This window comes from Lycorma delicatula, chromosome 1 (assembly GCF_047948215.1).
Source record: "Lycorma delicatula isolate Av1 chromosome 1, ASM4794821v1, whole genome shotgun sequence".
Taxonomy (NCBI): Eukaryota; Metazoa; Arthropoda; class Insecta; order Hemiptera; family Fulgoridae; genus Lycorma; species Lycorma delicatula.
In genome coordinates, this window is record NC_134455.1 from 331,820,390 (window position 1) to 332,322,995 (window position 502,606).

At 31.0% G+C, this 502,606-nt stretch overlaps 5 protein-coding genes across 15 annotated transcripts; 4 read left to right on the forward strand and 1 right to left on the reverse strand.

Moving 5' to 3' along the window:
* The first annotated feature begins 619 nt into the window (after positions 1-619).
* On the forward strand, positions 620-47,207 carry Arp5 (Actin-related protein 5). Of its 8 annotated transcripts, none has more exons than XM_075382151.1 (12): positions 620-783; positions 9,656-9,763; positions 10,332-10,429; positions 14,157-14,373; positions 21,895-22,178; positions 23,051-23,266; positions 23,474-23,554; positions 25,056-25,184; positions 32,158-32,246; positions 38,728-38,908; positions 45,053-45,323; positions 46,765-47,207. In XM_075382151.1, the coding sequence occupies exons 2-12, from the start codon at positions 9,661-9,663 to the stop codon at positions 47,106-47,108; spliced, it is 2,013 nt and encodes a 670-aa protein (XP_075238266.1). In that variant the 5' UTR covers positions 620-783; positions 9,656-9,660; the 3' UTR covers positions 47,109-47,207. The 8 variants fall into 8 exon arrangements, with proteins under 8 accessions (XP_075238266.1, XP_075238262.1, XP_075238260.1 ...); XM_075382147.1 differs by having other exon boundaries at positions 9,659-9,763; XM_075382145.1 differs by having other exon boundaries at positions 766-808; positions 9,659-9,763.
* Positions 47,208-111,722: 64,515 nt separating this feature from the next.
* Positions 111,723-311,983, forward strand: f (espin protein forked). The gene is made up of 13 exons (XM_075382154.1): positions 111,723-111,760; positions 183,811-183,966; positions 232,916-233,099; positions 246,845-247,027; positions 254,199-254,303; positions 262,012-262,375; positions 278,550-278,918; positions 280,978-281,095; positions 282,302-282,522; positions 295,413-295,919; positions 304,955-305,136; positions 307,378-307,559; positions 310,966-311,983. The coding sequence occupies exons 2-13, from the start codon at positions 183,857-183,859 to the stop codon at positions 311,243-311,245; spliced, it is 2,805 nt and encodes a 934-aa protein (XP_075238269.1). The 5' UTR covers positions 111,723-111,760; positions 183,811-183,856; the 3' UTR covers positions 311,246-311,983.
* Positions 311,984-312,099: 116 nt separating this feature from the next.
* Positions 312,100-374,139, reverse strand: LOC142334262 (uncharacterized). Its single transcript, XM_075382155.1, has 8 exons — positions 374,048-374,139; positions 367,835-368,016; positions 354,507-354,558; positions 353,505-353,638; positions 349,212-349,379; positions 336,730-336,865; positions 333,089-333,204; positions 312,100-312,409 (listed from the first exon to the last, which is right to left on the reverse strand). Exons 1-8 carry the CDS (start codon positions 374,058-374,060, stop codon positions 312,209-312,211), a joined length of 1,002 nt encoding a protein of 333 aa, XP_075238270.1. The 5' UTR covers positions 374,061-374,139; the 3' UTR covers positions 312,100-312,208.
* A 14,759-nt stretch (positions 374,140-388,898) lies between these two features.
* Positions 388,899-438,712, forward strand: LOC142334263 (aladin-like). Of its 2 annotated transcripts, XM_075382156.1 has the most exons (11): positions 388,899-389,181; positions 400,391-400,548; positions 403,569-403,693; positions 406,358-406,514; positions 411,460-411,647; positions 417,062-417,221; positions 425,910-426,079; positions 429,798-430,028; positions 433,430-433,561; positions 435,494-435,578; positions 438,360-438,712. In XM_075382156.1, exons 2-11 carry the CDS (start codon positions 400,423-400,425, stop codon positions 438,519-438,521), a joined length of 1,536 nt encoding a protein of 511 aa, XP_075238271.1. In that variant the 5' UTR covers positions 388,899-389,181; positions 400,391-400,422; the 3' UTR covers positions 438,522-438,712. The 2 variants fall into 2 exon arrangements, with proteins under 2 accessions (XP_075238271.1, XP_075238272.1); XM_075382157.1 differs by lacking the exons at positions 388,899-389,181; positions 400,391-400,548 and adding an exon at positions 402,403-402,507.
* Positions 438,713-452,080: 13,368 nt separating this feature from the next.
* On the forward strand, positions 452,081-491,893 carry abo (de-etiolated protein 1 abo). Of its 3 annotated transcripts, none has more exons than XM_075382158.1 (6): positions 452,081-453,611; positions 462,951-463,100; positions 469,884-470,017; positions 471,913-471,990; positions 487,230-487,436; positions 491,640-491,893. In XM_075382158.1, the coding sequence occupies exons 1-6, from the start codon at positions 452,640-452,642 to the stop codon at positions 491,827-491,829; spliced, it is 1,731 nt and encodes a 576-aa protein (XP_075238273.1). In that variant the 5' UTR covers positions 452,081-452,639; the 3' UTR covers positions 491,830-491,893. The 3 variants fall into 3 exon arrangements, with proteins under 3 accessions (XP_075238273.1, XP_075238276.1, XP_075238275.1); XM_075382161.1 differs by having other exon boundaries at positions 487,230-487,448; positions 491,640-491,774; XM_075382160.1 differs by lacking the exon at positions 471,913-471,990.
* Positions 491,894-502,606: the final 10,713 nt, after the last annotated feature.

Consider the following 502,606-nt stretch of genomic DNA (forward strand, 5'->3'; position numbering starts at 1 on the left):
TATGTTATGTAACGTCTTACCTGTCGTTTACAAATAACCATTGCCTAAAATATATTATTATTGTGTAGCCTAAGTGTAATAATGGCATGTGGCACTATTATACAAAATGAGACAGATGTTAAAACAGATTCTAGAATAAAGTTGTGAAAAAAATATGTTATAGAAGATTTTATTAGGGTATTTTGATACCTTCATCTGCTTTAGTATTACCTGAACTGTAATTACCGGAGGCTAAACAGGAAAAAGAAAGAAGGGTATTTTGATAGTGTTATATTCGAACATTGTAAAATAAATATATTGTAACATGATATAATAATAATAAAATAACACACAACATTTAAAATATCTATGTCAATTGTAAACAATTTTAATAATGACTCCCCCTTAATAAAATTCTGTGTAGGCCACTGCTCTGAACCAATACCTAACGGTGGTCCCAGCGGTAAAAAAAAATTACTTAGTTAGAGCTGATCAGTAGAATTAACTCATTTCATAAAAACCATAACTACGATTGTACGAATAATATATAGAATTACTAATTTGTCAACTATTTTTAGATCAGATACGAGAATGAACATTTCTTAAGTTACTTTAAAAGGCTGTCGGTCCACTTGTGAAATTTATGATACCATCGACTTTTCATACTAAATGGATTTATTATTTTATTTAATACTGCAGCAAACAATCATGGAATTCGAGTCAGTTTCGAACCGACTAATTAAGTCATTTTAGAAAGAACTCTTCCATCTTCAACACTAACCTTACATTTTAAAGAATTTCATGGTAAAATGGGTAAAATTTATATTACGTAATTAATAAATCTTTATTATCGATAGAATCTTTGTTTATATCGATAGTACGGTAGTATTGGTCGTGAAGTGTAAGAGATGTATGAAGTGTGTGCTGTGAGTTGTAATGAAATGGAAAGTGAGGTTACCGTTTTTCGCGTTTGTAATTTATAATATTGAAGCCTCATGGTTTTAGTAGTTATAACTTACTTATTACCTGTTACGTATGATTCACTATTTTTTTGATGATCGGTAATTAAAACGGATTTAAACGGTTGTGTATAATTTGAAATTTTGTTTTTATTAGAATAAATATTATTATTCTCATTTACTTAACCGGAATCAATATATTTCTTTTGGTTTTATTTATTTATGAATTTAATTTCGTTTATGTTACTTAATTCCAGGTAAATTTCTTGTGGTTTTATTTATTTATGAATTTAATTTCGTTTATGTTACTTAATTCCAGGTAAAATTTTCAGTAATCAGTCACCTTATTTCAATAATATAATCTTAACCTGTAGTTACAGCAGGTTTATTATAATAGCACATATTTTTAAGATTATGGGACAGTTTGAATATGTAAATATGTTTTCATTGTGTAAGATGTACTGTATGATTAAATATAGTGTAGTGTATAGTGTAGTATAATATAGTGTATAGTGCAGTTTATTTTTTTGGTTTATTGTTAATAAAAGTGTACAAAAACGTTTGTGAGTAAAAAAAAATAATGTGTAATATGTAAAAAATCCAAACCATGTTAAATGATTATATACCTATAAACGTAGATTAACATACATTCATCAATTAATATGAATGAATATTAATATTTAACTATGATGTATTTAGTACAACAGTTAAGAAATTATGGAGCAATCTTAGATCAGTAGAACTGGATGAAATTCCACCCTTGAATCAAACAGGTTTTTCCAAGTCACTGATTTATCCATAATTTAAAGTTATTTGAAGGATTACTTTTTTATTTTATAATGGTTTGCCGTTTATGAAATATCTGAAGGGGTGAAAAGATCAATCAAGATAGTCCACATACTTTGTGCTTAGATTATGTAAAGATTTTATATTTAGATAATGCCCAAAAATTATGTAGTTCAGTTTGATGTATACACAAGATTTGAATATACAGGAGAATCATAATTTCCAGTTCAGCAAATACTTGGCATTGTCACCCTTGAATTACCCCTATTTCCAAATAGTTTGCTTTCAAGAGAAATAATTTTTTTAGTCTTGTTATCACACTGCCACTTTTTCACTTTTTTTGATGCAAGTTGTTTTTCAAAATACAATGTATTAAACATATTATTACAATGTATTAAACAAAAAATGTGTTTGTTAGCAAGCAAAGTGAGTGTAGGTTGTTTGTTTAGATTGTGTGTGTGTGTGTGTACTGACGAATTGTTTGTATATCAACATAACCTCCTCTTTTCCTGTTTAGCCACTGGGAGTTACCGTCAGGTATTACTACAGGATGAATGAGGATGATATGTATGAGTTTAAGTGAAGTATTATACAGCCTCAGGTTGACCATTCCTGAGATGTGTGGTTAATTGAATGAAACCAACCACCAAAGAACACCAGTATCCACGATCTAGCATTTAATCAAATCCATATAAAATTAACTGTCTTTACTAGGACTTCAATGCTAGAACTCTCAACTTCAAAATCAGCTGATTTGCAAAGATGCATTCACCACTAGACCAACCCGGTGAGTTATATCAACATAACCTACGCTTGCTAACCACATCTAATTAACGTTAAATATGCGTGCATTATATGCTACTTAATGTTAATTAGACGAGGTTAGTGAGTATAGGTTATGTTGATATATATACAGTTTGTTAGTACCTGGAGTCAACATACAAAATTGTTTTGTAATTTCTATTTTTCATTAAAAAATTTACTTTTTCCACCCTAAATAAACATTATTATTCATTTACTCATGAAAGTTGAATAAAAAAAAAGTAGAAAAATGTCATGGTGATATAACAAACAAGTACCTCTTTTTTTTAATGTCAATATTTGCTCTATGTAAAGCAAATGATTGTGAAATAATAAGTAGTGACCGCATGTTATTTAATATTTAAAAAAAAATATAATGGAGGTATTTCCTGTTAGCATATTTAAGTTTATGACTTCTTTTTATGCAGTTTCTGTATATGAACTACTCATGGTAATTTTATATCTGCCAGTCTGCGTCTGGCTGCTGTACTGAAAGGACGTGTGTCGCTCTATTCGCATTCCTGTTCAGAGTGTAGTAGATAAGCAGTTCTTATCTTAAATACACAACTATATATTTTCTAGAACAATTATGTTGTATTTTATATGCCAGTGTTAAATATTTTATTATATTGTAATCCTGTTTGATAAAAAATATTTGAAAATGAAGAAGTGCAATATCTGTGAGGGAGAATTACCGATTGATGGAACACATTATTTGTCGTTTTTGTTTATATGGTTACCACCATAAATGCGTTGGAATTATGGAGAATACATATCAGCGATTGTCTGCGACATTCGAACAAAGAAAAAAGAGTGGATGTGTTGTGAGTGTCGCAAATCAGTCAAATCTACTGACAACAAATCAGTGTATTCGACTAAAGAAATATTCGATTTCACCAGTATTAATGAATTAAAAGTTATCATTTTAGAACTCAAAGCTGAAGTCAGAACTTCTTCCAGTAGGAACGAAAATGAACTTGGTAGGCTATCCCTGTTCTATGATGATATTAAAAACTAAATTAGTGAATTACAGAAATCTAACAAGGATCTTCTCCAAGAAGTGAAACAACTCCGAGAAAGATAAGTAAATCGCTTCGCTAGAAGAAAAAATCATACAGCTCGAACAATATGGAAGAAACAAAAATATTGAAATTCACGGGCTAAAATTACACCCGATGGAAACCGTAAGGAAAATTTACATGACTCTCTTCAGAAAATCGCTGATAAACTAGATATTCCTTTCAGCTTGGACGGTGTGGAAGTGGTTCATAGACTACCTACTAGGAGGAAGACTGATTTACCCCCGATCATAGTGCAATTTAGCAGCAGAAAAACGCAAGATTTTTGGATCAGCAAAAAGCGCGAGAAGCTAACAAATGATATGGTTCTTGCAGATGGAAGTGACAAAAAAGTGTATATTAATGAAAATCTAGTAAAATCAATAAAAGACTTACTTTATAAAACGAAACAAAAAGCGGGTGAACTTCAGTACCAATTTGTTTGGGTACGTAATGGTAAAATATTTATTAAGAAAAGTGAAGATGTGTTTGCTATTAAAATTAATACTGAGGCGGATCTGAAAAAAATCAAGTGAGTTATATAAATTTGTAACTATGATAGTGTTATCTAAGAGTATAATAAAATTGTTTCGTAATAATATTATTATGTACATTACATTCAGTTCTGTAAATGTAAGTTCACGTGCTAGTTATTTCTATCTTTTTATTGTATTTTATATTTATCATATTCTGTTATTGATGACTCAAGATTCGTTTTGTTATTACTGTTCCAATAGTATAAAAAAAGGAAGACTTTCACTTAATTTAATTTTATGTCAATTCGGAAATAAACATTACGGATAATGAAATAAGTTTAATTGATTTTTATCAGATTAATGTGTATGACTCCTATCACTGTGTCCGGAATATTAGGTCTGATGGTGGTATTTTAATTCTTTGTCGTAGCACACTCAGTGCTGAAAGAATAATGTTGGATTTGACTGTCTCAAGTTGTGAACTATTATGCATTCAGGTTTCAGTGAAATTGGGCGTTAAGACCGATGATTTTACAATAATATGCTTTTACAGACCGCCAGATTTAAATGTTCATGAATTTTTACATGATCTTGAAAATATTCTACATAATTGTAATAATAAAAATCCGGTCTTAATTAGAGATATGAACATTGATCTTACTAAGGAAAATACTGTAGTTAGTTACTATCAAACCTTATTACATACAATGGTATTCATATGTTGCATATCTGATATAACGAGGGAGGAAATAAGAGATGGGATAATTGTTAGATCTTGTATAGATCACATTTTTATTAGAGGCTTTCCTGATTACGTTTTTTCTGGAGTAATTGAAACTAAAATTTCTGATCCCTATGTGGTAATAGCAGATCTGTTGTACAAGAATTCATCCCAATGACCGATGGATGACAGTCTTGGTTCATTTTACTTAGATAATGCCTTAATTAGATATAAGTTAGATAGCATAAATTATGACACCTTAGGTAATAAGATGGATAATAATCCATCTGCATATGAGAAATTTGTTGATATAATTAATTCTTGTATAACAGTTCTTTAGTTCGCAGAAATACTGATAGCATTAAAATTCAAAATAGAAAAAAGCCATGGATGACGGATGACATTCTAAATAAAATAAAGTATAGAGACAGACTGTTCAAAAAATGGAAAAAGCACCAGCTAACCTGGAAAATCGAAAAGATTACATATTATATAGAAATAAAATTAATATTGAAATACGAAAAGCGAAGAAGTATTTTAATGATAAATTTCAAAATTTTCAAAAGAATGATATTAAGGGTAACTGAAAACCACTTAACTCTTTGATGGGGCTACCGTCTAAGTGTAACTTAGACGATACTATAATTAAACATGTAAGCGGTATATCTAATGACGTGGGTAAGGTCGCTGCAGACATTATCGGTAAACACTTTGTAACTTCAGTAGATGATATTAAACATAATTGTATACATAAGTTCTTGAAATTCACGGGTGGCAATTGCATGCAGCCTGTGTCTTTTCATTTACCTTTAAGTTCTCCTAAACAAATAGAAAACATAATTTCATCTATGAATGATAAAAAATCGCCAGGTGTAGATGGCATACGGATCAAAGATTTGAAATATGTTGTTAATAAAGTCAGCCCTTTAATTTCAATTATAGTAAACAATATAATTAAATCAAGGAGGGTTCCTGATCTACTGAAGATGTCTATTGTTAGACCTATCTATAAAGCTGGTTCTTTTAAAGATTTAAATAATTATCGTCCAATTTCTATACTGTCATGTATCGAAAAACTTTTTGAATGGTATGTCTCTATGCATGTTACTAAGTACCTTGATGATAACAAATTAATCAGTGAAACTCAATATGGTTTCAGAAAGGGGATTGGGACTAATGATGTTATAAATGATTTATCTGATTTTGTCAATATTAACTTAAATAAATGTAAACATGTAATCTTACTTTTTTTAGATTTTCGTAAAGCCTTTGATACATTAGACCATCATAAAATTCTAGATGCCCTAAATAAGCTAGGGTTTAATGGCCCTTTTAGCAATATGCTACAAAACGATTTAAGTAACAGAAAACTTATTGTTAAAATTAAAGATAAATGTAGTGATAGGTATGAAACGGATAGTGGCGTGCCTCAAGGGTCTATCTTGGGCCCAACACTTTTTAATCTGTACGTTAATGATATGTCTAGCACGATCTCTAATTCACGTCTTTTGCAATATGCTGATGATAGTGTTTTAGCACTTGGACATAAGCAATTGGAAGAAGCAGAGTTTTTAATGCAAGAAGATTTTTAGTAATCTATTAAAGTGGCTTCATGACAAAGGCCTAATTATTAACATTAAAAAAACTGTTGTTTTATATGTAAGATCTCCTTATCTTTGATCCCAAAGACCAATAAAAATTATTTGTCATTCATGTGACTGTACAAAAAATTACCACATAAACTGTAATTGTGAACATCTCCATAATGTTGACAAATACAAATATTTGGGTTTACATTTTGACTCTTTTTATAAGATGGGATAACCATATAAAACATATATGTAAAAATTTAAGAGTGGTTGCTATGAAATTCCACCACATCTCACCCCTATTACCAATTCACTGTAAACGCTATTGAATCTGTTATTCAATACGGCTTGACAGCATGGGGATCAGCCGCAGATTATCTCATAAATAAAATAAATTTAATACAAAATAGGGTCCTCAAAGATATTGCTCGTTATGATTCTGATAACAATTATGACACCAATTTAAATAATCTTACAAGGTTTCTGTCAGCTAGAGGTCTATTTAAATTCTTAATTATTTTTAAGAACTTTTACAACAGTGAATACAGGGTAAATGTAGAAAGTGGATACAATTTGAGAGCAATTAGCTTTATTAAAGATAGATATCATAATATTTATGGTAAATGATTAAAGAAGTATGTTGTTCCTGCATTACTTAATTCTTTACCGAATCATATCAATAATGTAAAAATGAAAAAAATGATTTAAAAAACTTCTCATTGAGTGAGCATTAACTATAATGTAATAGGTACTAACAGGATTCGTTTTGGATTTATACTGGCAGTCCAGACAATTATAACATGATTATAATTATTATTTTAATGTTAATAATTATTATAAATCAATAAATAATGTATTGTTGAATGGTTAAAGCTTAGTTATTTATTTTCCTTATGTAATTGTTGTAACAAGATATTAATTGTGTAATTAGTTGTTGTAATTAAGTATAGTTCTGTTTCTTGAATATATTTTTAGTTACTAAATCTAATACATAACAAATATTAAAGAAATAATTTGTTCATTAGTTTTTAAATATATAGTTTAATTAATTTTTATAATTGTACTACTATTATAACTATTGTAACTATTAGAATAACTAATAATATCTTCAGTTGTTACATAAAATTGGTTATTCCATTAACCACTTAATAATGTAATATATCTGTCGACAGACTTAGGTCTGACGGATGATTATGTAAGTTTTAAATTGTAAATAAATAAAATAAATATCTAAAATAAGTTCAGAGGTGAGGTGAAGGTGGTTGACTCATTGATTAGGATAATGGAAAACTTGTATTTGTGTATTTAAAAAAAAATTCCAAACAGAATGACTCATTCTAATCCCCAAAACATTTACTATCATATTTCCATGTTTTGTATAGTTAGATAATTTCTTTTGTATTCTGCTGAATGGCAACAAAGTCATATACTGAAGATGAAATCATTATGCTGGATGAATACTTGCCTGAAGAAAACCTTTATCCTTTCCACTTGCAGAAGGTTTAAAATTCACTACTGGAAGACTTTGCATTGCAGTTAAATTTCTTGTAGTTTAAGTATTGGCACCTCTAGGCTTAATCTTTTCTTTCTAAAAATGCTCTCTCTATTACTTTCCTGGCATCATAGCTCTAGAGCTGTACTGTGAGAAGGAAATTATAGTAATCAGGCAAAAATGGGGTATGGGTTTTTTACATTTTTTGATATTTCCTGACCCAGGAACCCTGAGAAAACAATAATAAAGTGGGGGTAATGTTCTTATGTACTTGTGTTAGCATGTTTTAGGTTTAATAATGTTTTACTGGATAAATTGATTTTGATGAAATTTTGTATAGAAATCATGTGTATGAGGCAGTGTGTTGGTAAAATTTTAGGAACAATAGTCAATACCTCCAGGGGTGAGGTAGATAGTTTTATGGGGTCAATATCTCCAGTGATAGGGTAGATAGTTTTTTTGGGGTCAGTTTTCTCAAATGTTTGCAAGCAACCATACTTTATATTAAGCTTAGTACATGCATACATGCCTAACTTACTATTTTAAAAAAATTTTTCACAGAATTCCTCCTTCCCCAAAATAAAAAAAAAACTTTTTATTTATTGCTTATTTTTTAACAAATTTTTTTGTCTCCTTGGCATAGTAGAAGTGCAAGTGACAAAAAAAATACTTAGGGAGTAATATTGGAGTGGGGGAGCCTGCACAGGACAGGTAAAAGCAAGTAGGAGCAATCTTGACATTTCTCCATTCATATAAGTAAGAGGCCAATGAGATTTTTAATAATATTCTTACTGGTGGTGAAGCATGGATCTGTCATACACATACTGAAAATAAACATCCAGAATGAAGTGATATCGTTTAGAAACTCGTTTGAAACAAAAGGAAATCATGCAAACTGTGAGAAAGTGGTGAGTGTTTCTTGGACTACAAAGGTCCCATATTTGTTGATTTTATGCCAGCTGTAATAACAATAAATTCACTGGCTTGCTGTTAATACTCAACCAATTCTATTTTTCAATATAAAACAAATTATGTAGTTTACTATTCAAGGAGCATTGTTTTGTTTCTTGTTAACGCTTGATCAGTACTTGCTGTCTAATTCATAGGGTACTTAAAAAAATTTGGCTGGGAAAAATTTTTGGACTCGTCAAACACTCCTTACTTGACCCCCATTAATTTTTGTTTATTTGCTGAAGTAAATATCTTTTAGGTAGCAGTTATTTTGTAAGTGACAATAAAGTAAGTTCACCAAGCACTTGAGTAACTGGCACCAGATTTGTGTAATAATTCATTAAAAAAAACCTACAGAATGTCACAGATATTTAAATGCTGAGTGTGTATCTAAAAATAATGAAAGTATTGTTGTAAGTTCCAATTAAATATTTCTTACTTATCGCTTGTTTAAAATTTTTATAACCATACATTCTTCACTTTCTGGATCTTATATTTTCTGTAAAATTGACTTGTAGCATTTGTAGCTTTGCCTGTATGAGTTATTTATTCATGATTAACCATGGTCCTTTTACTGCTACCAATTTTTTAGTTTACTGTTAACCATCAATGTTTTAATGATAGATTATATTTAAATTGTGCTCACTTTCTGTTTTCACTGTGAACTGGGTAAAATCTGCTTATTAATTTTTATGATCCTAGAATTAGAAATTAGTTGCGTATTCATATTTTATAAAACTTCTATTGAATTATTCAATTTGTTAAAATCACATAATTTAATAAAATAATGTTATACTATTATATGTAATATCCATCAGTGATAACATTTTTATTATCTGTTAGCAGTAATGGAAATTCTTGAGTTGAAAGATGCAAAGACTGTGCCTGACCTAGTACATTTTTATTCTGCAGTGTTACATGATAATGCAACTCCTCTGGTAATAGACAATGGTTAGTTTTATGTTATTTACTTTGTAATTGAGTACTTGAATGTATGCATATATATATATATATGTGTGTGTGTGTGTGTGTGTGTGTGTGTGTGTGTATGCATGTATATACATGCACTCTTTCTCATATGTGTGCATATGTGCGCACGTGCATGCATGCATATACATGCTTATATGTTAATTTGCATGCTTTTATGGTTTTGTTGTAATGAAATGCGAATCGTTACAAGCTTTCGTTCCTTTAAAGTGAGTCAGAGACTAGAAGTAAAATTAGATCAAGAATGAATGCCAGTAAGGAAAAAATGACACAGGAAAGGCTAGTCAGTCTGAGTAGTGATTCTCCAGAATGGGTTCTCATAAATTGACTTTACATTATTTTGATCATTAAAAGAAAAAAAAAGTTGTACTTTGTACAACTTAATTACAACAGTGTTGTAATTAAACAAATAAATAGAAATTAAATTTATTATTTCACTGATTTTGAAAAATATAATTTACAATTTTCTTCTTAATTATATAGTTTACTTTTTTATAAATGAAATAATTGCAAAAATTTTATTTTATTTTAGGTTCTTATAACTGTAGAGTTGGCTGGGCTACACTACGGAAGCCTTTAATGATTTTCAAGAATCTCATTGCTAAACCTAGAAAAGAGAGAGGAAAGAAGGTAATTGAAAAGTTTATAAAAAAAAAGTTCTGGTGCTTTTTACTTTGTTTTTTAAACTTAATTTTTTTTAATCCATAAAAAGTTTACATTTTGTAAATGTTATATGTTAACTTTGTCGGTGGCATAAAGAAAGTATACGTATATGTTGAATCTCAGGTTAAAATTGGTTTATTTGTCTTTTTTACTACTGCCTGTCAAAAATTATGGTATTATGAGTATTTGATACTTGAGTTATGATCTTAATATAAATATATATTTTTTTAATGGTTATTCATCACTGGAAGTTTGAAGGCTTCTGAAAGGAAGTGTGATCTATGAAATTTATTATGTGAGAAAAATGCAAATCCTGATTAAAATTTTCAACCATTGAGCTATGGTAAATTTCATCTTTATGTTTCATCTATGTTTGTGCAGGTAATCCTAAACTTTCAAATACAAGTTTGGAGTTGGACTGTACCAAGTGAGGTTGTGTTTTACTGCGCACTGCATTTTTCCATTCTTTGATTGGTTTATTGGCTTTTTCATACTGGACTGTATGACAGATAATGTGATTGGTTTATCAGAAGTGTTTTTTATAACCTATGAGTTTTTTGGTTAATAGACTGATTTTTTACATCAATTTTTATTAATATTACTTTTGGTAACAAGGACTATAGTCACCTGTTACTAGCCTTGCGTGCTTGTGTGGGTGGATAAGTTGTATACGAGTTTGGAGGACAACGGTGGTTGTTATCTGTTGATAACATTTTTTATGTTTGAAAATTATAAATTTAAATTTATCTGGTGAGCAAATAAAATAAATTATTAATTTTATTTTCCATGTTTTGATAACGTTACGTGAATGATAGCTTTGGTTAGTAGCTTGGTTAAATAAGCTCCATTTCCTGACGCCATAATGGAATTTAATTTCTATTATCATTCTTCTTTTTTTCTCACTTATAAAAGTAAAATCTGGTCTGAGTGGATTTTTTTTCTTTTTCAACGTATAAAAGTACAATCTGATCTGAGTGGAATTTTCATGGACCGATCTACCAGTATGGAGGAATTTCCAGAAAAGGTGATTGAGACCACAATAGAGCTTGAGTCAGGTAAGGCCTCTATTAGTGCATCGTTAGCTGTTGAGCAGAGGGCCTTCCTCCTCAGCCTGTGATTGGTGGAAGGAAGGGGACAAAAAGGATGAAAGCAAAGCAAGGTAATCCTCAACAGAGGAGGAAAAGGAGGAGGAGGTGCTTCTTGAACTGAAGACTTTGGTCAGCAGATTTGAATGGCTGGTGAAAGACTTGAACATTGACAAAAATGTGAAGTGAAGTATTAAAGACCTAGAATTGAATTTCAGTATAGCAGTGAAAGATTTGAGAAGGGTGGTTATTGGTACATCTTTCACTTTTGGAAGGAGACAGACCGTGGAGGTTGCAACCCAGACACAGGTCCCAATGAGATGCCCTATCATCCATGCACTGGATGGTGGCGTGATGGTGTTCCAGATGGCAGACCTTATCAAGAAAGCTTGGCTAGAAAAAGGCTTTTTGTAGCACTCATTTTGGGATCCCTGCAAAGATTGAGGGAACACTCGACACAGTTGCGGTTGTCGATGTGCATGTGTTAACACAACCTAGGTCTATGGATACACTGATTGCCAGACACCCACAGGTGGCATGGCTCCTGAGAAAAATGAATATTAAGGCTAGGAATGTACTGTCAGTTGCCCTGGAGACACAACTGTTAGGAGAGGTAGCAGGAGAGGAGGCATTGATCTCCAGCAAGTTCCATATGGATTCGGACGACGGAGTAGATCTGGTGCAGGAATTAGTTGAGGTCTTCACAAAGATCAGGGAGAACAGTGGAAGCCATCTGGGTCTGCTGCATGCAGAGACTTACGGCCAGGATACTGCTGTGTTGGTACAGAGATACTCAAATGTGAAGGGAGTGTTACTGGCTGACATTACATTACAGCTGGTTGGTAAGCTTTCGGCAGCATGGAGCGATGAATCCCCTCCTGAGCACAAGCATAGGATGGAGACCATTGTGGTTAAATCATTGGCGTCCTCTGCAGATATTCTTAAGTCCTTTAAGTTGGAGGTAATGGTCTCGGCTGATTCAGAGATCTTTTCCATAAGGAAGGCCAGCAGTAACATGGAGATTAAAGTTAAAGAGACAAGGGAAAACACTGGCGTCCTTAAGCAGATTATAACATCAGCTGTAAAAAAAGGTAGTGTTCAAACCAAGACCAAGATGGCCGTTCTCCGGGTGCAGGACTTGAGAATGGCATACAGCCGAGTGATATCCTACAGGGCTGTCAGCTGTTGCCAGACAAGAATTGCCTAATGACATGAAAATAGTACAGATTAACATGAATCATGCGGCTTTGGCATATGATTTGCTGTCACAGTACATCTCGAGGATGGATACTGATATTACGCTCGTTTCCAAGTCTTACGGATCCCACAGCAGATCGTGGTGGATTGTCTCTGAGGATGGGGGTGCGTGTCCATTTGGCTGAGTATGCACCTTCCGATGAGGAACATTCTGCAGGAGGGTACGTCAGGTTCTTTTGTTATAGTTGTTACCTGTTGCCCAACATGGCTATTGAAAGTTACAGGCAAGTTTTGGACTCGGCTAGTAGGGATATCGAAGCCCACCAGTCGACTTTAATGTTTGGTTGGTTACCTGGGGGTCGCTCAGGACCGATGAATGAAGTAGACTGCTGATAGAAGCCGCAGCACTTTCAGAGTTAGAGTGTATCAATATTGGTGATACATTGACGTTCAGGAGGGGGAAAACCACCAGTTTCATTATCGATGTGACTTTCGCTACGCCGGCCCTAGCAGCACAGATAAGGGAGACTGGTGCATGAGTGAGAGTATATGGCGAGTGACCATCAAGCCATTTTAATGAGTATAGCAGATGAAAGCCTTCATGGAGCTGGGAGGCTGGTCACTCGCGTGGTCCACCAATGGTTTTGATTTGTAGAGACTCTTGACTTTAGCGGGGTGTGTGAGACTACTGTTGTAGTACTGTCATGTATATATATATATATATATATATATATGTATATATACCCTGATATATTTACATATATATATATATAGAGAGAGAGAGAGAGAGAGAGATTAAATGAAAAAAATGAAAGTTTGATAAAACATTAAAAAAATAACATTAGGGAACTTCACAAAATATAACCTTCCCTTTTCCCTTTTTGACTTTCCCTCCTTTTCACTTTTCCTTTTTTCCCTTCTTCACTTTCTCTCACCTTCTCTTTTTCTCTATTTCTTTTTTTATAAATCAATCCAGTAGTTTTTTAATTTATAGCAGACATACATATGAAAATTGCCTTTTATATATACATTGAAGAAGAAAATCTGTGTTTGTTTGTTCGTAAATATATCGATACTGGTACCACCTAGCGAGTATAGTTTTTGCAAAAACTTTTCTTTTCACATAACTATAGATATTATGAATATGAGCCAAATCAGACCATAAATACAATTTTTCAAAATATCTCGACCCTCAGCGCCACCTAGTGGGTCGAAACTAATTCAGAAACTTTCATGGGCGTGCACACTACTCAACAAAGTTTCATTGCAATCGGATAAATGGCATAGGAACGCATAAGGGACAAATAAACAAACAAACAAACATTTATTTTCATATATTTATATATATAATTATTTATTTATGAGTATATCATACATAATTGTATACATTTTGCATTTCTAATTAATTTTAGGATGGAGAAGCTCAAGTGGGTAATGATATTCTGAATATTGAAGCTGTTAGATTCCAGTTGAAGACTCAATTTGATAGAAATGTTGTTACACATTATGAAGCTCAAGAACAAATTCTTGATTATATATTTTCACATCTTGGAATTGATACTGAAGGAAGTGTTGATCATCCCATAGTTCTTACAGAACCATTTCTCAATCCTAATTACTCTCGAACATGTATGTATTTGTGTTAAAAGATCCTTTCTTTTTGTCATAGATTATTTTTAGTTTTAACTGTTGATAGCTATTTTTATGAAGAGACTTTGATAAAAATATTGATGCAAGGCGTTGCTATGTGAGATAGTGGAAGTTTGTTTTGTATCAATGAGTTTTATCAGATTTATATTATATCACATTTTCCTGGAACCTATCATTTAGCCAGATCATTTATTTCTTAGGTTATCAACTATAATTTCAATGCTAGGGCTTGTGACATCAATCATATGTTACTCTGCTTGCTCTTCTTCTTGATTAATAGTTTTAAATTATAACAACTCATCAATGTGCATTACTTAAGCATAAAAGAGGTTGTCAGCATCAAAAACATGATGTGGATGCCCTAGTTAATTAGTCATATAATTTTAAAAACATTTTTTATAAGATCTTTGAATTTTTATACTTAAAAACTTGTATGACCAACCTTTTTCAAAATTATAAAAAAATCATTAGCATTAAAAGTCTCAGTGGGGAAGTAGTGATCAGTATGTGTGAAATAGACCAGTGTTACAGTCTGAGGAAGTATTTTTTCTCAGATCATCTATTAGCTCTGTTTTGGTAGCAATATTACTGTTATGGTAAAGTTCTTATTTCAAAAGATTGTAAGTGATTATATCTTAATTAATATTAGTATACTATTAGTGTTTACCATCAACTCTGAAATTGTAAAATTTAAAAAGATTAACTTGCACGATCAGGTTAATTGCTCTGTATATATAGTTACCTCTTTCTGTTACAGAGCTCTTATTAATGAAGACTTTTCTGAAACACAAGTCCCTTCAAAATTCCTATACATCAATTAGCCTATTCTAGGCAATATTACTTGAAAGAAAAGCCAGAATTTCCCTATAATGGTTGAAAAAATATCCATCCACAACTACTTTTAAATCAAAGTGCACAGTGTTTTTTTGAGGGTTAATGACCAAGTATTTAAACTGAATAGAAACGAGTTACAGTAGATTGCAGCTCTTTGTTTACTCCTTGAGTAAACCAACTCTATAAGTATTGTATATAACTCTATTTATGTGCTACGTAACAAGGATAGACCAACAACTCAATAGCACAGTTGTGGATAGTTTGTCCCTTTGTTGTGGATAGTTTCGTTAATACTTTGGCCATAAATTAGGTAGTGGGATAAGATTTGAGGTGATGTACATTACCCGATACTGCAGTTTCATTAAAGGATTCTTGGAATTTTGTAACTTAACTAACAACTTCATAGGTAGTTGTTAGTAACTTCACTGATAGTTAATGTAAATAAAATACTCTATCAATGAATTTATTTTTTATTATTGACTTGTGAGTAACAAATTATGATTCTCCCTTTAATGAAATTTTTCCAAAATGAAGAAATTATGTAGCTCAATCAAATTTTTGGAGAGAGTTTACTGTATGTAATGTATGTAAGTGCCATAATTATAATGGTTGTAGGTAACCTGACATGAGTCAGGTCAGTTCCAAGAAGTAACGTAATCATCCTTCAAGTACAACACTTATCACATGTCAGGCTTACTAGGGAAAGTGAGAAGTAATATGGTTTCCCATTACCTTTTTCAAAGGAAAAAAATATATTGTCACACATCAGCATGTCACGCTTATCAAAACACAAGTAATACTGAAAATTGACAACTTCACACATTTGATCAAGAGACTGATTATGTAGAGTCTTTTGTACCTTATGTACTCCAAACATATAATTGCACTCCAAAGCCATTCAAATGCAGGTGATATTCAGCTCTACAAGTGACATTTTCACTCGGTTCTGCTCAAGCACAAAATTCTGTTCATTTTGTGTACATCAGTACACATCTGGCTGTATAGTGAACATAATTACTCTCAGAGCAAGTTACTTTGACTGGTGTTTCATCTCAGATGCTTTACATGTGTCACAGCCATAAGAAAGCTAGCCAGTCATCTGGAATTTTTTCTTCTGTATAAATTTTTTGGAAGTGTTTCATTATGTCTGTTATGAATGTTTCATCTGCAATCTTCCATAATTCTGCAGTTATACCATCCTCACCTGATTCTTTCTTGTTTTTGAGCAAGCTGATGACATTTTTTATTTCTCCCTTGTCTGGTGGATTAGAGCCAGGATTCTGTGTTGTGAGGCTTTCAGTTTTTCTTTGGGTTTTTCACAGTTTAATTTGTTAAAATATTCAGCCAGGAGCTCACAATTTTCCATGTTCAAGAGTCTAGTACACCATTTCTTCTTTTAAAGTTAAAACTGCTGTGTAAAATAGTCTTGTATCATGTTTTTCTTGAAGTTTTCTTCCATTTCCATTATTTGATCTTTCATGTGTTTTCTTCTGAATTTCCTTAGTGTTTGGTGGGCTATTTTTCTTAATTTTTGGAATTCTTCTACATTTTCTGGAGTTTTGTTTGCATTCAATTTTTTTCTAGGTAGAAGTCCTTTTTAATTAATTTTTCACATTCTTCATTCCACCAGGCATGTTTTTTGTGAAAGTTTAGTGGTTAAATTTTTTTTGGGCAGAGTAAATTAAATTTTAAGTGACATTGTTCCTATTTTTAGGTATGTTTATTTTTGAATTCATCTTCTTTTCATTTAAAAGTGCATCTCTATTAATAATTATGGGGATTTTGACATTAGTGTTATTTTTCTTTTTATAAGGGATAAAATTAATTTTAATATGGGGGGGATAGTAATCTGAGGTTACATTTATCACTTTTCTAACCTTGACATTTTGAATCTCTTTGTGGTAATTTTGAGAGATGATTACATGAGCAAGTTGAAATTCACCTAGCACTGGATTTGGGGAAACCCAAGTTTTCTTTTTGCTTGGCTTGGCTTTAATATATGTTGATATGATTTTTAAGTTTAGGTGTTCACAGGGTTTGACCAGTCTTTCACCATTCTTGTTTATTCTCTTGTGAGCTGGATATTTACCGATTATGTTAGAAAATTTTCTTTCAGAATCAAGTTGAGTGTAAAAATATCCTAGCAAAATTTTCACTTGGGGTACTGAGATTTTGAGGATTCCTTCTTCCAATACATCCCAGAATTCTTCAACTTTTTCTGGATCAGAGGTGATAATATTGCATTTACACCTTTGAAGTCAATGACTGAGTCTAAAAAGTTTTTTCTGACAATAAAAGTTGTTCCAAGGTATAGAATGTTTTTCGTTGCTGTTTTGCTGACTTAAAAGTTGTAAAGTTGTAAGATTCATTAGTGTCTTCATCTAAGAGTCTAGTTTTTGAAATGCAAGTAACAAGAAATTTAGTCTGTTTAGTTCTGTGGTTAATTGTTTAAGTTTTCGAACTTTAATTAAAGAGTTAATATTATATGTCCTAAAAAAATACTTTCTTTTATTTTTATATTAGGTTCCTATGGAGGTCTGATTCACCTTTTAGTTTCATACTGTGTGGCACCCTGGAATCTGGTTGTCCGACTTTGTTTTCAGGGTAATTAATTTCATAAGAAGCCATAATCCATGATAATGTTTTTGATGGTTGGATAAGAGATCAACGTAGTATAGCTAAGGTTGTTAGCCCTTGAGGGTTTTGATTTAGTTCACTTAATCCTACCCTTCATCAGCTTAAGCTATCCAGCTGCACCATCATGAAGGTGCTCACTTTTAAGATTTTTTTATTAGACTAAAATAAGACTGAAAAGAAAGAGTGATCTTAAAGATGTCGAAACAGAAGCAGCGTGTTTTTCTTTTATTACTTTTATCATATAAATTTTAAACATAAAATGCATTTAATTACTTACACTAATATATTCAGTTAACTATTTGCAAATAATCCAGAAGAAATGTTCTTCATAAAATTTTAAGAATTAAAATACAGCCCCAACATCAGTGATCAGTGACAGTGGTTGGGGTCAAAGTTCACTGATGAAGGAATTCTATCGAACCCTAAAAGGACTGAAGAATATTTTTTCTTAGTTGTTTGCAAGTGCCATACATTTATGATTTTTAATTTATTTGTATCTAAGTGTCTAATTAAATCATAAAACTTACCAAAAGGAAGTAAGTTATAATATAAATTTCATTTGTATTACTATGATTACCTTAAAAAATGATACATTTTATTATTTTGTAAATGTGTATGTTTTGTAAATTATAAATTTATATACTTGTAAAATAGTGTAGCGTTTTTTTTCTTTTAATTCTAAAAAGTAAAAATAATAATTATATAATTGAGCTGTTTTTTCTGCTTTGTAATTTTATAAGTTTGTCTATTATACAATGAATGAAAAAATTCAGTGATTTAAATATTTTTCCTTTTTCTAAAATACAGTATCTCTATGTGATACACACAGTTTGTATTTTCTACTCAGGTCTGAAATTCAGTTTATGATTGGAATGTATCAGTAGTTATTTTTATTAAGTTTTTTTTTCTATATATAACACGTAGCTTGGAGCTTATGAGTGATTATTTGAGATAATACTCTCATAATCTTGAAGTTTATGTGTGGAATATGGAGATGAAATTTTGTAGCATATGAAAAATGCCATGCCTGAACCCCAGGACCTCCTGATGAAAGTCTGAGACGATACTATATCTGATCATAAAGTTTTGTTCTTCACATTTCCTTTTTTTAAGATTTCCAAATTTTGTTGAATGTAAACTGGAAATATTGAAACAGCTTATTGCACTTTCATTCTCTTAATGATAGGTAATCTCATAATAAATTTTTGTAAAATTTGTAGTTTTCATATATGCTGTAATTTTATTTTCTCCTTGATGTATTAAAATACTAGTAGGAATTATGCTATCCTTTTTCACTGTTGTTTAGATAAGTTTTACACGTGCATAATTTTTGCTTTATTTGGTCAATTCCTAACCTTCCTCTAGTTTCCCTTTGATGCTTCTTTCTATCTCGGCTCTGTTCTTGGGTTTCTTGAGTGCAAGACATTTCAAAGCTAATTTCATGCACAAGGGTGAAAAAATTTAAATGGTAATTTTATTATTCTATGCAACAAGCAGTTCTGAGCTGGATGGCAGAGTGGGGAGTTAATGTTCGGTTAGAGAGGGGAAACCAGCTTGGTTAGCTCCTCCATTTTGTTCTGTCATCAGTACGGCTATGAGTGAGCAGGAGGTTGTGTCATCTGTTGCACATCATATAAGTTTTTAAGTTGGTAGCCCCAGTCAAAGACCAATAAAAATACCGGAATCAATCTACATTAAAAAAAATAAAAAAAATAAAAAAATTGATAACAGTAAAATCTAAAATCAAAAAAATAATAGAAAATGAAAACAGAAAACATAAAACCTAGGTAAACATTCAGAATAATAATAAAAATAAGCAGAAATTAAAACAACAATACAAATTCATGTTCTTAAGCAACAAAATAATGAAGGTGTTAAGCCCATGCAAATTTTAACTCGTTTACAGTTTGCAGACACTATACTGTTCCAGAACTGAGTGTATACGTGGGCCAGACAATTTAAGGGCGGGTTAGAAAGTGTAGAAAACAAAAGTCATCCCAGGTCAAGTCTCACAAACCCACCGGGTTGGTCTAGTGGTTAACGCGTCTTCCCAAATCAGCTGATTTGGAAGTCGAGAGTTACAGCGTTCAAGTCCTAGTAAAGCCAGATATTTTTACATGGATTTGAATACTAGATCGTGGATACCGGTGTTCTTTGGTGGTTGGGTTTCAATTAACCACACATCTCAGGTATGGTCGAACTGAGAATGTACAAGACTACACTTCATTTACACTCATACATATCATCCTCATTCATCCTCTGAAGAATTATCTAAACGGTATAGTTACCGGAGGCTAAACAGGAAAAAGAAAAGAGGTCAAGTCTCACAGCTGACATCTGTGCTGTTCGAGAGCTTATTGAAAGATCGCCAGTTCACTGGTTGAAGAAATCATGTCAGAAGTGGGTATTAGCTATGGGAGTGCTCAATCCATAATCACAGATCATCTTGGCTTTAGAAAAATTAGTGCTTGATGGGTTGTGAGGTTGTTGGATGAAAATCAGAAAAGGTCAGGTTGGAGGTCTGTGAGAGATTTCTGAATCGATTTTGGCAAGAAGGGGGACAATTTTTTGAGGTGCATTGTCACATGTGATGAGACATGGGTCCATAATTACACTTCAGAGTCAAAACTGGTGAGCAAAGGAAGGATGAGGATTGCCCAGTAAAGGCCAAAACCTGTCTTGTCAGTAGAAAAGTTCTTGTAACAATTTTTTTTGACTCAAGGGGAGTTTTACTCATTGATTTTCTCCACAATCAACAAATGGTTAATGTGACTTACCATTGTCAGCTGCTGCTATCAACAAAAGCCTGAAACAAAAAAACAGTATGCTGGTATACCCATTAGAGATGTTATCCTTCTCCATGACAATGCCAGGCTGCACACCGCAATTTTGACAAGGTATAAATTGGAAAAAATGTACTGGGAAACTCTCAACCACCTAACCTATAGTCCAGATTTGTTCCCCTGCGACTATTTTTTGTTTGCGCCCATGAAAGAATGTCTTGGAGGGGAATGATTCGAAAACAATGAAGATGTTGAGGAGTGTGTGTGCAATTGGTTGATGACTCATTCTCAAACTTTTTATGAACAAGGAATGTTCAAGCTTCCAAATTGTTGGTAAAAGTGTGTAGATCGTGAAGGAGACAATAGAAAAATAATGAAGCTATGAATTGTGTATATTATTAATCAATAAATTTATAAAAAAAAATTCTGTTTATATTTGATTCACCCTTGTAATTACCCATTGTTAAATGGTTATAAGTTTATAGCAATAATTCTATAATGTGCACCTTTTGCAAATTCTTTGTTGTTACATAAGATAATACATATTTGTCAGGTTTCAAGTTTTTTCTTTTTCAGTCTACCCAATTTTAAATCATTTATTTTAACTTAAAATTTTAGCTTTTTACTTATCTGGAAAGTGGGAGAATTAGTGATAGTTTTGTATATATATATATTTTTATTTAAAAACATTGACTACATTCAGAATAACACTAGGTATCAGAATAACCCTTTTCACATTATTAAAATGTTGACTTCCCCAACTTTTTTAATATTTCAAAACTTAAGCCAACAGTGTATAAACTTGTAATTTAACATATTAGTTTTTATAAAATGGAAGTAATTTTTTGGATAAAATACAGGTGGAATGACTTATGAGTTAACTGTGTCACTGTATCATACAAATTATAGTTTTAATGTAAAAGAAAATTGGGAATAACATAGCCATATAGCTAGTCCTAAATGGTTTAAATTGATTATTTGATTAAGTTGTATAATACTTTAAGATTATACATAAAATGCAGAAAAGTTCATTTACTTCATTTATCATCAATAAACTTAAGCAGACAATTGTTAGAAATTATTGTTTATAGGAAAGTAAGTTACTATGCTACTGACTTGACTAATTGTTCCTGTTAAATCAGAGTATTTTTATTTCGACTAAAAAGGCTGATTAAGAAGAAAATGTGTTGATTTGTTCTGAATTTATTGTTTTATAATGCGTAAATTTATATGTACATTTTTTCAGTAATGTCTGAGCTGCTGTTTGAGTGTTATCGAGTGCCTGGTGTTTGTTTTGGTGTTGACTCGCTGTTTAGCTTCTGGCGGCATCATAAAACTCGTACTTCAGGACTTATAATCAGTTGTAGTTATCATTGTACTCATGTACTACCAGTTATAGATGGGGTGGTTGATTCAGCTCATTCACGTCGTATTAATATTGGTGGTTATCATATGATAAGTTACTTACATCGCTTACTTCAGTTAAAGTATCCATCTCATTTTGCAGCAATCACTCCAAGCAGAGCCGAAGTTAGTAACATTCTTTAGATTTCTTATCCCTTTTATACTGTAACGATTCATAGTATTTTAGAATTATTTTATTTTAATTTTAATATACAGACATGGTATTAGTTTTATTTATTTATTTTCTAAGAACAGTATATAAACATATGCTTCTAACTTAACTTCTTTGCTCTTAAGATTCCTGTAACCAATCAGTATTATTTTTTCCAATTGTTGAATTGTTTGCTTATATTTTGTATTAATGTTATCTTTATTTTGTGCTATTCATTTTAGTCATGACTTAACTCTCATTCAATGTGTTTCAAAATTTAAGTGTTATAATTCTATTAATGTTATAAATGTGATTATGTGAAAGTAAAAAGGGGACAAGATCTCTCATAATATATTAAATATATCTTCATAATATTAAAATGATCATTAACCTGTAAAATGGGTATATTGATTATGGAAGAGGCATCTGTGTGATGATTAGCTCACCCAATCTAATGTTATAGCAAGATTTGCATGCTTAATGTAGTTCATTTATTGGTCAGTCTCAATTTTAAGTAGTCACTCTGAGCTTTTTTTTATTTTAGAGCATATTTTCATTTTAATAGTATTAGTAAAAAGAATTAGAAAAAAGTGACTGCACCTTTTAAATAATACCACAATGGTGATTATAAAAATTAATTAAAATTTGTTTATCTAGACTGACAGTTTATATATGTGTCTCTTGATGTGAGAAAAATTAAATATTGGATTTGGTTTCTGCAGACGCATGTGCACACATCCATGCATGTGCACATTTCTGTCACCGCAAGAAGAAATTTTATGTATGTGCATGTGGACACACAGAGCTTTTATTTTATAATTTCTTTATGTTTAATTTTTGTCTGTAGGAACTTCTTCATGATCATTGTTCGTTGGCTAGAGATTACCAAGAAGAACTCAAAAATTGGTCTGATTGTGATTATTATGAGAGGCATGTTCGCCGGATACAGCTTCCATATTCTGCCCCAGCAGCTACTAGTTTAACAGCTGATCAACAACGTGAAAGAAGGAAAGAACTTGCTAGAAGACTAATAGAGATTAATGCTCGTAAAAGAGAAGAAAAGGTATTATATTTTATCAGTATACTTCTTTTTAGTGCTGTATTTTGTTTTAAAAATTATAAATTATTGGTGTAAAGATTGTTTTAGTTTGATTACTGTATTTTATCTGTTATACTTAAATTACTTAACTTTATTTTATCTGTGTTTTAAAATTATATATTATTTTGCTCCATTATAATGTATTTCTTTTGTTTCTGGCTTTTTGTTTAGCTTGCAGAAGATGAAGAACAATTGAATCAACTTTTAGCTGTACAAGATTTAGAAGATGAAGGAGATGAAGAAGAGTTGCAGGTATATTTTTTATTCTAAATTTGTGTTTGATGAGTAATGAAATACTAGCATCTTATATTATACAAAAAAAAAAATTTATAATTGTTGGCAATTCACGTATAATTATTTTTAATCGATTTATTGTAACATTAAATTGAAGAATTGAAACTCATTTGTGTGTGCTAGTATTTCTGCTAGTATTTGTACCAAAATATCTTTAAGTCAGCTCATAAGTTTGTGCGTGCGTGCACAAACTCATTTGTCCAATTACTTATCAACTTAAGTTATTGATGATTATGTGCATTCTACCATGGGTGTGGTCGCTGCACATTGCCAGCATCCAAGCCAATTGATCTTTCTCCATCCTTTTTGTCTGTCTGTACTTCTCTTCCTCCTTGATATCTTTAATTGAAAACTTCTCATTCCTCATACTCTCCTTCCTTTCGCCAGAACCTTCTAGAGCCTCCAGTAATATACATTATTTTTCTTAGCTATGCAGTTTCGATTTTTGTTCTCTGTTCCATTCAAAACTTCTTCACTTGTTACTATTTATTACCTCACTTGTTTGTGTATTCATGTTTCTTAAGATCATTCTCTAACTGTTTTTATTTTTACGTTTATTCAGTTTTATTCTTGTACAAGCACTCAGGTGTTTTTATTTATTTTCTGTTTACTTTTTGTTAGTAACACACTGTTGGTGAAAAGGATGTTTGATTTTCTTTATCTTTTATACAGCCTTTCCACATTTAATCATTGTATAGTATAACTTAATTAAGTTTAATGTAGATTTCTGATTCTATTTTCAATTTTTAATATTTACTTTGGTATGTCTGGCCCTCTTTTTGTGCCAGATAAGTAAAACATTTTCATTTATCTACATATATATGTTTAAATGTGTTAGTGTATTTAAGTTTTACAACGTTTGTGTGTACCCATCCCTTTTCCTATGAAAATGTATATTGCTAAAGAGAAAAATGTTGTGTGCTTGTTAATAACAAGTGTATGTTGATTAAGTATGTTGACAAAATTACTTAAAAAATGTTATAGGCTGACATTTAAGTTTACTGTTTTGCCTAGACATTTTTTAAAAATATAAAATTGCTATTTTTACAACTATTCAGAATATTGGAGTAACATATAGCAATACTTGAAGCCAGCTGCAGGTACAAATTGGTTGTGCAAAAGATAATCTTGATTTAAAACTTATACAGAATTCAAAGAAAGCTACTCAAAGGAGTATTGAAGAAAATTATAATTTTTTGTTTCTATTTATTCTAACATAGAAAATGTCAAAAGTAAATATTGAAATGTTTAATGTTCTGTTTACTATTGACAAATTCATAGAGTGCATTGAATTTTAATTCTGCTAGTATTTTTACCTAAATATCTTTAAGTCAGCTCATAAACTGCATTGTTTGATTTAATTTCTTTTGCATACTTTATTTTATGAAATTTAAAAGATTTATTTATTAGTTTTCTCCTTTCATTTTGATTTATCTTTTTGTTATTTATTTTATCTTAGGAATCGCTCAAATGCTTTGAACTGCAGAACACTGATGAATTGAGGAGATTAATAGGACAGATTCAACTGAGAATTGAACGAACTCGGCAAAAAATAGTAGCAGCTAATGCAGGAGAAGATTCGATTGAGGTATAATTGAATTGTATTTGTTTTTTCACATATTAATATTTATAATTATATTTATTAGTTATATGTTTAGTTGTTATGAATCAGTCTATCAGAATTAAAATTTTATGGGAATCATGAAAGAAAAAAGGTTTACAAAATTTTCCTTTATTTGAGTAGTTGGTTGTACATAGATTTGTTTTCACAAAGTTAGTGTCATCAAAGTGTTTTAAATGAAAAATCTTACAAATGTGTACATTAAGATGTATGGTACAGTTTTTGGTTGTTTTGAAAAATGCCAGAAGCAGATAGTGAAACTACAGTCCTAATTTTGGTGATGCATTGGAATCTAGCAAATGTTCTTGAGGAGCAGCATACTTAAATTTATTCTTATCTTTTTTATCTTTTCTACAAAATTTTCCAAGTGTTTTCCAGTGTTCCATATAGTAAAGATTTTGAGTCTTTTTTTTTTTGCAGTAATATATATTGTTTTTTCTATTAAAAAGATTGTTTAGTAGCTGTAGATTTTTTAACCAATCCATTATTATTATTGACAGTCATTAAAAAATTGTAAAATAATGTCACATCTCTACATCCTTTTAAAACATGGATTATAAAAAGGGATTTTTAAGTATACATACTTTTATTCTAATATTTGTAATTTGCAGGTACTTAATATTTCATTACATATATGTTTCTTTTTTACTAATGTAGTTTGTAATCACTGACATATCATTGTATAAAGTATTTCATTATACTGTGGAAAACAGCAGGACCAACATATCAATCCAATTTTTTTTAAAATTTAAATTCAACTGAGTTATTTTACAGATAAATGTGCAGCTCAAATTTTAAAGAGATAACAATAAAGATTGACCAAAAAACAAACTACTCTATTAATTAATGCAAGCTGAATTATGGAAACAAGATTTTGAGTGCTAACAGTATGTCATTCTGTAACAAGTAGAATGTCTCAGGAGTAACATTCTGAAAATTCCAGTCAGGTTATAATGCCAATGTAAAAGTTACACTTATTAAGTTGGTCCCTGCATATCAACAAAGTTAATGCTGGATGCAGGCTTCCTGCATGTTGTTTCCATTTACAGTGGCACTAAATTTTTTGTTTGTTTTTTTTTGTAGCAACCATGTCATCAACTCACTGTTACAAATTTAATTCTATAAATTTGTTTATTTACGTACTGTTCCATAGTTTTAAATTCTAGTTATACCATATATATTACAATTCACTGAATTTATTATAATTTGTCACCGGTACTGTCAAAACTTATAATTAATAAATCTTTATTTTGGTCAATATATAAAAATACATTGTAAAATTACATCAGTATAAGATAAATTATAAATATAAAAACAAATAAAAAAATAAAAATATTTTTATGTGTTTTAAAGTCCATTGATCATTTAATTAAATACAAACACATAAAACAATGTAAAGGTAAATACATTAAATAAAAAAAAAAACTAATACCAAATAATTCACAATTCAGAAACCACTAAACTGTCTTAAATTCAATGAACAGGGTGCAGATAAAGCAGGTTTTTGTTTTACTTTTAATTAGTATTATTTAAAAAATTGGTAACAGAATAATATTGGCCTTCATCCAAATTAATAAAAATCATTGAACTAACTTTAACCAACACTAATTCCAATGCTAAATTCGAGGGGAAATTTCAAAAGCATTCACAATTAAAACTGGCCTCAGGCAGGGGAGAGGGTTATCCCCACTTTTTCAACTTGGCCCTTGATTACATCATGAAGATTTGGCAAAAAGTAAACCCTTCTAAAATCAAACTGCAAGCAAAATCCCCAATAAGAACAAACTACCTGGGGTTTGCGTATGATTTAACTCACTTAGCCATGGGTGTGAAAGTGTCCAGATCACCAGCCTCCAAAAAATCACACTAAAAATAGGATTACAAGTATCCTTCAAGAAAACTGAAATTATGCTCATGAAACCCCTATGTGTCTCAATAAATGTATGTAATTCCTTAATTTAAATATCTTGGAGAAATCATGACTCACAACATATGCGATAAAGCAACATGGATAAACAGAACCTACAAAATGAAAAGGAGCCAATTTCTAATGTGGTCAACCTATAATAAGAAATGCTTATCAATATTCACCAATATTCAACACTATAAACTCTCCCAGAAGCCACCTACATGAAACCTTGTTAAAAATTAAAAATGAAGGAAGAACTGTGACCAGCTCCTCAAAATGAAAAGAAGAATCATCAGGACTTAATATAAAAAAAAATACTAGTTTAAAGGTGTTTGACAAATTCTCCTCGATAAAACCGTCGCCCCAGTTACCAGCACAATGAAGAAGAAAAGAATTTCATACCTTTTTCACATCCTGTGACTACCAGAAAACAGGATTTTAAAACTAGTCCTGATAAATCTTGAAAAAAATAGGAAAATGGATCCAAGAAATTCAGCAAGATCTCAAAAAAATTGGACTTGAAATTATAGATGCAGAGAACAAAAATAAAATTACCCGCCTTAAAACTCAAAAATTTACAGCGGAAATCACACATAGAAAGGCTGCAGGGATTTCAGATGGATTGAGAAAATTTCAATCAGAACAGATGAAAAAGTACTGGGTGGAGCGCAAGAACCAGACTTTATAACCTTCAAAGAAAACGTAAACATGGAATGACTCAAGTGGTCCAATGTGACCAATAAAGGTAGATTGTGGGAAGATTATTTAGATGGTTCAGCATTTATTAAAAAGGCAGTGGAAGTATAATAAGGTCCTTTCTCATAGGCTGAAATATTATGTTATGTGAAAAGAGTTCCATTGTCTGGTTTGGTAAAGGTAATTATATTTTAGAATAAGTTACCATTCCTTTTAGCAAAGGTTGAACAATCGTAAATATAAACTCAAGTATAAGTTAACATAATTAATATTCTAAATGTAGGTCCTCACAATTCATACTTATGAGCAATAGATAATGATCTGATTGCCCATTTTTCTATCTTAAAAACTCATTCTGATTTTTTGAGTGCTCCAAGAGATGACGTTATACTTTACACAAGAATATATGTAGGCATAATAAATATTTAATAATGATGACAATTAATGTTTTATTAAGCTTTTGAGGAAAAAAGTATAGCTTGATTTTGTTACAAACAAAATTAATTTGATCATTCCACAAGACCTTGTCATCTAATAAAACACCCAGAAATTTCACTTTTTGAGCAATGAAAATACTAGCATTATCATTAATAGGAATTATATTCACACATTCATCAGTGTTATGTCTACCTGAGAAGCATAATGTGATAATAGTGCTAGAATTCTAGAGCCTGATTTTATGTCTATTTTCAAGTAGAACTTATTGAGTTTATAAAAAACACTATGTTGTTTAATGTGTAGTAAATTTCATGGTTATGGGTGACCAGACTTGAATCATAAGTCAACTGTAAAAATGGCATAAACTTCTCAATAGTATTCTCGAGAAACAAAAATCCTGTGCAGAACCATGCTAGGTAAAGTAAGGAGTGAAGCATTTTCCCATTACCTTCTCACTGAGCTGAATATATTATTAGATTATATTAGTAAGTCAAGAAATGCAGTTGATATTCAGCCCTATAAATGATACTTTCTCCACTCCAGGGATTGACTGTGTTTTGGATATCATTCTTAAAAAAATCAACTGATAATTGGTATCTCATATACCCCAAATGTTTTACATGGACTGCAATTATATGAAAGATGGACAGATATTGTAAAACATCTTATTAATTTACAATTGGTGTTAAATATGCATTGCACTGTACAAATTTGCTTAAATTTTTTTTGTATAGTATATATTTAAATATTACTTGCTTCCCTATAATTTGAATTTTTTTTTTGTTTATATCCTTGAAGTTTTTCCAAAAATTCAGTTATAGTTTTCATAGCTTGAAACAGTGTGATATTTTATTGCTTGTGTTTCTAAGTTAATTCTAAGGTGAAAAATCTATCTGATTTTCACCTTCAAAAAATATTCCATTTTGGTTTTTTAGAGATCTGATTTACACTGTTAGATAAAATCTTTTTCTATTTTTCATTATCATGTTATAAAGGTTCCTGTCTTATGAAGATTTTTTTTTGGGAATTGTAATTAAATAATCTGGACTTCATAAATCCTCTTTTTAGAGGGGGAGATTAGTTGCTTATGTTAAGGATTTTTAATATGTATTTTTTGTGGCTTTCGTTTTTCTGTGGTTAAATCTTCATTTTTAGGCAAATGTTAATGTAAGGAAAATGAAAGACTGAAGTTTTCTGAAATTTCTGTGTCTGAAGTAGAAACTAATAAAGCTAATATTAATGACAACTGTTCATTTTTTTTTATAGAAAACATCTCTAACAGTATAATTAAATTTTTTCTGTATTTCTGTTATTAATTAATCTAGGAATTTTATCTAAAATGTTCTAAGAATATCTTATTAGTAGTGTGACATTAATTGCATTGCTTCTAATTGCTAACAATTACACTTGCATATTCCTTTGCAAGAATTTATGAAAAATTTGATCAGGGGATTATACATTAATTGGGCCATTCTATGATATCAGAAAAGCATTTGATTATGTTGATATTTCTCTTTTACCAAAAACACTTGAGCTATATGTTATTAGAAATTGTGCTCTGAAATTCATCGGCTACAGAATGCAAGTTGTGAGAGTTAATGGAGTGAGATGGTCTTTAATGACTGTTTAATGTTGAGTTCCACAAGGAACATTGCTAGGACCAATAGTATTTTAATATATTTAAAAGGTTGCTGTAAAGTTAATGATCATAAGGAGTCAGGGGATTTTATTTGTTGATTGCTGATTGTACTGAAATGTCAGTACTAGAGGAATTTATCATTTCAAACTGTAATGGTAATGAATTTATTAAAATTTTAACAAAATTGTTGAAACAGCTAGAAAATTTAACCTGGAGATTCATTATCTTAAGAAATTAATTTTTATAGTGAAAATTTTGTAGCCCTTATATTAAATTGCTAAATTTTAGAAAGCTGATTCATCAATCTTGAATTTATTAATAAATTGAATTTTAGTTATAAAAGTCTACAGATATGAAAGTAACCTTCATGTCTCATTAAAATGAGTAGCTATTCAATTTGCTCTAAGTTAGGTTTTTGAAATTTTTGACAGACTTTGTAAGAGGATGTTCGCAGTTCAAATTCTCATTTTTTTATTAAAACACTTTTTTTGTGCTTGAAATTCTTTTTAATATAGGGAGTGCTTTTTATAAGCTTGTCCATATTTTAAATAAACTAAAAAATGTTAAATGCAAATAATGTCCATGAAACAATTCATTAGATCCACGAAGATGCTGAGTCTTGTAGTTCTGAAATATTTTATTTGATTTTTTTAGTGAATTGTTTCATTTTAGAGGATAGTGCTTCATTTTTAGGTAGATTTCATAAGAAAGCTACCTATTGTAATGGGTACCATGATTCGACTTCCAGAAAATTTTGACATATTTTGCGTTTCACATTCCCTAGACCCGAAAACCACCATCAGTTCTAAAGTTTATATATACATTTATATTTATATATATATTTACTTTCTTGTGGACATAGTAACTGCCATAATTTTGTGCCAATCACTTTCAAATTGGTACATAAAATATAACGACCCAAAATCTCGGTCAAATTTGTTATTGGGCAAAATCAAACTATGGGGATGAAAGTGGGGGGAGGCTTTTTTGAAAAAACAAAATATCGCTATAACTTTCTTATTAAGTAAAATATCAAATTCATTTAAAGTTTCTACTATTTGTTGAATAAGGGCCTAAAACTTAGCTAAGTAAAGTTTTTTGATATCACCAATCATTGGCCCAGGGGGTGGAAAAAATGGGGTTTTGAAGACAAAAAATCATACCTCCCTTAATAGGCACAGTATTGAATCTGTTTGAAGTGATTGTTAGTCCTCTAAAACTTTTGTCTGAAACAATTTTTGATATGACCAACCCTTACAGCAAGGGATGACCAAAATGTTGCTTGAACTGTAAGAAGATGGCGCTTGTTGTGTAAAACTTTTTTCACATGCAATCATTGTCGTATTGAGTAAATTTGAAGTTTTTCTTAACTTTAAGAAGGAAATCTTTTTTATCCCCTACTTAGCATTGGTGAAATCTACCTTCACCTTCTGGCATGCCGAAAGGGATTTTTTAGTGGTCTGTTGGAAAAAATGATCTTACAAAAAATTGAGTAAATTCAAATTCGGATAATTTAGTAATCCAAGTGTAAAAAAGTGATGAAAATGTGAAGTGATGCAGGCAACAGAAACTTCATCAAAATTTTCATTTTTTTTTTTTTTTTTTTTTTTGGAAATGTGCTTCTCTTGAAACCAACTTGAAGTCTATGAACTTCTGGAACAAAGAAACTTTTCCTAATTTTAGATTATAAATTCCAATTACTTCAATTTGAATGGTTTGTCACTATTTTATTCATGTACACACTTGTCTTCTGATTAGATTCTTCTAGTTCATTACCTTATTTGTGATGTGATTAATCCTGAATGACAGTCAGCAACTTACATCACAGTTACTTCCCTCAAAATTAAGCCGGCAGTTTTGAAAAATAAAAATTGCTTACTTAATTTTTTGTATCTGATAAATTTTTTTATAGCTACCTCACAATTATTAATATAGAATTTTTTATCAGTTTTTTCAATCACAGTTTACTGTAATCCAAATTTTAGAACTTCTAAGCATGTTTACTGTGCTATTCTGGACAATTAGTGAATTATCTTTCCTCAAATAGCTCTATTTATCTTAACCTTTAATCAGGTATGCAGCCTGTTTTAAAGTAATTTGTCAAATTCAAAAACATTTACCATTTAAGACATTTAACACCAAACTCAACTCTATTGATGATCTAATTTTTTTCTTAGTTTTACAGTTTTGTAGTATGTAAAATGCAAGAAGTGATTGAAAAACTAACCGCCTAGGTTTATATATTTTTATTTTTTAAGGAACCAAAACCAAAAGTTATGAAACAGATTCCCACTCCAAGAGATGATGAAGATTTTAAACAATGGGTTGATGGTGTACGTAAAAAGAGGTATGTTTTTCTTGTACATAGAATTGTAAGTTTTGGATTTTATTATAACTAACATGCATATAATGAAAGATGAATCTTGTTTTTAAAATTATAAATTATTCTGGCTTATAAATCTAAAATCATTCTTATAAAACTTTAATCCTGGCTTAAATTTATACTATGTTTTACCAAAAAAAATTCATTGTATTCATTTTTTTATAAAGTTCTTTTTTCTGGAACTTGATTTAGTAGAAAATCTATTATAAAAATAATTTGGCTACTGTTCAGAGAAAAATTCCTTTTTTATTTTAACAGTCATGTAAGTTACCTTTAGCTAGTTGAATGAATGCCCATCTAGTGCATTCATTTTGTAACATTAAAAACATTGTTCTTTCGGGGAAATATTCTTGCTTTAATCCTTCTGAAATAAACTAGTATTTCTGAATAGGTGTACGAACCTCCAATTATGGGGGTTGTTCAATTTAAAATATGCAGTCTATTTTTTATATATTTTCAGCTATTCTAAACAGTGACTCAACAGCATTTTTTTCTTTTAGAAATATCTGTTTATGATCTGATTGATTATCCATTCCACTTGTAAAATTCAGTATGCAGCTTATAAAGCATATGCACCACTTGTTAAAGTATGTATTTATCTCATTATAGTTATTAACAGAAATCATTTACTACTTGAACACTAGTGAAATGAAACCCTACCTAAGTACTTGTGAATGTATTTCACACTATACATAAATCTCTGCATTTGTATAAGTGTAAAAATGGATGTTTAGGAAAAAAAGATCTTTACTGTTTCAGGTAAAAATTTTGGTTATTGTATTACCTAACTAAACTGATATATAACGTTATATAATAACTAACTAAACTAGACTGAAGTATAAAGTTATTCAGTTTTTCAAAAGTTTATTATTGTTCTCGCCCTATATTGTCATTCTTAAAAAAATTATTGCTTGTTTATTTTCATAAAAATATGTTATAATACTTAAACATTTTCAAAAGAATTACTTATTTTTAGAGAAAATATTAATTTTTTGAAAAAGTATAGTGAAGAAATTTTATATTTTGTTTGTATTTTCATGAATATAATTTGTTACTAATTATTATACCATTATCAACATAGAAAATTGTTATACAAAATTGTTCTTAATAATTTTGATTTTTCCTTTGTTAAAATTTTATGAAAAATTCAATTTTTGTTATTTATTATTACTGTTTTTGGTAATATTTAATCATATTTTATTGGCAAGAGTAATTATTTAACAAAATACTTTCAAAAAATATCCATCATCCCTCTGATAACCTCTTCGGTTGTTTGCCAATATACCCTGAACAAAAATAAATAAATATATACAATAAATAGATTATGCTACCAAACATACCAGTATCCCCGATTAATGAAACTTAAATTAAAAAAAAAGCTTTTTAAAAAGAAAAGGTTTACATTTTTATTTTATTTATTTATTTTTTGAATGGTTTTTGAGTGTTTTTTATTTACAGATTTATTTTTAATTTAATTTTAAAGCATCAGCATAAAATTTCACCGCCTACAACTTGTCGTATGCTGCGCAACCTGCGAAAGATGAAATTTTTTATGAAGATCTGGTGCATGATCTGATCAAAAAAGAGCATTGCACCACTGCCAGAAAGAGGTTATATTCTTATGCCTTTGAATATATTCTTACTTAATTGCATTCATCCTAATTTGTTAGCGAGGTTAAGTCAGTACGTACTTATAAATATACAAAATCAAACTGGTTTGTAAAAATATGCCTCTGATGGAATTAAAATATTTATAAACCGCATTGTATTGAAAAAAGCAAGTTAATAAAACTGCTGAAGAGCTTTTTGAAAGCTGATGAAAAATAAGTGAAGGCAAAAAGAAACAGCTCTTTTCTTGAAGAATAAAATATATTCAGGTGGTAGTCTTTAGACAGGGCTTGGAATGGAGGGGGTGGTGTGGCGGCCGGTAACATCGCAAGGTGTGTGTCTTCGCCTTATGGGGATGGGATGGTAGTCTTCAGACAAGATGGATAAAAAAATAATAAAAAAGTGGTGATACTTATACATAAGCTTTATTAAATATTAATTTAAAAAGTTAAATATGGTCGGCTGATTGCAATTATAATATAGAACCTTTTATAATATAAAACTCTTTTAAAGTAAGTATAATATTTGAATATTGTGATACAAAGAAATTTACTTGCAGTTAAATATGTGATCTGTTCAAAAGGTGTCTAACTATAAAGTATGATAAAGAAGCTTACTTAGTGGCTTCTAATCTTGTTTCCTCTGAAATTGCATACTTTACATAATTGTCTCTCATCTATTAGAAATATTTTTTATAGACCTCTTTTAGAATTGTCTATTGGTTGTGCTATCATGTTTGTCATTATGGCCTCCCGGAATTTAAATTGGTACCTTCTCAGTAGTATCTTCAAACTAGAGGAGCCATGATAAGTAAATAGTCTGGCAAAGTTCCACAGGAAAATTTGCCTAGAGGAAGTGGTCCTCTGCCGATTGAGGGTAGGAAATATGAGAGCTACTCACAGGTACCTGATGTCAGCAGAAAATGCACTGGTATGTGTATGATGCAAGTGCCACTTGACTGTGTGTCACATCCTTGTGGATTGCATGCGTTATCTGGCTTTGCGTTGTAAATTTAAATTGCCTAGGAATTTTCTTCAAATCCTGGGCAATAATAAATAAATTTTAATTTAATTTTGAACCAGGAATTTTTATTTCTCTAAAGTATTAATGTTTTACATACTTTTAATAGTGTTCTTAAAATTTTCTTTTTTGTATGGTAGTTGTTTATTTTTGTATTTAACATTTTAGTTTAAGTTTTTTATTTTGACTTTGTTTTTAGTATTTTAGTTTGAGTATTAATTTTTTTTTAATTTCTTCTTCAAGTTTCTATTTTGTTTTAAATTTGTTGTTTTATTAGATTTTATATTTTATTTTTATATTTCATATTTTTGTTTTCCGGCTGATGTTAACATAAAAATGTTTTTCACCCAGAAAAATAAGATTGAGATTTGATTTCTGGGTTGTACCTGTACCCCTAAGATTTATTCCCAGTTATCATGGTCTTAAGGAAGTTATTTTTAATATATCAGTTATTTTATTTATCAATTATATATTTTAGAAAGTAAAATTATACTTTTGTGTAAGTTTAATTACTGTATTCATAAAATTTAATAAATTGTGTAACCTATCTGTGATATAGTTGTTTTCTGTCTAGAATAAAATATTAATATTTTTTTTTATTAAATCGCTTAAATAACAACACCTTCATTAATTAATAATAATAATCTTGAGTAGTTCATTGAATTGTAGACCAACTTTCAATTGTATAGTTTATGCAGTTCAAACTGGACAAACTATATTGCAATTCAAACTGGACAAACTACATTGCAGTTCACACTAGACAAACTGGCTGTCCAGTTTGTCAAACTGGACATGTAGATAGTTGTGTTTGTACATGTCACACTGCTGCTGTCATCTGTTTACAGCAGTACAACACAGTCAAAACAGTACTGTACTGTATTAGTAATAACAAGTCTGTCATATGATTGATTGTTTCTCTGCATTAAGTTTTATTAGCTCAGTATTGCAAATTTCCTGTTTTATTACTGTAAAAAAAATTTATTCTGCCTTATTTTTTTATTTATATATAAAAATAATATTCACTGTTTTCATTGCAAGTGTGAAATATGATATACACACTAAGTATTTGTTTTGTTGCTTCAATGATGCTTCTAATAGTGTTTGTTAATTTAGTATTTATGTTTTTATTATTTTCTGTTTCACAATAGGCCTATTTTATTTATGTTTTGTCACCTTTTAATGTTTCTTTAACAAATCTACTTAGTGACTGGTTTTGGCAGTTCAGTCATCTATCTGCAGACAAAAAAAATTGTAAATATTTGAAATTTAGGATGCATGCATGAAAAAAACTAGATGTATCGCAAGTGCTGTTGAAGTACTTAAAAGAAGTGTAGAGAGAATTCATAGAAATTTAACTTTGAAATAGCTAGTATCACTTCTGAAATAGAATAAACTCTGCAAGGAAAGTGACTGACGTAGGTGATTTTGATAATGTTCATTTGCTGTATAATAATTAATTTCATTAATTAATTAATTTTCATCTGAAGGTTGCTTACCTACTCTAAAACAACTTGCTATCATATTAAAAACTGATAATAGCTTTGTTACTCTGTTGGCATGGATTGGTTTTAGATGGGAAAGAGTTCAAAGTAGTAGATCAATTCTTATTGAAAAATTTGAATTTCAGTATAAAAGATTTGTTTATTTAAAAGAAATTTCTTGATATTATGCTGCAGGAAGAGCCCTGTATTAACAATTAATTGGCGAAACCTATGCTTTGAGTTGATACTGGCAACAAAAAAGCATGGCAACATTGTGAACAAAAAGGTATCAATCCCAATTTTGAAAGATGACAGAATTATAATTATGCGTCCTGGAGATGAATACTGGCTTCATTTCTGTCTTGCTCAGTGGAAATCGTTTACATCTTAAAGCAATTATATCACTTGCAGATGAATCACACTTTGTTTTCTAAGCAGGTACAAAAAACCTATCCCTAATTTCTGCAAAGATAGTATAATAATAGTAATAGATAATGCACTATACCATAACATCAAAGGAGATCAAAATCAGATTTCTTATCAAACAAAAATTCTGTGAATGACAAAAGAAAAATGAAATCTGTTTCAGAGAAGAACTGTTAAAAGTGGAAATTTACAATTTAATACAAGTTTTGTGGAAAATACGAATAAAACTTAAATTTTATGAACATCTGTGGAAATAAGGATATGCTGTGTTAAGTTTACCCTCCTTAAAATCTGGATTTGAAATCTATAGAACTATGGGCTCAACTCAAAAACTGGGGTTTATGTTATAAAATTATGTTTTAGACAGTTAATATTATGGAACCCTGCAAATTAAAATTTGAAAGCATTTCTGTTGATGACTAGAGAAGTTGTTGTCAGCATATCCAGTACTGCCAAATGCAAGGACCTGTTGAAGCTCAAAACAAAAAGTAATAACAGTCATAGAGATTTTAATAACAATACTAATAAGACAAAAATAATGATTAAAACACTGTGTAGTATGTGTATATTTAATTGCACTTTATTTTAATTGATGACTAATTTTTATAAACTATTTATATAAGTAAGTGTTCAGTGGGAGGATCTATGTGAACTTCTGCAAAAATAACAGGTATACTGTTGTTTTTTATTGTTCTAGAACTAAAGATTTTTATTTTAGTATTTTTAAGAAAAGTTATTTTTTCTGATTCTATGAAACATTATTTTAAAATTATTGTGGTTTTTTAAGCAGGAGCACATATTATTTGTAGGCACAGCATTAAATGATAATGAAGTATTTTGAATGCTTTTGTGTAGGTTGCATATTTTATTCTGAATGTGAGTGTACAATTACTGCATGCTATCCTCATGCTAGAATCAGACAAACTTGCAATTTCTGTAGGGGTATTCTGTGAGGGTTTTTGTTTTTAACAGCAGCCTGCCTTAGAAAACTACTTTTCTGTTTTTAAAAAAAATAAAAAAGAATTTACACTGATAAATATTTCCCATAAAGGTTTTAACTTGTATTATAACTTAAAGATTGAAAGAGTTTTCTGTTCTTACAAAAGCATTCTCCTTAATATTTAATAACCTTATATCTTTGAAGGTTTTTTAAGCTGGTGATTTGTTATTTTTATTTCTAAGGTATTATTTATAATGATATTGTCTTGAATTGTCATCTTTCACCATTCTCACTTTATTGAATGATTTTTTCCCTTATTTTACTGTTTTTATAATCACTAATTTTTAACTTGCTTGTAAAATAATCAATTTTAAAGCTGTATAAAAAGTAATAAAATATCATAATTTTGTATTTACTATAATATAATTGAATACAAAAACAAAACAAATTAAGAAATTGTACGATACAATTTCTTAATTGTATCGTATTGTATCGTATGTAATTTAATTGTATTGTATCGTACTGTGTATAACTGTTATACACAGTATAACATATGGATATGTTATTCTGTGTAGAACATATCCATATACACAGTAATATGGATATGTTATCCACAGTAATATGGTGGAATGTATTTCAAGAGAAGTAAACAGAAATATAGGAAAGAAATTTCAGTAGTACATTTAAGTTAAGTAAAATATGACTATTATTACTTGTTGACTCACAGATGTGACTAGCTTAATCACATCGCAACATAAACTCAGCAGAAGTTACTTTAACAATAGTTTAAAACAACTTACAAATCATAAGAATACTTTCTTAAGTACAGTAAAGCGTCTATACAGATTTAGTCCAACAAATAGGAGACATCAAAAATTGTAAAATAAAGTAAATGACAGTCTTAATAAAGATCTAGTGTGAAGAGTCAAACATCTGTTGTAATATTAATTTTTTTTTCTTATATTTTAAGACAAGAAATTTTGGATAAAAGAACTGCAAGACGTCAACGTAGAGCTGATATGGCAAAAAGACGTACAGCAGCAGCTCAGGAAAGAATGCGACTTATAAGCCAGCTGGCCCGTAAAGAAAAAAGAGATGATGATTTTGGCATGAGAGATGAAGACTGGGATGTTTATAAAGCCATAAATAAGGTAATAGGTTAAGAGTTAAGATTACACCATTGTTTCATTGCTCAAAGCCTTGACATTAGTAAACACTTCGTAAAAACTTGCTACACATAAAAATTCTAAGATTCTGCATTATTTACTGTTTTATTATAAGCTTATTAACATTATGTTATTGTTTAAAGTTGATGCATTCTTTCTTAGAATATGCATCTAAAGCTAGGGACAGATATTCTATTTTAATTATGGATAATATGTATTTTGTTACTACTTTTCTTTCTAATTTAGAGGCAAAATTAATTTTTCTTACATATTAGTATTATTATCTTTATTATGACGCAATACAGATGCAGAATACATTTTGAGTTTTTGCACTGTACTATCCAGTAGTATTATATTGACAGGATATCCAAAAATAATCTAAATCTGTTCCAGTTATGTAATCTAGATACATATTATACCTTTAGGTGTATGCAGCAAGCTTAGATTATCTGAGGATGTGGGTTTTCCATTGCTTTGTATAGCTCATAAGGCATGGATTTTTCTGTAGTTTAAGCATCCCTACCATTTCAGCAGCTCTAAGAAGAAACAACATTTTTTGCAGATTCTCTTCTCTACCCACCAAAAATAAACTCAGAACATGCTTCATAAGTAACAAGAAAAATCGATGGAATGCCTTATGAACTATACAGAGCAATGGAAATCCCACCTTACAGACTGCCATAGAAAATCTAAGCTTGCTACGTACAATTGCTTTTAAAGCGAAAGTCTTTAGGTAAATCATGCTATGAGTATTTCCGTGTTTCAAATGAGGTAAATGTTACTTGAAGACTAAGATCTGGGTGACTTTCCATAATTAGAATAATTTAAAAAAAAAGTAGTTGTGCAATTTACAAAGATCCGTGGTCTACTATTGGAGAAATTTTTGAATTGACTTTGAATTGATTCTGAATTGACTTTGGAGTTCTTGCCTGTGAATTTGAACTTAATTTAAATATGAATGTTTTTTTGCAAAATTTGTGCCTTGCTTGCTCACAGAAAAGCAACTCCTACACTCTACACTCTACTCTCTACTCTCTACTTTCTACTTTGACACCAACACTCCAATAACAGCACCACCAGAAAACATCAGATCTCCTGCAATAAAAGAAGTCTACCTAGTGCTGGGTGAGTTGAAGAATTACAAAGCAGCAGAAGAAGATCAGACCTTTGTAGAGAACTGGAAATATGGAGGAAGACCAGCAAAAATCACCCTTCATCAACAGTTTGTCAACATCTGATCAAAGAACTATCAGAACACTGGATGATAGCCCTCAACCATCTGCTACACAAGAATGTGGACAAAACAGACCCTAACAACTACATAGTAATCTCACTCCTAAGCACAGTATACAAAATTCTTTTAAGAATTATTCTCAACAGGATCTGTTTACAACTCGAGAAAGAACTAGGAGAATACCATGGAGGTTTCAGACCCTGGAGGAACTGTCCAAACCAGGTCATGAGTTTCAAGCTAATAATAATGGATTTCAACAAAAAATGAGCAGAGAGATGGTGATAACATTTGTAGACTTCAAGAAAGCATGTGATTGCATCCACAGAAAATCCTACTAAAAATTCTAAGACACATTGGACTATATCCCAAATTAATAAACTTGATAAAACTGACCCTCACAAACACAGTCAAAAGTGAAATTCAGAGGTGAACTCTCAGAACCATTTGTGTTCAAAACAGGACTGTGCCAAGGTGATGGACTCTCACTGCTACTATTCAACTCTACTCTGAAACTGAGAGAATGGCTCAAAAAATGTTCCCAAAAATAAAAATAGGTAAAAAAATTAAAACAAACTACCTTGGTTTTGCCGATGACTTGGTACTGTAAGCAAACAACATCAATAAAGCTAAAATACAGATATTAGAACTTCAAAACATTCCAAATAAAGTGGGTCTCAGAATATCATTTGAAAAGACAAATTTTACCCTAAAAACCAACAAAATTAAAAGAAGTAAACATAAATGGTAATAAAAGTTAAAATAGTAACACAATTTAAATATTTTTGAGAAATAATAACAGACAATCCAAATGAAAAAACCTCAGTCTAAACAGGAACAAACAAACTAGCTAAGTACAAAAATTAACCTGGTACACCTACAGTAAAAAAAATGACTATCATAAAGATAAATATAAGATACTACCACAACATAGGTTTAAAACAGGAAGCCACATATGCAGCAGAAACACTCTTCCACCTGAACAAGCAATCAAAGACTAATGAACTCCAGAAAGTTAAAAGCAGAATTTGAAGAACCTCCATCAACAAAAAGTACTGATACTTTTTGTTGATGGACCACTGCTTGTCTTTTTGAAAAGACAGGAAGTGGTGGATCGTGCCCATTAAAGTTGTGTGCAAAGAGTTAGAACCCACCACTGAAACCATGCATAAGAGGAGACTGGTCACATCATGAGGATTCTTTGAACACGTCATGAGGATGCAAGATTTGGACTTTGATACAGCTGGTATAGTACAAGCTTGATTTGAGAAATACTAAAATAGGATGCAGATAGATCAGAGAAATAAGAGAGGATCTGAAGGAAATTGGCCTTACACCAGAAGACACCACAGACAAGATAAAATAAAACAAAAAAATTGAGGAAAAAACATTCGCTTCACATTCACAAGATAGAAATTCACAACACGAATCATTTTCAGCATCAGAAAGGGCATGGAGATTGGAACATATGAAAAAGTACTGGGAGGAGCAAGGCTTGAACAGTCCTTTCAAAGAGACTTGGATAATGGACTGACTAAATTCCATTGAAAAGACTAAAGTCTATGCGATTATAAAAGATGAAATAAAATAAATAAATTGATGGATAGGTAAAAAATAGGTAAATCAATCTAAATTTATATTTTTCAAGCATATAAACAGTCTACAAATAGAAACTGTAGAAAATGAAGAATGTTTAATGTTTTATTTTTACTATACAGTAATTTGAAAAACTATAAGAAATGAATGAAATATGTTAAGACTAGACACAACTATGTTTAGACAGAAATTATATGATGACTTATAGTATTTAAATGTTTTTTAAATTAATAGTACAGGATGTCATATATAAAACATAACCCATCTATGTCAGTAGGTATATTTAAATAAAAAAGGCATTTGTAAGTTATTAAGTTAAATATTTTATTTCCAATACCTTAAATTCTAGAGTAAATGCCAGAAGTGGTTGCCACCTTCATAAATATGTGTTTCCATTCTTTTCACTATGTTTCTTGCAACTTTTTTCAGAGTTTGTGGGTTGATATTTAAAACAGCTTGATTGATATTGACCTACAGTTGTTCAAGTGTTCGTGGTTTGTTGCTGTTAGCAATGTGGCATAGTCAAATCTGGAGATATTGGTGGCCATAAGCCACAACCAATAATGCCATCACCAAAGAATTCGTTAATTAAATCAGAAGTTTAATGTGTTAGTGTGATTTGCATTATCATGTTGGATCCAGCAGTAACAATCTTCCTCTTCCAAGAATACAATGAATTGCAATAAAATATTCTGATATCATTCTGCAGTAATGGTGTACTTAAGAAAAAGAAAAGAGGACCAATAATTTTTTTTGTGATATTGCGTACTATACGCCCATCTTCTGTGGGTGCAATTGTTTTTCATGATATGTGTGGGGATTTTCATCACTCCAAGTCGTACTGTTTTGGCTGCTTACGTGGCTGTCCAGATGAAACCGCACCTTGTCTGTGAAAAAAAATTGAGTCCATGACATGAATGAATTGATGAAACCAATGACAATATTTTAGTAATTTTTCATTGTTTAGATCAAGAATAAACTGTTTGAATTCAATATGTTTGTAAGTTTATTTTTTTTGTCGCCCAATGAACAGTTGATTTTGGTGATTAATTTCAGCTGACCGCATCTAATTGATATTTTTGGCAAGGCATTTAATTGGTCTTTTGATTTGAGAACACTTATCCATATTTTTTGTGTTCCTTGTTATTAATAGAACCTGTCTCTGTAAATTTAGCCACTAAACTCAAACTGATGTCTTGTTAGGTGCTGGTTTCCATAATAAACCACTTACTTATGGTAAAAAGATTCATGCACTGCTACCACTGATCGCATGGTAAAATACCGCTCAAGAATAAAAACATGTTCATCTTGTGAAAACACCATCCTCTCTCTTACAGTGCACTGAACCTTATGATCACTTTGTTATGGCCATCAGTAACAGTCTACTGCATCGGCACAATGTTCACTTATCGGATGAATCCATTCCAGTTAAATGTAGGGGAATTAGGCAGTCAATTCAAATATTATAGAAGGCTAATTGGTGGGTTGCGTTCTAAATATAAAGTCAGAGTATTTTGATCACTTGTAGAGTGTAATGCATTCCATCATTTATTCTTCACTGGGTTGAAGGACTGATGTGGATGTAGTAAACCAGTTTTGCATTTGCAGCACCTAGTGGATAATATTATGTTCATTTTTTAAACATTATAATTTCCCTTGCGTTTTTATTTTTGATACTGTCTGTATCACCTTCTTAAATCTTTATTTTAATTTGAATGTCAGCCATCATGGATGTCTTGCAGAAAGTAGTGTGCATATTTTGGATTTAGCTAAGATGACGCATAATCAGAAATGCAGTCAAAATTATGAATTTAATGTTTGCTAAAATAACATTGTACATTTCTTCGTATTTGGTATATTTCATCTGGAGGTCCTGGGTTCAAATCCTGGTCAGGCATGGCATTTTTCATGTGCTATAAAATTTCCATTTCAGTTTTGATCTTCTGGTAAATTAATTCATCAAAGAAAAACCCTTTTGATTGCATTTGTTTAAGGCAAGATAAAATATAACCATTTTAACAATTTATTACTGCTCTATTAAATTTATTTGTTTCTTTGTTTAATTTTATTTGAAAACAGTTAAGAACTAATTTTCTAGTGAGATTGCATTATCTGGGCAATCTTCAATATTCAAAGTTCTGATACTACTCTTTAATCATCATCCATTATAGCCTTTATAACATTTTGGTGTCAAGAAAAGTAATAGTCTGTACTTGTTTATCTCTGATAGATCTCTGTTACTGCCCTAATTTTTTTTTTCTATTTATTGAAGTTTGGAGCCTGTGAGTTAATCTACTAATGCAAAGCTTACTTCAAACATTGATCAGTAATTGTTTTAATGAATTACTTCTTCTAATTGCTTATGTCAAATAATTTTAAAAATAATGTAGTATGATATGCCCTTAATTTTTGACATAATTCATGCCGAAGTTCGTCAAATGATATGAATTTTTAATTCCCAAATCATTGTGTTGACACATCTCTAATACAGTGACTATAACAATCAATATATCATGTATTCTTCATACGTATCATTCATTCTTTATACATATTATTTAATATTAGTATTTTTTCAAATCTAATATAAAGTTTTTGTCAGTTTGAAAAATTAAAGATAAAAATATCCTCATAAGAAATTACTTTCTAATGCAGATGATACAAGTGATAGTCAGGCAGTGTCTCTACATGCTTTTATACCTGTATCCAACTTGCTATTATTACAATCGTACAAATAAGTATTCATATACGCATATTCTCTGTTAAGTATTTGGCTAACTATTGCTTTATCCTTTTGTCTTTTTTACTTTTATTGTTTGTCATTTTTTTGTACACAACTGCCCAAAAAGGAGTGTGATGTATCTAGGATGTATGTATGTTTGTTCCACTGTAGCAACTCAGAGACAACTGATTTAGATGTATGACTCTGCGTTGGAATCCTTTTGTTACCGGGACTGTCACAGGCTATATAAGTATGTATATAAATTTAAAAAATTATACTATATATAAAATTGTCACCCACACGCTCTTTAATTATGATGTATTAGCAATTTTCCTATATTAAAGAGCATTGTTTATCACCAATTTTTTTTTGGCAGTTGTGTATTTTAATTTTTAATATTTAATTCTTGTTTATGTGCAGTTTCCTATCCATTTCATTTTTGCATGAGTGAAAATTATTTATAATCTTTATAAGAAAATTAAAGGTATAAACTTTTAAAATAGCGGACATTTTTTAATGAAAAGATGAATTCTTAAATATGTATATTAATAAATAAGTTGTACATTAGTATTTTGTGTCATAGGAAGGAGGAGATAGTGATAGTGATGAGGAGGCAGAAAAGCTATTAGAACTTGAAGAAGTTTTGAGGCAGCATGACCCTGCTTGGGTATCAGGAGGTGAAGTTGCTTCTACTCCACGAGAAGCTCATCAATTACATGTTGGTGTAGAGCTTATAAGAGCTCCAGAACTTCTGTTTCAGCCTTCAATGATCGGTTCACCTCAGGCTGGGCTTGCTGAAACTATAGAGTATGTCCTACATGGTTATGATGAATCAACTGCAGCTGCCATAACAGGTACATTTTCATGTTACGTTTAAATATACCGAATAGATTGTGCCATATGTTACAGTTTTGAAATAAGTATGAAATAATTAATAATGAACCAAGGTGTTGTAAAACTCAGGACTTTTGCTAAAACAGGTCGACATATATACACACATGGATAATGGAATAAATTGTTCTTCATGGTTATGGTTGTATTCAAAAATTGATTTGACTAGAATTAAATTTATGAAATTTTCCTCTTATTGGTTGCAGAAGCCTGGGTAGAATAAGCTCATTTCAAATATGAAATACTCAGAATATCATATAGGCAATGTACTACTTTCATCATATGTTTAGAGGATTAAAATATACTTGTTAAACAGTGGAAGATTGTACTTATAAACTATATCAACATTTTATCAAGATAGTTAAGAGGAAGTTTGTAGGATTTAGATAAAAATTCAAGGTAGCTAACTCATTGAAAATTAGAGGTGTATGACCCCTTTATTTTGGACAATGGAATTATCTGTTAAAAAACAACTGATTTCAAGGTATTATTTTTACTCTGAAATAAAAAAATTACACACACACACACACACACACACACACACACACACACACAGAGAGAGAGAGAGAGAGAGAGAGAGAGAGAGAGAGAGAGAGAGAGAGAGGTGTGTGTGTGTGTGTGAATTCAGTTTATTCTGTTTTCCCATAAAATAAAAATTTCAATTTGTCTGTTTTATCTTCTAATTTACAAATTAATAGTTTTAATTGAACGCTTAGTACCAAAACTTGCTTTCTGTAACCATAATGACTTGTAATTCTCAAAATTTACAAATAATGATTTAAATAAATTACAAACTAAAAAATAATTTATTTAATTTTTCATATTTTATTGACTGCCAAATGATATTCAGGCTGATATGATTTAATTGTTATTATGAATGTATTATTTCCAGATTGGATTGGAAGTTTGTTCTGGTTCCAAACATTAATTAATTTACATTATATTAATTAATTTATAATTTTATAAATAATAATAAATATAAATAAATATTAATTAATATATAGTTTTTAATTAATATTAATTAATAAAATTAATAATTAATAAATAATATTATTATAGTTTTTAATTAATATTAATTAATTTATAGTTTTAGAGCAGAATTTCTTATAAATCTTTAGACGATTGATGGTAAAGTGCATAATATATTTTAAAAACTTCTGTTTTAATTTATAAAGAGGAAAAGTATTGTTTAAAAGCTGTAGTGATCAACTTATAGAAGTTCTGATATTTATTTTTTCAGTTTCTTATTTTGTTTATTGGACTATAATTATATTATATAATAAATTAATTAAATAAATTTCCAAGAATAAAAGTTCATTTCAAATTAATTAATATTCCAGTATTAAATCTGATTAATACGGTTCTATAAGTTACTAATTATTATATTGTTTTCTTGCCCAACAGGAAATGTATTTGTTACTGGTGGATGTGCATTAATTCCAGGTTTGTATGATCGACTAAATAAAGAACTGATGGAAATGAGACCATTTAAATCTGAGTTTAATGTCAGAATAATATCAGAAGCAGCACTGGATGCATGGCTAGGTGCTAGAGAATTTGCTGAATGTGATGAATTTTCTAAAGGTCTCATTACTCGACAAGATTACCTTGATAAAGGAGGAGAGTATTTGAAGGAACATTGTTGTTCTAACATCTACACACCTTCACCAGTACCACTGGTCTCTGCTGACAATGTAATAATTCAGAACACATCAGTAAATGAAGAAATAGAAGCAGAAGCCATTTAGATTTATTTATTTTTTTAATATAATTTTTGTACTTGTTTTTCCATTTAAACAATTTTATTTATGAAAAGAGTTTAATAAAAGTATTTAATAAAAGAGTTGTTTTCATTTATTACTTTATTTGTATAAAAGAATATTTTTAATTGAAATAAAAAATAAAAAATGAGTGGAACAGCAGAATCTGCCTTTGTTAAGGTAGCCTTTATCAAGAAGTTATCGGAATTTAAAGACTAAGCTTTGGCTTGTGAGATGCTATGTCTATGGATTTGCTTTATGTATGGAGACATGAATATTTACTGAGACCGCTACAAAAAATTAGTGGCCTTTGAGATGTGGACTGCAGATTAATAATAAACTCTCTTAAAATTTGGTAATTTTTATTTATAGTATACCTGTTTTGACTAGATTCCAACAGCTTTTTTCTTTAAGTTATTGTTATGCTAATTTATTTTATAATTAAAAGCCATTAAATAGATTTTCTTTTTCTTTTTATCAGTCTGGAAACTGCATCACTGATCAGACTGTATACTAATTTTCTACTATACATTGTAAAATTGGATAAAATTTTTTTTTTCAATATCATTAAACTGAACAGATGATTTTGACAAGATTCTTCAATCTGTTAATACGATCACTGCATTGGATTCTCTTTTACAACCTTTTTTTCTAAATTAGTACTTAATTTTTACCTAGTACCATATATTCTGATACAAAATTTTTTTTTAAAAGAAATTATATTAGCTTTTTTTTTAGTTCAACCCATAGGTTTTTTATTTACAGCTTTTGGTGGTTATTTTTCATTACTTTGTTACCTTTTTTATATTTATGCTCAGTTAAGATAAATTAAAGAAATGCTAAAATTTTCTCAATGACTTGAGAGTCCGTTTGGTTACAGTTGAATAATTTCAACATCATCTGTGGCTTTCTTCTGAATTTTTTAATTTGGTTTTGATTAAAAAAGTAAAAATTAAAAATTGCATTTTCATCTTATTATTATTATGTATTTATAGATTTTATTATATGTTTTTTACAGAGGATAAAAAAAGTTTGTGTTAATGTGCATAGTTGAAATTTGTAAATTGTAATGTAGAATTTTATTATTTGGGGTGCCACATGCTAAGTTATATTTTTTAGTTTTATTATTCAGCTTCTATTATATTATTTTATAAAAAGAATTGTTGATTTTAATTATCAATATCATTTCACTTTTTTACAGTATTTTCATTCCAGTAAATTTTATATTAAACAAAAGTTGAAATTCCTTTATCTATTGTGTATAATATTATATGAACAGTATGTGTAAATCAAGAAGGAAAAATAAATATAATCTAGTCTTTAAACTTTTTATAAATTACTTTTTCATTTTGTGTGCACGTGCATGCATGCACGCACGCGTGTGTATATATTTAAAAGATATTTACCACTGCATCAAATAAAATAATTTAAAACAACTATATATTATAACCAGCAGTCAAATATACATATTACACGTAATTAAAAATAAAACTAAAAATAACATTTGATATATGAGGTGCTATCCAAAAGTTCGGGGAATTTTACCATAAAACTAAAATAGCTTACCATAACTTATAATTTCCACTGTCTCCTTCAAAGTAATCCCCTTGGGCAATGATACAGTGATCCCAGCGTTTTTCCCATGATTCCATGCATCCCTGGAAGTCTGCAGATGTAAGTGTTTAAAGCACGTTCTGCGTTTCTTCCTGAATCTCCTCAATTGTGTTAAAACGACAGCCTTTCAATTGAAATTTTATTTTCGGAAAGAGAAAAGAGTCGCACGGGGCAAGTAGGCAAATAGGGTGAAAAGGAATCACTACCATTTATTGGAAGCCAAGAAATTCCGAATGGTTAGCGATGTGTGCACGGGTGCATTGTTATGGTACAGAACCCAGCTGTTGTTACCCCACAGATCTGAACGTTTGCGCCTAATGCTTTCATGTAACCGCTTCAAAACTTCACAATAGAACATCCCATTGACAGTTTGACCAAGAGGAACAAATTCCTTATGGTTATTGCCTTTGATGTCGAAAAAACAATCATAATGGACTTAACATTGCTGCGAACTTAGCGTGCTTTTTTGGCTGCAGTGAACTTGGCAACTTCCACTGCGACGACTGCTGCTTAGTTTCAGGGTCATCTCTTGCTGAATTTTTCAATTCACTACAGACAGCTACGTGATGTTGTTTTTGGTCGCTGTTCAACAGTCTCGGTAAGAATTTTGCAGCAATGCGTCTCATGTTTAAATTGTCCGACAAGATCTGTTGCACAGACCCATATGACATTTGTACGATTGCACAAACATCATGGATTGTTTGTCTATGATCTGCAACAATAGCCTCTCGCACTTTCATGATGTTTTCCAGTGTTGTACTTGTTGATGGTCTTCCTGAACGCTCATCGTCATTGACTGTCGTTTGTCCATCTTTGAATCGTTTGTACCACAAAAAAGTTTTACTTTTACTCATAGCATTGTTACCAAATGCTTCCACAAGCATGCGATGGGTTTCTACACCAGTTTTTTTGAGCATGTGAAGCAAAATTTGATGCAGGTTCTTTGCTCCTTAAAATCTGCCATTTAGAACTTCACCGAAGCAGTAAAACACAACGTTACACAACCGCACGAAAGTCAACAATGCAGCCTTTCACCGTCACAGCTGTTGGAACACTGATTCACAAAGAGTACTGTTAGCCACATCTAGCGGCAGCAGGTCGTACCAGCAATGGTTCGCGCGCGAAATTCAAATTCCCCAAACTTTTGGGTAGCACCTCTGATATTGTTTTATTGACTAAAAAGCAATATTTGTATACTTGATATAAAACTAAATGATTTAATATAAAAAATCTGATATAGGCACTTCATGACTTCTTTGTACGCCTATTAAACATATACACATTTTCTTAAAATGAAAAGTACAATTTTATTTCATTAATAACTATTGGATTATTATTTATCGTAATTTTTTTTTACAATAAGAGTTTAATAATTATTAATAAATCATTTTATTTAAATTAAAAAAAAAGTTAAAAAGAAAAAAGTTGAGGAGAAAAAAGTCTGATTCGAACCAGCCTTCCCCTGAGATTCAAATATTTCATTAATTAAAATTTCATTTGGCTATAACCCTGGAACCAATGAAAATAAGTACTACTTATGGTACATCGTTAAAAAGCTCTCAATGAGGGCTTATTATTGCCATTAAAAAAAAAGTTCAGAATCCAAATATTTTTGGATTTTGGGCTTTTATGCACATTTTTGGTTGTCAATTGCAATCAAAAGGGCAGGTGCACAACTAGATGTTACAACAGTCCTAAATTTAAAATTTCAACATCCTACAGCTAATCATTTTTTAGTTATGCGAGATACATACATTTGTACATAAAGAAGTCACACCAAAAATAGTCAAGATGGATTCAGAGATTGTAAAAAAGGATATTTCTGTTGAAATCTGAAAATCAAAATTTTTCACGATCACAATACTGCCTTTATTTCATACAAGGAAGTAAAAAGCGTTCATTATCTTACCATGGTAGATATAAAGGTTTAATTTATTGACGCAAGTATATACATAATTATGAAATTATTTAAAATTTTACTTTTAATCTTATATGGTGTGGTCCAAAAGTAAGAGCCAAATGATAACAAAATGAGAACAAAAAATGAAAAATTTATTTATAGTTTTACAAACTTATTTTTACTTTTTTTTCTACTTATAATCACCATTTTGTTCCAAACATTTTTGATATCTTGAAACAAGCTTCTTCAAACTCGCTGCATAAAATTCCACCGCCTGTGATTGTAGCCTCTTTTGCACTTGAGATTTTCAACTCTTCATTTTCCACAAATCACTGAGATGCAAGCCAGTTTTTGAAATGTAGAAAAAGATGGTAGTCACTGGCCTTGAGGTCTAGACTGTAAGGAGATGATAAAAAATCTCCCACCCAAATCTTTGAATTGTTTCTGTTGTGCAAGCAGCCTTGTGTAGATGTGCATTATTGTGAAGAACAATTCCTGATTTTAGCAACCCTGTTGTTGGTTTTGAATGGCACAGTGCAGTTCAGAAAATATTTTACAGTAGACTTGTGATATGATGGATGTTCCAGGTTCATGAAATCAACCAGAAGCATATCCTTTTGGTCCTAGAATACAGTTGCCATGATTTTCCTTCAAGGATGGCCTTGTTTGATTTTTTCATTTTGGGTAAACCAGAATGATGACAACGCATGGAATGTTTTGTCTCAGTACTGATGTACAAAATCCAACTTTCATCATCAGTGATGATATGGGGAAAAGATATGTCTTCCTCGTGGTTAAAGCAGTCGAGAAAAGCACGTGCAGAGGTCTTTCTGTGATCTTTGTCAGCATTTTCAACATATTCAGCACCCTTGTGCACAGAGTTTATGATAGCCTAGAGTGTTAGTCACGATTCTCAACACTATTGTCTTTAAAACTTCTGGAAATTCTAGAGAAAGAATGCAAATCGCAATGACAAGTTTCTCTTGCTTTTGCATTCACACGTTCAGCAAGATCATTAGCCTGGGCACTAGGCCTGCCACTTCTCTGTTCTTCAGGAACATTTGACTGGCCTTCCTTAAACTCACATGACACTAATCTCATTTTTCCTTCTAAGTCTCATGTTTATTCACTTTTATTCTAGTCTTATTTTTCCTTCACTTATTGCGGTAGGTCCACCTTTATATTACAATTGGTGGTGAATTTCAGCAGTACTGTGACCTCTTGTATTTAGAAATTTAATCGCCGATCAAACTTACAACTGGCAGGATTTATTATTATTGCAGTCATTTTAACACAGTCTTGTAAAGCCAAACAACAATGAACTGAGGGCAGTGTGGCAGTTCAGGCCCAACATACCACTTAAAGCTACTGTCCACGTGTAAACCAATCGTTATTTATAACACATCAACCCTTACTTTTGAGCCTTTTCTTGTATTTTAATTATGTGTAATTTATATATATGACTGCTGAGGATGGAGATATTGTGAAAGTGTTACAGTTAGTTACAGTTACAGTTAGAAAGTGTTCTTACCTTTTTATTCCGATTGTATCTGGTAGTTCACATCATGCTTTTTTCAGTTAGTTGTAATCTAGATACTGGAAAAGATTTTTTGTTTTTTGTATTATTTTATGATATTTTAATCAATTGGAGTGATGTTAATAAAAAATATTTGTCATTTTTTATAGCATCAAATTTTTTATTAACATCAAACGGACTTTTTATTTGCTATTATTTATTTACTATTTAAAAAAGGTCATTTTCAATGGAGTAGAAACCTTTTTTCAGCTTATAACAAATTAGATCAATTTCTAAAATATTTTCACTGTTACTGTTGTGTGGTAATTTCTCCATGAAATATGAGTATATATGTGAATAAGATTATATATAATCAAGGACATCGAGAAACTTAACCTGTTTTATTTCTTGTAATCTTTCAATTTTGAATATCTAAATCTGTTTAATACCTATTTTACTACAATTAATTATTGCTTTTATACAGGTGTTTGTAAAAACTGTTTAAAAAATTTAGGGATAATCCTCCACATCAGAATAAAGAAAATACTTTGTATCGAGATATGTCAGGAAACGCTTAATTTACCTACCTTGGTAAATTGGCAACAAAATGGCAGAAGCCATTTTGTTAATACAAAAATTTATTTCTCAGAAATGGTTACCATATCAAGCTGAAATTTTGTATACATTATAGTACCTAGAGGTTTACTTGTAAAAACGTAATGAATCTGATATTTCAATCCATTTCAAAATGGTGGCCATGTAAACGTTTTTATTGTTAATACCTTTGCAACTGCGGGTTTATTTAAATGTTATATTATTACAAAAAATGTTAAGCGTTTTATGGCAAAGAAAATGAACCTTATTTATTCAAATCCATTCATAACTAATAGATTTATAGCAAAGATTCTTGAAGTGACTCTAAATTAAATAACCAGCTTTCATTTCCTCCTGAATAAATTTAAATAACTCAACACAATCTCAACCGGAATAAGTAATTTTCATGCACAATTTTTCTATGGTATCCATGGGGGTGTTGTATACAAGTGTCTTTAAATGGTCATAAGAAAAAGTCAAGAGGATTGAGGTCACCCACCGGCTTTGTTTACTGGTGAACGTGTCTAACTAAATCAGCTGATTTGGATGTCAAGAGTTCCAGCGTTCAAGTCCTAGTAAAGTCAGTTATTTTTACACGGATTTGAATACTAGATCATGAATACCGGTGTTCTTTGGTGGTTGGGTTTCAATTAACCACACATCTCAGGAATGGTCAAACTGATATACACTTCATTTACACTCATACATATCAGACTCATTCATGCTCTGAATGGTAATTGCCGGAGGTGAAAAGAAAAAGAAGACGATTGAAGTCGGGATACCTTACAGTCCATGCTACTGGGTCTCCTCAATATATCGATCTGTTTGGATGTGCTTCATTTAGGTGATCTTGAACTTATAATCTGTAGTGAGCCACTAGAGCTATATCCAGCAAGAATTACATTTTGTTGCATGTGTTTAGTGGCAAAACTTAGAGTAAAAGTGGCCTCAAGTAATGTAAATGTCGTTCACCATTGAGTATTTGAGGTAAAAACAGACAAATAAGTGGTCACCCAGAATACTAGCTTATATGTTTACAGAAAACTGATACTGGAGACAGTTCCCTGAAATGGCTTGAGGGTTTTCAGTTGACCATGTGCATGTTGTGGGTCTTAAAATGGTTGATCTTGTAAATTTCACTTCATCTGTAAAGAAACAATTCAAAAAAATTTGGATTAATACAGTTTAAGATAAGCCATTGGCATACCTGAATGTAGTGAGTATAATCTTGAGGTAAAATAGCTTGTACTCACTGATAGTGATAGACATGGAGTTACAAACAGGCTGCTCATGCAAAATCTTCCAAACTGTTGTATTACTAACATTCAAAGGCCAGCTCTCTACACTTTTGTTAGGATGGTTAGATATTTCATAAACACACCCTCCTAGAATTTGGGTGTACATATTTAATGGTGGTTGTCCTGATTTGACATTTTTCAGGTTTTAAGCTTCTTGTGTCTCTGAGCCATCTATGAATGGATGAAAACATTCATCCATTCCAGAGTGTTATGTTCTCACACATAACACTCGAGAACATAACACTCGATTTGGAAAGTGTTCCTAATACACCTCAAGGGTGTTGCAATGTGCGAGACCATACATTAAATTCTTCATATCAGCCATTTCTAAGTTAGTATAAATATGATTAACTTTACTTGCCTTGGAGAATAAGATAATGATAAAAAAAACAATTAACTCATACAACACAAATTAATGTATTCACTTGACATATAGCCAATTACAAACTGGGTATTAATTTTTTATTTACATTTGCAACAATGACTTGTTAATTACAATAACCATTTTAATGGAAATTATTTTTCAATTTTAATATTTTAACTTTTCTCCTGCAAAGTAATGTGTGTTCAAGAACTGAAACCAGCACAGATCATGGCAAAAGAATAATTTATTACCAAAGGATTAAACGTTTTATTGACTAAAATTCTGTATGTATCCTCGACATTATAGTTTTTACAGGCGAAGCATGGTTTCATCTGGGAGGGTATATTAATTCACAAATTGTATGACTGTGGTCGACAACTAACTCCCATGACCTATACAATCTTTACACGAAGCGAAAATTGGAGTCTGGGTCAGTGTGAATAGAATGCGCATTGTGGATCCAATATTTTTTGAAAATACTGTTAATAGTGATCATTATTGTGCTGTTTTAACAAACTTCAATAGTCAGTTAGAAGTGGAAATCGATGGTTGGTTCCAACAAGATGGCACCACAGCACGCAGCTAACAGGTCAATAATGTTTTACAAAATGTCTTTGGTGAACGAATCTTTTCGAGGGGTTTGTGGCCTGCACAATCACCCAATCTGACTCCCCCAGATTACTTTCTATAGAGGGCAGCAAAAAAAGAAATGTAACAGACTAAGCATGATTGAAAACAAATTTAAAGCTTTAGTCTACTAAAACAAATTGAAACGTGTATATTGATGTTGGAGAGGTCCTTTTTAATACCTTTTACAAACTATTTCAGTTATTATAATATCCATTTGTATAAAATAATGAAATTAAGACAAAAAATAATAATTAGGAGAAAGTTTTGTTATTACCCTTCCATAATTCCAGTGCCCAGCAACTTCCCGTACATGCTGTACATGAACTGTTTATAGATATTTCTTTATCCCTTCCATATATCTGATGGCTAGCTTTCTTTCTTATACATTTTTTTTCTAAATCTTGTATAATTGATGGTACTCCCAATACATTATTGAATATTACACATGGAAGTTATCAATCCATTTTATCTTGCCCTCATTAATTAATCATCACCAAGTTAGATATTTCTCCCATGTTTTCTTTCAGTATTGGTTCATTTCAATGCTGTATCATCTGCACAGATTTACTAAAAGTTTTTTGTAATCATTATTGGTAGCAGGTTGACATTTAATTATACAGCCCTGTATTAAATTATTAAAAACAGATAATTTTTTATTAAAAGAAGAGTCCTTTTTTAATAAATATATTTAGTATTGAGCCTAGGGAGTGTGAGTAAAGTAATGGTATCTTGCTGCCTTTTTGTTGTCACTAATGCACAAATATATTTTTACACATCAGTATGCTAAGTGCACTGAAATGCAGATGATTTCAGGTTACCTTCATTCTGTTCACTTCATGGAGATTGTATAGTGAACATATTATTCTCAGAGAAAGGAAAGAGTAGGTGAATCTTGTATCTCATGTGGTTTATGAGCATTACAGCCATAAGAAAGATTGGGACAAATTTTGTATAAGGCAAAAAGTGAATATAACTTCTTTCTGCGTGCCACAGTTTATTTTACATATTCAACTAATTATGGAAATTTATTTATTACATTATCACAGTATTTTCTATGTATCTACGTTTTTATTGGTATAATCATCTAAGCAAAAGCAGATTTCTGAATTTCCACAGAATTTGTATTTATGAAATGGTGTAGTTTGTAGTGTAGCAATGTACAAATTCATATTATGCATTAGTAGCAAATTATGTATCACAATGTGGAAAGTTTCTGTGGCAATCTGTCAACTGTCATTATGCTCTATGTTGTTCTTAGGCACTCCATACCAGTTTTTCTTGGTGTTGTTAATCATTTCAGTGATTTTTATGATGGTTGATCATAAACAGAGAGTCTACTCTCAATTTTGTTTTCTCTTAGATGAAATGGCTGCTGAAATAATAATGATACTTCAAAATGATTTTAAAATAAAAAACAGGTCTGTAAGTGGTTTTCCCATTTCAAATGAGAGAAACTGTCACTTGAAAACCAACCAAGGTTTGGCTAACCTTCCACAATTGGTAATCACAAAAATCTTGAAAACTGCAACACAATTCATGAAAATCAGTCATCACTCTTGGCTATTGGAGAAATTTCTGAATTGCTTTGTGACATTCATGACAATGAATTTTGACATATGGTGGCAATGGTTTGAATATAAAATGTGGAAATGATCCACACTTTGAAATGATCTACACTTTCTCTTTAAAGTTGTTACAGGTGAAGAGAATTGGTGCTGTGTTAATTTTCTAAATTAATTCAGGTGAAAACTAAGTATTCTATTTGTTTACTGTAATATTATGTCAGCTCAACAGCAGATTATAAATATGCTAATTCACTCAGTCAATTTCTTAATTATAAATAATAATTATCTCTCCTAGAGTAGAGTCATTGTATACTATATAATGCATTGTTTTTCATTAGAAAGGGATGCATTCATTTGATGATTTTTAATTATTGTCCCTGTTATGACTGACACTTGTGAAGTATCTGAGGTGCAAGTGAAACTATACTGATTTAGTTTCTCTAAAAATTATAATGCTCACTTTACCAGTCATTAAAGGGGATCAGAGGGAGATCTTGCATATAGGTTGAATATCACCTACATTTTGGTGAGATTAACATGCTAATGCTCAATAATATATTTATCTCTGTGAAAAGGGCAACAGAAAATCACTTCAGCAGTCACTTGTAAAATATTTCGGATGAGAGGCTTGTTATTTTTGAGAACACCTATCATTTTTGTAAGTAGCTTATGTCTCATATTGGGCTGCCTATAACATTAATATTACCAATATTAATAACACATACAAGACTAAATTTTTATTTTTGATACTAAATATATTTGAAGTTAAAATTAGTTATCTGTAAGCAATGTGTTTAACTATGTACATCACTGTATAAAATAATCATAAAAAATAAATAAAAGCTTAAAAAAATACATTTAAAAAAATGTTTGCTATTTATTAATGACAGTTCAATTCTTTGTTATTCATTACCATTTCAAATTTTACTTCAACAATTGTTCTTAAATGCTCTGGGCCTTTATGAAAAAGTCTGTTACATATTTCGCCATTTTATTTTATATGAAAAATCACATATTATTCCTTGTGACCAATATGTTGTACACTACTGTGCTTACTCACCAATGAATATTTAAACAGGTAACATTGAATCCCTATTTTAGTATTCTTGTTATATTATTTTCATAATATTTTGATTTTAGCCACCTTACTGAATTCTGTTACGATTAAAATAATAATTCAGTTTGAAACTTGCATTTGTCAACAATATGTTTTGAAAAATTTGGTTCCACCACAGACAGTACAGATTTTGTTCTAAAAATTCTGAAAATTTATCAGAATAATCTTTATAAGATTATGCAATGTACGCATTATGTATTATGTTATGTTATGGTGGTAAGCTTTCAAAAATTCAATTTCATTGATTGCAGAATGTGATTTATACTACTACAGAACAAAAAAAACTTAATAAATGTCTTTTGTAATTTAGATTTTGTTATTTAGTTTGAGCATCAGTTACATTTTTCATCAGTTAAGACTGTTTGAAGAATTCCTCTTCTTGATGAATCATGCATGTTTCTGCTAACATTAAATCTTTTATACATTTTAAAATGAAGAAATGAAATGAATGATTTTTTCAGGAATATATTATTAATAAATCAGACAATTTTTTTCACTTCTTTTATTTGTTTTTTTATCTAGTCCTAGGATGGCCTACATTCTGTTCTACTGGCAGTTTACAATTTACGTTTCTCTCATAAATTGCAACAAGGCCACCTTTTATACAAATTTATTGTCCAACATTAACATTAATATTTAACACAGTAAATATGTTATTCATGTAAAATTTAATTCATATTATAATATTGTTTTTATGCTTTGCAATAAAAATGCATTCAACATAAATAGAAACTTATATTTGGTTACATTTTATAACCAAAGATTTGAAAGAGTAAGATATAAAAGGCCGAATGAGGAGTGTTAACAAAAATTATGAAAATATGTAAAGGTGATATATCACAGAAGGAAGTAGTTTGTGTCCCATTAACCGACTTACAGGGGGAAAAACAGTGAGATATATGTTCAACATTCAGCACAGAAACCTCTGGTGGTTTAGAAAATAATGTTATGATTTTTAAGATCATTTCAGGACAAATACTAAACGATACAGTATAGAATGTGGTACATAACATCTTAATATGGCTTCAGGTGGCTACGTAAAAAACTTAATTGATAAAACTATAAACTTATAAAAACTTAATTGATTCTGTTTATTATTTTCTGTCATTCAAATAAAGCAGTGTTATCTTTCAAGTTTTTGATGTGCTTAGATGATAACACAGTATTTTAATTTCTGTGAAAAAATTGGAGTTACGGTTGCTGTTTGCATTTGTTTGCTTACTATGTGACTGTGACTAATCTATAATCCAAAACATTTCTTATCTGTTGCTGTTGATGCTACTGATATGAATATAGACTTTTGAGATTAAATTATCTAATTAGAACGGTATGAATAATCCGGTTAAAATTTAGTTTAACTCAAAGGTCTTCTACTGAATTTTAAAGGGAAGAACAAAGGAATGTTTCACAAGTATGGTTACAGGCACTCTTTCTTAATAAATATTTTACATGCTGTTTAGACTGTGCCGGTTTCATTTACTGTTTAGGTAGAGTACCATAATAGATAATAAAGGAATGGTGAAAATAAAGTTGAATAATCACTCTTTATTTGTTGTGAAATTTGAGTAAAAATTATTGTTTGCATTCTTCTCAATTGTTTTATTGACAGTTTTTTTTAAAAATTATTAAATCACAAAAAATGATGATGTTTTTGCAAACTAAATCAGCATTTTTAAATTAATCAATTAATTTTTTTATGACCAATTTTAATGATTTAAGTGCTACTTTTAAAAGAGAATGTTATAATTTTCAGAACGTTCAAAGCGATTTTAAAGGTGCCTTACCTCGTTCTTTAAATCTAAATTATAGTTGACATTGAAGCCGTCAGATATCCAGTTGTTTTGTTTTTCCCAAGCGGGCGTGTGTATTTGACTGCTTTATACTTTTCCGTAATGTGTGGCCTATATTTGTAATTTTTTAAAAACATTTGTTATATATATATTTTTTTCCATCTATGGTCTTATACTCCGCTGCTTATCTGAATTGGCTGTAGAGTTGCGTTTTTACGTTAACCCCTCGGTTTACATTGTTAATTATACCTTACTGTTATTTTAAAATTACATAAATTTATCATAAAAATAAATTCTTTTTTTACACAATCACAAACCTAGTTTAGAAAATCATACTTCGTTTTGTAGGGGCTTTTACTCCTTACTTCTAGTTAGATTCTTGATTATAAACAAACATGAGGGTGTCAGTATATTTCTTGCACATCAGATTTGGAATTTATTGTACGCCACAAATATTGCTTACCATATTTCCATGGGCTGACTTCGTGTTTGTGCTATGAATATAAATATCTGAAAAAAATTGCTCTTTAAGTGACTTATTTTACGATTATAAAAAAGACGATGAGAAGATAAAGACGGAAAAAATTATTGAGTTCATTAATAGCGACATTGTAAGTTATGATATGATGAGAACGTTATTAAGAAAAATTGGATCGGAAGAGGATAAAAAAATCTACGAAAAAAAAGCTGAAAGTGGGAAAAGCCATAGAAACATCCTTGACGTAAGAAATTGGTGCTGAAGCAAAAAGTCTAAGAATTAAAAGATTTCAGTTTTCAACAGAAATGCAGTACTAAATTATTTAGAGGTTTTCGTAATCTTCAATGCGTATTTTAAAATATGCTCTCGGTGAAATTTAAGAGTATCCGTAGCTCAGTTAGGACAGTATTATTGTTAAGAGTTAAATAAATATCCATTCATTACAGGTAAGAAAAATTCTTAAAATGAATTTATCCTGAGGAGATAAACTATTTTTTCTTTAAAGAAAAAAATACAAACGATGGCAATTATGCTAATTAATTAAAAGGTGTAGTTTGTGATAATTACTTAATTTTGAATTTTCATTGGGAAAAATTATCTGCCGATGAATTAATACTCTTCGTTAGTTTAAAAACTTACTCCTTTTTTACTTTTTAAAAATTAATGGCCAACGCAATTAATGGAGGATAAGATAATACATTTCTACATCGTGGAAATCTTCCTGTATTATAAAATAAAATCAACAAATCATAATTATACCTATCAGTATTAAATTTATAAGAAAAAAATTATAGTATAAACTATAAGAATTATTATGTAAACAGATTCATTAAAATTAGTGTGTAATGTAGTATAATATGACAGAATAGTGAACGGTAGGATATCGTAAATGCTCAGCGTACCGTGAAAGTAAAAACGATGACCGACTGTAACAAATAACTGATCGTTTTCTCCCACCAAACCGTTTCGCGTTACCCAAATTGGAGCGTGGTGCACCCGCACAAATCTATTACAGTTCACATGTACGATCAGTAGTTTTATTTCTAATTTATTACAGGCTGTTATTTTTGCTATAGTTTGTGATTCATCAATTGTTACTTTATTATTCTGGGGAACATCTCTGCTTTAGATTAGACGAGGTAAATAAGATACATTTTTGAATTACTACGTTACAATTTAATTTAAGTTGCTTTGAACTAACTACTTTTTCTCGTTATAAATCTATAACGAGAAAAAGTTAAGTTACATTATAATCATAATGTAATTTCAAATGTTCAAACAATTATTCTCTTACTTATTCAGTGGTATCGCCATAAGAAAACTATTAATATGAATAGTTAGGAAAACCATAATCAGCCTCTACATGTAAACAGCTTCTATGATCGTGAAATAATGTAATCAACTTCTAATAAATATACTTCAGATTAGCGTTACCAAGACAACGGGTGAAAATTGTATCAGTTATGAAGTTTTCATATCGGTAACAGAAATAACGCTTTTAGGAGTTAATTTATGGATTTTGTTATTAAAGAAAAATACTCTCTAAATTCTTATAATTTTTATTAAAATAGCAAAGATTATTTATTACAAAGTTTCGTTGGAGATAGAAATGCTGTAGAACATATTGCCGGAAATACCGATAATTTTTCTTTTACTGAATATATAATGTGTACGTTCTAAAATATAATTTTAAAAATAAATTAATTATTAAATTTAAATTAGATTATGTCGTTTTATTATTAAAAGAGAGTTAAAAAGTTGTCTACCTCGGATTTAAGATTACGGAATTAAATTTTTTTTTGCAATTTAAGTTTAAATTTAAATTAATGAATAAATAATAAATGAAAAATAAATAACTTGAGTTATAGAGTGTGTGTAGAGAGAGAGAGAGGTCTCTAAAATGCCACTTTATTTATTAAATAGAGAAAAATAACAATTCCATTGTTGCTACATTATTTCCTTTTTGGTGCTATTTTTTCCTGTTAATTCCTTTCTATTATTTTAAAGCAATTTTCTTTAGTGTTTATAGAAAAATAAAGCGCTAATTTTAGATAATCTTCATTTCAGAATTCTTTTGATTTTGTTGTGTGGGTTGGTCACGAAATAAAATTTGTTTTAAAACACTATTGTACTAAAAATATTCAGTTTAAGCAACGCTAGCTGTAATTGGTCCATCCTTTATTAAAAAACCATAAATAAAAAATAATGTTCAAAAAATTACTTTAGAGTAAATTATATGTTTTTCTTTAGTTCGATATTTAATATAATTTGATGGTTTTCTTAAGGGAACATAATATCAATTGGTATACTATCACCACTATTATCTCTAACAGGAAAACCAAATGCAAATACAGACGTAATAAAATTTTTGTTTAGGATTGGAATGTCCATTTTCAGGATATGTAAAGTCAGTTATAAATAAAATATGTGCTATAATAATTATGATTATTCTAAGTGAAAAGTAGACTTTCTCTCTTATTCTTACGGTAAAAAATAACAAATTATTGACTTTAATTGCCAAATGAATAACAGCAATTCATTATTTAATATGAAGAAAATACAAAGTACTTAATAATTAATTTCATTGTACTATAAAGCTAATTTATTAATGTTTTGAAAATGACATTTTAAGTAATTAATTAAGAGGTAATGTTACTTTTGTTGAGGAGCTCGAGACGTCACCAGTGATTTTGTTCGTCCTATTCATAAAGCAATTCTTTCTACACACTAATTTATTAAATATCCAATAAACACCTCTGGAGATTGTGTTTATGTGCGAGCAATCGCGTGTGTGCGTGCCTGTATACGCGCGCTAACTTTTTTAACTCTATTGAATTATTTGAATGTTTTTTTTTTTAGAGAACCCTCCCATTCTGTCCACGCTATACATCAAATTACACAATTTCTCACATATTTTATCTATTAAGAAAACGAAACTTACTCTTGGATAATACTAACCTACTTTTATAAATACATTTTTTTAATTAGACCTAATTTTTACTTATTAATTTCACCTTCTTCCTAGTCACTTTTTATCATCTTATTACGTTCCACGTAATTTAGACTCAATCAGGGACGTAGCTAGAATTTTCTGCAGTAAGGGAATCTAGTCTTCGTTTTTACTAGAACTCCTTGATTACAATTGCTGATTCAACACCCGAGCCGTAGATTGTCCTTCAAATTTAGGGGGTTGTTTCCTGGTACATAGTGCATTAATTTTTTTAATAAAAATAAAGCTCGTCCGAAGAGTGTACAATAGGCAAATATGAAAAATCGTCTGATAAACATGTAAAGTACTATAAAATTTATTGGGATTTTTCGATAACATCCAACATTCCGAAAACTGTAATGAAATTTAGTAATACACGTCATAATTAAGTGATCAAATAATATAAATAGATACGTGGAAATGCACATGAATTATTGAGTGTTGTAATTAATAGATATCTCTTCTAAAACGTTTATAAATCTCAAAGATAGAAGAAAATAATTAAACTAGTTGATTAATAAATTTAGATTTCCATTTTTCACCTACTTTGCCTAAATAAAATATAAACTCTAAAGAGGCTGGTAGGATTTTAATTTTGTTTCGCGTTAACCAAAACTGATTCCGATTCCATTAGAATTCCGATTATATCTAAAACCGTATGAACCGACCTCGGACCTACCTTAATTATTCCTGAAACCAAAAAGAAAAAAAACAGATAAATTCTGAGACATAATCAGATATTTTTTTTATTATTCTATTAGTATATATAAATATATAGATTTTTTTTTTGTTTAACCTCCGGATCCATCGTTAGGTATTGCTTCAGAGGATGAGATGAATGATTCGTAGGGTGTGTGAAAATGCTATGCCTGACCGGGATACGAACCCGGGACCCGGGATTATATCAATATATTAAGTATCAGTATATTTACGCAATAATTTTTTTCATTATATATTTACTAACTTTCACTAATTTAAGATTTTATGTCATCGATCTTTATTGGACGTGGGTGAATGGTCTCAAATAAAAATAAATAAATAATCTCAAAAAAAAAAAGCTAGTCCGATCTATCAGGCAACTACTTCTCCTTTTTATCAGTAAGTGTATGTTTTTGTTAATATAAAAAAAAATATATTAAAAATTAGTTTTTGCAGTTTTATTTTCTAATTATTAATATACAAATCAATTAATAAGATTATTGTTTGGATTCATCTGAATAAATCCACAAAGTAGATTTCCAAACATCAACAAAAACTTTTTTAATTACAAACTCTTTTATTTTAAACTGTCTTTAAAAAAAATATTTTTGTTAAATAACTAATTTTTTTTTAAATTCGATTGTTTCTGGGTTTAATTTCCACAAAGGGTTATTTTCCACCATTAAAAAGGTGGCTGATTTGGGAATTTGCACATATATTTTTAATTAATAAATTTTATCATTGGACTGAGTATAACTCCGAACGTCTGTAGAATCATATAACTGATTGCAATTTATTAAAGCAAAAAATGAATCTCCAACGATAACGGGTGATATAGCAGTCAGCTCTGCTAATATGTATTTCGAAATTTCTCGCTGTATTTGTGATCAAAAAAAATATTTTTTAATACAATTACTAGAATGCTTAAAATGTCAATGAAAGTTTAGCAACTGGTTCAAAAAATTTCATTTTCTAAAGTTTCAGGTAACAAGATATTTAAAAAAAAATCTTTTCTTTGAAGTTTAAAATAGGATAAAATAAATTCGATCGAGAAGTAAATTTAATCTACAGCAGTGGTTCCCAAACTTTTCCGAGTCGCGTCGCCCTTTTTCAGTTAAAATATTTCCACGGCGCCCTAAGTGAAAGTACTCGTAAGTAAGAGATAAAAATAAATAAAACTCTTGTATCTCCTTTTTTACTTTATTAACATTAAATTAATAATTGTAAATGTCTTGGTTCAATTAATTATGAAGCTTTTACAATATTTCGCGGCGCCCCTATGAAAAGGCTGTGGCACTCCGGGGCGCCGCGGCGCACAGTTTGGGAATCACCGTTCTGCAGAATAATAATATTCAGAATATCATTTTAAAGAATTATTTGTTAAAGTTAATTTAACAGTTTATACAATTTTTCTGGTACTAAATGCATTGACATCGGAGAGTCGTGACGTTAATTATTCTAACTTCTTTCTATGTATTATAAATAAAATATATTAGCGGTCATTTTACCGTTTTATTTTAATCTTTTAGATTTAAAGAAACAATTCTATTTTGCTACTAACATCTATTGCTTAAATAATTACCGAAAAAGAACGATGATTTCGTAAGTGATCACAAATTTTATACCTTTTTTTTAAAATTTTAATTAATTTTTGAGCCGTTCAAAAATATATTATATTTTCTTTTAACATTTCTTCACTCAAAAGTTGATATATCCTTTAAATAATATATATATTTTTTAATTTAGAATATAATAAATTAAGTATAACTTTTGTAAATGCACTGACTGACCTTGTAAGTATAAAAAATAATTGTTAATTCTTATATCGACTTAATCCTTGTTTCTAGTAGATGACAGTTTACAACTTGTAATGTGAAATAAATAATTTTTTTTTTACAGTAGCTGAGACATCGGATGTGATATTTCATGAAACGAATGAGTGAGCGAGTTATAAAATCAACTTTGCGCATAAATCTCACGTAAAAGAATATTAAGTTTTTCATTTACTATTCGTTTAAGAAGCGGGATGATTTTGTGAAATGTGCTTTCTAGAGTTATTAAGGTTGAGATATCATAATGAGCTTCGGTTACAAAGTGATACATCCAAGAGAAGGATTCTCAACAGTTGGGGTTTTCCAAGACGTCCTGGAATCGGTGGATTAGTTACTTTGCAAGTACCTTACACGTTGGCTTCTTTAATGTCACTAAAACCACCGGATCCGTCTACCATCGAAGATAGGTATTGTGCATGTACGCAGTGCTTCATTTTATCTTCAAAGTATGTAGTTATTTATTATATTTTTCTCATTACTATTGAAAGTGTATTATATTAAAATTCAAACGAGTTTTATTGAATTTTAAATCAAATTAACTTGAAATAGATGAAATCTCCGATAGATACTGCCTTCAAGTAAGACAGTATTGGTATCGGTTGAATACCAATCGCTCTGTATTTCTTGACGATTTTTGTATTAAAAAACACAAAAAAGTTTGGTTACAAAATTCTGTAAGAATGGTTGTGTGTGTGTTTGTATATAAATCGGCGTCAATTTTGTTTTATAATGTTAAAACGATTTGACTTATATAATATTATGGCGTTTAATACAACAGCATGTTTATTAAGAAGTCTGGCTATATTAATTAATTCTATCTTTTAATTCGTAGTCTGAGAAATTCAGGAGGGAAACATACTTTTTCGGATTCTACTTGTAAAACTAAACAAAAAATTCTGTTAGGAAAAATGACAATCTCTCCTTCGTTCCCCCACTGTCCGCCATTTTGTTGTTTTTATATAAAACTTTATATCTCAAGTGTGGATAGACGAATCACATTAATATTTGGTAAGCGTCTATGTAATAAAGTTTTAAAATTAGCAAAAAATCAGGACCTAAATACTTTCGCAAATTACAAAATGGCGGCCATGTTTATTTTTCAATCCGTTTTATCTCCATAAATATTAGTTTTATCAAAATTTATGTTATTTTGATAAAAAATATTAGGTCTTTTATTTTGAACAAAATGACATTTTATTTTTTTAAATCGATTAACAAATAGTCTAGTTATGGGAGAAAATTGATGTAATTTTGTATCATGATTATTAAGTCTATTATTGTGAGAAAATTATCACGTAATTTGATACTAATTTACAATACTGGAATTAACAATAAATAAAAACAATTAATTTTTAATCGAATTGAACACAATGTGAGGACATGAAAACAGACACAAAATTACCACATTAATTTTCTTCCGTATTTGTTAACAATTTAAAAAAAAAATAATAAAACGTCACTTGTTCAAAATACTTGTTTTTTCACTTGTTTTGTTCAAAATAAAAAACTTAATATTTTATCAAATAACATAAAGTTTGATAAAACTAATATTTATGGAGATATAACGAATTGAAAAATAAACATGGCCGCCATTTTGTAATTTGCGAAGGCATTTAAAGTCCTGATTTTTTGGTAATTTTAAAACTTTATTACCAAGACGCTTACCAAATATTAATGTGATTCGTCTATCCGAACTTGAGATATAAAGTTTTATATAAAAACAATAAAATGGCGGATTGGGAGAGAACGAAGGAGAGATTGTCATTTATCCTAAGAGAAGTTTTTGTTTAGTTTTACAAGTAGAATCCGAAAAAGTATAGCCAGCCCACCATTTTAGAAAAATTCTGTATATCTCGAAGGCAGTCGGACATGTAAAAATCTTTCTCGTTTGTATTTCATGGTTTAACAAAATTCAATATAAATGCAAATGGGGTTAATAATAATAGCATCACTCAAAAGTTCTTGAAAAAAATTCTCAAAAATTATCTGAACAAAAATAAAAAAAATTGTTTTTTTATCGATAGATTAAACTGTCAATTTAAAGAATTTATTATTTTAGTTATAAGTGAGGTATATCAGACCGGAAACAAATTTCAAACTGTATCGCAGGTAAGTTTTCAAATAAAAAAAATAAATGTAGTTTATAAAAAAATATACATGTTTTAGATGTTTATATTGAATTTTATGAAAATGAATTGAAATATATGAATCTTTATAAAATTTTACTGTAACAAACTTATGGAAATTATTATCTGTCTATAGACAAAAAAATAAGTAAACAAGTAAGAAGGGAATCCACAGGTATAATAACTATATAAAAAGCTACCTCCATGACATTACTACAATAAGGATGTCAGGGTTAAAATAATTTTGAAATTTAATTAAGCCGTAATCTGTTTAAAATTCTAATATCGCTACATATTTTTTCCATATTTAATATTCACGTGTTGTTATATTACAATAATATTGTTGTATACTGTTATCTATTCCCAGTAAAGAAATATCGTCTTTCGGAAAGAAAGTTATTGTATACTTGTAGGAAGCAGGCGTACCGACAACTCGTTTTTAATACCAAGCGATTAAGAGTTAGATTAAAACAATGAGAAGAATACAAAGAAGATAAAGATGTAGGAAAGGTTTATAGCGAATGTAGGTTATAAGACAGGGGTATGTGCACACGGATAGAAATTATTTTACCGATAAGAAACGAAAATATATTAATTAAGTAGGTATCAACACGATATGAGTATTATTTAAATTTATTATCTGGAAATGTAGGCATACCTAACTTGTCGTTTACATGTCTGTGATGTTGAAGTTATCATCGATAACCGTTGTCAAAAGGAGCTGTTTGATAGATCCAAAGGACATAAATAAATATTTTAGTTTGATCGAAGAATAATTATGTAACGTGTATGTGAGTAGATCAGGAATAAGTAAATACACTACTCCACTGACAAAAATGGAATTGGCCCAGGAATCGCCTGGTTCAAGAAAAACCGTGGTAAAACCTCGATCATAGCACCGACAGAAATACAAAATTAATTACTATATACTAAAAATAGAACCGGTTAAATTTCATATAAGTAATTTAAAATATAAATATGCGAAATAGAGTAGACTAAATAAATAAAATAACTACTAAATAAATTATGACTTAGAATGGATAAATAAAAATATTTTACCACATATATTTACATACACGTAAAGGAAGTTGCCAGTAATGAGGCCTTTTATCGTAAAAATTGTGTCGAGTTATAAAAAAACAATTCTGTTGTTTAATTCGATAATTTTTTTTTTTTAAATGACTTGCTTTTAGCAAAGATTGCAAATTCAAAAATATAAACACATCACGAGCAAGTTAAACTTTATTTTTCTTTCCTCTGTCCTCATGTAAAAGTTTAATAAGTAAACGTAATGAAAGGTTAATTCTAAATTTACCACCGGACAATTAGAAATGAAAAATAACATGCGCAATGCGTGCAGCGGACTCATGTTTCGATTCCGCTTCTATTCACTGAACAAACGACAAGCATAAAAATGTTTGCCCAGAAGTCCCGTACCCTTAGTTAATTGTATTCTGGGATGTAGAACATATTTTGAAAATTTATATTATACTCTTGAACTTACAAATAATTTATCCAGTGTAGTTGTGGATGCGCTATCGTGCTGAACGGGTAGAACTCTATCTACCCGTGGAGACGCAATACGTCTTCACGTTCTCCTTGACATGTTGCGAAGCGTGTCCGAAATTATGATTTGAAAGGCTCCTCCACACTATTACGTTATTCTTTATTTGTTGCTTTAATAGGATTTGATTACATTCCATAATGAATTGTCCGGTGCGGTAAGGTCGAGGCTTCGTGGTGGCCATTCTCCCGTTGGGGCAGGTGATGCTTGTGAACCGCGGTCGAATCAGCGGCCTGGAACTTATTCATTTAGGAAATCACATACTCGAAAAGCAGAACGAGTTGTATTCAGACAAATTCCGTGATATCCTTCTCTAGAAGTCGAGGAATTAAATATCTTTCCGAAGTCTGCAAATAAGAATCACCGCTCACGTTATCTTAAAAAAATGTGGAACGAACAAGTACAGCGATTTAGCGATTCATACCCATCCATACCATGATATGAGGAGCATGTGTATTCATTTTCATTTGAAACATGAAATAAGAATTCTTCTAAACCAGCAAACCATATTCTTGATCACGAACAGGCCGTGCAGCAGCCTATCCGTAATGGAGATTTACAGGCTGTTCCATGTATCCATTCGATAATTCATTCAAAAAGTTGGACGAAATGATTTTATATTCAAATCATTTTTAATATGATGTTATAAGAACTAAAATTTCCAATTTCTGTGCATTTCACGCACAGTGTGAAGTGTGTGTGTGTGCGCGCGCACACACACACACACATACACACACACACACATATATATATATATATATATATATATACACACACACATTTTCCACAAATGGTGGGGACTTTCAACACTTATTACACAAATTTGATTTCAATATTGTGTTGCACAAATAATTGTAATATATATAACTAATCGCGTTAAATATATCACTTTTTTTTTAATTGGGTTGCGTTTTAAAACATCACTCGGTATATATATATATATATATATATATATATATATATATCTTAACATAGTACTTTTTCATGAGTAAGTTACATAAAGATGCCGTATCATACCCCACATACGAACATCGCTAAATAAATCAAAATATTAATTTTCATTAATGAATATTATTCCAAAACATGTAACATTTGTTACGTTGTATTGTTGTTTAATATTGGCTTAAGAGCGTTGGTCTGTTATTGGACAAGACCAATCGTTAACTGTAATCGGGCTTGTAAGCTGTTACAAGGCAAATTTTCATCAATCTGGAAATAAAATAATCGTTTAAAAATACTATATTACAATGTTAAATATTTTAATATGTGTTCTGTAAAATGAGTTATGCAGCACTGCATCGTTTAAAATATAGAACAGTATAAACCAATAATAAAATGTGTAACTAATTATAAGGCTACCTTTCCGAATTATCATGATTATTTATGTTCTTTTTTTGAAAGACTGAATTACATAAAATTACATTAAGGTAAATAAATCCTACTACAGTTTGACTGTTATTAAGAGGAAATATTATATAACTTATTATTATTGCGAACAGTTACTTAATTTTTTTATTTACTATAAGAAACGTTATTATTTATTAAATTTATTAGAGAGTTTAATGTACCATAGAACAATTTTATTCTAGGATACTTGTTTACCTTCCTTCTATTTTCTGTTGAATTCAAGAAAAAGTTATTTAAATCATGTCAATCATTTAAAAAGAGCGGCTTTTATAAATCTTATTAATGCCGTTTCGATACATAAATAACTCGAACGTGATTTCTTATCTTCGTCGTAGATCGAAGTGTCGTGATTCATCGGTAGCAAACCGGGACAAGAAGTGAGAGGAATTAGAATAGAAAAAGTGACGTGACGCGGGTGATTTGGAAAAAACGCTGTTTATTTCCATAATTTATGTTCTGTTTACTCCCTATCTTGAATCGAGTAATTTTCCATACTTGTCTTTCCAAATTTAATATTGGGGTGTACGGTTTGCTCTAAAACCGCATACATTGAATCAATGCAGAATTAAATCATTATTATGTAATTTAATTTTGGAAGAAGATAACTTAATACGCGATATTTTGGTGTTCTTATTACAGTAACGTTCATCGATATTTTCAAACAATGTAACTTATCCTTTAACGATTTTTTCGTAACGTTTCAATGCTTGAATTTAATGAATTTTCGCATTATTTTTAGTTTCAAATTACATTTTTACATTAACATATTTTATCCTTCGCCTTGTTAGTTACAGAATAATTTTATTTGAAACAATATATTATAAATAGATAAAGTAATTACCGAAATGAAGGAATTAACTGTTGAATTAGAATAATTGATTTAAAATCAAAAAGTAAAATTACACAAAAATTGATTATTTTCTTCTTAGATCAAGGTTTTCCCCATGAGTGTAGTTTTTTAGATTACTTTTCATTTATATGCGTGTTTAAATACATAACCGGATCAGAATTCTGTAAAAATCTATCGTCGTTTAAGTGCCAATCGCTTTTTAAATAAATTATATTTTATTAAATAAGATATACTGTTAATTAATTGATACCGTAATAAAAAGCATCAGAAATTTTTGTGTTTAATAATTTCCTTGTTTTATTTAATTAGTAGAAAATGAAAAGTATTTATGTTACGTAATATTTTTAGCGTGACTTCAACTTATGAATATTTAACATCGATGATTCTTTATATAATAATGTAACGGAATAAAACATTAACAACAGTATATCTCATTGTTACATCAATTTTTGTGTACATCAGTATTTCCGTAAAACTTTATGTTCTTTACAGTCCGATTTTCTTGTCTTTTTAATAATTTACTCAAGTTTTAATATAAAAAAGGAAACTGTGGGTAAGGAGCCATCAATGTGATTCTTTTTACATACTATGTGTATTGAGGATGACTCTTTTAACAGTACAATAAAATGAACGAAATTATGAAATGTAATCGATCTTTTTCCGAATAAATTTATTAAACGGACCGCTTTGAAATCTATCCGGTATAAAATTGAATTTCTACCTGCACATTATTCAGGATTTATAACACATTATTCAATTTATAACTTCGCGTTTTGTACGAATTAATAAACTCGATTCGAATTACATTTGTCCCTTCATTTATAGGTATATTTTTGTTGAAGAACTTCATCAGCAAAAAAATATTTATCTTAAAAATAAGTTTTAAGTTATTTTTACGATATATTTTCAAAAAAATGAACAGGGTATTTTCAAATTTCTCTGCGGGTAGTAGAAGAAAACCCTAATTAGAGGAATTTTGAGTAAAATTTCCATTAAAATATAAATAAAATAAAAGATTTATGTAATTTGGAAATAATTTATAGAATAACGATGTTTACCACAATTGTTCACGATTTGAAAATATTCATATTATATTTATAGGCCAATCGTGGAATAAGTAGGAAATCGGTAGGATTCATAAATATGTCATAGGAATCGTAAAAACGATTAGACACTGAATAATAAATTGTTACAGGATGTTGGGTGTTTGATCGAACTAAAATCGGAAAATCCGCTAAACTGCGTTCAGGTTTACACCTGAAAGACGATTAATTTTGTTCTTTTGGTCGCTTAACCATCGCGTACACGAACGTAAATAAATATACTAAACTATCGTATTTTTCGAGCACTACATTCCATCAAGTTTTGAGAAAATCCAGTTTTAAGTTTCTAAATCAAGTGTATTTAATAAAAACAGCTTAAAGAATTAATAACTATTTAAATAAAAACAGAAATATTTTTTTGATAAGATCTGAAGATTTTTTACATCTATGAAACTGGGTTATTAACCCAGTTAAGTAGATTTTTGAGTAAGTATATTTTTTTAAAATTACTTTGTATAACTTGTTCAGGGAATAATTTCATACGGTATAACTAAATAGCCCGGTTTAGTTATTCATTCTTTAAGTTAAAATTAATAAAGAATAGCTGAAAATTGAAGTAACTAAGCAAATTCACTTATTTAATTGTCATAATTAGTTTACAAACACTATTATTCGTATCGAAGTACGAAAATGGGCTATGCGTATTCGCAATGTGGATAATCTTAATCATGTGTGTGTGTGACGGGCTGTAAGCGTTATGACCGCTTACAACCTGCATTCATGTAGCTCGTATCTTTGCGAGTTACATGAAAATCGCAATCTAGGATCAAAGATAAGTTCTAAAGAAAGTTCTACAGGCAAATGATAAAATTAATGTTACAGTTACCGTTATTATATCACACATAAGGTGACATTTTTTTGTGGATATATCTTGCAACAATTTAAGATTCTTTTTATGTACCATTATCATGTAAATTAAACTAGTTTTTAATTTTGAAAATTGTAAAATAATCTTGGACTTTTACACGTAAATTGAAGAGCACAATGGATTTTATAAAAAAAAGAAAAAAACGCAAAAAATTTCGTTTTATGCATTATAAAAGGTTCCTTTGTACTCTTCTTCAAGCAATGATAAACCTATCAGTTTTATTTAGAGTTAAATATTTTTGACAATAAAAAAAGCTTTTGAAAAAATAGTACGTAAAAAAAAATCTTTTTAAAAATCTTAGTACGTAAAGAACTGATGCACATTTCTAAAAGAAAAAAATTACAAAGAGATCTTGTTTTTGATATACAGTTTAAAAAATTACAGTATTTCTTTTTAATCGATATTTAATTTTTTAGTAATTTATTGGAAATATTCTTTAGTTTAAAGAGCAGTTGACCTACATCTTACTGACCGGATGGCTGTGCAGATCAGTTTATAAATGCTGTCACCGTTCTAGTGCTGCACATCAGTAGATCAAAGGGTATTTATTCATCTAGGCCAACTGTAATTATTGCCATCGTTAATCTAATCAGATCATTAAACTGTACTCCTTATCCTTCATCTCAAATTACACGCTACTTCTGCGCGTCTTTTGCTTTATCGAATCTCAGAATATCGTATAAAGAATACCATCAATTTTTTAAATATCAGTATTAAATAAACACAATACTGTTTAAGCTTTTATTAATAAATACTATTTTTTCAAGTATATACGTAGATGAAACGATCTGAAAAAATCTGATGTGTACATTACATGACTTCCTTGTACGCCTATTAAATACATATACATATTTTTAAAAGCACATAAAATTTTATTTTACTAATAACTTCTGATTTTTTCATATTTTTTTATTGTTATTATTTTATTATTTATTGTAAAACATTTTATACAATCAAAAGTTAATGATTATTAATAAATCGATATATTTAAAAAAAAAAAAAAAAGTTAAAAAAAGGAATGAAGTCTGATTCGAACCGATGTGCCTTCCCCTAGTAAGATCCAAATATTTCATTAAAATTTTATTTGGCCGTAACTCTGGAACCGATGAAAATAAGTGCCACTTATGCATATCGTTGAAAAGTCCTCAATGAGGGCTTATTACTACAGTTAAGAAAGAGTCCAAAATCCAATTTTTTTTAATTTTGGGCTTTTTTGGACACCTTTGGTCTAGTCGATTGCAATCAAAAGGTGAAGTCCACAACTAGATTTTACAAAAGTTCAAAATCCAAAATGTTAATGTTCTTCGGCTAATCGTTTTTGAGTTATACGAGATGCATGCGTACGTACCTCCCAACCTCCGTAGGGGAAGACACCCGCCTTGTGACGATTCTAGTCGTCATACCCCCCCTCCGTTTTTAGACCTGATGGGCTTTAACGGAGGTCGTCTTTTGACTCTCTAACTGATTACATCTTACAGTAATAAGCCAGGCTTGTTGGGATGTCACCGATGTAAATGACTCAGTAGACATTTACATAAGTGAATTATGACTCAGCCTTCGCCTTCGCTGTAGGCTTCTTTCGGACATCTTGACTCTCCTACTTCGTTGTCTTATAACTAGCTAACCGGGTTTGCGGAAGCACGAACCCCACGCCTAATTCTACTTTTAAATTAAGCTATTAGTGAGCAAATGTCTCATAAATATCGAGACAAATTCAGTAAATAAACTACCTCAAGAAATGTTGTTCGCAAACATACTTACGTACAGACGTCATGCCGAAACTAGTCAAAATGGATTTAGGGATGGTCAAAATGGGTATTTCTGTTGAAATCTGAAAACCGAAATTTTTCGCGATTACAATACTTCCTTGTACGGAGCTGCAATTAGACTAAAGATGTGGAAAGTCGTATTGAAGAATAAACAGAATAATTAGTAACCAAAATTTTGTAACATTTTAATAATAAGAGAAAAATTTTAATTCATCTTTTGCTAATAATCGTGCTGAATGTAGGAATCACTTTCCTTCGAAAGGAAAATGGAAGAAATATATTTGTAATTACACGCTAGGACTTTCATTAAACTTCTTAAAAATAAATAAAGAAGATATCTAACAGATCAGTTATAAAAAATAAGTCTGGGAACAAATGGAGATTTTTTATTTTCCTCGGATTTTTCCATTAAATTTTTTTGTTACCGATGGAATCTTGTTAAGATGTGTAGATTTATTGAGTAGCGGGTATCGCTGGAATATCTTTGGTCAACTCTCACAATTCAAGATGATGCCCAACAACTTCTCCTTAGTTACAAGTATCGTAACTGACAGTAGTTATTTTTTAGTACTTTATATTTAGTGTTAATATCAATAAATTCCAATTATTTTGCGTTGCCGGCCAGCTGTGGATCACCAAACGGTAACTATTTCTTCTTGTTTTCTTTCGTTCTTTCCATTTTACTCTCATACGTTCGGAGAAGATCTTTTTCCTTTCTTCTGACCATTTATTACCTTTAGATTTTTTTAGGGTTTTTATTCCTGAAACAGGTCAATACTTAATTTCCTTCGTAAGTTGCTTTTGTCAATTATTATCTCTTGTATAACTCCCATTTCTTCTACATACTTTCTAGTTTGTCCTTCCCGACCTTTATTTCGGTCAATTCTCCTATTTTCAAAAACTATATGTATCGTTTTAGGAATCTATCTTCACCCGTTCTCTGAAGGTAGCTTTAAAAAATAACTCTTCTTTTCCTAATCTCATCTGTTATTTTTTGACAAAAGTTGTACAGTTTAGAGTTTGATCTTATCCCATAATTCCCAACTTCTTTAATGACTGGACCCGATATTTTTCTTAGAATTCTTCTTTTTTCTTTTCCAAATCTACTATCTTACTTTTAAATCCCATTAAAAGTTATGTTTCTGAGCCATAAAGAACTTCTGTTTTACTGCGTTATTCTTTTATTCTAAGTCTATTTAAATTTATTTATACATGTTAGCGACCTAACGTTTTGCAAAATTTAAAAAAAAAGTATTTTTATTAGGTCTTTTTGTGTAAAGAAGAAACTATCTTTAAGAGCATAAATAAAATTTTATTAACTTTATTCTTCTGTAGTAGTCAGAGCGACTATTGAGGGAAACATATTACTTAAAGAAAAACACTTACTTTTTTAGAGTAGCCTAGTTATTCTGGATTAAGGGTAGGTGGGCTACATTACGTAGGTTTGAAATGTGTTTGTTTTTCATTCTGCAAAAACCCTTAGTTGATTAACACTGGCGGCTATGAAAAGAATTACCTTCTCTCGTACAGGGTCTAATACTCGATTCTGATTTAGTAAATTTTGGTAATCCGTAATAGTTTTTAGTAAATTACCCTTTTGAGATATCTTAACCTCTTTTGCTTTTTCAATGCTATATAGACAAGCAGTAGTATTATATTCACTCAGAACATATCCAAACGAGAGGTCTGAAATAAAACATTTAACAGTTTAACATTTTTAAATGTTGATATCATATTTTTTATGAGAATAATTACAGCGTACTGAAGTTACAGAGGAAAAAAGAAAAAAAAAAAGAAACGAACCTACGAACAAAGAAACATTGTTTGAATATACAAAAATCTATTTATAAAAAATACTTTGATATTACGTTCCCTGCGACCTACTCGGATGAAATGGAATATCCTCTTTCTATTAAGACTGTGATAATTTTCGTTATTTCTTCTGTACCAGCTGCACCACTAATACTGATTTATCCTTTAACCACCTCTGTCTGGTATTTTTTTAAATGTGTCGTGTACTTAACGTTCCTCTTCGGTATGATCTTTTTTCTTTCTGACCAGAAAAATAGTGATTTATGTATTACTACAAAACTATTTCTCATGTAACTGGCTACTTCACGAATGTCAGGTACTTCCTTTACCGTTTGACGGGTTTGATAGATTCCTCAAAACGTACAGTTTTTTTGGGGGGTTTGATAATTTATACGCGTAAAAATGATCTAATTTTATTTAGATAAAATACATTTTAATAAATTAGCTATGAAATGATTATAAGCGAGCTAAAAAATTATTGATACATTCATTCACAACCAGAATTATCTGAATTTATTTAGTGCAGTAAATTTAACTTAGCGAGTATAAATTACAAAGTAATAAGTCGGTCTTTATTTTTAAAATATTCCAGTAAAGAATAATTATTTGTGTGTTCCAAGGGACGAAATCAAGATCAGGTAATATATATAAAATTGACTCGTAGATCGGTTAACTGAGAGTTTGTTACTTTTCCCCCTGCCTCTCGGAACTAGACCCCCAATTAAGCATAAACACGGTTCCGGGAGGTGCCTTCGCCTTTAGTCGCCAAACGAGAAAAACGCCAGGCCCGGGGCCTCCATAACCCAGCAACCGCGACTCGGTCCTTTGTGCTTCGCCTCTAACCGGGGACATCCCCAGAGGGACGGCCCCGCCAGGACTCAGTCTTTTTGCTTAGGGGCTCGAGAGTCCCCGCACTTCATTACCTCCGCCCACCTGTGCAAGCACGGGCGAACGACAGCTCCGTACGGAGCTGTCCCTCACCCCCTCGCTTCCCGATATTTCATTTGTAGTATCCCCGACACAAACCCCGTCACAATGTCGAAGTCCACCGAACTGCGTAACATCGTACCATCGATGGTCCCTATCTCGAGATGCCCAGTTACGGCAGTACAGTCGCGGCGTTCCTCGTCCCACCGCGGGCACTAGAATATCACGTGTTCCGGCGTGTCTAACTCCCGTCAGTAGGAGCAGAAGGGGTGAGTTTGTTACTTAGTTTCCGTGTACATAACTCTGAGTGCCTGAGAATACATAACCAGAAGAGGTGAGTTTGTTACTTAGTCTCTGTGTACATAACGCGAGTCCCTGAGAATATATAATTAGCTCGTGGTTCACTCTTTACCCACACATTTTGAAATTAGCCGTGAAATGCTGAACTTAAATAACAAAATACAAGTCGCTATTTTTAAGAAGTTCTATTTCGACCGACTTATTTGAGATATTTAACGTGGCATCTGACATTTGTTACATAAAGGATAACTGTCCATTCTACCTTGCAGCAACGAGTTTTAGATCGTCGACGGGAGAACTTACAAGCTGACGGACGGCGTATATCATGTTTGCCACACAGTTGGCGAAGTAGCATCAAAAATAATAAACAATAGCCCTGTTTCTCTTTGTAGCCGGAAACTTTTACTGAAGTGATAATCGTAACGTTAGCCATATTAATTAAGCGACTGTTTGTCTCGAAGACTTTGATTAATTACTTTTTCCGTAAAAGATATGGTGCAATAGATAGACGGGTAACGTATCGTAGAGAAGTGGAAACGCACACGTTATATTTTTATTAAAGAGAATATAGTATAAATCTATATGAACTGATTATTGTTATGCTAAAATAACCACACACAAACGTACGCGTGCGCGCAAATCAACTCGTGTATAAGTTTTATTCCGGTCGTTAGGTGTTGAAATACAGTATCTTGTCAGGAGCGACCGTCTTCCGGGCTCTAGGCATTATCAGCAGCTAACGCGCTTTGCCTGGGTGCTTTTCGCCTGTTTCTAAATTCCTCCGGTTTACATCAACATAAGCCTCACTTTCACTCCCATCCTTCCTGTTAATTATTGATTATTATCGTTAACATTGAGTAAGCACAACTGTGTCTACAAGTGTTAGTTCGACAGTTCAACAAAGAGCTTCGCCGTGTTTATAGTAGTGTATTTTACTTAAACGTTCGTTCAGTGCGGTAAATCTATAACGGGAAGTGATTAAGTGCGCTCAATTAAATATACGAAAGAGTAATTACGATCAATTTTCTTATCTATTGTTTTAGAAGTGATTTCGACGTTCGTTATAATAAAAAATGGATGTATTGCTACACATTTTTTTTTTTAGTAAATTAAATTTTGTTATTTAGTTTGAAAATTAAAAATTATTATTTCCATTGTATTACGTAATTTGATGTTAGTATATTTTTATTGTCACCAAACTGGGATTTTTTAATTTTTATTTATTTTTTCTTTTTGGGAGGGGGCAAACGTTCAAGGTTAATATAACTTAATTTTTAAATATATTTGAGTAATTAAATAAAATCTTAAATAATAATTATTTCCGTCATAATTTCATCTCGGTCATAAATTTTTGGTTGGCAATTAAACTTCTTAAAAATCTTTACATTTCCGAGATTTTACATCTCAAAACAAAAATATTTATTTTATTGCATTTTAAAAGTTTTTGTGCTAAGGGCAAATGTTTTGTGCACCGAAATCATTATTCTATTTACATGTTGAGTTTTTATTTCTCATATAATTTAATAATTAATGCTTGTTCTCCATAACATTCCATCCAGTAAATATAAGAAAATGTTGAATACAAATGCTCCAGTTAATTTAAAATTTCGTGAATAAGAATATTTAATCGTGCGATAGAAAAATGTTGAAGATTATCTTAGTTCTTCTAAAATTAAAGTAATATTGTAGCTAAATTTATTTTACAGAAAATCTTTCTTTTTCTTCTTTTAAATAATAATTGAGTAATATAATAAAAGGAGTAGTGAAAGGATTTAAAGTAAAGATTACTTAACATTTAATTGGAAGTATAATTCTTCTTTGTTGATCTTTAGGCGTACGATTACGCCAAGATATTTCAGACAACCTTTTTTATAAAGGTTTAAAGTTAAGTGCATATACGTTAAAAAAATTAAAGTATTACGGTTTTTATGATATTTTTATATAATTCTATTTTGGTTCATTTCATCGATATAATAATACAAAAAAATAGGTTCTATTTACTTTATTGTACATCTTATGATACATCAAGTGAAAAAATTACATTAGTATTAGTGTCATTGGCTACACATTATATTGAAATTTTTTTCTTCTTAATTAACAACTTTTTACAATAAAAGGACTCAGATGTTCATCACATTTTTGTCGCTTCGGGAAAAATCTGGAGCTATATCCTTTAATAATATTTTAACTGTTTTTGACATAGTATTATTTCTCCGATATCATGATTAAGTTTTTAAAAATCTTTATTTATTTTTTAAATGAAAGAACAAATATTAATTATAACCCCGAACATGCTTATAGTTTACAACATATTAAAATTATACTCTATTAATAATATTATAAATTTTATAATTCAGTAAACATTTAAATTATTACCTTATATCGACGCATATAATAAATAATACAACAAAATAATATAACTCTGACGTAATGTTTCATTAGTTATTAATTAGGGTTAAGATATATTTTTGTGTATGGGAAAAAGAAGAAGCAGAAACCGTTATGATTTCTGAAGGGGGAATTGTCTTCACCAGAAATTGTTTTATAAGCTCCAAAAATAACTTCAATTTTGTGAAAATTTTATGTTGATTTTATCTGATCACAGAAAGTTTTGTGTCTCTTTCCGGACTGTGACGAGTTTGATACCACATTAACGAAAATTACGTAAATCAACTCTTCCTTTCTGATCATATTTAATATATTCACTTTACTAACAAAAACCTTTTCAACGGTAACTTTTGAAACGTTTTTTTTAACAGATAAAGTCCGGTGATTAAATTAATTTTAACTATCTAAATGTTAAATAATTTATGAAATTATTCTTATATTAATTATTTTTAATATTTTTAAATATTATTATTTCTAGTAAATTAGGTCTTTTACAATTTTTGTAACTATTCTACCGAAACCATGCAATATAAATATTTTTCTGATGTTCTTTTTTCACAAATTTTCATTCGATACTCATCTTGCTAAATTTCAAACGATTTTTTGTTTTGCCAACTGAAAAAATTTGCCGTTTGGAATTTTGATTTTTGCCGTTTTTTACTCAGCATATCGTTAAATTGTTTTGTAAATAGGTGATGCCGTTTAGAAGTTAGTATCATAAACATGAGTTTGTGAAACCGATCTACCTTCCTTCTACATTGATTATTGATTAGAGTACGGAAAAGGATCAATTTTTGTTCAGGTCCGCAGACGCTTCTCACTAAATCTCATCCGACTTACTCCGGCGCTACAGATCCTCATAACCACAGAACGGGGATCTGATCCGGATTTACAGAATCCGAATCGAGATAAAGAAAATCAAGTATAAGAAAAGGGTTTGATGTCGGAATTAAACATTTCCTCTTGGATTAGCTTCAAAATTATTTCTACTAGCGGATGCCCACCTTGTCTTCAAGTTTTCGGGAGAACGTGACATTTTTATTTAATATGGATAAAACATATTGTTGAGCAACAATTTTGCACAGATCAGCTTAAATATATAATGCAACAATTATATACACACATGTATGTATGCCCAAAAATATCTTAGCCCAAAAATATATTAATAAGTGTCCCATGCGAGGCTTACTAGGAAAGTAAGAAGTGAAATGATCTCCCATTTCCTTGTTCGCTGAGTCAAATATACGGTTGCATATCAACACGGAAAGCAATAGCATCGCAGACAGCAGGTCTGACTTATAGCTCTAGAACCTTCAAATCCTAGGACAGACTCTTTTCTGTTGTGACACAATATTTTATGTTTATTGTTTCAATTAAGCAGGGAAATCTATAACATAATATTTGACAAAGTAGATAAAATAGTTGTGATTTCAAAAAAAAAAATTTCAATATGTTCCAGTAACGACAATCGATCAAAGGCGACAACAGCGTATTATTCGCGTAAATCCATTATACAGTATATTTATTCAAAAACATTTCTTATTTTAATCGATTAATAAATAAATTATTTCTCGATCTATATTAGTCGATCGCCTAAACTTAGCCTTAACCGGCTAATTTATTATCTAGATCTAATTCAACCGGTAGATGAACTTCAGGGGTTATTTTCTTCTGATTTTGTCAGTCATACTCATTTTAATTGGGAATAGTACTAAAATTCTTTTTATTTTCCAGCGTTACTCCACCCTCGTCTTACCGTATATTGATTACTTTTAGTATTACTGTAATACTTTCGTTTTCAAACCCGAATTAGTCTGACTTTAAACTTATTTCACGTTAATCATGATTCTCTTTGGAAAAAGTTATAATAAAATAACATATTTGAAAGTGAATTGACATCCATGATCTTTTTTGCCCTTGTTGTAAATAATTCTTTAAAATCTATCCTTATCTTTTTCTGTGAATTGCATTCTTGAATATCGAAATAAAATTGCGTGTACTGAAGATGTAATCATAGAGAACTATTAATACTTCGTATTCGTAAAACTTACTATTTTTTGTTAGTTTAAAAATAGGTTTCTTAAATTTTTATCAATGTAAATCTAGATAAACCAAAATTCATAAATTCGGAAATGTTTACTAGATTTCTACTTATGACTACATATTTTAATATTATAGTCTATTTATATTTATCTATAACTAATGCAGTGTATATCGAGTGAATGTAAATGTCGAAAGTGAATAAATGAGAAAATGTAAAAAGGAAAAGTAGGAAAGCTTTGAGAAGTTTGAATAGTTTTATGAGCTACATGCTTATGTTGTTTTTATTCGGTTTACTGCGTTACATTTGTATTTGTTATATTTATTTTCAATCATATTTCTTTACCATTGCCGGTACCGATTTACAATTTAAGATTTGTGTAAATAAATAAAGATTGTGTAGCATAAAATAAATACACCTTCACATTACATAAACTAGGTTTTTGACATTTTTACAAAAATCATTTGAGAATGAAAATGATATAGTCTACAATAAATTAGATCAACTTATCTTAATGGTTTTAAACAATTTTAAATTTTTGTCTAACTGTAATTCATTTTTATGGAATTGTAAATGTACTCGTGTATCTGAATACTGACCTTACAACAAACATGAAATGAATGTATACAGTCCAACATACTAGCCCCTGTAAAACAAACAAACAAACAAACAAACAAACAAACAAACAAACAAACAAACAAACAAACAAACAAACAAACAAACAAACAAACAAACAAACAAACAAACAAACAAACAAACAAACAAACAAACAAACAAACAAACAAACAAACAAACAAACAAACAAACAAACAAACAAACAAACAAACAAACAAACAAACAAACAAACAAACAAACAAACAAACAAACAAACAAACAAACAAACAAACAAACAAACAAACAAACAAACAAACAAACAAACAAACAAACAAACAAACAAACAAACAAACAAACAAACAAACAAACAAACAAACAAACAAACAAACAAACAAACAAACAAACAAACAAACAAACAAACAAACAAACAAACAAACAAACAAATAAATAAATAAATAAATAAATAAATAAATAAATAAATAAACAAACAAACAAACAAACAAACAAATAAATAAATAAATAAATAAATAAATAAATAAATAAATAAATAAATAAACAAACAAACAAACAAACACACACACGCGTGCGCAAATATATATATTTTTTTCTATACTTTTCCATTATGAATTTAATAACATAAATAAAGATAATAAATTACTAATATTTTAATTTAGTGACATAAATCCTATTATTTGTAAAAAAATTATATTTATTGTAAATATTTTAACTATAATTCCTTTGGGCTTTTAAAATTTTAGTGTTCTGAATTTGAATCTGTGTTATTAGTAACTTTAAAGGATAAAATTTGTGTCAAGACGGCTTTAACAAATCTAAACGATTAGCGATTATTAGAACTGAACTTTTTTAAAAATTTTAATGACAAATTAAAAGCTGCAGGTAGAATGAATCGAACAAAATCAAAGTAGGAATGAAACGGAGTCCGGCGCAACTGGAAGTCGCAGTGCTTCGTGCTTGTCGCACCGGCGACATGCACGTATTGAAAAGAATACCTCCGAGACGATTATTAGAAGTACGCGATGCAAGAGGTGCATCAGGGCTGCATTATGCGGCTCGTGGCGGTCAGTTACATGCTATGGCTCTTTTGGTAGCCGCGGGAGCGGTTGCGACGCGTACTTGTGTCGGTGCTACTCCTTTACACGATGCCGCTGTTCTTGGACAATTATCCGCCATACGATGGCTTCTGGCTCATACCCGATGTTCTCTGGCTGACAGGGATATGGAAGGATGTAATGCTCTACATCTTGCATCAAGGTGAGTTTTTTGTTTTGCGATACAGTATTTTTATAACGATTAAGAAACTCTTATAGAATTTTGAATCTTACCGGCGGTCACGCCGTTATTTCAGATGAAAACCGTATTCTCCAAGTTATAAATATTTTCGCTTCATTCGGTAATGTTTATGAGATCTCTTTATTTAAATTTAAAATTCAAAGGTAAAGCAACTACTTTGTAATACGTTATTAAACGTATTACAACGGAATGCATTTATTACATTTAGTTCGATTAATTTATAAAATACGGTAATTAATTATGATAATGGTCAAATAGTGAATGCTATCAGAGCAATACTTACTTTGTATACTTATACTTTTTGAATTAAAAATAGTTTATAAAAATTTAAAAATGGAGATACGCGAATTTCAGAACCCAAATACGCAGTGTTCTTATTTCATGATATTGCTAAAATGATATTGCTTTATAATAACAAAAAAAAAAAGTTGCCAGAAGGGGGTTACGTTAGAAATTTGAAAAAAATTTAGAACAAAGTTGTTTAAAATTTGTTATTTTATTTTCGTCCCAGAAAACTTTCAGCTACTGAATCCCCAATTAGTAAATAAAATATTTCGGCAAAGGACAGGCTACTACACTCGATAAAAATTTGTAAAATAGGTTCTCAAGCAAGGTAATATCAAATTTTGTTCTTAAAATTTTTCCTGAAATTCATTCTCAGCGATGGAATATAAAAAAATTAATGATTTATAAATCCCTTTTGAAAATTTAAAAGGAATGTCGATTAAAAAAAGTTTTAACATTTTATTGGAGTTATTTCTTGACTCATTTATATTTTTGGTAAAGTTATTTAATTAAAAATAAATACCAGCCAATTAGAAAATGGATAAATACTTCTTCAAGGTAGGTAGGGACTTTAGCAAATATTTTTAGTTAAGATAAAAAGTACACCAATACATCAAAATGAGGATGTTACAAGAAAATAATTCGGCCTATCGACTTCATCGTTTGAAATGTGTATCTTAATTTACCAAGAATTTGGAGAGCTAGCAAATAGGTGGTCTATATAAAGTTTTGCAAATATTAACAAATTATCCACTTTGCAAAAAAAAAATTATGCCTTTTTTAAAGCTTGTACAATTTCCTGCAGTTTTTTGGTTTTATTATTTAGGATAAAAAATAATTTTTATAAAATTTCTAAGGTTTTACATTTTTTGACTGTGAAAGAGTTTTATTATACTGATCTTTCAAGATTATTTTTACACCAAAATCTATAAACAAAGATACTTCAAACTGTAGCTTTTAAATATGTAATTTTTTATTCCTCTAAAATATTTTTTTGGGATATTCGGGCAAGTTTTTTTATTTTTTATTATAACCTCCGGTACCACCGTTAGGTATTGCTTCAGAGGATGGCCTCCAGATGAAAGGCCGCGAGATACTACCACTCGCGCCACGCCACCGAGGCCGGCAGTAAAAAAACATCAACTACATAATATATCTTTTAGTTTTTAAGCCACTAATAAGGTAGTGTATTTGTTTTTTTTTTAATTTTTATTTTCGTAAGGCAGAAAAAGTAATTTTTATTGAAAAAAATCAGTTTTAAAAGTATTTTAATATTTCTAAAAGTGTATAAATAAAAATTAAATAAATAAAAATAAATAAAAAGTAATATGTGATAATTTCTTTAAAAAACGTAAACAAATAGTGAATCGCACAAAATTTTAGTCATTTTAGTCAAATTTGTATCAGATTAAAACAACTTAGTAGAATTTTATTTTTTTAACTTACTGGTATTTATTTTTAGAGAACTTTAGCAAAAACATAAATGGGCTAAGAAATAGGTCTAATAAAATTTTAAAACTTTTTTTTTAATTGACATTCCTTTTAAATTTTGAAAAGGGATTCAGAAATCGTTAATTTTTTTATTTATTTATTCACTGAGGATGAATTTCAAGAATTTAAAATTATAAAGTACAAGGTTTGAAATAAACTATAATTTAGATAATTAAAACATTACAGTGTTAATAAAAATAAAAATAGAAACCTATCGTTCTACATATTCATCCAAAATTAAATCGTAATTCTGTGTCTAAATATTATGTAATCTGTAAAAGATTAATGAAATGTTAATTTATAATCTGAAAAAAATTCATTTCTTTTTTCTTAAGTTTAAGAAAATTACAGATTAAGATATTTTTTCAGTAGAATAGTTAATATAAAGTGCCTCTTATAGCAAGTCCATATAAATTACTGATTTCACATAAATTATACTGAATGTGTTTCGGCTTAATATACTCTAGTGAAACGTAGTTTTGTAAAATCACATTTTGATTTTAGAAATTTTTAATTTATAAATATGAAAAATTTTAACAAATCTGTAAAACTTATGATTTTTTGTCACTAAAAAAGTAATTTTTAATTTTATTATGCAATATAAAATGAAAAAAAAAACAACAAATGCTTATTTCATACTTGAAAACTAAAAACTAATGTTAAGTAGTCGGTTACTTTCACTAACCTTACAATAATTGAATTTATAACCAGAAAAATCATTTAAAAACCGATTTATTTCTTGCCGATTTATTTACTTCTCTAAATTATAGCCATCATTCTATTTTGAAGGTAAAGTAAAAAAAGAAAATTAAAGTGTAGGAGTATAATTTCGCTAAAACTTCTGTTTCAAGTGGCTATTCTTCTTATCAGTGTTTAAAAAAATGTAATACTTTATAAATGTTATTACTTAGTTAATTAGTTATTTTTGTTATTACTTAGTTATGCTTAAATGTTATTTACTTAGTTATTTTTAATCGTAAATTGTAAAACAATAAAACTAAATGATAGTGATTTTTATAAGATTTTAAGTCTGATAATATATTTTTTTAACATAATTTTTTAAAATAATAGAACAGGAAAAAAGTGAATAGCTGGAATCAATAATATAATTCTACACTTTATCACACACGGAAAGAATATGGTACACGGTTTTTAAACACATTTTGCTTAACGACCGTTTATGCTTTAACCGAATAAATAATAAAATGACAATACAGGTAATATTTTTTAGTATTATTAGATAATAACTTAATAAAAATGTCCGCTTAAAAACACTATGGTTCAATGGTGCTTAATTCAAATTTCTCTGTACACAGAAACAAATACATAATTAGTTTTTACTAATTATTAGTTTTTACCTTTTCTTTGCCCTTTCAGCGTGTTTTTGGATAGATTTGACAATCAAAGAGCCCTTGCTTTCCGCCATCTACTGATGACCACTGAAAAAACAACTTTCATATCCCTTCCTTTGATTAAACTAGAAAAGGGAACGAACAAAGTACGTTCCGTACACACATGAAGTAAAAAAAACCTACCTTCCACCAACACGCCAGGGTTCGGCACTGCGGGAGTGTCAGTGCTCTCTCCCTCGCAGCCTCGTATGCAGCTTCCTATGTGTGCATGTGCACAACAGCCAAAAACCACGCCTCTGGAACTGTTAAGCGCACAGTTCCGTAAAAAGATTTTTCCATCTTTTTCATAAACTGGGGGATAGATACTGACATTAAGTTTAAGGATTATACATTGTACAAGTATAAAGAAAGGATTAAATAAAAAAGGACTCATTATATTAAATTTAATCGATAATATAAAGTAGAAATAGGGGATGCTGCAGTCCCACAATGCCTATACGCAAACCGCCGCTGCCAAGAAGAGAAAAACGGTATTATGAATCGTTTTCAGGAAAAAAACTGCAATCTATATGATTAAAGGTTTTCTATTTATCTGGGTAATATTTTTTGAAAAAATAAGTACGAAACATCATTACTATAACATCATGAATTAAAATAAGCAGATTATAATAATAAACACGTAAGCCAGAAAAGTACAAGCCTTTATAACATCCGTACATATTTGTACCATTTATATGCATGATGCAGCTACACTTGCTAATAGCGATGCTACTTTACTACTGCTTGCACGTCGACGGATCGGTTACATTATTTGAAGTGAAATCATCTCCGGAGAGATTGTCGGGCAATTTGGAATCATTCTGTATATGTATATGAATAAATATACAAAATGTCCCACGAAGAAACGGAGAAATTTTAAGGATATGTTCTACTAGTGAAATTAATGAAAAGATTCATATAAACAGAGGTCTGGAAACGCTTTGTTTTCGAGTTACGGCTAGCGAAAGATTTAGCTCGGATTTCAGCTCTTCTAATAAAAAGAAGCCCTACTGTAATTTTTGGGACCCAAATTAAAGAGTAAAGTTGATGGTTTCTTATGTAACTTATGTAACGAATATGAAAAAAAATTGTTTTTTGACGCCGAATTTTTTGTTTTACATCGGGATACCTTGAAAAATGAAACAGACTTTGTCATTAAAAACAGTTCCTTTCTATTAAATTACTTTTTAAAAAATCTGTTTACATCCTTTTTACCTAAGATTAATTTTAAATTGAAGTTCCATAAATTAACAATTCAATAGTATGAATAGTACGGTTAATAAACCCGCGTCTAAAAAATTCCACATTTAACTAATAATTTATTTGTACAGGATTACTAGACCGTAAGATTAAATATAATAGAAAGTAATTTTAATATTAATTAACATTAAATGCACACATTCACCTTATTATTCGTACTAATGAATAAAAGTAAAATTTATTGTAATAGCTTCGCGTATTAATACGAAGATAAAAGTTATTATTTGAAGAATATAATTTAAAAAAATAATTCTATTAGTTTGCGAACTAAAGTTTTTGTGTGACCGTCTGCAGGCTAAATAATTTAAGGAAATAGGAAGAGATGTGAACATTTGGAAACCGATTTTAGGAATATAGTACCAGTAATGCGTACAGTTTAATGTTAGGTTTACGAAGAAAAATTATTGTTTTTTTCGTTGTGAAGTTGTTTCTGTTGATTCATTGTAATGTCTAATGATAAAATTTAATTTTTTAATAACGATTAATTTATTAGTAATTTACTACTTACACTATCTACTGACGGACTTCTTCTGACATTAGGTATTCGTGTGTGATTCTCGTATGTCCTATCCTTAACCGGCAGAGGACCACTTCCTCACAACGAGATTTTCTGCAAGAGGAGCCCCATGGCAACACTGAATCTTTAATCCGTAGGAGTTTATTATCGACGGTAATCGCCCAGTCACTTTGCCACTTTACTCTCAGTGATTGCTTTACACGATTGATAAAATCAAAGGTAGTAACTCGGGTGGTGAAAGGAGTTAATCATAAAGTTGCATAGTTTTTAAACATTAATTTCTTTGCTTAAACTCTGCGTCTTGAAAATCAGAACGTCTGTTTTATTTTGAAATTTTTGTTAATTTTAATACCTCATTTCTTCGTTTTGTCGTTAATGCACCGACAGAAACCACCCAGAGTTTTGGAAAAATGTAAAAGTAGATACTGGTACATAAGTCCGCTATGTTGTCTTGTTTATGTAGATAATACTTAATGAGAATATAATCTGTTTCTCGACAAAGTTAGAGGGAGTGCCTAAGATGGGCGATTTCTTTCCCCATCTTTTTGAATTTTTATTGTTTCCTCTCTTCACCGAAGTTCCTTTCTCCTTCACACTTTTCATTCTCAATACAGTACTAAGATTAAAAAAAAAAATACTTGGATTTAAAAAAATCTTCAGTACATATTCTGCATCACTTATTCCGTTTTTATTACGGTTTGCTCATCCCCTAATACTTTTCAAGAGAAACTGTAGCTCGATACAAGTAGAAAGTATAGAAAATTCCATCGCAAATGTTACAAAAACTTATTTGTTCTTAATAATTATGAATAATTAATCTTTTTAAAGAAATAATTTCATTCCTTACAATATAGAAACGATTCCGAATAGCAACAATACTCAGATTTTAAATATGATTTAAATATCCGACTTTTTTCCCCTTTAACCTTAAAATTTTTACATTTGTTAATAATAGTTTTAATATTGCTTATTTTAATCCGTTTAACATTTTGTATAAAATATATTTTTTTTTATTATAGAATATAATAACGTTTTAAATTTTACATAAAAATATTTTGTGAACCGTTCACTAGTACAATTATGTTGATTTCAACAAAATTTGGCAATTTAAGAATTTCTATTAAATTAAAAAAAACTACGTTTACAGGTGTATACATCAATTCTTTGTGTGGATATTTTATTCTAACGAGATGAATTAAGGCGATTATTATTTTTTGTGTTTAGAAGATCGAATTTTACTAGAAGATTTTCAAAATGTGCATGATACATACTCTTTTCTACTTCCGGAGTGTTAATTCATAAAATAGAAATGAAGGCACTACATCTTTTTTTAGTTCACGGTCATCCGATCGTATCAGTAACATTTATTTTTATTGACTGGAGAGCGTGTAATTAACATTGCCTGATTACCCAGTTATAGATTTTAACTAGTAAACATTAGAATAATCAGAATATAACAACAAAATATACGTAATCCCGTTAGAGAACCTGTATTCGATTTATCGGGAAGAAGACTCAGCAACACTTAAAGTTCTGTTTTCAATTGATATGTTAAGTAATAAAAAGTAATCATTTAAACTATACATCACAGTTTCAAAACGAGATCGTAATGGTAACGTATAATTTATAGCTGTTGGTAGTATGTAGAAATGTAAATATGTATCTAGGTATCAACAACTTTTTATGTTTATAACAACTTAATAATATAACTGTGCCAAATATGTACGTTTACTTATTCGATTTAAATAAACGAATTTACAGTTTACTTCTTTGTACGAAGTAAAGGAAGCATTGTGATCGCGAAAAATGTCGGTTTTCAGATTTCAACGGAAATATCCATTTTAACCAAACCTGGAATCCACTACGACTAGTTTCGGCGTGATGTCTGTACGTACGTACGTATTTATCTCGCATAACTAAAAAACGATTAGCCGTGGGATGTTGAAATTTTGGATTTAGGACTTTTTCTTAGCTGCAATAATAAGCCCTCATTGAGAACTTTTCAGCGATATATCATAAGTGGTACTTATTTTCATTGGTTCCAGAGTTATAGTCAAATGAAATTTTAATTAATGAAATGTTTGGATCTTAGAAGAAGGAAGGCTTTTTTTTTAATTTAAATATATTGATTTATTAATAATTATTAATCTCTGTCTGTAAAAAGTTTGACGATAAATAATAACAAAAAAATAAAAAAAATATCAGAAGTTATTAATGAAATAAAGTTTTATGTACTTTTCATTAAAAAAAAAAAAAAAAAAAAAAAATGTGTATGTAATTTAATAGGGGTACAATGAAATCATGTCGTGCTCACATCAAATTTTTTTCTTTCCAGAAGTAACCACTCATGACAAAATATCTGTTATTTTTAAAAATGAAACGACCAATTACCAGTCAACTATTGTCTATTTAATCCAAATTGAGGGAATATAATTAAAAACTATTTATTAGGCAGTTAATAGAGAAAAGTTTTATCAATTTTTTGTCCGTTTTACGCAGGCGTTCAGTTGATTTAAAAAAACAGACACATGATTTTTCTCTGAAATTCCTTAAGAATTTTTTTGAGAAAAGTTTGACTAATAAAATGAAATTTCACTAAATCAGCGTAAAAGTGATCGGGGAATAAAATATGATTTTGCTCCATTTTTACTGTAATAATGAACAAGCTTAGTTATTATGTTTAACATTCATCTCGGTAGCAATAAAATGCGACTGGTATATTATTGGCAATAAAGATGATGTTATTCATATAATTTATACAATTTTTGTCAATCAACCGTTTTACAGTAAAGAGCAGTTCTCTGTATTATTGAAGTGATGTAATTATAATTTAAACCAGCATGTACAGATTACACCATACAGTTTCTGTTTGAAACCTAGAGTATTAGGTGACATTAATGTAGATTGTGGACGATAGCATCAAGAATAAACACAGTTCTTGTCATATGAAAGCATATTTTTATGCTTAATTCAAAAACTGAATCAGAATTCTTCCATCACCTGTAGTTTTTGTGTAATAATATTTTTTAAATATGGCTTTTTCGGAAATGTACGTACTTTTTTAGCATAACTTATGTACATAGAAGAATATTTTAAATGATTTCTAACAGAGGATGAAATACAAATATAACATTAAGAAGGCGATATCTGTATATGCATGATGTTTCATTTACATACATAGGTTCTGACATGTCGGTACAGAACAGTTATCTGAGTGATCAAATTAACACACCAGTATTGTTTAAACTTCGTTTTGTATGAACGAACAGTGTTTTCATTCTGTTTTGTGATTTATAAATCTCAGTCACGGAAAATAGGTACTAGCGACAGTGGAGTGCAAGAATGGTCGCAGATTCAGTTGGACGCTGAATAGGGATGTTCTAAATGCGACATACAAAAGGAAAGCAATCCCTACATATTACCACATTTCAGTACTACATTTTAGGTAAGTTGAGTAGTGCCCTGCTAAACTCCTACATTTCTTTCAACATTTATCTACATACCACAAAAAACGGTGGGTGATGGAGAAAATAATTTACATATTTGAATTCTGCGTGAAAAGTTCTATTAGGATCACCTTCTTTCTTGTGCCAAAAAAAAAAAACGTTTAATTTTTATCCTCCGTGCATTTATTGCAAATCTTGCTTTTCTGCGTTTTCATATGCGTGTAAGTCAGGTCAGGTTATAAAGTATTCAGAAAGAATGTTTTTTTTTTTTTTTTTTAATTTTTCTTCATTTCTTTAAAGAGGAATTTAATTAATGGATTAAAATAGCACCGTCTGATAGAAAAGTAAGCGGGAGTGCAATAAGACCTTCCTCGATTATATTTATCATCCTTTAAGACGAGTTGTTGAGACTAAAATTTATCGGCAAGAATATAATGCAACTATAATGTACAATGTACGTGTATGCGTTAGGTACATGATCTGAAAAATATCTAGTTTCTCTTAATCTTGTAAAATTCAAAAAAAGATATTCACTTTTTTGGACTAATAATTGTATTCTACCAAGACATAAGTCGTTAATGATAATTATTTTTCTATTAAAAATTGTTTGTAAAAGGCAGGTTTACCTATTCGGGAAATTGAAATCCAATTTATGTTTCCTATCCGTTATATTATACAGCTTTCAAAGGTTGCAAAATGTTAATTTTTGTCTTTTTCTACAAAATTATGTTAGCATTATTCATTAACAAACAAATAAACTCACACACGCGCGCCCATATGTATATTTATACAGATACATAGACACATTCAAAATAAATACTTAAACGCTGTTACCAAAATTGCTGTTATCAAGAGCAGTTTGAACTGAAGTTAAAATTACCGGTATTGGTATAATGACAGATGAACAACATTTTTGTAATTCAGGACTGTTTATATTTTTTATTGCTGTTCATTTAGTTTATATTTTTTGTACACAATTTTGAAAAGAATTTTCAGAAGTTTCGTTTAGATATAGTATTTGTATATTCCCGTTGGATAAGTCTGATAACATTTTTCGTCTACCAATGATCCAGAGGTAAATATTAAAATAAAAAATAAAAAATGCAGGGACAAAAAAACTATTAAAATAAAATTTACCGAAAAAGAAGCAATGCTCAACAGAATCAAGAAATCAAACCAAAATTTCTTTGTTCTTTCACAGCAAATTCAGGTTCGTTGCAGTAAAGCTCCCGGTGCATCTGTCAATGCATTACAAGCGTAAAGAAGGAAGCTGAAACCGTGTTTTCAGATAAAGAGGAGCAGTCAAGTTTTAATTCTCTGGATAAAAGTCGCAAGATAACGAAATTTGTAACAACGCTGATAGTTTTAATTTATCAGCCGTTTGGAAAATTTTACACAATTTTTACTTATCTAAGAAAATAGTACCGACTTTAAAAAAAATTTGAAATGTACTTAAACATGATCTAGGGTGGCAAAGGAGAGATTCAAATTTAAAAACAATAATAAATTATTTAAGATGTAAGTGGGTGACGACAGTTAATAATAGAAAACATTTTCTTGAGAGAGAAGACAATTAATTACTTACTGAAGAAAATTTCTTACTTTAAAAATTCCAAGGAGAGAGAAACTTATAATTTGGACGGATGAAAGTTACATTTTAACTTCACATTCTACCAAAAAATTGTGGGAGGTTGAAAGTATTGAGGCAGTCCATCCAATAATTTGTAAACGTGAAAAAGTTATTATTCATGCAGTTGGAAAAAGGTTTTGTTTCTAATGCCTTAGTAATACTAACTGCTAACTCAAAACAGATGCCACCGTGAAAATATGAATCTACCGAACTTCGAAAAATTGGTTATAGGAAAAAATGAATAAAAACTTCCTTCACCTAAAATTGTTGTTAATGCTTGACAACGAACCATACCATCGAATCAGGATTGAAAACATTCCAACTCTGGCAAGACAAAAGTAGAAATTCAGCTGGCTAAAAAAATAGGAATCCTTCTTTCAAAAATCGATGTTACATAACAGGTTCTTATAAGAACATTATCATTCTGTTTTTAGACTGTCTTCTTATCACCCAGACTTGAACCCGATTGAAATCATTTGGGGTATATTAAAAGGATGGGTGACCGATCGAAATGAAACTTATAAGACAGAAGTTATAATTAGTCTCATTGAGGAAAGATTACTTGTTAGACGTTGATATGTGGACAGCATGTTACTGAAATTGAAAATATCTGAAGTAAAGAATCTGCCGCGGAAATTTTGAAGCTGAACGAAGGATTATCCTTTCAGACTGAATGCTTAAAGGAATAATGAGACAATGTTTGATACTGAGGATGAGGTTTCGTCAACCATCTGGAGTTGAGGAAATAAACTAACAACGTCAGATAGAATACATAAAAATCTTTTGTAATACGTAATTTCATCTATAATGAGTGTCTATCGGTCGGTTTGATTTAAATTTTAATAAAATATTTAACTAAATGAATTTTATTTAAATAATTCATTAAATTTTTAATTTAAATTAACTACTGAAAAAATTCAGTTCTTTCATTCGTTAAATTAGCCATTTTTTCATTAATTAAGTAAGTAACTCGTAACATCATGAACACTAACTGAATATCATAATGCAAACAATATTAATAAATAATCTCGTTGGAGTTTTATTTTAAGTTATAAAACTCTGCATTTTTTACGGGATATTCGCTGATGTAAATGGAATAATTGTGAGAAGGATGGGTAAATCTATAAATGTAAAATGTATATTATACGTAATTAATTTTATTATAAAAACAATAATAACTGTTGGTAATTAAAATAACAGATCCCACAAAAACTTCCCATAATCCATCCTAATGGCTAGTGAGAAATAATCAGTAAAGTATTTTAATAACAAATAATTTAAAACTGAATTATATTTAAGTGGAACTATCATCTTGCTTTTTCTTAGATTTAAATACAATAAAATGAAATAACAATTTTTAATTCAATAATTTAAAAATTATTTTACTATAACTGCAAGAATTACTCAATCCCAACTTGAGTGATGTTAAGACAATAGTCTGACATGAAATGACTGACTGAAGGCTTACAATCTGCACAATGTGATGGAAGAAGTAGGGATGTCATGCAGTAGCAAGTAACGCGTGCGTAAACTTTTTTTAATAAGCATTCCACTCATCAAAATTAAGTTACTATGATTCAACCCCTTTTTGGTAACGTAAATTATAAACAGACCTACGCCCTACAGGTTGATGCTGCAATTCGTTAGATTAGTACAGAAATGGAAATAATAAAATAGTTAATGAGACAATTTTATTACTGATTGGAAGGATTCAGTTATTCAGAATGTCGAAATATTGATATGCAATAATATTTTATCGTTAAAGTTGAAGAGTGAAATTAAAGTTGGTTTTAGTTTAAAAGTTTTAAAAGAGGTTTGAAACCATATTTTTGAATAATTTTATCCATACTGGAATTTTAACTTAAAACGTTACACAAAAAACACTGATAAAATACATAACGATTATCAATCAGAATATTGCAGTCACCCGTCGACGCATAGACTTTAGTTTTGCAAATTTAAGATACCTTTTATGATTTTAATTTTTAAGAAACTATGACACGTGCAGTTGATCAAATGAAATCTGATCTGTTTTAATGGTAATTTAAGGTTGATGGATGTGTGGAAGAAATCGTTTTAAAAATGCTAATACAAAATACAGGTATAGATTATGGGTTATTAGTTGAATTCTGCTTAAAGGAAAGAAACAACTTTTGTTTTCAATCTATTAGTGAAAAGTCCTGAGAAAATCTTCACTTACGGGATTTGAAAAAACCCTAAGGGAGGGTAAATGTCATTTGCAAATCGTATAAGGGATTTATTATCCGTAATGTTTACGAGTAATTTATTTAAATCTTAATTACTTACTCTGATTATATAAATGATCCGTTTTGAACTTTTTGTCCATTTCAAATCAATTACGAACTTATAAATCACACTAAAACAAATTTTTACTCATTTAACTGATTTTATCTGATAGTTACATACGATGTTGATACCTTGCCTAATGAAAAACATTATTCTGTAATTAACTTAATATTTTTTTTTTTACTTTACAATGTTCTTATTACTTGCTGTTATTTTAAATAGGAAATTTTTTGATCCAAGAACAGAATAGAATATTACAGGCGGGAATTAGTCGATGTAAGTCAAATGTTATACCGTGAAGTCAGCGGTCATTCACTGGTATTATTCTCAGTTTACTCTCACAACTACCGGTGGCCATAGCAACGGTCCATCAGCAATCCACGTCGGCTTACTCGTTGGGGTTCTGTTACAATACAATCTAATATCTCATTATTAGGTTCACTGTATCGCCTCGTTCTACGTTATTTATGTCTAGAGAATTTAATACTATGTTGTAAGGATACATTCATTTTTACGTAAGTATTTTAATTATTTAAACAACGAAAAATTAGCACAAATAAGAAAGATTATGAAAATGAGTTTGTGTGTGTGTGTGTGTGTGTGTGTGTGTGTGTGTGTGTGTGTGTATGGGTGATTTATACTTTTCATACAATTTCGTTTAATTATTATACTTGTACTTATTCTATTTGCTAAAGTTGAAGTAGCGACAAAAAATTATTTTATTCCAATAAAATCAGTGAAGAATTTGGTTTTAGAGGAAATGTGATTGTATTTAGCTAAAGAAAAGTAACAAATATGCGTGAACTGTTATAATTTTATTAAAAACCATCTAAAACTATTATATTATGCACAGAGGTGTAACGGAAGTTGGAGGTATAACGAAATTAACTTATAAATTATAACTTCTCACTGTCTACCACAGGAACGGTAAGAATATTGAAGGTTATTACTATCAGAGAAAACAACTCTAACTTGCGCCTTTGAATATCAGAGCTTTACTTGCGTTACAACTGTGAGAAAGACTAGGGCAGATAACGTAAAATGACAAAATATTCCTCTCTGTTGTGAAGCACAATACAATGTGTTACAATCCCTATTCACTAAAGAAAAATTATTTATAAAAAAACAGTTAAATAACAAGAAACGTTTTGTATTTATTCTTTAAAAGGTAGAGAAATACTATTTTTACGTAATTTTAAATCTTTTATTTTTGTTTAACCTCCGGTTCCACCGTTACGTATTGCTTCAGAGGATGAGATGAATGAATTGTAGCGTGTGTGAAAATTCAATATCTGACAGGGATTCGAACCCGGGACCTTCCGATGAAAGGCCGAGACACTACTACTCGCGCCACGAAGGACGGCGTCATTTTTAATCTGCATAGTTATAAAATTCCATAACCTAAATAAGATAATTTGAAAACTTATTTAATTAACATATACTAAAATATGAAACAAATTATCTTTAACTTATTAAAATTTAATTTCTTTAATTTACTCTTATTATTATTCACTGCAGTCACCGAAGTTAAACTTTTATAACATTTTTACTTCCTTGTAAGAAGTAAAGGAAGTATTGTGATCGCGAAATATTTCGGTTTCTAGATTTCAACGGAAATATCAATTTTTACAATCCCTGAATCCATCTTGACTATTTTTGGTGTGACTTCTTTATGTACAAATGTATGTATCTCGCATAACTAAAAAATGATTAGCTGTAGGATGTTGACATTTTGAATTTAGGACTGTTGTAACATCTAGTTGTGCACCTGCCCTTTTGATTGCAATTGACAACTAAAAATGTCCATAAAACCCATAAAATGTTTTTGGATTTTGGACTTTTTTTTAACGGCAGTAATAAGCCCTCATTAAGAGCTTTTCAACGATGTATCATAAGTAGTACTTATTTTCATTGCTTCCAGAGTTATAGCCAAATAAAATTTTAATTAATGAAATATTTGGATGTTAGGGGAAGGCACACCGGTTCGAATCAGACTTCATCTCCTTTTTTCTTTTTAATCTTTTTTTTTTAATTTAAATATATTGATTTATTAATGATTATTAACCTCTTAACCTCTCTGTTTACATAAAAAATTAATTAAATTTTTAATATACCGAAACGAAACGACTAGCACTAGATAGGGAATCTTGGAGAGCTGCATCAAACCAGTCAAATGACTGAAGATAAAAAAAAACCTCTTATGTAAAAAAAAGTGATGATGAATAATAATTCAATAACAAAAAACAAAAAAAAATATCAGAAGTTTTTAATGAAATAAAATTTTACGTACTTTTCATTCTAAAAAAAATGTGTAAATGTAATTTAATAGGTGCACAAGGAAGTCATGTGTTGTACACATCAGCTTTTTAAAATTATCCCCATCCCTAGGTTCATATAGTTTGATCTTTTTTTCATTACAATAAACAGTTAACAACAGAAATTCCAAAAAGTAGTAACGTGTAAAAAATTAGAATCACTTATATCATGAAATTAGGAAATATAATTTAAAATATTTGCTTGGATTATGAAGTTTCTTTATGTGCGGGAGAAAATCAATTATAGATCTTGGTAGTCTAATGTTGGCGATAAAAACCTGCTAAATGGATTTATTTTGCTTTAAAATTTTTGCTATTAGATAATGAATAGTGAATAGTACGGCTAAGTTGTTACGGCCCAGTTGATTGAATTTTTTTAATAAATTACTTTTTTCATCATGTCATTTTTTGCAACAAAATTTTTTTTCTACTAATAAAAAACTTATAAATTATTAGCTTCGAAGTTAAAAAAATAATCATTGCAGTAAGACTGGGAAAAAAAGTTCCGATAATATATGGGGATAGAAATGCTAATGTTTTTCTTTTCACTTCGATATGATGCGCGAGTATCATTCTCTTAACGGCTTATTGCCACTATAATTATCGACTTAACAACTTTAAATTTGATGAGTAAAGCAAACATGCACATTCTAACTATGTTTTATTAAAGCTACGGTGCTTAGAAAAAAAACTTTACACTAAAAACACAAAAAAAAAAAAAAAAAATCGTATGTTACTGCGTATTTATAAGAGCACAAAATGCACAATTTCATAATAAAATAACGTAACAAATAAGACGTAACAACTAATTTATTACAACTTAATTACAGGCGTAGTAACGTAATAAATTTAGTATATACGAAAAATATAGTTTATTTTAACGCTCTTTACAAAATTATAATTGCTCTAACATGTGCTATTTTACGTTACGCAAAGTGTTATAAACAAAAATTACACACATGTCTCATACTCTTTGCAGATCCGTAAGTCTACATTTTTTTCACCTAACCTTTTATTCATTTCATCTTCCTAGTATACAAGCAAGCCGAGGTCGTAATAAAATAAACACGAATCAAAATTTCACCTGATTGCAGTAGTCCAAATTGTGACTGAAGCTCAATTTTTCTAAATGCCGCTATTTTCAAGAAAAAAATAATGCATAATGCTGGCTAACAGGGCTCCGAGTGTTTTCTTCGGAGGTGAAGAAATTTTCTTCGGCCTGATTTCCACCTACAGACGTTTTACAAGGACTGGATTTTTCAGCCAGCTGCAGATTTGAAAATTTAAACGAATAAGAAAACGGAATCACACCATCTTTAGAGCTGACGATATGGTGGCCAGGGTCGAAGTGATTGCAGGAGTAACGGAGGCCCTTCCACTATTCACAAGCCCCCTGCTATGGCAAGCATTTAGCTAAAGTGTCCATGTATGTTGGTACATGGGAGCCCTGAAAACTTCGGTGTTTAGGGGCTTGGAGTCATGGAGTCAGTGCAAAATATTGCGCATCCGCTCTCTGCCAGGACATATGCCGGTTCTACCGGAGTACCGGACCGTACCTCCAGGGTTGGTAGCCCTAGAGAGCTACCAACTCGTACCCCTGCCAACTTGCACTGCTGACTGCACCATCGAAGCCGGTATCAGATACCGGCAGCAAGACATCCTCCGTAATTTACTGCGGAGGGTGGAAGATTCCATCTCAGAGACCTCAGATACCAAGGAATTCGACATTGAGGCCTTCGGAAAGATGAAAAAAAGAAAGAAAGAATGGCATAAGGGCAAATTGGGATAATAACTCAGTTTGGGCAGAGAAGAGATATCGGTTCTTCTTTTTAAAAATTATTATCACTAATCTTTAATTAGTGAAAAGTATTAATTCGTATAAATAATACAAAAAAAAAAGAGTCTTCGGCAGTACAAAAATCTTTATAACATTATAAAATCAATATCATTATTATATACAACAGTAAAATTATTAAGTATAATAATCTACAGTTATAATAAAAAAAAATAATAAAAAAAATCGCTTTCGACATGTCGGAAGGCGGAGATAGATTTCACCGGTGCTAAGTAGGGGATAAAAGAGATTTCCATTTTAAAGTTAAGAAAACTACAAATTTACTCAATACGATAATGTTTGCACGTGGAAAAAAATTTCACATGTTTAGCATACGACAAGCCCCATCTTCTTACAATTCCAGCAATATTTTGGTCATCCGTTGCCGTAAGGGCTGGTCATATCAAAAATTGTATCAGACAAAAGTTCTAGGTAATGTTTAGAGGACTAACGAGCACTTTAAACCGATTCGATACTGTGCCTATTAAGGGAGGTATGATTTTTTTTGTCTTTGAAACCCAATTTTTTCAACCCCCTGAGGCAATGGTTGGTGATATAAAAAAAATTTACTTAGACAAGTTTTAGGCCCTTATCCAAAGAATAGTAGTAATTTTAAACGAATTCCATATTTTCTTAATAAGAAAGTTATAGCGATATTTTGTTTTTTTGAAAAAGCCCCCCCCCCATTTCCAGCCCCATGATCTGATTTTGGCCGTTAACTAAGTCAACCGAGACTTTGGGACGAGTTATTTTTAAGGAACTATTTGAAAGTGACTGACGCAAAATTACGGCAGTTATCGTGTCCACAAGAAAGTGAAATATATATATATATATGTATAAACTTTTGTGCTGACGGTGATTTTGGGGTCTGGGGGTTGTGAAATGCGAAGATATGTCGAAATTTTCCGGAAGTCGAATCATGGTACCCATTACAATAGGTAGCTTTCTTATGAAATCTACCTAATTAATTTATATATATATATTCAGAACTTCGGGTCTTTTTTATATTTCTCCCACAATGGTTTTTGTTTTACGTTACCTACTACGTATTAGTAGCTGCTCATGTTATAATTATAAATATAATCTAACCAAACTTAACCTTTTCTTTCTTTTTCCTGTTTAGCCTCCGGTAACTACCGTTTAGATAATACTTCAGAGGATGAATGAGGATGATATGTAATGAGTGTGAATGAAGTGTAGAGTCTTGTACATTCTCAGTTCGACCACACCTGAGATGTGTGGTTAATTGAAACCCAACCACCAAAGAATACCGGTATCCACGATCTAGTATTCAAATCCGTGTAAAAACAGCTGGTTTTACTAGGAGTTGAACGCTGGAACTCTCGACTTCCAAATCAGCTGATTTGGGAAGACGCGTTCACCACTAGACCAACCAGGTGGGTTAACCAAACTTAACCTGCGCTCGCTAACCTTCACTAGCAAGAGAGGCGAACGAAGCTTAAGTTTGGTTAGATTATATTTATAATTTCTCTGCAAATACCTCCAAATACCATATAATTAAAATATGAACAATTAGTACGAATAGTATGAGCAATACGTAACGTAAAAAAAAAAAAATAAATAAATAAACATTGTGAGGAAAACCAAAATTTCCTCTGTTACTATAAGAAAAAATTGAACAAAATCGAACGTAAAGCTGGAAAATCTAGTTTCTTGAATTACTTAATTAAATTTTTCAATTGAAGCCTAAAATTCGTAATATGCACGGTAACTAACAATACTATTTTATATATATATATATATACGATATTCATACGGGTTTTAAAATTTTTTTTTAAATGATTAATTCGCCACATTAACTTGAAACTCGAATAGAAAACAATAATAAATTGCTGGTATTTTGTACTTTACATTAACTAATTATTCAAATTTTTACAAATATCATCTTCACTGTTAATACATTAAAACTTATCGGAGAGAAAACCAAACCGATGTAAATATATGTAAGTTATTAAACATTTGATATGACATCAGAAGTTGATTGTTCAGCTTAAAATGTGAAAGTGATAATAAAATCATCGGTGATAGTGAAAACAGATTTTTATATATGTTCAGAAAGCTTCATTTATATAGATGTCCACATATAGTAAATTTAAAATTTAACCGGTTTATATTTTCTATAAATTAAGAATTCTTGCCAAAGATTTCGAAGCTAAAAATAAACCGAGGCGACTTGTGCGAATAAAAAATGAGAAATTACTCAATTCAGAATAATACCTTCTTACGGGTCTACGACTAAAGCGTTTCGAAATGTTTTTATAATTTTTTAAAAATATTAGTAATCTTTTACTTTTATAAGAATCATTGTGGTCTGCGAAATAACTAGAAAGATTAAAGATACCAGCAAAAGAATGAGATCAGTAAAGAAGTCGAGCCGCTGTATTCCGTTGTTAAAGAAACTTCAGCCAAGTTATTACCCGGTGAACTTATTCCATTTCAGAATTCAAGAAAAAATCAATGAAAATTATCCGTTAAAACTGTTTTTCAATTTCAAATTTTCACCAGAAAAATTTATATACACGATATGAAATGCTTATTTATTTATTCACTTTGCAACAGGGGTATACCCCCGGTTACAGAGGTCGTATTTTTAAGATAAGGATAAAATTACCAAAAAATACTAGGCATTGGCTAGGAATCAATCTATAACCGGTTAAATGAGACGTTAGTATGCTGATCAGTATACCAACACTACCAACGTGTTGGTGAAGACGATAAGTACAAAGTGACCTTGTTTGCTTAAATGAAGGAGTATCCAATTTAAACATATTATCAATATTTTTCAAATAGTTAATTGTAGTGAAATTAAATTATTAATCGATCTCGATCTAAATGAGTTAATATGAAACTCTGCCAAAACGTCTTTCGATTATTATTATTGCTTTTTTTTACCTACAACTGAATTTAGGGTAATGAGGAGTAGAGTAGAATAATTTCATAAATCGGCCTCTTGAAAATACAGACAAAATATCTTAATGAATTCCTCTTTTTATAAAAAAAAATAAAAAAATAAATTTCTTATTCTAATCAAAGTAAATTTATTTGTTTAAAATTTCGTGTATGAGAGCAACATTACAATTATTAAAATGGTACACTCCAACTTTATGTCAGCACTTTGGAACACACTTTATGAATTTATTTGATAGAGAATTGTCTGTGAATTTATTTGATAGAGATATAGATACTCCTACATTTTTAAATGAATATGGCTAAAAACCAATTTTTAGGTAGATTTCATAAGAACGCTACCTATTGTAATGGATACCGCGATTCGACTTCCGGAAAATTTCGACATATCTTCGCGTTTCACATCCTCCAGACCCCAAAACCACCGTCAGTTCAATAGCTTATATATATATTTCACTTTCTTGTGGAAACGATAACTGCCGTAATTTGCGCCAAACAGTTTCAAATTGATACATAAAATATAACGATCCAAAATCTCGGTCGAGTTCATTAATGGGCAAAATCGGATCATGCAGGTGGAAATGGGAGAGGCGCTTTATCGAAAAAAAATCGCTATAACGTTCTTATTAAGTAAAATACCGAACTAGTTTAAAGTACCTACTATTCTTTGGGTAAGGATTTAAAACTTATGTAAGTAAAGTCTTTTGATATCACCAACCATTGGCCCAGGGCGTGGAAAAATGGGGTTATGAAGACAAAAAATATCATACCTCCCTTAATAGGAACATCATCGAATCGGTTTAAAGTGGTCATTAGTCCTCTAAATATTACCTAAAACTTTTGTGTGAAACAATTTTTGATATGAGCAACCATTACGGCAAGGGATGACCAAAATGGTGGAATTATAAGAAGATAGCGCTTGTCGTATGTTAAACATGTAAAATTTTTTTCACATGCAACCATTGTCGTATTGAGTAAATTTGAATTTTTTCTTAGCTTTAAGGTGGAAATTTTTTTATCCCCTACTTACCACCAGTGAAATCTACCTCCGCCTTCCGGCGTGCCGAAAGGGATTTTTTTAAGTAAATAGTGGGGCAGTCAAGGGTAAGTAAGGAAAATATCATTATTGTTATAAAATTATTATCATTATTAAATTTTATCACCTATTACGTACTAAACTTTTTACTTATAATTATGTCCCAAGTCCAGGCTTATCTGGAACAGTATAGCTTTTTGTAAGATTTTTTTTTAGCTTAAATTCATTATTAAAAAAGATTAAAGGTTTTTTGACTAAATATTACGTTATTAAAATTAAAATAAATTTAAGAAATGTCTGGGAAATAAAACTAAAGAGAAAAAAGTAAAATGGGTAAGATATACATTACTGTGTATATAAGAAGGTTAGCTAAACTTATGTAATAATTGATAAAATAACAAAAATTGTGATCTAATAAAAAACTTTAATAAATAAATGAATGGATCGGCATTTATGATTAATGCGCCACTCATACAGAAAGTTGTATTAATAATATATATATTTATACTTATTTTGAAGTAAGTATTCATTGAAGAACGACTTTAAGTTCCATACTTCTATTAGAAAGATAATCAACATAACTTTTACATTTAAATAAGAAAATATGAAATACGGACACATATTATAACATTTAATCTATGAACCAGCAACATTCTCCAACGTCCAGAAATCTACAACCTTCTATAACAACCAGTTACGCAGTCTATAATCTTCTGCAGGAAGTCCTGCCAGACACTTGATATAAAGTCCCGAAACTATGCTTCTAATTGTTCCAGACTTCCTTAACTGAAGTTCTTAGAGAATATTTGTAAGTTTCTCACCGTCCCGCCCAACATTACAAACTTCTTATTCATTACAGTTCTATATATAAATATACAGAGTGATTCAGGAGAAAAGGGATTTAATTTGGGAATGATTCTAAAGCATGAAAAAGAAAAAAGGTTTACACAAAAATACGACCGAAAACAATTTGTTATCGAGTAAAGGCTAGCGAAAAATTTCGTCCGGATTTCAGTTCCCCTCGTGAAATGACATCATACTGAAAATTTTAAGGCGTTATATAAGGGGTAAACTTATGGTTTCTTATGTTTTTGACCTGCAAAGTCGAATAAAGCAGGTTCCAGAACCGCATCTCCCGCAGTTTTCATGACGTCCAACATAAAACAGAAAACTTCGGAGACGAAAAAGTGGCTTTTAATCACTTTTAATTTTGTTAAATTCAATAACTTTGTTAAATGACTAATAAATGCGTAAGCTTTTTATCAAAACTTTTAGGGAATTTAATTTTAAGAAAATCGATATAATATAATCTATAAAAAACAAAAAAAAAAACTTTTATTGTTAAAAACTAAACTTAGAAACATATTCTGAATTTGTTAAAATTAACAACAGCTGTTTTTAATAAAATAAATTTAGACCTTTGAAATATTAAAATACTATTAACTTTCATTAAAAAAAATACTCCACTATGGTTTATACTTTAATTAATTAACGATACTAAATATATACTTTAATAAATTAAATATGAACTATAAATGTATACTTTAATTAATTTACGATAAATGTTCGAAAATATCACCATTGACTTTGATATACTTTTCAACTAGTTTCCATACATTCACTGTCTTTAATGATAATGATATCTTCGCGTTCCCTCATGAGGCCAGCAGTATTGAAAATACGAGCGATCAGTTCATTACTTGCGCCTATCTTTTGGTTGAATACTTTGCAGTTTATCCACCCCAATAAACACTAATCTAAGTGAGTAAGACCCTGTAAACTAGGTGGCTAATTTGTCAGCTCTCTACGTCCAATCCATTTACCAGTAAATTTTTCATCTAAGAATTGTTTTATTTCATTCGTGAAATGGGATAGTGCTCAATCAAATTTATAGTACATTTCAATTTGTTTCGCCAATGAGAAATTTTCAAGAACTGTAAAAAATTTAATGTTTAAAAATCTCAGATAATCTCCTCCCCGTCACACGTTGTTTTAGTATGAAAGGGCCTGTTCATTGGTTGTCGATCATGCCACACTAAACGTTCACCGAAGATCGTTGTTGGAGTTTTGACGAACTACAGCATGTGAATTTTTCAGACCACCGATGTGAATTTCGTATGTTGTTTATGTCATTATGGGTAAAATTCGCTTAGTCCGAAAAAAGTACGAGCAATATAACGTGGTAATTATCGTTAACCCATTGACAAAACTGCAGTCGTCTGGCATGATTAGCCAGCTGGGGGTGTTAAACTTTCTGAAAATGATAAGGACGCAGTCCGTGAGTATGTAATGTTCTCCACTCTGTACTTTGTGGATTGCTGTGTCGTGTAGAAATTCTTCGCGTGCTCGTTGTAAGACTAAACTGTACCACCTGAAAAATGTTTCTTTTTAATTACCATGTACCGTTTGACGTTCAGACGAAACATGAGTGCTGGGAAGTTATACCGGTTGTTTAGTGGGATTTGGGCAAAATAATCTTTGTAGTAAAAATAATAATCATAGTTTAAATTCACTTATATTAAATAAGAACAATTTATCATAAAATTTAATCAGAAAAAATTGATTCCAATGTAAATATAAACTTGTGCAAAGTTATTAAGATGAAGTTATCACTAATGTAAAAATATTATGCCTATGACGCAAGTCAAACGTGAAACTTCTAGTGTAACAACTGTTGGAATAAATAAGCTATTGAAGTACATTTTCAATGTTTTCTACAAATATATATTTATTTATCTTTTAATTTGATTTAAGAATTAAAACGGTTTTAATGCAAATAAAGAATTAGGTATCTGAACTAACTATTGGCCGTAGAAAAAAGTACTTAATACAACTATTTATTTTGAACAAAATACTTATTACCTTAATTAAAGGAAAAAGTACTTGGATGTTTTGAAGTTTTGAATGTAGTGTTGAGAAGAAATAGACAAAATTATAAATAAAAAATGAGAAATAATAAAGTTCTAAGAAGAATAGACATTTGAGAACGATGATAGGACGAGGAAACTAATTCAGAAACTAAGTAGAGATTGCCCTTAACAAGTGGATCACAGAGGGGAAAGTTGAAAGAAGAAGAACTGCAATGCGCAAATGAAGGAAAGGTGCTATAACGAAGTGAAGGTAGGGGTACTGAAAACCGAGGAAGTGGAGAGTATTCTGTTGAAAACTGTCAAGACAGGAGTGTTTTTTCTCTTGAGTTCACCGAAAGAGAAAAAATTCTAACACGCCTTTTTCCGGTAAAATACAGTTTTTTACCTTACATATTCAATGATATTTATACAATTATTATTATTATTTTTTTTGATGTTGCGGAGAAATACCATTTACGTACCCCCCACAAGGTGGGGGAGTGTCGGACTCGCACGGGTTTGGCTAGATGTTGTTATAGAGTCTATGTGTGCCCGCACCCTACCGAACTAAAACTCCGGTTTCACCTTTGCTCTCCACCCGGGCCGGTTTTGCAATTAAGTATGTCACAATCCGGGGGGTGACAAGACATGGGGGCTTAGGAGTCCCACAGCTTCATCGTCGCCGCCCACCCGCGCAAGCACGGACAGACGGCGACTCCACTGAAGGCTGTCCCTCACCTCCTCAACTTTCGACTCTTGACGCTACCTCTGACAGCTACATTATTCTGCCTGTTTCTTCTCGGACTGCTTTAGTTCACTGCTTCTACTAATTAACTATAGTTTAATCGATAATCTAGATAACATAATGACTTACCGACTGTACTCACTTTGGCTAGTATTCACACACACTATGTCGCTGTCTACCTTCCTTTTGGACATTGGTATCACTCGCTACTTGCTCAGAGGCTACCGGAGTCCCCCTGCTTCATTAATACCGCCCATCCATGTAAACACAGACGAGCGGCAACTCCACAAGGGGCTGTCTTTCACCCCTTTGCAACACCCGACCCCGCTTCCGGGGTTCCGTTGTGTATTCAACTCACTTGTCGTCTAACTCTCCTGTCTTATCATTTTCTTTCTGTTGAAACACCCTGCAGACAAAATTAGCCACGGCCGCAAATCGATCACTTCCCATTAGCGTTATATTAACCACATTATCAGGATTAATCTTTCCTGTTACTGCTGTGAACTCTCGTCGGTTTCCTTTTCCCCATCTACTACAGGAAAAGATGACATGTTCTGCTGTTTCTGTCTCATCGCAGTACCGACACTCCGGACTATCTGCTCTTTTAATTATATATTGGTTGTACGAAAGTTATTAAACGGTACAATGGACATTAGAAAGTAATTAGACAAAAACATTTTGCTCTCAGCTTACTGCAGATATCGTCTGACTTTTTATTTTTACTTTACTTAGAAAGAATTAGTAGTCTGGCTTTGCTCGACAGGCATTTAATACGTTTTCTTATTTAACCATCGAATAGAAAACAAGTTAGATGGATCACTCTACTGATTCCGGCATCCTCATCATGCTTCTGGTAAAGTTCCATCTACAACCACGGAATGCTAAATAAAGAACGGATAAATAGTACCGATGGACGCATAGAAAGGATAAACAGAGGAATTACAGTCTAGACTAGACACTACAGCGAGGAGTAAATCTCCTACAAGCTGTATATCCATCTATAATCCCTCAAGAAATCCAGATTTCTATCCAAATGGTCGCGGCACGTAACTCGCAACGGTTTTGTAGATCGGCTTAATTACATTCTGAAAAAAATTGCTTTCCCTCCAGAAATCAAAAAACCATCGACATCACTTAAAGAGTAATCAAACTGAAGAAAAACTAATGTAAAACTACAATAATATTCTATATAAATAGAATATTATAAATAACGTATAACTAATCTAAACTGGTCGTCTTTGGTTGGTAGGTTCAATAAATTTGCCGGATGTATTTTTGTTGAAGCTTATATTTGAACCGATCGACGTAAATGGTTGATCAGTAATGCCGTCCCATGTAGGTAAAAGATTCTTGATTTTCTGAGCTGTTGTGGGCGGGGAAGATACGTACGCCCGTAGACAGCCCTGTATATTTCTTTTGCTGGGTTTGTTTGTGTCTTGTACTAAGATTTATCAGCAGCTACTAGCTCCTTTCTTCTTAGCTAGGTCATCCTTTCTTGCCATTCATAAAAAAGGAATGCCGAAATTTTGGGTCTACAGAATTTGGGCCTGTAGATGCAGGTCCAAATTTGCAACAGCATGGGCCGCTGTTCGACCCGTGCTGAGGATGACGGAATCTGTAGTCACTGACTAATCCCTTCCTATAGGAAGGGATTAGGTAATGGTTTACCATTGCCTAATATCCATCGTACAATCCTATCAGTTTCTATCAGGTTTATGCCTCCTAAAGTACAATGAAAATATATCGGACAATAAAAAAAAAAGAAAATAAATTAAATCATGTTTGAAGTAAATTAATCCAAAATATAAACAGTCAGCTACAACAGTAAATATCAACATAATTATATGAAAAAGTTACTTTGCAACCATTGAAGCTACTTTTTTTAGATTTTCTTTGGGTAAAAAGACACTTTTTCAAGTAGAATAAAATTATTGTTTTTATTTATTGTAATATAATTTTGATACTGCATATTCTTTTTTATAAAATCTACAGAAATAGGTACGCAAAATGAAAGCAAAAACATAATTGTAATATTATGTTTCCTATGTATATAAATCAGAAACAAAACATCTACTCTTTCGTAACTTCGTGTAATTTTCCCAATTTCCGATAAACCAAGAAAGCCTAAATTTAGCATAGTTCTATAGAATGGGAATTTTATAATAAAATAAAAATTATTTAGTTTAATAATTTTTGCGTGATTAAAGTACCGAAGATTACATTTCTATATTGCTCGAACGTCGTAAAAGTTCTATATTGTTCGACGAATTAATATACAATATTTCGTATACATGTGTAAAACCAAGAGTCTAACGATGTTGAATAATACTAAATTTAATTAAAGGAAATTGCTATAGAATTACTACAGTATTTTGCAAAGCAGAAAATTAAATTTTTTTAGTCACCGGAGAGTGTATTATTGAGCGCAGAACTATGCGATTACATTCTATTAGCGACAAAAAGTGTAACCGTTATTTGTCACTCGGCACGAAAAAACTGGACTAAAACTTTTTCGAGACAAGTAGGTATTGTACCTACTTAAAAATGAACCTGATTGCCCTGTACCTGATTGTACTGTAATTGGTGAAAAATATTACATCTAAATAGGTAGTTCATAACATTAAAAATATATCCGATCAGAAAACATTAGAGCTAGGTAAAACTAATTTCCGTAAGAAAATTCAGTGAATTTCGTTCCAGAAATTTCAGATTATTGTTACTCTTTTTATAACACGAGACAACACGTGTTATATATTATTTTAATCTCATACAAATCATAAAATTTTATATCGGTTGAAATTACTAGTTCTGGGTGGTCTGGGTTGTTTTAGTTTCTAATGAAAATTTTTACTATTATTTATAATGAAAGTAAAGTACATCGATGGCCGATGTAAGTCATTATCAGATAAAATATTTCCACAAGAAAATAGGTAGTGCGATCTGCCTATCCGATAGCTGCTCCGCGACGTTGTGCCTCAGGCCAAGAAAGTAAAAATGTGAGTGCGAGCGAACGAGCCGGCTGGTAGGAGAAAGGGGGACACCGACTGGAGAGGGAGCAGGGGCGGCCTACATTCAAAGTCAATGCCAAGTTGTTGCGGCAGTATCTGTGCACATGTCTCACGGTTGTCTTCTTCCCGGCTCTTGGATTATCTGCTTTCAGGTAAATAATAAAACTTCTGTTTAGTTTTCTATTGATATGCTATCGAAAATTCTGAAATAAGAAATTATTGCAGGTACACGTTTAAGTAAAAATGTTCTGATTTATTATTGACTAAATCATAATTAATGAAGCTGTAACAGAAAGTCGGCGTTGGCATTCTATGTAATATTTTTATTTTCTCTCGTTTCCGGTATTTAGCCTAACGGATTAAAACTATAAAAACAAACGGAAATATTTTAAAGTATTTTATTTTTTAGAAAACAAAGATATTTGGATAGATGATGAACAAACACAACAAAATGTCGTAGTAGAATTACTATATTTTATGTATAATTTAATAATAGATAATCTTATTTGACTTTCTTTTTTTAACTCCGGGACTACCGCTAGGTATAACTTCAGAGGATAAGATGAATGACAATTTTTGTAACGTGTGAAAATGACATGCCTGACCGGAATTCGAACCCGGGACCCCCGGATGAAAGTCCGAGATACTACCGCTCGCGCCGCAGAAGCCGGCAGTCTCAGTTGATTTAGCATAAGTTTTTGTTACATTTGGGTCTAAAGAAATTGGACCTCAATTCTTACTATGATAATAGTTTATTTCTTAATTTTGCTCCTTTTAAAATTTAATCTACATTCCAGAACTTTTACAATAAAAGGAAGGGTATCTCTTTAATATTGTTTGTTTTTGGCTTTTATTTACGTAAAAATTACAAATAACTATTGATGAATGTTTAGAAATAATCTATTGACATTTCAATCAATAATTCAATAGTTAAAACAATATAATTTAGTGGGTCTCACAGTAATTAAGCTGTTTGTAGGACAGTTATTTTTTTCTTAATAAGAAGATTAGGAATGGTCGATACATTTATTCTTAGAATAAAAGTTTTCAGATAATTAAATTTACTTTTTATGGAAATAACTATTTAAAAAAAAAATTTTTTTTCAGTCTATAAAACGCGAGAAAGAAACCCGTTAGTGTATTTGATGTTTTAATCCTTCCTCATTATTTTGAGAGCTGTGATTATGTTTAGCCTTCAATCGCATTTCATAACTTTGAGCTTCGTGTATAATCTACATCTAGTGATCGGTTTGTGGCGTCATAACTTTACAGAAAAATCAAAACAGCTTCGGGGTCTTTTAAACGGAATTTGTATATGTTATGATGTAACACCTTTAACTTACACTCGACTGACACGGTGAAGAGATTACGAATAAATCGAAATTGGTTTTCTTAATTTCGAGTTTTATTCCGGGACTTTCGGTATACATTTATAATAGAAAAATTAGAAATTATGGTTACTGTTCTCTCACAATAACCAGAAATCTTTTGTTCATAGTGTCAACATCAATAAGTTCTAAAAAGGAAATATGTAATTTGTGAATGTGCAACATTTATTTACGTATGACTATTAACGAGCCACTATTAACGATATATATATACAAATTTATTTTCACATCTTAGGAAATATTTTAAATTTTTTTTAGGAAGGAAAATAATTATTATATTTTTCATTTTTAGCCTCTAAATATTTGTTCGGTGCTATTCCAGATTATTAATTAACAGAGCTCGTGCACAGTTTAGTACCAGGTACAGTTTACTATTAGGTAAAGAAACAGAATTACACAGAATGTGAATATTTAAACTCGTTAAAAATAAAAAGATGTAAAATACACTGATATATCTTCGCTCAATTAAAAATGTCTGTTTAAGCACATAATTAAAATTATGCGAAAACTAAGGAAAGGAGAGGCTAAATCGACAGATCGGTGGGAAAGTATTATATCGTGATCTTCATTCGCTTAAAGGCTACTAGTTATTAGAGAGCTGAAATTAGAACTGTACAATCGACATGCCTAATCTGTATTTTTGATACTAGTGGTTCGGTTTCTTGCTAATATTTTTAATTATTATATAGTAAAAATAAAATTAATTTGAATTGAATCGTTACGTTTGAAAAATCTATACTTTTAAAAATTTACATCTCCTAAAAAGTAAGGAAACTAGTGTGTTAGTTTTAAAAATGGAGATAGGGTATTTTGGACAGCTTAAGAGATGAGTAATTAGATCATAACGTAATAAATAACATCGGTGCACAAAATTTATGGGTGTTTTGAATTCGTACGGTGAGTTAAGATTGGTTTCTATATTGATTATATAAAAACGTTTCGGGTATATAGTGATATGTTAGAGGCCATGTTCCCTACCCCTTTTAAAACAAAAATAATCTCTTTTTCTCAAAATTACCACATCTTATATTAGGTATTTCTAAAATAAATCATTAGAAGTATTTACTATCTTAAATAGTTTATCTTTTTTTGTCAATTTTCGTTTGATTTATAGCAGATAAGTACAAAATTTTCCCTAAAATGTTATTGTTGAGAATTTATAAAATCTCTTTTCTTCTTCATTTTTTTTTTTGTTTTACTGTATAAAATATTGTTTTTGAGTCTAATGAGTTTTTCTTTTTAACTATTATGATTCCACGTTTAATAGAGATAGATTTAATTTATTGCTAGGGTTACCCATTTATATCTTTTTATTACTGCTAATAACTTAAACAGTATTTTCACAAAATAATTACTAAAAAAGATTGGTAAATATAATACTGTAATCTTCATTTACAATACTGTAATATACATTTTAACCAAATTGAAAAAAAGAGAAGTTCTCACCGGTATGCATACTTTTATATATTTAGTTGCGTACTCGTAATTGAATCCCCCTATTTTGTTGGTACTTTTCTGTTTTGTAGAAGAAGTTAGTTTCGAGTTACCGCTTAAATTTCTTCTACATAACATCAGCAACAGATTTTTAAACGAATAATCCATAGCCAGCTAAATAAGAGGTTCTGATATCTTTCGTTTGTTTGTCATTTTTATTGCTTGCCATCGGATTGTTGTAGCATAATGATATTTAGTCTGAATTATAGAATGACTGATCTACTATTCTATTCTTTACATTAGAATATACTCAAGAGTATTTCTTAGGTGAAACTTCATAAAAATATTAGTAGAAAAACTAGATGAAAAATACACGTATTCCCCAATTCCATGTCATTACGTCACCTTCAGTGGTAGTTATGCAATGCCATTTCTTTTTTGTATTTTTATCAACTGTAAAGTTGTTGTCTTACAATTGTGTGTGTGTGTGTGTGTGTGTACACACACACACACACACACACACACTTCTTAGCAAGTGAATGTAGGCTAATTTATGTCTATGATTATACATTCATCATTCTGTCAGTATACGTACTATTTAACATAATTAAGAATTTATTGTTCTTACTTTTACTATTTATTGAAATATTTGAAATGTTGGAGTACTATTTATCTATTCTATTATCTATTTTTAATAAATTTCAAACGATTAGAATTATCATAACACTGGAAGTAACTTACGATTATATATCTACGGAAAAATAAGAAATGTTTGTCTGCGCGCGCACGAGAGTGTGCGTGTTTTCATTGCTTATATGATTTATTTATCTTTGTTAACTATCTGAAAAATTTCATTAAAATTTTTCTATGCAGAAGTATTAACGTACAGACAGGACGTGCACCGATTCTTTGTTATTTCCACGCATTAATTAAATAGTATTAGAATTGGTTTGCGTCTTAAATATGAAACGTAACTAAAGTAGGCTACGTGGTCTAAATTTTCAATAAAAGGAAGTTGCTATGATATATTTGTAGCAAATGTAATATCCGATTAGGTAATACTGTATGCGTTGTTATTTGTTTGTTACTACACAATCTACGTTTAAAATTGTTAATCAAATAGATAAATAGTCTGTTAGGGACATTTTACAAATGAGACAAAACAGTCATTTCTTTTTTTTACTTTATTATCATTTTATTATGTTTTGATTTAACAGAAGAATATTGTTCGGTGAAATGGAAGTGTTAAATAAAGTAAAATGAAGATTCAAGAGAAATCAGGAACGGCGTCTGTATTTAGTTTTAAATCGTCTGTTTTACGTGCAGTGAACTAGGTAGAAATTATTTAATAAAATTATAAAAAATTCTATAAAAATAATTGTATCTTTTACATTCTTCCGCATTTTGTAATTCTAAGAAGTTTATTATAAAAATATTTACCGATCTGTTATCTGTATCGGTCATATGTTTTGGCACAACAATAGGAGTAATGCGAACAATAGATTCCGTTAAGTAACAATAACACAAACGATAGAAAAGAGTCGGATTGGCAATCTTTTTAAATTTAACACGCCTCAAATTATAAAAATAATTAACCTGTTAAAATTGTTCGATCTTATTTAATTAAAATTAAGATATTATCAAAGAATAAAATTGAAGCGAATAATTTATTTTCAGTTAATTTGAATTCGACGTAATTTGGTACATTACAATAGAAAGCAAATAGTTTTTCAGTCCAGGCTGTTACGTGACGCGAACAGACAGAAAGTCATCATTTTCTAGAATGAGGTCGGTACGAGAACCGTTTGATGAATTCGTTAATAATTCTTCCGCAAAATGTCGGTTTATACAAATTTCATAAAACTATTTGAAATTTATCAAAATCTAAACACGAATAAATTTAAATAAATTTATTTATTTAAACGTTCTTGTAACGTGTTTGCTAAGTAATTTTCATTCTGAAGCTTGTACATTAGCTATGATGACGTTGTTGTTACAAATACAATTTTATGCCGTGGTATTATGTAATGTAAGTATTGCAAATTTAAATATAAGCTAGTCGATATAATTAAATCGAGTAGGATACCACTGCACCATTATTTTATTCCGCGTCATGTTTTATTATACTGATACAGCAGGAAGAAGTGTTGCCTGTTGCTGCTGAGAATGATAGCCGTGTTAGGTAGATTGTTACTGAACGGTCTTCCAACAGCGTGAAAGATTCGATTTTCATGATGCACTTCAAAAAAACTCTGACACGTTGACCGTACGTGGTTTAATTTTGTAGCCTCTCGTCTTTATTTAGGCTATAGTATTTTTTTCAAAGTTAAATAAAAGGAACATAGAAAAAGTTGAGGAAACATTAAAAAAAAAACTTAAATCATAGACAGCAAGCATCTTTAAAATTTTACAGATATTATTTCAATTTTTTTTTTTTACGTTTATCATCGTACGTTTTTTTATAATGACAGGTTAATAATTATTAATAAATCAATATATTTAAATTAAAAAAGAAAAAAAAAAAGGAGATGAAGTCTGATTTGAACCGATGTGTCTTTCCCTAAGATCCAAATATTTCATTAATTAAAATTTCATTTGGCTATAACTCTGGAACCATTGAAAATAAGTACCACTTATAATGTATCGTTGAAACGCTCTGAGCGAGGACTTTTACTGCAGTTAAGACAAAGTCCAGAAACCAAATTGTTTTGGATTTTGTGCTTTTTCGGACACTTTTGGTTCAGTCGCTTGCAATAAAAAGGAGAGATGTACAATTAGATGTTACAACAGTCCTAAATCCAAAATTTCACATCCTACGGCTAATCGTTTTTGAGTTATGCGAGCCCCGTAAGTACGTACAGACGTCACGACGAAGCTAGTCAAAATGGATTCCGGGATTGTCAAAATGTTTCCGTTGAAATCTGGAAACCGAAATTTTTCACTACACCTTTTTTTTCTCACCTTTACTTCGTACGAGGAAGTAAAACGTACAGAGGCTAATTTTCTTTTTGGTTTTAGGCTTTTCTCTTTTCATTCCAGAAATAATTTAATGAAAGGAAGAAGGTTTTCTAGCAGAACTAGTGGATTTTTTTTAATGATTGCCTTTAGCGTAAAGTCTCTTTTATACGTGTTAAGTAGATTGAACATGAGCTGAGATAATTAACAAGTAATTTTAAAAAAATAATTTATTTTGTGATAATTATTTTTTTTCAATAAAGTAAAACCAGTTGCTAATTTGTCAGACGTTTTCAATCGAAGTAAAAAAAAATAAAATAAAATTAAAGCTTTATCAACATTTAATATTTTCTATTTTTAAAACGGTGGTATTTAGAATGATAAAATAAAATTATACTAGAAGTTACGAATAAAAGTTTATCTTCAGAATAATAGCCTACCGTTAAGAGGATAGAAATCTTTCATTATTAAAGTAATTTAATCTATGATCTACTGTATAAAAATCGATTTTATTAGAATTGAAAAAATACCTCCTAATTTAAAATTTTTTAAAATGTCAGTATTTTTTCTTTTTTTTGCGCAGAGCTATTTTTATCTACGACGGAACTAAGACGGTATATGCGTTTGGGATTAAGAGGTTGTGTGTGTGCTTGTGTGTATGTCTGTTATTATTTTCCTCAAAAACCACTGGACCGATTTCAATTTCGTTTGTTGCATTCCATAGATATCACTTCAGAGCAGGTTTTTAGATTTGCTTTACGATTATAGGCTAACAGGGGGCGCTGCTGTAGATGTGTTTCTCTAAAACGGGTGGGCCGAATTTGATGCGGTTTTTTTCATTACGTAGGTTTCACATCAGAGCAGGTTCTTAGCTTAGTTATAAGCGGTCAGGAGCGCTGCAGTAGGTATGTTTCTTCAAAACGGCTTCGTAGGTTTTTTAACATTTTTAATTTTTTCTGCTGAGTATGTTTGACAAGACGCATTATTTTAATCGCTATCAATTTTTGAATATTTCGCCAAATAGTTTAATCATATAAGTTTATACAAGTGAAATATATTTATTTATGTACTAGAATGAGTTTAAAGAGTAAATGAAGGAATAACAAATTCATAATTCAACTGATTGTTCGTAATTAAGATTTTTTTTTTAAATCTAGATTCAGAATTAACGGCATTTTCATTTTCTAAATTGACAGTTGAGTGGGTAGTTTAAATTATAATTAAAAAATTATGACCTTTGTATAAAAATTTTCAGTTTATGGCTGCTTATAGCAAACGAAATTTTTGGATAGATTTATTTCAGTTGATACGGCTGGTTCTTCCCGAGTTTTTATTAGAATTATTCAATCGGCCAGCTTCTAGCTCACCTGGTAGCTAACTTCTATCGTAATTTAACGATGTTTGCAGGTATGCACGTATACACATACACGCGCTACCCACATTCAGTGTTCTGACAAACTTAGTTGATTCTATCTGTACTTTGCTCGAGCCTTAATTACCTTTAACTTAGAAAGTGTCATAAAGCGTTTTACGTATTTTTTCTGTATTGTATTATTAAGAGTAACAAAATGATCTTATCTTTGTCGGAATTATTATTTTTCTTAACAAATTTTTAAACGGTTGATCTATTGCGATAAAATGCAATTACAGATAATGAAATTTATTATCATTATCTTGATGGGTCTTTCGAAATGCCCTACATTTGATCGCTTAAAAAAGTGTGCTGAAATAATAATATCTAATATCTGAGCGTTTTACTCTAACGAGCATTGACATTTAATTAATGTTACGGCTGTGCAATAAACCTGCATCTGATTCTAGATTTATTTGAATTTTTTTATAACAATCTACCGTTTTTGAAACTTGTCTATTTCCCTTGAAACGAACTGACATTATCATGAGTACAGAGCCACGTAGAGAGAACAATAAATATCAGGGTTCTTTTTGTGTAACAATTTATTTTGTAACGGTTCTCTTTTAGCTTTGTGTTATTAGTATTTATCTTTATTATTTATTTAATATGTACTCATTACAATATATTTTACTGGCCTTTCAATATTTCTTAATTTTTAAAAAGCACAATTTTGAGAAGCAATTTTTTTATTGAAAATAGTTTCTTTAATAAATTATTTAATAGTTCAGAAAATCTTCATTTTCAGAAGCGACATTAGTTTATAGCGATATTAGTTGATCGTGTTGTATTAATAAGAAAAAATACCTGCTGTTACATGTCTAACAGTTCAGCAGAAAAAAAATATAAGGAGACGACATTCAATGAAAGTATAAATTAAAACTTATTTTGGTGTATAGTTCGCTAAAACGTACAGACCGATCAAGATGTGATTCTAAGTAGGAATCTCACTGACTCTTCAATTATAGTGATGGAGAAACAGAGAAACAATTATTAATTTTAATATTTTATGTATAATTGTACGTGTATTGAATTAAATATGTATCTGGATATTTAAATGAAGAGCGTTACATAACAAATAATTACTCGATTTACCTAAGTTGTCAGGTAAGTCTTACGAGCTAGAACAATTATGCTATTTTTACTCCGGCGCACTAAGAACTTATCATTGTACTTTATCACCCTGTTATGAGCTCTTTGTGAAAGAGGGATGAGAATACATAATTGTACAGCATAAAAAAATGCAACTGAAAAATTGATGGTTTTCGAGGAAAGATGCCTTTAAATTCTAAAACAGTGATTAATAGTTGAGCCTTGGGAAAAATAAAGTTTCAAAAATCAAGCTTATCATATTTCATATGACTAAAGAAAGAAAATGAGTAAATCCAGAACGGTCTGTGTACTGTCGTCGTCAGGAACGGTTTAAGGAGGCTAGTATAAAGTTTAAATATTCAGATAAAACAATGATTGTATGTACACCTCTGTTGGACAACGAAACATAGATTCTGAACAGTAAAGATCTAACAGCTATTGAAATAGAGAGTTTATTTTTTTTTTAATATCAGTTGTGTAATAGTATGAGCAGACTGCAGGGATTGAGACCATAACTTACAAATATTCAATTTACAGGACATATAGAATTTGGGAAAACTACTCACAACGATAAATCAGAACAAGTCAGTGACCTAAGGTGTAAAAATGAAAAGACGAGTTTATTTTAGTTTTTAAAATTTGCCTTATAAAAAATGGACGGTTGAAGGTTAAAATCCTTTTGTATTATTTTTTTTGAACAGTTTATTTGTACTATCAGATACACATTACAAACGAAGATAAATAAATAAAAATATGGCTTATATTTGCGAAAAACAGAAAATAGATCAGATTATAAAGTGGCATATGACATACCCGATTAATAATGTCGTGGTTATTATTAATTGTTATTGTTATAAGTATTTATTGTATAATTGAAACAATAGATATTTGATCGTTAGAATTGTTAAATACCGTAAGTAATTGTTAATATAGGAACCTAATAAGTTGGTGGTTTGATGGTTGATAAAGTAAATAAATAGAAAATCAATAAAAATGTAGAAAGACCCACAACTGGCCGGAATGTTAAGAGAACGATTAAGTGTGAAAGGTGTTTTGACGTCTGACAATGATTTGGCTGGAAGCAATGGAAAGTTGGTCGAACAGGTTTATATAAATATCTTCTATTTTTTATGACTACAATGCTTTTTAATTATTTAAGTAGGTTTCAAATCATTAAAACTGTTGTATAGGTCAAATACTTCCAGACTAATTATCTTGAAAAATATAAGAAATATAATTTTAAAATTATTCAGGCCACATAGAGTTCTTTTTCAGTTAAATGTCATTTAGGTTCTAATACACGGACAGATAATACACGGCAAAACATTCTACGGGAATAGTTTGATATTTCAATTTTCAATTTAAAAAATGTCTGAGTTATTTAATCTGTGAACCATTTTATTAGGTTTTATTTTCGGATAAAAATGGTTTTCTTTCAATAAAGAGTAAAATATTGTACATTTGTTAGATTTTGCTGTGTAACAATAGGTATTATCTAACTGGCTGAAGTTTAATACTATTTTCTAGACCTATTTAAACGTATAATTTTAGTGGATAAGATTAATCCTTGTAATTTATTGCGTTTACTGTAAGCGCAATTTTTTGAAATTTTTTGGAGTTTGTATTTAGCTGTAGGTTTTAACAAAATATTATAATTAAATTTAACTTTAAGATTAGATATGAGAACATAATTTATTCGTTTGAAAAAAATAATTTTTTTTTAAAGAGTTAACTGGAAAGCAAAGCCGCTTGCTCAAGAAATTGTTTTGTCACGTATTATTTTCGTAACAATATTCAGCTGATTCATAAAACGATTAATAAATTTCATAATCCTTAATGAAATTTAATATCAAAAAATTATGAGTCAGAAAAGAGCAAACAGAAATAGTCGGGAGACTGATTAAAGACATTTTATTCATTAAAGTAGACGAATACAAAATATAATATTCAATTTGATGATAAATGATACTATGTACAAATTTTTAATTTTACTTCTTTTATTAGTCGACTGCTTTCGTGGTATTCTTTAGACTACCTCTGCACTGAGCTTTAGTCTCAAAATATTTATTACAACCAACATTCTCAATTATCTGATTAATGTTATAATTTTTTCTCCCCTTATTATTTTCACCTTCTACGCAAACCTCCATTAGTAAATTAATCTCTGAAAAAAATTACAAAATTTTGCTTCTGTAAACTTCCCTCCTTTCCGATTCGTCTTAAGATCTCTTTCTTGATTTCGTATTTTATGAATCACCTGATTTTCAACTTTCTTCTCAAACAATGCATCTGAAAAGCTTCTTGCTTTTGAAAAAAACAGTCGATTTACATCAGAATTCATCCATTTATTTACAGAGCATCAGACCTAAATTTTCTACATCCTTATTTAAATTGCATGCCGTGGAAATTTAAGGATTAAAATAAGATTTACAAACGATTGATCACAAAAAAGTGGTAACTTAAGGCGGATAAGATTTACTAACCATATGTTGTTTTAATTAATAGAAAGTTGTGAATTTGAGAAAATAATCGGTATAAAATATAGGTAATATATTGCCTACATGTTGGTTTAGACAGTAATGAATTGGAATTATAGGATAGAAATGAGGATCAGTGAAAAGAAGTCACGTGATGATATGAAATCATCATCATTGAAATGTTTAGGTAAGTGATGTTTAAAAACAATGATATTATTTATCAGCCCGTAAAGTTTAAAAAGAGTTGTAAAGAGAAGTAAGTTATGATAAAAAAAAAATCTTCGTAAAGTTAAAGAAAACTGAATAAAGTTCAAATGATTACTAAAATTTATGAAAAATAACCATGGAGAGAAAAAAACAGTTATTTGAAGATTTAATGGCCAGCGAATAATTAAAATTACGAGAGAGAATTACGAACTAACAAAGCAACAGATACGCATTTACTCATTCTTTTTGGTTTGCTTGAAAGAAATTTACTAACACATGAAGATAATAAACAATTTGAAAAGTAAAGAATTCGGGCACCTAAAAGTACCGGTTACGGATTAGAAAAACATAAAAAAATAAAATTTTGTCAAGTATCCGGTTTTTGTATTTGAAAATTTGAAAAAAATCAAATACGAAAATTTAATACCGTTCGCATTGATTTGGTTCAAGTCGCTATGTTTTTTTCCTGTGATTTAACGAACATCAAAGTGTTTATTTTACAGTAAAGTAATAATACAAATAACATATCCACAATCTTTAATGTTTAGTTGTGTATTATTTTATTCACTTGTTATTACGGAAATACTTTTGCAGTATAAAAATGAAATAGAATTAGTGATTTATTAGTTTAGATGATAACTAAACATACTTTAAGAACATGCAGGTGTGGAGGTAGCAAAAGGAAATGGCCGGGGATTTACCTGGAAATACCAACGAAAATCGTGGAAAAGTTTTATCAGATTAGCATTAGAAATAAAAAATATATTAAGAAATGGCCGGGGATTTACCTGGAAATACCAACGAAAATCGTGGAAAAGTTTTATCAGATTAGCATTAGAAATAAAAAATATATTAAGAAATGGTGTTGAACTCCCTGGCGGAGCAGTAGCGCCTCTGGATTTCATCCGTAAGTTCTGGGTTAAGTCCCCCAAAGAGGAAAATTGATTATCATCCATCAGTAACTGTTATCGGGCGTCAGCCTGTTGTAGTAAAACACATTAATGATTTGTACCTATTAAATGAGGATACACGTAATTAATTAATTTATTTTAGTATTGCTAAAAATTCATAAAGAAGAAAATTATTTTTACTTAAAAACGTCTTATAATTTAATTTCAGTCAATAATTAAGAGAAAACACACACCGGCATCTGTCCCCAAGTATGATAATTCTTTATTGGACAGACGACCACATTAGAAATAATAATAATAATAATTCATCGAAGACAATCTTAATATTATCTTTTATATTTGCTTCATATATGTTTTATTGAAGTCCATTAGCGACGTTACTTTCACGGATGCACTTGGGTTTAACGACTTAATAATTCCTCTTTCTTATGAGTTTTCTCGCTAGTCTAAAAGTCTAGGAGAAAAGGAATCAAATAAATGTACTCTTAGCTGTTAATAAAATTTATGTTTTTCTGGAAAGGGTTTTTCCAGAGTAAGTTACATGTACACTGAATCTAAAATATGATGTTTTATTGGATTATCCGGCAGTTTTTTTTTTTAAATGTTAATATAAAAATTATTTTCTGTAAAAATACCATAAAGCTATTGTACGAATCAGAAAAATTAGTAAACAATGAAATTATGAACATGTAAAAAGCAGTCATTAAGTTAAAAGAAAAAAATATTTTAATTTTTAGAACAAAGTGTTTTCTCTCCCAATAAATTCCTTATTGGAATATTTAAAACACGCAGTCTCATAAAAACTACTTTGAGAAAACGCGAATATTTTTAACAGATTTTGAAGAGTTCATTTATATATTAAGCAAATTAAGCTTCATACACGATTTAAAATTGGGGAAAGTTTCGGATATATTTTAGAATATCGTTTTAAATGTTAAAATTTTTCAACTCTGAAGGGTCTGAGTTAATTTCCCAAAAACCTGTCATTGTAATGTCTACTTATTCTTTTTACATTTATAGTAAATGTTTTAAGGTGTTGATGACAGATGAAAGGTGAAAACAAATGTCCGTCTAAGGTGAAAACAAATTCGAACCGAAAACCAAATAGTGTAATTTATCCTGTTGTCAATTAATTCGGGATCAATTAAATGCAACAATTAATTTGGTGTTTTACCGACTTTTAAATTAATATAATGTTCACCATTTATCAAGTCGTTTGGTAGAATGACGCAGGCGACAGTTTGTCCGACGGCGGAAACACCGAAGACTTTATTTACTCTGACCAACTCGCAAATCGACATTTCGAAATTTTTAAAACTGTTTAAAATATTTAAAAAAAAAAAAATAATTTTTATACATCTCGCCTTTTATACATATCTAGACTTTTTTATGTGGGACAATATGTTTTTGAAGAACTATAAATAAATAAATTGTTGAATTTTGATTTTCGATTTTTGATGTTTTCAATTGACGGCAAACTTTCGCCGAAACCTTAACAATTTTATTGTTTTTGAAGTTTGGATTTTTTACGGTGCACTATTACCCTTACATAATCCTTATTTAACGCATTAATCTTAAGTACGACATTAAAACTTTTCTTCGATTACGGCTCCTGACGATGGATGTCGTCGATACATGATGGAATTACTGTCTGTACGGCAGAAAACTTATTTTTACCTGTTACTTCAATCGTTAGCGAAATACTTCTGAAGAAGAAAGGAACCGGCTAATATCTCATACTGTAGCTCTAGTACGACCTGCCAGATTTGACTAGGCTTTTTACAATTGACCTATGGTTATAACAAGATCAGAATCAATCCTTGCTTCAGGTTATAACAGTCTTTTTAATAGTTTTTATTAAAATTTGTTGATATTTTACGGTCGGCGTAACATGCAGAAACTCGGCAATTTATTAAAAATGAATAAATTCGAGTATAACAAGCTGTATACTGCTATATAAAGATTAAGGTGATATTGTTAGTTTAAAGATATTGTGTAACATAAAATATTTTCACTGTATTTGCGTCAATCAAAAACTAGTTTTTTTTTTATATCCAGGAGACAGTTGTTTTTATTCCGTTACTATAATAGTATTCGTTATTCTATAATAAGAGCAAATCTTTTCTTTCTCAGAAGAAATCATGGTTGCGTGTATGAAACTATATATATATATATATATATATATATTAAATACAAACTTATAATTAAACATGCTTTTAAATATTAATTTAAAAATACAGAACATTTATCTACCTAGATGTTTTTGGAAATTACTAGTTTTGTTATAGCTTATGTTTTTACCCCTCCCTCGAACCGGATTCCACAACACAACGAAGCGCGAACAGTCCGGGGTTATCCATTTACTCTAACGAGCCTCCCCATCTACCGGTAGTACGTCCGGCAGGATAGGTCGGCTCGCCGGTCGGATCTTATGTTATTGCCTGCCTCTAACCCCAGGGGTAGGGTTACCAGGCCCAACTATGCCGTTCCTGTTCCCAATTCCAGGAGCGGGACTCGGTCTTGATGCTTTCTTGCCTCTAATAGAAACACCCACAAGGGCATTCCAGCCGGGACTACGGTCTTTTCCATTCCCCCCACAAAGGAACAAGAGAGTCTCCGTGCCTCATCACTGCCATCAATCTGTGCAAGCACAAACAAATTATATTTAAATTTAAAAAAAAGTTAAAGGAAAAAAAACAGGAGATGAAATCTGATTTGAACCCCTGAGATCCAAATATTTCATTAATTAAAATTAATCAATGAAATCAATGAAAATAAGTACCACTTATGATTATTGTTGAAAAGCTCTCAATGAAGGCTTATTAGTGTAGTTAAGAAAAAGTACAAAACCAACTTTTTTTTTATTTTGGGCTTTTTCTGACACTTTTGGTTCAGTCGATTGCAAAGAAAAAGGGAGGTTCACAACTAGATGTTACAACAGTCCTAAATTCAAAATTTCCACACCCTACGGCTAATCATTTTTGAGTTAAGCGAGATACATACGTTCATATATTTGTCACACCGAAACTAGTCAAAATGAATTCATGTATAGTGATAATGGATATTTCCGTTGTAATCTGGAAACCAAAATTCTTCGCGATCACAATACTTCCTTTACTTCGTACAAGGAAGTAAAAATTTATTCTCTATGCAAAGTGAATAAAATCGACATTTATTTTTTCAAAACATTTAATCCAGTCCTGTAATTTTACAATATTCATAGATTCTCCTTTTTTTAAAGTTTAAATATTCTTTGTTTAAAGTACTTTCGGCAAAACCTTTTCACCATTCCTAATGTCAGTCGGTAAATTTCTTATCTCATGAAAGAAAATTACAATTTTAAGCAGGATATGCGTTGAAACCTTTTTTCCATAAAATATTGATTACTCAATGGTGAAATCAAAACGGAATCAAGTAAATTAACAATTAAGTAACATCGCGTACGTGGATTGCACGCCCCGTTATCATTGTTTATTTGTTTTGTTGTGTGTATGTATGCGCCGATTAGAGTGAGGTATAATCTGATTATATCGTTTTAACTGATGATTTCCATTTAGACTAATAATATTTAAGTTGATTTTAAAATAGTATGTTTAATTTTGAAATTATGGGCCTAACTTTTATATTAAGATTTGTCTATTTTAAATCGCAGAGTTAAACAGTAGCTTATCTACGACAATCAATAGTAGTTTCAGTTATAAATCCCTTTTGGTTCGGTGTAACTTTTGAGTTTTTATCTGCAGTTGAAAACTAAACTAACTCAACGTAGACTTTGGAACCTACGTAAACAATCTATTTTTTACAAGCAATCTTCAGCCTTAATTTTAATTTTAAATGTATACAATCATAATGATATGATCATGTTATTTTTTGTAAATTCTACACAAACAGTATCAAGTATAATATTGCGTTTGTAAATTAATAAGTTATTTTTGTATTAATTACTTGGTGGATAATTAAACACTTTTTCCCTTATTCTTATAATTATATTTATTGATATTAATGTTCGTAACGATTTTATTGTTACTTTTACGACTTTATTACTCAGTAATTATACAATAAAAATAATAATAATTATTCTTTCTGTATGTTGCCTAGTAAGCAGATCTATTTATATACAGAAAAACTCGATTACAAATTACTGCAAATAAAAAACATAATATTAATACATAATTCAGTTTGCATTATTTCGGTAGGGTTCGGTAGGGTTTAGTATCAAAGTAATGTAAGCAAATAGTTTTACTATTTTTGTAATTTTTTCACAAAACTGTAAAAAAAAGATATAAGCACGAGTAAGTTCAAAGGGAAGAACAGTAGAGAATGACATTTCTTAAAAACATTTATAAAGCTTTCCCCTCTTCAGTTACGCGTTTTTTGAATGGTTTAGATAGATAGACGTTTACAAAAGACATAAAAACACGATTGTAATATGCAGATTTAAAAGGTATCCTTAATGTCTAACTGAAGATAAACAGTTTGAACTTTATAGAAGGAAATTTAATTTTTGGTAACCTCTTCTTAAGAACTTTTTGAAAACGTTCTAGCAACACCTACGAAACAGTGATTCTCACTACACTCCCTTGATTATTTCGATAACATCTCAGTCGTCTTTGGAAGTAGATTGATGGTAAACTAAAAATTAACTGATGGTGTAACATAAAATTTTCTGATGTAAATTTTCTATTTTTTTATACCGTTTCTGATAAACGTAAATTGCATTTATTATTTAAAAAAAGAGAAGCAAGATAATCATCTATTCTTTGTGAAATGACTCATTCTTACCATTTACAATATTAAATTTTACTGATTTTTTTAAAAGTATTTGAATATTAAATACATACCGCTACTTTTTTTGTCGTTTTAGTAAATTTCATAGAAATTGCCAAAATAAGTACGTCAAAATTCATTGAAATCACTTTTCTATCGACTTTTACCTTGTTTGATTAAAATAAAAATGCGAGTCAGCCGAGTACTCATTGTGATTAATTTAAAATTACAATGTAAATTAATGAATGCTTGTTTTAAACGATAAAGATAATTAAATACTTTTAAACAGTACATGGTTGAATTCTCGTAAAAGAACTCAAATTTTAAGTTCGTAAATTTTGGGCCATTCCTGTACTCTGTAATGAACTTAATATTCGTGAAATACGTATTAAATAATCTTAAAATAACTGCCGACATGTAAATACGAAATAATGTATCTAAATTATGTTATACTTATTCAGAACAATAAAAATATTATTAAATACTCTTCAAGTCTTTATCCCAAATTATTTGTAGGTAATTTGTAAAAAGTTTAGCAATAGTTTCACTGCACATGATTATCATTGACTTAAAATGAAATCAAATGATGTATCCCTCCTTAGAATTTGTGAACTACTTAAATATTGATTCTTTTTTTTATAAATACGAGTATAATATTATGTACTTTAGATAATGCTGTTTAAATATAATTATACAAATTATGTTTCTTGTGAATATTAATTAAAGTGTTAATACAAAACAACTTTTTAATTACAATTACTATTTTTTTAGCAATTATTTTATTTAGTATTTAGTTAACTTTAGATTACCTAGCGGAGGACCATAACTGCAGCAGCTAAATACATCTGTTTTAGTTTAATTGTAGTTAGTACATACATACAGTAAAGTGATAAATTAACATTAACTCTGATTTTTTAGTACAATATATATTTTAGCCTGTGCCAAAAGAAAGGTGATATTCAATTTTTACGAGTAAAGTCATTAAAAAATAATTACGTCGAAATCGTACTTAACAAAAGCTCTCACCGATTAAAAATCAGTTCTATTAAACGAAACCGATTATTTTCTCCTGAAATATAAAAATACAAAATACTGATGAAATTTAAAATTCGTATGTTTCTTAATCATAATAAATAATACCAAAATTGCAATCTGTTCTTAATATAAATGTGTAGAACTATAAGTAACTGGTTTAACAAAGGGGTTACAAAATGAAATGATCCATTAAGTTTAAATACAATGAATTTTAAATTTAGGAACCTAAAAGATAATTTGTTAAAATTTGTTATATAAGTTCAAATTGTATCTTTTCAGTCTTGTAAATACGTAGTCACTATTATCTAAAAGGTTTAGTACCGAATGATTCGAATGACCGTTCAATATTGACAAAAATAAATTAAAAATTTATTATTACTAGGTGCATAATATTATCTATAAGTATGATGTAAATATATATATCTATCTGAATATAAATAATATATGATTTGGTTAATACGAGACATACACGCATATCGAAATCGAAATATACACCAATATAACGCGTTTATCTTAACCTCGTTACAAAATAAGTAATTTTATATTGTATATGATTCATAAACAGTTTTTATAAAGTTTTGTATAAAATTTACAATTTTGTTGATTAAAATTTAAAAGTTCAGAATAGAATTTAATTTTTATTTAAAATGTTGAAGAATTTTATTCATTTGAAAACGTTTGTTGTGTTAAGGTAAAATTATACTAGTAGTTGTGGATGTTGTAGTATTATTTCATCAGATCAACATCAATACTCCTAGAAAAAATGAAAAAAATATATATATTTAAAATTTGTTCTATCGATTGATTTCTGATACACTTCTTTTAATTTGACTTAAAATAAACTAACTTCTTTTAAAATAAACAATTTTTTTTTCTTCGAAATAAAATTTAAAAGCGGTTGCAATGTTAAAGAAACCGGGAATAAATATAATCACATGCAATCACATGCAGAGAGGCTTCCATCGAAGCTCTTCAAAAATGACATGCTAATATTCCTAAGTTAAGTCACAGAACAGTATCACTGGTAGCTCAACACAAAACAAAATAGAGGTTAATGAACAAGAGAGATGATGACACATTGAGAGAAGAAAAGATTAAATAATGGTACAGGAAATTTGTCATCAAAATAGGCTGTATTTGAATATCCTTACCTACCGATTGATCTTTTGTCCATGCATTGGACAATGCATGGACAAAATTCCCCTCCCATAGATTTTTGAAAAACTCGAAATACTCAAAAGGTTTTTGAAATGCGTTTTTCTCTGAATCTATGCATTTTAGAGAAAAGTCTTACAAACGAAAAATGTAGAGGACATTCTCCTCTACAATTAATGTGTTTGAATTTATGCCGTATAATTTGAAATTGAAATACTAGGTGGCGCTGAAGTTGTAAAAAACGTGTTTTTTCGGTTTTTCACAGGAAAAAATTGTTTTTCGTCTGTATTGCATTTGGAAAAGTTGTTAATCTCAAAAAACAGACAACTTTTATTCCAAAAATTTTCTTGTACGACTTAGCATTCCAGAGTTATAGCGGTACAATGGCAACGCAGCGGTCCTATTGTTACCATAGCCGGGGAGATCGGCATTGTTCAGCGACTAGACCGGTTTCGAACACGTGCCCAATTCACAAAATTTTCACACTTTCATAAGATACAGCTCCAAAACGGTATTGCATACCGTTTCAATACAGACGAAAAACAATTTTTTTCCTGTGAAAAACCGAAAAACACGTTTTTTACAACTTCAGCGCCACCTAGTATTTCAATTTCAAATTATACGGCATAACTTCAAAAACAATAATTGTAGAGGAGAATGTCCTCTACATTTTTTGTTTGAAAAACCTTTCTCTAAAATGAATAGATTCAGAGAAAAACGCATTTCAAAAATCTATGGGAAGGTGGATGTTAAAAATCTGAAGTTAAACTTCCCTCATCACCCCTAACAAATGGAAAAAACATCAATCGGTAGGTAAGGATTTTCAAATAAAAATACAAATTGACTGTACTATAAAACTAAAATTGAACGAAGTGATTTAATGAATTGATTGATAACATTTAGTCGATACAGTTCCAACTCAAATCACATAAAACCACCAATACGTAGAGTCGTTTTATCCTTCTAACGTCTTCCCTATTGTCTAGAAGATTAATAGGTAAATAATTTACGTGGTTATTTAGCTGCAGATTAAACATTGTATCGAACCCCAGATATTCGTGGACATCACTATTTCTAACAACTAAGGCGCCTTTCTTACGTTCCTCAGTAATTTGTTTTGAATTCGCTGTGTTATTTCGACGTTTCTGCTGCTTGTATTATCCCAAAGCTGGATTCCATAGGTCTAAATCGGTTTCAGAATAGTAGCGACCAACAACTGCTTGTTATATAGTGATTTATATTTCTTTAAATTTAATATTCAGTTGTTTTCGTTTTTCCCTCACATGGATTTTTTGTTTGTTTAACCTCCGGGACCACCGCTAGGTATTGCTTAAGGGGATGAGATGAATAATTTGTAGCGTGTGTGAAAATGCCATCCCTGACCGGGATTCAAACCTGGGACCTCCGGATGAAAGGCCGAGACGCTACCACTTACATGGACCTACCACGTCAAACGACGATCAAGATGAAGACCAAGGTACCATACACTTTGAGCTTGTGGTATGAAAACCACAAAATAGCTGCAATCGGTCTTGTTGTTATGGAGGACAGGGGTTTTCCTTTTCCTTTTCAACATCGTACTAATGGTAAGCAGGAAAGGGGGAATGGTCAGACGTCGAATTGTGGCTGTTTCTAACCTCAGTGTACAGCGATGATATTTAATCCCACAGTTTGCGATGTGTTAAACATCCCTTTGTTATCTGTGGGCTCCAGGTTGATGAAAAACGTCGACAACGGTTCCTTTGTGACCCATTGACGGGGATTGATTATGATTCGGATTACGTGTCCGTGTTCCTCAATTTCTTCCTTGATGATATCTATTGGAACCGAGAAGTGTATGTTCCTCAGAACAACGCAAAAAGCCCTTTCCTCGTAAACGTATGACCAATCAAATTGTGTTCACAGATCATATCAATTACCTTCTTGTACACGTTAACATTCTTCGAGATCACATGCAATAGTTTAGGGCTAATTACATTTATACCGTAGTCACATTTACTAACCACCGTTTTTAATAATTAATACAGCCGTGTAAAATCGGCAATGCCATGCAGAACTATCGGCGGGGGGCCTAATGACTTTCGTTTGAGAAGCCTCAATGTTATCATCGTTCATCTGGAGGTTCTGGTAACGATTCGATAGAGGTAATTTAGTAGTGATATCAACGGGGATGGCGACTCTTTAGGCCTTCGCAAGACTGACACAGTCTGCCACGGTATAGGAACTGTCTGTGAGTCTGCGAGGTCAATGTCTGTTTCGCTTCCAGAGGCGAATACAATGTTATCGCTAATTAGTTTACGAAATTATTTCCAGGAATCCCTGTTTGATGACGCCAAAGATCCACGTTTTCTGGAAGACAGCAAAAAAGAACTATTTATTTTATTCTTCGTTCCCATTATTTGGAATAGCCGGAAGCTGATTCATATTAACCACTTCACTACAGGCTGTATGTTAACCCGAAAATTCGATTTAAAATCTGACAGAAATAAAGAGTAAATAAATATACAAAAAGCAGTTCTGAAATAAAATATACTTCTGAATAGTCACATAATAATCTACAACGTCGATATAATATTTAGATAACATAAAAAAGAAAAAATCAAGAGCAACTGTGGCACGAGTGGTAGAGTGGTAGGTAGCGTCTTGGCCTTTCATCCGGGAGGTCCCGAGTTTGAATTCTAGTCAAAAAGATCTACATACATATATGTATATAATTTATATATACCATGTGTCGCACGAAGAGGTATACGCTTTTGATTTAGTATCACTCGCTCATTTTGTGGGAATGAGCGAGTGATACTTTTAACGAAGGTTCTAAAAATGTTCTGTGAAAATCTGGATTTATATAAACAAAATGGAGGCTTTCAAATTAAGCTCTGAAATATTGTATGGACTCTGATAGATTGTCAAATGCAACGGCCCATGCATACTATTTAACTTTTTGTTCAGTTGTAAATCCCATTTTAACAAATAAATGTTTAGACAGGAAAGTGAAGCAAGGTTATGACTAATTAGTAAATTGTTTTATTCAATTTGAAGAGCTATTTAACAGTACATAATCTTGTTTCAATGCTTTTTACCAGCTATTTTGTCACGAATAAAAAATGTGGTTTATCAGAAATTGATGTTTTTATTTGAAAGGCGCCGTTTTCTAGAATTTATAGAAGCCGTTTTGCTTCTATAAATTCTATAAGGTTGAAATTTTCACAGAATATTTTTAGAACCTCTTTAAAAGGTCTAAAGTTTCAATAGAATCTGTGGCGGAACGGGCGAGGGATATTAAATCAAAAGCGTTTACCTCATCGTAGGACACGCTATATGTGAACACAACCTCTCTCTACTAGAAACAGCTGTTTCTAAATAAATAAATTAAATGTTAATTTGTTTACTACCAGGGTAAAAGGAGAGCATCGGTTAAAAAATAAAAATAATTAATTGCTGATATATGAACATTTAATTAATGGTTGTTTAAAGGCTAAATATAATAATTAAATTAATTTTAAATGAAATTACAAGAAGAGAATGAATAATAACTAAACTTTAAAAAACTTAAAATACGTATGTTTTTATACGTTTTTAATATATATATAAAACTAAAACAGTAAGTTTTTATTTCTTCTCTAAATTTCTGTTTTTTGTAGGTCGCACCGAATTAAAAAATACAAATAACTTACTATCAATTAATGTGATATCAACTTCAAGAAATCAAAGTTTAAAGAAGAATTGCAAAATATATTTTGTTTTTTAGTTCATTTTGAAGTCGGTTTTATTTTTATTCTTTAAAGATCCATTTTATTTAAATTCTTTTAATCATTACAAAAAAGCTTTGTCCGTGGGGTGTAGCAGTTTGCAAAACAGGACTCTTCATACTATATAAAATTCGTTTATCAATTTGGAATTATACTTTAAAAGAGCATGAGCTAAGGTTCTCCGGAATGTGGGCAATTCTTTTTTATTTTAATCTCCCTGTAAATATTTTTAATAAATATTGTGTATATCAGAATGATTTTAGTCTGTACATTATAATCCTATCTAAGCTATAATAACAAAAAAACAAATGAAAAATATCTCCAGATTTTTATGTCCAAATATAATTTTTCTATGAATCATGAGACCTTGCCGTTGGTGAGGGGGCTTGAGTGCTCAGGGATACAGAGTAGCTGGACCGAAGGTGCAACCATATCGGAGAGGTATCTGTTGAGAGCCAGACTAAGAAATGATTCCTGAAAGAGGGCAGCAGCTCTTTCACTAGTTGTTAGGGTCGTGAGTCACAATGACTTAAACGGCCATATCAACATCACTCAGTCCTCTTGAGTACTGCGCAGTTGAAAGCAATGGAAAACTACAGCTGTTTTTTTTTTCCAAGAAAATGTGGCCCTCTGCATTTTCAAAAGCAATAATGGAGGCGCCTTCCTTGGTAAAATATTCCGGAGGTAAAATAGTCCCCCGTTCGGATCTCCGGGTGGGGACTACTAAGGAAGGGGTCACCAGAAAATTAAAAACATTCTACGAGTCGGAGCGTGGAATGTTAGAAGCTTAAAAAAGGTTGGTAGGCTAGAGAATTTAAAAAAGGAAATGGATAGGGTAAACGTGGATATAGTAGGAATTAGTGAGGTTCGGTGGGAAGAGGAAGGCGACTTTTGGTCGGGTGACTTTAGAGTAATTAACTTAGCGTCAAATAATGGGCAGGCAGGAGTAGGTTTCGTGATGAACAAGAAGATAGGGAGGAGAGTGGAGTATTTCAAGACGCATAGCGATAGAGTCATTGTAATAAGGATCAAATCAAAACCTAAACCGACAACGATTGTTAAAGTCTATATGCCTACAGGCGCCCATGATGATGATGAGGTAGAATGTGTATACGAAGAGATTGATGAAGCAATTAAACACGTAAAAGGAGATGAAAATTTAATAATAGTTGGAGATTGGAATGCAAGCATTGGAAAAGGCAAGGAAGGAAATATAGTGGGTGAATACGGGCTGGGCAAAAGGAATGAAAGAGGGGACCGACTTATAGAGTTTTGCACGAAGTATAATTTAGTAATTGCCAACACCCAATTTAAAAATCATAATAGAAGAATATACACTTGGAAAAAGCCAGGCGATACTGCAAGGTATCAGATAGATTATATCATGGTTAAGCAAAGATTTAGAAATCAACTCGTGGACTGCAAAACTTACCCTGGAGCAGACATTGATAGCGACCATAATTTGGTGATAATGAAATGTAGATTGGGATTTAAAAACCTGAAGAAAAGGTGTCAGATGAATCGGTGGAATTTAGAGAAGCTTGAGGAAGAGGAGGTAAAGAAGATTTTTGAGGAGGACATCGCAAGAGGTCTGAGTAAAAAAGATAAGGTAGAAAATCTAGAAGAAGAATGGGAGAATGTTAAAAAGGAAATTCTTAAATCAGCAGAAGCAAACTTAGGCGGAATAAAGAGAACTGGTAGAAAACCTTGGGTTTCAGACGATATATTGCAGCTGATGGATGAACGTAGAAAATATAAGCATGCTAGTGATGAAGAAAGTAAAAGGAACTATCGGCAATTAAGAAATGCTATAAACAGGAAGTGCAAACTGGCGAAAGAAGAGTGGATTAAAGAAAAGTGTTCAGAATTGGAAAGAGAAATGAACATTGGTAAAATAGACGGAGCATACAGGAAAGTTAAGGAAAATTTTGGGGTACATAAATTAAAATCTAATAATGTGTTAAACAAAGATGGTACACCTATATATAATACGAAAGGTAAAGTCGATAGATGGGTGGAATATATTGAAGAGTTATACGGAGGAAATGAATTAGAAAATGGTTTTATAGAGGAAGAAGAGGAAGTTGAGGAGGATGAAATGGGAGAAACAATACTGAGATCTGAATTTAAGAGAGCATTAAAAGATTTAAATGGCAGAAAGGCTCCTGGAATAGACGGAATACCTGTAGAATTACTGCGCAGTGCAGGTGAGGAAGCGATTGATAGATTATACAAACTGGTGTGTAATATTTATGAAAAAGGGGAATTTCCGTCAGACTTCCAAAAAAGTGTTATAGTAATGATACCAAAGAAAGCAGAGGCAGATAAATGTGAAGAATACAGAACAATTAGTTTAACTAGTCATGCATCAAAAATCTTAACTAGAATTCTATACAGAAGAATTGAGAGGAAAGTGGAGGAAGTGTTAGGAGAAGACGAATTTGGTTTCAGGAATAGTATAGGGACAAGGGAAACAATTTTAGGCCTCAGATTAATAGTAGAAGGAAGATTAAAGAAAAACAAACCAACATACTTGGCGTTTATAGACCTAGAAAAGGCATTCGATAACGTAGACTGGAATAAAATGTTCAGCATTTTAAAAAATATAGGGTCAAATACAGAGATAGAAGAACAATTGCTAACATGTACAGGAACCAAACAGCAACAGTAGCAATTGAAGAACATAAGAAAGAAGCCGTAATAAGAAAGGAAGTCCGACACGGGTGTTCCCTGTCTCCGTTACTTTTTAATCTTTACATGGAACTAGCAGTTAATGATGTTAAAGAACAATTTAGATTCGGAGTAACAGTACAAGGTGAAAAGATAAAGATGCTACGATTTGCTGATGATATAGTAATTCTAGCCTAGAATAAAAAGGATTTAGAAGAAACAATGAACGGTATAGATGAAGTCCTACGCAAGAACTATCGCATGAAAATAAACAAGAACAAAACAAAAGTAATGAAATGTAGTAGAAATAACAAAGATGGACCACTGAATGTGAAAATAGGAGGAGAAAAGATTACGGAGGTAGAAGAATTCTGTTATTTGGGAAGTAGAATTACTAAAGATGGACGAAGCAGGAGCGATATAAAATGCCGAATAGCACAAGCTAAACGAGCCTTCAGTAAGAAATATAAGTTGTTTACATCAAAAATTAATTTAAATGTCAGGAAAAGATTTTTGAAAGTGTATGTTTGGAGTGACGCTTTATATGGAAGTGAAACTTGGACAATCGGAGTATCTGAGAAGAATAGGTTAGAACCTTTTGAAATGTGGTGCTATAGGAGAATGTTAAAAATCAGATGGGTGGATAAAGTGACAAATGAGGAGGTATTGCGGCAAATAGATGAAGAAAGAAGCATTTGGAAAAATATAGTTAAAAGAAGAGACAGACTTATAGGCCACATAATAAGGCATACTGGAATAGTCGCTTTAATTTTGGAAGGACAGGTAGAAGGGAAAATTGTGTAGGCAGGCCACGTTTGGAATATGTAAAACAAATTGATAGGGATGTAGGATGTAGAGGGTATACTGAAATGAAACGACTAGCACTAGATAGGGAATCTTGGAGAGCTGCATCAAACCAGTCAAATGACTGAAGACAAAAAAAAAAAAAAAAATTTTTTGTATAACATATTATATATTTGTGTTACACGGAAGATCATTCAACAGAACAACCAGGGAAAATACTTCTACAAAATAAATTGTTGATGTAGACTCATTTGGTAAAGAGTACCGAAGGCGTGAACGTGCGCAAGAAAAAAATTCATAATTGTGAAACGGGAAACTCGAAATTTTTTTGAAATCTGCAAAATTTCTCGAGCTATTATTACAAATATACCAATACCGTCAAAATACCAGTGCTTCTTAATAACGTGCTATTAATTTAAAATTGCTTTCGACTCTTAATTATTTCCTTAGTCATACCGAAAACGAAGCATCGTTTTGTAAAAAATATTAGATAATTTTTTTTAATGAATTTTATGAAAATCTCTTTCTAGGCCGAAATAGGTAAGAAGAGTCATTCAGTTCGTCTACAAAGTCTTACGTTTGTGATCGCTTTATTTAAAACATACCTTAGTAGTTTTACCGAAGTTAGTATGCACATCAAAGCTATGATCCCAAGAACTAAAATTAACTTTCATTCTAATCTCCTGTTGGAGGGAGTTTAAAATACCTCCAACAGAAGAAAAAATTCTACCGGTTTGAAGACGAAGAAGTTTTAGAGTTTGGAGAAGTTCAGATCCTAAGCCGAAAATCCCATTTGAACTTTGGAATAAATCACGTTTTTTTACCTAGAAACGAAGAAGTATTAAAAAATTTCAACCTTAATAGAGATTGTTTTAAAGATATAAAGAATGAGTGAATGGTATTAAGGATTTGTATGTATATATTTATTAATTTAAGACGATGCTGTTGCACGAATACAATTAACAGCTAATTATAATGTACTACTGTTTATTAAAAAAAAAAGAAAAAGAAAATTAATAATAATGTACATGTGAATATACTAATTGAAAGATTAATAATAAAAATAATAAATAGGTTTCACTACAGTGAAATTATAAAGAAAAATCTAAATCAAATTACTATCGTTCCATACCTGAAACAGTAACGAAGACAAATAATTTACAGTAACGTAGACAGATCATTTATTGAAACCTAAAAGTCTAATCTTCATTGAATGTAGTAGTAATTCGATTAATGAATTACAGTGCTTCAATAAAATATAATGCGGTTTAAAAAATATTGGTAGATTGTTCTCAAATGTGCCTTTTTATGTTATTTGACTAAAGTAGACGACGAAATATTTTTAAAAAATTACGGGATAGAAAGCAAAATCAAAATACAAAAATGAAATGTACGTCCATTTAGCGACAACAACGTCCTTTGGTCTTCTTTTTCTTTTACGAAAATTTTGACCTCTTGATACCCTTTAAAATCTTCTGACATCATGCCATAAAAATATCAGAAATTAAAGGCAAGAAGAGCGAGGTAAGCTTTAATCCTTACCTCGACCTGTTTGAATTTTTATTCACCGTTCGTATCCATTACGCTGGAAGTTCTTTTTAAAATCTTTATTTTCATCGATACAAACGGCTATCCTTCCGGCGGTCGATTACTTGACGAAGATACTCTGGACTGATCGACGGGTAACCGCTGTTCTCTACCGACCCGTGGTCTCTAATATTTTGGATATGCTTAGAATTTGAGAATATCCAGAAAATCGTAAAAACTCATATTTTCTGCCGTTTTTGAAGTTTTTGTCACTTTGACGACACTATTACGGTTCGTAATCGGGGTTTTTAAATAAATCTCTTGGATTCATTGATTCTTTAAAATTTCTTTTTATCCGAAACGAAAATCTGCTATTCTTCTGCCTTCTTGACAAAATCATTCCCATTGCCTTTTCTTTTAATTTTTACTTCCTTGTATGAAGTAAAGTAAGTATTGTGATCGCGGAAAATTTCGGTTTTCAGATTTCAACGGAAATAGCCATTTTGACCATCCCTGAATACACTTTGATTAGTTCGACGTGACGTTTGGACGTACGTACGTATATATCTTTGAACCTGAAAAACGATTAGCTGTAGAGTGTTGAAACTTTTTATTTAAGACTGTTGTAATATCTAGTGCACCTCCCCTTTTGATTGCAGTCGTCTACACCAAAATTGTTTAAAAAAGCTCAAAGTACAAAAAATTTGGATTTTGGAGTTTTTCTTAAGAAAGCTTTTCAACGATGTGTCATAAGTAGTACTTATTTTCATTAGTCTCAGAGTTATAGCCCAATAAAATTTTAATTAATGAATTATTTGGATCTTACAAGAGGAAGGCAGATCGGTTCGAATCCGACTACATTTCCTTTCTTTTTTTAATTTAAATAAATTGATTTATTAATAATTATTAACTTTCGATTGTAAAAAAAATATTACAATAAATAATAATTCAATGATCAATAAATATATATACTCGTATATAAATATATATATGAAAAAAATCAGAAGTTATTACTGAAATAAAATTTTATTTACTTTTCATTTTAATACAAATTTTAGAGGTCAGTAATTATTAATAAATCAATATATTTAAATAAATAAAAAATAAAAAGTAAAAAAAATGTATATGAAGTCGGATACTAACCGCTGTGTTCATGGTTACGGATCCGACGCGTTCACTTACACCACATAACTACTTCAGCGACGTGAAACAAAGTGAATATATAAACTAATTTAAAATGCTGATACGGAGACCACGAAAAAATGTGATGCAATGTGTTGTCCACCACAGTGCAATTGTGTCCACTTTATTAAATAATTGGAGGATCGTATCTCACTTTCAAATGAAATAAGTTTAAATGAAGTGCACCAAAAAATGTGTACATGTAATTTAATAGGCGTACAAGGAAGTCGTGTAGTGTCCACATCAGATTTTTTATTTCCATACTTACAATCCAAACTTTTCTTCTTGCCTTAATAATGTCTATTCACAATATTTTCTATTCTAGTCACAATTTCAATAACCTGCGTGTAAACTTCAAATACTTGTATATTCTGTTTTAAAGAATATACAAGTATATCGATTGTTATCTCACTCTTCTATAAAAATCTTTTGGGAAAACTATAAATCTCTGGATAATAATCTAGGATTTATATAATTTAATTAGTAATTATTCGTGAACCAGGAGTTTCTAGCTCGTAATTATTCGTATTATATTCCTTAGCTCTATTGATATTTCTGCGAGTTAAGATTTGATTTTAGTTAAGGGTAATAATAATATTAGAACTGACTTTTCATGCGAGTTAGTGATCTTTTAAATCACTTATAATATCGAATTCAGCATATTTAATTTGATATGAGTTTAAAAAACTCATATTTATAAGTTAGTTTAAAAAACTAAGAAAGTTTAAGAAACTTTATGTAGAATACTATTTCTATTGTTTTTATAAAGATAGTTCTAAAACGACGATAACGGAATATTTTTATAATTTGAAAAGTACCGATAGTGATGTAAGAATGTTATCGACGAATAATCGTAATTTACTGTTAAGACGGTTAAACTGTAAAGAAGAATGAAGTTTACTGTGACAAATTACTCCATGAATCTGGTAATGGCCATTTTACAGGTCTTTAAACCTATTAAAAAACATAAAATAATTCTTTACATTGCGGAGAAAATTATTTTCTTTACAAAGAAACGTTGCGTCACTGTTCCATCGGCAATTAAGTGCGTAGTTTACTCTATTCAAATGCTAACATCTAATTTATCGACACGATTATTTTTTTATTTATACATAATAAGAAATGGTAGAGCGAACGTTTCATTAAAATACCAAGACATAGGAGAACAATTTTTAAATAATAATGGCATTTTGCAACAAGTACTATTTTGAAGTAGTTTAATGGGTGGATTTAAATAATTAACTGGTATTTATTAATAAACTATAGATTTGTAACTATTTTATTTTTGTAATTTGCACCTGGGAATATTTATCATAATTTTACAGCGTGTGAAAAAAACCTGACCGGGATTCGAACCCGAAACCGTGTACACGAAGGAAGGAATATTCTCACCTCACCACTGATATCAGTGATAGCGAAGCGGTAATTTAATTCTGATTCCTTGAGTTAAATTTTACAATTGTTATTTCTGAATTTAGATAACATTCTTATATATGCTTGGCAGGCCAAATAATTGAGTAACATATTCCGTATTAGCATAATAAATTATGAACTTTCGATTTCAACTTGTCAGAATAATTAATTTGTTTTTTTTTAAATTTTTTTTACTATAATAAGCCCTGAAACATTATTTGATATACGATTATATTTGAAACGATTTAACATGTTAAAAATGTAAATTTTGATTTAATTGTAATATATTATCGATTTCTAAAATAGGTACCTGATTTACATTAATTAACTAACTGAAAGTTTTTGAGTAAAAAAAAAAAAAAAAAAAAAAAAAAAACGGTAAAAGACCGCCGTGTAAGACATTAATGAAATTTTAAAAGTAAAACTGAGTCGGCGAAGTGAAAATCGTTCCATTAAGGCGTGACTTTTACTTTTGATTGCTGTTGTTCGTAATGTTCTTAATTCTGTCTAATACTGTGGCAGCCGATGGTCTACTCTAATGAGTAGAAATCGATTTTCCTTCTGTTTTTTTATTAAACAAAGACAAAACAAATCAGTTAAGCCGATTTGAACGGTTACTCTTCTCAACAATGAGTTAATTTTGTATCTATGTTCGATGTTGCGTTCTTTCAACTCTCCGCTAGAAAGATTTCTTGAAATAAAACTAAGCGTTTGTTGTCCTTCATTACGTACCGGGATATCGCGCCATATTATCTCTCGGTCTTCTTTTTAATTGTTAGTTTCATGTTTAATATTTTCAATTAAACCAATTATTTGATCGGTTTTGTTTATAAAAATTTTAAAACATATTTTAGCGAGTATCTTTATAAAATATTTATACATATTTCAAAACGTCAATTGAAGATAATTATGGATATAAGCAGCGGTAGCTGATTGAATAAAAATGTATTTGAACTATTACATTTATATTGCCGTATTTTAACGCTTTCTTGTAACATCTAGTTGTGCACCTCCCCTTTTGATTGCAATCAAACTGGACCAAAAGAGTCCAAAAAAAATCAAAATCAAATGTACATTTATGAAAAAAAAATCAGAAGTTATTAGTGAAATAAAATTTTATTTACTAATCATTTTAATTCAAAAATTTTTACAGAGTTTAATAATTATTAAAAATCAATATATTTAAATTTAAAAAAAAATGTTAAAAAATATATACGCATATGAAGTCGGATACGAACTGCTGTGTTAACGGTTACGAATCCGACACGATCTCACTTACACCAGAAAACTACCTGAGCGACGTGAAACAAAATTAATATATAAGCTAATATAAAATGCTGATACGGACATCACAAAAAAATGTGACCCAATACGGTGTCCACCACAATGCAATTGTGTAACTGTCTACTTTATTAAAGAGAACTGGAAGATCGTATCTCACTTTCAAATGAAATAAGTTTAAATGAAGTGCAGCAAGAAAGTTTATGTATAATTTAACAGGGTACAAGGAAGTCATGTGATGTCCACATCAGATTTTTAATAATGCAAAAGAAAATTATACTACAACTTATCTTTCCTTTTTTTTATTCTTTTTTAATCACACCAGGGCAACCGGTAACCGCCTAGAAGACGTTGCTTCGGTTGGCCTGATGTGACGCGGCGATGACTAACCCCATCCTACAGCATCGTCCACCCATTGGACCGTCCCGCCGGGGTCCCGACTGGTTCATTGAAGCCACACGACCTCTGTGTAGCCCCTCCCCAAAAGGGCTACTTATTTTAACTTAGTAACTTTGCGTGTAAATTTAGTCGTTAAATTATGGACGTGCGCTGTTAAAACAATGAAAAGGGATTCATGAACTCGCTAGTTCAATACCCGAACCAGGTAATTTAAAATATACTTCTTGCGAGTTCCATATTTCATTAAATCAAATGCTGAAATCACGCTCCATAACCATTTTCCAATATTCATTATTAATCATAATTATTCGTATTCCTTATTTTATAATTTACCGTATCTTAAAAAACCGACAATTCCGTTAATGTTGCTGTTAGATCTAATAAATGATTGGAAAATTATCATGTAGTCTTCCGTAAACATTTGTTAAAAACTGTCCTACTCATATAAAAAGATAAAGTAATGTAAATTTTGAGAAATACGTGGAAAACTCAACAAAATCGCATAATTATTATTTAGTGCTTACGTATACAGAAAATAATCTAAAAAAAAAATTAACTGGTTTTGAACATAATTCTAAGATAATTTGAATTTTTCAGTAGTGTAGGCAACAAATGATTCCCTTATTACGTCGTACAGTGTAGCTAATAGTAAGCTTCAGTCGATGTAAAAACTTACTTTACAATGGATTTAATTTATTCATGTTCATAAATTTTATTTCTATAATTTATTGTTCATGATTCTGGCAAGGATAGCAATACATAAATATACATATCATAATAGTATTCCATACTGAATAACCTACATATAAACACATAATTTAACAATTTCAATGAGGAAAATGATTAAACCTGTTAAGGGTTAAATTATTATCATATATAACGGAATTAGGTTTTGATATCCGAGACCACTGTTTTCAATACAATTATTTTTAAAATCACCACGATTGTGTGGATCACATTATTTTCACGTAAATTTTAGCGAGAAAAATCTATACCGTTTGACGATGATTAATAAATGTACATGTTTACAAGTTATTAGTGGCTCAAGGTGATCCTATACAAATTTAGTAATTTAAGCATTTAATATGCAGTAAAGGAAATAAAAGCAGAGAAAGTATACTGCAGTAAATTTTTAATTAATCTAATCCCATTTATTAAAGCATATTTAATAATTATTTTTATTATTGAAGAACACGAAACTTACAAAACTATTAATAATCTTTAAAAAATTACAGCGTATAAAAAAATGCAAAATATTTTGTAATAGTAGTTTAAAATTCAATAATTTAATAGTAAATTACATGATAATATTTTAAACGGAATTGCTAACTAGTTGATTCAAGATTTAAGAAAATTATTTAAATATTTATATCTGTTATTTAATACGTAAATTAAATTTAGCTGGCTCACTAACCAGTTTATAATAAACATTCAGTGCTTCCCTTTGCAATCTATAAGTGAACTGATCTAATGCAATATCCGTAATTGATTTATCATGGTAGGCGGTTTAAGTACAGCTTCTACTATTCCTCATAATTTCATTAATAGTTTCTGATTTAATTTAAATACAAATACCGTCTTCAAAGTAGGTTTATAAGTTAAAAAAGTAATCCGCTGGTGGTAGATATAGCTTCGTACCGTCTATAAAAATAATAATTCATAATAGAAATTGTAGGTTTTCTTTTTTTATCAGCAAATTTTCTGTTAACGGAATTTACTTAACCGCTGAAATTTTTCTTCGTAAAAACAAAACTGATGAAAAACTCATTAAAGATCCTTTTTTGGATCGCTTTTTAACGTGAATCCATTTACGCTCACGTAAAATAAGTTCTAAAAATATGTTCTTTCAGGTGTCTAATAATTAATCTTTTTTTTTTCGGAGAGATTTTGAACCAAAGATTTTCGTAATTCATTTAAGAATAGTTAAAAGTAAAATGATATAACTGGGGTTTGTTGGTATCGATTTTTTGGCTCATTCTTATCATTTCTATTGCTCACGTTGGGGTAATTTTTTTTTAGTACTTTAATTTTTTAAATAAAAAGGATCCGATTACTGTTTAAAGTTTAAAATTTCCATTAGCGTTAACCTAAGCCGATGCCAAATTCAGTAAGTATATGTTTAAACTTTATTTAGCGAGTAATACGACAAGCGAAACAAATAGAATAAAACGTATAAATTCATTCATACGTAGTTCCACTGACAGAATGGTGAATGCTGAATACGGTAGTTATATTTATAGCGATAACAGCAGCAGTATTTTTCTTGTTTGGTTCTTATTTCTAAGAGTCGAGTCGAGTGAAATTGTGTCAGGTAGAAAGAAGAAAGCGACCGCAGCAGACACCTGCTACCGAGTTCGAGCTTGTATCCTCTCATTAATGAAAGAATAAATAACATATCAATTATAAACTACTTTTTACACGGCAGTAATTGATGTATTTATTCATAATTTACTCCTTGAAAATACATTGGAAAACGGATGCATAGAAGCAGAACTATATACTATCTCTAAAACGTAAGCGCAGATATGATTGGTTAGATATTTTGTTTAAACCTTTCAAAGTATTTTGAGTGCGTCTTTCTCTCTGTCCTTACTATATTAAAGTTATGATTTTCAACATTTACAGAATAAATAAGTAAATTTAAACCAATAAAAATATTACCTTCAGTTAATTTATTTTCGTTTCTTATTAACATACGCATTTGAAAAATAAAATTATTCCAAATTTGTTATATACGCTTTAGGAGCTCCAGACTTGGCCCCAAAACATATTATCCGTTGCAAAACATGTTTTTTGCAGTATATTAAACTATTCAAAAAATTAATTAAAACTAATAAATAATAATAATAAGAATAGAGTAATTTAGAATTATAATAAGGGGTACTTTCTTTATTATTAAAGTAAAATTTTTCTTCAAGACGAACAATCTATTAAATTATCTTCATGCAATTAAAAAAAAGAACTTAAATATTCGATATAGATTGTTAAATAATTCTCTTTTATGTATTCTTTATTTAAATTATAATATACATTAAATATGAATGGATATTATCGTTATCATTATTTGCATTTACTTATTCATTTCCATGATTTCGTACGTTTATCATGATGTATTATATTTCTTCAATCAGTAACTGAAAAGTAATTGTGGAAAAAATTATAATAAATAACCAGCAAACTGTTTATATTCATAGGAAAAGAAAGTCTGATTACGGTTTGTAAATCATTACTTTGTATTACAATTAAAAATTTCTTATTTTTTATTGTAAATGTGAAAAATAGCAAAGAAAATAAAACCAATAAAAAGCTAGGCCTGTTCTGTGTGAGATTATGTTATTTCGGCAGACAGTGATGTTTTCATACTAAGTGTTAATTATTTTAGCTTCCGAAATTGTACAGGTCTATATATTTATTAATACACGCCTACCTTTTATGTAGAGTTAAATTTTTATTTAATTTTGTTTTTCTGCTATTTGTTTGCCTTATAGTCTTATGAAAACATCGTACTATTTGTAAGAGAAATTTTGCTGTTTCATATTCAAACATAACTTTTCCAATTTTGCAATTAAATTTTTAACATTAATTATATAAAATGAGTATATGAATAATTGTACATGTAGTCTCCGCGTGCACGCGTGCTTCTGTAGTAATGAAAGGAAAGTAATAATATCCAAATTACAACAAACGCGTGTAGCGCATATGATTTGAGAGCAATCTCCACTAATTGTTTTGTGTATGTAAAAATAATGAATATTCATTTCGTTTGGATAAACAAAATATGTTTAATATTTTTGCTCTCACTCTTGTGAAAGCAAAAAGTGCCTTACACTCGCTACTAAATTGGCCTTCATTTCTTTTACTTTACAACACGAAGAAATAATTTCATTATGTCCTTTATGAAATAGTTTCTCAACTGATGTAAACCTATCTAGGATTGATTACCTGTAGACTATATTAATACAATCTATATAGGTTTTATGGATAACCTTGTCATAAAAAAGTTTTTTTTTTTCAAAATTTGATAACAAAATGAATACTTTTTATTAATTGTATTAGGTAATTGTACTTAGTAATTGGACTACAATTAACCATTTTATGAAATTTAAGAAATATTTAAAATTTTTGTGCAGAATACAATAGTCTTAACTGTAAAAATTATTATTTTTAACTGAATATTTCATATACACATTAAAACGGAATAAAAAATTATTAAAGAAAAAAATTCATTCAAATTTTTAAATCTTAAACATGGATTTTATTACACTTATGATAGATTATACAAGGTGTAAATATTCTCGGTTACGATGATGATAGCGTACTCTCTATGACGTACTCGTATAATAACTATTGAAGTAGCAACTGCTTACCGTACGTGCATTGCTAGTATAACGTAACTCCAAATATACATAAATTGCATAATTTCTCCGGTTTTAGTAAATTAATAATTAATTTATTCAACACTAAAATATATTTTAAAAAAATTAATAATTCTCTTCACATTTTTCACCAAACTATACTTTTGTCAATCTGACTACCATATTATAAATTTCGGGAAATTAAGGTATACAATAGGTTAATATTCATTTAACTCTGTTCTAGAAATGTGAAAATAAAACACGAGGTTGCAGATATTCTGACATGAATCGCAACTAGAGTCGAAAATGGTCTTTCTAAAGAAAAACAAGCATGCAATCGCACCCTCACCGTGGAAGAAAATAACACAGTATTTTTTATTTGATTCTTTACAGAGCCGAATATACTTGTCTGTCAACATACAAAGATCACTTAAATACAGGTTATATTCTGCCTTACAAGCAACGCCGTATTCTATTTACCGCAGGGATTGGCTGTATAAGAAAGATAATTACTTCGGAAGCAACTGAGATTAGATTCTGTAGTACCTCAGGCACTTTATACGGGTTAAAATTATAAGAAAGACTAAGAAAAATAGAGGAAAATAACATTAATTTATCTCTTTAGTTAAAAAACACGTTATTACATACATTGCACCTGTTCATCGAGAGAAATATTTATATATATAAAAATGAAAATACTATAAAATGTATTATGAAGTCGGTGAGAAAAGCGTATTTTATTGTTGAGGTATGTTTTTTTTTTTTTGATGGAATTAAAATATAACTTACGTACTTGAAGTTTCATATTTCTGAAGTTTTATAAAGCCATTATCATCGTACTTGATCTCAATAATAGGAAATATAATATTTATTAAAATTATCTCTGTTGCTGATATTACTCTTTATTCTGTTTGTTTCTGAATAATTGAATTATAAACGAGTACACAATTTTATTACTTTTACTTGATAAAAAGTCAATGAATTATTGTTTTGCAATAATTAACCTTTTCTAATTTTGACAATCAATAAACGGTAATTTTAACTTAATATGTGTATCTACAAAAATAAATCTCATCGCCGTTTAAAATAGTATCTAATCATAATAGAACTTGCATTGGACCGCAAAATGTTAACAATCTTTAAGGCAAAATGTTAATGTTCGAATATTTCTCTCTTCAATTACTTGTTTGTCGTGAAATTTGTAAGCAAGATTGTAAATGTAAACTTTCTGTTTCTTTAGGAACTTTCTTATATCATATTATTAAATATATTACCCTTTTTCATTACTTAACCTCTACGACAAACAAACACTTTCTCTTATGCATACGACGCACAAGAAACTCGGTCCACTAAACGACGTTGCTGTTGTAGAGGACCTTGATTACCGCTTATAATGTAGTAGTATCTTCTGACCACTTTCTAACAATAAGGCCATTTTTCTCTAACTTTTTCATTAATTTTAATTCAAACTATTTATGTTTATACAGAACGTTACTAAAATAATATAATATTACCCAATAATACTGGAACGCTCTCTAATCAAAATACTTTAAATTTATTCTTAAATAACAGTCAACTTAAATTTGGTTATCAGTCGTTTGGATTTATCTTTTCTAAAAGAATTTATTTTTAATGTTTGTTTTTTAACAAACACTAATTAACGTTGATTTTATTTTTTTAATTGAACCTTTTGATTCTTCACAAAAAAATTTTTACTTTCTTTTATTTTACTTTCTTTCATTTCTTTAATTTCAAAATATTTCTATGATAATAGAAGACTGGAATGTGAAATAGTAAACTGTAGTGTAGAAAAAATTTAATTTAACAACCAAAATGATTACTTTAATAGATTCGAGTACCTTCAATTATCAAAAATTAAATTTATATTTATCATAAATTACAAATAAAAATTAAAGAATGAGGCATCTCTACATCGTTAATTAATAATAATTAATATTATTATTGTTGGTTTTCATAGTCACTGATTCGAATTGATGACTGAGATTACTCACATTGGCAGTCGTCCTGTAAGAAATTATGACGGTAACTTTTCTAGTATACAGTTGTGTTGACCACTAATTACACGCTTCATAATACTTGTTGTTTCTAAATTCACTATCTTCTGGAGGAGAGTTATCATATTATGACTGATATCCAGTTTCGTAAGGCAGTTCTTGACATTTACAAGAATTTCCCGCACAGCACCGATCAATACTGGTACTGTCTTAACTTCCTTCTGATTCCACATATCTTTTATCTCGTCTGCGAGTTAGCGGAAAATATCTCTCTTTTTTCTCGTTTTCTCGTTTCGTGAGATTGTTACCAGTGGCACAAGTACATTCACAAGGAGCGTGATTTTTCTCTTCTTATCCGTAAATACAATATCTGGCATATTATGACTTATGGTTCTATCCGTTCTTAGCATTCTATTCCGGTATGGTTTGATATTTTCGATTTCAATTATCGGTTCCGCCTTATACACATAGCATGGCTTCAATACATTTATTATTCCGTTATTGTACAAACGTTGTTGATGAATCACTCCTGCGATATAGTCGTGCCTCCTTGTATATTCCCTTCGGGCTTGTACGGGACATACACTTACTATGTGGTCTACACACAAACCTCCTGTACATCCGTCATTTTTCTGTAGCCAGTTCAGCTTCTTTCAAGATGTGTGTTTCCTGTAGCTCCTTGTGGGAACTATCTGTTCTTGAATCGCCAGCATGAATCCCTCCGTCTCCGAAAAAATACCGTCTCTATTCAGCCATATATAACTTGCCCGTTGGTCCATGTCTCCGTGCTTCAAGTTAGCTGGGAACCGTCTATTGAGCTCTTTACTTTCCCAGGTTTCGATTCTGGTATTCTCGGGATTATTTTTATACATAGGTTGTATTACATATTTTTCAGGGTTAGGGGTGTCAAAGCTTCATCTGTTCTCACAATAGCTTGACGTAGAAGACTCTGTATGAAGCTATTATGTTCCTCTGTACCTCTGTATCCTCTGTTTTTTGTAGAAGATATTCCTCAACTTACCACTCTGACTGTAGCACGTTTTTAAGATTCAAGTTCCCACGGCCTCCAGTTTTCCGCGATAGGTAGAAGCTATCAACTGAGCTTCTAGGATGCTGTATCCTGAATTGTGTGCAAGTGGTCCTAACCATTCGATTTAACTCATCCAGTTCAGACTCAGTCCAGGCTAAAATTCCCAGACGGCACAGCGTAAGTATTCGGCGTTTTGATCTTATTGCGGGCATGGAGCTGAATGTTCAGGACTTTCTTACTCTGGTCTACAACTTATTTGTAATTTCTTCCTTCATCTTGGATCGCTGAATTCCAGCAGCCTGTTGGTAACCCAGATATTTATAAAATTCGCCTTGTTCCATTCCCTGTGTGCGGTAGCCTCCTTCTGCTGCAATCTCAAACCCTTCATGGTACTTCTACTTCCCTCTAACCATTCCACTTGTCCTGCATTTGTCAAATCCGAATGACATTTTAACATCACGGCTGAATTCTGTGACTGTTTTCATTAAGGTATCCAATCTTTTCTTCGTTTGTGCATATATTTTTACGTCGTTCATATACATCAGGTGCGAAACGAACATTGTTCTGCGGATCGAGTGTAAAACCTTCATTCTTGGTGTTTAGCAGACAAGGGATTCATCGCGAAGTAGAACTATTTGGGGCTTATGGCGTCTCCCTGGAATATCCTTCTTCTTATATTAATCTTTTGTTTCATTTCTGGCCTTTGTCTTGGTTTATGATTTCGTCCACATTTCTATTAGATACTCTAAGCATTCTAATATTTGATTGTCAATCATAAGGTTGACAATCAAATAAATTCAGTACTTCCAGAAGCCAAGAATAAAGTACACTATCAAAGGCCTTCTAATAGTCTATATATGGCATGTACAGTTTCTTAGCAACATATTATTTCTTAGCAACTTCAGTTTTGGTTGGATAACTAGTTATTAGCTACTCTTTACACCTACAACTTCCCCGCTTGCAGCCTTTCTGTTCTTTGGCAATTGCCAAGACTGCTGTAAAAAAATTATAGATTGTGGGGAGGCATGTTATTGACCTATATTCTCCTGGATGCGGTGAAGGGGTGGTTTTCTTATGTAGAAGGTGTGTTATTCCAACGGTTAGAAATTCAGGGGCTGAGGCTAGGCTATGGAGCAGCTTATTGAAGACCTTGGTTAATTGCGGGCGGGCCGCTGTAAATTTTTTGAACCAGAAGTTCTGGATCTTGTCCACGCCAGGCACTTTCCAATTCTGCATCTTTCTCAGTTCAGCCTGGACTTCTTTTTCGCTAACGGTGGAGTCATACATATGGCGCACATTCTTCCACTTTTCTTTTCTCCTTTAATCCACCTTGCTTCCGTTTATGTTCACCGCCGGTGAACCAGATAATTCCCCAGAACTCTTCCGCTACAGATTGGCTTGGGTACCCTGATGCCTGGTACCATACTTTAGTCACTTTTTCTTTTTCTATGTGCGATTGGATCTGACAGTAAAATTGCTTTTCGTTCCCTTCAAACATTCTGTTTTAGGTCCTTCTCTGTTGGCTTTCCTCGTACCGTCTCAACCGTTTTGATAGAACTACAAGAGTCTGTTTCAAGCTATCCATTATACGACAAGGAGTTTGATCTTCAGAATTAATCGAGACATTTATGATCCTTTTGGCATTCTCACCACTCTGCGCGACACATTACCATTTAAATATTGGGTCAATGTACCTATTTTATTCACTTCAGCTACTTTGTTTTCTATTCTCCTTTACCACGGCGGGTGTTTTCTTTTTATTACTGTTTATTTTATTCGTTGGTTATTATTATTATTATTATTATTATTACTAAGTAATCGAACGAATGAATGTTTTTATTAAGCATAAGATTCGTCGCTATTAATTGCCATTGTTAATAGTTTAACTCGTACCTAGGAAAAGATCTGTACATTGTCAGTTTTAAACAGGAATTATTTTAAGATCAGTTAAGGAAAAAACTCTCACCATTTTGTCGTTGTCTCTGTAAACTAAAAAAAGGCGGATTCAAAGGCTACTAGTGACATGAAGTTGTGTAATTTGTGGCGTAAGTAATTAGTTTGCGATTTGCGGTCTCAAGAAAGTTTCCCCGCAATTAGCGGTTGACATTCACTTAAAGAGAATACATAAAGTGACGTTCTAATTCTTTTAGGGAATAGCTCATCTATTAACATCTATTCAGAGTTAAGATAAAAGATCTCTTTCCTGTAATGTAACTTAAAATTGTATCAGTCTCTAACAAGATAAAAAATTAAAATGGAGGATGTACTACTACATTATCCTTCTAACTCTTTTTGTTTTAAACTTGTTCATCCTAGAACATGACTTGTAAAAATAGAAAATAAAAATTAAGCTGGATGTAGTTAATAATATAGGTAGTACGTAGATGTAACAACATCAAGCATTTAAGCATTTAATAAAATTGTAGCTTTTCCATTTTATTAAAATATTTTTGTTATTATAAAGCTAATGATATATCTTTTTCTTTGCCAAATTAATGCTCTTACTAAATTAGTGTCTTTAGGTAATAGGGATCATCACAAACCCCGTTTTGATTCTAGTTATCAGATATTTATATTACCCCCAAATTATATTTATATAAACAAATTTCGAATGCTAAAAATTTTTTATAAAAACTTTTAAAATCGTAAAATCTACAACTAGTTGGTCGTTTAGATTACTAAACAATTATTATCACCAGGTACTGAAATATTAGTAGGTATATGATAAATAATAAACTAAATAATTTAAAAAGCTATGAAGAATAACATTAACTAGTTAAACAATGTTTAGATATTGTTTATATATTAGTGTACATAAAATGAGTATATTTAATAAGCATTTTTATGATCGTCGTTATTACTAATTTTTTTTTTTTAATATTTTGTTTCTTTTTTGTTTACCGATTGCTCATTATTTAACGAATGATGATGGTTGTCTCATCAATATTATTTAAATATAATAGCCGTCTAGATTTAGACTTTAAATCATTTTCTTTTTTGTAAACGATTTATTTGATTTTTTTTCAAATTTATGCTAATAACCGTCTACCATAGCTCTTTCTTTCTATACGTATTACGCTCGAAAAATTAAAACAGAAGAATAATTTAGAACTTACATTTTTTTCAACGAATATGTAAGTTTTCGTATATAACAGGTTTCTCTATCATCAATGTGTTCCAAATTGCAATTAGTACTACGAACTGAATACAACATTAACATCAACGTAAAAAATAAGATTTAATATTCCCTATTTAGAATAAAATGAATATACTTGAACTTACTTTTTATGAAATATTTACTTGACTCAGATTTTGAGCTGTTTCTCAAAATTCCTGTCTCTGAACGTGGAGTTTAAAGGTCGGTTTGTAACATTTTATAAGCTATATTTTAATTTTTCATTGCACCTAAAACGAGCTTCATCTCAAAAAATAATGATTTTTAAAAATGTATTTATTATGAGTAGACTATATGAATGTAAATTTTGAATTCATATGTTCACTCCTACATTTAAAAGATTGGCAGTTTCATAGTTTAGCGGTTGGAACAAAGTACTAAAAATTGGACTGCTATAAATACTTAAAATTCGTACTAAAAACTAAAAGAAAAAATTAATTATTTGTGACTGCTTGGTGGTACATAATGAATACGCTAAACATTTAAGGGGAAAAAATTGAAAATTTTAGTGAAACACTTTTCATTCCAAACTTTCCTTCTTAAAGGAAGAATATACTTTACAACAAATGAGTAAAGCTATTGAAGACATGATTTATTTTTTAACAACTGTAAATGCATTTCCAGTAAATTAAATTGAAAGAAAGGTTCAAGAACCAAACCAGGTTCAAATAAGAACCAAAAGAGATGTTTATTTGTTTATTAATATAATTTTTCTGCCTTTCTTTATTCATTCCAAACAAATTATTATGGAATATTTATACGCTATAATATTTTACGACTTGAGTACAATATGGTATTTGGCTTATACGTGCGCCGAAGAAAGAATTTAACATCGGGAATCCTACAAATATATCTCATACAATAAAAACTGATGGATATTTTCTAGTATAGTCTAATTAACGAGAACTTTATAATAAAATATAATCTTTTTCGAGCTATCATCGTAAGAGTACTTGCACTAAAAGTATAAAGTTTAATCATTTATCCAAGCAACCTCGACGAAATTTATTTCCGATTTTGATATAAAGATCAAAGGATCACCAGTAGTTGTACAAAAATTCATCCGAAACACCGTAGCAAATGTGAAAAAAGAAAACGAATTAAAATTTTAACGCAAAATTTAGTACACTCCATAAAATTCAAGGACCACCGGATGAATGTAGATTCTATAACAGATATTTTTTAAGACTTCCATTTTCAGCGAAAATAATAAAAATGAACGTGTAAACTTGCGCTTGCATATATGAATCTGTGCATGATGTGAGTGGACACATTAGTATAAGCGACTTTAATTGTTCAATTAAAGTGTGTATAGAACTGATATCTGAAGTAGATCTGATATTCTGAGGGTGATATAGATCTGATATTATCTTTGAAATAAGTTTTAAAACAGCTTATTTGTTAGTGAAAGCAACAAATACGTCATGATTTTTAATAGTTGTCTGTATGATGAGTATTGGCATTAATCGGTTTTTATAGATTTTAACATTCATATCAAACCTTCCAGGAGTTTTCAATCCGCAACTAAAGAATATGAGTGTTTAAAATTTACGTACTTTCCCTACTGATGAAAGTAATTCTGGTTAATAAACAAGAATAAAGAACTTAAAAAAAATAAGGTTTTAGGTAAAATAACGCTGGACTGAAATTCCCCATTTACACTTCATGTTGTTTCTTTTAGCTTCATCGCATTAATAGGCACGACTTAACTCACCGGGTTGGTCTAGTGGTGAACGCGTCTTCGCAAATCAGCTGATTTGAAGTCGGGAGACTTTTATACGGATTTGAATACTAGATCGCGGATACCGGTGTTCTTTGGTGGTTGGGTTTCAATTAACCATACATCTCAGAAATGGTCGACCTGAGACTGTAAAAGACTACACTTCACTTACACTCATACATATCATCCTCATTCATTCTCTGAAGTAATACCTGACGGTGATTCCCGAAGGGTAAACAGGGAAAAAAATAAGCAAGACCTAAAATCTTTTTATTATTATTGGATGGATGAAGCAAACCAGTTTGCAGAATACGCTTCTAATAATTTATATATATATATATATATATATATATATATATATATATATATATATATATATGAAATAGTATATAAATAATGGTTATCGGACAATTTAGGTCCAGTTTAACTGTGTTTACAACTTAAATGTTATTAACTGCTGCAGAAAGGGATTTTCATTCTGAATGATTCTTAAAGCCGTGGCGAGTGCGTTATTGTTTTAACCTTCGAAAAAATGAACATCATAAAATATCGTCATGCATTTCGACCACTGTCAATTCCATTTATTATTAGATGATCATATAGCATACGGGATGATGATGACTTTGGAAAGATATAATATGGACCCTAGGAAAAACGAAACAATTTAAGGAAATTATATTTATCTTTACGTTACTTAGGCGGAATCTAACTACCTAGCAGCCGCATCGTTATTGGTTTTTAACAATAATATCATAATGATGGCTATATTATGTTTAATGATCTCCTAACCCCTTACAAAAGAATTTGTTTAAAATTAGTAAATAATAATAGTAATAAATAATTTTTATTATTATTACTAAAAGAATACTTATTAATATATACAATGTTAACGAAGAATATGTGTAATACATAGCATAGATCAGGTTTTTTTACTACAGAAACAATTATAGAAATATGACGACTTAATAAAAAAATTCTCAGAAGTGTTTGCCGAATCAAAAGTAACGTTACATAATGTATTTTTTATTTACACCCGACTTATCATTTCATATACACATATATGAATAGAGGGGTGACGTAAATAAAACAACAGTTAAAATGATTCCAAGCAGATGACAGGATCGAATTCGAAATCTAACTCGGGCGTAGCTCAGATATTAATGTAAATAAGACGGTGCTTTATCAATTAAACTATCAAGATGTGTTTTATTCGATCATTTTATTTCTATTTTAACGAATATCATTATGATTTTGGAAGAAAATAATAATAATAAAGGTTTTTAAAATTACAGTAACTAATGTTAAGATTAATAAATTAAATTTTGTTATGAATTACAATCAGTCGATATGAAATATATGAGAGTAGGTTGTGCCATTTACATTTCTATTGTAATTATAAATAAATAATGTATTTTATTCTATTATATTTACACTAGCTCACAAGAAGTTGTAAGACTAATAATTATAGTACTAAAGGAGTTGGTTCTACCCTGTTTCAATATCTTGAGACAGGATGACTTCAGTCATAATGTATAATTCATTGATACCTGACCTACGCACAGTTACTCGAGAAATGAAGTCGAGAAATATTACGTTAAAACTAAAAAAAGTTAAATTCAAAATTTTTTTCGAATCCTTTTGTTATTTCTCCACCTATCGTTCACACAAATACAAATAATTTGCAACGATAACGATAATTATTCTGCCTGAGGACCGTAGGTGTCAATGATGCAAATTTCAGTAATATCATTTTGTAGGTAAAATTGTTTATGCACTATTAATAAACATTCAGCTTACATATTCAGTTATAATATTTATATCTACTATATTATCCTACCTGATGAATTTATCATTTGGTACGTCTCTCAGTCGAATTGAAAAATGTAGATAAAATATTTTTAAACGTTAAGCGAAAGGAAAGAATTTTTATAGTTTAATTAATTTTTTTAAAGGATACTTTTCCCACCTTTATTTCTAGAAATTTAAAGTATATATTTTTAAAACACAAAAGAGCAGTAATTTGTTCGTATTCGACGGATGATTTTAGCTTTATTTATTATTACATATAACTCCTACATGATTATAACTCTTCTAGGGTGACAATCAATAGGGGTTTAATTATGTGTTGACAGTAGAAAAAGGGTTGTTGTTGATGCACACAAAGCCATTTTACGTTCTGTCTACTGATTTATGTTGTACCGTGTCCTAATGTATAACAATACGCTAGATAATTGTCTAGGTGAGCGTTGGTGGGACAGGGGGCGCCAACCGCTACGTTTCCTGCCTCTGTCAGTGCTGCGGTGACAGCGGCACGGTTCGTCCCTGTCCGCTTACCGTCGCGTGTAGACTATGTCGAACGATGCTCGCAAAGTTTATGCGAGGATTTATTCGCGGTGTTTTCCGAGATCGGCCTCGAGGATTCAAACTTAGCTACCGCTACCGTAAAAAAAGAACGCGACCGTTACACAAAAAACGACACCAAGATTTCATCATCGAATCGAACCCGAATTCTTCCCGACGTATGGATTCGTATTATCTTGATACTTCGTATTACGTAAAAAATAATAAAGCGTGTTCTGAAAAGCTAACGATCACAAAAACCGACGACAAGACGGCTTCTACATCTTTGAATAGATGGAGGCTTACTTACTGCAGTCAATCTACGGAAAAATACGTCTGTTTTCAAAATACCTGTGTTTCGAGTTCCTTTATTAAAAAAACCGGTGAAAAATATAAAATTGAACAAGAAATAATCGAAACAGGGGACGATACAAGTGTTACCGATATGGATAAATCTGATAGTTTATCCGAATGCGGTTGTGCTTATCAGCCGGATAATAATTCCAGTGACGGTATAATGAAATATTGTGATAATGAAATCGTAAAAGCAATAAAAACCTTTAACGACGGTAAAACCTCTTTAGAAGTATACGGACCGAAAGGTGATGATAATAATTTTAAAAACGATGTAGTCACGGATATGAAAATCGACACCGTGCGTTTGAAATTTCTGGGTGCAATGTTGAACGAAAACGATTTGACCGAAAACACGTCTGATAAGATTATAAGCGAGAACCGTGTTTCTTCAGAAATAAAAGTTAATAATACACACACTAACGACATTATAGAAAAAATGGCTAATACCGTATTTTACGAAATACAACTACCACATTTTCACATTCTGGATAATTCAGGAAGACAAGAATTAAAAGTCAATAATTTAAGGTAATTGTATATTTTATCTTTAATAAATTACTTTCATAAAACTTTTCAAAATGAAATGTAATTAACAATTATTCTATTTTTATTTTCTGATGTTTAAGGACAATAATTATTAAGTTGAGAGTAAAAATTGTTTTACAGGTGTTTTATCTGTCACCCGGTTATTATAAAAGTAATTGTACTCGTATTTCAAAAATGGGATCGAAAAACCCAACAGAAAATTTACCAATAAACTATTTATTTACAAATTTATATTTTTAAAAATCTACTTATTTATGAATAATATTTTAAATGTCAAGCATCATAAATATACAGATATGCTGTAATGACAGCAACCATAAACCAATCCTCGGTTATATTTTACAAATAATGTTAATCGCACCAGTAATATATTTATTAAATACTGAAGATGTGCGGATACCACAAGGTGTATGACGGTACGAAAAGGACATCACCGTGATATTTTGTATTTTAATAGTAATGAATAAAAGTATACGCGTACATAACTTTCAGCTAAACTTTGTTGATAATATAATTAATTAAAGAAGTTAAAGGTTAAAAATAATCCTATAAACATCAATCGTCTACGCTATAAAAAGATTACTTAATCATTGATGTGGTTTTTTTGCGATTTCAGTAATTTTTTTTAATGATATTGTTAATCGATTGGAAGTAGATTTTTAGTAACTTATAGTTTCCAACTTAGTAAAAGCAGTATATATTATACGCTACTTCTTGGTTTAAATTTTTTGCCTAACAACATCTATCCCATATTATTTTTATAGATGTAATTCACGGAAGTACATGAGGCACTTACAAGAGTCGTTTTCTTTAAGAGAACGGTGTTCATTATACGACCAGTCCTTGTGATGAAAACGTTAAAGGCGCTTCTTCTAGAGCCCAGTATTTCCTATACATCCATTTGTTACGGCTCTTTTTGTAGAAAATAATCTTTTCTTATTCTATCTTCTTATTGTATATGTTGCAATCTGTTTGAACAAATAAGCAACCCTCCAATGGCCCGCTGAGATGAGGATATGTATGACATGTAAATGAGTTGTTGTCTTGTACAGACTCAGGCCAACCATTCCTAAGACGGGTGGTTAATTGAATCCCAAACACAGAAGTATACCGGTATGCACTGTCTAGTATTCAAATTCGTATAAGGTTGTTACTCCTTTACTAGAATTTGAACCTCACAATTTTCGACTTCGAAAATCAGATGTTAAATAACTGATTTGCGACGACGAGTTAACCACTGGTTCAGCCCGATGGGTGTAGATAATCTGTACTACAATTTTTTGTTTACAGTAGAGTTATGTAAGATGAATGGAAAATTTTCCACCTTTAAAGGTACGATTTAAATTACGTTCCTCTTTTTTTTAATAAAGATATATCTTTTTTTAAACTAGTAGGACACGTTAATTTACACAAGTGACAATTTTAAAATAGTTACCCTTATTAGTAATTAAAAAAACCTGATGTAAACAACACATGACTTCCTTGTACGCCTATTAAGTTACATATATACATTTTTTTTTAAATGAAAGGTACATAAATTTTTTTTTCATTAATAACTATTGATATTTTTTCATATAATTTTTTTTATTGTTATTACTGAATTATTATTTATTGTAAAACTTTTTTTACAATCAGAGATTAATAATTATTAATAAATCAATATAATTAAATTTAAAAAAAGGTAAAAGAAAAAGTGAAAAAAAATGACATGAAGTCGGATTCGAACCGATGTGCCTTCCCCTTCTAAGATCCGAATATTTCATTAATTAGAATTTTACTTGGCTATAACCCAGGAACCAATGAAAATAAGTACCACTAATGATATATCGTTAAAATGTTCTCAAAGAGGGCTTATTACTGCAGTTAAGAAAAAGTCCAGAATCTAAATTTTTTGGATTTTGGGCTTTTTTTGATACTTTTGATCGAGTCGATTGCAATCAAAGGGGAAGTGCAGAACTAGATATTACAACAGTCCTAAATTCAAAATTTCAAAATCCTACAGCTAATCGTTTTTGAGTTATGCGAGATACATACGTACGTACAGACATCACGCTGAAACTAGTCAAAATGGATTCAGAGATAGTCAAAATGGATATTTCCTTTGAAATCTGAAAACCGAATTTTTTGCGTCACAATACTTCCTTTACTTCGTACACGGAAGTAAAAAACATAAATTTAATATGAAGGAAAATATAAATCGATAATACACCAATCAGTAATATAAAGGTGAATATATAAAATGGAAATTTCTGTTAAGATAAATTTCAAGATATACAGAATTCAGCCAAAAGTTATCTGACACATTATAGATACGAACATTCCACTGTTAGGGTTATTATTAAGAATATGTGAGATTTAAACAAATTATTCAGATTTTATCCAGTTTTATTTTCATTTAGTGTAACATATTTTTCCAAAATAAATTTCCATAGAAAAGAAAGCGGTGACTGAAAGCGATTAGCCAATTATTTTTAAATAGAATTGAATATTGTCAAGCAGAATGTTACAGAGAATTCGAAAAATGATCATTACAAAATGTGGAAAACATTAGTGTTTTTCAGAAAGTAAAGAAATCAGTTCTAGAACATTGTTGCGAAAAACTGAACAATCTTATTTCAAACCGAATAGTTATGGTAAATAACAAAAAACCATGGTCATGACAATGATATATATATTTTCTAAAAGATTTGATTATCCATACTCTCCTTTTGTGTGAATAAATCGGTTACTAAAAATATTTAAACTATTCATATAACTAACAAGAAAGAGTAAAATCTTAAATATAAAATAAAAATTAACTGTTAGCCCTGTTAAATTATGAATAAACAAATCAATTATCTTTTTGTAACATTTTTAGGTAATTCTTTACAATATCAATGATATTCTACAGTCCTATTTACTATTTTAATAGAGAATTAGTGGATTTTGATTGGTACACACACTATAAAAATAAATTTTATTGATAAAAAAAATGTTTAAGTTGAAAATTATTAAATTATTTCTCAATTGAAATGTAAATATTTCTGTCGAGAATCTTTAATAATTTTTTTTTTTTTGTAGAAGAAGAGTACATTTCTTATAAACATAAAAAAAATTAAAAGAAAACAATTCGTATAGCATAATACATTTTCCATCCTTTATTACACCTGAGCTATTTCAAAATCACAAAGTACAAAGCACAAAGTATTTGCCAAGATAATCACTAAAAACTTTTTGTGAGCAATAAATTTTTTAATCATTCTAAATCATTGATATCATTTAATCAGATATTTTAAACGAGTTCGGCCCAGAAAAATTAATAGATAAAGGGATATTAAAACCATGAAATCATAGAGTTAATTGTAACTTTGATGACATTTTCATATAAAATGTGATGATATCTATGTAAATTTGTTTATTAATTTGAAAGTATAAAATTGACCTTTTAGTAAATTACCTAAATACTTGAAAAAAAAAGACTTGAATCTAATTTTGGCGAGCTAATTAATTTATGGGTTAATTTTAACTTATTTCCTCAAAGACTATTTCTTGAAACAGTTCCGAGACAAAAATTGATAAGTTACTTTTGTGTACATTATTATAATCTTGTTATTTAAAAACATACACTTTTGAAACGAAAAACCGAATCAGGTTTAACTAATTCAATCATTTTAATGATTTACCTCAAGGTGTCTTCTACCGCTCTTTTTGAAATCGTCAATGATTCGGAAGTTAAGCGACTTTAATTGTTGCTAAAGCGTTAGTAAGTTATTAAAATTCTTGTATTTATTAAATTTGGTTCGTTTTGTGTTTTAAAATTTTAACTTTAAATTAAAAAATTGTTAGCAAATATTCTTTACATTCGACCAGCATGAATAAAAACATAAAAAGTTACAATATTAATTAGTAATGAACAAAAATTCCTAGTATTTAACAAAGAAAAACACTTAGTAAATTTACAAATGAGATAAAATTCTAGGATTTAGAAATTCAGTAAATACAGTTAAATCTTTACTTTTTTGATTTTCTAATAGATATTTACTTTTAATACGTGTTATTCTAAAAAATAATATCCATTGGAGAATGTAGAATGCAGTACTAATCGTTGTGAAATGGATTTTATGTTTATTTTATTGTTAAATATAAACGACAATTCTCTGTATGCAATAGCAAAATAGGCGCTCTCCCTAATTAAAAAATCTGATGTGCACACAACATGACTTCCTTGTACGCCTATTAAATTACATATACACATTTGTTTTACCATCAGAGGTTAATAATAATTAATAAATCAATATATTTAAATTTAAAAAAATAATTAAAAAAGTTAAAAAAAAAATTGTTTACAATCAGAGGTAAATAATTATTAATAAATCAATATATTTAAATTAAAGAAAAGTTAAAAACAAAATGTAGAAATGAAGTCGGTTTCGAACCGATGTGCCTTCCCCTTGTAAGGTCTAAATATTCCATTAATTAAAATTTTATTTGAATATAACTCTGGAATGAAAGAAAATAAGTACCACTTATGAAATATCATTGAAAAGTTCTCAATGAGGGCTGGTTACTGCAGTTAAGAAAGAGTAAAAAAATCCAATTTTTTTTGGTTTTGGGCTTTTTTGGATACTCGATTGCAATCGTCCAGTCGATTGCAATGAAAAGGGGAGGTGTGCAACTAGATATTACAACAGTCCTAAATACAAAATTTCAACATCACACGGCTAATCGTTTTTTACTTATACGAGATACATACGTACGTACGTACAGACGTCACGCCGAAACTAATCAAAATGGATTCAGGGATGGTCAAAATGGATATTTCCGTTGACATTTAAAAACCGAGATTTTTCGCGACCACAATACTTTCTTTACTTTGTACAAAGAAGTAAAAAGGAAAAGATTCTTACTCTGAATTCAGGAAAAGGAGCTAAAAAGAAGTTCACGAAGATTTGTTAAGGTTGTGGCTCCAGTACGTGGTTCGCACTTAAAATTGTAGCATCATAATGTAATGTAAGAGTTTCATTAATTAATAAATACAAATGTAAAAGGTTAAATAGAAATGGACCGAATGCGTGAACCTTCACGAAAGAAAATTAGATTTTTAAAATATGAATATGAATAACAAAAGGCTGAATGAAATGGATAGACAGGAAAACAGTGTGAAAAAGAGTGAAGCAGGGCAACTTTAGAAGGAAGGCGAACAAAAAGACGAAGATCAATTAATAGGTGTTGTTGCTTTAAAGTTGGTTATATAATGAGACGTATAATAAGAAAACATTAACGATGATGACAACCTTTTTCAATTTCAATTACCCACATATCTCAGGAATGATTGACCTGACACTGTACAACACTACACTTCATTTACACCTTACCACCTTACGGTGGTTCCGGAGGCTAAACAGCAAAAGAAAGAAAGATGCATTTAGACCAACGACTTTCCAACTTTTTTAATATTCTCAGTATAATGCGATTTGTCTAACCCTACGAAATAAAAATTTCTCTCGGCTTTGACCTAATCATTTGAAGTGAGGTTTTGTCTAGCGAGCCATTTTTTCAGGTTTGGGAAAGAACGTAGAAGACAAATCCAGTATGGTACATATAGTACCATTTTGAAGCCTACGGTTTTAGAGCTTTGCAGCAACAACCTGACAGGTGTATACAGCTTCATTATCATGGTGAAAGAGGACTTTCTTTTTGCCCAGATGTAGATGTTTATCCAGAATAACATCCTTCTATTGGTCCAGAAGTGAAGCGTAATATCCCTGGTGATGGTGCTACCTTTTTCCAGGTAGTAAATAAACCCTACATCACGAGAATTTCAAAAAACCGTAGCTATAAATTTTCCTACAGAAGGAACCGTTTTTGCTTTCCTTGATCCATTTTCACTTCCTCCTACCCACTGCTTGGTCTCTGGTGTTAAAGGTGAATCCATGTTTCATACATTTCTATGAAAGCTCAAAGAAACTCAGCGGAAGGATATTTAAATAAACACCCTTCAGAGTGTTCAGTCGAAGTGTTGATGGTCTACTATTACCAAATGCCACACCCATTGAGAGGAAAGCTATTTCATACTCAAAACATCGTATAAAATGTCAGTGTTCCGTTCCACATCGATCTGTCCGGTGCTGCGATCTAGTAGGTGCTAGCGCTAACCGTAAGGTGAGGCCGTACTAGAATTCTACGTTAGAATCCCGCCCAGTGCGGTCGCATATTCATTTCGTTCGGATGGACAATTAGTGTTAGTTATATTCTACTTCAGGATCCCGCACAGTGCGGTCGTGTTTTCTTTTCAATCCAAGGGGACTCATAATTTCTTGATAATGTTCAAGTACAATTATGACTAAAGTGTCATACATTCTTAAGTTTAATGTAACTATTGTAATTTAATTAAAATGTCAAGGGTGACAACAAATTAAATATAACGATTTAAGAAGAACATAGCGTTGCTTCTTTCATCATCTACCATCTCATCAACAAAAATACAGTCCACACTAGCTATAAATTCTACCATATCTTTTTAAGGTGGGGGCCTGTCAATTCGGGGACCATTCAATAAAGCACCGTGGATATTTGTGACAATTTCCGACGGTCTAGAGGTTTTTAAGATCCTGAGCGAAAATCATCGTGAATGTGCATACTACCACGTTTAAATTGAGCAGCTCACTTTTTCACCGTTGAAAACAATCAGGAAGATTCTTTGAAATGGATTCTAACTATTTTTGGATATCAGTCGGAGTTAACCATTTAAAAAAAAAAGTGTTTTATAACAGCTCGAACTTCAAAATGATTTATTTTTCAGAAAACTTCAAAACTTGTTATCTTTATTCGAGCGCCACAAACAAGCAACTAAACTCACGCGTCTCAAACTTCGCAGCACGCAATTTAAAGAATCACATTTGATAAATATCATAGTCTTTGGTCATAATTGCCCAATCTCTGTCTCTGAATGAGAACATTCTGAACGACCTTGGCAAATGCAAATATTTATTTGTTCGTAAGGTTTTAAAAAATATATTTTAATTTTGGTTGACTTATCGTTTCCTGTTTCAATCAGACAAAATTGTAAAATCAAAAATTTTAGTCCTATTTTTTCAAGTGTAATGCTTGTAAAAGAAATTTAATATTTGAAACTAGGGAATACATTTTTTTAAAAAGGGAGTAGTGTATTAAATTAATCTCGTTATACGTTATTTTTAATTACATTCTTTCTTAAAAATTCAAACTAGTAATTACTTAAATTTAAATGGGTAGTAAGAACTTGATGGATCGGGTAGTAGTAGACCATTATCAAATTACGCCGTTTAAATATTATCGTTTGTGGTTTTAATGGAAAGAAACCACACTTTAGCTAAAAGGGGATAAAAAAAAGTGTAATATGACAATTATTTTATTTTCTAAACTATAGAATACATGTCTCCATTTTGTTTACAGAGTTGTGTTACAACAAAAAAAGTGAACATTTCCAGTTATTTGTTCAGAAAGTCATTATTTATCTTCAGTACCCAACAACAGAATGTGATTTTTTTCTTATACGATTCAAAGGACATTCTTTTTTTATTAATAGATTAAATAATAACCTGAATTAAATTATAACCTTCATGCGATCAATTTTTTACTGAAGCAACCTTAAACTTTCTGCTTTTACTTCTTATTTCTTTCGTTCGACACTCGCTGTATTACACCGTATTTTGATTACTAACGAGCATTTACATCGTTCTGTTTACACGCTCTTAATTCCTTTCTTTCTGCATTATGTTCTTTTTTCCTTCGTACTCTATGACCGAGCCGTCCACGGTTGATTGATTTCTTTTATTTGACCCGATTACAAATGGCCGATTCATTACTTTTTACAATTTAATGCTCATTTGTTTCTTTTATTTTCAAAGGGTAAAATATTTTGAGGTCTTCTCGTAATTTTGCATTCACCAGATGTCGCAAGAAATCATTAAATGAGATCTAGAATTAATAATTTCAATAAATTTTATAAATAGAAAAGACAATTCACAAATTTTCAACATATTCATAGGTCTTATTAATTAATTAGGTTTTTAACTAAAAACTTTGGAATTAGACTATAATTAAATTCTAAAATTTAAAATCGCTTAGCATGTTTATAACAATCATAATTTAAAATTAATCATAAATGATCTTTTTAGTTGCTAACTCTCTTTTCATATATTGACATTTTTATGATTATTCAAAAAACACACACTGAGCAATTTTATCGATCTGCATAAAAGATTTTTGTGTAAGTCTTGATCCGGTTAAAAAAACAAATATGATTCAGTATATAAGAGAAGAAGAATCCGTGTTCGCATAAATTTTTATCTAAATCATTACTTAGGCTCTTTAATAATTATAAACCCAAAAATGCAACTATCTAAATCAAGATTTAAAAAAAGATTGGGGCATTTAATAATTTATCCAGGAAAAGCACAGAAAATGAAAAATAATTCTGAAAATAGCTTTTTTTATAATTTTATTATAATTTTACTGAAAACGTTACATACGTGCGTATATATCTGAATCTGTAAAGCAACTTGTTCTGATTGACTGACTGATTCATTTACGCCCAGCAAAACTCGTTGAAGATAACTTGATGAAAATGTATGTATGTTTTTATTACGGTATAACTGCACACTAAAAAAGGATTTTTTGAAATTCCGAGTTTAAAGTATTAAAATAGATTTTGAATTTTTTTTTGAAACCTGGCTATTATTTTTTTAATTTCTTGGTAAAAAATGAAGAAAAACTTTTATCAACTTGATTTTTCATGTAAATATCTAAAATCAAATTTTTTAAATGTTTTAAAATTCGACCTTGAAGGAAAGGTAAAAATAATTTGAACAATTATTGCAAATTTTCCACGTTTCCGACTGTACTGAACGAGATATTCACTAAAATGGGGCTTGCAAGTACTCTTTAGATAGATATCTAAAAAATATTTTCGCGCTTTTTTTTTTAATTTCGGTAGCAGCTAAACCAATACAACCACTGTTACTGTATGTGCGACTAACTGGCTGCACCTTCTTTTTTTCTTTTTTTTCTGTTTAGCTTCTGGAACCACCGTAAGGTATTAGTTCAGAGGATAAATGAGGTTGATATGTATGAATATGAATGAAGTGTAGTTTTGTACAATCTCAGGTCGTCCTGAGATGTGTGGTTAATTGAAACCCAACCACCAAAGAACACCGGTATCCGCGATATATTATTCAAATACGTATAAAAGTAACTGTCTTTACTAGGATTTAAACCTGAGAACTCTAGACTTTGAAGTCAGCTGATTTGCGATGACGAGTTCACCAGTAGACCAACTCGGTGCGTTGACTGACTGCACCTGCCTCCGGTTACTTACCTAAAAACATAAAATAAAAGTAATTAAAAAATTTAAAAAAAGAATCAGAAAGAAGTACGGTCACTTCTTAGTGGTGTTTGGTAATGTTAAAACCGGGTAAAAATATTTTTACTCGCACGAAGTACGGGTAACCAGTTTATAACTAATAATTTTAAGATGGGGCTGACTATTTTGAAATCCACATTCTTAGATCACTCGATGTTTTGGGTCTTATATTGATCAAAATGTTGCTCTGAAGAACACAGTGGGGTTTAAGGGACAGAGTCCTCCGGCTAGACGGAAGGGCGAGCGAAGCGAGCCATCGGCGGCTAAATATCCCTGATCGCGACGGGGATGATCTATTTTTTTGGGCTTGCTTGATCTAAATTTCAGATATAAATTTAAAAACCATTTTCGAGGATTTTTGAATTTCGTTTTTTTAAGAGGTGCAACGGTGTACGGTGCGGCGGCTCTACCAATACAGCCACTACCACTGTTACTGTCTGTGTGACACGAGTTGCTGCACTTGCCTCCGGTTACTTGATTAAAAAACATAGAATTAAAAAAAATTGACCGCGACGGAAAACGGAAGTAACCATATAAAACAGGCGAAGCCACGACGTGGGGATACTAGTATGTATATATATATATATATATATATATATATATATATATATATATATGACGGCAGTTGAATGTTGTTATTCAACATGTCATTACTCGCACAATGACAACTTTATTTAGTATTGTTCTTTATGCGATTTACACTTCTATTTGTTCACATTGACGTTAATAGGATAAACTACATACGAATTAATATAACAATTATTTTCTTCAAACTACATTTTTAATGAAATATTTTAAACTAATTTTGTTTGTACTCATAGTAAAACTATACAGCATAATCACGTTGAACGACTAAACATTCTTTACATTAACTCTAGATACGGTGCTGTTTATTTACGAGATGAAAGTCTGCAGGTGCTGTTATTTGTAAACATATGAAATTATAAGCATATATGTTAACGAATAGGTATTTTTTTTAATAATTGCAGGATGTAATAAAAATACTGTACATGCAGGCAAGCATGACATAAAACTTCTATTGAATGAAATTCTTCCATGCAAATTCGTTAACTATGTAGTAGCAGCAGTTTGGCACAGGAAAGCCTTTACCGTAAATTTTGTCACAGTTGTTCCACAAAAAGTGTTTTTTGTTTTGAAGGACGAAACAGGATTTTCGGAATGTTATTAAATTTGTTACACCGATCTGGCGTTTCCTGGGTCGTACATGTGTTTGGATATACTATGTTTTGTACTTTCAATGTAGTGTTTCACGGATCATTTTTACTACTCACACGCGCACTTGCGTCAAACTTTAAAAAAAATTAACATACAACTACGATTTAAAACCTTCAACTTTAACCAAAAAAATTATATATTCTGTTATTCGGTTTATATGTATTCCAGCTTATGTATACTGATTTAAATCGACCTTAATCAGATTATTACTCAATTGTGAAAATAAGTCACGCCTACTAATAATAACTGAGATGCACCATTATGAAAATGTCACTGTGTAGAGATCATTAACGATTTAGTATTTTAGAATGTCAGAAGAAAGCCTGTGACAAAAATGCATAGTCAAAATTAATACTGAGTGTAGGATTTTCAGAAAATATCTTTACAACTACCAAATTAGTAAAAACATCTTATTTCGAAAAAATAACAAGTATTTAAAACATTTAGAATTAGAGAGTACATATTGAAAGATGAAATGTATTTATATTTGATACTAGTTTTTTAAAAAGGTTTATTTCTACCTTTTTATTTCTTATTTATTTTTAAAACTCTTTCACTAATCGTTCATCTGTTAAGAGAAATGAATTTACTGTTATCCTTCTCAAAAAATGTTCATTTATAATAATAAATTTGGTTTTTATTAAACAGAATACCTCTATAAAGAATTACTTTAGCGATAAATGTTTTTAAGAAATAACAGTGATTTCACACAATCCTGTCGTAACTGTTATATCGGATTCGATTTAGTGATATTTTTGATAAGGAAAAAAGGTTGGTTATTGGACGCTCTAAAATCATTGAATATTTGTATATTTTTATTTTATTGTTCGTTAACCGCAAGGAAACACATCTGAAAATGTTTGCGAAAGCTTGAAAGTGGAATATCCTTGAGATCTTTAAACGGTTTATACCTTATTCAAAGTAATATATTAGATTACCGTTAATTTTAAAGTTAAAAACTTAAAATTTAACTATTTTTTAGAGATCTTTTCAAATTATATTTATTTGAAAAAATTGAAATGAAATTTATTTTAAAAATAAATATAAATTTAAAAAAATTAATATTTTATAAATTATTAAAAAAATCCTAAAGTAATAGGTTGATTTAAAATCATAATAGTTATATGATTTTTTATATTAATTAGCTACCCGTTAGTTTGGATCGTCAGCTTTGTTGGGATATTGGTTTATTCCCTCTAAAACCCTAAAAGTGCATGAGTCTCATCAAATTTCTCTAATTGCATTAGCTGAAAATTAGATCAATTTGACCTTCGTTTAAGATTTAAAGATAAACACTATTTTAATAAATTTATCTTAAAAACCCATTAAAATTAGTTATAAGGATATAAACTGTTTATAAAGATGGAAAGTTACTTGAATAACCTAATATTTATGAAACATATTTTTGAGATGATTTATATGTTCTGTTGTCTAACTTGAATTAGAAAAAAGATTAAAAAAACCCGGGTAATGTTTTTAAAATGGTTTCAGCTCTATTCTTTAAAACGAAAAATTCACTATAAGCCCGCTAAGAAACAGACAGTTTAAATTAGGACCATCAATCTCACCCAACGAAAATTAGATCTTAAACGTAAGTTTTAATCCATTAAAAGAGAAAAAAGTAAAGTTGGCAGCATTATTCGTTATTTCTGTAAATTATTAATACACTTACGATATTAAGTTCTGACGATCTTATTATTTCTTTCCAAGTGCTGATTATCAGATTGCCTAAAATTTGTAAAAGTAGGTTAAACATTTAGTCGAGTGTAACTATGACTGCCTATTTATTATTTTAATGTATGAATTTTTTTAATGATATTTTATTAGATATTTGTATAAGAAGTAATTGATTTATTACGCTGCAGCATATACATTCCTCTTTGTGAAACACAAACCTACAAGATTTCCCACTGCTTTCTTTTCTGCGTCATTCTTGTTAAAGAAGCTTGACTTCATTCCGAAAACGCTCTTCAAATAAAATCTAACTTTCGCGTATTAATAATTATAACTGCGCGGTGGAAGAGCAAGAGATTGTTCGTTCCGTGCAACCTAATTTGAGGTGTAAGAGATAATTGTCCGAGCAACTAATTAGTGCAGCACTGTGTAGCTTTGATGTTGCTCTAATTGTTTCTTCCGTCCAACGCATTAATGAAGAGGATTACATACCATTACTAATTTAATATTATTCTTCATTTTCGTTGACACTTACCCGGCAAATTAAATTTATTTTATTTATGATTCATCCTTTTCAAGTTCCACTGAAATTTATTAAGCATATCTTGCCGGTATGCCAGAATTAAAAGAAAATAATTTGAAATCAAAAGCGAATACAGTTAATGGCTGTACTGATCTTATTGATTATTCAAAGCTTGTGGTAATGTGTGCATGGATGTGACTGTTTTAGAGTACTCTTGTTAAACGAATTTGATTGTTCAAATACTCATTTTAACGAAGAAAAACCCGAACACACACACCAAGGTTATATAAATATAACAATGTGCAAAGTCAGATTTCTTCAATATATTTTCAAAAACGCTTATCTTAAATAAATCATATCAGTAAAAATTTGGAGTAACAAATTGTAAGGTAATCTAATGGTGACACCTTACAATAATCAATACTTTTAAGACAAATTAAGACAATTACTAAAATATCAGTTGCTAGGTGTGGATGAACCGGTTAGAAAAATATCTAATATATAATATACAAATAAATAGGTTGTCATAAAAGTAAAAATTGTGTAGGATATACAACTTTTTTTTTTGGTGACAGCTTGTTTCTTTCCAATAAAAAATAATGATGCGTGGGTTTGTTTGTTGTGCGGGCTCACATTTTTATTTTAGCTGCTATTGGCGCAGAGCGGACCAATGGTTCGTGCACTGAGCAGTTGCGCGCAGAGCACGAACGACTTATACTTGATACGAACGATTTATATAAAATTAAATTTGTGTTTTGGGAATAAAAAAAGGAAAACATTTGGGTTAGAGCTGTGTTAAAAATCACAACTCAAGAAACAGCTAAAAGTGTTCAGGATTTTGAAGGTTTTCGTTGTAAAAGTTATATGCTAAATTCATGAACGTCATTTAGTTTCGATTGGGAAAAACATAAAAATAAACATCAAAATCATGTGTAATGAAACATAAACCGTGTAACATAATCGCGGCGGGCCGTAGGCCCGTTTTCCCCCTAGTATCATCTAAGTGATGTCTTCTGTTACAGTTAAAAAACAAAGTAACAGTGGTGGAAAACTAATTTATAAATAGTATGTATGTAATAATGTATTTTTGACTATCCAGTACATGACATTTTACCGGTTTACAAATGAAAATGACTAAATTTCTTTCTTTCACCGTTACTGTATTTATAATAACTTTAGTTTATGTGAGTGACATAAAAGATTTAAGGTGGGAAAAAGTTGGTGCAAAATTACACTCGCGTGTAATTTCACGGGTAAGAAAAGTTGGTGCAAATATAAACTACTCACTCGCCGCGATTAGCCTGGATAGATAATTCGAGAGAAAGTACATTTAAAATCTTTTCTTTTACAATGTCACCAACATTATTTCAAAATAACATCTGTTAAGTTTCAAACAACTTGTAATGTTTGTTAAGAGATCAACTACAAGATTTTCTCGTAATTTTCTGGTAATACTGGAATTATATTGTCATACTCCAGCAAAAATGTAACTCAATTTTCAAAAAGTGACCAAAAATTCTTTTTTTGGGAACGATTAAGTTTTATTATAAATCATTTTCCGTTACAGGACAATATATCATTTCTTTAATAAACATTTCATTCTAAAGCTCAGCGAAAAAATTCAGATTAACCATGTAAATGAATTAAAGTTTTATTACGTAAATTGTAGAATACTAATGAGGAATACTAATTGTAGAATAATTTTAACAAATGAGGTCTTCGATAACTAGTCTAACACAAAATTTTTAATTTATTAATAATAACGTTATATGACATTAACGGCCGATTGAATCAAAACCTCCTAGAATTTTAAGAAGCTTGTCGGAAACGAAATTTGGTGAGGAAATGGTCAATCATTTATGAGAATGGTCGTCGAAATAGAACTTTCAATTGTTTAGTAATAAAAATAGTTGATATAAATAAGAATAAAATAAGTTTATTCATTTTTTTATCGCGAACTAACGCTAGATATTAACTATCGACGTAAATTTAATAGATACGCCTCCTTGAAAATATCATCTCAGACCTCCATTCAAGTTTGTGTCTCAGACCTTTCCTCAACCTAATGTAGATTTAAACTTCAGTAAATGTAGACTTAATGTATTTTTCAAAAATCTCATTTCAGTGTCACAGTGAAAAGTGTAAAAAAAAGTAATCTAATTAAATATGACGTTATTTTCAATTCAAAACAAAAACTTGTAATTATGTGAAATAACCGGATTGATATACGATGAAACTGCCGTATCCAGCAAAAAAGCAAAACAATATTAAAGCCAAATTTGAATAAGAATTATTAAAGTAAATCGGTGTATAAAATAGAACCTGATGAAAAAAATTGATTACAGCACTTCTCTTATAACTTTTTCATATAGTATAACTTTGATTCCTATTATTATTCATTCCAATAAGGAAACGTAATTACTCACATCAAGTGCAATTTTCAGAATCATACTTCAAAAATAATCTTGCTCCATAATCGACGCATTTCGATTCATTGCAGATTATTAATTTGTAGCTATACATAATACAATTTACATTGTACTATTTACATAGTTCATTATATTACGATCGTCTCACTTCTATATTGTAGAACTTACTTCAACCGAAAGGGAACTGCCGTATCACCTAACTCATTACCGGCTATCGCTTGCCAAATTCCCTCAGAAAAGCAATTCCAAAGGAGGATACCTCCCCAGGATGATCGCCTCTGCTTTCGAGGTGAAGTTAATCAGTACTGTTCTCAGTCAAAAATGTTTGGAACGCAAGTTGAACTTGTGCATTTCGCCGTTACACCTGTTATAAAATGACGGTTATTAGGTTATATGCAGATTTACAAATAAAATTATGACAATATTTTTAAAAGTTTATTGTCGTATTTCATTTAGCCTTGTATTTTAGTTGTGTATTTAATATAACAAGAAATAGTAGCAAAATATCATATACTACAACGGCTAATTAACAATTACTGACAAAGCAGGAGAAATGAGATTAAATGAAATCGTTAGTGCATATATAAAGTGCGCGCGTTAGGTCAGCAGGATCTACGGAGCGGGACGGACTTCTACAACAGGAGTGAGTAAACGTAGTAGAACGACAAGAACGTTACTGAAGTTTCATTAACTGTAGGAACGGCTTCGTCTTAAGAAGAGGTGCTTTATGATCAAAACTTCACATGTGTTTATCTTTATTTAGCTTGCTGAGTGATATAGTGCAGTGAGTATCATGATATGTGAAAGTAATATTGTGATTTAATTGTGACACAAATCTGTTTTTTTTGTTTGTTTATGTGTGAATCTGCTTGCAATCAGTAATAGTGACCGACTAGTTTTAATTGCTTTGTTCAACAGGATATTCTTTCGCAAAAGCAGTAGCGTTATAATAAGGTTATTTTGGATGTGTTCAGGACAACAGGTTTATTTTTCGATTGTATGTATTCAAGAGTAAGGTAGGGCTGTTCTATATTATGCCGGTAGATAGTGCCAGTGTTGGATTGCAACTACTGATTTACTATAAACGTAGTATGGTTTAAAATTAACTCCCGGTTTTTTGAAATCTAATACAGTAAATATGATAATGGTAGTTATTAAATTCATCACATTTAATGTGCTCAAGAAATAAAAAAATAGTTTTTATTTATTTTTTAATAAAATTCTTTAAAAATTAGATTTCAGGGTTTTGTTTAGATATTTTTAGCACAACTTTTTTTTTGAAACCTCAAGCCGTTTCTTTAGCTACATTATCGTATTTTTAGCACGGCAACATAATGCTTTATCTGAAACAAATATTTGTACCATTCAGGTTTTTGTGGCCTACGATCAGCTGTTACCAAGCCTAGGTTGCAAAAGAAGGAATTTTAGGTTAAAAATGACAGATTGCTCCCTTCCCGCTAATAACTCATGATTTGTTACATTTTGCAAACTACACACATCATTCTCAAACCATCATACACCAAATTCTATGATAAAAAATGTTTTGTTAGAAAACACACACGCGAGCGCGTGTATTACGCGCATGTATTTAAATATATATATGTATACATATATATGTATATATAAAATACAGATTTTGCATCTAGTGAAAATGACTTCAGATTAAAAAGAAGAGTTGCATTTTAGGTTTAATTTTCATAATTAAGATGATTCAGCTACTGTTTTCTAATTTTTGTAAATAAAATAATTAATATCATGGATTAATATTAAAGATTTTTATTTTAAATCCACATATTGGTGAACCTAACATTTCTTTCATTTGATTTCATCTGAATGTTTTCATCAAACGAAAGTGATTTTCAAGAAACATGACTGACTTCTAACTTCTAGGAATTTTTAATTAACCTGATATTGGTGTACGAATGGGCTTTAAGAATAATAATATTTTATTATGATTTCATTGATTAATTATATGAGCAGTAGTTAGTAACACTCACGGGATAAAACAAAAATCTGATAAGTTTGAAAAAATTCAACTTTCTTCATTTTGACAACTGTTTTTTTGAAACCTTGTATAACGTATTATTTTATAACCTTGTTGCAGAAATTTGTATAATATTGTATATAATCTATTTTTAACTTCTACAAACTATAGGACGTATTGTGATCGCGAAAAATTTAGGTTTTCAAATTTCAACGGACATATCCATTTTGACTATCCCTGAATCCATCTTGACTAGTTTCGGTGTGAAGTATGTACGTACGTACGTATGTATCTCGCATAACTCAAAAACGATTAGCAATAGGATTTTGAAATGTTGGATTTAGGGCTGTTGTAACATCTAGTTGTGCATTTTCCCTTAGATTGCAATCGACTAGATCAAAAGTATCAAAAAAAGCCCAAAATCCAAAAAATTAGATTCTGGACTTTTTCTTAACTGCAGTAATAAGCCCTCATTGGGAGCATTTTAACGATATATCAAAAGTGGTACTTAATTTCACTGGTTCCAGAGTTAGCCAAATAAAATTCTAATTAATGAAATATTCGGATCTTCGAAGGGGAAGGCACATCGGTTCGAATCCGACTTCATCTAATTTTTTTAACTTTTTTCTTTTAACTTTATATATATGTATATTGATTTATTAATAATTATTAATCTCTGATAGTAAAAAAAAAGTTTTACAATCAATAACAGTTAAATAATAAATTCAATAAACAAAGAAAAATATGAAAAAATATCAAAAGTTATTAATGAAATAAAATTTCATGTACTTTTCAATTTAAAAACATGTATATATGTAATTTAATAGGCGTACAAGGAAGTCATGTGGTGTCCACATGAAATTATTTACTTTTATTTTATTTTTTCAAAAATACATTTTTATATGAAGCTTATTAATGAGTTCCAAAAATAATTTAACTGTTCGATTAAAAACAGTGTACACAACTTTAGTTTTCTTTTCAATTAGGCATATACCGAGCTAGTATTACTCTCTCTCGGTTATTTATACAACCGAGACGAGTAGTTAGGTGGTTATTTCATGAAATTCGGTACAGTGTTTCCGATTAAAACGGCATAAATAAACTCGGATATCTCTAGCCAGTCATATCACCAAAAGACGTAACCCTCCAATTGTCATCTTATATATTCCTACAGATCGAAAATAATCATTTAAACGGAGCGTTCAGAATAATTTAGTACGTTAAAAACTACACAATTTCATTTAAAATATGCTCTCATATCATTTATGCTTATTATATTTACATATTAATAACACATGTTTTTTTTTACAAAAAAAAATATTTTAATGTTTCTTCTAAGTGTGATACCATTTCTTGAATTGCTTTTCAGCGTACATTACAGATCTGTAAGTACAATTTTTCTGTCACCCTTGGTTTTAAATAAATTACACTTCAACAAAAATTAAGGGAAAATATAGATAAAATCTGTAAAATTTATAATTTTGCACGGCCGTACATGTATGTGTTAGAATGATTTCGCTGATGCTTTTCTTTTATAAATAGCCTCAGGCACATCCCGAATTAATGTCCAACAGTAATAGGCTAACATTTTAATATTCCATTTCCCTTAATAGCGGCTTTTCATCACCGAACGGTCTTGGTGGAAACGTTCACCGTGCTCGTCACTTACGTCTCTGAGGTTGTCCGGGAAAAAATCCAGATGTGAGTGAAAGAGATGTATTTTCAAAGTCATATTACATCCCATATCTCTGTATGAAGTAAGAAGTTGATTAACAATATCGTGGTAATTGTCAGATTTTTGTTTGCCGTGAAAACGTTTGCAAAATTCTTTAAATGAAGCCCAAGTTGCACTTCCTACATTATTTAGCATCGAGTTAAATACATCATCTTTGACCAGCTCTATTATTTGAGGATCAAAAAATATTCCTTCTTTAATTTTTCCTTCACTTACATTCGGAAATTTCTGCCTGATGTACAAAAATCTGGGACTATCCTTCTTCATTGTTTTTACAACATTTTTCATTAGTCCTAGCTTGATGTGAAAAGGGGATAAAAATATCTTTTGGGTTCAACTAATGGCTCATTAATAATGTTTTTCCCATTTGAAGTTAAGATTTCTCGTTTCTTCCAGTCTTTGGTAACATAATGTTTATGCCTGCCTAGCTTGGCTGTCCCATTCGCAAAGAAAACACACGTACTTAGTATAGTCTAACAAAATAGCTATAACTTTCAAATCGCCACATATGTTCCAGCTATGTTTTTATAATTTATTTTTCAAGAACGTCTTTCATGACATCGTATGTCTCTTTCAAATTAATACCATAAGAGATTGGTATCGAAGGAGATTTGTTACCGCTGTGTAGTGGAACCACTTTTAAACTATACTTGGACGAATCTATGAAAGGCGCCAGTCCTCAGGTTTATGAACTTGTCCTAAGTGCAACATAAGCTCATCAATATTTGTGCAATAAACCAATTTTTTTTAATTAATAAAGTATTGAGAAAGTCCTTTTTGTCAACTTCGAAAGCCCGAAATTTTTGCATTTTTTAAAAGTAAATTCCAATCTTGCAGTCTTGATCCTAACAGTTCAACTTGATTTTTTTGATAAATTTAAATCCCTAAACAAGTCATTTAATTCACCTTGTGATATAAGATGTGGCTTATTGGAAGATAATTCAAAATCAAAATCATGGGTGTCTCCTTCATTACTGCCTAATTCTTCATCACTGCTTTTGAAACATACATTCAGAGGTGGCTTAAGAACTGGAATAATTTCACTGTGACGTACAGGCCTGATTGCAGATTGCAATGAAGGATATTTACAGAAAGTTTAGATTTTTTAGAAATTCCAGACACACTTGTTAAACAAAAGTAACAATCGGTGACATGATCCTTTGGTTCACGCCAAACCATAAGTACACCAAATGGCAAAGCCTTCAGTGTACCTTTCAGCCATCCTCTTACATATACACAACAATTAGTGCATACTATATGAGGAGCCCATGTCTTATCCTGATCAGCAATTTTACACTGAAAGAACAAATGATATGCTTTTTTAATTAAAGATGTAAAGTATTTTCTATTTGATTTTACGGTAAACTAAGCATATACATAACAAAGGACATCCACATCATTTACACAATTTCGAGGCATTATGACACTGCACTGCTAACAAACTTAAGACAGCAATAAGACTGAACAAAATTAATTCATTCCTAAATCCAGTGCTTAATACAAACAACACAGCTGTTTTTTCAGCTACATGTTTTGACCTGCACAGACATGATTAATTTTGTCCATGAAGGCTCACTCTTCAGTATTAGATATGATGTCATAATATATTACTATGATATGATTTAATCCTTTATCTAGTATTGTTTATTTAGCTTACAAATTATGTTAACAAAGTTAAACAATAAAAAATGAGCTAACAAAATACAATATAGGAGCTTAAAATGCTAACTATATATTAAAAAATTTAAATATTTTTCAAAAATGGTTTCAAAAATTAAAAGCATTTTCTAAATGAGTAAGAAAAATTGCTCGGGAATATTTTATTCCTATCTCATTCATAGATCCCATGAGTCAATTAAATTCAAAATTCAATTAAATTGTTTCAGAAAAAATTCAATAGAATTAGTCCCCCAAAATAGAAGCTATTTCATCAGATTGATTATAATTAAACATATATATATATGTATATATATATATATATATATATATATATATATATATATTGCAGTACACTTAGAAATACATCCATACAACAGTATTTTGTAACCAAAATCTTCTTTATTCTTTTTGACTTAAAGGACTTTAAAATTTGGAGAAATTGAAAAATTCGAGAACGGTTTATTTTTTATCGGTAGCATACGGATACGCTAAAATTTTTAAAGTAATTTTATGTAAGGTTTAATTTTTAGTTATTACATTACTATTTTATGAAAGTTATTTTAAGTTTTGTAATCTGTAATCAACAACAGAAAAATAGAACTGGTTAAAATCCATTTTTAATCGATTTCACCATATTATACAAGCAGGATCTGTACAGTACCCCTATCTTAATTATTTTTGTTTATTAATATTCTCAAAAATCATTCTAGATCAATATGTTTGACTTCGTATACAATTTAAAAGTTCAGCTTACTTTTTTCTGACTTAAATTACATTAACAAATGATACGTAATAAATATTATTGCTGATGATATTTCTCAATGACCATTCATAGTAGTAACTGTTATATTATTTTTAGTGTCAGGTATACTGTTGGAATCATTCATACTCATTTCAGTTTAGCCTTTTTTTTAATTTATTTATGCCAACCTAATTATTACAAGTGATTTAACAAACAAAGATCATTCCGGAAGTTCAGTTCGTAGAGCATACATTGGTAATACCAAAGGTCATCTATTCAATTTTCGACGTAAATTTGATATTTTTCACTACACAAAACATTCTAACCAATGACATGTTCAAAGCGCGTAATAAAATCTTTCATTACTCGTGCACAAGAATATTAAATAAAAACTATCCGAATAAAGAATATTGCTTGTAATATGTTCCACATTATACGGCGATGCTCCCGCTTCGGTTGGGTTTTTCAATCTGATAAAGTCTACTTACAGGTGTAGGTAATGGCATCCTCTACTATTGCATTCTATTCTATTTTAATCAAAGATAAAAGCTTAGAAATTATTTAATTAGTAAACGACATCATTATATTCGTTTTAATTTTTATATTTTAATCATCATCAGGTAAAATCTACCGTATTACCGTTTACGTTTTAAAAGAAAGTATTTAATTTTTAATATAAATTATTCATAAACGATGAGATTAAAAAAAAATGTTCTCATATTAATGAATTCTATCTAATACACTTCGTTAATTATAGTAAGTGTGTTAAATCTATTGTGCTCCGATTTCATTAAATATAAGCGAGCTTTCGGTTTCAATTCGGCTAAAAAAATTAATAGAGCGGTGTAAGTAAACAAGTGAGAAGAAATGTAATTGCGACTGTGACGCGCTGAAGGTCAGTACATCTCTTGTCTGTCCGGTTTGCGATCAGCAATAGTAAGTTTACCACACGAGCGAGATAATTTGTGCTCTATTAAACAAAGATACGATGCCGGACTATTTGGCCGGTTAATTTCAGGAGAGGCGACTTTCGCTGTTCTATTAAAAGAAGAAAAAAAAATCCTACGAGAAAACACATTCGTAGACGCTCTCTTACATGTACGAACATACATATGCGCACAAGCATCTCAACTCACCACGTTAACACGCACCCATTGTTTATTTAATGAAACAAATACTGCCTTCCTTCGAATTTCTCTCTTTTTTTGTTGAAATAACTTTTGTGTAATTTTTATAACAATTATAGTAAGACTGTTTATTTCCGCACAAAACGCAAACAATAAATAAACATACATTCTTAAAATAACAATAAGAAGTTGCTGTATTCGTTAATTAAAACTTCAAATAAACAATTCGATTATATCTTACTCAGTCTATTATATTTATTTTAGAACATGTCCACAGTATTAAATTCACTTAGAACCATATTTTAATTCGACACAGTCGTTTTCATTTATCTTTGTGTGATAAGTTACATCAAACGAGTAATTGCTTTTTGTCCAAACGTCAAAATTTTTCAATAATTAATAAGTCGTTGTTAGGTCCTAAAATCTAGTTGCTGTATCAGAATATTATATATTCCCGAAAATAACTAAATTCTCATTTTATTCTTCGAATTCCAATTCCTACTAAAGTTTTTATCCTCTTTACAATACATCTAAATTTTATTTTTAAACTGATTTATTTAATTTTTTTATCCAAGGATTTCTCAGTTTTGGTTTTCCCATTTGACTTCATAATGGAAGGAGTTTGGAAAACTTTTACTGTCGAATGCCGTTTTTATTACCGATCAACTAGAATATATCAGCAGCGGATTATGCAAACAAGAGGCCCTATTCATTTACTTATCGCGTACAATGCTACTTATATTCTGTATTCTATATTAACCTTATGGAAACGTGACTAAGATTACTGATATTTTATTTTTTAAACTAATTTACAACTGAAATATTTATAAATATACATGAATTAAGCTACTCACACTTACTAGAACTACATGTGTTTTTGTACTTAATACTCGTCTAATTTTATCTTAGGTAACATCTACCGGTTAGACGGATCAACTTGGTTCATTAGCAATCCTTCTAGTAGAGTGATTCAGAACTTGTTCAACTTTAACGAAGATTATCAAATTAAATTTAAAAAAAAATCAATCTACACAATATGTAATAATAAATATTACGCTTTGTTATTCTATAAAATTGTTACCTAGAAGGAACTAGTATCCGGGACGTTGAAATGAACATGCTATTTACACTGTACTAAAATAATGTAACGAAATCTCAAGTTTTCTCAAATTTGAAAGTAAATCCAAGCTATGGCTTTAATCCTCTCATTTCGCTCATAAATTAAGGAACTTAAGCACCTAGATGTAACAATTATTAATAAATACTAATCGTTACAACAAAAAAAAACTGTTCGATATTTACTTAATAACTTAATTTGAACTCGCCCGATAGACTAGTAAATTACAAATACATATCTAATTTGACTTCATTTAATTCAATGAAGAAATTAAACTACGCTATGTTCAAATGGAAGAGAAAGAGTTAGCTCATCGTCATGATTGCCTGAGTTCACTTCGTTAATTTAAGTCTAGATGGTGGCTGAGAGATGATCGTTTTTAAAAACAACTCGTAACATTTGTAATACGTACTGAAAAAAGACACTCAAAAACATGCAAAACCTAAACCTACGTATCTTTATAAGTTGAAAAAAACTCTTTACAAAAAAATTTGTTTAAAATTTAAAACTAGACCTCTGTAAGAAAATAAATAAGTAAAGTAAATTGTAATAAAAATATAAGAATTGATAATAATATGTTAATTATTAAATAAACAGTATTTACTAAACAAATGAGTGGCTTGTATTAAGTGGTGGTAAACGATCTGAGTTGGAGATTTCACCGGTTTCGATGTTTTCAGGCTGAATTTACGCGTTCTATTGGATTCCCTCAAACGAAAACAGTTCTATTTTTTGTTGTTATTCTAAAAGAAATATTAAAAATTATCTTTTAATAGTGTTTCTTAAGTACTGTTTATTTGAAAATTAATTTGTTTATTATTTATTTTAGATGTTAAATAAGTAGTTCAGATTTTAAATGTTGAATATTTATTTTTCCGATTTATTTCAATATCCGTTTAGTGTTACGCTTTATTACTTTTACATCTATCTATAAACAAGTATTGCTATTTTTTTCTATCTTTGTGAATACTTAATGAACGATCTTTATGCAAGGGGATTAAGGTAACGGTGTAAGTGAGATAACTGATAAAAAATCTCATCCCCAAGCCGTAAATATAATCCAGGACCTTCTGTATATTGTTCAGTCGTTCAGTAGGCAGAGCCGTAAAAGGTTTTTGATTCATATTTTATTTTATACTAAATTTATTCGATATTAAATTTTCTATTTATTTTAAATCTCATTTAAATAATTTTTCTAGGTACGGCCGCGTGAACGTGGTAAGGTGGCTTCTTTGGCAGGCGGAAATGCCCGCTCTCGAGCGCAGCACGAACGGTGCACTCGCGCTGCATTATGCTGCAGCGAGAGGTTGCCTCGACTGTGTCAAACTATTGGTGGATGCATCGACCGAGCTCAGGTAAGACATTTTAAATTTCATCAATTTTAGTAAACGTTCACTTCATAACTAGCCGTATCTTTATACGGCTAGTTATGAAGAACTAGACTAGTTATGTTTACGATGTTAAGCAAATAAACGCCTAACATCATTAACATAAAGGGTTTACAGTGCTTCATATAATTTATGAACACTAAACGTAGTAGGCTATAAAGTAAGTTTGAAATACAGCGAATTTAATTTATAAAGATGCAGAACTAAAAGTCTTATTAGTTAATAATAGTTTAAATAAAAGTTTACAGAAATTACCATCGGTTGGATTTTATGGTTTCTTAAAATAATTAATTTCAACTCTTACAAACGCTATTCTATGTTATTTAATTATAATATTAATCTTCCATTTTCCTCATAGATATCTTAATTCCCATATAATAGAACAACTATATCCGATTAATAATTCAAAACCTCTTAGGAAATAATGAAACAATAAGTACACATATATATACACAAGTGTTTATAAAAGCCGTTTCAAGAATTCAGCGGGTGGTTGCCCTTCCTGAAACAAAGGAAATACTTTAAATCAACATATGTCCCGAAAAGCTTATTGGCTATCGGCCATTTTTTATTTTCAACATAAAAATTTATTGCTTAGGAATGGTTAATCATATCAAGCTGAAATTTTGCATACAGCTAGGGTAGCTAGAGATTTACTTGAATAAAAATAATGAACCTAATCTCTAAATTCATTTCTGAAGGATGCCGGTAAACATTTTTATTATTAATATCTTTGCAACCGCTGGTTTATTAAAAATGTTAAGTTACTACAAAAAAAAAAAAAACAGTTTTGAAGTTTATGACAAAGAAATTGACGCCTTATTTATTCAGATCTGTTCATAAATAACAAACAGATTTATGGAAAAAATTCTTAAAGTGAGTCACACTAGATTAAAAAACCAGTTTTTTAATTTCCTCCCGATTAAAGTCGAATTACTCGACACGATCTCAACTGGAATTATTTTATTAATTTCACCACGTAATAAATTATAATAATTTAATAATATTGAAAATATTACAATAAAATCACGAAAATATTGTAACAAAAATAATATTAATATTGAAAAACAATTTGCATTATACTTTTTTCATTTAATGAACAGAAACTGTTTTTTTTTTTTCAATTAAAATTTATTTAACATCAATAAAGTATTGTATCAGATAATAAAAAAAACTACAATAGCTGTTCGAAATCGCGGCTCTCATTCAAAATACAAACATCAAGGCGTTTTTTCATTGATTGCTGGACTCTTTCAAAGATTCTAGGTGTCTGAAGGATCCTCTCAATCCCTTTTAGAATTCTTGTGCGCAATTTTTCTATAGTATCCACGGAGATTGTATAAAATCAAGCGGATTGAGATCGGGAGACCTTGCAGGCAATGCTATTGGGCCTCCTCGACCAATCCATTCGTCTGGATATGGTTCATTTAGGTTATCTCGAAGGTGTAATCTGTAATGAGCCGGAGCACCATCAAGCAATAATCACATTTTGTTGCGTGTGTTAGTCGCAAAACATCGAGTAAAGTTGGAAGATAGCCGTCAAAAAATGTAAATATCTTTCATAATTGAGTGTTTCAGGTAAAAAACAGACAAATAAGTGGTCACCCAGAATACCAGCCTATACGTTTACAGAAAACTGATATTAGTGATCGTTCCCTGAAATTGTTTGAGGGTTTCAACTGGCCATATGCGCGTGGTAAACATGGCCGATCTTGTAAAGTTGGCTTCATCGGTAAAGGAAATATTAAAAAAATTCGGATTAATACGTTTTCAGATAAGCCATTGGCATAGCTGAACACGGTGAGTATAATCTCCAGGTAAAATCGCTTGTACTCGCCGATAGTGATAGTCACGGAGTTGCCAATAGACTGCTCATGCAAAACCGTCCAAACTGTTGCATCACTAAAATTGAACTTCAAGGTCAGCTCTATATTACTTTTTTCGGTATGGTTATATATTTCATCTGATACACCCTCCTAGAATTCGGGTTTACATATTAAACTTGGTCGTCCTGATTTACGATGTCTTTCTTGTTTCAAGCTTCCTGTGTCTTTAAGCCGTCTATGAAGGGATGAAAACGTGTGAGAAGGTAACACTTAGTTGGGAAAGTGTTCTTGATACACTTCAAGGTTGTTACAATGTGCGAGACGGTACGTTAAATGCATATCAGCCATTTGTATGTTAGTATAAATATGATTCACATTACCTGCAATAGTGGATAAAATAATGGTAAAATAAATTAATTAACTCATATAGCACAGATCAATGTATTTACTTGGTCAATAGCAAAAGACAACCTGGGTATTAGTGTTTACTCGCATTTACATTTACAGCAGTGGCTTGTTAATTACGTCTTATTTAATGTAAATTATTTTTCAATATAATATTATTTACTATTATTATATTTTCATGATTTCAATAATATTTTACTTTATTAAAATATTATATATTTTATTAATATTTTATATTATATATTATTAAAATATTATAATTTATTACATGATAACATTAATAAAATTATTCCAGTTGAGATCATGTCGATTTATTTAGTTTTATGCGGGAGGAAATGAAAACTGGTTTATTGATTTAGAGTGACTCACTTCAAGAATTTTCGCTATAACTTTGTTATTTATGAACGAATTTGAATAAATAAGGTTATATTTTCTTTGTCATAAAACTCGTAAGATTTTTTTGTAAAACATAACATTTAAATAAACCAGCGGTTGCAAAGATATTAACAATAAAAAAGTTTACTGGCCGCCATTTTGAAATGGTTCAGAAATCAGGTTCATTATTTTTATAAAAGTAAACCTCTAGATACCATAGCAGTATACAAAATTTTAGCTCGATACGATTAACCATTCCTGAGAAATAAAGTTTTATGTTAAAAATACAAAATGGCCGATAGCCGGTAAACTAAGCGTTTTCGGACGTGAGTTGATAACCCACCGGGTTGGTCTAGTGGTGAACGCGTCTTCCCAAATCAGCTGATTTGGAAGTTGAGAGTTCCAGCGTTCAAGTCCTAGTAAAGCCAGTTAATTTTACACGGATTTGAATACTAGATCGTGGATACCGGTGTTCTTTGGTGGTTGGGTTTTCAATTAACCACACATCTCAGGAATGGTCGAACTATGAGAATGCAAGACCTATACTTCATTTACACTCATACACATCCTCATTCATCCTCTGAAGTATTTTCTCAACGGTAGTTACCGGAGGCTAAACTGGAAAAAGAAAGGACATGAGTTGATATAAAGTTTTTTTCTTTATTTTAAGTATGTGCTTTATATCCGCTGAATTCTTGGAACCATTCTTATACGTTATACGTTCTTATTACTGTATATAATACTAGAATATTAGTTAGTATCCGATTATAGTGATAGTTATGCAAAAAATAAACTCTCCGTATTTTTGCTATCTGCTAATTTTTTTACTGTTTACAAGAAGCAGTTTGTAATTTAATAAATAGTGTTAATTCATGGTGGTCGATAGTTTTACCAGCCGATTGAGTAGGCGATTAAAACTATTGAAATATGCTATGATCGGTAAATTACACGGTAAAAAATACAATTTTTATTTAAAAATATTTTCTCTTTGACATGCAGTGTCATATGATATTGATACCGAAAGAGTTAATTTTTATTTTATAATATTCACAAAACCGTAGAGGAATGATTTCATTTTTACCAGCTTTTTTCTGTCGCTGTCTCATTTCTAAGACCATTCATTTAATTATTTGAACGATTAAAGTACACCAGAAATTTACAACGCATTTAAACTTATTTAATACGTAAAAGTACATATTTTTTGTATTTTACCCTTGCCCCTTTTATGTAATTTTTCGCTACAAATAATCTTAAAAACTATTGAAAACTAACAAATAACATAGTTTCTCCTCATACATCGAAGATCTGTTAAAATAGGGTTGTTGTTTTAATTTTTTATAGATTTAATTCTTGTTAAATCAGAAATAATAACTGCTGTAAGAAAAAAAATAACTTAAAATTTCATCACAATTCTCAGATCTATTTCCACTCATTAGATATATAAAAACATTTTTAGTATTGTATCAATGTTTCATTCAAATTGTCTTAAAATAATAATAATAGTAATTTATTATCATATTATATACAAATTTAGTTATAACAATATTAAAAATTTATTTTTAAAACAGCAATCGTCATCTAAAATTAATGACAATGGTATTGAACAAAAATATAAAATAGAAATTTATGATAAAAAGAATATTAATGATAAAGTTAAAACATGTAATAAAAAAATTATTCCAATTGAAAAAGATAAGTTACAAAATAATAATATTTATAACATTAATAATAATAATGACAATAATCGTAGTATTTCTGTATCGAAAACCAACCGACCATTCTCTCTATACCCGCGCAGTAGACTACGGCTGTCCAATTATGATTCGTCATGGCGGGCAGAGGTCTAAGACTTTAAGTAAATATTATGCAGCACCTTTCATATGTCTCACTACTAAAGCTATTCATTTAGAATCAGTTTCTTATTTGACTTCAAAGTTCTATCGGTATTATTAAAATAGATGAACCGATGACAACTTTGATGTCAGATAAGAAATTAATTCTAAATGGATAGCTTTAGTAGTGAGACATATGAAAGGTGCTATATAAGATTTACTTAGTCTTAGACCTCTGCTCGCCATGAAGAATCTCGTAATTGGACTGCCGTAGTCTACTGCGCAAGTAGAGAATGGTCGGTTGCTTTTCTGATACAGAAATACTAAGATTGTTGTTGTTATTATTATTATAAATATTAAAACAATATTTATGAGCATGTTCAATCATATTATAATAATACAATGAGATTAAATTATAAGAATAGTATGAAATAATTAAATCAATAAAAAATATTATTTAAATCAATCGTTTGAAATTGATAGTAGGCAAAATTTATGCACAAATTTACTTGAAGATTTCCTTACGTTTAGATTTAGAAATTATACATTTTTTTTTGTGCCGGCTAGGTCACAAAATGATTGGATATTATTCTTCATGTTTTTAAAAAGTTATGTAAAATTCTCCTACCTGGTCTACCAAATAATCTTTTATTTTTTGTAAAATATTAGTTGAAGAGCATTCAGGCTTCAAATTCCAGATGCAGTGAAGAGTAAGTTTCTTTGATAAATTTACAATACCGGTTGTCATTCGCCTATAAAGAGCATAATAAAATAATATTTTCTTGGAAACAGCAATCTGTGTTAATATACATATTTATTTTACACGCACGAGCTGCACGATCACATTTTCTCAATTTATGTTTCAACACATTCTACCATTATGTAGAGTAACACATTCTTAAACTGAATAAATTTGAATACCAACCGATTACAGACTAAATAAAGGATTGTGTTTGGCTACGTCATCGATCGATGACTGATCAGTGGTTTACGCCTACAAAACAAAGTGTATGCAGATTGATTACGTAGCTATAATTATGATCGTCTATATTGAAATAGGAAGGAAGTTCATAATTTTTAAGGTTGAAATAAGCGAGCTCGTATTTTTGTGTGTAAATAAATTTCTTAAATAAAGGAAGTAGATATAGTTTCTGACTTATATGCGTTGATTTTATTGATCGATATGACAGATAATCCAGTTCTTCCTTCCGTTTAGAATAATAAAACATTTTAAAACACCATTTTTAGAGTTATTAAGAACTGAAAGATTGAAAAGCGAAGTGCTAAAGTAACATATGATAGATCTTTTAAAGAGAATATTCCTACAAGGCGTAATCGGAATAAATCACATATCTTGAAAGTTTATTTTCAAGACATCTTTTTATTCTGGAAAAACTTTGTTATCCTCTTTTGTTTGTGGAAAATTAACTATTTAAATTATTGTTATACAAAAGATAGAGTTTCTTACTATAAGAAAATAATGAATAACATTTCCTCATATTAAGAAATTTTATGTTAGATCGTGATAAATTTCTCGGATTTGGTTATAAAAACTGCCCTTGGGTTTTTCGCTTGATGGTTTAAATTTCAGTTTTAACCGAGTGTAAGCGTTTGAAATAATTATCCGTAAAAAATAACACGATCATTTTAACCACGATAAAAGTATTTGTATGTAATTTTTCTTCTATATTATGAACTCTAGTGATGCAAAAAGGATCTATATTTAAAATTAATAAAAAAAATCTATAAATATGCTTTTTCTTAATATTGCCACAGATTGTTTCAGCGAGGTAAATAATTAAAAAACTAATTTAAAAAATAAATATCTTCTATAAAGAGGGAAATTGTTAAAGATTGTTTCATTGCCTAGTTTTCTGATTATTGTCTACTTGGTAGTCTGATTGAGAAATTTTAGCGATATTAGATACCATAAAAGGTTGCATAATGAGTTTAAAAGGAAAAAAAATATTCAACAACTTTTTTAATAGTTTTTCTTCTTTTGTTTGTTGAAAATATAAAAATTATTACTAATGCAATTATTTTTATGTAGACTAGATATTCTGCAATCTTCTAAGTAGGTGATCCGTAACTTAGGTATAAATATTAATAATGCTAAGAAAGATTTTATGCTTCCATTCGGTATCACTGATGAGGTGATAATATTTTATGTCACAAATAGATATAAATACCCAACATTTGTGTTTTGAAAATTTTGGGAGACTTTTACTACCAGTTAAGAATGAAAATAATATAGCTTGCAGTTTACTGTTTACCTTAATCTTTCTTGCCAATGAAACAGAAAAACTGAAAAACTGAAATTAATTCTATGACTTGGGTCGTTTGTTGAGGTCTGTAACTTAGAAAAGGAGAGTATTAGTTTTGTAACGATGCTGTAAGTTTTATAGTAGTGTAATTTTGTAGTTTTGTAAGGATGCTGTAATTGGTAATACAGCATAGGAAATAGATTAAAAGGGGTTCAACTCAAACAGTAAGTTCCCATTAGTCAAAAGTAGCACCTCAGAAGATACAGATTTTCTATATTTTCAAACACTCTCAGTTGACTAGTAATATTTTTCAAAGGAATTTCGCTCATTTGAGAAGCTCAACGAAGTTTAGTATTTTATCTCTATGATTTAAAATTAACTATTTACATCAAATTCAAGTGAATTTGTACATTTCTTCTAGTTCCTCCTTCGAAATTTTCGATTTATATTATTTATTTACGGAAATATTTGTGTTATACGAAGCAACTTCTTATTTCTGAATCGCTAATTTCTTCCGTAAAATCTTATAACAGATACATTTTCTTTTCTTCATGTGTTATCTTGATTTAATCAAATGCGTATGTAGCGTGCTTGATTAAGATTACGATTTCTGATTTTAAGACGTATTCGGTCTGATCTATGAGAACTAAATATATCTAAATGATAAAAGTTCAAAAGCGTCTATTAGTAACTAAAAAAAATTATTACTATGTCTTGTTTACATTTTGCATAGTATCAACTGATTTTAAATGTATAGTCCGATAAACCAAAAATTGAAGTTTTTTTGTCTGTTTTAAGAAATGTATAACGATAAAGGTAAACGCTATTTATAAGGCAATACTACGTGTTTGTACTACTGCAGTAAAACTCAATCAATTTAAGCAACCGTGAAAAATCTAACACTCATTTTTTGTATTCATCGGTGAAGCGATACAATAAAACATATATCGATTTAAAATTTTGTATTTTCATGAATATATGGGAGTATCTGTATCCCCTCTACTTCTTACTACTTCTATTCCGACTTTAAACGCACGTAATGTAAATATTCTCGAATAAAATAGAATAAAATAATCTAAAACACATATATATTTACGAAGTATATACAGAATTTGGTAGTAGTGGGAGTTTAAGAAAGAATAAAAGTGATTGAAAAAGATAGCTGGAGAGCGAACTAACAGAGAAACGACGGAGCAAATTACATGACAACAAGAATAGCCATTAGGAGAGAAAAATTAATTAGAACGAAGGCTACGGCTTGCCGTGTAATATATGGATCTACAGCCGAGAAAGAAACCGGATAAAATGTAGGGGATAGAATGTGTAGTCGCATCCGTTAATCGTGAATCACCGAACGCGGGGAAGAGAGTAAAAGTTGAAGATTCTGTGATCTGTGCTCATAAGAAAGCACTGAGTAAAAAATGATTGGATGAAGCAAGAAATTTGGAGTTAATATAAAAGGCTTAGGGAGGATAGAATACTCCTGCTTACAATCCAAAAGAGGAAGGAAAATTGGATCGGATGTGTGGAATAACGTAAAACGGATATAAAGAAAATGAATAACTGTTATTCATGAAATATCCATTCCATATCCCACGCACAAGCTTCAAGCTTTTGTGGCGATATCATCAAGCAAAAAAAAAAATAAATAAATAATGGAAGGGAAAAACGAAAAAGAAAGAAGAGAAGGAGAACGATAAAAGAGTATCAGAGCCTACTAAAAAAAGCAAAAGTTTGGATCCTGATAGGAACAGTTGTGAAAAATGGCAAAGTATTTGACCTGCACATTGGCAGAACAGCATATGATGGAATTACCCTTCATTTAAAGTAGGAATCGTAATAAATTTTAATCTTAAATAATTTATAATTTAACAATGCACACCGGCTTTTAATATCTATGCTACCCTGGACATTTAGTTCCTATTGTATATTAATATGTACTTTTATCCGAGATTAGTCGGTTAGAAATCTTTAACACGGTAACAGTTTAATTCCGATTGTACACCGAACCGTTTCTTGTTTAACCATTACAGACAGAAAAGCTTAATGTTATTACAAAACACAATTAGTGGCATTTATTGACGTGAAACATCTTTAAAATCACACCGAAACAATCGGGTATCAGAACAAAAATTAATGAAAAGGTCTATATCGTCCTGCCGTAATAACTCCCTAACTATTAATCTCAGAGACGTAAATACGGTGTCATTTTATAACTTACATGGTCAGCTCGCCGATACGACTATGAGTTGCATTACTGATGAGCTGGTTGGCGGGGAGGGGGAACAGCACAGTTCAGCCAAAACTGACGCTCTCACACATTTCCATTCAGTGTAGCTCACGACTTAGACGTGGTAGCGCGGTGATTGTGTGTGATCATGTGTTTGTGTTTAAAGTTTGTCGATATAGATCGATTTAAGTAATAATAAGGTATTTTTGACAATATTTACGTGTAAAAAACTAAAGTAAACGTAAAAAAGTATAAAAATTTCAGCCTCAGTGCAAAAGCCAACCGGAAATATAAATTACGCATATCGTTTGAAAGGGGAGGTTATGGGTCACCACAGGTACCCCAATCTCCGGTGCCGAGCGACCGAGACTGTTTCAGGAGCGTCGTAAAGCTGGCACGGCGCGCTCAGTAAAGGACGCCGTCGACGCGAACACCTCTACCGCTGCTGTACTCGAACTAATGCACATAACGAGTGAAGATAACACCCGCACATCTGTCGAAGACGTCCCCAGGCTGATGGATATCAAAATCAGTCGAATTAATTGATGCGATGAAGGACCATTGGCGTGCAGCGGACAAACGCTTCGAAACGGTATTTGAAAACAATCCGTTTGATCTATCTTGCAGCGTTTGTGATCGACTTTGATTCGACAAAGATTTAAAGCAGGCGAAAGCTCGCAACATTCTTCTTCTTCAGACTAAATTCCCCGGTGAAAATGTAGCGGCATTTCGTTTATGTACCTGTAGCAAGTCGATAGATGCTGATAAAATCCCGACATTCATCAAGCACACTAAATGTTGATGATACCTTATGTCTCTTACTTCTCATATCACAGACCAATTTTGAACAAAATTGTCGTCGAATATTAATCGAAATAAATATCATGTACCATTTAGTGTCTGTTTTATGCTAAAATTAAATTTAGTACGCAGTCAAAAAATTAAAAAAATTAAATTTAATATGCGGTCTCGTTTTTATTTCAATCCAATACACAAAAAGTGACTCGCTGATATACAGACCGACCAATTTAACTCTAGAGCTGGCCAAATGAAGGAAATAAAATTTTCCATTAGAGACTTTCAGCTTTATTAAAAAAAAAATACGATGGTGGGTGGCTCTCCCATTTAACTCTACAGATGAGCTGGTCGGTCTGTTGCTCGGAAGAACTTCATCTAAGGTCGGTAACGTTTCACGTTAAACCAACGGCTGTGCGCCCCGACACAGCATCACCCGATTTTTTTGCTTTATACAAGTATTTTACTCTTCCTTTTCACTTTAATTTTGCCGTCTTAAAGCTTACTACGATTAAAAGTTTTATCCGACCAGCGTTTGTACATATTGTGCTAGCTATCTATTGTCGAAAAAGGAAAGTAATTTATGCGATTCATTTTATTCACAAAAAAAGATTTAATTACCTTTTTTTAATTATCTAAGAGTATTGCAGTTTACAGACGCTGAAATAAGTTGTTACCTAACGTTTGTTCAATGCTTTACTATAAGTATTAAATCTTTTTTTTTAACGGAACCTGATTATTAACAACGAAAAATAGAACAGTAACTGTTAAAAATGCATTTAATAGAGTCTGATAGTCACATTAGGTAACCCACCTACAAGTGTATTTAAGATTCTTTTTTACGGTGCTGTTAAAAGAAGAAATGTTACTTAAGCGATAAAGAAGTTGTTACGAAATATCTATAAAAGTACAAAAATGACCGAGATTGAAATTCCAGAGAACTTTTAAATTGCAAAAAATGTATTAATATTTTTCTCATCGGATTGGTTTGAGGTTTGTAGTGTAAAATAATAAATATTATGTACATTATTTGTTATATATTATTTATTCTAACGTTAAGAATAAATAACATTTAATATTAGCAGCAACGTAAATGTTAATTTAATATGATTAATCATAACCAATTATTAATAAATTTACAGATAGAGGTGTATCATCCACATTTGTTTCGGTCATTTTATCGCATTCATAAAATATATTCCGATGCCTCCTCACAACTCACTTCCTTCGATATGTTACCCAGAACTTTGGAGGGGATTATTCCTGATAGTATCTATTCCATATATTACTTTCCTTCTCTTGAAATTTTTATTTGAACACTAAGAACTCTATCTTTAGAACAATCGAATCCCTAGATTTGTCCCAAATATTTATACTTCATATTTATAGCCAGTCGATCTGTACACCTCTTCAAAGCCTAAGAAAATTGCGTATTTGCTGCCTGCAATCTACTTTCTTCTCTTGTACCTATATTATAGATCCCCTTTTATACATCAAAAGAGGAGAAGAAGATGATTTGCAACATTTCAGTTTCCTACCGTGTTTTATTATTAGCATTATCACATCTCTGTTAAATAATTATTTCTAAATTACGCATTTAAACGATATAGAGTCAATAATTTAATATTCTGTTTGAAAATAACTGTTTGATAATATTTATTTATAATAAAGTTGTTTGATATCCATTGTTGTATAGGTTATTTACATCCATTAGTACAAAAAAGAAAGTATCTGCCTTTTAATGAAATTCACAGGCCTGATCTTTAGCTCTAATTTAATTGCTGAAATGTTCGACAGCATTTCAATAATATGCTGAAAATGTCAATCTTCTCTTGGACAAAAACAGTTGTTACCACCACTTTTGGCTTAAATTAGATTTTATTAAAAAAAAAATATTATTACTACTATTATTTTAATAATACTGAATAATAATAATAATAATAATAATATTGTCTTTATTTTCAATATGATTAAATAATACAGTCCCAATTTTTGTAATAGGTACATAATACAATTAACCGAAATATATTTCAAAATAAAATAATGTAAGAGAAAAATATTTAAAAAAAAAAAATTAAAAACAAACTTTTTTTAACAAAAGAAAACTGCAGACGATTTTTTAATGGTTATCTGACCGTCTAAAGAATAAATATGAAACAACAGTGTAAAGAAAATTTTCTTGCGCAGTTCTATTCGTTTCGACGCCTTCACTATTTCGCAAACATTGTCACAAACATTGACTGATACAACACTGAAATAATTTTCAGAGTAAAAGGCACTATAAACGTTCGATTAAACGAATAGACCCTACACACAAGAATGAAATTTTAACTCACTCACCACTATGACTCGCTGCATAAGCGCAGATGAAAAATACACCAATACAAAGTCAACATAACCTCAAATTGAGGTATTGTTGTCTATTGTCTACCTTAAATTGAGCGTAACTCAAGAACGACTCGACCAATATTCATAAAAGTTTCACATGCACAGCTTCAGATACACAGCCGCAGTATACCTAAATTTCAATGAAATTGATCCAGTCGTTTTAAAGATTTTAAAGCCACAAACTTTATACACAGGTATACATATGTATGTTTTGTACATATATTTTTAAGAAAATTATATTTTAAGTGAATGTATTTTCGTACACCTCATACCTCAACAAAGAACAAAGAACATAAAGAAAATTTCAATTTCATCCCCCCATTCCTACTGTGTGACCTTATTTTTCGCAAGTCGCTAAAAAAAAAATAACTTATCAGTAAGTTGATAAAGATAGGAAGCTAAATTAAATTAAATTCATAAATAAATATTATATTAAATTAAATGTACAATTAAAAATTATATTAATTAAATTTCTTGAACTGTATTTCTAAGCCAATTCACGTTACAAATTATTAAGCCAATTATTATAATTTAAATAATTTTAGGTTCATTTAAATACAAACTTTTTTTATTAAAAACTAATCTAAATTCAAACGAAATTGGACATTCTACAATAAGATACACACTTCCCTCTGCTTGAATATTATACATGAAACAACAGCACTTATTAAGAAACAACTCCGTTCTAGCTTTAAAGAACCGATTAACGGTTTTTTTACTTTCATTGCTAGACAAGTAAGAATTGTAACAATTAAATTCCTTGTGTAACGTACAGTAAATACTATTCGTTAGTCGAGCCCTATAACGAACAAGTGATCTCCTATGTCGTTCAAAATAATTCCAATTTTCATATTGTCATGCGCAGAACTAATCAAATTGAGATTAAATGAATTACATACATGCCTTCAATCATTACAGAAGGATGATTTTCTATTTAGGATATGTACCACTTAGGATAATACCTTTTACTTAGAATATCGGTTCTATAGATTAAAACACTTCTATATAGAGAGAGTCAAAAGTTTGGAAACCCCTCAACTACAAAACCGTTCAGTTAGAATACTGCAACTTTCAGGATAAGGTTATCGTTCAACTACCTTACCTTTTGACGATAAATAAAATTTCAACTCCTTCTTGGGGAATAGCACAGGGGTTATAACTCAAATATTTTAAACGGTAACACTCTTTGTTTGATCATTGTTTTAAAGGTGCCTTTAAGACAAGAAAAATGGTTCGATACTACATCAGTATCAAAAATGGCATTGGGATAATTTTGAATTTTGAAAAAAATGGCATCGATAATTTAATAAACTGTTATTGCAAATAAATAAATTTATAGAAATTTTATTAAATGGGTAATATCGAATAAATTTATTAAAAAATATATTTATTAAGCATAAGGTTTGCTTATCTACTTACATTTAATTTTAATAAATGTTCGAAATATCCTTCCGTTGTTTGAAAATGTGCCAGTCGGTTGTAAAAACCGACTGGCACTGCATTATTCAATGATTCCCAATTGATATTTTGTGCTGATTCTGAAATTCTATTTTGTAAATTATCGATATTTTGGGGCTTATTATGATAAACAATAGTTTTTAAATGGCCCCATAGAAAGTAATTCAATGGTAACAAATCGGGTGATCTCACACTGACCATTTATTTGACTACTTCGGCCAATCTTCCAGGAATAAAATGCAATTAAAATTTCACGCACCTGAAGACTGAAATTAGGCGGAATATCATTTTTTTGAAACCAAATGTTTTGGAAGTTGTGGTCAAGAACGTTTTGACTGTTTGGAATAACATGGTTGAAAAGCAAAGCCTCGTATTTCACTGTGTTTAAAAATCTATCAATAAATATAAGCCCTATCAATCGTTCACCAACAATACCTGCCCATTACTTTGACTGGACATTGTGTATGTGCCTCATGATACCACTGGATTAATATCAGTCTAGTATCGACAATTATAGGGATTTATATTGCCATCTAAAAAAACATATGGCCTCTTCACTAAAAACCATGTTGTTTAATAAATTAGGATCTGCACAAATATTGTTCATCATAATTTCGCAGAACTTAAGTCTTCGATCGTAATTATCTTCAATAAGTTCTCGTGCTGCTGTTCGATTCGGGAAATGAGGATTCTCAATAAATTCTTGCATAATTTCTAACGATTTTTTGTTATTTTTGCACATTTAGGCCACCTTGGTTTCCCCTATTATTATTCATCCCTCTTTCTTCAAATCGTTTGATAGTTTTTAATACGATACCTTTTGAAATAGAGTTAAGATTATTAAATGTCGCGTTGAACAATTCACAAACTTCATTATAAGACCTAACTCTATCACCAAAACCCCTTATCATTAAAAGTGTGATCCTCTTCTGTCCACTATGTGATATATTGATAGAAATGTTAGCAAGTAGCTCAGAAAAAATTGATGCAGTAAAAAAAAAAATTAAAAAAACGTAATTAGTAATAAAGGCAAGGTGATAAAGGCAAATTTTGATAAAGGTAGTCAAAATCAATTAGCCAACCGATCACAATAAATTTTCATAAAAACTAACAGTGTAGTAATGAAACACTCTAAATGGAATATTACACAACAGTGGTAAGAGACCATACTCATTAAATTAGAACAAAAAAGTTTTTGTGTTACAAAATAAAAGTATTTTAATTTTATTAAATCTTAAAATAAATTTTAATTAAAGTAGATTCAATTTTAATTTAATTCAGTTTAATTTCTTTTATTATTTGAACTTACTAAATTTAGTAATTTTTAAAATTCAAAATTTATCCCGCCGCCATTTTGGGTACAGACATCCTACCAACTTTTTATTTATACCATTTTCCTTGCCTTAAAGAGATCTTTAAAATAATCACACAAAGGATGTTACTGTTTAAAATATTTGAGTTGCAACCCCTAGGCCACCCCAAGAAGGGCTTGAAATCTATTTCTCGTCAAAAGGTAAAGTAGTTGACCGAACCTTAACCTGAAAATTACAGTATTGTTTCTGAAATGGTTTTAAAGCTTTTGACGAGTTTCCATACTTTTGATTCACTCTGATATGCAATTAAAATTAATTTTTAACGAAAAATACAAAAAAAAGGAAGCAGATTAATTTCCAAGGTGAGGAAATAATCAGGTGATTGATTCGATAAATTATAGTCATGCTTTAAAAAAAAGAAGCACAGAACAGAAGTGTCATAAATTTTATAGCCCCATACCTGTATACGGATATTAAAATTAACTGCAAAATCGTCTTTAATTCTTTTCTCTCTTAAGTGATCTTCAAAACACATTCTTGAGGTCAGGTGTAATCCAAGATACATGACTTATCACGACTTTGATCCGTTCCAAAGCCAAACCACAACTTTTTATGTTTAGTCGCTTTTCCACCTTGCCGAAACATAACTATTTTTTATCTTCATATTTATTTTCAAATTCCACTTAATGTTTATGATACTTTTTAACGTAAGCCTACCAGAGACCAGTAAAATGATGTTGTAACTGTACATAACTTAATGTAATCCTTCGCACATTATATTTCCCGTCAGAGTGGGAAGTAACACAAATAAAAATGGTATTGAAACCGGGTAAACCCATGCACGATTGTTAAAATCTACATTTTATATTTTACCAGAAATGCATATTATCATTTTTTTTCGAAGATACTCGTCTTTCATGTAATTATTTTTTATGCAGTTTACTTATCGTTTCAGTATAGGAAGAACCGATTGTAATTAAAGGATTGCAGAAAAAAGTATTATCTCACATCGAATGCCTTTTTCTAAACTCCCTTTTCAACTTTTGATCATCTATACACATTGTAAGACTTCTCAATAACACTCCGTAAATATCTTTCCGAACATATTTTAATTAGTTTTTCTCTGGAGTTTATTATAGCCTTCAAATTACCCTTCTTATAATCTGGTAATATTATTATTCTTTTAAATACATCTAGTACTTTTCCGGCCAGGTAAATACTATTATATTCATACAGCAACTTCACAAAAATGTTTTCACTTGTATTTTCATAAAACTCATATGATACCCTGTCATCTTCAGAAAGCCTTATTGGATTTTATATTTTTTAACAGCTTTTTTAATTTAATTGTCGAAAAATTGAAATTTGGAGCTTTGTTAACTACAATACACTAAACGCAGCACATTCTATCGGTTAAGAATTAAGCAAATTCTCAAAATTCAAAACTCATTACCAAAGAACTATTATTATGATTAGAGATTTCCTCTTCTTAAACCAGTCTCGCCGTTCTTCAAAAATCACCCGAATCATTCACAGCATTTATTTCTCTCAAAATCTTTTTTCTGCTTCTTACATAATTTTTTGTTATTTTTTCAAGTACTGGCTTCTCTTCATCAGAATTAGTTTTCCTAAATGGTTTCAATAACTTGAATACTTAGTCACCAGCTCTTAGGTAACCCGTAAAAAATCATTGCTGTCTTAAATATATCTAGATTACTACAACTAATTTTATAACTAAATTTTTTGCGAACATTTATGTTCTGTATACGATAACATACTAACGTCACATTCAAAACTGTTCATTTCTGTATTACGTCTACCAATCTCCGTAAGGTAATTACCTTTGAAACGACACCTGTCTCTTCTCTTGCCATTTCAGTTTTGACAAGAGCGCAGTATTTTTTTTTTGGTCCTTTATTTCAGTAATTGTAACTTTAAAATTTATAAATTTCAAAATTTAGATAAGGTTCAGTCGCAACCGCGCAGTAATCAATAACAGATGTTCTTTGACTACCCAAAAACGTAAATTCAAGCGAATTATCGATCGACCTACATTCAGTCAACCGAATTTAATTCCTCGAAAAACTTAATAAAATGAACGGCCCTTAATGTTCAATTCCATGTTTTTAGAGCAACTACGTAATAAAATTACCTCTAATTTTTTTTTGCATTAGCGATTCTTCTGTCAAAATCTCCTATAATAGTAAACTCTAAATTTCTATTCTCAATTAGTAGTAGTTCGTACAAAATATGGAGGTAATTGTTCCACATTTTGTAGTTTGAATACATAGCACTACATAAAAATTTATATTTTATTAGATAACTTTATAACTCGGTGTTTAATAAATTTTTTAAATTGACAGATTTAATGGTATTTTCCTCCACTTTAATAACATATATCCTACCGCCAGTTGCCTTGCTGTACAGACACACATTATAACCAGTGTAACCAGTGCAAATCGTTCGTAGAATTTATCCTTAAATTTTGTTTATGCCTTATTCAATACATAAAAAATTTTCAAAGATATTTGAAAACGTTTTATCATCTTAACATACAGTTTTTGTAACACGTTTACCTAAAACGTCCAAATTTCTAAATCAAACAATAAAATATCACTAATTTTATTCAGTCTTCTTGATGATACAGAGTTACTTTTGCCTTAAAGAGTCAGCGATGCTCAGCAGTAATGCTCATTTGTTTCGTGGTAATACATATTTACCACTTCTTCGCAGCCACAACTCTTTCTTCTATAATCAACCCATATCCTTTTAGTTTATTCGTTTTCCCACTCTATTTCAAATTATTATTAATCTTAATTTCTTGAATGTGGTAGCGCTGATATGCTAAATAAATAATGTTAACAATTAATGAAATCCACCTTACCAGCACATTAATATGAACTCAAGATCTTTCGGCTTACTTCAAAGCCATCATCAGGAGATAAAATTATTGCATTAAATCAAAAATTTAAAAGATCACAGTTAAAACGTAAAACAGTAATGATTATCCGGTCCTACCAGTATACTGAAGGAATATACATGTACTCTTCATTTTAATCCACCAGAGTACATGTATATTCCTTCAGTATACCGGTAGGATCGGACAGTCATGACTGTTTTACGTTTTAACTGTGATCTTTTAAATTTTTGACTTTAATGCAATAATTTTATCTCCTGATGATGAATTTCAAGAAAGCCGAAATATCTTGAGTTCATATCAATGTGTTGGTAAGAGGATTTCATTAATTGGTAATATTATTATTAATCTCTGGCCTCTCGATTATTCATCGTAATCTTAATAAAATAGAAATTTCATTATCTTTCAGTTTCGTCGCGTTTCTGAATGCCATTCCTTTATTTTAGTGTTAGTCGACAAACGAATACGAATTACCGACTACTATGTGATACCTTTCCAGCATTATTTATTTCGATTCTACATTCAGGACACTAATTTGGTTTGCTTGGCATCTCTCCCGCCACCACCTCATTCCGTCACCCTAAAGCATACGACCAAACGCCTGCATCACAAACGGCTACTGAGTCTCGAACAGTTTAGCGACCAGTATCCTAAATAGCTCCTAGAGCTTACCTAACAGCGTGAGCGGACTAAGCGCGGTGCCACACACCACCGGCTTAATTGTCCCAACCGCTCACTTGCCATATATTTGTTAAAATGGGTAGGCGCACCCCATCAACGACTAAAAATATATGTGACATTCATAAATTAAAATTCATTTCGTAGTGACAGCAATTCGCTGCCACGCCTAGGTCGCTGAATGCCAGCAAGTACCTGTCCGCCATATTAAAGCGCTCGGAGCCTTAATTAGCTGGTAATCAGCCAAATATATCTCTAGATTAGCTTCCCACAGCAGTGCGGTAGGAGTCTTTTCCTTTAGGTAAACTGCTGATATCGGTTGAACAAAGCAACTGCATCAAGGAATTCCCACAAGGTCCGACAATGCGGCTCTCGCCACATTGACTCGCCGCTTGTGAGTGGCCAATTTTCCCCTTGACCTCTGAGTTCCACGGTGGCCCAGTCTCTGCCCCCCCCCCCCAACAGCAGGACAGTCAAACATCAGGTGTTCACTTGACTGGACCTCCCCGCAGACGTATAGCTCATCAGTTGCCAGGCGGAACCGAAACAGATATTGGTTTAAATTAACATGGTTGGTAAGCATCTGGGCACCCGTTGCACTTAAAAACGACCTTGAGGCATACCATCGCCCCAGATCCTGTATAAATTTATACAAGGATCTTTCCTTAGTCGTGGTGTGCCATTCCAGCTGCCATTCTTCCATCGCGAGGATCTGCAGCCTCTTATGCAGGCGGTAGATGGGCAACTGAACGAAATTTAGATCCGATGCATTGTGATCACAGTTCCGCTCCGGTATTGGCCCGGCTCGAATCGCATCCTAAATACCTCGGCCTACCGACCTCTTTGCAATTTGCACATGACTGCTCAAACTTTCACCACTAAATCGATTGGGAGAGCCTTTCCCAATACGGTGGTAGCCTAAAACGGTGCTCAGGACACTAAAACAATGATCAATAATTTTAATTCTCCCAGACATTTTAATCTTCCTCTGCCCTCTTCATTGCAAAAAAAAATTAAATTATTTTGTCCCCAACAAGTTTTAATTACCCTTCGCTGATTCTTTACTTCTTTCTTTAATTCATCATATCATTTATATTTTTACATCAAACCTTTTATTTATTTGTTTTTTTTTTTTTTTTAGTCGGATCATAGATTTTTTCATTGATATTCAGTTTACTTTATTCATTTCAAACTCTGCTGCTAAAGGAATGATTTAGTAAAATAATAATATCATTTTAAACCGTTTCTAAAAAAGGCTGATGTTATTCATTTTTATTCACGGTCATAATTTTATTACTATATTATTTTAAAATTTTTTAAGTTATACTAAGAAATTTGTGGTAATTGTATTTGCGAAGACCAGTTTTTATTTATTATTTAGAGATAACACGTACACGTTTATAATAGTGTTCAACAACGTTAGGAAATAAAAATTCAGTCGACCTCAAATATAGCATTAGCCTAATCCTTAAACTTGCACGTACATGAAAAAAAATAAAGAGATAAATAATTTGACTAAATTTTGTTAGAACATCAATGTTGTAAAGAATAAGCTGCCTCCGCCAAAAAGAATGGCATTTCCATACGCTACAAAAAAGTTCTGTCACGTCATTACCTACAATTGTAATTATGTTACTTAAAATGAGTAAACAAATAATATTAATAAGTGACTGAATTCAAATCTTATAATTATATTTTGTCATTCTTTTGGAATTTTCAACAAATTTGATGTAATATATTTTTAACATTTTTCTCGTTATTTTTATTCCTTCTGATTGCGACAGGAGTACGCATTAGTTGCAATGCTATCGTCCATACGAATCGTAGAAAATTTAATGAATATTAAAATAATAATATTAATTAAAATAGAATAGAAGCCTGAAGATTTCTCATGGTAAAATTTTTTATACCGATTTTAGATATAAGGGTTCCATGACAATTTTTTGGGGGAGAGGGTTTTCAAAGTTCCTTCAAATCAGTGCATAAGTAAATACCTGTTGGACAGTTATTTATTCATAATTTAACCTATTAGCTCTCCACCACCTAAAATATACACCATTTATCTATATATATATGTTGCTGTATGCGACGCCTGTTTGGGCGGATAGGCTAAAATGTAAAAACTATCGGGATATCTTTTTACGGGCTCAACGCCTTATATTGCCAACAATAACGGGTGGTTGCCGTTCAATTTCACGAGAGGTAATTTTGGTGATCGTAGGCGTGAAATCAATAGACTTGATTATTGCGTCTGAGAGACGACAGCGTTATGTTGCTAAGAAGTCAGTTGACTTGATTCGGAGAAAATAAAAGAGATAAAAATAGAGAAATAGAGAAATAAAAGAGATGCGTCCTGTTGCAGGCCAGATGGAATGAGACAGTGTGGGCGTTATACGCATGATCTTTTCCATAATGTTGTTGGTTTGCGGAACGCCTCTTGGGTATACCCGAACAAGTATGTGACGCAATTTGTTTCAGTGCATGGCGTTTTTCGGGACATACTGCAGAAATTCGGCCTGGCGGACTGGTACGTGTCGGCAATGCGCATTATTGGACGATACTTATCATATGAATGTGCTAATTATGACTTAATGTGCACGGAGACCATTTGTCCGCTTGATATTAACGGGTCGACCCTTGATCTCCGTGTTTTGTTTTTTTGCTTTATGGTTTGGTTAACTGTTGCTGTTTTTGTTTCTGTTTGGTTTACTTTTCGTTGGTCACGCTTTATGTTACTGTAATGTTATATTATTTATTATTATTATTATGTTTTGTCAGTTTTTTGTGTTGCGTTTTATGATTTGTTGTGTTTCGAACTCATTTTTACCTTTCGGGTAGGTAGAGTTCAGTTCTTTCGTTCTTAAAAAGTCATTCAGTCTTGTTTGAGATTTGGGTAGATATGTTTTGTCTGGAGTTTATGTTAGTAGTACACCGATGGTAATGTCGCTTGTGGAATTCGCATCGGTGGCATCCTGGGTGAGGCTAGACTGAAAATGTCATTGCTGAGGTAAATGTCATTGTTAAAGCCCATAAGGGCTAGGTACAAACGGCGTGGCGTGGCGACCGAAACCGTCACATAGAGGGTATTTTCCCCTAAGGGGTAAGGATAAATATATATGTGTATATGTTTCCAATAAGAATGTGTACTTGTTTCCTCGAGCTTTTTTTCAGCATCCGTTTTAATATATTTAAAAATATTTTTAAATGGCTCAAATATTTTCATAAATTTGATTGGTTTATTTTCTTATTTACATCACATTTTGGATTTATTAGATTAATGATTTATTTATATTATTTTTATTAATATGGTTGTTTAAACATAAAGAATTAAACCAAACCGTTATTGAAATAAACTAAAAAACAAGATTACAATCAAAAACTGTTAAGTCATCGGTAATTTAGATTTTACTTAAAATTTAAAACTTCAGGCCATTTCGTTTGTTAAACAACCATTAGGTAATAAAGAAAAATATAAATCTAAGAAATAATTAGAACAATAATAATAAAAAATAATATTATAATTAATGAAATACATAATACGAGTAAATATTATCAATATTCCTTTTATTTGCTCGAATTCATAACACGATTGAAGGGCATACTAGATTTCTGACTTATGCCTTAAATCACAAAGGCTTTGATTTAAATTTCGGATGAGTTTTGTCAAAAAATTTATGAAAACACTTTAATCTTTGGATACCCGGACGAAGTCAGTTAATTTAAATATAAAATTGTCTCGGTCTTAGAAAGTGTTTTTTTTTAATATCATTTCAATCTATCTATAAGTCTAACTTTAGGTTTTAAAAGGTTACAAATAAGTTTTCATTTTTGTCTAATTTTTAACAAATTGTATTTTTGTGATCAAAATACCGATTTCTCTTCTCTGTTTTTTTAAGGTTCTGAATATATTATTTAAAATGGTTTGATTTTTGATACTAGTAACTAATAGCCCAAAAATCTAGCTTTCGTCTTTATTCAGGTCGATCAGGTAAATGTAAAACATTTTACGTAATAAATTCCCTTTAATGCGGAAAAGGGTATATGAATACTGATATTAAAAAATAAAGAAAACGAACCGATACTAAATAATCAATTTTAAAAATAATTAATAATTAACTTACGTTCTAATTTATTAATTGCCTACAGTTAAACGACTTTAAAGAAAAACGTCTACTTTTATTTTTTAGTTACTTTTATTTCCGTTCAGTTTATATTTTATATTTAGTTATCCGCATCCAATACCACTGAAGCGACTCACTTAAGACGAATTAACTTTATTCCGTTAATCAAAGTTGTTTATGTTGATATAAGCAATGCACTTTAGAGTAAATAAAATTTACGGCTAAGACATTATATACGAGTATATTAATGCATCAAAAGAAAAATAGAATTAAGTGTTCGAAATTCTTCTTCACGTAGTTAAAAAAAAATTAAATATTTTTTTTTAATAAACTTGTGTATTTCGCAAAAAATCATAACTGTATTCAAAGAAATTTGACATTATATAGTTTAGATTTCTGTTTAGTTTATTATTTTTAATAAATTAATTTACATTCGATAAGTATATTTAATAAGAGGTAATTATTTTTTCATTAGAATTAAAACTAAATATTTCATGTGTAATTAAGAATGATATTGGAAAGGTCATCGGTTATTATTAATATTATTATTATTATTTTCAAAGATTGTAACTGTGGTTGCGTATTACTAAAAGAAGAGACAGAATCCGGTGAGTGGTTTGGCCGCGCACGTAAAATTATAGTCAGTTTGTGGCCACTCACCTGGTCAAGCAGAACTCTTTCAACAGTTACAGACGAACCGCGGCGCGATATACACTACGTCAAATCCGCTTTATACGTATTCGTTGTTTATTCACATCGTCTGTTATGTTGATTTTTAAAAATAAATCTTCATTATACTTTTATTCGGTTTATCATTGTTGTCATCTCTGAATATTATTTTGGATTTTAAAGATTCGAGTTTCAATATAATTTACTTTTGCCGGCTTAATCGAACTGGAATCATACACCTTCTAAGTCGATGCAGATTTATATCGAAGAGAGAAATTCTTTGAAGTTGTGGTCGATGTAAAAAAACGATTATTATTTTAATATAAAAGTTAAAAAATATCATTTTTTCTACCGTCTTTTACAAATTATCCTTAACGAAATAATTATAAAATATAAAAAGCATATATATTTTTATAAATTGGACCAGCAAGTGTAACGTATTATAATTTACAATTCCTATGATTTTATGTAACAATTAATATTTAACTTATTATATTAAGGGTACTATCACTAAAAATGTAATCAAATGAATAATCGTAAAATAAATTATTAAGAAGTAAACAACATCCGTTCTATAAATTAAAATGTAGTTTCCATTAAAACTTAGTGATTAGATTAGACAGTTTTACAAAATATCTGAAATATTTTACAATCGCATCGATTATTTTAAACCGCTATAGAAAATTTTTTCAGAGTAGTTTTTTTGTTCAATACATTTTAATATTTGCCATTTATTCTAACGCGTTTAAACGGTTTCTAGGTACCATTGTTTTCAAAAAGGAAACAATATGCAACTAATAGTGCAACTAGAAGTGTTTGTTATTATAATAATAAAAACCGCGAACGCTGCAGATTATGTTTTCATTAAATAAAATAGTGTCAACACGGTGTCATGTGATGTGCCGGTTCATTCAAAAAGGTATAGTGTAATATTACAAAGTGTTTTCGACGAAGAACGAATTTTTATTCGAATGTGCTTGTTTTGAATTTATATTTTACGTTTGTTACATCTGACATGGAAACTATGGACAGGTATCCTCTAGCGAAGTGCAAGGTCGCTTCCCGTAACCGGACGACCAAATACAGCAGTTTCAGGTAACTTCTGTATCACATTAATAAGTTACTTAACATAAAATTTCACACGTTATATTGTATTTAACAGCTACAAATTATACATTACCATTGTTTCTGTTTCTTTTGTTTTCGAAAGGTGGATGCAACTGTAGCCGGTGATCCGGTTGGTAGAAATGTAGTATTTGTATTGTCGTAAGGCTAATTGCAAAATCCGATTCTTTTACGTTACTTTTGTTCAGATTATTTTTAACCGTCACGCTTGTAAAATTGGATAGGATAGATTTATAAATTTATAATATATATATTTACTTTTTAAAGAATACTTTTGCAACTTATCTCTCTTCAGACATTCTCCCAAGAAAATGAACATCCAAAATGAATTCGGCCAGTGAAATTTTTAAAACTATCCCCGATTTTTTCTATTTGAATTACAATCGATATTCATTTAAAAATTATTCCTAATACTTTATAATTGAAGGCATTTAAAATCTTCCATGATTTTGATTTTCAGTAAGCTAATATCAAAAAATATATATACTAAAAGAAAATGTTTTTTTTTTTTTACATTCCCATTACATCACTCTTGACCGATCAGCAATCTCCAATTTTTCCGATCTTTTCGCCGTTTAAGAATCTTTTACATCTTTGCTAGATACTAAATCTTCAATACTTGGTTTTTTATCGTCTAGTTATTGTTACCTCTCATGTTTTTGTTAACATTTTTAATTAACTAAAAACTATTCTCTAATTATTTTTAATTAACAATCAGTTTACTGTCTCTATGATATATTGTATTATGATGACAATCGAGTTCATACCGTAGTCCGCAGCATAATATGAGTGTAGTGTTAAGTTTTTTCATTAAGTTATTTCAATGTACCTTTTTTCAAATCTATTAAAAAACAAATCTTCATTGCACATTAAATTGATGAAACGGAAATACAGTTTTAATTACGACTTGTACTTACTTTACGTGTTTTTAAATAGCTTTAAAAATATTTTAAAGTCTTTTAGATACAAAATTATTAACTCGGCGTAAAAAATATTTCTATAATCAAATATCATGGCTAAATACAATTATTTCGATACAAACCTTTGAATTCCTTACAAACCTTTTGAATTCGATTGTGAATTCAATCGATATCATAGTTAACTTTCTTATCTAATTAAGAAAGGGTCATATCGTTACATACACTGCAAAATCATTCTTTTTTCATATTTATCTGCCGATCGTAGAAAGACGCGAACATAACCTATCTGATTTTCTAACTTAAATTGTTTTTACTGCCTTTGTTTATTATTATGAAAATCCTTTTATTAATATACCACAAATAATATCATCTTCCTGAGCCCGATGTTATCTCTTTTATCAAATAAAATTCTGTATTGTAGGCGTCTGTAAGAGCTCAGTAATATTTGTTTACAGTACGCATTTTCACAGCACAAATACCCGAATCCCGAACATCTAATTCATGCTCAGAAAAAAATAAAATGTTAATATAAATTAGATAAATTGTCAGTAATATCACAATCATCTCGAACTGAACAATTAAAATGTAATTTCACAGCGACTTGAGTTTTCAAACCGACCTACCTATCCGGCTTCGGGCATCCTTCTTCCTCACTATTTCATTACAATATTCATCCGCCTCTGCTACTGGTTTCAGTACTGCGTAAGTAGCCTACGCTACAGTTCAGTTTCAGTAATACGATCACTTTTATGTCAAAAAGAATTTATTCGCAAACACTTTTGTCGCTTTTGATTTTTCTAATTCCTTTTTTTTCTTTTTTAATTTCTGTTTTACCTTTTACTCCGATACCTAATATTAGACTAAAGAGATCCCTTTCTATTAAATTTCCTGTTTCAGATCGAGCGATCCCCTCGTATTCAAATGCTGTCGGGTACTTTGCTGATTCTTTGATAATGTCGAAATCTTTTCGCACGTTTCTGATAATTAATGACCGTGTGGTATCGACGACCTTACACTTCTGTCAAATGATTTTTCTGTAATTTTATTTTATACACTTTTTTTGTACAGTCCTATTAATTATATTCCTACCTTTTTTTTTACTAGACATTATTTATTTAATATGTTTTTAGTTTAAAATTCTCATAAATCTTAAGCTCAGACTTTTTCATTTCCTGTAGAATAGAAAAAAAATTAGATATGACTTGAACATTATTCCAAGCATTATGTAATCGATGTTTAATATCAGTGAATTATCTACTGTAAAATCTAACTATTATGTAAATTTTATAAGAATCACCTGAGAGAAATTCTAGAATATAAAAATTATATTAATAGATTCAATTCTCTATTCTTTAAAGTATTCATACATCTATCTGGAAATAAGGCTTCTATTTTTATATTCATAAAATATTTTTTTCAACATTTTTCAGTGAATTCATCTCTTTTTCTACATCAGATGATGATTTCTCTTGGTTACCGAGAAAGGTATTCTAAGAAATGGAGTATGACATTTTAATAAATGTTTGGAAAGCTAAAACTTAAGTAAACATCTTTCGTTAACGGTTAATATTATTATCAGTTAGGAAAAATTAAGATTTAAGGAGCGGTTCAATTAAAATATAAATTCCTGTTTCATATATACGTCTTTATATAGCTATAAATATTCAAAACGAAATTCGGTTGAATCGACTAAGGTACATTTTTTCATAATCAAAACATGTCGGCTAAATATTGTATGTCTCAATCAACCGATAAGCCCGTGTTCATAATCAACAGACAGCATTTGGATTTTTAGAGAACTTCAGACACCTAATTTCTGTACATAGCTGTAAATTTCTTGAGATTATTTTAGCTGCTGAGATGAATTTTTATGGGGTTTTAATTTAATTATAGATGACCAAGAAATTAGTTCGGTTTCTTTTATATAAAAAAAATTTAAAAACATATTAGATTGTCTTTGTTTCCAGATAATGACAATAAAACAATCTTTCTCAAAAAAATTATATATATATATATATATATATATATATATATATGTACCACCTATAAAGTAATTTGTTGTGACATTCATCAATGCCCAGCAAAAACTGCTGAAGATTAATTGATGAAAATTTGTATACGTGTTTCTTACTTACGGTGTAAATGCACACTAAGAAAAGATTTTCTGAAATTTTGAGTTTAAGGTTAAAATGGGATAACAATGAAATTTACCATTTTTTTAACTTCTTGAAAACAAATGAAGATATCAACTTGATTTTTGGTGTGTTTAATCTAATATTTTCGAAATTCGACTTGAAAGGGGTGAAGAAAAGTAAAAAAATTTGAACAATGCTTGCAAATTTTCCTCATTTCTGACTGTAAAAAACGAGATATTTACTGTATTGGAACTTTCAAATACTCTTCAGATAAATATCTAAAAACCATTTTCGGTTTTTTAAAAATTTCGATTTGTAAAGGATGCGGCGGCTCAACCGACACATCCACTGCTACTGTTACTGTATGTGCGACGTGACTGGATGCATTGCTGCCGGTTACTTTACTAAAAAAAACATAAAATAAAACTAATTAAAAAATTAAAAAAAAGAGTAACGATATACGGTCACCTCCTAGTAGTGTTTGTAGGATAACGTTAAGAACAGGAAAAAATACGTTTTTACTCGTACTTCGTACGGGTATCCAGTTATAACTAATATTTTTAAGATGGACGCCGACTATTTTGAAACCCACTTCTTAGACCACTCAAAGTTTCGGGTCCTGTACTGACCAAACTATTGCTCTGACGAACACAGTGGGGTTCAAGGAGCAGAGCCCTCTGGCTAGATGTGGGATGAAGGGTAAGCGAAGCGAGCCGTGTTCGCGATCCTCTGTTCGCAACGGGGAACGCAAGTTACCGTATAACGCGGGTGAAGCCGCGATGGGTGTGCTAGATATTTATGTATGCTATACATCCTACAAAATGATTTATTGAAATTCTTAAATACCGTTATACATATTTAAAATGCATTATATTTTTGAATAATTACTCAAATTTTGTAATTAAAAAAATAAGCTTGTCTTTGACCAAAAAAAATTAATATTAATTAATTAATTTTGTGCTCAGGAATTAATTTTTGTACACATGTTCAAATTATGATTACGGATATCGCAAGAAAAACCGTGCAGGGAAACGCTATATATATATATATAGAAAAACTATAAATAACTCATACTTTGAGGTAAAATTGCAACGATTTCACTGACTGCTTATTTATACTATTATCTGCCCCACATTTGCATAAAAACAAAATACATTCTAAATTTACACTGGCGGCTTGTTGTATCTACGGTGAAAGTACTAACAGTAATTATTAGATAGGCTTCAACAATAAATAATTTAAAACAGCACAAAGTTATATTTTTTTAAATAATTTCATGGGCCTTATTAATTAAATAATGAACGGTGAATTAAACGTATTAAAAACAAAACGATTTCCAGATTAATTAATTTTTCTTATTAATGTCTCAGAATGACAAATAATTTTAATATTGCTAAAAAAGATTATAAATAACGACTGCAAAGCAGATAAACATCCTGTTATCACTAGTCAATTTTTAGTAAAGATTAACTTTAATAAACAGTTATGGTTTTCGTATTTTGAATGTTCTCATATGGCAGTATGTAATATGTAAATGAAATCCACTTTAATTTATAATATCCTATGCAAAAAATAATTTCAACGTTAACGACAGATACTTTCTTTTCCGGATTTAATTTCTTTCGCAGTTTTTAAACACTTAAACATAGAAAGCGATTTGTACTTCTTTATAGGTTGTAAAAAATGCGGGTGAAAAACTAATACAAATAAGAATTAGTTCATTATTTGAAGAAAATTGTGATTAACAAGTGATTGGCTATGCTGACAACACAGCGACTTGAATATCAAATACTAAACATAAGCATTAACAAACTAAAAGTTCAAGAAATACCTCTGAATAAATACAGCTATCTCTTGAAATAGAAAATTTACACACGAACTAGGTTGTTTTTCTTGAATAAATTTCATAGAAAACATATACTCACACAAGGAATATAATCAGTTCATAAGATTTTGCATGCAAAATAAAACGATCATCGAATGCAATATTCTTCACCACATATTGAACAAAGAACCTTTATCTCAAATTGCATTCTCGATAGAAACAGAATTAGATTATTTTAAAACCAGAATCCCTTAACTTAACAAGTAGAATTAATAATAACACATTTTATAGAGAACTATTACCACACGTTTACACGATATCAAACCTCCCTACACGATACAAGCTCGTCTCTTTAAATATTTAACCGTACTTCAGTCTTACCATCGTGTGACTGAAGTTTGTTCCAAAAACGATTTTAATACCATAAAATAGAAGGTTAAGCAAAATCTATCATCGTAAGCAAGCTCCTGTAAAAAACCAAAGCAAAAACCAAAAAAAAGCAAAATTACTCGTAAATTTAGCCATTTCTTTTAAATAAGGTGTTTACAATTTTTTTCACCAAAACAGATAGATCATTCCTGAGATGTTTAGAAAATTATGCAAGCATACCGACAGTCCTAACAAACAATGACATCTTTTACTGGGTGCATAATAATAGACCTTTGTACAGACATTGAAATAATAGAAGGATTTTAAATATTACGTAAAGCAATCTTTATATATATATATATTTCTTGTGTGCGTGTGTATGTCACTGAACGCCTCCTAAACGGCTGGACCGATTTTGATGAAATTTTTTGTGTGTTCAAGGGGATTCGAGAATGGTTTAGATTCACAATTTGGTCCACTGGAAAATGTTTTATTTTAATTAGTCTTTTATTTATAAGTAGTTGTTGATTTTGGAATGTTTTACATTGGATCCGGCAGACTGTACTATCATCGCAGTATCGAATATTCAATAATATTCTATTTTAATTTTAGTTTTTCCCGACAGTTGGTGCTGCGATCCAATTGAGAAAAATATTTCGTAATTTTGTGTTATTATTGTGTTAAAAAAAATCGCGAGAAAACAGTTTTTTAATAAATAAGAGGCTAATAAATCAGATGGAAATGTAAACAAAGGAAAACCAATCAGATCAATGCAAGGTGGCCGCTGTCAAACACAACGACCAATCACAAAGAGCCCGTATGGCCGTTGCCAATGTAAACAAAATCACAACTGATTAAGTAACAAGTAGGCAGCACTGCGATCGCGTTTAGAATTGTGCGCGTATTGAGAAATATTATATTATATTATTATTTATTGAAATAACGTTTTAAAGTGTAATTAAAAAATATACATTGTGCAAATTTGTAAGGTACAGTATTGAAGTGAAAATGTTTTTTTAATTTATTTATGTGTTGTTGATCTTGGGATGGTTAAGGTTCACAATTGGGTCCGGTAGGCAGAGCTGCGATCGCGTTTGAGAAGTTTTTTTTTAATTTTTGGTTTATCAGTCAAACCCGGTAGTTAGTGCTGCGATCGGATTCTAGGATTTTTTTAATTTTGTTGCTTTTTCACATATCAGTTACTTGCGTCGTAGCTTAGTGTTGTTATTACATTAAAATTCGTATTTTTAACGGACTACTGTGTTTAGAGAATAGTTTGAATTAAATCCGATAGGTAATGCTGTTCTGACAATTGGATTTATTTACATTCTGAATTTTATAAAGTTAAAGGTTAAATTTTATAAGGTTCCGTAATGTTTTGTAAGTTTCTTAATGTTGAGTATTAATTGTAATGATTTTGCAGCCACAACACTTTTCGTTAAAAAATTATTTTCCACCGAATACTGTGATTAGAGAGTGGTGTGAATTAAATCCGATAGGTAGTGCTGTTGTTTTGCCATTTGGATTTATTTACATTCTGACTTTTATAAAGTGAAAGGTTAAATTTTGTTAAATGCTAATGTTCAGTCTTTTAAGGTTTTATGAAACTTTCAATTGTTGTCATTTAATCTGTATGTATACTCAGATCTAGCAATAGCGAAGCATTGCCGAGTCTGCTAGAATTGCGCGCTTATTGAGAATATTATATTATATTATTATTTATTGAAATAACGTTTTAAAGTTTAATTAAAAAATGTACATTGTGCAAATTTGTAAGGTGCAGTATTGAAGTGAGTATTTTACATGATTTTTCATGAATTTTAATGATGTATACACGTGCATTCAATAACAATCAACTTAACCTACAAATTTAAATTGTCAGTTCTCATTTGATTCTATGCAACTTATGAAGTATTGAACGGCTCTTTGAAAATAAAAATTTAAGTTTGTAAAATAAATTATAACATTTATAAAATTAAAATATAAGTTACTTATATTATAGTTTAAAGTATATTTAAAAAATTGAATTTATAATGTTTTAGCTGATTAATTTTATAAAATGTCTTCTTAAATTATTTTTAATTTACAATTATTTAAAATTTGGTAAAATAAAGAATGAGAAAAATGATAAAAATTTCTACTAAAATTTTAACTACGTTGCTTTTTTACAGTGCTTTAATTTTTTTATTAATTGATTAATTAAGCTGTTACATGGTTATGAAAAAACAAAATTATTAAATAAAAAAAAAATATATGTAGGAGGTACTTTTTTAGAATGATATTAAGTGAAGATTAGTAGTAATGTGGATGAAAATTTATTAATTACACTAATAATTAATTTTACGACGTTTCGAGTTTTTAATTCAATTTTCATCTCAATATTTAGTGAAAATAAATATTAACCATACTACACATAATTAATCAATAAACCCATTACAATAATACAACAATCACAAACTGATAATATCATACTAATAGTCATTTTAATAAAAATAATACTTATATTTATGTGTGTGCATTTATTACAGAATAATGCCGCGTCAGGACAACGTCTGTCGGGTCCGCTAGTATATATATATATATATATATATATATTAGTGTGTGTGTGTGTGTGTGTGTGTACTTATATTTGTAATAAACTATAATTTCAACATAAAAGGCGTTTAATTTTGATAGTATAAAGTTAATTATTTTACTTCATTCGTAGATATGAATGAGTATTAGCCCACCGGGCTGGTCTAGTGGTGAACGCGTCTTCGCAAATCAGCTGATTTCAAAGTCGAGAATTGTAAGGTTCAAATCCCTAGTAAAGGCAGTTCTTTTATACGGATTTGAATATTAGATCGTGGATACTGGTGTTCTTTGGTGGTTTTTTTTTATCCCTGCCTCCCGGAACCAGACCACCGATTAAGCATAAACACGGTTCCGGGAGGTGCCTTTGCCTCTAGCTACCAGATGAGGGAAACGCCAGGCTCGGCAATGCCGTTCCCGGCTACCCTCACCTCCAGCAACCGAGACTCGGTCCTTTGTGATTCGCCTCTAACGGGGACACCCCCGAAGGGACGGTCCCGCCGGGACTCACTTTTAGCTCAGGGGCTCGAGAGTCCTCGCACTTTTATCACCACCACCCACCCGTGCAAGTACGGGCGAACGACAGCTCCGTACGGAGCTGTCCCTAACTCCCTCGCTTCCCGATATTTCGTTTGCAGTATTCCCGACACAAAACCCATCGCAGTGTCGAAGTCCTGTGTCTAACTTCCGACAGTAGGAGTAGAAGGGGTCTTCAGCTTTTCTTCGTCCACACAGCACGAACGAAAGACCGCATGGCTGGTCAGGAATTGTGTCAACCAGAATCTCAGTTCACCAGATTTCCTCCCGGCCCATGGCTCAATGTGCGTGATCAAACGATGCGTCCACCTCCCTTACGTGGACGCATTCCACCTGACTTGCCAATCTCTTATTTGCTAATATAGAATTCATTTTAGTGATAAATGATAATAACAATAATAAAAAAGACGTAATGAATTGATTTAAATAAGTGTAACTTGTTTAAGGGATTGTTCTTCGATGGTTGGGGTTCAATTAATTACACATCTCAGCAATGGTCGGCCTGGGTTTGTATAAGGACTGCACTTCATTGGGCCATGGTATTGCTTATTGTTTACAAGTTGAACAGATTGCAATGTATAGATTAGGAATAAAACATAAAAAATTTTTTTAAAATATGAGACATAAAATATAAAAGTTAAAGAATTTTAAGGCTACAAAATTAGAAAGGATGAATAAAATAAAAAAATGTTATACTCAAATAGACACAAGAAAGGAGAGCTTTCACATAAATATTGAAGTCTGAACATATTAAACAAGATATAAATAAGAAATTGTTATAAATATTATAATAGCAATTTAATTTTATTATTAGTAATAACCTTTTAATACACAAAATTATGATTTTTTTATAGATTGTATATTTAATGTGATCGAACAATGTTTTAAAGTACGAGCATATTTATGAATCTCATTCTATAAAACAGTTCTATAGATTTTTTAATCGTAAACATTTTTTTTTTTTTTTAAAGTAAATTCAATTATTTTTATAAGTTTTATCTTGTTTACATAAATCGCACCTCTAGAAATAATTTCTTTAAATTGTTTTTTTTTATATCACATGGTCATAAACGTTTTTAAATACAAATGAAGAATAAAAATAATTTTGAATAAAAATTATTAATTAAGAAACCTGTAAAAAATTAAGAAAAGGGCAAAATAAAGTATAAGGAATAATTTACGAAACGGCGCCAGGGATGAACGATATAGATTTATTACTTTCTCTTTCTGACATTCAATTGAAAAATCTTGCTCATTAATAGCTTTAGCAATCTCAACAATTCAAGAAACCTACTTTACAACTTCCATTCTCTACTCCTATCCGGTTAACGGTTTGCATCATAAATCAAAACGTAATATTTTCACGGCATCGAAAGTTTACCATTTACAATTATTATCGACCAAATATAGAAATTAAACGCGATGGGCTGGTAAATGATCATTTTAGAGCAAATATATCATTTTTGAAATCCATTTTTTTTTTATCTGTAAAATGAGGTCAGAAAAATTATCCTAAATAAATAATAATTAGATGAATTATTTAAATAATTAGATAATTTGTTTAGAATTATAAAATATTATTTTAATTTTTCCATAGAACGCGGAAAATATTTTTGAGTAAACTGATTTATATCAATTATATATAAATCAGTTTAATGAATAATTATTTAGTAAAGCACTGAAAATAACTGCTTGCCTACTTTAATCAAATAAATAAAAATGATATTTTATATTTATAAAAAAAATACATAAGCCTAAATTTTAAATGTAAAACTGAATGTTGAGATATATAAATGAATATTTCATTCATCTATCATTATTGATATAATGAAGTGTTCTTAGCTGTATAAGAAAAATTTCTAATAATTTTGAAAATGTCACCCGTAAACAACACTGATTAGTATTAAACGTGTGTGTGTGTGTGTGTGTGTGTGCGCGCGCGCGCGCGCGCGCGCGTATGTATATTATATATATGTGTGTGTGTGTGTGTGTGTGTGTATACCCAGTGGGGGGGTTTAAAAATAACTTACAACCCACTAACTTTTTTTTTTATAATTGAGATAACTAGATGCGGTTTGTGCTATTCTTCCTTGCACCGAAAGGCGACTTCAATGAACGTATAGGCTTTTTGGTTTTTGGGTGGCAGGGGGAAGCAACTCAAAAATGGGACCAATTGACTTTGATAGCAGTGGCGGCTCGCGTATTGGCACTGTGGAACTGTAGCATCCCCTATTTCCACATTATATTATCGATAAAATTTAATATAATGAGTCCTTTTTTCTGTAATTCTTTCTTTATACTTGTACAATATATAATCCCTTAAGCTTAATGTCAGTAGCCATCCCCCAGTTTATGAAAAAGATATAAAAATCTTTGTATGGAACTGTGCGCTTCACAGTTCCAGCGGTGTAGTATTTGGCTGTTGTGCGCATGCGCATAGGAAGCTGCACGCAAGGCTGCAAGGGAGAGAGAATACTGTAGCTCCCGCAGTTCCGACCATGGCGTGCTGGTTGAAAGTAGTTTTGTTTTACTCCGCGTGTGTTTTGCTTAAAAACCGTGTACCGTATTCTTGAATGGGATAAAGTGTAGAATTAGATTATTATCCTGCTTCCAGCTATTATATTAAATTAATTTTTTTCGGTTATTTTATTTTACAAAAAACTTCAACCTTTTATACACGTTTAGTTTCTTTTACACAATTTTAAAATAAAGGCTAAACATTTTTTGCAGCAGCACCCCCCACTAATTTTAGCTACGAACCGCCATTGTTTGATATTCGTTTAAAGAGCTGGATGAGACGAGAATAATGATACAAGTAACACTAAATTCTGATCGCCCAATCCAAAATGGCGGCCAACAATGTGTTTATTTCAGATAGCTAGAACTACGGTTGCATGCTTCCCTTTAATTTTTATTATTATTTAAGGTACCCCGATTCTCTCTTTGGAAATCTTCCCCATAAAAAAGGCTAACTCATCAAGCCCCAATTTAAAGTATTTAATCTTCAGGGGTGAAGCGGGAGGGCAGGGGCGGTTTAAAAATGTTAAATCTGACATATGGTTAAGAGATACCTTGTTTTTAAAGGGTCTTTGCGAGACAAGACAAACGGTATCAGACAATTAAATTCTGATTATTTAAACCAAAAAAGCGACCAGAAACGTCAGATTACGTTAATTAACGTAATTAAATTTACGTAATTTAATTACGTTAATTAAAAATTGAAATAATTAATTATAAAAATTTCTCCTGTACTTCTTTTAGTTAAACTTAGTCTTGAACTTAGAAATAATAATTAATCTACTCATTTTTTTAACATTAAACTTTTAGTTCACAAGAAATTTTTAAGAAAATAATTTTTATTTCTTAAGTTGGCAATGTCAACACCTGATCAACAATTAACCAGAGATAAGTTACATTTTTCAATATACTCTTATATTCATCGCTAACTTTATGGTAAATAGCTAATAGATGAAGTGCAACAGCGTTATTGTTATTTTTTAATGAATTTTTGGTTTTTATTTATTATTAAACTTAAAAAAGTTTAAATTGTAAAGTTCAAAAAATAAAAATAAAAAATTTTAAAGAAATCAAAATTTAAAAAACTTAATATAAATAAAAAAGTTTAATCTGATTTAGAAACGTGGTTTTATTTTTTAACTTAATAAAAAAAAAAACCTACGATCTACGAGAAAAAAGCTCTTGGGTTAAAAACAATTACTTTTTTTAAATCAAGAAAAAGTAAAGTCGAACTTTTATTTGGAAAAATAAAAAATTAAAGAAACAGCTGATACATTTAATACGCAGCATTCTAATTATACAATTTCCAGAATCGCAGTCACAAATTAAACAGAAAAATTTCAACTGGCTGGTAGCTTTTTAGAGGATAAAAAGCATGGCCGATCTAGTACAAATGTAGTTATTGAAGAAGGAATATTAGCAGACATTTTTTTTAATAGTCAACAGTCGGAAAGAGTTACACGAAATAATAATAATTTATCTAGGTGGTCAGTACAAAAAGTATTAAAGAAACATAAAACCCATCTATAAAAGATTAAGTTATTACAAGAACTTATTGAAGATGATTTTGAGGGTTGAATTCAGTGAAATTTTGACCCGGTGATTAACAGAAAGAACTATTTCTCGCTTCAGCTTACTGTTCTCAACGAAGCCTCATTTACTTTATATGTGGTTGTTAACAATCATAATAGTAGGTACTGATCCCAAGAAAACCCTCACTGGTATCGTGAAAGTCATACCCGGCATCCAGAGCGGTTAAAGCAGGATTCTTAAATCGTTGAGATTGCTAAACCTACTAATGACTTCATTGTACGCCTATTAAATTACATACACATATTTTTGTTTTAAATGAAAAGTACATAAAATTTTATTTCATTAATAACTTCTGATAGTTTTTCATTTTTCATTTTTTATTTAAATTTTTGTATTGTTATTGAATTATTATTTATCGTAATTTTTTTACAACCTGAGGTTAATTATTATTAGTAAATAAATATATTTAAATTAAAAAAAAAGAAAAGGAGATGAAGTCTGATTCGAACCGATGAGTCTTCCTTCCCCGTATATGATCCAAATATTACATTAATTTGGCTATAACTCTGGACCAATGAAAATAAGTACCACTTATGATATACCGTTGTAAAGCGCTCAATGAGGGATGATTACTGAAGTTAAGAAAAAGCTCAAAATCCAAATTCTTTTTGGAATTTGAGCTTTTATGGACACTTTTGGTTGTCGATTGAAATCAAAAGGGGAGTGTACAACTAGATGTTACAACAGTCCTAAAAGCAAAATTTCAACATCCTACGGCTAATCGTATTTGAGTTATGCGCGATGTACATACGTACGTACAGACGTCACGCTGAAACTAGTCAAAATGGTTTCAGGGTTGGTCAAAATGGATATTTCCGTTGAAACCTGAAAACCGAAATTATTCGTGATCACAATACTTTTTTTACTTCATTCAAGGAAGTAAAAACGAGATTCTAATTGATTCATTCCTTTATGTTTTTAAACACAAGTTATTAAAATAAATTTCGATGATTTGTAGATTAGAATTGAAGACAATAAACTACTTTAAAATGCCGTGAAGCAAGGATATACACAACAGAAAATACTAGTAGTATTGAATATAATAAAGATTGAAAATAACAAAAATAAATACGTAGAACCGACCTCAAAAAACTGAGTAAAAAGTAAAAATAATGTTATTTTATTTTTTTTAAATTTGAGTTTTTTTTAGTTGACACCTAGTTAAAAACAAAAAACTGACAATAATTTATTAACCATTAGTTTGGTTTTGTCATCAAAAAGTTCAAATTTAAAGAAGAATTAAACTGAATTTTTTACTTTTGAATTCTGGAGAACGGTTTTATTATTTGAATTTCTGCTATATTTTTTTTTTTTATTAAAAATGTGAGGAACGTAAAAAAAAATTACATCGGTATGAAAAATTTGTAAGAAACGAAAAACACGAAAGACTAGCTTACTGTTATAATTAAGAAAAAGAATACAGAGAAACGGCTCAGTCTGTTACTGAGCACGTGTTATGAGCCTCTAGAGTGCAGGAACTCGTATATACTTTTTATCTTAAGTGTTCGTGAATTCTGCATAAAGAATGTCTGGATGATATTCATTCATATCAATAAACTTCAATACGCTTTTGTACCGTAGTTTAAATCTTGATTTATTTTTTATTTTTGTAATTTGTGATTAGTATAGGACCATCAAATATTCTTCTCCAAAGTAAAAACAATTAGTCATTAAAACCAGTACGTTTGGTTGTAAGGCTTGAACGTACGTAAAAAAAATTGGTTTTCTAATTGAGTAAGAATCTCTTTCTTTAAAGGAAACTGTTAAAGAAAATTAATTGTTTTTATTTTCTGTTTACAAGAAAATGTTTTTATTTTCTTTTTAACGGAGGATTTAATCAGACATTATTAAAATCCATTTATTTTAATTTTAAAGGCGATTTTTTCATGTTTAGTGAATTTCTCACTACTGTAACCACAACTTAATTTTAATATCGAGGTTAAATTCCATAAATGAATTTATAATTAAAATAAAATAAGAAGCTTATTATTTATTACGCGTTATGAATTTGATTGATTTTTCAAATAGATAAAATAATTACCGATGTGTTTTCTTAGCGGATGTTTTGTGATTGATGTAGAGAAACCGTGATCCCTTACCGACGTAAATACACTTAATGCTCAAATAAATGTGAATCAGTATTACACCTGTCAGCTTTCACTGAGTAGGTCGGTGTCAGACTTAAATAGAAAGGAGAAAGAACATAACAAGGCGCATGTATGAAAGAAACATTAAAACTTTTAAAGTGATTTTCAGTAAATCCATTTTAATTCAATTAAAGCACCGGATTCTAAAAATAATATTTTCATAAATTTCAGAAAGTAGTGTGCTATCCTTAAAACAAACAAGTTCATATTTGGACTTTGCTGGTGCGACGTCTTAAAATATTATAAAATGCCAATAATATAAATACCATATATGTTTATACCCATAGAAACATAGAGAATTAAAAATAAAAGTCTCCAGATATCTTTGTAAATTCACTATAACGTAAAATATTGAAATAATTTTCTAATTCCAATCATAAATATGAATAGTTAAAAATCTAACTTTTCATTTCTGCTGTCATTTCTTCGTCAAGATATTTGTTATTCTGTTTTCCGACCAATCTATTTATTACTTTTAATTTTTGTTCGTATACTTCAGTTCTAATAATATTTTAGTCTATCTGATAGAATTTATCAATATTTCTAAAAAGAAGAAGAAATAGTCTGTTAATTATAACTCCATAAGAATTTTAATGTGAAATTCATCGATGGGAAACATCTCATTTTACAGGTCTAAAGACATGGACCAGCAAAATATGTAGATGTTTTTTATAATTACATTTGAATTGCAATCGCATTAAAAAATTTCCTTAAGTTCACCCGTGCGATAAAAAAAATGCAATCTTATTATGTGGTGAGGTCTTATGGTGTGCAATTTAGACATTTATTCAGCAAGTTATTTATTTAATTTTATCTATATTTATTATTTTACATTATTGTTTACCTAATTCGAAATTCGTATTATTATAAAAAAAGTACAAATTTGTATTATTACAATAACAAATCATTAACACTTAAAACTTGTAAAAAATTCAGGGGTAAAAAACAATCATCGAATACGATTTTAAGCTAGGTTTATAATGTTCCCGTCAAAAATAAGCATTATATCTTTCTCGGACTCGATAAGAGACTGAGAAAAAGTTATCAGGATATAAATATAGGTTGTTATAACATTTTTTGAGACTCGTATCATGTAGATTGGTATTTAGTAAAAAAATTTGAATTTTCAAAAAAAAGAAAGTTCCTAAGAAGTAAATACTTCCTCCTTAATCAAACCGGTCAAGAATTTTCTGTGTAACTCATCACAATACTTCCGCCTACGAGAAAGAGTATGCATCTTTGTAATTTTAATAAATTACCGATTCATTTAGAAAACTTTAAGGCTATTTTATTTAAATTTAAGCAAAAAAAATGTTTAAGCCGATATTACTAATTTGACCAGTAATTGAGCAATGCTTACAAGAAAAATCTGAATTTTGTGCATCTTTTTAAAAGTGTAAAATAATATGCACTCAAACGGTTTCTATAAACATCTTCCAGATTGTTTTTTTATATTCTGCTGATTTTATCTACTACTCTTTCATATCTGTTTTTTGTTAATCATTATTGTTTGGTATATATATTATTTTATGTACAGATTTTTACTTCCTTGTACGAAGTAAAAGAAGTATTGTGATCGCGAAAAATTTCGGTTTTCAGATTTCAACGGAAATATCCATTTTGACTAATTTTGGCGTGACGTCTGTATGTGACGCTGCAAAAAAATCCAAAATAAAGCCCAAAATCTAAAAAGTCTTTTGGATTTTTTTACAGACGTAAAAAAAGCGGTACTTATTTTCATCGGTTCCAGATCATAGGCATATAGAAGTTTAATTAATGAAATATTTAGATCGTACAAGGGGAAGGCACACGGTTCGAATCCGACTTTGTTTCCTTTTCCTTTTTTTAACTTGATTTATTAATAATTATCCTTTGATTGTAGACAAATGTGTGTATGTCATTTAATAGACGTACAGGGAAGTCGTGTGATGTCCACATCAGATTTTTAGATCTGTTTTTTATTTTTAGATTTTTGTTTTTTCCGCTGTTCTTACCAAGGTTTTCTTAAGTTTTCGCTTCATCCTTTCACGCAGACGGTAGAGCAGTCCCTTTTTTTGTCCAAGATATAGCACAACTATCCGTTCCTGATACGATTTATACAATGTGCATATATCCAGTCGGTTTGATGTATTTATTAATATTCTTAAAGTGATACAGAGTAAACATTTAAACCAAAGCATAGTTGAGGCAGTGATTTTCTTCTTCTTCTTCTCCTTCGATTTTGCAGACTGTACTCTTATTTCTTAGAGAACTAAGAATATAATTATTTTCCTAGAGAAAAATGGAATGAAATATATATATTTTTTCATATTCTCTCTTGTTATTTAATTTTAAATAGAAGTTATTACAGCCCCGATATAGAAAGATTCAAGTTAGATTTTCGGGTTTCTGAAGTTCCTCTTATATGAAATCGGTATAAGAGATGATAAACCAGTGGACAAATTCCAACACAAATAAAATTCACTAAGCCAATGAGTCGATCAATGTTAATTTCAAATTTCCTTTATGAAATTTTTATTAATTTTTTCAATCAAAAATTACTTTTTCCAGACGACGTTGGAGAGCGACAGCTACTTCTCCAAATCGTGTTTTATACTCTTTACTTCTGAGAAATACTGAACGATGAAATTAAATTAATTCTCTTTTTTATCATTATAATTAATTAAAATAAATCTGTCTTAAACAGAATATCGTGAACGACAACGTATGGCTTCAGTTCTTCGTATCTTATAAATTTTTTAATAATTAAAACTACTTATATTAAGACTATATATATTGCTAAAAAAATTACCGATGTTTTATAGTAATATTACATCAACGACTTCAAACCGATCAGCAAATCGATTGAAACTGGTCATTTATTATTTCTTCTGTGTTGTACTCCCCTCTCTTACACCTCTCCTTTGAAATCATATGAAATGAAATGAATGCCATGTAGAAAGCAAACTAAAAGCGTCAAAAAATTGATTGTTTTTTACCGTTTAAATTTAATTTGAAATAAACATTTCTTGAATAGAACGAAACAAACTGAGAAGAATTAATCGCTTTTCTATAAACCCACAAAACTAATATTTTTCTTCTTGTAACATACTATGGAATACGCTCGTTTGTAGTACATCATTGAAAATACGTACGAATAGTAAGAACGTTTGCTTCTAAGTTGGTTCGTTCTTCATTGACGGTGGATGCGATATTTATTAAACATTTTTTTAAAGGTTTCCTAGTATTCAAATTCAAAAATTTCGAATGAATAAAAAATAATATCACCGAGCAATGTGTAGTCGTGGAATTCCAGTGTGCTGGTTTTAGCGTTGTTACGTAAAAAAATCAAAATTTTAAACCCTTTAATGACAAAGGAAAGAAATTAGATCTAACATACTTAACATAGTCGTCTTCACTTATATTAAAATGTATTGTTACCTACTAAAAAAAAGTTAATAAAAGATTATTTTAAACAGGGCACTTTTATCGGTTATCACCAAGAAAAATAACAGAAAACGCCCTAAAAACACTTACAGAAAACATAAAGGATTAAAAAATACTGATATATAAAGCTAAAGCGATTTGTTTACTCTCTTCAGAAGTAAATAATTATAACCAAATAACGTAAATTAATGGTAACTGTATCTATAACTGCGGTCTAAAATATCATAATATTTTTCTCTCGACAGAATGTATTAATATTTTCTTATTTTATCCCTTCCCAAACTAACTTAACCTAAAAAAAAAGTGGCAGTAAATGATCTTCAAACAGAAGTACAACGAGGAAATTATAAGTAAAAAATAGTCGAGTAGTATCTATTAGTTTTACGTTGAACTCTCAGTTAAATTTATAATCGAGTTAAATAAATTTTGGCGTCGCCTCGGAACATCACAAGAAGTACTGTAAAGCAGTTAAATAGATGATCTCTTTCCATGACCTACTGGGGGTTTAATGCTGCGCGAGAATAACCTGTTCCTAACGGACCTGTTTTATTACTGATTTCGAGAAAGCTGGAACAACGTACACCGCAGTATTTATTGTCGCTAATATTATTATAGTTTACCGTAAAATACTCATACGAATTCATTAAACTCCAGCAAGGTCAAATCAAAGTACGAGTTCAAGGACACTTCTTAAAGTATTCCCCTAATAATTTCTGTAAAGCAATCTGTTGGTACGGAACGAACATAGAAAAATGTGAGAAAAAATATATAATATAGGTATTTCCAATAAATGAATTTAAAATTACTTTCATTTAAGATTTCGTACACGTAAATATTTTAAAAATATAAATGTTTAAGACACATTGTTGTGAAAGTTTTTTGGTTGTGGTGAGTCGGAGGAACCCCGTTTACGGACAGCGGGCGGAATCGCTTACAGGTTCCGCAAGATATTAATGAAAGTGCGTATATGTGCCGTTGCCCTACCGACTAAACCTCCTATCTCACTTATCCCCTCCCGGGGCCGGACCCGCAATTAAGCATTACTCAGCCCCGGGAGGTGCCTTTGAGCTGAGGGGATCCATAATTCGCTGTATTTTTTATGCCTGCCTCTAACAGAGGCAACCCGAAAGTCGCCTCCACCGGTCTTTCCAATATCTGCCTCTAACGGAAGCGACCCAAAAGCGGCCCACGCGAGACTCGGTCTTAACCGCTCCAGGGCGACAGAGTCCCCGTGCTTCATTATTGGCGCCCATTCGCACAAGTTCGGACGGACGACGATTCCAGGGAAGGCTGTACGACACCCCGTATTGTGAGTTAACTATGATTAACTAAAGGAAGGTTTGAAAAAAGTAATTACTTTATTATATTGTAATTATCATGCATAAAAAAAACGTAGCGAATATAATAGTTCGGTTGGAAATAAATCTGTAAACAAAAAGTTCCTTTTTTAACACATATTTTAACATGAGATGTAATGGAAATTTACCTTCTCTTTCTACCACCAAGTCAATAATTTTTAGTTGATGTTATCTTAAATTTTTATTTCATATTTTTTTGAAGAGAAGGCGGAATCTTCTTGAAAATCAGGCTTTATTAAGTGAAAACTGGAAAAAAATTTAGAACCACCCAAAATTGTATTTAGAAAAAAGTTTAGTGATATCGCTTTTTTCAAATAACGAAAAATTTTACACGATTAAGGTACAATTTATTTTTTGAGGCAAATAATCGTAAAGGAATAAATATTTTTATTATGAAACAACTTTAGCATCTCTAGTACAAGTCGACATTTGACACTAAAATAGTTACACCATAAGAAACTGCTGCGTTGTTTCAGAGTATGTCGACTACACTATGAGCTCTATTTACTCAACGTTGCAAAAATATATTGAGAACGGTTGTTAGATGATGGATCAGCACTTCGGACGACATACTTTCAATCAGCATTAAACGAAACATAAAATAATAAAACTGTTATAAATTTCTATAAATAATGAATAAAAAAAAATCGTCAATATTATGTATATTTAAAAAATATATATATAGTTCAGTAATGATTAATCTGTATTGTTAAATTAGTTTATCAAAAATATAATTAAATGTAAATCAACTAAATTTTTTAAATTAGGTGAAATAAAAAAAATAAATGTAAATATTACTTTTTTTTTTTTTTAGGTGTAAGAACATAGTATGAATAATATCTGATTTTTAACGAATAACTTTGTATTCTAATAAAGTTGTGAATTATCGCGTATCTAACTAACTTCAAGGAAATTCCTGTAAATGTAGGAATTATTAATCTTTTGCTAAAACTATTAATATTTTTCTTTTAGAAATTATTTAAAATTTAGATTATACATCAAAATGATGAGTATTACTTTAGTATTATGATATATATATATATATATATATATATATATATATATATATATATATATATATATATATTTATTCATTTATTGAATGAAAATCTTTTTTTCTTGAGATACATTAAAATATCATAGAGAAGTTTTTGATTATCACTTTAGACCAAAAAAGAAATCGAAATAGAAAAAAAGAATTTGTATAATATTGCTTATATTCAGTAATAAAAAATTCTGAAGATGTAAAAAAATTTCTTTCCTGTAGGAAAGACAATTTTTATACATGAAGACTGTATTAGGAAAACAGACTGAAAGACTGAAGTGAATTCTTAAATTAAAAGTAACTTAACAAAGAATGTAATCTCTTGAATCTTTTAAGTAACAATAACTCCTGAACAAAGTCTCACGTTAAAAGAATCTTAAATAAAATTATTTACTGTAAATTTTGCCGTAGGATTTTTTAAAACATTTCTTTATTTGAAGATGTTCTTTTTTAATTGTTATTGTAGAAACACACTTCAAGTTAATTTTACTTATATGTTTGTTATATTTACGTATACGATTGTTATAGAAAATAATGATTAAATGTATTGCGTTAATAAACTGAATGTATGAAAATAAGAAAACCTTGAGTAGAAGTAAATTAAACTTTTATAAAACTGTTATTTGTGAGTTTACGAGGCTTAGTGTTTATTTTACGTAATACAATTACATTACATTAGTAAAATTAAATGGATCGCACATAATTAGTGAAAGGTGTTGATTTCAACTTTTTAAATTAACATACAGTTTTTCTACACGTAGTATTTCCCTGTACACTTACAATCCACGAACACATTAAACAAGAGTTGAATTAATAAAAATTCACTTTACATATTTTATAACTATTAAAATTTTTTGATTTTTTTTTCAGTGTTTATTTCAAATTACTAAAAATAAAAGTACATTCTTGGAATGTATATGAAAGTTACTGTTAATGAGGTAATGATTTTTTTTTAGCAATTGTTGATTTCAAACTTCCTGTGAAGCTTAATTGATTTCCTCAAATCGATTATTGTTCAAGTTAGTAATAAATGATTAGGAAATACATATTAAATACATGCATGTCAAGTTACGGATTCAAAATTTCATTGTTTAGCTTAAATTATATAATGAACTATTTCCACTCGTTAGATTTATTTTATGTGACATAACCTATTTTCTGAGGATAACGTACGCATTACAAATTAGCCGTTTAACAAATTTATTTTTCTGGTCTAAAACTGAATTATCCTGCACATAGAAGAGAAATAATAATAAGCATGATTTTTACGCGAGGAATGCAATGGAAAAAGTGAGAATAAATTTAGATTGATATTTAAACATTAAGAATTAAAAAACCCTTCAGAACTGTAGTATTTTTGCGATGTATCGTGTGCCTTTAAAGATCCAGTCTATTATGAAGTATTATTAAGTACGTGTAGCCGACCCGGATGCTCATATTGAAGTGTGCAGTGTACAATAATAATACTGAAGTGTGAAGTGTCCGTTAGCGTTGTACAAATAATGTTTTATGCGTTGAATAACTGTTGAAATTTGTTATCTAGAAATTGATATTAAGCGAATGAAAGTAAACGTTATAGGTATCAAGGGGTTTTTGTGAAAACCAGAATATTTCAATTTTCTTGTAAAAACGGTTATTAGAGTGAATCTTCTCGATAAGCGGTTAAGAAAGTAACAGAGGACCGAATTTCAAGTATCTTTTGGACCGGATTTAAAGTGTACAGTCTTGCTGGTATTCAAGTATAATTACTCTGGTGGCAAAAAAACATGTAAGCCTTAAATCAGCATTTACCAGAAAACTGTCATAAAAACCTTTCTAATTTGATTAGGGAGATGACTGATTTAGGTGGATAGCACTAGATAAGTGTTGTCAGCCAACAGTTATAGTTATAGGTGTTCAGTTCTTCCCTTCGTAGGAGATACGCATTTACGTCTCATCATATATTATCAGTTATCACGCGTTCATCGTGTTCTCAGTAACAAACATTGGTTAGTCCAATTTTTTTGATCAGAGAGTGATTCCTTTCTAAACGGTCTTTATTTTAGTGGCTAAATAGACACTATAGGTATTGTACCAACGCAAAGAGTAGAAATATTTTATCATTTTTCTCAATATTTATAAGATAAAAATTTACCGCCTAGCATAGTTACGCAGATAATAATAAAATTAAAAAAATATTACAAAAAAGATAGTCTTTATTAAGATCAGTATGAAAAAAATACATTAAAAACTTACATTTTATGATAATTCTATCTTTATTGCTCACTTTAATAAATATTCTAAAATTTGTTTAAACCTCATAGAGAAATCCCCAATCATGACACTGAGCAGGGGTTTCTCAAAGATGAGATTTCCGTATGTTTATAAGTGATATTAGTATACCAAACAAAGCATATCTCTATCGCATTACATAAGCAGAACCGTTTAAAAATCATATATTTAAGATATAAAAAGTGGCATTTAAGAGGTAATCAAACACCTTGGTATACTACAGCGATGGCATGACGCGGCTTTGCTTTGTTTAAACCACTATGTGGGATATTTTATCCCCTAGCATTTTTTCTAATTTTTTCCAAATATAACAATATTTTTAATTAGTAAACTAATGTAATCAAATGAGAATTATTCTACCGAACAAACTCTGATTTTATGTCGGGAATGTCCAAAAGGAAAGAAATATCAATAAATTAACAAACCGTTTCAGGGGCGACAAATAATATTCACTAAATAGAATTGTAATTTTTAAGCTAGTGCAAAAAAAAGACATCTTCAATTTTTATCTGCGTGGTCTGCTATTATTTCGAGAACCGCTGGGCCGATATTCATAAAACTATATTAAATGAAGTAAAAATAAATAAATAACTATACATATAAAACCATGGGAAAAATATGATTTGTTTACAATAAATATTATTTTTTTGTTGATTATTTAATTAAAAAATATTTTTATTTAAACGTAAGGCTAATGAAGGTAATTTTACCGAATGCAGTTGTTAATTATAAATTCAAATTTTTTGTTATAAAATAGAAAACAATTTTTTTATGTAGATCTATAAAAAATTAATAAAAAAAGTTGAATTGAAGTGCCTGAAAAAATGACTTCATGTTTAGAAATGTTTTACACTTTTTAGTACAGTATATAGATCCACTTGTCGGATTTGAAACCGGTTCCACTTAGGAGAAAAACTTTACTACTTAAACATTAATGATTATTTGTAATTTCAAACTTTATATTGTTTATGTTTAAGGTGTATACCGAATCGAATTTTTTTCTTACTGGCTGAATGGAAATAATGATATAATTTGTTTGTTTATGATTGAAGGACGTTAATAAAAATAAATCGCGTTTCAATTGCTTTCCGTAATGTTTGTGATAATGACTGATTATCTGATCGTTTTACATTTATCAAAAAAAAAAGTTGCCGTTAGCGTGATACACTCGCTTGAATGTAGCTCGAGATTTTACTGCATCTTTCTTCTAAATGTTTGTGACGAGTGATTGTTTGGAATTCTTTTATTATCTAAAGAATATTATTGTCGTAAAATTCAAGCCGAAAAAAACAAATCACTCCTTTAAAAAATCATCTCTGCCCTTAAAAATGCTTTAACTCAGCTCATTTAAAGAATACCGGCATGATTTCTGAAATCTGCTCATCTAACTCTGATTTACTAGTAGCGTCTCTTATGGATTCTGTAGGTTTTTTACGATCACAATTGAGGAAAAAATGCTGTAAATTCATTATTTGTGATACTGACTAATTTTATTTATTATTTTTTTCCATTAATTAAATTTAGTCCTTAAAGCACTGAATCCCGTAGATTAATTTTTATATTTCCTGTCTTTTATTAGATATGTCTTACATACCGACAAAATTTCTGCATTACATTCATTATAATGGCATGAAAATTACTTACATTCATAAAAATTCGGAGTAACCGCAATTTAATTAGTGCTATTGAATTTTGAATTTAATTTTAAGTAGTTTTCGGTGACCCAAACTAATGTTTAACAACTAACTGATAGAATTTAAATTATAAAAAAACATTTGTGACGCTAAATATCTTTCTTTTTGACAGTGCAAATACTCAAATGGACAATGATGTCACACCGGTATATCTAGCAGCACAAGAGGGTCATCTGGATGTTCTCAAATTCTTGGTGTTAGAAGCAGGTGGGTCACTGTACGTGCGAGCTAAGGATGGCATGGCTCCTTTGCACGCCGCGGCGCAGATGGGTTGCCTTTCCTGTCTCAAGTGGATGGTATGTAACAATTTTGTAATATTATTTACGTTACGATCTTATGAATGAATTTGTGAGAAGTTTTTTGTCTAGGGAAATAGCATTATTTATTTTTTAAAGTATTGTGTCTATCCAACCCGTGTGTAGGTTTGAAAAGAGAGTGATGGTGATGTACGGGTACGCGTGTACGCCCAGTTTTTATGCACCTCCATTATGAATATAGTATAATGTGTCATTAATAAAAATATCAATGTTCTTGTAAATAAATCTAATAATAACTTGAAAAAAAAATGACAACGCTAAAATGCTATTTGAACTGGCGGTTTCGTTCTATTTTATGGTTCTTACAAAGATTTCAGTAACAATCTGCTCTCAGCCTTGGAATAATAATGTAAATGTTCGTTTATCAAAATCGGATTACTTAAGAAGTATGACTTTTTCCGGAGTACTTAAAAAATATGGATCGTTTGCATAATGCGAAATAAGTTCATATTTTTATGATAAGTATTTGTGTTACTTAAAATCAGCTGTTCAGCTGCTGAAACAACTACATTTTTAAAATAGCGCGTTATATAAATTTATCATTTAATAATTTAATTTCAATTATCAATAGTTGCGAACTTTAATTTTTTTCTATTTTATCGTATCGTTTTGTTTTATATGCCCTATCGTACTAATCACATACGTCATTATCGGTATACTGTCAAACACTGCTACAAACTGCAGCGCCTTAAAAAAATCAATACTTTATACATTTAGAATCTCCTAAGAAAGAAAAGTTAATAAGGTTTATAATTTAATATTATAAATTATAATTATAACTTACAGTATTGTTTTGTTGGCAGAATAAAATTTGTTTGCAGGAAAATATCAGTCATACGCCATTAACTGTATAATAACAGACTGGAAGTAATTATATGACATGTTCTGACGCTACGAGCGGCGTTTAGTTAGTGAACTTTGTGGCTACAACGGAATTAATTTTTCAATTTTTTAATTATATTGATTTAATAAACAACATAAATAAGTTAATAATGTATCCAATTTAAAATTTAAAAAGCACAAGATTCATATTTTATCAAAAAACTACAACATGTTTTGAAAAAATATACCATTATAAAAAAAGTTAATTTAGATTTAAAAACTTAATTTCGGATTATATTTATAGGTTTGTTAATCATTTAAATACTTAAATTTTGATTTGTATCCTAGTGATTCAAGGAATTTTTAAATAAAAAATAAGGAACTATAAATTAACTCGATTTTTATCCGATCAATCGGTTTGAAGCTACGAGAATATTAATGAATGGATAAAAATTCACGTTTTATTGACTATTTCTCTAAAATGGTTATATTTACAAGAACACTTCTCTACAAATAAACAATCACAACTTTTTTTCAGTAGATTATTATAATTTATTTACTGTCAATTTATTTATTTACTCTGACTACTACAGGCCGATACATAATTACAATTACCTTTGATTTGGATGAGAATTTTTTACTGTGTAAAAAACATCAAACTGAGATTGAAATCCAGAACCTTCCGAATTAATAACTTTGACACTTCCATTCCACCTCTAAGGTGAATGGAATGGTGTCAAACCGACACTTTTCTAGGATAAATCTCTTTTCATTTTCGAGAAAGATACTGTTTTTATTTTTTTGAATTTTATGTTGAAATGTTATCTCATTTTTTTCATTTATTTTAGCAGCTGTTTGTAGTCTACATTAACCGTTTCTACCAGAAAACGTACGGTGCTCGGCTTCAATCGTACAGTAAATATAAAAGTGAATAGCTGTTCGAGTTTTGTACAATCGATTTTATATACAAGTTCTAATTAATCAAGAGAATAATTTTTGAAATTGGAGCCGAACATTCGCGATCGTAGTTTAAATAGCGTATAGGAGTTTATTTCAACAGCATCTACTAAATCGGGCACTTTAAGAAAATATTTCAAATAAAATATTTATAATACTTTGATTTATCATTTTTTGGCCTTCAGAATGTTCTTTTTATGAATTAAAGATAACCAAGGTAATTGAACCTAAATGAGTGTAGCATTTGGAATCCTAAATGTATTCCACGTATGATTTTTTTAAAATTTATAACCAATTATTAAATGTAATAATAAATAATGTTAACTTCATTAATTTTCATATTTAGTATCAGCCCTGTCGTGAAGCTTGTTTTGTTGACCGATCTCTAGAAACTGATTGATAAAAAGGTTTTACATTAAGCGTGAAGAAATGATCTTATTCCTTTTGCCCGTAGTTCTACTTTCTCTACATTTTCTTTAAATACATACCATTTATTATTTGTTGTACTTAGCAACATTTTTTATAGATTTCAGTCTGCTGTATAATTTTAATTTACATCTTACAAAAAGTCTCACGACGCATTTACATCTCATCTTATCACCGATGTAAAAAACGTATTCTTTTACTTTACTAGAAGTTACGTACTTAAAGTTTTGCGCTTTTATTTGAGTATTTATCGGATTAATTTGCGTTTACCTGATTATTTGCCTTGAGGTTGAAGACCTACATTTCACGTAGTCGGATGGAAACAGTTTAGTACTCTTAACAATAGCTCAAGTAATAAAGCAGATAGGCCGTTTCAGTTTAAAATACAATGTACGCGTTTGAAAAGGCACATTTTAGCTTATATCTATCTATTGAGTTCTAAGAATAGTTTATACATAAAGTAGAGAGATGTTTTGATATAAATGCTGGTCATGCACAAGAATATTGCGACTAGACCTATACTCCGATAGAAAAAGTTGAACTTCTTTTATAAACTATTATTTTTTTTTTCTTTAGAAGAATTGTGCTTTTTATTTTTTAAGAAGCGAGAGGGCTTATTATACGTATATATGATCGAATTATTTCATAAATAATAAAATAAGATTAAATAATTATTGACCTCCACTTTCAAATGAAATGAAAGAAGCTCCGTCCCATTACAGTTGTTTTTAGTAAAATATGTTATCCAGAAAGCTATGAGGAAAACCTAAATATAATAAAGAAACATACTGTTTATGATTCTATGAGGAAACCGATTACTTCGGATTTTTTCACAAAAAAATATTTCATTCTTTTAGTAAGAAAACTGCTCCAATCGAAATCCTTATAATAGTTTAGAAAATCATAACTAAAAGAATACATTAAAATAAACGATTATTACAACACAGTATTTTTTTTTCTATATTAGACTGAATTTAGAAAATGAAACTTAGACAAATCATTAAACTTAGATAAAATGACTATTTGTAGTAGCTGAAGTACACTTCATGAGATTTTAAATTTCCATATCTAGCAAAGCTATGAATGATGTAGGATTCCCTATTTTTATATTGTTGACTACTCTTATAATACGACAATCCAAATGAAAATTTAAATTGACGACACATATACAGATTTAGATTGACGACATATTAATTACAGGTTGAACGTTGGATTACCACACATAAAATTAAATATTACCAAAAATTTAGAAAATTTACAATAAATTTATAATTTTATAATATCTAATATAAATTAATAATAATCTATAAATAAAAATTAATAATTAAAAAAACAGGATGTTCTCAATTTCGACCCGATTTTGTTTTTTTTTTAAATTCCTTGTACGAAGTAAAGGAAGTATGGTGATCGCGAAAAGTTTCGGTTTTCAGATTTCAACGTAAATATCCATTTTGTCTAATTTCGGTGTGAATCTGTACGTATGAATGTATGTATGTACGTACGTATGTATCTCGCATAACTCAAAAACGATTAGTCGTAGGATGTTGAAATTTTGGATTTAGGACTATTGTACCATCTAGTTGTGCACCTCCCGTGTTGATTGCAATCGACTAAACCAAAAAAAGCCAAAAATCAGAAACATTTGGATTTTGGACGTTTTCTTAACTGTTGTAATAAGCCCTCATTGGAGCTTTTCAACGATTTATAATAAGTGGCTCTTATTTTCATTGGTTCCACAATTACAGCCAAATAAAATTTAAACTAATGAAATATTTGGATCAAGAGGAAGGCACATCGGTTCGAATCAAACATCATCTCCTTTTTTTTAATTTTAAATACATTGATTTATTAATAATTATTAACCTCTGATTGCAAGAAAAGTTTTACGATAAATAATAATTCAATAATAACAATAAAAAAAAAATATATATATATATATATATATATGTCGGAGAATAAAGTACAGTGGAGTATCTTCCGACAAAACGATGAGAATATTCTTTAGAATATCTGTATTTTTAGTAGTTTTAAGAAATGTACTATTACTTGTAATATTTTGTAAAATAAGGTTTAAATTGTTTTATTGCGGTAGGCTTAGGCCTAGGTAGGCACACGGTTGTCAACGTAGTCGGGATCCCAGGACGATAGGGGTATCATAAAATTAATAAGGAAAAGGAAATATGCAGTAGGCATATTATTTGAGAATATTGAGAAAAGGCAGTCTTGCTTTGGAACCCAGATCGAACAGACGTCCTGGTGATCGCGAATTCGTTATTTCCCTGAGCCTCGGTCTATCGCAAGTTGTTTTAATATTATTTGAATTCTAAATTAAATTAATCTTATATTATAATTCGTGTACTACTGAGTTATTGATAAGTGATAATTATCATTTGTAATTATTTCATTGTACGAGTTATCTACTCATTTTTATTAATTGAACTTTATTATAATCTTATATATTCTCCACTTGTAATAATAAAAATGAGTGAAACACAAAACGTTGAATCCCTGACAAATCTCCTCGCCTCTCCGACATCAGAAGTGGGATCGTCTCCATCTGGTCCATCACCTGATCAGTGGAATACATTGTTTGAGTTTATGAAGTGTTGTATGCAAAAGCCATTATCGACAAAGAAAAGTGTTGCGTTACCACGATTTAATCCAGAGAGTGCGGGATCGGATTCTGTTGCTTGGTGCTCTGCAGCAGAACTGTGTCTATTAGAAAATCCTCTTCAAGGCAGTGAATTGATATCTGCGCTTAGCAAAGCTTTGGAAGGTTCAGCAGCTCAGTGGCTATCCCAAGTGGCAATTCCGGGTATACAGTGGCCTCAATTAAAAGAACTTTTTGTGTCACGCTTCGGGGGACAAGAAACTGCGACAGCGGTTGTGCTGAAAATTCATCAGGAGGCACCAACCAAGGATGAAAGTGTCGGCGCCTTTGGCATTCGACTTCGATCATCGCTAAAGGCCCGCTGGAGGTCTTTAACAGTTGACGAAATAGTTAATGCGGTTGTGCTTGCGCGATTGACCCATATTGATAATCGAGTGGAGCGCGTAGTATTAACTAGCGACATCAAAACGGAAGCCGAATTTTTGAGCGAAATGCGAGGCTTTTCCTACACCCGAAAAAGACCAATATCAGCTTCAGATAACTCATCTGCATCCGATTTGAAGCGTTTTAAGCCAGCAGCTTCAGGGAAGTGCCATTTCTGTGGGGAAATAGGTCACAAAAAGTTTGAGTGTCCTAAACTTAAGAAGAAGCAAGCGGAGCAAAGCAGTAACCATCGTGGCTCCAAAGAATCATCCTCTTCATCGCGCAATGTGACGTGTTTCAAATGTGGGGTAGCTGGTCATATTGCGCCAAACTGTACGGCTCCAGGTAGCAGCCGTAGCGGTCCAGGGAACAACAAGGAGAATGGTAGCGTCGAACGCCGTGTGAATCTTTGCACAGTTGCAGCTCCTACTGGTATTCTAAACCATCTTGGTGAGTCGTTTCCATATTGTTTTGATTCAGGAGCGGAATGCTCATTAATAAAGGAATCGATAGCGATTAAGTTTTCTGGACGTAGAATTAATGAATTAATAATTTTGAAAGGCATCGGAAATGTTGTAGTAAATTGTAGCATGCAAATTTTATCTATTGTAATTATGGATTTGTTTACATTAGAGATTATTTTTCACGTTGTCCCAGATGAATATTTGAGTTATAATATTTTAATTGGTCGAGAAATTTTGAGCTTGGGTTTTGAAGTAAATATTTCTCAAAATAATTTTAAAATCTGTAAATCTAAAGTAGTAAATGAATGTAGTAAATTCGAAATTATAAATTTTGATAATGTTGATACAGATGTTGATAAAAATGATAAAATAAGATTAGTTTCAATCTTAAAAGAGTATGAAAGTTCTTTTATTACGGGTTTTCCTCGTACTCGCGTCAACAGTGGTGAACATGACATACGTTTAATAGATACAAACGTTACGGTACAGAGAAGACCATATAGACTTAGTGTAGAAGAGAGACAAATAGTTAGAGAAAGAATAAATGAGTTACTTGAAGCTAATGTTTTTCGTCCTAGCAATTCACCGTTTGCTAGTCCTATCTTACTAGTCAAGAAAAAAGACGGATCGGATCGTTTATGTGTCGATTATTGTGAATTAAATAAAAATACAGTTGCAGACAAATTTCCTTTGCCACTTATTTTAGATCAAATACCGAGACTTAGAAAGGCTAAATTCTACATTAGTTTAGATATGGCCAGTGGTTTCCATCAAATTCCTATACATTCGGAATCTATAGAACGTACGGCATTTGTTACTCCCGATGGTCAATTTGAATTTTTAACAATGCCATTCGGCTTGAAAAATGCTCCTTCGGTTTTTCAAAGAGCAATTTTAAAGGCATTGGGTGAGCTCGCGTACACTTTCGTTGTAGTTTATCTAGACGATGTACTGATAATTGCAGATACGATAGAAGAAGCGTTTGAAAGACTTCGAGTGGTATTAAAAATTCTTATAGATGCGGGATTCTCATTTAATTTTTCAAAATGTTCTTTTCTCAAAACATCTGTTTCATACCTTGGGTATGAGATTCAAGAAGGACAAGTTCGTCCAAACCCTCGTAAAATAAACTCTTTAACAATGTTACCCGCTCCAAGGACCGTTACTCAGCTTAGACAGTTTATTGGCCTTGCATCTTATTTCCGACGGTTTGTCCCTAAGTTTTCACAAATCATGAAACCATTATATGCTCTTACCTCAGGTAAAAAATATATTGAGTGGACTGAGACACATGAAAACGCCCGACAAAAAGTAATTCATACTTTGACCAACGAACCCGTCTTAATTATCTTTGACCCGGATTATCCTATAGAACTGCATACCGATGCTAGTTCCGATGGGTACGGAGCAATACTCATGCATAAAGTAGACGGTAAAAATAAAGTTATTGAATACTTTAGTAAAAGGACAAGCCCAGCCGAGTCCAGGTATCATTCTTACGAACTCGAAACTATGGCCGTTGTTAAATCTATTAAACATTTTCGGCATTACTTGCATGGACGACAATTTACTGTTGTAACTGTTTGTAATTCATTGAAATCTTCTCAAAATAAGATTGATCTTAATGATAGAGTCCATAGGTGGTGGTGGGCTTATTTACAGGCTTTTCAGTTCGATATAGTTTATAGAGAAGGCAAACGTATGTCGCACGCGGATTTCTTCTCTCGAAACCCTTTGTCCGATTTACCAAAACAGGTTAATAAAATTGAAGAGAAACGCGTTAACCTCGCGGAACTATCGGTTGATTGGCTTCTTGCTGAACAACAGCGTGACTCGGAAATTTCGGAAATAGTCACCAAATTGCAAAGCGATGAGCTATCGGAAGATCTCTTAAAATCTTATGAAATTAAAGCCGGTACGCTATACCGGAAAATACAGAGAAAAGGCGAAACCCTTTGTTTGCCGATTGTACCCAGAGCATTTCGGTGGTCCGTCATTAACCATGTACATGAGTCTGTTATGCACTTAGGTTGGGATAAAACACTCGATAAGGTTTATGAGTATTACTGGTTTGAAGGTATGTCTAAATACGTACGTAAATTTGTTGACAATTGTATTACTTGTAAACTCTCTAAAGCTCAGTCAGGTAAAATTCAAGCTGAATTACATCCCATCCCTAAGACCCGCATACCTTGGCATACTGTGCATATAGATATTACAGGTAAATTGAGCGGTAAAAATAATACTAAAGAATACATTATTGTTATTATAGATGGTTTTACCAAATATGTTTATTTACATCACACCAGAAAAATTGACTGTAATAGTGTTATTAAAGCTTTAAAGGCTTCAATATTTATATTGGGAGTTCCCGCTCGTGTGATTGCCGATCAAGGTCGATGTTTTACTGGGAGAGATTTTAAAGACTTTTGTAAATCTTTAAATATTAATTTACATTTAATAGCTACAGGTACTAGTAGGGCAAATGGTCAAGTAGAGCGTGTAATGAGTACGTTAAAAAATATGTTCACTGCTGTTGAGTCTAATAATCGTCCATGGCAAGACGCCATTGGTGAAGTTCAGCTAGCTTTAAACTCAACCGCGAATCGTATTACCAAATCTAGTGCGTTAGAATTATTAATTGGTAAGAAGGCAAGACCTTACAGGTTGTTAGTTGATGACAACGAAAATGAAATTGATATCTCTAATGTAAGACAACGAGCGATTGAAAGTATAGAGGAAAATGCTAATTATGAGAAGATTAGATTTGATAAAAATAAAGCGAAGGTTAATAAGTTTAAAATAGGAGATCACGTTTTGATTAAGAACGAAGAACGTAATCAAACGAAACTGGATAGGAAATTTAGAGGTCTATTCGTAGTAACAGAATTACTTGATAACGACAGGTACACACTAAAATCTTTAAGTAGTAGTAGAAGTTATAAGTATAGTCATGATAAGTTGAGAGAAATGCCTGAGAATTATATTCCTAATGAGTTGGATGTTTCCTCGGACAATGAAAGTTGTGCCGAGGAGACTGTTGATGTTGGTCCTGAAACAGGGACTATGGTTTAAAAAGAGACCACCAATGACGCAATGCACTAATGGCTGGCAGCAGGTCGTGGAACTGGCATTCTTATTTTTCGCACATGCATCAGTGTGTAGTCGTAACTGCAAACTAAATTAGTGGCTAATGTTAGTTTGATCAGGGCGCGATGGGCACCTGATGATGTGTCGGGCAGGTAGTTGTGGCAACTACAGAATATGTATGATACTGTATGTGGCATACAGGGTAGCCTAGAGATAGTGCAGAGGTCTATTGGTGGAGGAAATAAAATCTTATTTGACAGTTAAATGATAAGGAATAATGATTGATGGCTTTTCGATCTCTTGAGTACTGTACGATGACTATTTAGGATAATGAATAATTAATGGATTTCTGTTACTCGAGAGGACTTCTGAATCTATCTTTTGTACTTTAGCTATTGTAAAATGCTTTATAATGACCGAGGTCAGTTGAAAACAAAAATTAAAATACCACTGTAACTCAATGTTTTAGATACACCCGAGGGCGTGTGATTGTCAGAATGGCCGTGTCGGAGAATAAAGTACAGTGGAGTATCTTCCGACAAAACGATGAGAATATTCTTTAGAATATCTGTATTTTTAGTAGTTTTAAGAAATGTACTATTACTTGTAATATTTTGTAAAATAAGGTTTAAATTGTTTTATTGCGGTAGGCTTAGGCCTAGGTAGGCACACGGTTGTCAACGTAGTCGGGATCCCAGGACGATAGGGGTATCATAAAATTAATAAGGAAAAGGAAATATGCAGTAGGCATATTATTTGAGAATATTGAGAAAAGGCAGTCTTGCTTTGGAACCCAGATCGAACAGACGTCCTGGTGATCGCGAATTCGTTATTTCCCTGAGCCTCGGTCTATCGCAAGTTGTTTTAATATTATTTGAATTCTAAATTAAATTAATCTTATATTATAATTCGTGTACTACTGAGTTATTGATAAGTGATAATTATCATTTGTAATTATTTCATTGTACGAGTTATCTACTCATTTTTATTAATTGAACTTTATTATAATCTTATATATTCTCCACTTGTAATAATAAAAATGAGTGAAACACAAAACGTTGAATCCCTGACAAATCTCCTCGCCTCTCCGACATATATATATATATATATATGAAAAAATATCAGAAGTTACCGATGAAACAAAATTTTTTTGTAGTTTTCATTTAAAAAAAATTTGTATATGTAATTTAATTTTTAAATTACGTTCAAAGAAGTCATGTGGTGCCCAATTCAGATTTTTTTTTGTATGATTGTCTTTTAGATCGGTTTCAATGGGTTTTTTTTTAAAGGAAGTTTCTCTGGAGGTCCCGTTGTAAGTTTTTCTACTTAACTAAGTGACCGATTTTTTTAATGAAATATTGCATTGTATATATAAATAATTTAAAGATGTATTTTAGTTTTTTGTGTTAAATCTTTGTTTCTTTAGGATAAAGAAATTTTTTCCTAAATATTCGCAGAGAACCTTAGCTCTCTCTATGACAAAAATATAATGTAAAAAATAGATATAATATAATTGAAAATAAATATTCGATATTGCATTTAATTGTGAAAATCATTCCATAATTGCTCAATTCTATAGTGAAGTTTGGAATGGAGTTCCGACAGATGGAGTTGAATGGAGTTGACTTCAGATACGTGAAGTCAATTTCACGTATCTGTTAAGTAATGTCATGACATCAACAAAAGTAGACAAGGGATATCGTTTTTAATGCTATGATAACGTACAATCATAAATAATTTACTTTTTGAATATAATATAAAAAATTGATTTTGAAGCGAAGCTTAATAACGCAGGCTTCGAATGGGGTGTTGACTGAGAAAAAACGATCGTCACAAAAAAGCGTCACGGGCTAGCTGATAACACAGTTCATTCAAGAATCGTGTTCAAAGAATGATGCTGTTACTCTTTTGTTAACGGTTTTTGATCACGCTCATATTTAAATATTACAATCACCGATTGAATTTAACTGTTGACAGATTTAACAGGTTGGATTTATTTTTAGTTCATATTTCATATTAATAAAAAAAGTTATCATTTGGGTATACTGCGTATACACAAATGATAATAATAATACAATAATAATTTATACAATATTGCGTAAAAAGCTTTGTTTCCGTAGTGTGTCCACGCATCGACGCACTCATCTTAATCTTATTTACATTATACTTAAAATGATTTTGTAAGCTGCGATTATTGAGTAAATATTTTACAATATTTTTACAATTAAGAGATAAAATTTTTTTAATTTTGTCTTCCAGGATACAAACATTTTTTAGATTCTCGTATTTAAAAACGGATAAATTATTATTAGAGTAAGAAAGGTAACAAAATTTTTGTCCATTTTCTTTATCGAAACCATTAAATTTATGTATTTATATTCAATTTATAACCAACTCATTTTATTTACGAGCAAGTAATATATTTTTATCCCTAAGATCCCTTTTCAGAGTTGGTTCCAATTTCTTTTCTGAAAAAAAAAAGAAGAAACTGAAGTCATTTTCAATGCGTGATAGTTACAACTAATCATTCCTTAACGTTATGGCTGCTGAATAATTATTCTTATGTGTACTATTACATACGTGTACAGAGAAGTTATAATGAGTGCATACATATGATACTTCAATCCGGGTGCTTGTTGACAATAGAAAAAAGTGTTAAAAATAGTTTTCTTGTTTTTACGGATACCGGTTCTCTTCAGAAATAATAATTATCTGCTTTCTATAATGATATTTTCTCTTCCACTCGGGTCATTAAAATGATTTCCTTTCACTTTAACATAACAATATATAAAAAAGTTGTTAACTAGTTAGCATTCCATTTAATTATCAAAAATATTTTTCTTCAAAAGTAAGCCTATTTATTCAAGAGAACTTATGTTTTAAATTGAGATAAACATTTCGGTTAAAAATTATATAAACGCGATAAGAATTACGAAGTTTTACACAGATTTACTTTGATGATTAGAATAATAATTAAAATACTGGTTGTTGCATGTAACTGTGAAAATCACTCCGTAATAATTACTCAATTCTATAATGAAGTTTGAAATGATGGACAGCCTTTTATTTAATTTACTTCTAAATTAAATTTCACGTATTAGTTAAGTAATGTATGACATCAACAAAAGAAGGCAAGATATATCGTTTTTAATGCCGTAATAATGTAGAATCAGAAATAATTTATTTTTAGATTTTTATACATCTATAAATATTTTTTCGGTTAATTTTTTCGTTTTTTACTTCCTTGTACGAAATAAAGGAAGTATTGCGATCGCGAAAAATTTCGGTTTTCCAGTTTCAACGGAAATATTTTGTTGACCATCCCTGAATTCATTTTGACTAGTTTCGGCGTGACGTCTGTACATACGTACGTATGTATTTCGCATAACTAAAAAAAAGATTAGCAGTACGTTGTTGAAATTTTGGATTTAGGACTGTTTAACATCTAATTGTGGAACTTCTCTTTTGATTGCAGTCGATTGGACCAACGTGTCCAAAAAAGCCCAAAATTAAAAACATTTGGATTTTGGACTTTTTCTTAACTGCAGTAATAATCCCTCATTGAGCACTTTTAAACCATATATCATAAGTGGTACTTATTTTCATTGGTTCTAGAGTTATAGCCAAATAAAAATTTAATTAATGAAATATTTGGATCTTACAAGGGGAAGGCACATCGGTTCGAATGCGACTTCATTTCATTTCTTTCTTTTTTCTTTAAATTTAAATATACTGATTTATTAATAATTTAACCTTTGATTGTAAAAAAAAATTGCAATAAATAATAATTCAATGATAACAATAAAAAAAAATGTATGAAAAAATCAGAAGTTATGAGTGAAATAAATTTTATGTACTTTTCATGTCAATTCAAACATTTTTACAGAGGTTAATATTAATAAAGCAATATAATTAAATTAAAAAAAAAAGCTAAAAAAAAATCTATGTATATGAAGTCGGATTCGGACCGATTTGTGCATGGTTACGAATCCGACACGTTCTCACTTACACCACATAACTACTTGAGCGACGTGAAACAAAATTAATATATAAACTAATATAAAATACTGATACGGACACCACAAAAAATTGTAATGCAATGTGGTCTCCACGACAATGCAATTGTGTAACTGTCCACTTTATTAAAGAATTGGAGGATCGTATCTCACTTTAAAATAAAAATTAAGTGCAGCTAAAAATGTGTATGAGTAATTTAATAGGCGTGCAAGGAAGTCATGTGATGTCCACATCAGATTTTTTAAAATAACATACATACAAATGTCACAAAAATAAGTAAAATAATTTGCCTTTTTTTATTAAATTTTATTCCACTATTTTACAATTATTTTTGAATATATGTTAAATTAAAGTAACTGAATACATGCAGTAAATAGACCAGAAAAAATTAGTCATCTTGAAATTGGAAAAAAGCCCGTCGAACAGCCAAATAGTTTCAAAATTTTACCGTTCTTCTAAACGTATGCAAATAATTTTGAAAAACTGGTTTACAAATTTGTATCTCCTGTGAGTCGCAATACTTTTAACTTGTTTTACTCAATTTATTTAAACAAAATCCGTGATAAATTTTTTTTTTTTATCGTATCGTTGTACCGTGTTGATGACAGCTCACATATAATGTTATCTTAACCGGAGAAATTTAATTTAAATTATTACATTTTAAAATTCATCATCGTTGTATTTCTAATTAGTTATGGATCGGAACGACTGCATAACTCTTGTGTTAATAATCTTCAATATTTTTGTGTTTGGCCTGATCTGTATTTAATAAATAAATGGATATTAATTTATTGACTTATATCCTTCAATTTATTATTCATCTTGACAATATATAACGCATAAGAAATTTTGTTACGCGCCTATTAATATTTAGACATTTTTGAGTTTCTCAATCCAGTCGTTTACAATTACAGGTCCAGGACCAAGGTGTTGATCCGAATTTGAGAGACGCTGATGGAGCGACGCCGTTACACTTCGCTGCAAGTCGTGGACATCTAGATTGTGTAAGATGGCTTTTGAGACACGGTGCTAAATTATTAGTCGACAAATTTGGTAAAAGTCCTATAAACGACGCCGCTGAAAATCAACAAATGGAGGTACATTTTACGATAAATTAAAAATATTAGTTTATATTATTAATGTAATAGTTAATTATTTAAAAAAAATTATAAAGTGTTTCAAAAGGGACGCAATCAAATTTTGATTTTATATATTCGTATATATATATACGAATATATAACGACTATTTTTACCCGTTTTTACCCGTTTCATGCCACTTGCCGCTTTTTGTAATGTTTATTCACAAATTTTTGAATTCTTACACTGAAATTTTTGACATTTTTCAGTTCATCAACACATTTGTTGATGAACAGAGTTTTGTAAATTTTTTGATCTAATTGTGAAGATGTTGGTTTTGAGATGAAACGGTGACCAAAATATTTTAATATCACGGCTATCTATCTGTTTATTTGTAATACGATAGGTAACGCCATCTTACTAAACTTTTATAAAGTTTTATAAGTAAGTATTTAAAATAAATCTTATTTGGAAAATACGTAACTGATACAACACAAGTGATTGAATGAATACTGAAATGGTATTGGCGCATGACATAGATATTTCAACTGCAATTTTAGATAAACTTAAGTATAGTGTTGTCTGAAAAATAAAGTAACATAAAATTTATCCATGCGTTAAGTTTCACACACTTATTCTAAGGGTCGCGTTCTTTTTAAGTACCGATTATATACGTATAATCAAGGAAATCCCTGCATTCACAATTCAGTATAAATTCTTAAGCAAAACTCTGTAAATATTTGAGGTAGATGTGAATGTCTATGTTTAAAAGCAAACCTTCTCTATCTAACATATTCGAGTATGATCTCTAATTTATTATTCTATTTACTTGTCCTTGCTCTTTAATGTGCGAGTGTCGCAAGTAGAATAGATTTTGATTTATTTTTATATTTTATATTTTGTTCTACTATGAAATAAAGTTGTTTTTTATCTATTTATGGACAAATGTTCTTTAGCTTCAGATTTTCTTTTTTTTAAATTAATAAACTTCTTGCATAACTGGAGTGAGAAAAGTGGCTGAACTAATAATATAGCGTTACTCTGACATGTTACTTTTTTGTCTATTACAACTCGATTTAAATGTAACACAAATAAAGAAATCAAAACAAGTAAATAATTTTTTAATTTTTAAGTTAATGGGACAATAAACAATTTTTTTTTTATTTTTTATGACGAATTTTAATAAAAACTTTCTTTTTATATGTTGAAAGAAATTATTCGTCAGTCATATAAGCCTAGTTTTTTTGGAATAAAACCTAAATAGAAATATTAAAATAAAAGTTAGTAACTTAAAAGTAGCTCAGAACCACCTACATTGGAGGAAATCTCAAGCGATATAACGCTTTTTAATTTCTCTAACATGGTACCGCTGATATATTAGGTTATTATGTACTAATAGTTAGGTATATATATATATATATATATATATATATATATATAAAATAGTTAGGTTAGATTATACTAGTAGGACCGGGCTGTTTTTAAAACAGTCATGACTGTTTTTAAATTTTAACCATGATTTTTTATACTTTTGACTTTAAATGTATTAATTTTAACGCCTGATGATGACTTCAAATTAAGCCGAAAGATCTAGAGTACATATCAAGGTGCTGGTAAGGTGGATTATATTAATTGTTAATTTATTCATAACACCTTTTACTGAAGGGCGCTGTATTACGCATTTAACCTAATCCGTGAACGGACTCAAACCCAAATTTAAATCAAAATAGTCATTTCAATCAGTTTAAATGTGCTATTTTTTGCAATATATTTCTCATTACAGAATATATATATAAATTTTTCTGTGTAAAAATAAATTATTCAGCTTGTTAATTGTCTGTACTTGTACGTTGTTACTATTATTGCTAGCTTCTTATTATTGTTCTTACCAACAGTATTTATGCTGGTTTTAAAATGTTATCTCAAAATGCAGTTTAAAAAGTCAACTATTTGTGTGAATTACGAAAATTTTTAAAAGAGAAAACAAAAAGCACAAAATATCTTTCTTAGAAAAATTCTTAAGTTATAAACTAGTCTGTTTTATTAAAGCATTAAATACTTTTTTTAAACCACAAAATTTCACAGCGAACTTTATTATATTATAAATAATTTTATTTAGTAACACGTACAATTATCCTAGAAATTTATTTACCGTGATATTTTTACTACCGTTTCCTTCACATTAATATTTTCACCGATTGTTAGGTAAAAACAGTTTTATTATTTTTTCGTTTATTTTTTTAATATTTAGTTTATCTATCTTCTGAAATCGATTTAATGTGAAATTTAACTATAGTACGACATCAATTCTAGAATTATTGAAAAATAGAATATCCTATCTTACAGACTTTCTCTGATTGAATTATATAATAATAAAACTGAGTCGGCTTTTCTAATACGATCCGATCTCGAATATTGTCTATACATTAATGCGATATTTGATATATTCTTTATTTAGATAGTTCAGAAAAAATTGATCATTTGTAAGCAAATTTCATTTTTGATTCGATTTTTAATTTAAATTTAGATTTATAAATAAATTTCATTAAAATTTAAGTCAGGAAAATATAAATGATTTCTTGAAAAGTGTAGAATAAGAACATTTAGTTTACCCAGTGAACTACATGGAACTAATATGGTCTCTTAATATAAAAAACCGATACGTATTTTCACTTCCTAACGCTGAGTAGGAAATAGTTATTTTTCTTTCCTTCCTAAATAGTTAAATTTTTTTCGAAGGTTTCAGTATATTAAAGTAATAAATTATATATACTATATAATATAATATTTTAAAGAATTTAGATAAAAAATTATACAGTAATTACAGTACGCCTAAAAGAGTAAATTATTAATACTTCCACCTGAAAATTATAAAAAAAATAAAAATAAAAGCTGTACAGATAACACTCATAACAAATAGAAACTTTTCAATATTTACATTTTTTTGCGGCTACTCGTTGATCAGATCCTAATAAATATAACTGCATTCCTAAACTAGAATCTAATTACTTTAATTTACATGCTTCTTGCTTTGATAATCGGTTCTATTCTTTTAAAACAATTCGGAATCAAATCTATCTAATTCTTATAAATAATTCCCAGTTCTTCTTCCTCTTCTTTTTACAGGTGCTGAAAATTAACTAGTCTAACCGCGTTCACACATATAATTTTTAATTCCGTACACACTCCCATGATTCACGAACTGAGTTCGAATATTCTTTGTACAGTTGGTCGAATAAAACCGTATGTTAGCATCAGGATCGTTTATTTTCCTGAATACTTGCAATTTTGAAATTTTATAAGGTTTAAAATTTGATAAGCGTAACTCACAGGAAGTTTTAATACATATTTTATAATTTAATATCTTACTCCTTATATTTGAGTGTCTTATCACTTTCTACAGCACTTAACAAGTAAGCAGTAAATGTTAGATCTTATACTTTTGTTAAATTGATATGTGCTATTCATAATCACATATCTGAAGGTCAATCAAAAAGAGGCTTCCATAAAAAAAAGATCGGTTTAATTAAGCCTAGACGTCTCAAAAAAAAGATTCTTTGTAAATAATAAATCGATTGTAATATTTAACAATGGGATGGCTTTAAATAAACCTTTAAAACAATTATTTGAAGCAAAAGAAGCTACACTTTTGAGAAAACGTGCTGCCAGGTAAAGATTTTTTCACATTCTGTTTATAATAACAAAAAAACCATATTTAAATATTTTTTATAGAAACGCGTTATTTTTTATCTACAGTTTATACTTTCTAAGTTTGCAATATTTTCACCCGTATTACACCCTCTCTAGGAATGTTTTCCCCGCATTACTCTGACCTTCCATTCTTCTCAAAGATGAATGCCGAAAACTGTTAACTTCAGAGACGGTCGTCGATAAGGTGACGGCCGGTTCGCTCTCCCTGCGGGTTCATAAACCCGGTCGTGATGGTCAATAGCCACGCCACCTGCGGCTTTTGTCTAGCCTGAAGCTTCGTCTTCTGTCATGAAGTTCATAGCCGACCGATGCAGCCAGCGATCGCTACCCGGTACCGCTATAATGTACATCTCCCTCTATTGTAAGAACACTGCAGCTTCTATTGTAACCTCTTAGTTTAATTTTTTATTAATACTGCTGGCGTGAAGTTTGATGATCGATTGTATCTCTCTCCTCATCCCTTTTTATATAGAAATTAATATCATCAATTTCATTGTTTGCTTACTTAATATCGGTTATTGAATATCATATATTAAACATCTGTAATATCTGTTAATAATCTACTTTTTTTAAACGTCTTTAATATTTAAGGTGAAGGCATTTAATGTTTGTTTTTTTTAGGAAGGTTACTCTGCTGTTTATTTTGAATATATTTTAGGTAATAAAATAGGTTAGGATCTACAGTAACATCTAATTTAATTATTATATGTTACGTCATTAATCCTATTTAACTTTAGATAGACAAACTATTTTTAAATAAAATAAAATTACCTAAAATAAAGAGGATTTGCAATATAGCAAAATGTAGTTTTTTAAACCAAATATTGTCGTTACTAGAAGCAGGCTTGACATTTTAGTCTGTTTTAAATTATCTAAACAATAATATTTAATATTCTTTTTATTTATCTATACGATAAGTAAGTATTTTATCTGTTAATTGTTAGATTAATGAGCTAATGATAAAAGTAATAAAATAACACGATCTAGAATTCAGAAATAGAAACTGAAATTAATATTCTTATAATTTATTGAAGACGATCTACTTTAATATATTTCATTTATAAATAAAGGGTTTAAAATTTTCATACTCTTTTTCATAAATTAATAATGTTTTTTCGTTAACATGAATAAACAAAAATTGTACATGAAAATACCAACATTACTTTTCATTGGTTTTCATTATCGATATAAGTTTTGATCGACCGATCTCTCTTTTTAATTTTTTACGAACTCATATTTCAAAAACGCCTGCTGTAGACGCATCCGGATTTCGTTTTATTAACTATTTTTAATTGTAAAATAATACAATAAAAATACGGTATAGAATAATCCTCGAGACAAATTTATTGTCGTTATTTCTTACTTATTATTTTTCTTCCTTTTTAACGGAGTTTTTTTCTTATTCAGACCTCAAGATATGTCTAGTTTATTTTTTCTGTTTTACAACTATATAAAAATCAGATGCCGTTTTCTTTCAGTTATGGTTACCTGATACGGGATACAAGTCGCTCCCGAAAATGGTGTTGTCATATTCAAAAATAAAAAGCACTCCGTGTCGGGTTGCTATAGAAATGAAGAAGTGAATTGTGAATCGGCTTTCTTTTGGCTTCTATTAGCGAGCCGCATATACTGTTCACATCAGCATGCCCGTTGAAATGTATGCGTTACAAAAACCCAACAATTAAGTAAAAATTAGTTAATTAAATTTTCAGTCACCATCTTCTTTTCAAAGACTTACTTTAATCAGAATTAATCTTATAAGAATTAAAATCAATAAATCTTTTAAGAATATTTTACCGTACAGTTTAAAGTAAGAGCAACGGTTTAAAATATAGTGACCGGTGGTGGTTAGATTTTTTCTTATTCTGAATTCAAGCCTTTCACGATATCATTTCATATAAGCATGCATTTTATATCTGCTTTCCAAAGTTAAACGATCGGAGCTGAAATGATAGAAATCTGTCAGTAACCGAAAAAATTTTTTTTAATTTTGCTATAACCTAAATTGGTTACAAATTCGTTGAATACATAATTAAAATAATTCTTAACCCACCGAGTTGGTCTAGTGACAAACTCGAAATCAGCTGACTTCGAAGTCTCAACGAGTACATTCTTTTATAGTTTTATTCGGTTTAAATACTAGATCGTGGATACCGACGTTATTTGGTGGTTGGGTTTCAATTAACCACAAGTCTCAAACAAATAAACAAACAAACAAACTCAATCGACAAACTCAGTCTCAAACTCAGGTCGACCACTCCTTAGTCGACCTCCGTTTGTTCAAGATTACAAATTTACCGGTACAGTTACATAACACTGATAAGTCGCTAATGACTTTAGTTGCTGATGTGACTATAAATAAAAGTATTTTTTTAAAATAATTCTTAGTAAAATTGTGATATATGTATTATTCCACTCTCTCCTACTAACGTTTGAAAGAACTCGGAGTTAAACGATCTCTATCTCCATCGTGTAACGGGTGTATGCGAGTTAATTATTAATGCTAGTCTTTCTAAAATCCGACAGATACTTTAAAAAAATAGTAATAATAAATAGATTATTGTGAAATCATAAACTGAAAATAATTATATTTTCTTGGAATCAAGTATTAAAAAGATTATTTACTTGAAATCAGTTTTTAATCGATTTTTAGCCGTTTTTAATAATTTAAAACATAATAGTAGATTTGGACGTAAATTATCGTTATAAAAACTTTTAAAAGAAGTGAAAGACTGTTTACTGTTTACCTTTTCACTTAAACATCTACACAATTAAATTAATTAATTAATTAAGAAGTGCATGTGGATGTCAAATAAAAAAATATCGATTATCCATTAAAGAATTTAAAAAACGGAACGCTAAAAGATAAGTAAAATAATAATGACATAAAAAGAGAAAAATCAATATAATAAAGATTAAAAAAAATCATTCCTGTAATATTCTGAGAAATACTTCTATTCTTATAAGTTTACGCTTATCTTAAGATAAGAACTTAGTTGTTTATATTTAGATTTATAACAATGAAATCACCTGATGACAATTTACTGAATAAATGAAAATCCAATTTTTCATTCCGTCGTGACCGATTTGAAGGCTCAGTGTTTGTGACTTAAGACACTTTTTCTGGCAATACAGCAGTATCTTTACAAAATTAAGACGTGAACTTATAATTATCCGTTCGATAGAGAGATAGTGAGAAAAACACTAAGGTTGAAAAAGAAAATTCAAAATGGATGCTTTCAATATTTCAGAGGTAATTTTTTTATTTAATACGCCAATGTAAAACACCATTCCAACATTGTCCATTATTTACTTATTACACATCATGAATTACCGCATTAATTTAAACAACTTTTATAATTAACACGTCTAGTACTTCTCGGCTTGTTTTGAGTACCTGAATGTAGTTATTACTAAAATCTTTAATTACTATATAATTAGAATTACTAAAGTTATTAAATTATGTTTCATGTTATTCAGTGCCTAAACGTGCTCGTCCAACACGGAACAACTCCAGATTATCACGATTCCGCTCAAGGACGTCTTCACGGTTGCACTTGCCGTAAAGGGGATCCTCATGACAGAGTAAGTAAAAATCATGTTACAACAGTAATGAATTCAATGCTGTGTTATTTGTGTCGTACGATGAATGTTACCTTTTATCGAGGGAAAATTACTGATAGTTTTCTTCCTTTAGTATTATATTAAAAATAACTTTTTCAGCTGTAACCACACTACGTTTTGAAATAATAATAATAGAAAGTGAAATAATAATATAATAACATATAATTCTGTTATATTCTATTGCTTCAGTTTTTGTTTTGATAATAGAAAAAAGACATTTTAAAATGTCAAAATTAAGAAAATATTTACTTAAGTAAATAAAGAATTAAATTATTAAAAATTTAATTATTTCTGTAATTACTTGTACTTTTATAAAACGAGCGGATGAAACGTTAAATCGAAGAAACTGGGCACAAATAAAAATAATTTCTCAAAATTCCTCTTAAAAGGTAAGTATACTTAATCTGTTACTAACGAGAGGATTTTTGCGGCTTATTCCCTTCACATAAGAAGCGACATTAAGAAAGGTCTGAGCACTGAATAAATCAAAGATTAAATCTTTCAGGTAAACAAGGTTTGAAAACATACGGTGTATTACATGTTTTCTAGAATGAAATTGAAATCAATACCGTAGCGTAAAATGTAAAAGAAATCAGTCATAACTTGTCCCCTGAGTAATATTGAAAACCGTTGTAATCGAGCGACCAATTTATATATAAAATATAACATTGCTGCAAAACATAACTGATCAATAAAAAATTTATATTTTATACAGATAATCGCTTAAATTTACATCTATGTAATATCATAGACTTTTTTATTGTTACGAAGTGATAGATACTTATGACAGTCTCTCAAAGACGCCATTTAATAAAATGAAACGGTTTGAAACGTTACCTTTGTAATAAAAATTACTTAATATTATTTTGTATCTGACGGCTCAGAGAATTATAAATCTATTGATTTTGTGTTTGTTTTTTTGTGTGAATTTTTTTTTATTCGTAGGTTTTTTATCTTTTTTATTTTTATTTATTTATAATTTTTTTTTTTTGTTGTAATAATTAAATAAGATTTACTGAAAATAAGATAGAAATAATGAGTTTTTATGAAACTTAATTATTTAAAACAGGAAAAACATTGTGAATTGCTGAAATAATTCTTTGTCTGACTTTTTCAAATTCTTCCACACATATTCTAAAATACAATTTTCAATATTGTAACCGCAATTCTACCAAGTCTACGTTTTATAACGCTCGAAATAGTTTTCAGTTTTTTTAGTATTTACAGTACTTTCTTCTGAGTTTAAGAAATAAGGTATTCACGATTTTATGAATGAACATTTTCTACTTCATTATAATCTTTCCAACAACCGCTACTAAATTTAGCTGCTTCAAGGTATATACCAATACAGGATTACTTAGAGCTCGCGTGTCTATTCAGCTACTTTTTAAAGCAAATTTTATCGATCTTTTACCCCGTACAGTATTTCTTATTCTCTCCACGTGATATTTAGTTGACATCTCAATAAAACATCAGCTTCTATAATTTTGTCTGTATCTCCTATTTTTTTGTTTTTTGGTGAACTAGATAAAAAATATATTTTAAAAGCTGCTCAAAATCACTTGATACCACACCACTTTATTTCCCCGACTCAGTTTATTTATTAGTAGTAGACTATAGATTAGTAATAGATCTGAATATCATAATGTTGGCCCCGTGTAGAATTTATATGAAAAGTATATTAATTTATCATAATTTTAAAATAGTTAAGGATTTCATATATCAATAACAAAACGTTTTTTTTCAATTTATACTTCAACATGGTAATAAATTAAGTTACGTAGAAAAAAATTACAGTAAATATTGTACTTAGTACTACTATAATTAGTAGTAAATTTATACCAGGAGCTTAGTTAATTAACAATCTGAATATGAAAACAAATTAATCGTATAATAATAAATAAAAATAAAGCAAATTTCAGCAAGTAAGATCGTTTCATAAAATTGATATTTCCATTCCGCCGTGAATCTCGAATATTTACTAGTAAAAAATAGAGAAATAAAACAGATTGCTTACAAAAATACAAACGTGAAGGATCGTTTAAAATATTAACAATTTCTTGCTCACGTACACAGTGTAATTTCAATTCATTAAAATTTAATTTATACACAAAAAATATATTTTTAGTTCAATGAAAGTGGCTAGAATTAAAGTAAAATATTAACTCAGATAAAGAATAACTTATGAATAATCTAATATTAAAAAGAAAAAGTTCTGCTCAAAATTAACGCGCATTAAAATTTTCTTGAAAAATACAATTACTTTATTTTCATTAACCTAACATTATTAATTTTTTTTTGTGATGAATTCAACTTATAATCTTAAAGTAAAAAAAATATCAAGCGCGATCGAGATTCAATCCTTAAACTTTCCGAGTGAAAGACAGAGACTTTTACTTCCATTCCGTCTTGGATCTCTGACATTTATTAGTAAAACGCAGAGGAAAAAAATTGCTTATAAAAATACAAAACGATTGAAGTAAAAAAACTGATTTATATTTTTAAATCACATAATTTATAATAAGCAGAAAAATTTTCAAGTTTTCAATTTCTTTTTTGGCTGCTCTGATGTGTAATTCAAAGATTAAGAAAGATAATTTCAAGTAACATAGTCTCTTGCTTTGATACTATTTCCATCCTAGGCAAATTTCTGAGCAAGTTTTGGTTCTCTTTCTGAAGAATTTTTGATCTCTATTTTTGTCTTTTTATATATTGCTTAAAATTACCCGACTTTTTGCACGTTCTTTTAAAAATATAACACAAGATACGGGGATTCACCACCGATTTTCTGTTACTTCTGGCGAGATCTTTTGCTTCATTTTATATTTATTTTCCAGAATTAAATAAGTGAATATAATAAGGCCAATTTATTTTGTAATAAGCTTTCTACGCTTTAAATAATTACATACATCTTACTATTTACCTCTTAAGAAAATCAATTTTTTTCAATTATTTATCAAATGTAACAATTACATCTCATATAAACATAAATTAATATGTTGCAGTTAATGTTCTAAACTTAAGTAAGTTAACTCGTAACCTATTTTTCTTAATACTCAAGAAGAAGTAGTCGGAAGTTTTGTAAATACATTTGTTTGTTTTTCTCTGTACTCGTAAATTTTTAATTTTCCTGAAGCTCTTAGTTTCTACGAGAAAAAGCCATTTCTACAATCTACTTGAAATTGTGGACTTATCTATTTGAACTGTAGCCGGTCTCCTGGAATCGACTCATAATAGAATGCAAAGCTTTTAATAACTGAGTAATAACTAACTGGCTACAGTCCTCATGAAATTATTCAGTAACTCTAATAGTTTCAATTTCTGCTAGATCTTTAACTGTATTTGTACGTAATAGCCTAATATTTTGTATAAAGTTACATCGATAAAACGTTCGTCCTTTTTTCTTTCTTTTTCCTGTTTAGCGTCCGGTAATCACCTTTCAAATAATACATCAGAGGATGAATGAGGATGATATGTATGAGTGTAAATGAAGTGTAGTCTTGTACAGTCTCAGTTCGACCATTCCTGAGATGTAGTTAATTAAAACCCAACCACCAAAGAACACCTGTATCCACAATCTAATATACAAATCCGTGTAAAAATAACTGACTTTACTAGGACTTGAACGCTGGAACTCATAACTGGCCAAGAAACATTGGCGATTAAAAAAAAACTATTGAAAAAAAAACGTTCGTCTAACAGAAAATAATCCTACCCTAATAAAGGACATTTGTATGTGTGTCTATCTATTTATGTGCGTGTGTCCGTCCCCCTTAGCTTACCACCGGAATGTACCGATCACTAGCGGAAAATACCGATTCGTAAGTACATGTCTTGTGGTGGTCAGGTGTATACTTGTTATATTATTATATATCGATATATCGCATATATATGCGAAATACATATTAATAATATATTTTTTACTTCCTTGTAATTCGAAGTAATGTAATCGCGAAAAATTTCGTTTTTCAGATTTCAACGGAAATATCCATTTTGACTAGTTTCGGCGTGACTTCTGTACGTACGTATGTATCTCGCATAACTAAAAAACGATTAGCAGCTGTAGAATGTTGAAATTTTGGATTTAGGACTGTAATAACATCTAGTTTTGCACCTCCCCTTTTGATTGTAATCGACTTGACCAAAAATGTACAAAAAAGCCCAAAATCCAAACAATTTGGATTTTGGACTTTTCTTAACTGCAGTAATAAGCCCTCGCTGAGAGCTTTTCAACAATATATCGTAAGCGGTACTTATACTTATTGGTTCCAGAGTTATAGTCAAATAAAATTTTAATTAATAAAATATTTGGATCTTACAAGGGGAAGGCACATTGGTTCGAATCCGACTTTATTTCCTTTTTTTAAATTTAAATATATTGATTTATTGGTAATTATTAACTTGTGACTGTAAAAGAATTTTACAAAAAATAATAATTCAATAACAAAAAAAAAAATAAAAAAATATCAGAAGTTATTGGTAAAATAGAATTTTATGTACTTTTCATTTAAAAAAAAAATGTATTTATGTAATTTAATAGGCGTTCAAGGAAGTTATGTGGTGTCCACATCAGATTTATGTGATTGTTTTTCTTCATAAAATAATGAACTATAAGCAAAAAGAAGGCACGGTACTCCCTCCGTAAAAAAAAAGGTTTTCTTCATAAAATAATGAACTATAACCAAAAAGAAGGCACGGCACGCCCTCCGCAAAAAAAAAAAAACTGAAAAAAGAAGAAACTGATCGGTGCATTTAAAAACCTTAGTAACGCTGTTAGGTTATTTTTGCAAAATGAATCCCGTGACTTTAAGCTGGGCAGCCGATAGCAATTCTAAGATCAATGCAGGGTGTCAGGAAAAAATGTAACTCTTCCTGAAACATTTTAATAATAATCTAACTTAAATTACAAGAAATATCGCGTTAGTTTTGACCGGATTTCATTAAGAATTTGTTATATTCGAAATCGGCGTCCAATGACCGGTTCAATCGATGTTCATTGATTTGTGTACATCTAACGCGGTTTTTGTTAGAAGTATGCCTCAGTTTTTGTTTTCAGATACTCGGAGAGCCTTTAAAATATCTTATCACCGGTCAAACCTTGTAAATAAAGTTGTCATTATTATTAATTTTACAGTTTAGTAATCAATATACCACACAGTTCAGGTATCAGAGGATAAAACGAGCGCAATAAAAATAAATGCAATAAAGAAACAATTTGTCGAAATCGAGAAATAGGGACATTTTACATATATCACTTTTTCCAGTCATACTTCTAGTTCGCTTCTTGTTTACCGGAACTGAGTTTTCTTTACCTAATTAATTTTTTTTGTCTTCAGTCATTTGACTGGTTTGATGCAGCTCTCCAAGATTCCCTATCTAGTGCTAGTCGTTTCATTTCAGTATACCCTCTACATCCTACGTCCCTAACAATTTGTTTTACATATTCCAAAAGTGGCCTGCCTACACAATTTTTTCCTTCTACCTGTCCTTCCAATATTAAAGCGACTATTCCAGGATGCCTTAGTATGTGGCCTATAAGTCTGTCTCTTCTTTTAACTATATTTTTCCAAATGCTTCTTTCTTCATCTATTTGCCGCAATACCTCTTCATTTGTCACTTTATCCACGCATCTGATTTTTAACGTTCTCCTATAGCACCACATTTCAAAGCTTCTAATCTTTTCTTCTCAGATACTCCGATTGTCCAAGTTTCACTTCCATATAAAGCGACACTACAAACATATACTTTCAAAAATCTTTTCCTGACATTTAAATTAATTTTTGATGTAAACAAATTATATTTCTTACTGAAGGCTCGTTTCGCTTGTGCTATTCAGCATTTTATATCGCTCCTGCTTCGTCCGTCTTTAGTAATTCTACTTCCCAAATAACAAAATTCTTCTACCTCCATAATCTTTTCTCCTCCTATTTTCACATTCAGTGGTCCATCTTCGTTATTTCTACTACATTTCATTACTTTTGTTTTGTTCTTGTAATATTAATATTATTAAACCTAATTAATATTATTTAAAAATTAATAATTTTTAAATAATATTAAACAATATCGTTTTCCTTATAGAAAAACGATATTGTTTTTCTATAAGGAAATATGAGTATTTTAATAAATTTTTAAATAAACTGCTCAGAAAAGCTGTCAGATCTAGATCTTCGATAAAATACTTTTCAATTACTGCTTGTAAAGTTATCGTTCTCGTAAGTCCATGTATTACAATTTGAAACGAGAAAATAGTTATATTGACTCGTTCGGCACAAGTGAATTGTTTGATACAAGTTGTTCCTTTTTAGGAGTAAATTACAATTTTAAGCGAAGGCTGCACTTTCGTAAACATTCTTACCGAAAACTGACAAAATATATCGATCCATTTCACTTTCGGCAAGTCTTGTAATAGCGAAATAATATTTGGATGTATGTTATTTTATTTAAAAACTAAATATACACTCTTTATTAGACTTAAAAAGGAGTATTTATATATCTATTTTAGCCTATATTTACTCTCTATTAATAGAATTTCACGTGAAGAAGGAATTATAAACAGTTATGTACTTCTCTACGGTTAGATCGCAAGGAATGTAGGTCATATTTGTTAGATAACGACACAGTCAGCGCGGCGACACTCTTCGAACGGTTACAGTCATTAAGAAAACTAACTAGTAGTTTATGAACACAGGTGCTTGCTTCTGACGTATAATAATCGTAGATTAGCTGCAGATATGTGAATGCGTACGTATGTGCGTGCACGTGTGTGTAAGACATATAATGACAGGTGAGTTTACATAAATAAAATTATTTAAGCGCATGGTAATAAGGAAATTATAATTTCTTCAATCACACTTAAAACCTCATCTGATAAATGAAGCAAACTGAGAAAAAATGTCTCCCTTTAAATTGATAAACCGTCTTTATAACGTATTCTTTATTTCTTTAAATAATTTTTTTATTCGTCTAGCTGTATAATTATAGTTACCTAATTTCAAATCGAGAAAAATCTTTCAAATGTTTATATTTAAACCTATATGTAATATAAAAATAAGAATAAAAATATTTCTTGTTTCGGTAACTGGAATTAGAATATTAGAGTACACAAAAAAAATCCATAACTGACCAACGAACTTGTTTTGCTTAATACGAATACAGAATACAACAATTTTATCTGTGCCACAAATTCTTGCATTCTTAATCAAAAAGAAGAAAGCAGGAAGTAATATATAACAGAGATTCTAACTATAAATGAAGTGTTTGTAAACGTAAAATATATTACATAAAAGTACATTTTTTCCTCAAATAAAAATTAGAAGTTATACTTGTTTTTTACATTATTTACTGTTAAGTTCTATACAGATTTTTAACATATGACTTGACTTAGCGACTTGATAAAACGATAAACCTACAAGCTAGTCAATTATATTATCATGAGTTAATATTTTTTTTCAGTAGAAAGACTCTTTTCGGTGAATAAAATGTTTGGTCAAATTATGTCTTTTACAACGCAAAAAAATGTTTACTACTATCCCCGGTCATTTGAATATCGATTCTTGACGTCATAGTTTCTGAACTCCCCCCTCTCACTCTCTGTCTGTCTGCATGTTTGTATGTGTGTGAGTGAATTTACTACAGACTGAATTAATGTTTTATGTTAATTTTATTTCAGTGTTCGTATGCGGATTGCGTGAATTTTTCTCCGAGCCGCGAACCGTTCTACTTACATCCACCTTCCATAAAGAAGGAACCACATGGTACACCTCCACAAGACGGTCTATATATAAATCCATTGTCTCAACAAAGCGGTTACGTGACTCCTATATCATCACAACGTCCCAATGATCCGTTCTTTTTGCACGATCCGAGAGAAGTATCTTACAATCGAGTCAAAGACCTCTTCAATTCATCAACGTCAGCGCAACCACCCCCGCCACCACCACCACCACCGCCTGCAAAATCACCGTCATCAACACCGCCTCCCCCACCACCAGCACAACCTCCACACACTTCTACAGCGCTTACCGGTCTCACAGGTAATATTAATTTGTTTACAAACAAACAATCCATTATTTATAACTTTGATAAATTTATTTTAATTTTTTGTTATAAAATACGTAATAACATTATCATTACACTTGTGACTGTTCACAACCGTTTCACATTGATAACAACGAATATTCTTTATCAAAAGAAGAGTTAAAAACTTTTACAACCGAGTAAACGAAAAATTTTATATTTATAGAAAATTATCTATTAAAATTAAAGGTTTGATATTTTTCTAACAAATTAATTAATTAATGAACGGAAAATTGTAGGTAAACAACAATGAAATAAGAAGCGTTAAGTTTTTGATTTTAATTCCTTTATTTTTGTTTTGCTTTTGTAATATTGTATAATTAACTTCATGTACCGTTTAACAATCGAATCGAACATTTATAGATTTTTATAAATAGTTCTTTGGTTTTTCTCTTTGCTGTTTTATTGTTACTTTTATATTAAACGTTAAATAATAAATTTATTTTATTCGTATTTCAATCAGATCACATAGAGAGAATTCCGCGTGGTTATTCCTTTTATCTCCACATACCGATGCACCGCAGAAATTTTGTACAGTTAATTTTGTGTTTATGCATTTACAGTTATTTTAATATTTATGCGTATTCTTCGGCTTAACTTTAAAAGTAATATAATCTCTTACAAAATACAATTTACATACGATTTATTGTATCTTTTGTTTCGATCAAATTCCATAGAAAAAAATAAAAATTTACGTCAAAGAATGTATTTTAATTTCAGTATTTTATGAATTTTTTTCAAATTACCTCTTGTAGAACTTACTAAATATTTAAAAATACCTAAAAAATATATATAAATTTTCGTCGCTTTTCAATTTTGTTTTTTTTTATGTAAATGTTTATAAGAAATATTATTTATTTAAGTCATACACAGAATTTTGTCTGATGATCCATAATTCTCATGACTTTATAATGCACCATCACCTACAAGATTTGGTTTCTGTTTTAACATTAAATTTTGGTATCTCGAAAATCATAAATGTACAAGTAACTTTCTAATACAGTCGGTAAAAAAAAGCCTGATATAATTTATGCTTGGGATTCGATTCCCGGCCTAGCTTCGATTTGTTCAGTATCTTTCCTTTATATATTCTATTCTTATCTTCTTTATTTGCTCATTAAAAACTGTCTGACTCCAGACTATAGTTGCATTTTTTATGTTTATAATAATGATGTTAAAGAAATGTCAGAGACTTTCTGGTAAAGCCCTACTACTTCATTAAGAAGCTAACATCATGCTGAACTCTACCGCTGACCGTCCAACGTTTATTATTAATATATAAAGGCCCTAATGGGGTTCTCAAGATGGCATAGGTATTGCAATCTGTTCTCTTGGTCAAGAAGATTATTTACAAGTCATTTCTGTGTACCGCTCTATTCCTTTTTCATTTACCTTAACTTCTATTGCCTTTATCGTTTTATCTTCTTAATTTTTCACATCCTTTTCATTCTGTTGGTCTTGAATTCGTTGCAGAAGGAGACTTCAATTTTAACCACTCCAACAGGGTTTTGACTAAATGATTTTAAGGGCAAATTTATTTATTTTAATGATTACGCTTTTATTTATCTTTCTGAGCCAACATATCGCCCTACTGCTGAATAAACAAACTGATATTCTGGATTTTTTCATAGTCCACAATATCAATCATTTCACTTCTATTGATTTCATTGATGAATTATCCTCAGATCATTTTTTTACCGCTCACTCTTTTTACTGCACCCATTCATGTCCCTCTAAAGCGTTTTTTAACTAGAGATAGAAATGTGTGAAATACCTTCCTAGTTACCGTTCATAATGACTTTAAACATTCCTTTAAAATCACTTGCTTGTATCAAAGTTCCGCTTAAGAATTTTATCACTATTCAACAAGCAGCCCGGTCTGCTTGCCCTGAAAGCCTCGGGACTTCCTCTAAAGTAGACCAATCTCCACTTAATCCTGATTTTATAGCTCATTCGTGAAAAGAGGAAGGCAAGTAAGACATTATCAAGCACTTTGAGACGAAGTGCTGATAAAATGGAATGTAATAGACTTAACGAATTAAACAGTACATTAGACGTTTTAAAACTGTTATTTTTAGTAATGAGATATTTTTTTACATAAGCCTATAAGCCTTCTTTCTCTCTGTTCGAAAACGTTTGAAAAATATTTGTTTCATAGATTTCTTCCATTAGTTCATAGCGCAATCCAAACCATCATTTTGGCTTCCTTTCTGAGCATCCCGTCCAAAGACTTCATTGAATTGTTGATTTTATCGCCACTGCTCTTGAAATAACATTCTATGCTGCCGGCATTTTTCTAGAAGTCATTTAAGCATTTTTTAGGGTTTGGATTAGTGAGCTTTTTTCAAACTCAAAATTTTGCCATCCCCAAATTATTTCATTCTGCAATCTTTCCAACCGATCAGTATTTTTCAGTGTCCAAAGGAACGCTCAGAGTAAAACCCTTTCCTGTCTTCAAGGGTTTATTATAACACTCCTTTTATACGTTATATTCACTTCTAGCATCCAAAATAATATTCTAAGTGAAGCTACACTTCTTACTCTCTTATTCCTGCACATTTACTCAACACGAGGCATATTTGTCCTCCAGTCTTTATTTATCAATTCCTACGACGGATAAAATTTTTTATCTTGGATTATACAATAACATAAAACCTTGGATGCGCACGATGACATAAAACATAAAATACTAGAAAACAGTAAGAAACAATTATTTACATACTTGGCAAACGATCGCGACTAATATAACACCTAGAGCTGGGTGCGTACAAGGCGATTCTCTACCGGTTTGGATGTACGGTTCCCTAATGTTTTGTTTTCTGGTAAGCCTTCTTTACTACCCAAACTATAACAGTTTCAAGCAAAATGTTTACGAATGATAGCTGACGTTTCTTTATTCATGACTAACGAAACGCTTCACAATGATTTACAAATACCGGACTTGAATGATGCTATCCTTCAAGTTATTTACGTTTCAAAATAAACCTTTGGAATTACTGATAACTAACTCATACACAACACCTAGATACGCCGCACTACCTTCCGGGAAAACACCGGAACAACTACGAAGGAAGTGAGTAGAGATATCTTACGTTAAGGTCGTTAGAAGACTTTTGTCAAGCAATTCTTTTTTATAATTTTTTTACACTTTTTTTTGTTTTCATATTTAATTTTTAACTCTTATTCTGACATACATAGGAGTTTCATTGCTGAGTGCACTTCTTTTCATCTCATTTCAAGTCATCTCATTTTTCATTATTACTTTTATTGATAGTTATTAACACAGTTAAAAGATAATAATAAAATGGAAAAAATTCAAAAAATACAAAAGTATTTTATTCTAACAGGTCTAATTCTACAATTCTGTTATAAAAATGGTAAAAATAAAATTTATTTATAGAATTCATTAATCACAAAGAAGTAAAAAAAATATATAAATAATGTTATTGTTTCTTTAACAAGAGATAAAAATTAAAAATCATGGCTGCCAAAAAACATTGCTGACAAACATTGCTCTTTAATGAAGGGTAATTACTAATATAAAATAATTAAAGAGCGTGCAGGTGACAATTATATATATATATATATATATATATATATATATATATGTTATTTGTATATAGTATAAGTTTTTTCAAATTTTTTTGAATTTATTTAAACATATATATATTTATTTATTTAAATAATAAATCGGCTTATGATAATAATCGGCTTATGATATATAAATAATGCCGGGTAACCTAAGTGTGGGATCATACTTCTAAATCGGTTCAGCAGTTGAGCTGCTAGAATATATAACACAAAATTTATTTGGATATATATTTTTTTGTAGCCAAAGAGATGTCAGCTCTTTTTTTATTTAATTCTTCCTCAGCCATTGCTATTCTTGTATATCTTTATTATATTTTGCTATAAATAAATTTATACTTGTATATTTCTCTACACATTTCGCAAACAGTTCCAGTTTGAAATGAAATGAATGTGTTTATTACATTTATTAAAATTACATGTATAACCGGTATACAAGATATTTTTATAACTAACACGTTTATTTGTGGTTTATTGCGTTATTTTTTTCCATAAATAGTAATTTTTTTACCATTTATTTATTTTTTTTATTAAGATCCCTTGTTGATCGGTCAAACTTTAATAGTTTGTTTTCATTTTATTTTTAAACACTATTCATTACATTCGATAGAATAATATTATGAACTTTATATTCTGTTTTACAGCGTTAGATTACAGGAGTTATTTTTATGGCCGCTAGGAAATACAATCGTATTACTTTTTACATTGTAACTCTTACATCATCATAATGTAATTCAATTGTACATATATAAATCAAAACTTATCAATACTTTCATAATAAATCGAGACAATAACAACTAAACTCAGTATTACAATAAAAATAATTTGAATAAAATTCATCGTGTAGTAGATAAAAAGGGAACAGAAATTGACCCCGACAGGGTAGTTTAACTTATTACTCTTGCTATTGTTCAGTAAGAATCATTCTCATACTCTAAATGGTACGGACCGTCTTCTGTTCCAAACAATAGATTTATAACAGTAGTCATCCGCTATATGGTCGAATGGTTATTTCTTAATTGTCTTTTCAGAGCGAAATATCTAATCTTTTCATTTGTCTTCAATAGACCACACACGTATTTAGAATTTTTCAATTAATACGGCTTTATTTACTTCATCTCATTTGCTATTTTATGCAAAAAAGTAATTTTATTATGTAAAAATTACATAAATGTAATTTTATGTACTTTTATTAAATGTCACTTTAAAATTATTGTCAGATAAACAACTTATAATAACTTCCAGTTTGTTTAATTTCATTCCTCCGTCCTTCTTATGCATGAAAAGAAGTTTTCTTCCTATGTTCGACAACACTGAAATTTGGCAGAATGATTACGTTCTGTCCAGTTGGTGTAAGGACAAAATAATTTCCAGGTTTTGAAAAAAAAACAGGAAACGATCTAGTATCCACGACGATACTAGATCGTGGATACCGATGTTCTTTGGTGTTTGAGTTTCAATTAACCACACATCTCAGCGATGGTCGACCTGAAACTGTACAAGACTACACTTCATTTACATTTATACATACCATCCTCATTCACCCTTTGAAGTAATACCTTACGGTGGTTCCGTAGGCCAAACAGAAAAAGAGAGGTTTTTGTCAATGAGGAATCTAAAAAGTGAGAAGAGAATATATAAAAATCACAAAAATAAGAGTTACTTCGCAGTCCTGAAGTTAAAATGGAGATAAATTTTCCATTCTAATATATCCATCCACGAATATATTTTTTTTACCTAAAAATCAAACAAAAGACTAAGTCTTAGAAAAATTACTGCCTCTGTTTTCGAAGGATTTAAAAAAAAATAAATTTAATATACTTGAAAAAAAATTACCCTAATGGAAGTAACCTTTTTTTTAATTTATTTATTATAATTTTTTATATCATGGATGAAAAAATAATGATATAAATTTATAAATAATATACACAGTAATAATAGCAGCCCATTTTTTAATTACCTTCTTCTCATTACCATAAACAATAATTTAAAAGCTTCTTAAACACATGATACTTATCTATCTCGAAGACAAATTTCAAATATCTATATCGATAATGGTGCAAATCATCTCACTACTAACAAAAATCCGTTACATTAAGTCTGAATTTTACTTTAATCTTACAGCGGTTTTCTCTATGCATTCGGTGACCTTTGTACTGTCGTTTAATTAATTTATGTAAATTATATTAATTATATCGTTTATATTTGTTATTTATTGTAAATTAACGTTTCTCGTAGTTGAATTTTTTCAGTAACGGTTCTTACGCCGGCCTCCGTGGCGCGAGTGGTAGCGTCCCGGCCTTTCATCCGGAGGTCCCGGATTCGAATCCCGGTCAAGCATGACATTTTCACACACGTTAAAAATCATTCATCTCATCCTCTAAAGCAATACCTAACGGTTGTCCTGGAGGTTAAAAATAGTAACGTTCTTACACCAGCATTAATTTGTTTTTTTTTATTTTGATGAGTGTCCGTTTACGAGTCCGTTAATGCTGTTATTTGTTGGTTTTTTTTTTCTTTGCCGGTGCCTAAAAAGTTTTTAAGGTTTTTTCTTTTTTAGAATTTCTGAAAAGAAATATAATTTTTTTAATTTTTAGTGCTACGTCGTACGTATGTTTTGATGTTTGCCCGAACATTAAAATTAACAATTTTTCACATTATTAAACAATTTACAAGTAAATCTACAATCCACCTAAGTAAACAATCTGTATCTTGGCCGTTTGCCAGTCAAAACTGCCAAAAACCCAAAAGTCATTTTTTGGGAAAGTGAACCGAGTTTATTGTAATTTTCCTTCTTATTAATTTTTAATTTAATATTAATCGGTAAAAACGTTTTATCAGAAGTATTCAACAACTACGATATTTAATTGTATGCGAAATGTATTCGTGCATCACAAAAACTAATTGACCGATGTTAACGAAATCAAATTATAATGATTGATTATAATAATTTAATTTTAATTATATAATATTATAATAATTGATTATAATTTCAGTCAATATCTCTTTTTCTTAAATTCCTTCAGTAGAGAAAACAAAATAATTGTTAGTTTTTGTTTTACAACGATATCTCCAGAAATATTTGTATAATCTTGTTATGAATAATACGTAAACTTGTTTAAAAGACTTCTTATTTTAACGAATATATTGTTATACAACAGCAAATTATAATTTAACAGAAAAATATCATTTGAGATTAAGATAAATCTCTGCAAAATAATTTAATTTGCCATTCCTTTAGGAAAAACACGTATATTTTCTGATCTTCGCTTTTGCACTGTATGACTATCAGTCATAAATGTTTAACCTGCAAATCTTTTAAGTTAAATAAAGAATAGTTTAGCGTTGAACATCAACATAAGCCCGTCGAAATTCAGATGATTCAACCCATCAATCTCTATGAACCGTCAATCCGATTACCACAGGAACTGGCTGTACAGTAGGCATCATTACTTTCAGGAGCGCAAATGTGGTTAGTGCTACTTGTATGCTTTACGTGCGTTGAAGTCGAAAGGGAAATGGAGTCATACAGTTGAAAACAGTAAATTTATTCCTTTATCTGATAAAAAGTACCTCACAACCGGCCTTCAAGTTTGTTAGTAATCAAAATATTGGTCTCTGATTAGATTTAAGCATAATCAGTCTTTTAGTGTTTGAGATTTTTCACCTATTTCATGAACTCATCTTCCGTGTTAAAATATTTATATAAACGTAATCTGAAGTCGTAATAACAAAAAAAAAGAAAAATAGCTGCTGTCTTTTAACAATCTCCTAAATTTTTCTTGAAAACCTGATTAAAATTTTTCTGATGATTTATAATTTTACTCATTTCTTAAAGGCAACATACTAAAAAGATCACAAAATTCGTAGTGAACGTAGAGAACAGACGTCTCATCTCGTAAAACAGTCGTTAATTACAAACGATTTGCGGTGGTTTTTACAATTTTAGCACATCGAATTCAACAATTTAATTCTAACCCGGAACCTCCGGAATGAAAGGCCGAGATGCAAGAATTTGCATCTGATCTAAACATACGCTATATTTATGTTGGATATGAAAACCTTGCAAATCGCTTAATCTGGTTTTTAATTTTCCCACTTCGTATAACGTAGCTTGTAACTAATTTCCTTGCAGAGGAAAAGAGAGAGGGAAAAGTATCGTGATACCTGGTATGCGCAGTACCAAACGATTACGTCATGTTAATATTTAAAACATAGTAATGGTTATACATTTCATTTTTCCCAGGACCAAAACATAATTGTAAGAAAGATTTTGGTTACAGAGAGGGCAATTACAGTACTTTGAAGTGTTTTGAGGGTAATAATAGCTGTAGACTAACAATAAATAGTACCTTCAAATTTTTTTATCTCGTCTTCAGGCAAAAACCTTGAAATCAGTAAAAAAAAGCAAATTTTTCAATAAATCACTTGAAAATTGGAATAATTTCGAAGATAACTTAAAATATTTGTAAAATAAATAGTCGGGATCATGAAAGATTTCGTTTGGATTCTATGGAAATCATCTAGTATACTACAGAACTTTTAATTACAAAGCTTTGTCTTCTGAATGCAGAGAACTCTGTGGAAAATAAATAACTCATTTTCTCCAAGAAGAACAAAACTTAAATAAAACTGCATCTTTAACGACAGTTTAATAAGTCTGGTACTCATCGAAAATATTCACAACTGTTTTCACTTTTCTCCTAGTTGTTCCTCTGCAATTTCAAATAACTGTCGTAGTCTTGTACGCTATGTAATAAAGAAATAATGAAAAACATGTTATCAGACTTTATCTGAACCGTTAGAGTAGACTATTGTAATTAATGAGTACTGTACATTTTCTAAATTCGTACAGGTGAAGAAAAATTAATATTTTTTATACCATACTTCTCATACTGGCCACCATTAACTCATGTATAAGATAAATTTTTCTAATCAAAGTTATTTTTTCAAGAAGATTGGCAATTTCCTTACATTATAGATTTTTAAACTTCTTTCATCACGTAATACGAACACAGCAATTGCTTCCTTGTTTAGAAAAAATATTCTGCAAATTTTTCCCGACAACTTCTATTTTTGTGTGCGAATAACCGGTACTTTTATCCTTGTATAGCTACAGTTGCATAATATCACAGTAATAATGTGTGTGTAAACTTTATATGCGTAGAAGTAATAATTATTTATAATATTCATCTTTAAAAAGGCTTTCTCTTTGAAGAGTTATATTTTATGAGCTACTAGGTAAAAAAAATTGCAGGTTGTTAAAACTAGAACTTTTCTGTGTTATTGCTCTGTGTGTGTGTGTGTGTGCCAATTTATTTGAAGGTAGCCAGTAGGAATTTCAGTGTTCCACATCCAAACAGCTACATAAACAAATATAAGTGTGTATCGCGTTCTAATCTATGTGAAGCGACTGTACTTTTTTCTAATTCCTAATGAAGAATTTTAATATTTTAATGTAAATCCTTCATTACGTCATAGCCCTGTTACTTCTTTTTTTAGATGGAAAAATTTTTTAATTTATTAAAATAGTAAAATAACTAATAATTGCGAAGATAACGTACAAGATTATCATTCTCTTGTTCATGAAACCTACATACATAATAATTCTGTTTTAAAATGCACAGTTCAATGAAAAAAACTTTTTATTTTTATTGAGAACAGAATTAGTAATTGCTTTAAATGACACTATTTACCCACCACCGGAAAAATGGTTAAATACTTAAATAGAATTCTGTTCTTAAGTGACTTAAAAGCTAATTTTTAATAAAGTTATGGAACCTTGGAATTAAACTACCGGTAAAACAAGCGCAAAATTTAGTTTACTCTAATTCGTTCAAGTTTTCTGTACATAAATTGACATACACAACAATACGACAGAAAAGAACAAATTTAAAAACCGTATAAAATACAATTTTTTCAATGAAATACTTCGTAAAATATAATTCTTCAAAGACGTGATATTTTTTGTAGTTAAAAATTAAAGGTAATGTCATAAAAGAATGATTTGGAGTTAAAGGCATGAATTATATAAAAACAAAAATACTTACAGTTATATTTTGTTTACTTGTCAAATTCTCTATCTCAAATAGTTTTGTTTCGTAATCAATAAATTCCAACTTGCGAGCCATTCGTCGCTAAAAAAACAATATATCCTCACAAGGGGTTAGGTTTGGACTTCTTGGAAGCCAGGATATAGGATCTTGGCGGCTTATTCATCTATCTAAAAATGTATCTTTCATCGCCTAACTAACGCTAATGAACGCATTAAGTGTGAGAGTGCACCCGCACAGTTGAAAAAAATTCGATGAACATTTGCGAGTTCATAAGAAAAGCAATAATCATTTAATATATTAAGACAAAGTTTCCGTTAGAAGTCTTTCCAGAAAAGAAAAAAGACCCAGTTATACGATTTTTCATTAGACCACACCGAACATTAACTTTAGAAGTTTCGTGTGCTTCCTCAAAAATTAAATTCGCTTTAAGGTAACGAATATATTGTAATACAATATTTTTAATATGAAACTGATTTTAGAGTTTCCAAAATTTCCGCTAACCCAGTAACGAGTTAGTCTTCATAATTCCCTTTACACGGGATCCTAATGTAATTTTCGTTTTAGTATTACCGTATTTAGAAAATTTACGTAATTATTCTTTTAGTCCATCGGACAAAAGTATTATAGAAATCTAGTCGGCAGCTGTTTCACTTTTACTGATTGATGCTAATTATTTTTATATTATCTATGTAACATTTGATTTTTTTTTAAATTACTTCAACAATAACTGATAATCGATGATATGATGTCTTAGTAAATAAACGTTAATTTTTTTCAAAACAATGTCTTTATGTAACATTATTTATTAGTTTATTTATTGTGTCTTAACTATTCGTATGAAAAAAAGTTTTAACGATCTCATGCGGAAGAAAATAAGTATCAAAAAGTAAACAAATTGTTTTTTTTTTTTTTTGTTTTTTTTTTTTTAGTTTCCGACATAAATAAATATTCTTTAATGGTGCGTAATTCTTTTAAAAATATTATTACTATTTAAACCGAAAACTATTATAAATATTTTTAATTAATAACAAACATAAGCTTTGTGATAATTTTTAATCCAGTATAATATTTGATGGATACCATATTTTAATTATTTTGAGCAAATTGTTACACAAAAGACCACGCAGATTCGATCACAATCATTTATTGCAGTAAAAAATCAACAATCTTTACATTTTAAAGAAATAGTTTACTATTGACGGAAAGTACATTATACGACAGCACTGAAATAATATTTTTTAATTGCCTGCCAGTTTTCATGACAGGGGATGGTACGGAAACGGTTTTGTAATAATTTAAACACATTTAACAGATTTTTTTGGTCTTACTAAGATGTATTATTAAACAATTAATTATCTAGATAACTTGAGCATTTGAACCGATTAAGAATAAAGATAAAACACAGTAAAATGAAAGTTGCCCTTTCTCTTTCTAGAGAAACGGTCATCTGCATCTTTACAGCTTCACAACTGCTCTTGTGAAACGACCACGGTCTTGGAACAAACTTTCTACTACTTGTAAATCGAAGAATTAATCATTAGCAAATATATATATATATATATATATATACGATAAATTTCGAAAATGTTACAAAAAACAAAAATTGAGATTTTCTAATTAAAATCTCAAAAAACCCCGGCAAAAGATTTTAATATAAATCATAAATTTTCTACACCTCTAAACAAGCCGAAAATAAGTAATATGAATATTTCTTCCAAAAATTCGACATTTTAGTTGTTTATTTAATTCACTCATACTCATATAAATTTAATAAACTAATATGATTAAATTTTTTATTACTATTTACATATAGCAAGTATGATTTTTTTGTATTAAAAAAATTAATAAATAAAATTAGTGACGTCGTTAAGTGCTGCACACAGTTTTTATAATAATTTATAGTTATATATGTTGAGCCTGATTTAATGTTGCAGATTAATTTTGAAAGTATGTGGAATTTATGGATTAATATAACGTACCTGACGATGGGCTGAACTCGTAACCGTTTGTACAAAAAAAATCATACTTGTTATATATGTTATTATTACTTGTAATAAAAAATTTAGTTGTATTGATAAAAAATGCAGGAAATAGTGCACTGTAATAATTTTCATTTAATATACTCAATAAACATCATACCTACAGTAGCAACCTGAACAGCAACATTATTATTTTTATTTATTTATTTATTACTTTTTGAAGCTTTAGGGGTATCGACTGCTATGGTCATTAGCCCCTTCCACATCAAAAAAGGAAAACATAGTTTTTCCTCCCACATAGACATAGTCAATAGACTTGTCTTGTCAGTATACATCTCATCTAATAAAGAGACTTGTCATGGGATCAAAACCCCCAAAGAAGCACAAAAATGGCAAAGATGTAAGCGGACCTTGTCAATTAAAAACAAAAACCATTTCTTACGAAACTTTGTCAAACAATCAAATTTACATCAAGTAAAAACTCTGAAAATCACCATTAAAAAATATTAGAAAACATTAATTTAAAAATATAGTGTCAAACACATAATGACGAGGGTGTAAAGGGCCCTTGCCATTTAATATTAAACATTACTTATAATAGAAGTTGTTCAGAACACATAAAAAAACACATCTTAAAATTCTCATGTTATAAAAAAATAAAAAACACAAATTATATTAAAATAAATTCTTCATAGAAATATAAAATCAATCTCTTGTTAAATTCTATCGCCTCGGTTTCCCTCTCGGCCATCCTTTTTTTACTTCTTTTTTCCATCTTCGATGTCGATGGCCTCGATGTCGATATTCACTGTATCTGAGTCCTCAGAGACAATGGTCGGTGTCGGATGACACCGGCTCCACTGCCGCAGTCAAAAGTTTATCGCAGTCCATACTGGATGTACTCACCCCTAAAGTATGTGGGACGGTCGAGTGTCTTGCCCTCTATCCTAAAGGCCAACGTGCTTTCGGAGGCTTTACTGTTGGTCTTTTAAAGTCTTTCTTTTTCAGAATCACCAGTTCTGGTTTTGCAGATCCCTCGGTGAGGATTTTTTCTTCCTGCACTTTTACTTTAGATATGGTTGGCTCAGTCTCTCTTAGTTACTGCTTTAATTATAGACTCAAATTTGGGCTTTACGGAGCTGTTTTCGACGGATCTTTCTGCTTTCTTCTGCGACGGCTTAGAACTGTTTCCTCTTGATGGTTGACTCTTCATTTTATTTTCGATGATACATTCGACCATTTTAGCTAATGCTTGCTAATTTTAGCTGGTGCCAATTCTGACAGTACATATTGTGACTTTATAGAAGCTGTAGGAGCTGCAGGAACAGCCGCAACTTGTACGTATGAAACTATTTTTAACGTTCTGCCAATCACAGTTTTCCTCTTCTAGAAAAATGGCGATTTCACCTCTTAATTCATAAACGTGTTGCAAAAATTTCGCACGTGATAACCATCTTGCTTCGCAGTAAAATAGTAACGCTGAATGTATCCATACCCACCGGACTGGTCTAGTGGTGAACTCGTCATCGCAAATCAGCTGATTCGACGTTGAGAGTTCTAAGGTTCAAATCCTAGTAAAGGATTTACTAGGAAATCCTAGTACTTTTAAACGGATTTGAAAACTAGATCGAGCATAGTGTGTCCAGACACACAGTGAAGTACTTTGGAATCTTCCAAACATTGAACGAGCACCATCGGTTCAATTCCGACGCAATTTTTCCACTCTACGTTTGCCTCGTTTTTAAAATCATTTAAGATAGCATATAATGCGAGTGCAGTTGCTTTGAGTTCTATTGGTTTGCAGAAAAGTAGTTCTACTGCTGACATACCATTACAAAATCGAACATAGAAAATTAAATGAGCATCTTTATTGCTATCTGTTGCTTCATCAAGTAGAATTGAAAACAATTTGTCACGCAACTTCCCGAAAAGTTGATGCTGTACATCTTTAGCTATATCACCAATTCGACGGGCAGCATTATGATTTGATAGTGATATGGACTGCAATTTTTTGGTAAAATTATCTCCAAACTTAGTTTCTACAATCTCAATTGAAGTTGGCAAAAAAGCTCTTCACCAATGGTGAGGCGTTTTACATATGGCTGTTTTATATTAAACTTTGTAAGAGATAAGTAAAGCTTTTTCATTCACAAACTTTTTTTAAAAAAAATGTTGTTTGCTTTTCATTTAATTTTAATTTGAAGATTTCTCGAGGTTTGTAACGTACTCATAATGAAGCGTTTCCAAATGTCGTTTAAGTTTACTAGGTTTCATGCTGCTATCAAAATTTTGAGCAAATGACACACTAGGGCCTTTCTTCTTGATTTACTTCAGTACTGGTAAATCCAAAATTTAAGTATTCTTGATAATATTTTCTTGATTTTATTTTCGGAACCACGCTCGTCTGTGCACTTGCTGATGCTTCACTAATCTAATGCTCGCTTACGCCTACTTAAAAACTTATCAATGATTTTGTATAAATCTACTACCGTGAATCGCAACTAACACGCAAATTACAACATGCACATTCACGATAGATTATAGCGATAGAAGGATCGACTCGACTGAGACTGGCTGGATTTGAACGAGGTGCACATTTACACACGTTTGCGCAGACGTTCCAGAATGTTCGAGACAAATCGGAATGTCCAATATGGTGGACGTAAGACAGAGCAATAGAGGGGCTTCGATTCTTGTTTTATCAATGCAGAGGATCGGTGTGGCCAAATATCAATAAATTTACTTATCCTTGGAAATTTGTAAGGTTTGTAATAGACGTTGTAGTGTAGCTTTAGCGTCAAAATACATTATTGCTGTATGAGCGAGGGGGCACGATGAAAATTATTATTGAAAATTAGGTCGCAAATACTGAAAGATTGAGAAACGCTGGTTTAAAGTATTCGCCGCACGCATTAGGAGACTCATTAAGTCAGTATATATGTTTCCGTAGAAGCTTCATGTTATATTTAACATCTGACGTGTTTTAAAACATTTCTTTTGAAATGCTGTATTTATCAGTGAAAAATCATTTTTCTTTTTAGGTAGATTTTATAAGAAAGCTACCTATTGTAATGGGTACCATGATTCGACTTTCGGAAAATTTTGACATATCTTCGCGTTTCACATCCTCCAGAACCCAAAAACCACCGTCAGTTCAAAATTTTATATATATATATTATATACACATATATATGTTTCACTTTCTTGTGGATATTATAATTGCCGTAATTTTGCGCCAATCACTTTCAAATTGATACATTAAATATTAATATATATACGACCCAAAATTTCGGTCGAGTTCGTTAATGGGCAAAATCGGACCATGGGGGTGAAAATGGTGGGACTTTTTTGAAAAAAACAAAATATTGCTAAAACTTTCTTATTAAGTAAAATATCGAATTCATTTAAAGTTCCTACTATTCTTTTGATAAGGGCCTAAAATTTATCTAAGTAAAGTTTTTTGTTATCACCAACCATTAGCCCAGGGGATGGAAAAAATGAGGTTTCGAAGACAAAAAAAATCATACCTCCCTTAATAGGCAGAGTATCGAATCGGTTTAAAGTGCTCGTTAGTCGTCTAAACATTACCTTAAACTTTGTCTGAAACAATTTTTGATATGACCAACCCTTACGGCAAGGTATGACCAAAATGTTGCTTGAATTGTAAGATGGGGGCTTGTCGAATGCTAAACATGTGAAAACTTTTTTCACGTGCAACCATTGCCGTATTGAGTAAATTTGAAGTTTTTCTTAACTTTAAAATGAAAATCTTTTTTATCCCCTACTTAGCACCGGTGAAATCTACCTCCGCCTTTCGGCGTGCCGAAAGGGAATTTTTTATCGTAAGAAAAATTATTAAAAATTTTACGTAAAGAAACGTTTGAATTTTTAAAGACAATGGAATCCTTTTATTGAAAACCTTATATTGTCATTATCACAAAATATAATAAAAAAACAAAAAAATGTAATAGAAAAATTAAATTTTTTGCAATAAAAGTAGCTTCCTTTCTTGATTTCTGTTTTAGAAAATGTGGAACACATTCTAAGGAAAATCCGGTGCTACTTTATTAGAATGCATACCCGATCTTTCAGCAAATATTTTATTAATAAAAGACTCTTAATATGTAACTAAAAACTAATTATAGTGAATTTGAACAGAAAACCACTTTGCACTTTAATGTAAATAAAAAAATGTTTGTATAATGAAAGTTTCCAGCTGTAAGTGTGATATAAATTAGTCGTTTACTTTTATCTGCACTGTATGACGCGTGCTGCGAGTTACAGCTGCATTAATACATAGCTCTGCCTGTATCGCTATATTACTAATAGCAATGAATAAATTTTGATTACCGTTCGGTTTAAGCACCTTATTCTTCAGGCTATAATACTGCCGTAACAATAATTTAAAATATTTCTTTTTATAAAAGCACTGAATGACGAAACGTAAAAAGGTAATTAGAGAACAATAGACAATAGGAATTTCAATACTACACCTGTCTTTGTTGCAGTGAAAGTGGAAGTGCACAGTAGCAGTTCCGGAGCCGGCTCGGATGAGAATCTCAGCTCGTCTGATCTGAGCGCAGGAGGCGGCGAACACGACTACGAAGATATTTATTCGGTACGTGAGGAAGCCGGTAGGAGCCGTCAAGATATATACAACCGCCAGATTTACAAGACCGAACGATATGGTACTGATAATTTTATAGAAGCGTCGACGAACGCTGAAAAATCATCTTCTGTGGGGAGTGTTAGAAGTCGAAGTAGGGACTCCGGTAGTCACAGTCGTTCCAGTTCAAGCTCGAGCAACGTCGTCGTCCAGTTGAACTCAACTACCACTTCGAGCAGTGCTCCTCACAACGACAATCAAATATCTGCAGGTATTTTTTTCTTAACTGTTTACTATAATACGGGAAACATAATTATTGCAGACATAGTGATTATATCTGATATATTATTATAATAATAGCTGAAGTTATTCGTTTTATTAAGCGTTTTTTTTTTTTTTTTTAATAGTTAACCTCATTGTGTCGCGTAGTCTTTTAACTCGGTATATTCTTTTGACTAATCATATAATAGTAATTTATACATATAAATAATTTCTGCGTCGGTAAAGTTCGAATAAGGTGATTCAAGTTTGAATGTGAAACTAGTAAAATCAGGCGATAAAAATTTAAAATTAATTAATTAATTAAACTTTATGGGACCTTTCAAAAAACGTCGGCTTCTATCTTAATGGCTAATCGTTTTTTAATGATTAATTTTTGTTCTGACTCAAATTTCAATTCTGCAGTATTATAAAAGTATTCCGAAATCCTCCTCTACGTCAGAAATCCCACCTCTTTAAAAAGAAAATAATAATTAATCTAGGAATCAGATCATTAATATGAATTTGAACTGAATCGTTGAAAATCCCTCAAAAAATTCGAATCGGTATCGAGAAAAATACAAGCGAGAAAAACCTGAAATTGAAAACGGAAAATAAAACTAACAGAATACCAATAAAAAAGCTTAAATAAAATCCTAATTTACAAAACTAAAAAGAAGAAATATCTAAAAGATCAATAGATTTTCAATTCCTTAAATTTCCTATTTTAGTATTCGGATCGAAATCAGTCTGAACAAAAAAAAGTATCGTGTTCACGTATACCCTTAAACTGACCGTTAGGGCTGTCGCTCCATCTTCTCTCATCCGATAGTACCATCTGTTAGGTTCTATTATCGCTAAGAAATTCGTAATTATTTGATACGGTTCAGACTGAAATGTCGGAGAAAAGATCTATATCTATATTTCGATTTTGAGACACGACCCATCAAACCCCGTCTTTTACGGAATGAACTATTTGCTGACGAGAGGTCTCTCAGAACTTCAAGTTCCGCTATTTGGACCATTTACGTAACCGTAGAGGTGAAAACCACATTTCGCCGATAAGAAAAGTTGGTACTTACGTATTAACGCCACCGCAGCTACAGCTTTATTTAAAAACAAAGTAGTCAATCGGATTTCGGTGGAAAATGAACAGTCTCTTTATTAATTTTAATAAATGATTATTTATATTTATTTATTTTATAAATATAATTTAACCAAACTTAACCTACGCTCGCTTCGCTCTCTAACCTTGACTAATTAACACCGTAATTTTTTGAGTATTTATTTAATAAATTCAGTAATTATTGCAATTATTTATTATTTAAATAATCAAAACACTCCTGTTAATTAGTCAAGGTTAGCGAGCGAAGCGAGCGTAGGTTAAGTTTGGTTATATAAAATTTATAAAATAAATAAATATAAATAACCATTTATTAAAATTAATAAAGAGACTGTTTTGAATCTATGTTAAACTCTATATCGGCCCATTTTCCACCGAAATCCGATTGACTACTTTGTTTTTAAATAAAGCTGTAGCTGCGGTGGCGTAAATACGTAAGTACCGAAAAATGTATCTAAAATATTCAGTTCTAACGAAACGGGTAAACCATCGGCATAACTGCAGGTGGTTTTCTTTGTTCGGTTCTTGTAATGCACACGTTAAGTAAATCTAGTACCTTTGGTGCCCTTAAGATAGTTCACGCTGTTTGGATGGTGTACGCATTGACTTTCAAGGAAACCTAACCAATAATCCCGCTTTTTCAACAAAATGTTTTAGTCAAATTTTTTTAGGGTATCACCCTTGACCGACAAATAAAAAATTTATGTCAAAATAATTAATCAAAATAGTTAATAAAACACACAACTTTGCGTGAAAGAAGAAAAACTATTTTTTATAAATAGTTTAAAATTCATTATCCTGGTAACCTTTGAATGCAAAATAAAAATATTGACAACAGAGAACTTGAAACACCAGACGAAACAGTCACGAACAAGATTTCGATCGTAACAGTTAAAATTAAAATTATATAGTTATTAGCCTAAGTTATAACTGTTATATTTTGTTACAGAGTCTGGCGTGTCCAGTGCGTCTCCGTCAGACCTCGGCCACTCGGAGGAGGAAGGCGAGAAGACGAAGCTGAGAGTGCATCATCGTCATTCCTTGCCATATCACCAACCTAACAATCGGTAATTTTATTTAAATATACGGTAAAGTTATACATTCGTATTTTTTTAATTAGAAAACATCGAAAGTATTTTCGTTTAATTATACCGTATAATTCCTTAGTTCTCCAGTACTGTAAATTTAATTATGTAATTTGATAAAATCCCCATTTCTATCTTTAAACAAAAAAAAAAAAATGTTTAATTTCATGGAGTTATATTAAAACATTTAGAGGAAACAGATGTTTAAAAGAATTCTACGTAAAATGAAACTTATAAGTTTCCGAACATTAATAAACCGATTCAAATTTATACCAGATAAAACCGAAATAAAAGAACGAATTATAATTTGATTAAAGAGTAAACCAAATATCTCATCTTATGTATTTTGTTATTGAGTATAATTTTATAACAAAGGCAGTTTAATAAATTGAATGATTCACATCGATATGGAAAATATATTCAAGTATTAAAAAATTAATAACAAGTATATTTCTTGTTAATTATCCCACATTATATTTCACGACTGTATAGTAATTCAATTCCATTAGTAAACAATTGTAAGACTTAAATTACACACAAACTGTCTATTCACTTCATCGCTAATAAAAAATATACTTAAATTTCATTTATTTTATTAAAAACTATGTCTAATCAATAACTTTGGTGTTAATATTTTTTTCTTATTTAGATAATGCAATTTATTAATTACTATTTATTTTATTTTCTTATGAATATTCTGGAAGTTTCCAGATATCCCATGCAGCTTTCTGGATTCGGGGCCGTAGACAGCCGCGTTCCTTGTTCGTAATGTGTGAGTGAGGTGTAGTCTTGTACAGACTCAGGCCGACCATACCTGAGACGTGTGGCTAAAAAATGTGTCTTGAGATCTGAGGAAATAATAATTCATTGTTTTTTAATTTATTGGTTACAAATTAAAAATTTTAACTAAAATGTTAAAGCATGTCTTCAAGGACACTTCTTTCAAATGCCGCTTTGGTTACTTAGTTTGTATATTGCAATTCCCTGAATCATACAGACATATTTTTGAGCAATACTACGTTTGATTATTTATTAATGACTACAGGTTTAAGACAAAATTTATCTACTATAATAACAGGATCTGCTGATTTTAATGTCTTTATAGTTAAAAAAATTGTTTAAATAAAGTGGTGTGTCTGTGTGTGTAATTCTATATACATAAGTGTGATATTAAATAAAATTTTGCAGTGCTTTAAAACGAGTTGTATCTGAACCCGGAGGAGTGTGTCCACCACCGCCACCACCACCTCCACCAGAACTGTCACAACCTCCATCACCTTCTTCGAGTTCAAAGAGTTCATCAACTGCTGGAGAAGATACAGTCAGTTTAGATAGTTCATCTGAAACAACAGCTGCAGCAGGAATCCAGAAAATTAATTCTCCCTCCGGTGAACACATATCTGTTAATGGTCAGTCTTATTAAAATTGTTTTTGTTCAAAATGATTAATTTGGATTGAATTTGATAAACAGAAATACAAATATAACATTACTTCTTAACAAATAGTTGTCCTCTGATATTTCAGTATGTGATTAGTTTAGGAATCAGTTTGTTGTTGCCTAATTATGGTAAATAAGATAACTTAGATTAACCTAACTTAGATTAAAGATTAATTAATAAAGAATAACTACCTTGATTTTGATTTAAACTAAAAAAAAATCTTATAGTAAAAGACTCAAAATAATAAAACAATGATGGTAATATTTTAACGAATTTAATGATTTTTACTTAATATAATATTTTACTTAATAACTTTGTTTACTTTTTGTTTAGTAATTTTTATACTACTCTCTTAATTTTACCAGTAATGTGAACTAAGATATACCTAATTGTACAAATTAGTACAAAAATTTTCAATATTTATTTTTAAATTTACACTTTCACTTTTCTCTGGCCGCTTCTACAAGCAGTTTAATCTAAGTTGTTCGATATATCAACAGAGCAAATGGTGCTTTCATGTTTTAAATTTACACACATACTGTACTAGTGGAAGTGACCATAACAAACATTGCTTGCAGCATTTCCCATGTTGAAAATTCAGAGCTTTCTTAAAAGAATTCAGCTTAAATTTAAGTTTTCAGATTACTCAAAACTTTTGAAAGAAAATTATTTAAATAAGAATTTGCAATAATTTTAATAATTGAACAAATCACCTTATAAATCGAATTATTTTTAAAATCTGTGTAATATTTTAATGATCAAGTTATGAGTAGGTTAGAAGTAATTGTATACTAATTAAATTTAGAAAAAAAAATAGATTATGATTAATGCAACAGCGCAGTGCAAAATTGATAAAATCTTTTCCCCCTAATATAACTGGGAAACCTCCCAGGTACACGTGTGTGCAAATTATATACATAGGTACATTAATATACATGTATTTCCATTTAGTGGTTATTTCAGAATTTAGGATGAGTTAGATAAACAATATTTTTCAGTTGCATTTGTAATATAACACAGAATGTTTTTAGAGAATTTACATCAAATGTTTCAATCAGAATCAGGTAATTGAGGCTATGTTTTCTGGTAATGGAGAAGATAACCTAAATCAGTTGGAAAATTAAAATTATATAAAATAATTATAAAATTATAAAACAGTAAGATTATATTTACAATCAAAAGAAACCTGATAATGAAGTACACAAATAATAACAGAAAATATGAGAATATGTGAGGATCTTAAAGTTGATTAATTAAATTCAGGCAATGACCATTAGATAACATTATGTAGAAGAACATTATGTACAACCGTACAACATTGTAAAATGAGGTTGATACAACCTAAAAGGAGGTTAATGAAATGCACAAAAAAATAACCCAACTGATAATTATGAAAGTCAAAAAAGCGCAAAGTCTTTAGAGATAGCAATCTATATGTAATCAAATTCTACCATTTTATGTAATTACATATGTATTATAAGATAAAAATGCATATAAAAGCAAATTAACATGGATTTGGAAATGCTACACATGTAACTTCAATCAAGTATTACTTTATTGAAGTATGCACTTCAATCACAATCCAAAGAGAACATCTGTTTGATGAAAATGATTCAGTCTTTATAAAAAATTAGACAAAAAAAGACATCGATTTAGTCTGGTAAAACATTCTCCAAAGATACTTAAATATATTTAATGATCATATAAGCAACTAATTCAGTGAAATAAAAATAGTTATCCATTGATTTGATTTGATGTATTTAGTTTTTATATTCCTCTTGCTGTTACCGCTATTGACATTTGAAATCAAGTTAATTAAATGATTATCTTGTAAAAGATGACTACGTTATTTCAAAGAACATTAACAAGATAGAGACAATGAAAAAGTAAAGATAATTTTTCAAACGATAAAGTTAGGACAATAAATAAAAATAAACAGAATAATGAAAACCTTATTGTCTATCAAAGCAGCTGATTCATTTAAAGTAAAAGCAAAACTTCTTTGAATATTTAAAAGGATGTTATAGTTTAAGTAAAACTGTACAATTAGAAGTAGTATAATCCTTAATGTAAGACGTTGCATGACAAAAGTGCTATTTTTTTTTTTTTTTTATCAGTCAGTCGAACTTTATGTCCATGTATTTAATTAAAAAATTAAAAATTGAGCACTTTTGAAAAATAAGTAAAAATTATTTTTCTACATAAAATGAGAGTTGTTTATAATTAAAAATTTATAAGTAAAAGCAGAGAGTAGATAAAAATACTTTTATGGAATCTAATTTTACTTTTAACTCACTTTTCCCTTCCATTTTCTGAGGTTAAGCCAAAGTGATTTGGTGGAATTTATACAACCAGAAGCCCTTCTTAACATCAACCTACTGAAGGGATGTGGTCTAGAATTGTGTAGTGGGAAAAATACTATACAAAAATAAAATTGAATCTGGAATTTACAGTTGATAGACCAAGACCATCCAGGTCAGCAAATGATTCTAATATTGACTTCTAAGTACAAAACCACTATATTAAATGAGTGTTTTATTCAAAGGTTCAGTTATATCAACCACAAATTATGAAGTTTTAGCACTATTTTTATGCAAAGAGTGGGGACAAGCACCCAGGTCAGTTTAGCTATAACACTCATTGTGCCCACAAAGAAGTTTGATGCAACTCCTTTTTCAGAGGTATTGCAAGTGGCTGTGCTGTTAATCAAGCTCATCTAGAAATATTTAGGAGCCAATTTAGTACAATAAATAGAATATCTGATAATGATATATCAATTTATTTATCAATTCACAAAACATGTGGATTTGGTCAAATTTTGTGCACAGTCTCTCCAATGGCAAAGGTGACCGATGCAAAATAAAATACAAGACATGATTTATTTTTAATTTTCATTATTTTTTATTCAAAATAGACTTCTTGTGAGCCAATACAATGCTGGAAATGATTATAAAATTGTTCAAAGCACTTTTGATACTCATTCATAGGAATCACCTTCAAAATCTTCTGGATATATGAAATCATGTCAAAGCGCCTTTCTTTCATCGCCAGTTTTAGTTTTAGGAATAGCCAGAAGTTGCATGGATCCAAATCAGGTGAATATGGGGGAAGATAAAGCACCATGATAGTTTTTTTTTAGCAAAAAAAATCATGTACAATCATGCATTTGTGCGCCGGTGCATTGTCATGCAACAAAGACTATGTCCCTTGCTCCCGGTATTCAGGTCGAACTTGAAGAATCCTGGTCCATAAACAATTTGTAAAGCCGAAGTAATAGTCACTGTTCACCATTTGAGCTTCTGGACAAATTGTTGATGGATAATTCGACTGGAATCAAAGAAAACTGTGAGAAAAGTCTTGACTCGGCTCTTCTGAATTCGCACTTTTTTCGGTTTGGGTTTTTCTGGATTCTTCCATTCTGAGCTCTGACGCTTTGTGAATGGCTCATATTGAAAGCACCATCTTTCATTGCCAGTTATGATTCTTGACATGAACTATGGATCCATTTTGGCTGTTCTTTTCATATCTTTGCAGTGCTCCACTCTGTAATCAATTTGATCAACAGTCAGAGTGTGCGGTAAAAAGCAAGCACAGATCTTTCGTTTCCTAAATTTTCTTTTAAATTAAGATAAACAGTGGATTTTGGAATACCAGTGAGCTCTTCTATGAGTCTCACAGACACACGACAATTTCAAAGAATTTCAGCCACTTTCTGAACGTTTTCTTCAGTTCAAACTGTTTTTAATGGACCTGGCCATGGATCATCTTTAATGCTCTCTTTCTGCCATCACTAAATCTTGCAAACCATTTGAAAATGTTCTTACGGCTCATTTCCTCACTACCATAAACAGTCTGAATCATTTCAAAGGTTCCTGTAGCACTTTTACCTAACTTATAACAAAATTTAAAGTAAGCACATTATTCCATTGTTGCTTTTTCGACCGACACTTGAAATGTAATGTCCTGTGTTATGTTATTACAACTAAACAAAAGATCTTACCATTTTTTTGTGTTAAAAAACTCAAATATGTCATCATGTAACTAACATATTCATTCAGAGCTGGCACTGCTAGTTCAAGTATGTTATTATGCTTTATTGTATGAAATATTTATTGTTGTTTGTAAAACAATGTTTCATCAACATCATTATATTGATGACATGTTTTAAACGCGACATCAGAAAATGTCATACATTCATCAACAAAATTACAACCTACCCTGAAATTTCTTGTAGATCACATCAAAACATTCAACCCCTAGATAAATTTCAATATACTCAAAATAAGTAAGCATGTTTCCAAAAACATAGGATACATAGGGTTTTCTATATAACCACTCTATACAGCACAAATTTGCAACTAACACATGTTATTTCTCTTACTAACAGGCACCCTTGTCAGCTAGCAGCAATATTTAAAAAATAGATACAACAAAAAATTAAGTACCCATTTAATGGAAATCATATGACATACTAATCAGCTTATAGAAATGAACGTACATAGTGTATCATAAAGTTCTCAAGGGACTTTCATAACCTATTCTACTCCTGAAAATAATGGAAAAAGTTTGTAAAAACATATGTTCCAAAATGCTTGTTTGCAAGTTACGGCTAGTGAATATTTCGCTCGGATTTCAGCTGGATTACCAGTTTATAAAAAATGTTCAAAAATGACCCCGCCACCTTCAACACATCTCTTGGCACGTTTCTGTATTTCTTTTGTTTGTTCTTTTCTTCAGAGCTGTCCTTACGTTGCTCAGCCGCATCCATAATGCGGACAATTAATTCTTCACGAGAATGTATTTTTGTTTTATATAAAATATTCGTTATCCGTCTCCAGACGGAAAATCTAAAAGTGTTAGAAAGGCGAACTTGGCGGCCAGGATTGTGGACCTTCACGATCGATCCATTTCTCAGGGAAGTGATGATTTAAGTGAGTGGAAACGGCACAAGAGAAATGGGGGAGCAACGCTATCGTGCTTTACTTTGCGTCTCAGCGCTAGAGGAACATCTTCAAGCAGTTGCGGCATTTCTTGAAGAAAATGCAAGTAGACCTCAGCATTTCAGCGGCCAGGAAATATGAACGTCCAAACAGCTGATTGTGAAAAAGACCGCACCATACATTGACGCTTAATCGATATCGAAAATTGCTTCCACCGTTTCATGAGGTTTTATTTCTGACCCATGTATGCTCAGTGCGTAAGTTTTTGACGCCATCTCGAGTGAAATTTGCTTCGTCGGTAAACAAAACATACTAGTAGAGTTGTCGATTTATATTCCACCAATTGCAGAGCTCCAAGCGAAGCAGACCGCTTCCTGGGTGTAGATATTGAACTGGCTGTTTAGGTTGATAAATTTATTTTTGTTTAAGTGTCCTCCAAATCAATGAATGCGAAAATCCGATCCATTTAGGAAGACATCGTGTACTGACGCTGGACTGCGCTCAACTGCATCGATAATAATTTCATCAATAACAGCGTCGTGTTGGACAGATCGTTCGTAGTTGCTACGAGCAATAGTACGTGTATTACCAGTAATAGTGGGAGTAATAATAGAAATGTTTCCCGAAGATTGCGAAAAGTCGCGCTAATTGTTTTAGGATCTGGAATCCTACGATTCGCAAAATCTATTTCATATTCTACTGCAGCAGTTGTATCATTACCATTACACACACCCAAAATGAATAACATTTCAGCGTATTCCTCTGTTGTAAATAAGTACGACATTACTTCAATGGCAAACCGATCTCGTTCAAATTAAAATTAGCAGAAAACCTTCGACAACGATATCACAGTTCACAATGCTCGATATATTTAACGTACCGTACAGAATGATTTAAACACTAATACAGTATTGCGCATTGTTGATCAGCTGTTTATTTTATTGCCAACTTTCAAATAATAATTTTTCAAATAATTTATTATTTGTCATTAATAAAAAAAAATTATTATCTAAGTAATTTTTATTGATTTATTTTTATTTGAGAATTGTGTAAATTCCAGTTTTTTAAAGTTTTTAACAGTAAATTTTGTTTTTACAAATTTTTCACACTACCAAAAAAGAATTTGGTTTTGTTTATATTAAATAGTACTTTTCTGACAAATGTAGTAAAGTACCGTTTCTAAATAAAATTCGAATTTTTCTAACTTTTCTTTGTTTTGTTCAACTTATCTTTCATCATTTTGTCCAGAATTAAATTCTTTAAAAGTTTTATGTGTTTATCACTAATTTAACAAAGTTATTGTACGTCAAGCATAAAAAAGACTGATTTTTTACCCCAATTTATTGATTTGCATCTAAGATTTCTCGAAAACTAACTCAGATATAATTCTGGGATCTGTTCTGTTCTATTTTTTAGATCAAAAACCATAAAAAATCAGTAATTCTGTATCTTAACGTTCTAAAAATTTCAGAACGACCTCATTTCACCGGGATAGTTGAAATCCTAGTTATAATTCAATCTTTCACTAGCTGTAACTCGCAAATGAAGCATTTTAGGACATATGTTTATACGAACTTTTTCCATTATTTTCAAGAGTAAAATAGGTTATGAAAGTCCCGGGAGAACTTCGTGATACACTGCATGTAGCATATTAATCAAAGAATAAAATTGTTTTAATTATGTAAAAGTCATGCATTACACATAACTCAACAAAATTAAATTTACAAACAAATTTTAACAAAAACAACTTATAGAACAAACATAAGACAAACCAAACACACTATTTGGTATCCAACTAAACAATTTTGCTGGTCCGAATTGACTGGACGAAAGAAACGACGCAGAGTATGTGGTCTATTTAATCATCGATTAGTAAACATTTTTTTTTTTTGTCTGACATTTTAAATCTCTTGCATTATTAACGGTTTAGTTACTTAATTTTTAACCCAGAAATAGTGATTCTTACTAAATACACTGGAGTTTTTTTGAGTTTATTTTTTCATTAGGAGAGTGAGATTAGTAAGAATACTTCAAGAAACGATCAGTGAGTCTATGTATGGCCTCGACAGTTACCAGCTAATAATAAAATAATTCGTCTAGATTTTAGATCTACATTCTAAGTAATTATCCAGCAGAAAAAAATTTGATGTGAACACCACATGACTTCCTTGTACACCTATTAAATTACATACACACATTTTTTAAAATGAAAAGTAGATAACATTTTTCATAACTTCTGATATTTTTTCATATTTTTTTTATTGTTATTATTGAATTATTATTTATTGTGATTTTTGTTTACAATTAGAGGTTTAGTAATTAATAAATCAATATATTAAAAATTAAAAAAAAGTTAAAAAAAAGGAGATGAAGTCCGATTTGAACCGATTTGCCTTCCCCTTGATCTAAATATCATTAATTAAAATTTTATTTGGCTATAACGCTTGAACCAATGAAAATAAGTTCACCACATGATACATCGTTGAAACGCTCTCACTGAGCTTACTACTGCAGTTAAGGAAAAGTCCAAAGTCCAGTTTTTTTTTAATTTTGAGCTTTTTTGGACACTTTTGGTTCAGTCGATTGCAATCAAAAGAGGAGGTGCATAACTAGATGTTATAACAATCCTAAAAAATGTCAACATCCTACGGCTAATCGTTTTTCAGTTATGCGACATTCATACTTACGTACAGACGTTATGCCGAAACTAGTCAATATGCATTCAGGAATAGTCAAATGGATATTTCCGTTGAAATCAGAAAACCGAAATTTTTCGCTACCACAATACTTCGTACAAGGAAGTAAAAACTAAGGGTGGTCAAGGTTTAAAAAGATTTAATCAAGTCTCCCCAACTTTTTATCGCTACATAAACTGACCGTTCACAACTCCAGGTATACATCAGAGCTGCCTCTTCGATTATCTAGAAATATCTACCCAGTTTTATATTAATCATAACTTATTTGCCGATGTTTAATAAAAAAATTCTTTGCTGATAGAACACATATTACTTTTACGTTATAATTTTAAAATAAGTAAGAAAGTAATTACGGTGGCAGTTCATCTTCAAAACAAATATTAATTTCTCCCAAAATTATTCATAAGTTAATAAAGCTTTTATCTACTTGTTTAATAAAGATCATATCTTATTTAATTAGTTAAGTCAGTAAAAGTATATTAATTAAAAGTAAGAAACAATCATTTTACTTATTCAACACCGTAAATATAAGGCTATAACCGAGCAGAATCCAAGCGTCTCAAATCTTAAAACTTTACTCTAAAGTAAATCAATTAGCAGTGCCGACAATTCACGGTAATTAAAAAGGGAAATGGGTCAGCGAATGATGCCCCAAATGCCAACTAGATTATCTCACTTCCCCTACTTTCATTTAATTGTCGACAATTAAAAATATGGTTTTAAAATCGTTGACAAGAGAAATTATTATAACAAAGGAGAAAAAAATACACTTGCATTCGTTACCTTAACGTTTTTAAATAAATTAATTCACTCGTATCTTTCGTTCTTACTTTCTGCATTGACTCTTGCCTAACAGAATGCTACTAATTGAATAGGTCACAGTTTTATATATAAAGCAGAAAAATATAGATTAAAGAAATGAAAACTATTATTAAAAAGGTAAATCAGAATACACAGGGGCTCTCGTCAATGCGGAAAACTTAACGTTAATTCTCCGTTACATTTTTAGACAACTGATTTACGGACAACGGTTAATCGAAATTATCATAGTTTTTTTCTGCAAAAAATGTAATCTTATATTCAATTTTCTTATCTTTATGATTTCCCATTGAAAAAAAATTGTTTATTAATTTTCAAACACTTCCTGTTCTAAACTGAACAATTCATTTGAAAACTGAATATGTAAATTAAAATCGTAGTCGTCTATCACCAATTTTACAGGACACATGTAATGAAATTGTAAGTAAATATTTTATCAATATTTAGAACTACAGTAATACTGTTATAATTCAATAAATTTCAGTACGTTAGCCAATTTACTTGTTGGATTTGACTATCCACAAAAATAAAACAGATTTTATTGTCTCTACTGCGTCAAAGCACAAACCTATTCCAACCAAAAAATTTTCGGTTTACTCGTTATAATTTCCCATCCTGCGGAAAAGTTATGCAAATTTAATTAGTCGAGAACCACTGCTATCAGTATACTGGATATTATTATAGGTAATCGTGATAAACATCGTACAGTCGAACTTCGAAAAAATGAGACTTCCAAAATATTGCTCGCAGCATAAACTTTTCGCTCGCATCTTTTCTCGAGTTTGTATCAATGATTTGTAACCGATATGAAAAAAAAATTAAAAATTGTGATTAAATATGATCGTTTAGGATTATGAAAAAAGATTGGCTTTTATACAAATAAAATATTGTATTTACTGCCTTAATGTTTCCATAAATTATCTGAAGCAGCGAATTTTGTTTATCTATTCGATCTACGCGTGGTTCTATTTTATGTTAATTTTATCAACTGAGATGCCATCATAACCAGCACAGTAAATAATTAGCTGAATTAAACTTTTTTTTATTTACAACGGTAGTATTGTTAGTTTTCGATATTTCTCATACAGTTCTGTATTAAAAATTAGAGTAAATCTCAGGTAAGTTGTGTCACTTCCAGACTCCAAACGTACTGGCTTGCGGTAGGCCGCTTAGCGCGATAGATCGTAAAATAATTAGATGATTGATATTCCTTCCCATAATCAGTAAAAATTAAATACATGTAAAGAAATAGTCCATACATATAAAAAAATCTTCAAAACTATGGAGGAGGTCCTTACAATTCCAACCCGTGTAAAAGTTTTTACGTATGTTAAAGCCATAATTTTTACCAAATATACCGATATTCTATTTGTTTATTTTTTAAAAGAAATTTCTTCGATTAATAAATTTCTTTCACATAATTTAAGTAGGAAAACATTTGAAACGAAAAATTATATAGTCTACACAATATAGTTTAAACATTTTTTACTTCCTTGTACGAAGTAAAGGTACTATTGTGATCGCGAAAAATTCGAATTCCAGATTTCAACGGAAATATCCATTTTTACCATCCCTAAATCCATGTTGACTAGTTACGGCGTGACGTCTGTACGTACGTACGTATGTGTGTATGAACCTCGCATAACTCAAAAACGATTAGCCGTAGGATGTTAAAATTTTGGATTTAGGACTGGTGTAACATCTAGTTATGCACCTTCCCTTTTGTTTGCAATCGATTGCACCAAAAGTATAAAAACAAAACCCCCAAAATCAAAAAATATTTGATTTTGGACTTTTTCTTAGCTGCAGTAATAAGCCCTCATTGAGAGCTTTTTAACAATATATCACAAAAGGTTCTTATTTTCATTGGCTCCAGAGTTATAGCTGAATAAAAGTTTAATTAATGAAATATATTGATCTTACAAGGGGAAGACCCATCGGTTCAAATCAGACTTCATCTCCTTTTTTCCTTTTTTTTAAATTCAATTATATTGATTTATTTATAATTATTAACCTCTGATTGTAAAAACAAAAAATACGATAAATAACAATTCAATAATAACAATAAAAACAAAATATGAAAAAATTTCTGAAGTTATTAATGAAATAAAATTTTATGCACTTTTCATTTAAAAAAATGTATATGTTAATTTAATAAGCGTACAAGGAAGTTGATGTGGTGTCCACATCAGATTTTTATTTGCTGTCGTCATTATTACTTAGTGTTAAAATGTTATTAAGTAATGATCTAATGTGATACTGATATATTTTCAAATGAAAATTCAAAAAGATTTGCAAGAATTTTAAAGTGCCCTAAACACAAATGATGAAGTATATTTAAATAGATATTTATAAAAACCCTTCTGACATTATTTTATGATTAAATATGAGTTTAAAGTAAAAATATTCCATATATAGGGAGTCTTAGTTCATCCTCAGTAGTAGAATCTTTATATGTTTTCTCCAATCCTTGTCTTATTTTTATAAAATTCAGGTTTCTCTTCTTTAATCTTTCTTGCGAAAGACTTTTCTTTTTTCTTACTATTTGCAATTTTTTTGTAAACCTACCCATATTTCAACAAATATTTTGAATAAAATAAATTTTTTAAGAAATTAATTAAAGCCCGTTCAAAAAATGTATCACAGAAAGTAAAAAAAAAACAAAAAACTTTCAATTTATCTTTAAATTTCGTCGTTTTGAAGTGGGAGCCAAATTAATGGTTAGGATTGTTTTGGTAGGCGGTTTTAATTTGATGCAGCTTCAAAAAGTTGGAATTTAAGAAATAAATAACTATTTCTTTGTTGCGAGCTGCTTTTGTAAACTTATCTCATTTAGCAATCTTTAAAAATTGCGGAGTATAATAGACTAATACAGTGTAACTCCGCTATAACGCGGTTATCGGGGGACTTAAGTGACACCCGCGTTATTTCGAGAAATAAATTTTAAATCACAAAGGGGATCAATTAAAAAAATAGGCAAAAAATCAAGTAATAGTGGCTTAATAGATAAAGCCAATATAGTATAATGTGTATTTACATAGAAATAAGTGCGGAAAATGTGATATTTTTTCTTTGAATGTAAATTATTTTTTTAAATAAGAAGTTGTTTTTTGTTTCGGGGTTCTTCCTTCTTCTTTCACCCAACCACATATAGAACCTTCAGGCACATCGAATTTCCGGGATAAACTGGCTTTCGAACGATCTGCCTTAACCTTTTAAATAATTCCTCATTTTTCCTTTACAGAATACGTTTTTTGTTTAGACGACATGTTAGACAAATAAGAACGAAAACAAACACTACAAAATTGATTAAATTGACCAACATAATAAAACTTAACGATATTGATAAACACAGTAAAAGCAGCTCGGAATAAATCACAATACGTAATAACATTCAGATACCGTATACTATGCCTTGTACAGGCAGCACATTGATGGTCTTATCGCTGTTACAGGAAATGAGTCCACGTTCAGTATATTATAAGAATTTCTCCTATTACTGTATTAGAATCATAGTTCAGTTTTATTGAATCATGTTTTTGGGAATTCCAAGGCTTTAAAATTGGTCGTGACTGACGGATGTTATATTAGAAGTGTATTGTTGAAAATGTCAAAGGATTTATGGTGGGTTTTACAGCGATATCGAATACAGCGGCAAAGTGATTAGCATTTCTTCGTCCTATTTTATTTTTTCAGATATTCACATATTTTTTTGGGGACAATTATATAATCCGCGTTATATCTGTATCTGGGGTATATCGAGCCGCGTTATATTAGAGCTGTACTGTAATAATAATAGTAAAAGTCGATTCAGGTATCTCCCTACCACAGGTCGAGCCGTCAATATAATAATATTTTTTCCGAAACCATCTTTTTTATACGACTAAGTATTCTGAAATAGACTTTTTATCTGATCTATGGAAACATCGCTAGGAAATTTATTTATAAAGAATTTATATCTTTTAATTAGTAATTATATTAATGTGTGTTTTTTAAACCGTAATTCGCGTTTAGATATACATGAGGAAATTTCACGAGATAACTAAAACATGTGGTCGTTCATTAAAAACGAGAAATCAACTCGGACCTAATGTTATGAAAATATTATCATATATTCACATTATCTCCCCATTCACACTATCTCCCTTATGAGTGCACACACATTCAAAAGAAATATAAAATATCAATAAGCTCAGTCCGCTTAAGTCTAAGCAGCTTATTAACGTTTAAGTCGCAGATTTATGGTAAAAAATGATTTCCAAGCACTTAGATACGGATAGCAATAATGACTGCTACTGGTTATAATGATAATTAAGTGTTACACTCTGTTAATCTTTAAAATAGACCTTTTACTGTTACCATCTAATGAGAATCGTGTGGTGTTGTGTTGAATTGTGCTCAGCAGGCGAGTCGACCACTACAGAGCCGGCTGCAGCGACCACCGGTGCGGAGGATCAGGCGGCCAGCTCGGAATCTGCTTGCGGCGTGAGTCACAGCAATGGGCCAAACTTGGTCAACAAACAGATGGTGCTGCCGTTTATACCGCCAAAGTTTCCCAGCTCTTCGAACGATTCTAACGCGCTGATTAAACCCTCAGAATATTTGCGTAGTATTCACAGCTCTGTACCGACAAACGGATCGAAACAAACGAATCTTATGCCGGAGGACGACGTATCTACTTGTTCTGCTACGGAAACGACGAAATCCTCCGCTAGCGTCTGCAGTACCGGACCGCCACCGCCGCCGTTGCCACCCCAGCTTCCGTCCGACAACGGCACCGCTCCTCGCTCGCATCAGCAACCCCTTTCGACTATAAGCATTCAGGATTTGAATAGTGTTCAGCTCCGACGCACGGAGAAGAAAGTGATCGCAAGCAAAACGATGTCGGCTCCGCCGAGGGCACATGTAACTGGTGAGTTTATTTCTTTAAGTAAGCCTAATAATTTTTAGCGTTAATTTTTTTTTATAAATGAATAGCTTTAAATTATTACAGTAAAAATTAATTAAAATTTTATTTGATATCGATGAATTCTGCTTACACATAACAGTTTGTCCCTCAAAGCATTAAAAGAAAATAATAATATTTTTTTCAATTCTCTCACCTTTCAGCGCTCATTATACAAATAACAGAGCCGTAGTCGTAACTCAGACCTTTATCGGTAAGCGGATACCAGTTTTTTCTTTTTCCCCAAAAGTAACAATAAAAACATTTATTTTTGCATTTATATAAAAATAACCAAATAAACCGATAGTCAAATAACACTTTTACTGAAAAAGCAACAATTTCCATATTAACAATCAGTCTTGGATTAAACTTCCAAAATTTTTTATTTCAACTCGCCGATTTTATTCAAACATGGGTCTTCAAATTTACATGAGAGAGATCCAATATACGCATTATTGCTTATAATTATAATCTAACCAAACTTAGCCTATTCTCGCTAACCTTAACTAACGAGCGTACGTTAGGTTTGGTTAGATCGTATTTACAATTTCTCTGCAAATACCTATCGATTTGGAAAAAAATACCCGCATACTAAAAAGAGGTCCCTCAATAGTTTTAACTATTAACATAAAAATAGTTTTTCTGGATTACATAGATGATTGTGATTGTTTGAAATAAGGAAATTTAACGTAGTTTTCCCCTTTCGTACTGGAATCCACTAAACCAACTCTTACCGTTCGGATCTAATTTATAGGAATACTCATATTATACGGTATAAAAAGACAATTATCAGTTATAAAAATCAGAGAATATTAATTTTTACTGTACCGACAAAAGTAAAATTACTTTTAAAAACATATTACATTTTTATTTAGAGACCAAGACTTATTTTTACAAAAATATTTTACTTCTCACAAATTTTGAATTAATTTATAAACAACTTTTGTCGGCAATGATATAAGAGTAATAAGAACATATGTATACTACGTTTTTAATAATAGTGTTCGAACGAGAACATTTTTAATTCTTTAAAACCCTAAAAATGAATGTAAAATGTTTTTAATCTAGATTTTACAAAATATTACGGTGTTATTTATTGTGTCATTCGTGAAACTATCCTTAAATATTTGACAGTTTATCGTTACAAAATAGATACGTAATGTCATCATAAACAGTGCGCGAAAGTAGCGTATAATAATTTATGAAGATAAATGAGGTATAAAATGAAACATCGGTTTTGAAATTTTGTTTAAATTAATTTTTGAAGTAGAATATCTAAATACATTATTCCACGTCAACTCCCAGTAACTGTAACGAGCGAAGTATTTCTTCCATAAAATATGGGTGATAATATTTTACCTTTTTATTATAGAAAGAATTTCTGTTACTTAAAATCTTAAAAAAAAGAAAATCTTGAAACCTTAATAATGTAAAGCTCTTTATTTTCCTAATCTGCTTTCTTTTTCCTGTTTAGCCTCCGGTAATTACCTTTCAGACAATGCTTCAGAGGGTGATATGTATGAATGTAAATCAAGTGTATTCTTGTACAGCCTCAGATCGACTATTCCTGAAATGTGTGATTAATTGAAACCCAACCACCAAAGAACACCGTTATCCACGATCTAGCATTACTTAACTGATCAAACTCGCCTTATCTTAACAGCTAAACTGGAAAAAGAGGTTATAACAAAGACTAACTTAAAAAAAATTATTTCCTAGATATGGTTGCTTCGAAAGCACAAAATTTGTTTACAGTTAATTTTTCAGATAATATAAACCGGTAACCGTAACTTAAATATTTAGGATTTAAAAATGTTTAACCGGGAGTAAATAAAAAAACCTCACCAAACACTGAAATAAAATTGCAAATAATTCGAAGTCCAAAGTACTAACAAATGCACAAATGTAAACATGACCTTTTATCTACTGGTACCGCAGTTTGAAAAAAAATTTAACCAAACTTAACCTACGCTCGCTATCCTTGACTAATTAACATTGTAATGTTTTGAGAATTTAAATATTTTAATACAGCAAGTAAAATACTTCATATAAAAATGTAGAACATTTTGTTGTGTGGAATACTTTTTTTAAGGTACCCAAATATCATTCGTTCAGTTAATAAATTTATTTACGAGTAAATATTTGTGAAAAATGTGCTTAGTGTGCTTTGCAACCTGACGTGAAAGTTGGATGACTTTATTAAAAAAAAAAAAAAGAACAAAGAAAATCCCTTATCGCCGTCAGTACTTTATTGAAATGATTACAATAAACTGAAAAAATAATTAAGTTTTATAAATGTGTGATCACAATAATGTATGACATTTGATGTGAAATCACGTTATGATCGGAAGCTCATTTATGAATAGCACATTTAAAAAAAGGAGCAGGTTCAGTTTTTTGTTCTCTTATTTTTTCGAAGCACTGATGCTTAGATTTCAAACGTTGCTTGGATAATCCCGTAACAAGTTGCTTTCAGATAATGTAATTGGAAATTCTGTTGAACAAAAGCTTGCAGTAGACGAGGTATATTATTTTCATAATCATTCTTTGCTTAGCGTCTGATATACACTAACGTCATTTTGATATTCAAAGGACGTGCCGCGAAATTTCACGAAGATTGGTCGGAAAATTTAGGTGAAAAAATACAGCAAACTCCTACACTGCAGAAAATTTTGACATTTGCTAGTAATCTCATTCCGTTTTTCTCTGTATTTTTTTTCGTACTTTTATCAAGATTAAAGTTATTTTTGTTACACGTTTCTAACAGTTTTTACACCTAGACAGCAATTTTTTTTATATATCTCCGATTTTAAATAAAAATTAAACCGACTTTAAGCGCACTAAAAAAGTAATAAGACTTATTTTTTATTTCTAATTTTTGAAGATGTAAAATAAAATAACACATTTGCAATTTTTTTAAATTTCTACTTCTGAAGTTTATTTCAAATTAAAAACAAATTACCGACGATCTGCCGCCGACTTGCAAGAAAATAGAAAATTAAAGAAGACTAAATAACATTTTTTTTTTAAAAGTTCTGTTACTGAAGTAGTAATTTTTTTTATGAGAAGTATTTTTATATCACAGATAGTTAAAACAAAGAAAGAAGGGATAAAAAGTTTGTTTTGGGGGTCATCAGTTATTTGGCCGATTAAACTATTCTTCATTTTTTCCTGTTCTGTGTCAATTCCTTAATCAGAGTAAATTTTCCAACTTATACTAGTTCATCTGTTTACCAGATTTCGCCACAAATTTCTCTACTCCCTAACTGTTTTAAAATCTTCTTATTTTGAAATTTATCAGTCCACTGAATTTCAACATGCATTTGAATTTTTCAACGCATTACAGTAATGCGTTTTTTTTTCTCAGTAAGTTTGACTAATATACATCATTAAAAATTTTGAATGGTCAAATTTTGTATTTTTTCACTTCACATAAATAGGTTTCAGCATATTTTTTGTCACTATTTAATTTTTATGTTATTTATGATATTTATTTAGAGAAGGCTGTAGATATTTTTCTGGTAGCAATAGCCAATCAGTTTTTTTTTTTTTTCTTGTTAAGTAAAATTATAATTTTGTTCAGTCAAAATTTGTACGTGTTTAATGTCTCTCCTTTCAACAAAATTCATATTAAGCTGCTTAAATATCTTCTTCGACACAAGTAAATTAATAGTAGCCAGCAAAAAATTTATTTAACAATAATTTGATGGTACTCAAAAAGTGTTTTAGTATAAATTAATAAAATCTAATGTATATGTTGAATGTGGAATGGTGATCCTACTTTGTGGTGAAAAATTTACTCATCTACAATCACGTTTCTTCAAACTAATGTTCCACTTTAATGCAAAATAATAAATATAAAGTCAAACCAATTTTTTTAAAACACTGTCTTATGAAAAACATCATGAAATAATCAATCAAACATTTTAAGGTAAAATAATTCGGCTGCCATGTATAAAAATTAAGGTTTTTGTAGCTGATATTGAGGTGCATGCCAAAAAATGACAAAATACTACAAAATTACTATTGCAAAAGATTTTACTTACAAAGATTTAATTTACTGTCCAGTTTTACATTTCATGATTCAGGTTATTACCATCAGAAGTAAATTAAGAATATAAATAAAATAAAGCATGTCTTCCCATTTATGGCTGATTATAGATTTTTGCAGAGCTTCTTTACTGCAAAACAAGGAGTATTGAAAAAAATAAAAATTTCCATTCTCTAAAATGAAGTTGAAATAAATCTCATTTTATACATTAATAATATAATTTTGCTTAAAGAAATTAATAGCTTAACCAATCACCTGTTTCCAAAAAAAGATTATAAACCTGTTATCACAAAATCTCATTTTAAATAAAACACTTTTAAGTATATTATCATGTGTTTGCAGCTCAATGAAAATATTAAGAGATTGACAATTGAAAATGTTTATATAATTACAATTTATTAGTTGGTAAATGACAAAGATAAAACAAATAAAAAAAAGTATAGTAATCACAACCACAATAATAATCAGAATAATAGTAATAATAATAACAGACAATAAAAAAACATCTCACAATAATAATTAGAATAATGGCAACAGTAAACAATAATAATATTAATGTCAATAACAAACAAATAATCATAAATGTCAATAATAATAATAAACAATAAATATAAACAATCAATAAATAAACAGAGATTACATACAAAACAGAATTTAAAGTAATCGTCAGGATTTATTTACAGGTAGATAAACAGAATGGAAAGCAGGATTCAGTCCCATTGACAAAAGACATTAGCATGACTGCTAGTCTTAACACTTTTAACTGTTAGTCTTGTATTAACAACAATAGTACAATATATAAGACAAGTATAAAGTTCTTCAACTGCAAATACCTTTGCTGTTGAATGAAATTTAGTATATTTCTTTCACTTAATAGTTCAACAGTAACTCACCAAACCACTTCTTGTTTACGGAAATTACTCGTGATGTCACCTTGATTGGGTTGAACCTAATTTACACTACAAATTTACTTCTTTACTGACCTCCTCACAGAATACTCTTGCTGATTGACATCATAACGTCTCGCGTAGACTGATTTTGCAGAACTGATTTCAACTGGTCTTCCCTGGAATATTTATACTCCTATCTTCTTTACCTGCCAGACTGGACCCAACTCAAAGTGTGAGGACGATCGATTGAGTCCTTTCATTCCCATGCATTCCAAATCTTGGTACGGTAACTCTTCTCATGGAACTAACAGTTGTTTATTGTGTGTCAGTGGGCAGTATTACAAAAGACGATTGTTAGATAGAACTGTTACCTTTACTAAAAGGTTTTTTTTAGCCACTTTCTGGATTCCTCCTATTATATTTTCTACTACTTTCTTTTTAATTGGTAGGAATCTGTCAACTCAGATCCACTATACCAGTCTTGTTACAATATGTCAGTCTCGCATTTGAAAAATTAAATAAAATATGCAATACAAAAAGTATCAATGTGATTCAGAATAACAGGAAAAAACTAACTTTTAGTTTAATTAGAATGCTCATATGATAACAGTAAATTTTCAAGCTAATTTGTAATTATTATTGAAACTTTTGCTTCTGCCTCAATAAGTAATGCATTATTCATTACAACATACAGCTAATTATGATCAGAAACTGTGAAATAAGCTAGAAGAAATGAAAGTTATATACAGTATTCTTTATTAAGTGTTACAAAGGAGATTGCACTATTAAATAAATTGGTATTCTTTATATACTACTTTTTAAATCGATAACTAAATTTAATGATGTTTATTAAGTTTTCTTTTTTTATTTAAAAATAAATAAAGAACAATGCCTTTATAATTAAGGAGTTAACAATGAGAATATTAATCCTAAAGAATGTTAAATGGATTTACATAGAAAAAAGGTTTCGTTAAAAACAAACATATGAGGATTGAAGTAATCATAGACATGTTAGTTTTAGATATTGGACAAACATTCAATATTGAGAAAAAATTAACATAAATATATGGATATAAAGCCATAACAAAAATGCTTATATTATTATTATTATTAATAATATATATTATTTAATTTTTTTAATAATTTCTTCTAACTGTTTATTTCACTATTATTCACTACACAAAATAATAAAATCATTAAAAACAAAATAATACATAAAATAAATAATTATCTCTTTTATTCACAGCATACTAACCAGAAGAAGATTACAGTATGTGGACCTAACTGTATATAAGAGAACAATTTATCAAGTAGATCTAGTCTCATGATAATTAGTAAGAAAAAATAAGGTTTTAGGGAAACACTACATTGCTAAGGATTCAAGATTTTTTTTCTTTGTGTAATTTTATTCTATTAATAATTACTATTGAATTATTTATTTATTTATAGAAGTCCTAAAAGTAAGATAAAAATGACTACCACTGATCTGATTAAAATCTGAAAGTTTGATTTTATATAAATATAATAAAGTAATTAACCTACATGTAAAGAAACATCATTAAGTATATTCTACATAATATCTTATACAGTTTGTGTTTAAGTCACTATTTTATCTGATGACTGTCAACCCTACTCCTAGTGAGGATTTGGTATTTCTTATAATTAATTTCAACATTATTATAAAAATTTTAAAAACATAGAATTTGAAAAAACAGTAAGAATTTGAAATAAATATGAAGTGTTTGCTAATTTTTAAATGAAGTGTTTAAAAATTTTGACATCTCTGCAAGTATAAAAATACAACCTTCTAGAAATGCTATTCTACATTGGTATAAGCTATGGCAAGTAATTTCTAGTAGAAGTGCAGGGAAGAGCAAAATGAATTACCACAATATATGAGTGAATCGCTTAAATTTTTAAATGACCAAGACACACAGACGAAACAATGCATATGGATCAAACAAGTACTTTGTAGCTGATAAGCTGTATTAGTACAAAAATGTTAGAAATTGGTTCTGTGGAAATGTTTTGAAATATTGTGGACTTCGTCTTCTGCTGTCCAAGAATAGTCATCATATTAAGGGCTCCATATGGATTGAAGGCATCACAACCCAAGCTTTAGACTGATATTGTTGAAAATGATGAGATAAGATAAACAGAAACAGCAATTGTTACACAAAAATTGCACGTTAATTGTTGCAACATGTGTGTATCTTATTATAAGACTAGAAACATCATGAGTGGTGTGAATCATCACAAAGTAGTAGGCTTTCCTTGACAGAGCAGACAGCAGCATTGTTGGCGCACTAATCAATAAAGCAAAAAATGTAAGGATGTGTATAGACATAATTAAATTAAACTTTCATTTTATTATTACACGTTATCACAGGTTAATTTAGTCACAAAACATCGAATGTCATTTCTTACAGTTTCTACTTTTAATTAATTAATTTCAATACCAATTTTTTCCATTGCTTATTAATAAGCATTCTGTTATAAAAACAAGACGCTAATTATATGCACTGAATGTGGTTGATCTCTATAGAAAGCAGACACACATTCTTATAAGGTGACACTTGTCACACTGCTGCAGGTTTGCAATTGTACAATAAAAAAAAATCAACACATAGTATAGTTAACTTAAGCTATCACTGGAATCTCTTTAATAAATTGGATTTCAGCCTAAACTGAAATATTTTTATTTTTAGATATGTTACGCCTACGATTTTCTACAATAAAAGAATGGTATGGTTTAAGGTATGAATTAAATAAAAAAACTTAAGTTACATTTTTTTTTTTATTTATCAAATTCTCCATCTCAAATAGTTGTTATATGATCAATAAATATGCGCCTCATTGCTTGGTAGATGTACTTACTATAATTAGTTAGTACTCTCCATACTTATTTCCTGTTAATTATTTTTTGTGGTGGTAACTGCTTCCTTAATTCTTTCTTTTAAGTGATTCAGGCCACATAATTTTTGCTACATTAATTTATCTAAAAAAAAATCATAAGAGGCTAGCTTTATACTTCTTGAACACCAAGGAATATAGGGCCTTCTTGAATGAACCATCTCCACAAATTTTTCATTCAAAGTCTGGCTAGCAAATGAATAAAAGTGTGGGGTGCATCATACTGTAAATAAATTTAATGAGCATTTGTACTTTTTCAAAGATAAAAAAGTTTTTTCAGTTCTCAGATTCCCGCAACATATTATTTTCAAGTGATGGCTCCTTTTCATATGTACATCAAAATGCACATTGAATTAAAATAAAAGTTTAAAATGCTACAAAACAGAGTAAACAATGATACACCTTGGCAACAATACAGACCGATGCAGTGATTATTACATAAACTTTTCAGATGGAGGTTTACACAGCTACCAACATAATTTCTCAAAATGTCCCTAATGCCTTTATCTGAGCTACTGAAACCTCACCATGTTTTTATGATGACCCTGTAATGGCAATTATCAGGTCGTAGGGAATGCAGTTTACAATTTTTCACCTTTCTTTCTTTCCTGTTTAGCTTCCGGTAACTAGCATTTAGATAATTCTTCAGAGAATGAATGAGGAAGATATGTATGAAGTGTAAATGAAGTGTAGTCTTGTACATTCTCAGTTTCACCATTCCTGAGATGTGTGGTTAATTGAAACCCAACCACCAAAGAACACCGGTATCCACGATCTAGCATTCAAATCCACGTAAAAATAACTGGCTTTACTAGGACTTGAACGCTGTAACTCTCGACTTCCAAATCAGCTGATTTTTGGGAAGATGCGTTAACCACTAGACTAACCCAGTGGGTCACAATTTTTCACCTGGCCTCCACAGAAGCTATCATTCAAAAGATTGAATAAATAATAAATAATGATTGAATAAATAATAAAAAATGCATTAAAATTTTTATTATTCATAACACTTTATCATTTGATTATATGTATACAATTTTTTTTTTTTTTCAGTTAAAACATTTTACACTAAATATCAAAGATATAAATCACTAATTCATATTTATATTTTTGGCAAATAGAAATTAATTTTTAATCTTTTTTACAAGGAACTACAGAGGAACCTTATAAAACTCAAAAAGAAGATTTGATTGCTGAATTAAAACTTTCCAAAAGCATAACTGGTATAAGAAAACTCAAAGTTGAACGAGTCAGAATGGAAGAACGCCATGAAAAAGAAATTGTAACTGAAATAGCTAAGACACTTTCTGTTGACAGTTTTGTTGAGAAGGTAAGAGCAAGAGATACTTTGTGCATTTTCTAAAATATAGATATCAAAGCTTATTTTAGTAAAGAAGTCAGTTTTGGTTAGGTCTACCTGAAATATCATAGTATCTACTTATAGTAATAACATCTGAAAATTACTTTCAGAGTAAAATAGAAGATTCAAAAATTAGTAATGTAATTACATTTGTTGGTTATAACTTGTAAATATATATATTCTATGTTGTAGTTTGTGATACTGATTTGTTGAAGATATTATTCCAGTTTGTACATTTACAATTCAGACTTGATTCTAATTTTAAGAAACACGAGTAATTCTATATGCTTGGTTTACTCCTGTCACTTAAAATTATCTTAGCCTACTAGTTTAACTTACAAAAATAGTTGGAAGTACACCTATGTAATTCATTGCTAAATTCCTAAATCTCAATCCAGAAAGAAACAGGATATGGAATTTCTATACTTGTATAAAGGCTAAATAGATAAAGGACCAGTTCTGATATACTATTCTAATAATGTTTTTATAATGATAGTTCTAAGGTAAATTTAGTTCCATTTGAGTTGGTGTAACAAGATTCAGTAAAAACTTATTTTAAAAACATAGAACTCATAATTCATAAAACAAGAGTAGTTATTAAAATTATAGTAGGCTCATGCAATACCATAGGGGTAGAAAATGGCATACAGCTTCTGTTATTTTTCATCGAATGAACTAGTCACATTACAGATTAACAAAAGTTATAAATTATAAGAAACCCAAATTTTATAATCAAAATATAAAAAATAGGTTTATTCACTTCTTTTCTTATAAATCTACCTTGTTACATAACTTCAACTTATATGATAACTGTTTACAAGAAAGTAAATTGCAATAAAAAATGTCAGAATCTCATTTAAGCATTCACTACTGCGAATAAATAAACTATTCTAATACCTCATCACAACCTGCAGATTTCCCAACTGCAGCATAAGAAAACATTAAACTATAATATTAAATTATGGCAATTAATAACATGGTAGCATAAAAATGTAACATGCTGGAACTTTTTTAATGTTCGATATTAAACTACAACCAAAATTAATATGGTCCATTGCCGACACATCACTGAACAGTCTTATTTAAGGAACATTGGCACATTCAGCCTCATATAAATTTTTGAAGCCTCTGTTGATTACATCTAGTTAGTTTCTTTAAATTAAATTATTTAAGTAGTCTGTACTTATGTGATAAAACACTGGTTTGTTCTTCTCTTATATTGTTTGTTATTTAGCCTTCTTTTGTCCATTGTTATTGTGTCTTCAATGTCCCAAATTTAATCCTTACTTTTTAATTTTTTAAACATAAATTTTCTAACATACAAACTAGCATTTTACATAATATCCCACAAATAAAATTGCTAAATTATTTTTTATTTACTTTTATTCGACCCTTGAAACTTCACTTTTAAGTTATTTTTCATGGTAACCAGTCAATTTTTAAATAAAATTTTGTTTTTAGAATTAAGCAATAAAAACTTTAGTTTGTTCTCTTATGAGGTAAATTTTCTTTTTTATGTAATGTTATTCTATTTCATTCTTAGGTAACTTTTTGGTTGTTTACCCATAAAAAAAACTGTATGTCATTAACATAGCCCAACATTAACTTGCTCATGTTACACCCACTAATTCTGATAATTTTCTGGTATTAACTTTTCTTGTAATAATAGGTTAAGATCTTTATTGTACCAGCTGATATCATTGCTAACTATTCACTTCATTAGCTTTGTTAAAAATCTGTCACTTAAAATAATTCTGCCCTTACCAGATCACCATAAGGTCAAAATATATTATAAAAAAAAAGCTGGCAATTTTACAATAAGCATAATTAGTTGCACATATTTTAGATGCACAAAAAAGGTTAACACTGACATTTATAGTTAAAAAGAGATTGTGTGTGTCATCTTAACAAGCATAAAATATGAGTAGCATGGGATAGGGTGGCAATACGTCAATGTCCTATGAAGATCTTAAAATTTATAAGTAAGTAATAACATAGTAAAAGATATCAGATGTCAGGACAGTCAGATGGTAGGGAATCAGTATCATACAATTAGTATATGTCCTAAAGAAATATGATAAAATGTACATTCACTAACATAACAAAAAATGTAACAAACATCAGAAATGCTTAAAACAATTGAAACCAAAACTGTCTCTTTTAAAACTTATGCTAATTTAAAAAAAATTTTAACAAACTGTTTTATTACAGATTCCAGAAAAGGATTCAACAGGAAATCCTATTCCACCATGGAAAAGACAAATGCTTGCAAAGAAAGCTGCAGAAAAAGCTCGTAAGGAAATGGAGGAACAAATTGCACGAGAAGCAGAGGAAAAAAGATTGCAATCAATTCCAGCTTGGAAACGCCAGCTGCTGCAAGCCAAAAAACCAGAGTTAGTACTGGTGATATAATTTACATTTTGGAAAGTAAAATAAAAAGAATTGCTGAAAATAATTAAGTAATTTCATTGATCAGAATGAAGGAATGAAAAATTATTTTCTCAATTGAATTTTTAAGGTTTAAGACTTAAACATCACAAAGAGGCTAACTATTACCACAAAACTGGAAATAAAATTAGCAAAGATAAAACACACAAGAATTCCAAGGCCTAATTTAACTTATCTTCTGATAAAAAATAATCACGATGGCCCTTTTATTGATAAAGAAAAATTAACACCTCACCCTCTCTTTCTTCTAATTATCTACCAATAAACAGATTCTCAGAAGTTGAGAATTAAACTTGACAATGCTAAAATGCAAGCAGAAAATGCTGAACTGTTCCTAAAAAAAACTTACGAAGCAACAGATTATCTAAACTATGTTAAATATGAACCCATAAAACCATTGAAGTGAAGCTTAAATGAAAAGAGAGCTTTAATAAATAATACTTTAACAGGAAACAATAAACAATAATGGAGAGTATCTGTCCCACACATTATGATGCAATCATTCTCTTCTCAACTTGATTTAGTGTACTAGCTACAAAATAATAAAATAGAAAATTTAAGATTTTTCATCCTTTATTTTAAGATTCATTCTGCTTTTTATTTGATACATACCTTAGAAGCAAATATTCGGATATTATTCTAAATTTTGTTTATATTAGCACCACACAAAAACAGCTAAATCATTTCTACAAGAAACTTGATAATGTAAGATCAACCTGAAAGCTATATAACACTCAACCAAAAATAGATTATTCAGTAAGATCCTCATGAGGAAATCATAAATTTTATATTCTCATACAAAATTAGAACAGACATTGTTTGGCAAAATATAGATATCAAACTAGTCCTAGTTGGACTAGTCCTTTTTGCATTTGGACCTGTTTCTGAAATTTAATTTATTCTATATAAAATTATTTAGTTCAACAATCATAAGTCCTTAAAACTTATTTGTAATATTTTTATAAACAGGGACTCTCAACTCGTTTTCCCTACTCAAATTTGAATTTATAATTGGTTCACTGTCCCTACTGTCATCAAATAATTCTTAGAATCATCACATCTACAGTTAACAATTCATTGGTAAGTCATATTCTTGATCACAACATTTAGGCAATACAGCAATAATTGGATGTATAATAATTAAGAATAACTGTTAAAAGAACTCCACAGAAAACTATTACACCTAAAACTCCAAATAACACTGCATTTGCTAACAGTTAAATTAGAGATTGAGCAGAATTAAAATTAGATGACAAGTGTTCACTTGTCATAATAACAAGTGGACTAGGTTACCCAATAGGTTTCATTTAATCCACAGAAAGTTTCATTAAATAAGGCAAATGGTGAACTAGATGTCCTATAAGATGTTAGCCAAATCTGAGAGACTAAATCAAGGCATCAAAACAGAAAAAAAGGTTTGTGCTTAAATACCCTATCTAGATTCATTTTTTTATTTTTATGGTCATTTTGTTTTTCCAATAAAAATCTAAATCCTAGGAATGGATTGAAATATTTTAATGAAATTTGGTGTAGATTTAACCAACATCTAGAAAATAAATAATAGGTCTGAAAATCTTACCTTTGAAAATTTCAAAATGGCAGTGAATATTTAAATATTTTATCATTAATTGCTCTGTAAGTTTTATTTCATCACATAGGTAAAATGTTGTTAAACATAGGTGACAGAATTGTTAAAAACAGATCTACAACGCGCTTATGGAAAAATAAAGCATTCTGAAAACTAAATTTAAGTCTATAATTAAAAAAATGTAAACATTACTAATTATAACAAATTAAAATCTATTAAACGTTTTTATAACTTCTGGGTTTTAGATAACTTAGTTTAATATAAATAATAGCGTAGTTGGAGTGTCCCTTGCAGGGACACTCCATTTAAATTATATTCTTAAATGACGTGTTTGCTTAAATACAGTATTGAAGATATTTTTGTATAAATTCCTATTAATCTATGTACTGTAACTTAAAACCATTAAAAGTTGCATCAATTATTTTCCTAACCCTTCCCAGATTTCTGATTTTCCACAGTGGTATGTTCTAAATTTAAAAAATTCCCAAAGGAAGAAATCTAGTAGTATGAGATGTATTTGTTTTGTTCACTGAAACAAACAGTAGACCTGGTTTAACAAGTAATACCACTGATGTTCATAGTTTTTAACATGTATCATTTTTGTTCACAATAAACTGCTTAACTTCCTGAAGGTAAAATTTTCAGATTTTTTTTTTTGTAGATGTGTTAATAGGTAAATTTACACTGAATTTCATTAAAATACTCAAAACTCAATCCGTAAGTATAAGTCTATACTTATGACATAAATTTAATATATAATAATATCAGTTTTCTTTACAAATAAATACTTTTTCCTACATGTAACGATACATAATGTTCATCATATAATTTAAGTCCAATTGGAAAAACCGAACCCTGATCTTTAACTGTTAATGTTAAGATTCATATGTAGAAATGTGATTTATGATTATCTTAACCGCAATGAAACTAATCTTTTTGTTTAAAATGGTACAATTAACAAAAAAGTTAAATGGTACAATGTTTAAAAAGTATAACATAAATGATAAAGGTACATGGAGGACGAGTAATTGAACTTTCATACAGCTGATTAAACTGATTAAACCTACAAAACCATATAAATAACAACTACATAAAATTTGAATAAATTTACCACAAATTTATCAAAATAAGAATTAAACAATGATCTAGTATCATTTATTATATTTATACCCATTCATATTAAGATAAATATAATAATATGTGATTAAACACATTCTTAAGTCCACTATAATTATGGTAATAATACGAGTCTATATACAAGGCTAAGTTTACTAAACAGTAAAAGAAACTTTAGCTAGTTAATACAGACAGAAATACCGTTAAAACATTGATCTGTTATATATACAGTGTAATACGTGCGCGCTCTCACACACACACACACCCGCACAATGTATATATATATATATAAAATACACTTGAAAATTGTTTAAATCATTTTTAAAAATTATGAACAACACAATATACCACTACAAACAATATTCAACAAAACACATTATAATGAGCCATTTCTACCAATTAATGTTTTTACATATTTAAATCACTTTAATACTTCCTTTATATTAATGATTGTCATTACATGTTAAAGAATATACGTAGATTTTTTTGACTTCAACAAAGATTATACCTTGAATTCTTGAAATTTTATATGATTCACTGCTGCATTTTTGTTACTATGTGGAAACAGAAATATTTAATTTACTTTTAAGTACAGTCTTTTTATATAATTACTAGAAAAGCTTGTAATTATTTATGTATGATTACAGAACAACCATTGCATCAATTAATCTTGTGAAAACTGTACACAATACCACTGCAGCACAAGCACAAGTCTGCAGCTCAGATGAAAAGAAACCAAATGGTGTTACAGTCCCAGTAACAATAGTGAAGTCGATTCCAGCGCATGAAAACAATAAAGAAAATAGTAAACCTGATCCAAAGGATAATACAAAAGCAAATGTTGATGAAGATGACAACACGACTCAGATAATTCCATGGAGAGCACAATTGAGAAAAACCAATAGCAAACTAAATTTACTTGAATGAGTTAAGGATTGCTTTGTGCCAATTGAAATATATAGCAAATAATGTGCCTGTGAGTAAAATCAAAGAATAATGTGACTCAAAAACAGGAATATTCTATTTTTAAGAATAAAGTATTTTTAAGATTAATAGTCAAAAGTATTATAATTATTACTGTTATTATTATTTGATATTATATATTATAGTTTATTTATTATATTACTTTTAATATGCATTACTTTTTTATAATTACAAACTATAATTTTAGTTATGACATGTAAATTTATAAATATATACAATACTGCATAGTGTATAATAGTATATTATTAAGAATAAGCAATTACACCCCCCTGTAAGCAGCTTAAATAACTCAAGTTCTAAAGATCAATGTTAAGGTATCAAAAGAATAAATATGACAGCAAATTTTTGTGTTTTGTGTACAGAACATGAGAGAAATCTGCAAAAGTGTACAAATCTATGCGTATGCTGCTCAGATAAATTTGTCACAATGTATATCAAAGAGATTTACAAATAAAGACAAGACTGAATTCACCACTTTAACAACTGAAAAGGAGAATGAAAAGTTTTATTCCACTTAAAGACAAGACTGAATTCACCACTTTAACAACTGAAAAGGAGAATGAAAAGTTTTATTCCACTTGTAACAAAACATAATTTATTTTCTAAATAACTGTAACATAATTTTTTAGTAACATAATTGTAATTATGATTACTACACTTAAATCAACATTTTGCACAAACATAACTTTTTTCATTTTTCATGAAACTGACTTAATGAACAGTAAGCTTAATTACAAGAGAAATACATAAGTAAGAACTGCTCAAATAAAAATAAAAATACTCAAAACACACACACATTATTATTACTATTACTATTATTAAAACTGTGTAATTAAAAGAATGTATAAGTAATTTAACTGAATAAAACAATAAAATTTTCAAAAACTGTTTTCTATGTTCCATTCATCAATTGTTTGATTTTAATGTAATTTTATTTTTACCAATAACATTTAGTTTTTTAATATAATCTGGAAAAGGAGGTCTTATAGCTCCTTTCCAAGCTAAATATTTAATTAATTGGCCAACATTTTGGGATTTTATTCTCATAGCCGTATTGAAGTCTTTTTCAAGGAACTCTTCATAATCTCCTTTGAACTCACAAGAACTCTGAAACAGAATATAAAAAAAGCTTTCAGATAAATGCAATATTATTGCTTTTAATGTAAATGAAATGGCTATCATAATAAATAAAATGAATAGTTAACATGTAAAACATCAAAATATACCATGTTAAATGTTAATAACATTTATTCACCAGGTCTTCATTCTTCATAACTTTATTCAGATTTGCCATATAGAAAAAGCAATAAATAACCAACCACTGTAGCTACTGTCTACTGCAAAATTTCCAAATTATGAAACTGTATAAATGGTTAGGAGGTAGGCAGGTGCAGATGGTCGCCCTCTGTTTGTTGATGACCACATTTCAGTAGCTTTCTAGCTTACAAGGTTTGGAGTGTGGTTTTGCCCGGTGCAAAATTTTTAAAACAACTTACTGATCTATTACCACAACATTGGTGATGCAATAATGTCATTCCTATTGTTAACACAATTCAGTCCTGGGTTAGGCAGTTATATGAAACTGGTGGCACACTAAGAAGAGGTACATATGGCTGATGTCAATCAGAGCAGTGAATGAGCAGCTTTCTTCAGTAGCAATGAGGCATATTTTCACCTCAATGGAGCTGTAAATAAGAAAATTACTGGCCTGAAAATAATCCCTTAATTATTCACGAAGTCCACTGCATTTCCCTACACTAACAGTGTGGTGTGCGCCATAGTACAATTTGATGTGATAGGCTCATACTTCTTTGAGGAGGAGAGAGTAACTGTAATCATGACCACGAATTCTGAGCATGATGCTTCAATGTTGTAAAATTTTCTGCAGCCCAGAATGGAAGAGATTGTTGAAGAGGAATTGGGGGGACTAGTTGTGCACACATGCACTCTATTCAGAGCTAAGGGAACTTAATGATTATTAAATGTATGTACCGCTAATTTAAAAAATAAAAACATCTTTTCTCTATATACCCCAATACGTTTTTATAACTCCCAAACTGTAGTTTTACAGTAAACTAAAAGAATTAAAAATAGTTGCATAATTATGTCTTCATATTTTGGGAAAGATGAAATAAAAATATTCACAAAGAGCATTACTTAAAAAATCCATAAAAATTCATTTTTCAGACTAAACTTCACCAATTTTTATCATAATTTTACTTTATTATTTATTTTTGGTGCTGAAAAAAAATTTAAGGGGAGAAATAAATACAGTGTTAAATTTACTTTATCCTGCAGTTTCTATTAAACTAATAATGTTAAAATTGCTATTTGGTTATTCATATATACATAACCTATGATAGTCACATATACATAGACACTATTTAAAGAATAAAATCCTTGTGTTTTCATAATTTTTTTAAAAATAAACATTCTCTTTGTACGATAGTAAATTTTTGTCTGGGGTGGGTTTCATATATTATGGACAGAATTTTTGCCAAAAATTTATGTCTGTACACTTGACATGACCTGCAATTTTCATTCTGCAATAAGTTTTGGTTGCGTTTGTGCAATTAAATAAAGCACAGGGTTCTCTTACATTCTTTTTCTACATGAAAACAATGAGATATCAAGTGTTGTCGATCATTTACCAAGCTTTTAAGAAATAATCTTCAATTTTAAATGAGTTTAAATTAATTGACAGCGATAATGTCTCCACTCATTAACATGTTCGTTAGTCAAGAGTTTCCTACAGCCATAAACTTACATAAATAGTAGGTTGTAAATTCATCTGAATGTTGTTTGTCTCATGGTGCTTTATATTTATTATAGGTCTATGATTAAAAAACTTGTAGATAAATTAAATTAATTTAATAAATCTACAGACATGTAATTGAAAATTTCTGCATTTTAGTGGTATATTTCAATGTTATTTTTCTTCAAATTCTTGATTGGTTAGGTCAAGATATGGAAAAGAGGGCCTTCTGTAAATGTGAGAAAAGAAAAATCTGTAAATTTATGCTTAATCTCTGTTCCAGTAAACTGTTTAAAAATACCCCTTATCCTTTTATTCCCATACAGGCCTCTCTTAGTAGTTTATTTTACCACTAGTGCTTAATCATGTTAACCAAATTAAAAGCCTTAAAAAGTCAATAAATACTCCACACAAACATTTTTCTTTAAATCATAACAGAATTGAAGACAGCTGCATCAAATATAAATAAATTGTACAAGAAAGAGCAGCCACGTCTACCTAACCTCAGGAAGAAAATTGTTAGCTTCTATCAGGGACATTAGTCTTAAGGAAACCAGAAAATAAATAGCTGTCACAGAAAGGAGAAATTCCCTGTAATTTTTGGAAAAATTGGGTTAATAAGTAAATAATATCAATAGATATCTTAACACTAGATTAACATGTATTCAATGCTACATAAAAAATGTTTAGTAAATAATGCTCCCATCCTAGTAATAACTGCTTTCATACTTTATGTGAAATGCCATTTAAGCATACCAACTTATTATTTATATTTATTACTTTGCAGTTCATTCAAGGAAAAATCATACCTAAATATTGATCAATAGCAATAAAAAATAATTTCAGGAAAAATATTCAACTTGCAAAACAAGGATAGAATACTGTTACATAGTCATAAATTAATTTTCATTAAATTACTTTCACAATTTTTACAAATTACTTTCCTGGTCGTAGTGATTTATGCTACTATAGCAATAACAGGAAAGTATATATAGATCAGATTTTTTTAAAGTTTTGTGCCTAAAGGAAATTTGTCAAAAAAGTAATTTTAATTGTTAATAAATTAACAAAAAATAAATTAATAAATTTTTAATCTGCAAACAACATTTATCTCAATGCTTCCAATTCAAAAATATCTATTTTTGTCATGATGGATGTTTGTGTATGTATGTTGGCCTCTATTTGGTCTTATAACTCTGGATCCGATTTTACAGAGACAAACTTTATAGACAGGTGTACTACACCTATCTACAAAAGTTAAATTTGTTAACAGTGGACTGTCATAATGCCTCGAAATTGCATAAATGATGTGAATGCCTTTTGTTATGTGTGTGGAGTTTACCAAAAAATCAAATATACCTTTGGAGGGAAAGATTTTTTTACATTTTTGCAAAAAATGGTGGGTGGTTTTGATCAAAATAAAATTTCAAATTATTACTGGGACATTTCACCAAAAATCTTTCTTACAAAGTTTGAATTTTTTTTATAAAGATCATAAATTTCCAAACAATTTGTTATGTTCATCCTCTGTCCAAAAAATGGCAAATATATATATATATATCACCCATTCTACTCCAATGGTCTGTGGTAATCTTGTAAGTTACCCACTGCATTTCAAATGTAAAAATCCTAAATTTTATGGTCCTTGCGCTATTGTGTCTTAACAAAAATTAGGCAAAAGTTTTCACTTCCTTCCTAAAATATTACAACTTTATTTAGAATTATGGCTGTATTTTTGTACTTTTTAAACAATTTTAAAAAGTTCCTTTTTTAAATTTATTACATCACCTTGAGATAGTTTCTTAAAAATTAATTTTACCAGATTGCATCCCCTCAAGTATGGGACCCCCAAAATGAAAAAAAAAACTTTTCACATTTTAAAATTTTTAATACTCTAAACTTATTTTGTTAAGCAATAAAATAACTATAATAATTTCATCTCCCTCTATGAATCATGAGACCTTGCTGATGATGAGGGGGCTTGAGTGCTCAGCGATACAGAGTAGCTGGACCGAAGGTGTAACCATATCAGAGAGGTATCTGTTGAGAGCCAGGCTAAGAAATGATTCCTGAAAGAAGACAGCAGCTCTTTCAGTAGTTGTTAAGAGTGTAGATCAGGAGGACTTAAACGACCATATCAACACCACTCAATCTTCTGAGTACTATGCAACTGAAAGCAATGGAAAACTATAGCTGTTTTTCCCCAAGAAAATGTAGCTCTCTGCATTTTCATGCAACAGAGATGGAGGCAACTTCCTTGGTAAAATATTCCAGAGGTAAACTAGTCCCCCATTCGGATCTCCAGGTAGGGACTACTAAGGAAGGAGACACCAGAAAATTAAAAAATAACATTCTATGAGCGTGGATTGTTAGAAGTCTAAAAAAAGTTGGTAGGTTAGAAAATTTAAAGAGGAAAATGGATAGGTTAAATGTAGATGTAGTAGGAATTGGTGAGGTTTGGTGGGAAGAGGAGAACATCTTTTGGTCAGGTGATTTTAGATTTGATAATTAACTCAGCTTTAATGGCAGGGAGGAGTAGATTTCCTAATGAATAAGAAGATAGAGAGTATAGTATTTCTAAATGCATAGCAATACAATCATTGTAATAAGGATAAAATCAAAACCTAAGCAAACAATGATTGTTAATGTCTATATGCCTACAATCCCCCATGATGACAATGAGGTAGTGTGTACAAAAAAAATTGATAAAGCAATTAAACACATAAAAGGGGATGAAAATTTAATGATAGTTGGAGATTTGAGTGCAAGCACTGGAAAAGGCAAGGGAGGAAATATTGTAAGTGAATACAGGCTGGGCAAAAGGAATGAAAAAGAAAGGACTGACTTATTGAGTTTTGTATTAAGTATAACACTCAACAAAATTTTTGTTTCCTAACATGTGATACATGATTTTAATCAGTTTTTTGATGCTGAAAACGAATATAAACTCAGAATCTTTCTATCAACCACCATTTTTGAAAAATATTTAAATTTTAATTAAATTTTTCAATGTATAGTTAGCATTTTAGCTCCTATATTGTATTTTGTTAGCTCATTTTTTATTGTTTAACTTTGTTAACAAAATTTGTAAGCTATAAATAAACAATAGTTGTCAAAAAATTAAATCATATCATAGTCACATATTATGACATATGTAATACTGACGACAGCCTTAATGGACAACATTAATCATGTCTATGCAGGTCAAAACATGTAGCTGAAAACACAGCTATGTTGTTTGTATTAAGCACTGGATTTAGGAATGAATTAATTTTGTTCAGTCTTATTGCTGTCTTAAGTTTGTTAACAGTGCACTGTCAAATGCCTTGAAATTGCATAAATGATGTGAATGCTTTTTGTTATGTATGTGGAGTTTACCATAAAATCAAATACAGCAAACATTACACCTTTAATTAAAAATGGCGTATCATTTATACTTTCAGTGTAAAATTGGTGATCAGGATAAGACATTATGATTACTGTTGGACATTAATTCATTGTTGTGCCTGAGGCTATTTATAAAAAAAACCATCAGCAAAATCATTCTAACACAGGTATGGCCGCGCAAAATTATAAATTTTACAATTTTAACTGTATTTTCCCTTTATTTTTTTTTAAAGCACAATTTATTTAAAACTAAGGGCGACAGAAAAATTGCATTTACAGATCTGTATTGTATACAAAAAAGCAATTCAAGAAATGGTGTCATACTTAGAGAAACATTAAATTTTTTTTATCTATCACTGTAATTTAGAAATTGCCAACACCCAGTTTAAAATTCATAATAGAAGAATACACACATGGAAAAAGCAAGGTGTAGTGCAAGGTATCAGATACACATTATATCAAAGTTAAACAAAAATTTAGAAATCAACTGCAAAGCTTATTCTGGAGCAGACATTGATAGCAACCATAATTTAGTGATAACGAGATGAGATTGGGGTTTAAAAACCTGAAGAAAAGGTGTCAGATGAATTTGTGAAATTTAGAGAAGCTTGAGGATATATAAGATTTTTGAGGAGGACATTGCAAGAGGTTGAGGTAAACAAGGTAAGGTAGAAAATACAGAAAAAGAATGGGAGAATATTAAAAAGGAAATTCTTAAATCGCAGAAAAGAACTTAGGCAGACCAAAGAGAACTGGCAGAAAACCTTTTGGAGCTGATGGATGAATGTAGAAAGTATAAGAATGCTAGTAATGAAGAAGGTAATCGGACCTATCGAAAATCAAGAAATACTATAAACAGGAAGAGTAAATTAGTGAAAGAAGAGTGGATTAAAGAAAAGTGTTCAAGTGGAAAGAAAAATTATCATTGATAAAATATACAGAACATTAAGGAAAGTTAAGGAGAATGTTGGTAGTACATAAATTAAATTCTAATAATGTGTTAAAGATGGTACTTCGCAAGAACTACCATATGAAAATAAACAAGAACAAAGCAAAAGTAATGAAATGTAATAGAAATAATGTAGATGGACCACTGAATATAAAAACAGGAAGAGAAAAGATTACAGAGGTGAAAGGATTTTGTTATTTGGGAAGTAGAATTACTATAGATGGACGAAGCAGGAGCGATATAAAATGCCGTAGCACGAGCCTTCAGTCAAAAATATAATTTGTTTACATCAAAAATTAATTTAAACGTCAGGAAAACATTTTTGAAAGTATATGTTTGGAGTGTAGCTTTATATGGAAGTGGAACCTAGACGATCAGAGTACCTGAGAAGAAAAGATTAGAAACTTTTGAAATGTGGTCTATAGGAGAATATTCAAAATCAGATGGGTGGATAAAGTGACAAATGAAGATGTGTTGCAGCAAATTGATGACGAGAAGCAATTGGAAAAATATAGTTAAAAGACTTATAGACCATATATTAAGGCATCCTGGAATAGTCACTAATATTGGAGGCAGATGTAGATGGGAAAAATTGTGCAGGTAGGCAATGTTTGGAAGAAGTAAAACAAATTGTTAGGGATGTAGGATGTAAGGGATATACCGAAATGAAACAACTGGCATTAGATAGGGAATCTTGGAAAGCTGCATCAAACGTAAAATGACTGAAGACAAATAAATAATAATTTAATATTCCTCCCCTTATGGGAGCTACCAAATTTCTTTTAAATTTTAATTTATTTAAAATAAATTTTATTAAGTATTTTAATCATTAAAAAAAGAAGCCCGCTTTCAGGTTATTATTTTCCCCCAGCTATTTCATGTTAAGGGAGAATTCTTTCAGATTTTAAAATTCCAAAGATAACATTAATTTCATTCACATGAAACTTTTTAGACGTTTTAATTTGTGCCCTACATTTGTTCCTAAATGTTATATAATCAGAAAAAGTTTCTGGTGAATATTTCCATTTCTTGCACATCTTTAAAGGTGGACAATTTAAATCAAACATTTATCATTACTTTTAGCATATCAAAATGCAGAATTCTTTTGTTTCATAATACTGAGCTACTATTAGTATATATGAGGTCTGTATATAAAGTACTGAGATTGTTCAGAAAAACTTTTTATTTACAATCCAATTATACATGGACTCTTATCACCTTCAAAATAGTTCCTTTGGGAATTCATACAACGCTTCAAATGGTTTTCCCACTCTTCATAGCAGTGTTGGAATTCAGAAACTGGAATATTCTTCAAATGACTGATTCCTTTTATTTTTTAATTTTCTACGGTTCCAAAATGGTGTCCTTTGAGGTGTTTTAAGAAATTCAAGAACAGGAAAAAGTTCCAGGGCCTCAAGTTAGGTGAATAAGGTAATTGAGGAATAACAGGAATGTTTTTCTTTGCCAAAAATTCAATTGAGAGTGCAGTGTGACAAGGTGGATTGTCATGATGCAGCATCCAGTTGTCTTTGATGGCTAGTCTCATGTGGGCAACTATTTTCTGCAGTCTTTCTCGGTAAACATAATGATTTACAGTCTGTCCTGTAGGCAAACACGATTTATGGTTAATGCCATTACTATTGAAGAAACAAATTAGCATGGTTTTGATTTTTGATTTGCTAATTTTTGCTTTTTTGGGGTGTGGTGAGTTTGAAGTGTACCACTCCTTGCTCTGACTTTTCATTTCTGGGTCATACTCAAATATCTACGATTCATCACCAGTAATAACATTTTTTAGAAAATCAGGATCAGTTTAAATTCGCCCTAGGAGATTGCAGCACATTTCCACCCTGTTGTTTTTCTGTTTCAACAGTGAGGTTGTTTGCTTCCAATTTTGCACAAATGTTTTTCATGTCCAATTCATTTGTCAAAATTTGATGGACTGTGGTGTGGTTCAAATTCAATTGCTCTGCAATCATTCTGACAGTTAATCACCAATCGTACCATATCAAGTCTCTAATTCTCTCAATATTGTCATCACTTTTTGACATTAATGGTCTTCCAGAGCATGGATCGTCCACAAATGATTCCCAGCAATCTGAAAATGCTTTAAACCACCTAAAAACTTAGGCTCAGAGAGAGCATCATCTCCATATGCCCTTTTCAATTTTTAAAAAGTTTCACTAGCATTCTCACCAAGTTTAATACAAAACTTGATTGCATAACGTTGCTCATAATTATTATCACTCTTTGTTTTAACGCATAACAAAAAATTGTTTTACGAAAAGTTTGTTTACATCTCCTGTGGCAAAAATAGACTAAAAATATTAATACCAGTACAAATCAGCTGTTCATATAACCATGTTTATTAGTAATTTTATAGTGTTGCCACTTTGGCTGCCAAAAAAAGCTTGTCTCATTACTTTATTTACAGACCCCATATATCATTGAAATATAGATCTTCATTAGGCTCAATATTATAATATGTATATATTGATACTTTTATGCATACTTGAAGGTATTACTACCTTGTTCTGGTTCCGTGAAACTGATCTAACTGTATTATTAGAATTTTTAATTGAGGTGGTTTGCTTTATTTCCTATACTAGATAAGAACAAAAATTAATTGACAAAGGTTTGTGATTATGTATGATAAAATTATTTAAGAATTTCAAATAAATAAATAAATATTTATTAAGATGTTTGAACATCAACCTATACCCAAATCAATTGTATTTTACCTCTAACAAATAATTAACATCCATAGAAAATTCAGCTCAGTTCAACCACTACAAATACTCATAACTAAAGAATTCATTGTATCCATTAGATCTTCAACCTTATTATTTTATCTAATGCCTTCCTTGGCCAGCCTAAACTACTATCTAAAAATATATCCTTTCACAAATTATCACATCCTAATCCTACAGTTAAAATCTCCAATACAATTAGTTCGCAAGTTCAATTAATGAAAATATCAATACTAAAAAAAAACTGTACACAATATTTGTACCTCAACAGTAGGATTCCAAGAAATCATTCCAACTACAATCTTTTCATAATGAAATATAATTGATATAAATAAGCAAATATTTGACTTGTTCAACAAATCAAAGATTTAAAAATTTTAGAAAAATACAATAAAAAAATACAATATCTCCACCAGCTCTCCGTATTAATTTCTCTTTAATCACACTACTAGATTAATAATCACAATTATTTCTTAAAAAATCAGATACCTACAACAATATTGATTTTCTTGAGTATAAAAATCTAATCAAAGTACAAATAAAAAAAAAACTGTTAAAAGCAGAAATATTTAGTAATAGAATAGAAAATGTTCCACTTTATACCAGTAGAATTAATAACCAGTTCTTCAGAATTCCTTTGCTGTTTAGCATTACCCATTTCATTTATGATCGTACCATCCTCTTCAGTTATTATTTCCTTAAAAGGGAACCATAGTTTTCTGCAAGAGGAAAGTTTCACTTTTCTTACTAGTTTCAAACACATCTGTTTGTCTCATTCAAATATACTCACCAGCATATAATGCTCCTGGTTCACCTTTACAAAGCTTCACTTCCAATCTTTCAAAATACTCACCAATCAATTAAACAAAACAGATGAATGATCACCCTTCCTGCCCATTACTCAATTATTTCAACTATTATTTTATTCTTCAACAGCAAATGAAACCCTTGTAGGTGCAGTATTCAAAATAATCTTGTTTAAAATTTTTCCATTTACTTGGCCAAAAAAAAATATCCAATCTATCCAAAATTAATAAATATTGAACCACATTATATTTTAATTTTTATACAATAACATGAATCAAAAACTTTTTATTAAATTGAAAACTTACAGAATACCTTAGCAGCCTAATTTTATTCAACATTTAAAAGTTGTTTATAAAACACAGCAATTTCCAAAGCAAACATAACACAACCTATTCATTCAGCACTAACTCAAGTTCCATTTAACCTAAATAACCACATACTTATCTTCACACCTATCCAAGTACAAAAGACAAATATGAGAAAAATGGCAGTGTCCAAATCATACAGAAAATTTTTGGTTCACAAATTTTCTTGGAATATACATCATTTTTTTCTCAATGCATACAACAAAAAACCAGGCTGGAAATTTTATAGAGACAGATAGACTGCACAATATTTTATGATGGCTGATGGCATAATGCAACATTTTTGGTACATTATCTTTGCACAATAGTTTTTATCAACCAACTTTTGCAGTGAAAGTAGAAAAGGTTTCATGAAGTCAATTTCAGCTGTAAAACGGCTGATGATACCATAGAGTTAAACACTTAATAATATTTTGCATTTTCAAGGAAAGGATGTACGGTTTATGAATTAGTTTGACAGAGCATGTTGCATCACACATAATCCTTAAAAATAATCTTTAGATATTAAAATGAGGACAAGTTTTAAAATGTTTAATTTATAATAAAATTATAACATCATTTATATAAAGGGATAGTTAAGAGTTATAACATTTATAACTAAACTTAAATTCTAAATTTAATAGGTAATATACTGTAAAGAAATTGACAGTAATAAGAAAGCTTCTTCTGGTGAACTATCTTCTGAAGATAACATCCCACTCTGCATTTCTGTATTGAATGAAGTTTTTTAAAGTCAACAAAAATTTATACATGTAAGAAGTTCTTTTGACATAGTTCAGACTACTGCTTATCAGATAACTTAAAATATTTTTCTATGGCCTAAGGAAAAATTCAATAACAAAACAATTTTTATACTTGCATCCCGTGGAACTGCAAGGGAAATACTGTATTTACTCAAGTACCTGAATAAGCCCCGAATATATTAAGCCCCTGAATAAGCCCCACACCTCGATTTTCCGGACCAAAAATAAAAAAAAAAAAATCAAGTATATACTGGAATTTTAAAGTGCAACAGATATGATAAAGAAATATGTAAATACGAAAATATTCAGAAAGTAAAGCATTTAATTCTTGTTCATTTAAATTACAATATTAATATTACGTTAATTAATTAATTACCGTAAGTACTAGTTTAGTTCAGAATCAGTAGGCCAGTAAAACGAAAAGAAAGTAACATGTTGAAAAGAATCATTTCAATACACTTTTTAATATGGGATTTTATTTTTAATTAATCACTGTCACTGATAATGTCTGCAGAAGCGTTATCGTAGTCTCCACGTCGCTCTGCCAAAGGTGATCGTCTTCACTACCCATCAAGTTCCATTAGATATTCCGCATTTTTTTAAAACTTTTCCTTACTAATTCCATGGAAATACCTTCCCAAGCAACTTTTATCCAAACACAAATCTGGTTAAAATCTGGGTGTTTGATTCTTCCTGTAGGCGTGAGAAAGAAATTTTCATCAGCCATCCATTTACTGTAATTTGTTTTAATGCAGATTTGAAAGGTTTATTAATGCAGTCATCTAGTGATTGCAATAGAGATGTCAATAGATGTCAATCCGCCTGGAATTATTACTTGGTCTGTCATACCCTTTTTTAAAATGTCTTTCACTTTATCAGTCGCATGATGGGTAGTTATCGGGGGATAACTACCCATTACTGGCATACTGGTATTTTTTTTATTAAGTAAATCTCCTGATTGCTATTGCCATATACACCTTGATCCAATCTAAAATTAAGGTTTCATCCATCCAACCTGATTCCTGTGCTCAGATAATAACTCCATTTACCTGTACGATAGGAAGAGTTTTTCTTTTAAAAACAATGTACAGAGATAATTTTGATCCATCAGAAGTAATGCAAAGCATAACACAACACCTTTGTTTTTCATTACCACCAGTGCGAATCGTAACACTTTTTTCACCTTTTTTGTTTACAGTCTTGTCAAATGGCACTTCAAAATATATGGGGGTTTGATCAGTGTTTCCTATTTGAGAAGGCAAATAGCCTTTATCTTTTCTAAGATTTATTATGTATTTGTGAAAATGTAATATTTTTTGTTCATAAGCAACTGGAAGTCGTTGAGAAATGGTCGTCTTTCATATCTAATTGACAAATCACTTCATCCAAAAAATCGTGTTATCCATCTATGGCTTGCTTTAAAATCAACTTTATTCAATGATTTAACGATTTCACGAGCATATGATTGACACATTTCTGTCGTGACAGCATAACTGCATTTCCTTTTTTCCATAACGAAGTCATACAATTTTTTTTCTATGTGTGTGTATTTTGGTTTTAAGCCATGAAAAGCCCTTTTATTACCAGTGCCTTTCACCAGAAGTTGTTTCTTCTTACGCCAGTCTTGAATGCAGCTTTCATCTACGTCAAATTTTCTTCCTGCTGCCCGATTTCCAATTTTTTCAGCCTCTTCTATTACGTGCAGTTTTTCATTTACTGTAAAAGATCATAGATGCTGTCTTTTTGTACTCATTTTAATGCCATAATTAAAATAAATCACCATATTAAACTTTACAAGATAAACTAAACAGATAAAATGCACATAACCATCCACATATACAAACAGAACAATGTTTATGGGGAATAGACAAGACGACGATGTGTAACTGATACTGTAACTGTAGTGTCATTAGAACTGGAAGCAGCCTATACAGAATGAATCAGTTTTATAAAAATATTGTAACTTCGTTCCTATCGATAATATGAACAGGATGTTAATAATTAAGGGTGTATTCTGTATAAGTGGCATCCAGTATTGATAAACAAAAGCCTAATGTAACTAACTATATTTATGGAATTGAATTTAGGTACGTCTAAGAAAACGTTTACTTTACATAAATTATCCTGGCAAAAGGCTATGTTTCAAGTAAGCCCCGCACCCTTATTTTTTCTCTCCAATTCCAAGAAAAAAAGTGCGGGGGATACTCGAAAAAATACGGTATTCTGTATTCTGCACCAATCTAATATATGCAGTTGTACACTTTTAATCAATGGGGTTGATCTGATAAAGTCAATTTATAGAAATTTTCCTTTTTTTTATGGTTTTATGCCAAAAACGAAAAATAAATAAATAAAATTTGTTTCACATCCATAAGTCAAACAAAAATAATTTATTTATTTAGCGTGTAGCACCAAGACACAACATCAATTACAGTCAAAAATTACAAACATCTAACAAATTAATATAAGATATTGATTCTGGAGTTACCACCAGGAAATCTTCAGGAGTCCCTTCATAAGCTGTACTAGGGCAAACTTCTGTGATGTGTTTAACAGAGTGATTTTCACCATACTCGCAAAGGGGTGTCGGTGTTGTTTTGACTATTTTTTGCAACAGTTTGAAAATATAAATGCAGGTAATGATTTGCAGCTGTATGATGTATGGGGCACCAAACAATAAATATTGTTAAAAATGCCACAGTAGGCAAAATATTTAACGAGTCTATATTTTTGAGGTAGTTAGTCAGAAAAGCAGCAGGGATAATAAGAAAAAATAGGATTAATGGATTAAAAATAAATAATCAAAATAAGATTTCTTTTATTATTTAAGCAGGTTATGAAGGTTGAAAAAGCTAACTTTACTTAAGTCATTGGCTTAGCTGTTTTTATAAATAGTATTATGTTATCAGCTAGCAGCTTTTAGTTTAGTACAACATACCTGCTCAGAAATAGTAGTAATAAAGTAAGAAAGTGTGCAAGTTATTATAAATTATTTAAACTCATTCCTAAAATAAATATGAAGCGATTAGAATTGACATTAATGAAAAGAAAGGCAATTAAATGGTTTGCTTCATTGCAGACATGAACAGCAATTTTCTCTAGCATCTTGTTTTACGAGAAGGATTGAAATTTCATCAGAAAGAGTAACACCTCATTTAACATTATTATGAAGTGAGTTAATAAACTTCAGTAATCACCAAAGGGACAATGCAGTTATGTACATTTAGTTTTTAATACAAAAAAAAAATCTTTACAAGACTAAAACTTACACCCTCAAAAAAAAAGTAATACTTTTTCAAATCTTTACATTTTATTTTTTGGAAGCCACTAGTACTAAATTTAAAACATACAAAAAACTTTCTAACCTTAATTTGCTATCAACTTCAAAAAGTCTATATTTATTTATTTACAAAATTATTTTTTTTAATTTGTAATGTGTTTTATATGTTTATTAATATAATACTGAATGTGAGCCAAGGCTCTGTGAAACAAATGACTATTTTTATTTAAACTTTTTCAAGTAATTTTCTTAATTTATGCATGAAAGTACCAACGTCATTCATTATCACTGTATAATAATTTTTCTATGGTCATTTGTCTCTTTAATTAGTGAAATTAGCTTAATTTCATAAAAATTTAGCCAAGAATTTTGTTGAAAAGTAGAGCTCTACTTTTCAAAAAAATCCCTGGCAATATTAGGCACTTGTTCTATCTTTCTGTGAGCTTTCTACTCCAGTAACAAAGAATTGATCACCTTGGGGTCCAAGTCATTCTTGTACCACATATTGACCAGATCGTTGTTGCCAAACATGGTGCTACATAAAAACTCTTTTAAGAAAACCAAATAAAAAAACAACCTGATAATGCGAGATCAGAAGTGTATGGTGGATGTGGTAACACACCCCAACTCAACTTCTGAGTAGCTTACTGCTTCTTTTGAGCAGTATGAAGGCAGCATTATCATGCAGAAGAATTACGCTTTTAAGAGAGAAGCAGAACATTTCCTCCTTAATGCAGGTTTCACTTTATTTTCTAACATGCCACAATAGTACTCACTGTTGATTGTACATTCTTCTTCCAAGTAATTGCAAAAAATTGGTCCTTTATAGTCTGAAAAACACTAGTAGCATCACTATACCAGTTGACATATAGATTTTGATTTTTCCTGGCAAGTGAACTCACCTGTTGGCATTCCATACTCTTAAAATGATGATTCCTAATTTCATCACATGTCATTATACATGCTAAAAAAGCATTCAATAGCTTATGTTCAAAATTGTCAAAATTAAGTAAGAAATGTTTCCTCAACTTTTATCCCAATAAATCTGAATCAGAATATGTAAACTTTTATAATTTTTGGTTTAGAAATTTATCCTTCAAACTTTCAATTGTTCTGAATTGCATCTTAGCCTTATATATATATCTGTGTGTGTGTGTGTGTGTGTGTGTGTGTGTGTGTGTGTGTGTGTGTGTGTGTATACACGTGCACATATGCAGACTGAATCAGAAGTAAAAGGAATTTATTCTACAACTTGAAATAAGTAATTAAGTTCATACAAACATATGTCCAAAAATGCTTGGTTATAGCTACAGCTAGAGAAAACTTTTCCTGGCTTTCAATGAAATGAGATCACACTGAAATTTTTAAGACATTATTAAGGGACAAACTTCATAGTTTCTTTTGTTTCTTGACGTGAAAAATCCAATGAAGCAGGTCCGAGAACTGTTATCTCCTGTAGTTTTCATGATAGCCAACATACAACTAAAAAGTTCAGTGATGAAAACACTTTTTTTGCGTTTGAAGTACAATAACTTTGTTAAATGACTAACAAATGCATAGATTATATTATCAAAACTTGTAGAGAACAAATTTTACTTATCGTTACTTATTTCACGCTCTGGAATCAGTTTGTAAATTGTAAATTATTTCTCTTTCCTCCTGAATCACTCTCTCCCCCCTCACTCTGCATCTACACACACACACACACACACACACACACACACACACACACACACACACACACACACACAGAGAGAGAGAGAGAGAGAGAGAGAGAGAGAGAGAGAGAGAGAGAGAGACAGAGAGAGAGAGAGAGAGAGAGAGAGAGAGAGAGAGAGAGAGAGAGAGAGAGAGAGAGAGAAAGAGAAAGAGAGAGAGAGAGAGAGAGAGAGATTAATTAAACAGTCTTAAATTTAATTCTCAATTAGTCAGTCTCAATTTGTAACATTAAAATTTTATTTCATAAGAAACATTTAAGAAAGTCATTTTTATTTCTCATGTTATCAATATCAACACTTGATCTTCAAAGTAACATTTTCCAAAGTTTATATTCATTGTTGATTTTGTGAAAAGTAGCTAACAGATATTAAAATGTAACTCTATTAGTGTTACTTTTTGATAAAGTTTTGCATTTTTTTTTTTATTAGTAAGCTTAAAAAAGTTAAAATTAAAAAGTACAAAAATAAAATGGTAAAAGATTAAAGAACATTATAAAAACATATTTAAGTTAGTTAAAAAAACCATACCCTATGAGAAAAAGCACTTATGTAAAAAAAAAAAAAAAAACATTTTTTTTTTAATTCAAGAAAGAGTAAAAGTACTATTTTTATTTGGAGAAATAAAAACATATAAAGGAACATCTAATGCATTAAAGTGCAGCATTCTACCTAATCATACAATTTCCAGGATCACAACCACAAATTAATAGAAAAATTTTAATGTGCTGGTAGATGATTTTGATTGGAGGGTTGAATTTGGTGAAATTCAGAGATTAAGCAAGAACTATTTCTTGCTTCAAGATATTCTCCACTGAAGAAACCTCATTTATTTTATATTGGGATGTTAAAAGACATAGTAGGTACTGGTCCAAAAAAACCACACTAGCATTATGAAAGTCATACTCAGAATCTTAGAGTGGTTAAATGTATGGGCCGGAATAATAGGTGACACTTCTTGGATATTTGTCACCATTAATGGTAACTTAGACTGTGATGTGTTCAGTACTTTGCTGAAGAAGCAGATAATTCCAGAACTCAACAATTTGATTGAGATTGCTTGTAGACCAAACGGATAATCTAGACCAAACGGATAAAGAGAAGATGTGTTTTCCAGTTAGATGGTGCTCCTCCACACTATGCTCACAATGTGAGAAATGCATTGAACCAGCAGTTTCCAAACCATTCAATAGGTCAATGTGGTAGTACTGAATGACCAGCCAAGTCACCTGATTTGAATGCCCTTGATCTTCCTGTGGAGGTATTTAAAATCAACTGTGTATAGCTCAAAGCCAACTTCTATTAAAGAATTTTAGGGAATGCATTGAGATAGAATGTAGGAGGATTTCAGAGAAACTTTTCACAATGTGAAAAGTGAAAATCTCTATTATTTTCACAATGTGAAAACCTCTACTACTGCATGGACAATCAGGGAGGGCAATTAAATATTTAATATGAGGTGATAAGCAATAAAATTTTTTAACTGAAATAATTTTATTTTTATTTTTCAATCCATGAGATTTTAGAATTGTTTTTTTAATGAAAGGTATAATTAATAATACACGAAAAAGTAATTAAATTGCAACCTGTTATTTAAGTAAATAATACTCATCAAGACTAAGTTTCATTAAAAGAAATATATGAAAAATTCTAATATTTTTTTTCAATTTTTAATTAACATAATAACATTTGTGATCGCCATTTTGGTTTAAACAGTCATAATTTCATTTTATACAGTTTTGCTTGTTTTGCAAAGACCTTTAACCCTTTGTGGGTGGAAACCCATATATGGGCGGCTACCTGTTCTTAAGCTGGAGGGTGGAAACTCATACATGGGTCTCTGAATGTGACCGGCTATTTGTTTTCATGTAGTTACATATAAATTCCAAAAGTTGGCAGGATGTTCTTTCAATCATTTTGAGATGGAATTTCTGATACAACTGATTGGGAACCATTTCACTTCAGTTATCAGATAAGTTCAATGACTGTGCATATGTAACAAGATGCATGCATTATTTTTTTCGTGTTTTTCACTGATTTTTAAGTAATTTTTTTATAAACTGTTCCTTATAAAACTTCATTTTTGGCTTGCTTCATTTGAATTCAAACAAAACTTTTGAGACAAAAATTCAGAAGGAAATGAATAAAAATATTTATATTATTATTATAATAAAAATATATTATACTATTATTATAATAAAAATATATTATAATATTCCCTGCTTAGGTGCACTACTTACTCAAAATTGCTGTTTTTATACTACCATCAACATTACTATTGTTACTATAATTATTTAGTCTTTATTATTATTTACTCTTTTACATGAAAAGAACTCAATAATATAACCAAAACATAACCAACATCACCAAAACAACATAAACAAAATCATCACCTATAGTTTGCAAATTCTAATGCGCTCAGTGAGACTTGTTCCATTTTCATGAACGTTTTTTCTCACAAGATAATTAAACAGTGTTCCTTAACCAGACTGATGGCAAAATTCAGCAAAAACATAATGAATATGTTGTTTTTATGCATGAATACATGTTTTAAGTTACTTTAAAAAGTTTTTCATGAACTTTTTTTTGAAAGTGTCTATAACCATAAACCGTCTATAACCATAAAACATTGCCGCCTGCAAAGGCGGCAATGTTTTATGGTTAAAACAAGATATCAAATGACCATATGTCCCATTTAAAATTTCTGACCCCCCCCCCCCCCCCAAGGCTGAATACTAATACTCTAAATTGGGGCATAATGAATTAGCTTCTTTTATCAGAGCACATTTCCATAGAGAAAATTGGGATACCTCAAATTAAAAAAAAAGATTAAGCGTAGCACACAACTGTAGTTCCTAGCTATCTGAAACAAACACATTGTTGCCTGAAATTTTGGATTGGGCGAATAGAATTTAGTTTTAATCATATTCTTATCATCTCATCTAATTCATTAAAATGATATATCAAATGACTATTAGTCCTCATTTAAATTTTTGAGCTGGCCTCCATCACCTGCCACCCAAAAATAAAAAAAGAATGAAATGTTTATTGAAATAGCCCCTTGGTAGAAGGAAGAATGCCGCAAACTTCATCCAGTTTTCTCAATTACAAAAGAGGTTAAAGGGGCCGTAAGTTACTTTTCAGTGGTATATACACACAGCATTTATAATACTGGGTATATGTTTTAAAATGCAACCAAGCAAAATACTTTTTAGAAAAGTTAATAAAATAATTTCAAATGAGAGGTTGGCAGCACTACCTATTGTTTTATAATCAGCCGATATAATTTTCTATTTCTTCTTTGTGAACATATAGTTATTTTTGGTTATCTGTGTTTTTTATTAGGAAGAAATGGTTTTGAACATGAAAGAAAGGATTTTATTGTGGAAAATTATTTACCAACTAAATTTTTTGTTTTGCACCAAGAAGATTTTCAATTGCAGTTCCTGGGTAAGAATGCACCAAATAAACCTTCAATTAGGTGTTTGATAAAGAAATACAGAGGGACTGGTTCTGTTTCAATCAGAGACATGGCCAGAAACATTCAGTACTTAAGTGAAACAGTAGAAGATGTTAGGGTAAGCTTTTTAAACCCAACTAACAAATCAAATTTGAGGAAATCAGATTTGAATTTGGTAAGGTGTTTTAAAATTATATATAATAGTAATCATACCAAATGGTGCTATATTCAAAAAACTAACAAATCTTTATGAAAACTTGCACAAAAAAATATATCTCTGTACAGTGCCTTTAAAGCTACCCATTTAGTTAACTAAAAACCATATCGAATTCATGAACACATAATTAAACCCAGTTGATTATGATGTTGCTAGGCTCCACAATGGTTTAATCAGTTTGTTCAGCAGAGCATTAAAGTGTTGGGTAATTTTTTACAGATGAGGCTTGGTTTCATTTGAGTGGTTACAATAATAGTCAGAATGATCTCTACTGGAGCACCAACAATCCTCACATCATCATTCATGATTTCTACATCTACAGAAAATTGGTGTATGGTGTGCAATTTCCAGGTTTAGAATAACTGGTCTCATATTCTTTGAAAATACTTTTAATTCAGACCTTTATTGAGAAACTAATTCAATTTATTGCAAACTTAGAAGTAAGTGAGAGAGATCAGTGGTTTCAACAAGATGGGGCCACACGTCACATGATAAGAGTAACAATGGACCTTTTGAGAAATTTCTTTGGTGAAAGAGTAACATCGACTGGTTTATGGCCAGCTAGGTCACATGATCTTTCTCCTGCAGTTTTTTTTTTGTTTGGGGATATCTAAAAGGTTGTGTAATCGAAAATAATCCACACACCACTGAAGAACTGAAAGTCAACATAACTCAAGAATTATGAGAAGCTGGAAAAGGTGCACTTCAAAAGGTTGCATAGAATACCCAAAAAGAGGGTAATGGCTTACATTGATGAAAATGGTGGACACTTTCAATGTTTGTTATACAAAAATTTGATCAGAATATTGTTTTCCACAAATAAATGTAATATTTATAACTAATAGCATTAAATATATCTCACTATTTTTCTTTAAATTAGGTTGCGTTTTAAAATAAACATCTGGTATAAAGTAAAGTTCCCTCCCACTATTTTTTTTAAAGGAAAAAAATTTTGGAATTTATAATTTTGTAAGTGAAATGAATTGGGAGAGGTATGATAAAAATAATTTTTAAATTCCATTTCCACCTTATACTATTTTAAACAGAGGATTATTTAAATTAAAAATAAATAAAATTGGAAAAAAAGAACTGCCCATTGCTAAAAACAAGAAATATAGTGCAGATATCATGTAAAATGACAGACATTAAATAGAAGAAAGATTGAGTGCTGTAAATAGCTCCTTGTTTGGGATGTTTTTCTTCAATATATACACAATAGGAAAACAAAGCTCCTAGTTTAGCATTCCAAAAGAGTTATATTTTGCTTTTAATTTGGTAATCACCTCTGCATCTCTTCAAATAGTATAAAAAAAAAAACCACAACAGGTATATTTTATAAATTCATTATAATAACTTACTGAAACAGATAGTTCTTCTAACATAATTGTATCCTTTCCTAAAAAATGAGTAGCATGTTTTAACCTTTCTTCATTTTCAACATAAGCCCTTGATCGATGACCACAATACTCAATAGCTGTAGAACAAAAAAAAAAGGCAATATGAGATTATTTTAAATATAACATATATATTAATCACAGCATTATTTTGGACTTGATTGGTCCAAATAAATTAATGGTGTGTGAATGTGTAGCAGCTGAAATAAAAACCTAAAATTATAAAACAAAATATTAGGACTGTATTATAAATAAATGAACTATCTAATAAAATTGCTTTTCACATCAATGACCAAATAAAGTCAACACAAATTATAAAGAGCACATATTTGCACAAGAAATGATGACTGATGAGTTAAAATAAATTCAACTTTGTTTGCAAACAAAATTGGCTACACAAAGATTTAATAGAGTAGGTATATTATAAAGACTTTACAAGCAAAAAATCATCAAAGCAACCTTAACTTAAAATAATAAAAAAAAACCCCCATTTGCAACATCTAATTCAGGATTTCTTGATTAAGTATGGAATTCCTCAGGTTCACCACACTCCTTACTCACCAGTCATGGCTTATTGTAACTTTTGGTAATTTCCAAGCTGAAGATGCTACTAAAAGGTTCCCAATTTGATAGCAAGTAGGATATCAAGTACAATGGTATAGCTAGTAGCTATTTCAAGAGAGTACTAGATAAATTATTCTCAACAATGGAAGAAACACTGAGTTAGCTGTTTAGAGCCACGACTAATTCGAAATAGACCAGAATTAGAGACCATTAGATGAGGTATTTTTTTTCCATGTCTTACGGTTAAATATTTTTTTAACAAGCCTCATACATTCTATGCCTACAGAAAATGTAAAATTATATTTATGCCTTAATACCTTAACATTGTATGAGGAAAAACAAATTACACTCTTACTACAGTTAAAAATAATTTACTAAGCAATTCTTTTTAATTCATTCATCTTTAGCTGCATTTATTAATTAATTTTTTTAAATGTTGTGCTGGATGTGTGTAATAGAGCTGTTATTCTTGTTTTTAATAAGTTTTAAGTTACACAACTGATTGACTTAATAATATAATTGGTATACTGACAATTTTACACTAAATTCCTGTTATCATCCTAAAGTAACATGGCTGCAGATGATATTCATATGGAACATTGGTAAATGAATGTTCTGTATGAATATACAGAACATTCAAATATACAGAATGTATAATAATGATTGATGTATAATAATATATTTCATACATTCCACATTTCTAAGATATTTTGAATGACAAAATATGTTTTCACAATAAAAGAGATGATCCAGACAACTAAAATCTACATAATACATAGTTTCACTAAACTTTTAATTTTAAAATGACAATTGGTTAATATTTGTTTCATAATGAAACCAGCGTTAAATCATTTTTAAAACTACAGACAGAAAGATAGATGCAATTAGCATTAAATATTGATTAAAGCCTAAAATTCTTTCCTCTCAAAACCCAGTGCAGATGAGATTTTTTATGGAGGTCAGCAAACTCAAAAAAACTACTATCAATAATAACACAGGTCAACAATGGAAAAGTTGTTAGAAAACTAATAACTGATTCTTATAGATTTTTGTGTGCTGGTTTCAGGAAAAATAGTTAAAAAATTCCATCACATACCATATTTTTACTAAATCCATTTATTCAAATATTCTCAAAATTGTTAAATTTTATTTATAACTCGTTGAATAAAAAATTAAACCTGTATTAATTTTTTTGATACTTTATTATTGATTTGGTTATATAAGATGAATACAAGTAGTGTTCATAATTTTGGTTTGATACAGTAAGATGAGTGACTAATCAGATGATGTAATATGATTAATTAGAGTGACTTCATCAGTCATTTTTGTCAAGCTATTAGCTAAGGTCATTACATTAAGCTCATGGCCTTAGTGTACCTGTACCTTCAGTTCCACAAAAAATAGAAGATATACTGAACAACTTTGAAACAGAGTTGCAGGATGATGACAGTGATAATGGTGATGTTGATTTTATTTCTGGTAGTTTTGAACCACAACTTTTTTCACAGCATGAACTGAATGACGACTTGGTCAGAGGTTTAAGTCTTCCTAAACATTCAGCAGAACGTTTAGGATCTAGATTAAAAGAAAACACTTACTGGTCCCTGGCACTTCTTTCTCATGGTAGAGATATAGAAAAAAGGCTTTCTACATAGATGGAAGATGGAAGATGGAATTTAACAATGTTCCTGGTGTAATGGAGCAGTTGAACACAAAGTATGATGTGAATGAATAGAGGCTGTTTATTAACTTGTCCAAAAGAAATCTCAAAGCTCTTATTCTTCATAATGGCAAAAAATATGCTTCAGTGCCAGTAGGACACTTCGTGTATCTGAAAGAATGCTATGAGAATTTAGAATTAGTTCTGTCTAAACTGAAAGATTACGATCATGAATGGATAATATATAGTGACCTAAAGTAATTTCTATGCTTATTGGGCAGCAGGGAGGATACACCAAATATCCCTGCTTCCTGTGTGAATGGGACCAGCCGAGATAAGAAAGAACATTGGACCAGAAAAGAATGGCTACATAGGGTATTACTAAAACCTGGGAGCAAAAATGTACAATGGAAAAGTTTGGTTGATCCACAGAAAGTCCTACCTCCACTTCACATCAAACTGGGATTGATGAAAACAATATGTGAAGACTCTTAACTAAAGAAGTAGTGTTCTAAATACAAATGCCATAAGTTTCCACAACTGTCAGAAGCCAAAGTGAATGAAGGCGTTTTCAATGGTTCAGATAATCATAAACTTTTTAAAGATGAAGCCTTTCAAACCAAAATGGAGGACATTGAAAAAGACGCATGGAAAGCATTTAAATAAGTCATAAAGAAATTCCTTGGAACAATAAGGGCCCAAATCTGGAAAACATACTAATGAAATTGCAAGACTTGGGTTGTTCGATCAGCTTGAAGGTACATTTTCTGCATTCTCATATTGATTACTTCTCCAAAAATCTTGATGCTATAAGTGAAGAACAGGGTAAAAGATTTCACCAAGATATAAAGAAAATGTAACACAGATATCTGAGGAGGTGGAATGTAAACATGATTGCAGACTACTATTGGTGCATCCATAGAAATGATCCGCAAGCTGACTACAACAGAAAATGGAGCTTGAGAAGCACTGAAAGAAAAAAAAGGGCAGTACAAGTCTTCGTAGAGGTAAGAAAATGTACAAAACCCTTATTTTAGGTTCTATAACTTTTTTATAAATAAAAGTTTTCAAAGAGGAATACATATATAATATGCCTTTTTTCCATTTTCTTTTTTTAGTATTGTGAAACATTCTTACGTATAGAAAAAACAGTGGCCATATTTGAAATCAGCGCACCACATAACATAAAAATGAGTTATCAAATAATAAACAATTTTTAAATCCCTTAATTTAGTTGACCTGTGTAATTATGTATCACTCTGTTTAGTAAAAAAAAAGACCACAGAAATGAAACTTAAATATAGGACCTAATAAAGTTTTTAAAAATTATCAATAATAATAATAATTAAAATTATTTATACCAGATTCAATGGTCACTTACGAGAAAACGGTATATCTTCTGGTTGTTTCAATTCTTCAGCTTTATTTTTTAATAATTGCTGTAATGACTGGATATTTTTCCCCGATAAACGAGAATGTTTTTTGTACTTTTCATAACCCAGCGCTTTAACAATGAACTAAAACATAACCACAAATAATGCAATAAATAAATTATGTAATTGACTTAAATGATTTTAAAATAAGAGACAAGAATTTAAATTATTTTACATTCTCTACTTTTACAATCGAATACTCAAATACATTTGAATATTCTTTTACGTTCAAATACTTTTTTGGCAAAAACAATGAGCAAGAATTAGCATTAAATTGAAGTCATACAGAGCTTGGCAACTTGGTTAGAAGGGATTGCCTAGGCAATATGCTGCCTGACGAGGTTGCCTCCTCACCTTCGGGTGCCTACAAAGCACTTTTGTGTGCTGCCTACAAGGCACTTGTGCAGCCTGGTGCTGCCGTCTCCGGGTTCTCCTGCCTGCGGCCCTGTCACGTCTACCGAAATTCGTTCGCGTCTGAAGAGGACGAAGAAGCGGGGCGCTGACGGTGTTAGACGCGACATGCTGCTGGGCGTGCCCGGTCTTAACGACTTGCTTGCCGGACTATTCAATCTACTATTGTGGTCGGGCCATTACCAGTCCGCGTGGAGCAAAATCCCGATGAAGGGGAAGCACTTGTCATCTGTCTCCGGGTTGCGTCCGATCACAGTTGGAAACTTGTTCGCTAGATTGTTTGGTGATGTCATCGAGGGCAAGCTCCGGGACAACGTCACCTTGTCGCCAGCACAGCGCGTCTTAGTGTCAGGCAATGGATGCTATATGAACGTGCACCTGATAGACAAGGCCATCCGGGTGGGAAAGGGTAGCTTGTGCGCTGCTATTCTGAACATAGTCAAGGCATTTGACTGTGTTTCGCACCAGGCTATCTTGCGCGCCTTGCTTGTTCAGGGCGTTCACAGCCAATTGGTGGCGGTTATTCAGGCGATGTACAGAGGAAGCTCCACCATCTTCAAGGGGCTTGGCGGGCTCGAATGACCTTTGCGCAAGTGGGATAAGCAGGATGATCCCTCTTCCTCCTGCTCTTCAACTTGGACCTCGATCCTCTAGTACGCCGGCTCCAGGGGCTAACTGGCCCCTACGTCGAGGCCTCCGTGCGAGCTGTGCTGGAGGTTTCTACGTAACTGCAGTCGGTCGGTTTGAGCCTGTCTCCCGAAAATGTGTCACCCTCAGTCGCAACGCAAAGGCAAGTCGTGGATCACGTCTGATGTTGCCGTCATAGTTACTGGGACACCCTTACGTTGTCTTGGGGTGTCCGAAGAAGTGGGCTACCTGGGTATCCATTTCACCCTGGCCGCCGGGATCTTTAATTCCGGAAATTTCCGCTAGCTAGCCTTGGCCTGCGATTGCGTTCAGCTTGCCCTGAAACCACGTCAGAAGTTGGACATCCTTTTATATTACGTCTTGCCCGGCTATTATTATCTTTTTGTCCTGCAGCTGCCGTCCATGAACCAGTTTAAGCGTTTATGCGCCATGGTACGTCGCGCCGTTAAGGGGTTTTTCCATCTTCCCTTGAGCACGTCTGACGGCCTCCTGTACTCCCCAGGTATTGACGGTTGCCTCGGAGTCCCTCGACTGCCGATATGATCCGCGTCGCTGCTCTTCTTGCCTTCTGTGGTCTCCAGGATTCCAGACGAGGTCGTCCGGTGGGTCCTGGTTGAGGACGGAACGACGAGGCCGGATTGAGCATTGTGCTTGTGATCAGTTTGAGGGCGAGAAGATGATCTCCGATTAAGCCACACATGACCTCTTACAGAGCGGCATGCAAACTGGTCGAGGAAAGAATAAGAATCGGATGGATTAGTTGCCGGGCGTACATCCGGGAAGATGAAGACAGGTGCTACCGTTGTTGGGGCACGGGCCATAGAAAGCACGAATGTAAGGGCCCAGATAGGCTCGATTTGTGCTTCAACTGCGGTAGCAGAGGTCACAAGATAGCTGATTGTCTTGAACCTAAGCAATGCCTCGATTGTAAGAGCGGTGAACACAGGACTGGAGCATGGCAATGTAAGAAAAAATTGCATGATTAGGACTATGTTAGCGAATGCCAATAGGAGTATTCTCGCTCACGACTTAATTAGTCGTGTTGTTGCAGACAAGAACGTAAACCTCCTTGTGGTCACCGAACCCAATAAATATGAAGCTGCCAAACTTGGATGGACTGTTGATATGTCGGGAGATGTTGCCATTATGGACGTAAGTCATAGTATACAATGGAATTTTAAGTTTAGAGGTAGTGGCGTGGTGTCTGTTGAGACCGAAACAACTCTATTCGTGGGTGTGCACATTTCGCCCAACATTGCGATCGCGGACTTTACTAACTTCATCGACACTTTACAAGGTGTGATTACTAATTCAACCAAGAGAATCGTAATGTTGGGTGATTTTAACAGCAAAATGGTGGCGGCTGGCAGTCGACACACCAACAGGAGGGGACAGATCCTTGCCGATCTCCTGGAAACTGCCGGCTGCATCTGCATTAATGACGATACGCCCACGTACGTAGCGAGAGGTCATCGGTCGGTGCTTGACCTCACCATCCTGGACTGTAGGTGGAGGAGGAATCAGTACCAGTGGATGGTTCTCTCAGAAGATATAGCGAGCGATCACCGCGCCTCTATCTTGGATCTGAAAGACGTAGATTTCAGGCGTGAAGTGCACTCCCCCCCCACCGAGATTCTCATCAGTATAAATAGAGCAAATCGTCAACACGACTGCAAGTAGACTGTCTGATAGACATCAACAATCACCTGAGTCTTTATCTAATATAATAAAGCAGGAAATGGACAGAATGGCAGCTAACAATACAAGGAGGCGCTCCGTATATTGGTGAACTGCTGAAATTGAAGCAATGAGACAAGAGCTCCAGTCCCTTAGGAGAAGGAAACAACGTATTCTTAGAAATAACAGAGAAGGGTACCAGGAAATAGCCAATAGATACCTCGAAGCAAGAAGAACGCTCAATAAGGCTATTAAGAGACGTAAAAAGGATTGCTGGATCAGGCTCTGCGAAGAGCTTGACAGCAATCCCTGGAGCCAGTCATATCGTATTGTGACCAAAAAGTTCGGGAGACGTATGCCTATCCTCAATAAGACCAGTGTTGCAAGGGAGGTAGCCAGGTTGTTCCCGCATACAGTGCCTGATATCGTGAGATCCACACCTTGCGACAATAGAAGATTCACAATGGAAGAGCTACAACTTGCGGCGAGGAGTTTGGCAACCAAAAAGAGCCCTGGCCCAGACAAGATTCCCGCGACAGTGATCAAGGGGCTGGTTCAGAAGGCTCCCTGGGAGATGCTCGAGATTGCCAGCCACGGCATGGAGAACGGAGACTTCCCCGACTACTGGAAGGAGGCCAGAGTGGTATTCCTACCTAAAGGCACCTCTTCGGAGGAAGATATAACCTATAGACCCCTGAGCCTCCTTAACATGATGGGGAAGCTAGTAGAAAAGATGCTAGCTGGCCGCATCATCAAAGAACTAGAAGAGGGAGCCGGAATCAGTCCTAACCAGTACGGGTTTATGCGGGGGCGATCCACCGTGCAGGCTATCTGCCGAATTTCAGGATGGGCCGACGAGGTGAAGAGAGGCACTTGCCGAACCAGGAGAATTCCACTGATGCTGTCACTAGACATAAAAAACGCGTTCGGGGCTGTTGGTTGGGGTCACATTAATGATGCAATTGCGGCTAGGGGCCTCAGCCCGTACCTGCGTAGGCAAATTGAATTGTTGCTTGTCCAACAGAGGATGTCTGGTAGAAGCACAGGAAGAAACAGTACATTTTCACAAATGCACGGTGGAGTTCCGCAGGGCTCTGTTCTGGGGCCGTTGTTGTGGCTGGTGATTATAGATGAACTCCTTCAGAAGGAGTTTCCTGTCTGCGTCCAGGTCCTGGCTTATGCAGATGACCTTGCAGTCCTCGTAGAAGGAAGGACGGTCTTGGAGGTGCGGGAGAGGATGTATGCGGCCATCGACACTATACAGGAGTGGTTGAGGTCTAGGGGTCTGCAACTGTCTACGGAAAAATGCCGGTGTATTGCCTTTACGGGTAGAAGAGTGCTAGAACCATTCAATATTTCCATCAACGGTCATGCTATAGAAGACGCGAATAACATCAAGTACTTAGGAGTTATCCTCCAGAAAAACGGTAGATACACCGAGCACATAGTCAATGTATGCAACAAGGCAGAAAGGATGATAAAAAGTCTAAACATCATTATGTCATCGCAGAATGCCCCTCGGGCCTCAAAGCGCCGTTTACTGGCGACCACCGTCGTGTCTTCGCTTATGTATGCCGTTCCCGCCTGGTGGCGCTCTATCGCCATCAGGCGCAACAAAGAGAGACTGGCGAGGACGCACAGGTGTGTGCTCCTAGGTGTTGTGTCCGCATACAGGACAGTGTCCTATGCCGCCCTGTGCGTGTTATTGGGTACACCTCCTATTGACCTAATCGCAAAAAAGAGGGTGGAGAGGGCACAAGGCAAGCCAGAACAAGAGGTCAAGGATGGCGTTTATAATATCTGGCAGGAAAGATGGTTGCAGGAAGCTGTGGGTCGATGGACGAGAACCCTCATCCCCAACATCAAGCCATGGTTGTCGAGAAGATTTGGTGAGGTTGATCATCATCTATCGCAGTTTTTTACAGGACATGGTTCCTTCAATAACTACCTGCACAAAATAGGCAAGAGAGAAGAGCCAATTTTCAACTACTGCAACGAGATAGATGATGCTGAGCACACCTTTTTTGAGTGCAATAGGTGGGACACACTTAGACATAGTAAGGCACTCACAGGTTTAACTCCAGAGATAACAATAGACTACATGCTAAGAAGCGAGTTAAACTGGAATAATTTTGCTAGTTTTGTTAGACAAGTTGTTCTACAGAAATACTCTGATGAGAGAAGACAAGGTGTTGGCTAGAATAGAACTGGGTGGACAGCCTTGCTGGTGAGGTCCAGCATGCTGCGGTGTGTTGGCACTGATGAGCCACCAAGGACTCCACGGGTAACAGTCAGGTAACAGCACACTGAATACTGAAGGGACCCGGCGCCGCGTCGCCGGGCATGGTAGGCCGACCTGCCATGCCGGTATATAACCGGTAGGTGGGGAGGCCTATTTGAGTTTAAAGACACTCCCCTGGGCGGCGTAATACCAACAAGTCGGTCCGGCCCAGGGGAGCTGAGAGAGAAAAAAGCCACACTTGACTAGGAACGGAGGGAGTGGAGGAACGGAGGGAGTGGTGTAGCGACCAGACACGCTACGAGGTGGGATCTTCTCCCCTCGGCGGAAATAGAGATGAGGGCGGAACGCTCTACTACGAGCAGATGGCCCGCTCCATGGGCTTGGCCTGTCTCCTTGTCCAGCGTAGACCGTTGGAAGCAATAGTAGAGGGATCAGGAGCATAAGGACTGGGCCGGGGGGTCGCCAGTGTTTCCGGGGCAACAACCATGGCAACGCTTGACTTCGTCGGCCGGTACTGTTCCCGGACGAGGAGATCGATCTCCTTAAAATGCGAAGCAATGTCTTCCCTACGAACTGCTACCTGAATCGCCTGAACTCGGACGTCGACATCTCCTGCCGTCGCTGTCACGCGAAAAATGAGACCCTAGCTAGCGTTTTGGAGGAATGCCCTGCCGGACGCGGTGGGCGCCTGGCCAAACATGACGCAGTTATCGACGCTCTGGAGTCTGCGGCCCACTCGTTAGGTTTACCTGTCGCCCGGAAACAGCTCTTCAGCGGGGGTTCCGTCACATTGAGGCCTGACCTGGTAATTAAAGGACCAGGGAAGGCTTTGATCGTTGACGTTACTGTCCGCTTCGAGCAGGGTGATTCCCTCCGGGAAGGAGCTCGAGAGAAGACGTCGAAGTATCGGCCGATAGCTTCAGCTGTGATGAGGGACATGGGCGTTCATAGCGCACAAGTTCTTCCCGTCGTCATCGGTGCACGTGGGGGCTTCCAGTCTAAACGGGATTGTTTAGCATAGTGGACTCAGCTGATTGAAATGGGTACCACGGGGGCGTGGAGGCCCCACACCGTTAGGCATGCCCCCTCCACTTTTATTGTCCTAGAAAATGAAATATTACAAATAGTATAAAAATGAAAAAATCTGATTTATTATTTTTAAGATGAACGTAGAACCCCCCTAACGTCTACATTTACAGACATTTTAAAGATAAGATAGTTATTTCTGCTAACTTGGTCCAGAATAAAAAAGTAAACAAAACAGGCGGTAAAAAATTATTACGATCTTTTTTAAAGAGTTATCTTTTAAAATATGCACATCATTTATTTATAATAATGAAATTTAGTAATTATAAAAGACAGACCAAAAATAGAATTTAATTTGAGAAAATATAGAAAAATGCTGAAAACTGTTTGAGCTAATATAAAATAAAAAATCAACTTTTTTAAAAATTTGACATACAGACATACATCACATAACATGAACTTCATTAATGTATTACATTTTACAATAACCCATAATTATTTTGGTGATAGTGATAGGAATGAAATGCAAGCAAGGACTGAAGAATGATTTTCTTTAAAAACACAACTAATTGAGAATAAGTTTATATATAACATGTATACTGAAATGACACAATTAATACAGAACAGAACAGAAAGGAACAAAGAGTACACTTTATGTCCAAATATACAATAAAAAGATTTGCTATGAATAATTTGTTTTGATATATTCTTACTGTAAATTGAGTTTTAAATACTCAACACAATATTTAAAAGTTATGAAACCAAATTTAATAAGATTTTTATTTCTCAGCCCATGATACCTCAAATTAAAAAAAAAAAGAAAGAAATTTCTCTCATCCATATGTACTTTGCGTTAGCAATTAAATTATTTTTCATAATAATCAAGCCTATTAAGATAATACATTTTTAACAGGAAAATATTTAATACTCACAGCATCTTTTTTATAAAATAAAGATAAGTCTTCAGTATCAGTATTTATACTGCAAAGTTTAATCCATATTTTATAACAGTTCAAATTAATTATCAAGACACTGGGGCAATTTTGTTGGTTCTAAAATAAGTTTTTGGGTATTTAATAGCCAGTTTTAAACCTTTTTGAACCCCTAAAAACTTAATACATTCACCATTTATTTGAAAAATAATTTATTATTTAATATTATGTTAATATCAAATTACATTACAATAGAAATACATAAATACAAATAGGTAACTTTCTTTTCTTTACAACCTTCTTGGACTGACCATTTACAAATAACATTCAAAATTTTATATAATATAGCAATGCATATTTTTAGTGATTTATCTTTTACTGTTATGTCATTAAATCGTTGTAACTGTTATTCATAAAACTGGGGAGCTCTAATTCTTTTAATAACTTACAGTCTAAAGAAAATTTACTTTTTAAATTATCCTACACTAGAGGAACTGACTGAACAATTTATAGCACAGATACCCTCACACCAGAACAGCATCTCCTATTTTCCCAGCACACATATTGCTCAATTGTTGGAGGTTGGTAAGGGTTCTGCTAGAGGAAGCCAGATACTCTTGTCAACTGGCTCTTAAGTATTAAGAGGAAAAATTATTCGTTTAGCATAATTCTTAAGCTGCAGTACATCTGAATTATGCAGTAATGTGGTGTTCCTATCCTGAATTATACCTTAATCTCCCAAGGAATTGTGGGTGGAATTGACACCCACTGCATGTAGGGAACCTTGAAATACCTTTTTAGGTGAGTTTTTCCATAATATTCATTCATACATATAACATACTTACAGAATTTAAACTAGAAATACAATTTTGATTAATTTATTAAAAAAAATTAAACTAATGCAGCATACAAATTCTGTCATACAAATTGTTTCTTTTTTTGGGTTAAAATTTTCAATTTACTAACTGCTTCTCTCTTTACAACTAAATGTTATACAGAATTTTCCAGGTATTCATGGAATATTATTAATATGAATAATATTCACTGGAATATTATTCAGATATATTCCTGATTATAAACAATATCAAGTATATGAAGTTTCTTTTCATTTTATCACAAACAAATAAAATTAATTACTGGAGACACTTATCCCACTTTCTAAACAGTTTCTATAGTAATTAAATAACCAAAAATTGTGACAGCCCAGTGTATCCACTTAAAAAAAAATAATTATATGGATAAAATAATTAATTTAACTTTTACAGTGCCAACATCCTGAAAATTGGACATTTTTAATTCTTGCTATAAGTGCCAACATCATGAAAACAGGATGTCAGCATGTTATGCATAATGTGCCTAGGTCCTGAAAACAGAATGCTAGGAAAAAGTGTTTTTAAAACATCAAATTTGAATTGTAGTAACACGGTTTATTATTAGTCATATTAGAAATAGTTTTCTCATCATTTAAAAACAAATATAACATCATACACCACTTAAGGTGCAATTAACTGATTTTTATGTTTTGTGATATCTTCCCTTTGTATGTTAGCACACATGTTGATTATGTTCATCAGCTTTATTGAGATTGAGTCAATGTTTGTTTGTGTATCACTGTCTTTGGTTATTAGAGCAGTTCTTCTTCAATACTTTTTAATAAAATGAAGTGAGCACGATCTGCATGATAATGCGTTACAAAGAGTTTTAAATTATGACTATTTGAGTAATAGTTTCATTTTACATCGAAACAGATTCTGAGGCTTCTACTGACAATACTATCAATATACTGACAATACTAATTCTGATCCTACATACGACCCTCATATTGACAAGCGTGCACCCTCAACATCAGATACGTCACAAATTATTATTTACAATGATACTGACTCTGATAAAGAAAATGATCATAGAGTTCATTAGAACTTCTTCGGTAAGAGGCGACGAAGTTAACAAACTATGTTTACAGTTCTAAACATGACCAAACCTAACAGTGAAATGAAAATACGGAAAAAAATATGCTTGAAAACATTATATTTCAGTTCAATTAGATTAGTAATAAAGAATACTTTGAAAAATCCTCAAATTTTGTTAGACAACATTTATTTCCATTTTTTGAACTGCGGGACTCGAATATGTCATTTTATTCAATTTTTTAATGTACATTTACAAATTGCACCACTAGACAGCAGTACTTGATAGTACTAGGTAGCATACAAAAACTTAATAATGTTCTTGAAAAAATAAAATTTAAAAGAAAATATGCTACCAGCTTGTTTTAATAGTAAATGCTATTATGTAAATGAAAATGCTGAAGATGAAACAATTTTTTTAATTCCTATCACTTTAAAAAAAAAAGAAAAAAGTATTACTTTACAAGAGATTATACCAGTTTTATTAAAAGAAAATAAATAAAACAGAAATAAATTAGACTGGTAAAATCAAATTTAAAAATAAAAATCGAGGGTTACACTTACAAAGTAATAAGTGCAGTATTATTAAATCACGGACTTTCGATTCATAAATGTCATTATACTAGTTTTATTAAAAAAGGAAAAATATGGTATGAAGTGAATGACATGACTGTCAACAAAAAAAAATTGGCTGTGAAATTCAATTTGTTTGTTTTAAGGCAATAAATTTTAATAATAAATCCAAAACATAACAGTCAGTAATTTATAAAAAAATAAATAAAAGAATAATCTAACAAAATTCAGTGATATCAAAAAAAATTACTATGAAATTGTAAACTGCATGGTTAAAAGTCTCACAGATATCATTTCTTCTGCTCAAAAAACAAAAATTTCTGTAATATAAATAAAACTGTTAATAATAAAACAACACTGACATCAAAAAAAGTAACACACTACATTTCTATTAGCAAAATCTGTTATTAATTTAGAATTTTCTTTAAAAGAAATACATGTTTATATGTAATAGATAGTAGATAAACAATAATAGATATACTAAACAATGTTTAAGCATTCTATATAAGAAAAAAAAATTGTTACAAAACTCTTACTAGCCCGATTTCATTTATATGTAATACATATCACATTTATAGAAATAATACAATTCTTATGATTATTCATTGTTTAATAAATGAAATCGGGCCAGTAATAGTTTTGTAACAAATTTTAATTTTTTTGCTTATTATGGAACACTTAAACATTGTTTATTATCTATTAATGTATATCTATTGTCTATTACAAATATTTAACAAGTACATGTTTATAAAGAAAATTCTAAATTAATAACAGATTTTCATAATAGAAATATAGTGTCTTACCTTTTTTGATTTCAATATCATTTTGTTAAAAACAGTTTTAACATAGTACAGAAATTTTTGTTTTTTGAGTGGAAGAAATGATATCTGCGAGACTCTTACCGTACCGTTTAAAATTTCATTGTAATTTTTTTGGATACAATATTACTGACAGTAGTAATAGTACAGCAGATATAGGCCTAACTGCTCCTAAATCTAGGGACTGACCATGACAATCTTCTGCCCATTAATTTAGTAACTAGTGATGAAGATGATAGTAATGACTGGTGACTGGTAGATGTAGCAGATGAGGATACTGCTTACAATCTTAATTTTTCATTTTTGGAATTGCCCAGTGTGTAAAATATTGTCCACCAGATGATTCACCACCAATAACACATTTTGGACTGTTTTTTAACAGCGTCCTCTTTGAAGTACTTGTAAAATAAATCAATTTATATGCTGAAAAATTTATTGCAGCCAATGCACATTCACTGAAGGCACAAAGTCACATAAAACAGTAGAAACCTGTTTCTGTCCTTGAAATGTTTCGTTGCGGTTCTTATCAACGTGGTTCTACATACAAAGCCCAAAATGTTAATTTTGTGGTGGACCAGCAGTAGTCCATAGATACCCTGGTTAGCCATATGTTTTCTAGGAATCTGTTTTAAGCTATGTTATAGTTCTTTCATACGAATGACACAGCTAATGTATATTTTTTTCTTTTTCCTGTTTAGCCTCCGGTAATTACCATTCAGATATTACTTCAGAGGATGAATGAAGATGATATGTATGAGTGTAAATGGTGTAGTCTTGTACAGTCTCAGTTCAACCATTCCTGAGATGTGTGGTTAATTGAAACCCAACCACCAAAGAACACTGGTATCCATGATCTAGTATTCAAATCCGTATAAAAATAACTAACTTTACTAGGACTTGAACGCTGGAACTCTTGACTTCCAAATCAGCTGATTTGGGAAGACGCATTCACCACTAGACCAACCCAGTGGATGACAGCTAGCGTACCTACTCCAGGGCAAGTAAACTAATTCATGTGCAAAGAACCAGCCTCTAATAACCATATGTATCATACATCCAAACAGTAATTTATTCCAGACAAGTATGTTTATATAGATGGTAGCATGATTCGGAGGGCTAAACCACACAATTGCTCCAATACTACTGAAGAAACACCACAGGTTTGGCATAAAACTTTAGATGACATGTAACGCAGTATCACACTATTACTGTTTAAATTTTTTTGTGTATAAAGGTATCAAGGGATCTGAAAAACAAGTTATTCAAGAAAAAGGACTGACATTTACAGTTGTCAAATGATTGGAATTATCAAATCTTTTTAAATAAAGCATACAATATCTTTGTAGATCATGTTTTTTAATTCCATCAAATTGGCTCAGTATTTGAACTCTAAGTTCAGCAGTACATGCTTATAAAATAAAATCATGCTAAGTAAATTAAACTCAACTTGCATATATGTACTATTACTAAATATAGTCACCATTCAATGCAAATCATTCTTCATATCGTTCTTTTTTAAAAATCCTTTTCATTCATTTTAACTCAAGTACACCGTCTTTTAACCAAACATTTTTATAAGTATTAAAAGATGGTCAAATACATTTGTTTTCACACAGAACTTTAGCAATATTTGTGCAGAAGGAAAATCTATTTACATAGATTTTTCAGACATTTAAGAGGAATTCTTTTTGAACTATAAGGATGAGTAACTGTACAATATTAAACATCTCTCAATCACAGTTCATCCGTGCTCCATAACAATAGATATGTACAACAATAATAAAAGGATATTCAAGATTAACGATTCCTCACTTTAATTTTGCAATCAGGTAGCAAATTTGCAAGAAATGAGAAATTTTGGGTTTCTTAAATTGAGAGTTTGAATGAACTTGTAAATGGAAAAAAATGATTAATCCTATTTACTTTCTGACAGGTAGTATTAGTATTAATTCAACATAAACTTATTAATTCAACTGGGACTGAGTCCCAGTTGCTGGGTGTGGAGGCCGGGAACAGCATAGCCGAGACTGGTGTTTCCCTCATCCAGCAGCTAGAGGCAAAGGCACCTCCTGAAATTGTGATCATGCTTAATTCAGGGTCCAGGAAGCAGGGATAAAAAGAAATTTATTGTATTAAAAATCAGTTCCAACTTAAAATCTATTAAAAAAAAATCTATCATTTACTGTCAATGCTCACCTGTGAAGTCTTCTCAGATATCTGGTTTCTCATGACAAATAAATAAGGCTCCTCAGCAGACACACCAAAATAAAGCGGTGGAGTTAAAACCACTCCTTTAGTTCGTGTCAGTTTTTTAAATACTATCATAACATAAAAGAATCCACCAATACGTGTTGCATAAATATTCTGTAAGTAAGAAACAACTATAATCTGTGATGTTTAAAGATTACAATAATATACAGTAGCATGCAAATTAACCTAAACACAAGCATTGTTTAATAAAATGTAACTTTATTTTGAAAAAACATCATTCCTGTAAAATTTGTGAATATCAATCAATTAACTAATATGTTCTCCTTTATAATTAATCACTTCAAATACACGATCTGCAATCGATTGAACAAATATACTACCATTTTTTTTTATTTCTTCATAATGAAACCATACAATATTATTGTTTAATGAGGTCAATTTTTGCGGTACAATTCATTTTTGAGAGTGGTTTTTTTTTATTACTGACCAAAGATTTTCAATTGGTTTGTCTGAAGGGTTGCCTCACTGTGGAAGCACATTAATGTTACATTCTCTGAAAAATTTTCTCACTTTTTTAGTTGTATGCCATGATGCCAAATCTTGTTGGAACACTCTGTTGCCTTGTGGGAATTTATTTTGAAGCTGTATCACATCACTTACCCTTCATAATCTTGTTATATCCATCACTTTTCAACACATATCAACCGGAATAATAAACAACGGTCTTCAAATGTGAAACAACCCCGAAACATTTTTTTCTGGGGATGTTTAACTGATTGTTGGATATTAGCCAGTAATGTATTTTCATCTAATGCTTTTCTAATGTATGGAACCCTTTGCCCAGAACAAAAAAATGTGACTTGTCAGAAAACATAATATTCTTCCAGTCTTCTTTGTCCAGTAAGCATGTGCTTTGGCCCACAAGACCAATTTTTATCATACTTGGTGCAAAGCTGCTGTTTAGCTGACCAAATTTTTCCATCCAGCAGTAAGAAGTAAACATCTAACATTGTCACGAGTAAATCTGTCCATTGGCTGCTGATTCTCAATTTAAGTTCACAGCAGGTAATTTTGGATTTTTTTTCTATTAATAACTGATCCTGTGTTGAAATAATTTTTCTTTTACGGCCACATTTGTTTTTCCTTTGAGGCAAAAAGGAACTAATTTCTTTAAATTGTTTTAAAATAGCATTCACTGTTCCTAGTAGTGCAACACTACACTCAAAAGCTATTTGTCACTGTGTCATACTAGTATGCTCAGAAAGAGAAACAATCTTAGAACACTTTCTTGGAGTTACGTCCACTATTATATATTCAAGGCACACAGAACAAAAAATACAAAAGTATGATTTTGTAATCAAAAATGATATATAAACTTTCACAAATCACTATTTATAACAAGAAAACTGCTAAATAATCAAGCAATAATAACCTCTCATTACAAACAACTTAAAGAATGGACATGGTCAAGCAGTGTAGCAACAATGTAGAAATAAACAGAAAATTCCTTGTGTTCTGATTAATTTTTACACTACTGTATACTCAAAATTATTATACATATAAGCATTTGTGTAACACATAATTCTGTTTCATCACAATAAATGAAGTAACCTAACTTCATACAACTTTAAAAAAAAATTGATACTTATTAAGAAAACTGGCCCATGACAATTTTATTTACCAGCGAGTTCCCTCTGTAATTGAAACAGTTGTAAAATGGATTTTATTATGTTTCAAATCCTACCTTACATTACACATAACATAACTTTATTTTTAATTTTCTTCAAAATTACAGACACACTGAATAGAGATAATTCTTCCAATTTCACTGCATCCAACCATTGCTCATAAATGAACTATCCAGTTAACAGGCAAGTTTATTTTAGATTTTCCAGTTAAGGATGGCAACATGATTAGTTGCTGCAATATCTCAGAATCATGCCAGCAGAACAAAGATGTCATAACAGGTACAATATGGTTTTATATCAAACAGATGATATTGTGTGGCAATGTCCTGCAGGTTATTAAATACCATATGTATGAAAATAGCATTTTGTATTAAATTTCTTGGCAGTATATTTAACAATAGATCTTGAACAAAACGTCTTTCATCATTTCAAAGTGAACTGTTACTACAATTTCATCAACTTGGAAACTAGAGTACACACCCTATGATTGAATAGTTGTGGGCATCTCTGAAATAGCAAAATAATGTCTATCATGGAACAATTAACTACCATTTGGAATCCAACTTCTGCAAATTGATGTGGCAAGGGCCTATTCAAAGAAATTTTACTTACAATAAAGTATTGGTTGCTGGCAATATGTGAATTGTATCAAACTCGCCTCACTACTATTAAATTCTACATAGCGAATAGAAAATTAAGACCATGGGAACTGCCTACAGAGAGCTTTGGCTCTGGCATTTGGGAGTGTGAGATGAGATTGATGTAAACATCCAACATCAGTAATATAAGGACTCACAAGAAGAGAATTCTCTTAGCCTTTCCTCTCAAACACTTAACCAGCAAGAGGTGCTTCTGTTAAGCTGAGCAACCCACTGGAAGGTTAGGCAACCAACTCTAGTGTGAAACTGGGTCAGTGAAGACTGGTGTTGGGATGCTGTAGACTTTGTCTGCAGCTTATTTTCCTCATTCCCGATGGTTAAGGAGTAACTAATGTCTCATCCAGTAGTTTCGACTCCAAAGCAGAAGGATGAAACAATTAGATCTGGCAAGCACAGCAGCCATAAGGTGGTAGCCTCAACCATTGTGAGAGGATAAATTGAGGTCAAAAAATTTGATTTTTTATAATATTGATTTTTGGAACATGGATTGTAGGGTGTGTTAAATGGGAAAGAACTGGAATTAACTTGGGGGGGGGGGGATAAGACTAAGGTGTCATATTTAAGCATCCACGAAGCAAAGAAAAATGTTCAAAGCTTTAAGATGATAGACAATGATTCTTCTTTTTTATACTGATATAAGCTTGAGCATGAGGGCTTTTGAAGGCATTGGTCTGAGTGAAGATAGGCTTCCCAAACAGGTTTTGGAATACAAGACAGATGGAAGAAGTCAGGACAGAAGGTACAGTAGCCTCAGGAATGGTGAGAGGATGAAGTTAGAGTTGTTTGATGAGTTTTGTGAGATGAGGAGGAGGCTGAATTCGAGTAGGCAGATTGTTGAAGATCAGAAAGCAAGAGATCTCTCATAACCTCAACACCTGGTGGTAGAAGAGGGCTCAAATAAAAAAAAGAAAATATAAAATCAGAGTTAGATAATTACCAATTTTTATTAAACATTAGTACTATTAATAGTAAAGAATCAGGGTGGCAGTGATGATCTTCTTGACATACCAAAATTTCAAAATAGATAAATTCTCCAATATCAAAACTATAAAAACCAAAATTATTAGAAATTAAATCACCATTACACATAAAAAAACCACAATTCTACAAAAAAATTCTATAAATAATAAACATAATTTTTCTCAAAGACTTGATAGACTGATTTTAAGTAATGCTCTAAAAACACTGCTGAGAGCATCACATAAGTTGAACAGATAACTAAAAAAAAAACTGTACCACTGAAGGAGAAACTTTCATATGAAAGTATTTATAGTTAAATGAAATGCCAGCATTTACAACATAATTTGATCATTTTTAAAAAACTTGCTTCAAAAATGTTCAGCCTGAATGGATAAGACCTACTGCTAAACCAAAATTCATCTTGTAGCCTGCTTTGAGGCAGTATAATCTTTACAATTAAATCGAGATTGACTGATTGATTCTGTGAGGTAATGTCAGAAACTAATTATTTGTAAAATCCTGTCACTGGTTAAAATTTTACTGCATTCCTATACAGGTTATAACAATAATTTTACTGTCCTCCTTGTAACCATCATCTGATATATTTAACAATTTCTACATTAAACTATAAATAATAACATCTGAATATAACAAAACAATTCTTATCTGCCAAACTCTGGAATCTGATTTTTCAGATAATGAAGACAATCACCAGATTTCATTGGAGTATAACTCCTAAAACTACTCCAGAACCTGATTAACACGGGGAAAACTTGTCATATATTATTTTAGCTGATTTTTTTTTTTTTTTTAATACAAGTGCAAGTAAAACAATTGATAATCAGACCTCTTTGTTTCCCCATTTCTCTGTCTTCCTCAACTTTTAATCTTTTTAACATAATAGTAATGTTTAACTTAAACAATAATTTTTAAGAAAAATTAATGTTACCGATATAATAAGTATAACATACCCCGTTCATTTTTTCAATCCGGATTGCTTGTAAAATAAGTCGCTCTAATTCTTCTGTTGTTTGTACTCTTTTTAATAAAATCGGTTCTATTAATGAATATGGAATCCAAACATTTGATAGATGTAAACCCACATCTAAAAAAAAAAAAAACATACTTATTACCTTTAACAATACTGTACACTAATTCACTACGTTTTCTACAAAGAGAAAATCAAAAGTTCATGGGAAATCAATCAAGCTATATAACTAATTAGAAAATAACCACACAAGGACATTCACTGTTACCAAAGGAAATACGTCACTGTAATATTTATACATAATTATAATGACTTTAGATTAATTATAATTAATTATACTGACTTTAAATATTGCATCAGTACTATTCTTGTATGATTGTTTCTTTCAACTTGTACAAGAATGAGGTAGCAGAAAAAAGCATACAAGCTACAGAATGGAATATTTTGATTCTGTAGTTTGTATTATTACCTTTAGCGATAATGGAAATGAAAGATCAATACTTTAAAATGGAGTAACAATCCAAGAGAGGAAGTGAAGATGTTAAGAATTACTTAAGACATTCTCTACTGGCACACACCAAAACTAAATTAAATTATAAGAAATCTGAATCGCTTGGCTTTATTACAAAAAGAAAAAAAATTAACCTAATATGCAGATAAGCAACAAACACAACTTATTTTTAAACAGAATATTTTTTTTTTTAACTATAGCAGTTAAAAAAACTTTAAAATATAAAAGGCATAAAAGGACATTAACAAACATAATGTCCTTTACTGTCTGTCCTTTAAGTAATATTAAATAATATTACTTAATGTTATAAAAACACGACAACAGCCAATAACACCTCTAACAAAAGTTATTACATAGAAAAATCACTATTTCATATTACTATAATCAACAAACAGCAGCACACCACAGTTCAGATCACCTGAAATAAATACACTCTGTCTTTTGAAAAGAAATTGAAATAAATGTACAACTTACCCAACAAACGAATGCGGTTGACTATATGCCGTAACTTCTCATCCTTTTCATTCTAAAAAGGAAAACATAAATCAACACAGACATGAAGACATATTAATAAACAATAAACACAACACTTTAAAAAATGTCTATATAAATGAAGTGATCCACAGTGGATGCTTTACATCATTTTTTTTGACAAACTTTTTGTGTGTTAATATCAAATTACATATTACTCGAATACTATTAAATTAAATATCAGCTATTATATTTCAATAAGTTAGTACTCGGCATAGTTGGGCTAAGATTTTTATTTTCTTATCTTTTTTCCTTAAATCTGAAATAACCTGAATTTGACAATTTTTTGAAGGATTTTATTTTTGGGTGGGTACTTTCACAAAATTAATAAAAAATACTAGTAAGGTCTATTTGTGCGAGTATGCAAAGAACTATCTTATAATTCAGTAGCATGTTCATAACATCATTACAAAAAATATAATTAATTTTGACCTCAATATATAATAGAACCTCTCCAATCCACTCACTCTAATTCATCATCACCTTCTACAATCTATCACCCATCTGAATGTGTGTGTATATATGTGTTTTTTAACCATAATCAAACATAAAAATGAAAACTATAGTATATATTATTGGACCGTATGATGAGTACTATAATAATGTACATAAACTATAATTTGTACTTATAAATTTACCATATAATACACTGAAATTTGTTATTTAGTCTGTTTTTATAAAATATGAACACTGATAAAAAAATTTGTTCTTTTATTCATAACAAAAACATCATGTAGTGAAGTATTCAAGTGTTTATGCAGTTATGTTTTTATGCATTTCATTCTGTACTGTTAATAAAATGACATCATGCATCATTGTAACTACAATAAATTAACCATTATGAACCAGTTTATATTAAGGATCAGTATAACACATTGTTCAATACAGTATTGTTTATTGTTTATTGTTTTGTATTGTTTATGGTATTGTATTAAACAATACTGTAGTCGTTTGAAATATACTACATATAAACTTTATTGATGTATACTTTTTTATACCATTCTTTAATTAATATTTTTTAATTAAGCAAAGTGATACAAAAAGTATAATATCTAAACATGGAAATTATAAAACTTTAATAATGGTACAGAAACACAAAATTTTGCATTGGCTACAAAAGGGTGAATGTGCAGTTAAGTTATCAGTCGAGTTTAGAATTCCTGTAACATCAGTAAATGATATAAAGAAAAATGGTAACAAAAATGAAGGCTTTATCAGCAAAATGGAAATTTCTGATGGGGATATTAATAAAGGAAAAAGAACACACATTCATCTTTGAAGCCAGTGGTGGTATTTTTTTAGCCACATATGACTTATGGATGGTAGGACAAGCCATGGTAGGAAATGCTTGACAGGGTCACCACCACGCATAGGCTGGTGAGGCAATAAGCTGAAGAAGGGTCAGCTGGAATAAGGCCTAAGGCCTAGAACAAGTGTTGATAGGGGACATCAAAGAAGATATCCAGGGCAGGGTGTACACAGTGGTAATGGACACTAGGGCTGAGAGAGAGCAGTTACAGAGGACTTACACAGAGCTGTAAAGAAAATGCAGGAGATTAAGGCCAAGGTTAGATATGGCTCAATAAGGAACAAGTTTACTTCTTAAGAAAATGCTGGAATACCATGGTAGGAGTGGTGGCAATAGGGTTGTGTATATGGACGACGCGGTAGCAAACAGGGCGGAGAGTAAACAGCCGCAGCAGCCGACAGAGCCCACCAGTACACTAGTAATTAAGGCGGAGGGGCTACATATGCGAACCTCCTCAAAACAGTCAAAAAGGGTGTCACCAAGGAAGAGATTGGGAACATACTATCTGTCAGGAGAGGTGGTGGGGAATCCTCGCATATGAAATTGAGAGCCAACAAAGAAGCTGTAGAGATTCAGAATAAGATGTCGAGTAAACTAGAGGATGTGATTATCACAAGTGGGTCGCATAGGAAAAGCCTCATTATCGTTAAGGATCTTGAGAAGGAAGTGACAGATGTGGAGCTTCTAAACACCATCAGTGAGGCATGGAAAAATGGAGGATATGGGGGTGATCTCCTTACAGTCAGCCTTTGGTGGCATGAAGAGAGCCACAGTCGCGATGTCAGCAATGGTGTTAGTGGCCAGGAGAAGAATTTGCGTGGGATGGATCCACTGCAGGGTATCCCTGAGTAAGGAGAAGCCACAGCGCTACAGCTGCTTTGAGGTGGGGCACATGGTGGCCCTGACAGGTTGGCCTTGTGTCATAACTGTGGTGACGAAGGGTATCAGGCCAAAAGGTGCAAGGTCATGGTGAAATGTTGGAAGTGTGGAGGAACTGGCCCCTTCCTCCTAGCTGTAGGAAGCCGGAGCTTTTTCCTTCGACCTCCTCGAACACTGGTTCTGACAACAATAGTACAGAGGCAGATATTGGGCTGACCATCCGGGAGGGTATTAACCCACTTATTGAAGAGTTTTTGCAAGCCGAGGGGGGGGCAGACCTGGCAGTTCTGCTCCATTGGCCCATAATGTTTTGGCAGAACTGGGTGGCTTGTCTTCTTATTTAGCTAACCCAAAATGTACTAGTGCAGCTACCAAGAAAAGACTGTTGCCTCAGCTTGATTTCCTCCAAGCAGCTTTCACAGCTCTCGTTGAGTATTTCGAAAATCTTGCCTCAAGGCCTAAAGAAATAACCATAGAAACTGGCCCCAGCCCCAATGCAACCGTGCAGGTAGGCTATGGTGGTCAGGGGCAGACACGAAACCAGCCAGTCCTCTAAGAAACCTGAGGTTGCATTTGTTAATAGGGCAGAGGGCTCGACTGTGTCCAGCAGTCAGCTGAAAAAAGACCTCCACGTTGCCTTTCAGGGTGTCCTGAAAGGTCTTAAAATCAGGAACATCAGAGACCAGTAAGGGATTAATTGTGGTAGCGGTGACACAGAGACCATTCAGGCAATTATAGATTCCACATCGGTTAAGTGATTGAAAGTGAAAACAGACCCAAGAGAACGCATAGGCCCCATATTATAGTCTATGATATTGACCGTAACCTGACCGACGAAGATGCCTTGTTCCTCATTAGGGAGCAGAACACTGATTTGGTTGAAGCCGCCTTCAGGCAGGACTGCAGATTGGTCTTTAAAACAGGTAGGCATGATAACCAGAAATATCACGGAGTCTTTGAGGTAAGTTCTGGTCTCTTTGAAGAAAAATTTACGTCTGCAGGCAGACTATTTATTGATTTAGGGTCCTGCCGATTAAAAGAGTACGTGGATGTCCAAAGATGTTTCAAGTGCAGATAGTGCTGCATATCTAGTAACTTGCATATGCAAGTTAGTGCTGTAGATATGGTCTCAGGGCTAAATTTTGTAAGTTTGCCTTGGTATGTGTCCATTGTGGCGAGCAGGGCCACAAATGTGATGATTGTTCGCATAGGTCCAAGGCTCTGGCCTGTTCCAATTGTAAGAGGTTGCGCAAGAATCATGAGCACCCAGTTGTTAGTAAGAAGTGTGGCTGTTACATAAGGGCCATTGTGCTGTACTTTAATTCCTTAGATGGTTAGGTTTGATCAACTAAATGCCCAGAGTGCTTATGTATTCCAGGTTGAGTTAGGTGAGATTGTAGAGACAGAGCCTCGCTGTTGTCCTTCGGCAACACCCATATATAATTAGGGGTGATCTTCCAGGCTTTTACAGCTGGAAAGAGTTTTGTGTAGGGCATGCCTGTATGTCTGCTATTCTGTGCAGGAAGTCTCTTGATACTGTCTCTATATGACAGGTTACTTACGCGCATCATGTTGTGGTCAGACTTGCCATTCACGGACAGAACCTTACAGTTGTTAGTTCATATTTCCAATACAGAGATCCCACTGAGAAACACCTAGCGAGATGGGATAGGATCCTTCGTATTGTGGGTAATAGTTCAATGCAAAGTCGCTTTTCTGGCACAGTGGGATCGCTGATCATGGCGGTGGCCTAATTTACAGTTTCCCTGCACATCACAATTTTGAGGTCTTTACTGTTGCAGACCAGTTGGCCACTTATGTCAGTAAGGTTAATGAACAAAGGGCCTTTTCAGGTACAAATATTGATGTCACCAATGGTAGGGATATCCCTGGCAGGGTCCTTGACTGGTCTGTGGTTGACAACTGATCCAGCAATCATCGGCTGATACTATTTAAAATAATGGATGAGCTGCACAATGGCCATGAGGGACACTTTCCTGTTTACCATGGTGGAGGGGGGTGCTTCCTGCATAGGAAGGCGGACTGGCCGAAATTCTCCTCTTTGATGGAGTCAAGACTGGAGATTTCTTTTTGAGACCTTGATGGCCTTTCTGGTTGGCGGTCTCGGAATCTGACAGCAGCGAAGCAGTCTGTGAACCGACTCAGAAGGGCTGCGCAACGAGAGGGTGATCCCGATCGGCATGCGGCCCTAACTGCAGATTACCGCAGAGGGAGGGCTAGGTACTTTCATAGCATTAGGTCCTCCAAGCGTAATTCCTGGCGCTCCTTCATTCAGGAACAAGGGAATAGAGACCCTGGGGCGTTGTGTATAGAGCCCTTGGACATAAGCACAGGAAAGATGTCTTCCTGTCAGCTTCCTCAACCCGGTATGGTAATTGATAAGGACCGTTCCTTAATATTTTTCTGAATGATTTGCTCCCAGATGACACCACGGTGGGTGAGGTTTCATACCACCGGCGTGTGGAGCGGGAAGTCGCGATTTTCGAGACCGACATATAATCTTCTGAGATCACTGAGACGGAAGTGCGCCAGGTGATCTGTAGCATGGTACGGCACAAGGCCCCCGGATATGATTGTATCACAGTGGAACTCCTCATCCGAGCGCTTCTACTAGTCCTTGGACCTCTAACTAGAATATATAACAGGTTGCTTTTCACCGGCCACTTTCCGGCGAGTTGGAAGCGTGGAGACTTGGTGTTGTTCAAAGGTGGCGACAAAGATCCTACTGTAAGTTCTTCTTACCGTCCACTTACGCTCTTGCCCGGGATTGGCCGTTATTTGCGTATTAATGTTAGATTGGCCACTGATCATTTGCTAATGGACAACCAGTATGGTTTCCGACCGGGCAAGAGTACTGAAGATGCCATACTAAAGGTGATAGATATAGCTTCCTCTCTAGTCCATGTAAATATGTATTAGGGATTTTTCTGGACATATACGGGGCATTTAACAACTTATGGTGGCCCTCTGCCCTGTTTCAGATGCAGAGGCTCAAGTGTATACGAAATGAACTAGAAGTGCTCTGAAGTTATTTCAGCCACCGGACCGTTTCCCTGTGCGTGATGGCGGCTCGATGGTTCGTAAGACCTTAACTAAAGGATGCCCTCAGAGCGGTGTTTTGAGTCCCCTTCTTTGGAACATAGAATTCGATTCGATCTTGCGTTTAAGGTTGCCATGTGGTTGTTCAGTCATTGCTTATGCTGACGACGCGCTGCTACTGACTGAAGGAGATTCGCGTAACGAGGTAGAGTTCCGAGCTGCTCGTGCTGTGCTTGTGAGATACTACAACTGTGGAGTCTCCAACATAAGATGATTTTTAGCCGGGAGTAAACCACAATGATGTTGCTTAAAGGCTGATTGGTAGCTTCCAGACGAATCCGGGTTCGGATGGCTGGTCTTCCCATTCGGTACGTTACGACGCAAAAATACCTGAGAATTTTCGGTTCAAGGAACACCTACAGTATGTAGCAAAAAAAGGCGCTGATGATTTTTATGGAATCCGTAGTCATTCACCCCGATTGGGGGCTGAATTACCGTACCAAGCGTATCCTTTACAATGGTGTCCGCGAAGCTATTATGCTGTATGCTGCGCCTGTCGGTGCTCACCGCATGGCTTTTAGGTATTGCGCGGACATTTGGCTGCGGGCCCAGCGACTCCTCCTGCTGGCTGTTATAGGCGGTTACAGAAGTCTCGCGGGAGGCAGTCTGTGTTATAGCCGGAATCAAATCAATAGATATCTTCGCTAATGAGCGTAAGAAACACTACATTTTCAAGGTAAATCGTTTTCTGAGGCATTCACGGTCACAAACGGTGTAGTCAAATCTGTACTTGGCGCGGGTTCGCGCTTCCGCAGTTTCGGTTAGTTAGTTTGAGGGAATCATGTTAGGTTGGATGTGAAGATTGTTCGTTTGAGGCCTACGTGAAGGCGAATTTGGTATGTATTTACTGATGCAAATGTCTGCCGAGGCATATACATCGGTGGCATCCCGACCAAGGCCTGGCTGATAACTGTGAGATGTAATCAGTTAGAGGAGGGTCTAAAAACGATTTCCGGTAAAGCCCCTCAGGACTTGGAATGGAGGGGGTGGTGTGGCGACCGGTAACGTCATAAAGTGGGTGTCTTTCTCCCAACGGGGTTGGGATATGGTGGAACTGGGCATCGGATTGGTAGCGCCCTTTGCGGTAATAGAAATGCCTACAATTCTGCAGTTAAACACAAATAGGAGCACGACATCACATGATGCATTCCTGGAATTGGGAAGGCGGAAGGGAGCATGACTTTCTGTTAGTGTCTGAGCCTAATTTGAAGAAGGTGGAGGAAGACGGCTGGACAGTGGATGGGCTGAGGAGTGCGGCAGTTTATGGGAGCGGTGTGCCGATCCTAACCACTGGTGAGAGAAATGGATTCATATGGGTTGAGCTTCCAGACATTGTGGTCTTTTGTGTTTATATTTCATCCAACTCCAGTCTGGATGATTATGAACAATGTTTGGAGGATCCGGCCGGTGTGATTCACCCTCTTAGAAAGTATGTAGTTGTGGGTGGTGATCTTAACACAAAGAACATGACAGAGGGAGGACATGTCACAGACCACAGAGGGCGGATTCTGGTTGGGTATGTAGCTGAGTTGGGTTTGGTGGTGCTCAATAATGGGACTGCGCCTACCCTGGTGAGGGTAAATGGATGCTCGTTTGTGGATGTCACATTTGTCTCGCCAAGGTTGGCAGAGGAGTCGTGAAGGTGATAGGTGGTCACTGAAGAGGAGTCATTGAGAGCGACCATTTCTTTGTTTGATTGAGATTGGGGATGATTGGTCTTACAGCATGGAGGCTGACAACAGGAGATTATCTTCAAAAGAGGGCCTAGCTAGGCTTAAGAAGTTGGTGAAAGAGCACCTTGGTCATCTGGAAAACATCTCCCAATCTCAAGAAGGTGGTATCAAAGGCAACAGAAGAGTCACTGGACCATAGAAGTCCGCAAAGAAAGAGTGTATATTGGTGGACTGCTCAGGTGGCAGAGGCGAGATGGTGCTGTATTAGGGCCAAGAGAAGGGGGTATCGTGAAGACATCCTCTCATGCAGAAAGGAGCTGACTGAAAAAAGGAGCGCTTACAGGAGTGAAATTCTGGTAAGAAGAGGAAGTGGAGAAAGCTCCTGGACAGGTTAGATGAAGACATTAGGGTGGTGATACCTTCCAAATCATAACTTGTAGATTTGGTAGGGCGTTACCCGTTCTTGCCGAGGAGGTTGACTGGGTTACTAACAAGGTAGTGGCTGCAACGGTGGAAGTTGCTGTGGACCAAGTGCTGGTGGCCTTCAACCGAATACTCCTGGATAGTTGTTTGCTACCAAAATGGAAGGAGGTCAGGGTGGTTCTACTGAGGAAAGATGGAGAAGTAAAGGGCTATTCAGATACTGAGCTCTTTGCCTAAGCAAACTCTTCGAGAAGCATCTCCAAGATGAAGGAGAACAGAAGGGAGACCTTAGTGAATGTCAATATGGATTCAGGAGAGGGCAGACAATGGAGGACGCCATAGCTATGGTGATAATTGTTGATGAGGCCTTAGCGGGTTCTTGTAGGACAAGGTGTATCCCTGCGGTGGTGATGTTGGATGTCAAGAATGCATTCAACTCACTACCATTCGGGTGCATCATGGATGAATTGATTTGAAGAGATATCAGCCTGTATCTGGTGTGAGTCCTTCAGGACTATTTTATTAGCAGGAGGATAATTGATTATGCAGAAGGTAAAGAGGTTACGACCACTATGGAGCACAGTGTCACCACTATGGAGAAAATCAGGAAAGGTGAATGGACCATTCTATTGTTTGATAGGTGGTTGGTGGACCATGGCCTTAGCCTCGCTGCAGAAAAAACAAAGCTGCTGGTGACGGCCAGGATCAGGCCAAATACCTGGGGGTTTGGCTTGACAGCCAGAGAGTCTTTCAAGATCATGTCAGGGAGGCAGTCAGCAAGGCAGGTAGAACAGTGTCTGTGTCTCAAGGCTCATGAACAAAGTTGGCAGGCCAAGCTCATGAACAAAGTTGGCAGGCCAAGCTCATGAGCAAAGTTGGCAGGCCAAGCTCATCAAAGAGGAGGATGCTGGCAGCAGCAGTGGCTCGGTCCGTTGCCTTGAATGCCATGCCAGTGTGAAGGAGGGCATTATGCACAAAAGTGACCATTTGGAGGCTTTCGAACTGCAGCGCCGACTGGCAATGAGCGTAGGGCTTACCAAATGGTCTCTATAGAGGCAGTTCTGATGATTGCCTCACTCCCCCCTATGGAGCTCTTGGCAGAAGAACAGGTGCAAAAAAGAGAAGGGATGACAAAGAGCATGGCCAGGATGGAGACGACCGAACACTGGCAGGAGATGGACTGGATCAGAGGTGGGTTTCTGGACAAAGAAGTTAATACCAGATATCAGGCGTTGGCTTAGACGTGAGCAAAGGGAACTCATGTTTGAGCTAACCCAATTTTTATCGGAGCATGGTAGCTGTAATAGCTACCTATGCGGCAGGAGGAGACGGTCGTCTGAAAGCTGCCAGTATTGTGGAGAGCAGGATACTCCAGAACATACAATCTTCCAGTGCCCAAGGTGGGAGGAAGGCAGGATGATGATACAAATGCGGTTGGGAGAAGTTACCGCAGATAATATAGTGGAGGAAATGCTTCATGGAGCAGAACTGGTCAATAGTCAGTAAGGAAATAGGGAACATTATCCAACAGAAGACCCAGAAGACCCCTTCTGGGTAAGGGGTGTTAGCGTTGAGACAGGGAGGACAGCCCTGTTCAGGAGGGGTGGGAAGTCTGCCATCCCATCATCAATGATTGAACGGGGACTCCTGGGGTCCTTAGGTGGGGAAAAGAAAGACCAAGAACTGGTCTGGGGCCCCGGATTAGAGGCAGGTGCTTATTAAAAGACCAAGACCCAGCCACTGCGGGGTGCTGTCAGGAACGGCATAGCTGGCTCTGGCATGGCCTCCCAGGGGAGTAAAGGCGCTGCAGTTCGAAAGCCTCCAAATGGTCACTTTTGTGCATAATGCCCTCCTTCACACTGGCATGGCATTCAAGGCAACGGACCGAGCCACTGCTGCTGCCAGCATCCTCCTCTTTGATGAGCTTGGCCTGCCAACTTTGCTCATGAGCTTGGCCTGCCAACTTTGTTCATGAGCTTGGCCTGCCAACTTTGTTCATGAGCCTTGAGACACAGACACTGTTCTACCTGCCTTGCTGACTGCCTCCCTGACATGATCTTGAAAGACTCTCTGGCTGTCAAGCCAAACCCCCAGGTATTTGGCCTGATCCTGGCCGTCACCAGCAGCTTTGTTTTTTCTGCAGCGAGGCTAAGGCCATGGTCCACCAACCACCTATCAAACAATAGAATGGTCCATTCACCTTTCCTGATTTTCTCCATAGTGGTGACACTGTGCTCCATAGTGGTCGTAACCTCTTTACCTTCTGCATAACCAATTATCCTCCTGCTAATAAAATAGTCCTGAAGGACTCACACCAGATACAGGCTGATATCTCTTCAAATCAATTCATCCATGATGCACCCGAATGGCTGCACCCTTAAGGCTGTGTTACAGGATGATCGTGGATTGGGCATTGAGGGGAAGGGAGTTATAAAGAAAAAAGTGTACAATCGCTATGAGACTGGGTTAATATGGAAGGCATTAACCCATTAAAACCCTGGTTTTTGTCTGAAAGATGTACGTTTGGTTTTAAAATAAAATAAGAACAAATTACTGTTGTGCTCTAATACCAGTGAAAGTCATAGATTACCTTCAGTAGTTATTGGAAAATCTAAAAAGCTGTGTGCATCTAAAAATTTGAATTTAGACCTGATGCCAGCAAAATATTTTTCTCAAAGGAGACCATGGATCACCCAAAAAAATTTCATGAATGTTTTGCTGAAGTTGTAGGTCATCTAAAAGATAAAAATTTACCCCAAAGCACTGCTGGTGCTAGATAATGATCCAGCTCATCTAGTTGAAGACTGAAATATCTGATTGTACTAATACCATACAATGGTACTAATTCAGCTATATTAACTCCAACAAACATTTCATGAAGATTCAGTAAAAGAATCAGTGTTTAAAGTGACACTATAGAAGAATATTTCTGAAAAAACTGATATTTTGTGAAAGTGAGATGCAAGTTCAAGAACTTTGGAAGAACTATACTGTACTTAATGTCTCAAGAGGAATGGAATAATAACATTTTGGAATAATAACACGCTGATATCATGTTGGAACAGACTGAAGCATGTTATTACCAAAAACTGGCAGCAGAATTCTGTCATGAAATGTTCATAACAGAATTCAAATAAATATTACAGAAAATACCCAGGATAGAAAACATATCTGACATATCATGATGTCGGGTATGAAATGTTAAGTGAAACAGAAATTATCACTTGCATGCAAAATAACGATGTATTTATTGAAAAAAACAGAGGAAGAATGTGAGTTTTATTCAGTAAACGATGCAATGTACAGGGAAGCAGATGAAATGTTAACGAGATGTAATGAATGCTATAAGAGACAAGATAAAGCCGAACTGATGAAACTGATATTATGACAAATTCACCAGCTTGCCATCCTTTTATTTTCTATAGAAAAAGGAAATGTAAATTATCGATTTCTTCAAAAAGTAAAATGTAATAATTATAAAGAAAATTAAAAGAATGCATTTTAGATTAAGAGTTTTTTGTATAATGTTACTGGTCTTAAGTAATGTAAATATTTTTTTATTGTACATTATTTAAACAGACGTGTTCCCTATACTATTTTTACACTACTATATTGTCTATTATATTGACTATTTTTTAAATTTCTTCTACAGACTTTATATTTTGTGTTCTTCATTAAGGAAAATAATCTGTTTAGTAATACACTGAATTATTCCACTTAAGTTTATAAAACAGTATTGTAGTTATATTTACTTATGTTTTTTTTCCCTCAATACCCTTTAATGTATGTTACATTCATTACTTCTGTAATCTGTCATCAGTTTCTGTTTCTTAAAGAGAAAAATCATCTCAAAAATAAATTAAAATATTTTTCATCAATTTTATTTTAAATAATATTTTTTTATATAATATTAATACATTTTATTATTAATAATAATAAAACTTAGAATAAGATTTTATTTTAATAACATATTTTAAATATTATTTTTATAATACTTATATTTAATAATATTAAATAAAATAATTTGTAACACCTCACATACAAACTAGCACTGTCAGTTTTTTAAAATAAATTAGCACTTTCTATAATTATTATTTCCCACAGAATAAATAGAACAATTTATATTAGATAATTTCAAATAGACACAAATTAATCTCAAATAATGTATCAAAAATCATCACATAAATAAAATAATACTTCATCAAAAAAAAAATCTTGAACAATTTACTGTAAAAAAAAATTATTATCTGTTTAAATGCAGTTCCAAATGACAATATGAAACTAGTATATACATTAAAATTATGTAGGAAATTGTTAGAGAATCAGTACTTTAATCTGAGGAAATAATTGTTATTAGTTATTTTAAACTGAAAGATTATAATTACACAAAATTTATATATTTATTTATATCTATAATATACATATGGAATTTCTATATATATATACTTTTTTTTTCAGAGACTAAATTGATTAGTCTTCAACTTTTAATTATACAAAGCAGCAACATAAAAGTTCCTCACCATCTTAGTTTAAAATCTATATTAAGCAAGAAAAACAGTCTTAAAAATGGCAAAGAATAATCAAATTACATGTTCATTGTGTCCCTTGTTTAGTTTAATGAAGTACTTTGTCAATCTTGACTGTTAAAAATCAAACAAAATTCAAATATTAAAGATAATTTTTAATTCGTAGGCAGCAATTATTCATCTTCCTTTTTCTGAACACCTCTAGATTGATGTAATACTGTACATGCTTACCCAAAGTAAAAGTTTAATGTACTTAAATCTGCAGACTTGGAAGACTAAGGCAACCAGACCACCATACACAACCCACTTTTTACTTTGATAGAAACACTGACAGACTTTGATAGAAAAATGATTAAGGATAACATTGTGATGAACCACATTGTTCTACATTTGATAAAGGGAAATTTTCCAATAGGGCATTTTACAAATTGGAAATATACTTCTTAAATATATCTATCAGAAAGAAGTATTAATCTTAAATAATTATATATTAATGAGTTTTCATTAATTAGGAATAATTCTGAATTTCTGATTGCTCATTTGACACACAAATAAGGTGCTCAAAGTCATACTAATTCCTTCTAAATTGTTATTTCTGTATTAATTTATTTAGTATCTTCACATGTTTGCTCATATGTGTTCATATTAATAACAATAATTTATAAATGTTAATAGACTTTAACCACTAATACTTTTTTTATAATTAGTTATTCTGTGATTCTGCTCCAATCAAGACTATCTCACAGTGTCCCTCAATCCTTCAAATCAAATGCTAGTCAGTTCCTCATTTATATCTGAAGTATTATGTTATTCATTTCTGATACAATCTAAACAATATATATATTATATATTTACCAAACTAAAAAAAAATTATTTATTCACGTATTTATAAAAAAATTCAATAATTAAATGGTCCACCTTATGGTTAACTTGTCATCACAAATAAGTTGTTTAACGCCTAATTTTTGAAGTTAAGGAAAGGTCTTAGGTTCAAATCCTAGTAAAGTTGCTTTTATATGGATTTGAATACTAGACAGTGGATACCAGTACACTTTGGTAGTTGGTTCAACACAAAGAAATTATAAAGAATTATTAGTTGATAACCAAATATCTCAGAAATGGTCAGCCTGAATCCATACAAAACTAAACCTCATTTACATGTCATATATATCAACATCATCCTAATAGACATAGGGATGTTGCTTATTGTTCACTAGCAGAAAAGATTGCAACATACACCTTAGGAAAATAAAATAAATAACATCAACAAGTTAACTTAGTCAGCCCAGAAAGATCTATTCATCTAGTTAAAAGCACCCTCATATTTCCTATTCTGCATACCTTTAAAAGACGAACGAGTAACTTCCCTAAGTTTCTTGAACTCAATTTCAACTTGTATGTTTGAATTCCATTATTCAGTTTCTTCCATGATATATTTGGAAGCAAGGGAACAAGAAAATTAGAAATTTCTCTAATTGTAAAACGACTACAGACGTTTTCTAGTTTCTCATCCAGGAACTTCCCTGTAACATATTACTACAGTAAATAACACAAACACTGAAATATTACAAGCACTATTTACTGGAATATTTTAAACATAATTTACATGAGTTAAAAATAAAATTTACAATAGCATCAAAATTTAATGACAAAAAGGCAGAATTTAAACTAAAGTGTAATTTGAATTTGTATCTTCTTTTATAAAACTGTATTTATAAAAAACAAACAATCCTGCAAGATGTTCTTCCAAAAAAGTAAAAGTAGCATCCATAGAAAAAATTCTTTGTTTTTGTCTAAACTGTTTTTTCCTAAATATGTTATTTTTTTTTTAAAGGGAAACATTTTTACTGATTCATAACTGTAAACCATTCATTAACTGTCCCTATATTTATCATGAACTTGGGCGTTTCAAAAAATTTCTCAAAGCAAAAACATATTTTTTTACTCTTGACAACTACGTAAAAAAAATGTATTAAATATTTTTGAAGATCTTATGTGAAATTTACATTAACTGTGACTAGTTAAAAAAAAATATTTACGACAGTATTCACAATTCAAAGTCGATTTGTAATCACAATTTGAAGACTATCAAATTATTTTAAGCACAACACTATCTTATATTTTTAACTGGAGGGATAAAAGTATGTATCCTTCTTTCTATAAAATTACATCTTGATAAATAAAACAATATAAAATTTACAACAAATCACATTTATATCTATACAAACATTCTATAACCTCTTCATCAGATGAGGAAGAGCTGTAACCACCATTCATATTTTGTTGATAAACCTTAATTAATTACGTCTTAATTACATTTTCAGTTCCAGAAACATAATTTTCCATTCTTTATTCACTTTCAAAAAATGTATTGGTGTTACAACAGTGAAACATACTCTCATGTCATAACAATATAGAATCTTTGATCATATCACCTGCATCATAGTATAATACAATAAAACAGCTGAATATTACATAAGGTTGGTAACTATTTTTTTTTTTTTTTTTTTTTTTTTTTTTTTTTTTTTTTTTTGTTTAACCTCCGAGTCCACAGTTAAGCATTACTTCAGAGGATGAGATGAATGATTTGTAGCGTGTGTGAAAATGCCATGCCTGACCGGGATTCGAACCCGGGAAAGGTTGGTAACTTATTTTTAAATTTATTCACCTTAACTATTTTTTCCTTAATTCCAGTTTAAGATCACCATAAATTAGTTCAGTAACATTTGCTTAAATTAAAAAATAAAATAAACATTCTATCATCAGTGCAGAAAAAAATTTATTGCATCACATCAAAACACTTTTATTAAACAGTAGGCAACAGTACAAATAATGCACATAAAATCAAGGTGTAAAAATTACCAGTTTTAATTTTTTTTTTAATATATATATATATAAACTAAATAAACAAGAAGTAAAGGTATGAATCACCAAACATGATTTACATAAACAAACTGAAAGTACCTCTCAGGCATCTCTGAATGGCTTATCTGGTTTTAATGAAAACCTCAGTGTCTAGTCACTGGACTTTTTCAAGTCTGGGTTTTATATACTTTAAAAATATTGAGAATTCATTTTGGTCGAAAACAGTCACTCCACTCAGTCCACTTTCTCACTTTAATGTTACGTTACTTTAAGAATAAACTGAAAACATAAATGAACCAATTTTGAACAATTTCAGACAAAAGTTTCAGTAGAGTATACAATTTCCTACTAATAAATATATCTACCAGCTTAAAGCAGAGGATACATGCACCTGTAGTACTGACTATCATCATAATCATGTCAATACCATCAAACAAACAAAAAAAGAGTAAATAGAATATTTATTGTTAAATAAGTAAAAATCTGAACAATTTCATATAGCAGCTGTGTCTACCGTTTAATAAATGGTAACTAATTTTTTTCTTTTTTTAATCCAAAAGAACCAAGGGCCTCACAAAAAAATTAGAGAATTTATGCTTCATGAAAATTAAAAATTTTTACAGTTTATAAAATTAATACACTCTCAGCCATATTCAGTTGGTTTTTGTAATTTATAACATGTTTTTTTCTTTTTGCAATTTTCTAAATATAAATCTCATACTGTTTTCTTTTAAATTTGTAATGATGATTAATTAAAATAACAAATATTCATATTAAAAGTTAAATGTTCTAATTTATTAAATGATAAAATTTATTTTAATTATTTTGTAATAAACTGAACACATGCTGCACAGAACTCTATATGCCTAGAAAAAACATTTCATAATTCATAAGAATAAAACAAAATAAGTTAAGCATTTTGATAAATAATTTTGAAATATAAATAAAGAAGCATTCATATTTCAACAACAATTTGGTAGATATGAGCTGAAATGAGCAATGACAAGCTCTGAAGTGTAACAAGGACATAGCATACCACTGCTGCCTTTTCATTTGTAACCAGAAGAAGCAATACATGAACTACAAAAAAAAAAGAAATGGAGTCTGAAGAAACAATCTAAAGACTGATTATATTTATTCTGACTGAAATTAGGAATAGGAACAAGTAATTATTTTCTGGTGAAAAAGTTTATATGAAAGTAAATATCAGTAAATCAAAGGTAAAGAAATCAAACAGAAAGGAGGAGGGTAAGACAGAACAAAAAGAAGGTTAAATATCAAGACAGAAATTGAAATATCAGAAATATTTTTTTTGGATGTTAAATGAAGATTCATTATTAGCACCAGAAAGCAATGTTCTACAAGATATAAACTAATTTTATAACAATGTGCGCTATGCATAACAATATATAAACTAAATAACATAAATAAAAAATAAAATTAATAAATAAACTGCACAATAACACAGGAAACTATGAAAAGCTAAAGCAGAATATAAAATGCAAAAAAAAAACATTTTATACTAATTATTAAATAATCGAATACAGATGTTCGGCCTTAACAAATAACAAGTATTCAATAACATTCAGATTGCTTCCTAGAATACCTCTGATGTTAGCTCCTAAATCAAATTTCTAATGCAGTGCCGCATAACTCACTCAGTCCACAAGGATGTGATGTATCGTTAGTTGGCAGTCGCAGTGAACACAAACTGGTGCATCGGTCTGATTCATTAAATGTTCATGTGTAAGATTAGTATACCCTATTTAAACACAAGACTATGATTATTCCAGACTGAAGAGCTCCATGGAAGCAGTGTCCTTGTTGTAGCTGAGTTTATTATTTACTGCAGTACAGTAACCTTGTCACCTTCCTCAATGAGTGTGTTTAACAGGATTAATAAAATCAGCAGTAGTATCATGAGTGATGAAAGATGGATGGTTAGCAGTGGAATCCACACAATCATTACCTGGGACTCCCACATAGCTAGGGGTCCAGCAGAAACTCACTTGTGTTGCGATGGATCAACTCTGTGATTGCATTATGAATTTCAGTGACGATAAGCTTCTAGAATACAGACCTTCTAAAGCTTGGAGGCTTTATCATTTTGGGTTAATGATATTCAAAGGCCTTATTGATGGTGTACAATTCAGTATTGTGGACACTTGTAATACCAAGTAGATCAAACATACAGGTTCTGTCTTTTACAACAAAAGCACATCCAACAGTATCATTCTGTTTCAACTTATCTATGTATACCACTGCGTCTGGGTTTGTTTTGGGAGAGAAGTTGGTAAAACATTTGCTCAAAGATAATGGGAGTAGTTAAATTTTTATTATGTATTAGGTCATTATTAAAATTTATGGGGTTGAGTCTCCATGGAGGTTATGAACAGGGATAGATTGGGAAAATAGGAGTCATAATTTAAAAGGTACAAAATTTGTTTATTTACAATAGATTCTGATTTAAAGGGTAGCAGAAGACTAAACTTTTATCAGTCATCTCCCCCATTACTTTGGCTATTTATGTAAAACCCCATGTAAGAAATAAAGTTCTTGAATTGTCACAATCCAATAAGTTCTAACACAGAAGTGACAGCATTTCACCAGGAAATTAAGGGCCAGGCTGACAAAATTTCTGCAGAGTATCCAAAAGGAAGAGATGAAAAATAAAAAAGGGAAGTATTATAAACCCACAAGAATTGCCTCTTAGTTTGTTTACAAAGTTTCTTACATGAGGAATACAATTGCTAGGAATGAATAAAAGTAAGACATACAAAACAAAGTGGTACAAGTAAGAAAAAGAAATTTACTTTTATCAAACGTAGATTTTAGAATTAGAAATAAATTAACATCTGTATGATACATACTGCTTTATGGCACTGAGACAAGCAAATACAAAAAAAAACTGTATATATAGATAGGAAAATAGAAAATCAAAGAATAGAAACTTTTGAGGGTAGTTTAAAAAGACATCATTAACAACTGCATTGGTTAATCAAACGAGAAATGAGAATTAAAAACTATAGAAATATATCGCAGAATCTTTAAAAAAAAAAAACTAGGTAACAAGGGTTTCAAAGGTTGCTGGGACCAGCCATTAAGCCCATTGGTGGAAGGCATTTATTAAAGCTTCTACAAAAAAATGCTTAAAAGTCAACTAGAAGAGACTATGTGGAGCCACAGAAGCAGCCTCTAAAACAATGGTTCCCAACTGTGGTACGTGAAGCAGTTTTTGCTTCACATAAAAACATAACATGATACTAATGTAAAGTTAAATAGAACACAATGTTCAAATATGAAAACAAATAGCCTAATGCCAAGATAAATAATGTCTTTTCTAGACTTCAAATAGTGTTCAATAAAATTATTCAGAACTTCATCCATCATACAATTTTTGCAATGTTACTCACATAGGCAATTAGAAATCCAATACAGAAAGCAGTACTGCAGGGTATATCATCTTAAATTCACTAACAACATTTTTGCAAATTAATTACTGTTGAACAATGGAAAATTCCAAATTATTTGAATTCTTTTTTGACAGTGGCATTCACTTGTAATGTTTTTCCTGACTGAGCACTTCAAACTGCATTTTGAAAGTACAGTTATACAACTAGCACAATCACTTCTAAATGGCATTTAGATCATTTTTTGCCAAAAAACGACAGTATAGTTCAGTATCATTCTTATGTTACATAATGACAGTATTAAGTGTAAATATTTTTGTGTAATATATTAACTGTTTTGTGCACCAATTAAATGAACTTTGACTAGTGAATTAGTTGAAAATTAATGATGAAGATATTTTTATCGACTGGTGAGATGCTCAGTTTACATCCTGTTGCAATGATAAGAGAAAAAATGCTCACCCAACTATAAATACAATCAAAATTATTTGAATTTGGCTTTGTGGTAAAAGCTGGTAATGAAAGTAGTGGAGTCCAATTTCTCAATGTGTTGTATGTAAAGAAATACTTGCGAATCAAAGTATGAAACCATCATTATTGAAACATCATCAGCAAACCAAGCACCCTAAGCTAGAAAACACACTGAGCCAATTTTTTCTCCAAAGAAAATGTTTATCTTTTAAAAAGTCAGAATGTATAGATCATTTTAAAAAACTGACAAATTTGTTAACAGCCTCCTATCTGATCAGTCTCAGAACGGTTAAAGAAAGGAAACTGCACACAATTGGTGAGAATAATACAGTCAGCTGCCAAAGATATGGTGCATCACTTTACAGGCTGTAAAGAGTTAATCTGAAGATAAATGAATGGTAAAAGGTAAAACCCAAACAGAGTCAGAAAAAATACAGAAAATAACCATACCTATTACCCACTTTATTACTACCAATAAAAAGAAAAGAATGATATCTATAAATGTCATAAATACCTAGCAACAGAATAAATGTTCTATAAATAACATACATTACACACAGAAAGCAAATAGTTAATAATTCGTAGTATACACGCAGAAAAAAAACCATTTTATAATTCATAGTATAAATTAGTAACAGTAATGTCCGATTTAAACCTGGCATCCGTATTTTAACGGAACTATTCACAGAATAAATGCTTGACGCACCTGTCAGGAATCGTTCCATAAAATTAAAACGATTAATAAAGTCATATTTTGAGTAAAATAATGCAAGACATGCCACCTCTCAAACAAAAGGTTACTACTTACTTCTACTGCCCATAATCAAGCACAGAATAAACCAAATAAACAACTGAATACAACAAAATCAGAACTAAACGAATCTTACCCTAACCTCCTCATTCACTGAATCAAATGGCGGGAAAACTCTCGACTAACCTTATGATAATATCGATATTGGGAAGTATCTGTATTATCAATACGTATCGTTAACAAAAATTCTAAAGAATATCTAGTACGATTAGAATCATTCTATGAAAAATTAAAAAAAAACGAGATTTATTGGAATTGTACAACTCAATTTTAAAAATATTATATATTTATAACTATTTATTTAGCTAGGAAAGGGTATTCAACTGAGGAAGCACAGAGAAGGATTACTTAACTCTTTGCGCTCGGTAACCATTACTATATGTTGGACGCACAGATCGTGTGGCCAGCACTGCTGGCCGCAGCCATTTACGGCACAACTCAGAATTATTTTTCACGTATAGGCGCTCGTAGCTCGGATGGCCAACATTAAATTACTCGAATGCTCGGGAGGCCACCGGTGCTGGCCATGAAAATAAACTGCATTTATAAATATGTTTTTTTAAATTTCAGCTGTTATAAACATACTGGTACAAAGTCTGATATATGCTGCAACCTATGGAGTAGAAAGTGATCTAAATAACCATACGATTGTAAAACGCATGATGAAAGTAACATGGTAAAACGAGCGCCAAATAAAGATTACGTGTTTCTGGTTGAGCATCGTTACCTTTACGTCGATTGTTTAGTTATTTTATCAATTAAAGTGATTGTGATTTTGTTTATTGTATATATATTGGTGAAGAATTTAAGTCTTTTTTTTTTTACATAAGTGTATATATATTTAAGTGATATTTTACTGTAAATATTTTAACCTAAGAATGAATAGCGATTTTGATCTACCATCTGATATTGTGATAGAGTTATTGTGTCCATCAGACAGTGATGAAGATTTTCTAGTCGATTCTGATCATGAAAGTGATATACAATCAGATGTATGTGAGGAGTTTGACAATGAAACCCAAGGCGATATATTGGACAATAACATAGACATTATTGACAACAGTGTGGATACTTTTGAAGATGAATTGGAGGAAGAAGAGACAAACAGCGATAACACAAATGATTCTGGTTCTGATTGGAAAAAGTGGAAGGAAGGCGATCAAGACTTCCAAAAGTATAAATGGTCACAGGTTAGTTAATATAAGCCACCAATTGGTGAAATTCCACAAACCCCTTAACAATTCTTTCAACTATTCTTCACAGATTTATTTACTGAAATAACCAGTGAAACCAATAGGTACGCCCATGAAAAAACACAAAAAATTACACCCCTCCAAAAAAAATCGATGTGGTGGTCGTGGTAAGATATCAGTATTGAAGAGATGAAAGCATTTATAGGAATAATTATAAACATGGGGGATGAACGAAAAACCCGAAATAGACGACAACTTCTCAACAAACTGGGTCGATGAACAATCCTTTTTTAACGGCATTTTCAGTAAAGAAATATTTTGGAACTTTCATGTTGGTCCACCTCCTCCTGGACCAGTACATGGCACACTGACTTGGTCTGGAAAGGTTCATAATGTTGTCCTCTATCTCAACAATAAATTCAGGGAATATTATATTCCTAACAATCACATAAATGTAGATGAGAGCACTGTAGGATTTAAGGGGAAAATCCAGTTCAAAGTCTACAACAAAGACAAGCCAATAAGATGGGGCATAAAAATCTTTGTATTGAGTGAAGCAAAATCTGGATACATCTGTGCGATTGAACAGATATGACCTATTTTGGTACTGACCATTGACCGTATGGCCAGATCTGATTTAGGCTCCACTAGTCGTATTGTCCTTCATCTTGTTATTAAACTAAAAGATGGACCTGGTGGCCGCACTCCTAAACTGGCAAGTTCATATAACTGTGACCATAATGCTAACAGGCAAGGGCTTCCTGACCATGTAAGAGTACAAAGAAAAAACTCAAAAAAAAGATAATAGACTTAAGTTGTATAAAAAAAATTATGAAGTATCCTTGTTGTTGTGGAAAGACACGTAGCAATACTTAGTAGCAATAAATAAACTTAGTAGCAATATTAAGTACTCTATATGCTGATGGATCGACAATCAGACGTATATGAAAAGGGGGTAAGGAAGAAGAGGTAAAAAAAGCCTAAGGTGGTCTGCAAGTATAATAAATTCATGGGTGGCATGGATGTGGCAGATTAATATATAGCTAGCTGTTCTTTCACGAGAAAATCCATCAAATGGTGGAGAAAAGTCTTTTTTTGGCTCCTAGAAACTGCCATGGTGAATGCAATTATATTGTACAATATTGTTAACAACCCAAAAAAATTAGTTCAAAGACAATTCAGAAAGGTTTTAGTGAAGCAGCTTGTTGTAAATATACGAAATTCCAGAAAAAGAGGAAGACCTTCAGATGTAGCAGACGAAGAGAGGCAAATTACATCTTCTGTACCCTCTTGAAGAAAGAAAAACCAAAGATTGTGCAGTGTGCAGCGATCGCAGACCTGGACAGCAAAGAAAACGAAGCAAATTTTTTTTGTAAAACCTGTTCTGCCAATCCAGGACTGCATATTGGTATGTGCTTTGAATTATATCACTCACAAAAAAATTTAAAAAAATGTTTGTCACTCACATAGTAGCAATTTTTGTTTTTATAATAAAAGTAAGTTGTTAACAATTTTTTGTAATTATAAAAACTGTAAAAATATAATTCTATTTATCTATTTCAACTATAAAGTTTTATAAAAATAAAATATGATTAATTAAGAAATATTTTTTGCCATTCTTTCATCCTAAGTACAAATATCAGTGAATGCTCTAAAATTAATTCCCAGCTGGTGTGACAAAGTGGTCAATATGGCCGCCGACTTAGCACAGAAAGTTATGCGGCCAGCCCTGCTGGTCACCCGAGCTGCTTGCTCAGCAGCATCATAAATAATAACGAGTAGACTCAGAGAAGTACGTGGCCAGCAGTGCTGGCCTGATGAGCGCAAAGGGTTAAGATAGAAAATCCACTGGAATGTCGAATACCAGAGGTGCACTAGTGCCGAAACGTTATCACTCTTTGAGAGAAATAAAAAATTGTCTTTTCTCATAAAATTTGATTAACTTAAAGCCTGGTCTACATTTTATTTTAACATTAAGTGTTCAATGTTTTGTTTCTTAAATAAAGATATCACTTCATTAAATGGAGTGTGATGACCTACAATGCCATAATTCATTAAAATCAAATGCATGAAAATCCGTTGGCAAACAGTGTAAAATTAAGTTGCAAAAAATCTGATTCACGAAAAAATTTAAACATTTGACATTAAAAGATAAGTTTTGCTTCTTATCAATGTAAACATTGAAATGAATGTCCATTTTCATAACATTGTCTGTTAGCCAGCTGCGCGTTTACATTGACCATATTCTTGTGGTCTGCTATGATACAAAATAAAACATTACGGTACTGGAAAATTTGTTACTGCACATCTGGTTGAATGCTGTCTGTAAAGTAGGAATACCATTATCAGAAGGGAAATTAAAATTTATAAGACCTTAAGAACTGCAGTGCTATATGGTTCAGAATATGGAGAGTGAAATCAGGATAGGTTATGCTGAGAAGAGTCTTAGAAGTCAAGAAGGAACTATAAAATAGAAAGAATAATAACTGTAGAAAACTTGTATAAGAAGAGACTATTAAAAGAGAATTTGGAATGCAGTCACTGGAAGTGGTTTGGTAACTACATGACCAAACCAAGTTTGCAAAATAGTCAAAGGTTATTACAGAACGACATGAAGAGGGGACATGGTACAACAATATTAATATGAGAAAATATGTCTATACTGTAAGATGGAAAGTTTGGTAATCAGTCAAAAATGGGGTATAGGTTTTTTGCATGTCTCAACATTTCATGCTCCAGGAACTGCAAAAAATGAAAACAAGTAGCGAGTGATGTTCATATGTATGTGTGTTGGCTTGTTTGAAGCTTAATAACTTTTGACTCGGTAAACCTATTTTTATGAAATTTTGTACAGAGACATATGTATAGGGCAGTTGTTTGCTAAAGTTTGGGGTTGGTATCTCCACGGGGGGAGGTAGATCGTTTTTTAGGGTCAATTTTCTCTCAAAATTTGACAAATGTAACCCCAGCACATACATCCATGCTTATCTTACCATTTTTTAAAAAATTTGCCCTAAAATTACTCCTTCACCAAAAATCAAAAAAATATTTTTTTAAATTTATTGCATATACTTTAACTGAAGTTTTTTTTGTCTTCCTAAACATAGTAGTAGTGTGCAAAACAAAAAAAAAATACTTTGGGGCAATAATGGAGGTGGGGAGCCGAACAATGTTTAAAAATATAAATTTTTTGAATTTGTTAAAACTTTTTTTGATTTATTTAAACTTTCAATTATATTATTACAATAAAATTTCATCTTCATTTACCCCTCCACCACCACCACCACCAAAAAATGAGATCATAGGTAACTTTTTATTGGTTGTACATTTTTCAGTGGATTTTTTTACAGATTTTTCAAAGAAAATTATGATTACTTTTGATTGCATGGTGTGAGTGGGGGTGAAAATTATTTTTAAAAATTTTAAGATATGAGGAATATGAAAATATCATTCACTTAAATTGGGGTTTCCCTATACACATATTTATTTATTTAGCAACCAATGTATAAAATTTTGTGGCTTGAAATTCTCCAAAAGAACAAGATCAATTTCATTGAAATATATGTATGCTCTGATAGTGTCAACTTTTGACATGCTCTAGTCGTGCATGTGAAAATTTGATGAAGATTATTGAGTTGTTCTTGAGTTATGCTCAATTTACAGTTGAAAAGAATTGAGTGGGGCAAGTTGGAAATGTAATTTGTTATGATGCTGCAAGTTGAATTTTTGATGTTTTGTAGCTGCAGTATCTATTGTTAGCAAAATTAAATTAAAGAAAATTCAGTCTTCTTACACAGAACTGTGCAGGGGGTTTTATAGCTTCTTCCATTTAACAGCAAATGTAGAAAAATCAAGAAGATTTCTTGGAAGGTAATTTTGGAGGTGGGGTTTATTTAAACATATAATGATAATTTTACAATAAAACTTCGTCATAAATTACCCCTTCCAAAAAAAAAATTTTAACAAATTTTTTCAAGCATTTTTCACTATACAAGAATAAATAACCAATGTCAGAAAAGTATTACAATTTTGTGTCAGCTTTTTTATTATATGCATGCGTATATTAGATTGTAGGAAAATTGTGCTTTGTAGAAATTTTCATGTAATTAAAAAGTCAGCTGAACAATTTTAATGAAATTGAGTGTAAGAAAAATATTTAATTTTTTGTGACTTTTGATTTGCTAAACTTCTAATTGCTACTGTTTTTGAGAAAAAATAATTTATCAGTTTATTACTTTTGTTATAATTTTAATCTTTACTTATTTAAATTTTGTAAAAAAAAAGCTGTGTTCAGATAATAGGAAAGAAGTTGATTCATTAATATTTTTCTTTTACATTTAGGCAACTGAATATTGGAGTTAACTCACCCACTCAAGCCTTTATTTTTACCCCATGTAACAGAGAAGCAGTCTAGACAGAATAACAAATAAATTCAGCAGCAGTTAGGTCTCTGGACAAAATATCTCAAAGCTGTCCTTCAAGATTCTCTATTCTAGGAGTCTCTTAATATTTTCCATCAATCCTGTCAATAAAATCAGTCTCCTTCTTCCTCTTTCATTTCTGTTTACCATTTGCTCCATTGCAATCCTGAGACATATCACAAAACCATATTACTAATAATTTACATGTTGCAAGAACAATAAATATAGTCTAATAATACACTGTTCCAAAAATGTAGGTGCCACACTTGCAGACTAATAATTTACAAATGAATTCAGCCACCATACTAACGACTCGAGTGAAAAAGAAATGACATCACAAGAGAGAGAGAAATTTATGAAAATGTTGATATTGCAAAATCCCTTTAGTAAATTATTCTTACAGCTGCTTGACTTAATATAAAATCTTTCATTATATATGTCTGAATTGAAATTAAAATTTATTCAGTTTTTGTATTTCTTTATTACCTACTCTTGCTAATAGTTAATTTTCATTATCACTGCTGTCACTTGACCTCATAATGCAACCTTTAAAAACAAACTTTTAATAATAATAATAATAATTTTTTTTTTTTTAATTTATTTTGTACAACAGAACAGCTGCTTGAGCCTTTGTTTTGTATATTGTACATTGGATACAAAAACTAATATGTACATATATGTTAACATATACAAATCTATAGCAAGTTTACATGTATATAATAATAAATGCAAGTTATGAATCTGTATATAATATAAAAATAATAGTAATAAAATAGTCCAAAACAATTTTAATAATAATAATAAAAATTATAAATTCAAATACAATAAAAATAATAATTAGAGTTTTCATTATGGTAGTTATTTAGTGATAACTTTAATAATAATTTTAAATATATCTAAGTAGTAGTACATCACATTTTCACATTTACATCTTATCTCCTTCATCCAATTACATTTGTATTATAATTTAAATAGAATTGCTGGTAGTTATTTAACACTAAATAAATGTGGAGGTAAAAATAACCACAAAAGAGATTTATATCACTATCAAACAATATTGACTATTTTTAATTATTAACACAATTTCATAATAATTTCACATTTAACAATTTATTATATTTTTACAATTAAAAAGCTCATAAATGAAAATATACAAAATCAACAAAACAATATTAATACTAATACATTTTAAAATTAATAATTTATAAATAATATCTTTTAAAAATAACAATAATTTCAAAATTATAAAAATGAACATTACTACTACATAATTACAAAGAAAGTTAAAGAATTAGCTTAAGAATTTTTTTAATTATATTTTCATGTTTCACCTCCACCACCCTTATTGTAATCTTAGCAACCTTCTTTTTCCTGTTTAGCCTCCGGTAACTACCGTTCAGATAATACTTCAGAGGATGATATGTATGAGTGTGAATGAAGTGTAGTCTTGTACATTCTCAGTTCGACCATTTCTGAGATGTGTAGTCAGAGTGGCCTTGTGGTTAAAGGCGCCAGACTCAAGGATTCTTAACCTAATCTTAGCAACCTGGAAGAAGAAAAGTGCTAGGTAGTAAGGAACTAATTGCGGTTGAACTAGAAAATAAAGAACTAGGAATTAAAGAAGGACTAAACCAATACAATAAGAGATTACACTTCTAAGAATAATAATCCATCGCTATGCAATCCTATCAAATTTTTAATACAGGTCTTCTCATCTTCCCAAAAGCTTAGTTTATCCTGAAATTTCACTGAAATGCTGGTACACCGCTTAAACGGAGACATGGTAGAACCAACCGGTGTCACAAATTGTATAAAAGACCTCACTGACCTGGCCTGGTTTCATAAGACAGCTTTGTAATGTGTTGGAAGTTTATTGTGTAGAGTTTTATAAAAAACAACCATATCAAAATATGTTCTTCTATCAGACAATCTGGAAAGCTCTAATTGCCTCAACATATCTTCTCTACCAGTGTCGACAAAACAATCTTTAAACTTAAAATGCATCTAGTTCAAGAATCTATTCTGAACACCCTCAACCAGATCTGAGGTAAAAGCTCATATTATTCCACACTATGGTCGAGTATTCCAAACGACTCTTCACCAAAGATTTGTATAGAAGGTTACAGTGGAAATATTGTTAAACCGTACACAAGACCAAGGTCCCGATGTGCTTTACTGATAATCTGATTAACATATTTGTGAAAATACAATTTCATGTTAAATAAAACCCTGAGGTCCTCAACTAATGTTTCAGCAACAATAGCGTGTGCAGCAATCCTATAGCTGAAAACAGAGTTTGACGATTTACAAGATAAAGTCAAACGTTTGGTCTTCTGAAAATTTCAAGGCATACAATTGCAGTTTGCCCATTCAACAACTCTGTTAATTTTAATTGTAGCAACAGGTGATCCACACTATTCCTGATCCGACAATATATTTTGATGCCATCTGCAAACATATGAAGCTTACATGTCAAAAGATCCTCGATATCATTTATAAAAATAATAAAAAGAAGGGGATCCAAAATAGAGCCTTGGGGAACTTCAGATTTAGCCAAGAATGATTCCTCAGACATCTGTCCACCAAAATGCACCTAAAAACGCCTGTTGAATGAAGATAAGAGGACAGCCAATCATTAAGACGATCACTGAAGCTGAAGTTTTTGGTCGTTGATAACAACAAGTGATGAGGCATCTTGTCAAAAGCTATGGTAAAGTCAAAATATATCACATCTACTTGACCCATACGCTCAATTGCATTCTGAATCCTGTAAAATGCGGCCAAATTAGAAGCTGGTGAGTAATCTTTAATAAATCCATGGTGAAATGACGATAACATCAAGAGCATATGGTTTTAAATATATTGAAATAGAATCCTCTCGAATATTTTGGAAAAGGTACCGAAGACAGAAACAAGTTAAAATTATCTAGAGAACTTAGATTATTTTCATCTATACCATTTAAGTAGCAATCTCTTCAAGCGGAGGGATGCTAGCAACCATAATTATTAACAATGAAAAGTATGTGCCAAAATCAAATAACCGTACAGCTTTATTGAAATTTCAAAAATAATGAGCTAAAATTTTACTAATTATTATTAATGAGTTATAGAAAAAATATAAAATTGTTCGTTTATACTGATTATATTGTCGTGTTGGTTGAAGATCCGATTTCATTACAGAGGAAATCTAAAATTATCTAGAGAAGGGACACCAGGCTTAGATAGAGGAGTAATAACTGCATGCTTCCATAGGGAAGGAAAAGAAGATGACAAGCTCCCATTAAACAGGGAAGCCAGGACAGGAGAAAAAAATTGCATTTAAACCTTTGATAACGAACGGGAATCCGATCCAAGCCGAGCGTCGATTTACCGTTTAGATTGTTTATAGCACTAGAAGACATACGTCAGAAGATGAAATTACTAGGATGTCAAAAATCTGATGGTTGTTGATACAGGCGTTATCAGATGTGTTTTTGCATAGGAAAGTCTTGTTATACTGATTGAAAATATTCACCGAAATGTTGACAAATCAACCGAGGATCAGAGGTAGTCCGTCCATCTACAATGGGGGAATAGTACATGACCCGTTAAAGACCGGGACATGTAGTACTCCACCTCTACATGCTGCCGCTCCGTCCACGGTCCGACCAGAGGGTTAAGCCTTGCGGTCCATCGTCCTCTGATCTCGTGGTCCCAGATCTCTTGCCATCCGACGAACGTGCAAGTGCGTTCTTCGTTGGCAATGATCTCCCGGTTACCTGGCGCTCCCTTGCCAAAATAGCAATGGGTATGATGCCGGCGACCACCAGTACTGCGGGCTCGGAAACCGTCCGTTACGCGGAAGCAACTCGCAAGGCTGTGGTGCGTTTTACCTGCGCGAGCCGCTTCCGGTTTCTTGCAGCTCTTAATGCCTGGGCCCATATTTCCGACTCGTGACATCAGCAATCGCCGTCTGCTGGGCTTCGGTCCACCGACATTCGCCATGAGCCAGCAGAGAGCAGTTACGGCTTTCGCAGCTTTGTCGGCGGCTCTCATAATACCGGTCAATCCCATAATGTTTCCGGTCAATCATAATACCGAGGTACTTTGCGGCCGGCTTGGTCTCAACAAACTCCACCCCGACCCGCAGGGAGAGAAAGGTGTCGATACGCTTCTTCGTTAGAACCATGATCTCCGTTTTGCTGAGAGCTAGAGACAACCCATGATCGTCCAGCCATGTGCATGGCTCTCTGAGCCTCAGTTGGTTGCGCGTGGATCTAAGGAACCTGACAGAAGCTGGCTCTGCCATAAGTGCGAGATAGGAGAGCATAAGGCTAAGGAGTGTTCATGCTCTGCTGAGAAAAAGGTGTGAACGCTTCGCAGCTGGCTCACGCACCTGGAACAAGGGAGTGTCAGGTCTTCCGGGAAGCCCTGAAGTGGGTGAAGAGAAAGCTCCGTTAGAATGTTGAACGTACTACAGGCCAACCTTAACAGGAGTTGGCTAGTTGATGACTTGCTGCTACAGCTAGCCAGAGACAGGGAGGCCGACTTGGTGCTGATCAGCGAGCAGTACTGGAACCGTGATGACTCCGAATGATTCCGGGACTCGCTCGAGACTGCCGCGATATGGATTCCGTATCGCAGCAGAGCCCAAGTTTGGAGGCACGGCGCAGGCAAGGGGTTCGTTTGGGTCTGCTGCGGTGAAGTGACGATTTTCAGCTGTTACCTCACCCCAAATGACTCGATAGCGGGCTTTCGCCAGAAGGTTGACGCGCCGGAAGATGTTATCAATAATAAAATATGTTATTATTGGATATTGATCTCCAGTAGAAATCAGCAAAAGTCTCTATGTTGATGATTTGGCAGTTGTATATGCTAACAACAAGACAGTTATGATGAAGTACAAATTACAACAAGCGATTAACCCTCTTAATGAAGTTGCGAGGAATAATGGATTTCAGTTTTCACCAGAAAAAACGTGCTGTGTACACTTCTGTAGGAAGAGAATTCCTCACCAAAGTTCTGTTCTGACCATCGATAATAATCCAATATAATATATAGAAAATGTGAGATTTTTAGGTCTGTTATTGGATAAATCCCTTACGTGAGGATTACATATACAGGACTTGAGTGATAGATGCAAAAAGCCCTAAACATTATTAAATGTTTATCCAACATCAGTTGGGGCTCAGATAAAGAAATACTGTTGAGTCTGTATAAAACATTGGTTCAGTCGAAACTCAACTACGAATGTATTGTATAATCATCTGCGAGGAAGTCGCATTTCAGAAAGTTAGACATAATTCATAACAGCGGAATAAGATACGCGACGGGCGCATTCCGCACAAGTCCGGCGACTAGTCTAATGTCCGAAGCCGGGATAATGCCACTACATTATAGAAGAGAGATCCTACTGCTAAGATATACAGCAAACATACGAGGTTTCCCTACACATATAAATGGCAAACTTTTTAACAATTATCATTTGGCTGCATTATATGAACATCGTGCTACCTATTCTAGATCAGCCGGATTAAGGTACCACGAATTAACAGGAAAATATGAAATTGCTATACCAGAGACATTGGCAATTTCTACGACAGAAACACCGCCATGGCTTTTGCCAGCGGTAAATACAAGGGTGGATCCCTCCCGGGATTAAATCAAAAAGAAGCCAGCAGTAATCATCCAACAGGAATTTTTATCAAGCGTCAGTAATTACGAAGAAAATATTAAAATTTATACTGACGGTTCTAAAACCGAACATGGTGTTGGATGTGCCATATATGTAAATGGAGAAGCCCACTTGGAGACTGCCAGATATGGCCAGTGTCTATACGACAGAACTTACTGCCATACAGCAAGCTCTTCGCTACACAGAACACTATTGCGAAGAGTTTGTGCTAATATGTTCCGATTCTCTAAGTGCACTTGTTGCAATTCGGAACAAGAACATTAAGGATGTCCTAATTACAAACATACTGACGATTTTGTACGTTTTAAATAAACGAGGACAGCTATGTGTATTCGTATGGACTTCAGGGCACACTGGTATTGCAAGAAATGAAAGCGCAGACGAAGCTGCTAGAAAGGCGACAGTCTGCGATAACTTGGATGTAATTCCTGTACGGGTGGCATATGTTAAAAACTGTCTAACACAATAAGAAACAGGTGGAATACGATTGGATACAAAATTAAACTCGGCTAAAACTTCTCTGTATAAATGAAAAAGCGATGTGACTCGCCGAGAACAGGTGGCTGCGACCAGACTTAGAATCGGTCATACACGAATAATAAATTCATATTCGTTAACCGGCGAAGAAAAACTAATGTGCGGTTTTTGTAATACAACACTTAGTTAAGCATCAAATGGAAGAGTGTGCCATATAAGGGCCTCAGAAAGAGGTTCCGGCTAAGAAATAATATTGCTGCTGATTTGAAAAATGGAAATGAAGAAAGGATAGTAGCTTATCTACACGCCAGTGGACTTCTTAAAGGTCTGTAAAAAAAAATTAAAGCTGTGTTAGAGACTCTATAAAAGGTAGCTTCTCTGTATACAAGGGAGTCTCGAATCGTGGCACGTATAGTAACGGGAGGTAGCCCTCTTGCCTAGGCCGCCCGGGCTTGCCTGCATGCAAGAGTAGGGGAGTCGGGACGTATCCAGTGATGGTATGGGGGACCCTCAAGGTGGACTGAGGACTCAAGGGTATGCGCAAGGCATGCCTGGAGACAAGTAGGTCAGGGCTGGGAAGGCAGCCTCCCCGCCGAGGGGTTCTTTAGCCTTCCTGAACAGATGATCAAATTGCTCTTATGACGCGGGGGGAAGAAACCCCGAAGAGTTACGTCCTACAGGACTATTTATAGGGAGGAGTTAACTGCCACGGCATCCTGGGGCTACTGATGTGCTGCTTAACGGCGGTTCTGGTTGCTCCGAGGATGCTTAAATAAAATAAGCGAAACAGGTAAAAAGAGATAATGATATTGTAAAGACTTATCATTTCCATTTATGTAATTTGTTTATTTTCTTTAATTTTTAAGATAGGGGCCCTTTACATCCCATAAGTGTTGTCTTAATGTTTTGTCGTTAAATGTTGTGTATATATTTGTGCTTTTAAATAAAATGTGAGGGCTCTACACCCTTACATATGACGACTCTGATGGTGATTTAATCTCTTTTTAAGGATGTGACGAGGGCTAATGACCTTAGAAGTCGATGCCCGTAAAACACACACAAAAAAATAATAATAACGGGTGTTTCAAAAAGGACGCAACAAAATATTAAGAAGGTAGAAGTCATGCATAGGTAAATTTTATTTCTTCCTACATGTCAGTTTGCGTCTCTATAGTGCAGTGAAATATAGAAATACTGGAATGGGCACTAGCGTTAGAAATCGGTGCCAACAAAGATAGCTGATTTAGAGGTATACATCTCTTTGTCTACAGTCCGTTCAAAAGGTTTGTGACGATCTCTCATCACAAATCACAAGTTATCTTTCATAATTCAAGTTATTGTAGAAAGTTTTTATAAAAACATTTATATGATACAATGATTAACTCAACATTTATTTAATATTCATAAGCATTGAAATTTTTCTATTAATTAAATAGAATTATGAGATTTTATCACTTAATATTAACTACAATTAAGTTATGGAATCACTTTCTGAAGGGACGGTACGTTAGGTACAATGCGCATGCGCTGCACTGTGCGACAGTGAAAACTATACCTCTAAATCTATCTGTCTCACGTTCGTTTTCCGTTCACGTTGGACATAGGCAGTGCCCATTCCAGTATTGCTATATTTCAGTGCTATAGTGCCGTTTTGCAAGAACGAACGTGTGTTTATTATTGAGACTTATTGCGCGTATAAATCTTACGAATGAGTGAAAGATGAGTTTCGGATAAAATTTCCCAATTCTTCAGATCCTAATAAGTCGACAATATCGCGTTTGATCAATAAATTTCGTGAGACTGGTAGTGTTCATAATCGGAAAAGCACAGGTTGACCATCACAGTTAACAGTAGAAGTTCTGGAGGGTGTAAAAGAACGTTTAACTCGCTCACCCAGAAAGTTATCTTCACAGGCTGGCTTTCACTATCTACGGCTTTCAGGGCTACTAAAAAATTACGGTTACAAAGAAGGACCACGGAAAACAATTACAGTATTGTTATTGGTTTCGTTCTCTTGTTGATGACAACGGTAATGAAAATTTGGATCGTGTTTATTTCAGTGATGAGACATAGTCTCACTTGGATATCTACATTAACAGCCAAAACTGCCAAATATGGAGCCCTGAAAATCTTCACGGCTACATGAACAACCAATACATGCATGTTGGTGTTTGGTGTGTGTGATCTCCTGGTGTCGTGAAATAGGGCCTTTATTTTTTTACACATCTGTAGATGGTGCAATTTATCGCAACTTAATCGAACAGTTTATTGCCGTGTTACATTTACACGAACGAAAATGCTGGTTCCAGCAGGATAACGCAATGTGTCATAATGCTAATGGAAAGTTGGATATGTTACAGGACTTTTTTTACCATCGTTTGATATCAACGATGGTAAAAAAAGATGGTGGCCTCCAACATCCCCATATCTTACACCAGTAGACCTTTATCTTTGGGGGTATTTTAAAAGTTTTGTTTTTATAAACAGTCATCAGACACTAGAAATTTTGTCTAACAATGAAAGTGAGGTTTCAAACATTACGAAAAGTGGCTGCAAATGTTATGAAACGTGTACGAATCTTGTATAAGTATTTTATTAACATTATTATTTGTGTAATAAATTGAAATCGTCAAACAAAGAGGTTGAGTCCTTTTTGAAACGTTCGATACCTTATTAATGTGAAAGAAAGAATATGTTACCATTGAATGGAAACACACAATGGTAACACCATATTCTTTCTTTCTCTTTTTCCTGTTTAGCCTCCGGTAACTACCGTTTAGATAATTCTTCAGAGGATGAATGAGGATGATATAGTAACACTATATTGCTATGTAATATCGTTACAAGTCAGAAAACACTGAACATGCGAGTAGATAAATAACCTACGAACGCGAGATAAATAAGTAATGATGAAAGTTTTATATTCAGTTTTCTTAAAAAAAAATAGGATGCTTTTAAGAAAGAATGTAAAATTCATACATAAATGCTTCCCCTCGCAGAATTTTTTTATTTTTTGAAAGTTTACTATTAAAAGCTTCTATGAGTTGGTATACATGAATTAACACCTGATGCATAATGAAAGATGTAGTATTCGAAAGCGGGAAAAAGTGGTAACGGTGGATGTACACGTACTGATAAATTCATTGTTTACTGGCTGTTAGGTTAACTTGGCGAGAAGTTTGATATTATATACTAATTTTATTTCTATAATTTGTCAGTAATTCAGTAAAAATAAGTTTTTTGCTTGTGTAATCGTTCGTATAAACTAATGTTTGTGTAGTATGGTTGGTGAATTAGTTTTATTTGTTCGTTAAAGGCCATGTCAATAGCCTTTTGACTCTTGCGGTTTGAACTGGTCTAAAAATTGTAAGTGTTATAACACGGACGTTATCATAATTTCTGTCAGTATAGATTTTAAAGATTGTTTATGAGTAAAGTGAATTGTACCAGTATTGAAATTATAAAAATAACTTGACATATTTAATTACAAAATATCTATGACTTATTTTAATTATAACTTGACTTTATTTATTATAAAATATCTTGAAAGAATAAACGTCGTGAAGTAACCGTACATTTTGTGTATCTGTTACCAAATTTATTAAGGGTTAAGTTTACGGCGTAATTAGATAATTTTGTTTTAAGTTGTGGAAGCAGAATAAGTAGGTAGGTTATATAGTGCCGTGAGAAGAATTGATAGTTTTTCTCCAAGTAGCAGTTGAAAGTTGTAAAGTGCAACTTGTTTTCATTATTTTTACTGTTAACATTTTTAAAATAATATTTTGACACTTGTATGAGGGTGCATCAATAATTATCCACAACAAAGTTGTGGACTTCATCTCAATAAAAATTTAAACAACATAACATTCTTCATCAGTGATCCCATTGCTTTCACTGGTCCACAGCATTTTCAGAACATTACGTTAATGTTTTATAAACCATTTGTTATGCTGAATACAGAAAAGTTACGTTTTTGAGTTATTTTTGTTTAAACATCCCTATTGTGGCATGTAATCGTCAAATAGATTTGTTAAAAGCAGTGCTACTGCATAATTCAAACAAGAATCCTTCTTTACCTGTTGACATGTTTGATTATCCCCCAATGATTTTTTAAATGAAGTACAAGGACCCTGCAGATGGAAAAAGTGTATTTGATATTCCTCTTCATTTTCATGTATTTTGACTTCACCTAACCTCCACTTGCCATCATATACGCAGCAGGCATAGTTTTTACATTTTGGCTTTGGTAAATCTATAAAGCAAAAAGAAACACCAATGTCCTTGTGTACAAATACTAACGTATATGTTTCTGATTCAGAGGTCACCTGGACTTTCAGAATACATTTCTGACTTCTTGGAACATAACTGTGAAAGGTTCTTGTTTCTGGGACTGTTGTGATTACCTGATTACGAGATTCTTCTGTCTCTTGAACATCTTTACTTAGAACAGAAGGTGTAACAATTTGATTGTTGACTCTCTTTTGAAGGCTTGCTTTAGTCATAGTCCTTTTTACAGTTCCACTAATACCATCATGTGGTCCTTTTCCATGGTATGAGGCAAAAAAATGCCATACAATGCAGTTTCAAAATCTTATGGTAGCAGAAATTTATGAAATTTTTTTGTTTTTGTACTGGGCTGAGGTGCCATTAGAAAAATAAAAATATTGTTTAACTTGTGGTAAGTGTTTTTACTTTAATAAACTTGCTTTTGGAAGGGGAAGAACAATGTAGTATTGTGCAAGTACTCACTAATCACACATTAGCTGTGGCTTTGTAATTTTCCTTTTTTTAAATATATGAGAAATAGTTATATGGTGGAATAAGTTTTTGACCAGTGATATGACTGGACTTCATCCTGTATCACAAAAGGAAAATTTTGAGAGAAGTCTCCCATTACAATACATTCACCCTCCAACAAGTTTTCCTTTATAATGTTGAGGAAATTAGATTGTTTCTTTGCAACAAAATGATGCCTTTTTAGATTACACTGATAACATAATTTGGTACTTACATATTAACGCCACCGCAGCTACAGCTTTATTTAAAAACAAAGTAGTCAATCGGATTTCAGTGGATTAACAGTAATTGGATTTCGGTGCTATAACATTAAGGTTATATTATTAATAAGTTGTATATATTATGCATATCATTAAATATGATATGGTAATTATAAGAGGTTAGCGAGCGAAGCAAGCGTAGGTTATATTTAGTTAGATTATTTTGATACACTTATGACTTGTCAGTATACGAAGTCAACATAACCTAAAGTAGCTGCGGTGGCGTTAATACGTAAGTACCCATAATTTATGTTTCCTAACATGCAATACATGATTTTAATATGTTTTTTTTTATGCTGAAAACAAATATGAACTCAGAATCTTTCTATTGCCCACCAGTTTTGAAAAAATTTTATTAAAGAATTTTTTTTTTAATTTTTCATTGTATAATTAGCATTTTAACTCCTATACTGTACTTTGTTAGCTCATTTTTTACTGTTTAAAACTTTGTTAACATAATTTGTAAGGTATAAGTAAACACTACTAGACAAAGAATTAAATCATAACTAACATAGTCACATATTATGACATCATATCTAATACTGAAGATTGAGCCTTGATGGCCAAGATTAATCGTGTCTGTGCAGGTCAAAACATGTAGCTGAAAACACAGCTATGTTGTTTGTATTAAGCACTGGATTTAGGAATGAATTAATTTTATTCAGTCTTATTGCTGTCTTAAGTTTGTTAACAGTGCAATGTCATAATGCCTCGAAATTGTGTAAAGGAGTGGATGCCTTTTGTTGTGTATGTGGTGAATTTACTGTAAAATCAGATAGAAAAAAAAAAACAATACATCTTTAATTAAAAAACATATAATTTGTAACATAAAAACATATCATTTTACACTTTCAGTGTAAAATTGGTGATCAGGATAAGACGTGGGCTCCTCATGTAGTATGCACTAATTGCTCTATATATTTAAGAGGATGACTGAAAGGTACATGGAAGGCTTTGCCATTTGGTGTACGTATGGTTTGGCATGAACTGAAGTATCATGTAACCGATTGTTAATTTTGTTTAACAAATGTGTCTGGAATTTCTAAAAAAATCTAAACATACTGTAAAATATATTTCATTGCAATCTGCAATCAAGCCTGTACCTCATAGTGAAATTATTCCAGTTCCTGAGCCACCTGTGAATGTATGTTTCGAAAGCAGCAATGAAGAATCAGGCAGTACTGAAGAAAACAATTTTGATTTTGAATTATCGTCCAATAAGCCACATCTCATATGGCAAGATGAATTAAATGTCTTGTTTAAGTTTTTAAATTTGTCAAAAAATCAAGTTGAACTGTTAGAATCAAGACCGCAAGGTTGGAATTTACTTCAAAAAATACAAAAATTTCAGGTTTTCTAAACCAACAAAAAGAACTTTCTCAGTACTTTATTGATGAAAATAATTTGGTTTATTGTATGAATATTGATGAGCTTATGTTGCACGTAGGACAACTTCATGAACCTGAGGACTGGCGCCTTTTGATAGATTCGTCTAAGTATAGGTTAAAAGTAGTTTTACTACACAACGGTAACAAATGTCCTTTGATACCAATCGCTTATGGTATTAATTTGAAAGAGACATATGATGTGATGACATTCTTGAAAAAATAAATTTAAAAAAACGGCTGGAACATATGTGGTGATTTGAAAGTTATAGCTACTTTGTTAGGCATGCAGTTAGGCTATACTAAGTACATGTGTTTTCTTTGCGAATGGGACAGCCAAGCTAGGGATAAATATTCTGTTACCAAAGAGTGGAAGAAACAAGACAACTTAACTCCAAGTGGAAAAAATATTATTAACGAGCCCTTAGTTGAATCCAAAAAAATATTTTTACCCCCTCCATATCAAGCGAGGACTAATGAAAAATTTTGTAAAAGCAATGAAGAAGGATAGTCCTGGATTTTTGTACATCAGGCAGAAATTTCCGAATAAGTGAAGGAAAAATTAGAAGGAATATTTGTTGGTCCTCAAATAAGAGAGTTGGTCAAAAATGATGTATTTAACTCAGTGTTAAATAATATAGAAAGTGCAGTGCAGCTTGGGCTTCATTTAAAGACGTTTGCAAACGTTTAAACGGCAAACAAAAATCCGACAATTACCACGATATTGTTAATCAACTTCTTACTTCAAACAGAGCAATGGGATGTAATATGTCTGAAAATACATTTCCTCCACTTGCATCTGGATTTTTTCCTGGACAACCTTGGAGATGTAAGTGATGAACACGGTGAACATTTCCATCAAGACATTTCGGTGATGGAAAGCTGCTATAAAGGGAAATGGAATACTAACAGGCCAGCCGATTAATTTGGGATGTCCCTGAGGCTGCTTATAAAAGAAAAGCATTAGCGAAATCATTCTAACACAGGTATGGCCTTGCAAAATATACATTTCAGAGATTTTTACTATATTTTTCCTTAATTTTTTTTTAAACATAATTTATTTAAAAATAAGGGTGATGGAAAAATTTTATTAACAGATCTGTAATTTATGCAAAAACGCAATTCAAGAAATGGTATCGTACTTTGAGAAACATTAAACAATTTGCTTTTTGTCTACGAGTGTTATTTAAATTTTTAGTAAGTTTGTCTAAGTACTCTTGAAATGGAAGAATTTGAGTAGTTAGTTCACATCGGTTAGCAGAAACCCACTGTTTGAAGATAATTTCAGAATCAAAATCAGCCCAGCTCTCGCAGTAATCTGAGCACTTCATTAGTGCCTTGACATTTTTCACAGAATGACAGCATGCACATACCATTTTCTATATCGCATATTGTGGTTGAAAGGAGAATTTTATAATCAAATTTCATTTTTAGAGCAGATAACATCTGCTATTTTGGTGGGTGAAACACCTTGTTAGTACCTGACACCCCAAACCAGAACACAAAATTTAGGCAAATTTTGAAAAACCAGTTTTTAAATTATGTTTTTCTTTGAAGGCTGTGTACAATTCTTTTAAGTTACATAAGATAAGCCTTTTTTGAATATTAATTTTCTTCTTGTCAGCTTGTTTTACAGAGACACAATCCTTCTTGCCTAGCATCATTCGTCTGTAAAACTCAGATTTTTGCCACCTGTCCCACATGTGCATTTTGGGCCCCAAAATGAGACATTTTCAAAATTTTAAGATTTGGTGGTCATTTTTTTTTTAATGAAGGACATGGTAACAATCAATTTTTTTTTATAAGTACTACAAGGATCTAAGAGTTAAAAGGTAAAAAATAGGCCTGTTACACTAAGCCCTTTATTATTTATTTTGGGCCCAAAATTTGAAAAAAACAATTTATAAATGTAACTTCAGAAAACATTACAAGATTTGGTTATGTAACAGAATGAATTTTGAGTACACTAAGATGAAGTTCCATCTTTTTCAAAAAAGCCCTTTTTGACTTCTGTATGATGTAAATTAAGAATGCTACAGCTCATGGAAAAAGTAATGAAAATGGCTATTTTTACCTGTTGGCAAGTTAGAAAATAGTCTATTACTCAAGAAAATAATTTAAAAAAATATTTTTTGGCCACTACAAGGTGGGTAGTTATCATATACCAAATATCATCTAATTCAAAAATAGTGATGCATAAAATTAATTGAATTAAAATGGAATAACTTAGTTTCTTCTGCAACCTGCTTTATTTTCACCCAAATCAGCTCATTTGGGTTGAGCAGGTAGTATGGTGACAGTTGTAATATGTTGCATCCATAATTGTCCAGTATTTTGTCAAAGTAATACTCTTCATAGCAGAGCGTATATAATCAAACTAATTTGTAAAATTCAGTTTTTAGCACATCTACTAAGAGTAGATGTGTAAGGGTATATTTCTACTTTGTAGACTTTCTAACAGTATGTTTTCTGCAGTTAGAATAAGGATAATTTATGTTACAATGACACGTGTTGCAATTACCAAGATTGAAAAAAATGGAAATTTGGTATTATTAACTTTGTTTTTGTCCATTGTTCACAATTTTCAGCATTTGTTTTCTTCTGGTATTGTCCTTGCTTCTGGTTTGATTTAAAAATTAAAAGTGGATTCACAATTTCTTCTCTAGTTCTGCTAAGGTTTACCAATAACAGCTTTGATTCTTTGGATACAGGTGTTGTAGACATTTTATTAATGGCTACAACATCTGTATCCAAAGTCATCTGTCTAATCGTACCTTTTTATATTTGTTGAGAAAATTATTAATTTGAAAAAGTAATTGATCTTCCTTCTAATTTATAAATTTTTTATTTGTTTTAAATAATAAACAATATACTTTTGTGTGAAACATATACTTTCTACCAATATTATTTTCAGTCTTCTATGTAAAATCCATTCTCCAGAACTTCTGTAAAGTTTTGTGTGTGCAACTTATTTGCAGATTCGTTTTTAAAACCTGTAATGAATCTTTAATTTATGTTGAATTAGAAAATCTTGTTTTATGTTGAATAAGAAAATTGTGCATAGTATTAATTAAAACCACATTTTTTAGATTTTCTTAAGTTATTTGTTAATGTTCATTATTATACATTTGCTTTGATAACAAATTTTCTTATTGTTTTTAATTTCTGCACCTACAGTGTCTTCTATTATTCTTACCAATCTCCAGTTTAGGACCTAATAATATTTTTGTGGCATGGGCTGTTAAACTTATTCTGTGTTCTGTAAATTTCTGGTACCAGTTTTCCTCAGAATTGGTATAATTATCATTTTTACGAATTCTTAAGGCCATTTTGTAGATCTACGTTCAGGGATATTCAATCTACATTTAAGATGTATTTTGAAGGCTCTCCCCCACCCCCTCCCCATTCTCTCTCACTCGCTCACTCTCTCTGTGTGTGTGTTTTTGTTATTTTGTTTTATATCATCATCTGGTGTTCTGATTTTTGGCAGGTCCCTTACATCACCACTGACTCCATCCATTTCTGTCCCAAGCCATCCCCTTATAGTTTTTAAGCTTTGCCCCATCTATTAAGTTCATTCTTCTTTTCCCTTGCTTTCTTTCTCCTTTTATTGACCTTTCCAATGTATTTGTCAAGATTCCACTTTCTGTAACCACATGCCCCTAACCAGTTTCCTTTTGTGTACTCTTTGCATAAGAGCTCTTTCTTTATTACTGTTCGTTTCTTCCTCATTTCTCACTTTTTCCATCTATCTTACTTTCTCCATGCTTCTTTATATCCAAATCTCAAAAGCCTCAATCCAATTCCTTTTCCTCTTCCTCATTGTCCATGCTTCATTTCCATACAACTGGACACTTTATATCTAACATTTGGCTCACATGTTAGTATTAAATGAGACTTTTCATACATAGTGATTTCCTCTCTGAAGACTTCCTTTGCCGGAATCTATCCTATCTATCTTCCTTTTATTTCTGTTTTGCTCTTTTAGTCCTCTGTCACCATAGTCTCCAAATATCTGTCATTTTTGTTCCATTTTCTAATCTTTCATTAGCATAAGTTTCCTTACCGTAAACCATCTTTGTTGTTACTTTCATTGTTTTAGTTTTTCCTATATTTATTTTCATTTTATTTTCATTACTTCCTCCAGGGCTGTTAATCATCTTTGAAGCGAGTGTGCACCATCAAGTAGAATTACTATATCATTAGCAAATCTAATGCATCTTATTTTTAGTCCTCCTATTCCTTGTTATTTTTCTTCTAATATATTCCTTATCGTACCTTCAATGTAAATGTTGTACAGTCTCATTAAGAGACAGTATCCTTGCCTAACATAATAACCTAGATTCACCCACCTAGTCGTATTCCTAGTTGTTGCTGTTTGCCTCATGTATAATTCTATAATTAACCTTCTGTCTTTCCATTCTACTTTATTCTCTTTAAAAATCTCTCATCATTTTCTTCTATTTGATTCCATCAAATGCCTTTTCAAAATCTATAAAACAGACTAATTCCTCTTCCTCTTTAAATATCTCTCTTCAGCTATCCATACTAGCCCGATGGGATCTCAGATTCCTTTCCTTTTCCTGAAACCAAGCTGTTTCCGTTCTGCATTGTCTTCCATTATTCTTACTGACATCCAGTTTAGGATTTTTAATAATATTTTTGCAGGTTGGGCTATTAAACTTACTGTTCAACATTCTGTACATTTTCTGGTACCAGTCTTCATGACTGATATCGTTACCATTTTTACAAATTCTTCAGGCCATTCTCCTGTACTGTATGTGCTATTACTATTCAGCTATTACTTTCATTCCTTTCTCCTTTTTTTTTCTTTAAGTATGTATAAAACTGTGAGAAGTTCATCTACTCCCGTCAGTGTTTTTACTTTTATTGCTTTTTGAACATTCTAATATTGATATTCTTTTACCCTCTTTAGCTATCTCCCATTCTTTTATTTTATATGTAAACAAAATATAACAGTCTCATGTATCCGAACTTCCATGTTAACCGAGGGCTGGATGAAGGTCAATGACATTATGCTGAGTGGCTCTCCGCTACTTAGTTACATTCCAAAATCCATTCTTTTTGTTACCAGTCATTTAGAGCATCCACTATGCAGTTACAGATGGTGCAGTATTGTTGTGTATTATTTGGTGTTTATATGATTACTATATGTGTTATTAATGTTTTTTTTTGTAATGCAATTATAGTAAATGGAAGCATGCAGTTGCTTCACCAGAAACAGAATTAAATCCAATAAGGTGTCTAGGTAATGGTGAATCGGTTAAAAGATGTAGCATCTGAATTAGGTGTCAGAGAAGTAATGGTAGGTTATTGGAGAAAAAACCATAGTGAAATTGAAAAATGGTGTTTGCAGAAAGCTGGGCGACAGTGTGGAAACTCCAGCTTGTAAGACAATGAAGAAATGTGATCATGACAAAACATCAGAAGCTCTCTACATATGGTTTACTCAGCTAAGAGCAAAATGATCTCCAGTTACTGTTGTTATGCTTAAAGAAAAAGTCATTCATTTTCATTCCAAATTTAAAGACCAAAGAAGAATTTTCTGCCTGTGTTAAATCCATCGTTCAGCCTTTGGATCATGGGGTAGAAACTTTTAAAAAACTACAGACTTGGCTGTAAAAATACTGATTGAAGGTTTGGAAGAGGAGAAATTTATAGTTGAATGTGTGAAATTAATTGCACTAAAAGATGTTTGTTGGATTGCGGAAGCATGGGATGATGTGAATTGATGACTGAATAAACCATGGCGAAAGTTGCTTCAAGCTGATACTCAAGTTGAAGAAAGGACTGATGATGAAAATGAAGTAAATGTTCTGGAACATTTACAAGAAAAATTCCTGCCGCAGAGCCAATTGACAAATTCAATATTAATAAGTGGATAAGTGCAGATGAAGAATGTGAATTTACTGATGAAATGATTATTAATATTATAAACCAAGAAGATGAAACTGATGAAGAGAGTGCTATACAAAATAAAATGTCACGTGAAAGACTAAAAGTGATTGAAACAACCATCAATTCGAACAAGAGAAAGCCACATAAGTGAAATAATGATGTTAAGACATTGTTGAAATATGACTGCTCTAAATGAAATTCAAAATATGAGTAAAAGACATTAACAGACTTCTTTAAAAGCTAATATTTAGTAATTTGCCATTTATTTGTATGTAGCTTAGAGTGTATGTAGTTTTTTGTTTCCAAATATTTTGTTAATTTTAATCTTGATTTGTTTTTGGTTCAAATAATTTTTAAGAACTTATTTTTATTTTTGTAGTTAAATTTAAAAATTGTGAATGTAGTATTTCTTTGTCTTTTATAATTTATATTACTAAATTTTTGAACCTACACTTATATTTAAATTGTAAAAATATAATTTTATGAAAATATTTTATTTATATTTAACAAAAATTACAGTTTTATATCAAGTATACTTCTGAAATCTGTTTTTTCTTGTTAACTGAATTAATTGTTATCTGAGGCAGTCTTTGTCTACAAAAGGTACTACTGCACAAGCCTGACTTAAATACAAATACAGTATGCATAAAGTACAGCTGACTATGCCATGAGCATGACAACAACCTTGATTAATTTGGAATTCATAATACAATACTTTATGCAGTTTTTCTAACAGTGAATATTGAAAAAAATTGTTTTGCACAGTTATATATTGAATAATTTTTTTTTACCTGTTCCTAGATTGTTTAACTGATACATCTCTTACTGCTATAGACACTGTTGAATAGTTTAACTACCACATACTGTATACTTGTTTGACGTTAGAAAATTTACATTCTTTGATTTGTTTGTGAATTCTACTTCTTGTAAAGTGATCATATTCAGTATTTGTTTTGAAAAGATTAATATTTTTTTTTGTTTAAAAAAAAAACTTGAAATATATAATTATAGGGAATGTCAAAAGTTTTAATTTAGCAAACGAGGGTCTATGAGTTCTCTTAGGCATGTTGCAGATCAAACTGAGGGCTTTTTTCTGTCTGAACAATGTACTGCGCATACGTTTTAACCATATTGCAGCACACTGTAGTCAAAAAGCTATGGATATAGGCATAATAGATGATAAGACCTCTTTTGTACCATGTTGCCTTGCATTCTTCATATAAAAAATATATGAAGAATGTACAAAATTGTTTATATCCAAAAGATACAAATCTTTAGCAGTTTTATTTGGCATTTGATTTATATGATTCTTCTAGTCAAATTTTGGATCTAAGACAATTTTTGGAAATTTTATTGATTTAATTTCTTTGTATCAGAGCAGTTGACCAGAAAAACTCATTTCCAAATCTTTTTCTTGTTCTATGTTTAAGTAACATTTACTGACTGGGCACTGCTTAATAACTTATTGGCAGTGTCAAGAGAACCAACCAAGTGAGTATTGGAATCACCATACTTTTTAAACCAAGCTGCACAAAAAACTGCACATTTGCATTTGAGAAACTATGAAGGTAATTAATATAATATTGAAGGACAGAAGCCCAGTGTGGATCCTTATTGAATTCCAACTGTAATAGTTTTACTGTTTGTAACTGCCCCTGCAGCTTTCCAAACTATTTTCAAGATAAGAATATGACTTCATGAAAATGATTTGGAATTGAATGGATTTTTATATCCTTAGTTGTCATTATTGAAAAATTTAGCTTTGCAGTTTTGGTAGCTGAACTATGCTAAATTCTAGTAATCATTAACTCAAAAAGTTTAAAATGTTATTTTTGGGATTGAGCAATTTTAATCCTATAGAATTCTTTATTAAAATATTTACTTTCAGGCTGTTTTGGAAATTGCAGAATTAGTAATGATAATAGATAATATCAATTATGTGCGCACGGGTGCATTTGTGTAGGACCTGCCTGCAATATTTTGTATTTACTAGCATCATATATCAAGATTTTACATTTATAAATGAATGGGTTAGCATATAATTTTATTTTTAATTAGTACTTCTGATTACCTTGCTCAAGGACGTATAAAGAGAAGTACTTTTACTTCTGGTGATGATTATTTTAAAGAATGAAAAAATTCTTCCTGTTATATGTTTACTTTTTTTATTTTTTATTATTTGATTGTTGATAATAATCTTAATTTTTGTTTTAGGCGTGTGACCAGTTTACATTACTTCTCCCATAATGATGTGTTCATTGGACCAGTTTCCACCGTTACCTGAAGGTGAATCAATTCCTTTATGTGAAATTGAAGGACGTATTCAGTATTCACTTCCTGAGTTTGCAAATGTCTTTTTATATACTAATACGGTATGCATATTACACATTGATTTAAAATGTATTAAGTTGTTAAATATTGAAATGAAATTTATAATTCTTGCTGTAGATAATTGATTTAAACAAAAAACCTGTCTGTAATCAGTTCATCACCAGTGAGATAAAATTATTTACAATGATTTCAGTATTTAATTTTTTTTTCCTTATGATGGGATTCGATGTCTTCTGTTTATGTGTAGTAGTTTTTAAGGTGATACTGAAGCTTTATTTCTTTTTTTTTTTATTGAAACCTTTTACTAAAATAACCTTAAAACTGTGTGTAATTTAAAAGGGAAAATGCTCCTTAGAGTCAGTGGCAACTTGGCAAGTCTTCGGAATTGTATGTCATTTATCTTTGAATTGTCATCAGAACTAAATCAGCTCGTAACTTTTCATGAAAATAGATAAAATGTTCAAAATTGATGATCAGATACAGACAATTTTAAATGTATCGATAACACCATAATGTGCATATTAGTACCTTTGTTACATTATAAATACTTTTGTAATTTTTAAATTGTTAAACTTCTTAACTTCTTTTTAGTTAATTTTTGATGTAAAGTTAACAAAATCTGAAATATTGTTTATATTCTATGTGTTTTTAAATTAAATACTTTGAATTAGTAATGTTTAAATCAATTTTATCAAAGATCATTTGTCTGTAATTTTAGTTACAACTTGTAGCATTTTGGTTATAAGCATTGTTTTACATATATAAAATATATGTATATAATTATTTTACATATAAAATAAAAAAAAGTACAGGACAATTTTTTCTATTAATACCTGAACTTCCTATTCACATTTCTAAATACTTGCATCTTACCTGCTTCTTTTTATCCATTAACTCGATATTTTGTCTGTTTTTTTCTTTCTTCTGTTTCAAATCTGCCAAAAAATATAATAAATCACCAATACTCTTTTCTAATTTTTTCTGAAGGATGTGATTCAATAATTACTAATTTATTATGAACGTAGTTTTTTTTTAATGGTGCAATTTTTAAAAGCCACAATGTATTGCACTGAAAAAATTTTAATTAATATTAGAATAGAAAATTCAAAATAAGATGTTTCTTATAAATTTCAAGATTTTTTATAGATTGGATTCTATATTTATTTTTCTATAGATTTGGCTTCAAACAAAACTGGCGGTTTTAACTCGGCCATTTATTTATTTATTTTAGTAACTACAAATTTGCTAAATAAGTAATTCTGTCGAGTTATTCATCAAACACTTTAATTATAGAAAAAAAATTATCTCTATTTATATTCATTACTGATCTGATCGACATTTAAAGCTTTTGTAATATTGTTTTCTGAAAGATTTGGGTTGTGTAGTTAATGCAGGGCATTAATTGAGCTTAACATGCAACAATGTTCATGAGTTTTTCCTGATGAGATAAATACATCTAGTTTGTTAAAATTCACTAAAACTAATTCATGTCATTTACACCTATATATAGCTCTTAACAAATAACTAAAAGATTAAGAATTTAGATTTCAGATTTTATTTAGTGTGGGGAAATCAATATAAATGAGTGGGTGGAAGGTGTAATTGGAGTCCAGTTAGAAATCTTTTGTTTAGGTCATCGTCACTGTTAAACGATGATAAAGTATGAACTATTAACTTTAAAGCACACATTATGTAAAGTGAAGATTTAATTTCTGTTTTTATTGTCTCTGAGATTTTTTTATATGAGTTGTCTATCAGTTGTATACACATTTATTTAACTTGTGGGCAGAATAAACATATTACTGAGTCTGTGCTTGTTTTAAATATAACTTATAAAAAAATTTTTTGTAAAGGTAAAAATTACAGCTTACTTATTGACAACTATCTCTTTTTAGGAGAACCAGGATATTTATACGATCAGAATAAATGCCATAAACAAATGCAAAGATGAATATGTTCTTGAAAAGTTATACCATTTATGTGGATGTCAAAGTTACTAGGTAAAAGTAATGATTGTGAACTATCAAAACTAAAAAAATTAATCTGGTTTGAGGTGTATATATAAGAATAATTGGTAATGTTAAAACCTATTATTAATAGTTATTTGCAATAGAGAAAAAACTAAATAGCTAGAAGATAAATAGACCTTAATTCTGAAAAGCATAAAAAAAGGAGAAGATTTATGATTAATGGAGGGATTAAAATCATAGGAAAAAAATTAAAATACATAGTTTTAAAAACATCTTAAAAAATGGATTACCCAGTAAATGTAAATAGAAGATAATTTTATTTTCAACAAAATAGTATGTATAAAGTTGTCTATTTTTGCAAGACCACAATGAAAATCATGGGGTGCAACCTCAGTTCTATTTCGCATCAACTTTAGTTCATCCAAAGAGATTTACTAGATATTTTATATTGAAGTTATCATTTCCATTTTGCTTCAAAACCTATGTCATATTTAAAGAATTTATCTAAATATTGAATATAAAAGCGTGTCCCATGCTTTTCATTGTGGAAAAGCATAGAAGAAATACTTTTATAGACATTATTTTGTTGAAAACAAAATTTTTTTCTATTTATGTTTCCTGGGTAATCCATTTTTAGATTTTTTTTTAAAAGCATGATTTAAACATTTTTTTTAAATTTTACACTTTTTATTAGTACATTATTTAAATATTTACGGGAGTAAATATACTGGAATTTTCGATATCTCATACAAGGGTGTTCAAAGGGTTATGTTGGCTGATCGACTACGTCACTGGTCTTTCCAAAAACCTACTGTGCAGGTGTACTACTATCCAGCTTCTGTGCATGTATACTATTCCACCTTCTGCACATTAAATACATTTCAGCAAGTGGTAACCGTGGAATGAAATTGAGTCAAAGAAAAGCATGTAAAAATCATGTTACAGGCGAGCAGGGGCAGATAAAGCGGTCTAGAAGTAAGACTTGAGATCAGGGGATGTGGGATGTGAATGTTGTTTTACTTGTAATTTATTTGTTTTATGTATACAGTTTTTTAAACAATGTATAGTTATTATTTGTGTTTTTTTTTCAGTTATCTGATCATCCTATTATACTGATCACTAGAGAAATGATTCACCCATCACTTGCACAGACTAGTACTAATCAGATATTTCTGCCAGTTACTGAAACATTGTGGAAAAAACTACAGAATGCTTGGTAATTCTGTTATATGATGTTTGTCTTTAAAGTAATTTCTACCATATGATCAGTTTTTCCTTATTCTATGTATTGCAGCCGCAACTCTGATTTTTTTGTTGTTTTTTTATCATCCTCTTGTATGACTTTGATTGCCAACTTTTAATAATACAGAAGGCAGCAACCTTGGGGCCCCAGTCTGATTTTACACTTTTTTCACAAGATGAGGTGGTTGACACCACATTTATTAGTCGTACATGCAAAATATGAGTACACGTTCTTATACAGGTTATTCAAAGAAACGGGAAATTAAAAAAATTAACGTTAATGAAAAATTTTTTTTAGAAAATGAATTTTATTTCATGTAATTGTACAAATGTTGCCATTTTAGGATACATACATTTTAGTTTATTTTTTAAAGATGACATCTTCCAGGTGAACTCATCTTCTACGTAAACACTCATGAAGTCTCTTCGTTAAATTGTTCATGGTTTGACGTAATATCTCAACTGGAATTTCCGCAATTGCTTCTCGGATCTTTGCCTTCAGTTCTTCCGTTGTAGCAGGTCTACTGTAGAACACTTTGCTTTTAAGGTGACCCCACAAAAAGTAATCGCAAGCTGAGAGATCAGGCGATCTGGGAGGCCATCTAATGTCACCATTTCGTGAAATGACACTTTGTCCAGACAATCGGCGTATAGCTGCCATCGATATTCGTGCAGTATGTGACGTTGCTCCGTCTTGTTGAAACCAGGCTGGTGTTAAGAATTGGTGGAAATCTCTTTTGTTGTTCCATAACAAAGGTTTCAAGCATGGCTACATAACGAGCCGACGTCACTGTAATCGCAAGACCGTTGTCATCCTCAAAAAAATAAGGGCCTCTAACACCGTAAGATGACATAGCACACCACACGGTCACTTTCTGGCTGTGCAACGGATGCTGGTGTAGCTGCGTAGGATTTTCTTGTGCCCAGTATCTGAAATTTTGCTTGTTAACAAATCCACTGAGGTGGAAATGTGCTTCATCTGATATCCACAGTTCGTGAACAAACTCTTCGTTATCATTTATCTTCTGAAGCATTACATTACAGAATTGTGCTCGCATAACTGCATCGTTCGGTTTCAGTTCCTGGACGATCTGCAACTTGTGTGGATGGTATTGTAAGTCCTTCACTAACATTCTTTGAACACTTGAACTATGCAATTGTAAAGATGCTGAGAGACGACGGATTGACCGATGTGGACTTCGTGTGACAGCATCTCGTAAAGCTTGAACATTCTGTAGTGTACGGACGGTTTGCTTACGGCCTGGAGGTTTCTTTTTCATTGCTGAACCAGTTTCCTCAAAATTAGATATCCATGTTTTAATTGCATGTGCTAATGGAACACGGTCGTGCCGTCCCAGATTAAAATGACGGCGAAATTCTCTACGCGCTCCCTCCACACTGTCATTGTTTTTGTAAAACGCTTTGATAGCAAATGCACATTCCGCACCCCCCCCCCCCCCAAGGGTCCATGACAACTAAATGGCAGGTTAGGTTAGAGAGGCTGGCGCCACTTATCAAGTGGTACCAATTGCCCATGGCTACCAACACAACTTTCAAAATTTCCCGTTTCTTTGAATCACTCTGTACAAGGTATTTTCCCTTTATAATCACAGTAACCACAGTGTGGTTACTACAGCTTGTGCTTGAAACCTTAATTATAACTTGAGGAGTGTGATTGCTCGTAGTGTAACCTAGTCTCAAACAATGTTCTCAGTGAACACAGGGTGAACAAATGAGCAAAAGTTGTGTTTTAGAATTAGTTCAAATTCATGCACACTTTGGTGGAATGGACCGACCTTCATTTCCTAATACTTGTTTGTCTTAACATCTTAAATAACAGGTTTAAATAATTTTATTTTGTGAGTGTGATCTGCTTGAAAACACTATTAAAAGGTTTATGAGGCTTCATTAGACATTATCAAATGAAGATTTAAATGAAGGAAATAATTGTCTGATAGAAATTATATATTAATGGTGGATTAAAACCCAATTTCCATTTTTTTGACCATTAGTTTTAAGAAATGGGTAGAACTTTAAAAAAGCTTTGTTCTGCTCCCAACAAGGTGATTCATTTATTATCAGTTAGGTATTAGGAACCTCATAATCAATTATAAAGTTTAATTCTTGACTTACCCATATTGCAGTGAAACATTACTAAAGTGATAACAGAACTAAACAATCGCCGTCAGATATTAAAATTTATAATTTGGATTTATAACTAAGAGGATTGAACTCAAATTTGCAAATTCCTAAGGTGCCATTTTTAGTTCTTAGTTAAAACTTAAATAAATAATACAGAGCTTAAGCCTCAGTTGGTGATGAGTGAATTATATCTTCAAGCAGAACATGCAACAAAAAACTCATTGTTTTTGATTCTCATATTTGCTGTGTTGTTCCTTCTAGAATATGTGGTGGTTGGTAATTGTAAGTAAGGATTCATCCGTATTGGTAGTGACTTATTGTTCTTATTCATAACAGCCTAATGATGAAGATGAATCTTTTACTAGTCTTTTTTACTAATTAAAAGTAGGTTATTTACACATGGCCTTTTTTGTATCATTACATGTTGAACCTGCATGTTAAGTTTCTGTTAATTTATGAATTAAATTTATTGCTTTATCTATTTTAATTTTTCCAGGTATGAAAATGGTTTCGTTGAAGCACTTAGGGTAGTAGCTTCTTCTCAGAGGGACAGTGATGGTTTTAGCATTACAGGTTTTTCTGCTCAGCAGCTTCTTTCACTTATAAATATTTCTTCCAACATTTGTTCTTGGATTCCTTTTCTGATTTCTAAAGTACAGTAAATATTTTTTTTTTACATTTTTTAAAATGTTTCTAAACCTTGGTTTGGAGTTTATAAACAGTAACCACAAAATGGAATAATAGTTTTATTACTGTCTTGTTTAATACGGGGTTGTTTCTTTTTTTTAAGGGCACTCTTATGATCTGCTTTACATACTTGAAAAAAATATGCATTAAAATTTGTTGTATATTGTTATAAATGGTGTTTCTTCCATCAGATAATTAAGAAATTGTTAGTGGCCATATTAGTTTGAATAGTTATGAAAATAATTTAGTTATTCCAGAAGTTTGTTAGAATAATTACAAATTTATATATTTAGGAGAACCTTTTGTTCATAAATTTAAAAATAATAATTCCAGATAAAATCTGAAACAGATAACCTGATTTGGTTAACAATAATAACAGAAACTATTAAAGGATATTTAAAATAAACCTTTACAGTTCTAATTAATGTGGTCAGGAAAAGTTTTTAATTAAAGTAACATATATATTTATGTGTATTTTAGGTATATACAGATGATGAGTGAACTTAATAAATGCTGCTGTATTAAATGAGGTAGATAAATGAAATCTATTTTATTATATGATTTTGATGGTTATTCTTATTATTAATAAATATTTTTTATATTGTTATTGTAATTGATAAGTTTATGGAATAATTGCTCTTGATAAAGAGTCTTTTGTTATGTATTTCAGATTTTGTTATTAGTGGGATGTAGGAGTAAGAATATTATGATTTGTACTCTGATGTGAAGAAAAAATAATATCCATTTTATAATAAGAAATAGATTATACAGTTTTTTGTGCCAAATATGTTTTTCTAGTAAAGTAAGTGAAATAGTAGAATTAGATAAAAAGGGAACAGACTGACATCAAGTTGAATTAAATTATTATTATTTTCTCTCAGGTTCTCTGTGAATAATATCCTTGATTTAAAAAAAAACAGAGTGCATCTGAACTTGGTTGCAATTTGATCGGAAAGGTCTTCTGCAGTCATAGTGATTGCAGGTTTTTTCACTGATAACTGTTGCTTTATCAGTGAATTATAGTTGTAAACTCAGTTTTAATTACCGATAATGATCCTAGAGATGAAATTTGAGTTGTGAAGCATCTTTTGACAGCCATGGTATGGCTTTTGGTAGAGTGACAAGAGCTGTGGAAAAACTTTGTAGGAGTGTGATCCACATTCAATTTTTAAGTTAAAATTTCTTGGCAAGCCCAATAACTGATTCTAACTGTTTGGCAACAATCCTTATGGATGAGTTCACAATATTTTTTGGTGCTACGTTGGTGGTTGCTTATCCTTGGTAATTTGTATCTTTAATTAACATGTCAGCCTTGAAATGTGCATTTACCTTTTAAATCTTACAATGCATTTTGAAAGTCTCTGTAGCTGATTTATTAAGGTTCATAGAAAACTTGATGGAAGTACAGTTCAGAATTATCAGCCACTGCATACTGGTATTAAAGTTTTTGTCAACTCAATGAATCCACTTGCATTTTCCAAGTTCATATGATTTTTTTTTGGATAAACAATATTTTTTTCATAAAAAGATAATGGTTTGATTCATCACTAAAAAATATATAAAGCTGCTTTATGTGTGTATATTATATATATTTTGGTAGCTGTGACATATATGCATCATAAAATGTGGTTTATAGATAGGTTACATAGCAGTCTGTAACATTAAATAAAGTATCAATAACATTATTTATATGTTATAAGTATCATTATAACATTAAATAAAGTATCTTCATCTGAAAAGAGATGTATTGCAGTCAGTGTATGGAAATAAAACAATACAAACTGATGATATTAGTTTTGATGTTATGCATTGTTTATTATTACTACTATGTTCAACAGTAGTTTTTGACATCTGAATGTTCCATTAGGAATAGAATCCATAACTTCTATTGAACTAATTATTGAATTAATTATTATTGGGTAATTTTTGTTATTCATTTTGCTGTCTATTTTCTATAAGTAAAAAATATTTTTTTAAGATTTGTGTAACAATTTTGATTTTTTCTTGGTTTAAAGAAAAATGTATTTTTTATCAAGATATCTCATTAGAGCTAGATACAATTTGTAATTTTGAATGTTTTAAATACCGTTTTTATAGACTTTAATCAGTTTTTAGTCTTATTTGTGTAAATATGGAATTGAATTTTTTATGTTTGTTGTAAATAGATAAATTTTATTTTGATCAGTGTGTAATACATTATATAGATCACATTAAGAATGGGTAGTTCACTGTATTCCATTAATAAAAAAAGGAATTGTTCCAGAATTTGCCTGGATGGATCAAGGAAAAAATCATGATAAAACATTGATGAAAACAGCATCACAAAATACTCAGTTATTTATAAAAATAAAAATTACTTGTGATTAAAATACATATTATTTCAAATCCAAACACATGAAAATATACAAAATAAATTGAAGGGTGGTGCAGAAAATTTGGGGATTTTAAAAATTCATCAGCAGAGGAATATTGTTTCTAAGTAAATACTTTAATTCTATTTTAATTTTTTAAGAAGCAGTCTTCTTTTTAGCAAAGATTTCACATTCATAGCTGTAAACACATGTTAAGTTAACATCTTTAATTTTCTAAATATCAGTTTACATGATTCATTCTTATGAGTGCCAAACAATTATTTGACTGCCCAGGTTTTTATCTTGAAAGGTTGTTCTGACCTTTAGGGGGACTCCAAGAAATTTTGCTTTATAGGCAACAGAAATATTGTCATTAATGGGAATTCTATCCATGTGATTAGCGATGTTATGTCTACCTGCAACTACAGTATAGTGGTTTTGTCCATATTTAAAATTAGATGGTTACAGTCCATCCAGCATAACCTAATAGTCTAAGCATAACCTAATAATGGTCTAGTGGTGAACGCATCTTCCTAAATCAGCTGATTTGGAAGTCGAGAGTTCCAGCGTTCAAGTCCTAGTAGTCAGATATTTTTACGTGGATTTGAATACTAGATCGTGGATACCGGTGTTCTTTGGTGGTTGGGTTTCAATTAACCACACGTCTCAGGAATGGTCAAACTGAGGCTGTACAAGACTACACAATTCATTTACACTCATATATATCATCCTCATTCATCCTCGGAAGTATTATGTGAACGGTAATTACCGGAGGCTAAGCAGGAAAAAGAAAGAAAAAGTCCATCGAGCACATCATTTTTTGAACTGCTAACATTAAATTTTCAAATCCTTAAAAGGATTATTTGAAAAACATGCAAAATCTGGTTACTAGTAGGAAAGAAATGTTTAACTTCTTTAGTTTTATTTCTTGTGCATTGAACATATATTTGGGACATCTTAACGTTAATGTAGTTAAAGTTTTTTGGGGAGAAGGAATCAGAGTTTGGTATTTTAGATTAGGATCAATCTGGCTGCAGATATTATGTGTATTAATATTATTAGAATTATATTCTTAGAGAAAGAACTTTTACTGTTATTTATTATATTAGAGGTAGAATATTGTGATGGGAGATATGTGAAGAAATTAAGAAAAGAGTTGTTACAAAGACAGAAAAAATGGATCCTTCTACCATTTTTGAAAAACAAAACCTTCCTCAAAATTAACAATTGACAATAGCTTCACCTCAACTTCATTGCCACAAAAAGTTTAGTGCAACCTGTAACCTCCACACACAGCCTAAGAAAACTACATTTGATTCATTAAGGAACAAATGATGTATAAATATGTCTGTCTCCTCAGGTGACTTAACTTCCCTTCAGGTTGCTTCTAACACTTTAGTGTTGAATCAGCAAAGGGTGTAAATGTATAAGCCCTTGTTATGGTCCAACCTCTTGGTCATCATTGCAACTCTGGGGGATCTTGTTATAGCAGCTTGTTGATGGCATTAGTACCACTGATAACAACATGGTCCCTCAGAGAAAAAAATCCTTAGATAGATCCTTGGCCTCATGAAGTACAAAAGGCAGGGGTATCCCTGGCCTTACCACCGAAATCACACTAGTCTGACGCCAAAAGATTCTGCATAAGACCAGCCAAGCCTTATAGAGCTATCATCAAGCAAAAGAACTCTAATATGGGCTAAATAATCCTTCACTGTCTTCAATTTATTGACTTGACAGTGGCACCTTCACCATTGAGTGTCTCCTCTCCCAATCAGAATTGAGAGTTGAATTTGGGAGTTGTCACAACCAAATTGTGTGAACTAACATCCATTTTACAATCTACAGAAGTTCCATAACCAAGCTAGGATTGATATTCTCAAGCTAGTACTAGAAATTTCTATTATCTAGAGACAGCACCTCCACAACTCTTGAAAAAATCTAACTCCCTCAGTCTCATCATGATTGTTGTGACTTCTAGTTGTGTGACCAAAGCCTCCTTTTCTCCACAACATCGGGAGAATGAAATCAGTACATCTTAGAAATCTTCAAAATGTGCTTAAAAAATAAAACTGTTGAATGTCTTTTTAAGATTAGCTACAGAAAAACCCCAAAAATCAAACGCTTTTAATGGAATACAAAGCACTTAAGCAATTTATACTAAATTACTAAAACCAAAACATACTAATTGAAAAACACAAGTATTCAAATATATGTAATAGAGAAAAGTACAATAAAATGAAGAACTTGAAGTAATATCAAATTTACTCTTAAAAGATTAACTTGCAGATCCAGTCGATCTTAATACTCGAAAAATACATATAAGCTCAACGTAAACTGACCCTCAGGTAGATACATTTATTGCTTTATACGGAGTCCAAATCTTGTTGAAATGTTTGTGCATGTATAGATTTTGTGTTTTCCATTATTGCTTGGTGATTGCTCTAAAGTTATTTTTATTTATGGTCATTCTTTTTTAAAGCTTACTTATAAATAAATTTATTCTCATAATTTTTTGTATTTTTGAAACTGTAGTTAATATATTTAATTTTTTTTTTAGGATACAGATAATGAGGCATATCCTACTAGTTCAGTAGATTGCATTCGTTGCATTGACTGGCATCCCCATTGTACAAAGTTGGCTATTGCTGCAAAAGATGATTCAGTTCGTATCTATTCATCTCATACCAAACTGATACCTCTTCTCAAATGTAAAACTCAACGGAATGTTTCAAGTCTAGCCTGGCGGTAATATCACGTATGAAACCACTTAGATATTATGAATAAATAAATTTCTGTACAAATTTGTATTACTGGTATATCTTGATAATTTATTCTTGTGTGGGGGGGGGGGGGGGGGGTTTGTAAATTTTGTGTTAAATTCAAATAAGTGCAATCATCACAGTAGACTTATTTATGTTTTAAAATAGTTTCTGTTTCAATACATTATTTCTGTATGTTCATGAATTTTTGTCAGATTGCTCCCACTACATTTAAGTTTTTTGTGCATCAGTTTGTTCAGGTACATATAAAATTTACTAGATTTAATTTTGATATTAATTAATGTAATTAGTAATAGATGTGACTAAAGAATTGGACTTGTGATAAATGTAAAATTTTTAAAAATTAACAATTTAACCTGATACTTTCAAAATATTTTTCACTCTTACCTACTACCACTTACCTGTATATATAATTAAAATTACTTAAAAGAATGCTTCAGATCATCAGCTATCAGTAGATCCACATTTTTTTTGTTTTCACCTCTTCTGCTAACTGAAAATCGGTTTCTGTAATCGCCCTTTTCACTTAGAGGAGTAGCCAAATAAAATTAATCCAGTGATTAAAGGGAACACTTTATGTTTGGGTTGTGTTTATCATTAAAAAAAACCTGAAATGTTTGTGGGCTTTCACATTGTCTTCATGTTGAATCCACCGTTCTGAAATTTGTTTTTTTTGTGTGCAGAATTTACCTTTTTTTCCCTTAAATCCAAGTCTTTTTTCTCACCCATTCTCAGAGTTTTGTCAAGGTGGCTAGTAACATCAGTGTAACGGTAATTGACAGTGTCATCTCAGATAATTCATTTACTTATGACTTCGTATTTGTTAAGAAAGTTAGCAGCATCACTTTCAGCTTCAATTTGCTGCTTCACACATTTTCATTCTCAGTGTAGGGCAAATCTTTTAGCATTATAGTCCTCTTTATTTCATAGTTGACATGAAGTCTCATGATGAAAAATTATCTGTAACTTTGAAATCCAGTCATGCGTTCATGAATTTCTAAACCACAGAGCAAATTTATTTTGTCTCTACTGAGTAAAATTTTTGGTGATCATTTTCACTCAGCCGTATTTTACTTAATTGATCATGTTTAGCTTTTATTTAATCTCAAGCTATTTTTAGCATTTTTAACCATGGTTGAAATTCTAAAACTGAGTTAATTTAATTGATCCCTTTCAAAATATTTCTATTGTCTACATACTGCTATATCTATGACTGATTAGATTTAGTGTTTTTTTTTTCATCTTTCTTTTAACACAATTGGTTGTTTCAGATGTTCTGTTCTTTGCTGACATTTCCTCTCAATCTTCAGTTAAACTTTTGTCCAATTTGGAAACTCATGTGGGTTATTCCATTCCAGTTTGTTAAAAATATAGTTTGACATCCATTTCTCAGATTTTTATGATAATTGTGATGTGCTTTATTGTGTGTTTTTAGATGTGTAACAACACGATTTTTTTCTATAATTCTAAAATTTTAGATATTTAAAGTTAAGCTAAAAATTATATTTTCCTTTCCCAAGACAACCATCTTCTGTTTGATGGAGCAGAACTATAATTTCTTTGTCAAGGGAAGATAATCTTTGCTCAAGTTGATTGATAATCTTTGCTTAAGTTCCACATAATTTCAAAATAAGCTAAACTTTTAGAACAAGAACAGTCATAATTCCCCAAAAGAGGTTTTTCTACAATTAAAACACTAATATTTTTCAAGAAAGAAGTGAAGAAAATGCCTTGAGTTTTGTTTTTGAAATGATAGAACATATCTTAAGGATTATTAGAAAAAAATATTTTTTTACTTTCTTACTGCTTTTCTTTGCCTAGATAATTCGTTTGATACAAACTATTCTTTCTTTTATGAAAACCGAAGAATTAATTAAAACAAAACTTTTTATGAAATTATAAAAATCCTTGAAAATATTTTTTTTCTGAAGTGCTCATACTTCAATTATTTATGATTGATAAGAGAAATACATTATTTTTTATTAAAGGAAGGTGCAGATTGAGGACTTGAAAAGGAAAACAGTCATAACATAATTTTACCTAAACTTTAGATATTAAATGAAAACTATAAGTTAAAAAAAAAATCTGGTGTTGTTACTTATTTACATGAAATGATAAAGTGTACTAAGTTCATAAAAATCTGAAATGGTGTATGTTATTTGCTATGACACTGTTGGTTGAGTTAATGTTGGAATGATGCTTATGAGAAATGTGTCTTCATATAAATATAAATACAAACATTGTAAATTTTTTTTCACTTAAATAAAAAATTTAAAATTGATGTACTGTAAAAAACTTTTTAAATTCAACATTCCAGGAAAACAGCTAGAAAAATTTGTTTCAAACAGAGTTCGAGCTTAAATAAAATAACTTGAGTGAGCCCAAACATCTTTTTAATGCAAGAAACTGCAAATTTTAAGATTTACTGCTCCCCATCTGTTGATACCATTAGTGTCACCACTCTCATCTTAATAGGTCCATTTTTAATTAATCACACTGTATATAAAATACTATGAAAGGATATTTTATTTTTTACTTTTATACATGTAAATAATGTTTTTTATTTGTGTTCGGTTCCATTATTAAAAAGCTTTACACCAGAGCCATTATGTGGCTGTCGTAATGATTGGACTAGACTATATGATTCTGGTATAGTGAAAAGAGTGTGCCGTTGTTTGTAGACCAAAGTTCCAATTATTTACAGAAAGTTCTATTTTATATTCATTTTTTAAATCACTTCTTTTTTTTTATATAAAAAGAAAACCTTCATTGTCTTGATGCCATGGTATAGTTTAATAGACTACAATATACTTTCTTATTTTAATATGTCTCAGTCATGATATTAAATTCCTTACATGTAAAAGAGTCATTTTATGTTTTATAAGATCTCCAAAACAAGGTATGTGGATAAAAATATTAAATTTGGTCTAATTGCATACCAATTTATAAACCTAATGGGGTGAGAGTTTAATCTGTTAACTATTCATTTAATCTATTAACCCTTTCAGTTTATCAAGACATGTGAGCAAAAAGTTTATGTTTTTAAAACTATGTTCCATTTCTATCCTATTTTCTTTTTAACCATATGGGGTATTTTGAAATTTTGCTACTACTGTTACTTTCCTATTGAAATTTTCTGGAATGAAGTGAATGCTGTCTGGTTTAAGCTTATTATATGTATAAAATATTTAATGATAGAAATTGGATTTCCATTTTTGTAAAAATGGTGTATGTGTATGTAGAATTCACTTGTTAGTAATAATACTCAGATTAAAGAATTGTTTACTTATGCGTCTTGAATTGAAAGATCCCTACATTTTTTTGCGTCTTCTTAATGTTAGAACTAAATCCTTCATGAAGAAAATGCACGTGTTTCATAGTTTAAGAAAACTGAAGTGGTAACTTTTTTTATTTTTTTATTACCAATTAGTTACTTAGACTGGTATCCTGTTGTTTACATTCTTCTATAGGGTTAGTTGTGGGCGTAATGTCTCTGAAATTTTAATCTTGTCTATGCTTAAATAGATTAACATTTTATGATTCTGTTAATTACATATATATATACAGGAAGTTCAAAACGTGATGCAACCTTACAGGAAAATGAGTAAGTTGCAATAGTTATTGAAAGTGACCTCCATTATGAGATTCCAATAATTGAATACGATATTGCATGCTCTTAAACACATGTTATAATGTTTGTTGAGGAATTACAGTGACACATTGTTCAATTTTGCTCTGCAATTCAGGAATGGTGTGAGGATGAGTTTTGTAATTAGCATTCCAAAGAAATCCCCACAAGAAAACATCAGGAGCGGATAAATCAGGAGACCAAGGAGGCCACAACCCCTTCGAAATCACTTTTCTATGAAAATGCTGATCCAAGAAAGCCATAGTGCTGTTGGCTGTATGTGCTATAGCATTGTACTTCTGAAACCATGTGTCCTCTAGCCAGTCTAAAGGTATAATGTTAACAAATTGTTGCACCATCTGATGTAGTGCTCACTGTTCACTATGCCATGAAAGAATGTCATGAAGATTTGCCTATGTAAATTGCAAACAAACTCACACTTTTTTCTGTGCAGAGGAGATTTGTGCACTATGTGGATTTTCCATACACCAAATGTATGAATTCTGTGCATTCAAGTATCCATCAAGGTGGAACTTTCCCTTATCTAACCAAAACTATCAAATCATCAAGCTCTTCCCCATTTGGTGTTGCAGATGACATGAACCCTGATAGAAACTACATGTTTTCCAGTGTGTGCAGTAACAACACGTGAACAAAATGAATTCTGTGTGGATGAATCTTTAAACATATGTGCAGTGCCGTGTAGGCATTACCAACAAAGAGACCAGACTGGCTAGATAGGCATCGCATGGACTTCTTGGGACTAACAGAATATGCAGCTTGCACATCAATTAACTTTTCTGGTGTTAGCACTTTTGGCTGCATCTGCCACATTCCCTGACTTGGAAATTGTACAGCTGCTTGTGGAAGACTTGTTTGGTGCATTCACATCATTTTTTTCTGTGAAACAATTCTGGATCAAGGCATAACTTACACATCTAATGTATTGGAAGACTATATATTCTCTGCTGCATATGTAACCAATTTTTTCTCAAATGTGCAGTGAAAGAAGAGAACAATCTTCCATTAGACTGCGTCACTTTTTGAACATCTGTATGTATATATCAACATAATAGATTTGGAAAGATTGAGAGAGACAGATGGAAGAATTCCTAAAGGAAATGTCATATCTAGCAACATGTCATTTATCATAAAGTAAGAAAAAATTATTCTATTTGCAGATTAAACAAATAACTAAATATCAATAAGTTTTGCAGCGGCGTAATATAATATTTTAATAATACTTTATATTTTCTGGGAAATAAGACTTCCCAGGTATTAAATAAAGGCTTGACAAATTCTATTGAAGGACAAAGAAAAATAAACTTATTCTTATTAGTTTGCTACACAAAGTAAAATTTAAAAACCTTTCCCTATAGAAATTTCAAAACAAAAAGATTTTTCTGTTACAATAGAAGAGAATGAATGATACACTACTTCAGGAATTTAAAAACATTGTGTTAAATTCCAATAAATTAGTATTATAAAGTAATACTATTTTAAAACTTTATAAACATGCTCTGAAAAGTATTACTTAGCATTACATAATTTTGTAGTAAATGCCATAATGGTAGTTATGAATTATTTCTAGTATGACAACTGACAAAGACATTGGCTGGGTATAATTCTCTGATGTATTAGCTAATTGTGGAATGTTGTGATTGTATTATTGCTATTATACAGAGAGAAATATGTGTGAAACTATAACTATATGAGTATAAAATATGACCTGGTGTATTTTTTGTTTTTAGCCCTTTAAGCTCTTCAGACATAGCTGTTGGGTGTGAAGCAGGTGTATATATTTGGATTGTAGATCCTAATTCTGTTGTAATGCGACCATCTGCATCATCAGCTGTTCTTCTTAAGAAGCCGCATCATACTAATGTTTCAAGTATTTCATGGAGCCCTCAGGTAAATTCAAAGTTTTTCATTTAAAATTTGATTTTAGTATTTATGACCGTGATTGATATAGGTTATAATGCATGTATTTCTTTGATTTTATTTGCCTTCAGTTTAGCATTTTATTTTTACCACCTTACTATTCCTTTTGCTTAAACTATTGCTTAAAATGTACTTGCTTTGTGAAATTAATGTTCGTTAAGATGAAATATGAAATATTTGTATTACCTGAATTGGTGTAAAAATAAAATTATAGAAATTCTCTACCTACTACACTATTTGCTTTCTCATTTCTTTTAAAATGCTTTCAAGTAAATAGTAAATAAGACTTTTGCATTGAAAATCTTTTTTTTTTTTAAATATGTAATTAAGATATGTTAGGCATATTTATCTTAATGATAATGCTGTTAAGCGTTTTTCAAACACTTAAGAAAAATTTTTTTTTAGAATTTAATCAATTTCTGGATTGGAACATTGTTTTGTACATAGTCAGTTTTTTACTGTTGACTGAGAGAATCATTTCCTCCATACTTTATTCCTTAATTGATTACTTGCATTTTAAAAATATTTTCACTTGGTAGAAAGATCTGTAACCAAATTTATAAAATATCTCATTTGCAATAAATGTTTTTATTTTAATTTTACAGTAAAAAATAAGTTTTTATTTTTAAAAAAATTATAATTTCATGGATAGCCAAATATTTGGAAATCTATAAGAAGTGATGACTATGATTTGTATGGGTATATTACTAAAACCAGATATTTAGATTAGCAGACCTCCATGGCATGAGTGGTAGCACCTTGCTTTTCATCCGGAGGTCCCAGGTTCAAATCCCGGTCAGGCATGGCATTCTCACACATGCTACAAATCATTCACCTCATCCTCTGAAGCAATACCTAATGAAGATCCCAGAGGTTAAAAAAAAGAAAAGTATTTAGATTAATATATTTACAAAAATTTTAAATTGTGGAAAATTACATAATTAATTTAGAAACAAAATTGCATTCAAATGTAGATCTACATTTTTTCTAACTTAAGAGAATTTATGTGAATTGTTATCAGCATCAGTATGTTTTTCATTAGCTCATTACAGTGTGGATTTAATATGCTGATATGTTAGGTATAAGTATTTGATTGAGTTGCTTGCAAAAGTTCAACACGTTCATCAACAGTTCATCACGAGGGCAGACAGTCAGGCCTGGCTATCCCGTTCCCAGACACCCTACCTCCACAATCAGGTCTTGGTCTTTTGTGCCTGTCTCTAACAGGAGTAACCCCAAATAGTTTATATTCTAGCCCCAATTTATGTCGCCTAACTGATATTACCTATTACTGAAATTAAAAATTAGTTTTATTTTTTTCCATAATAATAAATTACACCTTAATTATATCAAGGGCAAGTAATATAAAAATGCATAAAATTTGCATTTTTACTTGCCTAGTTTGTTAACAAGAATTTTATTACTAATATACATAGTTTTTCTTCTCTGAGGATAACATGATTTTTTCATGGAAGTAATTTCTAACAATGTTTGCCATGAACGAGAAAGTCAAGATTTAAAATTAATTATCTTATTTTCATTTACATATTTTATTTATTATTTTGTTTACTTTTTACTACCATTTGCTTTATTTAGGTTTTGTATTTTAAAAATAAATACCATATTTATTCGCATTAGTCCTGTGGCATTTTTCATGATTTCCTATTTAAAATTTAAAAGATCAAGGGTTTAATAGAGCTGAGAAGACATAACTATATATGTTTGTTACATGACTACCACATCCTTTTCCCCATAAAAAAGGATGGTGGTGGGTTTGTATTTGTATGTTTGTTGAATGTGCTCACATTTTTAATTTATCTGCTATTGGCGCAGAGTGGACCAGTGGTGGTGTGCCAAGCAGCTGCACATGGCGACTCTCTTTCAGCCAACTCTCCCGCTAGAAAAGAAAGAGATTATTAGTTAATATTTAGCTGTAAAAAAAAGATTCTTTATTTACCAGAAGAGAGTCGTTTGCGAGCATCCAGCCGGCACATCACGTGGTCCACTCTGCGCCAATAGTAGCAGCTGGACTGGCAACTAACACAACCTCACATGAACACACACACGACTAAACAATGAAGACAGTGTCCCTAAGCCAATTACCTGTTATCAATATGGCTAGCGTTAAACATTATATTTCTATTAAAAAACTATTAAATTCTGTATCTACTCATTCCTTAAGTCTATTTTTAAAAAAACACCAAAATGATCAAAAAAATATTCTCCACACACTAATATTTCTTTTCTTAAAATATTTCTGTAAAATATTCAATATTCTCACAAATATGAGGATACAAAAATGTCGAGGGTCCAGAGCCCCCCTGGCTAGATGGTCAGCAAGTAAAGCAAGCCCTGACCAGCTAGTAATTAAGTTATACAGTAACTAATATGAGTAATGATTATAGTAGTGTATATAGATATGGTCGCATTGTGAGTTGGCACTGATACACGGGATGTGACTCAGCAGAATCATGATGAAATCACTCACTCAAATACGTTTGTTTATTCTTCACTCTATATGCTAACTGAATATAATATAGGTGTAAATTGGTATATATTTTAAAGTTTTCTTTCTTGTTCATCTTAAAAGTAGCCTGTGGATCTTGTGAGGTGGTGGGGCTTATGTGGATAAATCTGGTATTTTTTCATATTGTTAAAATAGTGTGCTAGCTTGTTGGATTTGATTGATGTAGGGGTGTTAGAAGTTGAAATATATAAATGACTAAAAAATTCAACTTTAAAAATTTTTAATTGTATTTTCTGTAAAGGAGAAAAAGTAAAAAGTCTTAATTTAAGATACTAAATAAGCTTAATTTTAAGATGCTGAATTTATGATCTTTTTATGTGAGAATTAATTCTCACATTTAGGTAATTAGTAGCAAGATTTATAAAAATGGCCATTTTCAATACCATATCTGGGCAGGGGAGCAGAATATGAATGAGTGCCCAAGCATGGTTCGGCAGAAATTTGGGCTGTCTGGGTAAATTCCACAGAAATTTTTACCAGTCATGAAAAATAGAAATCACAACGTAAATATCAACTGATGTTGTATTCACATCATTTTTACAATTATTAACTAGAATAATTGAGCTTTTAACAAGTTTTGAAAAGAAACATTCATCGTATTGAGCATTAGGCATAATGAGAACAAAGGTAGAACATCATTACTGGTGAGCGGTGACTCATAGACTCAAATCACGACAGGCAAGGGCCGCATCCTAGACACCATTGTGTGAGTGCATCTTGTGTTCTCTCTACTGCACTGTTCGTTTAGTTGCTTTTGGGTAGGCAATAGTGTTTGTTTGTTTTTATTAGTTGGCTGGCTGCATGTGTATTGTTTTCCTTTAATAGTGAAGTAGTTAAGTGATGTACACATTATACATTATTGTGAGTATAATATACATCGTAATTGTACATTAATTAATTATGTCGACATTTAAAAGTAAGCAAGATGTAAACTACATTTTGTGACTGGCGCGGCTGACACGATAAACTTATAAATCATTTTGTAAATAAACACCCAAATGAGAAACAAAAAACTAAAGATCAGGCTAGTATTTCTGTATTTAAAAAAAAAATGACAGTGAGACAGTGATGAAATAAGTAGCAGTGAACCTTTAAACAAAAAAATAAAACTTGATGACTCACAATCACTTTGTACAGAATTGGACTTATCTTGCAGGCAAAACAATGCCGATGTTGGCTGTAACGTGTCTATCTCTAACAGGCCAACTACTTATCTTAATGTTTTAAACAGTTATCATCTATAAATCAGGTGATATCTTGCCTTAAGAAAAGTTGATGTACTATTAAAACCAAATCAGGTTTTAACAACCTGAAACAACTATTGAAATAGGTCCATCTAGTTCACTTGTCCAGGTCAACAATCCAGTTGAGATAAATGAAGAATTAGAAGCAAAACTCAAATTAATTAGGATAAGGAAATCGCTTTCAGGTATTTGTCAGCTAATGCTGTGCTTAGTAGAACATACAGGCACAGCACATTGCTCCCCATGTGTAAAGCATTATAAAACCATTCCCAAATAGGTAGTGGTTGGGCATCTTTAATATTTTCTCTCTACCCAAGTGAACACCAGTTAATTCAATCAATTTGGAGTATACAGTTTTGAAATTTCAAAACCCGTTTAACTGACCACTTACAATCACCTGCTCATAAATGATGTATTGACGTTTCTGAAGCAACTGAAAAAAGGAATGTAATTTTGCAAAAAGAACACAAAAAGGTGAGTCTGAGAGTTGCTAGAGCAGCTTATAGTGCCATTAAGGAAAGTAAGGATGGGAGATATTTTGAAGTTAAAGTCTAAATGTATTAAATGATGCTAATATTGATGAGCTTATTCACTCCAAGGAATTCTACAGAGAATTCAGAAAAAATATATTTTTTATCATGAAAGCAAAAATGTTAGATTTTTTTGGTACTAAAAATCGTGTAACAAACTGTTTGCCTTTAGTATTTGCCACTGCTGATAAAATAACCAAACTTCACCATATATATCAGATTTCGTGTCTGACCACATTAGTAGATGGTGTTCAGACTTGTATTATTATTGATATGTCACCATGTTGCACTTCACATAAGGGTGATGTTCAGAAATTCAAATGTGCTATCAAGAATTTTAATATTAAAGTAAAAGAACAGTTGAATGGCATGACTATGATGGACAATATTTTGATCTAGGTGTAGATAAAAAACTGGCCTTGCGTTGTGAAGGGGTCGACCATGAATTTTTGCTCTCTATGTAGGACTTCATACATAGATAAGAATGTGTTTTAAGTGACGTTTGCAAATAACACCTTTTCTTGGTTTAACAGTCAAGCTCAAAGAGTAGGAAATGTAATGAAAAATGACAACTGGGGAATTGGCTATAAGGTAAGTTTCTGATTGAAAAAATTGTGTTTGGGGAAATTTCAGGGGTCTGAACATTTTCTGCTCTCTTGTGTATGTACAAAATTTTGTCATTTGCGTGGAGAGGACCCTAGAAACAACCAGGTCTTTTGTTCCAGACCAATTATTTTAATTCTGAATCTTTTATTTGAGATTTTGATGAAGCCTGCAAACTGTATTTAAATGTGAATGTAAATCATCACTACTTACAATTTTTCTTTAAGTAGTTACATACTGTATGCTGAAAATTTTATTATCTTGCATTTTTTTAAGTTTTATGATGTATTACTGTTTATTGAGGTAACAGAGAATTAAAAAAAGGAGTATGATATGCATATAAAAATAGAGTGGATATAAGAGTTAATAGAATGTTAATAATATAAGTGTAGATGATAAATATCATATAATGTTTATATGAAAAAGTTCATATAAACTTACGTCCTAAAATTCTTTGTTTGCAAGTTACAAGTGAAAGGAATCGAACTGAAATTTTTAGGACTTAGTTAAGTGGCAGAATTAGTGATTTTTTAAATGTTTTTTGACCCCAAAAAATTTAATAAAATAGGTTCCACAATCATATCTGCAGCAGTTTTTAGGAAATCTGGAGGTGAAATCCAATAAATTGGGGCAAAAAATATTTTTTATGTTTTGTTTATAAAAATGTTTTATGTTTTTTATATTTGATGTACAATAACTCTATTAAATGGGTAATACATGTAAAATTTTTTAACAAAACTTGTAGATAGCTCAATTCTGAAGAAAATGGATTAAGATAAGTTGAATAAAACAAAGAAGAGTTAGAAAAATTCAAATTTTGTTTAGAAACTACACTATACTAAAGTGCATTATACGTACCATTTGTAATAAATTTTCAAAAATGAGCCTGCTATTCTCAACACATTTCTTGGCATGCTTTTGTTGTTGGTCTTTATAGTTTATCAGGGCTGTTCTTAAGTTGCTCAGCTGCATCCATAATATGAAAAATTAATTACTCATGAGAATGTATTCTTGCTTTCAATACAATATTTTTCATCCATCCCCAGAGCAAAAATGTAAAGGTGTTAGTTCAGGCAATCTTGGCGGCCTGGAATGTGGATCTCTATGACTGATCCAGTTCTCAGGGAAATGACGATTTAAGTGAATGGAAACAGCAGAAGAGAAGTGAGGAGGTGTGCGATTGTGCTGGAAGTACACTTTGCGTCTCGACGCTAGAAGAACATCTTCAAGCATATGCAGCAATTCTTCTTGAAGAAAGTGCAAGTAGACCTCAGTATTTAAGTAACCAGGTAACATGAATGGTCCAAACAGCTGATTGTGAAGAAGGCCACACTATACATTGATGCTAAATCGGTGTTGAAAATTGCCTTCCACCGTTTCATGAGGATTTACTTCTGCCCATGTATTCTTATTGCGTAAGTAAACATGGGTTGTTTTACCTTATTGGTAAGCAAAATGTACTTGAAGAGTTGTTGATTTGTATTCCACCAGTTGCAGAAATCTAAGCAAGTGGACCGTCTCCTGGGTGTAGATATTGAACGTGACTGTTTATAATAAGGATAAAACTTGTTTTGTTTAATGTCCTACAAAGTCCAAACCATTGACTGTGATACTCCTATCTGCTTAGAAAGGCAATGTGAATTGAAGCCAGGACTGTGGTGAGCTGCATCGATATTAATTTAATCAGTAACAGTGTCATGTTGGAAGGTGGTTCGTAACTGGTCATAAAGTAGGTAGTGAATCTGTTTCTTGAAGTTTGTAAAGCTGATTGTTTTGGGTTCTGGAATCCTGTGATTCGGAAAACATATTTCATATTTTACTGCAGCAACTGTAATATTTTCATTACACATACACAAGATGATTACTATATCACCGTATTCCTCTGTTGTAAATAAGTACAGCATTACTTCAGTGGCATAACTAATACAGTATTACGCATTGTTGAACAGCTATTATTTTATTACCATAATAATTTTTCAAATAATTATTGAATTTCTGTCATTAATAAAAAAATTATTATTATCTATAAGTAATTTTTATTTTGCAATAGTGTATTTCCAGTTTTTTTTAATTTTTTAACAGTAGATTTTTGTTTTTACAAATTTTTCACATTACTAAAAAAAGAGTTTGGTTTTTGTTTACATTAAATGAAGTACTTTTCTGAAAAATTTGTAATTTACTGTTTCTAAATAAAATTAAAATTTTCTACTTTTTGTTGTTTTATTCTGCTTATTTTACACCATTTTGTTCAGAATAAATTCTCTACATATTTTTTTAAAAATTTTTATGTGGTGTTTATTATCTATTTAACAAAGTTATTGCATGTCAAACATAAAAAACAGAGCTTTTTATCCCACTTTATTAGTTTTCACTCCAGATTTCCCAAAAACTACTTAGTATATGGTTCTAGGACCTATTTTATTTGATTCTTCAGGTAAAAAACTATAAGAAATTACTAATTCTGCACCTTAATTAAAGTTCTAAAAATTTCATTCCAACTTCATTTCACCACAGTAGCTGAAATCTGAGCAAAATCTTTCACTAACTGTAACTCGTGAATGAAGCAGTTTAGGACATATGTTTATATGAAATTTTCATGAGTAGAATAGGTTATGAAAGTCCCGAGAGAACTTCATGATTAACTCTGTATAAGAGTATAGAGTAGATATATTGTTCTGTTTCTTGTATATGTGAAGTTCACTAAATGCATTTTGTATTCAATCCTACAAGTAACACCTTCACCTTCATAAAGATTGCACAGGGAAAGGATGTATACTGGATAACATTGTAGGAGAAGCAACTCTTTTAAAAAGTACCTCTGTACTGTATTGCTTTAAATACATTACAACCATAACAAAGGCTGGAAGAGATGGTATGAACAAAATAATTACCCCAATTCCTATGGGAAATTCAATTTATATATTGTCTAATCTGTAAAGAGCATTCAGTTGTCTAGTTTTTAATAGGTTGTGCAATTTCTTTTTCTTTTTTCTTAATCCTTTTATGTACTCTAATCAATTAAGCTACTTTATCTAACAATGCTTTCATTAAATGTTTTATTTTATTGAAAACTTTATGCAATTTGTCTTTATTTTGCCAAAATCCTAAGGTATTATATGTCCAATAAAAATTGTTGATTTAAAGTAAAACATAAGTTATCTGGCTCATTTATCACTTACTGAGCATATTTATTTACTAATACAATCCAAAAGACCTGCAATAGTAAAACTGAATGAAGCTATAGTATATGTATACACAGCATTGTTTAAACCATATTGATGTGTTAGTTGTGTGACTGATAGTGTGTTAGTTGTGTTGTGCTGATATGTCAGAACCATGCAGTAGATGAATAATCATGCATATACATCTGTTGCGTTCGTACTGTTATGTTTACATTCCACCCTCTGTTAGAAATCATTTAAAATATTTGTTTATGTACATTAGTTATCCTCAAAAAAATATGTAGAATTTAAAAAGCAATACTTCAGAAATGTTATCACAAAACACTATGGGTGATGGAAAAATTCTGATTGCATTTTTGAGCAATTAAAGTTGCATTGATTGCATTTTTTCAGCATAAAAAGTTACATTAGAAACAAAAAAACTTTCATGTGCAAAAAATTGTGTTTATTAGTGTTTTTTAATCATCTTATAATTGCAAAGAATTTTTATTGTACATAAAATTTATTATGATGTATGATTTTTTTGTTTACTTTGATTTATTTATTTTCACTAGTAAATGGATGTTTTACAGGGTGATCTTCTTGTTAGTGTTAGCAAATGGGATCGTAAGATGTATGTCTGGGAAGTTTCCACTGAAAAAGCTGTGGCTCTTAAATGTGTTGGAGGTGGAGGTATATCTTTAGTTACTTGGTCTCCAGATAATACTAAGGTATTTGCTGCAATGAACAGAATAGTTTTCAGGTATATAGTTTGTTACTTTTTCAATTTCTACTTTTCAGTTTTTCATAATTTATATTGTATTTTCTTATATGAGTAAGAAACATTTTTCTGTACTGGTAGTTAATGATAACTTCAGTTTTTTTCTAATCAGGTTTTTCAGACCCACCTTTTATTGTTGTTCAGAATTGGGATTTGTATTCAAGGTTAGAGTGCTATCATCTCTTTCTAGATTGAAGTAAATATTAATTTGAATTTTCTGTTCTATAAATAATTATTAATTACTAGCAGGAGTTTGTAATTTCACATTGGTCATGTGCTAATATTATTTGTGGATGTGATAAATATTGTTCTGTAAAAATTTTTTGTAATAATTCTTAGAGAAAAAACTATTTAAATTTGATAAGTGTTAGAAATCTATACCAAGCTATAAGAGGTGTGTTCAAAAAGTAACGAGAATTTTTGTTTTTTGGAAAAAATTTTATTTATTTGTCTACATTAATGTTATCCCCTTCAAAATAGTCCTCATTAGATATTATACACTTAGGCCAGAGCTTTTTTCAATCCCTGAAACACTTCTGGAATTCAATCTTTGGAATGGTGTTTAGCTCTTTCAGCTATTAGCTTTTAATCTCATCTATGCTTGTAAAACGACAGCCCTTTAAAGTTCTCTTTATTTGTGGGAATAGGAAAAAGTCACACAGGGCCATGTCTGGCGAATATGGCAACTGGGATATCATTACATTGTTGTTTTTGGCTAAAAATTGATGAACAAGTAATGAAGTGTGAGTAGGCGCATTATAGTGGTACAAAAGCCATGAAATGTTCCACCACAAATCCAGGTGTTTTTTTCAGATTGCTTCATGCAAACAGGATTGAACTTGTAGGAAACACTCCTTATTGATCGTTTGACCTTGTGGCAAGAACTCATGATGCACTATACCAATAAAATCGAAGAACATGGTGAGCATAACCTTCAGATTCGATCGTACTAGTCAAGCTTTTTTCGGTCTTGGGGATCCAGAATGCCTCCACTGGGACGATTGAGCCTTACTTTCAACATCATGTTCGTAAACCCGTGTTTCATCAACTGCTATGACACGTTTCAGTAGTTCTGCATCATTTTTGACTTCATTTAGTGACTCCTGAGCAACTTCCATTTGCCACTGTTTTTGTTCGAAATTCAATATTTTTGGAACAAATTTTGCTGTCGCACGTACCCAAAACATCTGAAAAAATTTCATGGCATGAGCCAATTGATATCCCAACATCATCAGCAACTTCTCTGATTGTGATTTAGCGATCATTCATAATCATTTCTTTCACTTTTTCCATGTTTTCATCAGTTATTGATGTGCTGGTGCGTCCGGGGCGCTCATCATCTTTAACGTCTTCACGACCTTCTTGGAAATGCTTTTACTACTCGTAAACCCTTGCTTTACTCATAGCAGACTCACCAAAAACAATATTTAACATTTTTAAAACAGCTACACTTTGTTCCTTTCTTATAGCAAAATTTAATACAAATTCTCTGATCCATTATTTATACAAATAAAAAATCGCCACTCGTACCAAAACACATGTTATCCTCTGACAGCTGACAACAAACTAAACATCCAATATAACTAAAAATTACACATACTTTTCAGACATGTTTACCAATACAACAATGAAAAAATCCCAATCGGACCAATACAACTGTCAAAATTTTTAAATTCTCATTACTTTTCGAACACACCTTGTATGTACTGTCGTTAATACAGTTCGAATTTTGACTGACCTTTTATCTATCGATAAAAGTGTTAGGGGGGTTGTGATGGTAAATTCTTAATAAGGAGTATATGTACCTTCAAGTCTTTGTTCAGGGAAGAGAAAATTACCTAAAAAAACATCAAAGAAACCTTTTTCCCATCAAAGAAGACATAAGGAATGTAGTATCACTTGGTTGTCAAGACAAAAACTATAACTTTTGAAGGTAAACACTGTAAGAACAAAGATTGTAGTTTATTTTGGAGCAGGTTAATCATAAGTATTTTTGTTTGTGATGTATGCCTTATGAAGATTATTTTGATTTAATTAACAAAATAAAGGTCTTTGTTTTTAAATGTAGGGCAATTCATTGAATACTGAAGAATCACGCAAGGAAAGGAACTTGTTTAGAATGCTACAAAACCATTTATTCTCTAATTCTGTTGTACAGGCATGCAAGTTATATAAAAAGAAATGGAGAGAATTGTACTGAAGCTGAAATGAAGTTTTTAAAATCTGTAGAAGGTTGAAATTAATCTAGACATTTAAGAAATGAAATAAGAGCAGCTTAAATATTTTTTCTCTGAATGATAAAATAACTGACTACCAAGCGAGGCAGAGTAATTAGATAGCTATAATACTGAGCACTGGTTACCGATTCAAATGAGGTATCAGCCATGGGAAAGCTTTAAGAACAAAAATGCGATGTATGCTGAAACAAGTAGCAATACCTAATCCTTGAAGAGGAAGAGAAGGAAAAACATATGCAATAACAAAATGTAATGTGTGCAATTCTTGTAGCTTTTGTTATGCACAGGAGAAATTACTTAACATTTTTAAATCGAAGAATTACCTTCATAAATATTTCATATTAAAAGGTAGAATGTTCTCCATCCATGCTTTAAAATTATTTTAAGATTTCCTAAAATACATTTCCTTTAAGACATTTTAAAATTATTTTCTTATATAAATTTTACTAGAACTGATTCTGCTATCGTATTAGAAAAATTAACATTTTTTTACTAAGATTCAGGGAAAAAAAAGAAAAGAATATTATGTGTCTGTCAATCCTACCAAAAGCCTTACCTTTACACAAAAATATTATGTAATTTTATGTTTTTAACTCTTGACAGTACTTAAGAATCCCTAAAATTTTTGCTGTTTCAGTTTTAAATGCCACTTTTCCCCTCATTTTAACACTTTTGTTTCCTTTCTGATATGTTCCCTAATATTCTCATTGATATTTTCATGGTATGTGACGGTGTGTAATTTCTCTGCAGCTTTTGCTAATTAATTTTCTATTATTACATGTTATTATTATAATCACCCTCTTTTCAATCATTTCTCCAAACAGCTTTAAACATTCAAATTGCTGCAGTTGACTTTTTTTTATTTTTAACCTTCAGCCACTATCCATAAGACATTTGTAGATTTAGTTATTGATTAACTCCTGCCACATCACAGTATGTTGTTTTACTTAATGATTGGTGCATTATCTGACTCATTTGATAGTAGAAGGTCAGATGAACCCACCATACCTCACTTACTGTTGATAAATATCTACTGTTACACAGATATAATGTTAACTATATCTTCAGGGTCTCCTTATTTACAGCTTCGATCATCCTAACGATTGTTTTTCTTTCTGCTACCAGGAATGGTGAACAGATTGAGATAAAATTTGCATATTTTGATATCTGTCATGCAAAAGGTCCTTTTTTTCTTTTCTTTTTTTTGCTTGATGATATCGCCACATATTCTTTAATATATTACAATAAGAATTTTAATAAAATTTTCTCAATCTTTGTAAACATTTTTTTAAGGACATCTCATTTGTCGTGAACAAAAAAATGGCTTTCCTTATATAGAAACTTATTTTGACATTTGTTGCTTGACTTGTAATGGTTATTTCAAGTCTTTAAATAGTGATTGACTAATTACAATGAAAATTACTTTAAATTTCATACAACTAATTTTTGTTTATTGTTTTTAGAGTGTGGGAGACAAGTTACTGGAATCCAGAATTGTGGTCTCTGCGGAATGGACGTGTCGTTGCTGCGTGTTGGTCTGCTTGCAGTTCTGCTTTACTTTTTGCTACATCTACAGAATCTGTTATTTATGCATTGACATTTGGTCCAATGGCTGCAGTTTTTAATTCTGAAAATACAAGATCAGCTGCATCTATTATTGATGTTGCTGCGATAACACTTTCTAATGGAGAAAGGTATAACAACAATCATTATTTGCTTAATTATTGTTTAGACTGATCATCAGTTTTACTAAACTCATCTTAATTCATTGAACTTGGAATGTTAATGTTACTGGAAATTAATAATAATAATGTATCTGATTGCTGCTGATTGTAAGGATGGAGTCCTTCAACTCTCAACTGTTTTTTTCTTTTATATGAGACCAATTTTGTAATTTAACTCCAGCTGACTAATGTTATGGAAAAAGCAGTTATTAAACATTTAAGTTACGTATACATTCCTTAGAGTATTTAAGTTTTTGTAAGTTAAAGTGTATTACACACTTTCCTTTGCCACATAATTACCTTCTACAGAATGGAGTTTATGGTTCACTAACTCTAGTTTTTACTGATCCTTATCAAAGGACTGTGCTTCATTACCTAGCTGGATAACCTCCATACATGAGCTCCTTGGTTTCATAGCACTGGATAGCCAGTCAAACTCTCATCTTGATGAACAGATGGTCGTCACTTATACAAAGCCATAACTGTATTCCAGACAGTTTTGTTTTGGATTGACTTCCAAAATTTCAGGCTATTTACAAGACAAAACCTAATATTTCAAAGATACTCTTTTCTTTTTAACTCCTTTTGTGACATTAGGATTGGGTTTATAAAATAACTCAATTTCAAATAAATAGTTTTTTCTTCAAAAGGTCTATCAGAGCTAACTGTCAAATCTTCTTCTGTTGAGTTATCCAATAGCGCTGTTGTTTATGAGACCATCTTACAAAGGTTAGAAAATCCCTTAGGTCTGAAATCAATTACGTATTCAAGCTTTGTAATGCTTATTAACTGTTGTTGTTTTTGTCAAATTTACTCTTAACAAATTTCATTTGAAATATATTAAAATTGTGGTACTTATGTGCTGCTTAAAGATCAACAAACAGAATATAAACAGTATTCTGTTTTTATGAGCTGATTTGTAAAATATGATCCTATTGCCTTATGTAAGTGGCTTTAAGTGCTATTTCTATCTTTAGAACAATGCTTAGTATTTAGTGCAATCATTGCAATTTTAATTTTTATATTAATGGATTGCTGTATTAATATTGTCGTGTGTTCGTGGCTCGGGTCAGAATATTGTGAGATTAACAATTGAAAATATTTATATAATTACAATTCATTAGTTTTGGAACATAAGTAAAATACCAATAATAATAATAATGGCATCAGTAATAATTGTAATAAACGAAAGTGATAAACAAATAATAATAGTAATCACAACCACAACAATGGTAATAATAAATGTCAATAATAATAAACAATGATTACATACAAAACAGAATTTAAAGTAAGGTCAGGATTTATTTACAGGTAATTAAATATTAAAAACCAGAATTCAATCTCATTGACAAAAGACATCATGACCGCTAATATTTACATCTGGTATTATATTGTATTACTACGAATTTAAGATTAGTCTAAAGTTCTTTTACAACGAATACCTTTCCTGTTCACAAATAAAGCTACCCTAACAACCTATGAATGAGTTTTAGTACTTTATTTCTTTCACTAATTGTCTTAACAGTAACTCACCAAACAACCGCCTGCATTCACTCACTGTCCACACCGAAATGCCTATGACGTCATGTCAAACACTGTTTATACGCACTAAAATACTCGCTTCTTCACTTGCAGAACCAGACCCAAATTCCTTAAATGCTGAGTTGTGAGAATTATCGTTTGAGTCCTTACATTTTCCCATAAATTCCTACTCTGGTCTGGTAATTCTTCTCATTGAGCAACATCTCTTTACCATGTGCTAGGAGCAATGTTATAAAGAACGATTGTTAAACGGACCTGTTAGCCATAGAAAAAGGATTCCTTTTAGTTCCCTTCTGGATTCCTTTCATTTATTATTTTCTATTATTTTCTTCTTAATTAGCAGGAATATGTTACTTAGGTCTGTTATACTGGTCTTGTTACATTATGTATTTTGTTTTTGGTGTGGAATATACTTGTTAGTTGGTTTGAAAGCAACACAGTAATCTTGTTATTGATGTTTTGTGGATAAGCATGTTAGTTATAGTAAATTTTCTTAATATTTTAAACTGTCTTTTGTGTGAATATTTTGCTGGTAGTAGAATTTTTAGACAAAAAAAAAGTCTGATAACTCAAAATAGGTAGAATATATTAATTGCATCTTTAGGGTTTTCTAACCTTTATAAGACAGGCCCTTAATAAGTGCTGCCAGATACTTCTGAGAGAAGCTAAGCCAATAATTAGGTTCAAAAAGCCTTTGGAAGAAAAAGTTTATTAATTTGAAAGTGAGTGTGATTTAATATTTATAATCATGTTAAACTTCTGTTATTATTGTGATCTCAGGTTTTATGAATTCTACCTGCAACATTCCTTAAGATTTGAAAGACTGTAGCACTGATAGTGCTTGCTTAAATCTCTTTTTTAGATAATTAAATTGTTGCACAATTTACTAATCTAAACAAAAAGATTATATCTTAAAATATTACTGATTGATATTGTTCTGTGTCTATTTTTTGTCTAATTGTAACAAATTATCACGCATTATACCTTGCAGTTGGCAGAATGGTAATGACAGGTTCCATTTTCCTTTGACTTCTGCTATAAAGTTTCCTAGTATTTGTTTCATTTTCAAATCTCTCTTTCAGTATAGTTCTTATGCCTTATGTCTCAAAATATACTTTAGGAATCAAATTTTTTATTCCAAAGGAATAACAAATAACAGTTATTGTATGTTGTATTGCATTTTATTATTCAAAATGGGTTATCTCTTTGGTACGTTATTCTTTTCTTTTAAAACATCTGTATTTTTTTTTTCTTTCTCATGTCATTAATTGTTTGAGTGATCTGATACAATAATGTATACTCTTCTATTATGTCAGTGTTTTAGCCTCAATTTATCTCTTCTGGGCAATGATATTGCCCAGAAGAGATATTTTTCGCCAGAAAAGAAAAAAATATATCTTGTTTCCTTCCTACATTCTTATTTATCAGTCTTATTTTTTTAATGTTTGTTGGATTTTTTATTACTATTACCTTCTTTACTTTTAGAACCGAATTTACTAATTCAGTACCCTTTAATATATAATCTTTGTTTTAATATATGACTTTTGTTTTTTACTGTTATCAATCCCCTCATATACAAGATTTTCTTGTGATTGCATGTTTCAAAAGCTACTTCTATTTATGGCTTTCCTACTCTCCTTGCATCATTTGCTTGACGGGTTATACAGTAATATTATATTTAAGAATTTATTTCTAATTCTTAAATTTACATTTCATAATGTAAATTACCATTACGTAGTCTGACCTACACTAGTTCCCCTAGTCTTGCTCATGTATACATTTTTAGCTAAAATGTTTATTTCTTGATTAATTTGTAACATTTTTTTCAGAGTTGGTGGTGAAGTTAATAAAATGGTCTGGGATGGAAAAAGTCGTTACTTAGCTGTTACGTTTCATCATTCAGATCTCATTGCAGTTTTTATGACAAATATCTCGTCTACTTCTGTACATGTATCTCCATGGTAAGAAAATTCAATTTTTCTTTTATAGTAAATTAACAGTTGGCTGTTAGTCTATTATAAATAAAAAAATTCAGATCATATTTTTGAGCGTTTGTATTTTTTTTTTTCATTTCTTTTTGAAGATGTTAAGAAATATTTTGTTGGATTTAATATCTATTTTATTTGTAGAGGATGAAATGCTCTCAATTTATTTTGATGGTTGAGTGTCTGATGATAGTTTTGTTGCCTTACTTTTTTTTCAGCTATTTAAATAATATTTTAGACACAAACTCATTGCAGCCAAAATTAGGTTTACAGAAAAAGGAGTGCTGGTGCTCTTACATTAGCTGGGTAAAACACTAAAATCTTTCCTCAGTTGATCTTCATTTTTTAGACTCCTGCCTACTGTAGAATTTTGTTCTGGCTTCATGATATGTCCATTTCTTATTTTGGAACTAAAAGTACATGTATACTTTCATTTCAGCACAGAATTATGGAGTAACCAAAAGAGGTTTATATAGTAACAAAATTATTGCTGGGGAAAAATGTAAAGTAAAAATTTATGGTTTGTAAAATTATGTTAATCAAAATGAAAAATATATTACATAATGAAAATAGTACAGTCAAAAAATTATATAAAGCCAGATGTAATGTTTGTGATATATAAATAAATGAACACTGTAATAGAGAATTCACATGCTCTTAAGTGACAGTGACACTTTGTAAGACACATGTAACATTATGTTGCAAGTTAAAAAAATAAACTTGAGTTTATTTTAAGAATTGATAATCATCTTCTTCAATGTCCATTAAAGACGGCAACAATGAAAATCAGAAATGTTTATTTTTCTATTTACAATAGACTCCCAACTATTCAGCCTAATGTGGTGGAAGAGCAGGCCAGATAACAAAAAAGCTAGGTAGGCCAGAGTTGTATAAATGCACACTTCCTGCCCCATCAGTACCATTTAATAAGACTCCCCCAATGGAGAGTCTTATTCTTTAAGACTTTGGGAGTTGGCGTCCCCACAGGCCTAGCCTCTGCAGATTTTCTTCCCACTACACACTTAGCTGCAGAATCCTTTTCACTATACACCATGTACACTACACGAATTACAACATATACATTTACTCGACTACACAACAACATCCAACACAATTTTCTCTTTCATTTACCTTTCGGTGGTGTTGCGACATCGTACGAAACAGAATCGTAACCCAAGGTGGGAACAATCATGCCGATGGGTGAATGGCTCTACGTAGTGAGTCTCGCACGATGTCCTCTGGGCACCAGAGCAAACCGAGTTGTATTTAGCTCTAGTTCCAGTACGCGTGTGCTCTGCTGGAGTGGTCTATTATATCGCCGGTTCTTGTGGGACCAAAATTCCAGTTCCTACAGCAAATTCTATGATTTTTTTTAACTTTTTAACAGCCATTTTTAATATTATATTTTTTTATAAATTTTTCACATCACTAAAAAAGAATTTAGTTTTTGTTTACATTAAATAAGTACTTTAATGACAAATGTAGCAATATACTATTTTTAAATAAAATTTGAATTTTTCAACTTTTCTGTTTTTTTTTTTCAAATGATCTTAACATCATTTTGTTCATAATTAAATTCTCTATTTTCACGAGTAGAATAGGTTATGAAAATCCTCGGAGAACTTAGTGGTACATCTTGTGTGTGTGTGTGTGTGTGTAAATATATATATATATATATATATATATATATACACACACACACACACACACATATCTTTAATATTTATTTTAGTAGCTAGCATGAGAGTATGTTAGTTTGTAACTAACGTTTGTAAAAAAGAGTAACTTTCTATGATTTTTGTTCAGCTCACAACGGCCATGATCTCTTTCAGTTTTCATTGACTATGAAATGTATTAGGAAACTAAATGAGCATTGTAAGAGTGTAAATTATTATTTTAATTTTCCAGCTGTTTCATCAGAGGGCTTTCTGGAGAAATGCCTATTGTAATAAGTTTTCAGAAGAATTTCAGTGAAGGTGCCAATCTGACAATTGTAAGTTAGTTTTTCAGTGTTTTATTGTTCTCATCTCTTAAATTTAATTTAATTAGTAATTTTAGTAAATTGTTAAAACAAGATTACCCTTAAAATCATCTGAAAAGTGTCAAACCTAGTTACAGATATCATGAAAGCTACAGTTATTATTTGACTGGCATGGGTATGAAGGTCTGACTCAGTCTTAAGATCATTGTAGTATCACCCACTTACCTAGGAAATTGTTTGGAATCAGTAATACTACTATTGATTGTGCCAGACCATGTAGTGCCAGGATGGTTAAATATCTTTAGGTCACTATGCTGTTAGGCCAAAGTGGCGTCTCAAGCTAATCATAAGCCAGAAATGGTCAGTTATTTTTAATCTGCAGACATCTTAATGATTAGAAGTCTAAGCTATTGATAGATAAGGTAGTGGCTGAAATACAGCTAATGTATAGCAAGGTTGTCTGACAACAAAGAGCTCATAAAGTTCTTGTTCTAGGTAAATGAGTGAGTATTAAAATTATTGAATATTGTCTAGAATTACTTTTTAGGGTGAAATTTTCTCCTAGATGCATATACCTGTGTTAACGATGTAGTGCGTTATGTGGTCTGATAGGCAGCACTCTAAAGGCTTAATTCAAACAATTATTCTCTTCGTGTTGGGAATTCCATGCAGACCTTAGCCTCCATTAACAGTAGGATTCAGATGATGAGTTTGTGGGCTTTGAAGGAATTAAAGAGTTCAAACTATCCAAAAAGTGCTAAGATGCCATTTACTGGGCCTGAGGTAGACTAGAGAGTAAAAACTTTACTAGCCTACTTATAAAAACTGCAATCAAACAATGTTTTTTAAGTAGTTGTTAAAAGATAGAGAACCCAGCCCATAGATAAACTTAAAAGGTTTTTGATTATGCACACTACATGAACATCAGTGGCAGGCCTTATTCTAGAATACACCCGAAGAAGTCTTCAGATGTCCAGAATATATAAATCAGTCAATAGGTAAAGTCGTAGAAAGATGTTAAATTTTGTAGCTGGAAAAGATATGTTCAAGAAGGATTTCAAAACAGGGCTGTAGTGGTTTTTAAAATTTTTATTCCTTTATTTAAAAGATTTTTTTCAATAAAGTTTGTAAATAATGCTCATAACAAAACTATTAGTAATTTACTCATAAAATGTATTCATTTTCCTTTTATAGGTCAGTTTAAATTATTTTATATGTATAAAAAATTATTATATGCTTCTTTACTAGTCAAATAGCCTTTGTAACCTTGTTTACTGTGGTTCATTAAGATTATGTTTTGTATGTGCAGATGAAACAAAATTTTCCTTATAGTCTACTTCGGAATGTTTATAATTAGGTGTATACTCATTAGAAATGGTTTATTTTATTTCTTTATTTATTATCATGCTTTAGTTATATGAGATACAGCATTTCTACTGATAATGCATATAAAGAAATCTTTTATGTGACAGAGAAAATACTGTTGAAATTGTGTTTATTTATAATTTTTTATGGGGGTAGGTTACGGTAGGATTACAATTTACTAAGTTATTTTGCCATTATTTTCTGAATGTCTCGAATATATTTCTAATTTTTAAATAATTCCACACTTTTGAAGGCAAAAGAAAAAAATATTAATTAAAAAGATAAAACAAAAATTTAATAGTCTTAAATAAAACTGAGCCATTTATAAATAAATTCATTTAAAAAAATGAATGAAATCAGTTTAATAGAATGAACAATAGTATTAAAAAAAAAAAATGCAAAGGATTAAAATTAGTCAATACCTTATGAAGGAAATAAAATGAGAAAAAGCTTTATTTAGAAAGGTAAAACATAGTCTGTAGAAAGACTTGAAAATGAGAAATAATATAATTGATAGATGGAAACAAAGAAAAAATAACTGCTGGAAGGTTGAAACAGGTTAAAAAGTAATAGAACATTTTAAGGAATTAGGATGGATAGTTTATTATCATGAGTGTTGTAGTTGGAAGACTGCTTTAAGTATATAATTATGGTTAACAGATGTCAAAAGCATAAAGATGGCCAAAATATGGTAACATTTTTTTAATGAGGTGTCTGAAGAGGAAAAAGAAATTGATTATTTAAAGATTTTCTTTGGGAGGATTTAAAAAAGCTGTCGTTAAGATGAAATTTTGATAAGACCTGTCAAAGATTTAAGAATAAGGTTGTAGCCATAAATAATATAATGCTGGAATTATGTTACAGTCTTGTATCTTCACTCTTGAGTGAAGTATATTTGTATAAACAGAAATAGCAATGTGGAGATTAGTAACAGAATCTTTGAGACAGCAATTATCTTCAGATTTCAGATATTATTTTACCACAGAAAACAGGATCAGACAAATAAAAAAAGATAAATGCATCATCAAGATGTTCATAAAAAATACTCGGCCAGTATGTAGTTCATTGAGATCAAATGTGATATTTTTTGTCAATTTGAGTTTAGAAAGGAGCATAGTGCCAGGGAGGCAAATCTAACTGTTAAATTAATACTAGAAGGCAGACTGAAGAACAGTAAAATAATTTTACATAACTGATTGTTCTCAAAAAGTTATTAAATAATAAGAAATAGAATAAAATTTGTAATTGTTAAGAAAAATGAATTTTAAAATGTAAAATTATTTTAAGATGTAGTCTTTATAAGAATTAAATAAAGTCTTACTTATTTTTATTTGGATTTATCAAATTGGTAAATGCTTTATGTTGCTTATAACTTAAGTAAACTAGAAGCTGCAGTGAATAATTTTAATTTTTTTTTTTTTATCTTAGGCTTGGTCTAGTCAGAGAGTTCAGTACTTCCCATTTGTATACACAGATCTTAAATCACCAGGTTCTACTACGTCACCACCTAAAATTTACAGACAAGACACATCAACTGTTCTTAGTAGCATTCGTGATGCATCTCAGTTCCTCAGTTTTGCTTCTCCATAATATTTGGTTTTGAAACAGTGTTTATTTATTTTTTGTGTGAATTTATTACATTCATGAGTATTGTGAAGCTAAGCCCATTGTTTGTAATCAAATTAAATTTTTTTTTCCGAAATAAAATTAAAAATTTGTTTTATTTCTTTAACATTGTTTTTATAAAAGTAATGTAAATGTGAATAAATTTGTGGATTATATATTTTGATTTTTCTTCTCTTTTATTTTTGGTCATGCATTTCTGTATACAAAGATAAATTGGAATAAATATTTCCTTAAATAATAAGGAAAAATAATTTAGGAAGTGAAATTTTAAAATATGAATTTGTGTTAAATAACCAGAAAGTGGATAAGTTGGGTGATGTTCTGTAAGATTTACAACTGAGCAGCAGGTCTTTATTGTATTAAACTTTAAGTATTCAAACACAGTAATATCAAAGAGTAAATGAAATCTCCACACGTTAGAAACAATTACTATTAGAAAGTTTTGATAAACATTAGTGAAAATATGTGCAGTTTTCTGGCCAAGAAATTAAGTTCTTGAGTTATGTGCAAAATATAACTTGTACAAAACTATATTCATTTATAATTAAGTATATAGTCATCTTAATTTTAAATTTTTTGTTTATCTATCTAAAAATAAATTTGATTTTTATTGCTTTTGATGGATTGATTGATCTCAACACATCCTTCTAATGTTCTCTGTGATGTAATAACATGAATTTATTTAACTTATAATTCTCAAGTATACAATGACAAAAGAAAAAAAAAAGCAATATCCCCTTCTCCAAAAGGAGGAAAACAACAGTAAAATCTGTTCATAAATTTTTGCCTTGTCCTTAGGCCATTACCCAGGTTAACAAATAAAATTGTTTAGTTTTAAGAATTGATGAATATGAATCTTAATTTAATCTGTCCTTCAAGCATTCTACACTTGCTGTAGCTGTGCAATAAACACAAAATTCCTTCCAACCAATAAATAGACAAAATCACTCATAAATAAAATAAAAGTGTTCGACTACTGGAAATAATCAAAATCATCTCCTATCTGACTATCTCAGTCTACATGCATTCGCACCATAAACAATAAAGCAATAACTCTACAATTATACTAGTATTTTTACTTCCTTTTACAAAGTACAAGGAAGTATTGTAATTGCAAAAAATTTTAGATTTCAATGGAAATATCCATTTTGACTAGTTTCTGTGCAATGTCTGTATGTATCTGGCATAACTCAAAAATGATTAGCCGTAGAATGTTGAAATTTTGGATTTAGGACCGTTGTAACATCTAGTTTTGCACCCGCTTTTGACTGCAATCAACTGAAAAGTGTCCAAAAAAAGCCCAAAATCCAAAGGATTTGGATTTTGGACCTCTTCTTAACTCCACTAATAAGCCCTTATTGAGAGCTTCTCAATGATATATCATAAGTGGTACTTATTTCTGTTGGTTCTAGAGTTATAGCCCAATAAAATTTTAGTTGATGAAATATTTGGAATCTTACAAGGGGAGGGCATTGAATCAGACTTCATTTCCTGTTTTTTTGTAACTTTTTTAAATTTAAATATATTGATTTATTAATAATTAATAACCTATGATTTAAAAAAAATTAAAATAAATAATAATTCAATAATAATAAAAAAAATATAATTATATAAAAAATATGTGTAATTTAATAAGTGTGCAAGGAAGTCATTTAGTGTCCACATCAGATTTTTAATTTTACTTCTACTTTTAAGGTTATGTTTCTTAATTAGTTTTTCTTCATTCTCTTTTCTACTACATTTTATTATTGCACTATTTCCTTGAATTTTATTTATTATTTTGTATGGCCATTCTCACATTTTAAATAAAATCAAAATTTTCATGTAACTTAAAAGTTGCAGGTTGTTAGCAGTATTTTTTGCATTCTAATGTTTTTGTATTTTTTCCTAATCCCTTACTTCTTTTGCAATTGCTCAAAGACTTTTTTTAATGCTACTGAATGTAATGAATTCAATTCTGATACATATAAAGTCATCTTCATCTTTGAAGATTAAATCGGGGTTACCACATATTGATCTGATTATCAGTTTTTATTTATACACCTCACTTATATTCTAACAGAATCAATTACATTCTAATATTTCTAATGACATGCACCACTGCATATAGTAGTCTCATAAACTTTTTATTTATTTATTTTTATTATCTGGATGATAAAAGTATATTTCTGTTTCATAATTACTTCACAAAAAATAATTTGTTAAGTAATTATTTTAAATTAAATCCAAGTTACAAAACTACTAATTTACAGATACCACCAGTCCTTAAGACAGTTTGTGAGACAAATGTTGGTATCAAATGTAATACTAATATTCTTGCTATTGAATATTGATATCGCAATAACAAGTTTACAGCAATAATTATGCAGTATATGACTGTAGGTTTTAAAATTCAGTTGACATGAAGAAAGGATAAATATAATATATCTTAGAAAGATTAACCAGCTTCCTGGTGGAAGGAGTTTATTTTAATTATAAATGAAGATATTTTCAATAGCGCATAATAAATATCTATTATTTTCATTCGGTACAAGTGGAAGAATTTTTGATGAAGTGTTCTTCAAAATACAAAATTTTTTGAGAAACTTAGTAAACCTTTCTTTATTTAAATATTCCATCTGAAGAGACATTTCCACATCTCTACCAAACATATTTACTTCCATTGATGCATTTCATCCCAGAGAGGATATGATGAAACATTACCTGCATGCAAACCTGGACTCAAACTGTAAAACAATTTTAAACTATTGACTTTCTCATGTGAGACTTATCGTAGATCGTTATCATGTCAATATCCTTTCTTCTAAGTTTGTAATATTTCAAGCACAAATTAACCTAGATGCTGAAACATTGATTCAGTAATATTAGCACATTTGTGGTGCAACATTTTTTAATGACTGTCAGTTGTTTCTCCTTCAGATTGTTTTGACTGTGGAAATGTAGGAGGTTGAACTGAGAAATTAGGTTTAAATAGTACTCATATAAATTTGAAATCATTTATTAGACCTATGAAATCTAGTAAAATATAAACAGTATGAAAAAATTAGGAAACACTTCACTAATTATTTTGTAAGTGTAAGAAAAGTTCCATGACAAGATAAGTTTATACACAAACTTTAATAATTCTTATTTCTTGTTTTATTTTTAATGCTTCCTAGTTAATGAGACCTGTGAAGTTGAAACAAAAGGTTATACCGTAATTTTTTCGATTTGGTTTATTTATTAATTTGCTTATATAAACCACATTGATAAGAAAATTGATACTATTGTGTACTTAAAACCACATAAATAAACTGGAACGAAAGACCATATTTATTTATCTGTTAAAAAATTAAGTAGTTTGAAACACCACAATCTGGGGATATAAATGTCATCTATATTGGCTCCTGACTTGAAAGGTATGACTAAATCTTTGAAAATTACTCTGAATATTATTAATTTTCTTCTGTACACTTTCTTTTCTTGCCAGTGACTCTATTTCCCATAGTATTTGTAAGTAATTTAAAATAATTTTTCATTTTTATAAATTCCTCCAAACACAATGATGATTTCGCAAATCAGTTGTCATTGTTATAAAGATATATATGTCTTGTCACTACAACATACAAATTGTTGAAAGAGTCTTGGGATTGATCCTCCACATGTCTACTAATTCAGGCACAAGAATATTGAATAAATAACCTATTTGTTTCAGTTGCCTGAATAGGCTGACAAAAACTGATGGTACTGTCATCAATGTAGTCATTTATACCAGTTTGTGTGTAGGCACCTATACAAATACTGCTACATTTTTATTTAATATAAATTTTATTTCAAGTACATCTCAAAAATGTATTTGGATATACCAAAGTTGATTTGATTAAAAAAAAAACATTTTTTAGCATAAATCTTTATTAAATTTTAAGGTTATCATTAAATATGAAAAATTTCTATCAGTCATTTAAGTTATGAAACGATGCAGATTTGATTATCTCTGATTTCTTTGTCATTTGATTTAAAACCTTTCTGTTCCTGGATTCTGAATAACTGTACATCCTGTCTTTATGATCATAAGGTACAAAAAGATAAGGATCATAAGGTACAATCTACAGATATTTTCACTAAATGGACAAGGATGCAGCAGATTACTGATTCCATTAAAGAGAGTTGCTCAAGATATTCAGAAACTACCTGAATGTCATAAAATAAATATTTTTTTCACATTAAATCTAGTGAACTAGTGAAACTTGCCTAGAGCCAAAAAAAATTCCTGTATTAAACTGCAGTTATTGACATAAAACCTTAAAAATTTCTTATCCTGATGAACTTTCATAAAAAAACATTCTTATCATTTAGAGTTTTTAAAGCTTTTTATTTAGGAATAAAATATCTCTGTTAATTTTGTAGATGATAAATTTCATATCATCATAAAATGTAAGGTCCATTAAATTAACCACTGTAAGACTTTATTTAAGATTATTTTCAATTTCAAGGTTTAATGGTCTTTATCTAATTTTTTTATGTATTTTACAGCTACCAAAATTTTAGTTATTTTTAATTACTAAATTTTTTCATCTGTCGCTTGGAAAACGATTGTAATTAGAGATTAATTATGGAATCATTCATTAGTAAAAGTCAGGTATGAAAAATTTTTGTTTCTCATAATAACATGGCACATTAGAGACACATTAAAAATTTATACACAGAACCTTACTCAATTACTATGTGTAGCTTTACATGTAGTTATGGCTGTATTAGATTTTTTCAATAATATCTTAATTATTTTAGGAATTAATGAACTTCATCCAAGAACAGATTATTTAAAAATGTATGAATTATACATAGTTGATCACTTCTATTTTAAGTTTGATTTGAATTAGTTCAGTTATACATCTATGTTATTTTTAAAGATTGCATTATGATATATTTAACCAGATGCATGAAATTCCTTTTTATTCAAAAGGAAAAACTGCAAATAATCAGGCAAAAAAGGAAATTCTTTAGTTAATAACATTCATCTACAAATCAGTATTGTAAACTTTGCAGTTAATTTGATAAACTTCTTACTTGATTTAATACATGTGATTTAGCATGTCCCTTTAGCTTTGACATGCTAAATCACATTACCAGTTAAATATTTTTGCTTCTATTGTAACTAATATTATAAAATCCCATGTTCCTTGAGATACATATTTGATTAATGATATATTAAAATTTACAGAAGGTAATTTTTATGGTTTTGTTTTAACAACTCTAAAATCATACCAATCTGGTTACAGCTTAATATCTTTTGTTATAGATTTTAATAAATATTTTTATAAAATTTAGGATGTCTGAGTACATACAAGGTGTGATCAAAAAGTATGGTGAATAATTATTTATTAAAAAAAGTAATAAGGTTACATAGAATTTGATTTAATCTCCTTCAAAGTACTGTCATTGGCTAGCAATGCACTTATCCCAAAGTTGACTCCATGACTGGAGGCATTTCTGGAAGGCGTCTTTCGGAAGGGCTTTCAGCTGCTCGGTCGTGGCCCTCTCATTGTCAGCAATGGTGTCAAAATGTTTTCCTTTAAGCACAGTTTTAATTTTTGGGAAGAGCCAAAAGTCGTATGGTGCTAAATTCGGTGAGTATGGCGGAGGTGGACAGACAGGAACACTTTTTTCAGCCAAAAACTCACGATTGAGAAGCAAGGTGTGACACGGCGCGTTGTCGTGGTGAAGAAGGAAGCCATTGGTCCATTTTTCTGGATGCTTTCTTCGTACGTCCTTTCGCAAAACGCTTTGAACGGATCCGTATGAGATGTTAAGGTCTTCCGATAGCACTCGAATAGTCATTCGCCTGTTTGAACGAACCATTGTTTCCACTTTTTGTAGATTTTCAACTGTTTTTGAGGTTACTGAATGTCCCGCACACTGCTCGTCTTCAACAGACTCATTTCCGTTTTTAAATCGGTCATACCACTTGTACACAGTCTTCAAAGTTACCACATTATCGCCGTACACCAATTCTAACATTTCGTGAGCTTCTTTGGCACTCTTTTGCAATTTAAATCAGAACTTAATGTTAATGCGTTGTTCAAAATCCATGTTGCGTGACAGACATGATAAACACAACCTCACTCTAGTGGCTCTGGCAGCTGACTGGCAAGCTCAAACGTGTTACAACTTGTCCCTGCCCGTCACAGTTGATCACGCTATTGGACAAATTACAGCATACGGATGTAGCATCGGCAGTTGCCGCTATAAAAATTCATTCACCGTATTTTTTGATCACACCTCGTACCTCTAATCACCTGTAAAGCATTCATGAATCTGAGAAAACAACATGTCAAAATGTTGGTCTAATTATACTTAAGACCTTATTAACTGCATACAGCTTTGCAATGAAAATGCTGGGAAGGCCAAACATGTAAGTTCCGTTACCAACCACAAAAGCACAACCAACAGAATTAATGTTTTAAGAGCCATCTGTATAAATCATAGCATCAGGATTCATACTATTTATATCATAAAATTTTTTTGTCTATTCGACAGAGATGGCTCACCACTTACCACGGGGCTAGAGCGAAATGCACCTGCAGTAAGACAGATAAATGAATGATTGACTACATCAGCATCTTTAGAGTGTTGGCCCATGCCAACCACTTCAAAGCTCGAAGGAGAGCAGCAAGCATAGACAATTGGCTTTCCAACTAGTATTAGATAGAACTCTCAGCTTGTTTAATATTTTTCAAAATTTTACCTTCAGCTCCTTCAAATGTGTTACCCAAGTTAGTCAGTCAAACCACATTCCTAGAAATCTAGCCCGCTTGCATGTCTCAACTGGTTTACATGTAAATACATTTGTGGATGGATCAACATTTTTGCTCAACCGGGAAAATCAAATGCACTTTTTTCCAGGGAAAACATGAATACAGTAGATTTACTCCACGATTCTAGTCAGGTAATTCTGTTTGTTCCTCTCACCTTTAGCTGATCTTCTACATGCTACATAAATTGAATAATCATTACAAATAAAGAACACATAACGGGTTTTCGCACGCAGTATGTTATACTATTTATGGCTACAGCAAAAAAAGTAACACTTAGGACATTTCCCTGAGATACTTCGTTTTCTAGTGTGAAACTTTCAGATACTGCCTTTCCAACTTGAACTCAGATGGACCAACTACGGAGGAAACCCCTGATAAATGCGAAGAGATTGCCTTGTATACCCCATTCATGAAGTGTATTTAGTATTCCTCTCCTCCAGGCCTTGTTGTATGCCTTTTGCAAATAGAAAAATATAGCACCAGGTGTTGGTGAAATAAAAAGGCATTTTGATTAGCAGCTTCCAGGGCAACTACATGGTTGATAGACAATCTACCCTGGTGGAAACTGCATTGTTCTGGGGTAATTAGGACTTTTCTCTCACGGTACCTCACTAGACGATGGTTTACCATTCGTTCCATCACTTTGCACAGAGTATTGGTTAAGGAGATGGGATGTGTCACAAGAATTATTCATGGTATACCTTATAAGAAAAGGGTATGGTTAATTAATTTTGCGAGCCTCCAATCACAACATGATATTTTCTACCTGTAACTTATATCTCACAAACTCAGGATAATACGATGATGTAAGTGAAACTGCCTTAAATGACCTAAATGTGTCTGACCCATCAACTGGCATGGTAATAAGGGTTCCACCACTTTGCACCCCAATCAGCTGCATAGACTGTACTGATCCACAGGTTTGAACCTTTTTTCATATAAAAGATAATGGTGTTGTCCAAGAAATGAATTCGACATAATTCAGCTAAGATTTTCGTTTAGCACACTGAAACACTCAACAGCAAACGGCCCTCGCAAGGTGCAGAAAAATAAGTTGTTGGTCTTCAATTGATATTGTGTAAAGTCCTACCCTGATCCCTTAGTGCACACCTGCAGTCTTTATCCCACAAAGGAACAGCAGGCTGCCTTGGCTTTCCAGATGTTACAGGGATGAAATATTCACGCTCTCAAGAATTTGATGTGTAAACTTGCAAAATTGGTGGATCACACTAACACTTTTGACATAATGGACAAAGAAATCCTTGTACCCGACCCAGTCTGCTTTCTGAACCACTCAACTGTGTGCCTGACTCTGAGGCAAATCACTATTACCGACTGAAATTACAACCAGTCTATGATCGCTTCCAAAGAAGTTTTTGGAAATGCACCAGATAAGACGTGGGAGTAAAGTTGTTGAACAGAAGGAAAGATCAATGCATGAAAAAGAAGATGACATAAATGTGTGCAATCCACCATTCACTAAGCAGGGATCTAAGTTCTGCCTCAGTTGATCAACTACATTACTTCAGCGAGAACATGATGATTAGCCCCAAGAATTGTGATGGGCGTTGAAATCACCAGTTATTTATTATTAGGCAGAGTATAGGAATTTGGGAAAGTAGACAAGCCAGATCATCCTCACTGATATCAGAATTTGGAGAAAGGTATAAGTTGCATATAGTCACTTTGAATGGTGCCAATATCACTTCACTGAGACTACAGGGATGTTTGCCACTAACAGAACACAGGCGGCTACTATGATTACCTTCAGGAAAACAGCCATATCTTCATGTCCTCAACCTCAGTTTGGCAGTCATTTCTTTTGCAGATGAATCCTCGAAATGACATCATCCTGGGAATGGAGGTGAGTCTCCTGCAGACACCGTATTATTAAAGGATTTTAATATCTTCACAGCAAGAATGAAGACTGCAAACATTCCATTGAATAATCTTTGTATCCATAAAATATTACTTTTTCTTATATTATATATATGCATAAAAACTGCGTGCAGATTACTTATCAAATACTATCTGTTTTTTCTTTTTGCTATTGGTAACTTTTAAACGTACTTCGCTTCTTCGAACACTTCATCACCTCCAAGTGTCCTTGAGATGGAGGTGACTCAAAAGCCTGGGAGGCCAGAGACACCTACCAGGTGACAAGGTTTTAGTAGATCCGTTCATAGTGATCTAGGTAGTTTGCTGCGTTGGTGCAGCGGGAATTTTCTTTGGTGGTGAATTGATTGAAGTGGTTTTCAATAAACCACTTTTGGACTTTCTAACAGACGTAATTTTCTTGCCTGTACTCAGTGCTGTAATAACAGATGTGAATGATTTTACTTGTTCTGACAAGGCCTCTACCATTTTTGTTAATTTTTTGCACGATGTGCATTTGTTCCCTTTTTGTCCTTGTTAGTGAGACTTTTGCAAAACTAACACCAGGTTATACTGGATTCCTCATGTTGAGGAATTTTCTATATTCCCTGACGAGCCTTAGGAAAGGATACTTTCTCCTCAGTACAGATTTTTAATATAGCCTTTTCTTCCTTATAGAGGGGGCATTCCTGAAACCTAGCTGAATATGGATCTTTACAGTTAACATAGTTTTCTATTTCAGCACATGTGCTATCATCATGCCCTGTATAACCACAACATGCACACACTTGTTCATTCGTGCAACTGTCTTGGTTATGACACTGAAAGCAGTGTCTTAGATTCGGTATAAACGGTCGCACACAGACAGATAGGTAGCCAATTTTTTATTCTTTAGGAATAATTGGAGTTGAGAAAATTAAAATAAGTGAGAATGAAGCACATCAATACCATTCTCCTTTCTGCACAGATGAAGCAGACTGTGATGATAGCTTTTCAGATATTTCTGATAAATCAATATCAGTCAAATCATGGCAGAAGATCACTTCCTTTCTGGAATTCAATGTATTGTGGGGCTCCACTATCACTTCATTTTTTCCTATATATCTTGAGAGCTAGGAGCCCTATGTAGCTAAGATACAATCCTACCTATATATATATATATATATATAGTTTTGAACCCTTCTTCAATACTTAAATTAGGGAAAAAAATTGTGTATGTGTGTACATATATACACACACACACAAAAACAGTTTGGGTTACGTAACTACAATCACCTGTATATATATATATATACACAAATTTCTATGCTTTGTAGGAATGACAGTTAAATTTGTAAAAGATATTTTAATTAGGGTAATTTTTGTATGACAGAATAGTGTATGGTAGCACTGCTAGATCATGCCTCCAGGCAACTGTGGGCGTGGCACCCAGTTATTTGTTAAGTCTGAGCAGCAATGTGTTTTATGCAAGAACGTGTCATTATTGTGAGTTACAGCAAATCGAAATTGTACACAGTGTCAAGGTGATTTTTTTTAAATGCTTTTCCAGATGATGTGTCATATAAATCCACTATATGTTGTTTATTTAATTGTTTTCGGGATACAGATAGTGTGCGTGACCGTAAGTGTATTGGTCGTCCAAGTGTTATAACTGACGACAATCTGCAGACAATAAATGAAACACCACTTCATTCTTTAAAAAAAGACTCTGAAAACTTTCTAATCAGATTGGGCTATCTTACAGAAGTGTTCGTAAAGCTAGTTATGTTCTAAAATTACATCTATACCGGACTAACGTAAGTCATCAGAAATGATATATCTGCTCTAGACATGGTTTTTTCAGCAATGAAGCTTGGTTTCATCTTAGTGGATATATTAACAGTCAGATTACAGAATATGGTCTTCAGGGAAAGCACATATGTTCCAAGAACAGTCATTACATTCACAAAAAATTAAGATGTGGTGTGTTGTACCTCGTTGGAGAATTGTCAGGCCTATCTTTTTTTTCGGAGACATTCACAGTTGAACGGTATCAAGAAATAATCATGCAGTTTATTGCTTTGCTTCATGCTGATGAGAGTGATTGCTGGCTACAAGATGAAGTAACTGCACATACGGCAAAATATGCTATTTCTTTGATGACCGGATAATTTCTTGTAGTCTATGGCTTCCTCATTCACCGGACCTGAGTCCTTCCATATTGAAAGATAATGTGTACTCAAACAACCCACATACACTTGATGAACTTAATATTTTGTTTAAGTTAAGACTCTATATCAAATATCACTGCTACTACATTAAAAAAGGTCATATAAGTAATCACCAACTGAACAGCAATTTCTCAGGAAATGATTCTAGAGCCAAAATTAGAAAAATGTTCATATAAACATAGGTCAGGAAACGGTTCGTTAGCAAGTTTTGGCTCATGAAACATTTAGCTCTGCTTTCTGCTCCCTCTGTGAAATTAAACCATATTAAAATTCTTGGGGTATAAATCAAGGGGTAAATTTGGTGCTTCCTTATGGTTTTTGATATATATATATATATACAAAAAATATATATATATATCTACTTCTAGCTCTATTTCCTATATAACTTGGAGCTTCCAACTCTGTTCATTTTTATTAACCTCAATTAGAAGGGCGCCACTGCTAAGCTTTTTGATGGATCTTGGTGAGCTACTAGTTGCTACTACACACTTATTTCTAAGAAACAGAAACTTTAGTAAAGGATCTACCTTCCTCTTTACATCTAAACACAAGGAAACACACATTAGATATTTTATCTTTCTTTGTTACATTTCTAATTTCTGTCATTCGTCATATCTTTGGCTGACAAGGTCGGTCGTAGCCTTTTTAAACTCCCGGATTTGCTGTTTTTTCACGTGAACCAACAACCACCGAAGGAATAGATATTGGGACTGACATACGCTTCCCACGAGTACTGGCATTATAGTGGACCATCTCGATTCCCCACCGAGGGAGAAGATCCCACCTAGTAGCGTGAACGGTCGCGACACCACCCCCTCCGTTCCTAGCCAGTAGTGGCTTTAACGGAGGACATATTCTCGCCCTCAAACTGATTGCGCACCACAGCTTACAGTTCAGGCCCCGCAGAAATGCCACCAATGCAGATGCCCCGAGGGACATCTGCATCGGTAAAGTTCACCCCAAGATAGTTCTATGTGTTTATGCCTTCAGAATGAAGACAACGGACACCTGCAGCTACCACGTCGCCCTCAGGAACTAAGCTAGAAGCCTAACCGCGGAATGAAGACCCCTCGCCTAACACTAACTTTATTGAGCCAATTATCGAATGTCTCAGATCCGAGCAAAACTACCACTATAACAAAACTTTCCCACTAAAGTTAACACAGCGAAATTTAGACCTTGTTCCCTTAAGAACCCCGCTTATTACTCGAAATAAGTTTCTTACTGACTCCGCTCCGGTCTGCCCGGGAGAGGAGAATTAACGCCTACTCCCACACAGCTCCATCGCGGAGTCCCGCGTGACATTCACCATCTTTCGTAACCGCCGCCGAAACGTCGTTGCATACCACCGAAGCGGCACCCAGAGACGCCCCGCCGACAGTGTCGTTAGCTCACAAAATGCCCCCGTCGAAGCGCGACCGCACCCCCCGAGACAAGGATAACCATGCCCGTTGGCAGCGGCCGCAACTCCGCCGACAGCCTTACTCCAACAAAATAACACTAATTATTCTAACCGAGGCACGCTGCCTTAAGCGCCTGCCTTCGGCCAGTCAACTGCCCAGGCGGTCCCTAGCCACCCAGGTTCCTATCACCTACTAAATCCCTTCGGCAGTCCTGCTCAGGGCGAGGAAGCCAGCAACTATTGTCCACTCTCTACGAGTCCTCCAGTTGACTCGTAGATCCAAACCAGAGTTTACTCTCTCGAGTTCCCTAGTAACTCTGGTACGCTCAGCTTCGTACCGGGGACATATGTGTAGGACATGGTCCACGGTGTCATCGACCCTACAGTCCGGACAGAAGCCGGAATCAACCAACCTAAACCTAGCCAATTTATCCCTAAAGGCACCATGTCCGGAGAGGAACTGTGTCGTGTGCCGATTGCGGGATACCCAGCTAACCGCTCGCAACTCTCTAACATTGGGGAATATACCATGCGTATAACGACCTGTTAAAGAATCGTTCCACCTATCTTGCCAAGAGTCAAAACCTTGGTCTTCGATCTCACGCATACGCCCTGAAGTAAGAAGGCCTCCCTTCTTTGCAACATACCGCTGGCTACGTTCCGTAGCCGAAATATCCACAGGTTTGATGCCCGCGATCACAGTTACTGCCTCTCGCGAGACAGTCCTGTAACCGCCGACAACCGCTAATAAAAGAAGACGCTGGGCTCGTAATAGGATGTCCCTATAACATTGGTACCGCAAACGATGAGCCCAAACGGGCGCAACGTACAACATAATGGCCTCGCAAACACCTTTGTAAAGAATCTGCATGGTACGGAAATTCAACCCCCAATCGGGATGGACTACTCTACGGACGCCGTAGAGTACGGCGTCCGTACTCCACCTGGAGTACGCGCCACATACTGCACCTGCAGTATGTGGCGAAGAAAGCACAACTGCCTTCTTCGCCACATTCTGCAGGTGCTCCTTGAAGAGAAGCCTCTCATCAAGGATAACACCCAGATACTTCTGAAGAGTGACATACCTAATTTCACATTAAAATTACATGTTTTTAATTTCAAAAATTGAATATAGATTTTTAAAATATACTGCTGTATACAATTTATTCTTTGCACATTAATCTTGTTAATTTTGTTATGGTTCTTATGTTGGTCACAGTGGAAACTTTAAAAACTAGGAAGGATGGTTTTGTGTTTTGTTAGGTTATGATTGTTGACAGTACGTTGGATGGGTGTTGTTTTGAGTTTTATCATGGAGTTTATTGTTGATTTGTTTTTTTTTAAGTTGACCGATCATATTTTTATATTATTTTTAAAAAGATTCATTTGTTTGTGTAGGATTATGGTACAATTTACTTAGTTATGTATTTGTAAAAAACGAAAATCGGATGTGGATGTGTAGTGTATTAGTCTAATGATTTTTTAAAAATTATTAAAACTGATTATATAGGTAAAATGAGAGATATGTGGCTCTATCGAAAACATTTCTTTTATTGCAATTTTATTTTATTTATATTATGCATATCAAAGTTTTATTATGTGAACGATTAGATTGTGATACTGAAGGGTTGAGGATTATTAAATTCCTTTGATATTTTTTACAAATATTAGTGTGCCAACCTTGCGTATGAGCATCTATTTTTGTAGGTAATGATTGTCCTTGTAGAGCAAATAGAAAAACATTAAGTGGCCTGTAACTGATGTGGAACAGACTAGGCTACTTTATTATCATTTTATCACTATGTTGGTTAAAGACGGCATTAAAGAACGTGTAATACCTCCTCAGAATATTGTTAATCGCCTGATAAAACGGGAAACGTTTGGAGCTGTGAAACCCGGAACTCACTTTCATGTAGCCCGTTCCTTTCATTTGAATGTGTTTCCTAATTTTACTATTATTAATGTGGAGAAACCACCATGTTTTCTACGAAAATTTAGTCCAGATGGTCATTATTTTGTTGCATTTTCTTCAGATCAGACATCTTTAGAAATATATGAGTATCAAGGCTCTTCAGCTGCTGCTGACTTGATTCATAGTTGCAAAGGAGAATATATTGGTAATAAAAGTGATGAAGAGAGTGACTACATTCGTAATCAGGTATTTGGAAGGTTTTTTAAACCTAAGTGGATTGTAAATGTGGCTCAGAGTGGTGAGCAATTAAACAGAGAGTGTAGTTTGTTTACAGATGATGGACGTTATGTGATTGTTGGATCTGCTGCATATATACCAGAAGATTTAAGGCCTCATTTTTATGAAATTTACACAAACAATGAAGCAGTGACACCAAATCCAAGATCACCTTTGGAAGATTATTCATTGTATATTGTTGATCTTCATTGTGGAAAGTTGTGTGACACAAGAGAATTTAAGGTGGATAAAATATTTCTTTCTCACAATCAGGGTATTTATTTGTATCGAGATACTTTAGCAGTTCTTTCAGTACAACATCAGACTATCCATGTGTTTCATATAATTGATGGAATATTTGTAGATGTTAGAAAGATAGGAAGATTTTGCTTTGAAGATGATGATTTTCTTATTTCTAATGTGATTCCTACTGCTGGTAGTAGCTCATACCGACCATTTAGAGAAGAGACAATTAATTCTTTAAAACATCGTTTATTAGTTTTCCTATATAAAAGAGCAAAACACATATCAGATAGTTCTGGAGATCCTCTTGAGCTTCGAAAGTTCTGCCAGTATTTTGATCAAGTAAGTATTTATGTTTCTGTTGCATTACATAATAGAAATAGTTACTTTTAATTTATTTTAATAACTTATTAATTATATTATTAAAATATCTTGTTAATCGTAAGAATGTGTGTTTTTTAAATGTAACCTCTGATGTGTTTATTTTGTAATATTTACTCACTTTTAATGTACATCATTATGATTATTAATTACTTTGTTATATATTGTTGTATTAATTACTTTATATTAGTATTTGTTGAAGTTAATGTTATTTACATATATTCTTTGCAAAATAATACTTTATTTTAATCATATTATGAAAATAATCTTAGCTGTAATCACTTTCACCATTTTTTTTTTTTTTTTGGTTTATGAACCTAAAGGAAGGCACTCTTAATATAGAAATGATTAATATGATGTGATGCATTTAATTGGGTTTGAAAAGTTTTCCAGAAGCTGTCTCTTCTCTTGTTTATTCATTGCCATAAATACTTTTATATTTATTATGATTATTCAGTAGTTGCTGTTTGGTTTTGTCAATTATTAGTTTGCTACATATTAAATGCCTGTTAGTTCATCATTACGATTGGTTAGAACATATCACAACATGACTTGAAAGAACGCACACAAATTCAAAGAAAGAGTGCATTCAAATTCAGGAAAAGAATTTGAATTTGGTATTATGATTTAATATGATTAAATCATGTAGGTGTATACAGAAATTATGCTCAAAAAGTAAATAAATAAAAAAAAATAATGAATTAATAAAGTACCCAACTGGATTGATCTAGTGGTTAAATTCATCGCAATTCAGCTGATTTTGAAGTCAAGAGTTCTAAGATTCAAATCCTAGTAAAGGCAGTTACATTTATATGAATTTGAATACTAGATCATGGATACCAGTATTCTTTCGTGGTTGGGTTTTCAATTAACCACACATTTCAGGAATGGTCAACCTGAGACTGAACAAGATTACACCTCTGTTACATTGATACATATCATCCTTTGAAGTAATGCCTTATGGTGATTCCAGGAGCCAAACAGAAAAAGAGAGAGGCCTAACAAAAAACTGACACCCAAAATTTATAACACGGTGTATAATGGAAATATTTATTTATTTAGCGTATGGCACTAAAATATAACACCAATTACAGTCAAAATTATAAACAAAGATTTAACAAACTAATATATGCTATCGATTCTAGAGTCGCCATCACAAAATCTTAGGATTCCCTTCATAAGCTGACCTAGGGCAAACTTCTGTGATGTGTCTGATAGTTTGATTTTCACTACACTCACAAAGGGACATCGGTGTTATACCCCGTTTATATGTCTTACGTGGCAAGTCAAAACCTGGCGGCCTTTGAGTGGGATTTGGTTATTCTGCTTTGTGGTCCATTCTCAACGCCAGGCGTCAGTTAGGTCAAATCCGTCGTCCTCTGTGGCAGCAGTAGCTGTTTTGATAGGTGGCTTTCTAGACCGAAGGTGACCATGACTGGCATTCTCAATGTCCTTATGTATTCGCAGGTTTTCGAATTTCCATAATCTTCTTGTACTCTCTTACAAGAGCATTCATACGGCGCAGGTTCGGGGGTGGTATGTGGTTCAATACCGGGAGCCATTCTACAGGAGTAGACCTGATAACCTCGGCAATCATTCTCATAGTGTCATTAAGTTGAGCATCAATTCTATAAACATAAGGGCTGTTGAGCCACACTGGCGCACAATATTCAGCAGCTGAGAAGACCAGGCTGAAGAGCCGATGTGCGCAAAGTGGAAGCCGATGCTCCCCACATCGTTCCACAGAGCTTATGTATGATGTTGTTTCTCGCTCTCAATTTCCCTGCAGTTTTCATTAGGTGCTCCTTAAATGAAAGCATTCTATCAAGTGTCACGTCTAGTTATTTCGGTGTCTTATTGTGAAAGAGCCACGTATCCTCAAATAGAATTTTAAGCTCCCTATTAGCAAACTTGTTACTCAGATGGAAGCATGATACCTCTGTTTTACTAGCATTCGGTTGGAGGCGCCATCTTCGAAAGTACCTCCCCAGTTTCTCCAGGTCAGCCATCAGGACCTCCTCTGACTCTTGAGGAGGTCAAACAATCTAGGTCTAACAATAAAATGATTTACATTTTATTGTTAGCACCCAGTCATTGACGTAGCCATGCTTCTTAGACCTTGTCTCTGGCTTGTCTGCAACATAGAGGCGGAAGTACTTACCCTTGTGGCAGGCTATTCTTGAGTTTCCTCAGTGAGCTTATATGGGATCCGATGATAACTTGGAACATTCTGTCATTCAACATGTTATTAAGGAGGCGAGGTGTTAGTTTGCATGGGATTACACGGAGGACCTTACAAATCATGCCTTCTCTCCAGACAGTGTCATAAGCAGCTGATAAATCAACGAACGCAGCAGAGGTTTTAAGATTTCTTTGGAACCCCGCTTCAATGTACGTTGTGAGCGAGAGAACCTGGTCGGTGCAACTTCGTTTTGGCCTAAAGCCTGCTTGTTCAATTTCATATAACATCATATATCCTCTGACAGATTTATCTGTCAGACAGATAAACAGACAGATTTATCTGTCAGACAGATAAACAGACAGATTTATCTGTCAGACAGATAAATCTGTCAGAGGATATATGATGTTATATGTCTGATGTTATATAAATCTGTCAGAGGAACAGATTACACCTCTGTTACATTGATACATATCATCCTTTGAAGTAATACCTTATGGTGATTTTGGAGGCCAAACAGAAAAAGAGAGAGGCCTAACAAAAAACTGACACCCAAAATTTATAATAAAGAAAATTATAACATAGTATATAATGCAAATAAATACATTATGAAACATCTAAATGTGCCATGTTTTTGCCCATGATCATTGGCGATGAAAATTATTTTAAAACATAAACTTTATAACAAAATAAACCAAATTTTATAATAAGAATTAAATGTTATTGTAACATTTGGTTTGCTTTGTCAATATAAACTTTTTTTTTCAAACTGGCCTGTAGAGGACCACACAAATATCATTTTAACTCCTTCTATTCTGATTTTTTCCTCTCGCCTCCAGAATTCTTTCACTATGCTGTGTTTTTCTGTCCAGCATATGTGCTCTCTTTTCTTTTTTGCATTCACAAGAACCTCTATTCTGTAGATTTTATTTCTTTTGACAATTTTTTATTTAAATATTTGCTTTATTTAGATCTTTCTTTACTTGTTTTATGTATGGAGATGAAATTTTATATGAAATTTATCACAAATTTTTTTTAGTCTATCTGAATCCGTTCGAATTATATGCCCTACAAATTTTAGTCTTCTTTTCCAGATTGTTGTTTTGTAAATGTTCAAAAGTTTTAGCATTTGTTCTATAATTTTGTAAATTTCTTGACTTCATTCTATATCCATTTTTAATTTTTCTTGCGTCATGGATTTTTCTTAATTTTCCTTTCAGTTTTTAAAAGTGATTCTAGATTTGTTATATTGGAGGTTTCTGCCCCATAGAGGATTACTGAGTTCAATACTATATTATGCCTCAGTTTTGTATTTATGGATAAATTTTTCATGTACATATTTTTAGTTAAAAATTTCAATCTCAAAAAATATTTTTCTGCTTTCAAACACTATCTAATTCGAACCATTTAAGGTTATTATTTTGCTAAATATTTAAATTTATCTGTATATTTAATTTTTCCAAATTTGGGTTCTATACATTTCTTTTTGTGTTTAGAATTTGTCATGATTTCTGTTTTAGAAAAGGAAATTTGTAAATTCACTTTTTCAGCAATTATTTTCAAATCCTCAACTTGAGAAATTATTTCATTTCTGAATTCGCCAGTAAAACCAAATCATCTGCAAAACTAAACAGTTTATTGTTATTTTTCCTTTTCCTGCCCTGATTCCAAAAGCAGATTTGTTGACATTCCAAAATGTTTTTGTTATTTTATCTAATACTAGGTTAAAGAGTATAGGGGAAAGACTATCACCGTGTCTCAGACCTGTTGTCATTTTGAAAGAATTGCTGATTTCCCTTAAAAATTTTATTTTTGAGAATGTGTTTGTTAGAGTGTTTTATTAAATTTATAGTTTTCTGATCGTCTCCATATTCTGTCATTCATTGTTTCAATAAGAGTTTCCCTGTCTACAGAATCATAGGCTTTTTGAAAATCAACAAATGTTATGATCATTGGTTTTGATCTTAACATCTGGTTTTTAATGATTAATTTCAAACATATAATCTGTTCTGACCCACCCCTTCTGAAGCCTCCTTGAAACTCGCCTAACTTTGGATCAACTTGAATTTCTAACCTGTTTAATAGTAGTTCAGAGAACATTTTTAATATCACTGGTAAGCTGGAGATTCCTCTGTAATTATTCTCATCTTTTTTATGATTCTTTTTGTGAAGAGGATGGAAAATTGCTGCAGTTCTACAATCTTCAGGGTTCTTTTCTTCCTGCCAAATTTTTCCAAAAAGTTCTACTGTTTCTGAAAGAAACTCTTCATTGGCTAATTTCCACTATTTCACTGTTATTCTGGCTTCGCTAGCATCTTTATTATTTTTTAAAGATTTTACAGTTTCATTTCTTCCAAATTTGGTGGTATGAAATTTTCATTTTAAGGTGTTTTATAATCAACATTTAACTTATTTTTGGGGTTTTGCAGTTTAATAAATTTATTAAATATTCTGTTGGGATTTCTTAATTCTCTTTATTATTTGTGGCTTGAGGTCTGTCTTTTCTTTTAAAGTATAAGTTTGATGGGTTGTAGTTAGTGATTTTACTTTAAAACATTTTGTAAAGATTTCAAGTATTACTCTTTTTAAAATCTTAATTTAATTTTTCTATTTGTTCTTTATGAAATTTCCTTCTTTCTTCTCTGAGAATTTTATGTGTTGTTTTTCTTAGTTTCTTCAAAATTTGAAGGTTACTCTCATCTTTTTTAGGATTCCAGTTCTTCCATGCTAGAGATCTTTTTTCTATAACCAATTCACATTTAAAATTCCTCTTATTTTTGTATTGTAATGGGCCGATTTCCCTAGCTGTTTCTATTAAACTGTCTTGAATTTCTTTGCAGTTTTGGGGTTTATCTGCTAGGATCTTATTCTGGAATTCCTTTTTATTCGTTTGTAGGATTTTGTAGTCAAATTTTGGGATTTTAACTTAAGGTTTTTGCTTTAAAGCTGGAATAAAATTCATTTTAATTTGAAATAAATAGTGATCTGATGTTTTACATTAAATGATTTTCTAACTTTTACATTCTAAATTCCATTATAGCAGTTTTTGGAGATCGCCACATGATCTGACTGAAATTCTCCCACGTACATTGGAGAAACCCACGTTTTCTTTTTATTAGGTTTAACTTTAAAATTGATTGACATTATTTTGAGGTTAAAATGTTGAAAACTCCCAGTAGAATTTTAATAGTATTTTTAGGAATTTTGATTATTTCATTCTCTAGAGTATCCCAGGATTCCCCTACCTTTTCTGGGTCTTTTTTATTGGATCAGAGACATTAGTAAAGTGTATTTTGTATTTACAGATTTTAAAGTTAAAAGAGACAGTCAGGAATTTATAGATTTGAATCTGTTATGGAGTTTTAAAATTTGGAATCTACTTTGAAAGCAGTTCCTAAATGTGGCTTGCTCGTACTATTTTTCTACCACATTTCCCTTTGTAGATTCAGAAACTATTTGATTCAAATAATTCTTTGTTTGAAAATTTGGTTTCATATTATGCTAAGATTGAAATATTATCTTTTTTTGATTCAGTAGTTAATTGTCCAACTTGGATTAAAGAATTTATAATGAAAGTGTAAAAAAAAGTATTTTCTTTCGTTTTTTAAATTAGAGTTTTTCTTGTGATGCTCCAACTCATCACTTTCACTTAACTTCAAACACCCAGGCACTTTGGAATCTGATTGCCCGATTTTGTCTTCATGATAATTTATTATGTGAGAAGTCATTTCTATGATATAAATTTTTGTGTGGTTGGACAGTGCCCAACATTATACTACTATAATTGTGAGCCCTAGAGGGTTTCATTTTAGTTCACTTAATCCTAGCCTTTATTGGATAAGCTATCCAGCCACACCATCATGGAGACTTGCATCTTCATTGTGATATTTTAGAGACTAAATAGTATGGAAAAAGGATATTCATGAAGATGCTGAAACCAAAAGCAGCCAGTATAAACATTTATATTATTAAGAAATTTAAAACCTATTTATAAATAATGAAATGTGATACATGTGATAATGAAATGTGATAGAAATACATTTATGTAGGTAAAACCAGTAGATAATTTAAAATAAAATGTGTTTGGAGCAGGTAAGGACATAAAAAAAAGAAATTGTTGAACTGCATAATATCTTTTAAAATACAAACATAGTATGGTTGACAGTTTACATCTTTAAATAACAGAGAACAATATGGAAATAAATAGTAATGTACTTAAGTTGAGCAATAGAAAAATATTGTATCTATAAATTTTAAAACATACACTAATCAATGTACTCACTAATAATTCATTATTAATGAAGATTACTAATAATTAAGTATTATAAAAATTACTGTACTAGCTGCACTAACTTTAATAAATAACCTACTGTTAAGTATTACATATTGTTACATTGAAGATTCTGATGACGTAATATGGTAGTTTTAAAAGATGAGTTACTACTGTTAATTTGTGGCGCTTGTAATTTTTAAAAAGCTACAGTGTAATTGCAAACATACCTCCAAATTTTATATTGCAAAGAAAAAGAGTGAATTATAAACATCAGAATATCTTTCTTTTTATTTTAATGTTGAAGACCAAAATTTAAGGAAAGAAGTAACTTTTTAATATTTATTCTTCTGATGTAAAATTAAATGGCTATTCAACATGGCCCCTAGTTATTCAAGAATGAAGTTTCTGAATTATAAATCGTAAGGTAATTTTTTAGTTTATGTAATCAAGTGGTTGTTTGGCAGTGTTGTATGTTGTCCAGTCAATTTTGTGTTATTACTAGCTTCTGTGGTCTTATTTGTAATGCGAGATGCTCTTTTTTTTAAGAACCTTAAAATATTTCAGCAGACTTACTGTAATATAACAAGACCAGTATAATGGATAACATTAATAGGTGTTTCTTATGAAGATTGGGATGAGAAGAATTGTTAGTGAATGTCTATTAGTAATCTTTACTAATTTTTTTCCTTTCTATTTTAAGTCACTAATATCAGTGTTAGCATTTGAAAGATGAATTTAGTCTATAAACCATGGCAGTTTAAACCCCTACTTTTTATCCTGAAAATTGTATTTTTTTTTACTTACTTTACTTTTAAAGTATAATAATTTTTAATCTATAATTAGATTATTATTATTGATTGAACTGTCATCTTTTCCCATTGGGATGTTTTGCTTTATGAAATACACACAAGCCAAGCATTTTTTTATTTTATTTGGTGTCAAACCCCCTCCCCCGTTTTAAATCATTAATATTAATACTATCGCATGTCCGCGGCTTGATCAGGATATTGAGAGATTAACAATTGAAAATGTTTATATATATTTACAATTTATTAATCTAAGAACACAAGTAAAATAAGACAAATCAATAATAATAATAATTATGACAATATTAATTATAATCACAACAATAATAATAAATGTCAATAATAATAAACAATGATTGCATACCAAACAGAATTTAAAGTTAGGTCAGATTTTATTTACAGGTAGTTAAATATTAAAAACCAGAATTCAGTTCCATTGACAAAAGATATTATCATAACCAGTAATATTTACACCTTTAACAACAGATATTGTATTACTACAAAGATAAAATTAGTCTAAAGTTCTTTTCCTGCAAATACCTTACCTTCTCACAAATAAAATCACCCTATAGTTTATGAATGAATTGAATACTTTATCCCTTTCACTACTTGACTATCAGTAACTCAACTAAACCACCTACTGCATTCACGCATTGCCTACACTGGATTGCTTTTGACGTCACATCGAACACACTATTCAACACTACACATTGACAGATAAAACATCATCTTGCAATCACATCGAACACATATGCTTACACTCACTTCTTCAAAAACTGCTTATTGAAGCAGTTCAATAACTGCTTATTAAATATAACTCAGTTATAAGCAGTTTTATGGAGTATTTATATGCCTATCCTCTTGATCTGCAGAACCAGACCAAGTTGAAGTGTGAAAATGATCATCCAAATCCTTACATTTTCCCATGAATTCCTACTCTGGTCTGGTGATTCTTCTCATAAAACAACATCTGTTGTAGGTGTGTCGGTGGCAGTATTACAAAGAGCGATTGTTAAATGTACCTGTTTGCCATAGAGAAATGATTCTCTTTAGTCCATTTACACCCCTTCTGGATTCCTTCCATTATTATTTTATACTTCTTTCTTCTTAATTGGCTGGAATCCATTACTCAGGTCCATTATACTGGTCTTGTTATATTACAGTAAGTCTGCTGAAATATTTTAAGGTTCTTAAAAAATTATTTATGCTTGATTTTAGCAATCAACCAATTCAGAAAGCAAGAAATCAGGAATTGCATTGAGCATTTTTTATCTTTCTCATAAATAGATAAATCTTCAGTAATTTCTGTCATTAAAAATTCTGGTTAAGATACTTCTACTACTAAATAAAATAAATGCAGGATTTGGGTACTGTTACTATCATTGACTTTTAAAGTAGTGGATCAGGTTTGATGTTCAGTATAAGTAGTTGGAGTTTAAAATACAAAAGTTGATGACATGTCTCCTATATACTTAATGCATATTTTAAATTGTCTGATGTCTAACAATAGAGGAAATACTAGTTATCAGCGAGTTGTCAGAGAGTGATGTCAACAGCAAAGGTAAGGAGGTGAAGCATTGCAGCTTGAGTGAAGCATTGTCCATCTTCCTGATTGCAGTTACGTCCATCTACTACCCTAGTGCATCTGTCTGATCTTTGTTTTAAATGAGTTTTTACTTTATCTCTTTTTTGGCACTATATTTCTATCATCCCAGAAACATCAGTTAGACTAGGCATTTTTTTACACATTACAAAACTGATTTCTTATAATTAAAAAGGAAAAAAAGAACAAAGTTTAGGATAGCTGTAATTGAGTAAAGACATGATAATTAATTAGTAGGAAGAGTAAATAAATATTGTTTTAAAGAATGTATGTTTATTATGTTTATAAAGGTATTTCTACAAAATTAAAGTAGCATTTTGTCATTCTTATTAATGAGTTCTTTAAGAGGCTATTGGTATGTATTTGTAACATTTTTTAAAATTAAATTTTCATTTTTTACATTTTTATCTAACTAAACTGTTATGGTTTTTTCATTCAGATGAAAAGTTTAAGAATGTGGAAAATGCAATTACTGGATGAAACACATTTGCTTGTGAAGTATGCTTGTGAGGATGTTGTTACATTGAAGGCTACTGAACCTAATTCACAGCCATCATTTTTTGTTGTTTACAATATGCTAACTGCTCAGGTATGTTATTTTAATTTTAGTCAAACTTGGCTGCTTTTAGATCTAAATTTTAGTGATTGAATATAATAAAAAATGTTTGTTAATGTGTGTTTTATTTCAAATGATTTCTGTTATGTTCACTAATAATAAAAATGTAGATTTACTGCAAACTGTTTTGAGATATCCTATTTTTGCATCACAGATACTATTAAAATAATACATCAGTTTTGTTACTCCTTCAGTGAATGCATTGATTATTGAGTGTTATCATATTATATAATAGAGTTGTTCTTTGTTTTTCAACTTTTACATTGAAAAACATAAGTAATTAATTACTTATCCAGTAATTAATTACTGGACTTATGATAAACATACTGAAAGTATATTTATAGTTTATGTGTGCCAGGTGCGGTGCCATAACGTAAGCTGTAGGCAATCTGACATGGATTACTAGGTACTCATGGATTGAGGTGTAGCCAATCTCAAGTATAACAAGCTTCTTTTGCCTTGCTTAATACATAAATTTCAGAGTTAAATGATTTCATGTTGCCTGCCTATTCATTGAGTCTAATGTTATTTGAATACCACCATGCCAAGCCCTCAGAAACAAGGTGATATTCAGCCCACTAATGACATCTGATTTCAATAGAGACTAGTTATAAAATGAACAAGATTACTCTCAGACAGCAACTCTGATTTTGTACCAAATGTAACTCAGATGCTTACATACAGTGCAGTCAAAAGAAGACTGGCATGTAGTGCAAAACAAAAAAAAATTCTCTTTTGTGTGAGAAACAATGGATTATATACTTTGCCACCATCTATAGAGGACATATTAGTATGAGTAATATTAATTGATAATAATATGTTAGAAGGAATGTTAGAAGTTTAAAAAAGGTTGGAAGGTTAGAAAATTTAAAAAGGGAAATGGATAGGATGAATGTAGATGTAGTAGGAATTAGTGAGGTTTGGTGGGAAGAGGAAGGCGACTATTGGTTAGGTGATTTTAGAATAATTAACTCAGCTTCAAATAATGGGCAGGCAGGAGTAGGTTTCATAATGAACAAGAAGATAGGGAAGAGAGTAGAGTATTTCAAAATGCATAGCGATAGAATCATTGTAATAAGGATAAAATCAAAACCTAATCCGACAACGATTGTTAATGTCTATATGCCTACAAGCGCCCATGATGATGAGGAGGTGGAGTGTGTATATAAAGAAATTGATGAAGCAATTAAACATGTAAAAGGAGATGAAAATTTAATAATAGTTGGAGATTGGAATGCAAGCATTGGAAAAGACAAGGAAGGAAATGCAGTGGGTGAATACAGGCTGGGCAAAAGGAATGAAATAGGGGACCAATTTAAAGAGTTTTGCACAAAGTATAATTTAGTAATTACCAACACCCAGTTTAAAAATCATAATAGAAGAATATTCACTTGGAAAAAGTCAGGCGATACTGCAAGGTATCAGATAGATTATATCATGGTTAAGCAAAGATTTAGAAATCAACTCGTTGATTGCAAAACTTACCCTGGAGCAGACATTGATAGCGACCATAATTTGGTGATAATGAAATGTAGATTGGGGTTTAAAAACCTGAAGAAAAGGTGTGAGATGAATCGGTGGAATTTAGAGAAGCTTGAGGAAGAGGAGGTAAAAAAGATTTTTGAGGAGGACATCGCAAGAGGTCTGAGTAAAAAAGATAAGGTAGAAAATGTAGAAGAAGAATGGGAGAATGTTAAAAAGGAAATTCTTAATCAGCAGAAGTGAACTTAGGTGGAACAAAAAGAACTGGTAGAAAATCTTAGGTTTCAGACGATATATTGCAGCTGAGGATGAACGTAGAAAATATAAGAATGCTAGTGATGAAGAAAGGAACTATCGACAATTAAGAAATACTATAAACAGAAAGTTTAAGGAAAATTTTGGGGTACATAAATTAAAATCTAATAATGTGTTAAACAAAGATGGTACACCGATTTATAATATGAAAGGTAAAGTCGATAGGTGGGTGGAATATATTGAAGAGTTATACAGAGGAAATGAATTAGAAAATGGTGTTATAGAGAAAGAAGAGGAAGTTGAAGAGGATGAAATGGGAGAAACAATACTGAGATTTGAATTTAAGAGAGCATTAAAAGATTTGAATGGCAGAAAAGCTCCTGGAATGGACGGAATACCTGTAGAATTACTGCGCAGTGCAGGTGAGGAAGCGATTGATAGCTTACACAAACTGGTGTGTATTATTTATGAAAAAGGGGAAGTTCCGTCAGACTTCAAAAAAAGTATTATAGTCATGATACAAAAGAAAGCAGGGGCAGATAAATGTGAAGAATACAGAACAATAAGTTTAACTAGTCATGCATCAAAAATCTTAACTAGAATTCTATACAGAAGAATTGAGAGGAGAGTGGAAGAAGTGTTAGGAGAAGATCAATTTGGTTTCAGGAAAAGTATAGGGACAAGGGAAGCAATTTTAGGCCTCAGATTAATAGTAGAAGGAAGGTTAAAGAAAAACAAACCATCATAATTGGCATTTATAGACCTAGAAAAGGCATTCAATAATGTAGACTGGAATAAAATGTTCAGCATTTTAAAAAAGTTAGGGTTCAAATACAGCGATAGAAGAACAATTGCTAACATTTACAGGAATCAAACAGTAACAGTAATAATTGAAGAACATAAGAAAGAAGCCGTAATAAGAAAGGGAGTCTGACAAGGATGTTCCCTATCCCCGTTACTTTTTAATCTTTACATGGAACTAGCAGTTAATGATGTTAAAGAACATTTTAGATTCAGTGTAACAGTACAAGGTGAAAAGATAAAGATGCTACGATTTGCTGATGATATAGTAATTCTTGCAGAGTAAAAAGGATTTATAACAAACAATGAATGGCATGGATGAAGTCCTACACAAGTAATACCGCATGAAAATAAACAAGAACAAAACAAAAGTAATGAAATGTAGTAGAAATAACAAAGATGGACCACTGAATGTGAAAATAGGAAGAGAAAAGATTATGGAGGTAGAAGAATTTTGTTATTTGGGAAGTAGAATTATTAAAGATGGCCGAAGCAGGAGCGATATAAAATGCCAAATAGCACAGGCAAAATGAGCCTTCAGTCAGAAATATAATGTGTTTACATCAGAAATTAATTTAAATGTCAGGAAAAGATTTTTGAAAGTGTACGTTTGGAGTATCGCTTTATATGGAAGTGAAACTTGGACAATTGGAGTATCTGTGAAGAAATTATTAGAAGCTTTTGAAATGTGGTGCTATAGGAGAATGTTAAAAATCAGATGGGTGGATAAAGTGACAAATGAAGAGTGTTGCAGCAAATAGATGAAGAAAGAAGCATTTGGATAAATATAGCTAAACGAAGAGACAGACTTATAGGCCACATATTAAGACATCCTGGAATAGTCGCTTTAATATTGGAAGAACAGGTAGAAGGAAAAAAATTGTGTAGGCAGGCCACGTTTGGAATATGTAAAACAAATTGTTAGGGATGTAGGATGTAGGGGGTATACCAAAATGAAACGACCAGCACTGGATAGGGAATCTTGGAGAACTGCATCAAACCAGTCAAATGACTGAAGACAAAAAAAAAATAATATTGCAAATTATTTAATATATAATAATAATAAATAATATTTGTGAACAATGAATTTGTATTTTATGTATGGTGTTACTTTTCGTGTCTTTGAATAATGAGCAACTTTATAGAATCACAATGTTAATTATTCTATTAAAATCCTTTATTTACAGTTTTAGTTTTAGTTAGTTAAGAAAACAGATGACAACTGTAAACGGTTAACTTTTAAATAGTGAGTTCACATATGTTTATATTGGTGATTATTTTTTCTAATTGAAGTTTTTAAATTAAAAATATTTTTTTAATTTTGTCATAATTTTAATAAAAATAGTTAAACTACTAGTTTTATAAATTACTGTATTATTTACAATAATACACTGACCCAGTTTATTGTGTCTATCCCGTTGTCAAGCAGCTATGATTTTTTTATATACACAGCTTGTTTATGTTTTTTCAGCTTTCATTATTATTGATAAATCATTTCTGAAGTTTGTTTACATACCGTTGATATCATATATTCCTGCATTGAAGATGATATTTCATCACGATTTCTATAAAAAGGAAATGTTAGATAAATTTTATTCACTTTTTCTAAATTCAATAACCTTTGACAGAATTTTGAAATAATAGTAACCTTTCTAAGTTTTAACGAAAACATCTGAAATTTTAATAAAAGTTCTAGCTAACAACTTGATTAAATATTTGAATTAACCAGCTGGTTACAAATGCAAAAACATCTGACTTTGACAAAGTAGCTCAGGCTTAGCAGAAGTAACAGTGAGCTATTGGTGTCCTGAATTTTTGAATAGAACTGCAAGCTATTGCTGAACATCTTTCTAGTGGATTTAAGTGTAAAGTTTTAAGGTGATTAGTGTCATATTTTATTCACAGGAATAGTTAACCAAAACATGAATTTTAAGTGATGAAAATATTTTATTGGTTTTAAGAAAACTTAACGAGTTATTAATGAATTGTAACCATGTTGAATGTAGAGTGCTGAAAATTAATGCCAAAGAATCTATGAGTTTTCTGCTTTATTTTGTGCTGATTCTGATGCGTTATATATAGTAAAATCTGTTGTAATTGAAAATAAGAAAGTGTGTGTTAAAAAGTATTTTAACACTCATGAAGTATAAAGTATTATGACCTTTGTATTATTTACAAAAGTTACGCAGATGTGTGATTTTTTTTTGTGAAGTTTTCAGTTCATTGTTATGTACAAATTTTGTTGCATCTGATAAGCATTTTTTTTGGGGAAAAAAAAATTTTAGTGGAACAAGTTAGATCTTTACTACTGGATATTTTTCCAGTATATCTAAGATTTTACCAATTAATTATAGAAAAGTTTTTTATACTTCCTACTACATCACCTAATTCCTAATACATATAAATTGGAAGTGTATGTCCATGTGTGTTTGTATGTGTGCGGGTATATGCACTCACTGCATGTTATGTATGAAAAAGCTTTAAAATTATTATTTTTTCAAGTGAAGTGAAATTCAATGAGTGTATTTAAAGAGATGTAATTGAATTTAAAGATCATTATATTAAAAAATTCCTTGTTCCACTGAGCAATTGTTAACAAAATGAGCAATTGTTAGGATAAAATGTTAATATTGTTTCTACTGTTATAAAAATGTAAAAGGTGTTATAAAATAAAAATATTCTATTTGTAGACTGTTATAGCAAAATTAGGATTATAAGACCTGGGATTTTTTAACTTTGTTTAATGTTATAAATTTATCTGTATCACATCCTGACTGTTATAAAAAGCCATAAAAGAACTAAAAGTCTATCATTTCTTTTGCCCATGAGTGCCTCCCAGTTAGGTTAGGTGTGTTAACAACTCCCAGAAAAACAGGTTTAAAAGATATAGAAACTTTTGCACTGTAGGGTCTTACATTCTGGAATAATTGAAATCATAGTAGCATTACTACAAGAATTGAACTAAAACTGGTTAAAATTTTTCAGTCAGTGCAAAGTGATGAAAAATTTAACAAAAGACATCATAACAGAGTAAATCATGGGCCTTTGGAATAGTCAGTCTTATGAAAAAAGAGGTAGGAATCTTCTTCTTTATATTAAGGATGGCAAATTGGTGTAGTGTTTAATGTCCAGATCAGCCAGTCATGAATTTGATGCCTTGCAATCTATCTAACTTTTTTACAATATCGACTTAAACCATCTAGGTTTAAGATTTTAATAAACATTTTTATAAATAGCTATTTTAATGTAATCTTGTCTTCTTGTTTATGTAAATTATAATCCAGTGTAATTTTTTTTTATGCATGCTAATATGTTTATTAAATGCTGCTGTGTAGAAATTGCTTCCCTATAATTTATTTGTGTCTCTAATTTGTCTTTTAATATTAAAACTACACTCAAAAATATTTGTCTGAAATAGTTCTTTCTATAAACTCATAAAAATTCACTTTTATCATTGACTGCGTAGGTTGTACTTGTAACCCTCATAACCCTCATTGTCTGAATTTGCATTCTTAGTTGTGGAGAGTCAAACAGTAAAAATCTGTTGCAGAATTTTGAGTCATATTCAGAGTAGTATATTTACTCTCTAACAGTAAGATTTTACCTGCTGTACTCCATGCAAACCATTACCTGCTCCACATTCTGCACTTCACCACCTACACTGTAAGTACTCTGCAACCTGCATTATAGGTAGCCCCATTACTTACACTCCAGTTAACCTTAAGAAAAAATAGACAGTGAGTAGCATTCTACTGAATTCTATTTCACAGTATTTCAATATTTCATGTCCTAGTGACGTAGTATCAAATATTTTATTTGTTATTCTTTAGTGTTGATGAATGTATGCAGCATTTTTTTATAGAAAAATATTACTACTGTTTATAGACTCTAAATAATTTTTTATTTTACTTTATTTTAAATCAAAAAACTCAAAACTTATTTTTTGTAAACATTTTACTGGTGATTGGGATAACCCAAAAATTCAGGATAAATGGATTGAATCAGTAACCAAGCATTGATTTCTGATTAAAAGAAAACCACTAAAGAAATTCCAGATCCCTCTTTTTTTAAAATTGTTTTTAAGATCTACCACTAAATATTAATGTGTGACAAAATTCATTTAACCAAGTCATTGGTAAATAATTGATAAGTTGTGGGAACTGTAACTTTTTCTGTTTAATTTATTAATTTTTAATGATCTATTTTAATAAATTTCAGGTAATAGCTGTGTATGAGAATACATCTGAAGAATTGCTTTATTTATTGGAAAATTTCTGTGATCATTTTAGAAATGCTAAATTACATTCAGAATCACAGTTTACGTGTTCCCCTTCAAATAATCTTTATGCAAGGTATGTTTAATTTTTTTTCTCTGAATTTTTTTAATTGGATAAGATTTTTTTTGAAGGTAAGTTTCAGAATATGAAAAAAAGTTGTTTCAGATTACAAAATAAAATATGGATAAAACTTGTAGTACAAATGAATTTCTATTAAAAACACTAATTTATTATTGATATCATGTAAAAATCATTAACTATTGTCACTTAACACAGTTTGTAGTGTTTCTGAAGTAATATACTCTTTTAACAAGAATTATAGGGCAACAGAAAGTGCTAAAAGTAAATTTTAAATTATTCTATTAATTGCATTTCAATGAAATATTTATTACTATACTAGGCAGTATTTATATTAATTATATTTTAATATGAACAAAATGACCACTTGTTAAAAAAAAATTAAATACAGAGTGTAACAGAAACCATTGAAGTGAGTCAGTCTGATTTATGAATCAGTTTTCATTTCCTCCATTAAGAAACAAATAATAAAACAGAGAAAGTCCCAAATGTAATGTTAATGAAGTAAATCTAAGCTTGTTACTTAAAAATAACCTTACTAAGTGCTATAGTATAGAGATTGTGCTTAATAATAATGTATGTAAACAAGTGTTTGCTTTAAAAACTGACATTTTAAGTGTGAATTTATAATAGTGCTCAAAGTGCTTTACACTTGATGCTATGAAAACTTGAATATGTCTGTTGATAGAATTTTGTGTCTTTTCAAATATCATTCCTGGTTGATTTTGAATGGTTTTACAAGCATAAACAATATTTTGGGATAGCATTTATTCACTACTATCAGGTCTAGCATATACTGTTTACAAGTAATTCCCACAAATAAAAATCAGTGTGGTTAAAATCTGAGAATAAGCTGGCCATGATACTACCCTCTCCTTGCTGTCGTTACTTTGTTCACTGTGTGTTGAGCAGCAGCTTCTTTATATGCAAGCTAAAGTGGCCTGAAGCTCCATCTCATATGAACTGTTTTTTAATGTGCAAAAATACATTTCCTGAGAAATTTAAAGGAATATTTGGCTGGAAATCACATCATACATACCATTATGTGTAGTACGTAAAGAACATGAAAACCTCTGAGTTGTGTCAACTGCAGTTGTAAGCTGAAATTGTAGATAATTCTAGCCAACAATAACAATTGCTGGTTATACTGTCTTCATTAAAACTTGCATCATAAGTATCAGTGATGTTATTAACTCAGGATTAGAAGTTTGCTGGAGGAGCCTTTTGCAAAACCAAACTAGTGCTAAACATCAGCCAGTAAAAGATCCTACACTTGCTGCAAATGGTGAGAGTAGAGTAACTCTTCACTGAATACTTTTCAGATATTGTAAAATTAATTTGTAGCATAGTTGCCTTGTCTAGGATCTTGACTAATATATTCTAACATTTTCTCCTCTATGTAAGGTGTTTAAACCGCTCTCTGCCTACTTGTTTACCAGCAGATGGATTTTATTTTGCTATTCTTTTGAGTTGAAAAGATAATACAGAAAAGGTTTTGTAGTTTGGATGTTGTCAATCTAGGAACCACTATTAATAAAGCCATGCAGCTTTCTAATATCATTACTTCTGATGCTCATAAAAATCATGTCTACCGGCTTGCATATTGATTAACTTGATATAACTGATACCGATGATCACTTTTACTATGATTACTTGTTTTGTTAAAAGCATAATTTAACATTTTTAAAGAATATTATTGTTAGGAAATAAAAATAAAATATGCTTTCATAACAACTAATAAGTAGGTACTTAAATTTTTTATTAATGTTTTTGTTTTTAGAATTATACATTTAACTATCATCTGTCATATAGTATTCAGTAAGGTACTTTTAAATAATAAACTTCTGTTTTTCTTATCTAGCATTCAATGTTTGTTACTTTCTCTTTTTCAGTATTGTTTGTTTCTTAATGATGGTAATGAAAACTGGCTCACAATTCAGACTGATTCACTCCAATGATTTCTGCCATAAGTCAGTTGATTTTTATGTCATTTAATCAAACGAGAGAGGTCATTTTGTTCATATTAGAATACTTATTTTTTTTTTTTAATAAAATTAACAAAATGTAATTATAGAGATATTAATTATTCAGAAATTAATATGATTCCCATTTTTAAATTTCTTACAAAAATAATTCATATTTATTCTTTAGACTGTATGTTGAATAATAAACAGCTTTGGTTCAATACTTAGATGTCATTATTCTATACTGTAAGTTCGCTGGTTCACAGTCATAATAAATAAAGTCATTGTTCAATCTGTATAAACATACATTTAATATGTTATAATGATCATTACATGTTTCATATTTGGTTTTAAGTTTTATATTTTAAAATGAATAATGCATTGTTGATGATAGTGTAGATGATGATTATTAAGTGTGATATTAGACTGAACAATACAATAATTAATAGTAGTATTATGTCAGCTGGTGAACTAGGCCAACTGAATATAACAACTTTATATACTTTTACATAATAAGAAGAAGGGCAGCTAGTTTATTTATTTACAGTTAATAAAGAGGAGAGGATACATGAATCTTAACATAACTGCCCATGAAAAAATCAGATGATTTTTCCCCCTTTTTATTATTGTAATGAAAGCATTATAGTAATAACATGAAAATAATATTAATAATGCTTGATTTGTAATCTCAATAAGTTATATGTTAATATAATTGTAAATAAATGTATTACACAATGTAGACAATGAATAAATAATATAATCTATATTGCTTTATAGATAATATTACATTACAGAATAACAAAGTTTAAACATGCATATCACTCAATTACAATAATACAATTAAATTATTGAATTTATACTTAACTTAAAATTGTATTTGCACTCATTTCCCATATAGTATAATAATAATTATATAATGCATAATAGTCATAAAGCTCATGTATATCTTCAGTTGGTTCATGAACTGTACTTTCTTCGTATATTTATAAGTGAATATTTAACTTGATCAACTAATGATCTGAATATTTCAATAAGTTTGTACCTACAGTTGGATAGATTTAGGATTTCTTTTAATGTGAAGATGTATCAATGGCTAGCATATAACTTAAGCCATTGGCAATATACTTGTACTGTTATCTCATATAGATAAGTTAAATAATAAATAAATCTCGGGTAATTTATACTTTGTAGATCAATTGTACCAAAAATCATGTAGATCTAGGATTTCTTATATTGTGTTGTTTGTGAGTCTACTGAGAAGATGTTTTAATGGCTGGTGTATAACTCATATCATGACTCTATACGTGTACTAATATCTCATATATAACAAATTCAGTTGTACCTAAAATCAATAGATTTAGGTCTTCTAGTGTGTTTGTGGGTCCATTGGGAAGGTGTATCCATTGGCAAGCAACTCATTCCAATGACAAATTAGTGTGTATATAATCTCAATCAATTTATTAAATAATAAATAAACAAATCTTGGAAAATCGATTCCTTGTATAATTAATAAATAAATAATTAATACATCAATAAACAATCTTTGGTGTCTTAATGCATGTAAATAAATAAATTAATAAATAATATCTGATGCCTTATTGTATCTTAATAAATAAATCAACAATAAATAATATTTATAATGTATATGTATACATTGCATGCATATGTGCTTGTATGTAGTAGTATATATGTGTGTAAGTATTTAGTGTAGTAACTAGTCTGTAAACTGTCTAGGTGTAAGAGCAATATGAACATGATATCACAATTACTTAATAAGAATATGCAACTTTTTTTTTTTAAGTGAGGAATCCTATTATAAACACTCCGATAGAGCATGTCTGACTCACAACAGGTTCCGCTTGATGTTACATGTTACTTAGTGCATGTGTGTGCCTGTGCATACCGACTAAACCACCACCCTGCCATCCTCCTTCCCGGAACAACCGCAAGGCACTACTTTGGAAGAGGAGCAGTTTTCGCATCGTGAGGTGTGACTATCTACAGTTGCAATCATTGCAGATGTCATCACCGGGAGTGCTGCCTACTTCATAATTCTGGAACGATCCTGGTGATCTGGGACCCTCCAGGAACTCTGCAGGCAACCTATCTCCAGACCTTAGCACCAAGGCATCACCCTTGACTTCCTTTCCTAGCGTCTTCTTGGGCTTGTAGTTTCAACATTGCAGTACTGGCCCAGTCCGACACTACTTGCCAGCTCTTGAACAAAAGACCGTTTTCTCTTCGAGATCTTCAGGCGGAAACAATCTGTCTACTTTCAGCTTTGCCACCAATGTGTTCCTCTCTGAGATAAATCTCGGGCATTCTAAAATCTCATGGTATGCTGTTTCCTTGATGCTCTCGCATACTAGGGCAAAGATTTGAATGATCTAGTCCAAATCTGAATAAGTAAGCTCTGAACTCCTCATACCCAGAAAAAACTGGTTCAAAATGTAGTTCATATTGTCATGCCTCCTAGATGCCCATTTGGCAATACTGCTGATTAGTCGGTGAATCTGGCGTCCGTAACCTGTATCATTCCAGTATCTCTGCCATACTTCAGTGTGTGCTGCCCTGATCGGTTAAGCTTCATGGCACTGGTCTTAGGGTGACCCGCCTACTTCCCAGGATCTTTTCCTCACATCAGCAAGTCCATTGGCATTTTACCTGCCAGAACTTCAGCCGCATCCTTGGATACTGTTCTGTAAGCGGAACAAACCCTGAGGCAGGAATGCATGTGCATCACTGATAACCTCTTGTTATTTATTGCAATATCCAGCACCCCTTCCCAAACTGGGGCACCATACAGTATTACTAAAATTGTTATACTGGCCAACAGTGATGTAGAGCACTCTATACATTTCTGTCTGGGACTCCTTTATTGGGCAGCAGCCTAAACACCACTCATGAAATTCTGTTCGCTTTTTCTGAGACTTTCTGCATGTGGATGCCAAAGTTAAGCCTTGTGTCTGTCCACATGCCAAGGTATTTTATCACAGGCCTGGCCTAAGTTGCTACCTGAGAGCAGTACTATGTTTCCCTCCTTTTTTTTTAGCCGTGACAATGACCAGCTCTGTCTTTTCGAGTACTAGATGGTGACTGGCCTCCTCCACCCATAGTTGTAGCCTGTGGTATGATAATACATAATAATATACAATAACAATAATAATATAATAATAATACCTATGAACATATTAATAATCATATTTATGAGATAACAAATCAATGAAATTACAATAACAGTACAGTATATAAATATTAAAACAATCAAAATGTTGGTAGCAAACATAATTTACACATAGGTCTTCTTAATTGACCATTAGCAGTATTTAAATAAACAACCCTTAGTAGTTTGTCAGAACCAGGATAAACTTGGTTGATAACTCCATGCTTCCAATACATGGGTGAAGAATTCTAATTGGTGATCAACACTAAATCTCCAACAGAAAGGTTACATGAGGGAAAACACCATTTGTTGTAGATAATGTTGATAATCCTTAGACCATTGTCTCCAAATGGATTGCACAAATTTTTGAAGTAGTTGCCAGTGGCCTAAATGATTAATTTGAATTTTTTGGTAAGTGGGCTCAGGCAAGGACGTGACTGGACATCAAATGAGAAAGTGTCCCGGTGATAGAGGTTCTGGATCTATGGTCTGTTGAAATAGCAAAAAAGGACAGGAATTGAGATAAGCTTCAATTTAGGAAAACTGTAAATAATTCGTCATACTTAAGGATCATTTGTCGTATTACATATGATATTGATATTTGATGCCCTTGATTGTGCTCTCCCATAAACCACCAAAATGGGGAGAAGAGGGAGGAATAAATGACCAATTTATACCTTGTGTAGTTGAAAATGCTTGAATATCTGATTTAAATTTGTCTAATTTTAAAAGTTATAAAGAATATTTTTAGTGCGATGAAAGTTGGAACAGTTGTCAGAAAAGACTTGAGTTGGGATACCCCCTACATGATATAAATCTTTTAAAGGCTGCAATAAATTACTATGAAGTCAGGTGAGATACTAATTCTAGATAAACAGCCTTGGTAGGAACGCATATAAAAAGCATGTGATAAGCCTTACTCAAGGTTTTAGACCTTTGCCCGCCATGATGAATCATAATTGGGCTGCCGTAGTCTACTACGCAAGAAGAGAATGTTCAGGAAGGAATGACTCTAAAAGGTGGTAGCTGACCAAGTTGTTAAACCTGGGTTCTTGCATTAAACCTAAAGCAAATCAAACATTTATGGATGATTGACAAAATGATTCTCTCAGCATTTACTATCCAGTATTTTTGATATAAAGAATGATGCATTAATTGACTACCAAAATATAAAAGTCGCAAGCGTTCAGCATTAATAATTAGTTTTGTAATATTTGAATTTGGATGTAAAATAATAGGCTGTTTAACATGGTAATGTAATAGAGAATGCTGTAATCTGCCTCCTACTCAAAGTAAACCTAAATTATCCAAAATTGGATCAAGAAATATAAGCTTACCCTGAGTAAGCTTATATTATTTGATTGTTTTTAAGGTTATTTATTTCATTACCAAAATGCATAGATTGTGATTGTTATATAAAAAACCTAAGAATATGGTTTAGTTCCTTTGTATTTTCTTTGTAGGAACCAGAAATTCGTTCAAACTGTTTTGATTTAATATTGTGAAGAAATCTAAAACAGAAACTAAATGTGCAAATTAAAGTGTGTAATGATGAAAATTTTTATGTATAATCGAATACAACGGTGAATACACATGATATTGACATAGTTTTCCGTTTTTCTAATAAAATTCAGGATTCATATTACAGTTATTAAAAGTAATATTATGATTATTTGGCCAATAGGAAGAAGATTGTAAAGCCAAAAAGGACCACGCCACCAAAGTGACAGGTTAAATAATTTACTCGGAGTACAACCTCTAGACAATACGTCAGCTGGATTATCAGAGGATTTGACATACTGCCAATTAGCATTTGAAGTATTTTGTTGAATCTCAGAAATTTTATTACTTATAAATACTTTCCAATTAGATGGTTGTCCATGAATCCAGTTAAGTGCTATTGCAGAATCTGTATATAAATGTATCTCATCAAAATGTACCTTTAAAGCATTTGTCGATCTTTACTAACAAACGAGTAAGTAATAAACAACCACAAAGTTCAAATCTTGGTAATGTTATTTGTTTTAAAGAGACAAGTTTTGATTTATAATATAGTAGATTAGATGAAATTGTCTGGTTGGCAAATAAGTTTTCGTATATAAATGTAACAGCCATAGCCCTTTATAGAGGCATTAGAAAATCCATGTATTTGAATGGAATTAACCTTACTACCATTGTTAGGATTTATAGATAATTTATTTTAATTAACTCAATTAAATGTAACTGACTGTACATAGTGAGCCATTTTGTTATTACTGTTTTGGTTAATATTTCATTCCAATTAATTTTAATTTGCCATAATAATTACATAAAATGTTTATGGGAAAGTACTATAGGACCAATGAGTCCTAGAGGATCAAACACACCTGCTGTGATGATGGTCAGAATATTTCTTTTAGTATGAATTTTAAAATCATTGGAATGGGTAGTTTGGAAAAAATAGTGTGTCTGATGTGTTGTTCCATAGAATTTCTAAAGTTCGTATGTTATATTCTTGGTTAGACAGAATGATATAACTGTGATCAGAAGAAGAACTGATGCGATTATTAGAAAACCGTGTATTTAACAAAAAACCATACTGTTGTAATAATTTAGAAATATTGATTATCAGTTGAATAAATTCATTTAAGTTATATGAACCTGTAATGAGGTCATCAACATAAAAATTGTTTCAAATGGCGTTACAAGCTTGTGGAAAATCATTTTCATTTTCATTTGCCATTTGAATTAGACATCTAGTGGCTAAATATGGTGCACAAGCAGTTCCATAGGTTACCATTCGTAATTCGTAGTGTTTTATTTCCTGGTCTGGAGAATTATACCAAAGAATACATTGTAAATTAGAATCGCTAGGTTTAACTAATTCCTGTCGATACATCTTTGCTATGTCCAAAGTTACGACATAATTATGGATTCTTAATCTAAGCATTATGGAAAATAAGTCTTGTTGGACTACAGGTCCGACTAACAGAGTATCATTGAGAGATAGACCGTTAGTGGTTTTAGCTGAACTGTCAAAAACAACTCGAATTTTAGTCATCACACTAGAAGGTTTAAATACTGGGTGGTGGGGTAAATAGCACACATGTGACCTGTTAATTAAGAAATCATTGGAGTTGAATGGTGACATATGACCTAGATCTAAATAATCCTGAATGAAAGTGGAATAGTTTTTTAAGGTTGGAATTATTGCTTAGCTTTCTTTCCAAAGATAAGAATTCATTCTTAACATTAACGAAAGAATTGCCTAGCTGAATATTCATGGTAATGACATGACAAATCTGCCTTGCCTATTTCGAGTAGAATTGAATTGAAAATGTTTTTCACATACGGAAATTTCATTAAGTGAGATTCCAAAAGTTCTCGAGTACAGTTGAGAGATTTGTAAAATCTTTACGAGAAAGAAAGGATGCAATTGTATTATTGCCCTTAACATTAGTAGGAAGGCAACTGCTGAGAATATATTCTAATTTGGTTTCTTGGACAATAGGATACTTTGAATTTTGAATAATTTTGAAATTTTCTAGGCAGGGTAAGATCAAATAAAATTGAGTTCCAATGAGTATGTCAATACCATTTGTTATGTTAAAATCAGGATTTCCAAAAAATAGATTATGAGGTAAATTGAGATGAGAAATATCAAAAGTGTATGCCGGAAGGCAATCTGTTATATCTTATAAAACAGCACATTGTATTTCAAATGAAAAGTTCATATAAAGAGAGTGGTGCAATGTAATTACAACACTGTATTTAGATTGAGAAACTGAATTATTTATGCCTAAAATGGGAAAATCAGTTTCCATAAATGGAAGTCCTAGCTTTCAGGTGAATTTATGCACGCAAAAATTCGCCTGGCTGCCAGAATCTAATAAGATTCGACATGTCTGAGTATTACCATGTACATCATTAGTATTACATATTATAGTAGACAAAATTATGCTTTTGTTTGACTGAAGTTTAAATGAAGAATAATTATTATTTTCTGATATATTGTCTTTTAATTTAGAATCAGTAATCTTTTCCATATGAATAAGAGTCAAATGTCTTTGAGAGCAAATCTTACATACATTAGTAGAATAGCATTCATTAACATTATATAAACAATTAAAACAACAATTATTATATGTTAGAAAGGCTCTTCGTTCATCAATCGATAAATTAAAGAAACCTTTGCAATAATGTAAAAGATGATTAAAATTACAAAATAGACATTGCCTAGAATTAAATTTTGAATAGCAACTGGCTTTATTTGTTTTATATTGCTTATTAACATTTAAATTAAAACGTTTGGTGAAAGATTTGGTTGCGTTGTTGTAATGCTGTCCTTTAACATTATTTCCCATGTTGTCTTGAGGGTTTGACCTATTTGCATTGTTATTCTCGAGAAACTGTCGTCTTGATTCGAGGAATTCTAAAACATCTTGAAAAGTGGGACACCTTTGATTTAATAGTTTCTCCTTCCACTTTTTAGAGGTGTTGACAGATAAAAAGTGGAAGTATTCCTTCCACACTAAATAGCTGACAGATGGAAAACTAAGCATTTCTATACAGATAGTTACAGCATTTTTTTCTTATTTAGAAATGAGAAATCTACTGTAAACGTTTCTCTGCATATTTCAGGTACACCTGTATAAACTGTCTGTTGTTACATATAACAATTTTGGTGTTAAAAATTGAACGACAATAAATTAATGTGTTGATTGGAATTTGTATTGTTTCAAGAGCATTCATATTTGAAGATACTTCATTGATAAATTTGGATAAAGTGTCCAAAGATTCCTTTTATAACATGTAATTTTAAAATACAATCGTTATTTTAAAATGCAATTATGTACTTATCAAATCGCTTTTTTAATAAAGCTAATGCACTTACATAGTTTTCGTTCGTTGTTGGCAAATTCTTAATATTGGCCAACACTTCCATCCTTCAAAGAATGTAAATATTGTAATTTTTGTAAATTGGTTAAATCATTTCTATTATGTACTAAATCATTAAATATGTTGTAATAATTTTGTCACTCTAAGACATTACCTTTGAGTAATGGTATATTAATCGGTTAACTATATTTGCGTAATTGTTGTATTTACACCAACTTCTGGATTTATTGCCGTTTGATTATTATTATTATTATTATTGTTTATTAGGTGATACAATTTGCATTCTATACTACGCAAGTCCTCTTTGACTTGAACATGATCTGAAGAATGAACCCATCATCAAATTATGTTTCAAGTTATGTTTGTATAATGTCATATTTGCCTTGTAAATCAATAAGATTCTTTAATTTAATGTGCAATGCATGACTTATTACCTTGTGAGACATATTTGACAGTAGTTGCCAATTCTTGTGATAAATGCTTTAACTGACCTTCTCTGTCTTAACGATTGGTCTTTGTCCATAACAAAATTAATTACTCTAATTAATAATTAATAATGTAAATCCTTAACAATATAAATTAAATAAAAAGTAAATTAAAAATGATATTACATTAATGATGCTGAAGAAATAAGTTGTGAACCCTTCTCCAATCTGTAAATTGGCAACTTCATTAATTCCTTTTTTATATTAACCATAAATTAAAATATTGAAGATTGAAAAATGTAACTTGCAGTTTATATAATTTGAAGTTAGAAGAATATCACAAATAAACCCTCACATCTGGTCTGGAGGACCAAAAATCTCGAATAACAAACCGCTTTGGTTCAATACCTTAGTTAGGTGTCATTATTCTATACTATAAGTTTGCTGGTTCACATTAATAAATAAATCATTGTTCAATTTGTTTAAATATACATTTAATATGCTATAATGATCATTACATGTTTCATGTTTAGTTTAAGTTTTATATTTTAAAATGGATAATACATTTTTGATGATAGTATAGATGATGATTATTAAGTGTGAAATTAGACTGAACAATACAATAATTAATAGTAGTATTATGTCAGCTGGTGAACTAAGCCAACTGAATATAACAACTTTATATACTTTTACATAATAATAAGAAGGGACAGTTAGTTTATTTATTTACAGTTAATAAAGAGGACCCACCGGATTGGTCCATTGGTTAACGCATCTTCCCAAATCAGCTGATTTGGAAGTCGAGAGTTCCAGCGTTCAAGTCCTAGTAAAGCCAGTTATTTTTACATGGATTTGAATACTAGATCGTGGATACCGGTGTTCTTTGGTGGTTGGGTTTCATTTAACCACACATCTCAGGAATGGTCGAACTGAGAATGTACAAGACTTACACTTCATTTGCACTCATACATATCATCCTCATTCATCCTCTGAAGAATTATCTAAACGGTAGTTACCAGAGGCTAAACAGGAAAAAGAAAGAGAAAGTTAATAAAGAGGAGAGGATACATGAATCTTAACACTGAGAATGTGAATTGAAATATATATGAATTTTGCATCCTGAATTTTATTAAAATATCAGTTTGTTTTTGAGATTTTGAATTTACATTTCAACAACACTAAATAGCTGACAGATGGAAAACTAAGCATTTCTATACAAATAGTTACAGAATTTTTTTCTTATTTAGAAATGAGAAATCTACTGTAAAGGTTTCTCTGCATATTTCAGGTACACGTGTATAACTGTCTGTTGTTACATATAACAATGCTAATTCATTATAGTAGAACAAAGTTCTACTATAATACCTAGTAGAACAAAGTTAACTTAGCGCAAACACTACGCAGTATGCACATGGAATGCTAGATAGGTGGGAGAAAAACTGATTCTGTAGTGTATACATACAAATGCTTGTGCCTGCACACACATGTACATTCCATCTGTGCACTCAATACATATACATGATGAATGACAACTAGGTGCAGTGTTTGTTATTTTTCACAAAATTTACTCTGCATATTTTATTTTTTAAATTATCAATTTTATTTTTCAGAAATTGGGTAGATAATAAATGATAATACTGTATTATTTTGTTTTTTAATAAACCATGTTTTATTTTATTTAGTCAAGTGGCTCAGTGCCATCATCAATTACATTATCCATATTGTCACTACTGGTATTTCAGACTCATCAGCACTACCATCACTATCATTAGTCTCTGTAATAGAATTTTCAGTTTGCATATCTGCAACTAAATCTGTCTGAATACACTTTTTTAAATTTTAAAGCATGGCAGCAACATAATTTTCAATTTTCAGTCGTAAATTCAGAAAATGTTTGTTTCTGAATTAACGGCTGAAAATTAACTTAACTTCACCAATATTTGCTGAGGTAAAACATTCTCTTCAGCTATCTGATTTTTTACTCTTGCCCAAATCAGCTCAACAGGTTAAGTTCAGGATGGTAAGGTGGCAGTCTTAAAACACTGTGACCATAATATTCCAATATTTTGTCAAAATAGAATTGTTTGTAGAGCACTTATTTAACTTCACCAGTTGACAAAGTTGGACTGTTAACATCTGTGATGAGCATGGAATATTTCAATTTGCATACATTCTAATAGCATTTGCTTTCTACAATTTAAGTTTGGAACCTGATGTAATTTTTTTTGTGGTAACATGCATTATCGAAAATTAAAACTGAATGAGGTGGAAGATTTGGAATCAGTTTTGTTTTCAGCCATTTTTTATAGTTATTGGTATTCATGTCATCATGGTAATCACCTTCTGACCCAATTTGAATATTAAAAGAGCATTAGGGACTTAACTTAAACGTTACTGATGGGTCGCCTTCCCCCTCCACACAGAAACAAATTGTTCTACTGTGCATCAATGTGTTTACGCTATGTTAACTTTGTTGCCCTGTACCTGATATTGTATTTTATTTTGTATCTTATGATGGTACTATGGATTTTTATATAAATTGGTGTATAAAAGTTTTTTTTTTTTTATAAATTAGTAAATGTTTGTATTAAGATGGAGTTCATAAGTAATTTTGTTTATAAAAAAAGTAACAAAATATTAATAAGTAAAAGAATTTATAATTCAGTTTTTTTTTAGGCGTTACACAAAATATTTTATGATTGTCTAACTATTTTCAACAATTCTTTTTTGTTATTTAACCACTCTTAAAGGTTTGAAGTTTTAAGTTCAATCTTTTTTTTTTTTTTTTGTATTTTAGCCGGTCCTGTTTTAAAGAGAAATTTTTATAAATTCAAGGATAAATAGAAACTCCATCAGGTATTTTTTGTTTGCATGAGGTAAAAAAATGGTTTGGTCAGATAATAAAGGACTAAAGTTTGTTTACATGAATTTTTACTTAAACTAGTTTTGAAATTTAAGTCCACCAAAAATACAGCCCAGCACTTTTGTTCAATTTGTTCACAATAACACTGACTTCAATGTGAATATTGATGGCAAAGGAAATTTTCATAATTTGGGATAAATTTAGATTGTTACTCCAAGTGGCAGTATAATACTGCCTGCAAAAGCAATAAAATATTTAGAGAAAATGCCAACAGAGTGTGATATTGTGGAAAAAATAAATATTCCGATTGAAACTTTCCCTTCCTCAGCTGGTCAAGGATTCAAAAATATAATCATTACACTACCAAATGAAGAATTGAATCTAAGATCAACTATAACTTCAAAGTTGAATATTCTTTAGAAGTATTTGAAATTCAAGAGCAATAATGATTTCACAGGATGGAATGGATTTATGAATTTGTTAACAAATGCACAAGATTTTGATATTTTATCTATAATATTTTTGCCATTTATTAATGCATTTCCCAGCAATTATAACACACTATACACTGCTACGAAAACCTCAGTAGAAAATGCAAAATCTCTAAATATGAGAACATGTGTTATAATGTTTGATCAGTCATTATAAATGGAATCTTGTGATATTGTTTCAGCATTGAATTTATTCAATATAACACTAAAAATTAGACTAATAATTTTTTTTGTAATTTATTTATATTTTTTTTTTTTGTTTTTAATATAAAATAATTATTTTACATTATTTTCCGTACTTACTAAAAAAAATCTAAAACATAGTCACTTAAACACTTTACTCAGTTTTGCTAATTTTGTTATAAACTAAAAAACACAAATTTTTAATAAACCTTTGACTACTTTTTTCTTTTATTTTTTCAGCTTCTTTTCCATAAATAAAACAGTAATTTTTCCAATCAAAAGCTACTAATGATGACTTATGCAGTTTTTTCTTCGGTGGAGATTAAATTAACTGCTTGTGATCTTTCCTTTTAAACGATTCAGTATATATATTTTTTAATTTATCTTTGACGACATACTGTATGTGGAAAAACAAATTTTTCATTATTTAAAAAATTAAAATTATCATCTCCTCTTTGTGTAGGTGTCTGTCTTAAAGTAGGTAATCCTCTTGTAATTTTTATTATTGCTCCTAAATCTGTATTTTCTACAGAACCAGTTCCCAATTTTTTGCATAAGAAACAATTGTCAGCTTCACAATGATCATTGATATTAGCTTCATTCATCATTTATGAAAAAATTATTTTTAGTAAAAATACATCGGTTTAATTTTTGCACAGTAAAATATAATTAATAATTATATTATTAACAATTATTATTACTTGATTTCAAAAAGTGATTACATATAAATAATATAAAACTAGCTGCTAAGAAGTTTCATTATTTCCAAAAAAGAAGTTTTTTTATATATATATATATATATATATGGTTCTTAGATATTCATATGAATATCCATGCCAAAAAATCAAGTTGATATCTTCATTTATTACCAAGAAATTAAAAAAAAAGAAGAAATTAAATCTCATTGTTACTTATTTTAACTTAAAATGTCAAAAAGTCCATCTTAGTGTGGACTTACACCCTAGAACGAATATGTATACAAATTTTCATCAATTTTTCTTTAGTATTTTTACTGAGAATTCTAGTGTTTCACTAGAATCATTCTAGTGTTTTTTTTCCAATAATCATATACGTAGAATTTCATGAGCAGTTAAGTAAAATTATTGGACTATTTTGTAAAATCTGCATTTTTGTTCTCGAGTTATGGGAAATAAGCATACATACAACTGTTAAATGCATTACCCTCTTAACTTTTGTTGTTAGGTCAGTGCTTTGTTTACAAGCAATTTTTTTTTTTTTTTAATCTAAAATCATTTGCTTCTTGGTAATCTACGTTATATATTACTTAGTATGAAAAAATAATCCACGTATAAAACAAAAATAGTAATTTATGATAATAGATGTATTTTTGTGATTTATTTATACTCAGATTCGTCACTAAAAAGAATTTTTATTTCCTATTTACTATTTTTTAGGGACAGATCTGAATGTTGTTTTATGAGACCTAGTATTTCAAAATTATTTATTCATAATTGATTGAAGAACAGCTTTTGTAGGTACAAAATTTGGTGTGTGTGTGTGTTTGAACATGTGTATTGTGCGTGCGTGCATAGCTTATACTTAGATGCAAAGATTTAATTAAAATAATCATCAAAAAAAATATTTTATGAATTATACAATTATTTGTGTTTTAAAAATATTAAAAGGCAAATCTTTTTTCTCTTGTAAATAAAGATGCCATTATAATACCTTACTTCTACTTAGTAATTTTTTTTTTATGTAACTGAGAAGTAGATATGCCTGAAAAATTCTAAATGTCTAGATCCCATTAAAATTAATCAAAGTTGATCCCAATACTTCTCAGGATAGTGGTAGAGGTGGATGTTTGTAGATAAATATAGAACCTCTTTCTTTTTAAAAGTCACAAAGTAAAAGTAAATCAATGTTAAACTGCGTTATTATACTTTGAAAAGTTAGTATACATAATATATTGGGCATAATTAGATGGATGCTGTTGAATATTTATTTTATGCACTGGGAGCATTTGAAATAAATCATTGTTTATAATTAAACTATTTTACACCATTACAGTTCTGTTGTTATGAGTGTAAAGTCCCTACAAAAAAGCTGTGATTTTTAAAAAATTTAAAGTGACATTACGGTATGTTCATTAGCTAATAAAAATTGTAAACAGCCTGCTGTGAACTCTACTCAGCATTCTTAACATCATTGAACTATCGAAGTGAAAGTTTACTTCGCATTACAGGTTTTGTGAAACAGTTGGTGTAAGGGCATTCAGAAATGCAGAGAAATTATTATTTCATAATTGGTAGTGCAGTGCCTGTTTGAAGGATTCACATTACGTGTGGAGTTTATTAGGGTTGACTCAAAATAATGCTGTGCATGTTACATTTGTTTAATATTGTCATGTCAGTTCCAAATTCACTAACTTTCACTAACTAAAGTTTGAATACCATACAACTCATTGGATTACTTTGCATGAAAGTAGAAACTGCTGCCGAGATTAATTACCATCTTGTTTTTTGTTTATGGTGAAGGTGTTAGGTGAAATAGATCTTAAAGTTAAAGCAAAAAGGAGAGTTGTTCATGATTAAGAAAAGAATGCTAGGAATTTATGTTGTCAATGATTATGTCATTCAGAAAATGGAAGAAAACCTTGTGGTGATGTCTTAAACTGTTAGCTAGGCTTCATGGACTGTGTTCCAAAGTACAAATATAACTATTAATCCTGAAATGTTTGTGTGGAGAGATTAGGGTATCAGAAACTATGAGTTTATATAATGTTAACAAATGAAAGAAAATTAATTTGGCTGTGGCACAAGCACTCTTTGTAAGTAATGAGAATTTTAGTCACAGTTTTTATGTCATTGAAATATGTGTTTCTCATCTTACAGTAATACTTTCAATATTCAGAAAAAATACCATTAGTACATTCCACTTTCAGAATTTTGCTACTTGAGAACAAACAGAAATTTGTGCTAGTCGACTTTGGAGAGATGTGTATTGAAAAAATTAATTAATTTTTTTTTTGGCTCTTGCATTTTGTAACATTTTAGTAATACAGGACCAGAAGAATAAAAAGTCAGCATTTCAACCTTTACACCTACTGACATACCATTATTATTAATTTAATAAGTTTATGCTGAATTTGTTTATAGTGTAGTGGCATATCATTATCAGTTAAATCCTATCTGATAATTACTGTAAAATAAAGCCTTATTGAATATGAAAGTATAATCTGACATTGCTGATACAATTATAATTTGTTTATATTTTTACAGATTAGCGCAGCAAAGGTTTAAACAAACTATGGTTAGTGCCAGATTTGGTGGTCCTACAGAGGCTACTAAACGTATACTAGCTCAGTTACCAATAAGTGCCCAGTCTTACACTTGCTCACCATACCTTGATCTATCGTTGTTTAGTTATGATGACAAATGGGTTTCTGTTATGGAGCGTCCCAAAGCTTGTGGTGAACATCCTATCAGGTAATATTTAGTGTAAGTTATTTCTTGGTACTTATTAATTAACAAGGGGTCCACTTTTTTTTTGTTGGAATGTATTACCGTTGTGTAGTTCTATTAGTTAATGTATGATATAATTTACTCTGATGTTTACTTACATTGTAGTTTAATTTCTGGTAGCCAAATGGTTTTTATGCTTGAAATTATCTTGTAAGATGGGTTGCTGGTCAATTCTGTTGCCACTGGAACTGTGCAAGTATGGTTTAACCTTTTTCCATCGCTATGATCGGCGGTTGATTAGCATTCCGCGAAAATATGTTGGTATCTGATTACCTCCCTTCATAGTCTTATGCTACCCTTTGAAATGAAAAAAATTACAGTATATTAAAGAGATTTAACAGATTCTGACAAAAAAAAACCGTTACGATTGGATTTTTTTATGCCTGTAACAACAAAAAATTGAAACAGTACAAAAATTACGATAATTTAATTGCAGAATTATTTTGCACATTTCTACCGCGGTTTTTATTAGCTAAATTTTTTTTTTTGCTTTGTGTTTATGAAACATAGTTTGCTGATTTAAAAAATAATACTTTCAAGCAAATCGGTTGAAAATTGGGCAAAATATGATGAAAAACCCGTGTCATAAATCACAGTTAGTAACATATGTTAGTATAAGTGAAAGTAGATTCAGAAAACAACGTTTTATAAAAATCTCCACCACTCAAAAGGCTATTCAGATTGACAAAAAACCATTTTTACTGTATATTGTTATTCATTACGAATCGATGTGTGTTACATGTTTACCGATATCATTTGTCAGAAAAGATATTTATAGACCTCAAGTAAAAGTGACATATTTATGACCACAAATTCCTTTTTTTTTTGTGTGCCGTATATCATAATTTATTATATGTTTCAATACATCGATATGTTGCTAGTAAGATAAGCTATTCTTGTAAATAATAAATAAATCTGTAATCCTCATAGCAATTATAATACACAAGTCTCACACACACACACACACACACACAAGTACATTTCTGAGAAAAAAATGGTCATATTCTTTCTAGTCTAAATAAAACATTTTACATCGTATAAACGTCGTTCAAATTGTCTAATAAAACTGATTCCTTTGTGAATATATAAAAAAAATAATCGACTTAGATCTCATATAAAATGATTTTATAACAGCGTTTTAAAACTGACGCCGCACATAACCAGTTCCAAGGCTACATGATCTGAAAAGGTTAAGATGTTGTCTAACTGTACTACAGTGTTTCATATTTTGCCATTTGGTGCTTCTCCATAGCCTCTCGACTATCTGTTTTTGTACACAATTTTATACATCAGTGATGTTAAACTTATTGTTCACTTTGAAGTAATGGATCTCATCCTCATGTAGTGTTGTAGTACAATTCTATTGCCAGGAGTCTGAGAAGATAGTTACCCCTGTTTCAATTTTTTTTTCTTTATTGCATCAGTTATTGCGAGAGACTTGTCTGCAATGAGTTCCAAAAACGGCTACTTTGTTTCACGGCAAACTTCACCAAAAATCCATTTCTGTATGAACATGTGTCCAGCACACTTTTTACATCTGTTGAACACGCTTTCATCGAGTTCCCCAATACATCCTTCACCACCAGTCATTATAAATGGATGTATCTTTAAGTAATTCAATGCATACCTCACAATGTAGTTATTCTAATCAGTTACAGTTGGAGTGGAGAGTTCAGGTTACATTCACACCATTTCATTGATGTCATCTCTTCACTCCAATTGTAAATGAAAAGAACATTATTTTAGGAAACAATAATTTGTTTTTCTCAGTTATTACTTCAGGCAATGTAATAAAAGGACGTTTCCTGATAATGTCCCAGACATTGAAATTTGGAAGTTATATAATTCTGGGCAAATATATATACCAATTATTAAAAGAAAACTTTGAATACAGAGCCATATATATATTAGATTATATATATTAGAGAGGGGTGTCTTAATTTAACTGTTAAAAAGAACTTTACTTTGTTTCAAAATTTTTTATTAAATACTACATCCAATGGTTTTCCTATAAATAATTGATCACAATCGTAGAATATGATGAATAATTTAAAATGATAGTTTTATTAAATTTCTTTATTTGGTATTTTTAAGACCAATCCTCATTTTTTGTTGTGGGAGATAGACAACTGCATAAAAGTAAATCCAAAAGGAGCGAAGTACAGTGAGGACTTTGATAACCTCTACAGCTGCAGTAAAGCCTCTACAGAAACAATGAAATATGTGACCAATAGAGCTGCAATGAAATTATGATAGTTCTAGCAAGCCAGTAGTAGATAAGTGAGATTCTTTAAAATCTGAAACAAATCTAGGAAAGGGCAGCTTTGTCAGCAATAAAGATATAACTGAAGAGAAAAATATAGATAGAAAATTGTTTGATGGTGAAGAGAAAATGAAAATGTCAAAAGAAAAAATTAGGAAAGGATAATTTATGGCAGAGAAGGGCTTCAATGAGGAAGAAGATGGAGTAATGACAAATGATGAGAGTGAGAGTAAGAGGCAGATGAAGACTTGATGAAGAAATTGATCAAATTGAAGGCAGATGAAGAAATTTGACAAGATGACGCAGAATTAAAAGTAACTTGATAAAGTGTTTTTGGACATATATTTGTATGAACTTTTTTAATAATTTGAACCTCTAGAATCATTTCCCAAATTATTTCTCTGTCCTTCTGAATCACTTTATATATCCAAGTAAAATTTGAACTAAATAGAAACAGAATTGTAAAAATTGTTCAGTTAAACTGTCGAAAGCTCATTAGAAAGGATTCCTCTATTAGAATATATTTGAAATAAAAAGTGGAATTGCATTTAATTATGGAATCAAAAATGCTTGATAACGGAGTCCTAAAAGTGTATTTTAAAGTAGATTTTCCTTTTTGTAACAACTATGAGTTATATATACCTAAGTAGAGATTTTAAAATCATTTACCATGATTTTATTCAATTTCTCTGATGAAGTGAAGGAGGTGTGTATGAGTGGAAAACTGTTTTTGAGTTAATTCTATGGGATTATTATAATTAAGTAGAAATAGCCTTAGTTAACTTGAAATTATGGAAATTAAGCATAAAAAAGTAAGGGTTAAGTTAGTGTTATGTACAGGTATGGGGTCCAGGTTCTGGAAGTAATTTCATCTGTAATAAAGTCAGATCCTATTTTCCAAAATCTTTAAAAAAAGCCTCTAGAAATTAAAAATTTCTATTTATTGTTATTTTAAACTGAGAGAATGTTTAAAATCAATAAGTAAAAATCTACTATCTGTCCTGATGACTTATGAATCTGATAAGTCATACCTTTTATGTATTGATGTTGACTCTTAAATATATTTTGTTGAAGGAAAACATTTTGTTAGTGGCTTTTTTTAAATTTATTACTCATTTTATAATGAATGCTATACTCTAAAATGCTGAATTCAACTTGTTAAGAGTGATAAAGTCTGAGAATAGTAGACATTTATTGTTGTTGACTTGAAATCAATGAAGGCTGTTTTACTGTTCTTTGGTTTTAAATACTTATTGAGTTCCTACAATTTCTATAAGTAACTGATTTTCAAAACTCAAATTTTACCCAAAAAAAAGTTTACCAAACTTTTTTCCAGGAAATATCATGTTGCCTTTCAATTTTGCATATATGAACAGTATGTTTGCAAATTGTTAGCTTTAGCTTTTTAAATGAGAACTAGTTACAGAAAATAAAACTTAAAATAATAAAATGGTTAGCAGTATGTAAATTTTTTTTACTTAAAAATGTGTGTTTTAAGGCTTTCCTAAAGTAATCGTTACAAATTTTTAAATTCATGTTTGAAGCTTTTAGATTCTTGATTTTATCTTGATTATAGTGTCTTTTCCATTAATAGAGTTATATTTTGTAGTTAGAAAACAAATACTCTGACCATTAATGTTTATTTTATATATTGTTAATGTGTTTCATGATTTATTGTTGATGTGAAATGTTTGTAGTTCTTATTAAATGTTTATAGCCAAATATTTTATTGTTTATTGTGATTATAAAATGAAGCAAACACATGTGCATGCACAAATACACACACATATTTCTGTAAATATACTTTAATTGAAATTATGTATTTTATTGTTTAGTGTATTTTTAATTACTCTGTATTTAATGCAAAGTTTAACAGTTATTTAATTCTGTTTTCAATTTTTCAGATTTTATGGACGAAATTCGGGACTTTTAAAGTTTCGTATTAATGCAGGCATGCTCGGTAAAAGTGCTCCACCAGCAGCACGAAGACTTGTTGCCTTTACTTTTCATCCAACAGATCCATTTGCTATAAGTGTACAAAGAACTAATGCTGAATATGTTGTTAATTTTCATGTTAGGCATAGTTGTTGTTGACTATTGATTCTCTATAAACTACATGTTTTTCTCTTTGTAAATAAAAATATTAAAATTATTTGTTTTTTAATTTCTGTGTTTCATCTCATTCATTTGTTACTACCAAAACCTTTCAATATTTTTGATAGCTTGTTGTTCCGGAAGAGTTAGCAGTTCCTCAGAAAGGAAAGCCAGGTTACTGGACAGGACATGTTTATCTAGTTGTTTAGGAAACCCTTGTATTTCCAAGAATTTCTGTAGAAGTACCAATGTTTAGTTCTTGTGTATGCAGTGCCTTTTATACATTTTGATACTTCTAGTTACTCTGAGAATATAATTTTTATCAATAGAGTTCCACAGACAGACATAATGCTAACATATTAATTGTTGAGGATGATAATCTTGTATTAAAAGAAAATAATGTATTGAATAGGTTTTCAGATTGCTTTGGTTAAATTTTATTTAGATTAAATGTGCTACGTTTTTCTTTCTTGTTACGAGCATCTGATGAAGTAAAGTTTTTTATATGTATCCCAAAGCAGCCTTTGAGACAACTACTGCCTCATTTTTAGATATTGAAATTGATTTAAATCAGAGTACTTACATCTTAAAACTTAGTCCTTTGTGCTTACTGAAGCAATTTACTTTATGATGCAAGAATATTGTAAATTATTGTAAGATCATTAATTGTAATATCGTGCTATCGGTTGATCAATTTTTGCTTACTGCTTACATTAATTTTGTAAAATGAAGAAGAACATTTAAGGTGCAGTTCAAAAGTAAGGGCCAATCAGTAACAAAGTGAGAACAGTTGAAAAAATTAAAAATGCTATTAATGGTTTTAATTACTTACATATTTACTCTATTTTTCTACATAATCACCATTTTATTCCAAACACTTGATATTGTGAAACAAGCTTCTTCAAACCCACTGCTTAAAATTCTCCTGTCTAGAATTGTAATCAATTTTGTACTGAGATTGTAACTTTCCTTGAACTGTTGAGACACAAGCCGTTTTTGATGTGTAAGAGGAGATAGACTGGGTGCAAGATAAGGACTGTTAGGGGATGATAAAAAAACTCCCCTCTGAATTTTGGAATTGTTTCCATTGTGCTTGCAACCATGTGTAGAAATGCGTTATGGTGAAAAAGAACAATTCCTGATCTCAGCATTCCCTATAGGAATGCTGATATCCCTAAAACTGACTATAGTCAGTTTTGAATGGCACGACACAGTTAGAAAGCGTTTCACAATTGACTTGTGATGTGATGGATGTTACCAGGTTCTATGAAATCAATCCAGAGCACATTCTTCTGGTCCCAGAATACAGTTGCCATGTTTTCCCGTGGAGACTGGGCTTGTTTGAATTTTTTCAGTTTAGGTGAACCAAATTATGCATTGCATGGGTTGTTTTGTCTCATCATTGACATACGAAATTCACATTTCATCACCAATGACGATATGGGAAAAAAATTGTCTCCCTCGTGGTTAAAGCAGTCGAGAGAAAAGTACATAAAAATGTAATTCTGTGATCTTTGCAAGCACCTGTCAACTTTTCAGCACCATCGTGCACACAATTTACAGTAGCCTAGAGTGTCTGTCACAATTCTCAATAATGTTGTATTTGTAACTTGTGGAAATTCTGGAGAAAGACTGCTAATCATAAAGTGTTTCTCTTACTTTTGTATTCACGCATTCAACAAGATCATCAGTCCAGACTCTAGGCCTGCCTCTTCTCTGTTCATCAAGAACATTTGAATGGCTTTTCTTAAACTCACGACACATTGCCTTAAATTTTCTTAACTCATTGTATTAAGCTCACATGTTTCACACAATTTTTGGTGAATTTTAGCAGTATTCATCTTGTGTTTAGAAATTTAATTACTAATCAAACTTCACAACTGGTGGGATTTGCCTTCACAAAGGCAAACAACAATGAACTGATGGCAATGGTGGTTACATGCTCAGCAGACCACTTAAGACTATTGGGTTGACCATCACCAATTTCAACAAAATTCACAGGATTGATCATCTCTATAAAGTGATGCAAAAAAAAAAAATTTTTTCAGTCAGTTTTTTGTGTAGAACCCCGTAAAAAAGTGAAAAAAATTGCAAAAAGCAAGGTTCAGGTAATTACAAAAAATTAATTTTCTCTGCTCCTATAAGAGCTAAAGAGCTCAATTTGGTGTCATATTAAAGCACTAGAATTGGTTTTCATGTGTTATATCACTTAGCAAATTTTCTGACATTAATAGTTCAAGGTAACCAATAAAAGTTATTTGACCTTGAGTTTATTCAAAAGTATATTTTAAAAAAAAATTGAAAAATATATTTTTTGCTTCCTAATGTATTTTAAATGTGGTAAACATTTTATAATGGGATTGCAATGAGATGATGGTGAAATAAAATAATCAACTTGTATGTACTCACCACTTAACTGCAACTTGTATAGCTTCCAAAGATATTTACAGAATTACACCATGTACACTTCTTTTTACAACTTCTGGTTAGCATTGTCCACTTCTTGCTTTGAGAGGTTATAAACTCTTCCTGTTGGATTTACCCTGTGATCTACTTTTGATATCAAATCACTTCTACATACATTAAGAACATCTTCAAAGTCCGGGTAGTGGAAGGAAGGCTGAGAAGGTCCATTGTGGATGTAAGAACTTAATCTTCACTGTTTGATTTCTCTCATTTGAGTCTATAACACACTCCAACCACCAGTGTCCATCATATTTGCAGTCAAGAACCTAACCATTTCTGTGAATTCAAGATCTTCTCAATATTTGTTGTGCTTGCTACTTTTGAGTTGTTAGAAAATGAAACCACTCTCACTTGCACCTGATTCTTGTTCATTGGAACAAAAGAGCAGAGTTTCTGAGTGCCTAGTATAATTCTTGCTGTCATTGTCCTACTCTTCAAAGCTTCTTTTTTGCTGTTCAATTCTACTGTACTGGAAATGTATCGACTCAATGTGTCCATTTGCCCAGTCATATAACTGTTGTGGAGTCATGATCTGGTCATTTGAAGTCTTGCTCTAGGTGCAAGTCTTAACAGTCCCTCCCACACCATCACATTCACTTTTACCGTGAGATATGGCAAAAAAATGCCACTTTACTTTGATCTCAAAGTCTATCACCTTCTATTAGTTCTTTCATTCAATAATGCATAACCATAAGTTTTGGTGCATTGTACATACACAAACACTGTGGGTTCCACTTGCACCTACAAGAACACAGTACTTAGGCCTGAATTCACAGAACTTTGAAAATTCTATTTTCAGCAATGGATACCTTTGTTTAAACAATGCAAAAGCTTCACGGAGATTACACAGAATTAATTTTTTCTGAACATGCTTTCATCTTCCATTTATCTTAAGAGAAGTAAAATCTTTTTTCCGAGCATCATTCAACTTATTTACTCTCATACAGATCAGTTACTTTTTCTGCTGTTTCAAAATCTAAAGTTCTACCAGGTTTAGGATCAGAACATGACATGACACCTTTTTCTTTAACCAGGCTTTTAGCTTTCCTTGCAGCGTAGTCTGATACTCCAAATTCATCTTGAATGCCTTTTAAAATCCGGCTTTTAGGGAGTGTTGTCAATATTTACATCCTGATGCTCTTATCATTTTAGTATTAAATTTTTTCTTCAATTTGTTGATCATTTCACAGTCAGAGGAGAGAGGAACAGCATCTTGTTTGAATCTGAATCCATGTTCAATATTTTGCTTTTGAACACTACTGCTGCTTTCTTTAGCTTTTCCAGAAAGTTTTTTTTTCTCGCATAGTTGTTTTTTCTGAATAGGTAATTCATTAAAACAATCAACTTTTGTTATGAGCATTTACAGCTTCATCTTTTTCTGGGGAACACAAAGGATCTAATTGTTGAAATTTTTCATCAGAAGTAGATTCTTGAGCATTATTTTTAGCAGGTGCTTCTGACTGTTTGCAGCAAGTATCACAAATTTTGTAACCTTGTTTAAGAAAATTAAGTGGTTGCACCAAGTTCTTGCTTACACTTCTCAGGATTTTTTTACAGGAATTTTGATTTAACTTTTCAAATGGATTGCAACAGTACATTTTACTTGAAGCTGTAGAAGTTGATGGTTCCATGCTGGTCAGTGTATTCTGGTCCAAGACTGTAATGAATCAGTCATAAAACTCCAAATTTGTAGAGAAAGGCCTGCTCAGTTAACAAAGAGTGACTGAAAAATCTGAAAAAATATTTTTTTACATCAATTTATAGATATGATCAATCCTCTTGGGGAGTATACCATTGAACCTTCTGTTCAAAGAGATGATCCAGACTGAATATTACTCTACTTGTCTCAACAGGATGAAACATGTATATTCTTTTGCTGACACTAGGAGTGCATGTCATGACATGCTACTCTTCTGCCTCATCTAGTGACCCAGACTGGAAGGGGAGGGTTTTCATTGATTTAATCTCAATTAGAAATTGCCACATTGAGGGAACAATTGGAATATTCTGCTATACCTAATTATTACAAAATTATTTTTTAACATGATCCCATTGCAATCCAATTATGAAATATTTACCACATGTACAACACGTTAGGAGACAAAAAATATATTTTCTCAAATTTAAAAAAAATATATACTTGCAATATATTCAAGGTCAAATAATGGTTTTTGGTGACCTTGAACTATTAATATCACAAAACTTTGATAAGTGAATCATATGAAAGCCCATTCCAGGAGCTTAAAATGACACCAAAATGAGCTCTCTATCTTTTGTAGGAGCTGAGAAATCTGTTCTTTTGTAATTACTCAAACCTTGCTTTTTGCAATTTTTTTGCTAGGTTCTACACATAAAACTGAGTGACAGAAAAATCTAAAAAAAAAATATTTTTTCTCATCACTTCACAGGTAGATATAAACCAGTAAATTTTATTTAAATTACTAGACATGAATCTGGGAAGTACATTTATTTTCGTTGATTTGATATGGAATGACCCTATTGCACATGTGTAAACAAATCACTGTTGCCAATCACTATTTATAACATCAGCCTTTACTTTTGAACTACACCTTGTATTATTGTTTTATTAAATAAAATGTTAATGGAACAAATTATTGTTCTCTATGGCATAACCCATATAGAATGGCCTATTTCATATACCATGGCTTTTATGACATAGGTGTCTATCTATGCAAGATGTCCATTTGAAGGCCTACTATATACATATTTTATTACACATCATGTTACAGTATAGTAATTCAGTATGTTTAAATAAACCATCTTGTTGCACAGGCAGACTCTTTAGATGTCAAATCAGCCACAAAATTTTGATTCAAATCTGTTATTGATGTTGCCTGTTCACTTTAGCATTCTGTGAGATAATGTTTGCCAATGATTCATCCTTTATTCCTGTATTTCTAGTCTTAGCAAAACACACACTTTGTTTTAGTCAAGTAAAGTTGAACATGTATTCAGTTTACACTCAAAGCAAATAGTAAAAATGAGTTCTGTAAAATGTTTATTCATTTATTTAGCAACAGATTAAAAGTTATTCATGAAGCTTAGGAAATTAGTAATCATGTAGTGGGCAGTAAATATGACATTCTCGAATTGTGTATGAGAGACTGGAGAAAAAAAAAGTGAAGCAGAAGAGTAATAATAAAATAGAAGACCATTTTGCAGTTAAATGAAGAAAATTCTACAAGTAGAAGAGCAACTGACCTCTTACAATCAAAACAGGGTCAGCAGGAATTTGCTAAATCTAAAGCTGTAATACAATTAACAACTACATAAGTAGTGAAGGAACTTCAAATATTGAATGAAGATTTATAGCAAGTTGATTTGCTTCACGTGTTCTTGAATAAGCATGGTTCATGCCTATGATTACAAGAAAATGTACATCTATTTGCTAATGTTACATACGAGGGAAAATTATTGGCTTTCTGGAGTCATGTATTACAGTTACAAGAAGAAAATAATTTTTTAATAGGACAAGTAGGAAATATCAACCCTGGTTTACTTTGACATTCCGGCATATTCAACAATTAACACAGTTTGGAATAAAACTATTCATCTAGGCACTTGTGATTTTATAAACTGTGATGTACCTCCCTGCAGATAGTACTTGCAAAAAATGTGTTACATTTATTATAATTAAAAGAAAAACCTTTCCAAAAGGTGAGAAATTGCCAAATTAGATGTCAAGGAAAAGGTGGATGGACAACATACTAGCATTGGTCTGGTTAAATGGATGTGGGAACATTATCCTGATGTTCTTATAAAAATTAAAACTACGAGGGGTCATGTAATAATTAGACAAATGGCAACATCAGAAAAACTACTTGATAAAGTAAACTGAAGTGTTGTCTGATGTTCAAGTTGGCACTCCTGACATACAAAATATCACCGGATTGAAAAAAAGTTTGATTACTATAACCCCTCGTTTTTTTCAAATGTCTGCTTCTTTGAAATGAGTAATAATACTGTTTATTCCAATATCTATGATAAGCTGAATTACTGTAAAATATGGTCAAGGTGGATTCCTAGACAGAGCTCACTCAATGTCACAAAGAACCCAAATTCACATTTTTTCAGAACTTAAATGATGATTTTTAGCAAAAACTAATGTTTTAGATAAAAATTTGTGATGAAACACGTATTTATCAGGTTAACCCTTGAGATACAAATGCCAAGCTGGTACCCTTGACATACAAAATATCAGCTGTTCAAAAACAATTTTGATTTTTATAACCTCTTTTGTTTATTTCAAATTACTGCTCCACTTGAAATGCATGCTGTAATAAGATTTTTATTGTCTGAAGGTGTGAAACCAGCCAAAATTCACTTGCAGTAAACAGTATTTTAACAAGAATATTAACCATAAAAATCTTTGTAATTGGATTGAACACTTTAAATCGGACAGAGCAAGTGTCACCAATTTTTATCGTACTGAAAGACTAGTGAAAGTTTTGACTGACAGTTTAAAAAGTTGCGTTAATGATGTTATTTGTATGGATAGAAAAATAAATATTTGGGAAGTTACTGAAATTTGTAGTATGAATAATGCTACTTTCCATTCTATTATCTGTGATAAGCTGAATTGCTGCAAAACATGTTCAAGGTGGGTTCTGAGACAGAACTTACTGAAAGTTATAAAAACACCCAAATTCAAATTTTTTCATAATTTAAATAACGATTTTTAACAGAAAGTAATGTTTTTTTAGACCACATAAAAACTTGTGATGTAACTTGTTTGTCATTTTCACCCAGAATCTAAACATCGGATTGTGCAATGGAAACATCAGAGTTACCCATCAGGAAAATATTAAAAAATCAGAGCATTAAAATTCAGTGTTTTGGGAGTGAAAAGACTCAGTTTATTGGTATTATTTGGAAGATTGATGTACAATCAACAGTCAGTACTATTGTGACATGCTAGAAAATGAAGTGAAATCTGCAACAAGGAGAAAATGTCCTGGTTCTGTCTCAAAAGACAATTCGTTTGCATTATAATGACTGCCTTCATATAACTCAGAAGACATGGAAACCTATTCAAAAGTAAGATCAAAAGGTATTACCACATCCATCTTACTGCGTGATCCCACAGTATCGGATTTTTTTTTCTCTACAAGAGTTTTTACATGGCATCAAGTTCAGCAACAATGAGCAGGTCAAAAATGTGGTACAAGTATGACTTAAGACATCATGGTGAACAGTTCTCTACTACTGGAATAAGAAAGCTCACAGGAAGATGTGATGTGTAAAAATGCGAGGGTTATGTTGAAAAGTAGCTTTATTTTCATTGACATTGAATAAATAATAATTTTTCTATAGTCATTTGTCTCTTTTAATTATTAAATGACCCTTGTATGTTAGTGATGGACATCACTAATGTAACTGATATAAAGAAAAGGCTTCAAGAACATAAAACAGAACAAACTTTTATTCCTGGTGGTATGACATCTTTGCTCCAACTGCTTATTATTAATTGGCCTTTCAAAGCTTGATTACATTATTTTGATTTAATGAATGGCAACTAGAATCCATGAAATGACTCCTACAGGAAGACAGAAAAAGCCTAGTCTCTTTTTTATCTGTGAGTGGATTTTGGCTATTTCAGACTTTATTCCTAATGTTCTGGTATGAAAAACTTCAAGAAATACTCCACTGCCTTGACAGAATGAAAATTGGGATGATCATGTTTTCTCTGAAGAAAGACTATCCAAACAGTGATGAAATTAAAAATAAGTAAAATGTCATTATCTTCAGATTTATTAGCATTTTAATTCTTTTAATGATCATTTAATGTTGCTTCAGAAAATTCATGCTTTTTGATTTTGGATTTACATAAACTATTTTACATCTCTTTACCTAAGTGTTTATTACATATGTTTTAACTTTTATACAGATATACAAATGCTATCAGCCAATATAATTTGCTTTATTTACTAAAAATATGGTATTAAAGAAACAATTTTAATTTTTATTGAAGCAAAATAAATTGAATTTAAAAACATTTATATATTAATTTTTCCAGGAAATTAGACCTGTATTTTGGATGTATGAGTTATGCAGGAGGGCATTGTATGCAAGCCCCACTTTTTTAAAAGGTATATATTTTTAAAGAATATTTTAAGTGAAAAAAAGTAGAAATCATCTTAGCAATAATTTTCAAAACTGAAGAACAATAAATAATATTCACAGCACAAGATTCAAGTAGTTATTGAATAAATAACTATGAGAAACTTTCTCTTTTTGTGATATATTAATAAATTTGAAGTATTTAAAGAGAGAATAAAGAACACTTTAGTATGAAAGGCTTAAATATAATGTAAAGGTCTTGATGAAATAGTGAATTTTTACTGACATATGCCAATTCCTAAAAAAACACATAGTGTTTGCAGTTGGGTACCAATTACACCTTTGGTTGGATGTTTTCCCAATTTTACTCCAGTCAGCTATAACATAGTTGCTGTCAGCTACACTCATGACATGTGATATTGATAACTACGCAGGTGAAAGAAAATATTTATTATATAAAATTAAAACTATTTTGAGTATTAACTGCTTCTGTGTGGTTACAACTGCTTTTATGTGTGTAGACTGACAATCTTTGATTGAACATCTCTGAAAACTTTTTTGTTTAGGATGAGCGTTTCATTATCATACCTTTGTGGAATTTTTATTAAATGATTTAAATTTTTTACTTTATCCTAATTTTTTTCTAATGTCAAAGTGATCAATCTCGAAACTGTTAAGGCCTGGTTATTTTGTCATTCTGGCTACACTTGGTCAATAGTATTACCTTTTATCAGTATTTCTAAGCATGAAGCTTATTATGTAGTTTAATATTAATTCCAAAAATCCCTTGTTTTTACTGGCTGGTAGGTCACAACTAAACTCCCTGTCATTCCATGCCCTGACCCAAAGATTTTTATATTTTTTTATCTTTTCTTGAATAGTACCCTTGCTGGTGATCCAGTTGCTAGAAAAATTTATTTATGAAAAACTTTACCTAAGAGGAACTGTCATATTGATTAAAAAAGAATGAAGAAATATATTTCCTCAGAAAATGTGACTAGTTTACTATTGCTTTCAGTTGTACAAAACTCAAAGCCTTAAGGAAAAAAGGTCTTAAAGTTAATTTTAAAATTTAAGATTTTTTTATTGAAGCCATGTTACTATCAGTTAGTTTATCACTTTTTTGCAGAATGTCATCTTTGCTTTTTAATTAATGCACAGAAAAAGAAAAAAGAAGTTAAGCAAAATTTAAGAGCTTTGGGACAGATCAGGTATAAAAATAAAGCTGTAAAAATTTACTGATGATATTATATTGGCTGAAACAACAGAATGATTAGAAGTAATGAAATCCAATAAATTAATTGTTGAGGAAAAGAATTTAATTTAAAAGTTAATAAGAATAAAATGAACAGATGAGGAAAATGCAACAGAAATGAGGAGTGAAATATTAAGATAAAGAACACAAAATATCAGAAGGTATAGAATTCTGTTATTTAGATGGTAAAATTACATAACAGTGGTTGAACTGTGAAGAAAAAATCAAAAATACATTGGCACAAACCATCAGGCTGTTTTTTGTAGGAATCTGCTTATATCAAATGTAGATTTAGGAATTGGATACAAATTTTTAAATACATTTTTACATGTAATGCAGTTAAATATGGACAATAGAAAAGCTATTAACATAAAAACATAGGCTTTTCAGATGTCACAGGAAAATGTAGAAGATTTGATTGGTTGATAGAGTATGAAATGAAGTTTTAAAATAAATTGAAGAGGAAAGGAATTTATGGTAGAATTTTAGAAAAGGAGGATACAACTTATGGCCTTAAAAGGCATCTAGTCTAAGTGAATATGACTAGTTGAAAGAGTAAAAAGTAAAAAACATTAAAAGAAGATAACAGTTAGAATTTATGAGAGATAATTAAGAATGAAAGGATGAAACAGGTATGATGACACTAAGAAACTGGCACAGAATAGAAAAAAAAGAAATGTGGAAATAAGTCAAATAACTGAAGATCTAAAAAAAAGGTCTTATTTCCCTTCCTGGTTACAAGACTTTTACTGAACTTAGCTATGAATTCTTGAAGCCAGGTTTAAAAATACAGTATGATTGTTTTTATTTTGAAATTCTTGAAACCGTTAATGGGGAAAGGACTTCATTTGGTAAATGACTGCCATACTGGTAAAGGGAAATCATTTGAATTGCTTTTTCACTGATTTAGTCCTTAGAGATAATTAGGCATCTTCTAATTGCCTTAGCTTTCTTAATCTTCAATTTACTTTACCA

Bases quoted from the DNA above. Each gene is read 5' to 3' on its own strand.
- Arp5 (XM_075382145.1), top strand. From the start codon at position 781: ATGGTAAAATGGGTAAAATTTATATTAC. The intron at 23,267-23,473 runs GTATTATATTTT...CTTTTTGTTTAG, and splicing joins CTCGTAAAAGAGAAGAAAAG to CTTGCAGAAGATGAAGAACA. The intron at 23,555-25,055 runs GTATATTTTTTA...ATTTTATCTTAG, and splicing joins GAGATGAAGAAGAGTTGCAG to GAATCGCTCAAATGCTTTGA.
- f (XM_075382154.1), top strand. From the start codon at position 183,857: ATGCCCGCTCTCGAGCGCAGCACGAACGGTGCACTCGCGCTGCATTAT. The intron at 254,304-262,011 runs GTAAGTAAAAAT...ATTTTATTTCAG, and splicing joins AAGGGGATCCTCATGACAGA to TGTTCGTATGCGGATTGCGT. The intron at 295,920-304,954 runs GTGAGTTTATTT...CTTTTTTACAAG, and splicing joins GCCGAGGGCACATGTAACTG to GAACTACAGAGGAACCTTAT.
- LOC142334262 (XM_075382155.1), bottom strand. The intron at 353,639-354,506 runs GTAAGTTGTACA...TTTTTTTTTTAG, and splicing joins CAACCGCATTCGTTTGTTGG to ATGTGGGTTTACATCTATCA. The intron at 349,380-353,504 runs GTATGTTATACT...TCTTACTTACAG, and splicing joins GGATTGAAAAAATGAACGGG to AATATTTATGCAACACGTAT.
- LOC142334263 (XM_075382156.1), top strand. From the start codon at position 400,423: ATGATGTGTTCATTGGACCAGTTTCCACCGTTACCTGAAGGTGAATCA. The intron at 430,029-433,429 runs GTATAACAACAA...CATTTTTTTCAG, and splicing joins ACACTTTCTAATGGAGAAAG to AGTTGGTGGTGAAGTTAATA. The intron at 433,562-435,493 runs GTAAGAAAATTC...TTAATTTTCCAG, and splicing joins TCTGTACATGTATCTCCATG to CTGTTTCATCAGAGGGCTTT.
- abo (XM_075382158.1), top strand. From the start codon at position 452,640: ATGTTGGTTAAAGACGGCATTAAAGAACGTGTAATACCTCCTCAGAAT. The intron at 463,101-469,883 runs GTATGTTATTTT...AATAAATTTCAG, and splicing joins ACAATATGCTAACTGCTCAG to GTAATAGCTGTGTATGAGAA. The intron at 471,991-487,229 runs GTCAGTTGATTT...ATATTTTTACAG, and splicing joins TCCAATGATTTCTGCCATAA to ATTAGCGCAGCAAAGGTTTA.